This window comes from Microcebus murinus, chromosome 30 (genome assembly GCF_040939455.1).
Source record: "Microcebus murinus isolate Inina chromosome 30, M.murinus_Inina_mat1.0, whole genome shotgun sequence".
NCBI lineage: Eukaryota > Metazoa > Chordata > Mammalia > Primates > Cheirogaleidae > Microcebus > Microcebus murinus.
In genome coordinates, this window is record NC_134133.1 from 228,661 (window position 1) to 792,500 (window position 563,840).

Consider the following 563,840-nt stretch of genomic DNA (forward strand, 5'->3'; position numbering starts at 1 on the left):
TGACCAGAATCTTTGCCATTGGCTGTGCAGAATCTGTGCGACTGGCTCCTGCACGCCCCATACTCCGTTTTGTGGCTACGGGGGCCCTCCCCTGCTCCTCCAACGCATCAGTCCTCTCCCACACAGAACACACAATGTTCTGCATGGAGTCTTACCATATCCGTTATTCCTTGCCTCCTTACTTGGAGCTAAGCTTCCTCAGAGCCTCAGGCTATGTTGCTTCCTTCCTCAGGGAAGCCTCTGTGACCCTCAGGTCTAGGTCACTTTCTGTTGTTTCATGTTCTCATAGGTGGTGTATGGTCCTTTGCTCAGTATAGTTATTTCAGTTCCTCGGGGCTGTCATGTATGAAGGCCCCGAGCACAGGGACTGGTCTGTTTCTGGTCAGTCCTACATGCTCAGCCCCCAGTAGAGGAGCATTCCTCTACTGGCATGTGGAAGATTCTACTTCGGGTGGCCAGCCTCACTGGTTGAATAGTAAAGGGCATGTAGTTAAAGGAAGGGCTTTCAAGTCAGAGCAATCAGAATGGGTGCAGAGGTTAGGAAGGGATGGCTTTGAGAGGGATAGTAAGAGAAAGTGTGAAACTCCACATGGGCAAGGAGCCCTAGTCAGGAAGGCATTTGCTGCTAAGAAAACTAGATTTTGTCCTGAGGCCTAGAGTACTCTCTTTAAGATTCAGATCTGGCTGGGTGCAGTGGCTCACGCCTGTAATCCCAGCACTCTGGGAGGCCCAGGAGGGCTGATCGCTCAAGTCAGGAGTTTGAAACCAGCCTGAGCAAGAGTGAGACCCCGTCTCTACTATAAATAGAAAGAAATTAATTGGCCAACTAAAAATATATAGAAAAAATTAGCCGGGCATGGTGGCGCATGCCTGTAGTCCTACCTACCCGGGAGACTGAAGCAGGAGGATGGCTTGAGCGCAGGAGTGTGAGGTTGCTGTGAGCGAGGCTGACGCCCTGGCACTCTAGCCCAGACAACAGAGTGAGATTCTGTCTAAAAAAAAAGAATCAGATCTCATCACTCTCGTCTTTTTTTTTTTTGAGACAGAGTCTCACTTTGTTGCCCAGGCTAGAGTGAGTGCCGTGGCGCCAGCCTCGCTCACAGCAACCTCCAACTCCTGGGCTCAAGCAATCCTTCTGCCTCAGCCTCCCAAGTAGCTGAGACTACAGGCACGCGCCACCATGCCTTGCTAATTTTTTCTATATATTTTTAGTTGGCCAATTAATTTCTTTCTATTTTTAGTAGAGATAGAGTCTCACTCACTCTTGCTCAAGCTGGTTTCCAACTCTTGACCTTGAGCCATCTTCTGGTCTTGGCCTCCCAGAGTACTAGAATTACAGGCATGAGCCACTGCGTCCAGTCTTAAAGGCTATTTCTAATTCAAATCCCTGATATAGGCCAGCATGGTGGCTCAGGTTTGTAATCCTAGCACTCTTAGCACTCTGGGAGGCCAAGGTGGGAGGATCACTTGAGCTCAGCAGTTTGAGACCAGCCTGAGCAACAGTGAGACGCCATCTCTACTAAAAATAGAAAAATTCTGCATCTGTAGTCTCAGCTACTCCAGAGGCTGAGGCAGAAGGATAGCTTGATCTCAGGAGTTTGGGGGTTGCTGTGCGCTATTATTCTACTGCACTCTACCTAGGTGTTTTCCCCCTTCTTTGGAGTGTGTGGTGGGGTAGGGAAACAAGTAATAACTTGGGCTATTTCCTTCCTTCTTTGCAGGTATCCTAATAACAGAATCTTGTTGACTCTCCTACACTTACATGCAGAGTTGAGCTCATTTCCCCACACCCAGGATTCTCCATAGCACCTCTGGGGGCTCTTGTTTGTGGGCTGACGCCAGTTAAATTTATTGCCACCTTTAGCTCTCATGGACTGGGGAACTGTCTCCTCCTCTTCAGCCCTGTTACTCCTAGATCTTCTCATTAACTCTGGCAGCACATACTGCTTTCTCTTCTAGGACTCCAAGATCTCCTCACCACCCTCTACCAAGATCTGCTGTAAAAGGAGAAAGAATGAACCTATTTACCTGCTTTAATACTAGGTTTGCACTACATCCCATTTTCACTCAGGCAGCAAGTAAAACCTTGTTTTACATTTATATCCCTCCTACTTTGAGACTCCAGCCCCAGCTCTTTTTTGCTAGGAGGAGATAATACAGTTGATATTTTTTAACCAGTTTTCCCGTCACATCTCCTGCATGTGATACACCTGGATCAGAAGTGGCAACTGGCTCAAGACTGTTTTGGTCAGATTTTTAAAATATTTTATTTTTTTAATGTCTGAAAATATCAACTTCCAGCCTACCTTTCCTATCTGGAAAAAGAAAGTTGTCTCATTTCTCTATTTTTATCTTCCCCTTTTGACTTCCTACTCCCAAGGATCCTAGGAAGAACCAGAATTCAACCTGCCTTTCTTGTGTAGAATTGTACTGTTCAATATGATTTGATATGGCTACTTAAAATTAACTAAAATTAAATACAACTAAGAATTCAGTTCCTGAGTTGCACTAGCCACATTTCAAGAGCTCAATAGCCATGTAGGTAGGGGTACGTGCTGTACTGGATAGTACACATATAGAGAACACTTCATTTTTGTATAGCATTCTATTAGATTGAATACCGTGGCCTGTTTACAGGATGGAGGATGAACACCGAACACAAAACGAAAACGCAGACACACATACAGACAGTTGACGTGAGTAATAATACACCAGGTCAGTTTTATTTTTGTACTCTAAAAAATTAAAGTTAGTTCCTTATACGTAACCACGCAGGAATTGCAGCAATGGCCATAAATTCCGGAACATGTAGCCTTAGGGACACAGATATCCCCTGACTCAAACTTTCCAGGTGGTTTGCTCTAGGTGCCAGGCATAGATCACGGACCGAGATTAGCAAGGATGGGCAAGGCAGCCACAGGGGACATTTCTCATCCCCAGTATCTCTTAGGCTGAACCCCAGCGGCTGTGCATAGCTTAGGTCGCCCCTCCCTTGAGGGGTCTTACCCGTCATTGACTAACCAGCCATCTTATGGGAATTAAGCAGCAATCACAGGAACAATGTGTTTATCGTGTGGCCTCCAGACCCCCACTGCTGTGGGGCTGGGCAGCTCTTGCTTACTTGCAGTTCAGGTCCTTTGTTATGCCTCTAGGCAATAGCCTTGTTTATCACAGGGATCCTGTCCAGAACACATTACTTTTAAGCGCTCTGGGCAGAGCACGTACATTACTCACTAAATTTAATTCTTAAACTAGGAAAGTATAATGTCAGTCCCCTACATTTAACATACAGAGCTTGTGTCTCTATGTCTCCCCTTTTTGTAACCCCATTTTACCAGCCAATAAATATTTGTATTCGCTGTTATAGGATAACATTTCTGGAGGGTCCCCCTCACCCCCCGCCCTGTCAGGGGTAGAGGGTGGAAAACAGCATAGAATCTATAGGTCCTATAGAGGTTTCAGGAAGCACAGCATAAAGGCCAAGGGTTGATGCTCAATAGCAGAAGCCTTAGGTTTTAAGAAATTCCTTTAGGGACTGATGATGTATGTATCAGTCAAGGGCCACCCCTGGAGGGTCTTGTATATTAGTTCTGAACAATTACTAAATAAAACATGACTTCTCTATGGCCCTGCTGAAACTGAGGAGTAGCTCAAGTGATTGTATTTTATTACTCACTATTTCTAGATCTTGATTTTGTATAGTGCTTTATCTGTCATGGTCCCTGTTGTCCCAAAAGGAACTGATATAGGCAATTCTAATGTTTAAAAAAGGTTTGTTGACCCTACCATATCCACTGCAAGAGTTTGGAGAAGTGGGTATCATATCCATTAATCCACTAATGCTCAGGCTACTTTTAGAGGTTTCAGCTAGATGAGCCTATTCTTCCACTGAACACTTTCATTATTGACCACTCAGGAAAAGTGGTCATATCCCCATTACCAGCCTCACTTAGGGAGTAAACATTGCAAGCATTGGCTACAGGGCCTAGGTGGGGCTGGCAATGTGGGTATGATCACTTTCCCCGAGTCTAGACCAGGGACTCAACTAGGGATGCTTTTGCAGTGTCCCCTCATGGGACATTTGGCAATGTCTAGGCATTTCTAATTGTCACAAGCAGTGGAAGGGTGCTACTTGTATTGGTGGGTAGAGTCCAGGGATGCTGCTAAGCATCCTACAATGCATAGAACAGCCCCCATGACAAAGAATTATCTCACTTAAAATGTCAGTAGTTCTGAGGCTGAGAAATCCTGGTCCAGCTCACAACATGGGGTCCGGTCTTCATGTCAAGACTAATCCGGCGGTCCAGGCTCATAGGATAATAAGGCTAGCAAGGTCTGGTAAGTTGGGAAGGAAAAAAATGCAGAGTCACTGGAACAGTGGGCTTCCTAAAGCCGAGGGCAAGTATAATAGCAGTGTGGTTAAGTGTACTAGAAGGCTAAGAGGGAAGGTCATAGTGCAACTGCAGTTGAGGACTTCACATGTGTAGCAAATTTGTGTAAAGATGAGGTCCCAGACACGGCCATAGGAGTAGAGGAACAAGTTTAAACAGTTTGACTTGCGATATAGCAGTCAACAGCCGAACCTAGTAGGGAAGACATTCAATGAACAAATGAGCATCTGGTGCACATGGATATACCAGTTTTTCTCAACATTTCTGTAACCCACACCCCTACTTTTCATATGCCTAAAACTCCCACATTTTCCCCCCTTCAGTGTTATCTTAAATTTCAGAATTAACTATCATGACTGAAATTAATCAAAGCAATGGTAATTTTAGAAGGAAAAAATTTATTCAGATGATGATAACCATGTCACTGTTAAGCCTAAACTTTTCTTTCCTGGGTGGTATAGAAGATGCAAAAAAACACAGGCTGCTTTCAACAACACTCTTTACTCTTGCACTGTTTTCTCCCCACAGCTAGATATAACCAAAAAGAAAAAAAGCTTTTTAAGATATAAGGAGAAAATGGAATAATGAGTGGAATAAAGGCTTCCAATCTGTTTAGACGTTTTACACCTGTTTCTCTAGTGTATTTAGCTGGAAGATTCTAGTCAAAACAATCAGACTTTGAGTTTCACAAACTCCTCTTGAATCTCCTTCAGTGAGGACGGAACATTGGTGTGGAATACATTCTTCCCATAAGCTACCACAGGTAAGTTTTAGGAACAAGGTCAGGAACATATCTGAAATAATTCTGAATATTTCACTTTTTTCCTTGAAATAACATTCATGAATCTGGTCCTTGAAAGACTGGCCAAGAAAATTAGATATTTTTAGCACGACTTTGCTTATATATACATTACATATGCTTTATTTTTACGTTCATATTTTTGGTAAGTTTTGAAGTATTTCATAATGTGTTTTAAGCTTCAATGTGTTAAAACTCTGCTGAAATTTTTAATTTTTTTGCAATTGTAAAGTATAGATTCTCTTTCATTGTTCCAACATTGGGGTTGTTCTGTCCATAAATTCAGCTGAACACAGTTCTCTTTGACAAGAAACTTTTAGTATGTACCAGAAACACTGAATGGTATTCAGATCTTCAAAAAGCAAGACAACTGGGACGGAAGGTGCTGTTTCTCATGATGGTCTATGCTGAGAGCAAGGCTGAAGATTTCCAGTAGATTAAGGGGAATCAGTGGAAATTGGTGCTTGGTGGTGACTCTTTCAGTACATCTTGAATGCAAATTATCTTCAATTTTTGCCCAGAAAACGGATCTAAAACACAGAATTGCTGTAGCGCCATCAACATATACTCCTTTAAAATTTTCTCCAACTCAGTTTATCTGATACAGCTTCAAAAGTAGTCTTTACTGGTCAAGTACTAGGCTCATGAAAGGCGCACATCCAGTTTTGTTTTTTTTTTTTTTTTTTTTTGAGACAGAGTCTCGCTTTGTTGCCCAGGCTAGAGTGAGTGCCGTGGCGTCAGCCTAGCTCACAGCAACCTCAAACTCCTGGGCTCGAGCGATCCTTCTGCCTCAGCCTCCCGAGTAGCTGGGACTACAGGAATGCGCCACCATGCCCGGCTAATTTTTATATATATATATATATCAGTTGGCCAATTAATTTCTTTCTATTTATAGTAGAGACGGGGTCTCGCTCTTGCTCAGGCTGGTTTTGAACTCCTGACCTTGAGCAATCCGCCCGCCTCGGCCTCCCAGAGAGCTAGGATTACAGGCGTGAGCCACCGCGCCCGGCGCACATCCAGTTTTGAAAGTCCTCTTTTGAACATAAGCAAAGCAGTTTTTTTTCATCAGGAGATTGATCTCAACTAGTACCAATGAAGGGTGAGCTGATGTTTCTTAAAAGCTGAAGTTTGATATACTCAGTCATTAATTCAGAGTTAAGACTGCAGAAGCAGATGAAGAAATTATGGAATTCCTTAATTTCCTCTCAAAGTTGTGGCAGCACTTAGAATACAAGGTTTCACAAGTTTCTCCATTTTTTTCTCCTTTGTAATGAAAAGGGCTATTTAATATTAAGCTTTCATGGCCTCTGAAGATTTCTGTTAATATTCCAATACTGTCCAATCTTAAAACTGCAGAGAATTGTGCTTTGAAGAACACTCCACTGTTTTTAGTGGCACAAATTTTACAGTGTTTGGCATAGTGTCACCACCCAACATTTTCAGATAACACAACTGAAGAAGTCAACCCTATCTTTTGCATCATAACATAAATATATATTTGATAAAAGCCTCAAAACAATTTGTGGCTGCTATTTTTAGCTACCTCAAAAGAGAAAACAGAAAAACAAGGAGTACTGATGATGGTCCCTCTTGCAGAGTGATGAATGATTTTATTGTCGGCAGTGGGTGGCAGGGCAATCCAGGCGTCCAGTTATGCCTGAGCCCCAGTAAGTGAAATCTTTGTTCATTTTCTTCTTACATACCCGTCTGCCACCTAAAACCTGACATCATTTGGTGGTGCCCTAAATAGTAGTTATTAAATCTAAATGATCTTTTATAATCCTCTGATTCTAGCTTGCAGAGTCAAGTCAAACTCTAACTCATGGGATGGACAAAATGGAAGACATAAATAAACTTTCAGGGCTAAAAAGCCTCTTCCTACACAAAATCAAATTCTAAAAGAACATTGACCTCAAAACAATGTAATTGTCCTGGATATGTGATACAGAAATAGTTGTATAAATGGAACCATATCCACAATGACCATGTCCTGTGGCTACCCAACCTTTCATACACCTCATTGATTATAGGTCTTTGCTCTGAATGCTTTCTTGCTCTATCTTCTTTGTATTCCCACCAGTCAAGGAGTTCTTTCCAACTTTATTTCCTATATTATGAAAAATTAAGTATTTTTTTTTCTTTTCAACATTACAGTACTAAGTATGATTTTATAAACTATATTCTCCCACACACTGTAATGCCAATATGATTTACTGGGGGAAGAGGAATGTCTTTCTCTTCTCTTCCTGAACATCATTGACCTATTCCTTAAATCTGTTGGTTACAACCTCCTGACTCAATGCTCCTAAAACTAAAAAGCTTGATTACCTCCACAATAGATCAAAATTGTGTGCAGAGTTAGTCACTAGCAAGAGAGAATTCACTGCAGCCAGAATCATGTGATGAATAATGTATACTAAAAGATATTAAATATATCATTATACAAAAATAGTTCCTTGTAATGTTAACTATTATTATGAGTTTTGTTTAGTGAAATTCTAAATCATGCCATTATTATTTGCATGTTTACCAATGAAAGGAAGTGGCAAACTATGAAACCACATAAAGAATAAGAGAATTTTAGTCGGGCATGGTGGTACATGCCTGTAGTCCCAGCTACTTGGGAGGCTGAGGCAGGAGGATCACTTGGGCCCAGGAGTTTGAGGTTGCAGTGAGCTAGGCTGACACCACAGCACTCTAGCCTGGGCAACATGGTAAGACTCTGTCTCAAAAAAATAAAAATAAAAAATAAGAATAAGAGAATTTGTCAATTACTATTAGCTTACACCTAACTTACATAAAATACAAATTATTACCTCTTCAGTATAATTCCCATATTTGGCAACACTATGACCTAAGTTCTAGTATATGTTTGAAAATAAAAGTATACTTTTAAATATTATATGTTTCAGAAAGGCATTATTCCAATTTATTTGACTTGGTTTTGCTGTTTGTTTATACTTATTGATTGCTTTATAAGTAACTTCTAAGGTTTCAATGAATGTTATCTGGCCTCCCCAGTTGAAGAGACCATCTCTTTTCTGTCTAAATTGTCTTTCATTTAAACTTTCAGTTTCAGAATCCTTTCCAGAAAATTCTAGCAGAGGAATGGAAGTTTATCTCTTTTCCTCAGCTTCAGTGTACTGAAGTACAGAAGGATAGGACATAGTTTTTTCTGTGAGCAAATTAGCTATTACCCTGGGTAAAAACATGGTGCTAGGGTTAGTCTTTAAGGTCAGATTCGTATGAGAGAGGCCACAGGGATTTATAGTTAGATTTGTGTCTCAACTGTGCATTTACCAATGTTTACATAAAATGGGGGGTGATATAATATCCAATATATGATGCCTGCAGGACAGTGTTCTGTGTTTGTGTTTTAACTCAACCCAGAGTATGCAATATATATTTTTTTCCTTTTTTCACCCTTCGCAGCAATATATTTTACTTTGAGACTAACTATGCACATGTGTATAAGTTTCATAAAACAATATTCACCCTTACTATGCTCCATTTGCTCTGATATGTTCTCTTATTTCATTTTAAAATAATGCTGACATGACCCATTTATTTTAAGACTCACTAATTGGTCAGAAACCATAGCTTGAAAAACCACTGCTATAGGAGAACATGAGGAGATACATTTTATAAACTGTAAAGCACTACTGAGATATGACCAGCTGCTATTGAATATCCAGGTTAAGACTTTTATGGGCCACATGGGACTTTTATGGAAGGACCTCTCCTTCCTTGGGCACTGCAAGGGGTCAAAATCCACCTAGACTTTTGGTAAGGAAGTCTGTATTCATGCTCACTGTCATTGAGAGAGTTCTCTAATGGTTATAAGATCAGATCTAGAAAGGAAGGCATTAACCTTAGTTTAGTGCTTCATGGTTTATAAAATATGTGATCTTTAACATACATGACCTCTTTTAATTCTAACAATCCTGGGAAAAAGTGAAGCTCAAAGAGGTTGAGACCTGCCCCAAATTACACCGCAAGTGGCAGAGCCAGGTCATCTGATCCTAAATTCCTCACTTCTCCCACTGTGGTAAAATACCAGGAAAGGAAAATGATGAGGACGTGAGATTCAATCTGATCGATCAAAAATGTTTGTGTCCTCTGCATTTCCCTAGAAGGAAAATGGACGCTACTGAAGGTGGAGAAGCAACCTCAGACTTTGGGAGGTGGGCGTGACCAGTTGCTACCATTAGTTTGGGTCACACCTGGCATTTCTGTCTGCCAATACCAGTCATCTGTTTGAAACTGCTTGTGCTCTGAGATTCCCAAACGTCTCTTATCTACAAGTACTGCGGCTTTCCATTCTGGTCTATAACTGTCCCACAGACTTGGTCAAGGACTAGGACCCACATTAGAGGGAAATTAAGTACTAGGTATCTGTTACCTATCCCCCGGCACTTAGACAGACTGACAGCATTAACAATAGCGGTCTGCTTCCAGTGACCCTCATATGTTTGTTTAGCTTCCTCTGGGGAAGCCAATTTGCCCTCTCTCTCTCTCCACCGGGCTCTCTTCCCCACCCTCCCCCTTGCAAATTAAAGTTCAACTAGCAAGCACCTGAGCGGTGGGAAAGGGATTCCTCCCACATTCTCCCAAAGTCCCTCCTTGTTCCTCTCACCTTGTACTCCTGCACCACCTCCTCCAGCGGCACCACGCTGTGCTGTCTGTGGCTCCCGGATTCCCGGCACACCACGCAGATGGCCTCTTCGTCCACCTCGCAGAAGAGTTTCAGGGCTTCCTGGTGTTCGGGACAGACGCCCTGCTCGTTCGCCCGGCTCCCTCGGTAAAGAGTGGGGCGCATCTGCCGGATCACCTGGACCATGTTGGCCAGCTGGAGGTTGGGGCGGAAGCTGCGACGTGTAAAGCTCTTTCGGCACTGTGGGCAGGTGAACTGCCGCGGCGGGGGCGGAGGTGGGCGGGTGTCAGGATACACCTCCTCCCCCTCCCCCTCACTGTAAGCTTCCAGTGCCGCCTCCCCTTCTGGGTAAACATCAATCCTCAGGTCACCTCTCAAGCCTCCTAGGTAATAGTCCCGATCTTCCTCCTCCTCCTCTTCTTCCTCCTGGTCCCACCCATCATCCACGTCGCCCCAATTTCTCGCACCACTGTAACCGACCCAGAATTCGTCATCCTCCTGGTCGCGGAACGGCTCCTCGTCAGCATTCCCCCGATACAACACCTCCCGAATGGAGCTGTCCCATCCACCGGTGGCCCCCACGGCTTCCCCACCCTCCTCTTCCTCCTCCGATTCATCCTCTTCCTCGGCCTGGTCTTCCTCATCCTTACCCCACAGCCGGGTCGCACACCCGCGGCAGAAGTTGTGCCCGCAGCTGATGGACACAGGATCCTCGAAGTAATCCAGGCAGATGGCGCACACCGCCTCCTGCTGCAGCGTCTGCATGGGGTTGGGAGTGGCGGCGTAGCCAGCCATCTTAACGCGCCGCTGGCCGGTGTAGACGCGTCAGCTCGGAACTGACGGCCTGCCTCCCAGCCGCGCTGGTGACCTAAGCCGTCCTCAACCCTGCTCTTCCTACTCGGGCCCGCAAAGACGCCTTGATGCCCTCTCTCAGGACGCCATCGCCCCCAACCTGGACTCGCAGCCACCCTCTGAGGTCGGCAGGGACAGATCCAGGCTGCACCCCGAGCTCCCCTCGAGGCTCAGGGTGCAATCCCCATCCTGTCACCTTCCTCGCCAGCCTCAGAGTTTGCCCTGCTCGGCGGCGTCCTCCTCAGGTGCCGCGGCTCCTCACCTAGCCGGAGGCGACAGAAAATGACGTAGGCGCTCTAGCCCACACTCGGTGGCCGACTGGGCTGTCGGAGGACCACGTCTCTATGGTGTTCCAGGAGACGCTCCAGGCCGCCCACCCAGCCGCACCTCATAGGCCAGACTGACTCGTAGCAGAGGGCGGAGACAGTGACAATCAACTCAAGCCACTGAGCGGCGTAAACGCTGCTCTAGCCAGCCAGACACGGAGGGCCAGCGGCCGCTCGCGAGAGCCGGTACCCGGGAGCTGACCCAAAGGGTGGCGAGTGCGGCGGCAAAGCTCAGATGCTCTCGTGCACTTCCGGCCCTTCTAGCCGCAGGGCTTTGTGGTGGGGAGGACTCCGACGCGCCGGCGGCGCGCCTCGGGGGCGTGGCCTGCAGGAAAGAGGCTGGGCCTGAGGCGGGGCGCGCGGTGGTGACGTCAAAGGGTCTCGAGTGGGACCTTACGTGCTTCCAACTTTCCTCCTCAAGTCAGTTCACCCCTTTTCTTGTCGCCTGCGGAGCCTCAGCCTCCTCACCCTGACCTCTCCCGCGACCGTAACTTCTATGTCCATCTCCGCTGTCCTGAGACCTTCTCAGACACCCCAAATTCAGCACGCCTTACACCTGCTTCTGCAGATCTTTCTGCTTCCCTCCGTCCATAATCCTTCCATTTACCTTCCAGCCATCTATCCATCCATCCCTCATCCCCTACTCACCTAAGCTTCCCTCCTTCCGCCTTCTCTCTCCCTCTCCCTCTCTCTCCAGGGTCTTGCTATGGCTCCAGGGATCCTTCTGCCTCAGTGTCCCCAGTAGTCGGCACCACAGGCCCCCTGCCACCGCGCCTGGCTAACCCATTCATTTTTTATTCATCCACCACGTGCATGCATAACCCATCCATTCATCCGTCCACTTCCACTTGTCCGCGTGTGTGGACACAACAGTAAGACATGATTAGCCCGTCAGAGAATACAGAGTTACAGGCATGTGCTGATCCTTCATATAGAGTTTTACAAGGTTTTGTTTTATTTTTCCCTCTATTTATTTGTCCCTCAGTAAGAAGCATATTGCACAGACTTGCACATATATAACAGAGACAAAATTTCTGTAAACTGTTCTTTCCCTTAAGACACCCTGGTGTTTTTTATTTCAGTAAATGCTGTTTAACACCCATTGGATCAAACGTCTTATGTATAATGAAAAAGAGAAGGACCCACTGGAGTGATTACACCCCTCACTAACTGGTCACTGGTTTGGGGAACATCACCCGCCCCAGTGGAAACTTCAGCACCGCCTGGAGCCCTTCCTTTCCCTCTCTGGACCTGAGCCAAACTGTGAAGTTTCACAGCACAGGGGTGGTAACACACTCTGCTCAACACTGCACACACACAGTTCCTTTATCACAGTGCTGAGCACATGGTGAACACTTCCTGCATATCTGCTGAATAAATAAGTGAATGAACAAATCCAGCCCCTCCTCTCCATCCTTATCCCTGCCATTCTAGATCTGACCTCATAAGCTTCAGACCGGACAAAAGGAAAAAAGTTTCCACGCCTTCTCATTTCAGTCCATCCTGGCAGCTGGCAGATTCATCCACCTGAAATGAAAGTCCGACCCCTTCACAGCCTTTAACAAAATTCCTTCAGTGGCTCTGAATTAATTCCCCAGCCTTACCTGGAAGAACCCTGGAGTCTGTAGGCATAGGGAGTTGAATTCCGGGTCTTCCACCCTGTTCAATAAGAACAGACCTATCTTCATCTGCTTTGTAAAGATGGGCTTCTTTGTTAGATTTTGTTTAATCAAAAGGACTCACAGTTTCAGAAACATTTGGAAACCATAGGTCTGTCGTCCCCTTCTTGTGATAGGCATTGCCGTCTGTGTCAGTTAAGTTCTCTAGGAATTCGATGCTGAGGTGGCATTAGGAATGCAAGTGGAATACTGGGGGGTGGTTATGTGTATGAAAGCACAGGGGGGAGGAAGCAGGATTGGGCAAGGGGGCCTCAAGCCATGATGAGGGTTTGTCTCAGCCAACCCACTACACAACTCTGGAGCCAGGAATGGTTGTTGAGGCGAAACCACCCTTTACAAGTTAATAGAGGTGCAAGGCGAGAACTGTGGTAGGGGCCTAAAACTCTGCAAAGGCACAGGCATAGCTAACAAGTAATGGTACTAACCAGCCACTGTCCCCTTGTTACCTTTCCCATAATTGTTACTCAGGAGCCACATTGCTGATGAGGATAAAGGTTCTTAACTTTCCACATAGACAACATCACCCTTGTGAAACCTAAGGCTGATTTTTGAGATATCTTCCAGGCCCTGTATTCCAGATGGAGCAGATGCCCCACCCAGACCAGTGCACTGTACTGAGAAACTGAATCAACTAGTCTTGCGACCCCCACCCAAGAACTGACTCAGCAAAGAAGACCATTTCTAAGGGACCTGAACCCAGCCAATTAGCAGACCCAACTGCCTAGACTTTTGCCCACCAAACTGTGGTTAAATACCCTTTCTCCCAAATTTTTGGGGAGATGGAGTTGAGAAACTTGTATATGGAAACTCATCTCAGCGTTTAGATGCTGCAGAAGCCCACCCAAGAGTTCACCTGCAGATGATGTGATTCCAGTCTATGACGAGGCAAGCCCTTGCCACACAGACCCTGGGGGCCATTTGCCAGAGGTGCCGGAGAGGTGGTCTCGCATGGGCCACGTCACACGGGGCTTGGTAGACTTCAGCCAAGGGCCAAATCTGGCCCTCAGCTTCTATCTTAAAGGCCCAAGAGCTAAGAACGGTTTTTAAATTCTAAAAGTGTTATTAAAAATGAAAAAGGAATTATTAAAAACTACATGTATTTTGAAAATGTACACACAATAGTCCAGATAATGTATATATCCATCATTCCCAAAAGTTTCTTCTTGACCTCTTGTAACTCTTGCCTGCCCCTCCATACTGTCCTGCACTCCCTCCCAAACCACCAGTGATCTGTCACTATCAACTAACTTGCAATTCCTAGAATTTTTACATAAATGAAATCATATAGTAGGTACTCTTTTTGCGGGAGTTTCTCTTTTGTTTTATTTATTTATTTATTTTTTTAATCATCACAGCTCACTGCAACCTCAAACTCCTGGGCTCAAGCAATCCTCCTGCCTCAGCCTCCCTAGTAGCTGGGACTACAGGCATGCGCCACCATGTCCAGCTAATTTTTTTCTCTATATATATATTTAGTTGGCCAATTAATTTCTTTCTATTTATAGTAGAGATGGGGTCTCACTCTTGCTCAGGCTGGTTTCAAACTCTTGACCTTGAGCGATCCTCCCATCTTGCCTCCCAGAGTGTTAAGATTACAGGCGTGAGCCACTGCCTGGCCTGGCCTAGTTTCATAATTAATACAACTTCAAGAAAAATAATTCTGAGAACAAAATTATGAAATGTGTAGAAAAGGTGGGAGGCTATTAGGTATAGTTCAGAAATGACTAGAAGAACAAAGAGAAAAGAGAACAGATTTTCTTTCTCTTTTTTAATGAAATCCATGCACAAAGTTTGACAATAGGTCAAGAAGAGGTAAATTCCAGACACTGAGAGGTAGTTTGCAGTTTGTTTTTCTTTTATTTGGTACTTTGCTCTAAAAATGCATCTGTTCTTAAGATCAATTCTTTTTTTCTTAGAAAATATTAGCTGTAATAAATATACTAGCAGCTTATACAGTTGTTTTTCTGAGAAATCTAGCACCTCTGCACCCAGATTTTTCTCATGTTTACATGTCACATATAGTATATATTGCTGTGTAAACAGAGGGAAAAAAACCCATCTTTTATCTTACAAATGACCAATATCAATGCCTGCAATTGTGAATTGTCTCAGGATATTTAAAAGTGACTGACAACTATAAAAGTTTCCCCCTTATTTATTACATAGTCATGGTTTATCCTTAAAATTTAATATCTGATAAGGACTAAATTAAAATAAGATTTTCTTATTTTCATTATATCAACCTCAAGTATCTATCCTCTGACAAGCTTTGGTTTAAGGCTTTTACACATGCAAATCTGTTTTCAAGGAGTCCTCTTCAATATGAATTTTATAGTGATTAGTAAGAGATGACCTCTGGCTAAAGAGTTTCCCACATGCATTACATTCATAGGGTTTCTCTCCAGTATGAATTCTTTGATGTGCAATAAGTGATGAGCTTTGTCTAAAAGTTTTCCCACATGTGTTACATTTAAAAGGTTTTTCTCCTGTATGAATCCTCTGATGCTGTATAAGAGCCGCACTTTGGCCGAAAGATATTCCACATTCCAGACATCGATATGGTTTCTCTCCAGTGTGAATTCTTTGATGATTACTAAGGGAGGAGTTACACCTGAATGTTTTCCCGCAGTCATTACACTTATAGGGTCTTTCTCCAGTATGCATTCTCTGGTGTTGAATGAGAGCTGAACTCTGTCTGAAGGCTTTCCCACACACTTTGCACTTACATGGTTTCTCTCCAGTATGAATTCTCTCATGAATAATAAGTGTTGAGTGGGAACTTAAGGCTTTACCACATTCATTACAATTATACAATTTCTCTCCAGTATGGATTATTCGGTGTCTATTAAGACGTGAAATAGAAGTGAAGCCTTTTCCACACTGATTACATCTGTAGGGCTTTTCTCCAGTGTGAATTCTTTCATGTTGAATAAGAGACGCACTCTGACTGAAGGCTCTCCCACATTCACTACATTTAAAAGGTTTCTCTCCAGTGTGAATTCGCTGATGATAACGAAGGGATGAGCTAGATTTAAAGGCATTGCCACATTCGTTACACAAGTAGGACTTCTTTCTGGAATGAATTCTTTGGCATCCAGAAAGGGAAGTACTACAACTGGAAGGTTTCCTACCTGGATTATATTTATGGGGATTGTCTCGAGCATGGATTTTCTGATGTATAAACAGGCCAGATCTTTTGCTGAAGGATTTACCACATTCTTTACATCTATAGGATTTTTCCACAGTATGGGTCCTTAGGTGCTTACAAAGGGATGCACTATGGCTGAAAGCTTTCCCACATTCTTTACATATATAGGGTTTCTCTCCAGTATGAGTTCTTTGATGTTGAATAAGAGCAGAACTTTGGCTGAAGGCTTTTAAACATTCTTTACATTTAAATAATTTCTCTCCAGTGTGGTTTTTCTGATGTTTACGAAGAGATGAATTGTGAATGAAGGCTTTTTCACATATATTACATTTATAATGTTTCTCTGCCGTCTTGATCTTTGGTTGGTTATGTAAATTTGAATTCTGCTTGAAGTTATTTCTTTGTATTTCATATGTTGATGATGTTTTCTCTATAGCAAACCTCTGTTGCTTAATGAAGACTGATTTCAGGTTGAAGTTTTGGCTAAATTCATTGTTTTTATGGCTTCCACCTACGGTGAGGATTTTTGTATGGGTGATTGAAATTATTTGTAAACTTTTGGTTTTGTCCTGTTTCTTTAACCTGTCTTCATTTATGCAGGGCTTTGCTAATATGAAGTCCCAAGGTTCATCCCTTTTTAGTGTTTTCCTTATCAACTCCTGAAATGAGTCTTGAGTTTGAGTTGATTTTGTTGTTTTAGGACTGCTCTTAAATCCTGGGGGAAGGGGGAAAACAAAAAGCAATTGTTAATGATTAATGTGATTAGCTGAGACTAAATGTGTAAAAGGAATAAAGATTAATGATATCTTGATAAAGGTTGCTATATGGCTAAAACATACTAACAAGAGTAAAAAATAAAACATTGTATAAACTAATAATGGATTACAGCTGAACTAGCATGAACAAAAGAATAAAGCAATTTCATTTAAGGAGGTTGAGAGCATAAGTGTGATCAGGAGAGAAGGAATTAGGGAAGGAGAGACAGAGTATGGATTAGGAAATGTAGTCTGGTATCTAAAGCTTATGATGGACTCATAAATTACCTCATTTCTATAATAATTTCTAAACTTGAATGTCGCCATTTCCTACATGCAAAACTCCTTTGTAGCCTTCAGATTCAGTTCAAATGTTAACTCCTCTGTGCACCATTTCTTAATTTTGTGCTCCAACAACCCACTTTCCTTGGTATAACCACTTATCACAGTATATTATAATGTATATATGTAAGGGAATAATACATATCTGGAGACACAGAGAGAACTTTCAACAACTTCTGCACCGCTGATAATAAAATCACTCAAAAAAACAGAAATTGAGGGATACTTCTTCAACTTGATAAAATACATATACCTTGGTCCTAAAGTTAGTACTATCTTATTTAATGAAGAAGGATTAGAGGTATTTCCACTATGATCAAGACTAAGGCAAGAATACCCATTATTTTCCCTACTATTCAACACTATACTATACATATTAACCAGTGCAATCACACAAGAGAAATCAGTTAGAGACATAAGAATGAGTAAAAAGAAAGTAAAACCTCTATTTGCTGACAACATAATATATGAAAAAAAATCCCAGGGAATCAATGATAAAACTCATTCAGGGAAGTAGCAAGATATGAAACTGACACACTATAATCAATAGCTTTCAGTTACACTAACAGAAAATTACAGGAATAACTCTTAAACAAATAGGAAAAGCATATATGAGGAAAACTTAATAACAAGTCTTGAATGACATTAAAGTACACCTCAACAAATAATGACAGAACAACTCAATGTTATGAAAATGGGAGTGCATTTATTTTCCTCACTACTTCCTGAGGACCGAGAGAACCCTGAAGGGAGTTTCCCATTAAACTCCAGGCTGCAGCTCCTCTTACCAACCAGACTGTTGCCGAAGCGATTTCCGGGCACCTCAGGCCCACCCACTCACCGGGAGAGGGTCTGCCAGGACTCTCTCTCTCTACCTTCCAGGGATCTTCTCCTTGCTGCAGCAGTGAGATCACTCTTGGTTTGGTAAATGGGAGTCCTGCTCATAGACAAAAAACAAAATAACAACAACAAAAAAAAACAACCCCAAATCAGAAAAGAATCCCAGAAAAACCCAACTTGGTTTTGTTTTGACACAAAGAGGTACCCCAGATTAAACAGGATGGTACAAAGAGCTTCTTGGAGCGCTCAAATCATGCTCTCATGCTGGGAGGGGATGTCTTAAGGAAAAGGCAAGTGACTGGTAGGACTTGACTTGGGTATAATTAATTATACGCTAGGGAGGTACAATGAACATGCAGCCTTGGTAATTAGCAGAGTACTACTAGTTTTCTACAGAACAGGGAATGTTACATATATAGACTAATTAAAAATTGTAAGCAGGCAACTATGGAAAGGATTATGTACCAAGCAGGTGGTTTAAAATGAGAAAATACTCCCTTTTAAGGGCGGGCAGTGGTTAGCAAACTACAGGTTGCGGGCCACATCCAGACCGCCACCTGTTTATGCATGGACTTGTGCAAAGAATGGTGGGGGGAAAAAGAAAAATATGTTACAAAGACTGTTATATGGCCCATAAAGCCTATAATCCTTACTACCTGGCTCTTTATAGAAAAGATTTGTTGACCCCTGGAAAAGATAAGTAGGAAAGGCAAGTGGTAGGTCCAGAGGTTGATCAAAGCCCAATTTACAGATGAGCAAACAAACCACAGAACAATCATTGTGGGGAAATGATGCCCTAATCACGAAGAAACTTCTTTTTTTTTTTTTTTTTATACAGAGTCTCACTTTGTTGCCCAGGTTAGAATGCTGTGGCGTCAGCCTTGCTCACAGCAACCTCAGACTCCTGGGCTCAAGCAAACCTCCTGCCTCAGCCTCCCAAGTAGCTGGGACTACAGGCATGCGCCACCGTGCCTGGCTAATTTTTTATATATATATGTTAGTTGACCAATTAATTTCTTTCTATTTATAGTAGAGACGGGGTATCATTTTTGCTCAGGCTGGTTTCGAACTCCTGACCTCGAGCAATCCGCCCGCCTCGGCCTCCCAGAGTGTTAGGATTACAGGCGTGAGCCACCGCGCCCAGCCATGAAGAAACTTCTAAAGTGCAATTGTACAGAGGGAAGGGGACGATTATCAACACCCGCTTCTCCATTCCCATATGTGGGACAATTCCGTGCCTGTAAGGGGGAAATAGGTTTTTCATGTTTATTTATAGAGATCTGATTTGTATAATCCTCAAACTCAGCTAAAGTTTTTTGATGACCTGCAGCTTATATTCAGCGAAGGGGGCACTGAGACAGGACAATGTCTAAATTCTGTGTCTGCAGAGGAAGTGTCCTTACCCAGGGAGAGCAGGTTGCTGTAGTTCTCCAGCATCACATCCCGGTACAGTTTTCTCTGAGAAGGGTCCAGCTTTCTCCACTCATCCCGACTGAAGAGCACGGCCACATCCTCGAACACCAGAGACACCTGAAGGACAAGCCATTCCAGCTCACCCAGGTCAGCCCCCACAGAGCGGGGAGGGCAGCAGTCGGGGAGGCCGACAGGGTACCCACGAAATGCTTCTGATGCTATTCAAGGTCCTGAAAATCCCAGGCCGTTTGTTTAATGAATAATCAACCGGTAACAGATATATATCGAGCAGCATGAAGCATGAACCAGGCCTTGTGTGAGCCACTATAAGGGATGTGTACAGGCACTGAGGCCATTAGTGGGAGTGTTAATTGGAATACTCTTGCTGATGGTGATTCAAAAATACATATTAAAGGCTTATAAATGTGTATATTCTTTAACTCCCCAATTACTATATTTGCACTGTAATGAAAAGTGCAGACAAGTGCAACTATAAAGATATCATAGTGTTTGTAATAGGAAAAAAAAATGGAAACAACCGAAATACGCACTGATGGAGACTAGGTAAAATAATTACAGCACTATCTTTCTGCTTACTCAGAATAGTTCTCTTTTATTGAATGTTTTACATAGACCAGATACTGGTTTTAGTGCTTCATATTAATCCTTAGTATATACTTTATTTAATCTGCTCATATGAAGAAAGGACTTTTATTGTTCCCATTTACACAAGAGAAAACAAAGTCACAGAGAGGATAAGAAATTTGTCTAAAGTCACTATTCAGTGGTAGAGCTGGGATCCAGTCCAGTGGATGTCCTAGGCTCCATTCTTCTTCTTCTTCTTTTTTTTTTTGAGACAGAATTTCACTTTGTTGCCCAGGCTAGAGTGAGTGCCGTGGCATCAGCCTAGCTCACAGCAACCTCAGACTCCTGGGCTCAAGCGATCCTCCTGCCTCAGCCTCCCGGGTAGCTGGGACTACAGGCAAGCGCCACCATGCCCAGCTAATTTTTTTCTATATATATTAGTTGGCCAATTAATTTCTTTCTATTTATAGTAGAGACGGGGTCTTGCTCTTGCTCAGGCTGGTTTCAAACTCCTGACCTTGAGCAATCCGCCCGCCTCGGCCTCCCAGAGTGCTAGGATTACAGGTGTGAGCCACCACGCCCGGCCAACATTCTTAACCACTCTATAAAACTGCCTCTCAGAACCAACTACATAGAATAGATAAGATAATCCACACAAGGCACTTAAAACCATGTCAAGCTCATATTAAAGTTTCAACTACTAGCTATCATCACATCAATGTAAATAAATACTATGCAATCATTAAAGCTGGTGGTGTAAGTTAATACTTGTTGACATAAAAAAGACATATGTGTTAAGTACAAAAAGGAGGCTATGTATCACTATGTTTAGTTTTTTTCCTTTTTTTTGAGACAGTGTTTAGCTCTGTTGCCCCAGGTATAGTACAGTAGCGTCATCATAGCTCACTGCAACCTCAAACTCCTAGGCTCAAGCAATCCTTGGCTCTGTTGCAATTGAATGGGAAACCCTTAAAGGAAAAAGAGCAGCCCAAATACACAATGGCAGGTCCTGGCCGTAGCCTCAGAAGATCAGACCCTACCGCATTCATGGAACCAAAAGATAATGCCACATTTTGGAAGAGCTCTGGTAACATGCGGTTGGATTTGCCTGTGCTCTGAAAGACATACCAAAGGAATAAATGGATAGTCTAAGCATGAACTAAACGCCAGACAAACTTGGATTGAATCCAGGTTACTTGACTTTTCTGAACCTCAGTTTCCTCCTATATAAAATGGATATGACAATTGTGCTATTGTGATTGTGAGAAATAACAAACGCAAAGCCCTCAGCACATTCCCCAGCATTCTGGACACTTGATAAACATTAAATATTATTGTAAGATGAAGAATAAATAAAGGACCAGTATTGCCTGGGTCACCGAAATATTGTATAGCAGTTCCTGTCTATGAATATCATCATTAGTATAATACCACTTGGCCACCGCAGTAGCCACATATGGAGCAGGTACCATGTACCCAGCCCTGATATAAACTTTCCATACACTAATTCGCTCCCCTACTCTCCCCTACCCTAGGAAACAAGCATGGTTGCTATTTCCATCTCATAGGTGGGGAAACTGAGGCACAGAGAGGTGGAGTTATTTGTCGAAGGCTCACAAACAGCAACAGAGAAGGGTCAAGACCTGGCTGTCCGGCTTGAGAGTGTAACTTCCTAGCCACTGTGTGCACTGCCTCTCCAACACCAATATTCCATAAAAACCCTCCCTCCGGCTTCCTGAGGGATCGTCTCTCTGCCCTCACAGTCAAGAGACCTCTGCAGCTGTGGCCCCTGCCAACATGGCTCTCCTTTGTTCATACATCATTTCACCTGGTTGGGGCACCTCCCTCTCTCCTCCCAAATGGAAACAAAAATAGCAGGTCTAGATCAGTTTTCAGGAGATTGGTACAAACAAGGCATATATGATCCGTAAAGTTAAGAGGTATTAAAAAACTAAGAACCATGAGCTGGAGACGACTAGAGACGGTATCATGAGAATTCTCAGGGGAGGAAAGAAAAAGAAAAAGCATTCTCACCAGGGGCAGGAAGGGAGACACGGATGAGGAAAAAAGGCAGGGCCAGAAACGACTTTTCCCAGGTGTGCATGTCTGCTCCGTCCCTAGTGACATAAGAACACGGGGCATCTTACCTATCCAGTCAGTAACCACACAGTGGACTGAGATTAGTGAGCAAAAGCGTGTCTTGTTGGGAAAAGAAAAGAACGCCAGACACAGCAGACTGGGAGGGCAGGGAAGCATTCCCTAAGCATCCACCGTCCCATGGCCAAAGGACTTCTGCTCTGAAACCTGGCGATGACTGCACTGGGTAGAGAACTTCAGTTAGAAGGTTAACAACAACAACGGCAACAACGAAATCCATCCGCTAAGAACAGGGACGGCAAGGAGCTCACCTGAGGCGTTGCTTTCCTCTGCGCAGCAGCCATGCCCCCCTCTGGGCTCCTCCCCGGGGGATGGGTGCTGTCTCCAGGAGGCGGCAGAGACCTGCGGGAAGACAAGGGGAGCCAGGGGGAAGCCCCTTCTGTTTTCCACCACTGGGAGTCAGCAGCTCTGACATCCTCGAGCCACCCGAGGGTGACCCCGAGTGCCCTCGGAGAGGGGAGACAGAAGGACCCAGGCGTGCAGAGGACCAGAGGGAACCACGCCGGCCCGGGCCCCGGCTCTCGCTGGCCCAGACTCTATGCTGGGCAGCGACACCCCCTAAACCCCCTGCCTGGCATTGCTGGCGCCCCTATATTCTTGCAGATGGGGAAACTGAGGGCAGAGTGGGGGCCGCCCGCCCCGGTTCACACCCGCAGCGAGCGAGGGCGGCACCGCGGGCCGGACCCCTGGGCATCCGTTCTCGTCTCACCGCGTGCCTTGTTGTCACCTTTCCTCCTCTCCCTCCTGCCTAGGAACCAAATCCCAGACTTTTACAGCCAAATCACCTGGAGAGGGGAAAATGCTGGAGCGAGGAACCGGCACAGAAACCCCGGAACCGCCCCCGCCGGGCAGCAGCCTCGCGTCCGGTCGCCCTCTGATGACGACAACGACTGCGAGACTTCAGTCCCCGCGGCCGCTCACCCGGCGGCGCACGCGCCGCGGCGCGCTCAGGTCCCGGGGGGCGGGCCGCGCGTGCCTCTGGGAAATGTAGTCCAGCGGTCGGGGAACCCAGGCATTCTGGGAAGTGTAGTTCTCCTGCTGTAGTCTCCTTATAAGGGCCGGGCGTGGACTGAGCTGTCAGGTGCTCACACCCCGCCAGGTGAGGGCCCTGCTGCGCTGTAGGGCCGTGGGTTCCGGTTATTTGGGAAGGGACTAGGGCAGAGTCTTGCACTGTAGCTTTGTGTCTGTGTGAATGATGGGAGGGCACGAGATAGTGGCCAAGGACCGTCCCATTTCCCAGAAGGGTACTTAGCTGGTGTGTGCCAAGCACTATTGGAAGCGGTTTGAACTACGTCGCTGCACGAAACAATGAAGAATGCTTTTGCGGGGTAGGGAGCAGAGAATAAGCTATGAATGTAATTATATAGCTTTTGAGAAGCTGTGTAATGGGAACAAGCAAAATAAAATCAGGTAAAAAAAAAAAAAAACCCAAAACAACCAAAAAAGCAGGTCAATATCCCTTCTCAAAGTAGATGCAAAAATCTTGAACAGAATACTAGCAAAGTGAATTCAGGGGGATTTATTCCAGAAGGCCACAGTGGTTCAACATACAAAAATCAAGCAATGTAATATGCCACTTTAATAGAAAGAAGGGGGTAAAACCCACATAATAGTCTCTTTTTTTTCTTTCTTTCTTCTTCTTCTTTTTTTTTTTTTTTTGGAGACAGCATCTCACTTTGTTGCCCTGGCTGGAGTGAGTGCCGTGGCGTCAGCCTAGCTCACAGCAACCTCAAACTCCTGGGCTCAAGCGATCCTCCTGCCTCAGCCTCCCGAGTAGCTGGGACTACAGGCATGCGCCACCACGCCCGGCTAATTTTTTGTATATACATATTTTAGTTGGTCAATTAATTTCTTTCCATTTTTAGTAGAGACGGGGTCTCGCTCAGGCTGGTTTCCAACTCCGGACCTCGAGCAATCCACCTGCCTCGGCCTCCCAGAGTGCTGGGATTACAGGTGTGAGCCCCCACGCCCAGCCAGAGTCTCAACTAATGTAGTAAAAGCATTTGACAAAATCCAACACCTTTCCATGACAAAAACACTTAATGAACTAGGAATAGAAGGGAACATTCTCAACATGTTAAATAGCATATATGAAAAATCCACAACTGACATCATACTCAATGGTAAAAGACCGAATGCTTTTCCTCTAAGATCAGGGATAAGACAAGGATGCCTACTTTTGCTTCCTTTTTATTTTGTGTTTTGAGACGGAGTCTTCCTCTGTCACCTGGGCTAGAGTGCCGTGGCATCAGCCTCACTCACAGCAACCTCAAGCTCCTGGGCTCAAGCGATCCTACTGCCTCAGCCTCCCCAGTAGCTGGGACTACAGGCATGCGCCACCATGCCCGGCTAATTTTTTTTTTGTATATATATTTTTAGTTGGTCAATTAATTTCTTTCTATATTTTGGTAGAGACGGGGTCTCGCTCTTGCTCAGGCTGGTTTTGAACTCCTGACCTCGAGCAATCCGCCCGCCTCGGCCTCCCAGAGTGCTAGGATTACAGGCGTGAGCCACCGCGCCCGGCCTCAGGCCGTTAATTTTAAAGTGACATTAAGGAGTTAATATATATGGTAGAATCCCATTTTTATTTTTAAAAAGAAAAAAGAAAACATTTGTGTGTATATATTTGTATTTTTTTCTGTGAGCATTAATAAGTTGTGGACAGAAGCACACAAAGTTGTTTGTCTCCTAATGGTGGCATTGGGTAAGGATTAGTGGGTGAGAGCATTAACTTAGATATTTATTATAAAATATTTCAGACATTCAAAAAAGTCTTAGGACTAATGAATACAATAAACACAAAGTTACCCCAGATGGGACTGAGTAGCCTGCGTGTGTCTCCTGGGTCACTCTGTGTCTTCCTTTCTGAAGCTGGTGGTTGTCATTTGTGTGCATGTCTTCATGTTTTATACTCCTTCTCTGTGTACTCTAACATATACTATGCAACAGTAAACATATAATCCTTTAAAAAAATTTTAAATCTATTTTATTTTGTATGTTTAAAACTTAACAGAAAGGATATGATATATTAAAGTTATTTTCTGAAAAAAAATTTTAACATAAAGTTTTTATAATTAATCCAGGCATGTGTGTGTGTGTGTATGTATATAGTCTTTTTCTTTTGAGTTGACTCATTACAAAGAGCATATATGACTACTGTAATTTATAAAATGCACATTACAATTTATTATTCTTTTTTAAATAACTTTACTGAAGGACATTGGAGAAATCTGGAAGAAATGACAAGTTATACCTTGTGTTTGGATAAGAAAATTGAATATTTTAAAGGTATCAATAATCCTTAAATTTTCAAGCATTAAAACACTGTGGTATTGGTACCAGAATAGAGAAGTTAATTGATGGAAAAGAATTAGGAATCCACAGCTGTCCCGTGAATATATGAGAATTTAGTATACAAAAATATATGATTTTACAAATCAGTAGGGCAAAGTTAGACTATTAAATACATGATATTGGAGCAACTAGGTCTCTGATTAAGGGTCATGAAATTACATGGACTATTTTACCGCACATAGAGAATGATTCACTACATTCGAGATGATTCAAGACATAACATTTTGATCCAAATAATGAAAAAAGCGCAAGGAGAAGCCAGTAAAAGCAAAGACAAATTTCTCTCCTGGGATCCCTCATCTGAAGCACAGACCACAGAAAATGAACTGAGTGACTAATTTCTAAATTCTACCAGTTGTATGCAACTGGTATCACTGTAGATGTCTAAGACAGAAGTTAATTCACTATGTACAGAAGGGAATTCAGGTTTAATTCTCTCAGGAAATTCTTGTTGAGAAAAGCTAAAAAAACAAATAACAAACTGTGAAAAATAGTCGCGACATATACAAACCTATATTCATATCCCTAATACACAAGGCTCTCAATCACTAATAAATGGTGACTATTTCAGTATAAAAATACACAAATAACTCAGAAGCAATGCAGTAAAGGAAAAATGAAAATTGCCCATAAGCACGAAACTAATTCAACTCTCACTGATTAATGAAAATTTTAAAATAAACAATGTCTGGGCACAGTGGCTCATGCCTATAATCCCAGCACTTTGGGAGGCAGAGGTGGGAGAATTGCTTGAAGCTAGGAGTTTGAGACTAGGCTGGGCAACAATGTAAGACCCCATTTTAAAAAATTTTTTTGTTTAAATTAGCTAGGTGTGGTGGTGTGCACATGTAAGTTCCGGCTGCTTGGGAGGCTGAGGCAGGAAGATCTCTTGAGCTCAGGAGTTCAAGGTTACAGGGAGCTATGATTGTGCCACTGCACTCCAGCCTGGGCAACAGAGCAAGACCCTGTCTCTAAAAAAATAAAATTGAAATAAGCAACAGGGAGAGATCACTCTCGGTTAACAAATTGTCAAAAATGGTAAAGGTCAGGAAGGGCGTGCTAAAACCAACACTCAGGTACCTTTGGTGGAATGCAAGCTAGTATGATCTTTCTAGAAGGCAGTCTGGCCCAAGGAGAGAATTAGATAGGTGTGAAAATGTGTAACACAGAAGTTTAACTTGAGGTTTTTAAAATAATATATATAAAAACTACTTGGCTCACGTCTGTAATCCTAGTACTCTGGGAGGCCGAGGCGGGAGGATCGCTCGAGGTCAGGAGTTCGAAATCAGCCTGAGCAAGAGCGAGACCCCCGTCTCTACTATAAATATAGAAAGAAATTAACTAAAAATATATAGAAAAAATTAGTCGGGCATGGTGGCGCATGCCTGTAGTGCCAGCTACTTGGGAGGCTGAGGGCAGAGGATCACCTGGACCCAGGAGTTTGAGGTTGCTGTGAGTGAGGCTGACGCCACAGCACTCTAGCCCGGGCAATAGAGTGAGACTCTGTTTTGAAAAAAAAAAAAGAAAAATATATATATATATACACACACACATATATATATATATATATATAAACTACAAACAACGTGAGTGTCCATCTCTAAGGCTGGTTTACTAAGGATTCCTCTGTGGACTTCCCAATACGGGAGGTAGGCCTACATATAAATAAGTGAATTATGAATAAAATAAGTACGTTATAGGCAACATGGAACAACAATGGTATCACCAGCTAGTCTACATCGTGTTACTTTTGGAAAGATTCAAACCAAGGAATGTCCCATGAAAGGGAAGTCCTTTTCTGGAAATGACCTTTTATGAGCCTCAGGTTGGTTTTTTGGTCTTGGAAAAGTTTGCCCTGCATTGCGTGGTTTCTCCTCTATCAGAGACCACATCTATTAAAACATGCTCCTGACTTAAGTTAGTTGGAAGGCAGATAGATGGCGGAGACTCCCACAGGCCAAGCTGATCGGATCTTGTTTATGTCTTTTTTTTTTTTTTTTTTTTTTGAGACAGAGTCTCGCTTTGTTGCCCAGGCTACAGTGAGTGCCGTGGCATCAGCCTAGCTCACAGCAACCTCAAACTCCTGGGCTCAAGCGATCCTCCTGCCTCAGCCTCACGAGTAGCTGGGACTACAGGCATGCGCCACCATGCCCGGCTAATTTTTTCTATTATATATTAGTTGGCCAATTAATTTTTCTATTTATAGTAGAGACGGGGTCTCGCTCTTGCTCAGGTTGGTTTCGAACTCCTGAACTCAAACGATCCTCCCGCCTCGGCCTCCCAGAGAGCTAGGATTACAGGCGTGAGCCACCGCGCCCGGCCTATGTCTTTTTTTTTTATAAGACATTGGAGAGCCATTTCTTGAGGTTCAGATTTGCAGAGGTCTCTTGGAAGCAGGGAAGACGAGAGCTAGTGGAATTGATGAGGGCGGTAAGTCAGAGTGTGTGGGCCCAGAGAAAGCAAATGTTCGCTGGGGTGGACAGGAGAGGAGCAAGCTGAGAGAGGTTGCTAGGACAGAAGGAACAAGGGTTTAGGGACTCGATTGGGGTGTGGGCGACAGGCGGGCGAGGTACAGGGTAGGCTGCCAATCAAAAGCCTAGTGAAGTCAGCTAGACAGAGCCGGCGTGGAGTTCTTCAGTCCTCATCTCTGTGAATGAAGCCCCTCGAGTCCCAGGCCCTGGGATCTGCCCTGCGTCCACGCGGGTCTCCCCAGTCCGCCTCCACGGAGGCGTTTTTACCTGTGTCTTCTAGGTAGTTCGTCACCTTAAATTCTCTCCATTAATCACCTCAGTGAGAATTTATCTTCCTTTTTTTTTTTTAAGACAGAGTCTCACTCTGTTGCCCCAGGCTAGAGTGAGTGCCGTGGCGTCAGCCTCGCTTGCAGCAACCTCCATCCTGGGCTCAAGCGATCCTCCTGCCTCAGCCTCCCGAGTAGCTGGGACTACAGGCACGTGACACCACACCTGGCTAATTTTTTTTTCTGTTTGTAGTTGCCCAGATAATTTTTTTCTAATTTTAGTAGAGACGGGGTCTCCCTCTTGCTCAGGCTGGTTTCAAACTCCTGAGCTCAACTGATCCTCACGCCTCGGCCTCCCAGAGTGCCGGGATCACAGGTGTGAGCCACCTCGCCCGGCCTATCTTCTGTTTTTTTTTTTTTTTAATTGCCAGTTACTGAGCTGGCCTGCACTGTATTTCTGCTGCAGCCTTAGAAGGAAGGGAAGCCCCCCAGGAACTTAGTGTTTCACGAGGGCCACCTTAGGGCCACGGATCACCTTATCAGCACTCGTCTGATCTTAGTTCCAGGACTTTGGTGGCTCAAGGCTGAGGGGAAGCATGGGTGGGGGTGGGGGACAGGGCAAGTGACCAGCGGGGGTGGGGTGCAGGGTGGCGTACCAGTCCTCAGGCTGGTGTGGAAGAACAAAAGAGCCACCTGGGGGCGGCTGGGAGGGAAGGGCGTGGTTGTAGGGGTGAGGGAGGTAGGGCACTGGTGGAGGAGGCGTTGTGTAGGAGTAGGGGCAGGCAGGGGACTCGGGTAAGAAACCAGAGAAGGCGGCAGGAGCCAGATGGGCCAGTGGCTGGAGCAAAGACCGCTCGTGCTTCCTCTGCTTGGCTCTGCGGTTCTGGAACCAGACCTGGGGAAGGGGGAGAAGAGCCGCGTCAGACCCAGGTCTCAAAGAGGCCGCGGCAGCACCCCTCTCCTCCAAGGACAGGAGGTACAGGTGCAGGGGCGAGCCTCTCCCAGAGTGCCTCGGGCTCGGCTGAGCCCCATCTTCCCGCAAAGTGACACCCACACCCTCACTCCCAACCCACCACTACGTTTGTCCGGTTTCTGCAACACTGAGTAAGTAAGAAAAGGTCAACTTGCGGCCGGGCGCGGTGGCTCACGCCTGTAATCCTAGCTCTCTGGGAGGCCGAGGTGGGAGGATCGCTCGAGATCAGGAGTTTGAGACCAGCCTGAGCAAGAGCGAGACCCCCGTCTCTACTACAAATAGAAAGAAATTAATTGGCCAACTAATATATATATATATATATATATAGAAAAAATTAGCCGGGCGTGGTGGCGCATGCCTGTAGTCCCAGCTACTCGGGAGGCTGAGGCAGGAGGATCGCTTGAGCCCAGGAATTTGAGGTTGCTGTGAGGCTGATGCCACGGCACTCACTCTAGCCTAGGCAACAAAAGCGAGACTCTGTCTCAAAAAAAAAAAGTCAACTTGCAAAAAGAAAGAGATAAATAATGATAAATGATGACATTTTTCCCCCTCCCCAGAGAATGGGAAATTTCCCCGTAGCGTTAGGTTTAGAAATTAAGACTTCGGATACATTTAACTATTGTAGAGAAGCTTGGATTTTTAGAGTAGGGTTTTATTTTACTCAAGGCTGTTTTAACTCTGTGGCTAGGACCAGGGGCAGCAGGCTGGTTGAGTTTCAAGGCTATGGTTAGGGACAAGGTTAGGTATGTCTGTGAACAGTTAGCACTGAATTTCTGCTGGAATGCATGTCACTATTTCTTTTTTTTTTGAGATGGAGTCTCACTCTGTTGCCCGGGCTAGAGTGAGTGCCGTGGCGTCAGCCTCGCTCACAGCAACCTCCAACTCCTGGGCTCAAGTCATCCTCCTGCCTCAGCCTCCCGAGTAGCTGGGACTCCAGGCATGTGCCACCATGCCCGGCTTAGTTTTTTTCTATATATATTTAGTTGGCCAATTAATTTCTTTCTATTTTTAGTAGACATCGGGTTTCGCTCTTGCTCAGGCTGGTCTCAAACTCCCGACCTCGAGCGATCCTCCCGCCTCGGCCTCCCAGAGTGCTGGGAGTACAGGCGTGAGCCACCGCGCCCGGCCTAAATGCACATCGCTACTAAAAGCTTGGGGTCGGCGCTGAAATCCAAGTTAGAGCTTGGGTTGAACTCAGATGATATCCGTGATGCAGAGGAGGTTATGTGGAGCTTAGATGAGGCTTGTATCCTGGCAAGGATTCAGGTCAGGGTCTAACGTCTGACGCTACATGACAGTGCACCCGCAGCCAGTCAGGCCCCCCTGGCACCAAAGAAGCCTGCGTTGCTTTCCAAGGGAAGGAGGGACGCCGGGGCATCACCTGGATTCTGGCCTCGCTGAGGCCGGTGTCCTGGGCGAGCCCCTCCCGTGCCCAGATGTCGGGGTACTGGTTCCTCCCGAAGGCGGACTCCAGCTGCTCCAGCTGCCCGGGGCTGAAGTTGGTGCGGTGGCGGCGGGAGGGCTGCCGGCCCCTCTGGGCTCCCTGCGGGCAGAGCCTCGGCCTCCTGCAGGGCTGAGCAGCAGTGGCTGGGGAGGGAGGAAGGGAGAAGTGGAAGGAGTCGCTTCCAGGGCTCACCAGGAACCCCCGCCAGGCACCCCCAGCACTCGCAACCCTTGTTTCTGCACCTTGCTCAGCCGCCCCCTGCACCCCTGTGTCCCCTCTGAGCCCCCAACACCAGGCTGTGCTGCCACAAGCACAGACAGCCTCAGACTCCTTCCCGTCCCGGGCACTCATCACGCCCACCTGGCAACCCCACCGAGTGCCCGCTGTCTGCTGCATGCACCTGCAGACACCTGCCCCTCCGGGTGCCCTCCACCTCTCAGCTCGCCCTGGGCTCCGGGGTCTGCACCCACCCACCCCGGCAACCAGGGAAGAGCCCCGTTTCCCGTGCCCTCTGTTAGGGTGTGCGTTCGCCTTGCGCCTCCCATCCTCCTGCACCCTCACCTGGGAAGACGGAGCATTCCTCCTCTTCTGCCCTGACACACCCTCCCCTCGCTTGCTCTCCATTCTCTCCCCTAACCCTGCCTGGCCCTGGCCGCCGGGCTGCTGCGGGAACCTGAGCTCGTGGGAAAGGCTGGTCTTTCCCTCCCCGCAGGCTCAGTAAGCCCCCCGCACTAATTAGTCTGAGAGCCCGCGGAGGGAGAGGACAGGGAGGGCAGAGGAGACACCTGGAAGGCTCAGCACACTGAGAAAGGAGATGTCTGGGGCTGAGGCAGCATCCCCATGGGGACCGGAGGGCGTGGCGCCCAGCGGGGCTCACCGTGCACTGTGGGGGCGCCTCCACGGAGCCCCAAAGCCCTGGCCCCCTGCTCCCTCCGCCGAGAAGGCAGTGCCCTGGGCTGAGGAGCTTGGGGGGGTCAGGAGTGAGGGGACAGACACCAGCTGTGACCCTGGCCCTCCCGTGGTGACAATGGGTCCTACCGCCCCGCCCTTGGTGAGGTTCCCACCGTTCTAGCATGCTAGGATTTAACGTCTAACCTTCCTCAAGGCACAGCATTGCCCCGGAGCCTAGGCACTGAGCCGCACTCCCCTCCCCTCGGGCTGCCTGCCCGAGGCCCGACTGCAGCCCAGGGACACACTCACCCAGCCCAGGGACACACTCACCCGCCATCGTCCTGGAGGGCAGAGTCCCGGCCGCCAGGCAGGTCTCGGGCGAGAGGCTGGTGCAAACTGGCCCCTTTTCTGGCTTTCCCTGCTGACTCCTCCCTTCCGCTTCCATGGCTAGCGACAGGCACCAAAGACGTCCGGGGTGCCCTGTCCCTGACTCTGATGCCAGGTCGGTCTCTCTACTTCTGCCGTCTCACCTCTGTCTGTGCACCAGCCTGGCTCCGATGTGTGTGTAGACACAGGCAGGTGTCCCCTGTCTTCCCACCGCCTCTCCTTGTTTTCCGCCTGTCTCCTAACCGCCCATTCCTTAGCGTGAGCGCCGTCCCATCCTCTGTCTGGGCCTCACCTGTGTCTCTGTTTCTGTCTCTACTCTTCTCCGCCCCTTCTCTCCACCCGTCTTTCCCCCCGAGTCTTGGAGGAGCGGCCTCCTCCTCCTCGCCCCCGTGGGCCCCTCCAATCATTCCCCGGTCCCCGGAGCCCCCTTGCTCAGGGGAGGATCACAAGCCGGATGAGGGAAGGTGTTCTGTCAGAGGGTCCGGGGACCAGGGCCAAGAGCTCGTGTTCCCAGAGGACCAGGCTCTTTTGTCCTGTTAAATCCCTTCCCAGGAGCGGGCAGGGGAAGGAAGAAAAAGTGCATTCCTTCCAAGACCCCCTCCTTAGAACCCCACGGTGCGGAGGGAGGGGGTGGCCAGGAGCAGGACCTGCCCAGCATCTCAGCATGGGATGACGCCCAAGGACCTGTTTCCAGAAAACCAAAACCCAAAAAGTCACAAGTGCATGTTGTTCCTTCCCAGACATCCTGATATATCGGACTATACCAGCCACCCTGCAGGACAACCTAAACCCAACTGTAGAATGATTCTCCAGTACCCTCTGGTTTCCTCCCTCACAAACATCACCTCTTCCTTCACCCGGAAACCCCCGAACAGCATGATCTTCCGAGGTCACTCGGACCTTCAGAAAACCGTGCCCAGCAAGAGCGTCTGAATCCCAGGGGCATCCTGACTCCCCACCTACCCCGGGCTTCAGGACTCAGAATGAGACTGTGATTTGCATGATGTCCCAACATGCTAATTCTTCAAGGACAACCTGACCCCACAGTACTCTGCCTCTCGAGGTTCCTTAGACCCGGGAAGTACATTCTGACACGCCCAGCACACCCTGACCCTTTAAGGACACCCCCGACAGCTCAGGACCTTAGGGCCTTCCAGGGCACCCTGAAACCTAGGGATACTCCTGCACCCAGAACACTTCAAGCTCTCAGGACATGCTCACCTGATGGGGACATGCTAACCCTCTTGGAACACACTGTGCCCATAGGACAGTCTGATCCCCAAGGTCACGCCAACCCCGCCACACACATCCTTTGCTTTTCCTTTGTTCCTTTCCTCTTCTTTTCTTTTCTTTCTTTTTTAGGCAGAGTCTCACTTTGTTGCCCAGGCTAGAGTGAGTGCCGTGGCGTCAGCCTCACTCACAGCAACCTCAATCTCCTGGGCTCAAGGGATCCTCCTGCCTCAGCCTCCCGAGTAGCTGGGATTACAGGCACGCACCACCATGCCTGGCTAATTTTTATATATATATTTTTTAGTTGGTCAATTAATTTCTTTCTATTTTTAGTAGAGACGGGGTCTCACTCTTGCTCAGGGTGGTCTCGAACTCCTGACCTCGAGCAATCCGCCCGCCTCGGCCTCCCAGAGTGCTAGGATTACAGGCGTGAGCCACCGCGCCCGGCCTCTTTTCTTTTTTAACATGGGATCTCACTCTCTTGCCCAGGCTGGAGTGTGGTGGCATGATCATGACTCAGCAACCTCCAACTCTTGGGCTCAAGCGATCCTCCTGCCTCAGCCTCCCCAGTAGCTGGGACTACAGGCATGTGCCACCACCCCCAACACCATACACATCCTTTAAAAATACTCAGACAATTCAAGCAGGAAAAATCATAATCTTTTATGGTCTTTTTTTTTTTTTAGACAGTCTCACTCTGTTGCCCAGGTGAGAGTGCCGTGGCGTCAGCCTAGCTCACAGCAACCTCAAACTCCTGGGTTCAAGCGATCCTCCTGCCTCAGCCTCCCTAGTAGCTGGGACTACAGGTGAACACCATGCCTGGCTAATTTTTCCTGTATATTTTTAATTGTCCAGCTAATTTCTTTCTATTTTGAGTAGAGAAGGGATCTCGCTCTTGCTCACGCTGATCTTGAACTGAACTCAAATGATCCTCCCTCCTCAACCTCCCAGAGTGCTAGGATTACAGGTGTGAGCCACCGTGCCCGGCCTTCCTTTATGGTCTTGATGCTTACAATGTGGTTCACGGATCAGCGGCCGTGGCACCTGGCAGCTTGTTAGAAATGCAGAATCCTGGGCCCCACCTTCATCCTCCTGAATTGGAATCTGCATTATAGCAAGCTCCCCAGGAGAACTGAGTGCATGTTTATCTTGGGCAGCCTAGGCTGCTATAACAAAGTACTGTACTCTGGGTGGCTTAAACAATAGACATTTATTTCTCATGGTTCTGGAGGCTGGGAAGTCCAAGATCACAGGGATGGCCTGTTTGCCTCCCTGGGGAGGGCTCTCTTCCTGGCTTGCAGATGGGCACCTCCTCGTTGTGTCTTCACCTGGCAGAAAAAGAACCAGCTCTGGACTCTCTGCCTCTTCTTATAAGGACACTAATCCCATCCTGGGGCCTCATGCTTATAACCTCATCTAAACCTAATTACCTCTCAAAGGCCCCACCTCCAAATGCCATCACACTGGGGGTTAGGGCTTCAACATATGCATTTTTTTTTTTTTTTAGACAGAGTCTCACTCTTTTCCCGGGTGAGAGTGCCATGACCAGCCTGAGCAAGAGTGAGACCCCATCTCTACTATAAATAGAAAGAAATTAATTGGCCAACTAATATATATATAGAAAAAATTAGCCGGGCATGGTGGTGCATGCCTGTAGTCCCAGCAGCTCGGGAGGCTGAGGCAGGAGGATGGCTTGAGCCCAGGAGTTGGAGGTTGCTGTAAGAGAGGCTGATGCCACGGCACTCTAGCCCAGGCAACGGAGTGAGACTCTGTCTCAAAAAAACAAATAATACTTTTAATTCTCTTTATTTGAAACAGTCCTGCTCTGTCACCCAGGCTGGATTGTAGTGGTGCCATCATAGCTCACCGCAGCCTCAAACTTCTGGGCTCTAGTGATCCTCCAGAATTCTGGGAGGATACAAACATTCATTCCATAACCACAGTAAAGGTGAGAAATACTGCTTCAAGACAACAATCCTTGCTCTTCTACCTCAGGATATCCTGTGACCTCCTAGAGGTCTCTGGACCCAATGGCAGCCCTAAGCTAGCAGGACCCAGTAGCATCCATTCAGTTGGGATCCATAGGGGAGCTGCCTCAGATGCCCTGGCTCTGCAAGAGAACTCTGTCCATCCCTCCAGGGAAGTGAGATTGTTCTAGGACGCTCTGACATTGCAAAGAAACTAGCCCGGGCTGGGCGCGGTGGCTCACGCCTGTAATCCCAGCACTCTGGGAGGCCGAGGCGGGCGGATTGCTCAAGGTCAGGAGTTCGAAACCAGCCTGAGCAAGAGCGAGACTCCGTCTCTACTAAAAATAGGAATTAATTGGCCAACTAAAAACATAGAAAAAATTAGCCGGGCATGGTGGCGCATGCCTGTAGTCCCAGCTACTCGGGAGGCTGAGGCAGGAGGATAGCTTGAGCCCAGGAGTTGGAGGTTGCTGTGAGCGAGGCTGATGCCACGGCACTCTAGCCCGGGCAACAGAGTGAGACTCTGGCCCAAATAAAAATAATACTGTTAATTCTCTTTATTTGAAGCAGTCTTGCTCTGTCACCCGGGCTGGATTGTAGTGGTGCCATCATAGTTCACTGCAGCCTCAAACTTCTGGGCTCAAGTGATCCTCCTGCTTCAGCCTCCCAAGTCATTGAGAGTATAAGTGTGAGCCGTTGAGCCCAGCCACACAAGGTGATCATTCTAACCCTCCAGAAATCGGCCTCAGAAGGGAACCATTCCTTACAAGACCTCCTATGTAAAATACATAATATCCCCTGGACTGTCAAATATCTTGACTTCTTTGAGACTCTCACCCCACCTACCGTACTCCACCCCTCCATAACCCTCTGATTCCTGAAAGTACTCTGATTGTACAAGGATATATTGACACTGTACTCCATGACGGGTCCGTTCAAATCTATCCAAACTCTCAAGGACTACCTGATCTCTGGAAAACTTTGCTCTCCTTAGCACATACGATTTTCATGCATTCAGATAACGAAGGGATGTGCTGACCTCCTTGAACATATTGATAGCTCTGCACTTCCACAACATCCAGGGGTCTCTGAATCATCCAGCAAGAGCAACCTCCAAAGCACCCCAACTCTGTGAAAACAATTTGATTTTCCAGGATGCTCTTACCTTGGAGTTACTGATGTTGGACACTTTGAAAGTGTTGTGACATGTTAAAAACACCTGTAGACCCAGAACGCCTGCCTCCGGTGACACTGTGTCTCTGCAATATCCCCGCCTTCCCAAGATGCTCCAAGTCTCCCAGCCTCTCCGACTTTCACCTTTCAGGCTCATCTGATCCTGTATGGTCCTTTTGGATCCTCTAAACACCCAGTTCCCCCAGGGCACTCTGACCATTTTTTTTTTTTTTTTGAGACAGAGTCTGGCTTTGTTGCCTAGGCTTTGTTGCCGTGGCATCAGCCTAGCTCACAGCAACCTCCAACTCCTGGGCTCAAGCAATCCTTCTACCTCAGCCTCCCAAGTAGCTGGGATTACAGGCATGCGCCACCATGCCCGGCTAATTTTTTCTATATATATTAGTTGGCCAATTAATTTCTTTCTATTTATAGTAGAGACGGGGTCTCACTCTTGCTCAGGCTGGTTTTGAACTCCTGACCTCGAGCGATCCGCCCGCCTCGGCCTCCCAGAGAGCTAGGATGACAGGCGTGAGCCACCGCGCCCGGCCCACTCTGACCATTTTAAACATCCTAATCCTACAAGACACTTGGAACCTACATGGGCATGCTTATCATCCCGAGGCAAAGTGAACCCACAGGGTACCAATCTGACCACATGAGGACCCCCTGAAACCCCAGTGAATCGGGTCTCTGTAAAGACACGTTGATTCCCCTGGACAACATCAAACCTTGTTTACTCTGAGCATATGAACATCCTGCCTTCTAGGTTACTTGACCCTAGAGGGTAATCTTAATGTCCCAAGGTACTCTGGCTCACAGGGCGGGCTAGCCTCCCAAAGACACTTAGACCTTCTAGTATTTCTGACACTTTTTAAAGTCCGCCCAGTGTTCTACCAGACGGAAACACCACCATTTACTTACTACTCTCCTATCAGCAGCCATATAAATTGCTGACATAATTTCGCTATTAAAACAATGCTAATTTTGCTAAAACAATGCTCTTGTATTATTCCTGGATAGAGCTGCAGCCCATTCTACTATGGGAAGTATCCCAAGAATGGAAAAAAATAAGCACCACATGGACTCACCAGAAAATTGGTTTCACTGATCAACACCTAAGTGCACATACAGGAATAGCATTTATCAGGTGTCGGGCAGGTGAGGGGGGAGGAGGGGACGGGTGTATACGCACATAATGAGTGAGATGTGCACCGTCTGGGGGATGGACACGCTTGAAGCTCTGATTTCGAGGGGGGTGGGGTGGGGCAAGGGCAATATATGTAACCTAAACATTTGTATCCCCATAATATGCTGAAATAAAAAGAATCATATTTCTGTTATGATTTTTAATGGTGAAAATTTGGTACTGAGAGAGGCATCCCCTATACCTTTTAGCACCACTGCAAAGGCCAAGAAGCATGATTGAGAATAGTCAGGCTGTGGGTGAAATGACCAGGAATGGAGAATGAAGTATGTAAATCTCAGCTTCATAGGAACCTTTTAAATACTGCTTTTCTGACTAAAATTGATGTTTACCTGGTCTTTGAATGTTAATGCCTGATTCACTATGTCATTGCCCAAGTCAGTTTTCCCCTTACCCCATCAACAGTATGTTTTCTTGCATATACTGGTGTGCTACCATATAAAGGAAAAATATTGGAGATATTCTATATTTTAGATATAGGTTTATGTATTGTTGGAGGTGTTTTTATTGTGCTGTTTTGGACAAAATAAATAATTCTCTGTTGAGGCTACATTCTTAACCCAAGTAAGATTGTTTACAAAATTCCATATGACAGCGATACATTGTACTTGTTCCAAAATATTTTTTAGACATTGTTAAGTTTATTAAAAGCAGTTACTATAGTTTTTACACAATGTAAGCAATAATGTCAAAGATGAGAAGAAGCTATAAAGTGATCACCTTACAACTCATAAATCTGTTTTGGGAAAATTGCTGAAACTATTGAAAAACTAAAAACCTTAAATTAATGAATATCACCTTTTCTGCTGCTAAAAATATGAAACTTTTTGATTTATAACTTCAGACTTGGGTATACTTTTTATATAGTGCCATTAAAACATCTCTGATCTTGATCTTAAAAAAAAAATCATAAAAAATGAAATATAAATATGTTGAAACCCTAAACTAAAAAAAAAAAAATGAAATATAAGAAAATGTGTGCAAAGTATGCTGAAAGCTACAAAATATTTTTGAAAAAAAGAGAAAGAAGTCCTAAATCAATGGAAAGATGTATAATGTTTATGGATTGCAAGAATTAATATTGGTAAGAAGTCGACTGCTTGGTAAGCAGTTATCAATTAATATTGGTAAGAAGTCAAAATGATGAGTAGACTTATCACAAGTTAAATCAAAACACTTGAAGAGGCTGGGCGCAGTGGCTACAGCCGCTTCTGGAGGCTAGAAGTGCAAGGTCAAGGTTCTGGCCCATTCTGTTTCTGGCAAGGGCTGTCCCCCTTTGGCTTGGGGTTGGCTGCCGAAATTTCCGCTGTGTCCTCAGGTGGCCTTTCCTTGTGCCTGCCCCAACAGAGAGAAGAGAGTGAGCTCTGGCGTCTCTTCTTATAAGGACACTAATTCTGCTGGGTCAGGTCCACACCCTCATGGCCTCATTTAACCTTAATTATAAAGAGCTCCAGCTCCAGATACAGCCGCCCCGGGAGTCAGGGCTTCAACATACGAATTGTAGGGGATACAAACATTCAGTCCACGGGACCCAGCGGTCAAACTCCTAGGCATCTAACCAAGCAAAATAAAAAGTTATGTTTACAAAACCCTGTATGCAAATGGTCGTAGCAATTTTATTCATAATCCATCAACCTGGGAACAGCTCAAATCTCCTTGAACAAGCGGATGGATGGATGAACAAATGGTGGTTCAACAAAACAACTAAATACTACTGGGCGATAAAAATGAGCAGAGCACACTGGTGACACCCACGCTAGTGACCAGTGATTGCTAGAGGCTGGGGTTTGGATAGGGGCTAACTACAAAGGGTTAACTACAAAGGGGCCCCAGGGAAATTTTTTTGGGGGGTGATTGAGCTGTTTGATATATATATGTATTTTTTTACTTTTAAAAAAATGGTTCTATTTTAGGTGCAACTAATGGACAGATGTTCTACCCATAAACTCTACTTTGAAAAAACAATTAGGAGCTTTTATACAGAAAATTCACACCAAAAAAAAATTTTAAAAGGCACTCTGGGATTCCTCTGCTTTTAGATCACTGCTGAGCTAGAAAAACAAAGCTTGTTGTCCCAGGAATCATAAGTTGGGACTGAGTATTCTCCAAGGTGGAAATTATACAGTGCCGTTTCAGGCAAAGATTATTCAGCTTTCATCCTCAACATCCATAGTTAAACCAGGCCAAAACAGTTCAGTGTGCTTAGGGTTCACAAGATGAGGCCAGTATGCTCTTCTTGTAAGGCGCTAATAACTCAAAACAGGCAATACTGATCCAAATAAAAGATAGCATTTGAAGCTGATAGCCGCAAATTGTTAGTTCCTTGTTGTTACTCCCCTTCCATAACATTAATAAAGACCATTTTACTGCGAAGAAAATTTTATTTTACTTATCGCTAGCCAGAATTTTTTTTTTTTTTTTTTTTTTTTTTTTGAGACAGAGTCTCACTTTATTGCCCAGGCTAGAGTGAGTGCCGTGGAGTCAGCCTAGCTCACAGCAACCTCAAACTCCTGGCTCAAGCAATCCTGCTGCCTCAGCCTCCCAAGTAGCTGGGACTACAGGCATTCACCACCATGCCCGGCTAATTTTTTGTATATATATATATTAGTTGGCCAATTAATTTCTTTCTATTTATAGTAGAGACGGGGTCTCGCTCCTGCTCAGGCTGGTTTCGAACTTCTGACCTCGAGCAATCCGCCCGCCTCGGCCTCCCAGAGAGCTAGGATTACAGGCGTGAGCCACCGCGCCCGGCCAAGCCAGAATTTTTGTCCCAAGTTATATATGAATGCCGTCTAGTGCCATTATCCAAATCGCATCACCGTTCTGTCCACAATTCACTTCTGTATTTACAAACGGAATTTCCACAATTTCCATAAGCAGATCTGTCAGTGAGGGCTTAACACTGAGATGCAATCTAACATCCATACCCCCTGATGTTTTGCAGACAGCAAAACATGTAGGAAATACATTTTTAATCACCTTTCATTTGAGTGACGTTGTGTGAAAACTAAACCAATAACTTAGAAGTTCTAGTCTCCAATGGACACTTTCGAATGTACATATAGAAATGGTTACGGTGAGATTTTCAAGAAGCATCTTCCGTGTCCCCATCCCGTTGTAATTGCTGTGCCATCTTCTCTTCCAGCTGCTTGCCTTTACCTGCCAGGGGTGCTCGGATTAGATGGATGTCTTGTTGGACCTCTCTGATGTCCTGAACTTTCTGTAGCTCTTTATTTTTCTTCAAATCCGTCCAGTATAAACGTGGCTTGGCGTTTCTGTTTGATCTCTTCAACTCTCTTCATTGCATCGATAGTTTCATTGCATGGCTCTCTCTGGTATTTGACAGGTTCATTTCTACGTTTTTCAAATTCCAAATGAATTGTCCGCTGTAAGCTCTTTACCGGTTGCTTTCCGGAAGGCTTTTTAGTCCACCTGACCTTACGAGGATTGCACTTCTTTTCGAAGTTTTTGTGACGTTTGTATTTACAAAATCTGAACACCTTGCAATCGTTGCAGACACACATTATACCGTGGCCAGGGTAGATTGGCCCCGACAGAAACAACACTTCTCCACACGCCTGGTCCCCACCGGCCAAACGCCAAGCTTGAGAGAAGTGGCATCGTTTGATATCTTGACTGATGGACTTCACAATACTGGGCGTGTGCGTCAAAGCTCATAGAAGGGCCGGGCGCGGTGGCTCACGCCTGTCATCCCAGCACTCTGGGAGGCCGAGGCGGGAGGATTGCTCGAGGTCAGGAGTTCGAAACCAGCCTGAGCGAGACCCCGTCTCTACCATAAAAAAAATAGAAAGAAATTAATTGGCCAACTAATATATATAATATAAAAATCAGCCGGGCATGGTGGCTCGTGCCTGTAGTCCCAGCTACTCGGGAGGCTGAGGCAGGAGGATCGCTTGAGCCCAGGAGTCTGAGGTTGCTGTGAGCGAGGCTGACGCCACGGCACTCACTCTAGCCTAGGCGACAAAGCAAGACTCTGTCTCAAAAAAAAAAAAAAGAGCTCATAGAAAAATGCCAGCCAAAACGCACGGGCTTCACTGCACACAAAGTCTACTTCAAGTTTTAAAGATCTAACAAAAACTATGTTTTTTTTTTTTTTATATTATCATTGTTGGGTTCTAATTTTATAATTTTATGACCAGAGAATGTGATCTATAAAGTCTATATTTCAGGGAATTTTTAAGGGTTTTATTACAATCAATAAGATTAGATTTATTACAATCAATAAGATTACAATCAACAAGATTAGATTAATACAATCAATATTGATTATTACAATCAATAATATTCCTGGAGTTTAAGAGATGTACGTTTATATTGTGTCATAAGTAAGACACAGTGATGTGTATATGTGTGTTATTATATATGTGCCTATTTGTTTATTTGCTTGAAAGTCTTAGATCATACTTTTTTTTTTTTTTTTGAGACAGAGTCTCTCTTTGTTGCCCAGGCTAGAGTGAGTGCCGTGGCGTCAGCCTCGCTCACAGCAACCTCAAACTCCTGGGCTCGAGCGATCCTCCTGCCTCAGCCTCCCGAGTAGCTGGGACTACAGGCATGCACCACCATGCCCGGCTAATTTTTTATATATATATCAGTTGGCCAATTAATTTCTTTCTATTTATAGTAGAGACGGGGTCTCGCTCTTGCTCAGGCTGGTTTCGAACTCCTGACCTTGAGCAATCCGCCCGCCTCGGCCTCCCAAGAGCTAGGATTACAGGCGTGAGCCACCGCGCCCGGCCTTAGATCATACTTTTTGTTTCATGGTTCAAACCCCTCATCGTCACCATTGATTATGGACTACTAAGATGATTAAGCTGGAGAAATGGGTAACAAAGCATTCCAGTAAAAGCATAGATTTAGTAAAATTCTGCGTGTATTTCTAAGAGTTTTCACATTTCTGTTTAGGGATTCTTACATTTTCCATACAGTTTCTCAACTGCTAGAATGTTTTTGTCTGTGATACATCTCATCGTCATGAGGTATACCCCCTGCTCTATTCCTCTGTCGTTTTCCTAGACAGTGAAGAGGCTAAGAAAATGGAACTTGAGGCCGGGCGCGGCGGCTCACGCCTGCCATCCCAGCACTCTGGGAGGCCGAGGCGGGAGGATCGCTCGAGGTCAGGAGTTCGAAACCAGCCTGAGCAAGAGCGAGACCCCCCGTCTCTACTATAAATAGAAAGAAATTAATTGACCAATATATATAGAAAAAAAAATTAGCCGGGCATGGTGGCGCATGCCTGTAGTCCCAGCTACTCGGGAGGCTGAGGCAGGAGGATCGCTTGAGCCCAGGAGTCTGAGGTTGCTGTGAGCGAGGCTGACGCCACGGCACTCACTCTAGCCTGGGCAACAAGGTGAGACTGAGTCTCAGAAAGAAAGAAAGAAAGAAAGAAAGAAAGAAAGAAAGAAAGAAAGAAAGAAAGAAAGAAAGAAAGAAAGAAAGAAAGAAAGAAAGAAAGAAAGAAAGAAAGAAAGAAAATGGAACTTGAACGTCCAAGATTGTGCAGCAAGTATTTGCACAAGAGCTGAGTTTTTCCTACTCCAATTTTCTGTGCCCGGACAGAATGCAAACAACAAACACTTAGTATGTGTGTCTCTAATGAGGCCTTCTGAGGAATCAACCCTAGAGGCACCCAAACTTGGCAACTATTTCCGCCCTGATCCCCATGGAAATCCCAATGTCCAGGGATGGACGAACCTATTAATTTCCTCCCAATCATCCAAGCCTGGCCCCGGGGGAGCCACAGGGTCTCAGGCTGTCTGTCCTCCAGTGAGAACAGGTGCCTCAATCCCCAGCCCCAGCTGTGAAACTCCCACCGTCCAGGGTCCGGGGCCCGGTCTACAGAGATGGGGAGTCTGTGACAACATCAGACAGCCGCGGACTGCAGCCGGGTAAGCAGGGCTGGGGAAGCCGGTGGGGCACGGCCACCCCCGCCACAGAGAGACCCGCGTGGGCACGCGCTGTCGTGGCCCGATTACAGGACGGGGGTGACACAGAACACAAAATAACGACACAGACGCACACGGACATGACAATGACTCGAGTGACCAATGCACCGGTCGCTTTATTTTTATACTCCCCAAGACCCAAGGTTAGTTCCTTGTACATGAGCATCTGAGCATATCAGCCAATTCCAGAGTCGTATCAAAAGGGAAATAATTTCCCATGGCCTCAGACCTCAAAACGGCTACTAAAGTCAAGGTGCCGGACAGGGCTCAAAAGCGAAGGCCGAGATGAGATAGGCAACATAAAACAATGCAGCCGTTTGAAGTGCTTCCTGGTCTCAATCCCAGGCGGCGGCTCCTCCCTGGCCCCCACGGCTGTGCCTGTCTTAGGTCGCCCCCCACATGGGGAGTCTTACCCGTCATTGACTACCCACCATCAATCGGGGGCCGGTTCTTTGGGAGAGTTCTTCTCGTTCTTGTTCTCATGGCCTCCAGACTCGCACCCCGGGGGCCCTCCGTGTGGGAGTCGGGAGCATTTTGCTCACGTGCAACAACTCAGACCTCTTATCAAGTCATAGGGCAGCAACCACGTCTGAAGAAATAACGCCAGAATCAGCCCCCAACACCGCACGCATAGACCGACATTTGGGAAAAGAGACCCACTAAATCCCTTTGCGTTTAACCGCAATCGGAGTGGGCGGCGTCTCTTGGTCTGCCGTGTGCAGCCTTCTCCCCATCAGGACGTGCAACTCTGCAGGACGGGCCGGCAGGCGGCATGGTGGGGACAGGAGGGGGGCAGTGGGAAGGGAAGGAGGCAACGGGGCTCGTGGAGCAAGCATCAGTGACTGCAGACTCCTAAAAGCCTGGCCGGAAGCTCAGAGCCCAGAGCCACTCTTCCGCCACCCAGAGAGAGTCTCTCGGTCCCCCACCACCCTCTGCTCCCCCTCATCTCCACCTTTTCTCTTTTTCTTTCTTTTTTTTTTTTTGAGACAGAGTCTCCCTTTGTTGTCCAGGCTAGAGTGAGTGCCGTGGCATCAGCCTAGCTCCTGGGCTCGAGCGATCCTTCTGCCTCAGCCTCCCGAGTAGCTGGGACTACAGGCATGCGCCACCATGCCCGGCTAATTTTTTATATACATATCAGTTGGCCAATTAATTTCTTTCTATTTATAGTAGAGACGGGGTCTCGCTCTTGCTCAGGCTGGTTTCGAACTCCTGACCTTGAACAATCCGCCCGCCTTGGCCTCCCAGAGTGCTGGGATTACAGGCGTGAGCCACCACGCCCGGCCCATCTCCACCTTTTATACCACACGCTTCTCTGTGTCTGGCCACCTTGGCTGTGGCCACGCAAGGAAGGAGCCCCAAGGTAGGCTACTTGGGTGCCCCGCAGAGCCGTGCGGAAGGGGGCTGGCTGGGGCCGGGTCCATGGCCTGAGGAGCCTTGGTTTTAAGGTCCAGGAACACTCAATGGCGTAGATATGTCAGCTGTCTCTGCCACCGTCACTCGGGTCAGACTCACAAGCAGGACAGCAGACTTCAACATGGCTAAGTTACAGACACCAAGGCCGGGCGCGGCAGCTCATGCCTGCAATCCTAGCACTCTGGGAGGCCGAGGGCGGGCGGATCGCTCGAGGTCGGGAGTTCGAGACCAGCCTGGACAACAGTGAGACCCCGTCTCTACTAAAAATAGAAAGAAATTAATTGGGCAACTAAAAATATATAGAAAAAATTAGCCGGGCATGGTGGCGCATGCCTGTAGTCCCAGCTACTCGGGAGGAGGCTGAGGCAGGAGGATCGCTGGAGCCCAGGAGTTGGAGGCTGCTGTGAGCGAGGCTGACGCCACGGCACTCTACCCAGGTGACAGAGTGAGGTTCTGTCTCAAAAAAAAAAAAAAAAATTTACAGAAACTGAAAGTTCTTGCCAAGAGGGCTGGCAGGAGCGACCCCTCCCTCTAAGGAGGCCGGGCCTCTAAGGAGGCCCAGTGGCGAGTGTCCACTCAGAGTAAGAGGCATTTACAGTGTGACCCACGCACCGGGAACCTCAGTGTGTTGGGGACATAACAAACCAGGACATAACAGCGTTTGTTTTCTAGCGACTAATCTTCTCCTGGCAGCTTTCACTAAAAAAAAAAAAAAAAAAAAAAGTTCTGGCCAGATTCCAGCATTTTCAGCCTGAGACATTACAAACACCCCTCTCAGCCAGAGACACCCGAAAGCCGCAGGCTCTCCTGCCCCTGCATCCCGCCGTGCTTCTCGGCCGGAGGATGGGTGGTGAGGACGGGGGTTGAGGCTGGGGCACCTCTCTCCTTTCCTCTTTTTTTTTTTTATTTCGGCATATTATGGGGGTACAGATTTCAAGGTTTCAATAAATGCCCTTCCCCCCTCCCCCCACAAGTCTGAGTCTCCAGCATGACCATCCCCCAGATGGTGCACATCTCACTCATTATGTATGTCTATACCCGCCCCCCTCCCCCCTGCCCAATACCCTATTACTGTAGTACCTGTGTGTCCACTTAGGTGCTGCTCAGTTAATACCAGTTTGCTGGTGAGTCCATGTGGTGCTTGTTTTTCCATTCTTGGGATACTTCACTTAGTAGTATGGGTTCCAGCTCTAACCAGGAAAATATAAGATGTGCTAGATCACCGTTGTTTCTTAGAGCTGAATAGTACTCCATGGTGTACGTATACCACATTTTATTAATCCATTCTTGGATTGATGGGCACTTGGGCTGTTTCCACAGCCTTGCAATTATGAATTGTGCTGCTATAAACATTCGAGTGCGGGTGTCTTTTTTGTAGAGTGTCATTGGATCTTTTGGGTAGATGCCCAGCAATGGGATTGCTGGATCCAATGGTAGATTCACTTGTATCGCTTTGAGGTATCTCCATATTGCTTTCCACGGAGGTTGAACTAGTTTGCAGTCCCACCAGCAGTGTAGGAGTGTTCCTCTCACTCCGCAACCACGCCAGCATCTATTGTTTGGAGATTTTTTGATAAAGGCCATTCTCACTGGGGTTAAGTGATAGCTCATTGTGGTTTTGATTTGCATTCCCCTGATGATTCGATCCTTTCCTCCTCCTCTCCTGAGCTGCAAGGAGAAGGAGGGGGGTCCGGGAGGCGCCTGCTGCCCTTGCTGCCCGGCTTGTCTGGCTGTCCCCGGCTGCCGGGGCAGGAACACAGACGGGCTCGTGTCCGAGGACTCCCGGGAGGGCTGTCGCTGGCCCCCGCCCGGGAGAGCCCCTCGCGCATGGAGAGTGAGCTGCAGGGGGCAGCGCCTCACTGCGGCTTCCCTGTCCTCACAGGTGTCACTCCTGCCAGGTGCATTGCCCGGGGACAGCCAGCTCACGCCCTTGTCGCGCCCTGGCACGCACACAGGGGCCCCTCTGTCACCCCACCCTCAGCTCCCTCTGCTTTGCTCAGGGAAAACCAGGTTTGGCCAAGAAGCCCATTAGCAGCCCGGGCGCGGCGGCTCACGCCTGTCATCCCAGCACTCTGGGAGGCCGAGGCGGGAGGATCGCTCCAGGTCAGGAGTTAGAGACCAGCCTGAGCAAGAGCGAGACCCCGTCTCTACTATAAATACAAAGAAATTAATTGGCCAACTAATGTATGTAGAAAAAATGAGCCGGGCGTGGTGGCGCATGCCTGTAGTCCCAGCTACTCGGGAGGCCGAGGCAGGAGGATCGCTTGAGCCCAGGAGTTGGAGGTTGCTGTGAGCGAGGCTGACGCCACGGCACTCACTCTAGCCTGGGCGACAAAGCGAGACTCTGTCTCAAAAAAAAGTCCATTAGCTCAAGGGACATCTTTCAAGGCAGAGAACCAAATGACGGTCTCCCCATCCTGCAAGCATCCCCGGTCTCTGCAGAGCCGGGGGGTGGCGGGGGCAGGAAGCCTCTCTCCTCTCCCCGCGGGGTATGACAGGAGGCCCGGCCTCTCCTCACGACCGACAGCTGCTCTCTCGTGTCTCCGTCCCCTCCACAGACTCACCTGAGGACGGGAGACGGCGTGGTGTCGCCCCAGTGGTCGGGGCATCCAGCAGACGCTGACAGCAAGGGGGTGACATCCACGCCAGCAGCTCGCGAGTTGTGGAGTTTGGGTACTGACAGCCAATTTTCCGCAGTTTATGCACCGCAGGAAGAGCCTATTGCATCTCGCTGGATGCTCCACCCCCGCCTTCTACTCCATCTCCAAGGCGGGGAGTTGAGGCCGGGCCGTGCACACCTGCTCCTCAGGGCGCAGGGACGGCGCTGCACGGACGCCGCCGTGTGTTGCCCTTGATGCCGAGCCCGACCCCAGATTCCACCTCCAACGCCAGTCAGCCTCTCCCGGGGACACCTTCCTTCCGTCACTCTGGACACAGCCTGGCCTGGTCTTGCCACCTGCAGCCTGTGCTATAAATTGTGGCAAGATGACTTCAGACCTTAGCAATTTGGCATGGGTTTTGCCGGTTAACTCTCGAGATGCTAGGACTCTCCCGCTGTCTCCACATGATCTACATCCTGCCACCTGTCTCTTAAAAGGACTGTTGATGCCGGGCGCGGTGGCTCACGCCTGTAATCCTAGCTCTCTGGGAGGCCGAGGCGGGCGGATTGCTCAAGGTCAGGAGTTCAAAACCAGCCTGAGCGAGACCCCGTCTCTACTATAAATAGAAAGAAATTAATTGGCCAACTAATATATATATAAAAATCAGCCGGGCATGGTGGCTCGTGCCTGTAGTCCCAGCTACTGGGGAGGCTGAGGCAGGAGGATCGCTTGAGCCCAGGAGTTGGAGGTTGCTGTGAGCGAGCCTGACGCCACGGCACTCACTCTAGCCTGGGCAACAGAGTGAGACTCTGTCTCAAAAAAAAAAAAAAAAAAAAAAAGTACTGTTGATACCACCTTCCGTCCGAGCAAGTGCAGAGGCCTGGGCATTTGCCCTCTCCAAAAATGCTGTCTCCTCTCTTGTCTGTATTCAAACGCTGTGAATTCTTTTTTTTTTTTTTTCCCTCCCCTAACCAACACTCCTTTAAACACTGTGACTTCTTTAAGGATTATTGCAATCACGATGTTTTGCAATAGTATTGATTTCTAAATGCTGGGATTTTCGTTTAGATATACCCCATGATTTTGTTCTCTGTAAATCTCTTCTTTCCCTCCTAAAAATAATACTGAGTCCTAACCCTAACCGATTTCCTTATTTTGGCTAGCGTAAGGGGAAAGAAGTCTCTTAGCAGACTCCTGAACCTAGAAACCTCATGAGCAAGCTGAGCTCAACAAGCCAACAAGGGGTGCTGAGGACAAACCGTCGGGGAGACCCTTCAAAGCCTACAAGTGGTAAAATCCTGGGGAAATGTAGGAGACCTAGATTGAATTTGAGGGAGTTGTATAAAATAGCACTTCATCAAGGTAAAAGAATTTATGACCTTGAACAAATTTCTAAATGTCTTTGCTTTTACCTTTTCCTTCTGCTAAAGGAAGCTCTTTATATCTACCTGGCAGATTTTTATTATGGATAAAATGATAAAATGCACCATCAAGCAAGAGCACAGTGCCTAGCACTAGGTTAATCAACAAATGGAGGCCGGGCGCGGTGGCTCACGCCTGTCATCCCAGCACTCTGGGAGGCCGAGGCGGGCGGATTGCTCATGGTCAGGAGTTCAAAACCAGCTTGAGCGAGACCCTGTCTCTACCAGAAAAACAGAAAGAAATTAATTGGCCAACTAATATATATAATATAAAAATCAGCCGGGCATGGTGGCGCATGCCTGTAGTCCCAGCTACTCGGGAGGCTGAGGCAGGAGGATCGCTTGAGCCCAGGAGTTGGAGGTTGCTGTGAGCGAGGCTGACGCCACAGCACTCACTCTAGCCTGGGCAAGAAAGCGAGACTCTGTCTCAAAAAAAAAACAAAAAAACAAAAAAAAAAAAACAAATGGTAGCTAATCAAAATCCCGGAAGTGAAACCAGGGAGGAATTTAAAGAAAGAGTTTTTTTTTTTTCTCTTTTAGGATTGCTAAATGTTAGGGATCATGTCGGTTGGGGAACATCACCTAATCTCTCTGAGTCTCTGATTCTTGTTCATCATTCATAGGGTCAAAAGAAAGAATGTATGTGAGGGTACTTTGTACATACTAGCTGTTTAGTCAATGTTAGCAAAGTATAAATTAAGCTGTATGCAATCAAACATAATCAAACATTATGAAAATGAACCAGCTACTGATGTCAGTAAAACCAAATCCATAGAATTATCTAATGTGAGTTAATCCTCAAACAAGACAAAAGCCATCCCATTAAATTTTGCTCAAATGATGACATATCATCACCGGTCTCGTGTACTTTTTTTTTTAATTTTTTTTTTTTTTGAGACAGCATCTCACTCTGTCGCCCAGGCTAGAGTGAGTGCCGTGGCGTCAGCCTCGCTCACAGCAACCTCAAACTCCTGGGCTCAAGCGATCCTCCTGCCTCAGCCTCCCGAGTAGCTGGGACTACAGGCATGCGCCACCATGCCCGGCTCATTTTTTCTATATACATTAGTTGGCCAGTTAATTTTTTTGTATTTATAGTAGAGACGGGGGTCTCGCTCTTGCTCAGGCTGGTTTTGAACTCCTGACCTGGAGCGATCCTCCCGCCTCGGCCTCCCAGAGTGCTGGGATGACAGGCGTGAGCCACCGCGCCCGGCCTCGTGTACTTTTATATTTGAAATGATATTGATAAATCTAAAATCTGGTGTCATTAAAAATTGCCATCTCTAAACAGTAGAGGGAGCCCAGTAAAATTAAATCTTCCTTCTAACCACATTTTTCTTCCCCCGGCCCCCAGACATGGACAGAAACAACCGGACTGGGGCCACAGGGTTCCTTCTCCTGGGACTCTCTGGGCAGCCAGAGCAGGAGGAGGTCCTCTTCGGTCTGTTCTTCTGGATGTATCTGGTCATCCTCTCGGGGAACACGCTCATCGTGCTGGCCATCAGCTGTGACCGTCGTCTCCACACGCCCATGTACTTCTTCTTGGCCAACCTCTCCTGTGTTGACATCTTCTTCGCGACAGTCACCATCCCCAAGATGCTGGCGAACCGCATGTCGGGAAGCAAGTCCATCTCTTACGTGGGGTGCATGACCCAGGTCTACTTCTTCGTCGCCTTCGGCAACATGGACGGCTTCCTCCTGAGCGTGATGGCCTACGACCGCTACGTGGCCGTGTGCCGCCCCCTCCACTACGCCATGCGCATGAGGCCCAGCCTCTGTGTCCTGCTGGTGGCCGTGTCCTGGGCCATCACCCACCTGCACGCTCTTCTGCACACTCTCCTCATAGCTCGCCTCGCCTTCTGCTCCAACAATGCCGTGCACCACTTCTTCTGCGACCCCGAGGCCCTCCTGAAGCTGGCCTGCTCTGACACCTCCCTCAACGACCTGGTGGCTTTCACCGTGAGCGGGCTGGTGTTTATGGCGCCGTTCTCGTGCATCGTGGTCTCCTACGCTTGCATCTTCTCCACCGTGCTGAGGTCGCCGTCCGTCCGCGGGATTAGGAAGGCCCTGTCCACGTGCGGCTCCCACCTCACCGTGGTGGCCCTGTTCTACGGGGCTGTCCTGGGCGTCTACATGCGCCCCTCATCCTCCTACTCGGTTCAGGACACGGTGGCCACCGTGGTCTTGACGGTGCTGACGCCGCTGGTCAATCCCTTCATCTACAGCCTCCGGAATCAAGACGTGAAGGGAGCCATAAGGAGGCTAAGTTTCAGGGGACTTGTTCCGTCAAGATTCTAGAACCGAGCCGGGCGCGATGGCTCTCGCCTGTCATCCTAGCACTCTGGGAGGCCGAGGTGGGCGGATTGCTCGAGGTCAGGAGTTCGAAACCAGCCTGAGCAAGAGCAAGACTCTGTCTCTACTATAAATAGAAAGAAATTAATTGGCCAACTAATATATATATAAAAAAATTAGCCGGGCATGGTGGCACGTGCCTGTAGTCCCAGTTACTGGGGAGGCTGAGACAGGAGGATACTTGAGCCCAGGAGTCTGAGGTTGCTGTGAGCGAGGCTGACGCCACGGCACTCACTCTAGCCTGGGCAACAGAGAGAGACTCTGTCTCAAAAAAAAAAAAAAAAAAAAAAAAAAAGATTCTAGAACCGGAAATATTTTAGCATCGAGAGAAATAAGAACAGAGAGACTGGGGCCCGACAGGTGCAAAACTCACCCACGACTGTACCTCTGATTAGTGATGTGTGATCAGGACCGTGTTGGTGCACATGAGGCTGATGAGTGCTCGCAAGTCGTGAAAGCATTCATCCCTTACCTGTATAATGCCTAATCTCAGGACCCTCAGACACAGACAAAACTAGACTGAGGCCCAGGTGAATTAGGTGACTGATACAAAGTGACACCTCATTGCATTTTTTTTTTTTTTTTTGAAACAGAGTATGGCTCTGTTGCCCGGGCTAGAGTGCCATGGTGTCAGCCTCGCTCACAGCAACCTCCAACTCCTGGGCTCAAGTGATCCTCTTGCCTCAGCCTCCCGAGTAGCTGGGACTACAGGCATGCACCACCATGCCCGGCTAATTTTTTCTATATATTTTTAGTTGTCCAGCTAATTTCTTTTTATTTTTAGTAGAGATGGGGGGGGGTCTCACTCTTGTTCAGGCTGGTCTTGAACTCCTGACTTTGAGCGATCCTCCCACGTGGGCCTCCCCGAGTGCTAGGATTACAGGCGTGAGCCACCGCGCCCGGCCACCTCATTGCATTTTTAAGGGTGGATCTAGCAATGTTATAAGATACCAGTCACCAAAATGGTTTGGAAATTGCATATGCCAACTGCGATTTTACCAATATCACACCCCAATTATCTTATTGTGCATAATATTAAGTAAAATAACAGCTGACACTTACTGAATACTGTTCCTATATTAAGGACTATTTCTGTATTATCTTACTTAATTCTCACACAACCTCATGACGTGAGACCAAAAACATTCCCATCTTATAGGAGGAGGAAATTGAATCACCAGAGAGATTAATTTGTCCAATCCCATACAATTACTTATTAGGGCTAGGATGGTCTTGACCACTTGCTCAAAGAGATCCAGTGATTTTCTTTTCATTGTTGTTGCTATTTTTGTTTTTTAGTAATATGCATATGGTAAAGTTGATCTTAAGGGGGTTGTACAGTTCTGAGTTTTAAGACCTATATAGAATCATGAAATCGCCATTATTGTCAGGATACAGAGCGGTTCTGTCTCCTCAAAATGTTGCCGCATGCCACTGCCTTGTAGTGAAACTGTTCCTCCACTCCTAACCCTGGCAGTCTTTGATAAGTTCTCTGCTCCTGGAGTTTTGCCTCTTCCCTGCTGTCTTATAGCAGGAACCATAACGCGTATAGTCTCTTCACTCTTTCTTCCTTCAGTCAACATAATGCCTTGGAGTATTAACCCATATTGCTGCAGGTGCCAGTAATTTGTTCCTTCTTTCTTTCTCTGATCCTTCCACTGATGAAAGAATCCCTTCATTTAAAAAAAAAAAAATCGAGTAATTTTGCATTTCCTTCTATACGTTTTCTAATCACGTGCAACTGATGTGCATGAGGCCGTCGGCATTGTGCTCCTCAAGTTGGGGGGGACTCAGGTCTCCCAGGAATGCATTCTAACGCCGATGGGAACTCGAAGTAACCCGATTAACTTGACGTACTTTTTTGGACCGTTAGGTTCATTTAAGAGGCGGTCTGAAATACAATAGGCTGTATGTTGCCGTCTAAATTTAAATGACTCATTTGGCATAATATTCTCCCTTGCACTGCACACATTTTCACATACATTTCTTCCTCGTTGTTCCATCGTGGGTTCATTTTGAACAAGCGCCACAGTTTACACTTTGTGTCCTGCCTACGACGTTCAGTTCAGTTTTTGTTACTCCTCAATAAACAAGAGTTAAAGAGTCAATGATGGTGTGGTAAGCCAAGCTGAATGGGAACTCCAGAAGTGAACATTCCTGGATATCAAAAATCATAGCGATGCAACTGGAAATTGGGGGAACTGAGGTCCGGACTAGGTTACTGCAGGCTTTGAGAGGATTTCACAGTAGGACCTCACTGGGGTCTAGGGAGGCAGCAGGGCTGAATGGGAGGAGTTACGATTCAGAATACAGAATTCACTGGTCAGGGCCGGGCGGGGTGGCTCACGCCTGTGATCCTAGCACTCTGGGAGGCCGAGGCGGGAGGATCGCTTTGAGCTCAGGAGTTCGAGACCAGCCTGAGCAAGAGCGAGACCCCCGTCTCTACAAAAAGTAGAAATATTAGCCGGGCGTGGTGGCGCATGCCTGTAGTCCCAGCTACCCGGGAGGCTGAGGCAGGAGGATCGCTTGAGCCCAGGAGTCTGAGGTTGCTGTGAGCGAGGCTGACGCCACGGCACTGTAGCCGGAGCAGTTCAACTCCGTTGACTCTGGGGAAAGTGCATTTGCTTTCCAACTCAGGAAAGATCTGAAAGTGGGAGAAGTTCCATCCAGAAACTTCACAGCCGCCCCATGTGGCTGGGGCAGGCACATCCCACGGAAGGGAAGTCTGCAGCTGGGCGTGGTGGCTCAGGCCTGTCATCCTAGGGACTTCGGAGGCAGAGGAGGCAGGAGTTCGAGACCAGCCTGGTCAACGTAGCAAGACTGCCATTTCTAAAACACGATTTTGAAAAAGAAGGGCAGCTCTGACGCCGTTCACTGGGTGTGGTCCTGGCTCCGTCTGCACAGTTCTGCAGCCCCAGAGCAGGGACTGCCAGCTCGCTCTGGGCTGATCTCCATGACACCGTGTCTCGAGTCGATGCGGAAGAGGACTCATCAAAGACCATAGTTGGCAACGGACTCCGGATTAGTGCCGAGCAAAGGCAAGTCTCATGTCTTAGATGTGTCGGTTTTTATTTTCTCCACATGGAGTGGGGGCAAAGTGCTGCGGCGGGCACTTGGCCAGGAAAATCAAACTGATTTAGGTCTGATCTAGCCAGCTGCAGAGCAGGTAGGGTCTGGGCTCTTTCATTTGCTGATGTAGCCCCATGCCGATGGTTAAATGACAGCGACAATCATTTCATTAACGGAGAATTTAAAAAAAAAATCTCGGCCGGGCGCGGTGGCTCACGCCTGTCATCCCAGCACTCTGGGAGGCCGAGGCGGGAGGATCGCTCGAGGTCAGGAGTTCGAAGCCATCCTGAGCAAGAGCGAGACCCCGTCTCTACTATAAATATAGAAAGAAATTAATTGGCCAACTAATACATATAGAAATAATTAGCCGGGCATGGTGGCGCACGCCTGTAGTCCCAGCTACTCGGGAGGCTGAGGCAGGAGGATCGCTTGAGCCCAGGAGTGTGAGGTTGCTGTGAGCTAGGCTGACGCCACAGCACTCTAGCCCTGGCAATAGAGTGAGACTCTGTCTCAAAAAAAAAAAAAATCTGGAAAAAAAATATCTGGAATTGGAATTTCTTTAGCATGATAGGGAAACGTCTCGTTCAGCTGTTCTGATAGCTTGGAATTTTATTTATGCTACATTAAATAGTCAAACAAGGCCGGGCGCTGTGGCTCACGCCTGTAATCCTAGCTCTTGGGAGGCCGAGGCGGGCGGATTGCTCAAAGTCAGGAGTTCAAAACCAGCCTGAGCAAGAGCGAGACCCCGTCTCTACTATAAATAGAAAGAAATTAATTGGCCAACTGATATATATATAAAAAAATTAGCCGGGCATGGTGGCGCATGCCTGTAGTCCCAGCTACCCGGGAGGCTGAGGCAGAAGGATCACTTGAGCCCAGGAGTTTGAGGTTGCTGTGAGCTAGGCTGACGCCACGGCACTCACTCTAGCCTGGGCAACAAAGCGAGACTCTGTCTCAAAAAAAAAAAAAAAATAAATAAATAGTCAAACAAAACTCTAATCTGGATTCCACATTTCTTTCACATGAATTTGAAGAACAGAGGAATTTGGATCCCTCTGAATTACATTTTTTTTTAACAAGAAATGAGTCCAAGGCTGCATTTTGAGAACTTACCAGCAGAGGGCAGTGTCGGACAGAGTTTTGATATTTTTTTTCCTTCCCTTCCCCCATCTTGCCAAAAGTCGTTTTCAAAAGCTATAGCAAATTCATGCAAAAAATACAGGCAATGCTCACTTCCTACAAGCACGCATTGCAACTGAGGCCAATTGTTTCAATATTTTGGAAAAGATAAAATAAAACGATTATTCTGAACTGTTTTCCTAAATATCCCAAATAACGGGTTCAATTTATTTTAATAAATCAATATCCTAAGTATGCATTAATTTATGATAATATAAATAAATTTACACCAGTGGGAATCATTTTTCAAGAAATACTGATTTAATGGGGGAGGAGTGTTTCATCATTTATTTTTTGCCTCATGAGTTTCCAGTATCATTAGACTTTGCTATTATTTCAATTCAGTTAACTATTAATGTGTGCTAGGCACTAAATTACAATCTATCTGCCGACATCTCCTTTTCCTGTTAGAACCAAGTATTAATAAACACAAAACAAAACTCAAGGCCGGGCGCGGTGGCTCACGCCTGCAATCCTAGCACTCTGGGAGGCCGAGGTGGGCGGATTGCTCGAGGTCAGGAGTTCGAAACCAGCCTGAGCAAGAGCAAGACCCCGTCTCTACTATAAATGGAAAGAAATTAATTGACCAACTAAAAATATATATATACAAAAAATGAGCCGGGCATGGTGGCGCATGCCTGTAGTCCCAGCTACTCGGGAGGCTGAGGCAGGAGGATCGCTTGAGCCCAGGAGTTGGAGGTTGCTGTGAGCGAGGCTGACGCCACGGCACTCACTCTAGCCTGGGCAACAGAGTGAGACTCTGTCTCAAAAAAAAAAAAAAAAAAAAACCACCACAACAAAAAAAACTCAAGTGGTTAAGAGGAAGGAATTTAGAGTGTGTCAGTTCTGACTAGTACCCCAGTTTTACTTATCCTGAATATCAAACTATTATTAACTTTTTGTATACTACCCTCTATATGTCTGTCTGTTTTAAACTGTATCTCAAGAATTGTGCATATATAATATGCATAAATATATATATATAAAATGTATACTATATAAAAATGTGTATACATACATATACATACATACACATGCGTGTATTGCAAAGTGACATCATTTAATTCGGCAAATACGCCAGGTCCTGTGTGAAGAATTGAGGATCCAGTGGCAAAGAGCTAGACAAAAATCCTTGCCTCTAGAAAGCTCTAGAAAGCTGGCAAGGAAAAGCAAACAATAAACACACGTGCCCATAAGAAATGAGTTTCAGCCGGGCGCGGTGACTCACGCCTGTAATCCTAGCACTCTGGGAGGCCAAGGCGAGTGGATTGCTCAAGGTCAGGAGTTCAAAACCAGCCTGAGCAAGACCCCATCTCTACCAAAAATAGAAATAAATTAATTGACCAACTAAAATATATATATATGTACAAAAAATGAGCCGGGCACGGTGGCGCATGCCTGTAGTCCCAGCTACTCGGGAGGCTGAGGCAGCAGGATCGCTTGAGCCCAGGAGTTTGAGGTTGCTGTGAGCGAGGCTGACGCCACGGCACTCACTCTAGCCCGGGCAACAGAGTGAGACTCTGTCTCAAAAAAAAAAAAAAAAAAAAAAAAAAAGGAATTCAGGACTCATTAAGGAATCCAGTTCTGCCTGGATTTTAGCCCAGGCCAGGTTGTTAAGGCCAGGCCTCAGCCGGTGAGCGTGTTTCCCAAGCGGGGCCGGCGAACCCTAATAGTTTTATGGGAATGTTGGAAAAGAATCTTTTCCTTTCCTCTGGATTTGGAACTGTGGCCGCCATCTCATTATCCCACACAGGCTAAAAAGGGAAGCAACACGGAGATGAGAGTTAGGCCGGGCTGAGAGACAGAAAGGAATTAGGCAGGGCCATCTCGTCCAAGCCCCAAACAAGCCATGCCTGAAGGGAGACCAACCTTGACGTTTTGAGTTGCATGATCTAATAACTTCCTATTTGGCTTAAAGCAATGAGGTTGAGTTTTCCTCGATTCAAAATAAAATGTATTCTCACTGCTAGAGAACACCATCGAATTGAAAAGAAAAAAAAAGAAAATGCTTATCCACTCCTTTCATGTAGCCAAACCATTTTTCAATTGCTGACTAGTAGAATCACAATATAACACTTTGACATCAACATGGTATTGTCACACACAAAGCTGGAAGATCTATAGGAAGAATGGCTCACGACAACAAAAACACAATAAAAGGACATCTGCCCAGATCACAAGCCCAATTTTGCCTTTATCTTGTTGCTGCTTTGAGATACGGCTTTAATATCTCCCGTGGACGGAATATTTTTCTTACCGTGTGGCTAATCCTTTTCAACTTCACGAGGTCAATACAATTACAATTTGCCCCTTGCAATAGATTTTCTTTTTCTTTCTTTCTTTTTTTTTTTTTTGAGACAGAGTCTCCCTCTGTCACCCGGGCTAGAGTGAGTGCCGTGGCGTCAGCCTCGCTCACAGCAACCTCCAACTCCTGGGCTCAAGCGATCCTCCTGCCTCAGCCTCCCGAGTAGCTGGGACTATAGTCACGTAGCACCATGCTTGGCTAATTTCTTCTATGTATTTTCAGTTGTCCGGCTAATTTCTTTCTATTTTTAGTAGAAACAGGGTCTCACTCTTGCTGAGGCTGATCTCGAACTCCTGAGCTCAAACGGTCCTCCCACCTCGGCCTCCCAGAGCGCTAGCATGACAGGCGTGAGCCACCTGCCTGGCCAGGAACTAGTCCTGTGCAGGTAAAAATTCCTGCCCAAGAGCACACGGCTGGGAGGTGGGGAGCTAGAGTTTTAATCCCCGTCTGCTCGATCTTTCCTCGTGCAGCCTGGCAGACAGGAAGACTGCTATAGGGTTTTAACAGAAAATGGAACTCAAAAGACAAGGCGTTCTGTTATTCCGATGGATTGTTTGTTATCTTTTCCGCTGCTTGTTTACATACCTGTCCCTGAGATGGCTCCCCAGTCGCTGCGCAGATAAACACAGCTGGCTCAATTGAGAGCATTCTGGAAATAGCTTATTGTGTTTGTTCAGTAGTTTGCACTGGGTTTCTGCAAGATTACTGGGAAGGTGAGGTTACACACACCAGGGAGCAACCCTGACTTTGGAGGTGGAGCCTTCATCCCGAAAGGTGTCACCATCACAGCCGGGGAAGCCAGTATTCCCTTTCCAACATAGTTGGGCTGGCCCAGTCAGATAGCACCTGTCAAACGTGGGTGGCTACCTTTTCCTTTGCCAGACCAATGAGTGAGGATCCAAAATATTAATCACAGCATAGAAACCGCCCGCCGCAGGCTGCCCAAGGGGCGTGAAGACTACCGCGGGCGTCCCCTCTGTTTGTCACGTGCAGCCGTGAGACACGTCAAAACAGAAGAATAAAAGCCGTCTGAGAGCCCAAAAGAGCTCATTTTAACCCGTCCAGCCACATGTCTGCTGCAGAGCAGAAGGGCTCTCGTTTCGGGCGAGGAAACATAAATCGTATTCTCATTAGAGAAAGCGGCGAAGGATAATTTGTCCCTGTAAAGCGTCATTGAATGTGTGCATACAATTTCCGTCAGGGCCTGTGCCAAAACCATGCAGAGCCTTGGAACAGAAAGCTATTGGGGGTGTTTACAATGTCGCTTTGGGTTAGGACAACTCCATGATGTTAATTCCACTGGGCCAGCTTCATCGATTGGTGGTGACACCTACAAGATGCTCTTGAAAACTTACCTAAGGCCAGGCTTGTCCCTTTTATAAAAAATAAAAAATAAGCAAGCAGGCCGGGCGCGATGGCTCACGCCTGTAATCCTGGCACTCTGGGAGGCCGAGGCGGGCGGATTGCTCGAGGTCAGGAGTTCTAGACCAGCCTGAGCAAGAGCAAGACCCCGTCTCTACTATAAATAGAAAGAAATTAATTGGCCAACTAATATATATATATAAAATTAGCCGGGCATGGTGGCGCATGCCTGTACTCCCAGCTACTCGGGGGGCTGAGGCAGAAGGATTGCTTGAGCCCAGGAGTTGGAGGTTGCTGTGAGCGAGGCTGATGCCACGGCACTCACTCTAGCCTGGGCAACAAAGCGAGACTCTGTCTCAAAAAAAAAAAAAAAAAAAAAAAAAATAAGCAAGCAAACAAACAAACAAAAAAAACAACCCCAGAAAGGTTTAGGCTTTTTGTGCTTAGACTATACGGTACCAGGGGACATGGAGCAAATTTTATGAATTTTGGTTTCCCCCGGATCTGGTATAACACAAGACTAAGAGAGACTTCTAATAAACGTTTACTGAACAAATGAGTGGCACAATGGTGGCTGTTTAGTTTGGGTTTGCAAAGTTATTTCAGTAGGTGCTCCTTCTTCCTGCTTTATTAAACTCTCTTTGCTGTACCTCCCTCTAGGTGACTCATAAAATATTTACCCCTCTTTCCAGTGATGTTTCTTTTTTTTTTTTTTTGGAGACAGAGTCTCACTCTGTTGCCCAGGCTAGAGTGAGTGCCGTGGCGTCAGCCTCGCTCACAGCAACCTCAATCTCCTGGGCTCAAGCGATCCTCCTGCCTCAGCCTCCCAAGTAGCTGGGACTACAGGCATGCGCCACCATGCCCGGCTAATTTTTTGTATATATATTTTTAGTTGGTCAATTAATTTCTTTCTATTTATAGTAGAGACAGGGGTCTCGCTCTTGCTCAGGCTGGTTTCGAACTCCTGACCTCGAGCAATCCGCCCACCCCGGCCTCCCAGAGTGCTGGGATGACAGGCGTGAGCCACCGCGCCCGGCCCCAGTGATGTTTCTTATGTGCATTTAACAGATATCTGCATTTTTAGTTAGATCCTGGAGGCAAAAGCAAGTGGAGCTGAGGCTGGAGCACGTGTCTAATCAACACACGTTTCCCTCTGGCCTCGAGATCTTTCACAGCCTGGCAATCCTGGCGCCTGCTGCCGATTGGCTGAATATGGCCCAAAGCCGAACCTGTTTATTGATCCTCCCTAAGCTGGGATTCCTTTTTGGGATAAATAAATTAGAGACTTATAATAAAATCAATTGGTAAATGAACATTTCCCACACAAACTATAATCCTACTTGTGGTACAGTTCTATCACAAAGATAGATCTTTTTTCAGTGTTGCTATTTCTTCTGCACGAACATCGTAAGGTCAGAAGGGTTCTTTGCTATGTCCGATCTCTCTGACTGCAGTTTGCTTCCAAGTGCACTTAGCTCTCAGCTCCTTGTGAGTGGGGCATTTCATGTCGTATAATAAATAAAATAGGCCGGGCGCGGTGGCTCACGCCTGTAACCCTAGCACTCTGGGAGGCCGAGGCGGGCGGATTGCTCGAGGTCAGGAGTTCGAAACCAGCCTGAGCAAGACCCCGTCTCTACTAAAAATAGAAAGAAATTAATTGACCAACTAAAAAATATATATACAAAAAATTAGCCGGGCATGGTGGCACATGCCTGTAGTCCCAGCTACTCGGGAGGCTGAGGCAGGAAGATCACTTGAGCCAGGAGACTGAGGTTGCTGTGAGCTAGGCTGACGCCACGGCACTCACTCTAGCCTGGGCAACAGAGTGAGACTCTGTCTCAAAAATAAATAAATAAATAAATAAAATATACTGTAATGATTCAGATCTTCCTATTTCCAGATGTAAAGTCTACTACCAATAAACCAAAAGATAATGAATAATATGAGAATAGCTGGGTGTGGTGGCTTATGCCTGTAATTCCGGTGACTCAGGAGGATTGTTTGAGCCCTGGAGTTTGAGACTAGACTGGGCAATATAGTGAGACCCTATCTCTAAAAAAATTGAAAAAAAAAAAAATTAGCTGGGTGTGGTAGCACACAACTGTAGTCCCAGCTACTCAGGAGGCTGAGGCGGAAGGATCGCTTGAGCCCAGGAGTTTGAGACTACACCGAGCTATGATCATACCACCACTGCACTCTAGCTTGGATGGCAGAATGAGACCCTGTCTCTAAAAAAACAAACAAAAAAAGCCAACCAAATAATACAACAATACTTTTTTTAGAGCTGGAATTGGCCTTAGGGATGGCCTAGTTTCACAGCCGTCTAAACTCCTGGCTTCAGGACTCCTTTATAAGCATCAACACACGACCTATGGCAGGTCAAGAAGAGCCTCCAAGGAATCTTGTGAACAAATCTATTGGGAAAGATGCCCGGTTTTCCCCCACTACGGCAAATTGAGAGGACCATGAAGTCCTCAAGTTGCTCAAAGGCAAAACTCTCTTGGCTCAGAGAAAATATCATCTGCAGAATGGATCCAACATACAGGCAAACACCAAAACCATGTGCTGTAGGGAGATAAACCATCAGAAACCTCACCGGAACCCCTGGATGCAGCCACGCCACAACTCAGACATGCTAAGCAGCCTTACCTCGTTGACTTCTCAGTTAAGGAAGCCCATAGATTCATTTTGGCCTGAACTAGTTAGTTTGTGTGAGGATTCTGTCTCTTGCAATTAAGCATTTTTTTTTTTTTTGATTTACACCAATTACCCACATTTTAGGGTTATTTTGGGGATTTTGCCAACATTCATGCAAATTTATGTAATTTATGCAAACTGCCTAGCACAGAATGAGAGGTTCCATGGTTATCGTTTGTAGCTCTGGTTGATTGCAAAAAAATCACCTAGATTCATCACCCCACCCCTACATTCATGGCCTGCTATGTGACTTTGCAGTGCTCAATTCTGCCACTCTGACTCGGGTCTCTACTGTGTGGTCTGTGGTGGTGATGGGATTCTAGCAGGCACGATGCAAACAAAAGCTCGAAACGGTCCTGGGCTACTGGGTTTGCTCTTACTCAGCCACAGGAAGGCAAGGGGTAGTCTAAAAGACGAGGTTCAATGTGGAATCTTATCAATGAACTGTGTCCTGTCTCATTAAAATTCATTGGTCTAACTTGTACTTTGAACGGACATTTTAGCCACGTTTGATTTTGTAACAGCATGGATTGATCATTTGGAAAATATCAGTTCACTGAGTTATGCAGATCTTCCAAAAATTATACATTTCATTGGAATGGAGAAAGAAAAACAAACCTCATGTGAACATGATCACCAATCTTTTTAATTTGAGCCAGTCTAGTGGTTGTGGATTTTCCTTTTTAAAGCAAGAATATTTCATGGGTGGTGCTGTATTTTCCATAGGCACAACATCTTGGCATTTAATGTCTGTCTGTTCCATTCTTAATAGGCTAAGAGTGATCAGTAGGCTCAGGTGGCAAAAGCCTGCTCCATCCCAATTTTCATCTAATTGGTGCATATGCTGATGGTCTTTAACTGGCTGCATTGTTTCATTATGATGTGTACAAAATGGTAATGTAAGTGGTTATTTTAAAATTGTTATTCTTTCCACCTTTTTAGCTAGAACTCTTTCATAAGCAATTTTCACATATTGATCAAGGCTATTTGGTTATCCTGAAATAAGCGTTTCAAACAGAAACAGGATAAATCCTTAATTCTTCCCCTTAAATCGCCAATCTGCGGAACAAAATTGGCCCAAACAAAAGTTATAATAAGTCTGCTAACCCAGTGAATGGATGGATGACTAAATTCATTCTTTTTAGGTTGTCCAAGTTAGCAGTTGTTTGTCTATAGTGGATATTGTGAAGCAGGTTAGGAGCCACAGACAAGGAGAAAATAGAGTTCACGGTGGGCCGGCTCTAGAGCCTCTCGTCTAGCACATTTCTTTCTTCTTTCACGAAGAAGTGAAATAGAACGTGCTAGACTATGAATAAAACTGCTGTCAAGAAGAAAATGTTAGAGGTTACCGCCATAACAATCCTAAAATAAACCTGAAAGGAAAAATGCAGCAGGTGTAATGCCTCACACTCCTCTTTAAACCCTAAATGACAATATTTAGAGACATCACATCCACTCTGATCTCTCTGTCGTTTTCATAACTCACGCCGATACTCGAGGACTTGCGGCAGGTCAAAATAATGCTGTTTACGGACCTGTGCCTTGTAAGGGTTCAAATCTTTGCACCCACACGAACGCTAATTTACAGGAAAACAACTCAGCTAGGAATTTTTAGGTGAGAGCAACAGTGACTGGAGAATACAGCCTCCTTTTTTTTTTTTTTTTTTTTTTTTTTGAGACAGAGTCTCACTTTGTTGCCCAGGCTAGAGTGAGTGCCGTGGCGTCAGCCTCGCTCACAGCAACCTCAAACTCCTGGGCTCAAGCAATCCTCCTGCCTCGGCCTCCTGAGTAGCTGGGACTACAGGCATGCGCCACCATGCCTTGCTAATTTTTTCTATATATATTAGTTGGCCAATTAGTTTCTTTCTATTTATAGTAAAGACGGGGTCTCGCTCTTGCTCAGGCTGGTTTCGAACTCCTGACCTCGAGCAATCCGCCCGCCTCGGCCTCCCAGAGAGCTAGGATTACAGGCTTGAGCCGCCGCGCCCGGCCTAGCCTCCTTTGATTTAGGCGCCCAGGCCTTCCCTGGAGCCAGAGCTGGAGGTTTATGGAAGTCGAGCTCTAGCATGATCATCTTCGGCACTTGTCTGTCGGAATCTCAGCCTGGCATGCAGACCCATCTGAACACACACTTTCCCCCCTTCCGACAGGCTATTTGTTCTTCTTTAGCGCGGGTTTCAGCTATGTTTACAGCCATTCTCTCTGGGCGTTTTTGCACCACTGGACTACGGCATGCATAAAATGGTGCTTATTGGGGTCGACAGCCCGTGGGAGGCTTTCGTGTGGTTTGACCGAGTCAGGTGTCTGCCCACGACTGTCACCCCTCACGGGGACGTGGTCAGAGAGGTTTCACGCTGTTTGCCTGTGAGGTGATCCCGAAATGAGGACCATGAAAATAGTTCTCAGATTGAGAAAGGTGTCCGTATTTCTGCGTTGCTATTATACGCCAGACTCTTCCTATACTATTATAGCCCTTTGCGTGTTCTATCTTGGCATCTGTCTCCCTTCTAGCGCCGAGAGCATCCAGCTTTCCCTTTGGGGGAATAAGCACTTCATCTGTGTGGTCATGAGGTTTGGGTGGGATTGACTTCACACTCAGTTCTGGGCACTGGGGCTTCAGAGAAGCATATTTCTTTCCTTTGCCTGCAGTGATCGATGAGGGAATGAACATGCCATTAAACACATGGACCCAGATTCTGGGAAAAGAGGCTGCTTCTCACTTCCATGGAAGCTAAAAAAAATAAATAAATAAATAATTTCCCTTTGGCTGGAGGGTATGCTACGAGGAATGGTGGCTTGGGAATTCTGCAGATGCGTGTTGCGTGATGAAGGAAGTCATTCTGGGGCAAAGCCAACATTCAGAAGAAGCTGAGACACAGACCTGGATCCTTCACAACTCCACAAATTCTGGATCAAACAGTAGCTCCGCTAGACTCTGTCTCAAAAAAAAAAAAAAAAAAAAAGAGTCTCACTCTGCTACCCAGGCTACAGGGCTGTGGCGTCAGCCTCGCTCACAGCAACCTCCAACTCCTGGGCTCACATGATCCTCCTGCCTCAGCCTCCCGAGTAGCTGGGACTACAGGCATGCGCCACCATGCCCGGCTCATTTTTCCTATATACTTTTAGTTGGCCAATTAATTTCTTTCTATTTTTAGTAGAGACGGGGGGGGGGGGGGGGGGAGTCTCGTTCTTGCTCAGGCTGGTTTCGAACTCCTGACCTTGAGCGATCCTCCCATCTCCGCCTCCCAGAGTGCTAGGATGACAGGCGTGAGCCACAGCGCCCGGCCTCTGCTAGACTTTTTAAGAAAAGTGAGCTACTAAAATGTACCCTTTTTCTTCAGCTAATTTGGGCTGGGCTTCCTGTTGTTCGCAATCCAAAGATTCATAGCTGATGTACTTGTCTATAATTTACCATGTATTTCCTTCCCTACAAACTAGCGAGGTATTACTGTGCCCAATTAACAGCTGAAAATACCAACTTTCAGAAAAAGAATGCCAGTAATGGTGCATTGATCAACCTCTATGATCAACCTCTATGATCAACCTCTATGCCTCTATTTCTCAAAGTGTCATACAGGAACCCCTGAAGGGGTCCCCAAGACTCTAGGAATTTGAAAAGTCAAACCATTTTCACTATAACACCAAGACTTTATTTGCCTCTTCTCCTCTCATTCTCTTACGTAACGCAGTGAAGTTTTCCCGGGGCTTCATGAATTGTGGTGATGTCATTTCTCTGATGGCATATCTAGAATTTTCTAAGGCAAGCTCTTTGGAGTTCTTCATATTAGAGTGTAAAGGGGTCCTGAGACCAAGAGGTTTGAGAACTGCTGTTCTAAGCTCTATTGTATGATTGAAAACACTCATAGAACTAGCAGTGAAATTTCTTATCTAGCACAAATAGCTATTACACATATTCTACACAAATCATATATCACCTTATTACGATCTCCGGAAAAGTGGAAAAAGTGCTGTGTTAGGTTTTAGTGAGAATTTATAATTTTCCTTTACATTTGATTACATATTTTTTTACTGTAGATTTCCAGGATTTATGAATTTTAGATAATTAGAGGGTCCCTTTTGAACTTCCCCTTGGGCTTAAATTTTTAACCTCCTCTCGTGGGTGGCATAAAAATTCCCCAAGATCAGTGCTTCGGAACCGAGGTGTATCAAAGAAGGTATTTTAAGCCTGAATATAGGCAATCAAGAGTGTATATTCTGGCCGGGCGCGGTGGCTCACGCCTGTCATCCTAGCACTCTGGGAGGCCGAGGCGGGTGGATTGCTCAAGGTCAGGAGTTCGAAACCAGCCTGAGCAAGAGCGACACCCCGTCTCTACTAAAAATAGAAAGAAATTAATTGGCCAACTAAAAATATATATACAAAAAATCAGCCGGGCATGGTGGCGCATGCCTGTAGTCCCAGTTACTCGGAGGAGGCTGAGGCAGGAGGATCGCTTAAGCCCAGGAGATTGAGGTTGCTGTGAGCGAGGGTGATGCCACGGCACTCACTCTAGCCTGGGCAACAAAGTGAGACTCTGTCTCAAAAAAAAAAAAAAAGAGTGTATATTCTGTAGAGAATTTTAAAACAATAATAAAATCAGCCAAAAATATGTTTTTTTTTTTTTTGTTTTTTTTTTATGACCATGCCCTGACAATTCCAAACAATGTCCCTGATCAAATACTTCTCCAGCCACTGCTTTGAAATACAAAGCACTTGGACCTGAATTGATAACCCTGGAGTTTGGGGATTGCCACCGGGACTCCTGATTCCATCCCAGCACGATCCTCCTGGCTTTGGCATGAGACATGATACGCACAACGAGTTGCATTTGTAGGGTGTCCCCACCTCAACAGTGACCTCGAGAAGCTCCTCTGGTCTTTCCAGGGGCCCACGCCTATAACCGGCCTCAGGACACTTCCGGCCTGCCGACTCACTGGAGCCAAACTGCAGTGGGAGCCCCAGGCCACAAGATGCTCAGGGTCGAAATCAACGCCGAGTTTTCAGATGCAAACCTCGGAAGGTGCTTTGGCATACTGCCTTTGTCCCTTCTCCGATTTCATTGCACATCCTCTTCTCCCTCCCGCCCCACACATTTCCTCAGTTTCCCTGTGTGCTGTGCTCTTTCGCATCAGGCCTCTCTCTGCCCCTGCCTTCCCTTTGGCCTCGATTCTCTGCCCCTAAAATCTTCCCCTAACCTTCCTGGCATCTTTTTATCCTGCAGTTTCCCACTGAAATATCTACTTCCTCAGAGGCTCTCCCTGAACGACCCACCTGAACTGTAACTCCTGTCACTCTCTGTCTTTTTTTTTTTTTTTTTTTAGACAGAGTCTGGCTTTGTTGCCCAAGCTAGAGTGCCATGGCGTCAGCCTAGCTCACAGCAACCTCAGACTCCTGGGCTCAAGCGATCCTCCTGCCTCAGCCTCCCGAGTAGCTGGGACTACAGGCATGCGCCACCATGCCCGGCTAATTTTTTCTATATATATATATTAGTTGGCCAATTAATTTCTTTCCGAGATCAGACGAGACGAGATCGGGCACGTTCAGGGTGGTATGGCCGTAGACCAATTAATTTCTTTCTATTTATAGTAGAGATGGGGTCTCGCTCTTACTCAGGCTGGTCTCGAACTCCTGACCTCGAGCGATCCGCCCGCCTCGGCCTCCCAGAGTGCTGGGATTCCAGGCGTGAGCCACCCGCCCGGCCCTGTCACTCTCTTTTATCCTCTGCTTTGCTTTGGCCTCAGGGGGCCGGCTGCTGCGTGTGCGTTTACTCGGTTTCCACCTGTCTCCCCCGTTGGGCTGATGAGTCCCTGGGACCACTCGCTTCTCCAACCTCCGGCACCTTCCCGCAGCGCCTGGCAGGTGCCTAGGGCCTATTTTGTGAACGAATAAACAAATGAACAAGCAAATGTTCCTTTCTCCAGAGAGTACAGAATCCCACCCAAAACCCTATTACATTTTCAAAAATAAGACTAATATTAGAATTCTTAAAAAAAAAAAATCAGAGAAATGAGCAATGTAGCCCAATTCAGTCAAGGAACAATGGAGTGAGAATAAATCAGCTTCATGTCTGGCTCCTATGGCAACGTAGACGTAATGAGAGTTCGTGCTGTGGATTCCGTTTATAAAAGGGGTTTGGGAATAGGTAAGACTAATACTTAGTGAAAGTGATTAAAGCATTAGTTACATCTTGGGAAGAAGCATTAGAGAGCCTTCCGGGTGGTGGGAAATGCCTATATCTTGATCTGGATACTGATTATATGGGCATAGACTTATGTAGATATTCACTAAGCTATGCACTTAGAATTTGTGCATATTGCTGTACAAATTTTTAAAAACCGTTTTTTTTTTTTTTTCCTTTTTGGCTGAGTTGACAAAAGATTTGACTCCAAAAACTGACCAGACGCAATTGATACTGTAGCTTCCAATAGTACCAAGCAAATTGCTCTATAAAACTAAAAACCAGGTCAACTATAAAACAATAAAACTAAAAACCGTGTCAACAGTTACACCCTTGGCATCACCTAATTTAGACATACGCACTTTGGGGAAAATGTATGTATACCTTTTCAGGAACATTATAGAGCCAAACCAACATATAGTGGCCAAGAAGAACTCTGCTTTGAAAGAGATCATTTAGCATTCATTCTTTTCTTTTCTTTTTTTTTTTTTTTGAGACAGAGTCTCGCTTTGTTGCCCAGGCTAGAGTGAGTGCCGTGGCGTCAGCCTCGCTCACAGCAACCTCCAACTCCTGGGCTCAAGCAATCCTCCTGCCTCAGCCTCCCAAGTAGCTGGGACTACAGACATGCGCCACCATGCCCAGCTAATTTTTTCTATATATATTAGTTGGCCAATTAATTTCTTTCTATTTATAGTAGAGACGGGGGTCTCGCTCTTGCTCAGGCTGGTCTCGAACTCCTGACCTTGAGCGATCCTCCTGCCTCGGCCTCCCAGAGTGCTAGGATGACAGGCGAGAGCCACCGCGCCCGGCCCTGGCATTCATTCTTGAAACCGTTCGCTCTTCTTTGTCACAGAGCAGAAGTGGAGGCGATCGTCTCAAAGTTTTAGATTTGAAGCGAGAGACATGAGACTCTTTCCCTTGAACACTTACAGGCCACTGTAGGGTTATTAATTGGCCTCATCTCAATACCGTTGTGTGTGAGGCAATAGAGAGGCCCAAAGAGAAGGAGGGACACAGGGCAAGGACTGGTGGGTGGAAGAGTCAGAAGACACAAAACATTTATTAAGTTCACTGTCTCATATGGGTAAAGTCTGAGGTGCCCGAAACAATTAAAATCGCATCAGCAAAGACCAGCGCTCATGGATGGCCATACTGATAGAATAATAATAATGAAAAAATTTAGGCTGGGTGCGGTGGCTCACGCCTGTAATCCCAGCTCTCTGGGAGGCCGAGGCGGGCGGATTGCTCGAGATCAGGAGTTCGAAACCAGCCTGAGCAAGAGCGAGACCCCGTCTCTACTATAAATAGAAAGAAATTAATTGGCCAACTAATATATATATATAAAATTAGCCGGGCGTGGTGGCGCATGCCTATAGTCCCAGCTACTCGGGAGGCTGAGGCAGGAGGATCGCTCGAGCCCAGGAGTCTGAGGTTGCTGTGAGCGAGGCTGACGTCACGGCACTCACTCTAGGCTGGACAACAAAGCGAGACTCTGTCTCAAAGAAAAAAAAAAATTTAAAATATTGTGAGAATTACCAAAGAGTGACACAGAGACATAAAGTGAATGGGCACATGGTACTGGAAAAATGGCAGGGATAGACACCCCATACAGGATTTCCACAAACCTTCAATTTGTTAAAAAACACAATACCTGCCGGGCGCGGTGGCTCACGCCTGTCATCCTAGCACTCTGGGAGGCCGAGGCGGGAGGATTGCTCGAGATCAGGAGTTCGAAACCAGCCTGAGCAAGAGCCAGACCCCGTCTCTACTATAAATAGAAAGAAATTAATTGGCCAAATAATATATATATAAAAAATTAGCCGGGCACGGTGGCGCATGCCTGTAGTCCCAGCTACCCGGGAGGCTGAGGCAGGAGGATCGCTTGAGCTCAGGAGTTGGAGGTTGCTGTGAGCGAGGCTGACGCCACGGCACTCACTCTAGCCTGGGCAACAAGCGAGACTCTGTCTCAAAAAAAAAAAACCAAAAACCAAAACCTAAAAAACAAAAAAAACAAAAACAATACCTGCAAAGTGCAATAAAATAAGGTGTGCCTGTGTTTAAATGACATTGCACTAAAAATAATGCAAGTCAACTCTGGGTGTCTGGGAGAGGACTATCTTTAAGCAAAGTCTAAGTTTCGAGAAACATAGGTTATGACATCAATTTATCACCATAAGCCCCTGTTTCCCGGTAGGGTATTTAGCCTCAGTTATGTTCCCCACAAAAGTGCTATAAATTTTTCAAAGGTATGGACAATGACATTTGTATTTCTTTGTGTATCTGCCTCCAAATATCTAGTAGCATCTCAAAACTATATTTTATTTTATTTTTTATTTATTTTTTTGAGACAGAGTCTCACTCTGTTGCCCGGGCTAGAGTGCTGTGGCATCAGCCTCGCTCACAGCAACCTCGAACTCCTGGGCTCAAGGGATCCTCCTGCCTCAGCCTCCCGAGTAGCTGGGACTACAGGCACGAGCCGCCATGCCCGGCTAATTTTTTCTATGTATTTTTAATTGTCCAGCTAATTTCTTTCTTTTAGTAGAGACGGGGTCTCGCCCTTGCTCAGGCTGGTTTCGAACTCCTGACGTTGAGCGATCCACCTGCCTCGGCCTCCCAGAGTGATGCATATTATTTATATGGCAGTGAATCTTTAGCCTGAACTGATTCTATTTTGATATGCCCCAATTTAATTTCAGCTCTTGTGATATTGATTATAGAGCCCCTCAACATTCTCTGAATGCCATTGCCTCTCCCCATCTCTTCCCAAGCAGAATCTGTCAAGCACCGTCTGTGCTTCCATTCACTGTGTGTGCGTGTGTGCACACACGTGTGCATGTGTGTGCATGCATGTGCGTGTTTGCACGTGCGCGTGTGCATGTGCATGTGCACGTGTGTGCATGTGCGCGCGTGTGTGCATGCATGTGTGTGCATGTGCGTATGCACAAGCATGTTTGCATGTGTGTGCATGTGCGCGTGTGCGTGCATGTTTGTATGTGTGTGCATGTGCGTGTTTGTGCACATGTGCATGTGTGCATGTGAGTGTGTGCATGTGCACGTGTGTGCATGTGCACGTTTGTGCATGCGCACGCGCGTGCATGCATGTGTGTGCATGTGCGTATGCACAAGCATGTTTGCATGTGTGTGCATGTACGCGTGTGCATGTGCGCATGTGCATGCATGTTTGCATGTGTGTGCATGTGAGTGCGTGCATGTGAGTGTGTGCATGTGAGTGTGTGCATGTGAGTGTGTGCATGCATGTGCGAGTGTGTGCATGCATGTGTGCGTGTGAGTGTGCATGTGTGCGTGTTTGTGCATGTGTGTGTGCGCGTGTGTGCGTGTGTGCATGTGCGTGTGTAAGTGGTGTATGTGGGAAGTCCTCCTACAGAGCCAGACACAGCAGGTGAGAGAGACGTGGTAAACCTGAGGACCGGGGCGCCAAGCCACCAGTCCTGCCTGGCGACTGTGACCATCACAGCCCCCCTCCCCCGGGGGCACCGTGGAAGGACCTCACAAAGTGCTTTTCAAAACCCGGCCCCCATCACTCACTGGGCACCATTCACTTTGGGGCTGCTCCTTGGAGGCCCTGGGGCAAGGCTGTCTGGTGGGGCGCAGATGTTAATTATCTGAGCTCACCCTTAATGAGTCTCGTGAGTTATTCGTTCTGGAACCGAGACAGAAACGCCCAGCAGCCGGTCTGGTCCCCGGAGACAGCCGGGAGGGCTTTCCAAGAGCTTGGTTTGAGACCCCTCCCCCATGCCTCTCTTCCTTCTCGAACCAAAACATTTCAGTTTAGCAAAGCTCACAGAGGCCGCCCCCCATGGGGACTTTTAAAATTAAATGCTTAGGATGTGCATGATTTTCAAGAGCCTCATGCACGTCCAAGCTGAACGCTTCCCGGCCGCTGTCTGGCCGGCGAGATTCAGCGGGAAATCTCCTCTCCCCCGCCGGCCCCGCGGGCTCTGGCTGGAGCCGACCGTTCATTTTCCTTCGACCTGTGGTTTTCCTTGCGCCTGTGACTCGCACGTTTCCCTGCGCGGTGTATTGAGCACGCTGGCCACCTTCAGGACTGTCTAAATAATGAAAGCTTTATTGAGGAGAGCACCGTACCGAGATCAGTGCATTAAATACAGACCTGCTCGTTCATTGCAGTCTCCTGCACACCCGACCCTGGGACGTGGGAGTCCCCAGTTCACGTTAAATCCCCGTCCCGCCTGTCATTCTCTTGTTGACAAATGTGGTTGCATGAACGGTCATTTTCAAGGAATTTGCTAGAAGACATTGCTGGTCCATTCATCTGGGAACCCCAATATTTTTTTCTTTTGTTTTTAAACAGAATAATTGGTATCAAAAAAAAAAAAAAAAAGGCTGACCAGCTCCAAGCAGGAATAAATGAAGCACTTCAGCTAATAAAATATACGCAAGAGAAAAAACCCGACTTTCCCTAGAGCTATACCAGAATGAGAAATAGACTAGTGCTCATTTTCAAGAACTTCGGATCCAGCAATCTTTTTATGAGCGCTTAGCCAGCGAGGAAAAGGAGAATGAAATACATCGTAATCGCCGTTTGAACTCTGCTTTACAAAATAACCTGGATTGTTAAAAAAAGAATGAGGTAATTGTATATATATACTGCTCTGGAAAGATATTCGCAATAAGATACAAGAACAAGTAAAAAAAAAAAAAAAGAAGAAGAAGAAGAGCAGCAGGCATACTATAATTCCATTTGTTTTTTTTTTTTTGAGACAGAGTCTCACTCTGTCGCCCAGGCTAGAGTGAGTGCCGTGGCGTCAGCCTCGCTCACACCAACCTCCAACTCCTGGGCTCAAGCGATCCTCCTGCCTCAGCCTCCCAAGTAGCTGGGACTACAGGCATGCGCCACCATGCCCGGCTAATTTTTTCCCTATATATTAGTTGGCCAATGAATTTCTTTCCATTTATAGTAGAGACGGGGTCTCGCTCTTGCTCAGGCTGGTTTTGAACTCCTGACCTCCAGCGATCTGCCCGCCTCGGCCTCCCAGAGTGCTAGGATTACAGGCGTGAGCCACCGCGCCCGGCCTATAATTCCATTTGAATAAAACAAAATTATTAAAAACCTTATACAGAGTATACATGGGTAGGGAAGAAGAGGCTTTTGTTATATTACGCCAGATTTAAAACATGAATTAAAAGAATAATTTCTTTTTTTTTTGAGACAGCGTCTCACTCTGTTGCCCAGGCTAGAGTGAGTGCCGTGGCGTCAGCCTCGCTCACAGCAACCTCAGACTCCTGGGCTCAAGCGATCCTCCTGCCTCAGCCTCCCGAGTAGCTGGGACTATAGACATGCGCCACCATGCCCGGCTAGTTTTTTCTATATATTTTTAGTTGGCCAATTAATTTCTTTCTATTTTTTAGTAGAGACGGGGTCTCGCTCTTGGCTCAGGCTGGTCTCCAACCCCTGAGCTCAAACAATCCTCCCACCTTGGCCTCCCAGAGAGCTAGGATTACAGGCGTGAGCCACCGTGCCCGGCCAAGGATTGTTATAATTAAACACAAACTCACACTGTACGGTTAAGTTGGTGCAGATTTCAGGCCTCAGTTTCCTTTGGCTTCTGTTTCACTCTCTCTTTTTTTTGAGACAGAGTCTCACTCTGTTGCCCAGTCTACAGTGCTGTGGCGTCTGCCTAGCTCACAGCAACCTCAAACTCCTGGGCTCAGGCAATCCTCCCGCCTCAGCCTCCCAAGTAGCTGGGGCTACAGGCATGCGCCACCATGCCCGGCTGATTTTTTCTATATATATTAGTTGGCCAATTAATTTCTTTCTACTTTTAGTAGAGATGGGGGTCTCGCTCTTGCTCAGGCTGGTCTCAAACTCCTGAGTTCAAACGATCCTCTCTCCTCGGCCTCCCAGAGAGCTAGGATCACAGGCGTGAGCTACCGCACCCGGCTGTTTCGCTTTTTCTTAAAAGGATGCAGGTGCCTGCAGTTCCAAGCTCTGCTCTTTCTTGCTCACCCACCAGACCCTCTCTTCCTTACCCACCTTTTCTAGCCCTTGAGGTTCAAGGACCTTTTTTCTCTTTGAGTATCAGTTAGCAACAAGACTCCAGAAAAAAAAAAAAAAATAAGGGCCAGGTCTTTAGCTCTAACTCCACAACTCATCCCGAATCCGCCTATTTCTCTCCATCTTCCCTGCCACCTGCAAACCACCATCGCGTGTCAGTGGGCCAGCTGCCGGCGTCCCTCGTTGGTAAATGAATTAAACAAAGCCTTTAACAACTGTGTATTTTATATCTGTACAAGAGTCATGATTTCACCCTTTTTTGGAAAATTACCTTTTAATACTGCATTGGCGCCGCTTGGTAGAATCCGTGCCCACGGCGGCCAAGCGGTCGTTATCTACTGGGCAAAGTAGAGTGTGCCCCTCCCGGCCCGGCCCAGGGTTTCCCGTTGTCCTTAAAAAAAAAAAATCGAGCCAGGCACGGTGGCTCACGCCTGTAATCCTAGCTCTTGGGAGGCCGAGGCGGGCGGATTGCTCGAGGTCAGGAGTTCAAAACCAGCCTGAGCAAGAGCGAGACCCCGTCTCTACTATAAATACAAAGAAACTAATTGGCCAACTGATATATATATAAAAAATTAGCCGGGCATGGTGGCGCATGCCTGGAGTCCCAGCTACTCGGGAGGCGGAGGCAGGAGGATCGCTTGAGCCCAGGAGTCTGAGGTTGCTGTGAGCGAGGCTGACGCCACGGCACTCACTCTAGCCTGGGCAACAAGTGAGACTCTGTCTCAGAAAAAAAAAAAAAAAAAAAAAAATCGAAAGTCCTTACCCTGGTCCCGATCCCATGCAGGATCTGGGTTCCGACTAGTTCTATGTAATCTATTATTATATTCCTCAATCAGACTGTAGGGAAAATTTTGTGCTTCAGTAGAAAATGATACAGTTATCTAGACTGTAGCAGCAGTTTCCAACGTTTTTGGCACCTGTAAATAACCAAAACCCTAACCCTTAACCCCAACCCTTAACCCCAACCCCTAACCCCAACCCTTAACCCCAACCCCTAACCCCAACCCCAACCCCTAACCCCAACCCTTAACCCCAACCCCTAACCCCAACCCCAACCCCTAACCCCAACCCTTAACCCCAACCCCTAACCCCAACCCTTAACTCCAACCCCTAACCCCAACCCCAACCCCTAACCCCAACCCTTAACCCCAACCCCTAACCCCAACCCTAACCCCTAACCCCAACCCCAACCCCTAACCCCAACCCTTAACCCCAACCCCTAACCCCAACCCCAACCCCAACCCCTAACCCCAACCCTAGGCTGTAAATACAGATGAAGTTTCACTCGCTTGCCCACTGCTCATCTCCTGCAGTGTGGACCAGTTAGTTCCTTACAGACTACTACGGCCTGGGGGATGGAGTTGGGGACCACAGCTCTAGAGAAACTCCTTCCAGGCTATCTGATTCTTATTCTATGAAAGCTATTTTACAGCTCTGTAACTTGGCAATGCAAAATAATTTTTGGCTGTAGAAATCCAAATTCATCCTGCTCTTCAGAAGTCTAATGGGCTTCCCTCCCCATCCGTGGAAGAAGCCAGTTTTGCCGCTGTTTAGACATTGACTTCGATATTCCTTTACTCTGCATAAATTTGTGCTGCTGTGACTTCTTCGGAACCATTTATAACATCTGCTGCGATCTCTTATGGATTGTTAAATCAAATAAAATCCTTAACGAGCGCTTGTGCTATATATCAACATGAGAGTCGTGATTTTAGCCCTTTTTGAAACTTTTATTTTGGCACTACATTCCAGCCTACATTTTCTACATTCTCAAAAAAAAAAAAAAAGAAAGAAATAATAAATAAATATGCTGTAAAAAGCCATCTTGTGCTCCCTGGCTAGCATATTGAAGAAGAACGGTTGTATTCCTAGAAAGGGAAGCATATGGTCACGTTCCCACTCAGAAAAACCTGCCGGCCAAGATAAATGCACGTGGTGTCTACAAGTAACATATGGGGTTGCTGTTCTGTATTCTTCTTCCACACGCACGATTCTCAAACAGAATGTAAATGCTGCAAGTCCGCATTTCTGCTCGCAAGTGCTCCAGCCCAGGTGAACTTTTCCTCTTTTCTTTTCCTCGAGACAGAGTCTCACTCTGTTGCTCAGGCTAGAGTGAGTGCCGTGGCGTCAGCCTCGCTCACAGCAACCTCCAACTCCTGGGCTCAAGCGATCCTCCTGCCTCAGCCTCCTAAAGTGCTAGGATTACAGGCATGAGCCACTGCGCCCAGCCTTCTTTGTATATTTAGTAGAGACGGGGTCTCGCTCTTGCTCAGGCTGGTTTTGAACTCCTGACCTCGAGTGATCCTCCCATCTCGGCCTCCCTGAGTGCTGGGATTACAGGCGTGAGCCACCGCGCCCGGCCTGAAATTTTTCTCTTATCTGAGTCTTTATTTCTCACTCATGCTCTTCTCTGTCTGAAGATTCTTTGCAGGAAAGATCATAAAATGCATGTCTGAGTTTTGTTCACTGGTAACATATGACCAAGCCCATGAGCTGTGTTTAATGAGGGTGTGTCCGTTCCCATAAATAAGTGGGCTGAATAAAGTAATATATGTGCCCGCATGTTTCATTTTCACCCTTTTGTATATAGAATATAATTTTTTTTTTTTTTGGACAGAGTCTCGCTTAATTGCCCAGGCTAGAGTGAGTGTCCTGGCCTCAGCCTCGCTCACAGCAACCTCAAACTCCTGGGCTCAAGCGATCCTCCTGCCTCAGCCTCCCGACGTCAAACCCCAACAGCTAAGTTGCCCCTACCTGTGTGGCATTAGGCACACTCTCTGAATAGCTTTTCCTTAACACAAAATGAGGGTAACAACCCAGCTTACGGGGCCAAGGTAGAAATTAAACAAGGTGTCAAATGGGAGGTACCCAGCTTAGTAACTATGGCACTCGGTGAATGTTAACTGTCATCGTTGTTATAGTTATCAAGCCACATGATTATTATTTATGTCAAAGCAGGTTCACCCTAAATCTTAAAAATCTACCACTACACTGCTTCAAATAATCACTTTTTTTTTTTTTGAGACAGAGTCTCGCTTTGTTGCCCAGGCTAGAGTGAGTGCCATGGCATCAGCCTCGCTCACAGCAATCTCCAACTCCTGGGCTCAAGCGATCCTCCTGCCTCAGCCTCCCGAGTAGCTGGGACTACAGGCACGCGCCACCGTGCCCGGCTAATTTTTTCTATATATATTAGTTGGCCAATTAATTTCTTTCTATTTATAGTAGAGATGGAGGTCTCGCTCTTGCTCAGGCTGGGTGGATTGCTCAAGGTCAGGAGTTCGAGACCAGCCTGAGCAAGAGCAAGACCCCATCTCTACTATAAATAGAAAGAAATTAATTGGCCAACTAATATATATATATGGAAAAAAAATTAGCCGGGCACGGTGGCGCATGCCTGTAGTCCCAGCTACTCGGGAGGCTGAGGCAGGAGGATCGCTTGAGCCCAGGAGTTGGAGGTTGCTGTGAGTGAGGCTGACACCACGGCACTCACTCTAGCCCGGGCAACAAAGTGAGACTCTGTCTCAAAAAAAAAAAAAAAAAGTGGATTCAGGATTAAGCAAGATGGCGGATGAGAAACACTGCCAGACAGAAGAGACAGATTCTAGGAGAAATTAGAAGAAAGAAGGAAGCAGACGGGCATACAGCGGATGAGGGTTAGAAGAAGGGGTACCTGAGACCACAGGGGACTCCACGGGGGACTCCACGGGAGGAGGTTGCGGAGGAGAATGGGAAGCTGAGACCACCGGGGCAGCCCAGAGACCAGCGGCAAGGGTAGGTTGATAGGCCAAGTTTCCCCTCCCCTGCATCTGGGACTGCTGGTGGGCTCCCCAGCGGGTGGAGAGACCTGCGGACACCAGCCCAGAGACGGCCACCGCCAGCTAGCGGTGAGCCTGTAGCGGACACGGCACCAGGCTCCCAACTTCCTCCGGGCACCTCCGTGTGCACAGACCCGAGCCGCGCGGCAGGCGCCATATTGCCTCTTCCTCCCCTCCGCCGACCCTACCCTTGGCTGCCCAGAGAGACAATACAGCCACCAGCCGGAGGCACCTCCAGGGAACGGGACCTTCCCTTTTGGGACCCTACAGCTGACTCAGGGGAACTCAGACTGTGAGCTCCCTACCCGCCCGCCCTCCCAGGTGCTGCTGGCACAGTGATCCCAGGAGAACAGGGCAGACCCTGAGGCTGAGGGACATCGACCCAGCTTGGGCTCCCTGTGGGTGAATTGGGACTGGCACTCCTCTCCCTGGTGGGGTCAGGGATTGAACTCTGGGGCCCAGAGGTCAGACCTGCAGACCAGATCCCATGCACCGAGGTCTAGCATTGCCCGGGGCACAGAAGGGATATACGGGAACAGCCTACTGAGGTGTGTGTGCCTTCAGGGGCAGATCAGCATCCTAGAGGGCAACCCTCCCCCCAAAGGGAGGCTGTGCACCCAGCCCAGGTGGCATTCCTGTGCAGGAACCTCCCCGCCGGCATCACAGTTAGGGAAGGCCTGGTGGCGTGAGGTCTGGCCTGCTGGCAGAGGCCCAGGAGTAGCTGCAGAGTTGGGGAGGGTGGAAAGAAGCCAGGCCTGCTCCAGACTATGGGTCTCAGACAGCCCCACCCCACACGCAGACTCTCTGACTGAGCGGGACCATTCCAGGCCCTTCCTGACAGCTTTTCCTGGAAGCAGAGAACAGAACTTTGACCCCTGCTAACGGCATTGGTGGTGCCTGAGGGCAGGCTTACCAAACCCAGCTCCGCCCAGAATCTCTCCTAGACCAGCCCTCACTGAGGGGGAGAAAAGGACACACCTGTAAGTCCCAGGGCCCCACCCACCACCTGAGGCACTAGAGTTCTCTCTACAGGAACAAGAGCTGGTCACAGGTCACAAAAACAACAGCGTAGCCTGTTCCTCCAAGCAAGCATCACCTACTGACAGGGAGGACACCCTGTACACCCTTTTCACGGCACCTACTGACTCATCATACAGGGTGTGGTTGAATCTCACCCACAGACACCACCTACCGGCTCAGAGACTAAACAGGGTGTGTGAATACACAAACAAAAACCTAAAGGCAAGAAGCAACAACTGATTCAGATGGGAAGAAATCAGCAAAAGAACTCTGGAAATATGAAGAACCAAATGGAAATCACACCCCTAAAGAGGAGCACCAGCCCCTTAGAAATGGACACGAACCAAAAGCATACCACTAAAATGACAGAAGAGGAATTTTGAACATGGATCATGAGAAAATTCAATGACTTGCAAGAACAACTCAATAACCAACACAAAGAAAACACAAAAAGCTTCCAAGACCTGGAACAAAAATTCACTAAAGAAATTGAAACAAAGAAGACAAGTCTAACTGAACTCCTGGAAATGAAGAATCAATTCAGGGAACAACAAAACACAGTGGAAAGCCTCAAGAACAGGGTAGATCAAACAGAAGAAAGAATCTCAGAGATTGAAGATAACACCTTCCTATTAAATAAATCAGTCACAGAGATAGAGCAGAGAAACAAGAGAAAAGAGCAAAGCCTACAAGAGATGTGGCATTATGTGAAGAAACCTAATGTGAGGGTTATAGGGTTACCAGAAGGGGAAGAAGACAACACTCAAGGGTTGGACAAGCTATTTGAAGATATAATAGAGGAAAATTTCCCAGGCCTTGCTCAAAATCTCCAGATACAGGTTCAAGAAGCACAAAGGACCCCTGGGAGATTCAATGCAAAGAAGAAGACGTCACGACATGCAGTCATCAGACTGACCAAAATACCAACTAAAGAGGCCCTTCTAAGAGCTGTAAGACGAAAGAAGCAAGCAACGTACAAAGGAAAGCCAATCCGAATAACGCCAGACTTCTCTACTGAGACTTTACAAGCAAGGAGAGACTGGGGCCCCATCCTCACTCTTCTGAAACAGAATAATGCCCAGCCTAGAATTTTATTCCCTATAAAGCTAAGTTTTGTATACGAAGGAGAAATCAAGACATTCTCAGATAAACAAAGACTGAGGGAATTCACCAAGACAAGACCAGCCCTTCAAGAAGTACTCAAAACAGTGTCACCCATGGATCAGCACAATAAACACTCAGGAATGTAAATCTCCTCAAAGCTAAAGATCAAAGCCCAGATACCATAATGGCTAAAGAGAGAAAACAAAAGCGACAAAGTTCAACCCAACATAATGAACAGAAATCTGCCCCACCTATCAGTTATCTCAGTAAATGTGAATGGCTTGAACTCCCCACTCAAGAGACACAGGCTGGCCGAATGGATAAAAAAACACACAAGCCGAGTATCTGCTGCCTTCAGGAAACACATCTAACCTGCAAGGATGCAGTTAGACTAAAGGTAGAGGGGTGGAGAACAATATTTCAAGCAAACGGAAGCCAAGAGAAAGCTGGTGGATTACAGATAACTTAGATTTTAAATCAACAAAAGTAATAAAAGACAAAGAAGGTCACTACATAATGGTGAAGGGTACAGTTCGACAAGAAGACATAACAATCCTAAATACATATGCACCCAACCTCTTCTTATCTACTGGTGTCTTTGCTCCTTGGAGTCTCATGTCTTCCCAGCGATGCAGCTGTTGACAGACTGGAATGCCCCGACAAACGATACTCCTAGAGTGTTTCCTTTTTCTCCCTGGTCAAGTTCTTGAATGTTTCCTTTCCCTCCCCAGATTGGCACACAGACCACTTCTTTTTCAAGCACTTAATCTACCAAGTACCAAAAGTCAAAATAAAGATACTTGCAAGGGAAGAATTCAAGATGGAAAGAGCTTTATATAGACCCGTCGGCTCAGTGTAAACCCGTAAAAGGTCAAGGGGGTGAAAGAAAGGGCCTCACATAATCACTAATCAAAACTCTGAACCCTGAAGCAAAATTGATAGGGCCCCCGCAGCGTAGCTCAAAACTGCAGGCTGGGAGAGACCGAATATTTGAAGGCTTAGCAGCATATGAATTTCAGAAACGGAGACTCGAAGGAAATACGCATTAAATTAAAAGGATTTTCAGGTGAAATATAACATAGCTATTGGAAGAAAAAAAAGGGAAAATTGCTTTCAATTCACTGAAAATAGCTGAGAAAGTTGGTCTGCTAGAGATGTCTAGAAAAAAGGAATAAAGTAGTAAATTAAAGTGGACTAATACATCACTTTTTTTTTTTTTTTGAGACAGAGTCTTGCTTTGTTGCCCAGGCTAGAGTGAGTGCCGTGGCGTCAGCCTCGCTCACAGCAACCTCAAACTCCTGGGCTCAAGCGATCTTCCTGCCTCAGCCTCCCGAGTAGCTGGGACTACAGGCATGCGCCACCATGCCCGGCTAATTTTTTTTTTCTACATATTTTTAGTTGGCCAATTAATTTCTTTCTATTTTTTAGTAGAGACGGGGTCTCACTCTTGCTCAGGCTGGTCTCGAACTCCTAACCTTGAGCCATCCTCCCGCCTCGGCCTCCCAGAGTGCTAGGATTACAGGCCTGAGCCACCGCACCAGGCCTAATAGCTTATTTAGATGTCTGGTTTTTTTTTTTCCAACCAGACTGAAGATTCAAAGCGGCAGGACTGTACTTTACCACTGAGTTCATTAACTGTCACACTGCTCTTAGTAAGGGCTTGCAATAATGATTATTATTAAACAAATAATGAATTTTTACCACCATTGGTAAGGGGATCACTATTCATATTCCCTACAGAGAATGTAAGCTTTGAGTCAGATGGCTTGAGTTTGAATCCTGGCTCTGTCGCTTACAGTACGTGACCTTAGACTGGCTACTATGTATGGGCTTTTGTTTCCTCGTCTGTAAAATGGGAATAATTACAGCGCCTGGCACCGTGGAGTTGCTGGGAAGATTAAATAAGCTAATACTTACAGAGTTTTATGTCGAGATGTGTTTAGCTCCAGTGCGTGAAACAAGTAAGACACTCATCTCAGTGGTGCCTCCTGCAGAACGTTTCCTCTGAGCTGATTAGGTGTCCCGCCCGTGGCAGGCTCCACTCTTGGCTCCAGCACTATGTTGCAATGGTCTGTTTGCTGCACACACAGTCAACCCCGGCTCTTAGCACATGGTGGAAATTCAGTAAGTGTTTGTTGAGTGAATGACTGATTGCATGAAGGTTTCAGATTCCATGAGCTGCGTGCATTGCTACACTTGGAGACTATGAAGCAGGAGAAGGAGCAGATGCCCTCAGATCCCTACTGCCACCAGCATCTAGTTGTTCTGCCGTTAAGTCCTTCCAAGCAGGACCTTCTTCGGAGGACGAAGACTGCCTTCGGGAAAGCCAGCCCCTTCTCTGCGTAGAAAGCCAGAGTGCCTGCAAGCTTCCTCCTCTTAAGCGGGGAGCCAATGACTGGCTAGTGTGGAAGTGTAACAACCCAGCTGCTTTGCGGTCGGTGGGGTAAACTCCGGAGCTCCCCTGCAGGGTCAGGCTGCGGCTAGGGCTAGACCCGAGATCCCATCCTTCCTTCCCTAGCCGTTCCTGTCCTACCGACCTCAGCGGCTTTTCCTGGGCAGACCCAGTTCTTGGCTCAAGGTTTGCTTGTAGGAGAATCCAGTCGAAGAAAATTTGGCTGGTGAGCATTTTACTAAGCACCTCCTCCCATAGACAGAACATTTGTTTTGGGCGACACTGCAAAGTGGGCTGACTTGTGCTTCATTCTTTTTGGCCTATGCCTTGGGGGACAGCACAGATGTAAGAATGCTGCTAAAATATCCTCGATGGTACCATCTGAGACACCATTTACTTACTTTGACATTGCAGAATATAAACTTACCCCAATAGGCCGGGCGCGGTGGCTCAACGCCTGTCATCCTAGCACTCTGGGAGGCCGAGGTGGGAGGATCGCTCGAGGTCAGGAGTTCGAAACCAGCCTGAGCAAGAGCAAGACCTCCGCCTCTACGATAAATAGAAAGAAATTAGTTGGCCAACTAATATATACAGAAAAAATTAGCTAGGCGTGGTGGCGCATGCCTGTAGTCCCAGCTACTCGGGAGGCTGAGGCAGGAGGATCGCTTGAGCCCAGGAGTTGGAGGTTGCTGTGAGCGAGGCTGACGCCACTGCATTATACCCAGGGCTACAGAGCAAGACTCTGTCTAAAAAAAAAAAAGTAAAGGACTACAGAAAATCAATAGCCTTTTCTCTAAAGTCCCAGAAAAGGCGACCGCCCCCCCAGATTTCCCCGGAAGACTCTGCGGGGGAACTTTCACTCGCTAGAATTACGCGTCTTCCCGGGTACCAAAATAGAGAAGTTACTTTGAAAGGTCGATAATGGAGTCTTGATGCTGGGAGGCTTAATTGAGGAAATCATTGATTTTCCCATTAATATTTTAACCTGCTTGAAAGATAATAGAGTAAAGGCTCATTTTGTTTTTAAAACACTCCACCAAGAACCGCGTGTCAGGCACATTTGGGCTGGATTCTATTAATGCTAGTGATAAAAGTCATAGATCCGGGGTTCTCAGCCATGGCATTTTTGACGTTTTGGGCTGGATACTTTTTTTGTTGTGGGGTCTGCTCTATGCGTTATAGGATGTCAAACAGCATCTCTGGTCTCCACCCACTAAATGTGCAATAGGACACCCATCACCCAGCCAGCCGAAACAACCAAGGATATCTCCAGCCACTTTCGAAAGTCTCATGGGAACAAGATTATTCCTAAGTAAGAACCATGACTAGACACGGGCTATCGCAGATGTCTTAGTCCGTGTCTGTGTTGCTATAAAAGAATGCCTGAGTCTAGGTAATTTATAAAGAAAAGAGGTTTACTTGGCTCACGGTTCTGTAGGCTGTACAAGAAGCATGGTGCTTGGCCGGGCGCGGTGGCTCACGCCTGTCATCCCAGCACTCTGGGAGGCCGAGGCAGGAGGATCGTTTGAGCTCAGGAGTTCGAGACCATCCTGAAAAAAGAGCGAGACCCCCGTCTCTACCAAAAATAGAAAGAAATTACCTGGACAAATAAATATATAAAACTATATAGCAAACATTAGCCGGGCATGGTGGCGCATGCCTGTAGTCCCAGCTACTCGGGAGGCTGAGGCAGGAGGATCGCTTGAGCCCAGGAGTCTGAGGTTGCTGTGAGCGAGGCTGACGCCACGGCACTCACTCTAGCCTGGGCAACAAGCGAGACTCTGTCTCAAAGAAAAAAAAAATCCAATTCTAAACACGTATCACAATGTCTTGGTGAGGTGTGTGTCCGAGCAAAGCACACTGGCTGCAGACCGGTCTGAGCTGCTTCAGGCTGCCCGAAACCTAGATAGAGTCTGCTCGGTAAAAGTGTCAAATCCAAAAACGAATGCTCGGATATCCTGAATTCTTATTAAAAATGTTAGGAAACAATCTGAAGGACACGTGAACTTTTCTTACTTTATTTTGAGCCGTTTAATGCTGTAACGAATGAACAAGGTAATCCTCTCTGTTAATTTTTTATTTCAGAATATCACGGGGGTGCAGACGTCTTTGGTTGCACGAACTGCTTTTGTGCGGTTTGCGTTAGAGTTGTAAGCGTGCCCATCGCCCAGACTGCATGCCTGGCACCCGGTCATCCTCCTGAGACCCCTCAAAAGTGAGTTCAAGAGGAAGAGGCTTGTGTCCTTCATGCCGAGTATGGAAGAGTATTCTCTAACAGGCTTTCTTTTGCTCACTACATAATCTTTTCTTCTTCCTCGGTGAATGTGAACATTTGTTCTCCTTCTATTTTTTTTTTTTTTTTTTTTTGAGATAGAGTCTCGCTTTGCTGCCCAGGCTAGAGTGAGTGCCGTGGTGTCAGCCTCACTCACAGCAACCTCAGACTCCTGGGCTCAAGCGATCCTCCTGCCTCAGCCTCCTGAGTAGCTGGGACGACAGGCACGCGCCACCATGCCCAGCTAATTTTTTCTATATATATTAGTTGGCCAATTAATTTGTTTCTATTTATAGTAGAGATGGGGTCTCGCTCTTGCTCAGGTTGGTTTCAAACTCCTGACCTCGAGCAATCCGCCCGTCTCGGCCTCCCAGAGTGCTGGGATGACAGGGGTGAGCCACCGCACCCGGTCTACTTTAAATATTTTAAAATAAACTCATGCAAACATTGGAAATGCTCTAGTAGTCATCTATTGGAACGAACAAACAAAAGGTAGACTGCCAGGAAGTGGTTAAAAGGAATGAACCAGGTCCGTATCCATCAGCTTGGATACAACTTTTGAAAGCTGTTATTAAATGGAACACACAGGGTATGGTAACCTACATATGGTGTATTATGTACATGGATTTAAAAACACAGATAACATACTACTATGCAATATTTGTGGATATGCATGTATAACTATATGGTCGTTTGGAGGGTTCATACAAACATCATGATAGTGGTTGCTTCTCAGGAAGTGGAAATAAGAATAAGGTTGGGAACAGGAGACCAAGGGAATTTTAACTTTTCTGTGAAATTTTATTTTGTCCGGCTAAAAGCAAAAGACAATGGGTGACCCTGAGTGGTAGGTATAGGATGTTTGTCATAGTGTGTTCCGAATTCTTCTATATTTTTTAAAATTTTCTGAAAAAGGAAAAAAAAAAAACAAAACCAGTCTCAGATATATAATGGAGGTTTTCAGCAACTGAAACTCTTGGAAAAATTATATCTATTCCTTCTCCAAAGTGTACTGGGTCCCTTACAGGATTACTGTGTATTTTGTTTGCTTTGGCAAAACAAGCAAACTGTCCTGGAACGCTTTGTATGCATGGCTTAGTTTTTACAGTCCCCGATTCACAAGTGTATTTTTCTTTTTCTGCCCACTAGTCCTTATTCACGGTAGAGAAATCAACATGGTTCCTCTTAAATATTTTACTTTTTCTATAAACTTGGCCAGATTTAGTAACCAGTGGAAGGGAGAGAAAGCGTAGGGAAGCAAAGGATGAAGAAAGTATTCTTTTTTTTTTTTTTGAGACAGAGTCTCACTTTGTTGCCCAGGCTAGAGTGAGTGCCGTGGCGTCAGCCTCGCTCACAGCAACCTCAGACTCCTGGGCTCAAGCAATCCTCCTGCCTCAGCCTCCCGAGTAGCTGGGACTACAGGCATGCGCCACCATGCCCGGCTAATTTTTTCTATATATATTAGTTGGCCAATTAGTTTCTTTCTATTTATAGTAGAGACGGGATCTCGCTCTTGCCCAGGCTGGTTTCGAACTCCTGACCTTGAGCAATCCGCCCGCCTCAGCCTCCCAGAGTGCTAGGATGAAGAAAGTATTCTTGGTACATGAACGACACTGGCCTTAGAAATAGAACCAACTTAACATTTTGTGATCCTACGACAGAAAAGCCATTTATTGTAAATTACGTGCTCCAAAGCCAATGAATATTGTCATTTTTGAAACAAGTGTTCAACATCTGAAATCATGTAATTAGGAACATCATTTAAATCTTAGCAAGAAAATGAAAGCAGTTGTTTGTGTTGGAAAAGGTCTAGGCTGGAAGCCAAGCAGCCAAAGTTCCACTTCCTGAACTCTGATTTTATACTCTCAGGCAAATCCCCTTTACTCTCTGGCCTCGGTTTCCCCATCTGAAAAATGAAGAGGTTGGAATGGATCAGCGGTCACAGACTAAGTAAGGGCCCTGGAGTCCCACCAGGCCTGCCGCTATTCTTTCTTTTGGCTAGGTATTTAAGAACAGCTTCCATTAATCAGTTGACAACATTTAATAAAAACATTCCACATTGAGTCTGCATCTAGTTTTCTCCCCCCAAATATATACCACTTTTTAGATGCCTGACCTTGTGCCCTGCATCTCACCTGCATTGCTCCAGTTTGCCCTACACCCTCTGTATAGTTCTCTAGTGACTCTGATATATGCACCTGTTTTCCTTCCAAAGAAAGGGTGTGCATTTGTGAGGGCTAGGCAGGCCATTACTCTCTGCTCTCTGCCGGACCTGGGGTTCTTATGCTGTTGTCAATCTTGAATAGATAGTACTGTGCAACAGTTAAAGAGTCACGAAACCTGATTTTATTTTATTTATTTATTTAGAGATAGAGTCTCACTCTGTTGCCCAGGCTAGAGTGAGTGCCGTGGCGTCAGCCTCGCTCACAGCAACCTCAGACTCCTGGGCTCAAGCGATCCTCCTGCCTCAGCCTCCCGAGTGGTAGCTGGGAACTACAGGCATGCGCCACCATGCCCGGCTAAATTTTTTCTTTTTAATTTTTTAATTTTTTTATTTATTTTGGCATATTATGGGGGTACAGATTTTAAGGTTTCAATAAATGCCCATTTCCCCCCCGCGGCTAAATTTTTGTATATATTTTTAGTTGGCCAATGAATTTCTTTCTATTTTTGGTAGAGACGGGGTCTCGCTCTTGCTCAGGCTGGTCTCAAGCTCCTGAGCTCAAAGGATCCTCCCTCCTCCTCCTCAGCCTCCCAGAGTGCTGGCATGACAGGTGCGAGCCTACCGCCCGGGGTGGAAACCTGATTTTAAAGATTAGGGACTAGCACTTACAACTCTTGTGCTCTTGGGCGGGTCAATTAACCTCTCTGAGCCTTGGGTCCCTCTTCAGTAAAATCAGGATCCGTTAACTCAACTGACTTTGGGTAGCCGTTGCCATGTGCTGAACAAGGCAAACACAGTCGCTGGCCTCAGGGGACTTCTGTTCCCTCAAGAGAGCTAAATGAGCTGATGGCAAGTGCAATGCTTACTTAGCTCAGGTCTGGGGGGGGGGGGTCCATGCAATCACCACTTGATAAATGTGAGCGATTCCTTTCGATATATTCTATTTAATTAAAAGCAAACAGCCCATTCCACTCCAGAAGATAATTTAATTAAACCTCACACCGCGCACAAGTATAAATATTCCACATCTTGTCACCTCTAGCCTTTACCACCTCAGATCTTGCTTTCCACTTGCAAGTGGCAGTCACATCAGGGCCTGGGGCTCCAGTGGCCTCGCCTCCCATGCTTTTAGGAGGCTGGTAACCTGTCCAAAAAAAAAAAAAAAAGAGGCAGAGAAAGGAGGAGGAAGAGAAAAGGAAGAGGAGGAGGAGGAAGGACAAACACCAGGGGCACAGAAACTGTGTGCTCTGAAATACTGGCATTGGATAAATCGATTCAACTTTCAACAAAATACAAAGCTATATATGATTGTGCAGCCAGGATAATCATTATTTTTAAAAAAATGGATTTGCTTTTTAAAAATGGATTGACTCATAGCGTGCAGGGCAGTGGGGTCTGGTCACCGGACCCGCATCTAAAGCTACCTGGGAAATACTTTCTCTGGGCCCTGCCGCCAGGTGCAGCGCTGTCCCGCAGAGAGATCCAGTGACACTCTACAAAAAAGACACCTGCACTCGGATGTTTATAGCAGCACAATCCATAATCGCAAGGCTGTGGAAGCAGCCCAAGTGCCCATCAATACATGAACGGATTAATAAAATGTGGTATATGTACACCATGGAGTACTATTCAGCTCTAAGAAACAACGGTGATATAGCACATCTTGTATTTTCCTGGTTAGAGCTGGAACCCATACTACTAAGTGAAGTTTCCCAAGAATGGAAAAACAAGCACCACATGGACTCACCAGCAAACTGGTATTAACTGAGCAGCACCTAAGTGGACACACAGGTACTACAGTAATAAGGTATTGGGCAGGTGGGAGGGGGGAGGGGGCGGGTATATACACACATAATGAGTGAGATGCGCACCATCTGGGGGATGGTCATGCTGGAGACTCAGACTTGTGGGGGGAGGGGGGAAAGGGCATTTATTGAAACTTTAAAATCTGTACCCCCCTAATATGCCGAACTAAAAAAATAAAAAAATTTAAAAAAAAATTAGAAAACAAAAACCTCAGTAGGAGAGCCTCACTTCCACGCCTTCTGCCCCCGCTGCTGCAGGTCGCACACCCAGCGTCCGCCGAGTTGCGTCTGCTGGGTCCCCGCGAGCTATTTGGGCTAACCAACCCCTCTGGGCTTCCCAAGTTTCCTCCTCTGCGAAGAAAGCGCTCCGGGCTGCAGATGCCCCACATGGGATAGGCTGCCTTCCTTCTTCTTCTTCTTTTTTTTCTTTCAAGAGCAGAGGTACCAGATTTGTGGAAATCTCCAAACGGGTCAGCTCACCCACCCGTACCGGGGTCCCCTGGGCAGGTCTCGCGCCCCCTGCGCCCCGGAGACGCGCGGGTCCGGGGTGCCCTGGGCAGGTCTCGCGCCCCCTGCGCCCCGGAGACGCGCGGGTCCGGGGTGCCCTGGGCAGGTCTCGCGCCCCCTGCGCCCCGGAGACGCGCGGGTCCGGGGTCCCCTGGGCATGTCTCGCGCCCCCTGCGCCCCGGAGACGCGCGGGTCCGGGGTGCCCTGGGCAGGTCTCGCGCCCCCTGCGCCCCGGAGACGCGCGGGTCCGGGGTGCCCTGGGCAGGTCTCGCGCCCCCTGCGCCCCGAGACGCGCGGGTCCGGGGTCCCCTGGGCAGGTCTCGCGCCCCCTGCGCCCGGGAGACGCGCGGGTCTCGGGTCCCCTGGGCAGGTCTCGCGCCCCGTGCGCCCCGGAGACGCGCGGATCCGGGGTGCCCTGGGCAGGTCTCGCATCCCCTGAGCCCCGGAGACGCGCGGGTCCGGGGTCCCCTGGGCAGGTCTCGCGCCCCCTGCGTCCCGGAGACGCGCGGGTCCGGGGGCGCCTGGAACCGGCCTCCCCGCGCGTTCCGGAGTCTGGGGGCGGGACGGGGGCGCGGGCTCCCTTTTTCACTCCGCGCCCGCCGGCCCCAGTGTCCCGTCTCCGCCGGGGGAGGGGGGCGAGCGAGTCCACAGCCCGCAGCCGCCCGCCCAGGGGCGCCCCTCCCTTCCTCCCGCCCCGCCCCCGCCCCTGTCCCTGCCCCTGCCCCTGCCCCTGCCCCCTCCACCTCCTTCCCCTCCCCTCCTCTCCCCTGCCTCCCCTCCCCTCCCTGTCCTTCCCCTCCCCTCCCCTCCCCTGCCCCCTCCGCCTCCTTCCTCTCCCCTTCCCGGCCCCTCCCCCTCCTTCCCCTGTCCCCTCCCCTCCCCTGTCCCCTCCCCTCCCCTCCCCCGCCTTCCCCTCCCCTCCCCCGCCTTCCCCTCCCCTCCCCCGCCTTCCCCTCCCCTCCCCCGCCTTCCCCTCCCCTCCCCTGTCCCCTCCCCCGCCTTCCCCTCCCCTCCCCTCCCGGCGCAATGGCTGGGCCGGAGCGCGCCGCAGCCGAGTCTCATTGGCAGCGGCCGCCCCAGCCCCGGGAGAGGCGGCGGGCGCGGGCGCGGGCGCAGCTGGGCCGGGCAGACCGCGCGCGCGGAGGCAGGCGGGACTGGAGGCCGGACGGGAGGCCGCGGGGAAGGCGGCCCGGCGCGGCTGTAGGAGCGGATCCCGGGCGGGGACGCGCGGCGAGCGGCGGCGGGGGCGACCTGCAGCCCCGGGCCGGGGGATGCGGCGCACGCGGGCGGCCCAGGGCGCCGGGGACGCGGGCTGCGCGGCTGGCGAGCTGAGCAGGAGCGCGGGCCGGGAGCAGCCGGAGGAGGAGGAGGAGGAAGGCAGCTGCCGCGGGAGGCGCAGGCCGGGCGCAGAGCCGGGTGCCCGGGCCCCGCGCGGCGCTCAGCGGAGACAATAAAGTAGCGGTCGGCAGCCCGGGCGCGCCGGAGGAGGCGGCGGCGGCGGAGCAGGTAGGTGGGGGACTGTCCCCGGCCCCTGGGGCGCAGCAGCCAGACGCGGCCCCGACTCGCCCTGTGCGCGCCGGGTGCCCGGCGGAGACCCGAGTCCCGCGCGCTCGGGCGGGCAGGAGTCCCGCGGGCACCCGGCGCGGCGCCTTGGTGGCTCCGGCGCGGTGGGGACGGGAAGTTTGGCGGTTTCGACGAGGCGTTGGCGCCGGCTGGGTTTGCAAACGCGCCGCCGCCGGGACCACGTGCGAGGCCGGGAGGAGGAGAGCCGGGGGGGTCCCCAGACCCGCGGCCGGAGACACCTTCCAGAGGCGGCGCGAGGAGGAGCGGGGTCCCCGGCGTTGGCAGAGGCTTGCGGCGGTTCCGAGTGGCCGCCCTCCTGGAACAGGTGTTTGCAAACCTGCCGGCCGGGGGCCGGGGGCCGCGCGCGCGCAGCGGCGGAGCGCGCTCCGTTCCCCGTCGCTCTCACCCGGGAGGGAAGAATAAAGGTGGCTGTGTCAGCTCCTTCTTGGAGAGGTGCCCTTCCGTGTGGACTTAGAGGACAGACTCTGTCCTTGCGCCCGATGTCCTGCGCTCCGAGAGGGGCCACCGAGCGGTGCCAGCTCTCTCGCTCACAAAAGGGACGAGGAGCGCGCGCGGGGACATCTGCCCCGGCGCGGGAGGAGGCCCTCTCTCTCCTCCGCTCTTTGTGTGGCCGCTTCCTTCCAGATGTGGGAGGCTGGGCGCTGCGCCCCGGGGTGGGGCCGTGACGATCCCCGAGCGCCCTGCGCTCCGCCCGGGCTCGCGAACGTGCCAGAGCCGACTCCCCTGCACTGGGCGAGCTGACTCGGGTCTGTTTGCAGGTGCCCCAGCGCGGCGTCTGGGAGGTGGGGGGCCCCTTGCGCGGGAAGACCCCGGGTTGCTGGTCGAGGGTTCAGGGCTAGCTGGTGTCTGCCCAGAAACTTCCTTGCCAATGCGGAGGGTGTGTGTGCAGCGTGATGGCGCGGCCCCCCGACGCGTTGTCCCTGCCCCAAAGGGGACAGGTGCGTGGCGGGGAGACCAGATCGGGGGTCTGCCTGGCACAGCGGCAGAGCCTACCTGTTCGGGCACCTGCGAGGTGCCCTTTGGGCATCCTGAATAGTCCCTGTTCCGGAGTGAGCGGCACACCTAGGCACACTCTCTCTCTGTTTATCTCTAAATTAAATATCCTAAAATAGGTGGTGATTTGTTTTTTTGTTTGTTTGTGTTTTGAGACAGAGTCTCACTTTGTTGCCCAGGCTAGAGTGAGTGCCGTGGCATCAAACTAGCTCACAGCAACCTCCAACTCCTGGGCTCAAGCGATCCTCCTGCCTCAGCCTCCCGAGTAGCTGGGACTACAGGCATGCGCCACCATGCCTGGCTCATTTTTTCTATATATTTTTAGTTGGGCAATTAATTTCTTTTTATTTATAGTAGAGACGGGCTCTTGCTCTTGCTCAGGCTGGTCTCGAACTCCTGACCTCGAGCCATCCTCCCGCCTCGGCCTCCCAGAGTGCCGGGATGACAGGCGTGAGCCACAGCGCCCGGCCTTGCACCTGCCTTTTGAACAGTGCTTTACGTTTTCTAAAAGAGGGCTGGAAGAATTGAGGCGATTCTGAGAACTTCTGGAACAGAAGAGGTCTATCAGCAATTGGCAACATCTGCAAGTAATTATGGTCGTCGAGCATTTTATTGGCTTAAATTGAGTAACAGGTGGAATGTATCTTAACAGTCTGGTGATGGGAACGTGAAGAAATCTACCTAAAAGACCATTATTAGGAGGTTCGATTTTCCTTGTCACCGGGAAAATTTCTTCGAAGACCTTTCTCCTGCAGGTGCTTGCTTTAACCTCACTTTATTTTGGAATTAACGCGTTCCCGTGTTAGGGGCGGAAAAGTGAACGCCACTTCTCAAACAGGCAGGCGGTTGTGCCCGAGCCTCACCATCTAGAAGGGAGTGGGGGAGTGAGTGTGACACTCCACAGTGCCACTGTGTCTGAAGTTTCCTCGGTGAGGTTTTCCGTCACTGGCCACTCTTTCTAGCAAGCCTGAGAGTCCTAGTTCTCCATTCGGTTTCACAGGTTTAGTCCAGATTCTGTAGTGCTTTGAGCAGACAAAAAAGAAAGTTTTGGCTGACTGACAGCACAAATAGGGTGCATGGAAAACAGTTAAAAATACCCTGACTGTAATTGTCTAGCACTGCAGGAAATCTCTATAGTTATTTTACACTCGTAAGTGAAAGCTTGGGGCTTGTACTACAAGTGATCTCCCTTCCTCCTCCCCCTCCCCTCCCCGCCTCCCTCCCTCTGTAAATCTGCCCCAGATGGGATGCCAAGGCAGGCGGATCCTTTGAGCTCAGGAGTTCGAGACTAGCCTGAGGAAGAGGAGACCCCGTCTCTACTAAAAATAGAAATAAATTAATTGGCCAACATATATATATATATATATATATATATATATATATATATATATTAATTACCTGGGCATGGTGGCACATGCTTGTAGTCCCAGCTACTTGGGAGGCTGAGGCAGGAGGATCGCTTGAGCCCAGGAGTTGGAGGCTGCTGTGAGCGAGGCTGATGCCACGGCACTCTAGCCCGGGCAACACGGTGAGACTGTGTCTCTAAATAAATCTGCCCCAGAGATCTGATCTTATCATGAATGCACTATTTTTACAGGCTCAGGGACTGCTGAGGTTCGCCGAAATGACTATCTTAAGCCTACAGATAAATAAATGATGTACCAGCTCATCAGCAGGATTTGGTGTGTTTTCCCTTACTTATGTAGCTTTCTCTTTTTAGACATGGTCTTTATTTTGTTTAAGAAGAGATATATTATTATTTTTTTTTTTTTGGTAATTCATGTATTTCTAAGTCATTAAAATTTTTTTCCCCCATCTCTTCTGTTAAACGAACGTGGGCCCTGGGCAGTCAGAGAGAAGTGGCAAGATAGCAATTTTCTGTTGATAAGCCGTCCAGGCAATTTAGGGGCCAAACCTCCTGTTTTCCTCAATAACCTGATTATACTGGAATTATCTTGTCATTTCTTATCTCATTCTCCCTAGTGAAATCAATTTTTTTTTTTTTTTTTTGAGACAGAGTCTCGCTTTGTTGCCCAGGCTAGAGTGAGTGCCGTGGTGTCAGCCTCGCTCACAGCAACCTCAAACTCCCGGGCTCAAGCGATCCTTCTGCCTCAGCCTCCCGAGTAGCTGGGACTACAGGCACGTGCCACCATGCCCGGCTAATTTTTTGTATATATATATATTAGTTGGCCACTTAATTTCTTTCTATTTATAGTAGAGACGGGGTCTCGCTCTTGCTCAGGCTGGTTTCGAACTCCTGACCTCGAGCGATCCTCCCGCCTCGGCCTCCCAGAGTGCTGGGATGACAGGCGTGAGCCACTGCGCCCGGCCACCGAAATCAATTTTTAAACTAATCTAATAAAGCCGTGTTTTCCAAAATGAAGGTCATAAAACCCATTTAGTGGGTCACAACCAGTATTAAAAAGAAAAGTATAATAAGACAGGAAATGTCAGCAGCGTCCTATGTGACTTAAGGAGTCTTTAGTTTCGTTAAACTTCAAGTTGGTTCTAAAGGTGGGGTTGTGTGTATATTCTGGGTTGCAATATAAAGTGTCTTTTTTTTTCTTAATTTCAGGGTATTATGAGGGTACAGACATTTTGGTTCCATTTTATATCATTGCTTCTCCCTAGCAAGGGTCGGAGGCATGCCCCTCCGCTCCACCATGCTCACCGTGGCCTTCAGCTGTGAGTTGACTCCCCATTCCCGCATCCCTGAAGAATACTACTGCCATGCGAGCACCATAGTGTTGATCAGTCTGTACCAATTTGGTGGCGAGGACACGTGGAGGCCATTCTTCCGATCTTGCGTCACCTCACTTTGGATAATGGCCTCAAGCTCAATCCAGGAAAATAGAAGAGGTGCTAGATCACTGTCGTTTCTTATAATTGAGTAATATTCCAATAAAATGTAATGTCGCGTTGACACCGCGCCCCACAATGTAACTCTTACTGGGAGTCAGATAGTTTGTGGACTAACCCGTTAGTACTATTTCGATAAGTGACAAACACCCAATTTTTTTCTTTCTTCCTTTTTTTTTATTTTTTTATTTTTTGAGACAGAGTTTCTCTCTGTCGCTGGGCTAGAGTGCAATGAATGGTATCTTCATAGCTCACTGCAACCTCCAACTCCTGGGCTCGAGCGATCCTCCTGCCTCAGCCTCCCGAGTAGCTGGGGCTACAGGCACGCGCCACCATGCCCGGCTCGTTTCAGTATTTTTCGTAGAGATGGGTCTTGCTCTTGCTCGGGCTGGTCTTGAACTCCTGACCTCCACTGATCCTCCAGCCTCAGCCTCCCAGAGTGCTAAAAACCCAATTTTAGATGGAATTCGGACACATGAACAAAATTTATGCCGTGTATATATTTACATGTGGGTTCAAGTTACTACAAGGTGCGTGGACAGGACTGGATGCCTCACGAGCATCTTGCTTAGGGGCTGTGCAACGGCTTCAGGGTGTCATTTCTTTCTTTTCATCCTTCAGCTCCCCCTTTCCCTTCTTTCCTCGGTGTGTTGGGTTCCTTCTTCAGTGGCAAGGCGCCCCCCTGGCAGTGGTCGCTGGTTTATACAATTCCAGGTTCAAGCCTCACGAAAAAGAATGAACTCCCCTCTCCCAGGTGTTGGACCCGAGTCTCAAAATCAGTTCTCCTTTGCCTGGTTGGCTCGGGCGGCAGAAAGCCCCGCGATGACTGGCGTCTGATGAGGCTGAGGGCTCTGCCACCCGCCCCGTGCGGACGGACTGGCGGGTGGGTACAGCCGCCGGGAAGGAGGGAAGCAGGTGCCGAGGAAATCGGGAATAAACCCGCGTGCAGTGCACAGGCCCCCAGTGCCCATAGGCCGGTCCCCCTTCTCTTCGTCGCCCCAGGACGGTGAAAGAGCAGCTGAGCCGCATCCAGGCAATCCGGCCATCAGTAGGGTTTTTCACGCATGCAAAGAAATCCTCAGCTGTCATGTCATGTTTTTTTTTTTTTTTTTTTGAGACAGAGTCTCGCTTTGTTGCCCAGGCTAGAGTGAGTGCCGTGGCGTCAGCCTCGCTCACAGCAACCTCAAACTCCTGGGCTCAAGGGATCCTTCTGTCTCAGCCTCCCAGGTAGCTGAGACTACAGGCATGCGCCACCATGCCCGGCTCATTTTTTCTATATATAGTAGTTGACCAATTAGTTTCTTTCTATTTATAGTAGAGACGGGGTCTCGCTCTTGCTCAGGCTGGTTTCGAACTCCCGACCTCAAGCAATCCACCCGCCTCGGCCTCCTAGAGAGCTAGGATTACAGGCATGAGCCACCGCGCCCGGCCCATGTCATGTTTTTAACATGGTCAGTATCAGGACTTTACGAGATCAAAATGCAGAACAAATCCAACTGATAGTAGTTTTTACTCAGCTTTACAAGGACTCCAAGGAGGGATGGCAGGCGGGGCGGGGGTAGGGGGCAAGGCAGATATATTGATTAAAAACCCACAACAGACCCCAAAACCTCTTACAAGCAAGGGGTGATTGTGATCCCTTTTTCATTTATGTGCAGATCTTAGAGGGCACTGATTGGATTCAGTTTTCTGTGCCAAGGTGATGAAAGCAGTTATTTCGGTAGTGTCTTAGAGCAAATGATTTGAAAAATACGCCTCGTCAAAAGTCCGAGGTGGGCCGGGCGCGGTGGCTCGCGCCTGTCATCCCAGCACTCTGGGAGGCCGAGGCGGGAGGATCGCTCGAGGCCAGGAGTTCAAAACCAGCCTGAGCAAGAGCGAGACCCCCGTCTCTACTATAAATAGAAAGAAATTAATTGGCCAACTAATATATATATATATATATATAGAGAGAGAGAAAAAATTAGCCGGGCATGGTGGCGCATGCCTGTAGTCTCAGCTACTCGGGAGGCTGAGGCAGGAGGATCACCTGAGCCCAGGAGTCTGAGGATGCTGTGAGCGAGGCTGACGCCACGGCACTCACTCTAGCCTGGACAACAAAGCGAGACTCTTTGTCTCAAAAATCTCAAAAAGAAAAAAAAAGTCCAAGCCGAGTGAGTGCCCTGTTGAGCCACTCTCCAGCCCTGCGGTATTTATGTGGGTCTGTGTCACTTTGCCTTCGGGGCCATGCTGTTTTAGCTGCCCTCTGTCGCTTCATGGTAATTTTGTGGTGGAAAGGGGGCTCCAGCTGTGGGTGGCTGTGAGGGGGGGTGTCCACGCACAGCTAGAAGCAGGGTGATCGCGCTGGCTCGCCTAGGTCAGCCCTGGGTCATGTCTCTGCCTGCAGTTTGGGCGACAAATTATGTGGTCAACTCCACCTATAAAGGCTATTTTAGGGGGCCGACTTGGGAACAGGCCAGCGTAGTGCGGCGGTTCTCAACCCCGGGCGGGGGGGATTTGGCCCCTGGGGGACATTTGTTGGGATCTAGAGAAATTGTCGGCTGTTTCCTTTTGGGGGAGGATGGTCCCGGCGTCTGGTGGGTAGAGGCCAGGGCTGCTACCGAACAACACAGCCCCAGAGCAAAGACTGACGCCGCCCAAAACGTATATGGTGCCGAGGTTAAGAAACCCTGAGATACTGGTGACTTTTTTTTGTTTGTTTGTTTGTTTTTTGAGACAGGGTCTTGCTCTGTTGCCCAGGCTGGATCGCAGTGGTACGATCATGGTTCACTGCAACCTCCACCTCCTGAGTTCAAGCGATCCTCCTGCCTCAGCCTCCCGAGTGGCTGGGACTACAGGCACGCGCCACCACGCCCGGCTAATTTTTTCTATATGTTTTTAGTTATCCAGCTAATTTCTTTCTATTTTTAGTGGAGACAGGGGTCTTGTTATTGCTCTGGCTGGTCTTGAACTCCTGACCTCAAATGATCCTCCTGCCTCGGCCTCCCAGAGTGCTGGGATGACCGGTGTGAGCCACCGCGCCCGGCCTTAACTTTTCTGTTTGTAATCCCTGATACCTGCATTTTAAAAAGGGGCTTTTTCAATGGCATAGCGCCACAGTGGAAAAGCTTCGGTATAATTATTTGCTTGTGCAGTAAAAATGGCAGCTGGTGCAACTTGTCACATCAAATAACCTTTTAGACAAACCTCAAAGCGTTAAGAGAGTGTGGCTTCTTCGATAAACCAGAAAAGACGAGGGTGTTTGAGACCATCACAAATGGACTCGTTGCATCAGTTTAAATATGCAGACTGAAATGCAGGATCCTGGTAAATGAATGAAGAGCATGTGCCCTAAGAGTGGGAACACAGAAGACTTAAACCGAGGACATGGCATGGTGATTCTCGCTCCAGCTGTGTTAAATTAATTCAATTTGTATTTTGAAGAGGAAAAAAAAAAAAAAAGGGGTGTGCTGTTTTATATGCCTTCATGTTCCTAATCTAGCTGCACTTTGGCTACCTACAAGAATGGGGGTTTTATCCAGTTCACTAGAGGTCAGAAGTTTGCTTCAGCCCAATTAAGAGTAAGAGGTTGTTTTTGCAATGATTCATCTGCTTCAAACGGTTCAGAGACCATGAGTGGTTCTCATTGTCCTGTCTAGCACTGAGCTTAATCACACTTGGGAGGGCAGGCTGGAAAACTATCATTAGTGCTTTCCAGATCTCAGAGAAGAACTGTGATGATAAAGGGTCTTTAAAAATTGATGCTTTGTCAGCAAGCGTTCATGCTGCTTGATAGTTGCTTCCGCCGTGTAACAAGAGAGGGAATGTAAGTTTGTCTCCTCCAGGGCGCACGGTGCAAATGTTTTTCTCCGCCCCATGTACGGTCTCATCATTCATACAGCATCGTCAAGGAATAAGTAACCTGTTTCACTTAAGTGATTTTTTTTTTTTTTTTTTTGAGACAGAGTCTTGCTCTGTTGCCCAGGCTAGAGTGAGTGCCGTGGCGTCAGCCTCGCTCACAGCAACCTCAGACTCCTGGGCTCAAGCAATCCTGCTACCTCAGCCTCCCGAGTAGCTGGGACTACAGGCACGAGCCACTATGCCCGGCTAGTTTTTTCTATATATATTAGTTGGCCAATTAATTTCTTTGTATTTATAGTAGAGACGGGGTCTCGCTCTTGCTCAGGCTGGTCTCAAACTCCTGACCTCGAGCGATCCTCCCGCCTCGGCCTCCCAGAGTGCTGGGATGACAGGCGTGAGCCACCGCGCCCGGCCCACTTACGTGATTTTTTTTTCCAGGTGATTAAAGGCTTCTCTCGTCCCACCTGCATTATTTTTTGCCTAAACCATCTTTGATGAAAACACGGCACACGCTTCTTTACTTCTTTACCTGGAATATGTAAGTGTGGCCGTGTCTTTCCTTGGCTTGGCTCACTTTTCGTTTCTCACCGTGACCCTGTTGTTCTTTGGCAGCTGACTTGTGTGGGACCAAGAGCCTCTGTAGAAATAATCACGGATTTTTCTTCTTCCGTGGTGATCATTATTCCTAATAATTAGAGCTCCTCCGGGCAGTTAGCAAATCCCAGGGAGGATGCTAAGAACTTCGTGGGCGTTCTGTCGAGACTGAGCTGCCCAGCTCCCCAAGAAGTGAGCAGCATTATCCCTCCCGTTGTACAGGTGAGAAATTGAGGTTTAAGAGATGAGCGGTAAGTGGCGGAGCTGGGATTTGAACCCACGCTTCCCTGACTGTAAAATGCCCGCCGCCGCCACCTGTTAGAGAAGCTGCCTCTTCTTTCTCTGTTTCTCCTCTCTGCCCCTCCTCAGGCGTTTCTCTCTGTCCTTTTCTTCTAAAAACCTTTGCCCATGCGAGGGGCCCAAGATGAGGCCCGTGCCTCTTTAACGGGATATTCTTTGCATCTTTCTCAAGTGGAGTTCTGATGGTGTCTGTGCTGAGTCCTGGGTCCCCAGATCTCTTCTGCACAGTTGCAGCTTCTGGAAGTCTAACCTGCGAATCCGTCGTCGCTGAGTATTGCCAAGGCTTTGGGGGGGATTATAGGATTTTCAGCATTATGATCTTAAGCACCGCCATCGGGAAGCCTGCAGGCGACGCGGTAGTGCAGGCCTCGGCAGACCGACCCTTCCCGGGAAGGGCCAGATGCTAAGAGTCTGTCCGTTTCGAGCTGCTATAAAGGAAAACCAGCGCTGCTTGCGGGGACTAACAGAGCTGGGAACTCTAAAAGGCGTTGACGTATTCGTGAGGGATCCAACCCCGAGACACAAACATCTCCCGCGAGGTCCCACCTCCAACCCTGGGGGTCAGATTTCAGCCTGAGATTTGCTGGGGACAGACAGGGCACATCCAAACCATGGCACTACGGGCCCGTGGTGTGCATTGCAAGTACAGGGCAAGAGCGGCTGCAGACAGTGCGTGGAATACGGTGTGGCTGTGTTCTGCTGGACCTTTATTTTTTTTTAAAATTTTTATTTATTTATTTTTGAGACAGAGTCTCACTGTGTTGCCCGGGCTAGAGTGAGTGCCGTGGCGTCAGCCTCGCTCACAGCAACCTCAACCTCCTGGGCTCAAGCGATCCTCCTGCCTCAGCCTCCTCCCGAGTAGCTGGGACTTACAGGCATGCGCCACCACGCCCGGCTCATTTTTTCTATATATATTAGTTGGCCAATTAATTTCTTTCTATTTATAGTAGAGACGGGTCTTGCTCTTGCTCAGGCTGGTTTCGAACTCCTGACCTCGAGCGATCCGGCCCGCCTCGGCCTCCCAGAGTGCCTGGACCACAGGCGTGTGTTGTCCATCTTTAAGACTGGGAAAATAACAACCCTCACCTCACAGGGCTGCTGTGGGAATGGAAAGAGTTCCCTGTAAAAAGTACTCGGAAGTGAGCCCAGGACAAGATGAAAGTCTATGTGACTTTTTACGAAATGAAGAATAGTTGCGAATGCGACTTTTAGCGGGACAGGGTATTTGATGCTTGGATGGGAGGAGGGAAGCCCTCCCGTGCTGTGGGTGCAGTGGGGACCGGTGCCCTGGGCAGTCACGGCCCTCCAGGACGTTGGTTTCCTCACCTATGAAATAAGGGAGTTAAGCTAGACTCACAGATGCCAAGCTGGTGGCTCTTTGGCTGCATCCTGCCTTACACACACGCTCGATCAGACTGCTGCAAAAATATCTGAGTGGCGGTGGCTCACGCCTGTCATCCCAGCACTCTGGGAGGCCGAGGTGGGAGGATCGTTCGAGGTCAGGAGTTCGAAACCAGCCTGAGCAAGAGCGAGACCCCGTCTCTACTAAAAATAGAAAGAAATTAGCCAAACAACTAAAAATGGAAAAAATTATACGGGCACAGTGGCGCATGCCTGTAGTCCCAGCTACTCGGGAGGCTGAGGCAGGAGGATCACTTGAGCCCAGGAGTTGGAGGTTGCTGTGAGCGAGGCTGACGCCACGGCACTCACTCTAGCCTGGGCAACAGAGGGAGACTCTGTCTCAAAAAAAAAGGTTAAAAAAAAAAACAAAACAGGGAGAGCAATGGACTGAATGGGCTGTGGGTTTGTAGAATAGGAGCATGTTTCCTTATGGGAGTAAAGAAGAGGCTGAAAGATTTTATGCAAATACATTTTTTCACTTATTGAAATCTTGCCTTTGTAGACAATTCCTAGATTATCATCGGCAACTTGCTTTAAGCTGCCTGGGGAGATTTGTATTTTAAAAGAGAAGATTTGGGGATCAAATTCGTTTTCTAATAGCATGACCGCTGTCTTGGTTTGCCCAGGGTTAAGAAATTCCTCGGACAAGGGACCTCAGTGCTAAAACCGGGACAAGGCAGACGGCCGACTCTAGGTGCGGGTCACACCTGGGACCTTTCAAACCCGGAGAGATTTGGCTCCCTGGACGTGAAACTATTTCAAAATAACACTTCATTTTTAAAATTAAATGCTGGGGAAAAAAAAAAAAAACTTCTTTCTGGATTTCTAATTACAAAAATCTGACCAAAAAAAAAAAATCTTTTTTTGTAATCTAATTACAAAAAAAAAAAGTTTAAGAGAGCCTGACTTTGGTTTCCTTCTGTGTCTGCCTGTCCGCTTTGCTGAGGGACATGGGGTGACACATGTCATTCCTTGAGGCAAGGAATTTGGAAATGCCGGGTCCCTCTTCCCTCCTACAGCCCCTCCCCACTCACCAGGAAGCAGCAGGTGCTTGGCAGGTTCGAGCCCCCCCCGCGTGTCCAAGGATAAAACATCCACCTGTGCGTGTGCCCTGCCCCGGGCCACCCGCCGTGCTGCTTCTCCTGTGTGTGCGTCTGTCAGCGGTGCTGTGCTTTACCCAGAGATGAGCCTGCGAAAGTCTTTGCCCCCAAATTAGAAGTGTGTGTGTCACAGGCAAAGGAGGGAGGGAGAGCACCCCAGCACCGAGGGTGCAAACAGCAAAAGGCGTGAACGGCACCGGAATGTGGGGGGGGCTCTGAGACTCGGAAACCAGATGTGCTGTTTGCAGAACTCAGCACAAAGGGAACACCCACGAATGTGAAGCTTAAAAATGATTTTAAATCAGTCGGGCGAGCGAGGCTGGGAAGCAGATAGGGGAGGCTCAGTGGGGAAGTTATAAGTATTAATATAGACTTGGAACCAGAAGGATGTTTGTGTTCGAATCCAGGATCAATTGCTTAGCCACCTTCATGACCTTGTGCAGGTCGGAAAAGGCTTCCTAAGGAGCCTCAGTTTCCTCATCTGTGAAATGGAGACAGGAAGGCCGTAGGGGAGGCTGAGTTCTGGCCAGTGGAATGTGAGTGGAAGTGTTGTATGTTTTTTTTTTTTTTTATGCCTGTCCCATAAAAACTGCCTTTACCACTTTCTCACCTTTCTCTACCCTCTTCTGCCTTCTGGGAGGGGAAGACCCAGAGCCCGACCCCAAGGGCCTGGGGCTTAGCAGATGCACTAGCAGGAAGGAGCCTGGGACCCCAAACGACATCCCGAAGCAGAGTTCCTGTCCTCCCCACAGCAGCCCCAAGTTGCATCGTGACACCTTTAATGTGCCAGGCCACCGAGATTTGGGAGCTGGGTTTTTTTTGTTTTTTTTTTTGTTTTTGTTTTTTTTTTTTTTTTGAGACAGAGTCTCGCTTTCTTGCCTAGGCTAGAGTGAGTGCCGTGGCGTCAGCCCAGCTCACAGCAACCTCACACTCCTGGGCTCAAGCGATCCTCCTGCCTCAGCCTCCCGAGTAGCTGGGACTACAGGCACGCGCCACCATGCCCGGCTAATTTTATATATATATATTAGTTGGCCAATTAATTTCTTTCTATTTTTTTATAGTAGAGATGGGGTCTCGCTCAGGCTGGTTTTGAACTCCTGACCTTGAGCGATCCGCCCGCCTTGGCCTCCCAGAGTGCTAGGATGACAGGCGTGAGCCACCGCGCCCGGCCTGGGAGCTGGTTTTTATGGATGCGTGCGTGGCTTACTGACGAGTGTAGGCATCTACAGTGGCAGCCTCTGACCCCAAGACCTCGTCGTATCCAGAGGATCTAAGTCGGAACGTGGCTTAGAATACTAAGCGAAGCCATGAAAGCACCCGCCAACACCTGCAGCCTTCGCAAGTCGCTAGAGGGTTCGTTCGTTGATTTATTCATGCAGGAGACATTTATGGAGTGTCTACTGTCACGGGAATCGTGGGGGAGGCCACAGTGCCCGTAAAATAGGTGAACGAGAGAGTGAGAGAGTGTCACTTGCAGAGGGCATGCTATTTTGGATCAGCCATTAAGCGAAGTCTTGGGAGTGGCATTTCAGCTGAGCCAGAAGGCTGAGAAGGAAGCGCCGTGTGGATGGATTATCTGGGGGTTGAGCATTCCCAGGCAGAGGGCTTGGCTAGCGCAGAGGCCCGGAGGTAGGAACGTGCATGGCAGGGTTTTTTTTTTTTTTTTTTTGAGACAGGGTCTCACTCTGTTGCCTGGGCTAGAGTGCCGTGGCGTCAGCCTCGCTCACAGCAACCTCCAACTCCTGGGCTCAAGTGATCCTCCTGCCTCAGCCTCCCGAGTAGCTGGGACTACAGGCATGCGCCACCATGCCAGGCTAATTTTTTCTATATATATTAGTTGGCCAATTAATTTCTTTCTATTTATAGTAGAGACGGGGTCTCGCTCTTGCTCAGGCTGTTCTTGAACTCCTGACCTCGAGCGATCCTCCCGCCTCGGCCTCCCGGAGTGCTGGGATTACTGGCATGAGCCTCCGTGCCTGGCCAGTGAATGGCTTTTGCACAAAGAACTGAGTATTCTTATCACCTTTTTGCTTGTGGCTAGAGAGGTCGGTGGAGGAGGAGTCTCCAGGTCTGGAGGTGAGAGCACAGTGGCCATCCTTACTTGCTGTCACCCAAGGAATCCTCTGCGGGCTCTGGAGAGATTCGAGGCAGGCAGCTGTAAATGAGGCTGCTCTCTCATTTGGTGTTGGCTGGTTGCTGCAGAGACCCGGCTATTTGTAAACATGATCCAGGATTCACACCGACTGAGGCTTAAGCTCAGTGTTTACTCACCAGCTGCCTTCTCTGCGGGACCCTTTCATATAATAAAGAAAAAGTGTGAATACATTTTACCCCGGAGGCCGCCCCCACCGGGAGTTTAACAGCTATGTTGGATTAAAACCCACAGCATGCGTGCAGAAAAGAGATTGTCACTTACCCTGAAATTATTCCTAAGGAAGGGAAAAGTCAGTTTATCTGAAACATATTTTAAATCAACAAGATGATAAGCCTAATGAAACTTAGCTTCCTGTGTGCTGCGGGAAACTTCGGGTCGACGTTCCACTGACTTAAGAAGTGATTTTAGGCCGGGGCGCGGTGGCTCACGCCTGTCATCCCAGCACTCTGGGAGGCCGAGGCAGGAGGATCGCTCGAGGTCAGGAGTTGGAGACCAGCCTGAGCAAGAGCGAGACCCCTGTCTCTACTATAAATAGAAAGAAATTAATTGGCCAACTAATATACATAGAAAAAAGAGCCGGGCATGGTGGCGCATGCCTGTAGTCCCAGCTACTCGGGAGGAGGCTGAGGCAGGAGGATCACTTGAGCCCGGGAGTTGAAGGTTGCTGTGAGCGAGGCTGACGCCACGGCAACAGAGTGAGGCTCTGTCTCAAAAAAAAAAAAAAAAATAATAACAACTCTTATTTTGGGGTACTAAGTTATATACCGTCATGTGCCACATATGCTGCTTGCTGCATGCCAGTTGTCGTTCCAAGCCCTCTGCAGATACTTATTTAATTCTCCCAGCAAACCTACGGAGACACTGAAGTAGAGAATCCGTGCTCTTACTATGTGTGCTGTACTATGCGTGACATATAGCACGACATGTGTACTATATATGATGAATACTACATACAATATGTACGAATACCATATACAATGTGTGCTATATACATATATAATGTATATCATATACATTGTGTACTATATATACTATAGCATACATCCCCTATAGTATACAATGTATACGATTATAGTACACAATGCGTGCGATTATAGTACACAATGTACACAACTATATACATTGTATACCATATACATACAGTATACATTGTATGCCATATACAGTGAATAGATAAATGCACTAATTTGGGGTACAATTATAGTACACAATGTGTGCGATTATAGTACACAATGTACACAACTATATACATTGTATACCATATACATATAGTATACATTGTATGCCATATACAATGAATAGATAAATGCACTAATTTGGGGTATGATTATAGTACACCATGTGTGCGATCATAGTACACAATGTTCACAACTATATACATTGTATACCATATACATATAGTATACATTGTATGCCATATACAATGAATAAATAAATACACTAATTTGGGGTATGATTATAGTATACCATGTGTGCGATCATAGTACACAATGTACACAACTATATACATTGTATACCATATACATACAGTATACATTGTATGCCATATACAATGAATAAATAAATGCACTAATTTGGGGTACGATTATAGTACACCATGTGTGCGATCATAGTACACAATGTTCACAACTATATACATTGTATACCATATACATATAGTATACATTGTATGCCATATACAATGAATAGATAAATGCACTAATTTGGGGTATGATTATAGTACACAATGCACACAACTATATACATCGTATACCATATACATATAGTATACATTGTATGCCATATACAATGAATAGATAAATGCACTAATTTGGGGTATGATTATAGTACACCATGTGTGCGATTATAGTACACAATGTTCACAACTATATACATCGTATACCATATACATATAGTATACATTGTATGCCATATACAATGAATAAATAAATACACTAATTTGGGGTATGATTATAGTACACCATGTGTGCGATCATAGTACACAATGTACACAACTATATACATTGTATACCGTATACATATAGTATACATTGTATGCCATATACAATGAATAAATAAATGCACTAGTTTGGGGTTGTCATATATCCATGTGTGTGTCTATACAGTTTTTTTTTTTTTTCACTAAGGGCAGCTTGCTCCTGTTGCTAGCCTTCGGGTGGCCCCATTCCTCGTTAGTCCCCTTAGCGGGGCCCACACCCCTGCCAGTGGTTTCCCCACTGATTCTCTGCATTGGGATGGTCAGAGGTGAATCTGGTTTCCTGCCAGGATCCTGACCGACTGGAACTCTCCATGCCCAAACAAGAGACTTTGGCACGGTTTCGAGGACTGAGGATGACTCGGTCCGTGTTAAAGGGTTCAGATTTCCGTGCTCGGTGAGAATACACCCCAGGGACCCTCCGCGCATCTTCAACCCCCGCATTGGCCCGCCAGGCTCGGCTAAAGCTACAGAATCCGGGTCCGTGAGTCCCGAGGTGAGTTCTGCCGAGAACACAGGATTACCGCGGACCACGTGCCTGACCTCGGTCTCTCGTCCGAAGCCAACAACGGAGCAGCCTGGGGACAGTGCGCCCACCCTGCTCTCCCTCTGTCCAAGCCGTGGTGGCGTCCCGGCGTCCCCACAGCCCCGAGGCCTGGGGCGTGGCTGACCCCGTAGACGCCTAGGGGGCCCAAGGGGCCAGGCCGCCATCCTCTGGCCTCTGGGGACCGTCAGACGTCCTTGACCTCCTTCTGCAAGCCCGGTCTGTCGCCGCATGCTGCTGCCAGGGCACAGACACAGCGTCGTCTTGGCCAAGTCACGAAGCCGGACCCGGGAAGCGGGCTGCGGACGGAGGGCAGCAGTGGGCGGCAGCAAGGCCAGCCAGGCCCACGTCTTCCGGCTCTCTGTCTCCTTTAAGCCTGAGGGCGGCGTGCCCAGGCTGACGCTGCGACCAGCAAGGCCGGTGACCGTCACGAACCCACGCCTTTTCACAGTGTAGCCCAGAAGGTCGGCTCCCGTCCAAAGGATGTCCCCAGTTGGCCTGCTTCTCTGTGTCTCTGCTCCTGCAGCCGTGGCCCACACCCCAGCCTTTCTCCTCATGGCAGCCTCAAACTCCTGGGCTCAAGCGATCTTCCTGCCTCGGCCTCCTGAGTAGCTGGGACTACAGGCATGCACCACCATGCCTGGCTAATATATATGTATGTGTGTGTATATATATTTTAGTTGTCCAGCTAATTTCTTTCTATTTTTAGTGGAGACGGGGGTCTCACTCTTGCTCAGGCTGGTCTCGAACTCTTGACCTCGAGCGATCCTCCTGCCTCGGCCTCCTGAGTAGCTGGCTTTTCTCTTACGTTCTGTGTCCCTACCTTGAGCATCCCGCATGCAGGAACTAGGACCACGTCTACTCAGACTGTGAGTCTTTTCCTGCTTAAAACCCGCCGCTGGCTCTCCTCCTGCTGCACGTAGAATAAGATCCAGATTCTTCTCTGTGGCCCGAAAGAGCCTCGAATCTCTTGGCTCCCATTATATAACCTTTTCTCTTGGGTTCAGGCCAGTCCAACAAGGCCAGCTTTCGTTCTGCTTGTGTAAAATCTGCCGAGGACCTTTGCCCTTCCCCCGCCTGGAAGGCCCCCCGCCCCATTCCTTCCCACCAGGCCTGTCTCGGCTCAGATGCCTTCCCTGTGCAAAGGGCTTCCGTGACCAAGCACCCTTCCTGATGTGCCACTATCACCTTCTATCCCATTGTCCTACTTTTTTATTTTATTTTTTGAGACAGAGTCTCACACTGTTGCCCAGGCTAGAGTGAGTGCCATGGCATCAGCCTCGCTCACAGCAACCTCAGACTCCTGGGCTCAAGCAATCCTCCTGCCTCAGCCTCCTGAGTAGCTGGGACTACAGGCATGTGCCACCATGCCTGGCTTATATATATATTTTTTTTTTCTTTTTTTTTTTTAGTTGTCCAGCTAATTTCTTTCTATTTTTAGTGGAGACGGGGTCTCACTCTTGCTCAGGCTGGTCTCGAACTCTTGACCTTGAGCGATCCTCCTGCCTCAGCCTCCTCCCGAGTAGCTGGGACTACAGGCATGTGCCACCATGCCTGGCTAATATGTATATACATATATGTGTGTGTGTGTGTGTGTGTGTGTGTGTGTGTGTGTGTGTGTATATATATATATTTTTTAGTTGTCCAGCTAATTTCTTTCTATTTTTAGTAGAGACGGGGGTCTCGCTCTTGCTCAGGCTGGTCTCGAACTCCTGACCTTGAGCGATCCTCCCGCCTCGGCCTCCCAGAGTGCTAGGATTATAGCCAGGAGCCACCACGCCCGGCCAGGATTTCATTCTTGATGTCACGTCCCTCTTTTCCTCTCCTCTGGCTGTCCACCAAGTTTAGCTGAGCTCGTCTCCCGAAGGTTTCTCAACTCAGTCCACTCCTGTGGTCCCTGTCACCTCCTGGTCTCAGCCACCAACGTTGCTTGCTGGGACCTCCACAGTTGCCTTCTAGCTTGTTCTCTCTATTCATTGTCAACCTTCTTACGAGCACTGAAGCCAGAGTAATTCTCTCGAAACCCAAATTTGACCCTGTGCTATCCCTGGCACCCCAAATTTTATATCTCTATGTTAAATAATCTCATGAGTCCTGTAGTTTTCCTCAGTCATCCTCACTGTAATTCCGTGTTTATTTGCAGGATGATCTAATCATCTCAGTTCCTCCTTACACTGTGAGGTCCGTGAGAGACACGGACAGTGTCTGATTTCACTCACTGTTATGTCCCAGCTTGCCTGGGCCACCGTGTGTATTAACAGGTGCTCGTTAAATAGTTACTAAATCAATGAGTCTCAAGATCTGCAGTGCCTAGCATCGTAATGCCTGAACAAAGAGAGATGAATTCTCGATTGAAAAGAGGAAGACTGGAACTATTAATATGAACAAGTCCCAGAAAAATATTTCCAAGCTCAATGCCTGCTTTTGCCCAACTATTCTCATATTCTGGTCCTTTCTGCGTCTCTCTCTGTCTCTCTCTCTCTCTCTCACACACACATGCACCAAAGCCTTCAATCCATGCAAATCGTTCAAAAGGTTTACTTGTCATTATTCAGAGATATTTATCCTAATAAATCTTTGCCATAAAAATCCCCTTGCCACCTTTTTAAGATTATAAAGTGGCCGGGCGCGGTGGCTCACGCCTGTCATCCCAGCACTCTGGGAGGCCGAGGCGGGAGGATCGCTCGAGGTCAGGAGTTCGAGACCAGCCTGAGCAAGAGCGAGACCCCGTCTCTACTATAAATAGAAAGAAATTAATTGGCCAACTAATATATATAGAAAAAATTAGCCAGGCATAGTGGCGCATGCCTGTAGTCCCAGCTACTCGGGAGGCTGAGGCAGGAGGATCGCTCAAGGTCAAGAGTTCGAGACCAGCCTGAGCAAGAGTGAGACCCCGTCTCCACTAAAAGTAGAAAGAAATTAGCTGGACAACTAAAAAAAAAAAAGAAAAGAAAAAAGAAAAAAAAATATATATATATATATAAGCCAGGCATGGTGGTGCACGCCTGTAGTCCCAGCTACTCGGGAGGCTGAGGCAGGAGGATCGCTTGAGCCCAGGAGTTGGAGGTTGCTGTGAGCGAGGCTGATGCCACGGCACTCACTCTAGCCTGGGCAACAGAGCAAGACTCTGTCTCAAAAAAAAAAAAAAAAAAAAAAGATCATCAAGTGATAAGTTCAATCAATGAACCTTTGCCCTTTTGCAAAACAAATTTTCCGGTTGCAACTTGCAGATGAAGAAGAATGTCCAGCACCCACCCCCCGTTGTGTTATCTTTCTCAGTTCTGACGTGAGGCCCGGCTCTGGAGAGAGATGGTTCTCTCTCCGTTGAGCTTCAGAACGCAAAGGAGTTCAGAGCATAAATGAGTGGCAGTCGCACTTCTTGCTGTAGTCCCTCGACTTCCAGCCAACTTTCTCCCCGCCTGCTGTTCCCCGAATGGTGTAGATGTCACTTTGAAAGTCACATCTTGGGAGCCGCCCCAGAATGCCATCTGGTAGGGTGCGGTGCTCGATATTAGTTAGGCTTCTCTTGGACCCAGCCACATGAGGGAGGTTGTTCCTGGAACCATCAAAAAGAGGTCAGCCCGGCGCGGTGGCACGTACCCGTAGTCCCAGCTACTTGGGAAGTTGAGGCAGGAGGATCGCTGGAGCCCCGGGGGGATTCAAGGCTTTAGTGTGCTATGATTGTGCCTGTGAATAACCATTGCCCTCCAGCCTGGGCAACCCAGCCAGACCCTATCACTAAATAAAAATAATAATAATGAGGCCGGGCGCGGTGGCTCACGCCTGTCATCCTGGCAGCCTCTGAGAGGCTGAGGCGGGAGGATCGCTCGAGGTCAGGAGTTCGAGGCCAGCCTGAGCAAGAGCGAGACCCCGTCTCTACTATAAATAGAAATTAATTGACCAACTAAAAATATATATATACAAAAAATTAGCCGGGCATGGTGGCGCATGCCTGTAGTCCCAGCTACTCGGGAGGCTGAGGCAGGAGGATCGCTTGAGTCCAGGAGTTGGAGGTTGCTGTGAGCGAGGCTGACGCCACGGCACTCACCCTAGCCTGGGCAACAAAGTGAGACTCTGTCTCTCAAAAAGAAAAAAAAAAAAAAAAATGAAAGGATTCCTAGTAACTTGCATAAATAGACAGATTTGAGAGTCTGGCATTTTTACAATATTGACTGCAGGCACCATCTGTAACAATTTTTCTACTCCTATTTTACAAATTGAACTTGTCTTCATTTTAAACAATGGCTCATAAGATGGTGTAGAAGATCAAATTAACATTTACTGACTAAACCGGAGGAAATACTATAAATAAAACAAATTTTGATTTGAAACACAACCTAACCTACTTAGTCGGTCAGATCCCCAAAATTTTCCATCAAGAATGCAAAATAAGTACTTATAGTCCACTCCCATGCTGTAAAATTACCGCATATTGATTTGGGTGTTTTTAATTAGAGAAATCTGTGCTGTGGATTACGGGTAAATTTTAAGCAAAACAATGGCCCTTAGTTGAAATATGTATTTCAAGTTAGGCAGACAGCAATAAAATATATATGTCCGTTTCATAGGTTAGATAATCAAAGTCCCTTTCGCATGTCTGTCTTCTTGTATTTACTGAAAGTAAAACACTAGCTGCTGTAACAAACAGACCCCAGATTTCGCTAGCTGAACACAATAGAGGTTTGTTTTCATTCAGGTAGCTCTTCAGGGTGGGTTTTGTAGGTTGACGGGCAACCCCTCCCTCCATGCTGTGATTCCAGCACCTTCCATCTCTTACCCTCATGGGTCTCCGTTTGCTACGACAGGGTTTCTCAACCTCAGCATGGTGGGGGCTGTCCTTGCATCATAGGGTGTTATTAATAGCATACGATCCTGGCAGGGCCCCTGGCCTCTACTTAATAGATACTAGTAGCTCTTCAACCCACGCGAGGACAACTGAAAATGTACTCAGACTTTGCCAAATGCCCTCTGGTTGAGAACCGCTCATCTAATACCAAGTCTGGCTTTAATTTGGTTAAGATTGCCAGGTGATGGCCGGGCGCGGTGGCTCACGCCTGTCATCCTAGCACTCTGGGAGACCGAGGCGGAAGGATCGCTTGACCTCAGGAGTTCCAGACCAGCCTGAGCAAGAGTGAGACCCCGTCTCTACTAAAAATACAAAGAAATTATCTGGACAACTAAATATATGTATATAAAAAAAATTAGCTGGCCATGGTGGCGCACGTCTGTGGTCCCAGCTACTCGGGAGGCTGAGGCAGGAGGATCGCTTGAGCCCAGGAGTTGGAGGTTGCTGTGAGCGAGGCTGACGCCACGGCACTCTAGCCCGGGGAATGGAGTGAGACTCTGTCTCAAAAAAAAAAAAAAAAAAAAAAAAAAGAGGCCGGGCATGGTGCCTCAGGCCTGTAATCCTAGCACTCTGGGAGGCCAAGTAGGGAGGATCGCTCAAGGCTAGGAGTTCAAAACCAGCCTGAGCAAGAGTGAGACCCCGTCTCTACTGAAAAATAGAAAGAAATTAATTGGCCAACTAATTGGTCAATTAGTCAAATTAATTAATCTCACTCTGTTGCCCAGGCTAGAGTGAGTGCCGTGGCGTCAGCCTCGCTCACAGCAACCTCCAACTCCTGGGCTCAAGCGATCCTCCTGCCTCAGCCTCCCGAGTAGCTGGGACTACAGGCATGCGCCACCACGCCCGGCTAATTTCTCTATATATATTTTTATTTTTATTTATTTATTTTTTTGAGACAGAATCTTGCTTTGTTGCCCGGGCTAGAGTGAGTGCCATGGCGTCAGCCTAGCTCACAGCAACCTCCATCTCCTGGGCTCAAGTGATCCTCCTGCCTCAGCCTCCCGAGTAGCTGGGACTACAGGCATGCACCACCATGGCTGGCTAATTTTTTCTATATATATTAGTTGGCCAATTAATTTCTTTCTATTTTTTTATAGTAGAGACAGGGTCTCGCTCAGGCTGGTTTTGAACTCCTGACCTTGAGCAATCCGCCCGCCTCGGCCTCCCAGAGTGCTAGGATTACAGGCGTGAGCCACTGCGCCCGGCCTCTCTCTATATTTTTAGATGGCCCATTAATTGTGTTCTATTTTTAGTGGAGACGGGGGTCTCGCTCTTGCTCAGGCTGGTTTCGAACTCCTGACCTCGAGCGATCCTCCCGTCTCGGCCTCCCGGAGTGCTGGGATGACAGGCGTGAGCCGCCGCGCCCAGCCCATTTCTTAGTGCCTGTTCTCTGCTGTGGTTTTTCACCACCAGCCCCCTCATTACTCATGTGAACTCAGCCTCCGGGTCCTATGGCTTTAGTTCCGCTACCAGCTGCTGGCTGGAAGCAGACCGTGCACCTTCATCTGAGCACGCCGGCCCTTCCTACATTCCTGGTCATTAGCCAGCATCAGGAGTCCCTGATGCCAACAACGTCCTGCCGTGTTTCAGTGTCCATGAAACTTGCTATCCTCTGTCTTGCTGAGCTCCTTGCAGCGCTGGGTCTCGTGCCCAATCTCCCGCCCGGCCTGGTGACCGCGTCTATTTCTAGACCCCAGCCCCACCCACCTCAGTGTGGTTAACCATCTGTTGGGGACCCACCATCGTTACCAGCAGCTTCCTTCAAAAACTACTTAACCGTGTCACTGCCGTTCTACAAAGCGCTGTAGGTGCCAAGATGAATAAGAAAGACAGTTTGCAGGGTGACAACACACAGCATGCTCCTTGCTTCATCCACTCAGCAGTTTTTTTTGTTGTTGTTTTGAGACAGAGTCTCGCTTTGTTGCCCGGGCTAGAGTGAGTGCCGTGGCGTCAGCCTCGCTCACAGCAACCTCAACCTCCTGGGCTCAAGTGATCCTCCTGCCCCAGCCTCCTCCCGAGTAGCTGGGACTACAGGCATGCGCCACCATGCCCGGCTCATTTTTCTTTTTCTGTATCTATTAGTTGGCCAATTAATTTCTTTCTATTTATAGTAGAGACGGGGTCTTGCTCTTGCTCAGGGTAGTTTGGAACTCCTGACCTCGATCGATCCTCCCACCTCGGCCTCCCAGAGAGCTAGGACTACAGGCGTGAGCCACCGTGCCCGGCTACACTCAGCAGTTTTTATGAGAACAGTCACATGCCTGGCCCTGGCTGGGGCTGGCGATTATAACCCTGAGCGAGACAAACACACCCTGCTTTCCGGAAGCTTATAGCATGGGGGGAGAGGGAGGGAAGGAGGGAGAGAGACAAGAGAGAAAGATTATAAACAAGCAAACAAATAATCAGGGAAGCTAATTACAGACCCTGTAAGTGCTAGGAAGCAGAAGAAGGGAGTGTTGGCATAAAGAATCAAAGATCTACTCGGATATAGTGGTCAAACTTCTGGGACCTTAAAATATTTCCCTTCCATCTAGTAACTAGGAATTTCCAAATGACAGCCAACCCTGGCCTACTAAATACAGCTCTCACTGGGTTCTGTTTGGCCAGCAAAATATTAAAAAAAAAAAATGAAGGTGGGGCATGGTTCTGCAGTCTGCCCACCCTCCCGCCTCTGCTTGGCCTTGATTATGAACTTATGTTATCTGCCCTGTGGGCTCTCGCCTGCATTTTAAGTCTGTGACTCTTGACTCAGCCTTTCAGATACTTGAGGCAGCAAGATCCAGTCTCCCTCCACTCCACCCTCGCCCTCGTCATCTGACACATTGACGAGTTTATCTGGCCCACAGTTGTCTGTTTTCTGGACATTGAACCCGAAATGAAGCTCGAAAACCGTGTGTGCGTGAGAGAGTGAGTCTTTTTGCTCTTGGGTGTGTACAGAGGAATGCACGTTGCCGGCCATTTGCAAGGATGGAATTTAAGTTTGCCAACTTTCCAAGGAGCGGCCCTCACCTCTATCATGACTTTAGCCGGTTACTTAATGCTAAAGGAGCACCCAAGAAGGCAGAGACAGGGGTGGTTGCTGAGAAATACTCCTCATCTTTGAAACACCCATGCACAAAACAGAGAACTTATGTCACGTTTACAAGAGCAACACGGCTCCAATGTAACTGGGGACATTTGCCGGCCACCAAGTGGGAACGGCGGCGTGTTTGGAAAGCTTGCAAGTAACCGGTCAGATCTTCGAGGCATCCCAGACCAGCTGCAGGATTAGGTTGCCGAGCATCAGGGTTTGTCAAAAATCCTGACTGCATGGCCGGGCGCGGTGGCTCACGCCTGTCATCCTAGCTCTCTGGGAGGCCGAGGCGGGCGGATTACTCGAGGTCAGGAGTTCAAAACCAGCCTGAGCAAGAGGGAGACCCCGTCTCTACTATAAATAGAATGAAACTAATTGGCCAACTAATATATATAGAAAAAATTAGCCGGGCATGGTGGCGCATGCCTGTAGTCCCAGCTACTTGGGAGGCTGAGACAGGAGGATCGCTTGAGCCCAGGAGTCTGAGGTTGCTGTGAGCGAGGCTGACGCCACGGCACTCACTCTAGCCTGGGCAACAAAGCGAGACTCTGTCTCAAAAAAAAAAAAAAAAAAAAAAATCCTGACTGCCTAAGGAAGCACTCAGAGTAATTACAGTGGAGTCCTCACTTTAGGAAAGCCTGAAATTACAAATCGGGTAAATCAGGGACGGGTGGCTCCCTGAGAGGTGGGTCACAGAGGGGCAGACCATGTCTCCATTCCCAGAGCGAGGTTCCTTCAAGCGCCTCATTCCGGAAGGGTTTGCAAGCAGCCCGGAATGCTCCATAAAATGCAATCGGAAGAGGTACAATAAAGTACCGAGACCTGCTCGGGTGCAGATGCCAGTCTTTTACTTAGCCAACAGCCGAGCCGGCTAAGGGGAAGTGACAATCACCGAGCAGCTGCCGAGGGCCAGGAGTTGCCAGGGGCTGGCAGCCCTTTCAAGGGGGCTGCTGGCTCCGGGTCGCCAGTGGACAGCCGGCCCTCAGCGGGCAGGTGGGGCGGCCGGGCTCGCACGGGAGAAGTGCAAGAGCAAGGACCCACACCCAGGCCTCGCCAACTCCCGCTTCTGCGTGGGGCCATGCCACATGCTCTGCCGCCTCCCTGGTCACGCAAGACGTGGAAAACGGAGATGGGAGGGAGTCTTTTTTTTTTTTTTTTTAATTTCGGCATATTATGGGGGTACAGATTTTAAGGTTTCAATAAATGCCCTTTCCTCTCCTCCCTCCCCCCACAAGTCTGAGTCTCCAGCATGACCATCCCCCAGATGGTGCACATCTCACTCATTATGTATGTCTAGACCCGCCCCCCTCCCCTCCCCCCTGCCCAATACCCTATTACTGTAGTACCTGTGTGTCCACTTAGGTGCTGCTCAGTTAGTACCAGTTTGCTGGTGAGTCCATGTGGCGCTTGTTTTTCCATTCTTGGGATACTTCACTTAGTAGAATGGGTTCCAGCTCTAACCAGGAAAATATAAGATGTGCTATATCACCGTTGTTTCTTAGAGCTGAATAGTACTCCATGGTATACATATACCACATTTTATTAATCCATTCTTGGATTGATGGGCACTTGGGCTGTTTCCACAGCCTTGCGGTTATGAATTGTGTTGCTATAAACATTCGAGTGCAGGTGTCTTTTTTGTAGAGTGTCATTGGATCTTTTGGGTAGATGCCCAGCAATGGGATTGCTGGATCAAATGGTAGATCCACTTGTATCGCTTTGAGGTATCTCCATATTGCTTTCCACAGAGGCTGAACTAGTTTGCAGTCCCACCAGCAGTGTAGGAGTGTTCCCCTTTCTCTCCGCATCCACGCCAGCATCTATTGCTTGGAGACTTTTTGATAAAGGCCATTCTCACTGGAGTTAAGTGATAGCTCATTGTGGTTTTGATTTGCATTTCGGGAGGGAGTCTTGATTGCCAGGTTCAGCTCCCCGCCGCCGGGGCAGGGTGTAATTGCTGGGCTGAGGAGCTGATGCTAAGCTGGTTCTTGGCAGAACCTTGGGGACATGTGGGGGCAGGGTGGGGGAGGGGGGAAGTGGGGACTTAGGTGCAAGGATCCTTCTGTAATCCCTGATCTCCTTTGTTTGGGCACAAGAACGTTTCCTGGGTGATGGCCCTAAATATTTAGGGGTCTTTAGGGACAGATACTGGGCTTTGCATGCTCGTGCCTGCAGGGTGTGGGCTCAGTCTTCATCCCTTCTGGGACCCGGCTGGAGGCCTGCGTGTTGGGGGTTACTTGGATGCTGGTGTCTGTCACGGCATAACAGGTAAACCTCGAAGGCCTTTGGACATTTTCCTAATTGACTGTGCTATTCAACTTAGCACAGGTTTTGTGCTTGGGCAAAAAAAGGGATGGAGTGTCATTTGGAAAAAGGCTTTGTATTCATCCCTTTAGCTCTGTTTTTTTTCTTTTTTCCCTTTTCTTTCTTTTTTGCAGGAGAGAAGTTTAGGAGATGGAATAAGACGTGTGCTTTTATATAAAAAAGTTTCTTTAATTCCAGATAGGTGTCATTTTTTTTTCTTTTGATTCTCTCTTTAGCTCTTTTATCCAGAAGCATATTAGGTGAGGAAATGGTCTTGCTTTTCTTTTTCTTTTCTTATTTTTGAGACAGAGTCTCGCTTTGTTGCCCGGGCTAGAGTGAGTGCCGTGGCGTCAGCCTCGCTCACAGCAGCCTCCAACTCCTGGGCTCAAGCGATCCTCCGGCCTCAGCCTCCCCCGAGTAGCTGGGACTACAGGCATGCGCCACCATGCCCGGCTAATTTTTTCTATATATTTTTAGTTGTCCAGCTAATTTCTTTCTATTTATAGTAGAGACGGGGTCTCGATCTTGCTCAGGCTGGTTTCGAACTCCTGACCTCAAGCCATCCTCCCGCTTCGGCCTCCGAGAGTGCTGGGATGACAGGTGTGGGCCACCGCGTCGGCCTGCTTTTCTTATTTTTTTAAAAAATTTCCTCTCCCTCCCTCCCTGCTCAAAAAGGCAGCTGTAAATTTGAGCATAAACTCCGCAATGAAACTCTGCTTCACTCTCTTCTTTGTCCCCCAGCCGTCCTGGTTAGTAGTTGTTAGTCCGGGTATCTCAGACCCCTATTGTTTCCGTGTTGGGCTCCCAGGGGACAGGCTCTGCTTTGCTTTGCCTTTCGTTAGAAGTGAGAGCCAGCCTTTGTCTTTCTTCTCTCCCTCTGTTCTCATCGATCTTGCTGGAGACTCCGGGTTTCCTGAAAGCAATTTTCAGGGGGGGGCGTGGGCACTGCACTTCCAAGGGAAGAGGGGTGTTTTCCTGAAATCGGTCACCGTGGGAGAGGTGGTCAGCATCCAAAACTGTGAAGGACATTCCTGCCACTCCTCACGGTGGGGGGCAGGGGAGGGAAGGTCCGATTTGGGGAAGGGAAAGGGCTTCATTTTTTTTTTTTTTAGCTGATTCTAGAGCAGAAGCCGGAGGCAGTCCCACCTGGAGCTTCGTGCCACCTGAAAGGCAGTTGGCCAGCCACTCTTGCCCGGCAGGCCTGGAGTGACGGGGACAGAGCCGTCATCCTCAGGGTGCGTGTGCTCTGGTGAGGAAGACAGGCAGGCCTTGAGCCAGCACACGCAGATGCGCGTGGGGTGCGGGAGTGTGCCGTGACCCAGATGCTATGAGTGACAGCTGGTCCCTCCAGCTGCTGGGGCCATGCGAGTCCGGGTCCTCTCTCTCTCTCTTTTTTTTTTTCTTCTCAATAGATTTTTTTTTTTAATTCCGGCATATTATGGGGGCACAGATATTAAGGTTTCAATAAATGCCCATTTCCCCCCTCCCCCCACAAGTCTGAGTCTCCAGCATGACCGTCCCCCAGATGGTGCACATCTCACTCATTATGTATGTCTATACCCGCCACCCTCCCCCCTGCCCAATACCCTATTACTGTAGTACCTGTGTGTCCACTTAGGTGCTGCTCAGTTAGTACCAGTTTGCTGGTGAGTCCATGTGGTGCTTGTTTTTCCATTCTTGGGAAACTTCACTTAGTAGTATGGGCTCCAGCTCTAACCAGGAAAATATAAGATGTGTTATATCACCGTTGTTTCTTAGAGCTGAATAGTACTCCATGATGTACATAGACCACATTTTATTGATCCATTCTTGGATTGATGGGCACTTGGGCTGTTTCCACAGCCTTGCGATTACGAATTGTGCTGCTATAAACATTCGAGCGCAGGTGTCTTTTTTGCAGACTTTCCCTTCTATCATGGATTCCAAAATATCTTCCTAGACTAGAGATTTTAAGAGGCTAAACCATCTGGGATTCTAAATCACTGTGATTGTTGTTGTCACCGAGGTGAGCACTTTGTAAGGGGAAATGCAGGACTGGACAGGAAGAAGGCGACTCTCGCGGCTTATTTTAAGATGGGTGAAGCTCTGGCGGAGACCTCGGCTGCGCAGGGGACAGTCGCCCACCCCGAAGGCCTGAGGGCTGCTCTCACACCCACGCTGTGGGCGCACGCGGCCTCCCTTTGAGCCCCGGCCTGCAGTCGTGCGAGTTAGCGCATCCCGTGCCAGTTAGCGCGTCCCGTGCCAGCGCTGCCGATGCTTTCCTTTCCATTTCCCGTCTTTTCTAGGAGTATTTTTATTTTATTTTTAAAAATTATATTATTATTTCTTACTTTTCCTTCTTCATTTTCTTCTCTCATGACTTTTCTTTTCTTTTTTTTTTTTTTCTGTTTTTGAGACAGAGTCTCCCTCTGTCGCCCAGGCTAGAGTGAGTGCCGTGGCGTCAGCCTTGCTCACAGCAACCTCCAACTCCTGGGCTCAGGCGATCCTCCTGCCTCAGCCTCCTCCCAAGTAGCTGGGACTACAGGCATGCGCCACCATGCCCGGCTAAATTTTTATATATATATATTTATAATATAAATATGTATATTTATTTATAAATTTATATATATTTATATATATATTTTTATTTTAGTTGTCCAGTTTAATTTCTTTCTATTTTTAGTAGAGACGGGGGTCTCGCTCTTGCTCAGGCCGGTCTCGAACTCCTGACCTCGAGCAACCCGCCCGCCTCGGCCTCCCAGAGTGCTAGGATGACGGGTGTGAGCCACCGCGCCCGGCCGGTTTCCTCATATTTGAAATGGGGATAATGTAGCGCCCCACTCACAGGCTTGTTTTGGTGATTAAACGAGGGAAAGAGCTGAGAGCAATGCCTGGCACAAAGAAAATACTTTGCAAATGTCATTCCTTATTAGCGTGAGGCTGGCAAGATGACACTATGTCCTTCTCTTCCGAGAGTCCGTGGTTCTGTCGCTGAGAAGGCAGCCGTGTTGGTAGTGTGCGGTGCCGGCACGACTCTGGTGTCAAAGTCTGGATGCACAGCCTGTCTCTGTTCCTTTTTGGGTGATCTCTCTAAGCCTTCGTCTTTTCAGTTATAAAATGGGCATAGCAATAGTATCAATCGCATTGGTTTTCTTGGGGGGGGGGGAGTTAAATAATGTAACTAATATTAAGCACTTGTAATTGGTATGTAGTAAGTGCTCAATACATGTAAGCATTAGTATTGTCGACGGAAAAAAGCCAAACTCTGTAAAATAATTTTAAAGAGATTTATTCTGAGCAAAATTTGAGGACCATGACCCGGACCCACTGCCAAGAGGCCTTGGGCAGGTGGGCTGGCTGCGGCTGGGTCACAGTTCGGTTTTATACATTGTCAGAGAGACAGGGGCTACAGGCAAAGTCACAAATCAATACATGAGAGGCATACACATTGGTTTGGCCCCAAAAGGTGGGACATCTCGAAGGTGGGGGGGGCTTACAGGTTACAGGTGGGTTTAAAGATTCTTTGGCTGGCAGTTGGTTGAGAGAGTTAGACTTCATCTAGAAGACCAGAAAGGATATGCTTACTTTAAGATAAGGGTGTGAGCACTCTGGGAGGCCCAGACAGGAGGACGTTTTAAATTTACAATAGGCGCCTGCTAGGATGCTTTAAGATGCTTAAATTTAAGAATAGGCACCTGCTAGGATGCTTGAGTTAAGATGTTTTAAATTTATGGTAGGCATCTGCTAGGATGCTTGAGTTAAGACAGGGGCTTCCTATCTTTTAGGTGATGTTAAAGCCACACCGGAATCAGGTTGGGAAGTAAACCACCGCTTTATTTGGTTAACAAAAGCCGCTTAGTGGGAATTTACCGTTTGTCAGCCTGACCCAGCTGGGCTCCTTAGGAAAGAGGTTATAGCAAAAGAGAAAGATCAGAGTTCAGTCCTCAGTATTGACTTAGAACCCATACTCATCATACACAAGGGGTTCATGGTTTGACAAAGACTGTCAAAGGCCAAGTACCCAACCCTTTCCAGTGGATTTTGCTATGCAATAAAATCTTTGTTTTCTGTCGCTTTACCGATCAGAAAGCTTTAGAAACAACCATTCCCTAACATACCCACATCATGAACAGACACGGCAAGGACATCAGCAACATAAGTTTCAAGGCTTTCAAGTAAGGATAAAGACATCCAAGCCAGAGAGCTGAAGGACCCTGGCCAAAGTCCTGGAGCCATTTCATTCTGGAGGTGAAACTTGAACCCCATTCTCTCTCTGGCTTTTTTTTTTTGTTGTTTGTCTGTTTTTTGGAGACTGAGTCTCACTCTGTCACCCTGGCTAGAGTGCAGTGGCGGCGTCATTGTAACTCACAGCAGCCTCAAACTCTTGAGCTCAAGCCGTCCTCCTGCTCCAGCCTCCCAAGTAGCTGGGACTCCAAGTGCATGCCGCCGTGCCATGCCCAGCTAATTTTCCTTTTTTTTTTTTTTGGTAGAGAAGGGGTCTCGCTCTTGCTCAGGCTGGTTTCTAACTCCTGGCCTCAAGCGATCCTCCCACCTTGGCCTCCCAGAGTGCTGGGATTACAGGCGTGAGCCACCGAGCCCAGCCAAACTCAGTTCTCTTGATGCTCAACCTCAGGGGGTTCCTGAGTAGGGCAGTGTGAAAGCCACGAAGCTTACACTCACGCCAATTTCCCTCTAACTTAAGGATCAAATCTTTCGCCAGCATTTCCTAAACCCTATCAGAGAGGGGGCAGAAGATATAGCAGCCTTGGGGCAGGGAATGCCCCAGTGGGGAGGGGGGGGTGAGGCCACCACCGGAGATGACCTCGGGGACCCCCAGAGGGGACCCTAAATAATACTGCATATCCAGGATCAAAATTTACTCTTTTTGGGTTCTCTTTTAATCCCCCCTGAAGAGTCCCTCGGAGAGTCTCTGCTGGGGCTATTATATGTTTAGAATCTGTCTGAGGCCAGCTGCACCCCTGTCGTACAGAGAGAAAGCAGAGCCTCGGGCAGGCAAGAGGACGGACAGGATCGAATCACAGTGTGATTTCGAGCATCGACTATCTCAATCACGTTCCATTTTAGGCTAGGGATATTGGTCTTCCTTTGATAGCAGGTGTGTAAAGTTGCCTTTTAAGATATTTCCAGGCCGGGCGCGGTGGCTCACGCCTGTCATCCCAGCACTCTGGGAGGCCGAAGCGGAAGGATCATTTGAGCTCAGGAGTTGGAGACTAGCCTGAGCAAGAGCGAGGAGACCCCCGTCTCTACTAAAAATAGAAAGAAATTAGCTAGACAACTAAAAAAAAAAAGGCAAGGCACCGAGGCTCACGCCTGTCATCCCAGCACTCTGGGAGGCCGAGGCGGGCGGATCACTCAAGGTCAGGAGTTCGAAACCAGCCTGAGCAAGAGTGAGACCGTCCCCCGTCTCTACTATAAATAGAAAGAAATTAATTGACCAAGTAAAAATATGTAGAAAAAATTATCTGGGTGTGGTGGTGCATGCCTTGAGGTCTCAGCTACTCGAGAGGCCGAGGCAGGAGGATCGCTTGAGCCCAGGAGTTGGAGGTTGCTGTGAGCGAGGCTGACGCCACGGCACTGTAGCCTGGGCAACAGAGTGAGACTCTGTCTCAAAAAAAAAAAAAAAGAATGGACATTTAGCCACCGGTTAGATAGAAGACTGCAACTTGCTTCACCACCGTCAAGCCCAAGACGCCGGCAGGGAGATTGTGCATGCTTATTGTGAGTAGACAGTCCAGGAAGAGAGAAGGCAAAAGAAAGCAGAGGCCGTATTTTCGTAATTGGTCTCCTCCCGTGCTTATCAGATAAATTACTCGTGGAGAGAACAGCTAAAGGTTTCCCTCCAACCCTCATGCCTTTTAGGGGGGGTGCCTTCTCGTTTATTTAGAATCACGAGGAGGTTTAGCGAGCATCATCCCCCAGTATGGAATTTAGACCCTAAATTCTTTTTTTATTTTGAGACAGAGCCTTGCTCTGTCGCCCAGGCTAGAGTGAGTGCCGTGGCGTCAGCCTCGCTCACAGCAACCTCCAACTCCTGGGCTCAAGCGATCCTCCTGCCTCAGCCTCCCAAGAAGCTGGGACTACAGGCATGCGCCACCACCATGCCCGGCTATTTTTTTGTATATATATTAGTTGGCCAATTAATTTCTTTCTATTTATAGTAGAGACGGGGTCTCGCTCTTGCTCAGGCTGGTTTCGAACTCCTGACCTCGAGCGATCCGCCCGCCTCGGCCTCCCAGAGAGCTGGGATGACAGGCGTGAGCCACCGCGCCCGGCCTAGACCCTAAATTCTTGTATCTTCAGAATAACACATGTGCAGGGTGTTAGCTAAAAATACAGTTCTCCAACGAAAAGGAAGACTCACTCAAGGGCTTGAGCATGCTAATTTGCATGCAACTTCCAGTCCTTTGGCACTGTCTACCCCCAATGTGCTCTGTCACATTGTCAGCGCCGTGGCCATGGGACCCGTGGCAAGTCCCTACGAGCTGCCCCTTAAACTGGACGGGTCCTTCACAGGAGAACTTGCAGAAAGGCATCTTCCTCTATAAGCCATTTCCCAAGACACACACCAAATGTTTCGGTGGCATCTCCTTGCGAGCTCATCACGAGCACGCTCCGTGGAGAAATTACGCATCTTGGCAAAACAAAAGCTTTTGCCGTTAATGGGAACACGATTTTCATAACGGACCGCAGGGCAGGTGCCTTCCCCGTGTGATCGCGAGAACCCTCCTCGGCTGCACCGAGGAAAAATCTTACTTATCGCCGTCAATAACGAACTCACTCTCTGCAGAAGTAATCTCCTTGGAGGGCAGCGATCAGAAGTATTCCCATCATATTCGAGACTCTAAGTGTGTTTTGCGGCCGGGTGTCTCGGGATGTGTTTCGAGAAACCTGGGAACTAGATTTTCTGATCCCGTTCCGCAGAGAGCCAAGGTGCTGCTGTTCATCTGAAGCATTCCCCCCAGCATGGCAATTCGGCGAAACGTTAGAATTGCAGACATTGCACTTGACCCTGGAGGGGCCGCGGAGGGAGGGATTTGCTCTGGTGGCTTCTCGTGCGTCCTTTAAAAACCTGCTGCTGCTAGGCGGGGCGCTGTGGCTCACGCCTGTAATCCTAGCTCTTGGGAGGCCGAGGCGGGCGGATTGCTCAAGGTCAGGAGTTCAAAACCAGCCTGAGCAAGAGCGAGACCCCGTCTCTACTATAAATAGAAACAAATTAATTGGCCAACTGATATATATATATATATAAAAAAATCAGCCGGGCATGGTGGCGCATGCCTGTGGTCCCAGCTACTCGGGAGGCTGAGGCAGAAGGATTGCTCGAGCCCAGGAGTTGGAGGTTGCTGTGAGCGAGGCTGATGCCACGGCACTCACTCTAGCCTGGACAACAAAGCGAGACTCTGTCTCAAAAAACAAACAAACAAACAAAAAAAAACCTGCTGCTGCTAAGTCCAAAGTCTCGCTTTTATCTTAACCGTAGAAACTTCTTTACCGACGGCTGAGCCAGCCAGCCGGGCTGCAGAGTGCTGTCACTGTCCTCTATTCCCCCGTCTTTATTTTTCCCATAAATTGGATGACTCTGATTAATAATCACCTTGGCAGATAGGAGCTTGCTGCGGGCCTCGGGTGAGCGTTGGGCGGAGTGTAACTAAACCACAGCCGTGCCGCTTAACTGAAGAAAAGACGTCGGAGGTGAAGGGGAATGGGTGAGGCTCGGTTATTTCGCGTCCACAGCGTAATAAACTGGGCTGATAAGGTGTTGCTGAAATTGTTGAGATCCCTCTGGGATGTGCCTAAAAAGAAAAAAAGATGAAAGGGAAAGGGACGTGTCATTTTTACCTCTGTCTAGGTAAGTTCTGCTAAGTCCCTCGGGGAATGCCCGAGAACATTCCTTTTAACTCCTGTTTACATTCTGAAGGTATTTTAATTAAAAACAGTCAGTCGAGGCCGGGCGCGGTGCCTCACGCCTGTAATCCTAGCTCTCTGGGAGGCCGAGGCGGGCGGATTGCTCGAGGTCAGGAGTTCGAAACCAGCCTGAGCAAGAGCGAGACCCCGTCTCTACTATAAATAGAAATAAATTAATTGGCCAACTAATATATATATATATAAAAAAAAAACAGTCAGTCGAGCCAAATCAAATCAACCCTCCCTGCCGCTGCTTTAGCTGAGACCGCTGTGTCCCCATATTTATTTCCCCCTTTTACTTGGTGAAGTAGAGATCTGGCATGTGGCCCCCCCAGAATGGTGACCACGTTTTTCCCAGCCTGCGTTGCAGTTGGTTGTTGCCTTATCACTAAGGGGGGTGTGTGTGCGGTTCATTTCTGGGTTTCGGTCTTAGGTGGAATTGGGTATCTGCGTGTGTGTGTGTTGTTTTTCCCGGTGGCCAGGGTGTGTTTGGTGCAGGTAGCAGCCGGGCAGCTGGCCGGGATGAGGAGCAGGGAGCTGGCCGCTAAAGAGGGTGGGGGGAACTTGCCCTGAGGATCACAGGGCTGCCTCCCCCTGCCCGTGAGAAAGAAGTCAACTTCTCTCTGGTTTAAGCCCCTGTCTCTTAGGGCATCTCTATTCCAACCTCCTAATCCGGCTCCTCGCTCAGCATTTGAAACCCAGACTGTGCAGGTTCTAGGTCTGGGGCGACCGCAGAGTTGGAAGTTTCTGGCAGGGAGTGACGCAGCCCCGGACTCAAAAGCAGGTGTTTTTGCCTCTCGGGGTAGAGAGTCCGGAGGCAGAGCAGGGCCTCCAGGTGGCTGAACTCAGGGACTCATCGATGTCATCAAGGACTCAGTTTCCTTCCTCCTGTCTTCTGCCCACCCCCCCTGGCGTCAGTTTCTTCTCCAGGCTGGGAGCAAAGGCGGACAACATTGACAAAACAAAGATCATTTTTTTCCCATGGCCGTTCTCTTAGAAAAGCAAAAAAATTGCCCAGAAGTCGCTCTGTTCCCCAGTCGAGTCACATTCACGTCTCAATGGCCGGATTTGAGCTGCATTCCTGACCCTGTTCGTGACGAGGGTCAGGAATAAAATCATCCCCCAGACCAAGCAGGTCTCTCCCGGGTCTGAAGAAGGCCCATATTCCTGGCTGCGTGGGGAGGGTCCCATCTGGTGGATGGGACCATTTAGGGAAAGGGTGACCAGCGGGCCACCAACCGTGTCTGGGACGCAAGAGAAAACTATCCATAGATCTGAAAAAAACATATGCTGTGGATTTGTTTCAAAATAATATGGAAAGGCCGGGCGCGGTGGCTCACGCCTGTCATCCTAGCTCTCTGGGAGGCCGAGGCGGGAGGATTGCTTGAGGTCAGGGGTTCGAGACCAGCCTGAGCAAGACCCCGTCTCTACCAAAATATAGAAAGAAATTAATTGAACAACTAAAAATATATATACAAAAAAAAAAATGAGCCGGGCATGGTGGCGCATGCCTGTAGTCCCAGCTACTCGGGAGGCTGAGGCAGGAGGATCGCTTGAGCCCAGGAGTTTGAGGTTGCTGTGAGCGAGGCTGACGCCACAGCACTCAGTCTAGCCTGGGCAAGAAAGTGAGACTCTGTCTCAAAAAAAAAAAAAAAAATAATAATAATAATATGGGAAAAGGGAAGTCGGGTATGGCATAGACAGAACAAGACTCTCCGTGAGTTGATAATTGTTAGAATTCACGGGGCTTCGCTTTACACTTTTCTCTCTGCTTTTGCATGTCTTTGAAATTATCTGTAATTTTTTAAAAAGTTTTAAGTAAAAATAGATACCTGACAGGAGCAAAAGGAACAGGAGAAAATTGATCCATTTTCGTGTTAGCAGTGACAGCAGCCAACGTTACCGAGCATTTGTGCTTTGTCAGAAACCTGGTTGATGGGGTCAGGGTGGCTGAGGCCAGCAGAGCAGGCCTCGGGAGCGGGGGAGCAGGTGCGCGGGCGCAGGTGAGCTCGCCTCTTGGTTCTGCTCTTCTCTGCGTTTGTGAGCTCTCTTTGTGCGGTGGCCTTAACAGCTGCTGGCTGACCCCCACTTCCTGGCAGAGAATTGAATTTTGAGAGATTAAATGGTTCAAACAGTAGAAGGCTCACGGCTCAAATAGGATGCATTTCCAAGAATATTAAAACGACTGTCCTCGGGCCGGGCTCGGTGGTGGCTCACACCTGGAATCCCAGCACTCTGGGAGGCCGAGGCGGGAGGATCACTCGAGGTCAGGAGTTTGAGACCAGCCTGAGCAAGAGCAAGACCCCGTTTTTATTAAAAAAATAGAAAAATGAGCCGGGCGTGGTGGCGCAGGCCTGGAGTCCCAGCTACTACTCGGGAGGCTGAGGCAGGAGGATCGCTTGAGCCCAGGAGTTTGAGCTGTGATGATGCCACGGCATTCTAGCCGGGGTGACAGTGAGACTTTATCTCAAAAAAAAAAAGAAAAAGACTGTCTAGATGGTGTGTCGGCTGAGAGTGGCCATTTCTCACCGTGAAAATAAGAAAGGCGGAGTCTCGGCTCCTGGTGGAGCAGGAAGGAGCCTTACAGAGCCTCTACTCTGGTGGCTGACAAGCGTCTCTGCTGGTCCGCATCCCCGGAGGAGCTTTTGCAAATACCGGGAGAACTGGGCCGTTTGCGGGAGCCGCAGATGGCCTGGAGCAGGGTCGGCAAAACGCGTGCTGTGGGGAAGCCGGCTGGGCGCGGCCTCACTCACGCTCTGCACGCTCTGCACGCTTTGTACACTTAGCACGCTCTGCATGCTTTGCACACTCTGCACTCTCTGCACGCTTTGCACGCTCTGCACTCTTTGCACACTCTGCACGCTTTGCACTCTGCACGCTTTGCACTCTTTGCACACTCTGCACTCTTTGCAATCTTTGCACACTCTGCACTCTTTGCACACTCTGCACGCTTTGCACTCTGCACGCTTTGCACGCTCTGCACTCTTTGCACGCTCTGCACACTGCACGCTTTGCACTCTTTGCACTCTTTGCACGCTCTGCACGCTTTGCACGCTCTGCACTCTCTGCATGCTCTGCACGCTCTGCACGCTTTGCACTCTTTGCACGCGACAGTCGCTGGCCGAAGCCTTTCTCCGGGCTGCCTGCCTGCGTCCGCCAGGGGGCTGGCCCGTCTTCGCCAGTGCCAGGCTCGTGAATTCAGGCGTGGCTCGGAGCCCTGCCTGGCCAGAAGAGGCGGCAGGGCACGGCCACCTCCTGCCTGAGCCTTGGCCCGGGGACTCTGCCCAGCGTGCCAGCCCGCCTCCCGTGTGGCAGAGCTGCCACCGCCCTGACAGTGGCAGCGGCCAGCACGACTTGAACCGTGAGCCGTGCAGAGCGGCTCCCTACAGCATGCAGGCACCCCCGAGGGCCGCCGCCACGCACCCTCCGCTCTGGGGGACCCACTCGGGCTGGGGGCGAGAGCGGCTGCAGCCCCCACTCGGCCTCTAGGGATGGCCCTGCCCTGCCCGGGTGGCCGGAGCTGCCCTGCACCAGGGGCTGAGCCGGGTCGAGGCCCAGGTGGGTGGCCGCCTGCAGCACGTGGGATGCTCGGGGCCGGGCAGAGAGGGACCAGCCGGCGGGGACAAAGACAACGAAGGTGACAGGGGCCCTGGCTGGGGGCTCCTCAGAGGCAGCGAGCCCTGCCAGAGGCCCAGGCCGCCAGCGCCCAGGGCGGCAGGGAGCCCGCAGGGAAGGGTGTGCGTCCCACGGGGCAGGCAGCCAGGAGGGGACAACGCCCGCTCCCCGGCGCTGCTGGGGAGCAGCCGGCTGCAGGGGGCTCACCTGTTCCCGCAGGTGCCCTCCCCCCAACTCCAAAAGGGAGGTCCTCAGCGTGTGCCCCCAAGACTCCTCTTGGTTCCAGGCTTCCCGTCCACTCTGCAAAGCCGACCTTCGGAATAGGGTGCTGCCTGCGTGTCCCGTCTCTATCTTGTCTCGGGCTGGTGTGACACTGTGTGCATCAGACCTTGTTCTAGAAAGATGTATTATCTCAGAAGGGGAAAAGTAAAATTTGCATTTCTTTTTCCTGGTCAAAAAAAAAAAAAAGAAAGGAAGCCTAAGATGTTTATTATACTCTCTGGCCCTTTATAGAACAAGTTTGCCGCCTACCGGCCTAATGCAATCTGTTTTTTAAAAAGTTTTCCAGGCGGGGCGCGGTGGCTCTCGCCTGTCATCCCAGCACTCTGGGAGGCCGAGGCGGGTGGATCGCTTGAGGTCAGGAGTTCGAGACCAGCCTGAGCAAGAGCGAGACCCCCGTCTCTACTAAAAATAGAAAGAAATTAATTGGCCAACTAAAAATATATAGAAAAAATTAGCCGGGCATGGTGGCGCATGCCTGTAGTCCCAGCTACTCGGGAGGAGGCTGAGGCAGGAGGATCGCTTGAGCCCAGGAGTTAGAGGTTGCTGTGAGCTAGGCTGATGCCACGGCACTCTAGCCAGGAAAACAGAGTGAGACTCTGTCTCAAAAAAAAAGGAGACTTTATTTTTGGGTTTACCATTCCATTTAAATTAGAGGTTCTTTTGTAGTAGTAGGAGAAGTTTTCTTGGGCATGTTTAAAAAAATAAATTTCTAGCTGGGCGCGGTGGCTCACGCCTGTCATCCTAGCACTCTGGGAGGCCAAGGTGGGAGGATCACTCAAGGTCAGGAGTTCGAGACCAGCCTGAGCAAGAGCGAGACCCCGTCTCTACTAAAAATAGAAAGAAATTAATTGGCCAACTAAAAATATATAGAAAAAATTAGCTGGGCGTGGTGGCGCGTGCCTGTAGTCCCAGCTACTCGGGAGGCTGAGGCAGGAGGATCGCTTGAGCCCAGGAGTTGGAGGCTGCTGTGAGCGAGGCTGACGCCACGGCACTCACTCTAGCCTGGGCAACAGAGCGAGACTTTGTCTCGGAAAAAAAAAATTAATAATAATAACGCTTTTTCCAGAAGATTCTGGTGCACAACCAGTTTTGGAAATGACCGATGACAGTTTGTGTCTTCCGTTTGCAAAACTGGGAAGCAGAGAGGCCCAGCGCCAAGGAGGGGACTTGCCCGATGTTGCCAAGCCAAGACCAAGCGGAGCCTGAGGACCATCTCGCTTTCTAACCCTTGCGTTCCCACCGCAATCGCCCCGTCTCTCTGACGATGCCTCCAGCCTCCGTCAAAAATCAGCCTCTTCCCCCTGACCGTTTTGGAGCCCCGCTGACAGCAGGCAGTTCTCCGGCCGGCGACATTCGATGATGAATAACACAGTGAGTCGGCTCGTCATCTGGCGTCGCGGCTGCTGTTCCCCGCCAGGACGTCTTCCCTTTGTTGCGGGCACCATCTGGATACAAAACCACGTGGAAGTTTCCAGCAAATGGCATTGGATGGACGCCTGCGAGTGAAGCCTCTGAAGCCCTTTTGCTGGTGGCGAGCGAGGGAGGTCACGCGTGCCGACAGAGAACCGTTTATTCTTTGGTTCCTTCGTTCAGCAAACGTGTTCCAGAGCATTTTCACTGTGAGCCGAGCACAGTGCTGGCCCCGGGCACGCAGGCTCTGTGTTCCTGCATCCCGCAATCCGCTGAAGGAGGCAAACCATAAGCAAAAAGAAATAATAGATGGCCAATTAGCTAAGTAGCTAGGAGAGGTGCACGCTTGTGGCTGCCAAGAATCAGGCGTAGACAAGGACAACCCGACACTAACGAAAACGGTCGGCAGTTACAAAGTGCCTGTTAATGCCCTGGGCACGCTTTTGCACGTTTTTGTTCACTCATCTGGCTCATCTGCTGACTCTTTTAACATCCCCAACAGTTTTGTGGAGGTAGAGGCTGCCTTCACTCCCATTTTATAGACGGGGAAACTGAGGCACACACTGGTTCCTGGCCGGGCGAGGTGGCTCACGCCTGTCATCCCAGCACTCCGGGAGGCCGAGGCGGGAGGATCGCTCGAGGTCAGGAGTTCGAAACCAGCCTGAGCAAGAGCGAGACCCCCCCCCCCCCGCCATCTCTACTATAAATAGAAAGAAATTAATTGGCCAACTAAAAATATATAGAAAAAAATGAGCCGGGTGTGGTGGCGCATGCCTGTAGTCCCAGCTACTCGGGAGGCTGAGGCGGGAGGATCGCTCGAGCCCAGGAGTTGGAGGCTGCTGTGAGCACTCACAGCACTCATTCTAGCCTGGTCAACAAAGCGAGACTCTGTCTCAAAAAAAAAAAAAGCAAAAAAAGCAAACTGGTTCCTCGGTTCGCCCAAGATCCCACAGCTGAGAAATTGTGAAGCCAAGATTTAAATGTGCATGCAGCCTGGCTCAAGAGTCCTTCACCACTGTGTTTTATGTCCCCAATAAAAGGACGCCTTACTTGTCACAGCACCGTTGGAACTGTTCAAAGACATTGGCACTGTCTTTCCCAAATGCCTGGCCCGTATGGGCGTTTTATAATTACGGAGTGAATGTGAGAGAGAGTTGATTAATTTAGGCGTGCATGCATCTATACGCGTATATCTGGCACAAAACGAACTGCTGTGAGTCCTGCAATACCCACCCTCATCGTTTTTTTTCTGAGTGTTTGAGCCATCACCAGCTATTTTAGCACTACTACTACACTCCGCTATGAAAGGTGAAATGCAAAAATTTAGACAGCACTCATTAAATCAGTTAAATGATTCCGAAGTAGGAACCAGGGAACCATAATTTATTAAAATGTTTGAAGTATCGGGATGCAGTGAGAATAATAAAAATGTGAAATAAAACTCTTAGGAGATTGCTGCAAGAAAAAAAGGCAATATAGTCACAAACACGGGCACGCCAAAGGTGTATTTATTGCATTTTTTTTTTTTTTAGCACAGGAAGCACTGTGTGTTTAGGAAGAAGTTAAGCCGATTCGAAGTCTCCGGAGGCATGTTGCCCCGGAGGTGTGCAAGCCTCAGTTTCTCCTGAGAGCACTTCAAGGGGGGGGGGGCGGATCTAGCAGGCTGGGGTTCTCCAAACCGACTTTAAGTGGCATCTGAAGCTGTAGGTGTTTGGGACGAGCTAGACTGCTTCTTGCCACCTCATGGAAGAGCCACCCTCTGCCTAGTTAGCAGGAGTGGAAGCCACCAAGCACGCTGCCTCTGCTTACAAGGACGTGACCCAGGCCATGTTGACATCGTAACGGCCAGCTTTGGTCCTCTCGGTCATTGCTACCCTGAAGACTCCGTGCTTGCAGGCAGCCGTGAGCCTGTCTGCAAGAGCACAAGTGAGGCCTTCCCGGGCCCACTCCGCTCAAGCCCGCCTCCTCCTCCAGCTCACCTGGCTGCCTGGTCTCCAACAAACTTCCGGAATGGTGCTGCCCAGTGTGGGGGCCATTTGTCACCTGCAGCTACCGAGATCTGGACTATGGCTGGGCCAAACTGAGACGCAGTGTGAGTACAAAGTATGCTCTGGATTCTGAAGATTTGGTGCAAAAAAAAAAAACAAATGCCAAATATCACATGGATAGACTTACGTTGGTTATATGTAAAATAATAATATTTGGGCTGTATTGGGTTACATGTTAATATATTGACAAATAATTTATATTCTTCTTCTTTTTTTTTTTTTCTTTTTTTGAGACAGAGTCTCACTCTGTTGTTGCCCAGGCTAGAGTGAGTGCCGTGGCGTCAGCCTCGCTCACAGCAACCTCCAACTCCAGGGCTCAAGCGATCCTCCTGCCTCAGCCTCCCGAGCAGCTGGGACTACAGGCATGCGCCACTACGCCCGGCTAATTTTTTCTATATATATTAGTTGGCCAATTAATTTCTTTCTATTTGTAGTACAGACAGGGTCTCGCTCTTGCTCAGGCTGGTTTCGAACTCCTGACTTCAAAAGCAATCCACCCACCTCGGCCTCCCAGAGCGTTAGGATTACAGGCGTGAGCCACCGCGCCTGGCCTCTATTTATTTTTCGAGACAGAGTCTCACTCTGTTGCTTGGGCTAGAGTGGTGTGACATCAGCCTCGCTCACAGCAACCTCCAACTCCTGGGCTCAAGCGATCCTCCTGCCTCAGCCTCCCGAGTAGCTGGGACTACAGGCATGCGCCATCACGCCCGGCTAATTTTTTCTATATATATTTTTAGCTGGCCAATTTCTATTTTTAGTAGAGATGGGGTCTCGCTCTTGCTCAGGCTGGTCTCGAACTCCTGACCTCGAGCGATCCTCCCGCCTCGGCCTCCCAGAGTGGTAGGATGACAGGCGTGAGCCACCGCGCCCGGCCTCTTTTTTTAAAGAGTAAAACCGTGTGCGCGTAGATGACTGTGTGGAAGGATCTCATCGTGACGGCCACCGCGCCCTGAGTGTTCGCGGTGTTGGAGCACCGTGCGGAAAACGCTCTGCGAATGTCACCCCGAGTTGTCCTTGCAGTCTTGGAAGGGTATCGGGCTCCTTCTCTTTGTTTTGCTGAAGAGGGAACGGAAGGGGAGGGAGGCCAGAGCCTCCTGTGGTCACAAGCTCATCCAGCATAAGGACCAGGCTAGGAAGCCACACGGGTGACCCGAGAGGCGTCCCCTCCTCGCCTCTACGCCGTCCTGCCCACTGAGGCTGAGGGCGATTGTCTCTGAGATAATCTGTCCCCGTGTGAGTGTACGTCGAGTGTTGGGATGAACACAATTTAAAACGACTCAACAATTCTACATTCACAAAAAATTGATTTCACAATTTCTTTTCTTTATGCTTTTCTGAGTTTTTCCGAAATTTCTGCATCGGATCCCTGTATCGATTGAAAACAGGGGGGGGACAGGGAAATGTCTTAGGAGGCAAGAAAGCAAGTCTAAGCTGCAGAGTTGGAGAGAGAAGACCTGGACTTAACACCTCGTCACTGGGTGTCTCACCCCCCCCCCGGGCCTGGTCATTTCACTTGTCTGCACTTTGGTTTCCTTGTCTATAAAATGTGATCGCTGGACCGGATGATCTGTAACTGGGGTCCCCAAGCCCCGGTCCGTGGCATGTCGGGAACCGGGGTGCACGGCGGCAGGTGCACAGCGAGTGAAGCTTGGTCTGCATTTGTAGCTGCTCCCGGTCGCCCGCCTCCCTGCCTGAGCTGCCCCTCTCCTGAGATCAGGGGCGGCATTAGATTCTGTGTCATCAGCCGGGCACGGTGGCTCACGCCTGTCACCCTAGCACTCTGGGAGGCCGAGGCAGGAGGATCGCTCGGGCTCAGGAGTTCGAGACCAGCCTCAGCAAGAGCGAGACCCCCATCTCTACTGAAACTAGAAATAAATTAGCCAAACAACTTAAAAATAAACAACTAAAAAATGAGCCGGGCATGGTGGCGCATGCCTGTAGTCCCAGCTACATGGGAGGCTGAGGCAGGAGGATCGCTTGAGCCCAGGAGTTGGAGGCTGCTGTGAGCGAGGCTGACGCCACGGCACTCTGGCCCAGGGAAGAAAGTGAGACTCTGTTTCAAAAAAAAAAAAAAAAAAGAGAGAGATTCTGCATCATGGTGAGTTGTATGATTATTTCATTATACATTACAATGTAATAATAATAATAGGAAAAATGCACAAGCAATGTAATGTGCTTGAATCATCTCAAAATCATTGCTGCCCCATTTCCTTGGACCCTGGGAATATTGAAACTGGTCCCTGGTGCCAAAGAGGCTGGGGACCACCCATCTATAAGACTCCTTCTAGCTTGGAGATCAATTTTTTTTTTTTTTTTTTTTTTTTTTTTGAGACAGAGTCTTGCTTTGTTGTCCAGGCTAGAGTGAGTGCCGTGGCGTCAGCCTCGCTCACAGCAACCTCAGACTCCTGGGCTCAAGCGATCCTCCTGCCTCAGCCTCCCGAGTAGCTGGGACTACAGGCATGCGCCACCATGCCCGGCTAATTTTTTTTTTATATATATATCAGTTGGCCAATTAATTTGTTTCTATTTTAAAGTAGAGAGGGGTCTCGCTCTTGCTCAGGCTGGTTTCAAACTCCTGACCTCGAGCAATCCGCCCGTCTCAGCCTCCCAGAGAGCTAGGATTACAGGCGTGAGCCACCGCGCCCGGCTTGGAGATCAGTTTTGTGTGAGTGAGGGCCAGAGGGCAGAATCTACATGCATTCATGAGTTTTTTGCCTCCTGGGAAGTCATGATCATTTAAGAGCCAGAAACTCTTGGGTCACTTGGTCTAAAAAAACGTGTAGTGGTTCTCATGTAAGTTCTCTGGAAGCAAAACAAGCCGCTTATGATGAGAGCCATGAGTCTCTCGAAACAAAAAGTGTCAGAACACACAATCTTGGTTGTTTTCACGAGAGACTTCACGCAGAGCTCAGCCTGTTGCTAACGTGCGGTCCGTTGCTGTCGTCCAAGTCCGTCTGGTTGTTGAGTCTCAATTTGGTGATTTCTGTGGTGTGAAGGTTGTGGAGGCAATAATGTCAGAGTTAAAGCACATGGTGTCTTATTAAGTTGGTTGCATTTATAGACCTTAAGAGGCCTTGGGGTGAGAAAAATCTGAGTTATGCATTGCATTAAGCAGAGTTATATAAAGCCTGCTGAATATTAATTTTGTAATGATTCACCTTGCGGTTTTACGAGGCTAGATATAAAAAGATGCGGTGAATAATCGAGCCCCTGGTCTATGAAATGAGGTCTAGGGAAGAGGGAGTGATTGGAAGTGAAGAAAGAAAACCCTTTTCCTTCTTTGGGGAGATCAAGCTAATTCAGTGCTAGCCCCTTTCCTGCACATTCAGCCCCTCAAATTCCTTAGAGCATTACATGAATGTGTACTAAAGAATAAAAAAAAATGTAGCACAATCATAGCATTGTGAAAAAAGAAACAGAAAGAAAAAAATTAAGAAAATTTTATAATTAAAAAAAAAAAAGAATAAAAAAAAGGGCCAGGCGCGGTGGCTCACAACCGTCATCCTAGCACTCTGGGAGGCCGAGGCAGGCGGATCGCTCAAGGTCAGGAGTTCGAGACCAGCCTGAGCAAGAGCGAGACCCCGTCTCTACTATGAATAGAAAGAAATTAATTGGCCAGCTAATACATATAGAAAAAACTAGCCGGGCATGGTGGCGCGTGCCTGTCGTCCCAGCTACTCGGGAGGCTGAGGCAGGAGGATCGCTTGAGCCCAGGAGTTGGAGGCTGCTGTGAGCGAGGCTGACGCCACGGCAGTCACTCTAGCCTGGGCAACAAAGCAAGACTCTGTCTCAAAAAAAAAGAAAAAAAAAAGGTGATGAATAGGAAAAAACGATTTATAAGTTATGATTTCATGCAGAACTTTGGCTGTCACTACCACTCTGCAGTTCACTGCTCCAATTAGATGAAAATACCTTGATTTGAGACCCATTTAAAACTTCAGTTGATCCTCTTATTTGGGTCCCAGGTGAGCAACCTGCACACGACACTCCTGGCTACAGCATCGAGTATCGCAGCAAATTTCCTCAGCACGTTAACACTACCCACCTGTGCCTGTGACATCCCATCAACCCACTCCCAGCAGTGACAGCCTACACATCGTTCCTCCCAGTCAAGGGACTCTGTGGAATTCGTTTCAGCTTGTCAGCGAGGTTTAAATTCCGTTTGACTGGTATCTCTCCAAAGGACCTTATGTTTTCACAGAGATGAGCTCCATGTCGAAGACTCTGACCTGCTTGTGGGGGGCAGTGAGGAATGCACAGAGAGAGAAATGATCTCTTCTGCAAACTAGCAACTTGTTTTCCAGGCAAGAATCGAGTTCTGGCCGGGCGCCAGGTGGCTCACGCCTGTCATCCCAGCACTCTGGGAGGCCGAGGCGGGAGGATCGCTCGAGGTCAGGAGTCCGAAACCAGCCTGAGCAAGAGCGAGACCCCGTCTCTACTATAAATAGAAAGAAATTAATTGGCCAACTAATATATATAGAAAAAATTCTAGCACTCTGGGAGGCCGAGGCGGGAGGATCGCTCGAGGTCAGGAGTTCAAAACCAGCCTGAGCAAGAGCAAGACCCCGTCTCTACTATAAATAGAAAGAAATTAATTGCACAACTAATATATATATAGCGAGAGAGAGAGAGAAAAATTAGCCGGGCATGGTGGCTCGTGCCTATAGTCCCAGCTACTCAGGAGGCTGAGGCAGGAGGATCGCTTGAGCCCAGGAGATTGAGGTTGCTGTGAGCCAGGCTGACGTCTCAGCACTCACTCTAGCCTGGACAACAAAGCGAAACTCTGCCTCAAAAAAAAAAAAAAAAAAAAGAAAGAAAGAAAACAAACAAACAAACAAAAAGAAATCGAGTTTTTTTTTTTTTTTTTGAGACAGAGTCTCACTCTGTTGCCCAGGCTAGAGTGAGTGCTGAGACGTCAGCCTCGCTCACAGCAACCTCAATCTCCGGGGCTCAGCGATCCTCCTGCCTCAGCCTCCCGAGTAGCTGAGACTACAGGCATGCGCCACCACGCCCGGCTAATTTTTTGTATATATATATTTTTAGTTGGTCAATTAATTTATTTCTATTTTTGGTAGAGACGGGGTCTCGCTCAGGCTGGTTTCGAACTCCTGACCTTGAGCAATCTGCCCGCCTTGGCCTCCCAGAGTGCTGGGATGACAGGCGTGAGCCACTGCGCCCGGCAGAAATCGAGTTTTAACTGTGAATGGAGGGGGGACATCGAAAAGCTGGGTTCTGAAACCCCACGTGCGTTCATGTCACACGGAGTCCCCAAGTATCGGCCGTGTGTTCTGTCCCAGGCTGTGGGGTTCATCAGGGGAGGGGACGAGCAGTATCTGCCCCTCGTGGAGCTGGCACTCCTGCAGGGAAGGGAAACCGCCGGCAGGCGAGCAGCAGGACGTGGGGGCCGTGCAGAAATCAACACGGGCGGCGAGCAACGCACAGGGCTCACTCGAGTTGAGTCGAGTGAGGACACGCATCCACCCGCGTGAATTCAGATCTGGAGAAATAGGGACCCCAGCCGTGGAGGCAGCAGGTGCAAAGGCCCTGCGGTGACAGCGGGCTTGGCGGAGCTAGGTGGGAACAGGAGGCCAGTGTGCGGTGTGTTGGGAGAGCAGGGAAGACTGGCGTGGGACGAGGCTCGAGAGAGAGATAGCAACCACACAGGGAATGGAGTTTAAGTTTTAATCTATATAAAATCATAAGACACTGACTTTTGTTTGTTTGTTTGTTTGTTTGTTTGTTTGTTTGTTTTTTGAGACAGAGTCTCGCTTTGTTGCCCAGGCTAGAGTGAGTGCCATGGCGTCAGCCTGGCTCACAGCAACCTCAGACTCCTGGGCTCCAGCAATCCTCCTGCCTCAGCCTCCCTCCCGAGTAGCTGGGACTACAGGCACGCGCCACCACGCCCGGCTAATTTTTTCTATTTATTTTTACTTGGCCAATTAATTTCTTTTTCTATTTTTATTAGAGACTTGGGGTCTCGTTCTTGCTCAGGCTGGTCTTGAACTCCTGAGCTCAAGTGATCCTCCCCTCTCGGCCTCCCACAATGCTACAATGACAGGCGTGAGCCACCGTGCGCCCCAGGGGTAAAAGTGATCTGATAAATCCACACAGCTGTGGTGGGGAGAAGGGATCTAGTAAGGAAGTTGTCAAAGCAGTCTCAGGGCGAGATGGTAGTAGCTGGTATGGACGGAAAAAAATCCATCCAAGCCCTGAAATATCTGAAAGAAGTTTATTCTGAGCCAAATTTGAGGACCATGACCCGGAGCCACTGCCAAGAGGCCTTGGGCAAGTGGGCTGGCTGTGGCTGGGTCACAGTTCGGTTTTATACATTTTCAGAGAGACAGGGGCTACAGGCAAAGTCACAAATCAATACATGAGAGGCATACACATTGGTTTGGCCCCAAAAGGTGGGACATCTCAAAGGGGGGGGGGCTTACAGGTTACAGGTAGGTTTAAAGATTCTTTGGCTGGCAATTGGCTGAGAGAGTTAGACTTTATCTAGAAGACCAGAAAGGATATGCTTACTTTAAGATAAGGGTTGGGAGGTCCAGACAGGAGGACGTTTTAAATTTACAATAGGCGCCTGCTAGGATGCTTGAGTTAAGATATTTTAAATTTAAGGTAGGCGTCTGCTAGGATGCTTGAGTTCAGACAGGGGCTTCTTATCTTTTAGGTGATGTTAAAGCCACACCAGAATCAGGTTGAGAAGTAAACCACCGCTTCATTTGGTTAACAAAAGCCACTTACTGGGAATTTACCCTTTGTGAGCCTGACCCAGCTGGCCTCCTTAGGAAGGAGTTTTTAGCGAAAGGAAAAGATGGGGCCTGGTGCAGTGTGCTCACGCCTGTCATCCTAGCACTCTGGGAGGCTGAGGCGGGAGGATTGCTCGAGGTCAGGAGTTTAAAACCAGCCTGAGCAAGAGCGAGACCCTGTCTCTACTAAAAATAGAAAGACATTAATTGGACAACTAAAAATATATATACAAAAAATTAGCAGGGCATGGTGGCGCATGCCTGTAGTCCCAGCTACTCGGGAGGCTGAGGCAGGAGGATCGCTTGAGCCCAGGAGTTTGAGGTTGTTGTGAGCGAGGCTAATATCCATGGCCCTCTAGCCCGGGCAACAGAGTGAGACTCTGTCTCAAAAAAATAAAAAATTAAAAATAATAAAATCACAGAGTGTTATTAAGTATTTAAGAATCGTTTACTTTCTCCACGTGGTCCGAGATTCCGGCTGAAATAGGATCCTTGGGCTGTTTCCTGTCTTGTTTAGCGTCACAGGGCCAGTTTTGCCCGTTAAAACGACATTTAAAATCGTTTAAAAGGATCTGTCGGATAAACACGTATGGAGGTCTTGCTGTGTAGGTTCCTGAATATTGGAGCAGTGAATTTAGCACCAGAACAGAAGCAATCTCAGCTTGTGAAAATACTGTTTGCACCATGATGCGAAATGTTATCTTTCAAAACATTTTGGTTATTTTCTTTCTTTCTTTCTTTCTTCTTTCTTTCTTTCTTTCTTCTTTCTTTCTTTCTTTCTTTCCTTCCTTCCTTCCTTCCTTCCTTCCTTCCTTCCTTCCTTCCTTCCTTCCTTCCTTCCTTCCTTCCTTCCTTCCTTCCTTCCTTCCTTCCTTCCTTCCTTCCTTCCTTTTCTCTCTCTCTTTCTTTCTCTTTCTTTCTCTTTCTTTCTCTCTCTCTCTCTCTCTCTCTCTCTTTCTTTCTTTCTTTCTTTCTTTCTTTCTTTCTTTCTTTCTTTCTTTCTCTCTTTCTTTCTTTCTTTCTTTCTCTCTTTCTTTCTTTCTTTCTTTTTTTGAGACAGAGTGAGACTCAAAAAATATATATATGTTACAAAGGCTATGGACGAGCAGCCCAATGAAGGGCACAGGGCCGGGTGCAGATGGGGCCAGAGAGCAGGAGCTCCTGTTCGGGTGCAGTTTGGGGGGTGCTGTCCCCCCAGCAGGTGGGTGCGTTCCCTGACCCAGGAGAGCCCAAGGCCCCGTCCGTGAGGGTCTCTGTGGAGCTTCCATGAGGTCGGCCTGATGGAGTAGGGGGCTGGCCACTCGGGATTGAACTTGTCAACGGGAAAAAGCCCAGACTCTGTAAAATAAAATAATTTTAAAGAGGTTTATTCTGAGCCAAATTTGAGGACCATGACCCGGAGCCACTGCCAAGAGGCCTTGGGCAGGTGGGCTGGCGGTGGCTGGGTCACAGTTTGGTTTCATACATTTCAGGGAGGCAGGGGTTACAGGCAAAGTCATAAATCTATGCGTGGGAGGCACACACTGGTTTGGCCCTAAAAGGTGGGCCATCTCAAAGCAGGCGGGGGGGCTTACAGGTTATAGGTGGGTTTAAAGATTCCTTGGCTTGTAATTGTTAAAGACCTGAAGCTTTGTCTAAAGGCTGGGAGTGTTTTAACACAAGGAGCTGTCATCAGAGATAAGCCATGGGACACAGATCTGTTGTGTAAACTGAGGACCTGCAGGTGTGTCTTGCATACCCTTAGGCCTGTCAATGGGTTACAGAGGAAGTCCCCAAGAAGGGAGGGGGGCATGACAAGGCCTGTCTGACCTCCCTCCTCCTGGCAGGCTGCTTAGTTTGGGGATATTCCTTTGGCCACGAGGGGGTCCATTGAGTCAGCCGGTGTGTGTGTGTGGGGGGAGGGGCAGGGTGCGGGTGAGCCTTAAAATTTTATTTCAGTTGACAAACTCAGTGTCTGGTCCCTCCCCTCCCTGGAAAGTTCCAACTTTCTAATCACACGGTTGGTTCTCTGGCAATGAGCCCCTGTCCGGAAGCTATCTGGGGACTTCCAGCCACCAGACGGCTCGTTAACGGAGACTCAGGGGGTTGAAGGGGGCTTGTTCCGAGTAAGGATGGGGGGTTGAAGGGGGCTTGTTCCAGAGGATGCCCCTCTCAGCCCCGGCACTCAAGGAGTTAACGGAGTTTTAGAAGCTCACGGGCAGCAGGTGGGGAGGAAGAACTCAGGCAGGTTTCTTGCACTATCATGTCAGGGGCTCCCGATCTTTCATTTTGCACATGGGGAAACTGAGGCCCAGAACCACACAGATTCTAGAACCCGGGTTTCCTCACTGCCGATTGTTTTGTTTGTTTGTTTGTTTGCGATGGGGTCTCGCAGTGTTGCCCGGGCCGGACGACCTCGCCTTGCTGCCCGTTTTGAGCTGCGTTCCTGATTGTTTGTGTGGCTCCGTTAGCGTGTCAGGTTCTCAGGGCCTTGGGAGAGGTTCTTCTAGAGACAAGGGGATGGGAGACGGCAGTCACTGCGCGCACCTGTGGCCCCACCTGCCGGCGGGTGTTCAGCAGGTTTCGTGGTCTTAAATAAGGACGGTGTCAAATCACCTTGACCCAAGTGTATGCTTCTCAAACAGTGGGTTTGGGGCCACCTGAGTCAGGATGACCCAGGGTGCTTGTTGCACGGAGGCCCCAGCCCGGGCCTGTGGGGGCAGGGACTCTAGAGGGGGGGCTGAGGCACTGCCTTCTTGGCAAACTCAGATCCATTAAAAAAATAAGTTTTTCAATAAGAATAAAACTTCTTTTATTGAATCACTCAAATTGTCTAGTCTACGACAGATTAGGATAGGTAGATGGACGGATAGATAGAGACATAGAGAGATAGATGGAATAGGTAGATCGATAGAGATTTGTAAATAAATAAAAAAGTTTCTGGCTCCATGCAAAGAAAATGTTGATAGCTATCTCTTAGGGATAGAAATGGGGTGAATGGCCTGGGCGAGGTGGCTCATGTTTGTAATCCTAGCACTCTGGGAGGCCGAGGCAGGAGGATCGTTTGAGCTCAGGAGTTGGAGACCAGCCTGAGCAAGAGCAAGACCCCCGTCTCTACTAAAAATAGAAAGAAATTACCTGGACAGCTAAAAATATATAGAAAAAAATTAGCCGGGCATGGTGGCGCATGCCTGTAGTCCCAGCTACTCGGGAGGCTGAGGCAGGAGGATCGCTTGAGCCCAGGAGTTGGAGGCTGCTGTGAGCGAGGCTGACGCCACGGCACTCACTCTAGCCTGGGCAACAGAGTGAGACTCTGTCTCAAAAAAATGAAAGAAAAAGAAAACCAGTGTGGCTGAAGCTTAACGACTAACCGAAGATACCAGATAAACTCCAAGAGAAAAGTAGGAAGCGACACCCTGCACTCCCGCTACAGTTGGAGTTTGAATTTCATCCCGAGCATAACGAAGGCCTTGGAGAGCTGCCTTCAGGGAGGGATGAGTAGATACCTTCAGATTTCAGTTTTTTAAAAAAATCACTCCAGCGCTCAAAACTATGCAGAAATGTAAGAGCCAGTTTTAAGAAGATAATGCACCTGCTTCAGAAAAAGGTTACTGAAAGCCATTAAAAAAAAAGAGCTAAAGAAATGAGCATATACAGGGAAGGGGAAGATCCCTATTACGAAATGTTGAGCATTTATACGTATTTGTAAATTCATGGCAGTTCTAAGCAAAATCCCAACAGCATTCTGAAACCTGGATGGAAATGGAAATATTCAAGAATTTGACAAGGGAGTTTTGCGAAAGAAGGAAGAATGAGAATTTCCTGTAACTATCCTTTATTTTTTTATTTTTTTGAGACAGAGTCTCGCTTTGTCGCCCAGGCTAGAGTGAGTGCCGTGGCGTCAGCCTCGCTCACAGCAACCTCAGACTCCTGGGCTCAAGCGATCCTCCTGCCTCAGCCTCCCGAGTAGCTGGGACTACAGGCATGCGCCACCATGCCCGGCTAATTTTTTCTATATATATATATTAGTTGGCCAATTAATTTCTTTCTATTTATAGTAGAGACGGGGTCTCGCTCTTGCTCAGGCTGGTTTCGAACTCCTGACCTTGAGCAATCCGCCCGCCTTGGCCTCCCAGAGTGCTAGGATTACAGGCGTGAGCCACCACGCCCGGCCAAACTATCCTTTATTATAAAGCCATGGCAATTAAGAGAGTGTTATTGGGAATTCAAAAACAGATCAGGGGGACAGAAGAGAGAGCCCAGTGATGGACTGAACAGCTATGGTCCTTTCTGTGTGACACATTGGGAGTCAGGGTGGAAAATATAGAATATTATTAACAGAAGCAAATGGTGCTGTAAGAACTGATTTCCTATAAGAAAAAAAAAATCAGATTCTTCATTTGCACTTTGTACAAGAATAAATTGTGAGATGGATTAAAAACCCTAAACGTGGCCGGGCGCGGTGGCTCACGCCTGTAATCCTAGCACTTTGGGAGGCCGAGGCGGGCGGATCGCTCAAGGTCAGGAGTTCGAAACCAGCCTGAGCGAGACCCCGTCTCTACCAAAAATAGAAAGAAATTAATTGACCAACTAAAAATATATATATACAAAAAATTAGCCAGGCATGGTGGCGCATGCCTGTAGTCCCAGCTACTCGGGAGGCTGAGGCAGTAGGATCACTGAGCCCAGGAGTTGGAGGTTGCTGTGAGCGAGGCTGACGCCATGGCACTCACTCCAGCCTGGGCAACAAAGTGAGACTCTGTCTCAAAAAAAAACAAACAAAAAAAAACCCTAAACGTGAGAAATGAAAGTTAGAGACCTTTAGATGGGGAAAAAAAAGAGGATATCTTTACGATTTTAGACTAGAGCAGATTTTACAAAGCAGAGACACAAAAATCACACTCGAGATTGGATGGATTCAGCTACATCAAAATGCACAACTTCTGCACAACGTAGCATGCCGTGAAGTTCAAAGGCAAGCAACAGACTGGTAGAAGACATTTACAACCTCAAATAACTAACCAAAGCAAAGTTTTCGGACTATCTAGTGAGATCCTATGAACCAAAAAGGGAAATTTTAACTACCCAGTAGAAAAAACCGACACCTAATGAACAGGCCACCTCCCCAGGGAGAAGACGTGAGTGAGCAATAAAAATACGAACAGGTTTTGCACGTCGCTAATAAAAGCAGGAAATGCACACTTAGAATCACAATGAGGTTGCGTTTTTTTATGCCCATAAATGTAGCAGAAATTCAGACAGCCGGCAGGGAGACTTGGCAGGGAATCGAGGTAAGCAGGCATTCTGTCGACTGTGGCAGGTGGCATTTTGGAGAGCAAGTGGTCCCCCCCCAATGAGACTTGTAAACAGATACTCTACGACACAAAGCTCCTAGCGCGAGACAGAAATGAGAGGCAGCGTTTCTTAAAGGAGGGATTCTTGAGCTTTTTGTGTGGAACAGTCTCTTTTCTCCCGGATTCTTCATGCACAGTGGAAAATGCAGCATCCTGCCCCAAGACTCACCAGCTTCTCCCAGGTTTCCAAACATCCGGGAGAGCTGGGCCAGCCCAGGGGAGGGCTGCCAGGAGAGATTCCTGCACGGACACACTCAGGGCTGCGACAGGTCCCTGTGTGTGCGGCCTGTCCCCCAAATGGCCTGTGTTAGTTCAGAAACGGAGAAGGACACCACAATATGGTGGTAAAATAGAGCATTCTCCCCGACAGTTAGCGACCTAGATCTCAACAGTCATGAAAATGCTTCGTTGACAACGTGACGTACAGCACGATCCACTTTGTCAAAGAAGTTCAGGAGCTACAGAACCGTGGGCTGTATCGTTTGGGACCACACGCATGCGAAGTAGATGTCCACCAAAGTCAGAGTAGTGGTTGCGAAGCCACCATTTATAAGATTAATAAAGGCCCGTGAGGCGGGAAGTCTGGTGGGGAAGTATGCCCAGCTCACAGCAACCTCCAACTCCTGGGCTCAAGCGATCCTCCTGCCTCAGCCTCCCTCCCGAGTAGCTGGGACTACAGGCATGCGCCACCACGCCCGGCTAACTTTTTCTCTCTATATATATTAGTTGGCCAATTAATTTCTTTCTATTTATAGTAGAGACGGAGTCTCGCTCTTGCTCAGGCTGGTCTCGAACTCCTGACCTCGAGCGATCCTCCCGCCTCGGCCTCCCAGAGTGCTGGGATGACAGGCGTGAGCCACCGCGCCCAGCCTGGTGGGGAAGTGTGGATATGGATGTGTAGCCAGCCGTTGTGCCCAAGCTTGCTTTCCTATGATTGCTTACCCCTCAGGAGTGGGACAGCTGATGGTCATCAAGATTCTCGGCTTTCTCCATTGCTCCCTTAGAGAGCATCACTCTTATGAAAGCTAAGGTTTAGTTTTGTTTATTTTTTTTTTCAGTGTATTATGGGGGTACAAATGTTTAGGGTTATGTATGTTGCCTTTTCCCCCCTGCCCAGAGTCAAAGCTTCAAGCGTGTCCACCCCCCAGACGGTGCACATCTCACTCATTATGTGTGTATACACCCGTCCCCTCCTCCCCACCTGCCCGACACCCGTTAAATGTTACTCCTGTATGTGCACTTAGGTGCTGCTCAGTTAATACCAGTTTGCTGGTGAGTCCACGTGGTGTGCTTGTTTTTTCCATTCTTGGGACACTTCACTTAGTAGGATGGGCTCCAGCTCTAACCAGGAAAACACAAGAGGTGCCAGATCACCGTTGTTTCTTAGAGCTGAATAGTGCTCCATGGTGTACATAGACCACATTTTATTGATCCACTCATGGATTGATGGGCACTTGGGTTTGTTCCCACATCTTTGCAATTGTGAAGTGCGCTGCTATAAACATTCGAGTGCAGGTGTCTTTTTTGTAGAGTGTCATTGGATCTTTTGGGTAGATGCCCAGTAGTGCGATTGCTGGATCAAATGGTAGGTCCACTTGTATCGCTTTGAGGTATCTCCATGTTGCTTTCCACAGAGGTTGACCTAGTTCGCAGTCCCACCAGCAGTGTAGGAGCGCTCCTATTTTACGGAATCTTCCGGGCCTTGCAAGCCGGTGGAACAGCCAGCCCACCCAGACCAGTGGTCCCTACCCAGGAACTGACTCAACTGGTTTTGTGCCCACACCCGAGAACTCATGCGGCCACGAAGACAGTTTGCACATCGCCGTGGTTCTGTCCTGCACCGGGCCAGCGCGCAGACCCTGTTGCCCACCCCGTTGCCAGGCATGCTCTCTTTCAAAACCCTTTCTCCCACGCTCTCGTGGACATGAACGTGAGAACTTCCTCCTGTCTCCTCGAGTGACACTTGCGGTATGACTCTGTCCCCGCTTGTCACCCCGGCTTTTCTCGGCACACTGGCTTCCTCTTGAACCTGGTGAGGCTGCAACGGTGGCAGGGAAGGGAGGCATTAGACTCGAGGAGGTAACACGGGGGCTTCCAGCTCCGTGTGGGTCCATGACTTAAAACAGTAAAGGCAGGACGTGGGACAAATATGAAAGACAACCTCCGGTCCTCTGGAGTGACAGGCACGTGGATAGGCGTCCAGTGCATTTTCTTCTGCGTGTTTCCGTGTTTCTACCCGCACTTTGGCTGCCGAGTGCACGGTGAAGGGGGTGAGCAGAATGGGGGTGCTGGAGGGGGGAGCCAGGCTGACCCCCCGGCCTCCCGGCCTCAACCTTGAGTTCCAAGAGCATGCCGCCACTTCTCCGCTCCATTTCTCTACAGCCCAAAAGGTTCTTTCTCAAAGTGCATTTCCCTGCGTAGGGTCCTCTGTCTTCCAAGTTCTCAAATCCGTCACCTAAGCAAGCCGGGAATTTCCCAGCTGCTAGATTTTGTAGCAGGATGACACATTCACGTGATGTCGAAGTCATTTAAGTCCTCCCATCACTGCAGTTTTGCTTCTGTGCTTTTTTTTTTTTTCCTTTTTTCTTTTCATTTTTTGGAGACACAGTCTCTCACTCTATTGCCCGGGCTAGAGTGAGTGCCGTGGCGTCAGCCTCGCTCACAGCAACCTCCAACTCCTGGGCTCAAGCGATCCTCCTGCCTCAGCCTCCCGAGTAGCTGGGACGACAGGCATGCGCCACCATGCCCGGCTAATTTTTTTCTGTATATATATATTTTTTGAGTCGTCCAGCTAATTTCCTTCTATTTTTAGTAGAAATGGGGTCTTGCTCTTGCTCAGGCTGGTCTCGAACTCCTGACCTCGAGTGATCCTCCCGCCTCGGCCTCCCAGAGTGCTAGGATTACAGGCATGAGCTACCGTGCCTGGCTATACTTGTTTTTTCTGAGCATTTTTTTATTGTGGTGAAATATATATATATATATATATTTATGATATATATAAATATATATCTGAAATATATATATAAATATATATTTTGAGATATATAAAAATATATATGAGATATATAAATATATATATTTATCAGATATATAAATATATATTTATCAGATATATAAATATATATTTATGATATATATAAAAATATATGTATTTATGAGATACATATATTTATGATATATAAATATATATATTTATGAGATATATAAATATATATATTTATGAGATATATAAACTATATATGAGATATATAAATATATATATTTATCAGATATATAAATATATATATTTATGAGATATATAAATATATATTTATGATATATAAATATATGTATTTATGATATATATTTATGATATATAAATATATGTATTTATGAGATATGTATAAATATATATATTTATGAGATATATAAAATATATATGAGATATAAATATGTATATTTATGAGATATATAAATATATATTTATGATATATAAATATATGTATTTATGATATATGTTTATGATATATATAAATATATATCATAAAACTTACCATTTTAACCATTTCAGAATGTGCAATTCGGTGGCACTAAGTGCATTCACTGTGTTGCATGGCCACCACCACTGTCCATCTCCTGAACTTTCTCATCATTCCAAGCTGAAACTCTCTACACCTCAAACCTGTGACCCCAGCCCCGCTCCACCGACGGGCTCTGGTCCGAGACCTGTTGGGGACTGGGCTGCAGAGCCCTGCCCGGCTCCCCAACCTGCCCCCGTGGAAAGACTGTCTTCCACGGAGCCGGTCCCAGCTGCCAAAAACGTTGAGGACCGCCGGACTTTACGCCGAGCGGGCTGCTGTATTTTGTCTCGGCAGCCCTGGCAAACTAGCGCAGCGGGGCCATCGACATTCGTCCCCCGACTCACTGGGATCTTGAACTCCTTTGCTCATCCTTAGACACCTTAATAGCGCGAGTATCTTTCACAGAATTTGACGGGTGCAAATATGTGGCCCAGTGCTATTTGCACGGTTGGTGGGTTCAAAGATCTCAACGCATAGTAAGAGTTACTGTAGAAGGGACGATCCCGATGCTCATAGCTCCTTTTTCCTTTCCTTCTCTCTCTCTTTAGTTTCCTTCCAGACGCTGTCCACTTGGTCGCTACTCCCGGGCTCTGGGGTTTTCAAACAGATGCGTGTTTCTTTGCTTTGTAACCCGGCTTGTTGCAGAGAGAAAGCCGGTGTGCGTGGACGGGGCCGGGGAACCTGAGATGTTGCTAGCAGTGTGCGACCCCAGACAAGGTATCTTAGTCCTCTGACTCAGTTTCCCCATCTGTGTGGGATAACAGCACCCATATCATTTTCAGAGTTCCCGGCGGCAAAACTAACGTCGTGCGCGGCACGCGGCGTGGCTGGGTGGTGGCCGCCCGGCGCGTAGCAGCGGCTGTGGGCGGCCACGGGAGCCTCTTCGTTTTCCCTCCTTCCTCCCTTGCGGTCTGTGTTGACGCGGGCTGCGCGGTCCTTGTCAGCGCCTGCTGCAGCCGTGAGGGCTCCAACTAGCCCCTTACACGGGCACCGGCACCGTGCTTTCGACGTAGACACGTGGAGGATGTGCAGAGAAGAGTGTGACAGAGCAGAGACTATTCTCAGTCACCCCGGTGCCACTTCTGCCCCGTGTGACATTTACAAGTTGCTTTCTCCTTCTCTGGGCCTCAGTTATCCTATCTGCGACATGGGGCGAGGCTACAGCATGCCTCAGGTAGATTCTTTCTGCACCCTGAGAGGGAGAGTTCTTTTCATTTATTCTTTTTTTTTTTGAGACAGAGTCTCCCTCTGTTGCCCAGGCTAGAGTGAGTGCCGGGGCGTCAGCCTCGCTCACAGCAACCTCAAACTCCTGGGCTCAAGCGATCCTCCTGCCTCAGCCTCCTCCCGAGTAGCTGGGACTACAGGCATGCGCCACCAGGCCCGGCTCATTTTTTCTATATATATTAGTTGGCCAATTCATTTCTTTCTATTTATAGTAGAGACGGGGTCTTGCTCTTGCTCAGGCTGGTCTCGAACTCCTGACCTCGAGCGATCCTCCCGCCTCGGCCTCCCAGAGTGCTGGGATGACAGGCGTGAGCCACCGCGCCCGGCCTATTTATTCTTTTTAAAATTTTTTTAGGCCAGGCGCGGTGGCTCACGCCTGTCATCCTAGCACTCTGGGAGGCCGAGGCGGGCGGATTGCTCGAGGTCAGGATTTCAAAACCAGCCTGAGCAAGAGCGAGACCCCGTCTCTACTATAAATAAAAAGAAATTAATTGGCCAACTAATATATATATGAAAAATTATCCGGGCATGGTGGTGCATGCCTGTAGTCCCAGCTACTCGGGAGGCTGAGGCAGGAGGATCGCTTGAGCCCAGGAATTGGAGGTTGCTGTGAGCGAGGCTGACGCCACGGCACTCACTCTAGCATGGGCGACAAAGTGAGACCCTGTCTCAAAAAAAAAAAAAAAAACAAAACTTAACTGTTAAGTAGCTTTGAGAGTTCATAGGTAAATGAACTGTCTGGTTGTCTGAAACAGCCTGTCTATTCCTCCTTAAAAGGAGACTGAGGCCGGCGCGGTGGCTCACGCCTGTCATCCTAGCACTCTGGGAGGCCGAGGCGGGCAGATTGCTCGAGGTCAGGATTTCAAAACCAGCCTGAGCAAGAGCGAGACCCCGTCTCTACTATAAATAGAAAGAAATTAATTGGCCAACTAATATATATAGAAAAAAATGAGCCGGGCGTGGTGGCGAGTACCTGTAGTCCCAGCTACTCGGGAGGAGGCTGAGGCAGGAGGATCGCTTGAGGCCAGGAGTTGGAGGTTGCTGTGAGCGAGGCTGACGCCACGGCACTCTAGTTTGTGGCAATGGAGTGAGACTCTGTCTCAAAAAAGAAAAAGGGAGGCTGGGAAGTGATTGCTTACGAGAAACTCCCAAGCTGCTGTCCCGTGGTGGTCTCTTGTGTTCTCCTTGTCTGCCGAGTCCCTGCCGGAAACGATGGCTTTGCCCGGCGGGTCGGGAAGGGAGGGGACAGGAGCCCGTGGAGAATCCTCCTTCCTGCCCCCTGCGCCAGCCCCAAGTCACCTGCTTCCTGCCTGGGGGGGAGGGGAGACGTGCGGGGGCCGGTGCTTCCGGAGAGTTCCGTGAGCCACGTGGCACGACGAGGGCCACGCCTGCCACCTCCCCGCCACGCGCCTGGTGCACCTGGCCCGCGCCAGTGCGTGTGGCTCGGCGTGGCCGCACGGTTGGCGGGGGCGGCATTGCTTATCCGCTGACGCCGAGCTGCTGGGGGGAGCTGTTTCTTTCCTTTGGTGGGAGGGTGACAGGTGCATACAGACGGCGAAGGTGTCCTAGGGCCGGCCGGGCGCAGCGGCTCACGCCTGTCAGCCCAGCGCTCTGGGAGGCCGAGGCGGGCGGATTGCTCGAGGTCAGGAGTTCGAGACCAGCCTGAGCAAGAGCGAGACCCCGTCTCTACTAAAAAAAAAAAAAGAAATAAAGAAAGAAATGAGGCCGGGCGCGGTGGCTCACGCCTGTAATCCTAGCTCTCTGGGAGGCCGAGGCGGGCGGATTGCTCGAGGTCGGGAGTTCAAAACCAGCCTGAGCGAGACCCCCGTCTCTACTATAAATAGAAAGAAACTAATTGGCCAACTAATATATATAGAAAAAATTAGCCGGGCATGGTGGCGCATGCCTGTAGTCCCAGCTACTTGGGAGGCTGAGACAGAAGGATTGCTTGAGCCCAGGAGTCTGAGGTTGCTGTGAGCTAGGCTGACGCCACGGCACTCACTCTAGCCTAGGCAACAAAGTGAGACTCTGTCTCAAAAAAAAAAAAAAAAGAAAGAAATGAGCCAGACAACTGAAAATATATAGAAATAAAAATTAGCTGGGCATGGTGGCGCGTGCCTATCATCCCAGCACTCTGGGAGGCTGAGGTGGGAGGATTGCTCGAGGTCAGGAGTTTTAAACCAGCCTGAGCAAGAGCGAGAGGCCCATCTCTACTAAAAAAAAAATATATATATATATATATATATATATATAAGGAAATGAGCTAGACAACTTAAAATATATAGAAATAAAAAATAGCCGGGCATGGTGGCCGTGCCTGTCGTCCCAGCTACTCGGGAGGAGGCTGAGGCAGGAGGATCGCTGGAGTCCAGGAGTTGGAGGTTGCAGTGAGCGAGGCTGACGCCACGGCACTCACTCTAGCCTGGGTGACAGAGCGAGACTCTTGTCCCAAAAAAAAAAAAAAAAGAATAGGGAGGGCAGCCTCGATTCTGCGTGTGTCTCAGGAGAAGTCTGTCTCAGAGCTCATGTAACTGGGCGAGGCTCTGAAGGTGTGATTAAGCCGCGGGCAGCCAGGGGAGACCAGGATGCGGCAGAAATGTCGGTGACTCGGAGACTCGCGGTTCCTCCCCGGGCGCCCGCGGAGCTAAGCCGCTTCTCGCGTCTGCGTTGCAGGCTGAGAGGAGCGACGCAGAGGGCAGGGCGTGCGGAAGGGGGGATGACGCCCGTGTTCAGTCAACGCCTGAAGGTTGCCAGAGCGAAAACGAAAGGGAGGCAAGAGAACACCCAGTAGCCAAAGGTAAGCGGGCGATTCTGTGAACGCCGAGCTCTTTGATGTGTCAGAGCAGGAGAGCGGGCCTGTGCGTGTTTGCGTGCGACAACCCAGGGGCCTCTGCGGTGGCGCTGGGCCCGGGACATGATACGTGACATGCCATCAGAACACGTGTGTAGGCCGGGCGCAGGCGGCTCACGCCTGTCATCCCAGCACTCTGGGAGGCCGAGGAGGGAGGACCGCTCGAGGTCAGGAGTTCGAGACCAGCCTCAGCAAGAGCAAGACTCTGTGTCTACTAAAAAAAAAAAAAGAAGAAAGAAATTAGCTGGACGACTAAAAATATATAGAAAAAATGAGCCTGGCGTGGTGGTGGCGCATGCCTGTAGTCCCAGCTACTGGGGAGGCTGAGGCAGGAGGATCGCTTGAGCCCAGGAGTGTGAGGTTGCTGTGAGCGAGGCTGACGCCACGGCACTCACTCCAGCCCGGGTGACAGAGCGAGACTCTGTCTCAAAAAAAAAAAAAAAAAAAACAAACAAAAAAACAAAGGGTGCACAGAGATGCAGTGAGGGCAGAAGTGGATCATTCATTCCCTCGTCTTCAGAGCCTTGCCTGTCTCCCCCGAGGCAGCGTGCGTTCCTACTGGGGGTTGTTTTTTTGTCTCTCCCGTTTCTTGTCACCTGCCCTCCCTGCGGGTGCGTGAGGCCCCGGGTGGCAGCATTTGCCCTGTCTGCAGTAATGCTCATTGGTTCTAGTCTAGCACCTGCCGCGCACAAGCTGCTCGATCGACGTTTTGGTCGTGGAAGAATGAACGAGAAAGACAAGGTCTCGAAACTGGGACAGACAAAGGACATACGCCTGAGGCTCAGAAACGGAGGGGGGCGTGGGGGGCCGGGGGACCGATGAGTCTCCCCGAAAGTTACACCCAGGTGGGCGGGGGCAACGTTGCAGCTGCTCAGAGGAGTCACACAGGCAAGGGTGGCCCGAGCAGGCAGTGGCCACAGCGCTGGGAGTCGGAGCCCCTTTTGGTAGCGGGTTGACCCTTAAGTTGCTGGATTGTGGGGAGACAGGCGGGATTCACGAGCAGGGCTGGGGGCACCGGGCAGCCGCCGGCCACTGTGGGGGACCGTCAGTATTTTAATGTCAAGCACACCCGACAGCGGTCCCCGTTAGGGCCCAAGCGGAAGCCCTCCTGGTGCAGCTCGGGCTGGCACCCTGCGTGGCAAAGAAGAGCCGTGCGGGCAGGTTTGGGGAGGACTTCGACGCCTTCAGCCTTCGCCCCAACGAGGGCACCCTTCTGCCCCCGGTGAACACCTGCAAGTCCTCGTCACACCTGCGGCGTCCAGTGTGTGTTTTTGTGGGCCCATATGTCATCGCAGCCCGCATTTTGGGAGGACCTGTGATATTTTGATGCATGCATGCAATGTGTAATGATCAAATCGGGGCAGCTGGGACACCCGGCACCTCTTCATGTTGGGAGGCGTGTTTCAAATGACCGGGTTTACCGCCTGTGAGACTAGCAAGGACAAAACATGTTTTAAATGCTCTTCATCGGAAGGACATGGACAAAAAGGCTCTGGTGGTCACTGTTGATGAGAACGCCAGCAGGGGCAATACTTTTAGAAGCTAACTGAACGCCATCAAAGTTCTGGCAGGGCGCGGCAGCTCACGCCTGTCATCCCAGCACTCTGGGAGGACAAGGCGGGAGGATCGCTCAAGGTCAGGAGTTCAAAACCAGCCTGAGCAAGGGCGAGACCCCCGTCTCTACTATAAATAGAAAAATTAGCTGGACAACTAAAAATATATAGAAAAAATTAGCCGGTCACGGTGGCGCATGCCTGTCGTCCCAGCTACTCGGGAGGAGGCTGAGGCAGGAGGATCGCTTGAGCCCAGGAGTTGGAGGTTGCTGTGAGCGAGGCTGACGCCACGGCACTCTAACCCGGGCAACAGAGTGAGACTCTGTCTCAAAACAAAAAAAATGGTTAAAATGATACATTATATGCATATCACCATGATTTTAAGATATTGCTAAGAAGAGGAAAACTTACTTTTTCCTAATAAAAATGTTAACAGTTCAAAATATCGCCCTAAAAACATCGCAGTGGTAGTTGGCTGTGGTCTTTGAATGGTCTCGGGGCCTGAAACAAAAATGCAATCTTTGTAAAAGAAAAAGAAAACACTTCTATTATTTGCCGTCTACGTGATGCCTCCTACTCCTCACTTGAGTAGCACAGACATAAGAAGCGAGAAATTGCTTCGCCACCCGCCAGGCACCTTGTTAGACCCTTTACCTGTGTTAACTCAGTCTTCAGCAGAACTAGGAGGACATTGAGAACAGAGAGGCTATGTGACATGCCCCAGGCCACACAGCCGGTGATAAGCAGAGCTGGTTGGAGACCCCCTGAGCCACTGTGTTTTGCCACCGCCGGACTCTGAAGATTTTAGTGTCGGAAGAGCCGTCTGTAAACCGTGTGGGCATTTCCGACATGATTCCTCCCACAGTTACGACTGAGAAACTTGAATGCATTGTGAGCGGTTCGCTTTTTTCTTTCTTTCTTTCTTTCTTTCTTTCTTTCTTTCTTTCTTTCTTTCTTTCTTTCTTTCTTTCTTTTCTTTCCTTCCTTCCTTCCTTCCTTCCTTCCTTCCTTCCTTCCTTCCTTCCTTCCTTCCTTCCTTCCTTCCTTCCTTCCTTCCTTCCTTCCTTCCTTCCTTCCTTCCTTCCTTTCTTTCTTCCTTTCCTTTCCCTTCCCTCCCCTCCCCTCCCCTCCCCTCCCCTCCCTTCCCCTCCCCTCCCCTCCCCTCCCCTCCCCTCCCCTTCCCTTCCCTTCTTCCTTTCCTTTCCTTTCTTTTCTTTTTTTTGCAGTAGAAGCTTGTGACCCAAAGCATGTAAATGATTTGTCTCGAACTGGGAAATTATTCCTGAACATTTACCCAGCTATTTTACTGAACACAGTCATGAAGGAGAACAAGGGAATGCTACGTGTTATAAAAAAGCAAGTTTTCGCCTGTCATCCCAGCACTCTGGGAGGCCGAGGCGGGAGGATCGCTCGAGGTCAGGAGTTTGAAACCAGCCTGAGCAAGAGCAAGACCCCGTGTCTACTATAAATAGAAAGAAATTAATTGGCCAACTAATATATATATAAAATTAGCCGGGCGTGGTGGCGCATGCCTGTAGTCCCAGCTACTCGGGAGGAGGCTGAGGCAGGAGGATCGCTTGAGCCCAGGAGTTGGAGGTTGCTGTGAGTGAGGCTGACGCCACGGCACTCACTCTAGCCTGGGCAACAAGCGAGACTCTGTCTCATAAAAGAAAAAAAAAAAAAAAAGCAAGTTTTCTAGGGTTTTAGCAGGGAAGAGCTCTGGAAAGGAAAAATCCGTATTGAGATGGGGAAAATGTGATCCATTTCCTTCCCACCGAGATTCATGTCTCTCAAAATGCTAGGTTAATTTTTTTTTTTTTTTTAATTTCATGTTTACGTTCAAACCAATTTGGGAAACGCTGACTCGAAAGGCATTAAACGGTTTCTTTTCTGCAAGAACCCCGGAAACTCAAGCACCACGAACTGCCGAGCAGGGGACGGGGTCTGTGTTATATACGATGCGATTGCTGCCTGGAGCTGTTTCGCCACAGGGCGCTTCTCCCAGGGGAACCTTGAGGGGTGACTTAGTGTTTCCCGGGTCACTTTTTTGGGAATCTTTGTACTAGGGAATTTTCCAGATGTACCACCAGAGGGCAGTTCGCCCTTCCTTTTGCATTCTGGGTCCACGGCAACAACAAAAAAACAATGTTGTTTTCCATCCGCACACCTGAGACAGGCTGACATTTTCAGTAGACTTTGCTGGAAACTTTAGGGGATGAGTGATCGAAATAAGGGAAACAGGAAGCCCTATAAATAGCCATGTTTCTAAAATCGGTGAGGCCGAGCCAAAGAAATCGCAAGTGTCGGGAGGGCTCTCCCACCGGCTCGGGGTGTGGTGTTGCTGCTGCTCTCCCTCCTCTGCCTCAGCCACCGATTTCTCACATTTCAGACGCTTCTCTGACTTAAATTGCCCAGGTATGCCCTGTGACTTTTTTTTTTTTTTAAGACAGAGTCTAGCCCAGGCTAGAGTGAGTGCCGTGGCGTCAGCCTCGCTCACAGCAACCTCAACCTCCTGGGCTCAAGCGATCCTCCTGCCTCAGCCTCCTCCCGAGTAGCTGGGACTACAGGCATGCGCCACCATGCCCGGCTAATTTTTTCTCTATATATATTTTTAGTTGTCCAGCTAATTTCTTTCTAATTTTTTTAGTAGAGACGGGGTCTCTTGCTCTTGCTCAGGCTGGTCTCAAACTCCTGGGCTCAAGCGATCCTCCTGCCTCAGCCTCCCGAGTAGCTGGGACTACAGGCATGCGCCACCACGCCCGGCTAATTTTTATATTTTTATATATTTTTATATTTTTAGTTGTTTGGCTAATTTCTTTTCTATTTTTAGCAGAGACGGGAGGTCTCGCTCTGGCTCAGGCTGGTCTCGAACTCCTGACCTCGAGCGATCCTCCCGCCTCGGCCTCCCAGAGTGCTGGGATCACAGGCGTGAGCCACCGCGCCCGGCCAGTGATGCGTCTTACCCTGAGATATGTATAGGCACCCCCCTCATCAGTGTTTTGAGAGGTGTTCCCAAAAGATTATGGGAAACCAAAGTAAACATGGCGTATCTTCCAGGAGCAGCAGTTTTACTTATGTTTTTAGGAAGAAAAATCAAAGCTATATGATGAAAAAGAATATAAAATCCACAGGAATCCTTAAGAAGAAATAAATAGGTAAATTCAGTTTTTGGTTGCTAACATTGCTTTGGGACACCGCCCCCTGATAGTGTGTATTCCCTCCTCTCTGCCGTGCAGCGTGCTTGGAAGGAACAGTGGAAGTGGCCTCGTCTCCGTATATTTTCATTGCTGTAGAAGGGAATTAAATTAATCTGGATGCTCTACTCTCCACCCAACCATACTTCAATGATTATAGTCTTTTAAAAATTCTCCTCCAGGCCCGGCGCGGTGGCTCACGCCTGTAATCCTAGCACTCTGGGAGGCCGAGGCGGGCGGATTGCTCGAGGTCAGGAGTTCGAAACCAGCCTGAGCAAGAGTGAGACCCCGTCTCTACCAAAAATAGAAATAAATTAATTGACCAACTAAAAATATATATACAAAAAATTAGCCGGGCGTGGTGGCGCATGCCTGTAGTCCCAGCTACTCGGGAGGCTGAGGCAGGAGGATCGCTGAGCCCCGGAGATTGAGGTTGCTGTGAGCGAGGCTGACGCCATGGCACTCACTGTAGCCTGGGCAACAGAGTGAGACTCTGTCTCAAAAAAAAAAAAAAATTCTCCTCCAGCCTAAACATAATGCGCTGTGTATGTGGTTGGGCTTTATTATGTAAACATAATATTTGCATCTTAAATATTCCCATGCTGCAGAGCTTAAATTATTTATTTTGATTATTTAGCCTGTCTAGAAACCTTGCACAGTAGCGCCCATGGAAAATGGCACACAAAAGGAAAGTGAAGATGCCGGTCACCGTCGGCATTCTCTGCACCCCTGTAGCTAATCAGTTAATCGACTTAAGCGCCCTCTTTTAGAAATAGAAACAGAGAACACATCCGCAAGGCAGGTAAGTCTGTGTCGTCTTATCCTGCCGCCAGCACGACTTGCACAGAAGCGGAGCTGGCTTCCACGCGGCCCAAAGCGCTCTTTAGAGCACTAAGCCCCTTGCGAGGAACAAACATGTCTCGGATAATCCTCGCTGCTGCCGTGAAGACCTATTTGAACCAGGTCAAATTAAGATTAAGATGGTTCAGGCCGGGCGCGGTGGCCCACGCCTGTCGTCCCAGCACTCTGGGAGGCCGAGGCGGGAGGATCGCTCAAGGTCAGGAGTTCAAAAGCAGCCTGAGCAAGAGGGAGACCCCGTCTCTACTAGAAACAGAAAGGAGGCGGGGCGCAGTGGCTCACGCCTGTAATCCTAGCACTCTGGGAGGCCGAGGGGGGCGGATTGCTCGAGGTCAGGAGTTCAAAACCAGCCTGAGCAAGAGCGAGACCCCCGTCTCTACTAAAAATAGAAAGAAATTAATTGGCCAACTAAAAATACATAGAAAAAATTATCCAGGCATGGTGGCGCATGCCTGTAGTCCCAGCTACTCGGGAGGCTGAGGCAGGAGGATCGCTTGAGCCCAGGAGTTTGAGGTTGCTGTGAGTGAGGCTGACGCCACGGCACTCACTCTAGCCCGGGCAGCACCTTCATCCTGGACTTGTGAGACATAAACTTCTGTTGTTTAAGCCGCCGGGTCTATGGTACTTTTAGTTACAAATGTTAGTATGAGGGCAAAGCCAATTATAACTTATAAATATAAAACAAATGCGTTCTTTCCCAATTAAAGTAGAAGGACTGAGACATTAGCAGCTAAGCCATTTTAAAATGCTGTTATAAATGCTTTTCTCACTGATGTTGGCCAAGTCACCCAGCTTCTCTGCACCTCAGTTTCTTTTTCTTTTGTTCATTTTTGTTTTTGTGCTTTGAGGCAGAGTCTCATTCTCTTGCCCGGGGTAGAGTGCCGTGGCGTCAGCCTCGCTCACAGCAACCTCCAACTCCTGGGCTCAAACGATCCTCCTGCCTCAGCCTCCCGAGTAGCTGGGACTACAGGCATGCGCCACCACGCCTGCCTAATTTTTTCTATATATATGTTTTTAGTTGTCCAGATAATTTCTTTCTATTTTTAGCAGAGACGGGGTCTCGCTCTTGCTCAGGCTGGTTTCCAACTCCTGACCTCAAGTGACCCTCCTGTCTCAGCCTCCCAGAGTGCTAGGATGACAGGCGTGAGCCACCGTGCCTGGCCGGTCCTTCTCTTTTAAGTCCCACGAATGTGGGACCCTTCTTGCCGCAGGGCCTGGTCCCCACAGCTCCCTGGGCCTCAGGCTGCTGTAGTGCACCTGTCACCCGGCTCTCCCCGGCCCAGCCTTGGGGACTCGGCGGAAACGGCAGGTCCTCGGGGAGGCGCCCCTGTCCCCTGTCCTACCTCAGCTGTCTCTGCCATCTTCCCCTGTTGTTCACATGTCTGACCTCCCTGTGCCCCTTGGAGACCCGCTTCGAGATGGTCTTGGTTATGTCACTGCCGTCTAAAGTGCAAACTCAATGCACGATTTTTTTCTTTATTTGTATTCTTTTATTTTTATTTTTTTTATTTCAGCATATTATGGGGGTACAAATGTTTAGGTTACGTGTGTTTGCCTTCAAGCGTGTCCGTCCCCCAGACGGGGCACATCGCACTCATAACGTGTGTATGCACCCGTCCCCTGCCCCCACCCGCCCGACGCCCCATAGATGTTGTCCCTCTGTGGAGTCCTCTTAGGTGCTGCTCGGTTTAGTGCCAGGGAAACGCAAGTGGCGCTCGGTCACCCTCGTGTCTCAGGGCTGAGTAGTGTGCTCCATCGGGGCGCGGTGGGCGTGGGTGCCGGCCACGGCTGAGCTGCTCTCTGTATTCGCCGCTGGGACAGACAGGCACTGACCGGGCAGTCCAGTGCGTGCTACCCACGGCCCGCCAAGCGCCGGCCGCCGGGGGAAGGGACACGCATGGGACCTTTCCCGACGCCCACGGCTGCTTTCTGGGTGCGGGCGGCGGCCCCCGGTCAGCGTGGCGGTCAGCGACGTGTGCAAAGGCGTTTCCCGTCCTTGCTGGCGTTCGGTGGGGACAGCTCCGGGGTCACGCAAGCCCTTGCAGCGCCAGGGGTGCTCCTGCTCGGGGAAGGCTCTTCCCGTCAGCCTGGTCTCCGGGCCACACTGCAGGGGGTCCCCGCAGAGCTCGCCGCTCAACGGAGACAGGTGCACTGCGCGAGCCCACGTCCCCGCCTGTGCAGGGAGAGAGTCTCTTGGCAGTGCTCGGCCCCGGGGACACCAACAGTCCACTTTGGGGTCATCGTGGGAAAAATGTGTTCATTTATTTATTTATTTTTGAGACAGAGTCTCGCTCTGTCGCCCAGGCTAGAGTGAGTGCCGTGGCGTCAGCCTCGCTCACAGCAACCTCCAACTCCTGGGCTCAAGCGATCCTCCTGCCTCAGCCTCCTCCCGAGTAGCTGGGACTACAGGCATGCACCACCATGCCCGGGTGATTTTTTTTTTTTCCATATGTTTTTAGTTGGCCAATTAATTTCTTTCTATTTATAGTAGAGACGGGGTCTCGCTCTTGCTCAGGCTGGTCTCGAACTCCTGACCTTGAGTGATCCTCCCACCTCAGCCTCCCAGAGTTTATATATAGATATATATATATTTAGTTGTCCAGCTAAATTGTTTCTATTTTTTTAGTAGAGACGGGGTCTCGCTCTTGCTCAAGCTGGTCTCCAACTCCTGACCTGGAATGATCCTCCTTCCTCGGCCTCCCAGAGTGCTAGGATTATAGGCGTGAGCCACTGTGCCTGGCCTTTATTTATTTTTCATGACAGAGTCTCACTCTGTTGCCTGGGCTAGAGTGCTGTGACGTCAGCCTCCAACCCCAGCCAGTCCCCGGGGGATGCCAATGCTGCTGGTCTGGAGACCACACTGTGAGAGCCGCTGTGGTGACAGTGGCGTGCTGTCTCCTTGCACATCTCAGTGGGAGCGGTGGCTTTGGAAAGCCTAGTGATGCTGATGCAGGTGGCACAGCCCTGACGTCAGAACCCTGCACAGGTGGCCCGCAGCCACGCCTGTCCCAGAGGAGGGAGGCATGAGACCCAGGTGATCCGCCTGTCGTTGGGTTTTATTCTGGTATTCCCGTGGCTGCCTGACATTTCCGGGAACACAGCGGAACTACACTGCTAAAAACTAATAGTAATCAATGTGCCTCCACCGTCTGCTTGTTATTGATAGGCCATTTTTTTTTTTGAGACAGAGTCTCGCTTTGTTGCCCAGGCTAGAGTGAGTGCCGTGGCATCAGCCTCACTCACAGCAACCTCCAACTCCTGGGCTCAAGCGATCCTCCTGCCTCGGCCTCCCGAGTAGCTGGGACTACAGGCATGCGCCACCATGCCCGGCTCATTTTATATATATATATTAGCTGTCCAATTAATTTCTTTCTCTTTATAGTAGAGACGGGGTCTCGCTCTTGCTCAGGCTGGTTTCGAACTCCTGACCTCGAGCGATCCGCCCGCCTCGGCCTCCCAGAGTGCTGGGATGACAGGCGTGAGCCACCGCGCCCGGCGATAGGCCATTTTTGAAGGTCAGTAGTTTTCCATCAATTTCTTTTGTTTTTGTTTTTGTTTTGAGACAGAGTCTCACTCTGTCGCCCAGGCTAGAGTGAGTGCCGTGGCGTCAGCCTCGCTCGCAGCAACCTCAATCTCTTGGGCTCAAGCGATCCTCCTACCTCAGCCTCCTCCCGAGTAGCTGGGACTACAGGCATGTGCCACCACGCCTAGCTAATTTTTTTCTACATAGTTTTAGATGCCCAGCTAATTTCTTTGTAATTTTAGTTGTTTGGCTAATTTCGATTTCTATTTTTTTGGTAGCAACGGGGTCTCGCTCTTGCTCAGGATGGTCTCGAACCTCTGAACTCAAGCGATCCTCCCCCCTCGGCCTCCCAGAGTGCTAGGATGGCAGGTGTGAGCCATCGTGCCCCACATATTTCATTTTGCTTCAGTAAAATTTATTATGTTCAGATACATTATAAACACTGCGACCATTATCTTGGAAAATACTGTCAGGGTACTGACACATAATGAGTATATAAAGTGGATTTGCTGTGAAGAAAGGTTTGCTCATCTTGGATCAGGTCTTGTGTCCTATTAACTAATCCAACCAAAACTCTCAGTCAATTTTATTACTTATAAAAGAAATGTCGTTCAAAAGTTTTGTGATAACATTCACTTTGAAAACAACAGGCACTTTGAGGATGGATTTGGTGTTCTTTGTCTTTTGGCTGATTGAGTTTCACCTGAGCTAAGATTCTGAAGGCCCACATTTGAAACCTGAAATCAAGCCTGTCCAGAATCTGTTCTGGAGCCTCCTGAGCCGGTTCAGAAGAAAGGCTTTGGTGCCTCACCCTTCTGCCACTTAATAACAGACATGACAACCCAGGTGTGAAAGTGCCAATAAAATACCCACAGTTGTCCTACGGCTAGCTAGGGTCAGGACAAAAACTCTGTCCTGGAATTTGCCGCAGTGCTTTGACTATAAGGACTGTTATTTTATGTGGGACTGAATTTTTATGTGTTCTAATAAAAAATAATAATAAATAAAAAATTAAAAAAAGAGAGAGAGAGACTGGTGGTAAAGGAGATTTTCCATGCTCCCTTTAGCAAATGCCTTCGAGAATATCAATTCCTGAGAGACAACTTAAAAAAAAAAAGAAGAAGAGGCCGGGTGCGGTGGCCCACGCCTGTAATCCCAGCACTCTGGGAAGCCGAGGCAGGTGGATCACTGGAGGTCAGGAGTTCAAGACCAGCCTGAGCAAGAGCAAGACCCAGACTCTACTAAAAATAGAAAGAAATGAATTGGCCAACTAAAAATATATAGGAAAAAAATAGCCGGGCATGGTGGCGCATGCCTGTAGTCCCAGCTACTCGGGAGGCTGAGGCAGGAGGATCACTTGAGCCCAGGAGTCTGAGGTTGCTGTGAGCGAGGCTGACACCACGTCACTCACTCTAGCCTGGGCAACAGAGTGAGACTCTGTCTCAAAAGAAAAAAAAAATAAAAAAGGTTGATTATCTGGTGGCCACTTGAGGGCTGGAGCAGCTTCCTTCAGTCCTGAGTGGAGAGTAAAGGACCCACACAGGCCTGTGTTGGCAGCTGAGGCCAGACAGGTTCAGAGGCCGAATTTTCCAGAACCAAAGCGCAGGTTCTCTTATGGGCCTCTGTTTCCTAGCAAACGGGGACTGCAAGCTATTTGCCAGGGATGGGAACCTGGGCGACTGGCTGCTGCCTTGCAGAGGGCAGCGCTTGGTGTCAGATGGGCCCCGTCCCCAAACCCAGCGGGGTGTCCTTTTGTCAGTCCCCTCCGGTTGGGAGCAAAGGCGGGTCCTGGAGCTGCCTGCACCGTGTCCCTCTGAGACTGGCGCCTCCGTGTCGTGGCTCCTCCGGCTTCAGAACCAAGGAAACACGCCGGGCTGTCCCCCGGGAGCGAGGTCCCAAGGGACGTCTTGGAGGGTTTTCTCTGCGTCCGTTTGGCGCGTGCGGCTTTCCAGAGGTATCGTGGGCCTGGCAGAGCTGGGGCGAGGTGGAGACCCTGCAGTGGGGACAAGGGCGCGCCCTCCTCCTGCAAAGAGCTGCCCGGCATCCCTCCCCGGGCAGGGCGGTCGGGGGTCCCCGCGCCCCAGGGCTCCTGGCGGTGAGGGCTCCGGGCAGTCCGGGTGGTCCCCGAGCCCCAGGGCTCTGGGCAGGGCGGGACAGGTCCCTGTGCCCCAGGACTCCCGGTGGTCCAGGCGGTCCCCGCTCCCCAGGGCTCTGGGTGGGGCGGGTCAGTCCCCGCGCCCCAGGGCTCCGGGTGGGCGGTGGTGGGGATCCCCATGCCCCAGGGCTCAGGGCGGGCAGTCCAGGCGGTCCCCGCGCCCCCAGGGCTCCGGGTGGTCCAGGCGGTCCCTGTGCCGAGTCCCCGTGCCCCAGGGCTCCGGGTGGGCGGTGGGGGGGGGTCCCCGTGCCCCAGGGCTCCGGGTGGGCGGTGGGGGGGGGTCCCCGTGCCCCAGGGCTCAGGGCGGGCAGTCCAGGCGGTCCCCGCTCCCCAGGGCTCCGGGTGGTCCAGGCGGTTCCCGCTCCCCAGGGCTCTGGGCGGGGCGGGACGGGTCCCTGTGCCCCAGGGCTCGGGGTGGGCGTCGGGGAGTCCCGGCTCCCCAGGGCTCAGGGCGGGCAGTCCAGGCGGTCCCTGTGCCCCAGGGCTCCGAGCGGTGCGGGGGCGGGTCCGTGCGCCCCAGGGCTCCGGGCAGGCAGTGCCTGTCAGTCCCTGTGCCCCAGGGCTCCGGGTGGTCTTGGGGGTCCCCGCGCCCCAGGGCTCCGGGCAGGGCGGTCCATGCGCCCCAGGGCTCCAGGCGGGCGGGGCGGTCCGGGTTGTCCCTGCGCCCCAGGGCTCCGGGCGGGGCGGGGATGTCCGGGCGGCCCCAGGGCTCGGGGCGGGCGGTCCGGGCGGGGCGGTCCCCTCGCCACCGGGCGCAGCGGTTGGCTGGCGCGCGCCCAACCCCGGGCATGCTGCGCGGGGCGGCGGGACGCGGTGACAGCCCAGTCTGGGGCGGGCCGGAGCCGGGCCGCGGGCGGGGCGGGGGCGTCTGCGCGCGGGGTCCCCGCGGAGGGCGGCATGGCGTCGGGGTGCACGTGCGGCGTGGAGGACCTGCTGTTCGGCGGCGGCCGCCTCGCGTGGGGCCTGGCGGCGGCGGCGCTGCGGCGCTGGTCGGGCGAGCGGCTGCGGGCGTGCGGGCAGGCGCTGCGCGCGTGGTGCGGGCTGCGCGCCGTGTACCAGGTGAGCGCCGGGCCGCCTCCCGCACCTGCGGGCTGCTCCCTCCCCGCCTGCCCCAAACTCCAGCGGCTGTCGCCCCCGGGCCGGTGCGCCTCGGCTCGAGGTCGCGCGGCCTGGCAGGGCTGGCGCCTCTCCAGCCCGGCGGGGCGCACGGAGGGGAGGGCGCGGGAGGGGTCCCTGCGCGCCCGGGCTCGCCGGGCTGCAGCCCCGCAGCACAGGGTGTGCAGAAAGCCACTGGGACTTTCAGGTGACCCCTCCTTTTCCGTGCCTGCCTTGGCGTGGGGCTCTGGTGGCTTCGCTGTCCTCCCTTTCGGTTTTCCGCCAGGCACCCCAACCTGCAAAGGCGGGTTGCCCGGTTTACAGGCACCCCCAAACTGCAAAGGCGGGTTGCCCGGTTTGCAGGAACCCCCAAACTGCAAAGGCGGGTTGCCCGGTTTGCAGGCACCCCCAAGCTGCAAAGGCGGGCTACCCGGTTTGCAGGCACCCCCAACCTGCAAAGGCGGGCTGCCCGGTTTGCAGGCACCCCCAAACTGCAAAGGCGGGTTGCCCGGTTTGCAGTCACCCCCAACCTGCAAAGGCAGAGCCAGGAGAAGCTGCTTCCGTGTCTGCTGGCTTTTGGAAGGGAGGACAGCCGATTTGCAAGCACTTTGCAGCGAGATGACAAGCCAGGGAGGGGAGGGGGGGCGGCCTGGCCGAGCCCCGGAGCGCTCACGTGTGGGTTAGCTCCCTGACACACGCGACAGCCCTGTATTTCTTTGCTGGGTCCCATCCTGCAGGCCAAAAAAGAAAAAAAAGCATGCAGCAACTTTGTTCCGCTAGGAGTCTGTTCTTGCTCTCTCTGGGACTGCCGCTTGCCTGGATTTCTTTAAAGCAGTGATTTATGGACTTCACAGTCCCGTGCTTTGGTTGTTGATTGTCTGTGAGGTTTTAAAAAGTATATCTACATTTTAAGATGATGCATTTTAAGATGATGTTCACTATGGTCACATAATGTCGCCTTTTCTTTCCTGTGCTGTTGCAATTCTGGGGACCCCCGCCCCCCTTCCCAATGTGGCTGGAATTTGTGTCTGGTTATCACAGTATGTCCCGGAAGAGATCGGGGCCTGGTTTTAACAAGCCGTAGTTTGGCATCCATGGGGCAAAATGAAAAGGCCGGTACTTAAGGTTAGACTGTGGAAGTCCAAAGAGTCCCCTTTGTCATCCCTGTTAAAAAGTGAGGAGCTGGCCGGGCGCGGCGGCTCACGCCTGTCATCCCTGCACTCTGGGAGGCTGAGGCTGGTGGATCGTTTGAGGTCAGGAGTTCGAGACCAGCCTGAGCAAGAGTGAGAGCCCTGCCTCTACCAAAAATAGAAAGAAATTACTTGGGCAGCTAAAAATACATAGAAAAAAATGAGCCGGGCATGGTGGCGCACGCCTGTAGTCCCAGCTACTCGGGAGGCTGAGGCAGGAGGATCGCTTGAGCCCAGGAGTTGGAGGTTGCTGTGAGCGAGGCTGACGCCACGGCACTCTAGCCCGGGCAACAAGAGAGAGACTCTGTCTCAAAAAAAACCAAAAAACAGTTTTCAACCAGCAATTGGTATTAACGGATCAACACTTAAGTGGACATATAGGAATAGCATTTATTGGGTGTCGGGCAGGTGGGAGTGGGGACATTGGGCAATATACGTAACCTTAACGTTTGTACCCCCATAATATGCTGAAACAAACAAACAAAAAAAGTGAGGAGCATTTGAACATGTGTTTTCAACGGCTTGTGTTTTGCATAGCGTCTCTCTGACATCTTGCGTTTTGCAATGGGATCCGAAAGCCAGGCTGGGAGCCAGGGCGGCGTGGGCGCTTGTGGGCATTAGCAGCTGCGCCCATCTGGCCATCCCCGGGCTGGGGGGAGCCAGAGGCGTGAGTGTCCCAAGCCCCTTTCTCTGCAGGGAAAGCCCTGTTCGGTTTGGTCTGTAGGATAAGCGCCCCTTGTACAGTTCCGTCTTTTTTTTCTTTTTAATGTTTGAGAAACTTTCAAAAGGAGAATGCAAATATTGCAGCCAACCAACAGGCACTGTGCCTTGCTTCCCAGGGGTTCGGGGGATTACAGCTTATCGCTAATACTTTTACTGACCCATTCGAAAATGGAACATTCCAGAAACCCGAAACCCTGTGGGTTCTCTTTATAAGGTTGATCGAGAATTATTTTCATTTTTAATTTTTTTAAATTTTTTTAAGATAGTGAGGTGTATGGATCGATAATTATTTTTAAGCACCATAGCAATTTGAGAGACTAAGCTACTAAAAAAAATATATATATATATTTTTTCTTTTCTGTAAAATGAATGGTGACTGAGCCAACACCCTCTCATAATCTCATGATGATAAGAACATGTAACGTAATGATAGTAGCCAGGTGTGGTAGTGCACACCTGTGGTTCTAGCTAACTCCGGGGGCTCAGGCAGGAGGATTGCTTAAGGCCAGGAGTTCGAGGCCAGCCTAGGCAACATAGTGACACCATCTCTGGAAAAAACCAAACTGCTGCTGCTTCTTAACATTAATCATTTGTACATTTCAGAATAGCTAGAAGAGAATAATTTGAATATTCCTAGCAGGAAGAAAAGGTAAATATTTAAGGTGATGGATATCTCAATTACCCTGATTTGATTATATCAATGTATCAGATCATCACATGCCCCCTTGAAAAATTGTATATTTAATATATATATAAATGAAATTAATTAATTAATGATGACCTTTATTGAATCATAAATATTGAATCATAAGTAGAAGAAAATAACCTCTAAGTTTAAAGGTTTTCCTATGTCCTTGGGGAAATAAGATTTTCAAAAATATTTCCAGCATTTGAAGAACCATAGTATTCTTAATTGTGCAACATAATTAATTGTTTGCAGAAAAAGGTAATTTTCTTTAATGCTTTTTAAATATTAAGTAAAAAGTAGTGACTTAAATTATATAGAACTGAAAGGCAATAAAATAAAGTGATTAATACCTTAGGCTCCAAGTTAAATTAGACCAGGGAGTGAATCCACCTTCTGCCCATGTGTAACCATGGGTAAGTTAGTCTTCCTATGTTTCAGCATTTATAAAATGGGAAATGCAATAGTACTAATCACAGAAATGGATAAGAGAATTGATTGATATGTAAGATATTTAACATACTGCCTGGAGCTAGCATTCAATAAATGTTATATTCTGTCAGTTAGGATTTTTTTTTTTTATTATAATAGGAAAGTCAACTCAAACTAAACTATAGAGTAAAACAAAATGATTTTTTTTTTTTTTTTTGAGACAGAGTCTCACTTTGTTGCCCAGGCTAGAGTGAGTGCCGTGGTGTCAGCCTCGCTCACAGCAACCTCAATCTCTTGGACTCAAGCGATCCTCCTGCCTCAGCCTCCCGAGTAGCTGGGACAACAGGCATGTGCCACCATGCTCGGCTAATTTTTTTTTTTATATATATATGTTAATTTTTTTTTCTATATATATGTTAGTTGGCCAATTAATTTCTTTCTATTTATAGTAGAGACGGGGGTCTCGCTCTTGCTCAGGCTGGTCTCGAACTCCTGACCTCGAGTAATCCTCCTGCCTCGGCCTCCCAGAGTGCCGGGATGACAGGCGTGAGCCACCGCGCCCGGCCAACAAAATGATTTTTGACACAACAGGAAAGTCTGGCAGTAGAATGGCCTTCAGGTATGGTTTGCTCAGGGTACTGTGCCTATTCCTCACAATCCTTTCAGCTTCAGTTTTGTTCATTGGTTGGCTTTATAACCCAGCTCCTTTCTTCCCGCATGACGGCAGATCTTGACGGCAGTCCCAGGCCTTATAGCCACACATCCAGAGAGAAAGAGAATTTCTCATTATCAACCAACTATCAAAGAAAGCCGGGGTTCCCATGCTGGTCAGTGCCCGCTCTGAAGCCACGCACTGAGTGGCACAGGGGACGGGATTCCCATGCACCGGTCCTCAGTGAGCGCGTAGGGTCCGAAAAGGGCAAAAGTTGTTTTGGGGGAGGTTGCAAAAAAAAAAAAAAAACTCCTTTTATGTATAAAGCACAGATTTACAAACAATGCATATATATATATATAGAATATCTGTGTCATTAAAATTGAAGAGGGATGACTGGTGGCCGCAAAAATAGCTAAAAAGCCTCTTTAAGGGAGTAACAAGGCTGGATTACGTTGATTCGCTTAAGCCAGTGGGAGACAGGCCCCGTCTCTGCCCTGCCCGGAGCGCACGGCCGGCCAGCGAGGAGGAAGGCCGACAGGCCAGCCCAGCATTGTTAGAATCTCAGATCGAGCTCTCTTTTAAATAAAAACGGGTATTTCTCAAGGCAAGCACAAAGATGAGTGTGCAAATACCTTCGCAGGCATTTTGCAGCCATTTGAGTTAAGGCTGTGGGGGTCTCGTCGTTGGGACACTCGTGTTGCTGTCCCCACAGCTGACATGTTCTGAACCAGAGGCGGCTCTGCGCGGCTGGCAGATTTCGGGCGTGTGCGCTGGTAACACGCAACCCGAGAGCTACGTATTTCACTGAGCCCGATTGTTTTGCCTTCTGGTGGGTAAAAAAGGTGTCATTTTTCTTGCTTCTGGTTTGCATAGTCTTGTTTGTGAGGAAACCAGAGAGCTGGATCCCTCTGCAGGGAGTTAAGGGCGGGGCGCCCGGCAGGTGGCCCCCTGAGAAATACCCGGGGCGTTCTGTTTATTCCTGTACCTACTCCAAGTGAACCCCGACCTCTCACCTATTCATAAATTTGGCAACCCCGTTATTGCCTGGCTAGCAAAACTGAGGAGTAGGCATGACTTCTTTGCAATTGAACACTTCCTCCACTTAACGGATATTGGAGAGGAAGGTGACTTAATTTGCCAGCAAGCCATGAATAATTAAGACACTGGCTGTAAGGCATCTCTGTAGTGATGCAGCTTAAATAGAAAGCAGGCCGAGGCTGCTTTGCACAAAGCCTGGCTTTGTGAGCACAGCCTTGAATTTGGCTGACGTAGCAGGCATGAGCATTCACCTTCAATTTAAGCTCAATTCCAAAAAGTTGATTCTTCGGCCACCTGTAACTGCCCTGCTTATTATGCATTGCCAGTGTGGGTTGTGTTACAGCAATCAATTAGGGATGACACACAGGTCAGGTGGAGAGTGATGGGAGAATGTGACCGAGAGAAAAGATCGACACTCTTTGCTTTTGATTAGGTGCGACATGTTCCAACAAAGCCCTCGGTTTATTACTTGGGATCAGGTTTTCCTTTTTCTTCCCCGATGTCCCAAAGGTAGGATGTCTTGCAAACCCCAAATGAAGTCATTGCCTCCAACAGGGGCAACTTGAACAGAATCTGGGATATTCAAGTGACCAGCAAGAGGCCGGGTCAGCTCCTCCGGGACAGAGTCTGTAGGCCGCACTTGGGCACGGTTGACCTGGAGCACATTGCTTGGCCTCTCTGAGCCGTGTTCATTCCTGGGCAGGAAGGGACACAGCAGTAGCTGCATTATGGGGTGGCTGAGAACTGTATAAGGCAACAGTTTTGTACGTGCAACAGTTCTCTGCGAACTAAATTTCAGCCTTTACGTGTGAGAATGCTCACTGAGAGAGACTGAATTCCCCACAGCGGCAAGTGTCTCGTGGGGCTTGGGTACCTGGCTGCTGTTCCACACGACACAGCTGCAGCTGCTTTTATTTTTTTATTTATTTTTTTATTTTTTGAGACAGAGTCTCACTTTGTTGCCCAGCTAGAGTGGCATCACCTTAGCTCACAGCAACCTCAAACTCCTGCGAGGCTCAAGCGATCCTCCTGCCTCAGCCTCCCGAGCAGCTGGGACTACAGGCATGCGCCACCATGCCCGGCTGATTTTTTTCCTATATATATATATATGTATATATTTTTTTTTTTAGTTGGCCAATTAATTTCTTTCTATTTTTAGTAGAGATGGGGGTCTCGCTCTTGCTTAGGCTGGTTTCGAACTCCTGACCTTGAGTGATCCTCCCTCCTTGGCCTCCCAGAGTGCTGGGATTATAGGCGTGAGCCACCGGGGCCGGCCTTTAATTAAGCCCATACATAAAACGGAGGAGGGCACAGGCATGTCACACTCGGGGCTGTGAGGACGTAATCTCTACATCTAAGGCTCTGATGGTCCGTAAACTGGCACCGCCTGGACTTTGAATCTGACCACCTTGGTTGGCAATGACCGATTCTCCATGGAGCATCCCCCCTGTGTGTATTTCAAGCGTGTACTTCTTGCCTGTCCCTACCCTCCACTCTCCATAGTCCCCTGAACCCCACAGACTAGAAGGGAGGCCAGAAAATGATGGCCCACAAGTGAAGTCTGGCCCGTCTCTTGTCTTTGTTAATAAAGTTTTATTAGCACACACCCACGTTTCTTCGTTCACCTGTTGTCTGCAGCTGCTTTCTCACTACAATAGTAGAAGTAGTCGATACAAAGACCATATTGCCCTGGCCTGGCACGGTGGCTCACGCCTGTCATCCTAGCACTCTGGGAGGCCGAGGCGGGAGGATCGCTCAAGGTCAGGAGTTCGAAACCAGCCTGAGCAAGAGCGAGACCCGTCTCTACTAAAAATAGAAAGAAAATGAGCCAGACAACTAAAAGTATATATAGAAAAAAATGAAGCGGGCGTGGTGGCGCACGCCTGTCGTCCCAGCTACTCGGGAGGCCGAGGCAGGAGGATCGCTTGAGCCCAGGAGTTGGAGGCTGCAGTGAGCGAGGCTGACGCCACGGCACTCCAGCCCGGGCAACCGAAGACTCGCTCTGAAGAAGGACCAAGCGGAGGGAGAAGCTGAGCCGCCACCAAGCTCAGCGAGGAGCAGAGCCGCTGCCCTCAGGGGACAGCACTGAAGCTGCGATTGTCCCCAGTTGGGACCAGAGGGCTGGGCCTTCCGCCCAGCCTCATTGCAGAGGGGCTGCCCTTGCACGGGGGTGGCAGGGCCCGTGGAGGTGGCAGCTCTCTTTCGGGGAGGACAGTCCCAGAGGGGCTGACAGCCGTCTGGACTGCGCCTAGCGGGCAGGTGCTCGGACCACAGCGGGAACTGCAGCGCGGCCTGCAGGAGCGGAAAGTGAGATCGCAGAGACTCGAGGACACAGAATGTGGCCTTAAAACGTGGCCAGGCGTGAGCGGGGTCCCCGGCTCGGACCCGCGCCCTGCCGAGGGCTCAGGCAGCCGGGAGTCAGCTAGCCACTCTGGCAACGCGCTCAGGAAGGAGAGAAAACGCAGGCGACAGATAAAACGAGCCCACGTGTCACTGAGAACACTCGCCTTCCAGCACCTTCTGATAACCAGCGACAGAGATGATCACGGCGTGGAACTAAGATAGGCTGCGTGGGGCCCAGAAGCTGAGATGGAAAGCCACCGTCACTTCCCACGGATGCGTTTCTAGAAGAACCGAGCTCCGGATCTTTGGAAGAAGCACGGGCCTTTGTCGCGTTGCTTGAGAAACATCAAACGCAGAAGGGGCCCTCCTGCCTTTGTCAAGCGGATGTTTATTGGTGTTGTTTTGTTTTTTGAGACAGAGTCTCGCTCTGTCGCCCGGGCTAGAGCGAGTGCCGTGGCGTCAGCCTCCCTCACTGCAGCCTCCGACTCCTGGGCTCAAGCGATCCTCCTGCCTCAGCCTCCCGAGTAGCTGGGAATACAGGCATGTGCCACCATGCCCGGCTCATTTTTTCTCTATATATTTTTAGTTGGTCAATTAGTTTCTTTCTGTTTTTACTAGAGGCGGGGTCTGGCTCAGGCTGGTCTCGAACTCCTGACCTCGAGCGATCCTCCCGCCTCGGCCTCCCAGAGTGCCAGGATGACAGGCGTGAGCCGCGCGCGCCCGGCCCAAGTGGATGTTTGTCTTTCTCATTCCGTCTTTTCTTGGTGGAGCTGCAGCTTGAAATAACCTCCGGGTCCGTCCCCTGTTTCTGTTTATTCTGAACGCGGTATTTTGGATGCCCCAGTTGGTCGTTGCGGAAGAGTCTGAATGACTCAAATGAGGAATCAGATCTGTGGGTCTAAATTTTATAAACAAGGCCATATGACTTACAGCATGGGGAGGAGGCAGAAATGAAGCTCTCATAAAAAAAATGAAGCTTAGCATGCATGCGTGATTGTATACATAGTGTGTGTAAATGTACATACGTGACAGATACACATCCTGGCATCCTTGAAACAGACTCTAGCTATAAAAGGGGCTAGCAAACATGGCAGATTATCACGCCTGTAATCCTAGCACTTTGGGAGGCCGAGGCGGGCGGATTGCTCAAGGTCAGGAGTTCAAAACCAGCCTGAGCGAGACCCCGTCTCTACCAAAAATAGAAAGAAATTAATTGACCAACTAAAAATATATATACAAAAAATTAGCCGGGCGTGGTGGCGCATGCCTGTAGTCCCAGCTACTCGGGAGGCTGAGGCAGTAGGATCGCTGAGCCCTGGGGATTGAGGTTGCTGTGAGCGAGGCTGACGCCACGGCACTCACTCTAGCCTGGGCAACAAAGTGAGACTCTGTCTCAAAAAAAAAAAAAAAAAAAAAAAAAAAAAAAAACATGGCAGATTAAATAGTTCCATTTTCCCCTAGTGTTCCTTTGAGTCATTTTTAGTCACTTTAATTTTACATTTGTGTTTGTGTAAAGCTTTTTGCTTAAATAGCTGTTTTCCCTTTAACTGGTGCTTTTGCATGACTTCGCTGGCTCAACGTGACCAGTAGCTAGTGATTATTAAGCAGCTGCCATGTATGCTAGGCCTTATGCTTGGTACTTTGCATGTATTATCTTTAAGGAAAAAAAACAAAAACTTTTAGGGCTTATTTCAACATATAGAAATATAAGGCCGGGCGCGGTGGCTCACGCCTGTCATCCTGGCACTCTGGGAGGCCGAGGCGGGAGGATCGTTTGAGCTCAGGAGTTCGAGACCAGCCTGAGCAAGAGCGAGACCCCATCTCTACAAAGTGTAGAAGGAAATTAATTGGCCAACTAAAATTATATAGAAGAAATCAGCCGGGCATGGTGGTGCATGCCTGTAGTCCCAGCTACTCGGGAGGCTGAGGCAGGAGGATCGCTTGAGCCCAGGAGTTGGAGGTTGCTGTGAGCGAGGCTGACGCCACGGCACTCTAGCCCGGGCGACAGAGTGAGACTCTGTCTCCAAAAAAAAATTTTTTTTAGAAAAGAAAGAACCCCCCAATGACTTCCCGGCTCTGAGAAGCCGTCCCTGCAGGCCCCGCGCCTGGGTGATTGGGGCCCGAGCCAGCAAGCACACGCAAGCCTGGCCTTAACTCCCGCACTGTCCCCTGTCTGAGTCCTCCCCAGTGACACCGCCCGCCCGCGGCCCTGCCCTGCAGATAGATCCCAGCCTCACAGCCAGGCCCCTCTGCCTGCAAGGTGGCCACCCGGGGAAGCGCACCGTGTGGCACTCCCCGGCTCGCCTCCTTGCAGGTTGTCTTCACCCGTCACCCCAACCCTGCTCCTAACCGGGTTTGTGTGTCGCCGTGACCCTTGTCTCCTCCTGACCTGAGCACGTGTCTGTGTACCTGCTGAACCCCGGGCCGGGCTGCCGGCTGGAGGCTGAGGCGGCCTCGGTGCCTGGAACAGCTCCTGGAACCCGCCGCCGTGCGCTTCAGAGCAAGGGCAGGTGACCGCGCTCGTGCGTCGAGCCGCGGTGGCCTGGAAGGGGTGGGCGCCCTCCTAGAGGCGGGGGACCTGGGAAGGCTGGTGGCAGCGCCAGTGGGTGAAGGCACTGAGCATGTGCAGGAGGAGGAGGAAGAGGAGGGAGCCTTGGTGGGGCTCCATGCAGGGGGGTGTTTGCATTCTGCAACGTTGTAGAGACTGCTTCGCAGGGGAAGAAGCCGTGCGTGTTGGCACGAGTCAGTCTGGGAGTGTCTGTTTTTTTGCCTCTTTGTTTTTTTTTTTTGAGACAGAGTCTCACTGTGTTGCCCAGGCTAGAGTGAGTGCCGTGGCGTCAGCCTCGCTCACAGCAACCTCCAACTCCTGGGCTCAAGCAATCCTCCTACCTCAGCCTCCCCAGTAGCTGGGACTACAGGCATGCGCCACCATGCCCGGCTAATTTTTTCTATATATTTTTAGTTGTCCAGTTAATTTCTTTCTATTTACAGTAGAGACTGGGTCTCGCTCTTGCTCAGGCTGGTCTCGAACTCCTGACCTCAAGCGATCCTCCCGCCTCGGCCTCCCAGAGTGCTGGGATGACAGGCGTGAGCCACCGCGCCCGGCCTTTTTCTTTTATTTTTTTTGAGACAGCGTCTCACTTTGTCACCTGAGCTAGAGTGCCGTGGCGTCAGCCTAGCTCACAGCAACCTCCAACTCCTGGGCTCAAGCGATCCTCCTGCCTCAGCCTCCCCAGTAGCTGGGACTACAGGCATGCGCCACCACGCCCGGCTCATTTTTTTCTATGCATTTTTAGTTGTCCTGTATAATTTCTTTCTATTTATAGTAGAGAAAGGGTCTCGCTCTTGCTCAGGCTGGTTTCGAACTCCTGACCTGGAGCAATCCTCCCGCCTCGGCCTCCCAGAGTGCCAGCCCAGCCAGGACCCCGGCTTCTGTGCACCCAGCCGTGCCCAGCCAGGGCGGGAACCCGGCCGTTCCTGCAGCTCTCCTCCTGGGCCCAGGGTGTCAGGGGATCGCTATTTCCTGCGCCCAGCCCTGTGGCTCAGCTCTGGAAGGTGGCCTGTGTTTCCTGGCCCGCCCCGGCAGGCGGACGCTGCAGGCCACTGGCTTTCTTTTTTTGGCATTCCTGGGGGCGCCGTTTGTCACCCTGACCCTGGCTCAAGTCATTCCCACCCGCTGGCGTGAAGCCACCGAAGAACCCTTCTGACTTGATCCGCCTGGATTCTTAGGAGCAGAAAACTGGAGCAAAAAATGAACAAACAAAAAAAAAATTTTTTTTTTCTGGTTTTTATTAGTGTTCCATTAAAAGATTGCTTTCCCTAGTTCTTTGACTAAGCGTCAAGCTTTTTTAAAATCCTGTAAGCACACTGATACTATGAAGGGAATTTGACTCCGAGTTGCAAACGCTGGTTATTGTGTCTAATTGTCAACCTCAGAGAGTGACAGTTTCGGTCACTCATTATCAAAATCTGTACGGAAGAAAGTCAGTACTAGGTTTTCCCCAAATAGTTCCTTAAGAGAAAGCACATTTTCTTTTAATAAGTAGGCTAACGCCAATTCTGAAATGGATTCAGTGTTTAAGTTTGAAATGAGTTGGTCAGGATATAAAGAATCTTAACTGTCAACTCATACTTACATTTATGGGGCTCTTGAATTTTTGTATTTTGTACCGGCTAGGTATTCATGCCAGATATTAGTTCCAGCTGAGCTGGTAAGGTTTTGCTCTCAGATTCTTTTTGGAAATGAGATTTTTTTTTTTTAGTGAATCCTTTTTTCCTTTAATAAACTTCAGAAACCCACTCTTAGTTTCAAAAAGCACTTTTCTTTGAGGTGTTACTGCCAGACTCTGAACAGCAACCTTTATTCTCTACCCAGTTGCATCAGTTTAATTTTCTTTTTTTTTCTTCAGGCTCCTATCCTTCATTAGGTTGCAAAAATAGCAAACATTTGCCATACTTTCATCTCTGTATTGTGGTTTTTAAGTAAATCAAATTTAATTATGTTCTTTCTGTCTTTTCTCTTTTCTTCTGGCTTGTGTGTGTGTCCCTCTGAGCTAAATAGGTCATGCTTAAATGTATAAATAAATAAATTATATGTGCGCGAATAATGTGCTAGATATGAAAAATAGATAAATATATGTATATATAGGACTGTGTATCTGAAGATTTTCCAGAAAGTGAAACAATGAGTCCACATATTCATTAAACATAGCGTTTGCATTTTACTCTCAATCTTCTACATCACTTCTAAAGTTACATAGCAAGACTCTGAAATGATCAGTACCAATAATGTTGCCAGAATCCATAATAAGTGCATTTTTAAGACATTGCTATTAATTTGGATGAAGTTTAGCAAGTGAAAATTTGGTGCCCAACTTCACCTGTTTCCCTTCGTTGAAAGGAAGATAGAGGCCGGGCGTGGTGGCTCACGCCTGTCATCCTGGCACTCTGGGAGGCCGAGGCGGGAGGATTGCTCAAGGTCAGGAGTACAAGACCAGACTAAGCAAGAGCAAGACCCTGTCTCTACTAAAAATAGAAAGAAATTAATTGGCCAACTAATATATATATAGAAAAAATTAGCCGGGCATGGTGGCGCATGCCTGTAGTCCCAGCTACTCGGGAGGCTGAGGCAGGAGGATCGCTTGAGCCCAGGAGTCTGAGGTTGCTGTGAGCGAGGCTGACGCCACGGCACTCACTCTAGCCTGGGCAGCAGAGTGAGACTCTGTCTCAATAAGAAAGAAAGAAAGAAAGAAAGAAAGAAAGAAAGAAAGAAAGAAAGAAAGAAGGAAAGAAAGAAGGAAAGAAAGAAGGAAAGAAAGAAGGAAAGAAAGAAGGAAAGAAAGAAGGAAAGAAAGAAGGAAAGAAAGAAGGAAAGAAAGAAGGAAAGAAAGAAGGAAAGAAAGAAGGAAAGAAAGAAGGAAAGAAAGAAGGAAAGAAAGAAGGAAAGAAAGAAGGAAAGAAAGAAGGAAAGAAAGAAGGAAAGAAAGAAAGAAAGAAGGAAGGAAGGAGAAAGAAAAGAAAGAAAGAGAAAGGAAAGAAGAAAGGAAAGAAAGAAAGAGAAAAGAAAGAAAGAAAGAACAGAAAAGAAAAGGGAGAAAAGAAAGAAAGAGAAAGGAAAGAGGAAAGAAAGAAAGAGGATAGAAAGAAGAAAGAAAGAAAAGAAAGAAAGAAAAAGAAAGAAAGAAAGAGGAAAGAAAGAAGAAAGAAAGGAAAGAAAGAAAGAAAAAGAAAGAAAGAGGAAAGAAAGAAGAAAGGAAGGAAGGACCGGCTGCCATCTCGGGCGAGACGGGACTCCTTGCGTGGTGAGACAGGTCTCTGTGGGGCATCGCTGGCTCAAACCAACGTGGGGGCAGGCAGAGGCTCACGCAGCCTCTCTGTTAGGCACCAAAATCTTAAGCTTTGGAAATAGCTGAGAATTCCAGGGTCCACCTTTTTTTTTCCTTTTTTTTTTTTTTCTTTTTTTAAATAAACCAGCCTTACTTTCAAAAAAAAAGGAAGAAATAGCTGGGCATAGTTACTGCTTCTTACCGTGATCATGTTGTCTGGTTTCCTACTGTGATTTCCCCAATTACTAGTTAGTGAATTTCAGCAACTCTGTGTTTTGTTTGTTTGTTTGTTTGTTTGTTTGTTTTTGAGACAGAGTCTCGCTCTGTTGCCCAGGCTAGAGTGAGTGCCGTGGCGTCAGCCTCGCTCACAGCAACCTCCAACTCCTGGGCTCAAGCGATCCTCCTGCCTCAGCCTCCTCCCGAGTAGCTGGGACGACAGGCATGCGCCACCATGCCCGGCTAATTTTTTTTTTCTATATATTTTTAGTTGGCCAATTAATTTCTTTCTATTTCTAGTAGAGACGGGGTCTCGCTCTTGCTCAGGCTGGTTTCGAACTCTTGACCTCGAGCGATCCTCCCGCCTCGGCCTCCCAGAGTGCCGGGATGACAGGCGTGAGCCGCTGCGCCCGGCCAGGGCAATATGGTCTTTGTATCGACTACTTCTATCATTGTAGCGAGAAAGCAGCTGTAGACAACAGGTGAATGAAGAAACATGGCTGTGTGCTAATAAAACTTTATTGACAAAGACAAGAGGTGGGCCAGACTTCGATTGTGGCCTTAGTGTTCATTTTTCTAGGCCTGCTTCCAACAGCCAGGCTTCCTTCTTCTATCCTAGGAGGCCGACTTTGGTTTCAGGGATCAATGTCCTCCCGTCTCATGTGCCACCTGGGGAGACGCTGCGTGGTCTCCACACCAGAGCGCCCGGCTTGCTTTCACGTCACAGAAAACACAGACAGTGATGATGTTTGTGCAGCAGTCGGGGTGGGTGGGTGAGGCTGCCCAGGGCCAGAGGTGACTGTTGCACGTCACCTTTTGCTAAAAAAGACCAAAAGCTCAGGGTACCTCTTGCTCCCCAGCACAGCGGCTGGTGCCTGTCATCTCAGCGCTTGGGGAGGCTCATGTTGGAGGTTTGCTTGAGGCAGGAGTCTGAGACCAGACTGGGCAACATAGCGAGACTCCCAACGCTACAAAAAATTTAAGAATTAGCCAAAGCGTGGTGGCATGCACCTGCAGTTTTAGCTTCTCTGGAGACTGAGCCCCGGGGAGTCGGAGGCTGCAGTGAGACTCTGTCTCAAGAAAAAAAAAAAAAAAAAAAAAAACTATTTAAAATTAATTAATTAAAGGCTTGGATCTGCTTCAAAATAAATACCTACAGGAGAAGAGACTGGGTGAGAATATCCGTGAGACGAGATTAGCTATGTGTTGATAACTGTTAAAACCGGGTGGAGACATGGGGTTTCATTATACTGGTCTGTCACTTTCTGTGCGTGCTTGAAATTTTCCATCATGAAAACTTTTGTTTTTTCAAGCGATGCAAAGGGAGAGGGAACGGTGAAAACAAAACAAAACTGCCAGATTCTGCAAAAAAAAGACAGGAAGGAAATCCAGCGGAATGCCTGCGTGTCGGCCCCTGGCTGCATTCGCACTGTGGCAACGCACACGTGGGAGGGCCACACGTTTAAGGACACAGGCCCTGGGTTCGAATCCTGCTCTTCTTCCCCTGGAGCGCGGAGGTGTCTGCTACCAGGCCTCTCCGAGCCTCAGTTTCTCCCTTGCGGAATGGACTTCCAGAATGAGCTTCGAAGGCCTTTTTCTCTTCCCTTTTTCCAGGCACAGGGACGAGATTAGGTCTCACAAAGGGATGTCCACCGCCTAAAAAAAACCGCGCACGCCTTACGGTGAGGCCAAACCGAAGCGCCCGGCCCTCTGCCCGTGGAGCAGGCAGAAGGGAACCCCACCCACCGCGCCCGCTTTCCTCCCCACCCCCTTCCACCTCTGTTCCCCCGGTTAGGGTTAGGACAGCAAGAAAATCCGCCTAGCACACGCAAACCCACTTCCCCCTTTTTTCTGCCCGGAGGGAAGCACGAGTAATGAAGTTTTCCGTCGGGGTTGTGTTTTTTTTGTTGTTTTTTTTTTGGACGTGGTGCATGCACCCCGCCCGCCCAGCGGCTCACGCATGCCATCCTGCAGGAGGCCGTGCATGGACTTCACGTGTTCCTCATCAGACAGTCCCAGTTCCCACTAAGTCACGAATTCATTTTCTGCCAGCTCTTCCTTTTTATTTTATTTTATTTTATTTATTTATTTATTTATTTATTTCGTTAGAAAGAGTCTCACTCTGTTGCCCAGGCTAGAGTGAGTGCCGTGGCGTCAGCTTCGCTCACAGCAACCTCAGACTCCTGGGCTCAAGCGATCCTCCTGCCTCAGCCTCCCGAGTAGCTGGGACTACAGGCATGCGCCACCATGCCCGGCTAGTTTTTTCTATATATATTTTATTTATTTGTTTGTTTATTGATTGATTGGTTGATTGGTTGATAGATTGATTGAGACAGACTCTCACTTTTGTTGCCCAGGCTAGAGTGAGTGCCGTGGCGTCAGCCTCGCTCACAGCAACCTCCAACTCCTGGGCTCAAGCGATCCTGCTGCCTCAGCCTCCTCCCGAGTAGCTGGGACTGCAGGCATGCGCCACCGTGCCCGGCTCATTTTTTCTATACACTTTTAGTTGGCCAATGAACTTCTTTCTATTTTTAGTACAGACAGGGTCTCGCTCCTGCTCAGGCTGGTTTCGAACTCCTGACCTCGAGTGATCCTCCCGCCTCGGCCTCCCAGAGAGCTGGGATGACAGGCGCATGTTGACTTTCTTTGCAAGTGAAAAAAAAAAAGGCTGTTGACACAGCAAATGGCTGTGAGTTGCAAAGTGGAGTTAAATGTCGGTTTAATTTATATTCCCTAAATCCGTGGCCTCGTCCGGAATGCACGCTGAACCCAGAGCCGGGAGTGAGGTGTAGACAGGCACATGACCCACCCCAGAGCATAATGCATTATCGATGAGGTTTGGAAAACAGGAAACAACTTTTTTTTTTTTTTTTCTTGAGACAGAGTCTCGCTTTGTTGCCCAGGCTAGAGTGAGTGCCGTGGCGTCAGCCTCGCTCACAGCAACCTCCAACTCCTGGGCTCAAGTGATCCTCCTGCCTCAGCCTCCTCCCGAGTAGCTGGGATTACAGGCATGCGCCACCACGCCCGGCTAATTTTTTCTATATACATTAGTTGGCCAATTAATTTCTTTCTATTTATAGTAGAGACGGGGACTTGCTCTTGCTCAGGCTGGTTTCGAACTCCTGACCTCGAGCGATCCTCCTGCCTCGGCCTCCCAGAGTGCCGGGATGACAGGCGTGAGCCACCTCGCCCGGCCGTGGAAACAACTTTTCATCGCGTTTTCAATGTGTAATGAAATTTCTTTTGGGTGGCCAAAAGAAATAGCAGACGTTTTTTTAGTTGTTGAGTGTGTGTGTGTGTGTTTTTATTTTCCTTCCTCCTCGTTGCTCCCCTGACTCATGGGGAAAGGCTTTTGTCTCTAATCAGAGCAACAGGGGCACGGTCATTTCCTTGAGATTATGCAGCGGCGGAAAGCGTCAGGGGCTTTTAGGTTCCCACTTCCACCAGCTTGTCGTTGGAGAAAACGAACACACACACGCACGCACAGTCTCCACTCGTGCCTGGTACCCGTGTCCTTTGTCTCCAGTCCCGTTGCATGAGCCGGGGTCATGGTTTGGAGGTAAGGATCCTTTCTCTTACAGTTTTCCCCCTGCAGACAGCCTCACGGTGCTTTTGCTGGTGTTTCCTAGCAAGATCTTGGGCGCATTTTATTTTATTTTATTTTTATTTATTTTATTTTTATTTTTTGAGTAGACCATGCAAAGGTAACGGGCGCGTTGTAAGATGGCTCTGGCGGGGCGCAGTCTCCTCCGTGCTCCTAGTCCAGAACCCGACTTCTCAGCAAAGGGAGTCCCAAGAAGTGTCCACTGTGGCTCTTTCCAAAGACCCGCCCTTTCCAAAGCGGAGTTGGAAATGCCCGTGGTCCCTTCCCGCTGCTCCCCCGCGGGGTCCCCCTGTGGCGCTTTAAACGCTGTGCTCGATCCCCGGAATCTTCCAGAAAGGCTGGTTTCTTGTCTTGCTTCTCCACTTCGGTGATTCTTATCGAAGTGTGCGATCCCACTCATCATCTCCCACCGGTCACCCCCCACCCACCAGCCCGCCCTCTTTCTTTTTTACTTTAAATTGTAAATTTAAATAACAATTTAAATTTACAATTTAAATTTCTTTAAATTGTAGAGACTGGAGCTCCTTTGCAGACACAGAAAAAGGACAGGGAGGGGGCAGGACCTGTGCTTTGAGATCTGTGACGGTCGGTCGTTTCACTGGCGAGAAGTGGCCGGCCCCTCTCTGTGCCCCCGGGCGCCTGGCAACAAAGACCAGCGGTGGCCCTGCGCTCATTAGTGGCCTCTCTGAAAGGGCCCTTTGATGTGCGTCCCTGTTTTGCCTTCAGGAAAAAGAGCAGGGGACACTGGATTCTGTGTCCCCCGGTCTAGTTGATGGGGCGAGGACTCTGGGATGAGAGTTGAGCAGCTCGGGGTAGAGTCCCCAGAAACGCCACTTGGGGCTGGCTGTCCATTTATTAATAAAAACTTTGTGACTATTATTATTATTATTATTTTTTTGGAGACAGAGTCTCGCTTTGTCGCCCAGGCTAGAGTGAGTGCCGTGGCGTCAGCCTCGCTCACAGCAACCTCACACTCCTGGGCTCAAGCGATCCTCCTGCCTCAGCCTCCCCCCGAGTAGCTGGGACTACAGGCATGCGCCACCACCATGCCCGGCTAATTTTTTTCTATATATATTAGCTGGCCAATTAATTTCTTTCCAATTATAGTAGAGACAGGGGGTCTCGCTCTTGCTCAGGCTGGTCTCGAACTCCTGAGCTCAAACGATCCTCCTGCCTTGGCCTCCCAGAGAGCTGGGATGACAGGCGTGAGCCACCGCGCCCGGCCTAAAACTTCGTGATTTGTCAGAGGCAGTGCGACCTCCTTATAGACGGGCGACTGTTTTCCTCTCTCTCCTCCCCTGCAGCGTGGGTCTGGTGAACCCAGTAAGTCCAGCTCCGTGCGGCCGTCCTGCCCCAAGGGTGGGAGGAGGGGAGGAGAACCAGCTGGAAAACAAAGGGAAATGATCTCATCCGGTAGGCGGAAAAATCCCGGGGGGCAGAAGGAAGTCTGCAGAGGAAGCGGGTCGGTCTGGGTGCAGGAGAGAAAGGTCAGGTGAATGGGTCTGTCGCCACGGGGACCGGGCCGAGCCTCCTGGCCGTGGCAGCCCGCACCTGTGCGGCCGCAGAAGTTAATCTGCTGTCTCTGAACCCGTCCTGTCCAAAGATGTCTAATGTCACAGGGAAGGAGGGGGGTCTCGTCCAGAGTGCAGCCCTGCCCCCCAGATCCTCAGAGACTGGCATTATGGTCACTACGGCCTCACATTGAAGGATCTTGTTCTTCTTTTTTGGTTTTTTTTTTTTTTTTGGTTTTTTTTTTTTTGAGACAGAGTGTCACTCTGTTGCCCAGGCTAGAGTGAGTGCCGTGGCGTCAGCCTCGCTCACAGCAACCTCCAACTCCCGGGCTCAAGCGATCCTCCTGCCTCAGCCTCCTCCCGAGTAGCTGGGACTACAGGCATGCGCCACCATGCCCGGCTGATTTTTTCTATATATATTAGTTGGCCAATGAATCTTTTTCTATTTATAGTAGAGACGGGGTCTCGCTCTTGCTCAGGCTGGTCTCAAACTCCTGACCTCGAGCGATCCTCCCGCCTCGGCCTCCCAGTGTGCTGGGATGACAGGCGTGAGCCACCGCGCCCAGCTGATTTGAAGGATCCTGTTCTTAAGATTCAAACCCTAGAACCACCTTAGGAGCAGGATCACCTTGGTTTGTAGCCTTTCGAGAATCAGAAACGGCGGCAGGTTTTAGCACAGGGTTGCAAATATTCCGGGAGTGCCAGACGCCACTCCTGAGGATGCCCTTGTGTGTGTGGCAGTGCGCTGTGTGTTCCGTCCTCCGTTTGGAGCGAATGGGGGAGTCGTTGCTGCTAGAATGGAGGTTCATGCCCACAGGTACGAGGTCCCTCCCCTGGAGGGGATGCTCAGGAACTATCCAAATGTAGGAGGCTGGGCGGGGCGCGGCGGCTCACGCCTGCCATCGTGGCACTCTGGGAGGCCGAGGCGGGAGGACCGCTCAAGGTCAGGAGTTCGAGACCAGCCTGAGCAAGAGCGAGACCCCGTCTCTACTATCAATAGAAAGAAATAGGTCCTTTCGTTCGTAGACATGAAGGATGTTATTATCAAGTCAGATGCACCCAACACCCTATGATTGGAGAAGCATGCAGATTATATTGCGTCCTATGGCTCAAAGAAAGATGATTATGAATACTGCATGTCTGAGTATTTGAGAATGAGTGGCATCTATTGGGGTCTGACAGTAATGGACCTCATGGGACAACTTCATCGCATGAATAGAGAAGAAATTTTGATATTTATTAAGTCATGCAAACATGAGTTTGGTGGAATAAGTGCTAGTATTGGACATGATCCTCATCTTTTATACACTCTCAGTGCTGTCCAGATTCTTACTCTGTATGATAGTATTAATGTTATTGACGTAAACAAAGTTGTGGAATATGTACAAAGTCTGCAGAAAGAAGATGGTTCTTTTGCTGGAGACATTTGGGGAGAAATCGATACAAGATTCTCTTTCTGTGCAGTGGCAACTTTGGCTCTATCGGGGAAGCTTGATGCCATTAATGTGGAAAAGGCAGTTGAATTTGTTTTATCCTGTATGAACTTTGTTTGTTTTTTGTTTTTTTTTTTTTTTTTGAGACAGAGTCTCGCTTTGTTGCCCAGGCTAGAGTGAGTGCCGTGGCATCAGCCTCGATCACAGCAACCTCCAACTCCTGGGCTCGAGCGATCCTCCTGCCTCAGCCTCCCCAGTAGCTGGGACTACAGGCATGCGCCACCACGCCCGGCTAATTTTTTTTTATATACATATCAGTTGGCCAATTAATTTCTTTCTATTTATAGTAGAGACGGGGTCTCGCTCTTGCTCAGGCTGGTTTTGAACTGTATGAACTTTGATGGCGGATTTGGTTGCAGACCAGGTTCTGAATCTCATGCTGGGCAGGATTCCTGGCTATTACCAGTCAGTTGCATCAAGTAAATTGTGACCAACTTGGTTGGTGGCTCTGTGAACGACAGTTACCCTCAGGTGGACTCAATGGAAGGCCAGAGAAGTTACCAGATGTATGTTGTTCATGGTGGGTATTGGCTTCCCTAAGGATAATTGGAAGGCTTCATTGGATTGACAGAGAGAAATTGCGTAGTTTCATCTTAGCATGTCAAGATGAAGAAACGGGTGGATTTGCGGGCAGGCCAGGAGATATGGTGGATCCTTTTCATACATTATTTGGAATTGCTGGATTGTCACTTTGGGGAGAAGAACAGATTAAACCTGTTAGTCCTGTTTTTTGCATGCCTGAGGAAGTGCTTTCGGAGGATGAATGTTCAGCCTGAGCTAGTGAGCTAGATTCATTGAATTTGAGCCAGATTCAAAAGTTGAATAGTGTAGTTTTGCCATCTCAACATTTCTCTGTTTGACGTGCTTATCAAACTTAAAAACTGCTGTTAATACTTTGTATATTGTGTTAAATTAATTTCAGTAAATCATGTAATTATAAAAAAAAAAGAAAGAAAGAAATTAATTGGCCGACTAAAAACATATAGAAAAAATGAGCCGGGCGTGGTGGTGGCGCATGCCTGTCGTCCCAGCTACTCTGGGGGAGGCTGAGGCAGGAGGATCGCCTGAGGCCAGGAGTTGGAGGTTGCTGTGAGCGAGGCTGACGCCACGGCACTCACTCTAGCCTGGGCAGCAGAGCGAGACCCTGTCCCCCAAAATAACAAGAGCTGTAGTCCTAAGTGAACGGGGTGTGTCTTTCAGAGAAACGGTGAGAAACTCCGGGGCTGCTGGGCGGGGTGCTTGTCCGTGTCCATCCTGTGCTGCCGCCCCCACAGAATAACTGAGACTGGGCCATTGAAAAAGGGCAGAAAAATGTACATGTCACACCCTGGAGGCCGGTCGATCCGAGGTCAGGGGCCGGCATCTGGGGAGGCCCCTCCTGCTGCGTTCTCAAGAGGCTCGAGCTGCCCAAATGCCGTGTGGGCCCTTTTTTTTATTAGGGCCTCAACCCCATGTACAAGGGAGCAGCAGCTCCCCTGGCCTCTTAAAGGCCCTGCTGCTTAATTCTGTCGTGTTGGCATGAGCTGGGTTTTGGAGGGGGTGCACGCGGGCTGCAGCAACGCACGGGAAGCGAGTTTTTCCGTGGGGTGTCCGTCCCAGAAAGCCACGGACTCTCTGGAAGGTGTTTAGGGTCTGGAGCGTGCCCTGGCTGCTCCCCTTCTGCAGCCCTTTATTCTGTTCCTCCGGGAGCAGGGACCTTTAGCCGCGGCCAGGCGTGGAGGAGGCACGTGTGCCCTCTCGGCATTTGGCCCGTGTCAGGTTGAGAGTGAGGCCACTCTGGCGGGGACCTGAAAGCAACTGCCATGTGGCTTTAGGGGGTTCATCTGCCAGCCCACAGGGACTTCACGGCAGCCAGGGCCTTTGAGTGGGAGCCACGGGACGTTGCTGGTGGTGACTGTGCACACCCCCCAAGTGCCCGCCTCAAGGAGCAAGCTCCTCTTCATTAGAATAAGGAGTGAGAAACAGCGAGGCACACGCCTGTCGTCCCAGCACCCTGGGAGGCCGAGGCAGGAGGATCGCTTGAGCTCAGGAGTTCGAGACCAGCCTGAGCAAGAGTGAGACCACTTCTGTATTAAAAATATATAGAGAGAGAAAAATTAGCCGGGCGTGGTGGCGCATGCCTGTAGTCCCAGCTACTCGGGAGGCTGAGGCAGGAGGATCGCTTGAGCCCAGGAGTTGGAGGTTGCCGTGAGCGAGGCTGACGCCACCGCACTTTAGCCTGGGCAATAGAGTGAGACTCTGTCTCGAAAAAAAAAACGGGGGGGCCTCAGTGCTTGGGGGTGAGGAGCTCTACGCTGAGGACTACGGGCCATATCTTCCTCCCTTTTTACAAATGAGGCGACTTGGGCTTAAAAAGCTAAAACCAAATGCCCCAGGCCACGTAGCCAGCGATCGCGGAGAGTGTCTTCCTTGTTCTTCCTCTGGAACCTTTCCCGGAGGCTGAGGCACCTGATTCTGGCTCTGTTCCCTTCAGCCTTGTTAGCCATACATCCAACAGCCAACGTTTTCCAGAACATTCCTGCCATCACAGAGAGATGTACCGGACACAGCTGCGAAAAACGGGCCCTTTTCAGCCTTCGCCTCTTCTGTCTCGGGGAAGTTGCTTTGAGTGACACATCTCGTGGTCTGTATAAACAAGAAAAGAGGCCGGGCGCGGTGGCTCACGCCTGTAATCCTGGCACTTTGGGAGGCCGAGGCGGGCGGATTGCTCAAGGTCAGGAGTTCGAAACCAGCCTGAGCGAGACCCCGTCTCTACCAAAAATAGAAATAAATTAATTGACCGACTAAAAATATATATACAAAAAATTAGCCGGGCATGGTGGCGCATGCCTGTCGTCCCAGCTACTCGGGAGGCTGAGGCAGGAGGATCACTGAGCCCAGGAGTCTGAGGTTGCTGTGAGCGAGGCTGACGCCACGGCACTCACTCTAGCCTGGGCAACAAAGTGAGACTCTGTCTCAAAAAAAAACAACAAAAAAAAAACAAATAAACAAGAAAAGAGAATTTCTGGCCACTTCAGCTATGGCGCGAGACACCCGCGTCCCCAAGGACATGCACGGCGATCATTTTACGTCCAGGAGCCCGGCACGGAGCAGGTGCCCAGAAAAACAAACAGACGAGGCGGTGGGGGGAAAGCGGACAAAGTGAGCAAAGTGGACAGCAGCCCCAGTTTGGTGGAAATTGGGTATTTTGTAATCGGGAGGAAGAAATGATAGAATAGAGGGATACCCGATTTGCACGGGGGTAAAAATGCACAGTTTGCCCCTGTGCGTTCGGGCTGAGAATGTTCTCGAGCGTTTGCAGAGGACGAGACGTGCCCGAGCGTGTGAGCAGCAAAGCGGAGCTCACGGGGCCGCCGCAGGGTAAAAGACGACATAGAGAAGCAAAACCGAAAGCTCTGCGGACACGTCTGCTTCTCACCCAAGAAGACGCATGGAAATCTGGGGCGAGCGGGCTCGTCGGACCCTCCGGGTTTATTTCTCTCCCCCCCCAGCCTTCAGGGCCCGTCTGCGCCCCGCCATCCGTCTCGCTTGTCTACGCGAATCCCTTCTCTCTGACATTAACAAAACTCTTCCCTGCTCTCTGGCGCACGAAATGCTCCAGGACTCTAAAGAAAAAGGTGACGACGGGCCGGGCGCGGCGGCTCACGCCTGTCATCCCAGCACTCTGGGAGGCCGAGGCGGGAGGATCGGTCGAGGTCAGGAGTTCGAGACCAGCCTGAGCAAGAGCGAGATTCCCCGTCTCTACTGTAAATAGAAAGAAATTAATCGGCCAGCTAATATATATAGAAAAAATTAGCCGGGCATGGTGGCGCATGCCTGTAGTCCCAGCTACTCGGGAGGGAGGCTGAGGCAGGAGGATCGCTTGAGGCCAGGAGTTCGAGGCCAGCCTGAGCAAGAGCGAGACCCCCGTCTCTCCTAAAAATAGAAAGAAATCAATTGGCCAACTAAAAATATATAGAAAAAATTAGCCGGGCGTGGTGGCGCATGCCTGTAGTCCCAGCTACTCGGGAGGGAGGCTGAGGCAAGAGGCTCAGTGGAGGCCAGGAGTTGGAGGCTGCTGTGAGCGAGGCTGACGCCACGGCACTCACTCTAGCCTGGACAACAAGGCAAGACTCTGTCTCAAAAAAAAAAAAAAAAAGGTGACAACGGTTAGAACGACAGTTCCCAAGCCAGGACAGCGAGGGCTTCAAATCCGGAGCAACTGCTCAGAGAGGGTGCATGGCTCGCCTGAAGTCACCAGCCACGGAGGGGCAGGACCGAGGTCTGAGCCCAGAGGTGCCCAGAGGGGCTGCTTGCCGCCCCTGCCTGCTGTGCACTGGGCGGGAGGGGGGGTTAAGAGCCGACCCCCCCAGTATCACACCCCTGCCTCGCTTCTGAATCCCAGAACGGCACGGCTCCCGGTGCGCATGCACGCGGCGCCTGCAGGCGTGCCCACCCCGAGCGCCAGCTGTTTGCAGAGCGGAACCGAGAGCAGAGCAGGGCAGGGGCGGAAGTGGGGAGAAACTTGCCGACGGGGCCCAACGCCAGGTGCTCCTCTTCGCTTGTGAATGGAAACGCTAGAAGCATCTTCGACGGGCGCTTTAAGGTCTCCGAGGCCTCCCTTAGCAGGGGGAAGGTTCCAGAAGGAGTGCAGCAGCAGCACAGCCGGAAGGGATCTGGCAATTCAGGGGCAAAGGAATAAAAAAAAAACACAGTGTAGTACACGCCTGGAACATGTACAGTGATTTTTTTAAAAAAATAAAGAAGAAGGCCGGGCACGGTGGCTCTCGCCTGTCATCCCAGCGCTCTGGGAGGCCGAGGCCGGAGGATCGCTCAAGGTCAGGAGTTCGAGACCAGCCTGAGCAAGAGGGAGACCCCCGTCTCTACCAAAAAATAGAAAGAAATTAATTGGCCAACTAAAGATATTTATAGAAAAAATTAGCCGGGCGTGGTGGCGCATGCCTGTAGTCCCAGCTACTCGGGAGGCCAAGGCAGGAGGATCGCTTGAGCCCAGGAGTTTGAGGTTGCTGTGAGCGAGGCTGACGCCACGGCACTCGCTCTATCCCAGGCAACAGAATGAGACTTTGTCTCAAAAAAAAAAAAAAAAACTGTCTGTTTGTATTAATTATGAACTCTCTAAAGAGGAGCTATTTCAGCCTTTATTTACGCAGGGACCACCAAGCACAAAGAGACTTTGGAAAGCATAGATCAGAAACACTCTAACAAGGTTGATGAAAAATCGAAACGTGAGAACCCTGACCATAAGCATGCCCTCCAAAATTAGAGTTGATTCAGCCTTCCTAATTAATGTTTGTTAATTTGTAGGATTTGTCTGCTCTGTAGGTGGCTCATATTAAGCCCAGGATTCCCACATGTTCCACCCGGTGACCAAACAGAACCTAGAGGATCTTTAAATCACTCGTAGTCCAGTTTGCTTTTGAAATCCCTTCGCCCAAGCTGCTCTTCTTGTCTTTTAAAGTTTTCGAAAGAAGCCGTACTCTTGCTCCCTCCTCCAGGGCGTTTTTCACGGGAAGAGAGAAAACTGACAGTTGGCAAAGCGGAAAGTTTGCAAACCACAGGAAGTCTGCCACTTGCATAATCACCAAAGCCAAAAATTCCCATTTTTGTACGCGGCAACCGGAGAACTAACTCCTCGTTTCTGGTTAACCTGAACTGCAGATGAGAACGAAAATCCCGCCCGTCCCCCAAGCCCAGGGGCTGTGCTTTCCAATGTCCTTGGGTATAGTCTGTGGCTTTTCCTGTTTACAGTGTCTGCGCCCTCCTATATATATATTTTTTTTTTTTTTTGACTCATCGATACTGTACCATGAACCTCTAAAAATACATGCTAACGACCGGTTTTAAGTACAGAGGATGTTTCTCTCTGCAGAGGAGCAGCAGAAATATCCCGCACGGTTTTCTGAAAATAAACACCTGACAGTCTCTTCTCTGTGCCTGCTGTGGGCTTCTCGTTGGAAAAGTGCAAAGAGAAGCCCACGGTTTCTCTGCGGTTTCTCTTCCATGCCCCCGAGTTTTCCTTCTGCCGTGACTCATGAGCCTCTTGTTGAACTTGGCTGTGGGCGAGTTATTGGGGACCTCTTGGAATCTCACCTTCCTCCCTGGGGGATGGAGGGTGGGGCTTTTGACTGCACAGGGCGGAGGCGAGAATGCAAGGGACAAATGCATGTGAAAAAGGGACAAATGCATGTGAAAAAGGGAAAAATGCATGTAAAAGGGAGAGATGCATGTACAAGCGCCTGCCCTAGGCAAGCCATGAGCAAATAGGAATTTGCATTTCATGTTGGTGACAACAAACGTGGGTTGGCCCACGCCGTGATCTGGTCACCATAATCGGACAAGATGTGAGTGGACGCCGTTGTCACTTCCCCAGCTTTGGGCATGCGGGCAGCTGAAAACGGGTGGTCTTAAGTCAGGGAAATCAGAATGTCCCCGGGGAAATCAGAATGAAACCGACCCCTCCAGTGAGTGACTCGCTGGCTCTTGCCAGGGTTTAACTGGCGGGTTGATTTTTTCGATTTAAATATGACAACTCGGTGGTTTAGGAACCCGGGAGAACTTTTTTCTTGGGAAAAACAACCATTTGGCCAACTTCCAATAACTGCTTGTTGTTATATAGCAGAATAGGACTCCACACCTCTCAAATCATTTCCACTAAGGGCAGCTCCCCCGGGCCAGGGGCAAGGTACGGCCGGGGGTGCGTGCCGGCTGCCCAGCGCAGACCCCAGCCCGCAACCGCCGCTTGGCAGAGTGTGTGTTGCTGGTGACAGGGTTGCCCCTCTGTGACCCGGAAGGAGAGTTTGGGTTCAGCATGCTTTAATACAAGAGACGAAGCTAAACGCTACTGATTTTCTTTTTTTTTTTTTTGAGACAGAGTCTCACTTTGTTGCCCAGGCTAGAGTGAGTGCCGTGGCGTCAGCCTCGCTCACAGCAACCTCAGACTCCTGGGCTCAAGTGATCCTCCTGCCTCAGCCTCCTCCCGAGTAGCTGGGACTACAGGCATGCGCCACCATGCCCGGCTCATTTTTTCTCTATATATATTAGTTGGCCAATTAATTTCTTTCCATTTATAGTAGAGACGGGGTCTCGCTCTTGCTCAGGCTGGTTTCGAACTCCTGACCTGGAGCGATCCTCCCGCCTCGGCCTCCCAGAGAGCTAGGATGACAGGCGTGAGCCACCGCGCCCGGCTGATTTTTTTTTTTTTTATCGTCCCCGTTTCTCGGGGCCAGAAAGTGAGATTGAGAGAGATGTCTCGACGTTCGGGCCACGCTCAGGGACAATGGCAGGGCCGGGACACAAATCCAAGCGTCCTGGCTCTGAACCCTGAGTGCGTCCCATTGACACCCGGGCTGGCGCCTCTTGCTGCCTCCCAGCTCCAGACTTAATAAGCTTCCTCCTTCCTTCCTTCCTTCCTTTCAAACCTGGCTATTCCTTTTCGCCAGGCCTCTGACACCAGGCTGCCACCTGACAAGGGCTTGTCTTTTGTGAGGACGCCCTCCCCGGGGAGTGGCCGCCCAGAGCTGGGGCTGCGGCGCCGACCGTCCACTTGCCGGCCGGCCTTGCTTGTTTGTCCCCCAACCTCTGCCAGGCAGACAGGAGCTAAATAAATGTCCAGAAAACGGGGACATCCCTTCCATCTCTGCTTGGGAGCCCCTTGTCAAGAGCAGAGCACTCCAATCTCAGTTCTTTCCACCAATTTCCTCATTTCTTGTGCTTCCTGGGTAAAAAGAAGGGAGTTTTTTGGTTTTTTTAATGTCAGCATATTATGGGGGTACAATTCCCTTGCACCCCCTCTCCCCCTAAGAAGTGAGTTTTGAAGTAAGTTTTGCACATGCTCAGACCTCAAATCTATTGCTGCTTTATCTATTTCAAAGTCCTTATTGTTATCTGAAAATATCTTCTTTGTTTCATTGTTAATAGTTTCTTTTCTTCTCCTTGCCTGTAGACCAGTTGTTCTCAAAAGGCATGAGTTTGTGCCCCACGGGACATTCGGTAACGTTTAATGACGTATTTAGGACTGGCGCGGTGGCTCGCGCCTGTCGTCCTGGCAGTCTGGGAGGCCGAGGCCGGAGGATCGCTCAAGGCCAGGAGTTCGAAACCAGCCTGAGCAAGAGCGAGACCCTCCCGTCTCCACTAAAAATAAAAAGAAAGTAGCTGGCCAACTAAAAATATATATAGAGAAAAAAATGAGCCGGGCACGGTGGCGGGCGCATGCCTGTCGTCCCAGCTGCTCGGGAGGAGGCTGAGGCAGGAGGATCGCTGGAGCCCAGGAGTCGGAGGCTGCCGTGAGCGAGGCTGACGCCCCGGCACTCACTCTAGCCCGGGCGACAGAGTGAGACTCTGTCTCAAAAAAAAAAAAAAAAAAAAAATCTAAACAAACAGGGACACGTCCTACCTGGCAGGGTTGGTAACAGCTTGAAAAAGGGACTGCGGACATGAAACCCTCTGCACCCGTGTGACATGCAGCAAGCGCTTAACAGGAGCTGGTGGAGCTGTCACAGGGAGACTTGGGGAGCAGTCCCCAGCGATGGGGCGCTGGGGGGACAGGCACGGTCGGGGAAGGACTGGGGGGCGGGCGGTGGCCGCAGCTGGCTCCGCGGGGAGACGTCCGTGCCAGCCTAGGCCACTCCGAGCGGGAGGGTCAACAGCCCGTGTTCGCTGGACACCCCGAGGCGACACAAAGGGCCTGTTGAGCCGGCTGGCGTCATCTGGGTGAAACAGAAACCCTCCGGCCTCTCAGCAGAGCCCAACGCCAGAATGTCCCCGATCCCCCCTCCTCCCGCTCTGCGACTCCCTCCGGACGATCTCATCTGACGGGGAGCCGAACAGCACACCTTGTTCTCGGGGCGGAAAGCTGAGGGTTTTTTTTTGTTTTTTTTTTTTGAGACAGAGTCTCGCTTTGTTGCCCGGGCTAGAGTGAGTGCCGTGGCGTCAGCCTCGCTCACAGCAACCTCAAACTCCTGGGCTCAAGCGATCCTCCTGCCTCAGCCTCCCGAGTAGATAGGACTACAGGCATGCGCCACCATGCCCGGCTCATATTTTTTTTTTTTTTTGTATATATTTAGTTGGCCAATTAATTTCTTTCTATTTATAGTAGAGACGGGGTCTCACTCTTGCTCAGGCTGGTCTCGAACTCCTGAGCTCAAACGATCCTCCCGCCTCGGCCTCCCACAGTGCTAGGATGACAGGCGTGAGCCACCGAGCCCGGCTGCTGAGGTTTTTCTATACATCAGCTTTTCTGGGCCAGGGCCAGGGAGTTGACGGCGACGTCCCTGCTTTGAGTTGTTCTCTGTCGATCTGAATCATGCGTGAGTGGGTTTCGGCGTTAACTGTGTCCGGATTCTGAGCAGTTGAGGCGTTCCTTTATTCAGCAGATATTTATATATCATAATCTTTTTTTTTTCTCTTTTTTGAGACAGAGTCTTGCCCTGTTGCCGGGGCTAGAGTGAGTGCCGTGGCGTCAGCCTAGCTCACAGCAACCTCCAACTCCTGGCCTCAAGCGATCCTCCTGCCTCAGCCTCCTCCCGAGGAGCTGGGATTACAGGCATGCGCCACCACGCCCGGCTCATTTTTCCTATATATATATTTTTAGTTGGCCAACTAATTTCTTTCTATTTTTAGTAGAGACACGGGTGTGTCTGTGGGGGGGTCTCGCTCTTGCTCAGGCTGGTCTCGAACTCCTGACCTCGAGCGATCCTCCCACCTCGGCCTCCCAGAGAGCTAGGATGGCAGGCATGAGCCACCGCGCCCGGCCTATATAGACCATTTTCTTAAAATGTGCCAGGTGCTGTTCTAGGCCCCCTGGGGGGACAAAGCAGTCAAGATGTTGGGGACAGTTTCCAACAGAGAGGGAGAAGGGATCGGCTCTGTGTGTTGAGGTCATCTCTCCGGGGGCCAGGTGGAGGGTGGACCGCCATCGGGCCAGGTCGGAGGTGTGGCACCCGGCTGGGTGGCTGGCTCTTCACTTGCAGACGGCAGGCTGCACCCCGCCTGGGCGGCAAACCCTGCAGGGCCCTCTCGTGCTGAGCTTTCAGAAAAGGGTCAAAAGGGAACCGGGTCGGGGTGGGGAGGAAGCCGCTGCTTCCTTACCAAGCTTTCACATTTCTGTGTTCAAAAGAACAACCAAAGCGAAACCAAAGCAGGCTGCAGTCTCAGTCTTTTTTCTTTTTTTTTTGTAGTTGAAGTTTCCTGTTTCTTTCCAAGCTGCCCCCAGTTGTGACGACGGGTCCTGCATGGCCCTGTCTGGAATGGCCTTTTGGTCTCTTTTTTTTGAGACAGGGTCTCACTTTGTCGCCCAGGCTAGAGTGAGTGCTATGGCCTCAGCCTCGCTCACAGCAACCTCAAACTCCTGGGCTCAAGCGATCCTCCTGCCTCAGCCTCCCTCCTGGGTAGCTGGGACGACAGGCATGCACCACCATGCCCGGCTAATTTTTTCTATATATGTATTAGTTGGCCAATTAATTTCTTTCTATTTTTAGTAGAGACGGGGTCTCACTCTTGCTCAGGCTGGTCTCGAACTCCTGACCTCGAGCGATCCTCCCGCCTCGGCCTCCCAGAGTGCTGGGATGACAGGCGTGGGCCCCTTTTGGTTTCTTACCTGCACACTCTCCTCTCTCACCTCCTGAGTCAGGGAGTGGAGAGGGGCGGGCAGGTGGTGCGAGTCTCTTAGGGACTTGAAGCCACCGTGGGCTGCCGTGCCAGGAGCCCCACGAAACCAGAGATGTGGCCGGGGTCGATTCTCACTTCCCTCCCGCTCTTCCTCATTGACCGCTGACCAGCTGGACAGAGTCTTTCCGCTGCAGCCCGCACCTGCGCTCGGGACTGACTCTGACCCGATGGGCTGCAAAGGCGGCCAGCCTCGGACCGAGGTGGGAGCCCTGATCCGGCATGCACTATCTGAACCCCCAAATGCAAGGGGCGCCACGGCGGGGCAGGTGGAGGGAAGGGCATCGAGTCTGGGCGGATGTTAAGATAGGCTTTCCTGGGCCGGGCACGGTGGCTCGCCTGTCATCCTAGCACGATGGGAGGCCGAGGCAGGAGGATCGCTTGAGCCCAGGAGTCTGAGGTTGCTGTGAGCGAGGCTGACGCCATGGCACTCTAGCCTGGGCAACACAGCGAGACTCTGTCTCAAAACAAAAGAAATTAGCTGGACAACTAAAAATATATAGAAAAAATTAGCCGGGCATGGTGGCGCATGCCTGTAGTCCCAGCTACTCGGGAGGCTGAGGCAGGAGGATGGCTTGAGCCCAGGAGTGTGAGGTTGCTGTGAGCGAGGCTGACACCACCGCACTCTAGCCCGGGCGACAGAGTGAGATTCTGTCTCAGAAAAAAAGGAGGTTTTCCAAAGGGATCATTTTTTTAAGTATATGCTTTTTCACTTGCTGTGAGCCATTGCTGCTGCTATTAGCTGCCACCAGGTAGGGGTTGGTTCTGCGATGATTCTGACGGTCTCTGTGGGGTTAAAAATGACCCAGTATGTATAATCATTATGTTCCATGTACAGCTCCTTCTAAATATGACTCTTGCTTTGCCGTTAGAAAAGAAAGCACGTGTGAGGGTTGTGCTTTAAAACAAACAATTATGTGCTTAGTTTTTTTTTGTTTTTTTCCCGTCCCCTTTGGTTGTTATAAGTATTTTTAAGAGTAAAACAAAATGGACCTGTTGGGAAAAGGTTTATTTGAATAAGATGGTATTTATTACCCGAGTCACCTCTCGTGCGTGTCTCTTGCACTCTGGCCTGGGAGTCAGAGTCCTGAGTTGTTCCCCCAGCTCTGTCATTAACTGCCTGTGTGGGTTTGGGTGACTCCACTCCTTAGCGTCCCTGTATCCGAAATGAGGGGGGGTTTAATCGATGCCTTCCGGGAAGAGTCTCTCCGTGTACAAATTCCACAGCTGTAACTCTTTCCGAGTGGAACGGTTTCTCTTTGGAAGTGAGTTTTTATGCCCACCCCATGCTGCTTTGGTTTTGCTTCTCTGTCCACTCATCTGATCCGTCATCGAGAGTGGGCTGTGGTCACTTTGTCATGTGTGCCGCGCCTGCCGTGTATGTCGATGTGGGGTTGCGTCTAGTTCTGCTGTTTATATTTATGAATGTTGTTGTTTGCAATCTCTCTAAGCTCAGCTCCCCCTGTGATACTGGAGCGCTGAGAGTACCTACCGCTTGTGAGCATCGGGGGAGGGAACATGTAAGTGCCCAGGTGCAATGCCTGCAATGCGGAAAGTACCTAGGGGTGGCGGCATAGTCTAATTACAGCGCCTGGCTGGGTACCAGGCACACAGAATCCCGTGCTTCGTTCTTTCTTTTTTTCTTTCTTTCTTTATTGAGACATAGAGTCTCGCTCTGTTGCCCCGGCTAGAGTGCCCTGGCATCAGCCTCGCTCACAGCAACCTCAAACCCCTGGGCTCAAGTGATCCTCCTGCCTCAGCCTCCTCCCGAGTAGCTGGGACTACAGGCATGCACCACCGTGCCCGGCTAATTTTTTCTATATATATTTTATTTTATTTTATTTTTTCATGGGGAAGAGATTTGCTAGACCTATATATATTTTTAGTCGTCCAGATAATGTCTTTCTATTTTTAGTACAGACTGGTCTCCTCTTGCACAGGCTGGTCTCGAACTCCTGATCTTGAGCAATCCTCCCGCCTCGGCCTCCCAGAGTGCTAGGATTGCAGGCGTGAGCCACCGGGCCTGGCCACTTCTCTTTCTTTATTTCCTCTGTATCAGCTTTGGAGAATTTTCTTGCCGAGTGCTTGTTAGCTGACTCGTTACCTTTACGTGTCATTTATATTCTTTAAAATGGGCCAGGCGCGGTGGCTCACGCCTGTCATCCTAGCACTCTGGGAGGCCGAGGCGGGAGGATCGCTCAGGGTCAGGAGTTCGAAACCAGCCTGAGCAAGGGCGAGACCCCGTCTCTACTATAAATAGAAAGAAATTAATTGGCCAACTAATACATGTATAGAAAAAATTAGCCAGGCATGGTGGCGCATGCCTGTAGTCCCAGCTACTCGGGAGGCTGAGGCAGGAGGATCGCTGGAGCCCAGGAGTCTGAGGTTGCTGTGAGCGAGGCTGACGCCACGGCACTCACTCTAGCCTGGGCGACAAAGCGAGACCCTGTCTCAAAAAAAATAAAAATAAAAACGAGAGAGAGAAAGTGATTTGTTGAAGGAATGCAGGGTGTTTCCTGCAGCTCAAAGGCAGGTGGAAGGGACTAGAAGTGACAGGAAGGGCAGGAGGCGCCCCCACAGCAACTCTACGCCTTTTCTCTCCGGCCCACGTGCTTCCTCCCGCCCCCATTGTCGCGTCCCTTGTCCCCTTCCCTCTCTCTGCAGGTGGCTTCTCCCTTCCCGCCACGTGGCCACCCATGCTCTCAGGTGCAGTTCCGGTTTCCTTGGGCTGAGGCTCTGATTGGCCCGGCCTAGGTCACGTGTCCGGCCCTGGCCCAATCAACTGAGGCCAAGCGGGGGTAGGGGGCGGACCAAAGTCCTGCAAACATGGCGGCCGCCGCCCAGGTTTGTGCGGAGACGCGGTGGGGACACCCCAACCGGAAGCCGGAAGCCAGAAGCCGTGTCCTGTCTGGAATAAAATCGCGTGTTGACGGAAGAAATATACAGACCGGCCCGGAGGGAGCCCCAGAGCACAGTGGAAAGGCAAAAAAGGAAACAAACAAACAAAAATAATGCTTTATTTAAAAAAAAAAAAAAAAATCAGAAAATAAATGTATTTTTATTATAGAACGGTAGGGTGGCTTGAACATATTTCATGAGCTATGATGACACATTCCTTCCCGGATTCATATTGTGGGGTCTTTTTGTTTTGTTTTTGTTTTGTTTTTTTTTTTTCTTTTTTATGAGTCAACGTTAGTGAGAATTTTTTTTTGTTTGTTTTTGAGCATCATTTTATCGTCTTTTCTGCACTTGGGGGCTGCTGGCTTTGCTGCATTTTTTCAGCAAAGAAGCAAAATGATGTGAACTGACACATTTAATTTCCCTCTTACTTATTTCCTCCTACAGAATATAAGAGTAGGAGGAGGGGGATGACCTTTTTATTTTTTTCTTTTCCAGTTAGTACTTTAATTCAGATTTTTGACTTGGCTTTTTTTTTGTTTGTTTGTTTTTAATTTTTCGCCCAGGTAACTGAATGAATTAACCATAAAGCCTGTACCTTGATTTGCTCATCTGTAAAATGGAGGTGTTGCCCTGTCGTAGGTTTTTTTTTTTTTTTTTTAAATTTTTTTTTTAGAGGCAGAGTCTTGCTTTGTTGCCCAGGCTAGAGTGAGTGCCGTGGCGTCAGCCTCGCTCACAGCAACCTCAAACTCCTGGGCTCAAGCCATCCCCCTGCCTCAGCCTCCCGAGTAGCTGGGACTACAGGCATGCGCCACCACGCCCGGCTAATTTTTTCTCTATATATATTAGTTGACCAATTAATTTCTTTGTATTTATAGTAAAGACGGAGTCTCACTCTTGCTCAGGCTGGTTTTGAACTCCTGACCTTGAGCGATCCACCTGCCCCGGCCTCCCAGAGAGCTGGGATGACAGGCGTGAGCCACCGCGCCCGGCCCTGTCTGTAGGTTTTGTAGCACTTTTAAGGAGGCAACGTCCATAAAGTGCATAGAACCAGCAAAGGTTTGTTCCGTTTCTCCTTGCCGCCCAAGGTGTGCATTTGACCTTGGTTTTGCAGAGGTAAGAAAGGAATCCGTGGCCATGAGACAAAGTAAAGTTTGCTTTGCTCTATTTGACTTCATAGCTCCACTTGAGTGGTTCCTGTGGGCCGAATCTCCTAATGCCATGATCCAACCAGCTGAGCTAGTTTTCAGACCCTTAGAACAATGAGTAAGTGTAATAATGAGTATTTCTCCCATTGAAAACAGGTTACGTTTATCCTACTCTGAGCCTCAGTTTCCTCATCTGTTAAAATGAGAATAACAACACCAATCCCAGAAGGTACCTGTGCAGCTCAGAAATTATAGGAAACACCCAGTGCGATGCTGAGTACACAGTTGGTGCTCACTAATAGAGGCTATTTTCTTTTAAAAGGTGGGTTTCTGGCCGGGCACGACGGCTCACGCCTGTAATCCTAACACTCTAGGAGGCCGAGGCGGGTGGATTTAGCTCAGGAGTTTGAGACTTGAGCCTGAGCAAGAGCGAGACCCCGTCTCTACTAAAAATAGGAAGAAATTAATTGGCCAACTAATATATGTAGAAAAAATGAGCCGGGCATGGTGGCGCGTGCCTGTCGTCCCAGCTACTCGGGAGGCTGAGGCAGGAGGATCGCTTGAGCCCAGGAGTGTGAGGTTGCTGTGAGCGAGGCTGACGCCACGGCACTCTAGCTTGGGGCAATGGAGTGAGACTCTGTCTCAGAAAAAAAAAAAGAGAAAGAATATATATATATATGCACACAGACACACACACACACAGATGCTCTTGTGTATCACTTTTGTATATATTCAGTTTCTGGAAAGTTACACACAAAACATATTAAGAGTACTTCATGTGTAGAATGTTCAATGTAATATGTATTAAAAGTGAAATATGTAATATGAAAATATTTTTCATATGTACACAAGTGTTTGAAGATACACATAAAAGCAGTCTGGGAGGCTTCCTCTCAAACCGACAAGATGGTGATTTATGCAGATAAAAATGGGTTGAAGAATGAGTTAATTAAGGGAGATTCTGGCATTCTGAGCACTGTTTAAACATTTTACAAAGAGTGTTTCCCAGCATTGCAATTTTAAGTGATAAAATATTAAATATAGTTGGAAATTTGTACATTGAAGAGTTCTCAGTCGTGCATCTTCACTGTGTTAGCTATGGTTGTGATTTATACTGAGGAGCAAGGGAAAAGGGCAACAGTTTCCAAAATGGAGACTCTTTCTTTCTTTCCTTCCTTTCTTTCTTTCTTTCTTTCTTTCTTTCTTTCTTTCTTTTCTTTCTTTCTTTCTTTCTTTCTTTCTTTCTTTCTTTCTTTCTTCCTTTCTTTCTTCCTTTCTTTCTTTCTTTCTTCTTTCTTTCTTTCTTTCTTTCTTTCTTTCTTTCTTTCTTTCTTTCTTTCTTTCTTTCTTTCTTTCTTTCTTCCTTTCTTTCCTTTCTTTCCTTTCTTTCCTTTCTTTCCTTTCTTTCCTTTCTTTCCTTCCTTTCCTTCCTTTCCTTCCTTTCCTTCCTTTCCTTCCCTTTCCTTTCTTTCTTTCTTTCCTTTCTTTCCTTTCTTTCCTTTCCTTCCTTTCCTTCCTTCCTTCCTTCCTTCCTTCCTTCCTTCCTTCCTTCCTTCCTTCCTTCCTTCCTTCCTTTTCTTTCTTTCTTTCTTTCTTTCTTTCTTTCTTTCTTTCTTTCTTTCTTTCTTTCTTTCTTTCTTTCTTCCTTCCTTCCTTCCTTCCTTCCTTCCTTCCTTCCTTCCTTCCTTCTTTCTTTCTTCTTTCTTTCTTTCTTTCTTTCTTTCTTTCTTTCTTCTTTCTTTCTTTCTTTCTTTCTTCCTTTCTTTCTTCCTTTCTTTCTTCCTTTCTTTCCTTTCTTTCCTTCCTTTCTTTCTTTCTTTCTTTCTTTCTTTCTTTCTTTCTTTCTTTCTTTCTTTCTTTCCTTTCTTCCTTTCTTCCTTTCTTCTTTCTTTCCTTTCTTTCCTTTCTTTCCTTTCTTTCCTTTTCTTTCCTTTCTTTCCTTTCTTTCCTTTCTTTCCTTTCTTTCCTTCCTTTCCTTCCTTTCCTTCCTTTCCTTCCTTTCCTTCCTTTCCTTCCTTTCCTTCCTTTCCTTCCTTTCCTTCCTTTCTTCCTTTCCTTCCTTTCCTTTCCTTTCCTTCCTTTCCTTCCTTTCCTTCCTTTCCTTTCCTTCCTTTCCTTCCTTCCTTCCTTCCTTCCTTCCTTCCTTCCTTCCTTCCTTCCTTCCTTCCTTCCTTTTCTTTCTTTCTTTCTTTCTTTCTTTCTTTCTTTCTTTCTTTTCTTTCTTTCTTTCTTTCTTTCTTCCTTCCTTCCTTCCTTCCTTCCTTCCTTCCTTCCTTCCTTCCTTCCTTCCTTCCTTCCTTCTTCTTTCTTTCTTTCTTTCTTTCTTTCTTTCTTTCTTTCTTCTTTCTTTCTTTCTTTCTTTCTTTCTTTCTTTCTCTCTCTCTCTCTCTCTCTCTCTCTCTCTCTCTCTCTCTCTCTCTTTCTCTCCTTCTCTCCTCTCTCCTTCCCTCCCTCCCCCTCCCTCCCTCCTTCCTCCTTCCTTCCTTCCTTTCTTCCTTCCTTCCTTCTTCTTCCCTTTCTTTCATCTTGCTATGTTGCCCAGGCTGGGGTACGGTGGCTGTTCACAGCTGCGACCATAGCGCACTGCGGCCTCGAACTCCTGGGCTCAAGAGAAAGTAGCTGGCCAACTAAAAATATGTAGAGAAAAAAATTAGGCCGGGTGCGGTGGCTCACGCCTGTAATCCTAGCACTCTGGGAGGCCGAGGCGGGAGGATCGCTCCAGGTCAGGAGTTTGGAAACCAGCCTGAGCAAGAGCGAGACCCCGTCTCTACTATAAATACAAAGAAATTAATTGGCCAGCTAAAAATATATAGAAAAATTTAGCAGGGCGTGGTGGCGCATGCCTGTAGTCCCAGCTACTCGGGAGGCTGAGGCAGGAGGATTGCTGGAGCCCAGGAGTTGGAGGTTGCTGTGAGCTAGGCTGACGCCACGGCACTCACTCTAGCCCGGGCAACAGAGTGAGACTCTGTCTCAAGAAAAATAAGTAAATAAAAATAAATGCAAGTTCATGCTGTATAATAAATCTGTGTCTAGCCACGCTGTGGATTAACTCAGCTGAAGCCATTTTTTAGGCTGAACATATCCCGTGTAAAATAAGCGACACAGCGAGTCTAGGGTTGCTTGCCAGCCCTGTCCCTGACCCGGCTCTTGCTGTCTTGTCCCCACAGATGACAGAAGGCAGGCACTGCCAGGTGCACCTCCTGGACGACAGGAGACTGGAGCTGCTGGTTCAGGTGGGTGTTGCTCAGGGGAGGGGGTATTATCCAGGTGGTTGTTTCCCAGGTAGCTTTTGCTCAGGTGGGTGTTGCACAGGTGGGTGTTGCACAGGTAGGTGTTGCACAGTGGGTGTTGCTCAGGTGGGTGTTGCACAGGTGGGTGTTGCTCAGGTGGGTGTTGACAGGTGGGTGTTGCTCAGGTGGGTGTTGCACAGGTGGGTGTTGCTCAGGTGGGTGTTGACAGGTGGGTGTTGCTCAGGTGGGTGTTGACAGGTGGGTGTTGCTCAGGTGGGTGTTGCACAGGTGGGTGTTGCTCAGGTGGGTGTTGCACAGGTGGGTGTTGCTCAGGTGGGTGTTGCTCAGGTGGGTGTTGACAGGTGGGTGTTGCCCAGGTGGGTGTTGCTCAGGTAGGTTTGCACAGGTGGGTGTTGCTCGGGTGGGTGTTATCCAGGTAGTTGTTTCCCTGAGTAGGTGTTTCCCAGGTGGGTGTTTCCCAGGTGGGTGTTTCCCAGGTGGGTGTTTCCCAGGTGGGTGTTCCTCAGGTGGGTGTTGCCCAGGTGGGTGTTGCTCAGGTGGGTGTTGCACAGGTGGGTGTTGCCCAGGTGGGTGTTGCTCAGGTGGGTGTTGCCCAGGTGGGTGTTGCCCAGGTGGGTGTTGCTCAGGTGGGTGTTGCTCAGGTGGGTGTTGCCCAGGTGGGTGTTGCCCAGGTGGGTGTTGCTCAGGTGGGTGTTGCCCAGGTGGGTGTTGCCCAGGTGGGTGTTGCTCAGGTGGGTGTTATCCAGGTAGTTGTTTCCCTGAGTAGGTGTTGCATAGGTGGGTGTTGCCCAGGTGGGTGTTGCCCAGGTGGGTGTTTCCCAGGTGGGTGTTGCCCAGGTGGGTGTTGCTCAGGAGGGTGTTTCCCAGGTGGGTGTTGCTCAGGTGGGTGTTGCCCAGGTGGGTGTTGCTCAGGTGGGTGTTATCCAGGTAGTTGTTTCCCCCCTAGTAGGTGTTGACAGGTGGGTGCTGCTCAAGCAGGTCTGCCCAGGGGGGAATCGCATACTCGGGGATCCCCATCCTGGTTCCCTCTCTGGGCCCCGGGTCTGTGTTCAGGCCGTTCCCTATCTGCGCCTCCAAGCCAGCGACTCCCATTGATTGAGGAGGGAAAGAAGGCAGCTTCAAGTCAAAACACTCGGTCCGTGCATGAGTTCCTGGTTTCAGCCCCGTGACGTGGTCTCAGAGACACTCGGTAGCCGTGTGACCCTGGGCAAATGGCTTTACTTCTCCGACCCCTTTAGGATAAAATTGGGAGCCACAGTACTTCCCCGGGAGAGTTTCTGTGCGGTGAGACCCTGCCTTCTGCCGCTCTAGCTGCATGGCGCCGTGCACGCTAAAAACCGGGAACTAGACGACCTAGCCTTCGTCACAGAGTCGGGGGTAAAATCAGGCGAGGCTGCATATGTGAGCGAGACGTCTTCGTCGCGTGTATGGTGCTGTATGAATGATCGCATTTTAGCTGTCGATGCTTCTTTTTGCAACCAACATTCTGCACCAGGAGTCCTGAGAAATTGCAGAAGTCTCTGCAGACAGACCACACCCACGCTCGAATTCCCTCTTTTGCCCGGAACTAAATTATTTTCCCTTCCAAGGCTTGTCCTAGCCCACTATTGCCTAGGCATCAATTTGAGTGAAAATAGCACAGTCAACAGTAGTTTCACCAAAGTAGACTTTTTAGTCTGGATTTCTGCCTGATTTTTTTCTTTCTTTTTTCTTTAAGTCATGTGCCTATTTTTTTTTTTTTCTTTCTTCCCTGAGAGCCAACATCCGGCCTTCAAACCATCAAGTCATTATTTCTATTAATACAATTTTTTTTTTTATTTTAGAGACAGGGTCTTGCTATGTTGCCCAGGCTGGTCTTGAACTCCTGGCCTCAAGAGATCCTCCCACCTCAGCCTCCCAAAATGCTGGGATTGCAGGCATGACCTACAATCTTATAGTAGTGCCGCATATAACCAGGCAGTGAGATGTTTAATATTCTCTGTCTTAGACACTAGCGTCATGCTACACATAAAAGAGTATTTTTTTTTTCCAAAACACCAACGTATCAGTGAGCACACTGTTACCTTAGAGGAAGAAAGTGAGGCACTCAAATGAGTTGCAAATACATGAAAATGATGGTCTCGTTGATACTCCTGTTTCCATCTTCCCTCTTTCCCACAACTCTTAGAGAATGGTCTATAGCAAATCAACCTCATGAACAAATGGGTGCAGGTATTTCAAAACAAACAAACAGGCCGGGCGCGGTGGCTCACGCCTGTCATCCTAGCTCTCTGGGAGGCCGAGGCGGGCGGATCGCTCGAGGTCAGGAGTTCAAAACCAGCCTGAACAAGAGCGAGACCCCCATCTCTAACATAAATAGAAAGAAATTAATTGGCCAACTAAAAATGTATAGAAAAAACTAGCCAGGCACGGTGGCGCATGCCTGTAGTCCCAGCTACCCGGGAGGCTGAGGCAGGAGGATCGCTTGAGCCCAGGAGTCTGAGGTTGCTGTGAGCGAGGCTGACGCCACGGCACTCACTCTAGCCTGGGCAACAAAGTGAGACTCTGTCTCAAAAAAAAACAAACAAAACAAAACAAACAAACAAAAAGATTCTTTAAACTATTTAGCAATGGAGAGAGAGGTGCAATCAAACTGCTTCTAACCAGATTTTTATTTTGACAGCCCAAACTTTTATCGAGAGAGTTGCTGGACCTGGTGGCTTCACATTTCAACCTGAAAGAAAAGGAGTACTTTGGAATAACGTTTACAGATGACTCGTAAGTGTTTTGACTGTTTCCATTTCTTCATCGTTTGCCTGGACTACCTACCTGCTGTCATCCGTGAAAAAAATACTTCTTAGGAAAAAACAAAAACAAAAACATACTTCTTGGGAAATACTTACCCAAGAACTTTCCCCTGCTTGGGGAAAAAAATACTCCAAGAATTAGAATATTGTCTTGCTTATTTAAAGGTTTTTTTTTTTTAATATAGGATTTTTTCCCCTAAGACTATTTCAAAGGAAGAAGAAAAGAAATATTGACCTTTTTAGGAACTCAAAATATTGTTTTAGGAGATTTTATAGTTTGTTATTATTATTATTATTTTTTTTTGAGACAGAGTCTCGCTCTGTTGCCCAGGCTAGAGTGAGTGCCGTGGCGTCAGCCTCGCTCACAGCAACCTCAGACTCCTGGGCTCAAGCGATCCTCCTGCCTCAGCCTCCTGAGTAGCTGGGACTACAGGCATGCGCCACCATGCCCGGCTAATTTTTCCTATATATATATTAGTTGGCCAATTCATTTCTTTCTATTTTTAGTAGAGATGGGGGTCTCACTCTTGCTCAGGCTGGTCTCGAACTCCTGACCTCGAGCAATCTGCCCGCCTCGGCCTCCCAGAGTGCCGGGATGACAGGCGTGAGCCACCGCGCCGGGCCAGTTTGTCATTCTTGATTGTAGTTCGTCTTCACACGTCTTTGACTGAGTTGTGCTTGCTAATTGAGCTGGTGTGTCCACGATGGCAATACCAGGCTGTTACTCACATCCTGGAACTGAATCCGCGTTTTGGTGTTGGCAGGAAGAACGCTGAAAGGCAAATTTGTGACTCGATCCAAAATAGGTGTGTATATATTGGCCGGGCGCGGTGGCTCACGCCTGTCGTCCCGGCACGCTGGGATGCCGAGGCAGGAGGATCCCTTGTGCTCAAGGGTTTGAGACCAGCCTGAGCAAGAGCAAGACCTCGTCTCTACTAAAAATAGAAAAATTAGCCGGGCATGCTGGTGCATGCCTGTAGTCCCAGCTACTCGGGAGGCTGAGGCAGGAGGATCGCTTGAGCCCAGGAGTTGGAGGCTGCTGTGAGCGAGGCTGACACCACGGCACTCACTCTAGCCTGGGCAACAGAGTGAGACTCTGCCTCAAAAAAAAAAAAAAAAAAAGAAGAAGAAGAAATCCTGCTAGGGCTTATGTTATGGGTAGGTCTTATTTGGGGGAAAACAAGGTAAAAATAGAAAGAAATTAATTGGCCAACGAAACATATATAGAAACAATTAGCCGGGCGTGGTGGCACGTGCCTGTCGTCCCAGCTACTCGGGAGGAGGCTGAGGCAGGAGGATCGCTTGAGCCCAGGAGTCTGAGGTTGCTGAGAGCGAGGCTGACACCACGGCACTCACTCTAGCCCGGGCGACAGAGTCAACTGTTAACAGAGTCAGAGTTAACTGGCCTAACCTTAGGCCAGTTACTTAATATCTCTGACACTCAAGTTTTCTCATCTATACACTGGACATTATAGTAGCACCTGTGTAGTAAGTACTGCGTGTAAGGCCCCTGTACGGGGTGCTAGGGTCACCTGGCTGACCAGGTAAGATGCAGAGCACATGGCACAGGCCCACGATGAAAGGGAGGGTCACACTGTTGTTCTTAGCCGTGGCAGTAGAGACTGCTCAGAAGTAGCTGAAGGAGGACAAGAGTGGGCTTCACACAATTTCAGATAACTGAAATGGGACCTGGCGGGGCAGGTGGACTTTAGATACAGGGGGGCCCAGGCAATGGCACTGCAGGCAAGAGTCATTTTGTGAGGCCGGGCGCGGTGGCTCACCCCTGCCATCCCAGCACTCTGGGAGGCCGAGGCGGGAGGATAGCTCGAGGTCAGGAGTTCGAGACCAGCCTGAGCAGGAGCGAGACCCCCGTCTCTACTAAAAACAGGAAGAAATTAATTGGCCAACTAAAAAAAAAAAAAAAAAATATATATATATATATATATATATATATAGAAACAATTAGCCGGGCATGGTGGCGCGTGCCTGTAGTCCCAGCTACTCTGGAGGAGGCTGAGGCAGGAGGATGGCTTGAGCCCAGGAGTTGGAGGCTGCTGTGAGCGAGGCTGACGCCACGGCACTCACTCTAGCCTGGGTGACAGAGCGAGACTCTGTCTCAAAATAAATAAATGAATGAATGAAAAAGCAGTGATGATGACCCACCAAAGCAAACTCAGGGTGGGGTTAGAGGCAGAGAGGGGTGGAGGCCCCAAGAGGAGGCTGGCTCCTGCCTTATGGAGCTCTGCGTGCAGGGCGGGCCTCTCACCACTAGAGGGCAGTCGCGGACCTTCAGGGCGCCATCACGGTTTCCCATCACCGTTTTTTTCTTCCTTCTCATGTTTTTTTGTTTTTTTTTTTTTTTGAGACAGAGTCTCGCTCTGTTGCCCAGGCTAGAGTGAGCGCCGTGGCGTCAGCCTCGCTCACAGCAACCTCCAACTCCTGGGCTCAAGCGATCCTCCTGCCTCAGCCTCCCAAGTAGCTGGGACTACAGGCATGCGCCACCATGCCCGGCTAATTTTTTGTATATATACTTTTAGTTGGTCAATTAATTTCTTTCTATTTTTAGTAGAGACGGGGTCTCGCTCTTGCTCAGGCTGGTTTCGAACTCCCGACCTCGAGCGATCCGCCCGCCTCGGCCTCCCAGAGTGCTAGGATGACAGGCGTGAGCCACCGCGCCCGGCCTAGAGACCATTTTTGACACGTGCAAAATGTGACATACAGTCTCGGAAACAGAAATGCTGGTTCAGAGGCGGGAGCTCTTGTGGTTTTGCTGGAAATTGCTGGACGGGTCTCGTTGCCAATTGTGGCGGGTTGTGCTTTGACCACCAGCCTGGCCGGCACTGCGTGCAAGTTACTGAGCTTCTCTGACCTCGGGTTCCAGACTTGTCCTCTGCTCTGTTCCCACAGGGGCCAGCAGGACTGGCTGCAGCTGGACCACCGGGTTCTTGACCACGACTTGCCCAGGAAACCAGGCCCGGCCATCCTGCACTTCGCCGTGAGGTATGTCTCTGTAGACGCGTCCCTCTTCATTTATCTCTTTCCGCTTTTTGTGGGTTTTTTTTTTTTTTCGTCTCTTTGAACATTTTTGGTGATCAGAGAGAATAAAAAGAGAAGGGACCTAACAAGACATTATTATGCGGAAGGGATTCTCCACTGGCTTGGTCTGGGGGCCACGTTGCCAGAGATGCTCTGGGGAGTTTTCTTGGAGCATGACGGATAGAAACATCCTTCCTCTATTGCTCAAAGCCTCTTAGATCCATTTAAAGCTGAAAAAACGTGGGTGATGTATTTTAATACCTAAGCCTGCTCCTCACTCAACGTATTTTTAGTGTTTTTATTGTTTGAAAAGATGGCAGACATTTGCTATTGTTTTTATGTAGGAATCATGTTTTCTAGAGACTTGGAAATAATTGAATTTTATGCAGTTTCATGCCTTCATTCAAATAGAAGATAAAATGCAAACAAATGCTCATAGAACGAATTATCTGAACAGTGCGGAGATCTGAGTGTTGGTTTGTTTGTTTGGAGACAGAGTCTCACTTTGTTGCCTGGGCTAGAGTGCCGTGGCGTCAGCCTCGCTCACAGCAACCTCACACTCCTGGGCTCAAGCGATCCTCTTGCCTCAGCCTCCCGAGCAGCTGGGACTACAGGCATGCGCCACCATGCCCGGCTAATTTTTTCTATATATATTTTTAGTTGGCCAATTAATTTCTTTCTATTTATAGTAGAGACGGGGGTCTCGCTCTTGCTCAGGCTGGTCTCGAACTCCTGACCTCGAGCGATCCTCCCGCCTCGGCCTCCCGGAGTGCTGGGATTGCAGGCGTGAGCCACCGCGCCCAGCCGAGATCTGAGTTTTGTTTGCGTGCAGAGGGACTGCTGAAAATAATGCACGGAGTCCCTGACTGGTTCTCTGAGCTGAAATGGAAGCATTCAGCTCAGTCGGTGATTGCCCACAGCCGGCCCATGATAGAGCTAAGTTTTTGAGCATTCATTATTCACAATCTAAGATAAATAAAATAGGAAGTCACACCCATGTTCCTCTACCTAGCTTAAGCTATAAAGTATTCCCAATTGAGCTGAAATCCTTTCATTCTGTGCCAGCCCTCTCCCCCTATTATCCTAAATTTGATGGATAATGTCATGATAAACTTTTGTTTGCTTGCTCTGAAGCCAAATATGATAAAACGAGCTAAGGTGGTAGGTTTCTTGTAAATCTAGTTTATTTTCATAAAGCTAGAGCAACCTGAAGGATGGTCCTATATTCCCAGATCATGTTAATGTATGGATGATGAAAATGTACTTTGTTTTATGCCCTGAAGGTGGAAGTTTCATGCTTTTTTTTTTTTTGAGGGGGGTGGAGCTTTTTTTTAATACTATGATGACATGACAAAATTATGTCAAATTTTACAAATGCCCTTTTTTCTTTAATTGAGTCTGCTCCATGAAATCTAAAAATTGGGGAAATTCATATAAACTTATCTTACACAGGAGCCTAAAGAAAAAAAAAAAGAAAGAAAGAAAAAGAAATTTTGAAATAAATTTTAAAAAATTGTGGGACTAAGATGTCCTACCTTTTTTTTTTTAAAAAGGATATTTTTTTGTGTGAATCAATGCTACTTGTGGACAGTTGTTGGTCTTTTCTCAGCAGATAAAGTATTGACAACCCCGAATTTATTTTTGCTTTTTTTTTTCCCCCAAAACCTGGGTTTGTGTCTATGGAAATGGAGAGAAAGAAAAACACAACTACCAAGCCAAAGGATAAATCGTATGTTAGTGATTAAGCAGGCGTCAGAGAATAGCAAAGCTTCGATCTCGTGTTATTGTAGGGAAAATGGTGCAACATAAATAAAATACACCTTTTCCCGGAGAATTGATTACCAGTGCAAACATTTCAAACTATATGAACATGTACATTGAAGAGTAAAGATCACTGTCCACCTCCTTCAGCCTTCACTTCTACTCCCATTTTGTTCCCCTTCTGCGAGAAAAATAGGCTTAAGGTGTCTGGTCACTTAGAAGTTCTAAAAAAACCTTTTTTTTTTTTTTTTTTTTTTTTTTTTTTAGGGCCGGGCGCGGTGGCTCACGCCTGTAATCCTAGCTTCTTGGGAGGCCGAGGCGGGAGGATTGCTCAAGGTCAGGAGTTCAAAACCAGCCTGAGCAAGAGTGAGACCCCGTCTCTACTATAAATAGAAAGAAATTAATTGGCCAACTAATATATATAGAAAAAATTAGCCGGGCGTGGTGGCGCATGCCTGTAGTCCCAGCTACTTGGGAGGCTGAGGCAGGAGGATTGCTTGAGCCCAGGAGTCTGAGGTTGCTGTGAGCGAGGCTGACGCCACAGCACTCACTCTAGCCTGGGCAACAAAGCGAGACTCTGTCTCAAAAAAAAAAAAATAATAATAATAATAATAATAAAAAAACAAAAAACTTTTTTTGTTTGTTTTTTGACTTGGAGATCTTTCCTTGGATTATATAAACAATGCATTTCTTTGTGCTTCCATAATTCAGCTGCCCAGTGTCCAATTAAAGCACTTTGGCTGTTTCCAGTTATTTATATTAAAATTTTAAGCTGCAGATAGCAAACAGCCTTATGCACGAGGTGTAGACTTTTCCGTGTAGCAGCTCCTCAGCACGATGCCTTCCGAGCGTCTAACCAGCGCCATTTATTTGGTGACCAGACTTGTGTGCTCGTTCTTCGACAGCTCGTATCTGGTCTATTTTGGGTCTCAAAACCCCGGAGGAGAAAGCCCTGGCGTCCCTTGCATCCAGTCATGCCCGGGGCCCCTCTGTCTCTTTCCCAGCGGCGTCCTGGGGTGCCAGGGTCAGCCTGGTGCCTGTGGGCGAGTCTCAGCACGCACTCAGACCTGTCACCCCCACAGCCCCGTAGTCGCTGGGCGTGACTGTCCCTCAACTACTGGCACCTTTGGAAACCCCTTATCCAGTTTTTTTTTTTGTTTTTTTTTTGTTTGTTTGTTTTTTGAGACAGAGTCTCGCTCTGTTGCCCGGGCTAGAGTGAGTGCCGTGGCGTCAGCCTCGCTCACAGCAACCTCAGACTCCTGGGCTCAAGTGATCCTCCTGCCTCAGCCTCCCGAGTAGCTGGGACTACAGGCATGCACCACCATGCCCGGCTAATTATTTATATATATATTAGTTGGCCAATTAATTTCTTTCTATTTATAGTAGAGACGGGGTCTCGCTCAGGCTGGTTTTGAACTCCTGACCTTGAGCAATCCTCCCGCCTCGGCCTCCCAGAGTGCTAGGGTTACAAGCGTGAGCCACCGCGCCCGGCCCCCCTATCCAGTTTTTAATCATTCGCTTTAATTCCTGCCCCCAGCAGCCCAGTGAGGCCACAGCGGTCTCTGCTGCTGTTCCAAGTTGTCGCCAAGAGCCAGGCACGGTCCTCAGCCCGAGGAACGGGCCGCCCCCACGGGGAGGGTCCCTGGTCTCCCATGCCTGGAAATGGCTCACCCGTGGGCAACACACTCAGCCCCACGGGCACCGAGCCGCCGGCACTTTTGACCTGGTGGCCTCGGTTGCCTCCGGCATCTTGAGACCAAGAACAGACCAGATATGAGCTGTCACAGAACGGGCACACAAGTCTGGCCACTAAATAAATGGCACTGGGCCGGGCGCCGTGGCTCACGCCTGTCATCCTAAGCTCTCTGGGAGGCCGAGGCGGGCGGATCGCTCGAGGTCAGGAGTTCGAGACCAGCCTGAGCAAGAGCGAGACCCCGGCTCTACCAAAAATAGAAAGAAATTAATCGACCAACTAAAAATATATATATACAGAAAAAAATTAGCTGGGCATGGTGGCGCGTGCCTGTAGTCCCAGCTACTGGGGAGGCTGAGGCAGGAGGATCGCTTGAGCCCAGGAGTTGGAGGTTGCTGTGAGCGAGGCTGACGCCACGGCACTCACTCTAGCCCGGGTGACAAAGCGAGACTCTGTCTCAAAAAAAAAAAGGGGGAAGTGAAGCGCAGTCATTCAGCGGCTCTCCAAGACTGTGCCCGTGGTGTGGGCGCTGGGCCCCGGCGACAGCGCTGAGGCCGCCCCGGACTCTCTTGCAGGTTCTACATCGAGAGCGTGGCGTTCCTGAGGGACAGGAGCACGGTGGAGCTGTTCTTCCTGAACGCCAGGTGCTGCGTGCACAAGGTAAGCCGCCCGGCTCGCCAGGTGACGCCCGGGAGTGACGGCCTGCAGGGGAGGCTGGCGCGGCGCGCCACAGCGGGGTCCCCGGGACACACCGAGCGCGCGGACGGCGGGGAGTCCAAGTCCGTCCGCCCGCGGGCCCAGGGGCCTCGCCCCGCATCGCGACCCGCGTCCCCGGTCGCTGCCGCTTTCTTAAGTCGGGGTGCCAGGCCGGGACGCTGAGGCCAGCCTCCTCCCGGGAGTGGCCTTGCTCTGCTCCCACACGCGCATCGAGAACCGGCCGGTCTGTCCCGAGAATGTTTCCCGCCACTGCCCACTCCACATCGCACACGCGCGCACACACGTGCACGCACACACGCACACACGCGTGCACGCACACACACATGCAAACACATACGCTCAGGCACACGCACGCACATGCACACGCGCGCACACACATGCACGCCCACACGTGCACGCACACATGAGCACACGCATGCACGCACACATGCGCACAAGCACACACGGGCGTGTGCACACGCACATGCAAACACATACGCTCAGGCACATGCACGCACATGCACACGCGCGCACACACATGCACGCACACATGCCCACACGCGTGCACGCACACATGTGCACAAGCACACACGGGCGTGCGCACACGCACATGCAAACACATACGCTCAGGCACGCGCGTGCACGCGCACACACATGCACACGCACGCACACACGCACACACATACTCGTGCACGCACACATGCACACAAGCACACACGCATGCAGACACATACGTTCAGGCACACGCACGCACACACACATGCACACACGCGCACACACATGCAGAAACACATGCGCAAGTGCAGACACGCATGCACACATATACATGCAGACACGCATGCACACGCATGCGCACATGCGTGCACACACACGCATACGCACGCACGCACACATATACACACGCACACACATGCACACACAGAGACATACACACGCACACACATATATACGCACACACACACAAACACGTACGCGTGCAGAGTCTGGCTCAGGACCACAAGACACTTTCACACCAAAAAGAGCGTCAGAACTGATCAGGAATTTGCTCTCTTGCAAACTCAGCGCATGCGTCGGCGTGTCAGGGCTGGGAGAGGTCTTGCAACACGCAGCCCTGTTTGATTTTCGTTTAACCTCCTGTTTCCCAAACTCATCTGTATATCGAATGCTTTTAAGCAGTGCTTACTCATGGTCCACTGAGCACACTTTTGAAGATGCCGTTCTAGACGCACACCACGCTGCTAAATAGTGAGGCCAAGGAGACAGCCGTGAGCCTCCTGGGCGTCGCCGCCTGTTAGATCCGGCCTCAGGGCAAAGCCAAGGTGTATTTTGGTTCTTTAAGTGACACATCTTTGGAGTCACCTGGGCACCCAACCAGGGCAGGCCCCTCTGCTGCAAGTGTAGCAGGAGTAGATGGATAGAGACCCAAGACATATAGAGACCCAAGACATATAGAGACCCAAGACATATAGAGACCCAAGATATATAGAGACCCAAGATAGATAGAGACCCAAGACATATAGAGACCCAAGACATATAGAGACCCAAGACATATAGAGACCCAAGACATATAGAGACCCAAGATATATAGAGACCCAAGACATACAGAGACCCAAGACATACAGAGACCCAAGACATATATAGACCCAAGACATATAGAGACCCAAGATATATAGAGACCCAAGACATACAGAGACCCAAGACATACAGAGACCCAAGACATATATAGACCCAAGACATATAGAGACCCAAGATATATAGAGACCCAAGACATACAGAGACCCAAGACATACAGAGACCCAAGACATATATAGACCCAAGACATATATAGACCCAAGACATATAGAGACCCAAGATATATATAGACCCAAGATATATAGAGACCCAAGATATATAGAGACCCAAGACATATAAAGACCCAAGACATATAGAGACCCGAGACATATAGAGACCCGAGATATATAGAGACCCAAGACATATAGAGACCCAAGACAGATAGAGACCCAAGACGGGGGAGAAAATGGCTCGCTGTGGCCCTAACCGATTTCACCGTGCTCACTCTGCTCTCGTCGTGAGTACTCCCCTCTCTGTGCTTTGAACAAACGTGGAAAGGCAAGTGAGCCGAACATTCATAATCCCATTAAAAGCAGTTGTTGCAGGGCGATGCAATCATGCTTGTTTTTAGCCTCCCTCTTACCCCAGGTCTTGACCGAGACCTCGTTAGGCGTGCCCTTTCATTAGCGGACTCGGTGAGAGTCCCCGCCTGTCACCCCCAAAACGTGCTATTTCCACACTCGGGGTGATGGGGCACATTGCACAGTGTCCCTGGAATCCCGACGCCGTTTGCATTCGGGCGTGGGACTCTGCAGGCATCAAAGCCCATGTCGGCCGGGCGCGATGGCTCACGCCTGTAATCCTAGCTCTCTGGGAGGCCGAGGAGGGAGGATCGCTCGAGGTCAGGAGTTTGAGACCAACCAGGCTGAGCAAGAGCGAGACCCCGTCTCTACTAAAAATAGAAAGAAATTAGCTGGACAACTAAAAATACATAGAAAAAATTAGCCGGGCATGGTGGTGGCGCATGCCTGTAGTCCCAGCTACCAGGGAGGAGGCTGAGGCAGGAGGATCGCTTGAGCCCAGGAGTCTGAGGTTGCTGTGAGCGAGGCTGACGCCACGGGACTCACTCTAGCCTGGGCAATGAAGTGAGACTCTGTCTCCAAAAAAAAAAAAAAAGAATGGGAAGAAGGAAGAGCCAGTCCCGAAGATATGTTTTGCAGCGTTTTCTGGTAGAGCGTTATCATCAAAAGGTTTAGTTTTTCAAAAAGAAAGTATAGATTAATCCATTTAAAAGTATTTATTGTCTCCTATGTACTAAGCACTATGCAGGTGCTGGGTGTGCAGTGGTGAGTTGAACATATCTCAGCCCACGTGGAGTTTAGGGTTTTTTGAGATTGATACCATAGTTCATCAAATAAAAGAAAAAAAAATACCATAGTTCACTAATTGTGTGTGTCTCATGTACGGTCGTTAGTCACATTGCTCTGGTGTCTACTGTTCTTTTTTTTTTTTTTTTCAGACAGAGTCTCGCTCTGTTGCCCAGGCTAGAGTGAGTGCCGTGGCGTCAGCCTCGCTCACAGCAACCTCCAACTCCTGGGCTCAAGCGATCCTCCTGCCTCAGCCTCCCGAGTAGCTGGGACTACAGGCATGCGCCACCACACCCAGCCAATTTTTTCTATATATATATTAGTTGGCCAATTAATTTCTTTCTATTTTTAGTTGAGATGAGGGCTTGCTCTTGCTCAGGCTGGTTTCGAACTCCTAAGCTCGAGCGATCCTCCGGCCTCGGCCTCCCAGAGTGCTGGGACGACAGGCGTGAGCCACGGCGCCCGGCCTGCGTGTCTTCTTTGAGGTAAAGCGGTTTCTGCCAGACTTCTCTATTGCGAAGTCACCTTTTCCCTCTGTAATTAATGAGTTGTCTGGAGGTGGCAGTTTGAGGCTCTCTGACCAACCCCGTTTTTTGACCCGATCATCTTGGCCTCCGGCTGTGATCTTGCCTGAGTCAGTGAGTACCGTGGTAATAACTGTAAAAGGTGATTTTGTGATTCAGTGAGCTTCAACATTTCTTAGCATTCATCTGTAAAGGGTAATTTTCCAGCCGGGCGCGGTGGCTCACACTTGTAATCCCAGCACTCTGGGAGGCCGAGGCGGGAGGATCGTTCAAGGTCAGGAGTTCAAGACCAGCCTGAGCAAGAGCAAGAGCCCATCTCTACCAAAAAAAATAGAAAGAAATTAACTGGACAGCTAAAAAGATAGATAGATAGATAGATAGATAGATAGATAGATAGATAGATAGATAGATAGATAGATAGATATATGTTTAAAAAAAAATAGCTGGGCATGGTGGCGCATGCCTGTAGTCCCAGCTACTCGGGAGGCTGAGGCAGGAGGATCGCTTGAGCCCAGGAGTCTGAGGCTGCTGTGAGCGAGGCTGACGCCACGGCACTCACTCTAGCCTGGGCAACAGAGTGAGACTCTGTCTCAAAAAAAATAAAAAGAAGAAGAATTTTCCATCCTCACCCTCTAAAAATATTTTTCAGTACTAGCACGGACTTAAGAACTGCTTTCTATTCCCTACAGTATAGTTTATACTCCAGTGAATATAATTTATACTCCAGTGAGTATAATTTAGACTCCAGTGAGTATAATTGATACTCCAGTGAGTATAATTGATACTCCAGTGAGTATAATTGATACTCCAGTGAGTATAATTGATACTCCAGTGAGTATAATTTATACTCCAGTGAATATAATTTATACTCCAGTGAGTATAAATTATACTCCAGTGAGTATAATTTATACTCCAGTGAGTATAATTTATACTCCAGTGAGTATAATTTAGACTCCAGTGAGTATAATTTAGACTCCAGTGAGTATAATTTATACTCCAGTGAATATAATTTATACTCCAGTGAGTATAATTTATACTCCAGTGAGTATAATTTATACTCCAGTGAATATAATTTATACTCCAGTGAATATAATTTATACTCCAGTAAGTATAATTTATACTCCAGTGAATATAACTTATACTCCAGTGAGTATGATTTATACTCCAGTGAGTATGATTTATACTCCAGTATAATTTATACTAGAGTATAATTCATTCCTGTCATTCGTCTCGATGCCCAAATGGCTCCTACTTTAGCCCGTGGAATCCCCTTCGTAAGTCACACCCTGTGTCCTTTGGCCTCGTCCCCATCGCTCCTGGGCACGTCTGTGTCTCGTGGCACAGCAAGGCGGCCCAGCCTGTCCTCGTGCCGCTGCCGCCATAGCCTTGGAGCTGGTCGACATTCTCCCTGTGGGTGGAGAAAGGCGTCAAGAAACCAAGACCAGGCCGGGCGCGGTGGCTCACGCCTGTAATCCTAGCTCTTGGGAGGCCGAGGCGGGCGGATTGCTCAAGGTCAGGAGTTCGAAACCAGCCTGAGCAAGAGCGAGACCCCGTCTCTACTATAAATAGAAAGAAATTAATTGGCCAACTGATATATATATATAAAATTAGCCGGGCATGGTGGCGCATGCCTGTAGTCCCAGCTACCCGGGAGGCTGAGGCAGAAGGATCACTTGAGCCCAGGAGTTTGAGGTTGCTGTGAGCGAGGCTGACGCCACGGCACTCACTCTAGCCTGGGCAACAAAGCGAGACTCTGTCTCAAAAAAAAAAAAAAAAAAAAAAAGAAACCAAGACCTGACCTGTTTTTAAACTAGCTGGAACTTCATCCCAGGAGAAAAGCGCGTGCCACCGCCCACCCTACAAGCCCAAGTGCACCGCACAGACCATGCCCGGGCCGAACCTGGGGAAAGTATGATCTGATTCCTTTTTTGTTGTTGTTGTTGTTGTTAGACAGAGTCTCACTCTTGCTGCCCGGGCTTAGAGTGCCGTGGCGTCAGCCTCGCTCACAGCAGCCTCCAACTCCTGGGCTCAAGCGATCCTCCTGCCTCGGCCTCCCCAGTAGCTGGGACGACAGGCATGCGCCACCACGCCCGGCTCATTTTTTTTTTCCTATATATTTTCAGTTGGCCCATTAATTTCTTTCTGTTTTTAGTAGAGAGACGGGGTCTCGCTCTTGCTCAGGCTGGTCTCAAACTCCTGAGCTCAAGCGATCCTCCCACCTCGGCCTCCCAGAGTGCCGGGATTACAGGCGTGGGCCACCGCGCCCGGCCTTATCTGGCTCCTTTCATCTCCTTTCTCATTTCCCTATCCATAGCTCCTTTTGTCTTATCTTCCCACAGCCAAGCCCTGATTCCCATGCTACAAATATTCTCTCTCTCTCTGCTCCTAATCTTCGCTGCGATCAGGTTTCTGAGAAGCGGTCTGCCCAGATGCCTGGGTCGTAATGCTTGTGTCTCCGAGACCGTGATACACACCCATGAAAACACCTGTACTGGTTGGGTTTTTTTTTTGTTGTTCTTGTTGTAGTGCTTTTTACTTTTTCAAAGCGTTTTTATGTCGTGGTTTTATGTTTGTCCTCAAAGCTCCATGAAGTATGTGGCATGGATATTATTATTTTCTTTTCATATATGTAGACGGTCAAATGAGATGAGCGAGTGAGTTTTTGGCGTGCAGCACCCTCTCTGTGTGTGCTGCTGTGAGTCTGCACGTCTCGACACACGGTCTTGTGCCGCACTCCGCAGTTCTCATGGGTGGCGAGGCCCGGGCTATGCCCCGCGGTGCGGGGAGCTGGGATTCCTTCCTTCCTCTGAGTCAAAAAGAAAGTCAAGTCAACTGTGCAGTGAGTCCAGAAACAAGCCGCATTCCCTTTTTAAAAAGAAAGATACAGGCCGGGCGCGGTGGCTCTCGCCCGTAATCCCAGCGCTCTGGGAGGCCGAGGCGGGAGGATCGCTTGAGCTCAGGAGTTCGAGACCAGCCTGAGCAAGAGCGAGACCCCGTCTCCACTAAAAAATACAGAAAGAAATTAGCCAAACAACTACAAATAGACAAAAAAAAATGAGCCGGGCATGGTGGCGCATGCCTGTAGTCCCAGCTACTCGGGAGGAGGCTGAGGCAGGAGGATCGCTTGAGCCCAGGAGTCTGAGGTTGCTGTGAGCGAGGCTGACGCCACGGCACTCACTCTAGCCCAGGGCAACAGAGCGAGACTCTGTCTCTAAAAGAAAAAGAAAGTTAATTAGTGCACAGCAGAGTGGAAAGAGCACTGGACAGGGAGTCCAGAGGCTCCATGTGCTAAGGGGTCAGACATCACCCATCACACTTCATGTCCCCGATCTTCATTGTCCTCTGTGAAAACAACAGGAGTCCCGGTTTCGGAGTCCCGGTTTCCCTACGTTCTTTCTCGAGTCCTGCGCTTGCCCTTTTGCTCTGTCCTCCTCTGCTTGGGACTGGAACCCTAGAGCCCGCCTCACTGGCGCGGGCGGCTGAGACGACAGCGAGGTGCCCAGCGGGAAGCCTGAGCCCCGTGGCCTAGCTACCGCATCCATAATTCAGCTAAACCAGCCAGGAGGGGTGGCGCTAGAGCTTGACCCTGTTTCCCGTTGCCTGTGTGAGGGGCTCGCTCCAGGGTGTCGGCTTGCCTGGGGCCGCCAAGGTCGCCTCTGCTGCCACGGTTGGAAGTCAAAGAAACGCCCCGCCCCGGGGCAGACCGCAAGTCCAAAAGAACGCGCCCAGTTTAGGCATGAAATTCTGGAGCTCTTTGTGAGTCTTGATTAAATGTCACCAAATGACATTGCAGAGGACCGAGCTTCTTTTTTTTTCGTTTGTTTGTTTGTTTTTTGTTTTGCTTTTGAGACAGAGTCTCACTCTGTTGCCCTGGGCTAGAGTGAGTGCCGTGGCGTCAGCCTCGCCCACAGCAGCCTCCAACTCCTGGGCTCAAGCGATCCTCCTGCCTCAGCCTCCTCCCGAGTAGCTGGGACTACAGGCATGCGCCACCACCATGCCCGGCTAATTTTTTCTATATTTTTTTAGTCGTCTGGCTAATTTCTTTCTATTTTTAGTAGAGGCCGGGGGAGGGGGGGGTCTTGCTCTTGCTCAGGCTGGTCTCAAACTCCTGACCTGGAGCGATCCTCCCGCCTCGGCCTCCCTGAGTGCTGGGATGACAGGCGTGAGCCTGCCTCCGTGTCTGGCCAGATGGTGTCTCTCTTGACTGATGCATTGTTTGGGGAACTCCATGAACAAGTCAAGTCACATTGGGGCCATCGGTTAATAGAACTCAAATTTCATTGCCTGAAATTTCCAGAACAGTGGCTGTTTAACTGGCAGGGGCTGAGTGAGGGTTAGAAAAGAATGTGAGTTTTTTTTGCCAAACCACACCGGTTGCTAGACCCCTGCTCGCCCTCGCCCCCACCCCTCCCAGGGGCCAGGCTCCCTGGGGCAGGTGAGCCAGTCAGTTTGCAGGTGAGCTGGGCATCCTCTCGCCACCCCTCCGGAGCCGTCGGAGCCTGGTACCCTCCCCCGCTGCAGCTCCTCATTTCAGCATTTTTAATCTTTAATGACCCTTCTAGGGTGGAGAATCATTTGGCAGCTTCCTTAGTCCATTTGCTAAATGAAACTCGGTTTCTGGACTGTTCTCAGGTGACTCATTTAAAAGTCCGGTGAGGCAGGAGTGGGGGCTGGGGTGTCAGGCAAGTTGGCAGTGGCTTTGCATTTACTTTATTCATCGTTGGTGTTTGTAAGGTCCTTAAATAATCTACTTTTTTTCTCTCCTCTTAAGATTTTAAGGCAAATCTGAGTTGACCAAACTTTTGAGTTCTGGCCTGATTTCAAACTCAGACTTTGCTTCTGAGTCCCTCCTGCCTCCCTCTCCCTGGCTTCTTTTTTTTTTTTTTTCCTTTGAACTCAAGGAATTCAGCCTGCCTAAAATTTAATCTCGATCCACGCCCACCTCGCCCCTTGGATTAACCACTTCATCATCTCTGGCCAGATCAGAGAAGCCACCGTCTCTCTCTCTCTCTCTCGCCTAAAAGACGGGAGGGCAGTGGATTCCCGCCGGCAGCCTGGCTTCCCTTTGATTTCATAATCTCTCTCGGGCTGATTACGGGCAAGCTTTGAATTCCAAGGCTCTGGGCCTGTCAGCTTCTCAAGCAAAAAAAAAACTTAGAAGCAGATAGATGCTCCACCTCAGGCCTCAGAAGGGAGGCCTGCATGCTGGAGGCTGAAATTTAAGGTCAACGTGAATAATTACCACTGCAAGCATTGCAGCTTCTTGGGGTTTATTGTTTAGTTTATTTTTTTATGGCTTTTAAAAGAATTGTGATTAGTTTGGGGAGGGGGAGGTTGCTCTTTGTTTTTTTTTTTTCCTTTAGTTTTTGGTTTTTTTTAGTTTTTTTTTCCCTTTAGTTTATTTTTTATGGCTTTTAAAAGAATTGTGATTAGTTTGGAGGGGGAGGTTGCTCTTTGTTTTTTTTTTTTCTTTAGTTTTTGTTTTTTTTTTTTTTCCTTTAGTTTATTTTTTTATGGCTTTTAAAAGAATTGTGATTAGTTTGGAGGGGGAGGTTGCTCTTTGTTTTTTTTTTTCCTTTAGTTTTTGGTTTTTTTTTTTTTTTCCTTTAGTTTATTTTTTTATGGCTTTTAAAAGAATTGTGATTAGTTTGGGGGGGGAGGTTGCTCTTTGGGTTTTTTTTTTCCTTTAATTTTTTTTTTTTTTTTTGAGAACTGTAATCTTGGAAACCCAAAAGAAAAAGGCATAATCCTTTCAGAAATCCTCTCTGAGCCTAGCTTTTTCGGTAAACCTGTTGACTGCACATTTACGTTGAAACCACCTGACGTTCCCCATCGACGCACCTGGTACACTAGCAGACACTGGAGCTCCCGTGCAAGAGGTAGAAGGAGGCAGAAAGAGCTGAGGGAAGTTTCTAGGCCCGTGAGTTCCATGTTCTTAAACCCGATGCCCCTTCAGGTAGTAATTATCCAGGACTTAGGCCAGGAGGGCCTTGCACGTGGAATTGTTTTTGCATGTGTTAATACTTAAAAAAAAAGCTAACATGCCACCAAAAAAAATTTTTTTGAGTGTGTGTGGGGGAGACAGAGTCTCACTCTGTTCCCCGGAATAGAGTGCCGTGGCATCAGCCTCGCTCACAGCAACCTCATTCTCCTGGGCTCAAGCGATCCTCCTGCCTCAGCCTCCCGAGTAGCTGGGACTACAGGAAAGAGCCACCATGCCTGGCTGATTTTTTTTTTTTTGTCTATATATTTTTAGTTGTCCGGCTAATTTCTTTCTATTTTTTTTTTTGGTAGAGACGGGGGTCTCGCTCTTGCTCAGGCTGGTCTCAAACTCCTGACCTCGAGTGATCCTCCCACCTCGGCCTCCCAGAGTGCTAGGATGACAGGCGTGAGCCACCGGGCCCAGCTGGAAAATTTTTTTTAAATAAAGATCCCTCTATACCACTCATTGTTGTGACATTACGTGACGCAGTGATGGTATTTAGGTATATTGTCACACTAAAGAAATAGGTAAAGGTGCATGTGTGTGTTATTGATAGAGACAATACCCTTTCCACACATACTTACATGTTTCTACCAGGCTATTGAAAAAGCCTTCTTGTTAACTAAGGCCCAGAAGTGCAGTTTGTTTGTTTTTTTAAAGGCTGGTGAAGTGACACAAGTCCAGTTTTCCTTTGGGATTTTTAAGGATGAAAGAAAAAAAAAATGATGGAAAAATGATAAATTACAGTTCATCAAACTTCAGTATAAAACAACAGAATGGCCGGGCACGGTGGCTCAGGCCTGTCATCCTAGCACTCTGGGAGGCCGAGGCAGGAGGATCGCTTGAGGTCAGGAGTTCGAAACCAGCCTGAGCAAGAGCGAGACCCCGTCTCTACTATAAATAGAAAGAAATTAATTGGCCAACTAATATATATAGAAAAGACTAGCCGGGCGTGGTGGCGCATGCCTGTAGTCCCAGCTACTCGGGAGGCTGAGGCAGGAGGATCGCTTGAGCCCAGGAGTTGGAGGTTGCTGTGAGCGAGGCTGACGCCACGGCACTCACTCCAGCCTGGGCAACAAAGCGAGACTCTGACTCAAAAAAAAAAAATAAAAAAATAAAATAAAACAACAGAATGTTAAGTCTTCAAAGCATTTGCAGTAACTGCCTTTTAAGGCCTCACATTTTTGTCTCTGACAGCACAACTGTTAACTCCATAGTGTGTCGTGGACCCGGAAGTGAATTTATATCTTTAATAATATTTGCACTGTGAGTCTGCTGAAATAGCCCTGCAATGACACAGAGGAAAGAAATTATCTCAGGGAAACACTCAGCAGATGAGGATGAATGTAGGGGGAGTCTGCCCGGCCTAAAAAAAATGAACTTGTAGAGATAAGATAAAAAAAAAAAAAAAAAAAACGTTGTCTGAATTCTCAGCCTCGGAGTCATCCTTGTTTCTTCCCGAACTCTGCTCTTTAAACGGAAGCCCCCACAGCTAATTAAAACATGCACACGCGCACACACACACACACATGCACGCACACACCATGTGGTTTCTCAACGCGTCTCTGCACACACACCCCCCTTTCCCTGCAATGGTATGATCTGCATTTGATCGCAAACTGGAGGTGCCAAGCTGTGACAGGTTTGGAAACTCCCCAGCCATTTGCTGCACCCCGAGCTCAGCCAGGCCTGTCTTCCCCCCGACAGGGGCAGATCGAAGCCGACAGCCAGACGGTCTTCAGGTTGGCGGCGCTGATCTTACAGGTGAGCACCCCCACCCGCCTCCCCCGCCTCCCTTTTGTTCCCTGCTGTCTGTTCCCCGCCTGCAACTCGGAAACTTTTCCCCGGGCCAGTGTGTGTGTGTCTGTCTGCTGGAATTTTTTTTTATTTTATTTTTTATTTTTTTTTTAGCTAGTTGGTTGTTTGCCAGTGGAAAAGCGTGAGCCGCTACGTTCTGTTTTAAAAATAGTTTGCATGAGCTGCAGCACGGTATGGCATGTCCCAAGGCAAAATGAACTTTAGACAGCGGCTGGGGACAAGAGTCCGCAAGCCCCGTTGCAGCAAAAGAGCTCTCTGGGCTGCTTAAATCTGGGAGGCGGCAGTTGTCACAGCAAGCCCCAGTTTTCATTGAGGTCTAGTGACTTTGGTGTACAGTTTTCTTGAGGTTGCGTGCAGGAGCCCCTTTTTAATTTTTAAAGGCATCAGCAGCTGAAAAAAACTGAAGTCTGTTTGCAACGCTGGCTGAAAAAGTAAAGAGAAAACAAAACAGCACGCGTCGATCTGCCTGTTCCCTGGTTTAAATCAGGGTCTTCGTGGTCCAGGGTAGAAAGCGCGCCAGTCCAACAGGAAAGCAAAAAGCGATTATTATTTATGATTCTTAGAAACATAAAGGAAGGAATAATTTATCTGTGCTTTTCCACATATATATACACACACACACACACATATATATATATATATAATTTTTTTTCTCTTGTGTTAAGAATAAGAAATATCCCTAGCAGTGAGAATGGAATGGAAAAAAAAAAAAAAGAATAAGAAATATCCCTAACAGGATACTAGTGTTTTCTTTTTTTTTTCTTTTCTTTTCTTTTTTTTTTTTTTTACTAGTGTTTTCTTATCAATGCCAAATTCTTCTCCGGGGCCACCAGGCAGAGTGCTGCTGATCCTATACACACTGCAGAGCCGAGCTCGGGGACTTAAACTGGGGGGACACGATCAAGATAAAATTCACTTAGCTTAACATAAATCCATACTGATCATCTGTCTAATTTTTTTTTTTTTTTTTTTTTAGGAAGCCAAGGGAGATTATACCAGGTAATAACTCCTTTTCTGATATTTACCCTGCTAAAACAGCCCCTCCCGGGAATCCCTTGCTGTGCTGTTAATTTAAATAACAACGGACGGGAACTCAAAGGGAAGCGGGTCTCTAGGCAGGGGGGAGGCGGGGAGGCCTGGGATCTCCTTCCCTCTGCAAAATAGAGCCCTGTTCTTCTTGGGCTTGCAAGTTTTCCAAGCCAGAAGGACAGGGAATCGCGAATGCTTCTGTCCCCTCACCTGTGGATTATTAGCAAGGTGCAGAAACCTATAAAGAGCTGTGGCCATTTGTGCTGAGTTTTTTTTAAAAAAAAAAATAATACAAACTTATAATAATCCTGTGTTTGAAGAGTTATAATGTATGCGTGGAAGGATTCCACTGGCAGCTGCTGAGTTAAGGGATTAACAGGCGCTTTCTCTGGCAGCTGCCCCCAGGGCCTCGCCCTCCGCACACTTGACCCGACAGTTGTGTTGTCGCCCTGCTCCTTTCTAGCTGCCCCTGCGGCCGCCTCCTGGGGGGGGGGGTTGTGTTTGCACCCGGCCTCTACCTGCCCGGCCTCTACCTGCCCGCCCCGAGCCTTCAGCCTACGAAGGGGGTGGCTGCAGCTGGGGTGGAGGCCGGTAAACTCTGAAAGCCTCAACTCTGCACCGGGTTAATGTTCCACCGGGGGACACTCAGTTCTCACGGGGACAGTTTGCAGGCCGCCCGCCCGGGTCTCTGGACAGACACCGAGCTCCCCCACGGGCTGGTGGCAAGACAGTGCCTCGCACGCCCGGAAACTTCCAGTCTCGGAGCCGGGCTCCCTTCCCACGACACGCCCGGCACCCCCCCACCTGCCACGCAGGGGTGAAGGGTCGGGGGGGGGGCCGGACACCCCAGCCTCACCCCTCCCCAGCCTCGTCCCGCCCACTCCCCATCCCGGCTCTCAGAGCCCTGCTCGGGGGCATCGCAGGTTTCCCCTCCCTTCTTCTGCCGTCCATGCTCCTTAACATCCGCCCTCTCTGCCTTCTTTGCCCGCTTACTGCCTGGCGTTTCGCTTCACTCACACTCTCCTTCCTACAACGCCTTCAAACATCAGCTGTCCTGGCCGGGCGCGGTGGCTCTCGCCTGTCATCCTGGCACTCTGGGAGGCCGAGGCGGGAGGATCGCTCGAGGTCAGGAGTTCGAAACCAGCCTGAGCAAGAGCGAGACCCCGTCTCTACTATAAATAGAAAGAAATTAATTGGCCAACTAATATATAGAGAAAAAAATGAGCCGGGCATGGTGGCGCGTGCCTGTAGTCCCAGCTACTCGGGAGGCTGAGGCAGGAGGATCGCTGGAGCCCAGGAGTTTGAGGTTGCTGTGAGCGAGGCTGACGCCACGGCACTCACTCTAGCCTGGGCGACAGAGAGAGACTCTGTCTCAGAAAAAACAACAACAGTCCTCCCCTTTTTATTTTGTTTCCTGCCATGCTTCTTTCGGCGCGTTCTGATTTAGCGCCATCACGGCGGCAGGAAGCCCTGCCTGTTGAAAGGTCGCTAGAACCGTGCGGCGGGGACTCCGTCTCCCCTGAATAGCTGGCCGGCTGCACTTCCAGGCCAGCCCTCCCACGACAGCAAAGACAGCAAGCTGCTCGGGCAACGCAGCACCGACAGACGGGGAACTCTCTGCCCTGTCCCGTCTGGGCTGTGGGTCTCTCTGCCCTGTCCCGTCTGGGCCGTGGGTCTCTCTGTCCTGTCCCGTCTGGGCTGTGGGTCTCTCTGTCCTGTCCCGTCTGGGCTGTGGGTCTCTCTGCCCTGTCCCGTCTGGGCTGTGGGTCTCTCTGTCCTGTCCCGTCTGGGCTGTGGGTCTGTCTGCCCTGTCCCGTCTGGGCTGTGGGTCTCTCTGCCCTGTCCCGTCTGGGCCGTGGGTCTCTCTGCCCTGTCCCGTCTGGGCCGTGGGTCTCTCTGTCCTGTCCCGTCTGGGCTGTGGGTCTCTCTGCCCTGTCCCGTCTGGGCTGTGGGTCTCTCTGTCCCGTCCTGTCTGGGCTGTGGGTCTCTCTTCCCTGTCCCGTCTGGGCTGTGGGTCTCTCTGCCCTGTCCTGTCTGGGCTGTGGGTCTCTCTGCCCTGTCCCGTCTGGGCTGTCAGTCTGCCTGCCGCAGCCGGCCAGGCGAGAACAAGCCCACAGCTCCGCGTTGCCAAAATGAAACTCGGCCCAGTGGCAGTGGCCTTTCCGGGTGCCGGCTGCCTGGGACTTGGTCCGTACGTGCGGCATCCAGCACGCCGTGACCCCCGCCGCTCCTCCAAGTGCCCGTCATGCGGGGACTGCAGTGTGGACGGGGGATCCCGCGCCCCGTCGCTGACAACGTCGCAGTGTTTTCCGGCTCGGTTCTGGAAACACTGAGCGATGACACAGCACAAGGACAGGACAGCCTTGTCACCTGTGCCCAGATGGCCGACGCGGCCGGTCCCTTGTCCGTGTGTGGCCAGGAGGGACACACTGAGCCCCGCGCAGGAAGCGGGGACGATAAAGCTCAGGGCTCAGGGCGACCATCCATGATAATGTTCGCTTGTCTAACAGGAAGCTTCCCGGGAGAGAAACCGAGTTATGGGACACTCCACCCTTTTGCAGGAAAATACTGCCTGTGTTCTTTGCTTTTTGTTTTTTGTTTGTTTGTTTGTTTGGTTCCCCCCGTGCCTTTTGTCTAACTCTAGACTTGTAGGAGATGTAAATTTTTTTTTCTTTTTTTTTTTTTTTTTTTTTTGGGGGAGACCAAGAATCAGGAAGCATTTTTTTTCTTTTTTTAACGATGATAAAATATGCATAGCGTGAAGGTCGCCATCGCACCCATTTCCGACCGCACAGTTAGGTGGCGTTAGGTAGCTGTGGCATCGTTCCATAGCCAGGCTCCAGAACTTTCTCATCTTCCAAAATTTTAACTCTGGACAACTCCACATCCCCCACCCCCATCCCTGGTCCTCCGCCGTTCTGTTTTCCGTCTCTATGAATTTGATGAGAGGTGAAATTATATTTATTTTTTTTATTTATTTATTTATTTATTTTTGTTTTTTTTTTTATTTTTTTTTTGAGACAGAGTCTCACTTTGTTGCCCAGGCTAGAGTGAGTGCCGTGGCGTCAGCCTCGCTCACAGCAACCTCAAACTCCTGGGCTCCAGCGATCCTCCTGTCTCAGCCTCCCGCGTAGCTGGGACTACAGGCATGCGCCACCATGCCCGGCTAATTTTTTCTACATATATTAGTTGGCCAATTGATTTCTTTCTATTTATAGTAGAGACGGGGTCTCGCTCTTGCTCAGGCTGGTTTCGAACTCCCGACCTCGAGCCATCCGCCCGCCTCGGCCTCCCAGAGTGCTAGGATGACAGGCGTGAGCCACTGCGCCCGGCCTATTTTTATTTTTTTTTTAATTTTTCTTTTTAAATAGCAGCCTTTATTTCTTCGAGAGAACATCTGCACTTCTTTTTTTTTTAATTTTTGTTTCTATTTCTTTATTTTTTTTTTCTTTTCTATTTTTCAGTTGACCAATTAACTTTTTTTTATTATTATTATTTTTAGTAGAGACGGGGTCTCGCTCTTGCTCAGGCTGGTCTCGAACTCCTGACCTCGAGCAATCCTCCCGCCTCGGCCTCCCAGAGAGCTGGGATGACAGGCGTGAGCCACCGCGCCCGGCCTGTTTGTATTTTAAATATTCACGGATTTTCCACGTTGACCTGCTTCCCGACCTAAGTTGTTCTTACAGATCGTGTTTCTTCCACCAGGTATTGAAAGAGTCGAGGGTTCGAAACAGATATGATCAGAGCCCTCCAAGAGCTGGCTAACGTTTGGAAAAAATCTCTCGTCATGTTTTCATTCTCATTAAACATTCTGTAGACTTAAAAAAAAATAACAATAATAATTTGGCAGTCGGTCACATCCAGACAGGCGGGCTCATTTGTCCTGTTCCCAGGTTTGGCCACAGACAAAAATGCAAGGACGAAAGGATTCTAGCAGAGAGGACACGGTGCTTCCCGAACGCAAGCTACCTGGGGCGACAGGCACGCGCCACCACGCCCGGCTAATTTTTTCTATATGTTTTTAGTTGTCCAGCTAATTTCTATTTTTTTAGTAGAGACCTCCAACTCCTGGGCTCAAGCGATCCTCCTGCCTCAGCCTCCCGAGTAGCTGGGACTACGGTGCACCCAGCTAATTTTTTTCTGTTTTCAGTAAGAGACTGGGGTCTCGCTCTTGCTCAGGCTGGTCTTGAACTCCTGAGCTCAAAACATCCACCAGCCTCGGCCTCCCAGAGTGCTGGGATGACAGGCATGGGCCACCGCGCCCGGCCCCAAGTTTGCCGTTTGAAGAGCTTAGTTTATTTCTTTGCGAAGCGTCTACAGACAGTTCCCCCTGGTCATTATGCTTAGCGTGCGCCTTTTTACCCACCTTTGCTTGGGGTTTCGGGTAAGGAAGAGCTTTGGCACTGAGAAGGAGAGTGAAGTTTGGGGCTTGGGCTTTTTGTTTCTGGTTTTTTTTTTTTTTTTTTTTTTTTAACCTAGAAACCTAGGGATGCCCCCACAGCAAACAGACAACAAGGGACTCCATTGTCCCTAGGATGTGCCTGCCAGCAATCTGCTAGCTGCCTGCACCCCACCCCACGCCAGCCTGCCGTGGCAGGTGGCGGATTTTTGCAGTGAGCTCCCAGTTTGCCACGAGCAGGTGCACACAGTTGCTGGGGGTGGCTTCTTCCACACGCGTGCTGTGGCATGCACATACGGTGGCCTTGGTTTTGCCAGCCACGTGGCTTTCTCAAAACTGAATGGGGCCGGCACATTCCAACACGGCTTTTTTTTTTTTTTTTTTTAGACAGAGTCTCGCTTTCTTGCCCAGGCTAGAGTGAGTGCCCTGGCGTCAGCCTCGCTCACAGCAACCTCAAACTCCTGGGCTCAAGCGATCCTCCTGCCTCAGCCTCCCGAGTAGCTGGGACTACAGGCATGCGCCACCATGCCCAGCTAATTTTTTTCTGTGTATTTTTAGTTGTCCAGCTAATTTCTTTGTATTTATAGTAGAGACGGGGGTCTCGCTCTTGCTCAGGCTGGTCTCCAACTCCTGACCTCGAGCGATCCTCCCGCCTCGGCCTCCCAGAGTGCCTGGATGACAGGCGTGAGCCACCGCGCCCGGCCCTGCCTCTGATTTTTATGAAAAGAGGAATTGGCTACAGTTGTGATCTCCATCACACAAACCTGTACCCTAATGATACTTCAAGTAGGTGATGTCCCTTTCTGCATGGTGCACACCGTCCCCCCGCCATGTCCCCGCGTCCGATCAGAGCTGGACTCGCCAGCTTTTAACTCGCTTCGCCAGCTGGTTTGCTAGTGCCCGTCCCGCTTGGCTCCCGTTAGACACCTGCGTCGGAGATCTCTAATGTTTGTATTATGAGTGACAGGGCAGAAAAATCCCTCAGTCTAAAAGACACACTAAAAACTGTTAGGGTATGGCCGGGCGCGGCGGCTCACCTGTCATCCCGGCACTCTGGGAGGCCGAGGCGGGAGGATCGCTTGAGGTCAGGAGTTTGAGACCAGCCTGAGCAAGAGCCAGACCCCCGTCTCTGCTATAAATAGAAAGAAATTAATTGGCCAACTAAAAAAAAATATAGAGAGAGAGAAAAAATTAGCCAGGCATGGTGGCGCATGCCTGTAGGCCCAGCTACTCGGGAGGCTGAGGCAGGAGGATCGCTTGAGCCCAGGAGTTGAAGGTTGCTGTGAGCGAGGCTGACGCCACGGCACTCTAGCCCGGGCAATAGAGTGAGGCTCTGTCTCAAAATAAATAAATAGAAAAGGGAAAAAATAAAAAAATAAATAGAATAAATAGAAAATAATAATAATAATAATATCATAATAATTATAATAATATAACAATAATAATATAATATATATTATAATTATATTATATTATATAATAATATAATATAATAATATAATAATAATAAAAATAAATAGAAAAGGAAAAAAAGAAAAAGCAAAGTGCTATGAAGGACAGAGCACAAGAGACTATTACGAAAAATATGGCCGGGCGCGGTGGCTCACGCCTGTAATCCTAGCTCTCTGGGAGGCCGAGGCGGGCGGATCGCTCGAGGTCGGGAGTTCGAAACCAGCCTGAGCAAGAGTGAGACCCCGTCTCTACTATAAATAGAAAGAAACTAATTGGCCAACTAATATACATAGAAAAAATTAGCCGGGCATGGTGGCGCATGCCTGTAGTCCCAGCTACTCGGGAGGCTGAGGCAGGAGGATCGCTTGAGCCCAGGAGTGTGAGGTTGCTGTGAGCGAGGCTGACGCCACGGCACTCACTCTGGCCTGGGCAACAAAGCAAGACTCTGTCTCAAAAAAAAAAAAAAAAAAGAGACTATTACGAAAAATAAATATTAACACCGGGAGTTGACAGTTGACCTTTAACATCAATAAATCGGATTGTGGTGTATTTTGATGTTCAGGAAGCCCAAACCGGTTTCCCAGGGTTGTCGGTGTGGGCAGGCCCCGCCGCTCAGACTGCACATGAGCAGAGAGATCCACTCCCTTCTGCAAGAGTAGGAGCCAAGTGACTTTTTATTTCCTGTAGCGATTGAGAAAACGAGATCTTTCACCTGTAGGGAAGGGCCACAGCCCTGGTCTCGAAACGCAGTGTTGACAGGCGCAAACCGCAGGGTGTCCGAGCGCGGCGACACTCGCTGTCATCGTCTGTCCTTCCTTTCTTTTCTTTCTTTTTTTGTTGAGACAGAGTCTCACTCTGTTGCTCGCTCACAGCAGCCTCCAACTCCTGGGCTCAAGCGATCCTCCTGCCTCAGCCTCCCGAGTAGCTGGGACTACAGGCACGCGCCACCACGCCCGGCTCACTTTTTCTATATATATATTAGTTGGCTAATTAATTTCTTTCTACTCATAGTAGAGACAGGGGTCTCGCTCTTGCTCAGGCTGGTCTCGAACCCCTGACCTCGAGCGATCCTCCCGCCTCGGCCTCCCAGAGTGCTGGGATCACAGGCGTGAGCCACCGCGCCCGGCCCATGTGGATTTTTTTATTTCAGTGATTCTGTCGTGAACACTTGGTGACAGGGGAATGGCTTCGTGACGACCGGGGTTGGTTCCGACTCGGTGATTGTCACGGGGCCACTACGGGCAGCCAGGAGGGCGCGGTAGCAATGTGGAGACAGTAGATAATGGGAAGAATGTTGCATAAAAATGCAATATGAAGGCCGGGCGCGGTGGCTCACGCCTGTAATCCTAGCACTCTGGGAGGCCGAGGCGGGAGGATTGCTCAAGGTCAGGAGTTTGAAACCAGCCTGAGCAAGAGTGAGACCCCGTCTCTACCAAAAATAGAAATAAATTAATTGACCAACTAAAAATATATATACAAAAAATTAGCCGGGCGTGGTGGCGCATGCCTGGAGTCCCAGCTACTCGGGAGGCCGAGGCGGGAGGATCGCTGAGCCCCGGAGATTGAGGTTGCTGTGAGCGAGGCTGACGCCACGGCACTCACTCTAGCCTGGGCAACAAAGTGAGACTCTGTCTCAAAAAAAAAAAAAAATGTAATATGAAAATGCCCAATTGCTGTCACCATTGTGAACTAAAATAGATGCAGAAAAATCCTGCAAGCCTCAAAATGCTGCCGCAGGACTTGGGCGTCCCGCCGGGGCTGTTTGCAGTTAGCCCGGTGACAGCGCGTGCGTGGACCGCGACGTTTCCACAGAGCGCAGCTGGCCGTGAATTGTCACTTTGCGGGTCTCACCCATTCGCCAACCAGCTGGGATAACTTTGTGAGTGACAGTGCCTGACGTTCCCTTACTATGTTTCTTTGCAGTGATGAAAATGCCAGGAAACACTTAAAGACCCTGCCAGCCTTTCCGACCAAAACCCTGCAGGAGCACCCCTCCCTGGCATTCTGGTAAGTCGAGTCAGGAGAGCAGACGGGCCCGCTGTCCGAGCCTCCACCTGCGAGCTGCACGCTTTTCAGGAAATTCAAAGAAATATCAGGGCCGGGCTCGGTGGCTCACGCCTGCAATCCTAGCAATTTGGGAGGCCGAGGCGGGAGGATTGATTGCTCAAGGTCAGGAGTTGGAGACCAGCCCCGAGCAAGACCGAGACCCCCGTCTCTACCATAAATAGAAAGAAATTAGCTGGACAACTAAAAATATAGAGAGAAAAAATGAGCCGGGCATGGTGGTGGCTCATGCCTGTAGTCCCAGCTACTCGGGAGGCTGAGGCAGGAGGATCGCTTGAGCCCAGGAGTTGGAGGTTGCTGTGAGCGAGGCTGACGCCACGGGACTCACTCTAGCCCGGGCGACAGAGTGAGACTCTGTCTCCAAAAAAAAAAAAAAAAAAAAAGAAATATAAGTGAGAACGATATCAAATTATCCATAAAATGTATCAAAGTAACCGCAGGTGGACCTCGAATTGTTCAGCGAGTGGAAGGATCTGGTCGCAGCTTGGCCGGGGATCATTGTCCCAAGACAGGTGTTGCTGTCATTTGCAAAGAGAGGCCGGGAGCTGTTTCTTTTAAGTGCACAGAATATCTGTGGTGTGTGCTTTTAGGTGAACATTGGTATGCTTTTAGGTGGATTCGGCATGCGTGCAGTCACTGTACAGTGTGGCCTCGATCTAGCAGAATGCAACATGCGTGTTATAAAACACAGATTTCTTTGGTCAGAGGTTTCCCGAGCAGCCCGAGATTCCCGCTACGGCCAGACATATTGTGTATTTCGAGTTGGCTTCGTTGCTTGTATTTTAACAAGTCCATGGCATCCGTTTTCCACCCCGTCTTGTTTTCTAGATAATTACTTTTTTTTTCCCCCTGAAACTACTTGTGTTCTCATTCAACATATCATTCTCCTTGGTTTCAGTCTCTTAATCATGAAGACAGTTTTGTTTTGTTTTTTTTTTCCCCAGTAAACAACTACAAAATAAAGATTACAGAATAAATACTCAACATGGATAACTTTTTTTTTTGTTGTTTAACCCCCTTCAAAGAAGAATCGACATTGCTAGTTTTAATACGTATGAAAGTTGGAATATATTTCCCAAATATAGAGTGAATACTAAGGCTCCATTATATCCTGGTTCTGGAAACTTCTGGACAATTCATAGGCAAGTGATAGTTCCTTAAAAAAACAAAAAACAAAAAAAAGGCCGATTACCAAGGATGATTGTTATACAGAGATAAAAATATTGACTCTTCTGGGTTGTAGTTGAGATGTGATTTAGAAGAACTAGTCTGTCCAAAAGTAGGGTAAGACAGTCGAATGGGGTCATAGGTTGCCTGACCTCGGCCGAGTTCTCTTCTTTCTAGCCAGTAAGGTTTTTTTTTGGTGTTTTTTTTTTTTTTTTTTTGAGACAGAGTCTCGCTTTGTTGCCCAGGCTAGAGTGAGTGCCGTGGCGTCAGCCTCGCTCACAGCAACCTCCAACTCCTGGGCTCAAGCTATCCTCCTGCCTCAGCCTCCCGAGTAGCTGGGACTACAGGCATGCACCACCACGCCCGGCTAATTTTTTCTATATATATCAGTTGGCCAATTAATTTCTTTCTATTTATAGTAGAGATGGGGTCTCGCTGTTGCTCAGGCTGGTCTCGAACTCCTGACCTCAAGCGATCCTCCCGCCTCGGCCTCCCAGAGAGCTAGGATGACAGGCGTGAGCCACCGCGCCCGGCCTTAGCCAGTAAGTTTTATTACCCTGGGGCAGTAATGAAGGGTTTTCTCCTAAGGCGGCGTGCATACAAGTGGCGACAGAGTGTTTCAGGGGGCATGCAGGCTCAGAAGCAGTTTTAAATCTTTCTGAATAATTCAAGGGGGAAAAATCTTCCATGCCTCCCAGTTGCTGATCTCCCAGCTTGTAATCAAAGAAAAGGTAGGCCCTGTCTCCAAATGTCCTCAACAGCGTTTCGCAACTAAAACGTAATGTCCTCTTCTTGCATCTATCCTATTCCATCTAATTATGGCAAAAGATGATTTTGCATCGGAGAAGCTGACAATCACTTCTTTTTCTAGCAAATCGTGTGTTTAAAATATTAGCACACTCTATAAACAGATGGAATATAAATTAAAGATCATAATGGGCCGGGCGCGGTGGCTCACGCCTGCAATCCTAGCTCTCTGGGAGGCCGAGGCGGGAGGATCGCTCGAGGTCAGGAGTTCGAGACCAGCCTGAGCAAGAGCGAGACCCCGTCTCTGCTATAAATAGAAAGAAATTAATTGGCCAACTAATATATATAGAAAAAATTAGCCGGGCATGGTGGTGGCGCATGCCTGTAGTCCCAGCTACTTGGGAGGCTGAGGCAGGAGGATCGCTCGAGCCCAGGAGTCTGAGGTTGCTGTGAGCGAGGCTGACGCCACAGCACTCACTCTAGCCTGGGCGACAAAGCGAGACTCTGTCTCAAAAAAAAAAAAATCATACTGGAGGCGGTCAGATGTCCAAAGGGGGTTGCAGACACAGAAGTGAGGCGGGCCCTTCTCTTCCCACCGAGCTGCAGACGCTGAGTCCAGCAGCCGCCTGACAATCTGGGCCGGAAGCTGCGCCTCCGACAACCGTGCACGGCCCTGTTTTTCATCTCCTTGTCTTGCAGTGAGGACAGGGTGATCGAGCACTATCTGAAAATCAGAGGTCTGACTCGGGGCCAAGCCGTGGTTCAGTGAGTATCTTGCTTTCCTCTTGCGTGGACAGGTCTCTAAAGTCATTTCAAACGGTTTCTGTCGTGTGGTTTTCGCGTGCACACTCCTTACCTGGCGAGGGACGTCTCACCGCGGGTCAGAAAACGTCTGGGGCCATCCCATGCCTCGGGGCCAGCGGCTCAGCTGCATGTCAGGGTCAGGCGGGCAACAGAAAAATGAGAACTGCAGGCCAGGTGTGGGGCAATAGGGCAGGGTGGGGACTGCGGTGAAGCGAAGGGCTTTTCGTTCTGGGTAGAGGTGGGGCACTCAGCTTCAGAGTGCGGGCCATGATGATATTGCTAGATCCTCTATTTTCCAAGAGAAGCCGGGAATTCAGACTTTTTTTTTTTTTTTTTTAAATCCTGGTTTTTAGATATCGGAAAGTTAATTTTTAAGAGAATGTTAATGCAGCGTGAGCCAGATAAAGCCTATCTGGACGCCAGGCTTGGTGGCCTCGTTTGTGCGTCTGCTCTGGGCAGGGCACAGGGCGTCTGGGGTTAAATTATCTGTGTCGTCATGCCACCGAGAACAAACCTGGGTGACGTAGTTGTGCATTTTTTTTTTTTTTTTTGAGATAGAGTCTCACTCTGTTGCCCAGGCTAGAGTGAGTGCCGTGGCGTCAGCCTCGCTCACAGCAACCTCCAACTCCTGGGCTCAAGCGATCCTCCTGCCTCAGCCTCCCGAGTAGCTGGGACTACAGGCATGCGCCACCACGCCCGGCTGATTTTTATATTATATATATTAGTTGGCCAATTAATTTCTTTCTATTTTTTATGGTAGAGACGGGGTCTCGCTCAGGCTGGTTTCGAACTCCTGACCTCGAGCGATCCGCCCGCCTCGGCCTCCCAGAGTGCTGGGATGACAGGCGTGGGCCGCCGCGCCCGGCTACTTGTGCATTTTTATGACTTAGACTAGACTAAGTCTAAAGTAAGACTTAGACTTACCATTTTACTTGCAGCGTTCAACTTCTAAAATTATAAAAAAAAAAACCCAGTTAGTTCTAAGCGTGTTACTGCTGCAGTAGCTGCAGAATGACTTTTATGGCCATAGAAGTTCTGGAAAGCCCTGCCGAGTGCAGCACAGAGCATCTGAGAACTAAAACGAGGACTTGGAGATGGCTAAACTCAAGTGTGTGTGGCTTCCTTGCACTCCTACTTCTTTGCTCTAATCTCGTTTTTCCTGACACGCCTCCTGTGGTCTTCAAGGCAGAAATCAGAAGTTAGCCGTGCTAAGGTCGAATCCTTGACGTTTTTAACGAACTGTGCCTGTGATCCAAGGCAGAGGCAGAAGGATCACTTGAGGCCGGGAGTTCAAGACCAGCCTGGGCAACATAGCAAGACCCTCTCCCTACAGCAAAAAATTTTTTTAAAAAATTAGCCAGGTGTGGTGGTGCGTTGCCTGTAGTCCCAGCTGCTCAGAAGGCTGAGCTGGGAGAATTGTTTGAGCCCAGGAGTTTGAGGTCACAGGGAGCCATGATTAGGCCACTGCACTCTAGCCTGGTTGACAGAGAGACCCTGTCCCTAAGAAAAAAGAAAGGCCAGGTCGGCCGGGCGCAGTGGTTCACACCTATAATCCTAGCTTTCTGGAAGGCCGAGGCGGGCGGATTGCTCGAGGTCAGGAGTTCAAAACCAGCCTGAGTGAGACCCTGTCTCTACTATAAATAGAAAGAAATTAATTGGCCAACTAACATATATATACATATAAAAAATTAGCCGGGCATGGTGGCGCATGCCTGTAGTCCCAGCTACTCGGGAGGCTGAGGCAGGAGGATCGCTTGAGCCCAGGAGTGTGAGGTTGCTGTGAGCGAGGCTGACGCCACGGCACTCACTCTAGCCTGGGCAACAAAGCGAGACTCTGTCTCAAAAAAGAAAAGAAAAAAAAAAAAAAAAGAAAGGCCAGGTGCTGTGGCTCATGCCTGCCATCCTAGCACTCTGGGAGGCCGAGGCAGGAGGGTCGCTTGAGTTCAGACCAGCCTGAGCAAGAGCGAGACCCCGTCTCTACTATAAATAGAAAGAAATTAATTGGCCAACTAAAAATATATAGAAAAAATTAGCCGGGCATGGTGGTGCATGCCTGTAGTCCAAGCTACTGGGGAGGCTGAGGCAGGAGGATCGCTGGAGCCCAGGAGTTGGAGGTTGCTGTGAGCGAGGCTGACGCCACGGCACTCACTCTAGCCTCAGCAACAGAGTGACTCAAAAAAAAAAGAAAGAAAAACAGAAAGAAAGACAGAAAGACAGAAAGACAGAAAGAAAGAAAGAAAAGAAAAGAAAAGAAAAGAAAAGAAAAGAAAAGAAAAGAAAAGAAAAGAAAAGAAAAGAAAAGAGCAAATGGTGGCATCATTGCTTTAATTTTTATTTTAGGGGTGACATTTTTGAAGTCAGGTTTACATACCATAAAATTCATCCCTTTGAAATACCTTTTTCTAAGAGTTTTTGACAGATGTTTACAGTTTTGTTACCTGTCCCACAAGCACTATTTGGAACAGTTTTTTAATATACTTTATTATGGGCAATGACCCAAAAGTTGGTTCTTATTGCTTGCAGCGTGAGGTGCTTACTATAAAAACTATTTGCAATTTGAGCCTATAATATAATCCATTTTGAAGCCATTAAAGTCTTCACGTGCAGAAAATAACATTTCCTATAGCATTTTGAAATTGAGGTTCTATTAGCAACCTCCTAACATTCGGATAAAGGTAAAATATATTAATTCCTCAGAATGGTTTGTTCTATTTCTACTTGAGTCAAAGATATCAGTCATAGCTATAATGGGGAAAAGTAGAAACAAATTGAGTTTTTTAAATCGCTTTGCCCAAAAGGGTTCTATTTTAATGAGATTATGATATATATCCATCTCCCATAGGTATATGAAAATAGTAGAAGCTCTGCCGACGTATGGAGTCCACTATTTTGCAGTGAAGGTAAATACTTTTACATGAATAAGTTTTCGTCATGCCCATATATTCCACAAGAGTTACCCCATGACACCAACTTCCCCAAGTCACATAAATCGATACCCATATATGTAAAATGGTCTCTAGAAATTGCAGAATAGGATTGCAGAATCCTATTTAGAATAGGATTGATTTTTTTTAATACATAAAAGCCCAATTATATCTCGTCATTCTTAGCAAATTATGAAGCACGTTATTTTTGCAAAATACTTGTCAACACTCCAGTGTTTTCCCAAGACCTCTCATAATCCTAAAATATTCAGATCATTCTCTCTTTTTTTTTTTTAATTTTTCTTTTGTTTGTTTTTTACCTGAAACAATCATTCTCTTTTCATACACCTCCTTTTGCTGATTTTTCTCTTTTTTCCAGTCAAACTTTCTGCCACTTCCAGGCTATTGTCTGGCCGGGCGTCTGTAGGAGACACATACAGTCCCCGGTGTTATTTTATGACAGCTTCGTAAAATGCTGAGATCTTTGCAGGGTTTGCAACCCCACTTTTCAGTCGGTGTGTTTTCCTGTTTACGTAGTATTTTCAGCAATTTATAAGCAGGGGGGAGTTTGACAAAGAAATATCTTGAGATGATGGGAGGGGATGAAAGCATAGTGTTAGGAAGGGGGTCGTGTTTGCAAGAGGAATGATTTTATAATTGACCTGTTGTTCTCCAGCGACTTTTCACGTTAAAACAGTGCTTAAGTTACATCTCTGTGCAGCTCGAAACGGTGGAGAGTCAGACAACAAACACTTGCGTGTTGGCAATGCCCCGCAGTGACACGCTGTGTACCAATCTAACTTTAATTTCTGCCTGCCTATGGTTTGCCTGATTCTGGTTTGCCTATGCATGTGTGCAAACCGTCCTTGGCTTTGGCAAGACCTAAAAGATAAATTTATGCAAACACTCTATTGCTCCCCTCCCCATGTCTGCCTCCAAACACCCTGTCACCGAATTGCACGGTTTCTCCAAAAGGGCTTTTTGATATTCCTGCGTTGCATCGTTAATTGTTTTAGACACATTAGGGTTTGGAGCTACTTTTCTCATCTCTGTAATTCTTTGGAAACTTCCCCAGCCTTTTATAGCTGGTTTACTAATTGAGAGAACAAAGAGCCTTTTTTTTTTTTTTTTTTTTTTTTTTTAACTAATGGATAACTGGCTTTTACTGGATTAATTCTGAGTTGAATTACTTACACCTTATTTCTTCTCTCCAACTGTTCAATCACAACAGTAATGCTCCGTTCTCTTTGATGGCATTAACAGTATTTTTGTGTTTCGACTTCTAGATCTTACTTGAAGAAACCCTAAGGAGGCATTTTAATAACAAACTGGATTCTTTTTTTTTTTTCTTTTTTAAGGTAGATGCTATCATTTTTTTTTTTTTTTTTTTACAGTTTTGTTTTGTTTTTTTATTTCGGCATATTATGGGGGTACAGATTTTAAGGTTTCAATAAATGCCCTTAGGCCGGGCGCGGTGGCTCACGCCTGTCATCCCAGCACTCTGGGAGGCCGAGCCGGGCGGATTGCTCAAGATCAGGAGTTCGAAACCAGCCCGGGCAAGAGCGAGACCCCCGTCTCTACTATAAATAAAAAAGAAATTAATTGGCCAACTAATATACATAGAAAAAATTAGCCGGGCATGGTGGCGCATGCCTGTAGTCCCAGCTACTCGGGAGGAGGCTGAGGCAGGAGGATCGCTTGAGCCCAGGAGTTGGAGGTTGCTGTGAGCGAGGCTGACGCCACGGCACTCACTCCAGCCTGGGCGACAGAGTGAGACTCTGTCTCAAAAAAAAAGCAAATAAATAAATAAATAAATGCCCTTAACAAGCTGGATTATTATATGATATATATTAATATATATTATATTATTACATATTATATTATATAAATTATTACATATTATATTATTTATATAATATAATGTGTTCTATATATTATATATATAGAACATATTATATTATATTCTTTATTATAGTGTTTTATTTACCGTGACAGCTTTATTTGACTCGTTGGTACTTGTTAAGCGACGAAATGGGTGGGCGTCAGTTCACGTCTAGAAGGCTTTTAACACTTGGCTCTCGTTTCTGGGGCTGTTCCACCCTCCAGGACAAGCAGGGGCTTCCTTGGTGGCTCGGGATCAGCTACAAAGGCATCGGCCAGTATGATTTGCAGGACAAGGTGAAGCCGCGCAAAGTAAGTGCCAGTCATTTCCGACTCTTGGGAGCCCCCTGCGCTGCTGTGGGGTCGGCCGCGCCCCGTGGGGACGCTGAGCAGCCCTGGGCAAGGGCCTTGGTCGGGAGGGCCTGGGTTCAAGGGGGACCCTGGGTAAATGTAAAATGTTTCTTTGTGGCTCATTTATGCATCATTTGCACAATTCCACGGCTAGCCCTCTCTCCTACGGTGGCAGCCAAAGTTATGCGCTAAGCTTAACGGTAAGGATGTTGATCGCATCAAGCACATGCCGTTAGTTTGTATTTTAAGTTAGTATGGACAGGATGATGCCATTTGTTGTACGCATTTTATTTTATTTTATTTTATTTTATTTTATTTTATTTTATTTTATTTATTTTTTTGGAGAGACAGAGTCTCACTCTGTTGCCCAGGCTAGAGTGAGTGCCGTGGCGTCAGCCTCGCTCACAGCAACCTCAAACTCCTGGGCTCAAGCGATCCTCCTGCCTCAGCCTCCTCCCGAGTAGCTGGGACTACAGGCATGCGCCACCACGCCCGGCTAATTTTTTTTTTTTGTATATATATGTTAGTTGGCCAATTAATTTCTTTCTATTTATAGGAGAGACGGGGGTCTCGCTCTTGCTCAGGCTGGTTTCGAACTCCTGAACTCAAATGATCCGCCCGCCTCGGCCTCCCAGAGTGCTGGGATTACAGGCATGAGCCACCGCGCCCGGCCTGTTGTACGCATTTTATATATGCATGTGTACCGATATGCATTTGAATTGGCTAGATATACATGTAGGTGAATTATGAGCATATAAGTCAAAATTGTTGGCGCTAGTTACCTCAGTGGTACAGTTATGAGTAATCTTTCTTTCTACTACTGCTGCTATTTCCTTTTTCATAATTTTATTTATTTTTTTAAGACAGAGCCTTGCCCTGTTGCCCAGGTAGAGTGCGGTGGTATCATAGCTCACTGCAGCCTCCAACTCCTGGGCTCGAGCGATCCTCCTGCCTCGGCCTCCCGAGTAGCTGGGACTACAGGCATGCACCACCATGCCCGGCTAGTCCTTTTATGTATACATATATTTTTTAGTTGTCCAGCTAATTTCTTACTATTTTCTTAGTAGAGATGGGGTCTTTCCCGAGTGGTAGCTGGGACTACAGGCGTGCGCCACCACGCCCAGCTAATTTTTTCTCTATATATTTTTAGTTGTTTGGCTCATTTCCTTCTATTTTTTTTAGTAGAGACGGGGTCTTGCTCTTGCTCAGGCTGGCCTCGAACTCCTGAGCTCAAACGATCCATCCTCCCTCCTCGGCCTCCCAGAGTGCTGGGATTTCAGGCGTGAGCCACCGCGTCTGGTCCATTTTGTCACCTGTTAAATGCAAATAATCCTGTCTGCTCTGTCTACACGACAGACAGATCGTTGTGAGGACCCAGTGAATCAGTGAGTTCTTTCACTGGGTAGGTGTATTCCTCTCTGCGTCATGCTCTGATGTTCAGAAGACGCGCTGGGTGGCACGGTACTTCTCTTCCTCTCCCGTGGTTAGTCCCGGTGACAATTTGAAGCAGGTCTTCTAAGGCAGGGAACGTCCAGAAAAGTGGTTGCGTGTTGGCGCAGAAAGTGGAAAGAGGGTCCAAGGCGAAACCATTCATGAAGTTACACGGAGTCAGATTGCAATTGAGGCTGGACACTGTCGTCTCTGGGTGGACAGCCACGGGCAGAGCCGGGACTCAGGGTGCTTGTACCAAAAGGAAGCAGGAAAAATAGATCGGGAGGGAGATAAGTAGTTTCTGTCCCACCGTGTTTCTTTCCTTTGAAATCTTTTACAGGGAGGTTGATGAGAGACAAGCAAAGCCAAGAAACAAAGACAATGACACATCTCGCATTGTCTTGTGGGAACAAATAACGGGAAAGGGGGAGGGGGCATCTGGTGTGATCGGGGAACGGTGACATTTGAGCTGAGACCTGAAGTGGGAAAAGCTCATAAGGAACAGGGTGGGCCGGGCGCGGTGGCTCACGCCTGTCATCCTAACACTCTGGGAGGCCGAGGCGGGAGGATCGCTCGAGGTCAGGAGTTCGAGACCAGCCTGAGCAAGAGCAAGATCCTGTCCCTACTATAAATAGAAATTAGCTGAACAACTAAAAATATATGGAAATGTTAGCCGGGCGTGGTGGCACATGCCTGTAGTCCCAGCTACTCGGGAGGCTGAGGCAGGAGGATCGCTTGAGCCCAGGAGTCGGAGGTTGCTGTGAGCTAGGCTGACGCCACGGCACTCACTCTAGCCTGGGCAACAGAGTGAGACTCTGTCTCCTAAAAATAAACAAACCAACAACAAAAAAAAAGACAACAAATGCCCGGATCACACCCTTCCCGGGGGAGATGGGCAGCGTGGGGTGCTGCAGTAAAAGGAGGGGCTTTGGGGTCTGGCCGCACCCCTGCAGGGAGTCCCAGAGCTGTCCCAGTTTAGATGTTGTGACCTTGGTCAGTTGGCTTAGAGCTTTCTGAGCCTCAGTTGTCTCTTTTGCCCAAGGAGGCTAAAGGTGGCACCGTCCCATCCGGTGTTGGGGAGGTTGCAGGCAGCATCTCAGTGCGGCAGCTGTTGGTGTTAGCTGTGCACACCTGTCCTATGACTGTCCCCTCTACCACGCTGTACCGTCCCTGAGAGCAGGGACTTGGTCTCTCAGTCCCATGAACGTTTGATGATCGGAAAGATGGCTGGCTGGAAAAAAGGTAGATCAGTTGGGCTTTATAAAATCCCATGATCCGGCCGGGCGTGGTGGCTCACGCCTGTAATCCCGGCACTCTGGGAGGCCGAGGCGGGCGGATTGCTGGAGGTCAGGAGTTCGAAACCAGCCTGAGCAAGAGCGAGACCCCATCTCTACTATAAATAGAAAGAAATTAATTGGCCAACTGATATATATAGAAAAAATTAGCCGGGCATGGTGGCACATGCCTGTAGTCCCAGCTACTCGGGAGGCTGAGGCAGGAGGATTGCTTGAGCCCAGGAGTCTGAGGTTGCTGTGAGCGAGGCTGACCCCACGGCACTCACTCTAGCCTGGGCAACAGAGCGAGACTCTGTCTCAAAAAAAAATCCCATGATCCTGCAAAATCCTATGTTTGTGCTACTCCAGAAGGTACTACCAGTATAATTCATTAAGTGTAACCTTTTAAAAATGAAAAAAGAGGCCGGGCGCGGTGGCTCACGCCTGCAAATCCTAGCACTCTGGGAGACCGAGGCAGGTGGATCGTTTGAGCTCAGGAGTTCGAGACCAGCCTGAGCAAGAGCGAGATCCTGTCCCTACTATAAATAGAAATTAGCTGAACAACTAAAAATATATGGAAATGTTAGCCGGGCATATGGTGGCACATACCCGTAGTCCCAGCTTCTCGGGAGGCTGAGGCAGGAGGATCGCTTGAGCCCAGGAGTTGGAGGTTGCTGTGAGCGAGGCTGACGCCACGGCACTCACTCTAGCCTGGGCAACAGAGTGAGACTCTGTCTCAAGGAAAAAAAAAAAATAGACTAAAAAAATAGAAAGAAATTAGCGGGACAACTAAATATACATAGAAAAAATGAGCCGGGCGTGGTGGCGCATGCCTGTAGTCCCAGCTACTCGGGAGGCTGAGGCAGGAGGATGGCTTAAGCCCAGGAGTTTGAGGCTGCTGTGAGCGAGGCTGACGTCCCAGGACTCTATCCGGGGTGACACAGCGAGACTCTGTCTCAAAATAACAGAACAGGAGTACGTCAGCAACACAGTAATGTCTGCTTTGCTCCAGGTGGTGGCAGGGGCAGCCCCGGGTGAGTGAGTCACTGCCGTGTGACCTCACGCTGGGCTGTGACTCTCCCCAGGGTAGTCACTTCCAGGGGAGTTTGCCGCTGAATGATTAACCCAGACTGCGAGCGCGGTGGAGAAGCCGGGCGTGTGCAGGTGCCGTCCAGGTGTGGCGCCGCACCTGTAGGGGGGCCTCCTTTCAGTTCAGGGAGGCGGAAAAGGCCAGTTGGGTTCTTTCCTGGCCTCCCCCCGCCACCGTGCCTCGCCCCGGCCTGTCCCCGGCCCTCGCTGCCCCTGCGCCACCCAGGGCCTGGCAGCAGACCTGCCACCTGCACCTGCGCCCCCCAGGGCCCCCCAGCACACCTGCCACCTGCACCTGCGCCACCCAGGGCCCCCCAGCAGACCTGCCACCTGCCCCTGCGCCCCCCAGAGCCCCCCAGCAGACCTGCCACCTGCACCTGCGCCACCCAGGGTCCCCCAGCAGACCTGCCACCTGCCCCTGCGCCACCCAGGGCCCCCCAGCAGACCTGCCACCTGCACCTGCACCACTCAGGGCCCCCCAGCAGACCTGCCACCTGCACCTGCACCACCCAGGACCCCCCAGCAGACCTGTCACCTGCCCCTGCACCACCCAGGACCCCCCAGCAGACCTGCCACCTGTACCTGCACCATCCAGGGCCCCCCAGCAGACCTGCCACCTGCACCTGCACCACCCAGGACCCCCCAGCAGACCTGCCACCTGTACCTGCACCACTCAGGACCCCCCAGCAGACCTGCCACCTGCCCCTGCACCACCCAGGACCCCCCAGCAGACCCGCCACCTGCACCTGCACCACCCAGGACCCCCCAGCAGACCTGCCACCTGCACCTGCACCACCCAGGACCCCCCAGCAGACCTGCCACCTGCACCTGCACCACCCAGGGCCCCCAACAGACCCACCACCTGCACCTGCACCACCCAGGACCCCCCAGCAGACCTGCCACCTGCACCTGCACCACCCAGGGCCCCCAACAGACCCACCACCTGCACCTGCACCACCCAGGGCCCCTCAGCACACCTGCCACCCTGGGGCGGCTCAGGAGCCCCAGTGACACCCAGCAGACACAGCGGCAGGTTTCACAGGCCCCAAACTCACAGCCGCAAGCCCGAGCGACACAGGCGCGTCAGCGGGGCGACGGGCTGTTCCTCTCCGCCCGCGGGGACGCGGAGCTGGTGGCCGGCAGTGTCGGGACGAGGAGCTGGTGGCCGGCAGCGTCTGCTCCGTTCGTTCCCGCTGCCGGGCGGCCGCCTCTCCCGCCCCACGGGGTGCCAGAGGTTTGGCTCCCAGTCCTCCCCGGCGAGTCCAGCCGGCTTCGTGCGACAAACCGGGCGTTTAGTCCTGAGCCAGGCGCTGGGCCGGCGTCCCTGAACCCTTCCGACGACGTTCCGAGGCAGGCATCGTGTTGGGCCCATTTTACAGGTTGGGGAAACTGAGGCTTAGGTGTAAGCTAAGCAACTTACCGAACGTGCCGGGGTGCAAGCCGCGGCTTTCCGACTGGGGTCAGTGGGTGCATGTCGCCCCCACAAGGGAGAGGACTTGTCCCTTATTTTAAGACCGACTAGAACAGGACCTGGAGCATAGAAGGTGCTCGAGAAATACCTGCCGATCGAGAGGGAGTGAATAAGCAGTCAGCCCTGTCTCCTAGAATCCCTCTGCTCTTCCGTGCAGTCTTCCCTGGCTGAGCTTCGACTGCAGCCTCAGATGTTTGGGGACCGTCGTAATAATGGGGTGCAGACGAGGAAGAGGTGCGGCCTCCTAGTTCTCTCAGTCCATAAAAACGGGTGCAGTCTAACCAAATACTGACCGCAGATCTCGACAGGAGGGCTTGGGTGTCCAACACGTTCGCTAAAGAGTAACCATGTGTGTGGCCAATCGTTCTAGAACTTCCTTTCCATCTGAAGGTGAAGGGAATTTCTTCTGATTACGGTAGTTTATACAAGTTCGCTCTCAAATTAAAATTTAATTCCCCTGGTGGTTTTCTGGATCAGTTTTAAAATTTTTGAGACTTTGTTTTTCAAGACAGGGTGGTTTGTGACCTTAAGATATTATTTTCTTTCTATTGTAATTTTGTAATTATCTTCTTTGGTAATGCTGTGGGTGTTGCTCGTCTTTTTATTTTTATTTTTATTTATTTATTTTTTTTAAGACTGAGTCTCACTCTGTTGCCCAGGCTAGAGTGAGTGCCGTGGCGTCAGCCTCGCTCACAGCGACCTCAGACTCCTGGGTTCAAACGATCCTCCTGCCTTGGCCTCCCGAGTGGTAGCTGGGACTACAGGCATGCGCCACCACGCCCGGCTAATTTTTTCTACTTTTAGTTGTTTGGCTAATTTCTTTCTATTTTTTTAGTAGAGACGGGGTCTCGCTCTTGCTCAGGCTGGTCTCAAACTCCTGAGCTCGAACGATCCTCCCACCTCGGCCTCCCAGAGTGCCGGGATGACAGGCGTGAGTGCCCCGCCCATCTTTTTATTTTTTTATTTTTTTTATCCATCTATTTACTTTTGCAGTCTCACAGTAATCCCGGGTATTATTCATCTGTCACTATTCACTTCCTCCTTCTGATGACAAAGGGCACAACTGATCAACTACGGAATGGAGAGTAGAAAGAAAACCCGGATGACCTGATTTATGGTTTTGTTTTCGCCTTTCCACTATTTCCCTTTCATCCTAGCTAGGATGAAAGAAAAATAGTGGTCATTAGCAAATAGTGGTCAGAGGGAAATAGGATCATTAGCATATCCCTACGACAGCACGGTTTCAAGCTCATAGCTTCTACTCAGTACCATAATAAACAATAAATACTAATTAATGACTATTATTATTATACTCGTATAGTGATCACCTTAGAAAATATTCCAGTTCTATACTCTTAACTCTTGTGCTGCAAGGCAAATAAAGCTCTTCTTTTTCTTTCTTTCCTTTTTTTTTTTTTTTTTTTTTTTTTTTGAGACAGAGTCTCGCTTTGTTGCCCAGGCTAGAGTGAGTGCCATGGCGTCAGCCTCGCTCACAGCAACCTCAAACTCCTGGGCTCGAGTGATCCTTCTGCCTCAGCCTCCCGGGTAGCTGGGACTACAGGCATGCGCCACCATGCCCGGCTAATTTTTTTAATATATATATCAGTTGGCCAATTAATTTCTTTCTATTTATAGTAGAGACGGGGTCTCGCTCTTGCTCAGGCTGGTTTTGAACTCCTGACCTTGAGCAATCCGCCCGCCTCGGCCTCCCAAGAGCTAGGATTACAGGCGTGAGCCACAGCGCCCGGCCCTTTCTTTCCTTTTTTGTTTTTTTTTTTTCCATTAGTCTCCAAGAGTGGGAATTTTGGCTTGGGCAAAATACTTTTGCCTGGTTTTCTGTCTTAATGTGGAAATGACAAGTGTGCACGCATACACATGCGTGTGCAACGTGTATAATAGTTCTCTGCTGTAAGACACCGTTCCCTGTGGTGGTCCCAGCCCTACGTGGGCACCAGTATTCCCCAAGTAATGCAAATTCGACTCACACTTTGCTTCCTTCTTCTGCCTTCCTTTGAAGCTTGGTCTCTTTCCTCAAATGCAGAATGTTTTTTTTTTTTGCAGCCCCGCACCTTCCGGGTGATTTAGGGCGTTCCTTATTCTGTGGGCAACAGGCTGTTTCTTCAGTGCAGGGGCCCCAGCGAGGTTGGCCTAGGGGATATTCCTTCAATCCGTTTGCCCTTCTCTTTCCACTGGTCCGAAATCCCCGTGTGATTTTTTTGGCAAGGAGGGGCCTCTTATCCTTTAAGGAAAACACTGGCAAAAGGGAAGAGAAGTAACATTGGTCGGTGGCCCTGCACGGAGCTTCCTGGTGGCCCTCTGAGACCAACAACACAAAAATAAAAAGCTCCATTAGAAGAAACGGCGTCAGAGATCGCAAAAGAAAAACTGGCTCCTATCCACCTAGATCAGGCGCCTCTAGAAATCAGCAGTGTTTTTTTCCTGGCGACATCAAGCTTGATGGGAATGAGAAGTGACGATATTAATACCGTGAAGTGTCTAAGATAAGGATCTCCCAAGCGGTCAGAAAGGGGGAAAATCCCAGTGTTGTATGAGATGGGCCAGCTTGCATTCATGTTACATGAACTTTCATTCTGAGGGCTGCAGAAGAGCACTGGGACTACGACAACAGTTTGCAAAGCCACTTGAACTGATGCCAGTAATATTTTGGCATATTTACTTCATCTTATTATTAAGAGGAAACGCCACCAGGGATGTGGAAGTTTCCGCACCGCTTCACCCCTACCCCCTGCCGGCCCCAACAGCCCCGCTGGGAATGGGTCTGGGGCCTTCCAGTATGTTCCAGTCCGTTCCAGTCCGTTCCGGTCCGCTTTGACCCTGTGGCAGGTGCCTGGGTGGAATCAACATTTTGCACAAACTTTTAAGATTTCAGGCGGGCAGATGGTGCTGCTTTTGCAGACTTAGAACCCTCGCCTTCTTTTGCAGACCTCAGCTCCCCTCTGATTGTGTCCAGTTCCCCGAGCTGAATCCCTTCCCCTCCTGAGCCGGGGCTGGGCGGAGCGTGTTTGCTCCCAGCCAGGGATGGAATCCGGAGCGCCGCCGGGGCTTTGCATTTGTCGGTGATAAGACGGGGGAGGTGGCTGCGGCTTTCAGAGATCCCATGGCAAGTCCGGCCCGGGTTTTTATGTGTGTGGGAATGGGCGCAAAGGAAAACAGGGCTGAGCCACACCGCGGGGCCCTTCCTGCAAAACCTGTTCCCGGCCGGCCTGGCAGAAATGTCTCCCTAAAACAGCCTGGGGTGCAATTCCTGCTGCCGGGCTTCAAAGCAACTGAGCTTGGCTTTGGCCGGTCTGTTGGCCACATGCAACCCCCACCCCCTGGTGCTCGGGAAGGTGTCCCTTCTGGGAAAACCTCCCCGGGACTTTGCCCTCCTCTCCCCAGGGGGGGCAGGAGTGCAGCTGGGGGGTGTCTCTCGGCCAGCCGGGTGCTGATGTCAGTGGCGTGTCAGCGTGGGAGGCTCGGTTTGTGAAACTGAGTCACGCCCAAGTGTCTTAGGAAACCGGGCCCAGCACACACCGCCGAGCTGAGCTGCCGTCCGGGACTGGGGAGGGAGGAAGAACCCCGAGGTGTCCCCAAGACCCTCCACCCCCCAGGTCTCTGTCCCATGTTTGGATCCTCTGGATTTAAAGAAATGAAAGCCTCGAGTTTCTGGACGTTTTAAGAGATCGGTACGTAGCTCTTCCTCCTCTTACTAGCTCCTCTTTGCACCCGGGCGCGCACGCGGCTGCAGTCACAGCCGCCTGCGAGTGTAGACCACGAGTGTAGACCGCGAGCGCCGTGTTCTTAAGCGGTGTGCTCGGCTTTGCTGGGCTCTGGTGGGGCCCGGGGACCCAGTCTGAACACGCCTTGTCCCACGCACGGCTCCTTTCGTCCCTTTCCGGGTTTGCGGCAAGTCCCGGGTCCTGCACTCCAGGAAATGCTTTTGCCGGTAGGTAGGGCCTTGCAGAGAAGCGCTGGGTGTTTAGACCATTTAAAAAAAAAAAATGCTCTTTTTTTTTTAAGAGCATTTCTGTGGAACTAGCTTAAAAATCCAGCCAGGGTCTGAGAATGGGACGAAGTCGCCGCCTGTTGTTTCCCTAATGGAGGTGAGGGGCAGAGAAGGGGAATTAGACCGTGAAGTCGGGGTTGGTGGCAAGGCACCCTCAGGGCTGCGGATGAGCTGCTTTTTTTTAATCAGATTATTTCGAGGCTGAGCCCGGCACCTGGGCCTTAGTGGCGAGTGTCTAGACGTCGCGATCCCTGAGCCAGACCCGGGGTTCCAGCTCAGAACCCAACAGGAAGCCCCGGCAGCCCCCTCCACCCCGCCCGGCCCCCCACTCCTGGTGCCGGGTTCCTTGTGGCATTTAGGGGACCCGTCTCGCAGGCAGGAAACTGCTCACCCCGCCCCCCCGGGGTCCCCTTTTCACTTTCGCCTTGCCTTCTTTTGGGACTCGGTCTCTGGTCTTGGGGACAAGTCCCTTTGAGTGTCTTCCCGCTTAAATCTGAAAACGCGTCTTGGAGCGGGGGGCCGTGCCCGAGCCTACCGGCGTCTACGCGGGTCTCCTTGCGGGGCAGTTGGGTCAGAGGAAAACCAGCTTATCCGTCGCGTTTTCCTGTTCCAGGAAGACTTGTCGACAAGGTGTGCAGGGTGACAGGGAAAGGTCGCCGGCAGAGGAAGGCATTCAGTGGTTTCGGGTCGCAGTCGGTTTGTGACAAGACCGAGTCACATATTCATGCCTCGTGTCCTCAGTGTACCTACCTTCTTGGGGACTTACAGTCGTTGGATTATTATTATTTTTTTTTTTTTTTTTGAGACAGAGTCTCGCTCTGTTGCCCAGGCTAGAGTGAGTGCCGTGGCGTCAGCCTCGCTCACAGCAACCTCAGACTCCTGGGCTCAAGCGATCCTCCTGCCTCAGCCTCCCGAGTAGCTGGGACGACAGGCACGCGCCACCACGCCCGGCTCATTTTATATATACATATATTAGTTGGCCAATTAATTTCTCTCTATTTATAGTAGAGACAGGGTCTCGCTCCTGCTCAGGCTGGTCTCGAACTCCTGACCTCGAGCAATCCTCCCGCCTCGGCCCCCCAGAGTGCTGGGGTGACAGGCATGAGCCCCCGCGCCCGGCCCCCGGTCGTTTGATTATTAAGCCGCCTTGTAGACTCAGCGAAAATAAAACAGTAACCAACGCTGCGTGCTTTTTTTTTTTTCTGTCTTCTTCATCTTTTAGTTATTCCAGTGGAAACAGCTGGAGAACTTGTATTTCCGAGAGAAGAAATTTGCCGTCGAAGTCCATGATCCGCAAAGGTGAGGGCCCCGGACTTTTCTGTCTGTCTGCTCCGGGTCGCCACACACATGACGCTGCCACACACCTTTGTGCACACGCTTCTGTGTGCACGTTTATGTTTGCACTGCGCTTGGGTGTGTGTTATATACACACACACGTAGGAGCAGAACTGCTGGGTCAAGCGGAGTACATCTGTCTTTAACCCTTGGAGGATCTGTCAGGCTGTTCCCCAAAGTGGGGCACCGTTGCACGTCCGTCCAACGAGTCTTGGGTTCCAATTTCTCCGGACCCTGGCTCGTGCTTGCTGTTTTTAGTTGTGTGTGCACCGTGCAGACGACACCCGGGTGGGTGTGAATCGGTGTCTTTTTGTGGCTCTGATTTGCATTTCCTTTGTGACCGACGACACAGAGCATGTTTTTCACGGTCTTATGGGCCATTTGTATATCTTCGTTTGAGAGATGTCTATGCAGATCCAAATTTTGTCATTTTGGTGTTCCCGGTTATTTAAAAAAAAAAAAAAGAAAGAAAGAAAAACAAGAATACCTTGTCAGGTTATCAACAGGAATTGAAGTCAGGATATAGGTTCTCTCTAAGCTTTTAAGAGAAATTCCTGGCCGGGCGCGGTGGCTCACGCCTGTCATCCCGGCACTCTGGGAGGCCAAGACGGGAGGATCGCTAGAGGTCAGGAGTTCGAGACCAGCCTGAGCAAGAGCGAGACCTGCCGCTACTATAAATAGAAAGAAATTAATTGGCCAACTATTATATATATAGAAAAAATTAGCCGGGCATGGTAGTGGCGCATGCCTGTCATCCCAGCTACTTAGGAGGCTGAGGCAGGAGGATCGCTTGAGGCCAGGAGTTGGAGGTTGCTGTGAGCGAGGCTGACGTCACAGCACTCACTCTAGCCTGGGCAACAGAGTGAGACTCTGTCTCAAAAAAGAAAAAAAGGCCGGGCGTGGTGGCTCACGCCTGTAATCCTAGCACTTTGGGAGGCCAAGGCGGGCGGATTGCTCAAGGTCAGGAGTTCGAAACCAGCCTGAGCGAGACCCCGCCTCTACCAAAAATAGAAATAAATTAATTGACCAACTAAAAATATATATACAAAAAATTAGCCGGGCATGGTGGCGCATGCCTGTAGTCCCAGCTACTCGGGAGGCTGAGGCAGGAGGATTGCTAAGCCCCGGAGATTGAGGTTGCTGTGAGCCAGGCTGACGGCACTCACTCTAGCCTGGGCAACAAAGTGAGACTCTGTTTCAAAAAAATAAATAAATAAATAAATAAATAAAAAATAAAATAAAAATAAAAATAAAAGAAAAAAGAAAAAAAAAGAGAGAGAGAGAGAAATTCTTCATCTGTCCTTAGTGGGTGCTCTTCAGTCCCAAGATTAACGTTTAGACGTGTTTGGGGGTCAGAGGTCAGGGGGACGGGAGGAAATAGCTGTGACAAAAAGATGACCCAAACGATAAGCCAAATTCCTGCAAAGAACGTCAGTCATCACACACACAGCCTCCCTCGCGGTCTCTTTGCGTCCCACACCCCTTGCTCTCTCATCTGGGGTCCAAACAGCGCCCTGACCGGGTCCCGAACTTGCATGCTTCAGCCACTGTTATCATGTGCATCTTCAGATAGTGCCACAGCTGTGTAGACTCTAGACGTTCTGTCCACCTTGAGGTGGGTGTTGATCCCACAGGTCTTGGTTGCTATGTCTTTAAAATAGAATCACATTTATTCCTTACCACTCCTGGTGGTCACACACCCTCATAGTTTCTCCCTAAATGTTTTCGTGCAGCCTCTAGTTTGACGGATTCCTTATCAGCTTTTTTTTTTTTTTCTCTTTTTTTTTTGAGACAGAGTCTCACTGTGTCGCCCAGGCTAGAGTGAGTGCCGTGGCCTCAGCCTCGCTCACAGCAACCTCAAAACTCCTGGGCTCGGCCGGGCGCTGTGGCTCACGCCTGTAATCCTAGCTCTTGGGAGGCCGAGGCGGGCGGATTGCTCAAGGTCAGGAGTTCAAAACCAGCCTGAGCAAGAGCGAGACCCCGTCTCTACTATAAATAGAAAGAAATTAATTGGCCAACTGATATATATATAAAAAAAATTAGCCGGGCCTGGTGGCGCATGCCTGTAGTCCCAGCTACCCGGGAGGCTGAGGCAGAAGGATCGCTGGAGCCCAGGAGTTTGAGGTTGCTGTGAGCTAGGCTGACGCCACGGCACTCACTCTAGCCTGGACAACAAAGTGAGACTCTGTCTCAAAAAAAAAAAAAATAAAAAAAAAAATAAAAAAAAAAAAAACTCCTGGGCTCAAGCGATCCTCCTGCCTCAGCCTCCTCCAGAGTAGCTGGGGTGCTACAGGCACGCGCCACCACGCCCGGCTCATTTTTTTCTGTATGTTTTTAGGTGGCCAGTTAATTTTCTTTCTCTTTTTTAGTAGAGGCGGGGGGTCCTCGCTCTTGCTCAGGCTGGTCTCGAACTCGTGACCTTGAGCAATCCTCCCGCCTCGGCCTCCCAAAGTGCTTATGAGCTTTTGAGAGTGTGCTCACGTGTATTTAAATGTGCTAGCTCACACAGAAGGGGGTGGCTTGGGTCTGATGGGTTTTGTTGTAAAAGGAGGACATCAGGGACTTGGCCCGCACTGGCACGAGAGTTTGTGCAGCAGAGAGACATGCAAGAGGAGGGTACTTTGTCACAACGCTTGGTGCAGTTTTGCAGTTTTGCCTCGTGCTTGGCCGGGGGGGGGGGATCATCCGAGTTTTTTCCTTAACCTTTCAGGATTTCGGTGTCGAGAAGAACCTTTGGGCAAAGTGGCCTCTTCGTGCAAACGTGGTATGCAAACTCCTCCCTCATCAAGTCCATCTGGGTCATGGCGATTAGCCAGCATCAGTTCTACTTGGACCGGAAGCAGAGCAAGGTGAGCACCGGCAGCATTTCCGTAGGGGCAGAGCCTCGACCGCGTCCCGCTTTCTGCTCAGAAGAGAAGCTTTCTCAGAAAAGATGCATTCTCTGAGGCTTTTTTTTTTTTTTTTTGAGACAGAGTCTCGCTTTGTTGCCCAGGCTAGAGTGAGTGCCGTGGCGTCAGCCTCGCTCACAGCAACCTCAACCTCCTGGGCTCAAGCGATCCTCCTGCCTCAGCCTCCTCCCGAGTAGCTGGGACTACAGGCATGCGCCACCACCATGCCCGGCTAATTTTTTCTATATATATTAGTTAGCCAATTAATTTATTTCTGTTTATAGTAGAGACGGGGTCTCGCTCTTGCTCAGGCTGGTCTCCAACTCCTGACCTCGAGCGATCCTCCCGCCTCGGCCTCCCAGAGTGCCGGGATGACAGGCGTGAGCCACCGCGCCCGGCCTTGTGTCACCTTTATATGTAAAAATTCTGAAAGGAAAAGAAAAAGGAGGCAATGAAAATTCTTAAATTTGCCCTCTGGTGACATTTTTACCGTATGGGGATTTGTTTCATTAATTTGAAACGTGCTTAGCTGAGTTGTTTCTGTCTCGATGTTGTGTGTCTCTTAGGCAAAGATTCCTTCAGCCCGGAGTTTAGACGACATTGCAATGGACTTGACGGAGACAGGGACACAGAGGGTCTCCAAACTCGTGGCACTAGAGGCAAAAAGTCAGTTCATCATGGCAAGCAATGGCAGTTTAAACTCCTCAGGTAACGTGTGGGGCCCAGAGAAGGTGCCGGCCACCTTTATGTTGTTCATTGTTTGGGGGGGGGGTGTCATAAGTCAATTTTTTTTTTTTTTGAGACAGAGTCTCACTTCTGTTGCCCGGGCTAGAGTGAGTGCTGTGGCGTCAGCCTCACTCACAGCAACCTCCAACTCCTGGGCTCAAGCGATCCTCCTGCCTCAGCCTCCCGAGTAGCTGGGACTACAGGCATGCGCCACCATGCCCGGCTAATTTTTTCCATATACTTTTTAGTTGGCCAATTAATTTCTTTCTATTTTTTTTTTTTTTTTAGTAGAGATGGGGCTCTCGCTCTTGCTCAGGCTGGTCTCAAACTCATGACTTTTGAACGGTCCTCCCTCCTGGGCCTCCCAGAGTGCTGGGATTACAGGCGTGAGCCACCGCGCCCGGCCCATAAGTCACTTTTTTTTTTTTTTTTTTTTTGAGACAGAGTCTCGCTTTGTCGCCCAGGCTACAGTGAGTGCCGTGGCGTCAGCCTCGCTCACAGCAACCTCAAACTCCTGGGCTCAAGCGATCCTCCTGCCTCAGCCTCCCGAGTAGCTGGGACTACAGGCATGCGCCACCATGCCCGGCTAATTTTTTGTATATATATCAGTTGGCCAATTAATTTCTTTCTATTTATAGTAGAGACGGGGTCTCGCTCTTGCTCAGGCTGGTTTCGAACTCCTGACCTCGAGCGATCCTCCCGCCTCGGCCTCCCAGAGAGCTAGGATTACAGGCGTGAGCCACCGTGCCCGGCCTCAATTATTCATTTTTTTGGATGCAGATCATTTTCTAATTCTTCATGCAATAGGAAGCACTGTGCAGACTTGATTGCAAAATGAAGTTGTCCCTTGCGTGAGTCTGGGGCATGAAGCGTTTTATCATCAGCCCCAAAATGACGCACAGGGCAGAATGCACGGGGCACGTTTTGCTGCCCGGGCTGTTGGGTGCCCGGACGGGGACAGCGCCGTGCTCAGCGACAGGAGGTGAGGGCGAGCTGCCGCGCAGAAAGCAGGCTGGGCCTCCGAGCCCTTTGTCCCTGGAGAGGAAGGGAGCGTGGCTGGTGCAAACCGCGCCTGCCCTCCGCCACCGCAGGTTCCCAGGACTCGGAGGTCAGCGAGGAGCAGAAGAGGGAGAAGGTCCTGGAGCTGAAGGAGAGGGAGAGGCTGCTGCAGGAGAAGCTCCTGGGGAAGTTCGAGGAGCTCAGGAGGGTCTGCCTGCGCGAGGCCGTGAGTTCGGGGCCCGGGGGGCGGTGACAGCGGCGGCGGGGGCCACCGCGCTGAGCCGGCCGCGTCTTGCAGGAGCTGACGGGCCAGGTGCCGCGGGAGTACCCGCTGCGCGCGGGCGAGAGGCCGCCTCAAGCCAGGAGGCGCGTGGGCGCCGCGTTCCGGCTCGACCACAGCCTGCTGCCCGGCGACCAGGTAGGAGCCCGCGCCGGCCACGCGCGTCGGTCCCCTGGGGTTCGGGTCACCGATGACATGCATTTATGTCGCCCGTTGAATGATGCACACGGATCTGAATTCTTTCCTTCGTGTCCACTGCGATCAAAACTGAGTTACTGTGGCTCACGCCTGTCATCCCGGCACTCTGGGAGGCCGAGGCGGGAGGATCGCTCGAGGTCGGGAGTTCGAGACCAGCCTGAGCGAGAGCGAGACCCCGTCTCTACTATAAATACAAAGAAATTAATTGGCCAACTAAAAGTATATATAGAAAAAATTAGCCGGGCGTGGTGGCGCATGCCTGTCATCCCAGCACTCTGGGAGGCCGAGGCGGGAGGATCGCTCGAGGTCGGGAGTTCGAAACCAGCCTGAGCAAGAGCGAGACCCTGTCTCTACTATAAATAGAAAGAAATTAATTGGCCAACTAATATATATAGAAAAAACTAGCCGGGCATGGTGGCGCATGCCTGTAGTCCCAGCTACTCGGGAGGCTGAGGCAGGAGGATCGCTTGAGCCCAGGAGTCGGAGGTTGCTGTGAGCGAGGCTGGCGCCACGGCACTCACTCTAGCCTGGGCAACACAGTGAGACTCTGTCTCAAAAAAAAAAAAAACTTTAGCCATAGGCTCTTTCACTTAAAACTAAATAGCCTTCCCCAACAACACGTTAACCGCCCTGAAGTCTCCTTTCTCAGGCCTCAGTTTCCTCATCTGTAAAATGGGGGTAATGACTGAACTTCCCTCCAAGGCATGCAATGAGTTTTTTTTTTTTTTTCTTTTTTTTTTTTGGAGACAGAGTCTCGCTTTGTGTTGCCCAGGCTAGAGAGTGAGTGCCGTGGCGTCAGCCTCGCTCACAGCAACCTCAGACTCCTGGGCTCAAGCGATCCTCCTGCCTCAGCCTCCTCCCGAGTAGCTGGGACTACAGGCATGCACCACCATGCCCGGCTGATTTTTTCTATATATATTAGTTAGCCAATTAATTTCTTTCTATTTATAGTAGAGACGGGGTCTCGCTCTTGCTCAGGCTGGTCTCGAACTCCTGACCTCGAGCGATCCGCCCGCCTCGGCCTCCCAGAGTGCCGGGATGACAGGCGTGAGCCACCGCGCCCTGCCCATGCAATGAGTATTAAATGAGATAATACATGTACAGCATTCAGCTAGAGTCAAATTAAAAGATTCGTTAGCCAACACAGAGAGTATATTTTTTCATTTGCATGTCATCAGCCAGTGTGACCATATCCGTGTCTCCTGTAGAAATGTAACCGCCTTGGCTTTAGAAAACAATAGCTAATTTCCACCTTTGGAAAGCTGTGTTATTCATTAAGCGCTCACTGTATACCCAGCTCTGAGCTAAGCAATGCAAACGCAGTATCTCATGTAATCGTCAGCATATTTTTACAAAGTAAGTATTATCTTCATTTTACAAATAATAAAAAAAAAAACAACACCACCAAAACATTAAAAAAAAATTCGAGCTGTAGATCCAGGGTCATGCAACAAAGATCCACCAGAAAAAGGAATCAAACCCCAGTCGCTCTGTCTCCAAAGCTAAGCATACGACTGTAGCGTTCTGTATTACTCGAGTCTTGGCTGAAGAACCTCTTCTTGCAAACTGGAGTCTTTCCCCAACCAGCTAAGTCCATGGAAGGCCATTCCCTTTCTTGAAAAGGGAAGAGGTTTGGGCTAATGAGATGTTCAGGTTAAGATGGGCCGGGGGGGGGGGCGGTGGGGAAGTCTCCGCAGTAACCCTTGGGGAGATTCTGTTCTCAAAGAGCATCTGATTCAAGAATGCACGAGAAGGCCGGGCGCGGTGGCTCACGCCTGTAATCCTAGCACTCTGGGAGGCCGAGGCGGGCGGATCGCTCGAGGTCAGGAGTTCGAGACCAGCCTGAGCAAGAGCGAGACCCTGTCTCTACTAAAAATAGAAAGAAATTAATTGACCAACTAAAAGTATATATACAAAAAAAAAAATTAGCCGGGCATAGTGGTGCATGCCTGTAGTCCCAGCTACTTGGGAGGCTGAGGCAGGAGGATCGCTTGAGCCCAGGAGTTGGAGGTTGCTGTGAGCGAGGCTGACGCCACGGCACTCACTCTAGCCTGGGCAACAGAGCGAGACTCTGTCTCAAAAAAAGAAAAAAAAAAAAAGAATGCACGAGAACTGTCACCACCCCAGAGCCTGTGCGCGTCATTCTGCGTGTCCCTGAACGCGAACCGGTCTCTCTGTGCGACGCAGGACCCTGCTTTGCAAGGACTGGAGAGTAGTTTTCTGATACAGCAAAAGCTGGTCGAGGCTGCGAAGAAGCTCGCCAGCGAGCCAGACCTTTGTAAGACCGTGAAGAAGAAAAGGAAGCAAGATTACACAGATGCGGTGAGAAAGCTGCAGGAGATCGAAAATTCCATAAACGAATACCGGATTAGAGGTGGGAAGAAACCCAGCCAGAAGGCAACGGTTATTTTACCAGGTTAGTAATCAGTAAGGTTTGTTTTTTGTGTGTGTGTGTGTGTGGTTTTTTTTTTTTTTTGAGTCCCATAGTCAATATTCTTGATGGCAGGCAGCATTTCCAAACCAGTTAATTTGATGAGAGAGATAAAAAAAGAGCAGGATCAGAAGTAAGCTGCTCAGGATAAAAACTGTTCAGAATTGGAGGCTCACACGAGCGTGTGAACTCGATTTCCAGAGACGTTCCACCGTTGCAGTGTTGTACTTGCTGCCTCCTTTTCATTTTCAGGATGAAAGGTCTTTCAAAGCGATATTGGTTCATTATTTTTTTTTTATTTATTATTTTTTTTTTGAGACAGAGCCTCGCTCTGTTGCCCGGGCTAGAGTGAGTGCCGTGGCGTCAGCCTCACTCACAGCAACCTCAGACTCCTGGGCTCAAGCGAACCTCCTGCCTCGGCCTCCTCCCGAGTAGCTGGGACTACAGGCATGTGCCACCATGCCCGGCTAAGTTTTTTTTATATGTATATTAGTTGGCCAATTAATTTCTTTCTATTTATAGTAGAGACGGGGGTCTCGCTCTTGCTCAGGCTGGTCTCGAACTCCCGACCTCGAGCGATCCTCCCGCCTCGGCCTCCCAGAGTGCTGGGATGACATGCGTGAGCCACCGCGCCCGGCCTTGGTTCATTATTAAGACAGGTGCACCTTGAACTGGGCTGATGTCATTATAGGAAATGCTTTTGACAGCACAGGGTATTAAGAGGGCTGGCCCTAAACCCAACAGTTCTGAGAGGTTTTCAATGCAGCAAACCACGCATTTTCTTAAGGACCTCCCCATACCTACATGCATGGATAAGAACTCTTCTGACCCTGTTATTTATGGAGGCTGTTTAAAGATATGGGCAAATGGTTATGAAACCACAGAAAGGCAGGATATAAAATTGTAAACCGCAGCGTGATTCCAACTGTGTATAAATACGCACACACACACAGTCCAGCTGAGAAAAATTTCAAAATACTAATAGTTGTGAAATGTCACGTGATTTAATTTTCTTCTTAATGCTCATCTGTATTTTCCAACTTCTCAACATGAGGTATCCGTGACTTTCGTATTCAGGAAAAAAGTAAACCAAGAAATCTCAGGTAGATTTCAAGTCCAATGGGCCTTACGTATTTATTAGCACCATTTTCAGCCTTGATCGTTGATTGAAATAGGGTTGTATTTCTTTGATTCCCAGACTTTTTGTCTTCATATTTTTTTTTTGAGACAGAGTCTCACTTTGTTGCCCAGGCTAGAGTGAGTGCCCTGTGGCGTCAGCCTCGCTCACAGCAACCTCAGACTCCTGGGCTCTTGCGATCCTCCTGCCTCAGCCTCCCGAGTAGCTGGGACTACAGGCATGCGCCACCATGCCCGCCTAATTTTTTCTATATATTTTTAGTTGGCCAATGAATTTCTTTCTATTTTTAGTAGAGATGACGGGGGGGGGTGTCTCACTCTTGCTCAGGCTGGTCTCGAACTCGTGACCTTGAGCCATCCTCCCGCCTCGGCCTCCCAGAGTGTTGGGTTGACAGGCGTGAGCCACCGTGCCCGGCCTGTTACCCACCTTTAGAGTTGAGCTAAATGATGCTTCTAACAGGGGTTGGGTGATTGGCCCCACATTTCACAGCCCCAAATGGCAAAACCAAGGTTTAAACCCAGGTCTGTCTAATTCAGTGGTTCCCAACCGGGGCCAGTTTTGTCTCCCTGGAAAAGCCTTTGGCGGCGTCTGAGGACATTTCTGGTTGTCCACACTGAAGGGTCGGCGTGCTGCTGGCATGCAGCAGCTGTAGGCTGGGAGTCACGTTAAGGCACAGGACCACCCCCAGGACAAAGAGTTTCCCCAGCCCCAAATGTCACTAGCGCTACTTTTTGGGAACCCTGGCCCGGTTGGAAAGCTCGTGTGCAGCAAGTGTCCAGGCTCTTGGGCTCTGTTAGGAAAAGGCCCTTTTCTTCGGGGAGGGGTCAAAAAAACAAAAAATAGGCCGGGCGCGGTGGCTCACGCCTGTCATCCTAGCACTTTGGGAGGCCGAGGCGGGCGGATGGCTCGAGGTCAGGAATTCGAAACCAGCCTGAGCGAGACCCCGTCTCTACCAAAAATAGAAATAAATTAATTGACCAACTAAAAATATATTTACAAAAAATTAGCCGGGCGTGGTGGCGCGTGCCTGTAGTCCCAGCTACTCGGGAGGCTGAGGCAGGAGGATCGCTTGAGCCCCGGAGATTGAGGTTGCTGTGAGCGAGGCTGACGCCACGGCACTCACTCTAGCCTGGGCAACAAAGCGAGACTCTGTCTCAAAAAAAAAATAAAATAAAATAAGTCGTACCGACAGTGGGTTCTCGAGCGAGGGTTCACAAACGAGGTGGATTCACATGACCTTTAGCACTTGTGATAAGAAATCTTACACTTTTTCCAGTTTGTCGCTTGTGAGCACTGACTCGTATAGGGCGAAGTCGGAGAACTAGTTTAAAACCAGAACTGCCTTGAAGTCTGTTCGGTTTTAAGAAATAATCCTACAAAATATCTGTGTCATGCGTAAGATGTTCTGATATGTCCAGTGGTGAATGAGCCAATTCTTATGATGGTTAAGTATTCCTAATGCGCTGTGATTAGTTACATTTTTTTTTTATCTAAATGAGAATAAAATGCACCTTATTGAAAATTGCTCCCCTAAACTCGCTCTAATGGTGGGAACGCACGATTATATGAATGCTAAAGGCAGCTTTTTCTATTCGCAGAAGACATCATCCCATCAGAAAGCAGCTCTTTGTCTGACACGAGCACCTATGACGATCGTAAGTGGCCCTTCCCTTTTTTTGGTTTAAAAATGTGAGATATTAGCCGGGCGTGGTGGCTCGCGCCTGTCATCCTAGCGGGAGGCCGAGGCGGGAGGATCGCTCGAGGTCAGGAGTTCGAAACCAGCCTGAGCAAGAGCGAGACCCCCGTCTCTACTATAAATAGAAAGAAATTAATTGGCCAACTGATATATATAGAAAAAATTAGCCGGGCGTGGTGGCGCATGCCTGTAGTCCCAGCTACTTGGGAGGCTGAGGCAGGAGGATCGCTTGAGCCCAGGAGTCTGAGGTTGCTGTGAGCTAGGCTGACGCCACGGCACTCACTCTAGCCTGGGCAACAGAGTGAGACTCTGTCTCAAAAAAAATAAAAAATTAAAAAAAAAATGTGAGATATTCTGAAATATTAATTTCTTTAGTTAAATAAAGCCTGCTTGTTTTTCTTTGGGGATGAATACAATAACTTATATCTGTGTAAAATGGCTGGGAAAACAGGTATATATAATTAACATCTACTCGGGTTAATTCAGCATTAAAAACAGGACCATACAAATCACATGACCTCAGGGAATCGGAATACCTGAATGTGAATAAGTCTCTCAGTAAGTATTTTAAGGCTCTCTAAAAAAAAAAATATTTTTTTTTGAGACAGAATCTCACTCTGTTGCCCAGACTAGAGTGCCCTGGCGTCAGCCTCACTCACAGCAACCTCAACCTCTGGAGCTCAAGCGATCCTCCTGCCTCGGCCTCCCGAGTAGCTGGGACTACAGGCATGTGCCACTGTGCCCGGCTAATTTTTTCTCTATATATATTTTTTCAGTTTTTCAGCCAGTTTCTTTCTAATTTTAGTAGAGACGGGGGGGTCTCACTCTTGCTCAGGCTGGTCTCGAACTCCTGACCTCAAACGATCCGCCCACCCGCCTCGGCCTCCCAGAGTGCTGGGATTACAGGCGTGAGCCACCGCGCCCGGCCTCTAAATTTTTTCTTTACCTTTGGACTCTTAAGTAATTTTAGACTCACGGATAGTCACATAAATAATACAAAGGCCCTTCCCCAAGCTATTCCCACTGCTGATACCTTATATATCCGGAGGCTAACATCAAAGCCAGGAAGCTATAGTGTATACTTACATCATCACTGTATCATGGACAAGTGGAAGTTTCTATTTTGCTTTGGAAGAAAGACAGGTTTTAGGCATTGGGTTACGTGTCATTTTGTCATTTTATGGACTTGGGCTGTATCAGTCGCACGGATGTGTGCGAGTTCAGCATATATCCTGCCGGACCGGGCTTCCTACCAGCCGTAGAGAATTTCCTTGCGATCCTTTGTACTTAACCAGATGAGTCAGCCGTCACACGATGTGATTTGCGATGTCAAGAATTCCAGGAAGCCAGCCCCTCCCCGCTGCTTCATGTCCCCCAAGCTTTATGGGGCATGAAATTCTCCCATGTCAGAACCTTATCCTTTTTTTTTTTTTTTTTTTTTTTTTGAGACAGAGTCTCACTCTGTTGCCCAGGCTAGAGTGAGTGCCGTGGCGTCAGCCTCGCTCACAGCAACCTCAATCTCTTGGGCTCAAGCAATCCTCCTGCCTCAGCCTCCCGAGTAGCTGGGACTACAGGCACGCGCCACCATGCCCGGCTAATTTTTTCTATATATATATTAGTCGGCCAATTAATTTCTTTCTATTTTTAGTAGAGACGGGGTCTCGCTCTTGCTCAGGCTGGTTTCGAACTCCTGACCTCGAGCAATCCGCCCGCCTCGGCCTCCCAGAGTGCTGGGATTACAGGCGTGAGCCACCGCGCCCGGCCAGAACCTTATCCTTTGAGCTGAGGTTTGGTCATGCTTGCCGTTCCTTTTTGAAAATGCAGGTGGCAGTGGGGGGCATGGCAGGTGGCAGTGGGGGACATGGCAGGTGGCAGTGGGGGGCATGGCAGGTGGCAGTGGGGGGCATGGCAGGTGGCAGTGGGGGGCATGGCAGGTGGCAGTGGGGGGCATGGCAGGTGGCAGTGGGGGACATGGCAGGTGGCAGTGGGGGGCATGGCAGGTGGCAGTGGGGGACATGGCAGGTGGCAGTGGGGGGCATGGCAGGTGGCAGTGGGGGGCATGGCAGGTGGCAGTGGGGGACATGGCAGGTGGCAGTGGGGGGCATGGCAGGTGGCAGTGGGGGGCATGGCAGGTGGCAGTGGGGGACATGGCAGGTGGCAGTGGGGGACATGGCAGGTGGCAGTGGGGGGCATGGCAGGTGGCAGTGGGGGGCATGGCAGGTGGCAGTGGGGGACATGGCAGGTGGCAGTGGGGGACATGGCAGGTGGCAGTGGGGGGCATGACAAGCCTCTGATGATGCAGCAGAAATAGGTGTCCTGGCCTCTAAGGACAGGATGAGCCTTTGGCCAAAGAGGCGTCCAAGAGCTTTAAAACTAAACGTGCACAAAAATGATCCAGGCCAACTTCCTCTTGTCCTTGGAGTTTTTCTTTAATACAACTTTTTTTTTTTTTTTTTTGTGAGACAGTCTCACTCTGTCGCCCGGGCTAGAGTGCCGTGGCGTCAGCCTCCCTCACAGCAACCTCACACTCCTGGGCTCAAGCGATCCTCCTGCCTCAGCCTCCCGAGTAGCTGGGACTACAGGCACGCGCCACCACCACGCCCGGCTCATTTTTTCTCTATATATTTTTAGTTGTCCAGCTAATTTCTTTCTATTTATGGTAGAGACGGGGTCTCGCTCTTGCTCGGGGCTGGTCTCGAACTCCTGACCTTGAGCGATCCTCCCACTTTAGCCTCCCAGAGTGCTAGGATTGCAGGCGTGGGCCACCGCGCCCGGCCTAATACAACTTTTTAAAGCTGTAGCTGTCACCCATTCTACACGAGTGATTTCCTTCTGCGGTCCCCAAGCCCTGGGGCATGGACAATACTGGCCCTTGGCCTGTTAGAAACCTCGTATCCCCTGAGCCCCTCCTGCCCCCGCCCCCCACCCCGGTCCCTGGAAAAGTTGTCTTGCACGCAACTGGCCCCTGGTGCAAAAAAAGGTTGGGGACCACTGATTCGCTTGCTCAGAGCAGCACCTGTTGACTTGTCAGAGAATTGTCAGGGTCCCCAGAAGAGTGTTCAGGAATTCCTTTTATTCCCAGTGTATAAAATATACATATTAATTTCTTGAAAGGCCTGTCCTTCTAAAAAAAAAAAAATCATCCTTGGAAAAAACGTTTTGTGCACCAACCATGTCTTCCAATGTCTTTCTTGAGGTGTCGGCGAGGTGTTTATTTGCTCACTTATTTACCCACTTATTTTTCCATTTGTTCGTTTGTTACAGCTAGCGACACCTTCGCGCTTGCTGGGCAGCGGTCAAGTTCGGTGCCTCATTCTCCGAGGATCCTTCCCCCCAGGTCCCTGGGCATTGAGCGGGTCCCCTTCAGAAAGTCGCCCGACAGTGAGCAGTTTGTGGACGCCAGGCAGCCCGGGTGAGAGGTCGTATTTGTGATCGGCGAGGTTCGATGCCTCAGAGCCGAGAAAACCTTCCTTCTAAAGTGACTGACTCATTTTGGCACGGTCCTATTTATCCTTTCCGAAGCTGTTATCTTGTGCAAGTGAGGCATGGAAAGTCACCCAAATAGTCGTCGTTGGTGGCGACTAAAAAAATGTTTTCCAGGGGTCTTTTAAAATGCATTGGCTTGCAATCGCTTTGGCAGCACGCATGCTAAAATCAGAACGGTGCAGAGAACAGTGGCAAGGCCCCTGAGCAAGGGCGACATGCAAATTGTTGTGTTTTTTTTTTTTAATCTTCGTTATTACATGCAAATTCTTGAAGCGTTCCGTATTTGAAAAAAAAAAAAAAAAGGCCGGGCGCGGTGGCTCACGCCTGTGATCCTAGCTCTCTGGGAGGCCGAGGCAGGAGGATCGCTCGAGGTCGGGAGTTTGAAACCAGCCTGAGCAAGAGCAAGACCTCCGTCTCTACTATAAATAGAAAGAAACTAATTGGCCAACTAATATATATAGAAAAAATTAGCCGGGCATGGTGGCACATGCCTGTAGTCCTAGCTACTTGGGAGGCTGAGGCAGGAGGATTGCTTGAGCCCAGGAGTTTGAGGTTGCTGTGAGCGAGGCTGATGCCATGGCACTCACTCTAGCCTGGGCAACAAAGCAAGACTGTGTCTCAAAAAAATAAAAAATAAAAAAAAATAAAAAAAAATGCATTGGCTTGCAATCGCTTTGGCAGCACGCATGCTAAAATCAGAACGGTGCAGAGAACAGTGGCAAGGCCCCTGAGCAAGGGCGACATGCAAATTGTTGTGTTTTTTTTTTTTTTATCTTCGTTATTACATGCAAATTCTTGAAGCGTTCCGTATTTGAAAAAAAAAAAAAAAACATAACAAAAACACACATTTGGCTATTTCCTTGATTGCAAAAGTCTGTTTGATTTATGTTAAGTTGTAGGGACAGAGATTAACTGGATTCGGGTGTAGCGTCTGACGTTCAGTTTCATGCTCATGGTCTAAAGAAAGTCATTAGGTGCCACTGCGTCAAACCACGTGACAGCACTGACTTGCGACCCTGCAAATAGTAGTGGGGCTTAAACTCATTCTGCAATCTGTAAAATAGATGATCCAGTTCTTTCTCAGAGTCTCAGGCAGATATTATCAGGGCATGAGATCAGGTTTTAGGAAGATGGCAGACCGGGCCGGGCGCGGTGGCTCACGCCTATGATAATCCCGGCACTCTGGGAGGCCCAGGCCGGAGGATCGCTCGAGGTCAGGAGTTCGAGACCAGCCCGAGCAAGAGCGAGACCCCACCCCCACCCCCCGTCTCTACTAAAAGTAGAAAACGTTACCGGGGCTAGATGGCTCATGCCCCGTAGTCTCAGCTACTGGGGAGGCTGAGGCAGGAGGCCTCAGAGTGGTTTGAGGCCAGGAGTTGGAGGTTGCTGTGAGCTACAATGACACCACTGCACTCTAGCTGGGGTGACAGAAAGAGACCCTGTGTCAAAAAAAAAAGAAAAGAAAAGATGACAGACCAGTGGTTCCCAGAATTTGGCTGCATGGATCAATACTATTTAAAAAAAAAAAAAATTAGGACCCAGGAGGGGATTACCAACTATTCGCTTTGCCTGATAAGAATGTTCAAACAAAAAGCGAAGTTTAAAAGAGAATATAGGTAAGATCTCATTTTTTGTCAAAAAGCGTACGTACTTGTAAGTATATATGATCAGGGAAAAATACGGGGAAACAGACTGGCCATGTTGTGAGCTATCAGGTTGTGGACATTTAAATTTTTCTTTTTATTTGTATTCTTGAACTTGCTCTTATCGTAAGTAAAAATTTAATCAAGTTTTTTTTTTTTTTTTTTTTTTTTGGACACAGAGTCTCACTCTGTTCTCCCGGCTAGAGTGCCATGGCGTCAGCCTCGCTCACAGCAACCTCCAACTCCTGGGCTCAAGTGATCCTCCTGCCTCAGCCTCCCGAGTAGCTGGGACTACAGGCATGCGCCACCACGCCCGGCTAATTTTTTCTATATATATTAGTTGGCCAATTTAATTTGTTTCTATTTATAGTAGAGACGGGGTCTCGCTCTTGCTCAGGCTGGTCTCGAACTCCTGACCTCCAGCGATCCACCCCCCTCGGCCTCCCAGAGTGCCGGGATGACAGGCGTGGGCCGCCGCGCCCGGCCCCTCCCTGTGTCCCTGTCCCTTCCCCGTCCAGTAAGGTCCGTGTGAGCCCGTGACAGGCCTGCCCGAGACATTGGGCGACTCATGGTTCCCCGGACTCTCTCTATCTTTGCAGAGAGATGCCGTCAGCACACAGCAGCCCCTACAGGACTCCGGAGAGGTGGCCGCAGGGAGGGCGGAGCATGCCCGCCACGCCGGTCCTCACCCGCAACGCCTACAGCAGCGGCTACCTGGAGTAAGGCGCCCCGCCGGCCCGTGGGCTTTGCGTCGCTTGTGGTGTCTTTGCATCGGTTCAAGTGGCTTTCTGCACGGGCCCTGTTCCACATTTTCTGTTCACTTAAAATTAGTTAGCGTTTCCTAACTAGTAGGTCAGGCTCTAACTGATGTGGGTTCTACATTTTCTGCTGACTTAAAATTTCAAGATCTGTTGGCAAAGAAAATGTACTTGGTTTGTTCGGGCGTGTGTCATACGTGTTTTCGACCTCAATTTTCCCGAGCACGTATGACCATTCATTCTTCAACGGGGAGGATAGAGCAACATTTTGTTTTTCTTTTTTGAGACCGAGTCTCTCTCTGTTGCCCAGGCTGGAGTGAGTGCCGTGGCGTCAGCCTCGCTCACAGCAACCTCAGACTCCTGGGCTCAAGCGATCCTCCTGCCTCAGCCTCCCGAGTAGCTGGGACTACAGGCATGCACCACCATGCCTGGCCAATTTTTTCTCTATATTTTTAGTTGGCCGATTAATTTCTTTCTATTTTTAGTAGAGACGGGGTCTCGCTCTTGCTCAGGCTGGTCTCCAACTCCTGACCTCGAGCGAACCTCCCGCCTCGGCCTCCCAGAGTGCCGGGATGACAGGCGTGAGCCACGGCCTGAAAGAACCCGGTTTCTTTCTCGGGGTGACCTGGCCGGCGAAGTCACCGTGCCCACCGGTGGCCACCACCGCGTCCCCGTGCGGCTCAGCCTCGCAGGCCTTGCAAAGGTCCTGTGGCCACTTAGCCGGTAGCGGGTGGCCCCCGGCGGGGCGCTCTGCCTCCCTGGCCTCCCCGGGCCTCACCCCTCGCCCTGTCCCCCTCTTCCAGGCCCGAGTGTCCCCGGCCGTGCCGCCAGCGCAGCGGGAGCCTGGAGTCCGGGGCGCGCCTGCTGGTCGAGGCCGACGCGGACGGGAGGCCGTTCCTGGGCCCGGGCGCGGCCCGCTGTGTCCTCGGCGGCAGCTCGGAGGCGCTGGACGACGCGGCCTCGCCCTGCACCAGCCGGTCCAGCTCGGAGCTCGGCCTCCCCGCGCCCGCGCCCCGCCGCGCCTCGCGCACGCTGGGCCGGCGAGGCCCGGGGAGGCCCGGAGCGGAGGCCGGCACCGCGGGCAGCATGCCCGACCTGGCGCGCGGCGGTGGCCTCGCTGGGAGGACGGAGACCCCCGGCCCCGGGTGCTGCGCCCCGGCCTCGCGCGCGCAGTGCCTCGGGGGACACCTGTACGAGAGCGACAAGGAGGGCAGGTACAGCCTCCACCCTCCGCGCCGGGCCTCCGCGCCCCTGCACGGGCTCGGCCTCCACGAGGACCCGGCGGCCCGCGCGCCCCACAACCCCTACGCCACGCTGCGGGCCCCGCGCGCCGCCCCCGCGCCCCAGCGCGCGGCCAGGAGCGCCCACAAGGCCCTGGTGGCCGAGCACCTGCGGGGCTGGTACCAGCGGGCCTCCGGGCACAAGGGCCAGGGCCTCGGCCCGCAGGCCGGCCTCGACTGGGACGACAGAGCAACGCAGAGGGGCCCGCAGGTGCCCCGGCCCCCCGGCGGCCGCGCCTCCTCCTACTCTGCAGGTGAGCACACCTGGATTGCACTTGCAGTGTGCCCCGAGCCGCTGCGGGCGACAGGTAGCCACGGTCGTGGGTCGTGAGAGTGGAACCTCCACAGTCAGAAGTGCCAGCTTAGGCCGGGCGCGGTGGCGCACGCCTGTCATACCGGCACCCTGGGAGGCCGAGGAGGGAGGATCGCTCAAGCTCGGGAGTTTGAGGCCAGCCTGAGCAAGAGTGAGACCTCCGTCTATACAAAAAAAATAGAAAGAAATTAGCTAAATAACTATATGTAAATTGGCTGTAACTAAAAATATATGGAAAAAATTAGCCGGGCATGGTGGCGCATGCCTGTAGTCCCAGCTACTCGGGAGGCCGAGGCAGGAGGATCGCTTGAGCTCAGGAGTTGGAGGCCAGCCTGAGCAAGAGCGAGACCCCGTCTCTACTAAAAAAAAAAAAAAAAAAAAAATAGAAAGAAATTAGCTGGACAACTAAAAACATATACAAAAAATTAGCCGGGCATGGTGGCGCATGCCTGTAGTCCCAGCTACTTGGGAGGCTGAGGCAGGAGGATCGCTTGAGCCCAGGAGTTTGAGGTTGTTGTGAGCGAGGCTGACGCCACGGCACTCACTCTAGCCAGGGCAACAGAGTGAGACTCTGTCTCAAAAAAAGAAAAATGAAATTAAAAAATGAGAAGTTGCTGAGGGCCGGTGTTGGACTGGGTCCCGGCCATGAGGAGCTCAGAGTCCGGCCACCAGCCAGAGGAATGGATGGAATGAAGCAACTTTTTAATTTAATTTAATTTAATTTTTTTGAGACAGAGTCTCGCTTTGTTGCCCAGGCTAGAGTGAGTGCTGTGGCGTCAGCCTCGCTCACAGCAACCTCCAACTCCTGGGCTCAAGCGATCCTCCTGCCTCAGCCTCCTGAGTAGCTGGGACTACAGGCATGCGCCACCACGCCCGGCTAATTTTTTATATATATATTAGTTGGCCAATTGATTTCTTTCTATTTATAGTAGAGATGGGGTCTCGCTCTTGCTCAGGCTGGTTTCGAACTCATGACCTCGAGCAGTCCGCCCGCCTCGGCCTCCCAGAGTGCTGGGATTGCAGGCGTGAGCCCCCGCGCCCGGCCATGAAGCAACTTTAAAACTCTTAAGAAATGAATGAATTCTTGAACTGCCAGCAAACCCGAGGTCGCGAGCCTCCGTTTATGTGACAGCTTAGTGAGCCGCAGCATGAGGATCCCTAGTCATCGTGTGACACTCAGTGAAAACCGCACCGTTAAAGGTTTCACGAGCTTGTTGACACAGGGCGTTTCCATGGAGATTTCTATTTGTGTGCGAGTGCTCTGCTATTTGTGCAGGACTTTGGACTTCCACTGGTTGTCCCGTCTGTGACCACATGTATGTAGCATGTTGAAAAGGCGCCTGGGCCGGGCAGGGTGGCTCACGCCTGTCCTCCCGGCACTCTGGGAGGCCGAGGCTGGAGGATTGCTCAAGCTCAGTTGTTCCAGACCAGCCTGAGCAAGAGCGAGACCCCCGTCTCTACTAAAAAATAGAGGCCGGGCGCGGTGGCTCACACCTGTAATCCCAGCACTCTGGGAGGCCGAGGCGGGTGGATTGCTCAAGGTCAGGAGTTCAAAACCAGCCTGAGCAAGAGCGAGACCCCGTCTCTACCATAAAAATAGAAAGAAATTAATTGGCCAACTAATATATGTAATATAAAAATCAGCCGGGCATGGTGGCGCATGCCTGGAGTCCCAGCTACTCGGGAGGCTGAGGCAGGAGGATCGCTTGAGCCCAGGAGTGTGAGGTTGCTGTGAGCGAGGCTGACGCCACGGCACTCACTCTAGCCTGGGCAACAAAGCGAGACTCTGTCTCAAAAAAAAAAAAAAAAAAAATAGAAACAAATTAATTAGCCAACTAAAAAAAAAATATATATATATATATATAGAAAAAATTAGCCGGGCATGGTGGCACGTGCCTGTAGTCCCAGCTACTCGGGAGGAGGCTGAGGCAGGAGGATCGCTTGAGCCCAGGAGTTGGAGGTTGCTGTGAGCGAGGCTGACGCCACGGCACTCACTCTAGCCCGGGCGACAAAGCGAGACTATGTCTCAAAAAAAAGAAGAAAAAAGGTTCTTGTATTTTTTTTTTTTTTTTTTTTTTTTGTGATTCATGGCCCTGACCTAGAGGAAGGCCTTTCTTCCCGTAAAGTTCAGGTTGTCACCTGAGGAAGTGACAGACCGGGCCTGGGCAGAGCCCTCCCAGGGTGAAAGCAAACGAGGAGGTGGGGTGCAGGGGGACAGCCATGGAGGCCGGGCCGGGCCGGGGGCAGGAGCAGGTGTAGCCCGGGGCGTGGCGGGCAAAGGTTTAGGCTCGAGACCGAGCAGCAGCCCTTTTTTTTTAAGGAACTAGAAGGAATGGATGCGGTGCTCCCAGAATTACCTTCTGGAATTTTCCTCATGCCAGTCGGTACCGTGTAGCTGCAGAAATGTCTCTACCACAGGCACGCGGGACTCCTGGAGAGAGAAATTTCTGATTATTTGCCAAAGTGCACAGGGTTTTCCTAGACCCTTCTGGCCACCCGGGGCTCTCTGGGTGACTCGGTTTCAGTGGTAATGGCGGCCACCCTTCGTTGGCGGTTTCCCGTGTGCCACGCGGCACCTGTCCGTGTCACGTGAGCAGCGGCCCGCCATGGTGACTGCACTGTTGCTTGCCCTGGCTGTCCGCATTTTGCATTCCCAAGCCCCCAGGCGAGCGATTAACTGGTAGCAGGGGGTTTTACCCCGGCTCTGACCTCTTTTTTTTTTTTTGAGACAGAGTCTCACTCTTGCCCAGGCTAGAGTGAGTGCCGTGGCGTCAGCCTCGCTCACGGCAACCTCCAACTCCTGGGCTCAAGCGATCCTCCTGCCTCAGCCTCCCGAGTAGCTGGGACTACAGGCATGCGCCACCACGCCTGGCTCATTTTTCTATATGTTTTTAGTTGTCCAGCTAATTTCTTTCTATTTTTTTTAGTAGAGACGGGGTCTCACTCTTGCTCAGGCTGGTCTCAAACTCCTGGGCTCAAGCGATCCTCCTGCCTCAGCCTCCTCCCGAGTAGCTGGTACTACAGGCATGTGCCACCGTGCCCTGCTAATTTTTTCTATATATTTTTAGATGGCTAATTAATCTCTTTCTATTTATAGTAGAGACGGGGTCTCGCTCTTGCTCAGGCTGGTCTCGAACTCCCGACCTCGAGCGATCCTCCCGCCTCGGCCTCCCAGAGTGCTGGGATGACAGGCGTGAGCCACCGCGCCCGGCCCACATTCACTTTTTTTTGAACAGGTCCGCTGATGGCGTCTCTCTCTCTTTGTTTCTAGTGTCTTCCATAAATGCTTCTGGGAACTGGAGGACCCAGTTAACCATCGGGCTGTCCGAGTACGAGGCCCTGGCCCACTCTTCTTACGCCAGCTGCTACGGAAATGTCTACAGCCTTCTGCCCTCGCCAAGCAGGTGAGGAAAGCAGTGCTCGAAAATTCCAGGGGCCCCGTCCCGTCCGAGAGAATTCAGGGACCCTGCCTTACGGACATTGAATCGCCTGACTCTCAGGGGTCGGTGAAACTGTAGCCAGCTGCCCACCTGCTTTGGCAGATAAAAGATTTTTCTGGCAAACAGCCGGGCCTGTGGACGTGCACGTCGTCTACAGCTGTTTTGCGCTCGAGCCGAGCAGTTGCCCCAGAGACCTTGCAACCCGCAAAGCCAAGAAGCATCTGGAAAAAAAAAAAAAAAAGTTTGCTGACCCCTTAAAACAGCTCACTCCAATTCGGCCCCGTTCTTAGAGTCTGCACATTAGATTCTGAGTCTGCAAGGGGTTTTTTTGGTGGTGGGTGCAATGCTTGAAAAACTGCATTGTTGGTTTGTCTGTTTAAGTCTTTTTTCTGGAAGCTTGCAGGAAAAATGCCTCTACGCCCCAAAAAGGCTGCTGCTGCTCGTAGCGGCAGTCTTCCCAGACGGCCCCGGTGGCCGGATGTCAGACACGCGCTGCCTCTCTGCATCTGCCCCTCTCTGTTCGCCAGGGCCCCGATTTGCAAAAGTCGTGCTTCGAACTCATTACAGGAAATGTGCAAGAACAATTTGTTAAAATGGATTTTTTTCTTTTTTTAATTGCAAACTCTGATTCCGTGTTTTCCTTCAATACTTCTCACACACGTGAGGAGTTAGGTTTGAAGAGGTCATTCCTGTCGGTTCCTCACAAGATAAAATCCACACCCATGGTGCCAAGAAGTAGAATATTTTCTATTTTGGGGGTTTTTTTTTTTAGAAAATTTAGTTTTGACTCCTTTAAGTCAGATTGCTTCCCGCGTAAAAGATTTATGCAGACTCTGGGTTGGAAAGGGCTCTGCCCTGGTGGATTTGAGAAGTTGGCAGTTTCTTTATCAAGGCCTTTGGCGCCGCGAGCCAGTTGGAGGTATCCAACCCCACAAGCCTTATTTTTCTTCTCTCGTTCAGTAAGAGTTTTTCTTGGCTTGAAATATTAAGCCAATTGTCTCAACTCAACAAAGGGTGTGCTCAAAATAGAATTTATTTATTTTTTTTTGAGACAGAGTCTCGTTCTGTCGCCCAGGCTAGAGCGAGTGCCGTGGCGTCAGCCTCGCTCACAGCAACCTCCAACTCCTGGGCTCAAGCGATCCTCCTGCCTCAGCCTCCCGAGTAGCTGGGACTACAGGCATGTGCCACCATGCCCGGCTAATCTCATTTATATATATAATTTTTTAAAAATTTTTTTTAGTTGTCCAGCTAATTTCTTTCTATTTTGTTTAGCAGAGACAGGGTCTCGCTCTTGCTCAGCGTGGTCTCAAACTCCTGAGCTCAAACTATCCTCCCGCCTCGGCCTCCCAGAGTGCTAGGATGACAGGCGTGAGCCACCACGCTCTGCCGAAAGTGATTTTTTTAAGCCAATTTACTCTCTTAGGTGCAGGGATAATGGAAGTGCTTGTTCCCACCCTTTTGTTATTATTTAGGAATTTTTTTTTGTTATGACACAATCTGATCAATTTAACGTAATACAAGGCAAGTATAACAACATTCATTCACAAAGGTTTATAAATTTGTTCCCAAAATTGCACAAATGATTTTTACGGAAACATGATTTTTAAAATCAAGAGAGAAGTTAGGTTTCAACATAAAGATGAAAACTCAATTTTCTCTTAAAGATTTGAAATGCTTAGCCACATATTTGAGTGTGTGTGTGTGTGTGTGTGTTTTTTTAAATGAAGTATATATTTTTTTTTCTTTCTCTTTCTCATTCATCTTGCATAAGTATATATTATTTAAAGATTCTTATTTTTCCAGAGTCTTCGGGTCTTTAATTTTTGTAGCAATTTTTATAGGAAGATACGGATTTTTACCAACATCAATTTTTTCCCCCAATATGATTTGGTAGCATTGTCGTTGGCATAAGCTTTCCAGAGTAGAAATGTCTAAATGCTAGCACACAAAACAGGGTCAAATTCTTGGGTCGCCTGCTGCAAACCGTGTTTTCAAATAACGTTGTTCTTTTACCTCCTGTTTCCCGTCCCCCTGTCCTCTTCCCTGTCTAACTGTACCTGTCCCCAGGCAAAGCCAAGGGCTTCTGTCCCCGGGAATGCTTGTGTCTCCAGAAATGAGATCGGTTCTAAATTCTCTTTTGCTCAGTGTAGACAGCCGTAGTAAGTACAAGTCTACGCGGCCGGAGTTGTGCTTGCTTGTGCCCGACGCGTGGAAGTTGCGGAATCTGATTTTATCTTAATGTTACGTGAAAACACTAAAACCTTTATTTGCAAACCTCTTCTTCTTCCCAGAGACTTTTTTTATTTTTTTTTTTTTAATCACCTTCACTTTTAAAAGACGTTGACGTTTAAAATAAAAAGGAAGCCTACTAACTAACTCTCTAACCTGTTTTAACCTGCTGTGGTGACAGTGTGATTTTTGCTTACTGGAGTGGTTTGCATAGTAGGATGGTTTGCGTAGTAGGATGCTTATCGGAGTGATTTGCATTGTAGGATGCTTTTACTTGGGTATACCATCCAAATATGCTTGGGATTTTTAAGTGCGATGCTATCTCCTGGGTCACTCCCAATTTATACTTGACCCCTAAACCCTACGGGGTGTAAAACATGTCCCAAAGTGGCCCCTGCTGCCTTCTAAGTACATTCCTTTGCCCCTGAGGGAAGCCATTGAGTGCATCCCCCTAATTTGAAGAACACTTAAAATGTGGCTATCAAAAGCCACTTTTTTTAAAAGTTAAGAAAAAAAAATTTTTTTAAGTAAAAGATTAAAAGTGTGACTCTCAAACAAACAGAAAATAGGCATGTGTTAAAGATTTATTTAACTTGGGGGAAGGGGGCAAGGCAACACACGTAACCTAAACATTTGTACCCCCATAACATGCTGAAATTTAAATTTTTTTTTTTTTTTGAGACAGAGTCTCACTCTGTTGCCCAGGCTAGAGTGAGTGCCGGGGCGTCAGCCTCGCTCACAGCAACCTCAGACTCCTGGGCTCAAGCGATCCTCCTGCCTCAGCCTCCCCCCGAGTAGCTGGGACTATAGGCACGCGCCACCACGCCCGGCTAATTTTTTTTTTTCCATATATATCAGTTGGCCAATTAATTTCTTTTCTATTTATAGTAGAGACAGGGTCTCGCTCTTGCTCAGGCTGGTCTCGAACTCCTGACCTGGAGCGATCCTCCCGCCTCGGCCTCCCAGAGAGCTAGGATTACATAAAAATTTTTTAAAAAATATTTATTTAATAAAGGAACTAACAGAATAGTAAAGCTGGTTCAAAGAGGATTCAAGACATTGTAAGAAGGAATGTTAAAAATGAGATGACTATGCCGGGCGCGGTGGCTCACGCCTGTAATCCTAGCTCTCTGGGAGGCCGAGGCGGGTGGATTGCTCAAGGTCAGGAGTTCGAAACCAGCCTGAGCAAGAGCGAGACCCCGTCTCTACTATAAATAGAAAGAAATTAATTGGCCAACTAATACATATAGAAAAAAAAAAGCCGGGCATGGTGGCGCATGCCTGTAGTCCCAGCTACTTGGGAGGCTGAGGCAGGAGGATCGCTTGAGCCCAGGAGTTTGAGGTTGCTGTGAGCGAGGCTGATGCCACGGCACTCACTCTAGCCTGGGCAACAGAGTGAGACTCTGTCTCAAAAAAAAAAAAAAAAAAAAAAATGAGATGACTAAATTAGATACAAAACAAGTTAAGGTCCTACAGAGCAATGAAACTGTAACCATACTCTTTTTCTCCTAGACAGAAGTTATTTGTATTTCTTCCAGACCAAAAAAAAAAAAACAAAACAACCCTACAAGTTAACGTGTAACTTAATACAGTCTGAGTCCTAATCAGTGGTGAATATAAGTTAGAGGTGTATCTCCCTAGAGAAATTAAATGATCCTTTTTTATGGGCCTGTTAGACAATCTCCAGCAAGGCATTGATAAGAACATGCCATCCTCATCTGCCTGTGTCTCTAAGTGTTGGAAAACCTCCCTCAACATTGCTTTCCTGCTAACTTACTTACGGGTAGCAGTCTTTTTTTTTTTGAGACAGAGTCTCGCTTTGTCGCCCAGGCTAGAGTGAGTGCCGTGGCGTCAGCCTCGCTCACAGCAACCTCCAACTCCTGGCCTCAAGCGATCCTCCTGCCTCAGCCTCCTCCCGAGTAGCTGGGACTACAGGCATGCGCCACCAACCGCCCGGCTCATTTTTTTCTATATATATATTAGTTGGCCAATTAATTTTCTTTCTATTTATAGTAGAGAGATGGGGTTCTCGCTCTTGCTCAGGCTGGTCTCGAACCCCTGACCTCGAGCGATCCTCCCGCCTCGGCCTCCCAGAGTGGTAGCATGACAGGCGGGAGCCACCACCGGGCAGCAGTCTTTACACGTGGGGCCGTAGGAACAAAAGTGACCGCGGGCAGTAACGTTCCCGCTTCTCTGCGACAGGCAGTACCCGGACGTCGGTCAGCTGGACGGTGCAGACGGAGACCCGGTGGAGGCCGGCCTGGAGGAGGACAGCGAGCAGAGGCTGTACTGGCACGAAGACTCCAAGCCCGGAACATTAGTCTGAGCTGCAGTCGGACCCTTGACCGAGCACAATGTCCTCACACCCGTGTGCCTTGCAGAGCGTCTTCCAAGAAGGCCGTTGGCCTCAGAAACCTGAAGGCATCCCAGGTGGGAGAGAAAGCTCAGGTTGCCCTGAGTGCGAATCGCGCGCTCAGCCCTGCAGAGAAGTCCCTGGCGGCAGGCTCGCCTTGCAAACCCCAGACGGCCCTGATGGCACAGCCAGGCCACACGTGCAGCCGCTGCCCAGAGGGGACCGTCCGGGAAGCCCCGATCGACGACAGAGCACTGGCTTTTTTTAAGGACAGTGGATGTCGTTTGCGTGCAAACGGCGGCGACAGCAGGTGCAGGGCGTCCCGCGGGCAAGAAGAAAGGGACAAGGACGGGGAGGTTTTTCAGAGCACAATTCGGGACGGCGAGGGAAGGGTCACCGCACCGGAGTTGGGGCTCCAGAGCCGACAGGGTGACAGGTGGCCTCGGTGCGGACCTGGACGGCTGCGATTGACAGTAGCGGGAAATTGCTTGAAGGGAAGTTGCGTTTTTTGGCGAAGTGCTGAGCGGGTGTGCATGGTTTTAGGGTGTCACAGGGAGCCGTGCTTTTCCATGAGCCCCGTAGAGGGGGGTTCGGGAGGGGCTGGCTGCTGTGACATCCGGTGACAGGACTCTATGGCCGCAGCCCAGGCACGTGCAGCAGCCCACCGGGGGGCTCTGCTCGGAGAGTTTGCAAAGGTACCGCAATATCCTTGAGCTCCTTTTTTTCCCTTTCTCTGCTAATTCCACGAGGAGCTGCAGTTTGGGCGGGTGGCCCTCCAACTGTGGCTGTCACTTGACGCGGCAGGCCGGACACGGACGGTTTTTTATGATCCTGAAGTCTGGAAAAGTATCTTAAGGTGTTGCAGGAAGGACCCAAGGCAAGAACAGCAACAAGTAAAAAAAAAAAAAATGCAAAACACAAAGCCACGTCGTTTTAGATGAATCGCGTGCCTTAATATGGTGAACGCTAGAAAATTAAAGATATTTACCACCGTCGGAACCCCACACGTGGGTCTGAGTCACTAAGTGACAAAAAAAAGAAACGAGATTAGCGTTAAAAAAATAATAATAATAATACTCCAAGCTGCAGTAGATTTAATTAATATGAGGCTAAAACTACCTCATACTTTTCTTGGAAGAGCTAATTCGTTATGGTTTATTATAGAGTTTTTGTTTGTTTGTTTTTTAGAACAAATTATTTCCGTATTCCAGATTGGTCTTTTTTTTTTTTTGTCATCTTTATTCTGCTTCAATATTCCATAAAAGGTGCTCCTTTCTCCCTCTTTTATACCGGTTTCTTGTTCATGTTGTGAATAGAGAAGTTTCTGAACAACTTTTTTTTTTGGAACATTTTCTATCTATATCCCAAAGCGTGTAATATATACATAAAAACGATCTGTTTGACTGGTCCTTAGTCATTTGTATCATTAGGAATGAAGTTTGGGGAAGAAAAATTTGGAAAGAGACAAGCAAAAAAAAAAAATAATAATAATAATAATAACATTCCTTTTTGCATATTTGTATAGACTTCTAGAAACGGAAATCCACTTTTGCATATTCTTTTACTGTTCTGACATTTTTGAGACCTATCATTTTTTTACACGTAGGTCAATAAACACAAGGTGAGCTACTGAAAACGTTTATGTGTTCTTCCATCCATGTACAGGGCCTGCAACCGCGTTGAGCAAGTTTTCAGATTTTTGTAGTATTACCGTGTTTTATGGATTCCAAGATGTACATTTTTTTTCATAATTACATCTGAAAGCAGGGTTCATCTTTTGATTTGATGGCATGTCCCTGGTGAACTGGCAGGGTTTTTTTTTTGTTTTTTTTTTTTTTCCTTTCTGTATTGACACATAAAAATAATCCTGTGGCTTATGATAAGGTTATCTTAGAATCGATAAAATACTACGGTAGTGTGCTGCCTCCCTCGGATTAACTGATGAGATTGTTTAGGTTTCCTAATCTTGGGAATGTTGTTTATCTGTACCGAGTAATTTATCCCAGTTTCACAGACCGGCAAACAGGTCTTTTACGTTCAAGGAAATATTTCACCTGACATCTTTTTATCCTGCACCATAGGGAGAGGGAAATAAACTGTAGGGAGACCTTAATATTAATATTTCCATACATGTATCTTACAGAAAAAAATAACCTTTTCCTGTTTAAAAAAATGGTATGCTCAGAATTGCAAGTATGCCTTAAAAGGGCAAATAAAATTTGGTGCCCAAGGCCGGGCGCTGTGGCTCACGCCTGTAATCCTAGCTCTTGGGAGGCCGAGGCGGGCGGATTGCTCAAGGTCAGGAGTTCAAAACCAGCCTGAGCAAGAGCGAGACCCCGTCTCTACTTTAAATAGAAAGAAATTAATTGGCCAACTGATATATATAAAAAAAACTAGCCGGGCATGGTGGCGCATGCCTGTAGTCCCAGCTACTCGGGAGGCTGAGGCAGGAGGATCGCTTGAGCCCAGGAGTCTGAGGTTGCTGTGAGCTAGGCTGACGCCACGGCACTCACTCTAGCCTGGGCAACAAAGCGAGACTCTGTCTCAAAAAAAAAAAAAAAAAAAAAAAAAAATTTGGTGCCCAAATAGGAAAAAAAAAGACAGAAATGGAAGCACACTGAGCCTACTGCCTGATTTCCCCCATCTCTTTTGAAAAAAATCTCTCAGCCACATTGGTTTGTTTCTTAAAAAGCAAACAGTGACAAAGGCAAAGTATTCAACGTGCAAACCTCCTTTCTTACTGAGAAATATCATGCACTTGTGAAAATTTTAAAATGCAAACACAAAGTAAATACATAGCATAAAAACACAATCATGCCCCATCAGCCTAACACTCCCAGATATAACAATGTTAATTTGTTGCATATTAATTTGGATTTTTTTTTTCTATCTATAGTAATTTTTTTTAAAATCCAGCATTATATTGCAAGTACAAACTTACAACTTGGTTTTTCGGTTGTTTTTTTTTGTTTTTTTTTTTTTACCTAACTTATCTTGGGCCTTACTCTGTATTAATACATATTGATCTACCTCATAAAGATGTTACGTTTTACAAGGTGGATTTTAAAAATTGCCTCACCTTCCTTGATGTTTATCATTGTTCTATATTTGAGAAAGTTCTTCAGAATTCTTCCTTGTACTCATAAACGCTTAAATGTCTTAAGCAATAAAGATTCCAGAATTGTTTTAAACCATTTGTCCTGTTCTTAGGAACAAAAGCTCTCGCCCTGAAGAGTTCTGATGTCAGTCTTTAAAGAACTTCCAGAATGAGAATAGTGACTCTCTTCAGGGCAGTAGGCAAGTCTGCGGAATTTTCTAGATGATGCTTTCTCAAACTATCAGCGGTGAAAGGACCAGTTGTGAAAACTCCCAATCTATTGTGCACCTATATGTAGTTTCATAGAGTAAAACAGGCCGGGCGCGGTGGCTCACGCCCGTAATCCCGGCACTCTGGGAGGCCGAGGCGGGAGGATCGCTTGAGGTCAGGAGTTCGAGACCAGCCTGAGCAAGAGCGAGACCCCGTCTCTACTAAAAAAAAAGAGAGGCCGGGCATGGTGGCTCACGCCTGTCATCCTAGCACCCTGGGAGGCCGAGGCGGGGGGATTGCTCCAGGTCAGGAGTTCAAAACCAGCCTGAGCAAGAGCGAGACCCCGTCTCTACTATGAATAGAAAGAAATTAATTGGCCAACTAACATATATAAAAAAAAAATTAGCCGGGCGTGGTGGCTCATGCCTGTAGTCCCAGCTACTCGGGAGGCTGAGGCAGGAGGATCGCTTGAGCCCAGGAGTGTGAGGTTGCTGTGAGTGAGGCTGATGCCATGGCACTCACTCTAGCCTGGGCAACAAAGTGAGACTCTGTCTCAAAAAAAAAAAAAAGTAAAAAAAAAAAAAAAAAAAATAGAAAGAAATTAGCTCAACAACTCAAAATATAGAGAAAAAATTAGCGGGGCACGGTGGCTCACGCCTATAGTCCCAGCTACTCAGGAGGCCGAGGCAGGAGGATCACTCGAGGTCAGGAGTTCGAAACCAGCCTGAGCAAGAGCGAGACCCCGTCTCTACTGAAAATAGAAAGAAATTAATTTGTCAACTAAAAATATATACAGAAAAAATTAGCCGGTCGTGGTGGCGCGTACCTGTCGTCCCAGCTACTCGGGAGGAGGCTGAGGCAGGAGGATCGCTTGAGCCCAGGAGTTGGAGGTTGCTGTGAGCGAGGCTGACGCCACGGCACTCACTCTAGCCCGGGCAACAGAGTGAGACTCTGTCTCAAAAAACAAAAAATTATAAGGAAGGATGATGCCAGGATTGCAGAAACGTCTCTCTAGGTAATAAGAAAGAAATCTGCCACGTTTTGAGTCCCAGCGACAGGCCACGGGGCTGTGACGTGTCACTCACCCGGTCCTCGCGGGGGGGCCGTGCAAGGAGGCTGGCCTCGCCCTCGGGTAAGGAGGTTAGCAGGGAGCCCCCAGGGCCCTCTTGTCGACGCAAACCAAGAGAGAAGGGAAGGAGCAAAGGAAAGAGGGGCGTGGGGAGGAGGCCGGAGGGGAGGCCAGGGCTGAAAACACCCATAAGGAAGAAGGGACAGCCGGGGGCAGCCCGCACTCGGCCGGGGGGCTTCAGGACGTGCCACTCGGACCCTTTTGATCAAGGGGTGGCTTCATCAAGGCCGGCCACGCACTGCAGGCCAACCGGGCCGAGTCACCTGTGCAAACAGGCCGGAGCCGGGCGGCGCTGGCGTTTTGGCATTTGAGGAATGTTCCGGAAAGCCAGACGTGCGGGGTGGCGGGCTAGACCCCCTTTCTCCGCCCCGACGGGCCAGCGTGTGGCCTCAGGGGCAGCCTCTCTGAGCTGCTCGCCTCTCCCCGCCTCCCGGACACCGGGCTCAGGAAGAAGATGGAAGGTTGGGGACCGCAGTGAGAAAGATGCAATGGGGAGACCGAGGCCCGAGTCCCGGAAGGGCGTCCCCGGCACCCTCAGTCACCGGTTGGAAGTCGCCAGAGCTGGGGACAGACTGCCGGGCGCAGAGCCTCCCCTGGCCTCGCCGCTTGCTGGTTGTATGAACCGGGGCGAGTTTCCTGACCTCTCAGGGCCTCAGTTTCCCCTCTAGCACCCATCGCGTGGGCTCTCCAGTGGTGGTTGCAGCTATTTTTCCTTTTTGAGACAGAGTCTCGCTCTGTTGCCCAGGCTAGAGTGAGTGCCGTGGCGTCAGCCTCGCTCACAGCAACCTCAGACTCCTGGGCTCAAGCGATCCTCCTGCCTCAGCCTCCTCCTGAGTAGCTGGGACTACAGGCATGCGCCACCATGCCCGGCTAATTTTTTCTATATATTTTTAGTTGGCCAATTAATTTCTTTCTATTCATAGTAGAGACGAGGTCTCGCTCTTGCTCAGGCTGGTTTCGAACTCCTGACCCTGAGCAATCCTCCTGCCTCGGCCTCCCAGAGTGCTAGAATCACAGGCGTGAGCCACCGCGCCCGGCCTATTTTTCAAATTTAACTGACACGCTGTTATTTCTATTTGTTCCATCTGGTCGCCCTGCTGGCTGGCTTGTTTGCATTCTTGTGCACAGGTGTGGGTCTTTTTTTTTTTTTTTTTTTGAGACAGAGTCTCGCTCTGTTGCCCAGGCTAGAGTGAGTGCCGTGGCGTCAGCCTCGCTCACAGCGACCTCAAACTCCTGGGCTCAAGCGATCCTCCTGCCTCAGCCTCCCGAGTAGCTGGGACTACAGGCATGCGCCACCACGCCTGGCTAATTTTTTCTATTTTTAGTTGTCCACTCATTTCTATTTTTTTTTTTTTTTTTAGCAGAGATGGGGGTCTCACTCTTGCTCAGGCTGGCCTCAAACTCCTGAACTCAAGCGATCCTCCCGCCTCGGCCTCCCAGAGTGCTGGGATGACAGGCGTGAGCCGCCGCGCCCGCCGCTGTCTGGCACAAGAGCATTGCGTGGGCTGCACGAGACGACGCCTGTAACCAGCTCAGCACCACGCCGAGTCCCCAGACGGCGTCTCACAGCGTAAATGATTTCCTGGGTGCAGAAATGCAGCAAGTGATGCCGAATATTGAGCAAGATCTAGGAGGTTGAGGCTCTTAAGATTTCCACTGCCCGGGTCACCGGTAGGATGAAGTCACTCATCCCTGTCTAGGGCTGACTCATGGCCCACCCAGGGCCCTGACAATATTCCGCTGGGAACGTTTTCCTGTTTGATGTTCACAGCAGATTTGCAACTGTTCGCCCCAAACGGAAGCTCTCAGGAAGGTTGAGCAGTTTGCTCGACGCATGTTGGCCAGAAGGGGCCCGGGTCTGGATTCCAGTTCCCAAATGCACGGGACGGAAGCTGGAGGCAGCCTCACTGCATGCTCTGGAGGCCGGTGAGGGAGGCTGCGGCCGGCGAGAGCAGCCCTGGCTGGAGCGGGACGATGACCCCACCGCAAACTGGGCGCCCTGGGCCTTCCCTGCCGCTGGCTCAAACACCCACACCTGGCCGGGCGCGACGGCTCACACCTGTCATCCCAGCACCCTGGGAGGCCGAGGCGGGAGGATCGCTCCAGATCAGGAGTTCGGAGACCCCAGCGTGAGCAACAGCGAGACCCCGTCTCTACTGAAAAAAAAAAAAAAAATAGAAATTGGTGGACAACTAAAAATAGAAAAGTTAGCCGGGCATGGTGGCGCATGCCTGCAGTCCCAGCTACTCGGGAGGCTGAGGCAGGAGGATCGCTTGAGCCCAGGAGTTTGAGGTTGCTGTGAGCGAGGCTGACACCACGGCACTCCAGCCTGGGCAACAGAGCGAGACTCTGCCTCAAAAAACTAAGAAAGAAAGAAGAAAGAAAGAAGGAAGGGAGGGAGGGAGGGAGGGAGGGAAAAAATTAGCTGGGCATGGTGGTGCATGCCTGTAGTCCCAGCTGCTCAGGAGGCTGAGGCAGGAGGATCACTTGAGCCCAGGAGTTTGAGACCAGCCTGAGCAAGAGTGAGACCCCCGTCTCTACTAAAAAAAAAAAAAAAAAAATAGAAATTGGTGGACAACTAAAAATAGAAAAGTTAGCCGGGCGTGGTGGCGCATGCCTGTAGTCCCAGCTACTCGGGAGGCTGAGGCAGGAGGATCGGTTGAGCCCAGGAGTTGGAGGTTGCTATGAGCGAGGCTGACGCCACGGCACTCACTCTAGCCTGGGCAACGGAGCGAGACTCTGTCTCAAAAAAAAAAAAAAAAAGACCCACACCTGTGCACAAGAATGTAAACAAGCCAAGCAGCAGGGTGGCCAGATTGAACAAACAGAAATAACAGCGTGTTAGTTAAATTTGAAAAATAGCTGTCGCCGGGACCACAGGCATGCACCACCATGCCCGGCTAATTTTTCTATATATATTAGTTGGCCAATTAATTTCTTTCTATTTATAGTAGAGACGGGGTCTCGCTCTTGCTCAGGCTGGTTTCGAACTCCTGACCTCGAGCAATCCGCCCGCCTCGGCCTCCCAGAGTGCTGGGATTACAGGCGTGAACCAACTTGCCCGGCCTAGTTTACTTTTTAAAAGCTGACTCCAGGACATTTTAGGCACCTTGCAAAAAAAAAAAAAAAAATCCATACAGGACACCAAACGAAATGGAGAAGGGCAGGATGCCCGGCTCACCCGCTGGCCAGGCCCGCCCGGGGGCAGGTGGAGCAACCTCAGCGGGTCGGGAAGGCCGTGGGGACGGGGGTGGGACCTGCCTGTCCCCGAGCCTGGCTTCAGGCCAGGAACCTCAGGCCCGGGAGCAGGTGGAGCGTGTGCACGCCCTCCTGGCAGGAAGCACGCCTGAGAAAGCCCTCCCCAAACACGGTTTGCTCCAGCCTGGGACTCCAGGGCTTGGTCAACGAGGCCACCCAGAGGCCCTGCTGGGTGACCGCAGGCAGGACCATCCGATGATGGGCCGCCCCGGTCTGGTTTATTAATTTTTTTTTGAGACAGAGTCTCACTCTGTTGCCCAGGCTAGAGTGAGTGCCGTGGCGTCAGCCTCGCTCACAGCAACCTCCAACTCCTGTGCTCAAGCGATCCTCCTGCCTCAGCCTCCCGAGTAGCTGGGACTACAAGGCATGCACCACCATGCCCAGCTAATTTTTTCTACATATTTTTAGTTGGCCAATTAATTTCTCTCTATTTTTATTTTTTTATTTTTTATTTCGGCATATTATGGGGGTACAGATTTTAAGGTTTCAATAAATGCCCATTTCCTCCCCTCCCCCCAAAAGTCTGAGTCTCCAGCATGACCATCCCCCAGCTGGTGCACATCTCACTCATTATGTATGTCTATACCCGCCCCCCTCTTCCCTCCCACCATAATTTCTCTCTATTTTTAGTAGAGACATGGGGGAAAGGGGGTCTCACTCTTGCTCAAGCTGGTCTCGAACTCCTGACCTTGAGTGATCCTCTCGCTTCGGCCTCCCAGAGTGCTGGGATGACAGGCGTGAGCCGCCGCGCCCGGCCAGCCCCATCTGATTATTCCTGTTATTAATACTTACTTAGGGGGAAATGGGCATTTATTGAAACCTTAAAATCTGTACCCCCATAATATGCCGAAATAAAAAAAAATAGTATATATGCTAAAAACAGATATAAAAATATCTCATTCAAAAAAAAAATACTAATGGCTGGGAAGGTGGCTCACACCTATCATTCTAGCACTCTGGGAGGCTGAGGCGGGCAGATTGCTCGAGATCAGGAATTCGAAGCTAGCCTGAGCAAGAGCAAGACCCCGTCTGTACTATAAATAGAAAGAAATTAATTGGCCAACTAATATATATAGAAAAAATTAGCCGGGCATGGTGGCGCATGCCTGTAGTCCCAGCTGCTCAGGAGGCTGAGGCAGGAGGATCGCTTGAGCCCAGGAGTTGGAGGTTGCCGTGAGCGAGGCTGACGCCACAGCACTCACTCTAGCCTGGGCAACAAAGCGAGACTCTGTCTCAAAATAAAAATAAAAATAAATAAAGCTCATGATTTCAAAATATTACGGGTCTTCTGGACTGGCCTGCTGCTTCTGTGCTTCTGTACAGAGCAGGAAGAGTAAATGGCTTTAATAGAGTAGCAAGGGCCAAAAAGATATCGAAAATTGGTTTAGTATCTTTGGCTGAGAGACAAAGGGACAATGTGACCTACTTCTGGCTTGACCAAAGCCCATTTTTGGCCTTTGCCAAGATACTTTAGTGTCAGAAATTTTACATGCTGGAGTTGCAATAATATAAAGAAAATTCTTTAGTGTCCGGTGTTGTCTGTCCTGCAAATGTTATTTGTGATTTTTAAGAGCTCCAGCTCTGGGCAAGACAAATTATTTCATTGGCAGAAGGATATTCTGAACCCCAATGCTTTGAGCAGAGCAATGAAAATGACGGAGAACACGTGACATTTGTTCTTTTAAAAATGCCAGCGATCACGCTGCCTGCTGAAGCATTAGCAAGTTTCAACTCCTTGGAGCTCAGTAAATTTAATGTGTTGTCAGCAATTATTTCTTGTAACAAGGTAGCCGCATGCAGACGGAGAAAGGGGAAATGTTTTCAAGGCTAGCAGGAACCTGAGCTATTATTAGAGAAAACTTGAGGAATGAGTTTTTTAATTATATAAGAGTGAAACGACCAGGCACAGAGGCTCACGACTGTCATCCTGGCACTCTGGGAGGCCGAGGCGGGAGGATCACTCGAGGTCAGGAGTTCGAAACCAGCCTGAGCAAGAGCGAGACCCCGTCTCTACTATAAATAGAAAGAAATTAATTGGCCAAACTAAAAAATATATATGGCAAAAATGAGCCGGGCGTGGTGGCACATGGTGGCCTGTAGTCCCAGCTACTCGGGAGGCTGAGGCAGGAGGATCGCTTGAGCCCAGGAGTTGGAGGTTGCTGTGAGCGAGGCTGACGCCACGGCACTCACTCTAGCCCGAGTGACAGAGCCAGACTCTGTGTCAAAATAAATAAATAAAAGGTTTTATACCTCCTATTAAAAAAAAATAAAAATAAATAAAATAAAATAAAATGTTTTGGTAAGGCAGGAGGGAGCGCGGGGACAGGAATGGCAGGGGCAATGTGTATATATAAAACCCTAACAATATCTGTACCCCCATAATATGAAAAAATTAAAAATTAAGAATAAATACATAAACGCAATGACGATTCCTGGCCCCTCTGGCAAAGCCACAGGGCGGGGCGGGGCGGCCCGGGGTGCGGTGCCTGGGACTGCACCAGCCCTGTGGGAGCCCGGGGCCGGGACGCTGCGGGGTGCGGGGAGGCCGGGCCTCGGGGAGGCCGGCTGACGCCCCACCTGTGCGCAGAGGCGCTGCTGCACCGGCAGCGAGGCGGGTCGGTGGCGGGAGCCCTGGGGTGGGTGCCCAGGCCAGGCCAGCGCAGGGCCCGCCCCGCGAGGTACCTGCCCCGTGGTCGCCCCGCGCACAGGAGAGGAAGGGCCCTTTCCGTGGGGTCCCCGCCCGGGGACAGGGTGGCACGGTGACCCTGCACGCAGGAGCATGAGCAAGTCCTGCGGCGTCCAGAGCGGTGGGGCCGTCCCAGGTAGGGCTGGGGCCGTCCCAGGTGGAGCCAGGGCGGTTCCAGGTAGAGCTGGGCCCTTCCAGGTAGAACTGGGGCAGTTCCAGGTAGAGCCGGGACGATTCCAGGTAGAGCCGGGCAGTTCCAGGTAGAGCCGGGACGATTCCAGGTAGAGCTGGGCCCTTCCAGGTAGGGCTGGGGCGGTTCCAGGTGGAGCTGGGCCCTTCCAGGTAGGGCCGGGGTGGTTCCAGGTGGAGCTGGGCCCTTCCAGGTAGGGCCGGGGTGGTTCCAGGTGGAGCTGGGCCCTTCCAGGTAGGGCCGGGGCGGTTCCAGGTGGAGCCGGGGCCCTTCCAGGTGGAGCCGGGGCGGTTTCAGGTGGAGCCGGGGCGGTTCCAGGTGGGGCCGGGGCGGTTCCAGGTAGAGCCGGGGCCGTTCCAGGTAGAACTGGGGCAGTTCCAGGTAGAGCCGGGCCCTTCCAGGTAGAACTGGGGCAGTTCCAGGTAGAGCCGGGACGATTCCAGGTAGAGCTGGGCCCTTCCAGGTAGGGCCGGGGCGGTTCCAGGTAGGGCCGGGGCGGTTCCAGGTGGAGCCGGGGTGGTTCCAGGTAGAGCCGGGGCGGTTCCAGGTAGAGCCGTGTCACCTGCGCCCCGTGTCCCCCGCAACCTGGGGAGCATGTCGCTGCGCAGGCCGGCTGGGGCCGCCCCAGAACCCGCAGTGCCAGCCAGGGGCCGGGCGGGCTGGCAGGGAGCTGGCTTCTCACCTGTCCCCCAGACCCAGCGCTTTACTTTTACTTATTTTTTATTATTTTTTAGACAAGAGTCTCACTCTGTCGCCCAGGCTAGAGTGAGTGCCGTGGCGTCAGCCTCGCTCACAGCAACCTCAGACTCCTGGGCTCAAGCAATCCTCCTGCCTCAGCCTCCCGAGTAGCTGGGACTATAGGCATGCACCACCATGCCCGGCTCATTTTTTCTATATATTTTTAGCTATCCAATTAATTTCTTTCTATTTTTAGTAGACACGGGGTCTTGCTCTTGCTCGGGCTGGATTTGAACTCCTGACCTCGAGCGATCCCCCCCCACCTCGGCCTCCCAGAGTGCTGGGATGACAGGCGTGAGCCACCGCGCCCGGCCCTGTTGAAGCCTCTTAAATCAGAGGCCAATATTATAAACCCTAAAAGGCTCAGGAGGTAGCGAGTCACCTCACTAGATTGTTCACAGTCGGTTACAGACTGAACTGCGTATTCTGCTGCTGTCCCCGCTTCTCACCGCTGCACTTGGCTAGTGTAAAAAATAATAATAGGCCGGGCGCGGTGGCTCACGCCTGTCATCCCAGCACTACTGGGAGGCCGAGGCGGGAGGATCATTTGAGCTCAGGAGTTGGAGACCAGCCTGAGCAAGAGCAATGAGACCCCCCATCTCTGCTAAAAATAGAAATTAATTGGACAACTAAAATATATATATATATATATATAGATTAGCCAGGCGTGGTGGCGCATGCCTGTAGTCCCAGCGACTCAGGAGGGAGGCTGAGGCAGGAGGATCGCTTGAGGCCAGGAGTTTGAGGCTGCGGTGAGCTATGATGGCACCACTGCATTCCAGCCCAGGCAACAGAGGGAGACTCTTGTCTCAGAAAAAAATCCGGACGGGGGGACCATGACCCGGGTGTGGCCAATGAGAGATGAGGGAGAAAATCCCGAGAGCGCTGACTGTTGCTCTGATGGAGCCAGGCGGAACTTGCCTTTTGCTCGGTGCCCTTCCTCCTCCTTCTCCTCCTCCTCCTCCTCCTCCATCCTGCCTGGAGCGTGACTGTGGCACAGCACGCGGGGGGAGGGGGGGCAGCTAGCAGGTGGCTGCAGTTGTCACTTCTCTTTTCAGCAGGAACCTGTAAGGTGAGTCCCTGTGGTTTGGGCTTTCTGTCGCCCGCATGTGCCGAATATTCTGGTGGCCCCTCTGGGCCCTGCGCTGCCTCGTGCTCCGTCCCAGAAAAAAGTGGCTGCTCTTAGGGGCCACCACGTCCACAGGGGTCTAGGTAACAGGGGACACTCGCAGGAGATGGGCAGGAGCGAGAGGGGCAGGAGAACAGATTTCCCTCCCTCCCTCCCTCCCGGCCACCCACAGGGCGGTGGACCCCTGCCCTGCGCCTCCCCACCAGGTGGCCCTCTGCCTTCCCTGCAGCTCTGTCTCAAAAAAAAAAAAAAAAAAAAAAAGAGTAACATGATTGATTAGTAATGCCATGATTGATTAGTAATGTCATTATTAGTAATGTCATTATTGCCACTGATCAGCTCTAAGGGGAGAAAGTTCTCCATGTGCCCTTTCTCAAGTTTTCTGGAAAGTTCCCCTTAATCCTGACCCCTCACTTCTGCCTCAAGGGTACCACCTGTTTCCCAGGGGGACTTTTTTTTTTTTTCTTGTTTTATTTATATTATATTTTTTTCTTTCCTTTTATTTATTTATTTTTTTTAGACCCTTCAGGAGCTATTTCAAGTTTTGTTGTTGTTTTTGTTTTTGAGACAGAGTATCACTCTGTTGCCCGGGCTAGAGTGAGTGCCGTGGCGTCAGCCTCGCTCACGGCAACCTCCAACTCCTGGGCTCAAGCGATCCTCCTGCCTCAGCCTCCCGAGTAGCTGGGAATACAGGCATGTGCCACCATGCCCGGCTAATTTTTTCTATATATATTAGTTGGCCAATTAATTTCTTTCTATTTATAGTAGTGACGGGGTCTCGCTCTTGCTCAGGCTGGTCTCGAACTCCTGACCTCGAGCAATCCGCCCGCCTCGGCCTCCCAGAGTGCTGGGATGACCGGCGTGAGCCACCGCGCCCGGCCCTGATTTCTTAATAAATGGTTTTAATTGGGTTTTAAATATATGTTTCATCTCAGACACTGACTTGATTGATAGTGGCTGCCTGGTAGGAGGGTTCGTGAAGGGTTCTGAGGTTGCTCCTGGGCTTAAAGAGTAACATGACCGGCCTGGCCTGGCGGCGGCTCACGCCTGTCATCCCAGCACTCTGGGAGGCCGAGGCGGGCGGATCGCTTGAGGTCAGGAGTTCGAAACCAGCCTGAGCAAGAGCGAGACCCCGTCTCTACTATAAATAGAAAGAAATTAATTGGCCAACTAATATATATAGAAAAAATTACCCGGGCATGGTGGCGCATGCCTGTAGTCCCAGCCACTCGGGAGGCTGAGGCAGGAGGATCGCTTGAGCCCAGGAGTCTGAGGTTGCTGTGAGCGAGGCTGACGCCACGGCACTCACTCTAGCCTGGGCTACTCTGTCTCAAAAAAAAAAAAAAGAGTAACATGATTGATTAGTAATGCCATGATTGATTAGTAATGTCATTATTGTGATGTCATTATTAGTAATGGCATTATTAGTAATGGCATTATTGTCACTGATTAGTAATTATCACGATTGATTAGCAATGTGTGCCATGGACATGTCAAAGGAGCGATGATATGATGGCTTCATATTTATCACCCCGGATCTGTAACTCGAGCTTGGGCCAGCAGGCGCGGCTGTGATTTTTTTGCTGGGTCGTGCCCCGGCCTGGCCTTGGCAGGCCACTCAGGTGCCTTAGCACCTGGCAGCGGGACAGTTCTGCTGTTTATCTAACTTGCCTCATGCACAGCAACTCATTTTGCACTGGGTAAGATTCTATTTTCATTTAAATAACTGGTAAACAGAGTGCATGCCCCTGTTTGGCCTCTCGAGAGGAGTTCAGGCCTTTTACCTCTGAATACTCTGGGGCCAGGACCAAGCAGCGTGTATGAGGATAAACGAAGAGACAGATTTGCTTGAAAACATGCTAATAATTATTTTTAGTTTTTTTTTTTCATGAAACTCTGGAATGCCATTCCTCTTTATTCCTGAAACACACGTTTTGAAAAGAGACCATCATGGTAGAGACCATACACGCTATTATATAAATAACCTCGAAAATGATTTCGGTAGAGATGGCAGTAGAATAATTTCCCCTGCCGAATTAGCGTCTGCAGCAACATTCGAATACTGTGTCCCTACAGCTCTCCCTCATTCCCAGAGCCTTTTATTCCCCTAGTTGCTGGGCAGTTGTTAGTATAAAAGCAGCACCTGACCCTCTGTAATCCCCGGATTGCATTTCAGTGGATTGCAATTGGACAGAGACAGATAAATATTTTTTTTTTTTAATTTTAGAAGGCGCCATCATACATACAAGCATTTTATTTAATTTTTTTTTTAAGGGATGCTAGTTTGTGTTACACAGAAACATTTCCTGAGCAAAGTCAGGGAACCTTTGGCAAGCAAAGACTGTAAACTGTGTGGTCAAATCAATAACTTAGTGGGGTTTACTGGGCAGGACTTGGGGGCAGCAGAAATCAAATGGTGTAGAATTTGTTTTCGGTCACTTACCGCATGACACTTTCTTTAGCCTAAAAATAGGACCCAGGAAGAATGTGAAGTACTTAAGGAATGATGTTGGTCACAGGATTAGGGAGACGGTGACTTTAAAATGGTAGTAGCAGGGTGGCCAGGAATAAATCTTCAGTTCTAATTCTCCTACTAGTTTCCTTGTTGATTCTCCTTTCTGGGTGGGCTAAATGTCTGAACTACTTCTGGAAGAAAAAAAAAAAAATGTTTTTAAAATACGAAATCCAGCCGGGCGCGGTGGCTCACGCCTGTCATCCCAGCACTCTGGGAGGCCAAGGCGGGAGGATCGCTCAAGGTCAGGAGTTCGAAACCAGCCTGAGCAAGAGCGAGACCCCCGGCTCTACTAAAAATAGAAAGAAATTAATTGGCCAACTAATATATATATAGAAAAAATTAGCCGGGCATGGTGGCGCATGCCTGTAGTCCCAGCTACTCGGGAGGCTGAGGCAGGAGGATCGCTTGAGCCCAGGAGTCTGAGGTTGCTGTGAGCGAGGCCGACACCACGGCACTCACTCTAGCCTAGGCAAGAAAGCGAGACTGTCTCAACAAAAAAACCCAAAAAATACACATTCCTGTGCTCAAACCTGAGAATTGAGATTCCTTTGCGTCTGGGCGGGAGTTTAGGCAGTCAGTGCACTTAATAACCTCGCCCAGAAATGCGGGTACAAATCCAGGCGACCTGGGACACCCGCCACCCCGCAATCTGGCTCTAACCTTCTATCGATGACCCTGTACCTGAATTCCAGTGCGAGAAGCTGCCACGGGGCAGCAAATAGATCATCGTTAAGAGAAAGCGCAACTAAGTCGTGTGTGTCAAACGAGGCTAATCAGGCCAGCAGCAACCTCGCTGTCAGCCTGTGCATACAGTGCACAGTGCCAGCGGCTGGGAGAGATCTCCTTCCTACACCCACTCAGCAAGGTGCAGGTGGGATGAAGGGGGCCCCTTCTAGAAACCCCCACATCAGCTGGATCATCAAAAGCCTCCGATCACATTAAAACCAGGGGAACGCATCCGAACACAGTTTGAATCTGGAAGCTCATAAGCAAAACATTTGAGATCGTTTTTTCCTTGGGGGAGATTCGCATTTCCGTGCAGATGGTGGATTCTATCTTCCCCATACGCGATTCCGTCTGAAAGTGTCTCAGTTGCTTCCCGTAAAAGCAAGAAGATTTCTTAAAAGCCTTTCTGTGGGCTGGGAGTGCTGGCTCACGCCTTTCATCTCGGCACCTGGCAGAAGCTGAGGAGGGAGGACCTCGGAGGACCAGGAGTTCAAGGCCAGCCTGGGCAACGTTGTGGAACCGCGTCTCTAAAAAATAAATAAGAAAGTAGAAAAATGAGCCGGGCATGGTGGCTTTCACATGGAGTCCCAGCTACTGGGGAGGCTGAGGCAGGAGGATCGCTGGAGCCCAGGAGTTGGAGGCTGCTGTGAGCGAGGATTGTACCACGGTGCTCCAGCCCACAGAAGAACTTGTCTCAAAACAAATAGGAGCTTGTTCTGTTTATTAACATTAACGTATTGGCTTCTATCATGGAAATGGCTTTTGAAATGTACGTTTTAAAAAGGTGCAATAGCCGGGCGCTGTGGCTCACGCCTGTAATCCTAGCTGTCTGGGAGGCCGAGGCGGGCGGATTGCTCAAGGTCAGGAGTTCAAAACCAGCCTGAGCAAGAGCAAGACCCCGTCTCTACTATAAATAGAAAGAAACTAATTGGCCAACTGATATATATATATAAAAAATTAGCCGGGCATGGTGGCGCGTGCCTGTAGTCCCAGCTACTCGGGAGGCTGAGGCAGGAGGATTGCTTGAGCCCAGGAGTTTGAGGTTGCTGTGAGCGAGGCTGACGCCACGGCACTCACACTAGCCTGGGCAACAAAGCAAGACTCTGTCTCAAAAAAAAAAAATAAAAAATAAAAAGGTGCAATGTAGGACGTGTGAATGTGCTGCATTTTGTAATTGCCTGTTTTTCTTTAAATGTGTCTGTAGTTATCCATGAAATATGAGAATATTTAACATTTATTGGGGGTTTACTCTTCCATTCACTATATGTATTATATGTATATATATATATATAGTCTCTCATATATATATATAAAACCTTATTTAATTCTCTCAATAATTGCAGTTAGTAATACTATTATAGGATAAGGGCTAAGATGCCCAACATCCCGTAGTTTCTAAGGAGTAGAGCCGAGACTTAAATCCAGGGAGACTGACTTTATTTTATTTATTTTTTATTTATTTTGGAGACAGAGTCTCACCCTGGCCAGAGTGCCGTGGCGTCAGCCTCGCTCACAGCAACCTCCAACTCCTGGGCTCCAGCGATCCTCCTGCCTCAGCCTCCCGACTAGCTGGGACTACAGGTGTACCCGGGTAGTTTTTCCTATTTTTGGTAGGGGCAGGATCTCGCTGTTGCTCAGGCTGGTCTCGAACTCCTGAGCTCAAGTAATCCTCCTTCCTCGGCCTTCCAGAGTGCTGGGATCACAGGCGTGAACCACCGTGCCCAGCTGAGACTGACTTTAGATTCTCCTCTTTCATATTTAGCCCGATATTTCCCAAAGTATGAAGTTTTGGAAGGTTAATTGGGCAGAATATTAGTAGATGATTTTATTTATTTATTTATTTTTGAGACAGAGTCTCACTCTGTTGCCCAGGCTAGAGTGAGTGCCGAGCGCCTCGCTCACAGCAACCTCCAACTCCTGGACTCAAGCGATCTTCCTGCCTCAGCCTCCCGAGTAGCTGGGACTTCAGGCATGCGCCACCATGCCCGGCTAATTTTTTCTATATATTTTTAGTTGGCCAATTAATTTCTTTCTATTTTTTTAGTAGAGACGGGGGTCTCGCTCTTGCTCAGGCTGGTCTCGAACTCCTGACCTTGAGCGATCCTCCCGCCTCGGCCTCCCAGAGTGCTAGGATTACAGGCATGAGCCACCGCGCCCGGACTTTTTCATATTCTTAGACTCAGCAATTTCACTTCTTAGAACATATTCAATTGCATGTATGTATGTATGCAAATGTATGCAAATATGCAAATATTTATCTGCAGGGATATTTATTGAAGAACTTTTTGCACTTGGGAGAATTGAAAACAATCTAAATGACAATTGAGGATTGGTTACAGAAATTATGGTACATCCATGGAAATAAAGAATCCTATCAGAGAGCAATTAAAAATTATGTTGTAGTAGAATATACGATTACCTAGGGAAAAGATCCTGATTTTGTCAGTCTAAAAAAAACAGACGACAAAAGATGGTATGGCAGGGCGCGGTGGCTCACGCCTGTAATCCTAGCATTCTGGGAGGCCGAGGCAGGCGGATTGCTCGAGGTCAGGAGTTCAAAACCAGCCTGAGCAAGAGCGAGACCCCGTCTCTACTATAAAAAAATAGAAAGAAATTAATTGGGCAACTAATATATATATATATATAAAAAAAAATGAGCCGGGCGTGGTGGCGCGTGCCTGTAGTCCCAGCTACTCAGGAGGCTGAGGCAGGAGGATCGCTTGAGCCCAGGAGTTTGAGGTTGCTGTGAGCGAGGCTGACGCCACGGCACTCACTCTAGCCTGGGCAAGAAAGCGAGACTCTGTCTCAAAAAAAAAAAAAAAAAAAGATGGTAGAGTTCATATGCCTAAAAGAAAAGGATTACAATGATAAACCAAAATGTTAATAGTGGTAGCTCTAAGATGAGATGGGGAAAATTTTTATTTTCTTTGTGCCTCCCCATGTTATCCTACCTTTTATACAATAAATGCATATTTCTTTTTTTTTGAGACACAGTCTCACTCTGTTGCCCTCGCTAGAGTGCCGTGGCATCAGCCTCGCTCACAGCAACCTCAATCTCCTGGGCTCAAGCGATCCTCCTGCCTCAGCCTCCCAAGTAGCTGGGACTACAGGCATGCGCCACCATGCCCAGCTAATTGTTTCTATATATTTTTTTAGTTGTCCAGCTAATTTCTTTCTATTTTTAGTAGAGGCAGGTCTTGCTCTTGCTCAGGCTGGTTTCCAACTCCTGACCTGGAGCGATCCTCCCGCCTCGGCCTCCCAGAGTGCTGGGATTGCAGGCGTGAGCCGCCGCGCCCGGGCTAAATGCATATTTCTGAATAAGTATATTCGCAAAGTTCAAAGTTTGAAAATTGTCTTTTTCTCAGCCCTGTCTCCCAGACAACCTGCTACCCAACTCCAAAAATATCCAAGGTTTTTGCTTCCTTAAGTGTCTTTCCAAGCATGTGTTTTGTCGATAAAATTTGTGTTTTTACATCTATTCTGTTTTCCCCTTTGTCACGTGATAGCACGCAACACACACTGCTTTGTACTCTGCCGTGTTGGATAACCCTGTGCACGTGTCACTCTACCCATTGGGAGCATGTCCGGAGGATGCATTCCTGCAATGGAATTGCTGGGTCCAGGAAAAGCTACATTTGTAATTTGGACACATGTTACCATGTTGTCGTCCCTTGAGGTTGTGAAAAATCTTCTCATGGTTTCTTCTAATATTTTAATGGCATGGCTTTTTTTGTTTTTGTTTTCCATTTCACTCTAGATCCATTTTAATTGATCTTGGCTTACCGGATAGTTAATAAGAAAAACAAATCATTTAAAACATCGGGCCGGGCGCGGTGGCTCACGCCTGTCATCCTAGCACTCTGGGAGGCCGAGGCGGGCGGATCGCTCGAGGTCAGGAGTTCGAGACCAGCCTGAGCAAGAGCGAGAGACCCCGTCTCTGCTATAAATAGAAAGAAATTAATTGGCCAACTAATATATATAGAAAAAAAAATTAGCCGGGCATGGTGGTGCATGCCTATAGTCCCAGCTACTCTGGAGGAGGCTGAGGCGGGAGGATCGCTCGAGGTCAGGAGTTCGAGACCAGCCTGAGCAAGAGCGAGACCCCATCTCTACTATAAATAGAAAGAAATTAATTGGCCAACTAATATATATAGAAAAAAAATGAGCCGGGCATGGTGGCGCATGCCTGTAGTCCCAGCTACTCTGGGGGAGGCTGAGGCAGGAGGATCGCTTGAGCCCAGGAGTTTTGAGGTTGCCGTGAGCGAGGCTGACGCCACGGCACTCACTCTAGCCTGGGTGACAGAGTGAGAATCTGTCTCAAAAAAAAAAAAATCAAACTTTTCACTCGTAGTGGAAACTCGAGTGCAGCTGTCCCCATGTGCTAGATAACAGGATGTAGATGCAAACAGGACGCCTTGCAGAGAAAGGGTCAGCTTACACACCAAGCGCCCGGCTGTGGGCTGCGCTGGCTTCCAGAATCTTCTACACACTTGCAGGTGCACAGGCAGACCCCAAGAGCCCCGTTCCTATTTGACATCTTCCAGCGAATCTTTCCCTCCCAAGGAACTCGGGGTGGTGCTGGTTGCATTTCCCTTCTGGAATAGTGTAAGTGGCTTTAATGCTCAAACAGAAAGCAGCAGAGAGCCCGGGAGCGCTGGGCGGAGGTGCCCGGGCGCGCGAGCCGCCGTGCACAGAACGCGCGCCGCCCCTGCAGGGCTCCTGTCCCCGGCCGGCCACTTGCAGGTCAGCCTGGGCAGCTGCACGGGGCCGGCAGACGGGTTTGCACAGCTGCCCCCAGTTGCCGCCAGCAGCCTGCCCCTCCCCGGCCCGGCCCGCTTAATATAGAGCCGGGACGGCCGAGCGTGACCGTGACCGTGACCGCGACCGCTCCGGCTGGCCAGCAGAAACGCCGCTGAGGTCCTGGGGGAGCAAAAATATCTCCACAGTGTATTGACCTGGAGCACTCGGTAGCCGTGCGACCTTCTCGAGGCTCTTTTATTTCTTCTTCTTTAAAAAAAAAATCATCTTTGGCTATTTCTTCTTTTGCAGTCAGATAGAAACATCTAGAAAAAAAAAAAAAAACAACCCATGATGTCAGAGCACAGCAGGAATCCGGACGGAGAAGAAGCGGTTCCTGGCGAGGAGATTGACGAAGATGAGATCCTGGCCAGCCTGTCCCCCGAGGAGCTGAGGGAGCTGCAGTCGGAAATGGAAGTCATGGCTCCTGACCCCGGCCTTCCCGCGGGAATGGTCCAGAAGGACCAGACGGACAGGCCGCCCACGGGGAGCTTCGACCACAGATCTCTGGTGGACTGTATGTACTGGGAAAAGGCGTCCAGGCGGATGCTGGAGGACGAGCGGGTCCCTGTCACCTTCGTGACGGCCGAGGTAACCAGGGTGAGACAGAGAAAGAAAGGGGCCGCCCGGTGTCCCCGCTGTGACTGTGGTTTCTCAGGACTCCAGGATTTTTTTTTTTTTTTTGAGACAGAGTCTCGCTCTGTTGCCCAGGCTAGAGTGAGTGCCGTGGCATCAGCCTAGCTCACAGCAACCTCCAACTCCTGGCCTCAAGCCATCCTCCTGCCTCAGCCTCCCTCCTGAGTAGCTGGGACTACAGGCATGTGTCACCACGCCCGGCTAATTTTTTTTTTGTATATATATTTTTAGTTGGTCAATTAATTTCTTTCTATTTTTGGTAGAGACGGGGTCTCGCTCTTGCTCAGGCTGGTTTCGAACTCCTGACCTTGAGCGATCCGCCCGCCTCGGCCTCCCAGAGTGCTGGGATGACAGGCGTGGGCCGCGGCGCCCGGCCGGGATTTGTTTCTGTGTTGTTTTTTCTGTCTCTCCTAGATTAAATCGTCATACTCGATCCTCCTCCAGCCTGGAACTTTCTGAGACAATTCTATGCTATAGTTAGGAGGGGGGAACTTTCGTTGGTCATTTCTTGCAAATGCTATTTTCGAAATTGCTGTTGGGTTCTTTTGTGTAGGAGACTCTGTGGTCCTAAAACTGTGATACTTAGTGACTTAACTCACAGCCTTAACTTTTTTTTTTTTCTTTTTGGATCACAGACCCCCCCTTTGAGAAGCTAATGAAAGTCCCCAGCTTAAACCAAGTCGGGCTGCTGAAAATGTCTCGTGTTCCCACTGATCGGTACTGGCTATCGGTGATGGCATTTAGAAATCGACAGCTAGTTAGCTGTTTTAGTATTTTTTTTATTTAATTTTTTTTTTCTATTTTCAGTTGGCCAATTAACTTTTTTTTTATTTTTATTTTTTTTTTTAGTAGAGACGGGGTCTTGCTCTTGCTCAGGCTGGTCTCGAACTCCTGAGCTCAAACGATCCGCCCGCCTCGGCCTCCCAGAGAGCTAGGATGACAGGCGTGAGCCACCGCGCCCGGCCTATTTAGCTGTTTTTTTTTTTTTTTTTTTTTTTTTTTTTTTTTTTTTGAGACAGAGTCTCACTCTGTTACCCAGGCTAGAGTGAGTGCCGTGGCGTCAGCCTCGCTCACAGCAGCCTCAAATTCCTGGGCTCAGGCGATCCTCCTGTCTCAGCCTCCTGAGTAGCTGGGACTACAGGCATGCGCCACCATGCCCGGCTAATTTTTTTGTATATATATTTTTAATTGTCCAATTAATTTCTTTCTATTTTTAGTAGAGACGGGGTCTTGCTCAGGCTGGTTTTGAACTCCTGACCTCGAGTAATCCGCCCGCCTCGGCCTCCCAGAGTGCTAGGATCACAGGCGTGAGCCACCGCGCCCGGCCTATTTAGCTGTTTTAAACATAATTCCTTCTTGCATGTTTTTTTAATCTGAAAACTACAATTGTCTTTGATTCTACAAACTTGTCGAATATCAGCATTTTTTTTTTTTTTTTAATGTTGGACTTGAAAATGACTTAGCAAAAAACAGCACACAGATCCCTTTAGGTAAAGTCTGTTCCAGCTATGCCCACAGCCACGATGGCTGTAATTAAGAAAGGAAAGTTGGGCCTGGAATAGTGGCTCTCGCCTGTCATCCCGGCACTCTGGGAGGCCGAGGTGGAAGGATCGCTCGAGGTCAGGAGTTCGAGACCAGCCTGAGCAAGAGCGAGACCCCCGTCTCTACTATAAATACAAAGAAATTAGCTGGAATACTAAAAATATATAGAAAAAATGAGCCGGGCATGGTGGCGTGTGCCTGTAGTCCCAGCTACTCGGGAGGCTGAGACAGGAGGATCGCTTGAGCCCAGGAGTTGGAGGTTGCTGTGAGCGAGGCTGATGCCACGGCACTCACTCTAGCCTGGGCAACAGAGTGAAGAGAAAGGAAAGAAAGGAAAGAAAGGAAAGAAAGGAAAGAAGGAAGGAAGGAAGGAAGGAAGGAAGGAAGGAAGGAAGGAAGGAAGGAAGGAAGGAAGGAAGGAAGGAAGGGAAAAGGAAAGAGAAAGAAAGAAAGGAAAGAAAGGAAAGAAAGGAAAGAAAGGAAAGAGAGAAAGAAAAGAAAGAAAGAAAGGCAAAGAAAAGAAAGGAAAGAGAGAGAAAGAAAGAAAAGAAAGAGGAAAGGGAGAAAGAGAGAAAGAAAGAAAGAAAAGAGAGGAAGGAAGGAAGGAAGGAAGGAAGGAAGGAAGGAAGGAAGGAAGGAAGGAAGGAAGGAAGGAAGGAAGGAAGGAAGGAAGGAGGGAAGGAAGGAAGTTGTCAGCTGGCCTCATGATCAGGAGAGTTCAAACCAGCATTGAGCTCAAGATAATCAACAGCGGCCTGACGAGTTAGAATTGGGGCGCCTTGCAGACACTCTGTAGCGGGAAGCCCGCGCGTTCAAAGCCAATTCTACACGAATGCTGATTTCAGGGGGGAAACAAATGTGACACCACTCTTAACATTTTTCCCCTTCCTCTGGCATGAACAGCTTAATGGTTGGCTCCCCCTCTGCTGGGGCGGATGAGAAAGGTGGGGTGCGGGCTCCAGGTGCTCAGGGTGACCGCTGTCATTGTCACTTCCAGCTCACAGCATGTCGCGAGCATTAAGTTCTTGTTCGGGTGAACCGTTGCCTCCAGCAGCTAGGCCGGCTCCCCAAGGGGTATCTGTGAGCTCCGTGCACGGATAGAAAAGCAAATTCATCGACGTGCAAGAATGTAGCGGACGTTTATTGATAAAAGACTGCCACTTTCACTCCCAGACTCAGCAATTATTTATTTCCGAGCCTCTGCATAATCCTGTCCTATTTTACAGCCGGCTCAGCCACCCGGGCATCTGGACAACCGCCCCTGTCCTTTGAGTGTCCAGGGCCGTTTTTAAAGAACTGTGCGGATAAAAAAAAATCAAGGTTTTTGAAAAATACATTCCAAAATATCAAACTACTCTTATTTCCCCCCACATTATATTATGTTCTCGGGTAAACTGGATGTGCACGCTATACTCCATCGGCAGGCGTTTTAGGAATGTAGAGTTTAGTTGGGGCAAGAAAGGAAATTATTCTGAACCTCAAAGGCTGTAGAGTCTAAAGATGCCTGTTCAGCACATTGCAAAGACTTCAGTGTATCGACGGACAGCTCTAGAAAGGTTTCAAAATAATTTTTAACTGCTTCTAGAATTGAACACCATTTTAAAGAACAGTATAGGATCTGAGAACAGAATTAACTAGGTTTCACCTTAATGGATGGCGTGAGATAAACAGCTAAAAATGTGTGTCTATAAAAATGTATCTTTATTTTGGTTGCATTTGTTTACACGACTAACATGTGTACTTTGTTATTATAAAAAAAACCCTCAAATACTCTTAGAATTATATAATGTAAAAAAATAAAAGTTCTCTCAAATGCTCTCCTTCCTAAGAGTTTTTTTAGGTGGTTATCTCCCTTCCTCAAAAATACCCATTAATTGGGTAAACATTCTATAAAAATCTTTATATATGTGTGTATATATATACACACACAAACATATATATACACACAAATGAAATAATACATATAGTTTAATGTATGACACATGTATAATATGTATGTATAATACATAATGTATAATATATATGCATAATAATACACATAATTTAATGGCTTGTGTGTTTTTTTGTTTTTTTTTTTGTTTTGTTTTTTTGAGACAAGAGTCTCGCTTTGTTGTCCAGGCTAGAGTGAGTGCCGTGGCGTCAGCCTAGCTCACAGCAACCTCAGACTCCTGGGCTCGAGTGATCCTTCTGCCTCAGCCTCCCAAGTAGCTGGGACTACAGGCATGTGCCACCATGCCCGGCTAATTTTTTATATATATATATCAGTTGGCCAATTAATTTCTTTCTATTTATAGTAGAGACGGGGTCTCGCTCTTGCTCAGGCTGGTTTTGAACTCCTGACCTTGAGCAATCCGCCCGCCTCGGCCTCCCAAGAGCTAGGATTACAGGCGTGAGCCACAGCGCCCGGCCTTTTTTGTTTTTTTTTTTTGAGACAGAGTCTCGCTTTGTTGCCCAGGCTAGAGTGAGTGCCGTGGCGTCAGCCTCACTCACAGCAACCTCAAACTCCTGGGCTCAAGCGATCCTCCTGCCTCAGCCTCCCGAGTAGCTGGGACGACAGGCATGCACCACCACGCCTGGCTAATTTTTTCTATATATATATATTAGTTGGCCAATTAATTTCTATTTATAGTAGAGACGGGGTCTCGCTCTTGCTCAGGCTGGTCTCCAACTCCTGACCTTGAGCGATCCTCCCGCCTCAGCCTCCCAGAGTGCTGGGACCACAGGCCTGAAGCCACCATGCCCGGCCTGTGGCTTGCGTTTTTTTTTACTTAAATACTTTTACCTTGGCCGGGCGTGGTGGCTCACGCCTGTAGTCCCAGCTCTCTGGGAGGCCGAGGCGGGCGGATTGCTCAAGGTCAGGAGTTCGAAACCAGCCTGAGCAAGAGCGAGACCCCGTCTCTACTATAAATGGAAAGAAATTAATTGGCCAACTAAAATATATATATATATATATATAAAATTAGCTGGGCATGGTGGCGCATGCCTGTAGTCCCAGCTACTCGGGAGGCTGAGGCAGGAGGATTGCTTGAGCCCAGGAGTTTGAGGTTGCTGTGAGCGAGGCTGACGCCACGGCACTCACTCTAGCCTGGGCGACAAAGCGAGACTCTGTCGCAAAAATAAATAAATAAATACTTTTACCTCCAGTAAAAGTTTTTAAGTTGCTGTGTTTAAGTATTTGAGCTGTAGGTATCGTAGTTGGGGCTCCGTCCCCTGTTTCCCCGCTGCTCTGTCTTCTAACCCTGGTGGGCCTCTCTGTTTTAGGAGATCGCCCGGGAGCAGCAAGGAGAAACGCACAAGGGCAACAAGAACACGTTTCAGTTTTTGAAACAGAAGCCCAACGATGAGACAGCCGCCAGCAAGAGAGAGTCACGGGGCAGCGACGGCGTCCGGGAAACGGGTGACAACGAGGATGATGATGGTGGTGGTGAGGATGATGATGGTGATGAAGAAGATGACGGTGAGGAAGAAGATGATGAAGGAGGAGAAGATGAGGGTGAGGAAGAAGAAGAAGATGATGAAGGAGAAGACGGTGAGGAGGAAGAAGAAGATGATGGAGGAGGAGAGGATGACAGCGAAGAGGGTGATGGAAAGCAAAGGGCAGAGGAGGGTGAAGCGCAGGAGCAAAGCGGGAACTGCGAGGACAGCCGCCGCGACCCGGGGGCGGCCACCGGGGCGTCCAGGCCGCAGAGAGACGGGCCAGGGGGCCGGGAGGGAAAGGTCTCGAAGCTGGACCCCCAGAGGCTGGCCCTGGACGCGGGCTTCCTGCGGGCGGGCGGGGGGCCCGCGGGCGGCCGCGCGGACCTGGACGGGAGCCTGCGGCGCGTGCGGGCCGACGACCCGGGGCTGCGGGAGCTCAACCTCAACAACATGGAGAACGTGCCCAGGCAGGCGCTGCTGGACCTGGTGGGCGCCCTGCGCAGGAACAGGCACGTGCGGGCGCTGAGCCTGGCCAACGTGGGCGCGGACGACGCGGTGGCCTTCGCCGTGGCCCACATGCTGCGGGAGAACCGCAGCCTGGCCTCGCTCAACCTGGAGTCCAACCGCATCGGCGGCCGCGGGCTGGTGGCCGTCGTGCGCTGCCTGCAGTTCAACGAGACGCTCACCGAGCTGCGCTTCCACAACCAGCGGCACCTGCTGGGCCAGCAGGCCGAGGCGGAGATCGCGCGGCTGCTGCGGGCCAACACCACCCTGCTCAAGCTGGGCTACCACTTCGAGCTGCCCGGGCCGCGCATGGCGGTGGCCGGGCTGCTCACCAGGAACCAGGACCGGCAGCGGCAGCAGCGGCGGCAGCAGCAGCAGCGGCAGCAGCTGCAGGAACAGAGGAAGCTGATCGCCGCGCTGGAGCAGGGGCTGGGGCTGCCCCCCGGGGCGTGGGAGCGGCTGGGGGGGCCGCCCCTGCCGGCCCCCGGGCCCCCCGGCCCCCACGCGGCGGCGCCCCCGGGCCGGAGGGCCGAGCCGGGGAACAAGCAGCAGCAGCAGCAGCCGCGGCAGCCTCCCCGGGCCGAGGCCGGCCCCGACTCCTTCCGGGTGGTGAAGCTCAAGAGGACCCAGCGCAAGGCCAGGGCGCCCCAGGCCGGGGCCGGCCCCGAGAAGACCGACCTCAAGGACGTGATCAGGACCCTGAAGCCGGTGCCCAGGAACAGGCCGCCCCCGCTGGTGGAGATGACGCCCCGGGACCAGCTCCTGAACGACATTCGCCGCAGCAGCGTGGCCTACCTTAAACCGGTAAGCCGAGGCAGGAGGGAGGGACCACGGACGAGCACGATACACGCGCCCCAGTCTATTCCCGTCGGATTTGGGAAAGCCAGTGGGCATTGCCAATGGCTAGTGACTAAGGCTGCACACCTGTGGCGCACACGCATGCGCCTACGGGGAGGCACACCTGCGTGTCTTCCACAATGCCATTAGCGGCTCCCATTTTTATTGAGCACTTACTCTAGGCCGGAGTCTGTGCATTAACTACTCATAGCATCATCTTAAAACTGGCCGGGCGCGGTGGCTCCTGCCTGTCCGGGCGCGGTGGCTCCCGCCTGTCATCCCAGCACTCTGGGAGGCTGAGGCGGGAGGATCGCTCAAGGTCAGGAGTTCGAGACCAGCCTGAGCAGGAGCGAAACCCTGTCTCTACTAAAAATAGAAAGACATTAATTGGCCAACTAAAAATATATATAGAAAAAAATTATCCAGGCATGGTGGCACATGCCTGTAGTCCCAGCTACTCGGGAGGCTGAGGCAGGAGGATCGCTTGAGCCCAGGAGTTTGAGGTTGCTGTGAGCGAGGCTGACGCCACGGCACTCACTATAGCCTGGGCAACAAGCGAGACTCTGTCTCAAAAAAAAAAAAAAACAAAAAAAAACTTAACCCTACAAGGTAGGTGCTGTTATTCTCCCGGTTTTATAAAAACGAGACTGAAGGCCGGGCGCGGTGGCTCTCGCCTGTCATCCCGGCACTCTGGGAGGCCGAGGCGGGAGGATCGTTGGAGCTCAGGAGTTGGAGACCAGCCTGAGCAAGAGCGAGACCCCCGTGGTCTCTACTAGAAACAGAAAGAAACGAATTGGCCAACTGAAAATATATAGAAAAACGTATTAGCCGGGCATTGGCTAATGCGCATGCATGCCTGTAGTCCCGGCTAGACTGGGGAGGCTGAGGCAGGAGGATCGCTTGAGCCCAGGAGTTTGAGGTTGCTGCTGTGAGCGAGGCTGACGCCACCGCACTTCTAGCCGGGGTGACGGTGTGAGACTGTGTCTCAAAAAAAAAAAAAGGAGACCGAAGCTAAGAAGTTAATAACATGTCTAGGAGAGACAGCTAAGAAGCAGAAGAGGTGACATGAAACCCAGTTCTGAGTCCAAGGTCGGGCCTTTCTTCACCCCATGATCAAGCGCGTATTCAAAATAACACCATTCCAGCCGCACAGAGCTGGCACTGAGACCCCCTGACGTCTGCTGTAAGGAAGAAATAAGAACAAGGCCCGATTAGGCCAGTCATTTATAGATAAGTGAACGCCTTACAAAATGCTTAAAAATAGTTGGTTGTCTTTCAGTGGATGGAGAGAGACCACCTGCAAATTGCATTTACACTGCTCACGTTTTACGCGGGGCTGACAAGTGGTAAACCTCGGGCTAGGTGACCGCGGATTAATGGAGCTTTAAAATATTTCGCTGTTGTTTGCTTTAATGTTTACTGTGATTCACTGTCACTTAGTGCAAAAGTTCTATTCCCTGCAGCGTGAGTTGCAGAAACGAAGAACGTGGGGTCATTTCTATGACGGCATTTAGGGAGGCTGGGGAGAGGTGTGTTCGCGGCCACCGGTGATTGGTAATTTACTGTATTATTTTAAAATCTTGTCTGTTAAGTTAGCCAGGATACTACATTGACAGAATAGTAGATATGTTATTATATTTCATACAGATCGACAATCCCCGAAAGACATGTTAAGCAAAATCCCATGCAAGCTTGTTCTTCTGGTTTTTTTTTTTTTTGAGACAGAGTCTCTGTTGTCCAGGCTAGAGTGAGTGCCATGGCGTTAGCCTAGCTCACAGCAACCTCAAACACCTGGGCTTAAGGGATCCTCCTGCCTCAGCCTCCCGAGTAGCTGGGACTACAGGCATGCACCACCATGCCCGGCTAATTTTTTCTCTATACATATATCAGTTGGCCAATTAATTTCTTTCTATTTATAGTAGAGATGGGGTCTTGCTCTTGCTCAGGCTGGTTTTGAACTCCTGACCTCGAGCAATCCGCCCGCCTCGGCCTCCCAGAGAGCTAGGATTACAGGCGTGAGCCACAGCGCCCGGCCAGTTCTTCTGTTTTAAAAAGCTTTATATTCTTCTTTATATATATATATATTTATATATATTTTAGTTGTCCAGCTAAACATTCTTAGTCCTTCCTTCCTTCCTCCCTCCCTCCCTCCTTTCCCCCTTCCTTCCTTCCCCTCTCTCTTTCTTTACTTTTTTTTTTTTTTGAGACCGAGTCTCACTCTGTTGCCCCGGCTAGAGTGAGTGCCGTGGCGCCAGCCTCGCTCACAGCAACCTCAGACTCCTGGGCTCAAGCGATCCTCCTGCCTCAGCCTCCTCCTGAGTACCTAGGACTACAGGCATGCGCCACCGTGCCTGGCTGATTTTTTCTATATACTTTTAGTTGGCCAATTAATTTCTTTCTATTTATAGTAGAGACGGGGTCTGGCTCTTGCTCAGGCTGGTTTCCAACTCCTGACCTTGAGCGATCCTCCCGCCTCGGCCTCCCAGAGTGCTGGGATGACAGGCGCGAGCCACCGCGCCCGGCCTCTGGCCAGAATCTCTAATCCATTCTGCATCCTTTAGGGCATGTGAACGTAGTGATTTTTGCTGCAAAGCTCTTGATTTTCCAGGATTAACTTTATTCCTTTTCTCCGAATGCTTCAATCACAGGTACAACTGCCGAAAGAACTGGAATAAGGGCAACTGAATCGCCTAGAAGAACGAGAAATTAGAATAATGACTGTTGGGTCACGGCGTGAAGACTTTCAGTGGCAACACTTCTAGGTACAGGTGGCAGAGCTGGGGACAACGCTAACATCTGATGGGGCATTTCTTAGAGGCGGAATGCTTGGGCTATGATGAAATGGGGCTGGAGAGAAGAGGGAAGGAGATAAAACATGCACATTTTAGAACAGAAAGGGTACCTAGGTGGGACAAAAACAAAAAAAAAAAAAAGAAAAAAAACATGCACACTCAGAGGCAGCATATTCTACTTCCAATCAATTCGAGTGACTTGGGTGACATTTAGAGTCGTGTCCAGAAGCAGAAGTTAAAAAAATTTGGGGGTAAACTTTCACTTTACTATTGTTTTCTTCTTGCAACAATAAATACAAAGTGTTAACAGAAGTGTTAACTATTACTGGTTTTTTTTCTTAATTTTTTTTGAGACAGAGTCTCGCTCTGTTGCCCAGGCTGGAGTGAGTGCCGTGGCGTCAGCCTCGCTCACAGCAACCCCAGACTCCTGGGCTCAAGCGATCCTCCTGCCTCAGCCTCCTCCAGAGTAGCTGGGACTACAGGCATGCGCCACCAGGCCCAGCTATTTATAAATATATATATTTAGTTGTCTGGCTAATTTCTTTCTAGTTTTAGTAGAGACGGGGGGTCTCGTTCTTGCTCAGGCTGGTCTCGAACTCCTGCGATCCTCCCGCCTCGGCCTCCCAGAGAGCTAGGATGACAGGCGTGAGCCACCACCCTTGGCCCTGCAAAAAGTCTTGAAGGATTTTAATCCTAGATGTAAAAAAAAAAACAAAAAAAAAACAATGACTGAATTTCACAGTTTGCTGCGTTAAAATACAGGCTTTGTCAGGAGAAGTGAAGCAGCTCACCCTGGGCCCTCTCTGTTCCGCATCCCCACCCTGAATCTCAGTGGAAGACTTTAACTTGTTTCTAAAATGTCATAATGATTTACAACATTGATATGTTTTCCCGTTATTATCCTTCCAGAATTGACTACTGGCCATTAGTGATTACAATGAGTAAGTATCTTTTTTTATTCAAGTCTGTACTTTCTCTGAATTTATCGCATTCAGTCAGGATTCACCTCTCAGAAAATGGAAGGGCCCAGCCGGGCGCGGTGGCTCACGCCTGCAATCCCAGCACTCTGGGAGGCTGATGCGGGCGGATCGTTTGAGCTCAGGAGTTCGAGACCAGCCTGAGCAAGAATGAGACCCCGTCTCTACTAAAAAAACAGAAAGAAATTAGCTGGACAACAAAATATATATAGGAAAAGTTAGCCAGGCATGGTGGCGCATGCCTGTAGTCCCAGCTACTCGGGAGGCTGAGGCAGGAGGATCGCTTGAGCCCAGGAGTCTGAGGTTGCTGTGAGCGAGGCTGACGCCACGGCACTCACTCTAGCCTGGGCAACAAAGTGAGACTCAAAGAAGGAAGGAGGAAGGAGGGAGGGAGGGAGGGAGAGAGAGGGAGAGAGAAGGAAAGGAAGGAAGGAAGGAAGAAAGGAAGGAAGAAAGGGAAGGAAGGAAGGAAGGAAGGAAGGAAGGAAGGAAGGAAGGAAGGAAGGAAGGAAGGAAGGAAGGAAGGAAAGGAATTAGGGGAGGAAGGAAGGGAAGGAAGGGAGGGAGGGAAGGAAGGAAGGAAGGAAGGAAGGAAGGAAGGAAGGAAGGAAGGAAGGAAGGAAGGAAGGAAGGAAGGAAGGAAGGAAGGAAGGAAGGAAGGAAAGGAATTAGGGAAGGAAGGAAGGGAAGGAAGGAAGGAAAGGGAAAGGAAGGGAAGGGAAGGAAGGAAGGGAAGGTAGGAAGGGAGGGAAGGAAGGGAGGGAAGGAAGGGAAAAGGAAAGAAGGAAGGAAGGAAGGAAGGAAGGAAGGAAGGAAGGAAGGAAGGAAGGAAGGAAGGAAGGAAGGAAGGAAGGAAAGAAAGAAAGAAGAAAGAAAGAAAGAAAGAAAGAAAGAAAGAAAGAAAGAAAGAAAGAAAGAAAGAAAGAAAGAAAGAAAGAAAGAAAGAAAGAAAGAAAGAAAGAAAAGAAAGAAAGAAAGAAAACGGAAGGGCCTAATCAGTATACGACATCCATGTCAGGTTTTTAAAAAAAGGGTTCCACTGGAAATTTTATCCTGGCAGCAAATGCCGCAGGCACTGGCGCTGTGCCGAGCGGTGTTGGAGCACGCACGCAGGCTTGCCCGCTGCGCAGCCAGTGCCCGCTCACGGAGTTTCCCAGGCACTTCACCCAGACGTGCGTTAAATAAAGTCTCGCGGAGAAACCTTTGATGCGTTTTATTCTCCATGTTTGGGTCAGGGCACAGATTCTAGACCGCTGTCTGTGAAGTCACGGGGCTATCGCCGTGCTAAAAATGAAGGCTGAGAAATTAGGCAAGAAAAATCAGAACGAGCATGAGCTTTTGCTCCTTGTCCTAGGACACGCAGAGTCCCTCAGCGGGCACACTGCCACCGCCCTCACGAGTCAATGCCGGGGACCCTCAATGCGTTTCTGCTTCACCTGTGACGTCACGCGGTTGGCAGGCAAAAGGTTTCTGCAACCTAAATCCTAAAAACACGAGAAACAGAGGCACGAAAGTAACGACACACAGATTCATGCCATCTTAATTCTAACGTCTATGAAAGCATGTGGCTGTAGCAACCGCCACCCAACACTTTTATGAGCTGCGAAGGCCAGTGGTCACCCCCAAGTTCATTGCCCCCTTTAAAGGCCTTTTGGCTTGCACATCTAAAGACGCTTTGCAAGATTTCAAAAGTTCGGCTATTGTCGTCCTTTTTTTTTTTTGCCCCAAAGGAAAATAAAATGCACATCCATTTCCTTCTTTCTCAATGTTCCAGTTAAAAATTAAACACTAAAAAAAAAAAAAAAAAATGGGAAACATTATCTTGGACACTGTTTTTCATTGTAATAACAAAAAAAAAATGTGCAATATAAATAGAACTCACGAGTTTTGTTTTATTTCTCTGTCTGGTTGTGTTTTTAACAAAGTCTGTCAAGAATAACATGGGTCACACGCAGCTGTAACCTTCTTAAGGGAAAATGACATTAAGTTTGCAACAAATACCTGCTGGTGAGGAACACACTGCCAGCATTTCAAAACCTTACAAAAATTTAACGAGATATTCTAAACAGCTATCTTTTCACGTGTAAACAAAGTATGAACAACGGCTCGCCCGGGTTTCCACCGCACAGCAAGACAGGCGGCCAAGTGAGACAGATCGTCGTCTTCGACTTTAAAAGAGTGATGATAAAAACTAGACTAGCTTACGCCCCACGCATCACAGCCCTAAGGGACACTTTCGGAGGAGGACGCAGGAGGGGACTGCAAACAGGCTGACCCGCGACGTCACCTACTTTAACAACCTGTTTCGTTTACCCACGTTTCTTTTCCCCTGCGGGACCACAGCACTGTTGCAATAAAACTCATAATTCGGCCGGGCGCGGTGGCTCACGCCTGTAATCCTAGCTCTCTGGGAGGCTGAGGCGGGCGGATTGCTCGAGGTCAGGAGTTCGAAACCAGCCTGAGCAAGAGCGAGACCCTGTCTCTACTATAAATAGAAAGAAACTAATTGGCCAACTAATATATATAGAAAAAATTAGCCGGGCATGGTGGCGCATGCCTATAGTCCCAGCTACTTGGGAGGCTGAGACAGAAGGATCGCTTGAGCCCAGGAGTTTGAGGTTGCTGTGAGCTAGGCTGACGCCACGGCACTCACTCTAGCCTGGGCAACAAAATGAGACTCTGTCTCAAAAAAAAAAAAAAAAAAAAAAAAAAAAAAACTCATAATTCTTTAATTTCCTTTTACTCCCCTAAAGAAACAGGCGTGATCCACATTTCCCACCAGATTTCACAGACACAACGGGAGGGCGCTTTCCGTTCAGTTTCCGAGGCCTTCCCTCCGTGACATTCGAGCCGTCGGCGCTCTGGCCTGCACATACGTGTGCCACGGACGGGGGGCGGGCGGGGGGGGGGGGGGGGCTGGGCCGTGCACCTGCTATTTAGAACGCACGAGCAGAAGGTGGGCCTGGACAGAGCAGACGGCAGCTCGGTTCCCGCCGCTGCGGCCCGTCCCCGGGCGAGCTGGCTTCATTCCTTGGCCTTGCTGATGTAGTCGGCCACCACGCCCAAGCTGTCTCCCTGCTGCTCCAGCGCACTCAGGACGATGCCCATGGGCGTCCGCTTCACCCCCAGCCCCTCCATTTTGTTCTCCAGCTTGTTCTTGAGGTTCCGGAGCCTCAGCGAGGCGTGGATGAACATCACTGCAGAGAACGGACACAGGTCAGCGCCAGGAACCCCCTCCTGCCACGTGCCACGCTGGCCCCCTTTCCTCTCAGTGCACTGCCTGCCTCAGCCAGCCGCGGCCCACCCGGCTTCTCTAATTGATCCACGCCTTGGAATGGATCCCTGGAGCTTTACATAAAGCTCTTTGTCAAGTCATAGTTTTTTTTTTTGTTTTTTTTGGAGACAGAGTCTCACTCTGTTCCCTGGGCTAGAGTGCCGTGTGGCGTCAGCCTCGCTCACAGCAACCTCCAACTCCAGGGCTCAAGCGATCCTTCTGCCTCAGCCTCCCGAGTAGCTGGGACTACAGGCATGTGCCACCATGCCCGGCTAATTTTTTTCTATATTTGTTTAGTTGGCCAATTAATTTCGTTCTATTTACAGTAGAAACGGGGTCTCGCTCTTGCTCAGGCTCGTTTTGAACTCCGGACCTTGAGCGATCCTCCTGCCTCAGCCTCCCAGAGTGCTAGGATTACAGGTGTGAGCCACCACACCTGGCCTACTAGCAGGATCTCTAAGCATGTGCACAATAGAAGCCCTATCCCGAAAATAAGCCCTAGTGCTGGGCGTGGCTATGAAAATAAGCCCTAGTGGTGGGCGTGGCTATGAAAATAAGCCCTAGTGCTGGGCGTGGCTATGAAAATAAGCCCTAGTGCTGGGCGTGGCTATGAAAATAAGCCCTAGTGATGGGCGTGGCTACGCAGCCCATCTGCACAACCCATGCGTGTCGTCGAGGAGCAGGAAAGAACATGAGCAGCCCTTCTCATCTGCCCCGTGAGAGCTCTATGGCTCCACAGGAGAGATCAGGGCCAGTGGTTCTAAAGGAAACAGAGTCGCAAGACATTCAGGATGGAATTTGGGGTTTGGAGAGTGATGATGATGTTCCAGAAGAAGAGGACCTCACTCTATTTGGATCAATGGAGATGGTTGTACCATGTTTAAAAAAATAACATCCCCTGAAAATAAGCCCTAGGGTGTCTTCTTGAGGAAAAATAAATATAAGAAAGACCCTGTCTTATTTTTGGGGAAACACGGTAGTAGAGATGGGGTCTCGCTCTTGCTCAGGCTGGTCTCAAACTCCTGAGCTCAAAGGTTCCGCCCGCCTCGGCTTCCCAGAGTGCTAGGATGACAGGCGTGAGCCGCCACGTTTGACCCACACACAGTTTTTTTCATGTGTGAGGGAATTACCTAAGGTATTTCAGAAGGAACTCTTGCTCAATTCAGAGATTATCAGTATTTTGTTCCCTCCAGAGAACAAATACATACATGGGAGGCATGTGGGTGATATCCACTTTTAAAGCACCTCCTAGAGTAACCCCGTGTGACCTACACCCTTGGTCTTCCAACTTCTGCGCAAATCCGCTGGAAAACCTGTTGAGTAGGCAAATTCCTAGGCCGGGCGCGGTGGCTCACGCCTGTCATTCTAGCACTCTGGGAGGCCGAGGCGGGAGGACTGTTTGGAGCTCAGGAGTTCCAGACCAGCGTGAGCAAGAGCAAGAGCCTTGTCTCTACTATAAATAGAAAGAAATTAGTTTGATTAAAATATATATATATATAATTAATAATATAAATAACAAAAGCCGGGCGTGGTGGCGCATGCCTGTAGTCCCAGCTACTCAGGAGGCTGAGGCAGGAAGCTCGCTCGAGGCCAGGAGTTGGAGGTTGCTGTGAGCTAGGCTGACGCCACGGCACTCACTCTAGCCCGGGCAACAGAGTGAGACTCTGTCTCAAAACAAAAAAAGAGAGAAGAAATCCTGCTAGGGCTAATTTTATGGGTAGGTCTTACTTTGGGGGAAACACAGTAAATAGAAAGAAATTAATTGGCCAACTAAAAATATGTAGAAAAGGCCGGGCGCTGTGGCTCACGCCTGTAATCCTAGCTCTTGGGAGGCCGAGGCGGGCGGATTGCTCGAGGTCAGGAGTTCGAAACCAGCCTGAGCAAGAGCAAGACCCTGTCTCTACTATAAATAGAAAGAAATTAATTGGCCAACTGATATATATATAAAAAATTAGCCGGGCATGGTGGCGCATGCCTGTAGTCCCAGCTACCCGGGAGGCTGAGGCAGAAGGATCACTCGAGCCCAGGAGTTTGAGGTTGCTGTGAGCTAGGCTGACGCCACGGCACTCACTCTAGCCTGGACAACAAAGCGAGACTCTGTCTCAAAAAAAAAAAAAAAAAAAAAAAAAAATATGTAGAAAATATCAGCCGGGCATGGTGGCGCGTGCCTGTAGTCCCAGCTACTCGGGAGGGAGGCTGAGGCAGGAGGATTGCTTGAACCCAGGATTTGGAGGTTGCTGTGAGCGAGGCTGACGCCACGGCACTCACTCTAGCCCGGGCAACACAGCGAGACTCTGTCTCAAAATAGAAACAGGCAAATTCTTGGCCTCCACCGCCCACAGTTGCGACTGTGTGAAGACCAGTCCCCACTGGACAATGGCTGCCACGTGCTTCACGGGGCGAGGACCGGAGGCCGCGGGCTCACTCACGCAGCAAGGGGAAGGTGATGCCAAACACGAAGACCATGACGCCGCCGAACATGGAGATGAGGAAGTAGCTGGCCAGCATGACCACGAGGACGAAGGCCGTGGGGTAGCGCTTCTTCATCTGGCGGAGGGCGTCCTTGTTGTGGGCCGCCCACACGAACCCCGTGAACACCAGCACCACCACGACCCCTCCCAGGATCATGTTGAAGGGGCTCAGGAACCTAAAGCGGAGGAAGAAAGGGAGACCAGCTCAGCAACAGGAACAGCACGAGGAGGAAGAATCCCAGCACTCTGGGAGGCCGAGGCGGGAGGATCGCTCGAGGTCAGGAGTTGGAAACCAGTCTGAGCCAGAGCGAGACCCATCTCTACTATAAATAGAAAGAAATTAATCGGCTAACTAAAAATATATAGAAAAAATGAGCCAGGCATGGTGGTGCATGCCTGTAGTCCCAGCTACTCGGGAGGCTGAGGAAGGAGGATCACTTGAGCCCAGGAGTTTGAGGTTGCTGTGAGCGAGGCTGATGCCACGGCACTCACTGTAGCCTGGGCAACAAATCGAGACTCTGTCTCAATCAACCAATCAATCAACCAACCAATCAATTAATCAATAAACAAACAAACAAATAAATTAAATTAAATATATATAGAAAAAATGAGCCGGGCATGGTGGCGCATGCCTGTAGTCCCAGCTACTCGGGAGGCTGAGGCAGGAGGATCGCTTGAGCCCCGGAGATTGAGGTTGCTGTGAGCAAGGCTGACACCACGGCACTCACTCTAGCCTGGGCAACAGAGTGAGAGTCTGTCTCAAAAAAAAAAGAAAAAAAAAAAAAGGAAATCTGACAGTGTTAGGGCCACTTTCCCAGCTGTCTACACTGCTGCAGCGGCTTCTCTCCCACGCAGAACGAATGCTCTCCGTTGGCCCCAGTCCCCACCACTCACGGCTCCATCCCTGACACGCAGGCCCAGAGTGGGCTGCTAGCCATCGCTGCCTTTCTGACAGCTGACCCGGACTGCTCTCCTGCACAATCCACTGCCTCATGGAGGCCTCTGAGTTCATGGCTCCTGGCACAGAGAGCCCATTAAAAATCTTTTAGAAGGCCCAAAGCATCACGAGACGGGTTATCAACTGGGATTTGCAAGCGCACGGCTCCAGGTTCATTCTTATGCGAGCCAAAGGCCGTTGTTATGTGAAGGCAATCACACGACTACTGCTAACGGGAGAAACACATTACGCAGAAGAAATTTAGGCTAAGTATTTCACAAATGAGAATGACGGGGGCCCCCCGCCCCAACCCACCTTGCACGGAAACCTCGTAACGAGACATCTGTGGCGGGTGAGTACAAAGGATGATTAGCTTTCACCCTAGAGCCTAATGAGGATTTTACTTGGGAAGGACAAAGGGGCCCGTGTGTTTTCATCACGCTCTGAACGTTGCAGAGCCGGACCCCAAAGCCCGGGAGGGGGAGCCCAGGCCGAGGGCCTGCCCTCTCTGCAACGGAACAGATGAGGGACTGGCACTGACATTCAAATGCATATTCAGGGCCAGACGTGGTGGCTGTCATCCTAGCACTCTGGGAGGCCGAGGTGGGAGGATTGCTGGAGGTCAGGAGTTCCAAACCAGCCTGAGCAAGAGCGAGACCCCGTCTCTACCATAAATAGAAAGAAATTAATTGGCCAACTAATATATATATAGAAAAAATGAGCCGGGCATGGTGGCGCATGCCTGTAGTCCCAGCCACTTGGGAGGCTGAGGCAGGAGGATCGCTTGAGCCCAGGAGTTGGAGGTTGCTGTGAGCGAGGCTGATGCCACGGCACTCACTCTAGCCTGGGCAACAAAGCGAGACTCAATCAGTCAATCAATCAATCAATCAATAAATGCATATTCAGGATAACTGTGACCCTTCTTCAAAAATCCCTTTAAATTTTAGGTCCGATTCTGCCTCCTGAAACACAAAAGCTATTTTGAACACTTTTGAAAGTTTTTTTTTTTTTTTGCATCTTACTGGGTGAAATCAAGGAATATAATCAACCTCAAACTGCTTTGAAAAAAGTTAAAAATTTCTATTAGATTGAGGCCAGGACAACGAACAATGAAAAAAAAAATCCAGGCCGGACTCAGGCGATTCCAAATCTGCTTTTCACCTGTTCCTGCTGCTCAAGTTCAAGGGAGAAGAACAGAGGACGGAGGCCTGTGGAAGCGGTTTTAGCTCACAGCCAGCCCAGCCCCAATCTATAATTAGAAAGCAACCGAGTTTCCACGCTGGGAAAAAAAACTAACAAAGTTACTTGGAGCAGAAATTACTTTCTTGGAGCAAAGTGACACACACACACACACACACACACACACACACACACACACGACAGTCATTTCATTTTTCAGTGAGTGCAGGGATTGGAGAGCCAGTTCTCGTCTGAGACGCCTCGTCTCAACAGTCACGCCCAAACCCAGGAACCTTTAGGGCAGAACTTTCTATAAATATTCCGCCCGCGTTTCATGTGGGCAATGGCCTGCCACTGGGCTCTGCTGGGTGGGGTTTCACTTACTCATCACCCTTGAATAACAAAGAGGGAGGAGGAGGGGGAGGAAGGGGGAAGGAAACAGAGAAACAGGACATGCGATTTTCTGTCACATGAATAGACGTAGATATAGGATCCAGTTTTTTTTTTCTTTCTTTCAGTTTCTGAATGTTTAATTCACTTGAGTACTTTTTTTTTTTTTATTTATTTTTATTTTTTTTTGAGACAGAGTCTCACTCTGTTGCCCAGGCTAGAGTGAGTGCCGTGGCTTCAGCCTCGCTCACAGCGACCTCCAACTCCTGGGCTCAAGCGGTCCTCCTGCCTCAGCCTCCCGAGTAGCTGGGACTACAGGCATGCGCCACCATGCCCGGCTAATTTTTTTTCTATATATATTAGTTGGCCAATTAATTTTATTTCTATTTATAGTAGAGACGGGGTCTCGCTCTTGCTCAGGCTGGTTTCGAACTCCTGAACTTGAGCAATCCGCCCGCCTCGGCCTCCCAGAGTGCTAGCATTACAGGCGTGAGCCACCGCGCCCGGCCTACTTGAGTACTTTTTATCCTCCTGTTAAGACGTGGTTTTTTTTTTTTTTTGAGACAGAGTCTCACTCTGTCGCCCAGGCTAGAGTGAGTGCCGTGGCGTCAGCCTCGCTCACAGCAACCTCCAACTCCTGGGCTCAAGCGATCCTCCTGCCTCAGCCTCCCGAGTAGCTGGGACTACAGGCATGCGCCACCATGCCCGGCTAATTTTTTATATATATATCAGTTGGCCAATTAGTTTCTTTCTATTTATAGTAGAGACGGGGTCTCGCTCTTGCTCAGGCTGGTTTTGAACTCCTGACCTTGAGCAATCCGCCCGCCTCGGCCTCCCAAGAGCTAGGATTACAGGCGTGAGCCACCGCGCCCGGCCTTAAGACGTGGTTTTGTACAGCCAATTACAGAGCTACATGTAGAAATCACTAGTTCGCTGAATTACTTTGTTGGCGGCTCCTGTCACATTGAGGTGATGTGGCCGCTGTCCTTGAATGAAATGTCAGGTGGCTTTGGCGCGTAAACCTTTGAGATCGGGCGCTCATGCTGCTCTCTGAAAGCCTTTGAGAGCTGCTGATATTTCTGTTTGCAAATGTATATACTATCTGGTGAAGGCTTTGTGGTTCCTACTGATAGTTAAACTGCAAGTTCTTTGGTGCTTATGATTAACAGAAATGGCTGCTTTTCTGTTTGTTAGCACTGACCACCTGGCCATTCCTTCAAAAGTATGGAACGCTTCACGAATTTGCGCGTCATTCTTGCACAGGGGCCGTGCTAATCTTCTCTGTATCGTTCCAATTTTAGTATATGTGCTGCCGAAGCGAGCGACAGGATCCAGTTTTGTACCTCAAAAAATATTAAATTTATTTTGCCGGGCGCGGTGGCTCACGCCTGTGATCCTAGCACTCTGGGAGGCCGAGGCGGGAGGACTGCTCGAGGTCAGGAGTTCGAAACCAGCCTGAGCAAGAGCGAGACCCCGTCTCTACTAAAAATAGAAAGAAATTAATTGGCCATCTGATATATATAGAAAAAAATTAGCCGGGCGTGGTGACGCATGTCTGTAGTCCCAGCTACTGGGGAGGCTGAGGCAGGAGGATCGCTTGAGCCCAGGAGTTGGAGGTTGCTGTGAGCTAGGCTGACGCCACGGCACTCACTCTAGCCTGGGCAACAAGTGAGACTCTGCCTCAAAAAAATAAATAAATAAAAACCACAAATCGAAAGCAACAGTATCAGAGAACATTAAAAAAAAAAAAAGTGGGCACAGGGAGGAGTCAAGAACAACGAGATTACATAAACAGTGTCAGAGGCTATTTAATGAAAGACAATTCTTATTAGAGGAAGAATCTTCAGGTTAAAGTTGTACTGTGTGTTGACAGATCTCTTACAGTTCTGCACTCAGAAGAAACACACAACCCGTCAGAGGAAGACAGATGCCAGTCTGCCAGTGCAGACAAAGCGGATGGGGGAGAAGGAAGAGGCTAATTCTGGAAGGATTTGGGAAGGCTGGGTGGAGCTGTACTCCCGACTGTACCCTCGGGGCTGGGCAGGATCTGACACGTGGCAGGTGCTCAATAAGTTAGAAGGCGTCTGAGCTGCGAGTGACGATGCGTACAATTTAATAGCCCTTTCTCCTACCCACATAATGTCTCCCCTATTGCCAACACCCGAGAGTTTTGGAATTTGAAATCATGATGTACAGAGTAGACCGGGTATGTCAAGTGGAGAAGGATGTGTTTATGCAGGTATGCATTTCTGCAGGCTTACTATATTTGTAAAAACAAATTATGTGTTCAGTGTACATCTTGCTGCCCTTCTACAATATAAATTTTTTTTTTTTGTTTTTGAGACAGAGTCTCACTCTGTTGCCCCGGCTAGAGTGAGTGCCGTGGCGTCAGCCTAGCTCAACCTCAACCTCCTGGGCTCAAGCAATCCCTCTGCCTCAGCCTCCCGAGTAGCTGGGACTACAGGTATGTGCTGCTATGCCTGGCTAATTTTTTTCTATATATTTTTAGGTGGCCAATTAATTTCTTTTCTATTTTCAGTAGAGATGGGGTCTCGCTCTTTCGCTCTGGCTCAGGCTGGTTTCGAACTCCTGACCTTGAGGGGTCTGCCTGCCTCGGCCTCCCAGAGTGCTATGATTACAGGCGTGAGCCACCGCACTGGGCCCAAAATAAATCTGATGAAAGCAGGAATCATAGCTGCTACCTTATTCTCCACTGTATCTGCTAGCACAGTGTCTGAGAGGTTGGTAAGTGCTTCACACTCTTCGTTGAGCGGATGAATGCAGCAACACAAACAACTGTAATATTGTAGAATATTATGTTGAAGCTGACTAATCCCAAAAACATTTCCACTAAGCTTTAGCATGAACAGACTGCAGTTCGTTCCACCTGCGACTGTTTTAATGCATTCCCACCCAGAGCCTCCTGGGGCTTTGTGTCCTTTTTTCTCTCCACCAACTGGAAACTTGGTCCTTCATCCTGGCAGCAGTTAAAGGTGTAAACAATAAAAACATTTCGCGGTAACGGATGCTGGTAGCCACAGGCCTGGGACATATTAGGGAGCTACAGTCATTTTGAAAAGATGACAATACTGTTCTTTTCAAAATCAGAATTACCAGCCTTCTAAAAATGCATTACCATCTCTAAGCTTTTAACTCAAAGCATAAAGTGGTAGCTATAGATTCCACCCTCCTGAAACCCCTACAGGCCAAATTCTTAGGCTGCATCGCGGAAGAGTTACTTTAGCCAAGAAAACAGGGGTCCGTTCATTCAGCAGCTACACTGCTCTGTCTAAAAGGAGAGGCGTAAATATGTACACACGAGCATAAATCACACCTCTGGCCGGAGAAGCAGATGAGGCATTGATATGTTTGTAAATTCTGTATGTGGCCGGCGATTCTGAGGCCATATAATGGCATGAAAGAATTTTTGAGAATAATTCAGGCACAATGGTCCAAATGTTGTAAGAGTCAGGTATTCGGTTGAATTTGGTTAAAAAAGAGCTTTAAGGCCGGGCGCGGTGGCTCACGCCTGTAATCCTAGCTCTCTGGGAGGCTTAGGCGGGCGGATTGCTCGAGGTCAGGAGTTCCAAACCAGCCTGAACAAGAGCGAGACCCCGTCTCTACTATAAATAGAAAGAAATTTATTGGCCAACTAATATATATAGAAAAAATTAGCCGGGCATGGTGGCGCATGCCTGTAGTCCCAGCTACTCGGGAGGAGGCTGAGGCAGGAGGATCGCTTGAGCCCAGGAGTTGGAGGTTGCTGTGAGCTATGATGACACCACGGCACTCACTCTAGCCTGGGCAACAAAGCGAGACTCTGTCTCAAAAAAAAAAAAAAAGGAACTTTAAAAAATTTGCAACACAGTTTAATGGAAAAAAATTATTTCACTTCCTATTAATAGATCAAGCTACTACTAGCAGCTCTGGTTCTCATTAGCCACATGGCCTCAAGTCTTTTTATTTCTGAAAGTTAGGGAGTTCAATAGGATCAATGGTTCAACTTCAACCTGAGGGTATGTATCACAATCACTTGGGGAGTGAGAGAAAAAAAAACAATCCGTATCTGGGCCCAGCCAACAGCTATGCATTTAGAATTTCTGAAGGTCACACCTGGGCACATAGATATATTTATTTAAATTTTGCCAGTGGCCCTTTTGAGCCAGACGGGCCCAGCACCTCTCAGATTTTAATGAGCCTGTGAAACATCTGAGATGCTTATTAAAATGTAGATTCTAACCCTGTAGGTCTGAAACTGCCTGAGGTTTTTCATTTCTGACGAGCTCCCAGGTGGAAGATGTTGCTGTCTGGGGCCCACACCGGTAACAGATTTCTCCAGCTCCGATCTTTCGGCATTCTATTACGTGCACAGAAATCCTCACCTACAGAATCTAGAATGTACCACATGCTTGGTACTGAAACTGCAAGTGCAATCGGGTGCTGCCCTTGCTTTTCACTTTGAACACCAAGGCGTGGGCTGCTACTGCCGCGTGTGACGGGGAGAGCACCTTGATGCCCAGATGTCGCACGTGAAGAACGGAAAAGCAGTGGCTGCTTCAGTCCTAGACCATTTTTCCTTCTTGATTTAAATCTTAAAGGACCCAAAGCCATTTCCAGCAAAACACACATTCCCTAGTTCACACCGTTCCTTTTAAGTCATCCAAGCTCTTCCGAAGTCAAACCTGAATCTCAAAAAGAAACTCAAGCCTTCAGCAGAGTGAAGTTCTGTAAGAAATGCCAGTTGCAATCGTGATACCACCACTAAGGTGTGTCCGTCGTCTAATACTTCTAAGGCAATATACAAGTTGTAAGGACTTTATGCCTGTTACCTAGGATTTAATGTAATGATAACAGCAGCTAATGTTCGAGTGTTATCATTTGCTAGGCCTTCATGCACTTCCTGTCAGTCAAGCTGCTTAGTTCCTATTTTATAGCAGCCGAACTCCAGGGCAAGTGAACTTCTGAGCAGAAAGCAACTAAATGCAAATGCTAGAATTCTATCAGAAACTAAAAAAGACTTGAGTCTGTGGAACCAGTAGAGTCTTCTAGGCAGAAGAATGAAAGGATGATAGCATAACAAATTTAATAAGTTGAGGACAGTGATCAAAGCTGTGTGTAGTTTCAATTCCACTCCATTCTAAGTTGGAATGGTCAGGAGAAAAGAGCTAAGGTCAACTTGCTTTGCTGTATAATTGTCAAGAACTCTTGTCTTTTTTTTTTTTGAGACAGCGTCTCGCTTTATTGCCCAGGCTAGAATGAGTGCCGTGGTGTCGGCCTAGCTCACAGCAACCTCAGACTCCTGAGCTCAAGCGATCCTCCTGCCTCAGCCTCCCGAGTAGCTGGGACTACAGGCATGTGCCACCATGCCTGGCTCATTTTTTTCTATATATATTAGTTGGCCAATTAATTTCTTTCTATTTATAGTAGAGATGGGTCTCGATCTTGCTCAGGCTGGTTTCGAACTCCTTACCTCGAGCAATCCGCCTCGACCTCCCAGAGTGCTAGGATTACTAGAAGTCTTGTTTTTGCAATTCGTTATGAAGCAACTTGCATTGAGTGAAAGGTAACATTGAAGAATCATCATGATTTTCTTGGGGGTAGAGCAGTGGTTCTCTACTGCTGCCATGTCTGTAGCCACTGCATGACGCTGATCATGAATCGGGAGAAGTACTACTGGTATCTGGCGGGTAGAAGGTGAGGGTTGTGGCTAATACCCTCACGGCACAGGACTGCCCCCGCTGCAGAGAACTACACAGTCCAGAATGTCAACAGCACCGGGGTTGAAAAACCTCACAGCAGAGTATTTCACCAAGATTTTACAAGGACAACATGAATTTGTGAAGGGTCTGAACTGTAACCTTTTTGAGTTAAGTGTGTACACTGGTATAGTAATCCTAACCAACAGGTAGCATGGTGCCTTCAGCAATGAGCCAGCTAGAATCGTTTTAAAGCATGTGTATTTGTAGCAACATGCTGGCATGCTGCTATAAGCTTCAAAATAATTTGTCCTGTGTGCAGCAGGTTAAAAGCTGCCCTGTGGCTGTGCTGAGACCTGTCACTTAGTGACTCTTTGCACTCACCAGCTAAGTATCCGCTGCACAGCAGGCCTCTGGGATACAAAGAATCAAAAATCACAGTAACAAAAGAAACAAGGAAAAAAAAAATAATCACAAACAAACCCTACAGTCTCTGGCCTCAAGGAGTCTTCAGTCCAGAGTGGAGATAAGTTGATGGTTCAAAAGCCTATGCGTTTTCTCATTCTGTACTTTTTGAAAAAAAAAAATAAAATGAAAAAAAAAAAAAAAGCCCATGGGGCAAGTAACAGGAAAGATCTGGGCAAAGGTGTGGGACCCAGTTAACACAAGGGAGCGAGGGACAAGGGGAGAACGTTTCCTCAAAGAGGTGGTACCAAAGCTGAGTCTTGGTGGAGAATTTGGGGACTGGGATTTGGATGGACAGCATCGCTCGTATAAAGACGGTGCCTGGGTTTCTCTGTAATCTTTTTAATAACTCCAACAATGATTAAAGTAACAAGCAACTCTTAGGAAGCAAAAGCTAGGAGGCTGGCAGTGTCCTAAAAGCCTAGCCTATGTGGATTCAGTTAATTTTCACGGAAGCCCCGTGACCACGACGTAGGTACCATGATGAGTCTCACGTTACGGGAAGAGGAAGCTGAGGCACAGGGTGGTTCAAGTGACTTGTCCAAGGTCACACAGCTGGTGACTGGCAGTTGGCATTCAAACTCATTTAATCTGGCCCTAGTGGCTAGATTCTTAACCAACACCTTATACAACTTGAAGAGCCAGAAGACATGAAAACTATCTTTAAGAAGGGCTATTAAGGCCGGGCGCCGTGGCTCACGCCTGTCATCCCAGCACTCTGGGAGGCCGAGCTGGGCGGATTGCTCGAGGTCAGGAGTTCCTAACCAGCCTGAGCGAGACCCTGTCTCTACCAAAAATAGAAAGAAATTCATTGACCAACTAAAAATATATATACAAAAATTAGCCGGGCAAAGTGGCACATGCCTGTAGTCCCAGCTACTCGGGAGGCTGAGGCAGGAGGATCGTCTGAGCCCAGGAGTTGGAGGTTGCTGTGAGCGAGGCTGACGCCACGGCACTCACTCTAGCTTGGGCAACAGAGCGAGACTCTGTCTCAAAAAAAAAAAAAAAAAAGAAGCAGCAGCAGCAGCCAGGGGAGGATGTAGATAAGCAGCCTCCAGCACTACTTTGAGCTACCCATCTGCTAGCACCACCAAAAGATCATAGTTCTGTTTAGAATGAGAAATGTCCCAGGATCAACTAAGCTCCCTGACCCCGAAGAGATTTGGTTTCTAAGTCACGACTCACAGTACAACCGCACAGTAGTTATGAGCACAAGACCAGGTTTGTGACTTTGACCAAAGTCATTAACCTCTCTGAGCGTCAGGTTTAACGCATTGACTGCCACGCTAGGAAAAAAAAAAAAACACTCAATGAATGCTCATGTTTATTATCATTAAATTATAAAGAAAGGAAAGATAGCTATTTGTAGAGAAAACTACACACTACATTTGCAGGTGCGTCGAACACACGTTATACACCAAGCTTTCGCTGGAGTGTCAAGGAAATTTCACATTTTGTACGCAAGTAATTCTCAAAACAACTCTGACTACTAGCCTGTATCTTGTGTATCAATAAGTTTTTTAAAATAATAATTTTTTTAAAACTTCATGGCTACTTTTTTGCTTTTTCCTTCAAAAATTTCACAATCAACATCTATTTGAAAAGAGAATAAAACTCCCTGAGCTAGTGGCGTAAGATACCATATGGAGGAAACTACATTTAGTCAGGGACTAGTCCTGGACCCTCACAGGGAAAACTCGATGCCATCAAGCCAGCAAGGCTTCCCAAACTTGTGTCTGGTCTGAGCAGTGTGCCTCAACCTCAAACTCCTGGGCTCAAGCCATCCTCCCGCCTCAGCCTCCCGAGTAGCTGGGACTACAGGCATGCACCACCATGCCCGGCTAATTTTTGTATATATATTTTTAGTTGGTCAATGAATTTCTTTCTGTTTTTATTAGAGACGGGGGGGGGGGGGGGGGGGGGTCTTGCTCAGGCTGGTCTTGAACTCCTGACCTCGAGCAATCCGCCCGCCTCGGCCTCCCACAGTGCTAGGATTACAGGCGGGAGCCACCACGCCCGGCCAGCAGTGCGCCTCTTGAAAAAAGAAATAACTTTTTTCCTGTACATTTGATTGGTCTGCGTCAAACCTTGCCCACATCTAAGTTTTTGTAGTTACTTTACATTGAGAAAATACCCACATAACTGGATCATCAGATAAGATGTCCTCCTGCTCCTGCTTCTTTGCAAAGAGAAAAGGAAAAAAAAAAAAAAAAAGCAAAACAATGGATACAAACCTATTAACTATTTATTCTGTGCTAAAGAAACGTTTCAGTATTCCAGGAAAGAAGACTCAAGCCAGAGCTCGGGGCAGGTTCAGAAGTGGCTGCCTCAGGCCTCCACTGGCCCCACCCTGAACAATTGTACACTGGCTGCCACTCCAGCACGGAAACCTCACAGCCGAGCCATTCCCAGAGCCTGCCATTCTTTAAGTGACGCAGAACGAGAGCCCCTGCTACTGACTACAGTGACAGTCCTAAACGTGGGCTTCCACTATCTGCCTGGGGGTGACTGCTGGGAACCACACCCGGGAAGTGAGCTCCTCTTCTCCTCAGTGCTGTGTGTTTGCTCCTTTAGCTTCTGAACAACTGCCACCATGAGCCCCTGGGCCCGAATTCAAGTCTGATTCATCTCGGTGTGTGCCCAGCTTGGCGGGGGGGCCTGGCACAGAGAGGCTGCTGCATGCATAAGCCAACTCACAGCAAGCCGGCTTAGGAAACCACCCTCCCCACCCTTTCCCACACCCTCCAGGTCTGAATTTCTCCTTTTCCTCCCAAGCCAGCCAGGCTCTTTCCCCTCTGTGTTTGTGTTGAAATAGGAACGTCACCCACTTCCTTATTTAGTTTTTATTTTTTGGAGACAGAGTCTCACTCTGTTGTCTGGGCTAGAGTGCCGTGGCATCAGCCTAGCTCATAGCAACCTCCAACTCCCGGGCTCAAGCCATCCTCCTGCCTCAGCCTCCCCAGTAGCTGGGACTACAGGCATGTGCCACCATGCCTGGCTCATTTTTTCTGTATATTTTTAGTTGGCCAATTAATTTCTTTCTAATTTTTTTTTAGTGGAGACCGGGGTCTCGTTCTTGCTCAGGCTGGTTTCAAACTCCTGACCTTGAGTGATCTCCCCTTCTTGGCCTCCCAGAGAGCTAGGATTACAGGCGTCAGCCACCATGCCCGGCCTAGTCACTTCTTTAAAAAAAAGCCAAGGCAGGCCGGGCGTGGTGGCTCACGCCTGTAATCCTAGCTCTCTGGGAGACCGATGCGGGCGGATTGCATGAGGTCAGGAGTTCAAAACCAGCCTGAACAAGTGCGAGACCCTGCCTTTACTAAAACTAGAAATAAATTAATTGGCCAACTAATATATATAGAAAAAAAAATATAGCCGGGCATGGCGGCGCATGCCTGTAGTTCCAGCTACTCAGGAGGAGGCTGAGGCAGGAGGATTGCTTGAGCCCAGGAGATTGAGGTTGCTGTGAGCCAGGTTAACGCCAAAGCACTCACTCCAGCCTGGGCAACAAAGCGAGACTGTCGCAAAAAAAAGAAAAGAGGCCGGGCGTGGTGGCTCATGCCTGTAATCCTAGCTCTCTGGGAGGCCGAGGCAGGCGTATTGCTCGAGGTCAGGAGTTCAAAACCAGCCTGAGCAAGAGCGAGACCCCGTCACTACTATAAATAGAAAGAAATTAATTGGCTAACTAATATATATATATAAAAATTAGCCGGGCGTGGTGGCTCATGCCTGTAATCCTAGCTCTCTGGGAGGCCGAGGCAGGCGTATTGCTCGAGGTCAGGAGTTCAAAACCAGCCTGAGCAAGAGCGAGACCCCGTCACTACTATAAATAGAAAGAAATTAATTGGCTAACTAATATATATATATAAAAATTAGCCGGGCGTGGTGGCGCATGCCTGTAGTCCCAGCTACTCGGGAGGCTGAGGCAGGAGGATCGCTTGAGCCCAGGAGTCTGAGGTTGCTGTGAGTGAGGCTGACGCCACGGCACTCACTCTAGCCTAGGCAACAAAAGCGAGACTCTGTCTCAAAAAAAAAAAAGAAAAGAAAAGAAAAAAAGCCAAGGCAGTCCTTTATAAAGTCTGAGGGTGGGTGGGTGGCAAAGTGAGACTCTGTCTTTAAAAAATAAGCCAAGGCAGTCCTTGGGAGGTAGGGTGGCTTTTCCAGTAAAGTCATGTAGGAGAGACCATCACCAGCCAAGATGGAGAATATCACCACCACCCTGCCAAAGTGACACACCCCTTGTCTGCCAAGGGTGAACCTCCAAAAGGAAAGGCGGTTTCTGGGGGAGCAGGGCTGTGGGTGTGTGCAACCCTAATTAACACAGGACGCTTCCAAGCACCAGGCCCTGCAAAAGCCCCGGTGGGCGAGGGAACCAAGGCAGAGAGAGAAGGCGGCTGGCTGGGCCTGGCACCTCCTGGAGGAAAGAGCCAGACAGAGAAGGGCCCTTGGTAGCAGGAAGGGCGTCTGTCCCCTCGCAATGGCACCTGCGACACCAGCGGACAGCCGCCCTCCTGCTCCCTGCCTCGGTCTCCCCGTGCGGCGTGGCACAGGCACCAGGCAGCGACACCCACAAAAGGCGCCCGGCCCCTCCGACGACGCCCTTTTGCGACCCCCGGCGACGTCCCCACCGCTGCCCCCAAGGACAGACAGGGTCGCACCACGTTCCCCTCTTTTTCTTTTTCCCTGAAAGACGAGGGCTCTGCAAACCTCTCCTCCCTGCAGCGAGAGCGCGCAGGGGTGGGGGAAAAAAAAGTCATTTTCCTGCCCCAAAGCTGGCAAAATCCCCCCCATTCCGTGTCCCCAGGGGCCCCCCGACGTCTCAGCCCCGGCGCAGGAAGAGACGGCCTCGCCCTGCGACAAGTTTTCCCCCAGGCCCGGCCGGCGCCGAGCGTACACGTCATCGGGCCTGCGCCCCCCGAGCCGCCCCCCGCGCGCACGCGCACGCGCGCCCCCGGCCCGGCTGGAGGGTGGGGGGTGGGGGGTTACCTCGTACTCACCCCACGACGGAGACCATCATGGCGGCCACCACCAGGTAGTTGGTCTGGTAGTAGAGCAGGTTGCTCACCACGCGGTTGTTCCACTTGGAGATGTCCCTGAAGTCCGGCCGGGCGAAGCGGTCGGAGCCCGGGAAGAAGTCGTCCCAGGCGCGCAGCGGGGCGAGGTTGACGTCCATGTTGTCCGCGCGCGCTCGCTCGCGACGTCCGTCCTTCGCCTCCCGAGTCCCGCGGCGGCGGCGGCGGCGGCGACGGCAACCGACGCGCTGAGCTGGGCTGACGTCGGCCGCGTCCCCGTCGTCGGCTCTGCGGTTGGCGGGCAGCAGAGCGGTGGGAGTGGAGAGCGGGCGGGCGCGTCTGCTCTTCTTGATTGGCACCACAGGAAAACAGGGGTGGGGCGGGGAGGGGAGGGGAGGGGGCGGGGCGACAGGGCAGAATAGACATGCAAGGAGGACCCAAAGCAACCCCCGGAAATCCCCTGTCTCAAGTGAGCTGGCAGTGCCTTCCTGACAGTGCAAATATAACAAGTTTCCCCCCCACCCCCTTTGAAATGCCTTTTTTTTTTTTTTAGTGTTTCACCCCAGTGTTCTCTCCCTGCTTTAAAGAGAAATGCAAGCAGCTGTGCAGGTGCCAAGCTAAGTGAAATGCAACGGAAGAGAATTCCAGAGTGACTGGAAGAGGAGCTGGTTTTGCAAACTTAGCTGATCTTTGCACATCTGAATGCAATTCTCATGTTTCCTCTGCTTCACCGGGAGTCAGTCTGCGTGAGACCAGATGGGCAAAAAAAAAAATGGCAAAGAAGGCCACTTGCAGAACAGACGGGCTGGGTTTTTTTGTTTGTTTGTTTTCCTTTTTTTTTTTTTCTTTGTTCTCCTTTTCTATGCTCTTGGGGCAAAAGTGTTGATCTGCTGCTGTGCCATTCTGATAAAGCCAGGGTCACTGCAGCCCTGAGCTGGGCATGCTCTTTACCTTTAATTTAATTTAATTTAATTAATTAATTTATTTATTTATTTTTGAGACAGAGTCTCGCTTTCTTGCCTAGGCTAGAGTGAGTGCCGTGGCGTCAGCCTCGCTCACAGCAACCTCAAAAAGCAACCTCAAACTCCTGGGCTCAAGCGATCCTCCTGCCTCAGCCTCCCGAGTAGCTGGGACTACAGGCATGCACCACCATGCCCGGCTGATTTTTATATTATATATATTAGTTGGCCAATTAATTTCTTTCTATTTTTATGGTAGAGACGGGGTCTCGCTCAGGCTGGTTTTGAACTCCTGACCTTGAGCAATCCGCCTGCCTCGGCCTCCCAGAGTGCTAGGATTACAGGCGTGAGCCACCTCACCCGGCCTTCTTTACATTTTAAAGCAAACAGTTGTCTGCAGTGAACTAATTGTTCTGCACCTAGTATTTTTTTTTCTTTTTTGGGGGGGACAGAGTCTCCCTTTGTTGCCCAGGCTAGAGTGAGTGCCGTGGCATCAGCCTCGCTCACAGCAACCTCAGACTCCTGGGCTCCAGCGATCCTCCCGCCTCAGCCTCCTCCCGAGTAGCTGGGACTGCAGGCATGCGCCACCATGCCCGGCTCATTTTTTCTATATATATTAGTTGGCCAATTAATTTCTTTCTATTTATAGTAGAGACGGGGGTCTCGCTCTTGCTCAGGCTGGTTTCGAACTCCTGACCTCGAGCAATCTGCCCGCCTTGGCCTCCCAGAGTGCTAGGATTAACAGGCTTGAGCCATGGCCGTATTTTCTTGATTCTGGGAGAATGGAAGGGTTTAAAGTCAGAGAAAGCAAAATTAGAGTCCCAGCTGCTGTTAATTAGGGACAGGTGCAGGCTGACAGCACTAAACACAGCAACAGAGGAGTGGGGCAGACGTGAAGAGGCCCCTGAGCATTTAGAACCAAACCTGCAACTGGCAGAAACTTGAGGTTAGGGGACTTTTCCCGGCCAGGAGCGTGCACAGAAACCCTGACAGTGACTTCTTTGGAGAGGTTACTTAATCCACGCCAGCCTCGGTTTCTTCATGTGTAAAGTGAGGATAGATAATAGGACCTCTGCCACATAGAGGAAGATGAATCATGGGCAGGAAGTGCCTGCTGCATAATAAATGCTCGGAGTTAGCTATTGCTGTCGAACTCCTGACATCGAGCAATTTGCCCGCCTTGGCCTCCCAGAATGGTAGGATTGCAGGCCTGAGCCACCATGCCCAGCCCAAGCCAAGCCTTTTTTAAGGTTCAGAGGAGAAGAGAACAAAGAGGAGATTAAATATTACAATTTAGTAACAGTAGCTGCATTTACTGACTGCTTTACAGTCACTGAGGCTTTCTAGATTTCGTTTCAGCCGTTCCCCAGCCGGACCTGCAGAGCTGTCAAGCCCCAAAACGTGCATTTTTAAAGTAAATTCCCAAAGGATGCTGATCGGGGACTATATTTTGAGAAGCACCGTGCATTTTATTTAATTCTCAGTCTTACAAAGTGAATATCATTATGTCTACTTTACAAAAGAAGGAACAGAAGTGCCCAAGATCTCATAGCAACCGGGAAGTAAGGGTGTTCTGAAAAGTATAGAGTGAAAACTCTCGTGATGATTCATTTGTCTCAGACAAAAGCTCTGTCATATTGGGGTGGTTCTTTCTGAAGGTTTTCCATAGAATATACCAGCATTTTATGTAATTATATATTAACATATAAATTGTATAAATAATGTATTAAGTCTACATTTTCACACTGTGTATAAACATAATACACGGTACAAGATTCATCTAATTAGGTGTAGCTAATCAAGATTCTAATTACAGGCCTGTGATCCCGGCACTCTGGGAGGCTGAGACGGGAGGATCCTTTGACCTCAGGAGTTGGAGACCAGCCTGAGCAAGAGCGAGACCCCGTCTCTACTAAAAATAGAAAGAAATTAGCTGGACAACTAAAATATATATATGAAAAAATTAGCCAGGCATGGTGGCGCATGCCTGTAGTCCCAGCTCCTTGGGAGGCTGAGGCAGGAGGATCACTTGAGCCCAGGAGTCTGAGGTTGCTGTGAGCGATGCTGATGCCACGGCACTCTAGCCGGGGCAACAGAAGGAGACTCTGTCTCAAAAAAAATAAAATAAAAACAATAAAAAAAAATAAAAACAAAAAAGAATATACCAGCATTTTATGTAATTATTTATTAACATATAAATTGTATAAATACATAATGTATTAAGTCTACATTTTCACGCTGTGTAAAAACATAATACACGGTACAAGATTCATCTAATTAGGTGTAGCTAATCAAGATTCTAATTACAGGCCGGGCGCGGTGGCTCACGCCTGTGATCCTGGCACTCTGGGAGGCCAAGGCAGGAGGATCGTTTGACCTCAGCAGTTCAAAACCAGCCTTAGCAAGAGCGAGACCCGGTCTCCACTAAAAACAGAAAGAAATTAGCTGGACAACTAAAATATATATATGAAAAAATTAGCCGGGCATGGTGGTGCATGCCTGTAGTCCCAGCTACTCGGGGGAGGCTGAGGCAGGAGGATCGCTTGAGCCCAGGATTTTGAGGTTGCCGTGAGCGAGGATGATGCCACGGCACTCTAGCCAGGACAACAGAAGGAGACTGTGTCTCAAAAAAAAAATAAAAACAGTAAAAAAAAAAAAATAAAAACAATAAAAAATATAAAAATAAAAAAATATAAGCAATAAAAATAAAAGCAATAAAAAAGCAATAAAAACAATAAAACAATAAAAAAATAAAAACAAAAAAGAATATACCAGCATTTTATGTAATTATTAACATGTAAATTGTATAAATACATAATGTATTTTTTTTGTTTTTTTGTTTTTATTTCGGCATTTTATGGGAAAAATGTATTGTCTACATTTTCACGCTGCGTAAAAACAATACGCGGTACGAGATTCGTCTAATTAGGTGTAGATAATCAAGATTTTGATCACAGAGGAGAAAGGCTTTAACGCAAGCCCCAAGGAGATGCCACGCAGTAGGCTCCGCCCCCTCTCCTCTGGCCCCGCCCACCCTTCCCCAGGCCCCTCCCCTCCCCGCGCGCTCCGGCCCCGCCCTATACCTAGGCCCTCCCCGGCCCCGCCCTCTCTCAGGCTCCGCCCCCTCTCCGCCTGCCCCGCCCTATCCCCAAGCCCTCTCCTCCTGGCCCCGCCCTCTCCGGCTCCACCCCCTCACCGCCGGCCCCACCCACCCCTTCCCCAGGCCCCTCCCCTCCCCGGCCCGCCGGCTCCGCCCCCTCTCCGCCGACCCCTCCCTATCTCCCCCGTCTCCCCAGCTCCTCCCCGGCCCGCCGGCCCCGCCCTCTCTCCGGCTCCGCCCCCTCGTCGCCGGCCCCGCCCTGTCCCCCCGCCGTCTCCCAAGCCCCTCCCCGGCCCTCCGGCCCCTCCGGCTCCGCCCCCTTCCCGTCAGGCCCCCTCTCCCTCCCCGCCGAGGCCCCGCCCCGCCGCGAGGGAGCCTGGGAAGAGGCGGGGAACAATATGGCGGATGGCGAGGAGCCGTAAGTACCGGGGCCCCGCGGGCGCGCCGCGCCGGGCCGGGCCGGCCGTGAGAGAGCGCGGCGGCGGGCGGTTGTCGCCGCCGCCGCCGCCACCCGGGTCCCCACCCGCCCACCCCCGCCCCGTCCCCTCGCCCCCCACCTCCTCGCGGCGCCCCCAGCGTGTAGCGTGATGCTGACCCTTCTTTTATTCTCTCTTTCCTTTAGGGAGAAGAAAAGAAGGAGAGTAGAGGAGCTGCTGGCTGAGAAGTTAGTGCTGCCGGGAGGCCGGGGCCCTCTCCGGGGACCCCCGCCTCCCGCCCCGGCCCGGGGCACCAGCCGCAGCGGCCCGGGGGGCTGGGAGGGGGGACCCGTCCCCTGACCCCTGACCCCGGTCCCGCGGCCCGGCTGCGTCGCCCCGGCCTCGCGGGGGGCCCCCCGGGGCGCCTGGTGTCCCCCTTTTTCCTCCACCCCAGATTGTCAGGGCGGTGACCTTGTGCAAAAGGTCCTTAATGCACTTAAACTTGACACACGGAACTGGCCCCATGCCTGGCCTTTTTTTTGGGGTGCCCCTTCCGTATGCACCGAGAATCAGTGGTCCTCATTGCAAACTTTTTTTTTTTTTTTTTTTTACCCCTTTCCATCCTAATTTGTCCCAGTAATTGCAAACTTTTAATGAGAGCTCTGTATTACAGTCAGGTGCTGTGTTTATAATAAGCACTTCACTCATTTCTGGAAAAAAAAAAAAAAAGAAAAAAGAGGGTGTTGCCTGCAGACAGCTCCCTTTCCCCATTTTGCTGCACAGCCTGTTTCTTCTTATCAGATGCTTCAGTTTTGTGCGGGCGAGACAGATCGAAACAAGTGTTTGATAACCTGGCCAATGCCAACATTAATTTCCTCTGTCCCCTCCCTTTAATGCGTGGGAGCATAAAAAATAAAAAAAAAAAAATAAAATAAAAAAAATGCTCTTGCAGTGGGCGTGGTGAGTTGGTAATTTTTATGTCCATTCTCAGCAGCCACTGCTTTGGCCTCTTTAGGTTGCCCCCTCAGAAAGCTGAATTTCAGCTGCGAGAGGACTTGGAAAACAAAGTTTAGTTTCACTTTTCCTTCCCGCCTTTTATTTATTGGCCTTCCACTTTGGCATAAAAATGGACAGTTGAAAAGTTCGGTGCTTGCTATATGCCAAGTGCTACCGTAACTGAGTCCTCCGTGTGGATTATCTCTTTACCCCCGTGACCTTAAGAAGTAGCCTGTGAGCAACCTACAGATGAGGTTTATAGCTATTATAATAATAATCTGCTCAGGGTCACCATGCTATTAATCATGGGACCAAACCCAGCTCTGACATGAAAACCCTTGGTGTTTGTTGCTAGATAATACTACTTGGTCCCCTCTGCAAACATTGGACTTTACTAATATATTTGCACCAAGTAGAAAATAACATGCATTTTGTGGAGGAGCCCTGCCCTTACTCAGTTGTATGTTCTAGAAGATTTCTAGAACAGTCATGCCCGCCTGGCATAATTGTAACCTAAAATTTTTTTGTGTGTGTCGTCTAGTGGCAAACAAAACCCACCTCACAGTATCAAGAGAGCCTTTTTTGAAAATTGTGGCCTCTATTTCTTTCTGAGAAAAGTGTGCGAAGGTTCCTCTCACCAAAAATGATCTTTAAATCACACCTTTCAAACTGGAAAGGGCACATAAGTAGCATTCAATTTGAAATAATCGCAATTCCGAGAGTGTGGGCCTTTTTTTTTTTCCTCCCTCCCTGTATCTGTTATTTCCCGATGTAAGTGTGTTGAAGGAACAGGTCGGGGAAGTTTGCAGTCATCTTACACGTAAATACCAGTCGTAGAGAAGTCCATGTCTCACCCCTATACTGGTGTCCCAAGTTTGATCTTGGATTTCTTTAGGAACCCACAAACGTGGTGGACTGATTTATTTCATCAAATGGATGAAATGGAAATTGGAACCTGTTCAGTTCTTAACGTTAATCATATAATAGACAAAAAATTTGAAAGCATAACCACGTTGAATATTTCCTTTTTTTTTTTTCCTTGAGACAGAGTCTCACTCTGTTGCCCGGGCTAGAATGCTGTGGCGTCAGCCTTGCTCACAGCAACCTCAGACTCCTGGGCTCCTCCTGCCTCAGCCTCCTCCCGGGTAGCTGGGACTACAGGCATGCGCCACCATGCCCGCTGGCTGATTTTTTCCATATATTTTTTAGTGGGCCAATGAATTTCTTTCTATTTTTAGTAGAGATGGGGGGTCTGGCTCTTGCTCAGGCTGGTCTCGAACTCCTGACCTCGAGCCATCCTCCCGCCTCGGCCTCCCAGAGTGCCAGGGTGACAGGCGTGAGCCACCACCGCGCCCGGCCAACAGTTCCCTTTTTATTTGAGCAGTTCTGACAATGTGGTTTACCTTATCACTTGGGGGAGACCCGTGATGGTTGGTGGGTGTGGCTTTTTCCTACTGATCTTTGCAGCTGAGTTTACTGTGTTCTGTGCAGAATGGCTGTGGATGGTGGGTGTGGGGACACTGGAGACTGGGAAGGTCGCTGGGACCATGTAAAGAAGTTCCTCGAGCGATCTGGACCCTTCACACACCCCGATTTCGAGCCCAGCACCGAAGTGAGAAATGTTTATTTTTAAATAACTGTGTGTTCGTAGCTGTATGTTTCAGACAATAGAATGCTTCCTTTTTTTTTTCTTTTCAGTTTGCTCTTACAATAATGAAAATACTAATAACATTGCTTTGTGAAGCCAAGACATACCGAAGCGAGTACTCACAGCTGATTTTTTATGCGAATGACGGACGTTCGAGTCGTTTTCGTGTTTCTCTTGAAGTATAAATGGAAAAATTTTCGAGAGAAAAATAAACTTCATTTGAAGATCTAAGTCATACTTAGAAAAATTCCAGCTTCAAATGATTTCTGAGACTCCCTTTTTGTAGCGCTGCTGTGGAAAATTAATTTTGATGGAAATAAGGATGTATGTACCTGTTTGAATTTTGAAATTTAGTTGAGACGAGCATCTCAAGCATTGAATATAATTAATTACATGTTGAAACTTATGCCAGTGCTGTAGAATACAGGCATAGAATTCTGGACTGATAGTGTCTGACTTAAAGGAAATGTTTAATTATATATGATTTATTTTTTGTTACAACGTAGGAGAAAATATTCTTTTTTTTTTTTGAGACAGAGTCTCACTTTGTTGCCCAGGCTAGAGTGAGTGCCGTGGCGTCAGCCCAGCTCACAGCAACCTCAGACTCTTGGGCTGAAGCGATCCTCCTGCCTCAGCCTCCAGAGTAGCTGGGACTACAGACATGCGCCACCATGCCCGGCCAATTTTTTCTATGTATATTAGTTGGCCAATGAATTTCTTTCTATTTATAGTAGAGACGGGGTCTCATTCTCGCTCAGGCTGGTTTCAAACTCCTGACCTCGAGCGATCCTCCCGCCTCGGCCTCCCAGAGTGCTAGGATGACAGGCGTGAGCCACCTCGCCCGGCCAGAAAATATTCTTTATATTAAATCTTTATGTCCTTATGTGTTTATAAAGAGATACTATTTTAAAATACTAATATTGTGCTATTCCTAAAAATTAATGTGCAAACCTCTTGTATTTGGCCCAGGGTCTCATCTGAATAACTTTTCTCCTTCACTGTTAGACAGAATTGATAGTATTAATTTTGCCTTTCTTTGGACAATACTCCGTATTTGCTTGTGCTTCTGAAGGTTTTTTACCTGATAATTTAAGATTGTTACTTCTGTTAAATGATTGTTTCAAGTTGTATTTCTGCTGACATGGTATTTTCTAAGACTTTTATCTACTTTTCTTCCTGCCATCTTGTGTTTTGTAAGTTTTGCTCACTGTATTCAAAAACAGCTGCTTTTTTTTTTTTTAATTTTAGTGTACTATGGGGGTACAAGTGTTAAGGTTACTTATATTGCCCATGCCCCCCTCCCCCCTAAAAGCAGCTGTTTTGTTCTTACCTTATTCTTTTTAGACCTTTAAACACTTTTTGGAGTGCTTGGTCCTCTGTTTTTAAGATTTTAAAATATTCTTTAGGAAGTTCATTAAGTAACTGAATTTGAAGCTTTGTTTTTTTTTTTTAGACAGAGTCTCGCTTTGTTGCCCAGGCTAGAGTGAGTGCCGTGGCGTCAGCCTAGCTCACAGCAACCTCAAACTCCTGGGCTCAAGCGATCCTCCTGCCTCAGCCTCCCGAGGAGCTGGGACTACAGGCACTCGCCACCATGCCCGACTAATTTTTTCAATATATGTTAGTTGGCCAATTAATTTCTTTCTATTTATAGTAGAGACAGGGTCTCGCTCTTGCTCAGGCTGGTTTCGAACTCCTGACCTTGAGCCGTCCGCCTCCCTCCGTCTCCCAGAGTGCTGGGATGACAGGCGTGAGCCACCAAGCCCAGCCCTGGCCTAAATTTGAAGCTCTGTATCCCCTTTCAAAAATTAAAAACAAAACAAAAAACTAGGGAGACTTTTTCTTGTTAAAAATAGTCTTTTAATTTCATACTATAAAAGTCAGTTTAAAAACATTAAAATTGAAACTCTCTGGGTTCATTAGGGTTTCAGAATTTCTGCTTCTAGCTAATTCATAAATTTAAAATAATTGATCAAATACAGTGTCTGTTCTTTTTCCTTAATTGCATTTTTCATGGAAACATCAGAAACTATTTTAAGATTTGTTTCTTTATTGATAGTCTTTATGGTTGTCACCCAGCCTTTAATATGCCTTTTCTGTTCTTTACAGTCTCTCCAGTTCTTGTTAGATACATGTAAAGTTCTAGTCATTGGAGCTGGCGGCTTAGGATGTGAGCTCCTGAAAAATCTGGTAATATATGTATTTATGTATAAAATGTGTATTTTTTTCTTCTTTGTGATAAGTAAACCTTGCTTTTCAGTCATACTGGGCAATTTGTTTACTGGGATTGTTAAGCTTTTAAGTTTTTGTTGGATAAGTATAGCAGATCACATTGCAGACAGTAATTAAAAGGATGCTGTAACTTTGGGAATTTTTAAACTCCAGAGCTCTCAACTGTAAAGTCATTGATAGAATTGCTTACTTCCATTTTCTTCTCTGATTTTTTTACCAAGCAAATCTTGGTGCTTCCTCTTAGAAAGCACTCATTAACTTCAGGGAAGTAAATAACAAAGCTAGCTAGTAATTCATATTTTAACGTGCAGTTTCAAATAATTTATTCTTTTGCTTTCCCAAATAACCCATTAACGTTGTAAGGCATCGTCCCATTGTAGATAGAGGGGAGACTTGGAGGTGTAGGAGCATTGACTGACTTGCTCAAGTTCTGGATTATAGTGATGTCCTTTGACCCCAACCCAGGTCGGCAGTTCTTAATGAAGTGTTCTTTTTCAGTGAGCCATTAACATTAGGTCATTAATTGACCTCATGAGACGGTGATTTTTTTTATGACCATACAATAGTCAACTTTTAGACTTGGGAAAACTAAACCTTTCGTGAAGCTGTTTCCATGTATTATTTGGAAATTCACAATTAAATTAAATTAATTGGTTTCCTTGACTTTTTATAACCAGAGAATAGCTGTTTCTAAGCGTTTACGAGTCCATCTAACAAAAGCGAGTAGGGGAAGAATTGCTTTAGAGCTCTCGTATGCCGGGTCTCTCATTGCTGTGTAGAAAAGTGGAAATACTGGGGTAGACGTCTCACAAAATGAAGCAGGTCGCGGCCTATTTAGGTCCTTTTGTTAGGCTGTTTAGACTATTTGCCGGCCAAAAGGGTCAAACTTTAAATGTGAACATAGGCACATTAATTTTGCTAGGAAACACTAAGGTCACCCAAGTGAAGTTACAAAGACATAAATATGCTTCTCTGTATTTAGTGCTATCTATGCTAGATTCCCTGAGAGCTGTAGATCCCCAGGGTCTCTGTCTTCAGAGAATTTGAAGCTACACTGGGGAGACGAGTCTCACACGAAGTAAATGGCACCCACTCTGGGGTGTGGTGACCCCACTCTGGGGAGGGTGCCAAGGTGGCAGCACCTTGTCAGGCATAAGCACTCCAGCAGTGTGAGAACCAGGGACTTAGAGAAGGGAAGGGTCGATGGAGGCTGGCAGTGGTTTTTGTTAGTTGCTATGTATGTACAAGTTCCCTAAAGCTTAACTTTTTCCATTTTGGAGCCATCATTTGCAAACATAAGGTTCACTAAGTGTAAAGTAATTGACGATTAGATCTGGGGATTTGTCATCAAGCAACTCAAGGAGTGGCCTTGTTAGTTAGTTACTGCATTTTAATGACGCTTTACACAAAAGAAGAAAACTAAGGGTTTTCAATTTTATTACTTACATTACTTATTTCACATATAAGCACATAGGAGAAATACATGTTTTTTTTGGTTTTTTTTTTTGAGACAGAGTCTTACTCTCTTGCCTGGGGTAGAGTGCTGTGGCATCAGCCTAGCTCACAGCAACCTCAAACTCCTGGGCTCAAGCAATCCTCCTGTCTTAGGCTCCCAGGTAGCTGGGACTACAGGCACATACCACCATGCCCGGCTAATTTTTTCCTCTTTTTGGTTGTCTGGCTAATTTCTTTCTATTTATAGTAGAGACAGGGGTCTCGCTCTTGCTCAGGTCTGAAACTCCTGAGCTCAAGCAGTCCTCCTGCCTCGGCCTACATGGCATTTTCTAAAAAATTGATTGTAAGCCCCTCAGTGTTTCATTCTTAAAAAGAGAACGTGACGTTAATATTATTGATGGAGCACATATCTGTTGAGTGTCTGCCCCCATATGTCAAGCACTGTGTTAGTGTTAATGACGTGTTACTGAATAATGCAGATAGTTGTTTGTATTCGTGGAGCTCACTTTATAGTTGAAGGGAAAAGACAAGTAAAATATATAGTATGTCAGATGGTAATAAACACTGAAGAAAGGAAAGATGAAAGATAGGTGGCCTGACGGGCAGGGAAAGAGTTTCCAAAAAGCTGCTGTTTGAGTCTAGAGGAGAGTAAATGCGACATGGAGATACTTGGAGGAAGAAGAGTCTAGTCAGAATTGCAGGTACGAGAGCCGAGGAGCGGGAGCGTGCCTGTCTGTTCAGGGACAACACGGAGGCCATTAGGGCTGAAGCACAAAAGCGGGTGAGGGGGCACTGTTGGAGAGGACATCGGAGAGGTAGTGGGAGGTGGAGGGGCTTGGGGTGAGGATCACAGGAGGCCTTGGAAACCACCGTGAGAACTCCGGTTTTCTCTCTGAGTCCGGACGTCGTTGGAGAGGTCTATGCAGTGAGTGGCTCGGTTGACTTCTTTTAGCCCAGGTCACTGAGGCCAGCACTCTGGCGGTAGACAAAAATAGGAGCAGGGAGAGGAAGCAGAGAGACCAGCTAGAAGACTGCTACAGTCCTCTAGACGGGATGACAGGGACTGTGTGCACTCGCTGGTGGCATTGGAGGTGGTGAGAAGCGGTCAGATGGCAGACACGTTTTGAAGATGAGACCCACAAGGATTGGGTAGTGGATGTGTTTGTTGTGTGCTGTGAGAGGAAGAAAGGGGTCAAAGGTGACGTCACAGGGTTGTGCCCTGAGCGCCCGGAAGGATGGAGGTGCTGACGTGAGGAACGCTGGGAAGAGAGCAGGCTTGGGGCTGGGGGTGATGGTAAGCAGGGACGACCAAGTTTAGTTTTAGAGCTGTCGAGTCTGAGATGCCTTGTTAGATGGTCTGGCTTTAGCTTGCAAGATCGCCTGAGATCAAGGGCACTCTGGGTTCTGGCCAGCAAAGCAGGAGGAAGAGCTGAATGAACTGGAAATCGGTTCGTTAAAAGCTTCCAAATTCTTCTCCTGAGTGTGGTGACCAAGTGAAGAAGGTGTTTTCAGGTAGAGGTGGCGCCCCACCTGCCAGGTACCTCTGAAGTTGGTACGGTCGGGGAGACCGAGGACTCGTGGTCGGCAGCACAGAGGTTATGGGTGGCCTTGACCGGGACAGCTTTGGTGGAGGTGGTGGGAGGCGGGGGCGGGAGCTTGCCTGGAAGAGGCTCGGAGGAATTTGAGAGCACAAGTGACAAGTGTGACAGCTCTTGAGGGTCTCTTGCTATAAAGGGGGGGGGGGTCATAGAAAAACGGGAAAATTGTTATTAAGTGATTTGATTGTTTAAGAGTAAACTGTCCAAGACCAGAAAAGCATAATTAGTTACTGAGACTTAATTTTTTTTCAGTCTTTTGCCTCTACTGGTTCGTTTGAGTGTGGTAATAATATTAGAATGTGTGGCAATGTTATTGAAACCCAGCAGGTTTTGTGTGTGTGTTTTTTTTTTTTTTTTTTTTGCTTTTCCTTTTTTAAATTGCTTGCTCTTGACTCAGTCCTTTTGAGATACTCCTTTTATGTGAGCAGTGTACATATGTTTGTGTTCTTATATGTCTTATAATAATTACCATTTCTGAATTGTGGCATGTTTAACGTTAAGTAAAGCAAGATAAAGCTTGTAGAGATCGCTTTTAACACTATTCTGGAGAAAGAATAGCAAGTATAGTTAACCGGTAAGACTAATAAAATTAAAGTACCTATCAACAGCATCAAAGCAACAAACTTTACAAATGTGTTGATGGAATTATATATATGTGTGTATATATATATAATATATATTATATATAAAAGTTATATAAAATAACTATATATATAAAAGTTATATAAAATAACTTTAATTTGTAGAAATTTTGACTTTTCTTTCCTTTTTTTTTTTTGGTTATGGACTATTTAAAACTCAGTGTTTATGCATTTTGGACCTTTCTAAGAACCCTGAATTTTATATACCTTTTAAGACTCTTTAGCCATTGAATACAGTTACGGAGGATTTATTACTGAGAACTTGTAGACTCAGGACTACATTGAAAACAAATCTTAAGTTTTCAAATGTGAGGAGACTTCTGCTTAATTGGATTGTTTTTATTCTGACAGGCATTGTCTGGTTTTCGACAGATTCATGTTATAGACATGGACACTATAGATGTTTCCAATCTAAATAGGCAGTTTTTATTTAGGTAAGTTTTAATATTTTAGTGTTTTTTTTTTTTTAACTCTGATAATCATTTGAACTTGAATACATTGCAGTTTAATATTTTTTAAAAAACTACTGAGAACTTCTGTGAAGTGGGAAGTGTGTAAAGTAAATTGTAAAGTAATTGTAAAGTAAATTAAAAACAAAAAACTACTGAGAGGATAGCACTAATATTAAAAACAACAACAACAACAACAACACCAAAACTACTACTCCCATTTTAGGTAAAACTTCTGCAAGAAAATTTTGGGCATTCTGGTGATAGTAGTTTTGTGAGCAGATATATACATTTTTGGTTTTTTTTTTTTTTTCCCCAAAGAAACCTGCTTCCAAAAGTTTATGTGATTTTTTAGGAATACCCTCAGAGTAATTGTGCCCAGTAGATAGGAAAGAGCACAGCTCTTTTCCTCCAGTTGGTGTCTGAAGAGAATAGTAGCCGGAGCATGAGGCTGGTGGGGAGGATCGGTGGAGGCTCGTGAGCCGAGGTTTGAATGGTGGCTCCGGAGCAGTGCAATTGTGGAGGAGTTTGAACTTCTTGTACAAGAGAAAGCCTAGGACCCATCCAGATGGAACGAAAGGCACAATTACCGTAGACATCAGCGAAATACAGAAGGACAAACCATCAAGGAGTGCTTTGCTAGAGATGACTTTATTTTATTTTATTTTTTTATTTTATTTTTTTTTTTTTTTGAGACAGAGTCTCGCTTTGTTGTCCAGGCTAGAGTGAGTGCCGTGGCGTCAGCCTAGCTCACAGCAACCTCAAATTCCTGGGCTTGAGCGATCCTTCTGCCTCAGCCTCCCGAGTAGCTGGGACTACAGGCATGCGCCACCATGCCCGGCTAATTTTTTATATATATATCAGTTGGCCAATTAATTTCTTTCTATTTATAGTAGAGACGGGGTCTCGCTCTTGCTCAGGCTGGTTTTGAACTCCTGACCTTGAGCAATCCGCCCGCCTCGGCCTCCCAAGAGCTAGGATTACAGACGTGAGCCACAGCGCCCGGCCTAGAGATGACTTTATAAACCGGAGGTGGACCGTATGTGCAGGCTTGAGGAAAGACTCACTCGTGAATTTAATATATAGCATTTAGGGATTTGAGTGGCTTGGATGGAAGTGTCTATTTGGTAGTTAAAGAATGTAGATATGGAGAGATAATAGACTTTCTCTTCTCTCTCTAGTTACTAGGGCACCGGCAGAAAGTGCTCAGATAGTCCCGGGTGTGCGGGGATAGTTAGCAGATAGTTGAGTTGAGTTAGCAGAAAAGGTAACAATAAAGTCTTGAACAGGCCCCAAACCTCCCTTTTATCTTTTTTTTTTTTTTTTTTTGAGACAGAGTCTCACTTTGTTGCCCAGGCTAGAGTGAGTGCCGTGGCATCAGCCTCGCTCACAGCAACCTCAGACTCCTGGGCTCAAGCGATCCTCCTGCCTCAGCCTCCCGAGTAGCTGGGACTACAGGCATGTGCCACCATGCCTGACTAATTTTGTCTATATATATATATTAGTTGGCCAATTAATTTCTTTCTATTTATAGTAGAGATGGGGTCTCGCTCTTGCTCAGGCTGGTTTCGAACTCCTGATCTCGAGCAATCCTCCCGCCTCGGCCTCCCAGAGTGCTAGGATTACAGGCGTGAGCCACCTCGCCCGGCCTCCATTTTATCTTTGTGTAGGTTTGTAGAAAGACTGAAGTATAGATTCAACTAAGTCAAGTTGATGAAGTATTGTGATTGCAACGTGACCTCGGTATTTAATTTTTTTTTTTTTTTAGCCCTTGACATTTCTCTTCTTTGTAGAAAAATTTGTGGGCCATTTCCAGTCTGACAAATTTTGAGTGTGTGAATGTTCTGAAAAAGACACCACTGAATTGATTGGTTATTGATAACAAGCCACATGCCCTTTAATTTGTGGTTAAATGGTTAAAGATGAGTGTTTATGATGTACTAAGCACTTTCTGAACTATCTGTGTATTGTCTCGTTTAATCTCAGAGCAACCCTCTGGGTAGACCCTTATTTTTAAGATTAAGTAATTTGGACAGGGTGTCCTTCAAGGATGATGTTTGCGAAAGGCCGTTTTATTTAAAGTGCAGTCTCAGGTGGAACAATCTGATCCCCTACCCTGGAGTGGTAGATAGTAGTCTCCACAGAAACCTCCTGGTTCTTTTGTTTGGGATCTACTGTGAAAGTACATGAACTACATAAAAGACCCTTGGAAGTCTACTTTTTTTTTTTTTTTTTTTGAGACAGAGTCTCACTCTGTTGCCCAGGCTAGAGTGAGTGCCGTGGCGTCAGCCTCGCTCACAGCAACCTCCAACTCCTGGGCTCAAGCAATCCTCCTGCCTCAGCCTCCTGAGTAGCTGGGACTACAGGCATGCGCCCCCATGCCCGGCTAATTTGTTTCTATGTGTATTAGTTGGCCAATTAATTTCTTTCTATTTATAGTAGAGACGGGGTCTCGCTGTTGCTCAGGCTGGTTTGGAACTCCTGACCTCGAGCGATCGATCAGTCCTCCCGCCTCGGCCTCCCAGAGTGCCAGGATGACAGGCGTGAGCCACCGCGCCCGGCCTGGAAGTCTACTTTATCCCCTTTCCATACCCGAAGAGATGTCTCTGTGCAGATGTCTGAATGCAGTACTGAAATCAGGTCCTCCAGTTTATAGCAGGGCCTTTTTTTATACAAGTTAGGACAAAGTGAGAATAAAACACTTATTCAAAGTGTTTTTTTGAGAAAAAACAAAAAAACAAAAAACCCGCCTGATTTATTAGAAGAAAAATTGGCTTGTTAAAGTGTTTTTCTTTGAAATTGCAGGTTTTCCCCAATAAGCACATTTGATTTGTTATTTTCGTTTAATTTGAAAACGTTTACTCTGTGCTAGATACAAAGGAAAGCAAAGAGAGTAAGAATATGGTCACTCTCTTCCAGGCGTGAATAGTAGGTGTGAGAGGCATGTGTTTAGCAAAAAATGTGGTACGGAAAAAGTAATCATGGAGCTCTTACTGTGTCCACTTGAAGGAGTGATTCTTGTGAGAGGAGAATATAGAGCTATTAGGAAAGAAAATACCATTCGTACTGAGATTGGAAGAGGGAATTCATGTTCTTTTCTATCTGTATCTCTGGTTATTGCCTAGGAGTGACCTTTTGAGGCTTCTTCATATTTTTAGCTTCTTGAACATTTTGGTAACATTTGCAATTTTAGATAATGCCTTTACAGTTACTCCCTCTTTAAAAACAGGGTTACAACTTCTTAAGGGACACAGCATTTACTGCTTATTCAGCACACACTGAAAGAAGGGCTAAATGATGGTGTGTGTTTCAGTCCAGACCTGCACAGTGACTTACACTTTGAGGTTCTGGGGTTCAGGGTGGATACTTGGGGGGCTTTGAGGCTGGGATAATTTTTTATACTGAGAAATGCCACAGTGGGCAGTGGCTAGGAAACGTGCCATTATTATGCTCCACCTAGGGATAAATTAACACTATTCTGATTTTCACTTAGGAAATACTTAGACTTATCTAAGTATTTGGACCCTCAGAAAGGGTTGACATTTAAAAGCAAAATGACTATTTATGAAAAGTTATTACTGATAGAAAAATACTTAAGTAAAAGTGTTCCTTCTAAATATCCTGTAAATAGACTCACTGTGCATTTGTTTTTACGTTTGAATGTAGTAATAAATTGTGTGGATCATCTAGATTTATGTTATGAATGATAATTTAAATATAATTTTTCCTCTAGGCCTAAAGATGTTGGAAGACCTAAGGCTGAAGTTGCTGCGGAATTTCTAAATGACAGAGTTCCTAATTGCAATGTAGTTCCGTATCCTTTTGATGGAAAGAATTACTTATTTTTTAAAGCTTTTGTTTTTTTTTTCTTTGTTATAAAAAGAGATGTTTTAGCAGAGAATACAGATAAGCAAGAAGGAAAAAAAACAGCAGCAGCGGTAACCTTATTACTGAGATAATTGCTGATAACATTTTGCTTTGTATTCTTCCAATCTTTATGGTTACGTAAATGTGTTTTTTGGCCCTCATTTTAAAATTTAGCTTATGTAGCCTATGTCATCATCTACCTTTATTTTGCATTACTGCCCTTAATTTCCCCATCAATTGCATATCTCCTTTACTAGACTGTAAGTTCCTGGGCTGGATCAGTTAATCATTGTCCCCTTACAGTAGTAGACAGGGTAGGTCAGTAGATTATTAGTGGATCAGTGTATTATTAGCCACATGGAAGGTATGTCAGAATAAATTTATTTTCACAAGAAATATATGTTTTTTTAAAAGAAGTATGTATACTTTTATTTTGGGATTTAGATCTGGAGAAGTTTTGGTATTTTATAGAAAATCAAGAGATGAGATTTCTATGTAGGAAATCCCACAGAACACAAAAGCCAACATACAAAAACCAATTGTGTTTCTGTATACTAACAGTGAACTCGTGGGAACTGAAATTTAAATACACAATGCCATTTACAACCATTCAAAAAAAAGTAGTTAGGTGTGTGAATCTAACAACAACATTTGTGTAAGATATATACTGCAAACTACAAAATGCTGATGGAAGAAATCAAAGATCTAAATAGATGGAGAGATATTTTGTCTTCAAGATTCAATATAGTGGCTCCTCCTTCCTCCTCCCTCCTCTTCTCTCCTCTTCCCATTAAAAAAAAAAAAAAAAAAAAAGATTCAATATAGTGAAGAAGTCACTTCTCCCCAAATTTGTATACTTATTTTTTATTTTTTGTTTGTTTTTTGAGACAAGAGTCTCGCTTTGTTGCCCAGGCTAGAGTGAGTGCCGTGGCGTCAACCTCGCTCACAGCAACCTCCAACTCCTGGGCTCAAGCGATCCTCCTGCCTCAGCCTCCTGAGTAGCTGGGACTACAGGCATGTGCCACCATGCCCGGCTAATTTTTTCTATATATATTAGTTGTCCAATTAATTTCTTTCTATTTATAGTAGAGACGGGGTCTTGCTCTTGCTCAGGCTGGTTTTGAACTCCTGACCTCGAGCAATCCGCCCGCCTCCCAGAGTGCTAGGATTACAGGCGTGAGCCACCGCGCCCGGCCAAATTTGTATACTTGGATACCACAGTTTCTGTCAAAATCCTAGCAACAATTTTTGTTGATATAGACAAGATTATTCTAAAATTTATATAGAAAGGCAAAGGAATACATGAAACAGTTCTGAAAAAGAAGAATGAAATGGGAGGAATGACTGTCCAACTTCTAGACTTATCATGTAGCTACAGTTATGAAGGCTGTTTGGTATTGTCAGAGATCACAGATAGACACAGATCAATACAATAGAATAAGGAAGCCAGAAACCGCCCCTGTGGTATGGCTAATTGATTTTTGACAAAGGTACAAGAAAAGCTCAACAGAAGGATAGACTCTTCAACAAATTGTTCTAGAGCAATTGGATATCCACAGGCAAAAAGAAGAATCCTGACGCAAACTTCACATCTTATAAACAATTTAACTCAAAATCAATTGCGGGTTTAAGTATAAAACTATAAAACTTTGGAAGATAGCACAGAAGATATTTGGGACCTAGGACACGGTAGAAAGTCCTCAGAAGACATCAAAAACATGACCTATAAAAGACTGAGTGTGTGTGGGGGACGGGGACATGGGCAATATGTGTAACCTTAACACTTGTACCCCCATAATACGCTAAAATTTAAAAAAAAAAAGAAAAAGACTGAGTGTGGTGGCGTCTACCTGTAGTCCCGCTACTGGGGAGGCTGAGGTGGGAGGATCGCTCAAGCCCAGGGTTCAAGGCTGCAGTGAGCCGTGCATGTGCCTGTACATAGGCATTGCTCTCCACTGCAGACAACACGGCAAGACCTTGTCTCGGAAAAAAAAAAAAAATTTTTTAAGTAATAAAGCATGGCCCATAGAAGAAAAAAATTGCTAAATCGAACTTCATCAAAATTAAAAACTTGCTCTGTGAAAGATCTGTGAAGGGGATAAAAAGACAAGACTACCAGACTGGAGAAAATACTTGTGAAGCAGCTGACAAAGTCGTATCTAGAATGTATAGTAAAATGAACACTCAAAACTTAACGGTAAAAGTTCAATTGGAAAACGGACAAAAGGCCTATTTTACTAAAGAGGATGGCAGAAAGCCCACAAAAACATGTTCGACATCATTCGTTTATAAAACGGGGAGTTAGGAAAAAAAAGTTAAACAGCCAATTAAGACCACAATGAGACATTATTACTTATTAAACTAAATTAAAAATATAGTGGCAATATCAAATGCTGGCAAAGATGCAGAAAAACTGGATCACTCATACATTCTGATGGAAATGTGAAATGGAATAGTCATCTGGAAAGTTCTTTGGCCATTTCTTAAAAATGTAAGCATATGATTACCCAGGCATTTCACTCCTGGGCATGTGCCCCAGAGAAATGAACACGTATGTCCACGTACAGAAACCCATACACCAGTGTTCACAGCAGTTCTATTTGTAATAGCCAAAAATGCTTTCCTGGGGCTTATGGTTTTATATTAAAAGTAGAAAGTATATCTTCTAACAGAGGCTTAAATATAACGATATGGGGGTTCAGGGATGAGAAAAACTAAGTAGTTGGGAGAGGAGTGGTAGAAAAGTTTTGACAGAAAGTAGAGCAATTGGATATCCATAGGCAAAAAGAAGAATCCTGACGCAAACTTCACATCTTATAAACAATTTAACTGAAAATCAATTGCGGGTTTAAGTATAAAACTATAAAACTTTGGAAGATAGCACAGAAGATATTTGGGACCTAGGACACGGTAGAAAGTCCTCAGAATACATCAAAAACATGACCTTGTGTTCATTTAGTCAGATTGCTTGAGTTCCTGTGCTTTGAGTGTTGATTACTTATTTCTTGTTTTAAACAGACACTTTGAGTTTGTTCCTTACTGCTTTGTTAAATTCATTTTAGAGATTAAAGACTTAGCAGCTTAAGTTCCTTTACTTTGTATTCAGACATTTCAACAAGATTCAGGATTTTAATGACACTTTCTATCGACGTAAGTTATTCACTTGGAATTAAATTCTCACCAAACTCTTACATTAGTTGGTGCTTAGTTGAAGATTGCTAGCTATTTTAAGGGTGTTTCTTTGGTTGCTTTCCTGTTTCACTATTGGCTTTTTTTTTTTTTGGAGACAGAGTCTCGCTTTGTTGCCCTGGCTAGAGTGAGTGCTGTGGCGTCTGCCTCGCTCACAGCGACCTCCAACTCCTGAGCTGAAGCAATCCTGTTGTCTCAGCCTCCCGAGTAGCTGGGACTACAGGCTTGCACCACCATGCCCGGCTCATTTTTTCTGTATATTTTTAGTTGTCCAAGGAATTTCTTTCTATTTATAGTAGAGACAGGATCTCACTCTTGCTCAGGCTGGTTTTGAACTCCTGACCTCGAGCGATCCGCCCGCCTCAGCCTCCCAGAGTGCTCACTATTGGCTTTTCAGTACAATTGTTGACAGACTGAAAAGAGAATTCCACTGTTTTAGTTGATACTGATAGCTGCATTTTTCTATGCTGACTTAGATAAGAATTACTCAAAGATTAGGAGCTCTAAGTGTGTGTGATTATAAGTGCTTTTTTTTTGTTGTTGTTTCTAAGTGAATTTTTTGTGCAGCTTTTTTTTTTATTAGTCTTTTTAGAGTAGTTATAGGTTCACAGTGGAAAAATTGAGTGGAAAAATTTTGAAATGTTGAGTTCTCGTAGAGTTTGCTATTTCCACTGACGCATAACCTTCCTCACTGTCAACATCCCGTATCAGAGTGGTGCATTTGTTGTAATTGGTGAAGCTACATTAAGACATCATTGTGCAACTGCGTCTTTAAAATCTACACTTATTTATTTATTTATTTATTTTTTTGCTTGTAGAGTTTCATATTATTGTATGTGGGCTGGACTCCATCATAGCCCGAAGATGGATAAATGGCATGCTGGTAAAGACTTTAGTGTCGTTGTGTTTCCCTGAAGTTCTTTTGCTGCTGCTGCTCTTGACATTGTCAGAAATTAGGACTGTCATTCGAATTTGATAAATCAGAATTTATTTAAGTTTGTATTGAGTAGATGCACTTCACCATTTGTTGCCAGTCACCGGTTTTCAGGTGAGGCCACAGACTGTGACACTGTCATCCCCTGATTTTGATACATTAGCACCGAGCATCACAGCTGACTCACAGAATTATCAGAAAGCATGCTCCTTTTAAACAGTTCTTAGCCCCTTTGCCTTTTAAACCCTTCAAATTATTTTCCTAGATCTCCCTTCTGAATTATGAAGACGGTGTGTTAGATCCCAGCTCCATTGTTCCTTTGATAGATGGGGGGACAGAAGGTTTTAAAGGAAATGCCCGGGTGATCCTGCCTGGAATGACGGCTTGTGTCGAGTGCACGCTGGAGCTGTACCCGCCACAGGTGACTAAAAAAACACCTGCATTTATTTTATAGTGTCTCGCTTCAGGAAACTAGGGATGGGCGAGTAAGTCTAGTCAATAGTTAGGGTTTTTTAATTAGGAATAACTATATTTTAAAAACTGTGTCAAGAAGAAAGAGAATTGATTTATTACTACGTCCCAGAAGAACTGCTCGCGAAGAAAGATCATTTAAATGAGAAATTTTGCTCTGTACGAGCTGTATGTCATAGTTCCGACACTATTCTGTCTTCTCATACCTCATTTCTATTAACTTTTTATTTGGGGAGTAGGGATCAAGTGTAATTACAAAGCTATATGTTGAGATAAAGCTATAATCTATTTGGCTCTCACCGGTACTTATTTCAGATTATTTGATAACCTGTTTAGCCCTTTTCTTCTCATTGTGTAACAAGCCTTAAATGTATACACCTTAGAACGGGGCAAACCTATCCTTATGGGCAGATCAACCTAAGGGAAGTGACTCAGATGATCCCTATTAGTTTTAGGAGCATTATTAGTGGTACACAGTGTTTTGCTTACGTAAGTGTAGGGCTAAAGCAAATCATAAGAAACTGTTACAAAACTATTTCACTCTAGTAGAGTCAGTTAAAAAAAAAATAAAGTGTCACAAACTAGCTCATAACTAGAAGACACATGTTAAAATAATTCATCATTTAAAATTCACTAAAGAAGGACTAACTTTGTTTTAGGTTAATTTCCCCATGTGCACCATTGCTTCTATGCCCAGGCTCCCTGAGCACTGTATTGAGTACGTGAGGATGCTGCAGTGGCCCAAGGAACAGCCCTTTGGAGGTGATAAACCTAATTTGATACTCCAGAGTCACGTAAAATACATTGTTTTCTATTTTATTCCTTTGGATAATTTCATCACAAACAAAATGCTTTATGATTACATTCTTCTTCTTCTTCGTCTTCGTCGTCGTCGTCTTCGTCTTCTTCTTCTTCTTCGTCGTCTTCTTCTTCTTCTTTTTTTTTTTTTTTTAACAGAAGGGGTTCCGTTAGATGGAGATGACCCCGAACATATTCAGTGGATTTTCCAGAACTCCCTGGAGAGAGCGTCACTGTATAATATCAGGGGTGTCACATACAGACTCACTCAAGGTAAGTCACTGAATTAGTGTCTTGGGATCATCCTTTTAGTTTTATGGCTGGGGATGCTTTGGGGGGAGTAATCAATAAGTGATTTTAGGCAGTACCATCCATTGAGGTTTAGGAAAGGTACCATGGAAGTAGTTACCGGGAGGAAATGGTTCCTCCCAGGGTAGGAGGAACCAAGTTCGGCGGGATCCACACTACTTCCTAGCAAGGGAGGATGTGACACAGTCACTGAGTCTTACTTATGTAGGACTGCAAAAGGCCATAAGCCATCCCAAGTCAAACCCTCCGTTTGTCTTTCTTTGAAGAGGAATTCCTTACCTCTTGGGGACAGTCTTGTTTCACATTTGACAAGACTATTGGACAATTATTATATAAATTGAGCAGAAATCTTCATCTTGAGTTTGGTTGGAGTATTGTCCCAGTAGCATATATAATCTAATTCCCTTTTTTTTTTTTTTTTTTTTTGAGACAGAGTCTCACTCTGTTGCCCAGGCTAGAGTGAGTGCCGTGGCGTCAGCCTGGCTCACAGCGACCTCAGACTCCTGGGCTCCAGCGGTCCTCCTGCCTCGGCCTCCCGAGTAGCTGGGACTCCAGGCATGTGCCACCATGCCCGGCTAATTTTTTCTATGTATTTTTAGTTGGCCAATTAATTTGTTTCTATTTATAGTGGAGACGGGGGTCTCGCTCTTGCTCAGGCTGGTCTCAAACTCCTGACCTCGAGCGATCCTCCTGCCTCGGCCTCCCAGAGTGCTAGGATGACAGGCGTGAGCCACCACGCCAGGCCCCACTGCAGTTTTAGATAATAGACTTCTGATAATTGGTGCAGTCTTAAAGGACGTAGGTTTTTTAGTTTTCTGTTTGTTGTTGACATTGATGTTGTATTTTTGATTCTTTGTCCTCTAAAATCTGGGTGTTTTGTCCACATATGCAATTTCTAAGCCACCTATTATAGATTTGGCAGTTTGCGGGGGGGGGGGGTACTTTTTTTTTTAATCCAAGTATAGGTTCTTAGGAATTTATTCTTAAAATTCAACCTGTTGTTTTCTCTTTATGTATATCCTGCCATCTTACCTGGTCTCCCCAGCTTCCTTTCACCTGCTGTTTTGATAATCATATCCCTTATTCCTTCTCCAAATATATGATCACAATTTTTAACAAGACTGAACTGTCTGAGAACAGGCGTCTAAATCACACCTCTGGTCAGGCCCTTTTAGGGTTATCTCATTCGGTTAATCACACCTTCTTGAGCACTTTATGTTTCTTTGTCGGTTTGCAGGGCTGTGGGGAAAGCCCTGCCCAGATGCTGTAGCCTGGAAATAGTGTCCTCCGCGCCCTCCCAGTTGCCAGGCTAGTCATCAGCCACCAGCTGAGGCTAGTCCAGCACGGCTCACCTCAGCAAGAGTCACGCTCGGTCACAGTGACCAATGCTTCCGATCTATTTATAGCTCATCCTTTCTTGTCCAAGATCATTACCAGGTTCACCAGAAAGAGCTTTGTCATTTTTTTAAAAAACCTGCCATTTCTCTTCTATGATTATTTCGTTATACTTACTTGTGGTCAAGCGTATCATCTGAAAGTTCCATTTATATTCACCACTTCTTGCTCTCTGCACTGCCCCTGTGCCGGCCTGCTTTGTGTTGCTCCAACACACCGAGCTCAGGGGCACCACAGGACTCTAAGTTCCTGTGCCTGGAGTGCTCGGTCCTTGGAACCCCTCAGGGCTGGCTCCTCTCCCTCAGGTGTTTGCTCAACTAAACTCCTAATCATCCAACCTAAAATGACTTCTGAGTCGTCCACTAATTTTACCTTTTTATAATTGCTCAGAGATAATCAATGGTAGCCTCATTTCCTGTGCAAAGAGTATCTCGCACTTGCGCTAGCCTGCGTCCCTGCTCCAGGACCGTTGCCATCGCTGTCCACACCTGTGCTCTTGCCTCAGGTCATTGCACGCCTGGGCCTTTCTCCGGGTTTAGGTTTCAGCTAGAATTTTCACCTCCCCAAAGGAGGCCTTCCTTGACCATTCTGTGTAAGAGACTGACCCCATCATTGTCACCCCAACACGTACCTCATCTTATTTATTTTCTTCATTGCACTCTTCAATATCCGATGTATTTACTTGCATGTTATCGCCCCCATCACAGTGGAAGCTTTGTAAGGGCAGATGCTTTTCACAGCCACTGCTATGTGTAAGAACAATGTCTGGGCCAGGCATGGTGGCTCACACCTGTCATCCCAGCACTCTGGGAGGCCGAGGCGGGAGGATTGCTTTGAGCTCAGGAGTTCAAGACCAGCCTGAGCAAGAGCGAGACCCCATCTCTAATAAAATAGAAAGAAATTAGCTAGACAACTAAAAATATATAGAAAAAATTAGCGGGGCATGGTGGCGCATGCTTTTGTAGTCCCAGCTACTTGGGAGGCTGAGGCAGGAGAATCGCTTGAGCCCAGGAGTTGGAGGTTGCTGTGAGCTAGGCTGATGCCATGGCACTGTAGCCCAGGCAACAGAGTGAGACTCTGTCTCAAAAAAACAAAACGAAACAAAACAATGTCTGGCATATATAGTACACATTTGGTAATTGTTAGAATGAACAAATGAATTCGGTTTGTCCGGATTAGGAACTATAAACTCATTTCAGTATGTAGGTCTCATCCATCCTCCCATACTTGTTACCAGGGCTCTTTGTGTACTTTTCAGTCTGATAAATGAGGATCTCAACGGGGAGTATAGAAGCAAAATTGGAAGTGACGTAGCTTGAGCATATGCATTCTATGATGATTTTTCCTTTCTCTCAGTATAACAGAAAAATGTCCTTTCTGCCCACTTCAACATTTTTGATCAGAGGTTGGAGGAGGAGAGGAGGGGAGTCTTTGTCGTTTTGGCAGTGCTCTTGTTCCACGGTGTCTCTTACACACTGTGACCACCGGACCCTCCTTCAGTACTCCTTGTTCTCCGCGGTTCACCGGAGACCATCCAGTTTAACTGTGAAGAGGTTTAGCTCTTCTCTCTTCTCCCTTCTCTGAAATTGCACAGAATCATACGGCCAGAATCAACTTTTTAAAAAAGTTTTCAAACCTTCTTAACTTTCTTTCATGTCTTCTTAGATATTTGCCTTTTTTTTTCCCTGAAGCTTTTGAAACCTGCTGACGTCTGGAGTCCTGGAGCTCGTTTGGGAGTGCTCCTTCACACTCCCAAGATAATGTGGCTACTTTTTCCTGAAATGAACAACTTAAAGATAGTTATAAAGAGGAATATTTATTTGTACTTAAAAATAGTTTAAGGTGGGGCTTTGTTTATTCTTTTTTTTTTTGGAAACAGGGTCTCGCTTTGTTGCCCAGGCTAGAGTGAGTGCCGTGGCGTCAGCCTCGCTCACAGCAACCTCAATCTCCTGGGCTCAAGCGATCCTCCTGCCTCAGCCTCCCGAGGAGCTGGGACTACAGGCATACACCACCATGCCCGGCTAATTTTTTCTATATATATTAGTTGGCCAATTAATTTCTTTCTATTTATAGTAGAGACGGGTTCTCGCTCTTGCTCAGGCTGGTTTTGAACTCCTGACCGCGAGCAGTCCGCCTGCCTCTGCCTCCCCAAGTGCTAGGATTACAGGCGTGAGCCACAGCACCCGGCCTGTTTATTCTTAATATGTGAATACCGACGTGAAAAACGTGGGATTGAAACAGAGAACTAGGTTTAGTATTTTGTATAGCTGTGGTTGTAAAATAAAAGACAGTAAGGGGTGGTTTTTCTTTTTCCTGTTAATTTTTGTGAATCAAGTGGCTAAAACTGTTACATGAGAAATAATTAGGTAACACTTAATCTTCATGATGTATGCATTAAGAATATGAACTTTGGCCGGGCACAGAGTCTGTAATCCTAGCATTCTGGGAGGCCGAGGCGGGAGGATTGCTTTGAGCTCAGGAGTTCAAGACCAGCCTGAGCAAGAGCGAGACCCCGTCTCTACTAAAAATAGAAGGAAATTAATTGGCCAACTAAAAATATATAGAAAAAATTAGCCAGGCATGGTGGCACATGCCTGTAGTCCCAGCTACTCGGGAGGCTGAGGCAGGAGGATCTCAAGAGCCCAGGAGTTGGAGGTTGCTGTGAGCGAGGCTGACGCCACGGCACTCACTCTAGCCTGGGCAACAAAGCGAGACTCTGTCTCAAAAAAAAAACAAAAAGACTAACATGAGGCTGTTACGAAAATTAAAGTTTCTTATTTATTCTTTACACTATAAAACACTCTAAATTATTAGCTGTTATTATTATGTTCTTGTTTAACCTTTATATAAAGTTTAGTTGAGAGAGTTTACTTTTCTTTGCTACTGTAACTTAATAATCATACTTTCTAATTTTACTGTTTTTAAAAGAAATGACCATGTTTTAATTGATATATTTTTTTTAGGGGTAGTAAAACGAATCATTCCTGCTGTCGCTTCTACAAATGCAGTCATTGCAGGTAAGGAAAAAAGGCCAGCACTTGGTTTCTTTTCATTCCTTTGGTTTTTGGTTCAGTATCTAAATTGACATTTCTGTAGCTACTTGTGTTCTAAGAATTCGTTATCTTCTTAGACGGGTTGTGTAATTAAGCTGTCCAAAAAAACAACAAGCTATTGGTCTTTGCATATTTTTTATCTTACATTATGTCTTAGGTAAAGTTCTCTGCAGTAAAGGGACATTTTAGTCAATAGTCATTTTAGTCAGTTTCCTTTTTAATCAGTATTGGAGGCTATTCATTATTCTGATAAAGAGGAAGAAAAACGTTGTGATGTTGCCAATTTTATTGAATTACACAAAAGAAATATAAAGTTTGTTACTTTCTCAGTTTCTAAAAATAACATATATATTTTAAATCAGTAGCCATTGTAAATTTTTCTATTTTGATTTGTAGCTGACTTTTTAAGTTGTCTGATTTTCATTGAGTTAAAACACCTTTATTTTCCCCCCTATCCAGCTGTGTGTGCCACTGAGGTTTTTAAAATAGCCACAAGGTAATGGGTTTCATTTTTATACGTGATGCAAGTCCGTATTTCGACCTGGCTTGATTATATAAAGACGAACATTTTTTCATTACAGTGCATACATTCCCCTTAACAATTACTTGGTGTTCAACGATGTAGATGGGCTGTACACTTACACGTTTGAAGCAGAGAGAAAGGTTAGTAGTATTAAACTAACGAAACATTTTTCATCATGTATATACTTTGATTTTTAAATATTAATTATTATTTAGAAATTTGGACAAAAATTACCCACATCCTAAGTATTTTTCTACCTTCAGAACCATACTCACTGTGTATCTATGGTTGTACAGCCTGAAATAAATAACTGTATAATATAAAGTCATTTAGAAGAAATGGTCTATTTGTAAAAAGCAGATTTTAAAGCATAAAATTTTTTTTTCGCAGGAAATATGCATGATTATAAAGCTTTATTTTCATTTCATTGTTTATGAAGGGACCAGTGTTGGTGCATGTGCTGCTGTCATTTGTTGTGTTTTGTGTATGTAGGAAAACTGCCCAGCTTGCAGCCAGCTTCCTCAGAATATTCAGTTTTCCCCGTCAGCCAAGCTACAGGAGGTTTTGGATTATCTGACCAACAGTGCTTCTCTGTAAGTGTCCTTGATTCACCCTTACGTTGTTAAAATTTTTTTTAATGATTTTAAAACTTTAAAAACAATAATTTCTTTCTTTTCTTTTTTTTTTTTTTTTTTTGAGATAGAGTCTCACTTTGTTGCCCAGGCTAGAGTGAGTGCCGTGGCGTCAGCCCCGCTCACAGCAACCTCAAACTCCTGGGCTCAAGCGATCCTGGGACTACAGGCATGCGCCACCACGCCCGGCTAATTTTTTTTCTCTATATATTAGTTGGCCAGTGAATTTCTTTCTATTTATAGTAGAGATGGGGTCTCGCTCTTTGCTCAGGCTGGTTTCGAACTCCTGACCTCGAGCAATCCTCCCGCCTCGGCCTCCCAGAGTGCTAGGATTACAGGCGTGAGCCACAGCCCCCGGCCAATAATTTCTTTTTATAAAGATGATGTTTGATGCTTTTTTGTCATGATTATGTTTAGGCAAATGAAATCTCCAGCCATCACAGCCACACTAGAGGGAAGAAATAGGACACTTTACTTACAGGTGATCAATGTTCATCTTTTATCTGTTTTGGAAAATTATATTAGTTTAATTTCACTTTAATATGCCTTACATTAAAATAATTTTGTTTTCTAGTCAGTAACTTCTATTGAAGAACGAACAAGACCAAATCTCTCAAAGACATTGAAAGGTATTTTAAATAAGTATATTTACTAATAGTTTTCTTTTTTGTTTCCATTTTCCTTTTTTTGGTAAAACTAATAAATGCTTGTTATAGATTTCCTTTTAGTGGCTTTATATGTGATCAGATCATAATTGCTTATATCTTTAGAAATGATGATAGAATTAATTGTTCTTTTAGCAAGAATATTAAAAACTCTCTTAAGAAATCAAATATTACCTTGCTCAAAGAGAACTGGATTTTGATCTTTATGTAGACCATTCATACTACTCTATAGTTTGTGTATGTGTGCACTGTTGTCTTTTTTGTTGAGTTTTTTGCTTGGTTTAATTATATCCTTTCTATTTTAGAATTGGGGCTTGTTGACGGACAAGAGCTCGCGGTTGCTGATGTCACCACACCACAGACTGTCCTGTTCAAACTTCATTTTACTTCCTAAGGAAAATAAATCTGCATATAATAGAAAACTTATGGAAAAATATACTTCACAGATGCTAAGAAGTTTAATTGATGTCATTTTTAGCAGTAGTGTTGCTGGAATTTGACCTTTTTTGTATAACAAACCACTCTTTTTTAACTTTATAACTTTCCCTGGAAGACAGGATTTGGGGGTTGGTGCTCATCAGCATTTTCGTTAATAATATGGGAAGCGATGGCCGGAGAGAGAGATTATGAGAAAAGGTACTGCTTCTTTTGGAGGAGGCAGCCGTCCTCTTGTGTGAATTTTGTTATTATGGTCAAAGAGTGCATTCCTCAGCTTTCATTTGAGGCCCCACATATACAAAAGATGTCCCTTTAAAGAAAACAAGGAATTATGTTTTAAATGACATTAAATATTACAGCCTGACATCTGGAGTATATTGAACATAGGCTATATCTTGATTTAATATTCATTTAATTGTGGTTGTCCAAATGAATATTAATTATTGCAAAGTTTATCTTGTCCACAATAACTTGTAAAATGGTGTTATAGCTGAATAGCTGAGCATGGAAATGGGAAATATTTTCATGTGTTTATTTGCAGTGCCATAGAGGCCAGTATGCATAATATTAAAACCAAGACATGGCTGTTTAAAAATTTAATGTTTAAACAGTTATCACTGATGCTTTTGCACTATTTATTAATAAAATCATATATTGTCTACTTTCGTCACTGAAATTTTTAAAAGTATATAAAGGAAACTAAGTAGTTCCTTAGTAATGTAGGAATCATTTTTCAACGTGTAGCAGAATTACATTAACACCAAATTTTTATTGCATATGATTTTTTTTTTTTTTTTGAGACAGAGTCTTGCTTTGTTGCCCAGGATAGAGTGAGTGCCGTGGCGTCAGCCTAACTCACAGCAACCTCAAACACCTGGGCTCAAGCAATCCTGCTGCCTCAGCCTCCCGAGTAGCTGGGACTACAGGCATACACCACCATGCCCGGCTCATTTTTTCTATATATATTAGTTGGCCAATTGATTTGTTTCTATTTTTAGTAGAGACAGGGTCTCGCTTTTGCTCAGACTAGTTTCGAACTCCTGACCTCGAGCAATCTGCCTGCCTCGGCCTCCCAGAGTGCTAGGATTATAGGAGTGAGCCAACACGCCCAGCCTGAATCTGAATTAATACTTTTCTGACAGTGGTTTCCACAGTACAGATCTACTGCTTTTAATTTAAGTTGCTCTAACATAATAATGTAATGAAACGAACATGCCTTTGTTTCTTCTAAATGACTAAGATGTAAAACAAAGCTCAAGAACTAAAAAACTGGGTTCTAGTATTTTAATGTGAGAACCCTATAGTACATGTTTTCATTCTTTGTTTTTGACTTAGATGATAATTTTCCTATTCAGAAGTTCTGTGGTTATCTGTCACTGGCTTAAGTTGCTACTTTATTGGGATAAATACATATGCTTTACCTAAAAAGTTACAGATTCAGCGTTAAAAAAATCCTAAATTTTTAAAAGTGAAGGAACTAACATTTAGCACCTCTTCTGTACAGGAGCTATAATAGTCAAAGTTGTCTTGTGCGAAGGTGACAACATCTCCATCTGAGAGCTGAATAAATAGTTTTAGAAGGTTTAGCACATTTAGCTAAAGCTGTACAGTTGGAAATCTTGGAACCGTAATTGTTCAGCTAATTCCAACCCTAATTTGCCCCAAATCTCCTCCTCAGACTAATTAGCTAAACTGTTTGAAGATACATGAGTTACTTAGTACTACTCTTGTAAATTACTACATTGTAATAGTTTTAATATGCAAATTTTTACTCGTTAGACCAAGTTATTGGAATATGATCATAAGGGTTTCAAACTGACTTTTTAGAAGAAAAATAATTTTTTATGGCATAGTTTCCTGCATTGGGGTGAAATACTAATATGGGGGCAGACATGTAGATAACCATAGCGGGAAGGGTGTAAGAAGATGAGTCTCTGGCAAACTGATGTGAATGAAAATAATTTATCAAAAGGGGTGACTGGCCGGGCATGGTGGGTGATGTGATGCCTGTAACCCCAGCACGTTGGGAGGCCAAGGCAGGAGGATTGCTTGAGGCCAGGAGTTCAAAACCAGACTGGATAACATAGCTAGACCATCTCTACAAAATATTTAAAAATTATCCAGGTGTGGTATGAACCTGTAGTCCTAGCTACTTAGGAAGGCTGAGGCAGGAGAATCTGTTGAGCCCAGGAGTTCAAGTTGCAGTGAGCTATGATCATGCCACTGCACCTCCAGCCTGGGCAACAGAGCGAGACCCTGTATCCCCAAAAAATAAAAAGGGAGGGGGGGCAACCACTCCAGCTGGCTGTTTTCATGTTGGTACTCATATTTCAAAGCAAATGGAAATCTGGATTTTTGTATTATAAATGTTGGTAGGATTTTGTGTTTAATATTATTGGGGCCAATCCAAACATAGCAGTTGATTGGATTGGGAATGCCACCAATTTAAGATTTCTTCCTAAGGCCAAATGTTTGCAGAGTGCACACAGCAAAGGTTATATTTTAAGTGATGTACACAGTACACATAGGGTAATAGTTTTAGTGCTTCCTAGCTGTTTCATAGTTGGCGCCACCTTGCTGTGTGCACATGGTGCAAGGGACAAAGAGGCTCCCTTGCTCCAGTATTACTCAGGAGGGTACCATCATCATCTATTTTTTTTTTTTGAGACAGAGTCTCACTTTGTTGCCTAGGCTAGAGGGAGTGCCGTGGCGTCCGCCTCGCTCACAGCAACCTCAAACTCCTGGGCTCAAGCGATCCTCCCGAGTAGCTGGGACTACAGGCATGCGCCACCATGCCCGGCTCATTTTTTCTATATATATTAGTTGGCCAATTAATTTCTTTCTATTTATAGTAGAGACGGGGTCTCGCTCTTGCTCAGGCTGGTTTCGAACTCCTGACCTTGAGCAATCCGCCCACCTCGGCCTCCCAGAGAGCTAGGATTACAAGCATGAGCCACCGTGCCCGGCCTATTTTTTTTTTAATTTTTAAAAATTATATTCTATACTTTAATCTTTTAAATATTTTATTTTTCCTTTGAATTTCTCCTTGACCTTTCAGCGTATGCCATCATCATCTAATCGCCTCCTAAAGGCCCAACCTCTGCCTGGCACGGTGGCTCACGCCTGTAATCCTAGCACTCTGGGAGGCCGAGGCGGGTGGATCGCTCAGGAGTTTGAAACCACCCTGAGCAAGAGCCAGACCCCCGTCTCTACTATAAATAGAAAGAAATTAATTGGCCAACTAAAAATATATAGAAAAAATGAGCCAGGCATGGTGGCGCATGCCTGTAGTCCCAACTGCCTGGGAGGCTGAGGCAGGAGGAGCGCTTGAGCCCAGGAGTTGGAGGTTGCTGTGAGCTAGGCTGACGCCACAGCACACTGACCAGGGCAACAGAGTGAGACTCTGTCTCAATAAAATAAAGGCCCAACCTCAATACAGTTGGGGATTAGGTTCCAACCTATGGACTTGGGGGGTGGACTCGAACGTTAGTATTAACAGTAGGTTTGTTTTGACCGGAGCAATGTGTGCGCCACCATTCCGAGGAGGAGTTTGTTGGGAGTCGACTACCTCTCACCACCCTACCCAAGAGAGAGACAGAGACACCGAGGATGCAAACACACAAGAGGAGTTTATTTTCTGGCTAGCCAGGGTCCAAGCCTTGAGCACCAACGCAGTGGCCACTCTGGGAGGCAAGGACCCCGACCGGGGTCGCAGCGTGCCTTTTATCCCCATGGTGCACACGCTATGCAGTGGCTGATCACGCGTGGATCATGCACTGACCTTTAACATGATTGGCTGGCTGGTAGCCCCACTATACAGGGGTTCGAACAATGCAAAGTTGGCGCAAAGAAGCAAGCAAGCAACGGTTTCCCGAAGCTTCACTGGGGGTGTGGGCCTTGCAGGTATGCAATGTCTGGACCCCTCACAGAGGTGACGCCTTCTGCACCGTGTGTGTTCAGGGTTTGGGTGCAACGTGCACACGTGAGCCCGTGTCTGAGGCGCGCCCAAGCCAGGCGTTCCCCTTCAGGCCACCAGAGCACTGATTAAACACCCGAGACAAAGCGCTACGAGGAGGGCGAAACCTCCCTCTGCAATTGTTTATCCCGCCGACGACTTTCCTGGAAAGCGCGCGCATAATAAAACTGGCTCATTTCTCCCGAACCGGTTGTTCGGCCTCTGTGAGTCCCGGCTGAAAACTCGAGCCGCCATAGCTGCGAGCCAGGCCCAGGTAAACCCGGTTCCGCGTTCCCCGGTAGCTAAGGGCGACCCGGGGCTTCCGGGTGTGACGTCAAGGCCCCGCGCCCCTGTTCTTCCGGCCGCCGGCGGAACTCGGGGCTCCCGGATCTGCCTGTTGTGCGTACGTGGAGGGAGCCCGCGCATGCGCAGGCAGGGCCGCGCCGGGAGCGCCGCGCGCAGGGTCCCGGGCTCGGGGGAGCCTGCCGGCGCCATGGCCGCCCGCTGACAGGGCCGGCCGGCGGGCGGGGAAGGGGCGCGACGCCGTTCTTCCGCACGTTTCCCCGGGCCCGAGGCCGGCCGCCGCCGCCGGCTGAGGAGCGGCGATGAGCTGGTTCAACGCGGCCCAGCTGTCCAGCTTCGCCAAGCAGGCCCTGTCGCAGGCGCAGAAGTCCATCGACCGCGTCCTGGACATCCAGGAGGACGAGCCGGGCGCCTGGGCCGAGCCCGCCGCGTACGGGGAGCCGGGTAAGGGGGTGGGGAGCCGGGTAGGGGAGCGGGGGGCCGGGTAGGGGAGCGGGGGGCCGGGTAAGGGGGTGGGGAGCCGGGTAAGGGGGCGGGGGGCCGGGTAGGGGAGCGGGGGGCCGGGTAAGGGGGTGGGGAGCCGGGTAGGGGAGCGGGGGGCCGGGTAGGGGAGCGGGGGCCGGGTAGGGGAGCGGGGGGCCGGGTAGGGGAGCGGGGGCCGGGTAGGGGAGCGGGGAGCCGGGTAGGGGAGCGGGGAGCCGGGTAAGGGGGGCGGGGGGCCGGGTAAGGGGGTCGGGGGGCCGGGTAAGGGGGGCGGGGGGCCGGGTAGGGGAGCGGGGAGCCGGGTAAGGGGGGCGGGGGGCCGGGTAAGGGGGGCGGGGGGCCGGGTAAGGGGGTCGGGGGGCCGGGTAAGGGGGTCGGGGGGCCGGGTAAGGGGGTCGGGGGGCCGGGTAAGGGGGCGGGGGGCCGGGTAAGGGGGTCGGGGGGCCGGGTAAGGGGGCGGGGGGCCGGGTAAGGGGGCGGGGGGCCGGGTAAGGGGGGCGGGGGGCCGGGTAAGGGGGCGGGGGGCCGGGTAAGGGGGTCGGGGGGCCGGGTAAGGGGGTCGGGGGGCCGGGTAGGGGAGCGGGGGCCGGGTAAGGGAGCGGGGGGCCGGGTAGGGGAGCGGGGCCCTCGCCTATGAACCCCCTGTCCCGAACCCCTCGCCTTGGACCCCCGGGTCCTGGGTTCCGACCCCTTCGCCTATGACCCCCCGGCCCCGCCGACTGGAGCGACCGACTGGAGCGACCGGGTGGGTCTGTCCCCTCCGCTCACGCCCCCAAACGCCACCTTCCTCTACCGGACTGTGGCCTCGCCCGGGGGCGCGTGGGGATCCAGCCCTGAGGCCTGGGAATTGCCCGGGAGGAAAGGCGCCTTCGCTCACCCTTAACGGGCACTTGCGTGCTCGGAGGCGCGCCCTGTGCTTTTTTATTTTTATTTTTTTGAGACAGAGTCTCACTCTGTTGCCCGGGCTAGAGTGAGTGCCGTGGGGTCAGCCTCGCTCACAGCAACCTCAAACTCCTGGGCTCAAGCGATCCTCCTGCCTCAGCCTCCTCCCGAGTAGCTGGGACTACATATTTTTAGTTGGCCAATTAATTTCTTTCTATTTTTAGTAGAGACGGGGTCTCGCTCTTGCTCAGGCTGGTCTCGAACTTCTGAGCTCAAACAATCCTCCCACCTCGGCCTCCCAGAGTGCCAGGATGATAGGCGTGAGCCAGCGCACCTGGCCTCAGCCACTTTTTAATTTATAAAAGAAAAAATTTTTAAAGAAGTGCCTTAAATACTTTAGCCAACATACCATTTTTAGTTTATCACCGGGTTTTTTAGTAGTAGCCATTTTTATGACTGTTGTGATAATTACCTTTTCCCCCCAAGAAGATAGTTATTTTCTTCATAGTGTTTTTTAAAAACCCTGAATTTTGTATCAAAAAGCAATAGTTCTTTAAAAATGCACATTTCTCAAATTCATAATGATCTTCTAATTGCTGACATAATTTGGAATTTAGGAAGAGAACAAAACTTTCTCTTAGAGTGAGTTTGGAGAGTGGGACTTGGAGAATGGGCTTGTCTGTTAAGAGTATGAGAATGGATCTGTTCTCTAGAACTGACTGTTCTGAGCAGTTCTGTTTGATCTTTGGAAAAGAACGTTTGTCACTGGTGTCTTGGGTTCAGTTTTTGAGCGTTGCCCTGTGTCTAGCTCATAGCTATTAATGCGTTTTACTATTGATATTACAAGAATAAAATTAGTGTGAAACTGATTACATAGATAGACAGAGCCATTTTGCAGTGACTGCCCAGGACTTGCGAGCAGATATCCTGCCTGTTATCGTGAGATGAATCATGTGTCTATCTTGGACTTACCATGTGTTATAAAACATACGCCGTTACTTCCTTAATTTCTTGCGGGAGGGAATAACATGCTTGCTTCTGGTAGTCCAGGCTAGGGCTGGTCTTTCATCTGTGCCCCGAGTTCCTCTTGGGCACATCCACTACTTTTCTTTTTTCTTTTTTTTCTTTTTGAGACAGAGTCTCCCATTGTTGCCCAGGCCAGAGTGAGTGCCGTGGCGTCAGCCTCGCTCACAGCAACCTCCAACTCCTGGGCTCAAGCGATCCTCCTGCCTCAGCCTCCTCCCGAGTAGTAGCTGGGACTGCAGCCATGAGCCACCACGCTTGGCTAATTTTTTCTATATATTTTTAGTTGTCCAACTAACTTCTTTCTAGCTTTAGCAGAGACGGGGCCTCACTCTTGCTCAGGCTGGTTTCCAACTCCTGACCTCGAGCGCTCTGCCCGCCTCGGCCTCCCAGAGTGCTGGGATTGCAGGCGTGAGCCACCGCGCCCGGCCTCCTGTTCTTATTTAAGGCCCAAAGTTAACCTGGGATCTAATGAATGATGCAAGTGGTTTAGCTGGTACAAATTACAGATTGTACTTCATAGGGTTGTTTTTTTTTTTTTTTCTGAATTTATATTTGTATTGATTTATAATGATGACTGAAATATTAATATATGTGTTTTTTTTCTTAATGTGTTTAATATATATATATATATATGTTTTCATCCAAGGAGTAAGCCCTCCTGCCAGCGGAGGATGGGACACTTCGACCTGGGGGCTGGAATCAAGCGCGGAGCCTCGGAGTCCGCCGGCGGCCTCTCCCACGGCGATCACCAAGCCCGTTCGGAGGACGGTGGTGGACGAGTCCGAGAATTTCTTCAGTGCCTTTCTCTCTCCAGCCGACGCGCAGACCGTCCCGAAGAGCCCCGTGGTGTCCAAGCCTCCGGCCAAGTCGCAGCGGCCGGAGGGAGAGGCGCAAGGCCCCGCGCAGGGACCCTCGCCCGCTGGGCAGCCGCGCACGCCGGGGGCGGCCGGGTCCCGAGCAAAGGACTCCCCTGTGCGGGTGCCGGGGGGCTCCCCGGCAGCAGATGCTCCGCCCGGGACTGAGGGCGCACGCGAGGGGCCTGCTGGCCAGGAGTCTGACACGGGGGAGCCAGGTGCACGTCTGGACGCGTCCGAGCGGCCAGCTAGTGCCACGACGGCCACCGAGAGCGCAGCGACCGAGAGCGCGCCCGGTGTGCCCACACGGCCTGCCGCCGCGGAGACAAAGGGCCCGGCCCCCGCCGCCGGGGAGCGGAGACTCGAGGACCGGCAGAGCGACACGCCCTCGCCGCCCGCCAGCTCCTTCTCCTCGGGCACCTCCACCACCAGCGACATCGAGGTCCTGGACCACGAGAGCGTGATGAGCGAGAGCTCGGCCAGCTCGCGGCAGGAGGCGGCGGACTCCAGGCCGGGCCTCCACCTGATGCAGACGTCCTTCCAGCTGCTGTCCGCGTCCGCCTGCCCCGAGGACAGCCGCTCGGACGGCTTCCAGCGGCTGGCCGAGAGCTGCGGCTCGTCCGACGCCTTCGAGAGGATCGACTCGCTCAGCGTGCAGTCGCTGGACAGCCGCAGCGTGAGCGAGCTCAACTCGGACGACGAGCTGCCGGCCCGGGGGCTCGCGGTGGTGCCCGCCGCCGCCGGCCCGGCCTCCCCGAGGGCCGAGGTGGCCGACTCTGCTGGAGGGAGGTCTGCAGAAGCGGAGGATGAAACGTTAACCGTACCCACGGAGGACGCGGACATGGAAGAAAGCGGACGGAGCGCGACCCCCGTCAACTGCGAGCAGCCCGATGACGTCTTGGTTGCTCCCGCCCCGGTGCACGGAGCGCAAGTGCACGGGGCGCAGGTGCACGAGGCGCAGGTGCACGGGGCGCAGGTGCACGGAGCGCAGGTGCACGGGGCGCAGGTGCACGGAGCGCAGGTGCACGGAGCGCAGGCCGTCTCGGAGCCCGGGGCGGCCCGGCCCGGAGAAGCCACCCAGAGTCAGCCGGGAGCGCCTTCTGAGAAGGAGCACGTTCGCAAGGTGACTCTGCACGACGGGAAGGATGTTTTAGATGTGCCTTTCAGAGGAGAGTGAATCATGTGTCTTAAAGATATTTCCGTGGATGCGTAATAATCAGCATTGATTTTAAAAAATAGCATTTCGACATTTCAGTCAGTATAGCATTAAGGACCTTAAAATTGAGCAGTGACTTGATATTATTTGAAATTTCCCCAAGGCAGTCGTGGTAGACTAAATTGCTGTTTCAGTATTGCTAAGCACAAAAGTTCCCGTGTTTCGTCTCTATTGCTGAGTCCGTATCCCCTTAGAATTCTCCTAGGCTGTGCTTCCTCGCAGGTCAGCTCACGAAGGACTGTTTTCTTATGCTAACAGGTGTCTTCAGCTCCTTTGCAGATAGATGTGCTAAAACAAACCTAGGTGTTAGCGTTTTTCTTATACCAGAATTTTTTTTTTTTGCACATTTAAATTATTCATAGCAAATCTTAAATGAGAATTTAGTTTTTATGTTAGACAGTCATGCTTTTGTCATTAAATTTTAATGTTTTTGTTGATATTATAAGGAGTATATGTCTTCGTATTGCTTCAGTTTGTTTCCTCTTTGTGTTATTTTTGATATCTCCTGCAGATAGCTGTATCTCATATGAGTAAGAAAAGGAAATGCCCGAGGAACAAGGGCATTGCTTAGGAATGGCAAATTGCTTCTGCCTAATACATACAAAAGGGAAATGATGTGAATTTTTTTTTTTTTTTTTTTTGAGACAGAGTCTCACTCTGTTGCTCAGGCTAGAGTGCTGTGGCATCAGCCTCGCTCACAGCAACCTCACACTCCTGGGCTCAAGCGATCCTCCTGCCTCAGCCTCCTGAGTATCTGGGACTACAGGCATGCGCCACCATGCCCGGCTAATTTTTTCCATATATTTTTAGTTGGCCAATTAATTTGTTTCTATTTATAGTAGAGACGGGGTCTCGCTCTTGCTCAGGCTGGTTTCAAACTCCTGAGCTTGAGCCATCCGCCCGCCTTGGCCTCCCAGAGTGCTAGGATTACAGGCGTGAGCCACCACAGCTGGCCTGAATTTTTTAACTGACATTAAGTTACAGTTTTGGTTTTCCCTGTGATTTTTAGATATAGAAATTGAGGTGGATCTGGCATCTTTAATAGACTCCTGGGATATAGGATGTTTTGAAGAAATGTCCTGTAAGTGCCATGTACTGAATTATTTAATATAAAAAAAGTGCCAGAGTCTATTACCTAGTTTTAATATTATTCACGAACAAAAGCCATTCAATATTAATTCCAATTAGTAATAGCTATATACTATAAAATATATGATAGCAATTTGAATTCCTAGAAACCAACACTAATTACTATCAATAAGGTATTTTTTAATGTTTTCAATATACTTAAGGTAAGTGATTTCCAAATTAATCTAGACCTAACTTGGGCTAGGCTTTTGTACTTTGAGTCCCAAAGACACCCTTCCCTGTTATATATAAGGTTTTTTTTTGTTTGTTTTGTTTTTTTTTTGAGACAGAGTCTCGCTTTGTTGCCCAGGCTAGAGTGAATGCCGTGGCGTCAGCCTAGCTCACAGCAACCTCCAACTCCTGGGCTCAAGCGATCCTCCTGCCTCAGCCTCCCGAGTAGCTGGGACTACAGGCATGCGCCACCATGCCTGGCTAGTTTTTTCTATATATATTAGTTGGCCAATTAATTTCTTTCTATTTATAGTAGAGATGGGGTCTCGCTCTTGCTCAGGCTGGTTTTGAACTCCTGACCTCGAGGAATCCGCCTGCCTCAGCCTTCCAGAGTGCTGGGATTACAGGTGTGAGCCACCGTGCACGGCCTATCACTACTTCAGCAGGACCTAAGGAATAAGATATTCTATGCATTAATTTTTGTTTAGCTTTATACTGATATATTCTGCAGATTTTAAAATTACATGCCTATAGGTTTTCTAAAATTACAGTTATTTTTGAAATGCAATGTATCATACTAAAAAAAAAATAATTACATGTTTGGGTTAAAGAATAACAAGGAAAACAGACACTTGTATATCCACTACCCAGCTAAGATATAGAATATTACCAGAGGCTTGGAAGCCTCTTTTTGACCTTTTTTTTTTTTTTTTTTTTTTTTTTTTTAATCATTAATGTACTCTGTATGACCTTTTTTTTTATACCATCTATCTCCTCTCCTCTTTTGGTGAATATGCAGACTGTTCCATATTTTTGCTGTTAACAAACAAGCTACTCTGAATGTTGTTGTACGTTTTGCCTAGTACACTCACATGATAGTTTTCCCCTCTAAGGGGCACTCCAAAGTGGAATACTGTACATCAGAGGTGTGCGGATCTCCAACTAGATATTGCCCAATTGTTTTCCAAAGCGGTTTATTAATTTATGTTCCCACCAGCTACACAGTGTACTAATTTATATTCTCCCACCAGCTTTGTAAGAGTTCTCATTGTTCTGTATCCACTGTGTTCCCAATTTTTTAAAATTGTTTTTATGAAATAGTGCTGTTTTATTTATTACAGTGATGGGGTTACCTTTATAGCTCATCACCTGCATGTAAAAGTGGCCTTTTTAAAAGTTGAGTGTTTTGACTTTTATGTATTCTTCTTATCCAGGCAGTTGAATTTCTGAATGAGAAACTGGAGAAAAGGGAGGCTCAGTTATTATCTCTTAGTAAAGAAAAAGCACTTCTAGAAGAAGCTTATGATAACCTGAAAGAGTAAGTATTTTACAAATTTGAATAAATTTACTCATTTTGTCAAGGCCCGTATACTATTTTGTTTTGTTTTGTTTTGTTTTGTTTTTTTGAGACAAGAGTCTTGCTCTGTTGCCCAGGCTAGAGTGCTAAGGTGTCATTCTGGCTCACAGCAACCTCCAACTCCTGGGTTCAAGCCAGCCTCCTGCCTCAGCCTCCCAAGTAGCTAGGACTATAGGCATGCGTCACAAAGCCTGGCTAATTTTTTCTATTTTTAGTTGTCTGGCTAATTTTTTTCTATGTTTAGTAGATATTGGGTTTTGCTCTTGCTGAGGCTGAGGCTAGTCTTGACCCCTGACCTTAAGTGATCCTCTTGCCTTGGCCTCCCAGAATGCTAGAATTACAAGCATGAACCACCACATCTGGCCCCTTCTTTGTTGTTATTTAAGAATATTTTTGAAATTAAAATGTTTAATAATTTACTCTGTTTATTGAAAATTTACTCTGATTATTGAAAATTGAATAGCATTTCGACTATAACCTTACTTAGAGATTACTTTTCTCCTCAGACTATCTTTACCATATTACCTTTGGCATTGAAGAGAGGTGTTTTGCAAAAACTTAAGACAGAATCTTCCCTTTATTATTTTTATTTTATTTTTTTTGAGACAGAGTCTCGCTTTGTTGCCTAGGCTAGAGTGAGTGCCATGGCGTCAGCCTAGCTCACAGCATCCTCAAACTCCTGGGCTCAAGCGATCCTTCTGTCTCAGCCTCCCAAGTAGCTGGGACTACAGGCATGAGCCACCATGCCCGGCTAATTTTTTCTATATATATTAGTTGGCCAATTAGTTTCTTTCTATTTACAGTAGAGACGGGGTCTCGCTCTTGCTCAGGCTGGTTTCGAACTCCCGACCTCGAGCAATCCACCCGCCTCGGCCTCCCAGAGAGCTAGGATTATAGGCGTGAGCCACCGCGCCCGGCCTCTTCCCTTTATTATTAAAGAGTCTTTTGGTATCAGAGATTTAAGTATGCATTTAAACAAAAGTGTGATGTTGTAGTTAAAAAATTACTGAGTATTGGTTTGCTTCACGGAGGTGATTGGGAAAATGTGACAAAAGAAGATTCAGAATCGAAACATTTACTTCTCATTTTTGCACATCAAATGTGGTGACATTTCACTTTCTAATGGGTTTTCTTTGAGCTGTTTTAAAATAAATTTAGCAAGTAATTTTTCTCCTAAAAGTTAACTGACCTAAAACTAAGCTATTTTATTAAGGTATATGTTGGAGAAAATGTTACCTTCCTTTTGAGAACTCAAGTCATCTTGTTACTTTTGGGATCTGTAAACGCTATCTCCATTCTTAAATGTTGTTTTAACTTTAAGTGAAATGTTCAGAGTGAAAGAAGAAAGCAGTAGCATTTCTTCCTTGAAAGATGAGTTTACTCAAAGAATTGCAGAAGCAGAAAAGAAAGTTCAACTAGCCTGCAAAGAGAGAGATGCTGCTAAAAAGGTAATAGAAATTTAAAATAATATTAAACTCTACAGAGACACAAATTTCTAAGCAATACATTTATAATATTTTAATATTGGGAAAAAGATGATGTAAAGGATACCATATAGTACATTAACATTTAAATGGTAGATTTTTCATATAAGTTTATAGATTTTTAACAAATATTTGTATAATTTATATATAAGTCCTTGCAAGGTATATAGCAAGAATCACTAGAATAATTTTTATAAATGATAATTCCATCAAAATAAATAATACTCACATCTAAATAGTACTATATAATAAAATTGTATTACTCTTATAATTTTCCAGCCATTTCAGACTTATCATTCGTATATGCTTCTTCAGGTCAAAGTAATTTTAAAATATAAATTTCTAGTGGTTTAGAGACATAATGTTGACGTATTCTAATGCAGAATTTCTTAACCTTTATGCTGTTGACCTTTTGGGCTGGAGAATTCCGCGTTTTGTGGGACTGCCCTGTGCAGTGGGGGATGTTTGGCAGCATCCCTGGCTTCTGTCCACGGCGTGCCAACGACCCCTCCTTCTTGCCAGCTGGGGCAGTTGGAAATGTTGCCAGACTTTGCCGAATGTCCCCTTGGTAGCATAGCCACTCCCGGTCCAGAACCATTGTTCTAATGCTGCTAATTTGGAACAGGAAACATCTACGGTTAGTAGTTATTGCTTGCATCCCAACTATTACTGTTAATAATAACATTGTCTCAGCATTTGGCCTCTCTCAGTTAGGTTGCCTGACACCTTGACCAGTGTTAGTTGTTAATTTATAATTTTTCTGTGTTGTACTCTTACAGAAAAGAAACAGGTCATACACTTCCATCTGTTTGGTTGCTTTAATTAACTGGCTCGTTTCAGACAGCAACAGTAACCTGAGACTATCTAAGTACCTGACCAACGTACCTCTTCCTGTACCTAACTGTACTGCGTTGTTCCAAATGTAATGCTTAGCCTGTAGAATACATGGGTAGAGACAGTAAAGAAGGGTATTGAAAGTTAAATTATTTTCATTTGTATGTCCATGTTAAAACTTGCTTATATATCTGAATTTAAATTTCATACGTCATACTCGAAGCTCTTTTCTTAGTCTTAGTTAACCAAGGCAATAGGTTAAATAAACAAAACTTACAGACCCTTATCAGGAATGTGATTATGGTGGCTTCTTTGGACGGGGAATAAAAAAACCTTAAACAATATGCCTCTAATGAAAATAATTCTTTATGGTATTCACAGATTTTTTTTTTTATTAGGAAATCAAAAACATAAAAGAAGAACTTGCCACTAGATTAAATAGTAGTGAGACTGCAGACCTTCTGAAAGAGAAAGACGAGCAGATCCAGGGGTTAATGGAGGAAGGTATGTGAAGTGTTCAGTCGACTGTGAGAAACATTGTCAGGACAGGAAAAGCACTTGCCGTGTGACTAGTGGATGTTTCCCAGTTAAAACTATTGAAAGCAAGGGAGGTTTGTACTTAAACCGTAGAAATGGTAGGTGATGGTTTATGGAGGAATGTAATGAGACAGAGATATATGCTTGTAGTTTTTTGCTTCTATGGAGGTTAGAAAACAACAACAAAACAACTCCTTGAAAAATAGGCAGAAATTTGTGCAACCATAAGAAAGCTTTTAACAGCATTAAGAGCCTGTCATTTAAATCAAGATAATTGAAGGTTATAATTCTGGGATACATAAAATGCCTGAATCCCTAGCTTTGGTTCTGTATAGTAGTATTCTGGCATTCAATAGTGAATTCTTTATTGTATTCATTTAAAAAATTTTTAAATTATTAAGTATTTTTGTCCTTGAAAAGATTTATAATTAACAAGGTTATAGAAATTAAAGGTCCATCATGAGATAAATCATTACAAATGGATACGGAATTAATTTCTGTATGTAGTACCTTAGAGGAGGTTTTGAAACGGGTAGTCAAATGAATTTCTCTTTTTCTTTCTCTTCTATTTTTTTTTCTTTTTTGAGACAAGAGTCTTACTCTGTTGTCCAGGCTTAGGTGCCATGGCATCAGCCTCGCTCACAGCATCCTCAAACTCCTGGGCTCAAGCAATCCTACTGCCTCAGCCTCCCAAGTAGCTGGGACTACAGATGTGTGCCAACATGCCTGGTTGGTCTATTCCTATTTTTGATAGAGAGAGGGTCTTGCTTTTGCTCGGGCTGGTCTCCAACTCCTGAGCTCAAGCAGTCCTCCTGCCTTGGCCTCCCAGAATGCTAGGATTACAGGTGTGAGCCACCATACCTGGCCTCTTTCTCTTCTTTTTTTGTTTTTTTTTTTTTTTGGGGACAGAGTCTCACTTTGTTGCCCAGGCTGGAGTAAGTGCCATGGTGTCAGCCTAGCTCACAGCAACCTCCAACTCCTGGGCTCAAGCAATCCTGCTGCCTCAGCCTCCCGAGTAGCTGGGACTACAGGCATGCGCCACCATGCCCGGCTAATTTTTTCTCTATATATATTTGTTGGCCAATTAATTTCTTTCTATTTTTACAGTAGAGACGGGGGCTCGCTCTTGCTCAGGCTGGTTTTGAACTCCTGACCTCGAGCAATCTGCCCGCCTTGGCCTCCCAGAGTGCTAGGATTACAGCCGTGAGCCACCGTGCCCAGCCTTTCTCTTCTTGATTGAAGTTTTTTTAGTTAATAAGAATACTATTTGCTACTTGCAGGAATTTTTGAAATTATAGGAAAGTATATGAAGAAAGAAAAAATAGATTAATCCAATATTATAAGGAACTATTAATTTCTTCTAGTTTCTTTTTTATGCATTTTTCAATGGATTTTTTGGCACAGTTAAGATCATATATTAATTTGCAATCTTCTTTTACATCTCCCTATGCCATTAAATGCTTTATCATTATTAATGGCTATATTTAAGTCCATTATATGGGTGTCCATAATTTGCTTTACTGTTTTCCTAATGTACATTTATGTTTAAAATGTTAATATTACAAATATTGGTGGGATGAACATTTTTTATGCGGAAATCATTAAACTTAAGTGAATTTCCAGAGAAAATGTAGTTTGAGAACAATTAGAAGTAGTCATTTGAGTTAGCTTTTCCCAACTTTTTCCTTTATTCAGCTAATGTTTATTGAATTTATTATGTCAGATACCATGTTTGATAAAATAATAAATATAACATACTCCTTGCCCTTCAGGAGCTTAGTTTAGTGAGAGGGAAATATCGGTGTACAGATAATTATAAAACAGTTCTAAACACTATAGTAGAAGCATGAAGAAAGAATTGATAAAACACATAATTTTTTTTCTTTTTGAGACAGGATCTTGCTCTGTCACTCAGGTTGGCATGCAGTGGCATCATAATAGCTCACTGCAGCCTCCAACACCTGGGCTCAGGCTGAAGCGGTCCTCCTGCCTCAGCCTCACAAGTAGCTGAAACTATAGGTAGGCGCCTCCGTGCCCATCTAATTTTTTTTGTTTTTTGTAGAGACAGGGTCTTGCTATGTTGCTCAGGCTGATCTTGAACTTCTGGCCTCAAGTGATCCTCTCCTGCCTTGGCCTTTCAAAGTGTTGGGATTGTAGACATGAGCCACTGTGCCCGGCCAGATAATTATTACTACCCCAGGATATCTTGAAGTCATTAACTGCCTTGTGTTGTAATATTAGAGACTGAGAGGAAGGCTAAAATGCATGGTTTTGTAATCTTAGAAAATTATTTAAAATATTAATATCAAAATAATTGCAATTTTGGAATTTAGTAATTTAGTCATGGGGTGTGCCGATGTTTTCTTTTGCATGCAGAACCTCCTTATACAGAAAACAGAATGACTTCACAAAGGAATATTTATAGACTGTTTCCATTTCCCCCAAGAGTAATTTTATTTATTTTTTTTTTTTTGAGACAGAGTCTCACCCTGTTTCCCAGGCTAGAGTGCCGTGGCTTCAGCCTAGCTCACAGCAACCTCAAACTCCTAGGCTCAACCCATCCTCCTGCCTCAGCCTCCCGAGTAGCTGGAACTACAGGCATGAGCCACCATGCCTGGCTAATTTTTTCTATATATGTTTTTACTTGGCCAATTAATTTGTTTATATTTTTAGTAGAGATAGGGTCTCGCTCTTGCTCAGGCTGGTTTTTAACTCCTGACCTTGAGCGATCCGCCTGCCTCGGCCTCACAGAGTGCTGGGATTACAGGTGTGAGCCACCGCACCTGACCCCAAGAGTATTTTTAAAACTTATAGCTGAAGAGCTGAAAAACTCAAAGCTAAAAGCATACTGTAGTGAATACCTGATTACTTACTACCTAGATTCATGAAATGTTAACATCTTGCCACACCTCTTCCATATCTTTCTACACACGAACACTCTACCCTTTTGCCAAACCATGTGAAAGTGCGTTACAGAAACCATAACATTTCACTCCTAAATTCTTTAGTCTGCATCTCCCAAGGGCAAATACATGTTCCTTCACAAGCACAACTTCATTATCATGCCCAAGAAAGTCAGCTTTAATTCATAAGCGTGATCCAGCAGATCGTCCGTTATTCATCTCAGCTATCTCAGAAAACGTCCTTTATAGTTAACCGTTCATCCTGCCCCAGGGCCTGGAGTTCGCCCCTTGTGTTCGGCTGTCACGTCCCTCCGGCCTTCCGCCGCTCTGACGTGGTTCTCTCTTCTCTGTGATGATAGAGACTGTGGAGTCGAGGGCAGTTGTCCTGTAGCTCGCCCCCTTTTAGGGATCTGTCACTTTGCTCACGCTTAGGTGGTGCGTGTCTGCATCACTACGTCAGTAGGCACGTGACGTCACACCGCGTGGCGTTGGTGATGCCAGACCGCATGCTTGGTTAAGGTGGCCACTGCCAGATTTTTCACGGTAAACGCACATTTCTCCCTTTCAATTCACAAGTGAAATATGTGGGAGTGATCCTTTAAGACCATGTCAATATCCTATTCCCTAATATCCTGTCACCTTATAATTTTAACATTTATTGATGATTCTTGTCCAAACCATTTGTTACATTAGGGATCACAAAATAGTGATTTTGAAAAAATTTTATTTTGTCACTGGTGGTTAGATAAGACATTCTATTCGGATTTTTAGGGGATTGCTATCATTTGAATTTATACATTTTTACCATCACCAGGGGAAAAACTTTCAAAACAGCAGCTGCATAATTCTAACATCATTAAGAAACTAAGAGCTAAAGACAAAGAAAATGAAAATATTATTACAAAGCTGAACAAAAAAGTTAAAGAGCTAGAAGAGGAGTTGCAACATTTAAAACAGGTGAATAGAAATCATTATTCTTTACATACATATTGTTATTAACTTCCCATATGAACAGTTGGCCATGGTTTATGGAACATTTGAAATGATTTAATGGGACGTATCCTGTGAGAAGCATTCTTTAAATAATTTAACAGATGACTAAGATTTTTCTTATAGATTCCTGCAATATAGTCATTTACCATGGTATTATTTATTGAAAAACACTTTTGTCTGTTTACATGACGTATAGGTCCTTGATGGTAAAGAAGAGGTTGAGAAACAGCACAGAGAAAACATTAAAAAACTGAATTCTGTGGTGGGACGCCAGGAAAAGGATCTTGGCAAACTTCAAGCAGACATGGACGGACTTGAAGAAAAGAACCGAAGTATTCAGGCTGCCCTGGACAGTGCATACAAGTAAGACCGCGAGCGGATACGCCCCCATTTCGAGTGAATTATCAGGGCGGGGTGTTGAGGAAATGCTTTTTCTGTCATCTGATCGTTAGCAGCCTTCATAAACTCAGTCTGCTTCTTTTAAGAGAACTTACCGATCTTCACAAAGCCAATGCTGCGAAGGACAGTGAGGCGCAGGAAGCTGCTCTGAGCCGCGAGATGAAAGCTAGAGAGGAACTATCCGCGGCGCTAGAGAAGGCCCAGGAAGAAGCCCGACAGCAGCAAGAAACACTAGCGATTCAGGTAAGCAGCGGATGATGGACCGGGGTGGTCTTTTAAGTGTTTGTTCATGTGTCTGCAAATTGCACAGTTCATTGGCTGGTTTGGATCAAACCGTCTGTGGTGGTGCATGTGTTAGATTTCAGAGCGTACTGGGTGAGGAGTACTTAGTTGTGTGCGCCTTTTCAGATTGCTGTTAACGTGATACTCACATCATATCAGTATTGCTTAATTTTTTGTGTGTGAGTTTCAGACCTATCTGAGAGTATTATGAAAGGTAGAGGGACCCTCCTATCAGGGAAGTGCATATATGTACATAAATGTTACATATAATTTCAAAAGAATTCATCTAACTCCTGAGTTCATTTGTAACATCTGTGGGAGTCCATAGACCTCAGATTAAGAAGGAAAAAAAAATTGTCAGGCTTTGCCTTAAAAAGTCATTAATTGATGGACACATGGGTTGCTTACACTTTTTTATTATTGTGAATAATGCTGGTATAAATATGTATGAATTGTGTGAACATACATTTTAAATTCTCCTGGACATATATACCCTTGGGTCATATGGTAGCTCTGTATTTAACTTCTTGAGGGACTGTCAAACTTTTCTGTAGCAGCTGCATCATTTTACATTCTCACCAGCAGCAGGTAAGGGTTTCAGGTTCTCCATATTGTTACCAGCATTTGTTACTGTCTATTTTTTTTATTGTAGCCCCTTTGGTGAGTGTGAAGTAGTAGCTGAGTGTGGTGTTAATTTGCATTTTTTAATGATTAATGATGTTGAGCATCTCTTCATGTGCTTATTGGCCAGTTGAAGAAATATATTCAAATATTTCGCCCATTTTTTAATTCGGCTTTTTTAAAATTGTTATTAGAGTTCTTTATGAATACTGCATAGTAGACCCTCATCAGATATAGCATTTGTAAATATTTTCTCTCTTTTTGTCAGTTGTCTTTCACATTCTTGATAGTGTCCTTTGGTACACAAACGTTTTTAATTTTGATGAAGTCTAGCATATCTGTGTTTTCTTGCTTGTGCCTCGGCATCATATTTAAGAAACCATTGTTTACTCCACGGTTATGTGGATTTTTATCAGTTCCCTTCTAAGAGTTTTTTTCGTCTTAGCTCTCACATGTAGGTCTTTTGCATGCGAACATCCAGTTGTCCCATCACTATTTGTTGAAAAAACTATTCTTTTCTCATCGTATCCTATGTACTTTTGATTTAATTTTACATATTAAATATGTTAAATATTTACATGATTCCAAAGTGAGAGCTATTAATATGTAACAAAATAAAAATCAGACACTTGCTTTCAACTTAGCCCCTCCCCATTCTCTCTCTTTGCCTGCAGGTAACCAATTTATCAGTGTTTGGTTTGTCTTTTCAGTGTTTCTATTTGTAAATGCAAGAAAGTATTTATATCTCTACATTTACATATTTTTATATATATATACACATACACATTTACTCACACACTTATTTGTATATCTGTCATCCCTTTTGTATTAAGATAATTCACTATTTATACTGATTTATATCTCACTTGATTTACTTAGTAAAATTTCTTGATGACCACTCCGTAATAGAACATAGAGCTTTTTAAAAAAATCTCTTTTTGTGATTTTATAATACTTTATTACATGAAGTGTATTCAACTATTATTGATATTTGGGTTGTTTCCAATATTTTGCTATTGTCAGTCATGCCATGGTCCATATATCCCTTGTGTTTCTGCCACTGGGTTAGATAAAACCTCAACATTTCAAGTTATAAATACATTGGAACAATAATACAATAAAACTGGGAGGATGGGAGGTAAAGCGTGTATGGGACTACCATCCAGAAAGCCATCACCTTTTACACGTACTGTCTGTGTATTATCTCCTTGTACTTATTTTTTATAATTGATACCATACATACTATTTTCTAGTTTGTCCATTTAAGATTAAGTTATCTTTACATGTTTTATGCATTCATTGTAATTTTTAATGGTTATATTCATGTTTTATCAACATTTACATAAGTATGGATATTTAGAATATTCCTGCTTTGTTTTGTTTTTGCCAGTGTAGCTGATACTGTAGGGAGCATCTCTCGTGTTTACTTCTGTTTCATAGGGTAAATTCACAGGTCTGGGATGACAAGATGAAAGGAAGTGAAAGTTTGATGATTCTTTAAACATGTTACCATGTTTTCCAGAAAGGCAGTGGCGGTTTGTAACGTGTGCAGCACGTAAGAGGGTAGCACCCAGTTTTTGTGGCTCACGTAGCTCTTGTCACATTCTACCTTGCGTGGCAGACGTTCGTGGATGCGTTGCCTCTTCTCCAGTATCGTGTGTTAGTGGCACTTATATGCTCTTCTTTGCCCAACAGTGCTTTTCTAAAGAGACACTAAATATCTATAAGGTTTTGGAATTGTCTGATGAGTAGGACGTGATAATCACATGTGAAAGCTCGTTAGATAGTGTAGAGTATTATATGTGAATTAGCTGATACAAAACAAAATGTGCAGTTGGCAGGGAGCTGCAGTAATGCTTTGCCCTTGTGTGTGGCGTTGTCTTTCTCCTCCGACAGGTGGGGGACCTGAGGCTGGCCCTGCAGCGTGCGGAACAAGCAGCCGCCAGGAAAGAGGACTATTTACGCCATGAAATCAGTGAGCTTCAGCAGGTACTGTCACAGTTTTCCAGAACGCACATTTAAGACGTGTGTGTTTAGAAATAAAAAATTACTAGAAATAATTTTTTAAAAAGTGATTTAATGCGATAATGTTCTTGGGATTGAGAGGATTGCTACCACACTTAGCGTTTGCTGTGTTTTTGTGGCTTATTTAAGTAAAGTCAGAGTGAGCACCTTAAAAACGTATATAGAAAAATCCCTAATTTTGTTTTATAGAAAATAATTTTATCACGGTAGATTTATTGCACGTTCCGTATTGCTGTTTCATTTGTAATAGCTAGTTTATTAATGATTGTCAGTCTTTGATCACTGTGGGGCAGATGATCAGTGCCCGGTTTCAGTGGCGCTACTCGAATTTTCTATCCGTGAGCACGCACAGGGAAAGGGAGGCGCAGTGCACCTTAGGTTGAGTTTTCTGTTTTTATAAATACTTAGGAATATTTTGGATGAGGAGATAACTACTAGAGGTTTCAATGAAGTCTCTTTTTTACCTTCAGGTAATTAAAGACTATCTTAGGCCGGGCGCGGTGGCTCACACCTGTAATCCTAACACTCTGGGAGGCCGAGGCGGGAGGATCGCTTGAGCTCAGGAGTTTCAGACCAGCCTGAGCAAGAGCGAGACCTCGTCTCTACTAAAAATAGAAATTAATTGGGCAACCAAAAATATATAGAAAAAATTAGCCGGGCATGGTGGCGCATGCCTGCAGTCCCAGCTACTCGGGAGGCTGAGGCAGGAGGATCGCTGGAGCCCAGGAGTTTGAGGTTGCTGTGAGCTAGGATGATGCCACTCCATGCTACCTAGGGCAACGAAGCAAGACTCTGTCTCCAAAAAAAAAAAAAAAGACTATCTTAGAAATGCTTTGTAAAGAAGCACTTATTTAACAATGAAAATGTATAAAAAGAGAAAATAGAAATAAAAAGTAATACGAAAAATATTAAAAAATAAAGAAAAAAAGAAGCACTTGTTGAGATACTCTTATGCAACTTAACTCTAACAGAAGGATTAAACAGTTCGAAAAATAGTTTAATAAAAAAGCAAATAACTGTCTTGGAAAAATAATTTTTTCCAGAAATCTTTCATAAAACTTAGGTTTGCTAGTGTTTTTTATTGCTTTCAGTGGTAATGACTTAAGAATTTCATGATTTAGAGACTCCAGGAAGCAGAGAATCGAAATCAGGAACTGAGTCAAAGTGTTTCATCGACAACAAGACCATTGCTTCGACAAATAGAAAATTTGCAAGCAACCCTGGGGTCCCAGACATCGTCATGGGAGAAGTTAGAGAAGAATCTTTCTGACAGGCTTGGTAACGGCTTTAGTTCTTATGCTTGCTGCAGAAGCCCTTCCATGTTGTTCATAGAATTAGGATAATGGAATGAAACTGAAATTCGCTTGATCTGATAGTTACCTTTTGTGTCTAACTTGTACATCTCCCCTCTTCTCCTTTTGCAATACCTTAACTGTGACTCTTTCAAACCATTTTTTCCCTTACTTAGTATGTCAGATACTGGCTGAAATACTTCTGTGTCATTCTTTCATTTTATTCAGACTGCTGCATTGAGGTTTTCCTGGTCCATTGCTTAGTCTGACTCCTGTCTAGTTTGTCTGCAGTCGCGTAAGATGCGGAGCTCAGATAGGATTCCAGTCGCTGGTAGAATTCCAAGAGCAAAGACAGGTCGAAGGAGGGTTACGGTTAAACTCTAGGAAAGAGATCCTATGGAGTCTTAAGATTCCACACCCTGCTTCTTTACAGTCCTGCCTCAGCTTGCCCTTCTGTGCCATTAATAAAAAGAAAATTATTGTTCTAAGATGTTTTTCTTTACACACAGACAGGTAGCGTTTGATACGCTAGGTATCCCAGAAGCTAGCAGAGACATGAAAAATTCACGTGTGCTTCTGCACCTAGCCCTAACTGTAACTTGAGAGACGACAGTGTGGCGACAGGAACAGACCTGAATGGGGGTCAGGAGACAAGGACTCGAGGTGTTGTGTGTCCTTTCGTATCGTCCGACCACACAGCTGGGAACAAGTCACCGACATTGCTCTCGGTCTTTTCTCTGGGCTGCTCCTGTGACTGAGGAGGGGTGGACTAGATCAGTGGCTTCCAGGCGGGACTCTCGGATGCCTGTGGGGCCATTGTCATGGTGAGAGGGAAGCTGGATAAATACGGCTCTGGGCTTCTCAGACCGCTTTCGTGAAGAAAGGGCCTCCTTTCTCTATCATTTTCTATTGGAGTTCTGTGGAAGGTTTTGTCGGGAGAAATATTCATCTGTTTTAGAAAAATTCATTGAACTAGATGAACCTTCATATATTTGTAAATTTATAGGCATAAATTTTAGGTCTACACCTGTCACCCTAGCACTTTGGGAGACCAAGGTGGCCAGATCGGTCGAGGTCAGGAGTTTGAAACCAGCCTGAGCAAGAGCGAGACCCCGTCTCTACTATAAATAGAAAGAAATTAATTGGCTACCTAATATATATAGAAAAAAATAGCTGGGCATGGTGGCGCATGCCTGTAGTCCCAGCCACTCGGGAGGCTGAGGCAGGAGGATGGCTTGAGCCCAGGAGATGGAGGTTGCTGTGAGCTAGGCTGACACCCCGGCACTCACTCTAGCCTGGGCAACAAAGCGAGACTCTGTCTCAAAAAAAAAAATTTTTTTTTAGGTCTATCATTTATGTATGACAACTCGTTTGAGACCAGTGTGATATGTAATATGAGACATCTGAAATCAATAACTTCTGAAATGAATATTTATTTAATAATAAATGAAAGCTAAAAGCTGGTGTTTTGTGGTTTTTAGACTGGAGTCTGTGTACCCTGGGGCATGTGTGGTGTGTGTAAGAATGTAGGCAGAGCCTTAGAACATACCTACCATAGAGTGCTGTTAAGAGGGGCATAGATATGCTATGGAGCAGAATGTACAATGTAAAATAAAGGTATTGTTAGGTCTTTTGGTGGGAAAAAACATGAGAATTCTTGCTTTGGTTAAATCTCAGAATCTTATCCACTCCTTTTTTTTTTAATGCAAGTTTTTAATGGAGATCATTGTAGATTCACAATGCAGTTTTAAGAAATAATATAGAAGGCTTCCTTGCACACTTTGCCCAATTTCTCCAAATGTTAAATTTTTGCAAAATTAATGTATAATATCACAATCAGGATATTGACATTTGTACAGTCTACCAATTTTATTCAATTTTATTTTAATCTACCCAATTAATTTTATTTCTCTAGTTCTATTATTACTCATTTGTGTATTAGTCCTATACAGAACACCACTCATGTAGGTTCATAGATCCATCACCATAATTAAGACACTGAAAAGTTCCAAGACCACAAGAGTGTCTCAAGTTGCCCTTGGATAAACGCACCTACCACCTTCAACCCTCCCAACCCACCCCAAATTCCTTACAACCACGAATCTGTCCTCTATTTCTAAAATTTTGTCATGTCAAAAATGTGAGATAAGTAAAATTATACAATATGTGACATTTTGAGATTGGGTTTTTTTTGCTCAGCATAATTCACTGGAGGTTCATGCAAATTGTTGTTTGTATCAATAGGTTAGTCTTTTTATTGTTGGGTTTCATTTCGTGGTATGGATATTACCAGTTTTTTTTATTCACTTGACAAGGGACGTCTGGGCTGGTTCCGGGTTTTGGCTATTACAGATAAAGCTGCTGTGAATATTCACTTACAGGTTTTAGTGTGAACATAAGTTTCCCTTTCTTTGGATAAATGCACAAGTGTGCAATTGCTGGGTTGTATGGTAGCTACATGTTTAGTTTTGAAGAGAAGGCCAAACCATTTCCAGACTGGCTGTGTGTACAAGAGTGATCTAGTTTCTACACATCCTTGCCTGCATTTTGTGTTGTCCCTTTTATTCTTTTGTTATTTAGACAGATGTGTAGTCGTAACTCATTATGATTTTAATTTGCATTTTTCCTAATAGCTAATAGTATTGAATATCATTTCATGTCCTTACTTTCCATTTATACATCCTCTTTATGTCTTTTGCTCATTTTCTAACTGGATTGTTTATATTTTCAATGTCGAGTTTTGAGGGCTCTTTGTATATTCTGAATATTATACTGGTCCTAGATATTTGGTTTGCATTTATTGTCTCCCAGTCTGTGGTGTGCTTTTTCATCCTCTTCACATAGGGCAAAAGTTTAAAATTTTAAAGGTAATTTTATGCTTTTGGTGTCAAATCTAGGTACTCTTTGCTTAACCACTAGATCCTGAAGATTTTCTCCTATTTTTTTCATAAAATTTTTATAGTTTTATGTTTTACATTTAAGTCTGTGATGCATTTTAGGTTATTTTTGATGTATGATGTCATATGTGATGTGATGTTTAGGTTGAGGTTCTTTTTATTTTTTTGCCTATGGATATCCAATTGGTCCAGGACCACTTGTTATTCCACTACTGTTTTAATATGGCTTCACTCTCAAATTAAAATGCTTTGGGAAAAGAATGATAAAGCAGATACAAGTTAAGATCGGTTCATTGGTCTCAGTAGGCATTCTTGCCTTGGGCAGTAAGTAGTTATCGGTATAAGTGTAGCTACTTGTGTCATTAAAAGTTTAAAGTCAGGATCACTTGGTGTCTTGTTTTGGGGGCATTATGCGTATGCGATTTTTCTTTCTGTTCTGCATCAGGTGAATCCCAGACCTTGTTGGCAGCAGCGGTTGAAAGAGAGCGAGCAGCAACGGAAGAGCTCCTTGCCAACAAAATTCAAATGTCTTCCGTGGAGTCCCAGAACTCTCTGTTAAGACAGGAAAACACTAGATTTCAGGCCCAGCTAGAATCAGAGAGAAACAGGCTAAGAAAGCTGGAGGATGAAAATAATAGGTGAGCATGTCTTTTGAGTGATATTCTTGGTGGTTGGAGACATTGTAAAGCACTTTTGGAGAGTATGTTGTTGGCTTTTAGCTTTGTATCACTGAGAACTAATAGTAAACACCTTGAGTAATGAAAGTCAGGGTCATTAGTAATAAGATACTATGACAAAATAGAACTGGGACTCCTTGGACCTCATATGGGTTCTTGAAATTGTGTGGCATGTTTTGTGTGTGTTGCATTTTTCCAGGGAAAGAATTCTTACGTTTAACTGGATTTTTAAAGGGGCCTATAACACCACAAAATAGTCTGGAGACCACTCATTGGAATTATTTTTATATTACAAGGGTTTTAGAAGCATTCCAGTCTTTCTAAATTAACGTCTGGGTTCTTGGAAACCACAGGCTGTAAAATCCATCTATCTGAGATTATTTTAAGGCCACAATTAGTGTGTTTTCTACCCTGTGAGTTCTTCCTTGGAAATTTTACTTTTTAAAAAAGCAGTCAAGTAAAAATGATTTATAAAGTAAAACATCTGAACTTTTATAAACATTTTTATTTAATATAAACCTCCCTAATAAGCTTTTGCAGAGTCTGAGCATATTATAGAATGGTGATACTCAAAATTATTTTTTGTGAAGCCTTTTTTTTAAAGTGAAATCTGAACCCAAGGCACCAATAAATAAAATGCACAAAAGTGGAGCTTTTTCATGTATAGCTTGGCCTCTTGAGTAGAACCCAAATGATCTGAAAAACATTACTGAAAAATCACTGATGTTGAGCTGGTAATTAAAATGTAACTGGAGTTAAATAAGGTAATGAATTTTTAAAAGTCTGTACTATCATCTTTTTTTGTTTTCATTCCTTCTGGTTTAATAGGTACCAGGTTGAATTAGAAAACTTAAAAGATGAATATGTAAGAACACTGGAAGAGACAAGGAAAGAAAAGGTATTTCTCTTTGTGTTTGCTCACCTGTAGGGCTTACATTAAGAATAGTTGGGCCAGGCGCGGTAGCTCACGCCTGTAATCCTAGCTCTCTGGGAGGCCAAGGAGGGTGGATCACTCAAGGTCAGGAGTTTGAGACCAACCTGAGCAAGAGCAAGACCCCATCTCTACTAAAAATAGAAAGAAATTAATTGGCCAACTAAAACTTTATATAGAAAAAATTAGCCAGGCATGGTGGCGCATGCCTGTAGTCCCAGCTACTCGGGAGGCTGAGGCAGGAGGATTGCTTGAGCCCAGGAGTTGGAGGTTGCTGTGAGCGAGGCTGATGCCACGGCACTCTAGCCCGGGCAACAGAGCGAGACTCTGTCTCAAAAAAAAAAAAGAATAGTTGGGGATGGTGGCAGACTAATGAGATGATGAGATGAAATGAGTGATTTTGGAACTTGATCTTTAGTAGTAAAACAAATAGGAATTTATACTTGATGTTCCTAACTTTGAGACTGACTGATTATGGTGGCGTGAATTAGTATCACAGAAACTGTCTATTCCTTTCCCCATTAGACACTGTTGAATAGTCAGTTAGAAATGGAAAGAATGAAAGTTGAACAAGAAAGGAAGAAAGCCATTTTCACTCAAGAAGCAATAAAAGAAAAGGTATTGAATTTTGTTGATGCTTTTGTTTTTGGTATAACCATTTAGTAGATGTTGTGACTAATCATTGATTGTTTTATGATTTTATCTATGCTTTATAAGTACCCTTTTTTATGCCTAGAATCAATATAGTGATCAACTCCTATAGTATAATCAGTATCCTGCTCAGAATGTACCCAAAGTAATTCAAGTATATCTAAAGAGATCTGTGATTTCTAAGATTTGAATTATAGAACCTTCCGTCCCTGTCCAAATGAATTCTGTGGTCTCTCACTGAAACCAATGTGCCTCATTTGGCCCATAGGCACCTTAGGAGTACAACTGGCTTGTTCACTTTCTTTCTGATTAATGAAGGTAATTTTTCTGAAGTGAGTTTCCTATATTTAAAGAATTGTAGTGTACTTAGACTTAGCACAATACATTAAAGCTACCTATATGTAAATTTAAATTACCTTTTGAGTTTATTTGGAATTAAAAACAAATACACTAAAAATAAAATGGATAAGCCAGAAACTTCATGGTTTGTAAAATTCATCAGTAATTTTATATTAAAGAAGTAGGTTTAATTGGTGGTGTATTATATAATATGAAGCAGTTAGTTTAGTTGATATACTTGTATCAACAAAAACATTCTCACTCTATGAAAAAATAACAAATTATGTTGTTGCAATATAAATGGATCCTGTAATGTTTTGGCCAAGTCTGTCTGTACTTTTAATTACTAAATATTACACCTTTCCTAAGACTTCAAAATCGTATCTATAACATATTATGGGAAAAGGAGAATAAATCTTTGTTCTCATTCATTCTAGAAAATTTTCTTGATGTCTCTCTTTGCTCTTTAATCTGAATAGAGTTTTTTTTTTTTTATCATTCTCTAAGGAACGCAAGCCGTTTTCTGTTTCTAGCACTCCCACCCTCTCACGCTCGAGCTCAATAAGTGGAGTGGACGTGGCAGGACTGCAGACATCTGTGCTGTCTCAGGTGATGTGCTGGTTCTCACGCGTCCTTGGTCCTTGAATCAGCTGATGATGAGGGAACATGCGGGTGGCTGACCGGCCGTCACCGTGCCGTGCTGTGATCCCGCAAGCAGTCCCTCTGAATGTTTGTGGAGACGTGCCCGTTGCAGTGGGGAAGTGGGGATGGTTTTCTGCCTTTGAGAAAGTCAGAGACATTTCAAGGCAGGGATTGACAGAACCATCTTGTTTGAACCTGATAATGGAACTTGGTCTGTGCCAACTGAGTAATCGTGTGCGCTTTTGTAAATGAACACAGGATGAGTCCCACGATCACTCGTTTGGACCGATGTCTGCGTCAGCAAATGGAAGCAATCTTTACGATGCTGTCAGGATGGGAGCGGGGTCAAGCATCATTGAAAACCTGCAGTCTCAGCTAAAGCTGAGGGAAGGAGAAATTACTCATTTACAGGTATTGGAAAACTTAAATGTGCTAGGTCTGTAATCCTAGCACCTCGGCATGTGGAGGCAGGAGGATTGCTTGAGGCCAAGAGTTTGAGACCAGCCTGGGCAACATAGTGAGACCCTATCTCTACAAAAAAATTTAAAACGATGGCTTGGTGTGGTGGTTTTGCTTGTAGTCCTTGTGGCCTGGGAGGCTGAGGCAGGAGGATGGCTTGGGCCCAGGAGGTCGAGGCTGCAATGAGCTATGCTTGTGCCACTGTATTCCAGCCTGGGTGACAGAGTGAGACCCTGTCTCTGGAAAAAAAAAATTAAATGTGCTGTAGAAGTAAATGAAAATTTGGGCCCCAATAAATAGCACCCTTCATTTCTTACCTTAATTCTGAGCAAACTGAGAAATAAAATGAAATAGTGGCATGTGAAGCCCAAAGTGTATCCCACGTGTTAATGACAAAGGCTCATTGGAGAAATCAGCCAAGGGTAAGAGCCAAATGAGCCTGCTCCCTGACTGTCAGAACTAGGCAGACTTCTCTCCTCCGTCTCTGGAAATGCTGGGCTGGGCAGGCCTCCCCACGTGTCTGCCCAGCCCTGCCCAGCTGAGACGTGCAGGCATCCTGGAGCAGGCACCTCTCCTCTAACAGAAAACGGGAAGATGGCTGAGCCGAGCATGCCCGTTTATTCTTACCCGATTTACCACTTAGATGAGTTGCCCCAACTCCCCCAGCAAGGAGGGAATAAACGGGGTGTTAGAACTGTAACACCCTGCATGCACATAAAAGGAAGAAACATGACCTGTCGATGAGGAGTCTCGCCATCTTTTTAGCTTTTTAAAAACTTTATGCAGTAAGAAATGTTAAAACGTTTCATAGGTTGAGCATCCCGAACCTGAAAATCTGAAATGCTGCAAAATCTAAAACTTTGAGCGCCGACATTATATTCAGAGGTTTGGATTTCCAGATTTGGGATGCTCAGCCAGCAAATATATATATATAATGCAGATATTCCAAAATCTGAAAAAACTTGAAACCCAGAGCACTCTGGTCCTGAGCACTTTGGTAAGGGATGCTCAGCCTGTGCCCATCTTCAGTGTTAGACTCGGTGCACTCAGAAGTTAACTAAAACTTCTTCTTCTGTTCCCATTATTGTTTTAGTGTCGTGAAAATATTATTCCATTAAAGAACTTGAATTAGCAAAAAACAGACTAGAATACCCTTAATCCCAGGTATGTTTGTGTAGCCCAGTGTGCTTGCGGGCTCTGGCTAATTTCTGTGGCAGTGAGTGCAGCTTCTGTCAACGCGACCTGCACAGATGGGGCTGCATTAAACATTTAAAGTGAGCGTGCGTTTCTCTTGGATTCTTATAACAAATTAGAATAACTGAAATATTAGAGAAAAATATATAGTTGTATTTTTTCAAACAAATGATGGTTTGAACCAGGAACAATTTTCTGGTTCTTTATCTCTTTGTTCTGTAGTAAACCCTATAAGTGGCATGGCCCTGAGGACAAGTCGGGGCTGTTTTTCTGCCGCTGTTTCTTGGACTTAAGAGAGCTGGCTAAGGGTTGTGTCGTGGCGTGTGTTTCTTCAAAAATAACACATTAAATATTTGTATATTAGTGGGAGCATTAAACAGGATATGTTTTGGTTTAAACTGCTTTCCGATAATGTTTCTCAGCTAGAAATTGGCAATCTAGAAAAAACTCGATCAATAATGGCTGAAGAGCTAGTTAAATTAACAAATCAGAATGATGAACTTGAAGAGAGAGTGAAGGAGATACCCAAACTTCGAACTCAGCTAAGAGTAAGTATTCTTCACTTACGGATGAGTCTAAGGTATTTGAACCCAGTAACATTAAATGTCAAAGTTTTAGTTTATGTAAAATGCATGTATGTATGCTTTAGTGATTTTTTTGTTTTAAATTAAAGAGTATTGGTATTTGAGCATAGAACTTGAAAAATGAATCTTTTATCTTGAGTGTGTCATTACATATCCAAAGTATTTTTCACAAGTGTGATTAGTCCCAGTATAGGAAAAGAATTAGATTTTATTTGGCCGAGTCTCATTTATTCCATTTAACTTTGTGTGAACTTAGTAGTATTTTGTTGATTGATGTTATCCGTATCATCACAATTATCATATTTGGATATTAGGAGACGCCATTAAGCCATAAATGAGAATATATTTTCTTTTGACTTTTCCTGTGGGCCTAACACTTAAATCACAAGGAACCGAAAAGACTGAAATTTCATTTCATGCTTAAATTAATGGGAGAGGAAAGACTAAACCAGACATGGGAAGAATTACAGATTTAGTGGAGCCATTTGATAAGATTGACAGCCATGTAGCTTGCTTTTTGTAAAAAAAAAAATTCACTTTTTTGATATTTATTCCAACATAGGATGTGAGTTTAATTTCCAAAAGACACGAGTATACACTTTAAATTGTAATGTGTTTACTGTTGATTCATGTATGATGATATAAATATATTAGCCACTTGGGTCTGGCACTCACCGGCCAGGAAACCCTGCCCGCAGCCGGCGCGCACAGTCCCCGTGATCGGTCTGCGCTGTGCATTGGCGACTGTCCGGTTTGCTCGTGTGTGATGAGGAAGGCTTTAAAGCACTGAAAGCCTGTTTTACTTTACAGGCAGCTTTACTTGTAATGTCAATCAGAATAGGTAACATATGCATATATGTTTTTATTGCGTTGTTTTTTAAATGTTCACTATTTTATTTTGATAAATGAAAAATTGGAAAAGTCACGTCACGGCCGTCGGCCAAAGTCGACGTGCGCGTCCATCTGTGGCCGTCGGCTATAGACGACACGTGTACCGAAGCGGTTAAGTGTGTTCTGTAGCATTCATTTTAAAAATTGTAAACAAATACATTTTGCAGGATTTGGATCAAAGATACAACACTATTCTGCAGATGTATGGAGAAAAAGCGGAAGAGGCAGAAGAGCTCCGATTGGATCTTGAAGATGTAAAAAACATGTACAAGACTCAGATAGACGAGCTGCTAAGACAGAGGCTCAGCTAGCCTGTGGAAGCCGAGTTCCCATCACACTGAATGTAAACATTCACGATCTAAACGTAGACTTCCAATAAATGCTTTTATAGAATTAGAAAATGGGGGATTTACTATACAGTACAAATTTTTTTAAGGTTGTTTTACAGTATGTAGTAATATTTACAGTTAAATTATTTTGTGCAATATCTGAACTTTATTTTTGAAACTGTTCTTTAAAGATTTATTTTTAAAACATTCCCTTTTTTTTGCCTTGAATAGCAGAAATTTATTACTTTATCCTCATATCAATATGGCTAAGGAAGGAGAGTGGTATTCATATGTGTATTGTAGATATATAACTAGTCGTATCTGTAATTTATAAGTGTTTGTATATACTGAGAACATTTACAGAGTAATACTAACATTGAAACTTGGAAATCTTTCACATTTAAATTTTCAACATGTCTTAATTACTACTCATGAAAATGTACAGTAAGTGTTAAAAAAGTTATTAAACCTGTGATTATTAAATTTTAAACAAATTTTTTTTTTTTTTTTTTTTTTGAGATGAGGTCTTGCCATGTTTCCCAGGCCGGTCTCGAACTCCTGGGTTCAGTCAGTCCTCCTGTCTCAGCCTCCCTGGTAGCTGGGATTACCAGTGTGCACCACCACACCCAGCCTTAAACTAATTTTTTTCCTTTAGAAATAGAAGTCTCACTGACATTGTCTGAAATTTAAAGAGTGAATAATTTAAACTTAAAAAAAACATTTTTTTGGTCTGAAAATTTATTTCATCCAGGTTTCACAATTAAGTCTGTATAAACTTTAGTACCTTTTGGTACCTGTCCAGAGAAAGCTGTACATATTTAAAGTTATCTACGTATGATTGAATAGTGGGAAAAATCTACTTGCAGTGAGTTTGTGATGGCGTCAGTAACATCCAAGTGATTTTACAGAGGTGCTGTTTTACTGCCCTATAAAACGAATCAAAAGTAATAAAAATCTTAACATAATTTACTCCTTAATAATTATTTGTTCACATTTTGTAAACCCGTATTTTTTGGCAGATTAAAAATGAGTGAATTTAGACCTTTGAAATATTTTGACACATTTTGATACCTAAAGTCATTTAACTGTCTATATTTGCAAATAAAAACCCATTTAATTTTTAGTTAGATTTTAAACACTCGAGAGTATAGCGACAAGCGAGCCATCTTGAAGAATTTGGAGAGCTTTTCAGGGCAATTCAAGTGACCTCATTTTTGTTCTTCTTGTATTCCAGACAGTATTTCTGTCCTTGGGTTTCTGATTTGAAGCATTAATAAATATTCTTTCAGTGTGAGCCAGATTCATAAAGTTAATTTTCTACATTTTTGTGGTAAAAAACAGTCTAATCGCTTTTTGTCAGCTTGCTGTATTTCTTTTTTTTTTTTTTTTTTTGAGACAGAGTCTCGCTTTGTTGTCCAGGCTAGAGTGAGTGCCGTGGCGTCAGCCTCGCTCACAGCAACCTCAAACTCCTGGGCTTGAGCGATCCTTCTGCCTCAGCCTCCTGAGTAGCTGGGACTACAGGCATGTGCCACCATGCCCGGCTAATTTTTTTTTTTTATATATCAGTTGGCCAATTAATTTCTTTCTATTTATAGTAGAGACGGGGTGTCGCTCTTGCTCAGGCTGGTTTTGAACTCCTGACCTTGAGCAATCCGCCCGCCTCGGCCTCCCAAGAGCTAGGATTACAGGCGTGAGCCACCGCGCCTGGCTCGCTTGCTGTATTTCTTAAATATTCAGGCGCAGAATGACGAGACTGATAAGCAATAAGAAGTGTACAGAATTAGAAAACACAGTAGTTCCCCCTTATCTGCAGGCCATGTGTTCCAAACCCCCAGTGGATGCCTGGAACCATGGAAAGTTCCAAACCCTGCATATACTATGCTTTTTCATATACGTACATACCTATGGTAAAGTTTGATTTATATATTAGACACAGTAAGAAGTTAACGACAATAGGCCGGGCGCGGTGGCTCACGCCTGTAATCCTAGCTCTCTGGGAGGCCGAGGCGGGCGGATTGCTCGAGGTCAGGAGTTCAAAACCAGCCTGAGCAAGAGCGAGACCCCGTCTCTACTATAAATAGAAATGAATTAATTGGCCAACTAATATATATAGAAAAAGTTAGCCGGGCATGGTGGCGCATGCCTGTAGTCCCAGCTACTTGGGAGGCTGAGGCAGGAGGATTGCTTGAGCCCAGGAGTTTGAGGTTGCTGTGAGCTAGGCCGACGCCACGGCACTCACTCTAGCCTGGGCAACAAAGCGAGACTCTGTCTCAAAAAAAAAAAAAAAAAAAAAAAAGAAGTTAACGACAATAATAATAAAATAGAAGAATTTTAACAGTACTTGTATACTGAAATAAAAATCCTGTGAATGTGATCTCTCTTCTCGAAATATCATGTTGTACTCACCTATATTCGCACTGTGGCTGACCACTGGTAACTGAAACTACAGGAAGCAAAACTGTCCTTAAGGGCCGGGCAGCTACTGTATATGAAACTTAAGTGCAAAGTTCTGTCAAATGTTTGAAAGTAGGAGTTTAGGAATTATGAAATAGTTCTTTTAAAATACCCATTGGTTAGAAAAGAAAAAAAAAAAACTCTTTAGTTGCAGAGAAAAGATTGAAATAAAATTCCTCTACCTTTCAATTTCATAATAGTAAACATTCATTTTTTTCCTTAATCCTTATTAATATTAATAAAATCAATTCACTAAAATTTTAAAGAGTTCTCAGTTTATTTAAAAATGACAAACAGCTATTTAAGTTTCTGGCTGTGTATTTCCATATATTACTCTTTTATCTACAAATTAATAGCTGATATTCACACTGACCTTATTTTGATTACTGTACACTTAATATCTCATAAGTTGAGAAGGCGTACTGAATCAGTTTCTCGAAAACCTCCAGTTAAGTGGCAGAATGCTTATTGAATATTGGTTGCTGTATTTTGCTGTTTGTCATTGAAATTTATCCATATTCCATTATAGTAAAATAATATGTATATTTAAATGGATAAGAAAATAGTTTGCAATTAGATGTTTCCATTCTTGAAAGAAAACAAAGGTACTACAAATAATTTCCAAGGATATAAAAAAAGGGTAAAAGCATGAAAATTGTTTGGTGATTATAAACAACTAAGCACAGACTGTAGCCATGCTTCCAACTGTTGGGAGGCTAAATTGAGACTACCATTTTTTACCTTTCTTTTGCCTCATTTTTGAGAACTTTCAGTTGTACAGTGTATAGCATGTGGAATGTACCAAATATATCTATATTGTGATTTATGATATTCTAAATGTGGATAATTTCTGACCTAGGGGAAACAAGTGTTTGCAGTTGAGTAAGTGAAAAGAATGTTGAGGAAATTTTTTTCTCATGATCCCTCAATTGGCATTTGACTTATTAATTGAAAGTTTTATTTGAATGCCTAGTAAATGCATATAATTTATAGTATTTAGAAAATAGCCACAAAAAGAAAATGAGTGTAGATGCGTTATCTTGTTTTACTACTGTTTAGTGTATGTACATCTATGTTCTAGTGTATCATAATTTTTCATTCCTGTTCTAGGTCAGTTTTAAATTATAAAAACTTTAATCACATATTTTGTAAAGGGCTAAAAGTATGATTTAAAGTACAGATTGATATTCTAATTTAATTATAAATGAAAGATAATAAGCACGGGTCTGATTTAATAAATATTTTAAAATAGTAATAATGTATTTCATTTTTAAAACAATTTAGAGTGGTCTATTGCCATGAATGAAGGTCATATTGTTTTATGAAGATACTGTAACTTATATAACTTTGGCATTCATATTTTAAGAAAAAGGATAAGCCCAAATTTTCTGAGCTATTAAGAATATTATTAATACCAACTGTAGTTTTCCTAACGAGGATAGGTTTTTGGAAAACATTCTAAGAATTTAATGTAACTGGTAATTACTGTAAGGGTAATTTTTGTCAAGTTTTTAATCTTAATATTGAAACATTCTTCTAAAAGTCTTACAGCATTTCTGTATTCAAGTAATAACATAAGTTATCCTCTATTCCTGAATCGCTACTGCTTGTATTACTGAGCTCTGTAACTTTGATCCTTAAAAGCACTTGTAAGCTATTGTCTTCATACTAGTGCGTTTCACCTTTTAGCAAATTAAGGTCTTTTTATGAGATAGAATGGAAATTAAATGTCTGTCTTCCTTAACACTTAAATACTTGTTTTCAAAATGAAACAAGAACAAAAATGCTTCAGTAATCCACACAGGTGATAAAGAGCATCTGCTCTTAGGGCTATCTGGAATTCCGCACACTGCCCCACTCGCAAGTCAACCAAATTTAATATTTAGAATCTCAGATGGTATTAAAAGGAGTGAAGGCAGATTTTCCTGTCCAATATTAAACGTTCTTCTTGCTTTTTACTGGTAGTAATGGGCAAAGCACGGTAGATGTATCTCTTTCATTTTTATACAGCGGCATGCCCGTTCTCTTTCAAAATTACAATCTAATTTTTAAAAATGCATATTCAAAAACCCGTGGTCACGTTGCTAGTAGGAAAGTCTTATTTTGTGGCAAGCACTGTGCAAGGAATTTGCATACATAGTAGCATAATCCCATATCCACTGTCCTGAAATCTAGAAAAGTTTAAAAAAACCAACATTTTTAAAAATAAGTTCGCTGTCAAATCTACTTTGCTGGTAAACCCTAATTTAGGCTGACACTGGGCTATTTATGGCCTTTTTAAATTTTTATTTATTTATTTTTGAGACTCACTGTGTTGACCGGGCTAGAGTGCCGTGGCGTCAGCCTTGCTCACGGCAACCTGAGACTCCTGGGCTCAAGCGATCCTCCTGCCTCAGCCTCCCGAGTAGCTGGGACTATAGGCATGCGCCACCATGCCCGGCTAATTTTTTTTATATATTTTTAGTTGTTCAATTAATTTCTATTTTCAGTAGAGACGGGGTCTCGCTCTTGCACAGGCTGGTCTCGAAATCCTAACCTTGAGCGATCCTCCCGCCTCGGCCTCCTAGAGTGCTAGGATTATAGGTGTGAGCCACCGCGCTTGGCTGGAATCTCATTTTCTTTAGTTAACAGATGTAAGTGTATAAGAGGAAAGAGGGCGAGAGGAAGATCAAGCAAATAAAGGGGGGAAAGTGTACACACACAAAAAAATCCAGATAGAAAAGGATTACCTTTGTGCATTTATTTAAAATTATTTGTAGTAGTAATGAAAGGAAATCTTGAAATTTTAAAATAATTATTGGCCAGGTGAGGTGGCTCACGTCTGTAATCCTAGCACTCTGGGAGCCGAGGTGGGCGGATTGCTAGAGGTCAGGAGTTCGAAACCAGCCTGAGCAAGAGGGAGACCCCATCTCTATAAATAGAAATTAATTGGCCAACTAATATATATATAGAGAGAAAAAATTAGCCAGGCATGGTGGCGCATGCCTGTAGTCCCAGCTACTTGAGAGGCTGAGGCAGGAGGATCGCTTGAGCCCAGGAGTTGGAGGTTGCTGTGAGCTAGGCTGACACCACGGCACTCACTCTAGCCTGGGCAACAGAGCGAGACTCTGTCTCAAAAAAAAAAAAAAGTAATTATTGAGCTGAGCATGGTGGCTCATACCTGTAATTCTAGCACCTTGGGAAACCCAGGCAGGAGGATCACTTGAGGCCAGGAGTTCAAGACCAGCCTGGGCAATATGCCAAGACCCTGTCTCTACAAAAATTTTTTAAAAAATTAGCCAAGTGAAGTGATGCATGCCTGTAATCCCAGCTGCTGAGGAGACTGAGGCAGGAGGATCTCTTGAGCCCGGGAATTTGAGGTTACAGTGAGCTATGACCATGCTACTACACTGTAGCCTGGGTGGCAGAGAGAGAACCCTGTCTCTAAAAATAAAAAAGTAATTGCTGTAAAAATAAGATTTAAAATTGAGTGTCCCAAACAGAAGCCTGGCAACTCCTTTTTAATTCTTTTTAGAAGTTATAGAATATAAAATCTATATAAATAATATATTAAGTATATATAGTAATTTATAATTCTAAATTCCTTTAAAATTTTAGAATCATAAGGAGCAGAATGACTTTTTAAATTCCAATATGTAATGTTACTGAGAAGGAAACAAAAGCCACAGCAAATGTTCTGTCCACAGTCTCATAACCTAGTTAGTGACCGAGCTGGGGCTCTGCAGGTCCCCTGACTTCTGGGCAGTGATTCCTCCACTGCACTCAACAGCAAATCCAGGAAATGCATATTCCGTAAGAAATACCAAGTGCTCAAACAAAACCAGGATGTTACCTAAATGAATTCGTTTGTTGCAGAAGGGCAAAATAAAGTTTCAAAATAAGAAAGAAGAGTAGCCGGGCGCGGTGGCTCACGCCTGTAATCCTAGCGCTCTGGGAGGCCGAGGCGGGCGGATTGCTCAAGGTCAGGAGTTCAAAACCAGCCTGAGCGAGACCCCGTCTCTACCAAAAATAGAAATAAATTAATTGACCAACTAAAAATATATATACAAAAAATTAGCCGGGCATGGTGGCGCATGCCTGTAGTCCCAGCTACTCGGGAGGCTGAGGCAGGAGGATCGCTGAGCCCCGCAGATTGAGGTTGCTGTGAGCCAGGCTGACGCCACGGCACTCACTCTAGCCTGGGCAACAAAGTGAGACTCTGTCTCAAAAAAAAAAAAAAAAAAAAAAAAAAAAAGAAAGAAGAGTAGAAGGTTATAAGGGAAAATGGAAAAAGAGAACAAGGAAAAGTATTCAGAGTGAAAATCACACAGGCCTAGGGAGAATATTAGCAGCGTCTTGGAAGAGACCAAAAGATTCACAGAAGGCCTTTCTTTTCTAAAAATTAGGAAGAGAAACGTCAACCTAAAAGGAAGAAACTGAGGCAGAATTAATATTAAGGGAATTTATTTGGGCCAAGCTTGAAGGTTGCAACCCAAGAGCATAGATTCAAGTTGCCCTGGCTGTACACTCCCTCTAGCCCCTTTCGCTGGAGCAGGTAGGAGAGATCTGTTTCTAAAGATAAAATAATAATTCACATTGAGACCTCCAGTTGAAATGCAGAACTACAATATGTTTAAATAACCCGATGAGCCTTGCATCTAAGACATGTCAAAAATTTCAGGTTCAAAGATATGAATACCATCTTCGTTACTCCTATTTGGTCTATCCCCTAATACCAGCAGTGCCACCAACAATTTGGTTACTGAAAACAGTCTGTGGTTTTTCTCCCAACCATTCGAGTCCTGAGGATACATCGCATTAAGGATGTGCAGATTATGTTCCAAAGTTACTTGGGATAGTTCACCTGTGTGATGGGCCACAAATGCATAACATTCATTTAGTTTCATTTTATTTAAATTTTGAGGGATTGTTTTTTTAAAAATTTAGTTTTGTTTTATAATGTAATATATCTACGTGGTTCCAAAGTTTATAAGGTATATTCTGAGAAGTCATCTTTGTCCCCTCTATAGCCGTACTCCCTCCTTTCAACCTATAGGAAGTGATTTTAAATGTTATTCTGTTTGTAAAACAATAGGTAAATATATGTGTGTGTGTGTGTATGCACTCTTCTTTCTTAGATAGATGATACCAACTCAGTAATATATCCTGCGGTATATATAGATATTTCTCAATTCTTTTTTACACCTGCATAGTTTTACATTGTATGGGTAAACCGTAGTTTAATCAAGTAGTCTTCCCTTGGGTGAGACATTTGAATCAATTGGAAGAAAGTTTAAAAGTAAATGTTAACATTGATACTTTAGGGAGAAATTCTATGATAAGCAGGGCTGTTGCAGTAAGGCAGAACTCAATCTCATGTTCTTAAAATCATGTCTTGTTGGCCGGGCGCGGTGGCTCACGCCTGTAATCCTAGCACTCTGGGAGGCCGAGGCGGGCGGATTGCTCGAGGTCAGGAGTTCGAAACCAGCCTGAGCAAGAGTGAGACCCCCATCTCTACTATAAATAGAAAGAAATTAATTGGCCAACTAATACATACAGAAAAAATTAGCCGGGCGTGGTGGCACATGCCTGTAGTCCCAGCTACTCGGGAGGAGGCTGAGGCAGGAGGATCGCTTGAGCCCAGGAGTTGGAGGTTGCCGTGAGCGAGGCTGACGCCACAGCACTCACTCTAGCCTGGGCAACAGAGTGAGACTCTGTCTCAAAAAAAAATCATGTCTTGTTTCCTACAAGTCTGAATGACCCCTCAGTGTAGAGCCATTCAAAATAGCACCGTGTAGATGCCAGACCTGTTTGGGTGGTTTGTATATCCCAGCAATTAGACTAACCTATATTTAGAAACTTTTCTTGTATTACATTTATTATGTATGTATATATTTATATTTATAGATCATATATTTGTTTTTAATTACACGTCACCTTGGTACAGAATCGGCTTGTTTAAACATTTATTTTAAGTGACTACAATTCACTTTGAATTACCTAACAGGAAAGTGGCGTTTGTTGTACATGTCAAAGGCTGCTTGCATGTAGGCTGAGAAAGCATTATTACTATGATTATATTATTATTCTGTTTTTGTAGCGACAAGGTCTTGCTATTTTGCTCAGGCTGGCCTGGAGCTCCTGCCCTCAGCTGCCTGGGACCTGCCTGGGACCCTCCCGCCTCAGCCTCCCAGAGTGCTGGGATCACAGGTACGAGCCACCGGGCCCGGCCAGAGAAAGCGTTTTGAAAACTTACCGTCCTTACTGGCATGGAGTGAAACAGTAGCGCAGTAGTCCCCTTAAGAGCAAAAAGTCTAATTTACGTACAGAATAAATCAATTAATGCCGTAAAGCGCTTGTTAGTTAGATACCATGTTTTTTGCTGTTATCATTTGAAAAAAAATTTTTTTTTTCAGATAACATTCCAAATTTAGCATGCCAGTTAATGGGACTCGTAACAATTCTCATTAACAGCATCTAAAAAATTATCTGGGCCGGGCGCTGTGGCTCACGCCTGTAATCCTAGCTCTTGGGAGGCCGAGGCGGGCGGATTGCTCAAGGTCAGGAGTTCAAAACCAGCCTGAGCGAGACCCCGTCTCTACTATAAATAGAAAGAAATTAATTGGCCAACTGATATATATATAAAAAAAATTAGCCGGGCATGGTGGCACATGCCTGTAGTCCCAGCTACCCGGGAGGCTGAGGCAGGAGGATCACTCGAGCCCAGGAGTTTGAGGTTGCTGTGAGCGAGGCTGACGCCACGGCACTCACTCTAGCCTGGGCAACAAAGTGAGACTCTGTCTCAAAAAAAAAAAAAAAAATTATCTGAAAAGCATGTAGGCCTTTGGGACAAACTGTCGTCTCCTTAGGGTCCGTGTTGCTTCACTCTGGGGACGTCAGGTGTCCGAGCATGACCCCGTGGATTTCGACGGCGTCACCGTGGCCTAACCGGCTCAGGTGGAGCGGGTGTTTGATGATTCGCACCTGGCTGTCTGTCTGTCTGTCTGTCTGTCTGATAGAGCTGAGCGCGAGAATTGAAGGCAACAGGAGAGAAGAGCTCAGCTCACTGTAAATGACACTATAAATGAGCAATTATAATCCAAATAATTACAAAGTAACAAAACCATAAAGGTCAAGCCCCAGGGGACAGTGTCGGAGCGGTGAGTGTGGAGGGGTCAGGGCGGCCACCCTAAAATGCGCTTTGCTTTCCCAAAGCACCCTCGCCGGGGACAGTGACAGGTGTCCGCTGCGCCCAGTCCCGGAACACTCTGGCAGGCAGGGCCAGCCTCTGCGACACGGGGAGCCGCACAGGCGGGCCTCGCTGCAGAGCAGGCAGGGGACAGGGTCTCGCTTGCACCCCCTGCCCAGTGTCCTCCGGGCGCCTCCTCCCAAGGACAGTTGATGTCGCTTGTCCCTTTAGCCTCTGCTCGGGGAGCTGGGTCGGGATGGCCACCCACCCTGAGCTGCAGAACGTGAAGGAAACCAGGTGGTGTCCTCCCCGCCCGGTCCCGCCTTCCCGGTGTCGCCCCCGGGTCCCCCCTTCCCGCTGTCGCCCGGGTCCCCCCTTCCCGCTGTCGCCCGGGTCCCCCCTTCCCGATGTCGTCCCCGGGTCCCCCCTTCCCGCTGTCGCCCGGGTCCCCCCTTCCCGCTGTCGCCCGGGTCCCCCCTTCCCGGTGTCGCCCCCGGGTCCCCCCTTCCCGGTGTCGCCCGGGTCCCCCCTTCCCGGTGTCGCCCCCGGGTCCCCCCTTCCCGGTGTCGCCCCCGGGTCCCCCCTTCCCGGTGTCGCCCGGGTCCCCCCTTCCCGGTGTCGCCCGGGTCCCGCGCGCGCAGGCGGCCTCGGTCCTGGCTGCTCCCTGGCGCCCCCTGCCCGGCTCCGGCGCCCGCGGTTCCGGTGAGCGGAGGACCCGGTTGTGACGACTCCGTCCTCCCGCTGCCGTCCCCTCCCCCTGCTCCGCCGCCTCCTCCTCCATTCCTCTTCTTCCTGCTCCGCCTCCTCCTCCTCTTCCTCCTCCTCCATTCCTCTTCTTCCTGCTCCTCCTCCCCCTGCTCGGCCTCCTCCTCTTCCTCCTCCTCTCCCTGCTCCTCCTCCTCCTCTTCCTCCCCCTCCTCCCCCCTGCTCCTCTTCCTCCCCCCCGCTCCTCCTCCTCCTCCTCTTCCTCCTCCCCCCTGCTCCTCCTCCTCCTCCTCTTCCTCCTTCCCCCTGCTCCTCCTCCTCCCCCTCCTCCTCCTCTTCCCCTGCTCCTCCTGCTCCCCCTCCTCCTCCTCTTCCCCTGCTCCTCCTGCTCCCCCTCCTCCTCCTCTTCCCCTGCTCCTCCTGCTCCTCCTCCTCCTCTTCTTCCTGCTCCTCCTCCTCCCCTCCTCCTTCTCCCCTGCTCCTCCTGCTCCTCCTCCTCCTCTTCCCCTGCTCCTCCTCCTCCTCCTCTTCTTCCTGCTCCTCCCCCTGCTCCTCCTCCTCTTCCTCTTCTTCCTCCCCCTCCTCCTCCTCTTCCTCCTCCTGCTCCTCCGCGGCGGGCGAGGCGCGGCTCCAGGTGGGGCCCTCCGGCTCCCTCCCCTCCCCGGCGGCGGCGGCGGCTTCCCGCGGAGACCCCCCCCCTGCCCGCCGGGGCCGTAGCCGCCCGGCCCCCGCCCTCCCCGGCGCGGCCCCCCCGCCCGGCCCCCGCCCGCCCCCGCGCGGCCCCCGCCCGCCCCCGCCCGGCCCCCGCCCTCCCCGGCGCGGCCCCCCCGCCCGGCCCCCGCCCGCCCCCGCGCGGCCCCCGCCCGCCCCAGTGCGGCCCCCGCCCTCCCCAGTGCGGCCCCCGCCCTCCCCAGTGCGGCCCCCGCCCTCCCCGGCGCGCCGGGCGCGGAGTCCAGGGCAGCCCGCGACGCCGGCCGCGCTGGTGGACCCGGCTGCTCTGCCGGCCAGAGCCGCCGCCCAGGCCCCTCCCCGTGCGCCTCGGGGTGGGGGGGTGTCCCGGGGCCCTGCGCCCCCCAAGCCTCCCGGGCGGTCCCCAGCGCGGCCTTGTGCGGGCCCGGGCTCAGCGCGCAGCTGGGGACTCCCCTGGACAGCCAGCGCGAACCCCGCTTTGTGCCGCCCGGAGACTGCAGCGCAGACGCGGGGGCGACAGGTCGTTTCGTCTCACTGCGGGTCTCAGATGCGTCCTGGAGCTTTCCTTGTCTCCGCTGTCTCCTCCAGACCTCTCCAGGCCCTGTCGCAGGGCACTGTCCCGCCTCGTGCGGGCCCTGCGTCCCCGGGTTCAAGCTCTCCTGAACTCTTCTCCTCCACGCATCTATTTATTCATTTTGTGCGTGCATTTGCGGGGTGCAGGTGCCACTCTGTGGCACTGGGGGTTTTGCTGCGCAGTGGTGAAGTCAGGCCTTTTAAGCGTGTCTGTCACTGGAGTGATGGACGTCTCGTCGTCTTTCGGAGTTTTCCCTTTTTTTTTTCTACCCCCCCTTTCCCCCTCTCTTTTAGGGCCTGTGGAGGTCTCATCAAAGAAACAGGAGCCCGCAGTGAGCCCTCAGCTCTGGGCCGAAGGCGACAGCAGCGCAGCCACCAGCCTTGCCTGCCCTGAGGACACGCGTGCACCTGGAGGACCCGGGGGCAGGAAGTTTCTGCCAGCAGCCACCTTGTGCAGGGGGGTACCTGCCTGCCCGGGCGGAAGCCAGGTGTCTGGAGTTCCCCATCGCCTCAGCGTTCCTCCTCCAGGCAGAGGTGAGTCCCTGGCTAGAGCTCAGCAAAGGGGACAAGGGACTTGATTGAGTAACTAAAGGTCAGGTCGGGGCTTGGTCATAACGGTGAGTTTTTTAGCGGGAAGGAAAAGTGACAGGGTGGCAAGGCCAGCCTGGGAACCTCAAGGCTGCCCAGCCTGGCACTCTGGCTTCAGGGGCCAGAGCTGCCTCCTTCCTGCCCGCCCGGGCCATCTGGCCTGCCGGGTTGCTGTGCTGGGCAAAGCCATGCATGTGACTTTGCTTTTCACGGTGCGGGGGTCATTTAGCAAAAGAAAGAGCATCATGGGTAAGGCCTGGCGATTAGGGGTTGTCTTGTCATCTTCTCTCTTAAGATTTCCTTTAATAGCCGGGCGAGGTGGCGCAGGCCTGTCATCCTAGCGCTCTGGGAGGCCCAGGCGGGCCGATCCTTTGAGCTCAGGAGTTCCAAACCGGCCTGAGCAAGAGCGAGACCCCGTCTCTACTATAAATAGAAAGAAATTAATTGGCCAACTAATATATATACAGAAAAAATGAGCCGGGCACGGTGGCGCATGCCTGTAGTCCCAGCTGCTCGGGAGGAGGCTGAGGCGGGAGGATCGCTTGAGCCCAGGAGTTGGAGGTTGCTGTGAGTGAGGCTGACGCCACGGCACTCACTCTAGCCTGGGCAGCAGAGTGAGACTCTGTCTCAAAAAAAAAAATAAAAATAAAAAAATAAGACTGCGAGCATTTAAAAATAACGTCATGGAAACATATGTGCCTATGTTGCCTGTTTCCGATTGACATGACAAGCAGAGCTGCCTGTAAAGTCAAACACGCTGTCAGCGCTTCCAGGCTTTGCTCTCCACACAAGGGCAAGAGGGACGTGTGGTCCATGCACAGGACAGACCGTCGTGGGGACTCTGAGTGGCAGCCGTGGGCGGGGGTCGCGGCCGTGAGCGCAGGACCGCGGTGTTAATTAAAGGAGATTTCTTGAGCCGTTCCCAATCTGCTCTCCAGGCCTGGTGGCCGCGATGTTGATGCTGCTTGTCTGGGGAGTGTTGCTGTCTGAAGTCCCGCCGAGTGGCCAGGATGAGACTCCTCCCACGGCCAGAGAGCCTCTGTACGACTATGCCGGCCTCCGCTTACCCGAGGAGCACGTGCCCTTCTTTCTGTACAACAACAGGCACATTGTCGCCATCTGTAAGAAAGACTCAAAGTGCCCTTACAAGGTAGGCATTATTTCTTCCTGTTTATATATGTATTTATTTATTTATTTTTTTGAGACAGAGTCTCTCTCTGTCGCCCAGGCTAGAGTGAGTGCCCGCGGCGGCGTCGGCCTCGCTCACAGCAGCAACCTCCAACTCCTGGGCTCAAGCGATCCTCCTGCCTCAGCCTCCTCCCGAGTAGCTGGAACTAACAGGCACGCGCCACCACGCCCGGCTGATTTTTTTCTGTATATTTTTTTTAGTTGTCTATATAATTGCTTTCTATTTTTTTTTTTTTTTTTTTTTTTTTAGTAGAGATGGGGACTCGCTCTTGCTCAGGCTGGTCTCGAACTCCTGAGCTCAAACGATCGTCCCTCCTCATCCTGCCCCAGAGTGCTAGCAGTGCAGGTGCCAGCCACAAAAGCGCCTGGCCCTTCTTATTCATTTTTAAAAGGATGCAGTTTAGGCTGGCTTACTGGTAGTTCTGCCTCAGAGACCTGAAATTCAAGCTAGAATTCTAACTTCTGGTTGTCCCCGTGAGTCCCTGTTTCGGTTTCAACTAACACTTCCAAATGGCTAAACTTTGCCTAAAATCGTATTCCATTCACAAGAGTGAAATTTTAAGATCCGAATCACTTCTAAAATAAACAGGCAGCCAGTACTGCTTAGGGAGCAAAGGAGATTTTTATGCAGGGAATGACTTCCTGGTTAAAGGTAGCCAAGGAATTTCATGCCTCTTGTTTCTTAAAATTGCACAGAACAGGGTCATTAACACTTAATTTCAGTAATAACACCTCCCTCCCCCTTCCACATAACTAAGGTTGTTACCGGGGCCTTCCTTCTGTCCTGGAGGAATTGCAAAGGCCTCAAATGGGAGCCCATTAAGACGGCCCGCACCCCCCGAGAGATCACAGCTGGGCATTGCCAGGGGCCTCGGTTCCCAGGCTGCCTGCACAGGGGCTTATGGCAACACGGACCTGGGAGCAGCCCAGCCCAGCCCAGCGCCGCCCTGCGCCTCCCGGGCCTGCTCAGCCCCCTGGCCAGCAGCAGCCCGCCCTTCCCACGGTCAGCGTTGTCTCGTCCTGCGTGGTCCTTGCTGATCTTGAGTGACAGGTCAAGTGGCTGATGCGTTCAGTTTAACTCTGAGGCTTTCGGTAACTGGAATTCCAGTTTATGAATCTGTGCCTTTTTAGGGACTGATTTTTAGAATCAGTTTGCTTGCTAAGACAGGAAGTTTCTTTCTTTTCTCTTTCTTTCTTTCTTTCTTTCTTTCTTTCTTTCTTTCTTTCTTTCTTTCTTTCTTTCTTTCTTTCTTTCTTTCTTTCTTTCTTCCTTCCTTCCTTCCTTCCTTCCTTCCTTCCTTCCTTCCTTCCTTCCCTTTTTCTTTCTTTCTTTCTTTCTTTCTTTCTTTCTTTCTTTCTTTCTTTCTTTCCTTCCTTCCTTCCTTCCTTCCTTCCTTCCTTCCTTCCTTCCTTCCTTCCTTCCTTCCTTCCTTCCTTCCTTCCTTTTTTTCTTTTCTTTTCTTTCCTTCTTTCCTTCCTTCCTTCCTTCCTTCCTTCCTTCCTTCCTTCCTTCCTTCCTTCCTTCCTTCCTTCCTTCTCTCTCTCCCTCTTTCTTTCTTTTCTTTTCTTTCCTTCCTTCCTTCCTTCCTTCCTTCCTTCCTTCCTTCCTTCCTTCCTTCCTTCCTTCCTTCCTTCCTTCCTTCCTTCCTTCCTTCCTTCCTTCCTTCCTTCTCTCCCTCCCTCCCTCCCTCCCTCCCTCCCTCCCTCCCTTTCCTGTCTTGCTTTGTTGCCCAGGCTAGAGTGAGTGCTGTGGCGTCAGCCTCATTCCCAGCAACCTCCAACTCCTGGGCTCAAGCGATCCTCCTGCCTCAGCCTCTTCCCGAGTAGCTGGGACTACAGGCATGCGCCACCATGCCCGGCTAACTTTTTCTGTATATGTTAGTTGGCCAATTAATTTCTTTCTATTTATAGTAGAGACGGGGTCTCGCTCTTGCTCAGGCTGGTTTCGAACTCCTGACCTCGAGAAATCCGCCCGCCTTAGCTCCCAGAGTGCTAGGATTACAGGTGTGAGCCACGGCACCCGGGCTCTTTTTTTTTTTTTTTTTTTTTTTTTTTTTTTTGAGACAAGAGTCTCACTGTGTTGCCCAGGCTAGAGTGCTGTGGCGTCAGCCTCGCTCACAGCAACCTCCAACTCCTGGGCTACAGTGATCCTCTTGCCTCAGCCTCCTCCCGAGTAGCTGGGACTACAGACATGTGCCACCATGCCCGGCTAATTGACAGGCAGTTTTTTAAGCTACTTCAAGAAATTCTAATTCAAGTGATCTTCAGTAGTCTAGGTGAAGCCTAGATTTTTGGATAGGAGACAGACACGGTGGGGCGGGGGGAGTGAGTAGGTATAATTGTTAAGAACCTCAAGGCCCTGCTTCTTAGAATTTACTCTAGTTATTTTATTATAATCTCAATAAAATTACATTTTATTACATATGATTAAATGCAAACGTGAAAGTTGCTACAAAACAAATTTTGTTTTCTTTTTTTGTTTTTTGAGACAGAGTCTCACTTTTTGCCCAGCTAGAGTGCCTTGGCATCAGCCTGGCTCACAGCAACCTCAAACTCCTGGGCTCAAGCGATCCTCCTGCCTCAGCCTCCCGAGTAGCTGGGACTACAGGCATGCGCCACCGTGCCCGGCTAATTTTTTCTGTATATTTTTAGTTGGCCAATTAATTTCTTTCTATTTTTGGTAGAGGCGGGATCTTGCTCTTGCTCAGGCTGGTTTCAAACTCTTGACCTTGAGCGATCCTCCCACCTCGGCCTCCCAGAGTGCTAGGGTGACAGGTGTGTGAGCCACTGTGCCCGGCCTAAATTTTGTTTTCTTAATGGAAAAATCTGAGTCTCATCTCAAGGTCAGAGGAAGGAAAGGCGGTCTACATGTGCACATTTTATATTCTAGAAATACTTAGAGAATCTAAAGTCCTGCTGGGGTTATGAGAAATCCTGCCAGCCAGAGTTCAGGTTTGGATACCCGGTTTGCAGCTATGTCGACGTGGGTTGGTAAGTGTCCGTGTGGAATATCCGCTGCTTACGTCCTCTTCCTTCTCTGCGGGGTTTGTTGAAGTCCTAATTCCCCAGCTGGACTCTTTGGGTTTTTTTTTTTTTTTTTTTTTTTGAGACAGAGTCTCGCTTGTTGACCAGGCTAGAGTGAGTGCCGTGGCGTCAGCCTCGCTCACAGCAACCTCAGACTCCTGGGCTCAAGCGATCCTCCTGCCTCAGCCTCCCGAGTAGCTGGGACTACAGGCACGCGCCACCATGCCCGGCTAATTTTCTATATATATTAGTTGGCCAATTAATTTCTTTCTATTTTTTTATAGTAGAGACGGGGTCTCGCTCTTGCTCAGGCTGGTTTCGAACTCCTGACCTCGAGCGATCCTCCCGCCTCGGCCTCCCGGAGTGCTAGGATGACAGGCGTGAGCCACCGCGCCCGGCCTGATGGTTTATTTTTATTATTTACTATTTGGATTGCAACATAAAAACAAGACAGATGGCCTTGTGAAAGGAATCCCTCATTATCATTTATTGGTTTCACTTTTTTTTTTTTTTGAGACAGAGTCTCACTCTGTTGCCCGGGCTAGAGTGAGTGCCGTGGCATCAGCCTCGCTCACAGCAACCTCCAACTCTTGGGCTCAAGCGATCCTCCTGCCTCAGCCTCCCGAGTAGCTGGGACTACAGGCATGCGCCACCATGCCCGGCTAATTTTTTCTGTATATTTTTAGTTGGCCAATTAATTTCTTTCTATTTTTAGTAGAAAATAGAAAGAGTTGCCCGGCCGACTCTTTGGGTTTTTAGATAGTAATTCCTTTAGATACGAATTTGCTTACAGAGTCATGAATTCAGTTTGAGTGTCTCACCTGGGATGGTAATGTCTGTCATTTCCTCTGCCAAGAGGGAGGAAAGAGTCTGGACAATAGAAAATGTGTCCCCCCAGGGCATGCCAAGAAGATAAGCACATGGTTTCCTCTTTCCCCCTGGGGAAAGTACAGTCAGCACTTCCGGGACATGCCTGCAAGGTTAAGGCAGTAAAGAAAAACACAGTAATTAAGGATGCATCATTGTCTGCAGTTGCTGATAATCCTAACTTCATTTCTTGTCGTCTATTTTTTTTTTTTGAGACAGAGTCTCGCTTGTTGCCCAGGCTAGAGTGAGTGCCGTGGCGTCAGCCTCGCTCACAGCAACCTCAAGCTCCTGGGCTCAAGCGATCCTCCTGCCTCAGCCTCCTCCCAAGTAGCCAAGACTACAGGCATGCGCCACTGCGCCCGGCTAATTTTTTGTATATATATTTTTAGTTGGCCAATTAATTTCTTTCTGTTTATAGTAGAGATGGGGTCTCGCTCTTGCTCAGGCTGGTCTCCAACTCCTGACCTCGAGCGATCCTCCCGCCTCGGCCTCCCAGAGTGCTAGAATGACAGGCGTGAGCCACCGCGCCCGGCCTCTTGTCGTCTATTTTTATGCTAAGAAAATAAATTTGTGAATAACTTATTTTGGGAACTTCCCATGCCAGGGATAGTTTTGGGAAAATGATGACAGCATACTTTTCAAAAATTAAAATAGCAACAGGCGTCTAGCAGTTTAGGCTTGGGAAAGAATGTTCAAGGTCCGGAAAAAGCAAACAAACAAACAAACAAATCATAGAATCGTTTTTTTTTTTTTTTTGAAAATAGGACGGACACCCTGGAGTCGGCGGAGGACATATTCTGGAGACAAGCTGACTTCGGCTACGCCCGGGAGCGGCTGGAGGAGATCCGAGTGCTCTGTCAGCCCCGGGAGGCGGTGGGTGTTTCGCTCCCTGTTTACTTTTATTACTTATTGTTGATGGTTTTTTTGTTTTTGTTTTGTTTTTTTTTTTTTTGAGACAGAGTCTCACTCTGTTGCCCAGGGTAGAGTGAGTGCTGGGGTATCAGCCTCGCTCACAGCAACCTCCAACTCCTGGGCTCAAGCGATCCTCCTGCCTCAGCCTCCTCTCAAGTAGCTGGGACTACAGCCATACGCCACCATGCCCGGCTCATTTTTTTTTTCTATATGTATTAGTTGGCCAGTTAATTTCTCTCTATTTATAGTAGAGACGGGGTCTCGCTCTTGCTCAGGCTGGTTTCGAACTCCTGAGCTCAAAGGATCCACCCGCCTCAGCCTCCCAGAGTGCTAGGATGACAGGTGTGAGCCACCGTGCCCGGCCTGATGGTTTATTTTTATTATTTACTATTTGGATTGCAACATAAAAACAAGACAGATGGCCTTGTGAAAGGAATCCCTCATTATCATTTATTGGTTTCACTTTTTTTTTTTTTTTGAGACAGAGTCTCACTCTGTTGCCCGGGCTAGAGTGAGTGCCGTGGCGTCAGCCTCGCTCACAGCAACCTCCAACTCCTGGGCTCAAGCGATCCTCCTGCCTCAGCCTCCCGAGTAGCTGGGACTACAGGCATGCACCACCATGCCCGGCTAATTTTTTCTGTATATTTTTAGTTGGCCAATTAATTTCTTTCTATTTTTAGTAGAGACGGGGTCTCGCTCTTGCTCAGGCTGGTTTCGAACTCCTGATCTTGAGCGATCCTCCCAGAGTGCTAGGATTACAGGCTTGAGCCACCGTGCCCGGCCTGGTTTCACGTTTTATTTAACTTCCTCAAATAGGTGGTTCTGTCTCCTTTGGAAGCCCTGCCCTCTTTATCACACAGATACTTAGATGGGCATCTTTTGCCAGTGATAGTCTCCAAAATGCTGAGCAGGTTGAGATTAAGGACTCGTTCATGTTCATGGAAAGTTTTAGGGAAAATAATAAGATAAAGTAGCATTTAAGTCTATACATAAAATCCGAAGCAGGTAAAAGCTTTTGAAGCTTTCTTGCTTGCAGCCTAAATAAACTAGACTGGTTGAAATAGAGTCACGCTCCTGGTAACTGATGTTTAATTTCTTTTGTTCAGTTATTTAGGAAATATTGCCCTCGTTGTGTTGTTCAGATGGAGGCTCCTACAAGTTTTGCAGTTTGCAGAAATTACCTCTTAATAAAACTGCTAAACTGGCCGGGCGTGGTGGCTCACGCCTGTCATCCCAGCACTCTGGGAGGCCGAGGCGGGAGGATCGCTCGAGATCAGGAGTTCAAAAGCAGCCTGAGCAAGAGCGAGACCCCGTCTCTACTAAAAATAGAAAGAAATTAATTGGCCAACTAATATATATATAGAAAAAATTAGCCGAGCGTGGTGGCGCATGCCTGTAGTCCCAGCTACTCGGGGGGAGGCTGAGGCAGGAGGATAGCTTGAGCCCAGGAGTTGGAGGTTGCTGTGAGCGAGGCTGACGCCACGGCACTCACTCTAGCCTGGGCAACAAAGTGAGACTCTGTCTCAAAAAAAAAAAGGCAAGCTGTGCCCCCTGCCGTTAATGTCTCTCACGTGTGCCTTCCTTCTTGTCTCGCTTCATTCAGCTCCTCTTTGAAACATGCCTTTGCACCCGGCTGTGGCCGTGCGCCTCTGAGCCAGGGCTCTGCTGTGTTTGCCTTAAAGGAGGCTGAACCGCCCCACCCTACATATATATACATGTAGCTCTTGGCTTTAGGGTTGGAGGGGACACAAGCAGGGCGTGGGGGAGCTCTGCACAATTCCCCAAGCGCGTGCAGGCCGGCCAAGGTGTGTTGGCCACGCTCAGCCGGGAAGGACAGAGCAAGCCCTGCAGGGACCCGGAGTTGGGCGGTGTCCTGGCCCCGCGCGCAGTCTGAGCTTGGCAGTGGCGCCCGGCCGCGGGCACGCCAGCGGGGCGGACAGGGTCCTCCAGCGCGCACACTCACAAGGTTGTTTTTTTCCTTTTTCCCTGCCCCTTACTGCAGAGTGACTCCAGCCTGGCGTGCTCCCGCCATCTTCAGCACTGCAGAGCCAGCAACCTCTACCTCGACCTCAGGAACGTCAGGAGGAGTCATGACAGGTGCCTCGTGGTTGACGTCACTCCTGAGACCAACAGGAATTTTAGAAATACTAGATTTCTAAATATTTAGATCTAGATTTAAATCGATATTTTATTCAATATCTATTAATACTAATATTTCTATATTTAATATCTATATTAGATAGTAAATAGAAATATTAATTAATAGAAATTAATATTTTCTATTTCTATTAATTAATAGAAATATTAATATTTCTATTTAATATCTAATATAGATGTTAAATCTATATTCAATATAAGTTAATTAAATATAATTAAATATATAAATACATATTAATAAATATTTATAAATAAATATTTATAAATTTATAAAATCTATAAAAAACTATAAATATTAAATAAATAAATATATTAATAAATATTAATTAAATGTAAATCTATATTAAATCTATATTAGATATTAAATAGAAATATTAATATTTCTATTAATATTAACAGAAATATTAATTAATAGAAATATTAATATTTAAATATAGAAATATGTAATATCTAATAATATTAATATTTAAATATTTCTAATATTTAAATAAAATCTAAGTCAAATCTAATATTTAAATATTTCTAATATTTCTAATTTAGAAATATTTTCAGGCCGGTCGCGGTAGTTCACGCCTGTAATCCTAGCACTCTGGGAGGCCGAGGCGGGAGGATCGCTGGAGGTCAGGAGTTCGAAACCAGCCTGAGCAAGAGCGAGACCCCATCTCTCTACTATAAATAGAAAGAAATTAACTGGACAACTAAAAATATATAGAAAAAATTAGCCGGGCATGGTGGTGGCGCATGCCTGTAGTCTTGGCTACTCGGGAGGAGGCTGAGGCAGGAGGATGGCTTGAGCCCAGGAGTTTGAGGTTGCTGTGAGCGAGGCTGACGCCATGGCACTCACTCTAGCCTGGGCAACAGAGAGAGACTCTGTCTCAAAAAAAAAAAAAAAAAAAAAAGAAGTATTTCAGAGCCATGGCTACGGCTTGGATTTATGTGGTGATAGTATGAGGGAGGGATTGAGGGCGAGGGAGGCTGGATGGCCCAGCGTGGCCACAGCTGCCCCATAGCTCAGTGGCCCCGCTCCTTATATGATCCTGCTACTCTTGTGTGCATTTGAAATTTTCTGTTATCATTACTTTAGTGCCAATAAAAAACTGGTTTTACAGACTGGTCATCCACCTTAATTACAGCCCATGTGCTTGAGTCCGCGAAAATATTTTCTGAACTCAACTCCATCTTTCGTTCTGCGCTAGGTTTAAGGAGGATTTTCTCCAGGCTGGTGAAATTGGAGGGCACTGTGCACTTGACGTTCGTACGCTCATGTCTGAAAGTCAACGCAAAAGCCCTCTGCAGTCGTGGTAAGATTTTTTTTATTTTTAAAAATCTGTTTTCTGAAACGTTTGCCTTTATTTTTGGCACCGGTGGATTTCTGCAGGGTCTCTCAACTGGAAAATGTTACTTCATCTACAGATAATTTGGCACGAGCTTCTGGGAATGACAGCCACAGAGTGAATTCTTGTTTGTGTCTGAATTAAATATGTGTCTATAAGATCTTAGGAAGTATGATATAGTACTTACTGTTTGCAAGTGAAAGAAAAAATTCAAAATTGAGGACAGATGCAGTGGCTCTCAGGCCTGTAATCCCAGCGTGATTTGGGAGGCCGAGGTGGGAGGATCCCCTGAGGCCAGGAGTTTGAGACCAGTCTGGGCAACATATCGAGACCCTGTCCGTACAAAAAATAAAAAAAAAAAAAATTAGCCAGGTGTGTGGTGTTTTTACACGTGTAGCCCCACTATTTGGGAGGCTGAGGCAGGAGGATCGTTTGAGCCCAGGAGTTTGAGGCTGCAGTGAGGTATGATTGTGCTACTGTATTCTAGCTTGGGTGACAGAATGAGACCCTGTCTCTCAAAAATAAAAAAAAAAAAGTGAATTTTTATTAACTCATAATTGCTGCAAGTATTTGGGGGAGCACTTTTTATACATATATTGAAATACATAATAAGCAGAAAAATGTGTTGCTCAGATTATGAAAAAGTGAACCCACCCAGGTAACCCTTACACAGGTCACAAAAAAGAACTATCGTCAATACCCCAGGCCTCATCCCCATCCTCCCTCCAAACGTAAATGCTACCCTGACTTTTAACACCAATGTGGCCAGCTTTTTGAATGTTAAAACTTTTTACTTAAAAAAAAAATTTGTTTTTTGAGACAGAGTCTCACTCTGTCGCCAGGGCTAGAGTGAGTGCCGTGGCGTCAGCCTCGCTCACAGCAACCTCCAACTCCTGGGCTCAAGCGATCCTCCTGCCTCAGCCTCCCGAGTAGCTGGGACTACAGGCATGCGCCACTGTGCCTGGCTAATTTTTTCTTATTTTTAGGTTTTTGGTTAATTTCTTTCTATTTATAGTAGAGACGGGGTCTCGCCTTTGCTCAGGCTGGTCTCGAACTCCTGACCTCGGGCGATCCTCCCGCCTCGGCCTCCCAGAGTGCTAGGATGACAGGCGTGAGCCACTGCGCCCGGCCTAGACTGGATTTTATAATAATGATTTTTGTTCCCAATCTCAACCTTAAAATCGATGTCAAATTATATAAATGTCAGTAAGTTTCAGAAGTTATAGGTCTCCACAGTGGGTATCTCTGCAAACCAGAAATGAAATGTGCTTAATGAGCAGGTATCTTAAGTTACAACGTTGCCATGGGAGGCTTGGGGGAATGACTTTGAAATAATGTCCCGGGCCATCATTCCAGGTTTGCAGAGCTGCAGGCCTACACTGAGCTCGACTTCAGACCCATAGAAGATGCTAAATGTGACGTCGTCATTGAAAAACCAACGTATTTCATGAAATTAGATGCAGGTGAGAAGTTAATTCGTCTATTATTATTTATATAGCTGTTAGTGAGGCTTTACTCTTTTTTTTTTTTGCATGTTATGTGTGTAGTAATTTTGTATGAAGTTTTCTTTTGGAAGCAGTAGGACAAGCAGTGGGTTCGCTTTTTTGCTTTTCTTTGAAGAAGTAGTTTGAATGAGTTCGAACTTTTCATTCTTTCGTGCCTTTGGTATTTTAGAAGAAAACTTGACATTTATATCAAAGGACTTAATCAAAATCAAAAGGTGAGAGAAGAAGGCATGTGTATACCTTTTGTGACTCAATTTACCCCATCTGGTTTCTCTAATCACTTGATTTAGATTGTGTTTCATTAAATTGCTTTAAAAATTAAAAGCCATGTGTACAGTAGGGGAGGGAAAGAAATGCCCATGACCTCCCCTGGTAAACTTTCTGTTATTGTTTTCATGACTAAAGGGAACTTAAAATTCTTCTGGGAGTTGCCCCTGGAATATGTTCTTGGACAAAAAAATTAAAATTATTTTCCCATTTATGCCTATAGCTTCTGACTTTCAACTTGCAAGCATAGCTTTAGCTTTGTGAGCTAGTGGCCTCAGAGAGGAGAAACACGGATTGCACTGTGTTATCTTTCTCATTTTGGGAGACAGAGATCACCTCACTGTATCCTATCAAAATCCACGAGAGGCTGGGCTCGCAGCGAAATACAGAGAGTCCTCTGTCGCAAAATATTTCAGAATTACTGTAATTTATTGATCGTAGTTTTAATGTGCTCTGCCTTCTGAAGTCGTAATTCTTTATTTTTTATTTTCTTTATTTTTTTGGAGACAGAGTCTCACTTTTTTGCCCAGGCTAGAGTGAGTCCCGTGGCGTCAGCCTCGCTCACAGCAACCTCAGACTCCTGGGCTCAAGCGATCCTCCCGCCCCAGCCTCCTGAGCAGCTAGGACTACAGGCATGCGCCACCACGCCCGGCTCATTTTTTTCTCTATATATTTTTAGTTGGCCAATTAATGTCTTTCTATTTATAGTAGAGACGGGGTCTCGCTCTTGCTCAGGCTGGTTTCGACCTCCTGACCACCTTGAGCGATCCTCCTGCCTCGGCCTCCCAGAGTGCTAGGATGAGAGGTGCGAGCCACCACGCCCGGCCTGTTTCTTTTCTATCGCCATAACTCTACTTTTTTCCCCCCAAACTTCTGCCCTCATCTCCCTCTCCCTTTCATGCTCACTCTTGCCTTGGGAGGACGAGCATGCCCCAGAGCACGGCTCGCCCAGGGCGTGTTTCTTGAGGATGGAGCCTGCGTTGTAATCCTCGTTTATAAACCCTTGTAGCACCAAGCACTGTTTTGCGCCTGCTGCATTCCTCCATAAATCCTCGGAACTGGCTGAACGTCACACCAGAGAGGCCGGGGGAGCCGTACGGCTGGCCTGGGAAAAGTGGATGGGTTTTCAGAGCACTGTATTTTTCTTGCTAATTTGAAAATATGCTCTTTGCCAAGATTTTTCCAGGTGAAAAAAAGTTAGCTCAGTCATCTAAGATGCCAGGCCGAGAAGGACTGGGCACTTTTCTCTTTACTCTCATTTTGTGGCACAAAATGAAGTCGGAATGCTTTATAATTTCTGCGTTGTAGAGTCACTGTTTTTCCTTTACTCAATATCTTCCCTTCTTTAAAAAAATGTGTATGTTTTAGGCCAGGTATGGTGGCTCACGCCTGTAATCCTAGCACTCTGGGAGGCCGAGGAGGGAGGATCGTTTGAGCTCAGGAGTTCAAGACCAGCCTGAGCAAGAGCGAGACCCCCGTCTCTACTGAAAATAGAAAGAAATTAGCAGGGCAACTAAAAAAAAATATATATATATATAAAAAACTAGCCGGGCATGGAGGCTCATGCCTGTAGTCCCAGCTACTCGGGAGGCTGAGGCAGGAGGATCGCTTGAGCCCAGGAGTTGGAGGTTGCTGTGAGCGAGGCTGACGCCACGGCACTCACTCTAGCCTGGGCAACACAGGGAGACTCTGTCTCAAAAAAAATAAAATAAATAGAAAAAAAATTCTTATTTTTTTTCCCCATTTATTTCAACCAAAAGTCCCTTAAACTATATTTAAAAGATGGGGCTAGGTTTCTAAGGTATAGAAGGAACACACAAAAATAATTTGCCTTCCTGTAAGCTATCCATAAGTCATCCAAGGGGGAGGGGGAGCACGGGCAATATACGTAACCTTAACATTTGCACCTCCGTAATAGGCTGAAATAAAAATAATAATAATAATAATAAGTCGAAAAAAAAAAAAAGACGGGGTAGAATAGACGCGGTTGACCCTGCCTCCTTGGGGCTGAGTGACAGGCCTTCTGTCCCCACGCCAGGGGTCAACATGTACCACCACTTCTGCGATTTCCTCAACCTCTACATCACTCAGCACGTGAACAACTCGTTCGGCACAGACATGCACGTCGTGATGTGGGACACGGTGAGTAGGGCGAGCGCTCCGCCCCGGCTGTCCCCGCCTGGCTGTGCCGGCGCGGGGCCTGGGTCTCGTGCAGCAGCGATTCCGGGACACACGCGTGCGGTGGCTGGCGTGGGGCTGCGTGCGCTGGCATGTCCGCGTGCATCTGTGGGCAGACAGATGTGTGTGTGTGTGTTCTTTGAATTACTGTGTTCTTCGCCCTTCGGATTTCGGAGGCCGAGGCAGTGGAAGATTTCTTCCCCTTTTTCCGGGTAGAAGGAGTCGCAGAGACCAAAGGTGCAGCGCGCGACTTTGGCTCAGATGAGGAGCGTCGTTCGCTCTGTGGTCCACACCTGAAGAGCTCGCCTCTCTCCACCGTTCAGCCTCTTTTTTTTTTTTTGAGACAGAGTCTCACTTTGCTGCCCAGGCTAGAGTGAGTGCGGCGGCGTCAGCCTAGCTCACAGCAACCTCCAATTCCTGGGCTCAAGCGATCCTCCTGCCTCAGCCTCCCGAGTAGCTGGGACTACAGGCATGCGCCACCATGCCCGGCTGGTTTTTTGTATATATATATTTTAGTTGGTCAATTAATTTCTTTCTATTTTTGGTGGAGACAGCGTCTCGCTCAGGCTGGTTTCGAACTCCTGACCTCGAGCAATCCGCCCGCCTCGGCCTCCCAGAGTGCTGGGATGACAGGCGTGAGCCACCGCGCCCGGCCTCAGCCTCTTGCATTTATTGCACCTTCCCTGGCACTGCCTGCCTTGCGCCAGACTGCATAGCACCGTGGGCCCAGGCATGCACACAAACACGCGTGTTCAATAACATCTGCTGTTTATCGTTTCTAGTGCAGTCTGTCTTCCTTCTTCTATTTTACTTTATTTTTCTTATTTTTTTTTTTTTTTTGAGACAGAGCCTTGCTTTGTTGCCCAGGCTAGAGTGAGTGCCGTGGCGTCAGCCTCGCTCACAGCAACCTCCATCTCCTGGGTTCCAGCGATCCTCCTGTCTCAGCCTCCCGAGTAGCTGGGACTACAGGCATGCGCCACCATGCCCGGCTAATTTTTTCTATATATATTAGTTGGCCAATTAATTTATTTCTATTTATAGTAGAGACGGGGTCTCGCTCTTGCTCAGGCTGGTCTTGAACTCCTGACCTCGAGCGATCCTCCCGCCTCGGCCTCCCAGAGAGCTAGGATTACAGGCGTGAGCCACCGCGCCCGGCCAAGACATTATATTTTTAATGTTAAAATGTTCAGGCCATTTTCTTGCTCTTTGGAAATTTCTTTTCCAAAGCATATTCCATTTTCCCTGATGCTTTTGGCTCGCTTAACGTATCCGAGCGTGTGCAGCTGCTGGCGCGCACGTGTGTGCGTGCATGTGCGTGCGTGTGCGTGTGTGTGCGTGTGTGTGCGCGCGTGTGCGTGTGTGCGTGTGTGCGTGTGTGTGCGTGTGTGTGTGTGCGTGTGTGCGTGTGCGTGTGTGTGCGTGTGTGTGCGCGTGTGTGCGCGTGCGTGTGTGTGCGTGTGTGTGCGCGTGTGTGCGTGTGCGTGTGTGTGCGTGTGTGTGCGCGTGTGTGCGTGTGCGTGTGTGTGCGCGTGTGCGTGTGTGTGTTGCGTGGACCTGTGGTTTGGCTAGAAAATTCCCTGCATAAACACCCCACAGCACCTGCACTTTCCAAGACGTGAGAATAAAAGGGCCAAAGAGGAAAGACGAGAACACTGCTAACAAAGTAAAAGTGCGAGTGTGTGTGTGATTATCTCTGGTGGGATTTCATCAAATTTAGGCATTTGCAGGCCCAAGAGCAAGACCCCTTTTGCTAATACGGGTTTCGTGAGTTTACTTGGGATCCTAAGTGTTGAACACGAACACGCACGTCCAGTTGTTTTGCTGCATCTTCGAGGGGCCTGGTCGTGCTCCCTTCACTGCCCTAACTCGCTTCGTCTCCACCCGCAGAGCTCGTACGGGTATGGGGACCTGTTCTCCGAGGCGTGGAAGGCGTTCACCGACCACGACGTCATACATCTGAAAACGTACGATTCCCAAAGGGTACTGGAAATTTTACTGAACTGTCCGTAAGCAGCCCTCGTGTGCAGATGATCCGCTCACCGAATAAATGTTTAATACGAGTTTCCACGTGAACTGTCACCCTCTATCTGACCTCTCAGTTTCTTTTATTGCAGCTGAAATTCTCCTCATTAATTATTAATCACGTATCTCTTAAAAAAAAAAAAAGTTTTCTTTGCACAACTTTTGCAAAAATCTGAATTTCAGTCTGTCTGAATGAAACAGTTTGCTGTCCAGACTATTTTTAATGGGAAACGCAGAATGATTAAAATCTGTTTTCCAGGCCGGGCGCGGTGGCTCACGCCTGTCATCCCGGCACTCTGGGAGGCAGAGGCGGGCGGATCGCTCGAGGTCAGGAGTTCGAGACCAGCCTGAGCAAGAGCGAGACCCCGTCTCTACTATAAATAGAAAGAAATTAATTGGCCAACTGATATATATAGAAAAAACTAGCCAGGCATGGTGGCACATGCCTGTAGTCCCAGCTACTCGGGAGGCTGAGGCAGGAGGCTCGCTGGAGCCCAGGAGTTGGAGGTTACTGTGAGCGAGGCTGACGCCACGGCACTCACTCTAGCCTGGGCAACAAAGTGAGACTCTGTCTCAAAAAAAAAAAAAAAAATCTGGTTTCCAAAATTACAGGTGCTATCTTGGTGCAAAGGGTGCAAATGATATTCTTTTTTTTTTTTTTAATCTTTTACTGTTCTCTCCGTTCCCAGGTGTGTTTCAGAGAAGCCGTGTTCTCGCTGCTGCCCCGCATGAGGTACGGGCTGTTCTACAACACGCCCCTGGTGAGTCAGCGCGCGCGCGCTTCAGGGTTGGGGGTGGCGTTTGCAGGGACCTCGAACCCTGTCCATCGCGGCGTGCGCTGGCGTCTTCCCCGCAGATCTCCGGCTGCCAGAACACCGGGCTGTTCCGGGCGTTTTCCCAGCACGTTCTGCACCGGCTCAACGTCACACAGGAGGGACCCAAGGTAAGGGCCACGGCGCGGGCTCCGAGCTGCGTCTGAGTTTTCATCTTTCTAAAAGTCAGCACCGTCTTTTTCCCAGAAAGAAATACTCAGGACACTGTTTTCTGTCTCTTTTTTTCTCATTATAATCACAGGAGATTTAGGTGGCACAACGGATTGTTTTTTTTGTTTTTTTTTTTTGAGACAGAGTCTCGCTCTGTTGCCCAGGCTAGAGTGAGTGTCGTGGCGTCAGCCTCGCTCACAGCAGCCTCAATCTTCTGGGCTCAAGCCATCCTCCTGCCTCAGCCTCCCGAGTAGCTGGGACTACAGGCGTGCGCCACCATGCCCGGCTAATTTTTTTTTTTTATATATCAGTTGGCCAATTAATTTCTTTCTATTTATAGTAGAGACGGGATCTCGCTCTTGCTCAGGCTGGTTTTGAACTCCTGACCTCGAGCAATCCGCCCGCCTCGGCCTCCCAGAGTGCTGGGATGACAGGCGTGAGCCACCGCGCCCGGCCAGATTATTTTTATTATGTGGATGAATTGTATAGTGGGGACGTCAGGGCTTTTTTTTTTCTCTCTTTGAGACAGAGTCTCGCTTTGTTGCCCGGGCTAGAGTGAGTGCCGTGGCGTCAGCCTCGCTCACGGCAACCTCCAACTCCTGGGCTCAAGCGATCCTCCTGCCTCAGCCTCCCGAGTAGCTGGGACTACAGGCATGCGCCACCATGCCCGGCTAATTTTGTCTATATATTTTTAGTTGTCCAATTAATTTCTTTCTATTTATAGTAGAGACAGGGCCTCCCTCTTGCTCAGGCTGGTCTCGAACTCCTGACCTCCTGCTCTATTCTGTTGGGTGGGTGGGTGGATTTTTTTGCCCGGGTCGTGTGGGTTAGCTGGGGGTCTGGAAGAGGGTGGAGAGAGATAGTCGAAGAAGACGGAGAGGAAGAGAAGGAGAAAAGCACATCCTTGCAATATCCCGTCGTTTATATTTTATCTGTGAAAATCACAGTGTAGGCTCAGATGCTCATTCCCCTGTCCCGGCACGTACGGAGTTATTTTGCCTTTTCATTCCGATCACAGGATGGAAAAATCAGAGTCACCATTCTTGCACGGAGTACGGAATACCGGAAAATCCTGAACCAACACGAGGTTAGTTTTTGGTATACATTTTTAATATCTTCATGTTGAATTTACCTTCCCTTTTTTTTTTTTTTTTTTTTTGACACAGAGTCTTGGTTTGTTGCCCGGGCTAGAGTGAGTGCCGTGGCGTCAGCCTAGCTCACAGCAACCTCCAACTCCTGGGCTCAAGCGATCCTCCTGCCTCAGCCTCCCGAGTAGCTGGGACTACAGGCATGCGCCACCATGCCTGGCTAATATTTTCTCTCTATATATATTAGTTGGCCAATTAATTTCTTTCTATTTATAGTAGAGACGGGGTCTCGCTCTTGCTCAGGCTGGTTTCGAACTCGTGACCTCGAGTGATCCTCCCGCCTCGGCCTCCCAGAGTGCTGGGATGACAGACATGAACCACCTCGCCCGGCCAAATTCACCTTCCCTCTGTGGCTGTCTGTTGCTTTCTATAACGTGACAGTCGAGCGCACTGATTAAACACCTAGGTTTTTGGGGTCAGAAGACCTAGGTTTAATTTTGGCTCTGGATTTGCGAGCTGGGAAGGTCCTGAGAAAGTGATGGAACTTGTCTAAGCCTTTGTCTCCCTTATGCAATGAGAGCAGAATGCTAAACGACTTACTTGCTGGCCGGGCGCGGTGGCTCACGCCTGTCATCCTAGCACTCTGGGAGGCCGAGGCAGGAGGATCGCTCAAGGTCATGAGTTTGAGACCAGCCTGAGCAAGAGCGAGACTCGTCTCTACTATAAATAGAAAGAAATTAATTGGCCAACTAAATATATATAGAAAAAACTAGCCGGGCGTGGTGGCGCATGCCTGTAGTCCCAGCTACTCGGGAGGCTGAGGCAGGAGGATCGCTTGAGCCCAGGAGTTGGAGGTTGCTGTGAGTGAGGCTGACGCCATGGCACTCACTCTAGCCTGGGCGACAAAGCGAGATTCTGTCTCAAAAAAAAAAAAAAAAAAAGACGTACTCGCTGTGACTTTTAGGAGGATTAACTGAAGCGAACCGAAGTCACTTAGAAATGCGAGCACAGTTTACGTGCCCGGTCAGCGATACTCGTGACCGCCGGTGTGGCTGTCAGGGCGTGGTGTTTGCCGCGGGCAACGTGACACGGACACCGAAATTTCTGGTTGGTGCTGCTCCGTGACGCCGCATGGCGAGGAACACAAAGAGCCGTGACCGTGTTCCTGGCAGTGGATAAACCACGCCATCCCATTTTCCGTTGGCTTATAGAATAACTGTTTTTCCAGGTAGAGACATTGAAAATGCTTTCCCGCCAAGACTTTAGTATTCTCAGACGATGGGATCCAAAGTGCCAGTGGGTTTTGTCTGCAGTGAGACGACGGTTGGGAAGCAAACTCTTAACGTAATGTCTGCAACGTGGCAGGTGCCCAAACCGTATGACAGAAGTTGAGGGAACGGCCGGCCAGTGGTGACCGTGACAGTAATCGCAGCGTGTTTCTGGGCCGAGCTCCTTGCCCCCCACGAGTCTTCTCCTTTCAGCCTCGAAACAACCCCGGGCATTGGAATTTTAGGGGAATTGGAATTTTAGGCGGCATTGGAATTTTAGGGGAATTGGAATTTTAGTGGGCATTGGAATTTTAGGGGAATTGGAATTTTAGGGGCATTGGAATTTTAGGGGGCATTGGAATTTTAGGCGGCATTGGAATTTTAGGGGAATTGGAATTTTAGGGGGCATTGGAATTTTAGGGGGCATTGGAATTTTAAGGGGCATTGGAATTTTAGGGGGCATTGGAATTTTAGGGGAATTGGAATTTTAGGGGAATTGGAATTTTAGTGGGCATTGGAATTTTAGGGGCATTGGAATTTTAGGTGGCATTGGAATTTTAGGGGAATTGGAATTTTAGGGGAATTGGAATTTTAGGGGAATTGGAATTTTAGTGGGCATTGGAATTTTAGGGGGCATTGGAATTTTAGGGGAATTGGAATTTTAGGGGAATTGGAATTTTAGGGGGCATTGGAATTTTAGGGGAATTGGAATTTTAGGGGAATTGGAATTTTAGGGGGCATTGGAATTTTAGGCGGCATTGGAATTTTTGGGGGCATTGGAATTTTAGGGGAATTGGAATTTTAGGGGGCATTGGAATTTTAGGGGGCATTGGAATTTTAGGGGGCATTGGAATTTTAGGGGAATTGGAATTTTAGGGGAATTGGAATTTTAGTGGGCATTGGAATTTTAGGGGAATTGGAATTTTAGGTGGCATTGGAATTTTAGGGGAATTGGAATTTTAGGGGGCATTGGAATTTTAGGGGGCATTGGAATTTTAGGGGAATTGGAATTTTAGGCGGCATTGGAATTTTAGGGAGGTGATATATTCGGGGCTGGAGCCTGGATTTGAACTCCGTTACGGTTCAAAACGACCTTAAGGGTATTAAATGGCTGAAAAAATATTTACCTGCAAAAAGGAAGACGTTTTCGGACTCCTGAAGGAAAAGCTAAAACAGAAGGGAGGGAAGGAAAGGAAATTCTAAATGTTTCTCTCTTTTCCCAGCTCGTGAACGCGCTGAAGACAGTGTCTATGTTCGAAGTCCAGGTTGTTGATTACAAGTACAAGTGAGTAACAAGGCTCGGCCGGACGCTGTCGGCTTTTGCTTGGATGAGTGTGCGGGGCACAGAAAGCGTTGTTCACCAGCGGGAGCCGGGGGCACCTGTGGACCCAGGAGGGACAGGCAGAGCCCATCCATGAACGGCATGGCAGGCGTGGCCCGCACAGGGCGAAGTCGCCGTTCAGCTTCTGCAACCCGATGGCGTGACGCCGCCTTGTTCTTGCAGGAGAAGCGTTGAATCCAGACTTTCACGGGAAATTTCTGACCTTTTCAAAATCTGGCAACCTTGGGCAACTAGTTTTGAATCTTAAAAAGTGATGCAGGCCTAGTTTGCCCTGCTGGCTGCCAGGTTTCAACCTCTGACCTAAGATTTTATTTCTCTAGGAATAAATTCGAGGGTCACAGAATAACATGAGATTTTTTTTTTTTAAAGTCTTATCAAATAGTTACGTGTCTTTTAAAGTTCCGATACAGCCAAAAGGCTTAGGAAAACAGAGTGTGTCTGTCGTTCACTCTGTAGCTAATTCTCGTTCCTGGTGCCCCCCCCACATATACACACAGATATACATATACACACACACACACACATATACACACAGACACACACATACACACATATATGCACACACACATATACACACAGATACATATACACACATATACATGTACATATACACATATACACACATATACATGTACACATATACATATACACACATATACATATACAGACACAACACACAGATATACACAGAGACACAACACACAAACAATACACAACACACAAACACACAGACACAAACACATACACACACACATATACACACAAACAAACACAAACATATATACACACACAAACACACACATATATACACATAAACACACACATATACAGAAACACATACACACAGAAACACACAGACACAGACACACACACACACACCAACACGCATACAAACGGAGCTGCTGTCATCCCTGTCCTGGGAGGCTTGCAGGTGGCTGGCAGGAGTGCCCCTCCCTCCTCGGGTCCGGGGCTTCCTGGCTCTGAGGGAGCGGCCGCCCCGGCCCATGCGTGCGCAGCGTGTGCGTGCGCAGCGTGTGCAGCGTGTGCGTGTGCAGCGTGTGAGTGCGCAGCGTGTGCGTGTGCAGCGTGAGTGCGCGTGTGCGCAGCGTGCGCAGTGTGTGCGCAGCGTGCGCGCAGTGTGTGTGCAGCGTGTGCGCAGCGTGCGCAGTGTGTGCGCAGCGTGTGCGCAGTGTGTGTGCAGCGTGTGCAGTGTGTGCAGCGGGTGTGCAGTGTGTGTGCAGTGTGCAGTGTGTGTGCAGTGGGTGTGCAGTGTGTGCAGTGTGTGCAGCATGTGCAGTGTGTGCAGTCGTGTGCAGTGTGTGCAGCGTGTGCAGTGTGTGCAGCGTGTGCAGTGGGTGTGCAGCGTGTGCAGTGTGTGTGCAGTGTGTGCAGTGTGTTTGCAGCGTGTGCAGTGGGTGTGCAGTGTGTGCAGCGTGTGCAGTGGGTGTGCAGTGTGTGCAGCGTGTGCAGTGGGTGTGCAGTGTGTGTGCAGCGTGTGCAGTGGGTGTGCAGTGGGTGTGCAGCGTGTGCAGTGGGTGTGCAGTGTGTGCAGCGTGTGCAGTGTGTGCAGCATGTGCAGTGGGTGTGCAGTGTGTGTGCAGCGTGTGCAGTGGGTGTGCAGTGGGTGTGCAGCGGGTGTGCAGCATGTGTGCAGTGGGTGTGCAGTGGGTGTGCAGCGGGTGTGCAGTGGGTGTGCAGCGGGTGTGCAGCATGTGCAGTGGGTGTGCAGTGGGTGTGCAGCGTGTGCAGTGTGTGTGCAGTGTGTGCAGCGTGTGCAGTGGGTGTGCAGTGGGTGTGCAGCGTGTGCGCAGCGTGTGCGCAGAGTGCGCAGCTTGTGCAGTGTGTGCGCAGCGTGTGCAGTGTGTGTGCAGTGGGTGTGCAGCGTGTGCAGTGGGTGTGCAGTGTGTGTGCAGTGGGTGCGCAGCGTGTGCAGTGTGTGCAGCGTGTGCAGTGTGTGTGCAGCGTGTGCAGTGTGTGTGCAGCGTGTGCAGTGTGTCTGCAGTGTGTGCAGTGTGTGTGCAGCGTGTGCAGCGTGTGTGCAGTGGGTGTGCAGCGTGTGTGCAGCGTGTGCAGTGTGTGTGCAGCGTGTACACAGCTTGCGCCGTGTGTGTGCAGCGTGTGCGCAGAGTGCGCAGTGTGTGCAGTGTGTGTGCAGCGTGTGCAGTATGTGTGCAGTGTGTGTGCAGTGGGTGTACAGCGTGTGCAGTGGGTGTGCAGTGTGTGTGCGGCATGTGCAGTGTGTGTGCAGAGTGCGCAGCGTGTGCAGTGTGTGCAGTTTGTGTGCAGCGTGTGCAGTGTGTGCAGCGTGTGCCCAGCGTGTGCCGTGTGCGCGCAGCGTGTGCAGTGTGTGTGCAGCGTGTGCAGTGTGTGTGCAGTGTGTGCAGCGTGTGTGCAGTGGGTGTGCAGTGTGTGTGCAGTGTGTGTGCCGTGTGTGTGCAGTGTATGCAGTGTGTGTGCAGTGTGTGCAGCATGTGCAGTGGGTGTGCAGTGTGTGTGCAGTGTGTGTGCAGCATGTGCAGTATGTGTGCAGTGTGTGTGCAGTGGGTGTGCAGTGTGTGTGCAGCGTGTGCAGTGGGTGTGCAGTGGGTGTGCAGCATGTGCAGTGGGTGTGCAGTGGGTGTGCAGTGTGTGTGCAGTGTGTGTGCAGCATGTGCAGTGGGTGTGCAGTGTGTGTGTGCAGCGTGTGCAGTGGGTGTGCAGTGGGTGTGCAGCATGTGCAGTGGGTGTGCAGTGGGTTTGCAGTGTGTGCAGTGTGTGTGCAGCATGTGCAGTATGTGTGCAGTGTGTGTGCAGTGGGTGTGCAGTGTGTGCAGTGGGTGTGCAGTGGGTGTGCAGCATGTGCAGTGTGTGTGCAGCATGTGCAGTGGGTGTGCAGTGGGTGTGCAGCATGTGCAGTGTGTGTGCAGCATGTGCAGTGGGTGTGCAGTGGGTGTGCAGCATGTGCAGTGTGTGTGCAGCGTGTGCAGTGGGTGTGCAGTGTGTGCAGTGGGTGTGCAGTGTGTGCAGCGTGTGCGCAACGTGTGCGCAGAGTGCGCAGCTTGTGCAGTGTGTGTGCAGTGTGTGCAGTGTGTGTGCAGTGGGTGTGCAGCGTGTGCAGTGGGTGTGCAGTGTGTGCGCAGTGGGTGTGCAGCGTGTGCAGTGGGTGTGCAGTGTGTGCAGCGTGTGCAGTGTGTGTGCAGCGTGTGCAGTGTGTCTTCAGTGTGTGCAGTGTGTGTGCAGCGTGTGTAGCGTGTGTGCAGCGTGTGTGCAGCGTGTGCAGTGTGTGTGCAGCGTGTACACAGCTTGCGCCGTGTGTGTGCAGCGTGTGCGCAGAGTGCGCAGTGTGTGCAGTGTGTGTGCAGCGTGTGCAGTATGTGTGCAGTGTGTGTGCAGTGGGTGTACAGCGTGTGCAGTGGGTGTGCAGTGTGTGTGCGGCATGTGCAGTGTGTGTGCAGAGTGCGCAGCGTGTGCAGTGTGTGCAGTTTGTGTGCAGCGTGTGCAGTTTGTGTGCAGCGTGTGCAGTTTGTGTGCAGCGTGTGCCCAGCGTGTGCCGTGTGCGCGCAGCGTGTGCAGTGTGTGTGCAGCGTGTGCAGTGTGTGTGCAGCGTGTGCAGTGTGTGTGCAGTGTGTGCAGCGTGTGCAGTGGGTGTGCAGTGTGTGGTGGGTGTGCAGTGTGTGTGCAGTGTGTGTGCAGCATGTGCAGTATGTGTGCAGTGTGTGCAGTGTGTGCAGTGTGTGTGCAGCGTGTGCAGTGGGTGTGCAGTGGGTGTGCAGCATGTGCAGTGTGTGTGCAGTGTGTGTGCAGTGTGTGTGCAGTGTGTGTGCAGCATGTGCAGTGGGTGTGCAGTGGGTGTGCAGCGTGTGCAGTGGGTGTGCAGTGTGTGTGTGCAGCGTGTGCAGTGGGTGTGCAGCATGTGCAGTGTGTGTGCAGTGGGTGTGCAGTGTGTGTGCAGTGGGTGTGCAGCGTGTGCAGTGTGTGTGCAGTGTGTGCAGTGGGTGTGCAGCATGTGCAGTGTGTGTGCAGCGTGTGCAGTGGGTGTGCAGTGTGTGCAGCGTGTGCAGTGGGTGTGCAGTGGGTGTGCAGTGTGTGTGCAGTGGGTGTGCAGTGTGTGTGCAGCGTGTGCAGTGTGTGTGCAGCGTGTGCAGTGGGTGTGCAGTGTGTGTGCAGTGTGTGTACAGCGTGTGCAGTGGGTGTGCAGTGGGTGTGCAGCATGTGCAGTGGGTGTGCAGCATGTGCAGTGGGTGTGCAGTGGGTGTGCAGTGGGTGTGCAGCATGTGCAGTGGGTGTGCAGTGGGTGTGCAGCATGTGCAGTGTGTGTGCAGCGTGTGCAGTGGGTGTGCAGTGGGTGTGCAGTGTGTGCAGCGTGTGCAGTGGGTGTGCAGTGGGTGTGCAGTGGGTGTGCAGTGGGTGTGCAGTGTGTGTGCAGCATGTGCAGTGGGTGTTCAGTGTGTGTGCAGCGTGTGCAGTGGGTGTGCAGTGTGTGTGCAGTGTGTGTGCAGTGGGTGTGCAGTGTGTGTGCAGCGTGTGCAGTGTGTGTGCAGCGTGTACACAGCGTGCACCGTGTGTGTGCAGCGTGTGCGCAGAGTGCGCAGCGTGTGCAGTGTGTGCAGTGTGTGTGCAGCGTGTGCACAGCGTGCGCCGTGTGTGTGCAGCGTGTGCACAGCGTGCGCCGTGTGTGTGCAGCGTGTGCGCAGAGTGCGCAGCGTGTGCAGTGTGTGCAGTGTGTGTGCAGCGTGTGCACAGCGTGCGCCGTGTGTGTGCAGCCTGTGCAGTGTGTCTGCAGTGTGTGCAGTGTGTGTGCAGCATGTGCAGTGTGTGCAGTGTGTGTGCAGCGTGTACACAGCGTGCGCTGTGTGTGTGCAGCGTGTGCGCAGCGTGTGCAGTATGTGTGCAGTGTGTGTGCAACGTGTGTGCAGCGTGTACACAGCGTGCGCTGTGTGTGTGCAGTGTGTGTGCAGTGTGTGCAGTGTGTGTGCAGTGGGTGTACAGCGTGTGCAGTGTGTGCAGTGTGTGTGCAGCGTGTACACAGCGTGCGCTGTGTGTGTGCAGCGTGTGCGCAGAGTGCGCAGTGTGTGCAGTGTGTGCGCAGCGTGTGCAGTGTGTGTGCAGCGTGTGTGCAGTGTGTGCAGTGTGTGTGCAGTGTGTGTGCAGTGGGTGTACAGCGTGTGCAGTGTGTGCAGTGTGTGTGCAGCGTGTACACAGCGTGCACCGTGTGTGTGCAGCGTGTGCGCAGAGTGCGCAGCGTGTGCAGTGTGTGCAGTGTGTGTGCAGCGTGTGCAGTGTGTGTGCAGTGTGTGTGCAGCGTGTGCGCAGCGCCGCCCTCGTGCGCGCGTCCCCCCAGCCACACCGCGGACGGCTGCTCGGGCCACGCCGCCCCGCGGCCTCGGGCCACTGTGGGCGTGCGCAGCAAGCACCCAATAACTGAAATCACACGGCAGACATTTATTTTCTTTCTCAAAAAAAAAAAAATTCCTCTTGTCGCGCCCAGGGAGTGGGTTTCGGTGCGGGCTTGCCGCGCCGGGGCCTGTCGCACCGGCTGGCTACTGTCTCCGTGAAGGAGGAGCCGGGCCGAGCGGCCCGTGCTGCTGCAGGGTCCAGCCGGCCGGAGTGCGCTGTCGTGTTTGGTCACTTCCATCTTTGCGGTTCCGCTGGTGCCGTGCGCTGCCAGTTTCACACTTGAGACGGCTGCTAGAGTCCCTTGAAAAATAAACGCACAGCCAGTGAGCTGTGCACCGTCTGGGGCTGGGCACGCTTGAAGCTCTGAGTCGAGGTCGGGGGTGCAAGGGCAATATGTACGCAGCCTTAACACCTGTACCCCCATATTCGCTAAAATAAAAAAGTTTCCAACTCTCTGCAGACATTTGAAAAAAATGTGTGCGGTCTGTGTCAGAGAAGTGGCTGGGCAAGTGTGGGCTCCGTCTTCGTTCTTTGCTCGCAGAGAGACAGAGCGGGAAGAGTGGGAGGAGAGAGGGAGGCAGGGAGAGTAAGGTCATTGAGGAAGCCCCAGTCTCGGAGTCCGACAGACCTGGGTTCAGTTTTTTTTTTTTTTGAGACAGAGTCTCGCTTTGTTGCCCAGGCTAGAGTGAGTGCCGTGGCGTCAGCCTCGCTCACAGCGACCTCAAACTCCTGGGCTCCAGCAATCCTCCTGCCTCAGCCTCCCGAGTAGCTGGGACTACAGGCATGCGCCACCACGCCCGGCTAATTTTGTTTTCTATATATTAGTTGGCCAATTAATTTTCTTTCTATTTATAGTAGAGATGGGGTCTCGCTCTTGCTGAGGCTGGTTTTGAACTCCTGACCTCGAGCAATCCGCCTGCCTCGGCCTCCCAGAGTGCTAGGATGACAGGCGTGAGCCACCACGCCCGGCCCTGGGTTCAGTTTTTATGTCCTTTGCCAACCGGAGGCATCCCCTACCCCAGGCCGTTCCCATGCGTGTGAGGACAAGGTATTGTGGGGTAACGTCAAGTTCACAGCAAGTAGACCCTGCTGAGCAAAGTCAGCCCCCTTCGTTCCTCGATCCTATTCTGTATTTAAAAAGCTAACGGCCGGGTGCGGTGGCCCACGCCTGTCACCCCAGCACCCTGGGAGGCCGAGGCGGGAGGATCGCTCAAGGTCAGGAGTTCGAGACCAGCCTGAGCAAGAGCGAGAGACCCCCGTCTCCGCTTCAGCCTAGAAGGGTTAGGGGAGCCACTTAGAACGACATGTCACGCCATTGAGGAAGTGAGTGAGCAGGCACCGCGGCGTGCCTGGGGTCGGCCCGGGCACAGAGCGGGACCGCGACTGCAAACAGGAAGCACGCTCGTGTAGACACTGTCGCCTTGAATCACGCTCGAGCCAACTCGCCCTAACACTGTCTCTCCTCCCCGCCCCTCCCGTACTGCTCCGTGTGCGCAGAGAACTCAGCTTTCTGGAGCAGCTAAGGGTCACGCACAACACGGACGTGTTCATCGGAATGCACGGGGCCGGCCTCACCCATCTGCTCTTCCTGCCAGACTGGGCTGCTGTGTTCGAACTGTGAGTTTTGGGGGGCAGTTCTGCACGGAGGCAGCTGATGATCTTTCTGTGCGTGCCGAGGCTTCCGCTGTGAGCAGCAAAAGGCTGAATATTCTGACCGTTAGAGAGGAGTCACATCACATAGGCATTTAGAAAGCTAAAAGTGTAAAATGCCTGCAGCCACCTTTGCACCTGGCGAGCAAACTACCTCTTCCTCTGACCAGCCCCGGCCTGGTGCGGAAGATGCGGGTCTTTGCTGCCCCTACTCTGAGCTCCTTCTCCAACCGTGAGCATCTCCCTGCAGTCAGTATGATCGTTGTGTTAAAAGGGAACCGGGGCGCGGCGGCTCCCGCCTGTCATCCCAGCACTCTGGGAGGCCGAGGCGGGAGGATCGCTCGAGGTCAGGAGTTCGAGACCAGCCTGAGCAAGAGCGAGAGACCCCCTAACCCCCTATCTCTACTAAAAATAGAAAGAAATTAATTGGCCAACTAAAAATATATAGAAAAAATTGTCCGGGCATGGTGGTGCACGCCTGTAGTCCCAGCTACTCGGGAGGAGGCTGAGGCAGGAGGATCGCTTGAGCCTAGGAGTTTGAGGTTGCTGTGAGCGAGGCTGACTCCACGGCACTCTAGCCTGGGCGACAGAGTGAGTGAGACTCTGTCTGAAAAAAAAGAAAAGCTAAGGTCATTTAGTTCAGAGAATATCTTTAAATTCTCTTTCTCAGTCTTGTTTACTGTGTATACAGCCTTTTGTTGGTTGGGAGGGGCCTTTTCCCCCCAGAGAATAATTATTTTTGAGACAGAGTCTCACTTTGTCACCCAGGCTAGAGCGAGTGCCGTGGCGTCAGCCTCACTCATAGCAACCTCCATCTCCTGGGCTCAAGCGATCCTCCTGCCTCAGCCTCCCGAGTAGCTGGGACTACAGGCATGGGCCACCACGCCCGGCTCATTTTTTTCTATATATTTTTTTAGTTGTCCAGCCAATTTCTTTCTATTTTTTTTTTTCAGTAGAGACGGGGGGTCTCATCGCTCTTGCTCAGGCTGGCCTCGATCCCCTGAGCTCCAACGATCCTCCCGCCTCGGCCTCCGCTAGAGTGCTGGGGTGACAGGCACGGGCCACCGCGCCCGGCCCCAGGGAACGGTGGCCTGGGGTGGAAAGCCCAGCCGAAGGCTCAGGCCACGCGTGCACTCCCGTCCGCAGGTACAACTGCGAGGACGAGCGCTGCTACCTGGACCTGGCCAGGCTGCGGGGCGTCCACTACGTCACGTGGCGAAGGCGGAGCAAGGTCTTCCCGCAGGACGAGGTAGGTCCCGGCCACGGGGCTCGCCTTGCTCCACTGGCCGTTCGTTCGACGTCTCTGCGTGTTAACATGGAGAGCCGGCATCGAACCTCCGAGACGAGCGTTCTTCCCCGGAATAGCGAGTTGCCGTCTACACTCGCAAACCGGAGAAAAAGGGAAATTAGGCACACCGTACCTTTTTTTTTTTTTTTCTTTTTTTATTTCGGCATATTATGGGGGTACAGATTTTAAGGTTTCAATAAATGCCCTTTCCCCCCTCCCCCCACAAGTCTGAGTCTCCAGCATGACCATCCCCCAGATGGTGCACATCTCACTCATTGTGTATGTCTATACCCGCCCCCCTCCCCCCTCCCACCTGCCCAATACCCTATTACTGTAGTACCTGTGTGACCACTTAGGTGCTGCTCAGTTAATACCAGTTTGCTGGTGAGTCCATGTGGTGCTTGTTTTTCCATTCTTGGGATACTCCACTTAGTAGTATGGGTTCCAGCTCTAGCCAGGAAAATATAAGATGTGCTAGATCACCGTTGTTTCTTAGAGCTGAATAGTGCTCCATGGTCACACTGTATCTTTAATGTTTGTTAAGACACCTTGGTGAGATTGGGGGCCTAGAAAGATCTATTTGGGGATGGGGAGCAGGGATCCACAGACTGTGGCCCGGTGGGGCCAGTGTGGCCCACCGCCCGTTTCCTGAACAAAGGAGAGGTCCTGTTTGTGGGTTTGGGCGTTGCCGGCAGCTGCTTGTGCACGTCAGCGACAGGGTTGAATGACCGTGACCGAGACATTAGAGTCAGCAGAGTTGAAAATGCTTATTATTTCGGCCGGGCGAGGCGGCTCACGCCTGTCATCCTAGCACTCTGGGAGGCCGAAGCGGGAGGATCGCTCGAGGTCAGGAGTTCGAAACCAGCCTGAGCACGAGTGAGCAAGACCCTGTCTCTACTAAAAGTAGAAAGAAATTAATTGGTGAGCCAAAAATATATAGAAAAAACGAGCCGGGCATGGTGGCGCATGCCTGCAGTCCCAGCTACTGGGGAGGCTGAGGCAGGAGGATCGCTTGAGCCCAGGAGTCTGAGGTTGCTGTGAGCGAGGCTGACGCCACGGCACTCACTCTAGCCCGGGCGACAGAGTGAGACTCTGTCTCAAAAAAAAAAAATGTATTATTTCACCCTTTCCAGAAAAAGTTTTCTGGCCTCCTATGCAGAGCATAAATTAGGGGCCTTAGCCGGAGGCAGGCGACTCTCTGGCTGCAGAGAAAGCCATGCCCTGGTGGGGTGCGGACCTGCCCTTGCTTTGCTCGTGCAGGGCCACCACCCGACGCTGGGGCCTCACCCGAAGTTCACCAACTACTCTTTCGACGTGGAGGAGTTCATGCACCTCGTCCTGAGGGCCGCGGACCGTGTCCTGCAGCACCCAAAGTGGCCCTTTAAGAAGAAGCGCGACGAGCTGTGAACGCGTTGAGTCGCTGCTTGCAGAGAGAGAGAGAGTTGCGACACCCCACACCCAGACTCAGGACTCCGCCAGCAGATTTCCTCGTCCAGAATTACCTTGTCTACACCAAAACACACCTTCAGGGTATTGTTGTGTGTTTTATAGTATTTAAGTGTTAAGTGATTTTGTGCGTGTGCATGCGCGTGATATTGCTGTTTATTGATCAATAGCAATCATGAATTTGCACTGAGAGCTTTTACTGTTTGTAGTTTCGGAATGTCGGGCGTGGGCTCACTGGGGTGGCCCGGCTTTCTTCTTAGGGCTACCAAAGTTTTCAACTTTCTCAGCTTTAGAATTTGTTAAGTGTTTCTGCAAAACACCACGTGACTGTCATTCCAGAGCGTTCCAACTTGCTCGTGATACATATTTGGCTAAGTTTGCGCTGATCTTTCATTTGCTATCGCCTGTGTATAACACGCCTTCTGCACGGCGGGGAAGGCAGACAACGTGGGTGACACACGCGGGCTGCGGTTTGGGGCCGACTCCAGGCCGGGCCCAGAGCGGAGAGTCGGCCCCAGGCGACATCATCCAGCCCCAAGCAAGCCGTGCCCCCGTGTTCCTTTATGTTCATATATTCCACAGTCAAATCCTGTCTCCCCCAAAATGCAACAGCCACATACGATGGAAACAAATGAGGGAATTCCGTTGTGCATTGGTCTAGCCGCTCTGCACCGGCTCCTGCTTAGCCACGCAGGGCGTTCGTGCTGGATTCGGCTTCCTTCGCGCGGTTACTTGCAACCGGGCATGCCTGTGGGTGCACGCCCGTGGGGGCACGCCCGTGGGTGCATGCCTGGCCCTGCGAGCCCGGGAACGTTCCAGGTCCCCATTGCACAAACTTCACACGGGCCTCGCGAAGAGAATTTTTCCCTGTAAAACAGTGACGCAAAAATAAATCAAAGACGCGAATTACCCGATCAAAAGGTTCAAAAGCCACGGGAATGTGCCATGGATTAAAAAGAATATCGGGCACGGAGTCCCTCGCCCTGAATGGGGTCATTTCTCACCGTGTGTGAACTGTCAATCGAGCAGTCAGAAACCCCGGGTTTGTATTACTGCAAAACGTGAAGTTTACATTTTATTAACACTTGAGTAGTCTAATTAAGAGCCTAGTTACTTCTATTTTTTTTTTTTTTTAAATAAGGGGTTATCAAATTGCAGCAGAGCTAAAGAAATTTTTTTTCCCTTTTGCATTTTAGAGCTGTAAAAAAAACCCAAAAAAGAACATACAATGGAGAAGTGATGTGTAAAAACAAAATGTTTATATCTGGACTTTTTTTACAGGGAAAGTTTTCGGACCTCTGCTTTAAAGGATTATGAGGAGTCTTCTAGAATTTAGGAATGTTTATTCAAATATCTGTAAAGAAAAAGGTGAATCACTGTGGCAATGGCTTTGATTTGGATCTTAAAAGTTGTAGAAAAAGAATGACATTATGAATTTCTTAAATGACAGGTATTATTACTGTTCTCTTTTGCAAAATGCTGAGTAACCACTGGGAAAATGTTTCACATGAAAGGAAGTTTCAACATTTATCTTCTTACCTCATTTTAACAAGTGTGTGATTCCACAGACGAGTGAGAATTTCAGAAAATTGAGAACCGTTCATAATAAAACTATTATATTTGAATATTTTGCATTTAAAGAGAGAATACATTTTATATAAATAAAGTACTTTTGACATTTCAATTATGGAATTAGCTTTTATCAGAGACTTTTTGTGTGAATAAAAGAAGGTCTTCAAGTTGTTACAGAGTTTAAAATGTAAAGACTGCTCTGTGTATTAAGTCTTTAAAAGGGATGCGTTTCATTGCACATTTTGGTTATGGCTTTGGAATAAATCTTTTTATATTTTATTTGAATATAGAACCATTTTAAAGGTTTTCCATGTCTGAATGTTATATACCTGCTTTTTTTTGGGCCACCTGGTAGGTCTTAGATGACAAAAACTAAGTAGCTCCTTGATGAAGAATTCAGTTTAAGGCCGGGCGCGGTGGCTCACGCCTGTCATCCCAGCACTCTGGGAGGCCGAGGCGGGAGGATCACTCGAGGTCAGGAGTTCGAGACCAGCCTGAGCAAGAGCAGAGACCCCGTCTCTACTGTAAATAGAAAGAAATTAATTGGCCAACTGATATATATAGAAAAAATGAGCCGGGCATGGTGGCGCATGCCTGTAGTCCCAGCTACTCGGGAGGCTGAGGCAGGAGGATCGCTTGAGCCCAGGAGTTGGAGGTTGCTGTGAGCGAGGCTGACGCCCCGGCACTCACTCTAGCCTGGGCGACAAAGCGAGACTCTGTCTCAAAAAAAAAAAAAAAAGAATTCAGTTTAAGCAGAAAGTATACCTTTTACATTTGGTTAGCGGCTCATTCTGCGATACTTTCGCAAATACTACATTGTATAGCCCTGACCCAAATGACATGAGAATTATGGTTCCTGTTTTTCATGTGACTCAGATGCTGTTTAAGGGACTTCCCTAAAAAGCACAGGCCTTCTGAGTCCACGTCCGTGTTTTCCCATTCATTCACGTCCCCATTCAGTAAATACTGCCCCGCGACTGTGCTCCAGCTACCGTTCCAAGTTCCCAGGAAGCAGCGACAAAGAGAACAAAGTCCACGCCTTCCTGGGCCTGCGCGGAGGGGAAGGAGGCGGACACCGACTATCATAAATAAGTGGAGTATTCAGCGTGCCAGTTGCATGCATGCCATGGAGAAAACTAAAGTAGGAAAAAGGGGTGTCGAGTCTGGGACGAGGCGGGGTGCTGCACACTTAAGGGGGTGGGGGCCAGGGAAGTTCTCACTGAGTCCAGACTGGGAGGGAGGCCGGGCGCGGTGGCTCACGCCTGTCATCCCAGCACTCCGGGAGGCCGAGGCGGGAGGATCGCTCGAGGTCAGGAGTTCGAGACCAGCCTGAGCAAGAGCGAGACCCCGTCTCTACTGTAAATAGAAAGATATTAATTGGCCAACTAATATATATAGAAAAAATGAGCCGGGCATGGTGGTGGCGCATGCCTGTAGTCCCAGCTACTCGGGAGGCTGAGGCAGGAGGATCGCTTGAGCCCAGGAGTCTGAGGTTGCTGTGAGCGAGGCTGACGCCACGGCACTCACTCTAGCCTGGGCAACAGAGTGAGACTCTTGTTCCAAAAAAAAAAAAGAAAAAAACAAAAAAGACTGGAAGGGGGCGAGGGAGGAAGCTATGGAGACAACCGGGCAAAGAGCAGCTCGGGAAACCAGAACAGCCCGTGCAAAGGCCCTGGGGCAGGAGCGTGCCGCTGGGTGTGAGGAACGGCAGGAAACCAGCGCCTGCTGGTGCGATCATCGAGGGCCAGAGTTGTAGGGAGCCGGGTCACAGAGATGCCAGGACAGGGGCGCAGGTGGCAAGGCCCTTGGATAGGAGCCATTGAAGGAATCGGAAGGAAGGAACAGAGCCCTGACTTGCGTTTGGCCGGGTGACTCCAGTTGCTATTCCGGGAGTCGCCTGCAGAGGGCTGTCTCGGGTCGGATCCGCTGGGAAACAAGAGTCTGGGGGGGAGAATTGCAAGGAGGTGGGTTTGGGGCCAGGTTCTCCTGCTCGGGGCCGGTGAGGGGCCGGGCGTGGGCGGTGGGGGTGCCGAGGGAACGCAGGGGCCGGCGAGGCCTGCGCGGGGCGCCGAGGAGCAGCTGGTCCTCCAGGGAGGCCCCAGTGCAGGAGAGAGGCTCCTGTTAATTAATGCCAAGTCCTCGGATCTGAGCCGTCAACGTAAGGGCTGAACTCTGATCTTTTCCTTTTGCTAAAAACTCTTTCCTAAGGAGGCCGGCTGGGTCCGGCTGACGAACGGTAAATTCCCACCAAGCGCCTTTTGTTAACCAAATGGAGCGGTGGTTTACTTCCCAACCGGATTCCGGTGTGGCATTAACATCACCTAGAAGATAGGAAGCCCCTGTCTTAACTCAAGCATCCTAGCAGGTGCCTATTCTTAAATTTAAAATATCTTAACTCAAGCATCCTAGCAGGTGCCTATCATTAATTTAAAATATCTTAACTCAAGCATCCTAGCAGGTGCCTATTCTTAAATTTAAAATATCTTAACTCAAGCATCCTAGCAGGTGCCTATTCTTAAATTTAAAATATCTTAACTCAAGCATCCTAGCAGGTGCCTATCATTAATTTAAAATATCTTAACTCAAGCATCCTAGCAGGTGCCTATTCTTAAATTTAAAATATCTTAACTCAAGCATCCTAGCAGGTGCCTATTCTTAAATTTAAAATATCTTAACTCAAGCATCCTAGCAGGTGCTATCATTAATTTAAAATATCTGGCCGGGCGCGGTGGCTCACGCCTGTAATCCTAGCACTTTGGGAGGCCGAGGCGGGCGGATCGCTCAAGGTCAGGAGTTCGAAACCAGCCTGAGCGAGACCCCGTCTCTACCAAAAATAGAAAGAAATTAATTGACCAACTAAAAATATATATACAAAAAATTAGCCGGGCATGGTGGCGCATGCCTGTAGTCCCAGCTACTCAGGAGGCTGAGGCAGGAGGATCGCTTGAGCCCAGGAGTTTGAGGTTGCTGTGAGCGAGGCTGACGCCACGGCACTCACTCTAGCCTGGGCAACAAAGTGAGACTCTGTCTCAAAAAAAAAAAAAATCTTAACTCAAGCTTCCTAGCAGATGCCTATCGTTTATTTAAAATATCTTAACTCAAGCATCCCAGGAGATGCCTATTCTTAAATTTAAAGCATCTTAAAGCATCCTAGCAGGCGCCTATTGTAAATTTAAAACGTCCTCCTGTCTGGACCTCCAAGAGTGCCCACACCCTTATCTTAAAGTAAGCATATCCTTTCTGGTCTTCTAGATGAAGTCTAACTCTCTCAGCCAACTGCCAGCCACAGAATCTCTAAACCCACCTGTAACCTGTAAGCCCCCGCTTCGAGATGTCCCACCTTTTTGGGCCAAACCAGTGTGTGCCTCTCATGTATTGATTTGTGACTTTGCCTGTAACCCCTGTCTCTCTGAAAATGTATAAAACTGAACTGTGACCCAGCCACAGCCAGCCCACTTGCTCAAGGCTTCTTGGCAGTGGCTCCGGGTCATGGTCCTCAAATTTGGCTCAGAATAAATCTCTTTAAAATTATTTTACAGAGTTTGGCTTTTTTCAGTCGACAAAAGAGAGGGTGCAGCCCAGTGCCCTGCAGTGGAGGCCGGGCTGGAGCCCAACAGCTCAGCAAGACACCCGAGTGCCCCCGCCCCCCGCTGCTTCCTGGCAACCAAAAGTCAGAGCTAAACTCTCCTTTAGGTTCAGATTTAATTTTCTGAATAAACAAGAATACTGGCCGGGCGCGGTGTGGCTCACGCCTGTCATCCCAGCACTCTGGGAGGCCGAGGCGGGAGGATCGCTCGAGGTCAGGAGTTGGAGACCAGCCTGAGCAAGAGCGAGACACCTCCCCCCGCCCCGCCCCGTATTAGTATTTCTACTAAAAATAGAAAGAAATTAGCTGGACGACTAAAAATATATTGTCAGCGGGAAAACATTTTAAAGAGATTTATTCTGAGCCAAATTTGAGGACCATGACCCGGAGCCACTGCCAAGAGGCCTTGGGCAGGTGGGCTCGCTATGGCCGGGTCACAGTTTGGTTTTTATACATTTTAGAGACAAGGGTTCCGGGTAAAGCCATCCATCAATGTGTGGGAGGCATACACATTAGTTTGGCCCAAAAAGGAGGGCCATCTCGAAGGGGGGGGGCTTCCAGGTTACAGGTGGGTTTAAAGATTCTTTAGATTGTAATTGGCTAAAGACAGGAAGCTTTGTCTAAAGACCTGGAATGTTTTCACATAAACTGTTTACCAGAGATAAGCCACCATTTGTTGCATAAATTAAGGGCCTGCAGGTGTGTCTTGCACACTCTTAGGCCTGTCAATGGGTTACAAATGAAGTCCCCAAGAAGAGAGGGGGGCATGATGAGGCCTGTCTGACCTCCCTCCTCCTGGCAGGCAACTTTGCCCTAGAATATTCCTTTGACCACAAGGGGGTCCATTGAGTCAGCCGGTGGGGTGGGGAGGTTGAGCATTTTAGTTCACAACATATATATAGAAAAAATCAGCCGGGCGTGGTGGCGCGTGCCTGTAGTCCCAGCTACTCGGGAGGCTGAGGCAGGAGGATCGCTTGAGCCCAGGAGTTAGAGGTTGCTGTGAGCGAGGCTGACCCCACAGCACTCACTCCAGCCTGGGCAACAGAGTGAGACTCCGTCTCGAAAAAAAACCAAGAATTCTTACAGGTGAGACTGAGCTTCCCATGGCAGTGGGGGAGGGGAGGGGCCGGCACTCTCTGCAAAGGGCCAGAGACCGAATATTTGGGGCTCCGTGCGCCGTCCTCAGTCTCTGCCGCGTGTTATCTTTTTGTTGTTGCCCCTCCCAGGTCTTTTGAAAGTATAAAAGCTGTTCCAGATGTTTGACACGGAGAGCAGAGAGGTCAAGGGACTTGCTCAAAGTCACACAGCCGGTAAGTAGCAGGTGGATTGGACAAAGCGGCTTTGCTTGTTAAGGGACTTAAACAGGGAGTTTTGTAGGTAACGAAGGAAGGAAGAAAGAAAGGATGGAAGGAAGGAAGAAAAGAAAGAAGGGAGGGAGGGAGGGAGTACAAGGACTGGAGAATACAGGCGTGGAGTTAGGGTTTGCAGTTATAAACAAACTACTTTTCTTTGAGACCTAGTCCATCGAGAATTTGGAAAAACACTTGCTTTCTCTGAACGAGGAGCACATGAGCAGATCAGCTCAGGTCTGATTTCCCAGGAGAAACCAATTGTTCAAAACAACCTACACCCGGCCGGGCGCGGCGGCTCACGCCTGTGATCCCAGCACTCTGGGAGGCCGAGGCGGGAGGATTGCTCGAGGTCAGGAGTTGGAAACCAGCCTGAGCAAGAGCGAGATTCCTCCCCCCCCATCTCTACTATAAATAGAAAGAAATTAATTGGCCAACTAATATATATAGAAAAAATTAGCCGGGCATGGTGGCGCATGCCTGTGGTCCCAGCTACTCGGGAGGGAGGCTGAGGCAGGAGGATCGCTTGAGCCCAGGAGTCTGAGGTTCGCTGTGAGCGAGGCTGATGCCACGGCACTCACTCTAGCCCGGGCAACAGAGTGAGACTCTGTCTCAAAAAAAAAAGAAAAAAATAATAATAACCTACACCCAACCTAGGGCTACTCACAGAACACTGTAACTAACGCCTGCCTTCCCTTTTCGCTCATCTCGGGGTCTGTGTCAAAAGATGGGACCGTTCTTGCCAAAAAAAGAAGTGGGCTACAGCCGTTTTGCCCTGTCTGTCGCAGGAGCCCTGGCTGTGGCCAGGGGCGCACCTGTGACCGCCAGGTGGCAGGCAAGCCCTTCCTAACGGCCTGCTGGGGCCGGAGCAGGTGTGGGGGGAACCTCCCTGCAGAGCGCCAGGAGGAGGGCCTGGCCTCTGCTCCGATGGGGTCTTTCATTGCTGATTTGACGGGGCGTGGAAAAAATGACCTCGGGCGGGTTTCAGTTTTAAATGTGGGATGTCCCGGCTGCAGGCAAGAGCTGGGTGCCCTGACCCAGTATAATCCCCCGGCCACTTTGCAGGGAGGGTACACCCGGGGAGATGATTCCTCCAGGCGGGAGCTGCTTAGAGGAATGCGTTCTCGTGCACCTGCCGGGGCGAGCTCGGGATTCCAGCTCTGTTTAGGGTCCGCAGCTGGCTCGTTAACCCCTGGATGCCTCTCAGGAGCTAATTTCCTTCTTGTGCTGCGCTTATAGGTTGTCACGCACATAATTTGCATTGCTGTTGTCGTTCGGTTTGCGTAGAAGCTAATGATATAGGCAGAGGAGTTTATTGAAGGCTAGAAGCCCAAGGATTGCAAATCATTAAAGAAGTGCTGTTCAGGCCCGGCGCGGTGGCCCACGCCTGTCATCCCGGCACTCTGGGAGGCCGAGGCGGGAGGATCACTTGAGCTCAGGAGTTTGAGACCAGCAAGAGCAAGAGCGAGGCCCTGTCTCTACTATAAATAGAAAGAAAGTAGCTGGACAACTAAAAATATATAGAAAAAATTAGCCGGGCTTGGTGGCGCGTGCCTGTAGTCCCAGCTACTCGGGAGGCTGAGGCAGGAGGATCGCTCAAGGTCAGGAGTTCAAAACCAGCCTGAGCAAGAGCGAGACCCCGTCTCTACTAAAAATAGAAAGAAAGTAGCTGGACAACTAAAAATATATAGAAAAAATGAGCCGGGCGTGGTGGCACATGCCTGTCATCCCAGCTACTGGGGAGGCTGAGGCAGGAGGATGGCTTGAGCCCAGGAGTTGGAGGTTGCTGTGAGCGAGGCTGACGCCGTGGCTCTGTCTCAAAAAAAAAAAAAAAAAAAAAGAATTGACATTGCAAGACTGTGTCTCCGGCAGGCTGCGGGGGGTGAGCGTTGGCCGAGGCCCTGGCCCCCTTCCAGGGCCAGCAGGGCCTGCACGGCGATGCCGGTGTGGCCAGTGGCATCTGGCTGTCCTTGAGTTGACTCACCTGTGCTGAACCTGCTCACACTTATTGGACCAGGGATTAATCGCCGAGTCAAAGTCTACCGGGTCAGGAGGCTGCAAGATAAAAGGCAAATAAACGACCCATGACCCGTCCGGGTCCCTTCTGCGGGGGCCTTTGCATGCAAGTTGCAGAGAGCGCGTCGTCGAGTTCCTGGCACAGGGCACCAGAGCTGAGACCCTGGGCTGTCCCTGGCAACGTTCAGTGATCCCCGAGGCCCCTCGTGCATTCGGGTTGTGCACGGGGCCATTTCTGGTGAATTGCGCGGGTGGCAATAGGCAGCTCTCGAGGTGCAAGTCAGCATTTGCCAAAGTGTCGTCTTCTACTGGGTGTCGCTACGAAGTCACATAAAAAATGGGTGGCTGGGCCGGGCGTGGTGGCTCACGCCTGTCATCCTAGCACTTTGGGAAGCCGAGGCGGGCGGATTGCTCAAGGTCAGGAGTTCGAAACCAGCCTGAGCGAGACCCCGTCTCTACTATAAATAGAAATAAATTAATTGACCGACTAAAAATATATATACAAAAAATGAGCCGGGCGTGGTGGCGCATGCCTGTAGTCCCAGCTACTCGGGAGGCTGAGGCAGGAGGATCGCTGAGCCCCGGAGTTTGAGGTTGCTGTGAGCTAGGCTGACGCCACGGCACTCACTCTAGCCCGGGCGACAGAGTGAGACTCTGTCTCCCCTTCTCCCCCTCCTCCCCCTCCTCCCCCTCCTCCCCCTCCCCCTCCTCCCCCTCCCCCCTCCTCCTCCTCTCCCTCCCCCCCTCCCCCTCCCCCTCCCCCTCCCCCTCCCCCTCCCTCTCCTCCTCCCCCTCCTCCCCCTCCCCCTCCTCCTCCTCCCCCTCCCCCTCCCTCTCCTCCTCCTCCTCCTCCCCCTCCCCATCCCTCCCCCTCCCCCTCCCCCTCCTCCTCCCCCTCCCCCTCCCCTCCTCCCCCTCCTCCTCCCCCTCCTCCTCCCCTTCCTCATCCCTCCCCCTCCCCCTCCCCTCCCCCTCCCCTCCTCCCCCTCCTCCTCCCCCTCCTCATCCCTCCCCCTCCTCCTCCCCCTCCCTCCCCCTCCTCCTCCCCCTCCCCCTCCTCCTCCCCCTCCCCCTCCCCTCCTCCCCCTCCTCCTCCCCCTCCTCATCCCTCCCCCTCCTCCTCCCCCTCCCTCCCCCTCCTCCTCCCCCTCCCCCTCCCCTCCTCCCCCTCCTCCTCCCCCTCCCTCCCCCTCCTCCTCCCCCTCCCCCTCCTCCTCCCCCTCCCCCTCCCCTCCTCCCCCTCCTCCTCCCCCTCCTCATCCCTCCCCCTCCTCCTCCCCCTCCCTCCCCCTCCTCCTCCCCCTCCCCCTCCCCCTCCTCCCCCTCCTCCCCCTCCTCCCCCCTCCCCCTCCTCCTCCCCCTCCTCCTCCCCCTCCTCCTCCTCCTTAGAACTATGAGAAGTAGCATTAAAAAGAACATTCCTCAGGGGAACCATTGAGGTGCACCTGCCTGTCATTAAAATTCACGGAAGTACGAGAAAAACAGTTCCCTGGCTTTTATGCGACTCTGGGGCATGGAAAGCAGTTTGTCCCTATGGCCACCTGTGGAGTCTCCACCCTCACCCTCCCTGAGGACGCTGGCGAAAGCCGAGGTGGCCGGTCCCCCGCGGCGTCGCCCTGCACCCTGCTGAGCGGCGCGGCCCCGGCTGGTCAGGGCGCGGCTCACTCCGGGCGGTCTCGGACCGGACTTCGAGTTTGGTGGTAGGATCGGCTCTTCCCGGTGGGTCTCCACATGCAAGTGACGTCCCCAGGCCACAGGTCCGGCTTTTCTTGCTCCCTCCCTCCCCTGTGGCTACTTAATTCCATGCGTTCTCACATCCGGCCTCTTCGAAGAGCTGCGCCCGTGCATCCCTTCTCCCCTGAGTGTTTTTTTTTTTTTTTGAGACAGAGTCCCACTTTTGTCGCCCAGGCTAGAGTGAGTGCCGTGGCGTCAGCCTCGCTCACAGCAACCTCAGACTCCTGGGCTCAAGCGATCCTCCTGCCTCAGCCTCCCGAGTAGCTGGGACTACAGGCATGCGCCACCATGCCCGGCTAATTTTTTCTATATATATTAGTTGGCCAATTAATTTCTTTCTATTTATAGTAGAGACGGGGTCTCGCTCTTGCTCAGGCTGGTCTCGAACTCCTGACCTCGAGCAATCCGCCCGCCTCGGCCTCCCAGAGTGCCGGGATGGCAGGCGTGAGCCGCCCACCCGGCTCCCCTGAGTGTTTCGAGGGGAGGGTGGGAAATTGCACCGATCTGCTGGCTTTGTGGGGCGCATCTGGCACATTCCGGGGTGACTTGTGAACGGGGCGGGAAGCACGCTTAGGTTGCATTCAGCTGGCCGGGTCGCTGCCATCCCAAATTGTCGGCTTCGTTTCTAGGAACAGCAGCTGCGGCATCTTTATTATTATTATTATTTTTTTCCTGAATAGCTCGATGTAAACGGTTATTTTCATTCTTGCTAAGTAATGCCTCCTCGACACAGCGGTGGCCATTTAAAAAGACATCACAGGCCGGGCGCGGTGGCTCATGCCTGTAATCCTAGCTCTCTGGGAGGCCGAGGCGGGAGGATCGCTCGAGGTCAGGAGTTCAAAACCAGCCTGAGCAAGAGCAAGACCCCGTCTCTACTATAAATAGAAAGAAATTAATTGGCCAACTAATATATATAGAAAATTAGCCGGGCATGGTGGCGCATGCCTGTAGTCCCAGCTACTCGGGAGGCTGAGGCAGGAGGATCGCTTGAGGCCAGGAGTTGGAGGTTGCTGTGAGCGAGGCTGACGCCACGGCACTCACTCTAGCCTGGGCAAGAAAGCGAGACTCTGTCTCAAAAAAAAAAAAAAAAAAAAAAAAAAAGACATCACAAACCAACAGCCACGCCAGTTTGCTCTCAGGATCGGGTCTTCATCGTCCGCCCGTTGTTTGGAAATACAGAACTGCCTCATTAAATGCAGAATATTAAGCATCTCATTAAACTATTGCCCAGAAAGGGGAGCCGCTGCAGGTCTCCTTCGCGGGAGCAATGCCATGTCGTCTGCGTTTGTAACTCTCAACCTGCAGAAAAACCTGGGCCTCGGCGACCTGTTAATTTGTGCTTCAAAGAAAACATTTCTCAGTGTTATGCAATGAATCCGTCGTTGCTTGCTTCATAATCTTTTTTTTTTTTTTTTTATCTGAGTTTGGTCTTGAGTTTCATAATCTCGATGCGTGTCTTTGAAGCCAGCAATCCCCAGGAGGGGCTGGGACCTTAAAAAAATTGACAGCTCTCTGGTCATTTGATGTGAGCCGTGTTTGACTGATCAGCTGTGCAACCGTATTTGGTATTAGCCGCGTGTGAAGGCATGAGGTCATGGAGAACAGTGGAAAGTGAAGGATGGACGTAGATTATACACACGCACGCGCACACACATTCACATGTAGTTTCTACAGCACATAGGAAATGAGTTTTTAGTACATTAGTGTTTGAAATTTGTCAGATAATGCTAACCCTCCTTTCGGTCCAAATTTTCTTTGTACATGTGCACACTAACATACTAGATAGATAGATAGATAGACAGATAGACAGACAGACAGACAGATAGACAGATAGACAGACAGACAGATAGATAGATAGATAGATAGAGAAAATGGTTTGCATGATCTTGAAATGATAGAATTTGTGACTATACTTTCTATGATTCTATAGACATATTATTATTATTTTTTTTGGCATATTATAGGGGTACAAATTTTAAGGTTTCAAAAAGTGCCCTTCCCCCGACATGTTATTAAAGAGGCAAATTTATCTAAGTTTCTTTCTTCCTTTCTTCCTTTTTCTTTCTTTCTTTCTTTCTTTCTTTCTTTCTTTCTTTCTTTCTTTCTTTCTTTCTTTCTGTCTTTCTGTCTTTCTTTCTGTCTTTCTTTCTTTTTTCCTTTTTCTTTCTTTCTTTCTTCCTTTCTTCCTTTTTCTTTCTTTCTTTCTTTCTTTCTTTCTTTCTTTCTTTCTTCCTTTCTTCCTTTCTTCCTTTCTTCCTTTCTTCCTTTTTCTTTCTTTCCTTCTTTCTTTCTTTCTTTTCTTTCTTTCTTCCTTTCTTCCTTTTTCTTTCTTTCCTTCCTTCTCCTCTTCTCTTTCTCTTTCTCTTTCTCTTTCTCTTTCTCTTTCTCTTTCTCTTTCTCTTTCTCTTTCTCTTTCTCTTTCTCTTTCTCTTTCTCTTTCTCTTTCTTTCTCTTTTGTCTCACTCTCTTGCCTGGGCTAAAGTGCCGTGGCATCAGCCTCGCTCACAGCAACCTCCAACTCCTGGGGCTCAAGCGATCCTCCTGCCTCAGTCTCCCGAGTAGCTGGGACTACAGGCACGCGCCACCATGCCCGGCTAATTTTTTCTCTATATATTTTTAGTTGGTCAATTAATTTCTTTCTATTTATAGTAGAGATGGGGTCTCGCTCTTGCTCAGACTGGTCTCAAACTCCTGACCTTGAGCAATCCGCCCGCCTCAGCCTCCCAGAGTGCTGGGATTACAGGCGTGAGCCACCGCGCCCGGCCTATCCAAGTTCTTTCAATCATTGTTCGACTATTTGTCTTGATTTCTTTTATTATGTGAAGAATTTTTCAATTTAGATATTTTTCACCTGAGGAACCATATCCTAGCTGCTTATTATTAACGCCCTGTTTATTATAGGGAAACAGGAAGCCCTGGGTTTTATTTTATTCTGTGGATGAGCGTCAGATACCATACGGCAGCTCCACTGCTGCTATAATGACTAACTACTGAATCAGAGGTTTCCTGACTTGAAGTGTATTTACAAAAAGCAACAAAATGCAATTAATCTGACAGTAATAGGAATGGAAGCTCATATTGGCCTGGAGCTAAATTGCTCATTGTAAACATCCAGCCTGAATAATTTGCAATCACAAAGCCTCACTTCTGGCTCCCAAAAAAGTCCTCCCGGTTGCTGCCTACACAATTCAGCTTGACCCCATTCTTCAGAGAATTCTACCCAGACACGACCCAAGTCTTGTCTTTTTTTTTTTCTTTTTGAGACAGAGTCTCACACTCTGTTGCCCGGGATAGAGTGCAGTGGTGTCAGCCTCGCTCACAGCAACCTCCAAGTCCTGAGATCCTCCTGCCTCAGCCTCCTGAGTAACTGGGACTACAGGCATGCGCCACCGTGCACAGCCAATTTTTTCTCTATATATATTTTTAGTGGGCCAATTAATTGCTTTCTATTTTTAGTAGAGACGGGGTCTCGCTCTTGCTCAGGCTGGTCTCGAACTCCTGACCTCGAGCGATCCTCCCGCCTCGGCCTCCCAGAGTGCCAAGATGACAGGCGTGAGCCACCGCACCCGGCCCCAGGTCTTGCCTTGGTCACCGTGACCGTGAGCTTTCCTGGGTCCCTCTTATCTTTGTAAAGGAGACGCCCTGGATCTCAGTAGCGAAGTGCATTTCAGCGCACAGGTTGGCTGCTCTGTGATCTTGCACGATTTAGGAATACTTACCTTGCAGGGTTACCGTAAGGATCAGCAAATGATACCTGGCACATTGCAGGAACGCCCCAAATCTCCAGCACTTAAAAAAAGAAAACCACAGAGATAAATGTGCCACAGTGTTTCATGCGTTTGGGAGGCCACACCTCACTCATAAGTCCCAGCGTCAAATAGGGATATTATGGCCAGTTGCACGGTGACTCTTTGCTCTTGTGTCTACCTCTCTCCCCATTATCTTTTCCATCATTTCTACTCAATAATTAATACAGAAAGGCTCTTCTTTATTGGAGCAATGCTCCCAAAAGGTTTTTTTTTTTTACATCTTCTCTGGTTACTTCACTTTCCTTTTATATCTGAACACTAGAAACACATTCAGACAGGCAAGGTTTTATCTGTTATTATTGTTCCTTTTATTTATTTATTTATTTTGTGTGTGTGTGTGTGTGTGTGTGTGTGTGCTTTTTTGTTTGTTTTTTAAACGAGTCTTACTGTGTTGCCCAGGCTAGAGTGAGTGCCGTGGCGTCAGCCTTGCTCACAGCAACCTCCAACTCCTGGGCTCAAGCGATCCTCCTGCCTCAGCCTCCCGAGTAGCTGTGACTACAGGCATGTGCCACCATGCCCGGCTAATTTTATATATATATATATATATATTGTTTTTTTTAGTTGGTCAACTAACTTGTTTTCTGTTTTTAGTGGAGACGGGGTCTTGCTCTCACTCAGGCTGGTTTCGAACTCCTGACCTCGGGCAATCCACCCGCCTCGGCCTCCCAGAGTGCTAGGATGACAGGCGTGAGCCACCGCGCCCGGCCTACACCAACATTTTAAATTTCTACAGATATTTCATTGAGTCAATCTCTTGTTGTTAGACAGTTGGATTCATTGTAACTACCGAATATTATTATTATTATTTTTGAGACAGAGTCCCACTCTGTTGCCTGGGCTAGAGTGAGTGCCGTGGCGTCAGCCTCGCTCACAGCAACCTCAGACTCCTGGGCTCAAGCCATCCTCCTGCCTCAGCCTCCTGAGCAGTTGGGACTGCAGGCATGCGCCACCATGCCCGGCTTTTTTTTTCTGTTATTAGTCGTTTGGCTAATTTATTTCTATTTATCGTAGAGTTGGGGTCTCGCTCTTGCTCAGGCTGGTCTCGAACTCCTGACCTCGAGCGATCCTCCCGCCTCGGCCTCCCAGAGTGCTGGGATCACAGGCGTGAGCCACCGCGCCCGGCCTTTTCTGTCTCTTTGCAATTTCCCCCACTCTGTTTTGAGAACTGAAACCTGCATCCCTGCCTCAAGCCAGTGGTTGCCTTTGCTCTTATCCCAGGCAGCACCGGGGACACCACCTCCCCAAGTGGGTGCCTGGAAAGGTCCCCACGTTTAGTCTTTGGCAAAGGTGGGAAGATTAAAATAACCACAGTCACCAAGACTGAGGGGCCCTCCCTTTCAAAGCTCTGTCTTTCTGGCTATGTGCAAGAAATTTGGATTGTGAGGCCAGACGGTCTGCCGTTTTCCCTCCTCTGCCCGCAAAGTGGTGAAAATTCTCTTTCCTCCTCCCCAGACCGTCTGTCCCCGTTCTTCCGATTCAGCCTCGTGGGCCGGTGCTGAGTTTTCGGTGATGAGTAGACGTGTGAGCATGCAACTACCCCCCTGTCCCCCATGTCCACAGTGCTGGGTATTCTAAGTTGATGGAAAGGTTTTAAAGCAGAGTTGCAGAATGGATTTTGCAGGGAAACACGAGCAAGGGACGTAGCAGATCGCTCTGTGTTTTGTATATTAAAACAATCCTAAGCACTCCGGTTAGCAAGGCGAGTTGCAACCCTGATGTTCACGGCAAGGATGGGGGCTGAGCAGCAAGCATGACTGCCCTGCAGAGCTGGGAACACACACCAGGAACTATTGTTTTGATTGGATAGATCCAATGGAAGAGCAGCAGCATGCATTATTTAGACAGCCCAGTGGCTGTCACTTCTCAAACTAGGTTAAGTAAAAAAAAGGCCACACGGGTTAATTAAAAGATAACACAATGCAGGTGGACACAGCAGCGCCCGGGGAATTGTTTCTCCGAGGAAGATAAGCATGCAATGCATATCGCAGAAGTCTAGAAAAAAAAAATAAACTCGAGTGACAGAAAACGAGACTTTTGTGTTTAAAGCTGGACTGCACTCCCCATATCAGGTACTTTTTAAACCTGGACGCATATGGAAACTTTTCGAAAATATCTTACTAACATTTAATGGCAACACCGATCAGTAAATGTGGATTGTTTGAAATTGTATAAAAAAGATGACAGTTAAAAAAAAAACGTTTAAGGCCGGGCGCGGTGGCTCACGCCTGTCATCCTAGCACTCTGGGAGGCCGAGGTGGGCGGATTGCTCGAGGTCAGGAGTTTGAGACCAGCCTGAGCAAGAGCCAGACCCCGTCTCTACAAAAAATAGAAATGACCCAGACAACTAAAGATATATATATATAGAAAAAGTGAGCCAGGCATGGTGGCGCATGCCTGTAGTCCCAGCTACTGGGGAGGCTGAGGCAGGAGGATCGCTTGAGCCCAGGAGTCTGAGGTTGCTGTGAGCGAGGCTGACGCCACGGCACTCACTCTAGCCTGGGCAACAAAGCGAGACTCTGTCTCAAAAAAAAAAAAACAAACAAAAAAACAAGACTTCAGTGACCGAGCTGGAGAGAATGGGCCATGCAGATATTTTATTGGCAATGCCAGAGAGAGAAGTGTGTGGGGCAGGAGGGCGTTTGGTGTCTTTAAATCAAATCACACAAGGACAAAATTTATAAATCACGTTAAGGGATTTAGATTTTGTCCTCAGCGGTGTGACTTCCACCTAAGATGGGAAGTGACATAATCATATTTGGATTTTAGAAGGTCACTGTGTATAGCAGGGGAAATAGCAAGAAGAGCCTAGAAGTCTGTGAAGTAGGACAGCAGAAAAGGGTGGGTGACTACCGTGTTTCCCCGGAAATAAGACCGGGTCTTGTATTTATTCTTCCTCAAGAAGACACCCTGGGGCTCATTTTCAGGGGATGTGTTACTTTTTTTTTAAGTACGGTACAACCATCTACATTGATTCAAATAGAGTGAAGTCGTCTTCTTCTGGAACATCATCCTCACTCTCCAAACCCCCAATTCCATCCTGAGTGTCTTGCGACTCTATTTCCTTTAGACCCATCGGCCCCGATCTCTCATGTGGAGCACTAGAGCTGTCACGGGGCAGATGAGAAGGGCTGCTCGTGTTCTTTCCCGCTCCGCGACGACATGCATGGGTTGTGCAGATGCGCTGCACAGCCACGCCCACCACTAGGGCTTATTTTCATAGCCACGCCCACCACTAGGGCTTATTTTCATAGCCACGCCCACCACTAGGGCTTATTTTCATAGCCACGCCCATCACTAGGGCGTATTTCCATAGCCACGCCCATCACCAGGGCTTATTTTCACAGCCACGCCCACCACTAGGGCTTATTTTCATAGCCACGCCCATCACTAGGGCGTATTTCCATAGCCACGCCAATCACCAGTGCTTATTTTCATAGCCACGCCCACCACCAGGGCTTATTTTCACAGCCACGCCTATCACTAGGGTTAATTTTCATAGCCACGCCCATTCCCAGGGGCTTATTTTCATAACCCTGCCCACCACGAGGGCTTTTTCCATAGCCACACCCATCACTAGGACTTATTTTCATAGCCACGCCCACCAATAGGGCTTATTTACATAGCCACGCCCATCACTAGGGCTTATTTTCATAGCCCCGCCCATCACTAGGGTGTATTTCCATAGCCACGCCCACCACTAGGGCTTATTTTCATAGCCACGCCCCTCACTAGGGCTTATTTTCATAGCCACGCCCCTCACTAGGGCTTATTTTCATAGCCATGCCCCTCACTAGGGCTTATTTTCACAGCCACGCCCACCACTAGGGCTTATTTTCATAGCCACGCCCAGCACTAGGGCTTATTTTCATAACCACGCCCAGCACTAGGGCTTATTTTCATAACCACGCCCAGCACTAGGGCTTATTTTCATAGCCACGCCCAGCACTAGGGCTTATTTTCATAGCCACGCCCACCACTGGGGCTTATTTTCATAGCCACGCCCACCACTAGGGCTTATTTTCATAGCCACGCCCATCACTGGGGCTTATTTTCATAGCCACGCCCACCACTAGGGCTTATTTTCATAGCCACGCCCACCACTGGGGCTTATTTTCATAGCCACGCCCAGCACTAGGGCTTATTTTCATAGACACGCCCCTCACTAGGGCTTATTTTCATAGCCACGCCCATCACTAGGGCTTATTTTCATAGCCACACCCATCACTAGGACTTATTTTCATAGCCACGCCCAACACTAGGACTTATTTTCATAACCACGCCCAGCACTAGGGCTTATTTTCATAGCCACGCCCATCACTAGGGCTTATTTTCATAGCCACGCCCACCACTAGGGCTTATTTTCATAGCCACGCCCACCACTGGGGCTTATTTTCATAGCCACACCCATCACTAGGACTTATTTTCATAGCCACGCCCAACACTAGGACTTATTTTCATAACCACGCCCATCACTAGGGCTTATTTTCATAGCCACGCCCATCACTAGGGCTTATTTTCATAGCCACGCCCACCGCTAGGGCTGATTTTCATAGCCACGCCCATCACTAGGGCTTATTTTCATAGCCACGCCATTCACTAGGGCTTATTTTCATAGCCACGCCCATCACTAGGGCTTATTTTCATAGCCACGCCCAGCACTAGGGCTTATTTTCATAGCCACGCCCAGCACTAGGGCTTATTTTCATAGCCACGCCCAGCACTAGGGCTTATTTTCATAGCCACGCCCACCACTAGGGCTTATTTTCGGGGTAGGGCTTCTATTGCGCACATGCTTGGACATCCTGCCGGGGTGATTTTCGGGGAAACGGGGTATCAGCAGGGAGACCCCCGGCCGTGCTGGGCGACCGGCTGCAGGGAGGTGAGGGAGGAGGTGGGAGATGATGTCCAGACGCAGAGTGGCAGGAGGGTGGTGTCTCCTTGCCCGCTGGGACAGCAGGGCGGGGTGGGCTCCATTCGGGTGCATGGAGCCACAGGTGCCCACGGGGACACCCCTGGGGACGCCTGGTCTGGAGCTGGGCCAAGGCCGCTGGCAGGGAAATGGTAGCTGAAGACACAAGGGTCAGAGGCAGCCGTGAGTCCACAGAGGACGCGGGGCGACCTGGGGTTGCTGGGCGCCGTCTACACTGGCCCTCTCTGGTGTGCGGTGTCTGCTGGCAGGACCGTGTCTCTGGGGAGGGTCGCGCCTGGGGGCGGGCAGGGCGGCCTCGGCGGCTCGGTCAGCGCTCAGACTGCAGGGCAGCCTCAGAACGCGGCAGACTGAAGAGGCCCGTGAGTAGTAATGATAATTCTTCTCCTTCTCCTTCTCCCTCTCCCTCTTCCTCTTCTTCCTCTTCTTCTTCTTCCTCTTCCTCTTCTTCCTCCTCTTCCTCTTCTTCTTCCTCCTCTTCCTCTTCCTCTTCTTCTTCTTCCTCTTCTTCTTCTTCTTCCTCGTCCTCCTCCTCCTCCTTCTTCCTCCTTCTTCTTCCTCCTCTTCCTCCTTCTTCTTCCTCCTCCTCCTCTTCCTTCTTCTTCCTCCTTTCTCCTTCTTCCTCCTCCTCTTCCTCCTCCTCCTCCTTCTTCTTCTTCCTTCTTCCTCCTTCTTCCTCTTCCTCCTCCTTCTTCTTCCTTCTTCCTTCTTCTGACAGAGTCTCACTGTGTTGCCCAGGCTAGAGTGAGTGCCCTGGCCGTCAGCCTCGCTCACAGCAACCTCAACCTCCTGGGCTCAAGCGATCCTCCTGCCTCAGCCTCCCGGGTAGCTGGGACCACAGGCATGGACCACCACGCCCGGCTAACTTTTTTCATATATATGTGGGTTTTTTTTCGGTTTCCCAGCTAATTTCTTTCTATTTTCTTAGTAGAGACGGGGTCTCGCTCTTGCTCAGGCTGGTTTTGAACTCCTGACCTCGAGCGATCCTCCCTCCTCGGCCTCCCAGAGTGCTGGGATGACAGGCGTGAGCCGCCGCGCCCGGCCTTGCCCGTGAATTCTTTGACGTTCCGTCCACCTAGAGGTGGGGTGTGTTTCTCCTCTCCCACCTCTTCAGTCTTTTGGGCTCAGAGACGCTGTGACCTGTCTGCTCTTTGGAGTCACCGGCGTTGGAGAACTGAACTGGCTGTTCGTACCCGTTCCCTCCTAATCCAATTTTGTAAAACTCCTGTGCCTCTGAGCCTTGTTAAACCGAGAGGACCTAGACGGAGGATTAAAACCTGTGTCTTCATCCGTGTAAATCAAGAATTGTAATACCTGCCACCCCCTTTTTCTCAGAATTATTTAGGGCTCCAGTGAGATCACGTATGTGAAAGCACTTCATAAATTACAAAGCGCGCCACAAATATAGGTGAATTTAAATAGCGTTGCAGAGCGCTCTACAAATACGGTTTAAATGGAATTTTGTTGTAAAGTGAAGGCTGACATAAAATTTTAAAACACTGTTAAATATCCAACGTTAATTAGCGCTCTTATAACTTCCAGTTCCGTTTTAGGCTGAATCAGGATGATTTTGATTTTCCCTAAGTGGGTCTGGAGTCTTTCTTATCAGTTATTCCTGCTTATATTTAGTGTTTTGGTTCTTTGCAAAAGGATAGAAGTTCCTTTTCACCTTTTCTTCCACCTTGTGCTGATGGAAAGGGCCTTATTTGCTTAAGGAAATTGGGCGGGTTTATTCCGGTGGCGAACAAGTGGATTTGTATCCGGATTGGTGCAGAGCAGCACGGCTTCCTGGGGTGGCTTGGTTCTCGCCACACCTGACCAGCATGTACACGTTTGCCACAGTCCCTTGCTAGCAAGTTGCATGACAAAATTAGTCCCAGTGGCTCAGCAATCCGGTGACCTGGTACCAGTTTTCTTCGGGGTAATCAAACTAACCTGTGTCATTTTTTATTTTTTTAATTTTTTTTTTTTTTTTTTTTTTTTTGAGACAGAGTCTCGCTTTGTTGTCCAGGCTAGAGTGAGTGCCGTGGCGTCAGCCTAGCTCACAGCAGCCTCAGACTCCTGGGCTCAAGCGATCCTCCTGCCTCAGCCTCCCGAGTAGCTGGGACTACAGGCATGTGCCACCATGCCCGGCTAATTTTTTATATATATATCAGTTGGCCAATTAATTTCTTTCTATTTATAGTAGAGACGGGGTCTCGCTCTTGCTCAGGCTGGTTTTGAACTCCTGACCTTGAGCAATCCGCCCGCCTCGGCCTCCCAAGAGCTAGGATTACAGGCGTGAGCCACAGCGCCCGGCCAAACCTGTGTCATTTAAAGGGATGCCCATCTTGCAATTTTCCCACCGAGGTGCCTTTGAAAAAGTGGGTGGTTGGAGAGTGTCAAATTGAGTCTCGAGCCCTAATGGGAACCTCAGGGGGGTGCTCTCTCTGGTGTCTGTTTTTAGTTTGTTCAACATGTGCCTGTAACAGCCAATTCAAAGTAAAAGCAAAGTGCATTGGGAAGCCGGCGTGTCTATAGGGTTTCTCTACTTTGGCTCCGTTGCCCGTTTGGGGGCAGGTCATTCTCTCTCTCTCTTTTTTTTTTTTTTTGAGACAGAGTCTCACTCTGTCGCCCAGGCTAGAGTGAGTGCCGTGGCGTCAGCCTCGCTCACAGCAACCTCCAACTCCTGGGCTCAAGCGATCCTCCTGCCTCAGCCTCCCAAGTAGCTGGGACTACCGGCATGCGCCACCATGCCCGGCTATTTTTTTCTCTCTATATATTTTTAGTTGGTCAATTAATTTCTTTCTATTTTCTTAGTAGAGACGGGGATCTCGCTCTTGCTCAGGCTGGTCTCAGACTCCTGACCTGGAGCGATCCTCCTGCCTCAGCCTCCCCAGTAGCTGGGACTACAGGCATGCGCCACCATGCCCGGCTGTTTTTTTCTCTATATATATTTTTAGTTGGCCAATTAATTTCTTTCTATTTTTTTTTTTAGTAGAGACAGGGTCTCTCGCTCTTGCTCAGGCTGGTCTCAAACTCCTGAGCTCAAGCGATCCTCCTGCCTCAGCCTCCCGAGGAGCTGGGACTACAGGCATGCGCCACCACGCCCAGCTGTTTTTTTCTCCATATATATTTTTAGTTGGCCAATTAATTTCTTTCTATTTTTTTTTTAGTAGAGACGGGGTCTCTCGCTCTTGCTCAGGCTGGTCTCAAACTCCTGAGCTCAAGCGATCCTCCCGCCTCGGCCTCCCAGAGTGCTGGGATGACAGGCGCGAGCCACCGCGCCCGGCCTAGGTCATCGTCTCTTATGGCGGGCTGTGCTGCATAGGGTGTCCCGATGGCATCTCTGATCTTTACCCACTAGATGCCAATAGCAGCCCCGCCCCTGACTCACCCTGTCATGACAGCCGCAAACACCTGCAGACAGTTGCCAACAGTCCCCAAATCGGGGCCCCAATTGTCCTCTGTTTGGAACCATTGTGACAGACAGTAAGTAGGGCGTGTTTCTCCTTCTGAGAAGCAAACAGATTTTGCACCCAACTGCTCATCACTCCCCACCCCTACCTCCCTGACCCGCAGCCTTGCACGCTGTGTACAGTTCTGTTCCATCAGCCCTCGGCCCGTGCCACCTTCCAGGCAGCGACCTCCTGTCCGGCCCTGGCTCTGTCACAACGAGCCGCTCTGGCCCAGTCCCGCCCGGAAGCCGACAAGCACAGCCGAAGGTGAGGTTTCAAAGACTCGTCCTGCAAAAGGCCATAAAACACTCGGCATTAGGCTCTCGGTGTGCGATGAATATTTCAATAGTTAAAAAATGTAGCCGGGCAGCAGAAAGGAAAGTGATTTAATGCTGTCAATAAATCCCCTTGTGGGATTTAATGTGCAAGAATGGACAGCGATGAGGCCGGGGGCGGTGGCTCACGCCTGCCATCCCAGCACTCTGGGAGGCCGAGGCGGGAGGATCGCTCGAGGTCAGGGGTTCGAGACCAGCCTGAGCAAGAGCGAGACCCCCGTCTCTACTATAAATAGAAAGAAAACTAATTGGCCAACTAATATGTATAGAAAAAATGAGCCGGGCATGGTGGCGCATGCCTGTAGTCCCAGCTACTCAAGAGGAGGCTGAGGCAGGAGGATCGCTTGAGCCCAGGAGTTGGAGGTTGCTGTGAGCGAGGCTGACGCCACGGCACTCACTCTAGCCTGGGCCACAAAGTGAGACGCTGTCCCAAAACAAAAAAACAAAAACAAAAAACCCAAAAGGCATTAAAAGGGAAAAAGTATGGAAACTAGATACCAAAAAGAAAAAGAAAAAAAAAGAAGGGTGAGAATAGTTAATTATAGCACCTGTCTGAGGCCGGGTAACCCAGACTTAGTCTCTAGTAATCACTTCTGATTCTTTAGATTTCTTCAATCCCAGATCAAGGTGTCCCCCTGTGGGAAGCTTACATTCATTCCCCCTAATTTGTGTTCTGCATCCCTTTGAAAGTATACCTGATATTTATCCCTATAAATAGTTAGTGCCAGAAAGCTAATCTTGCTCTGCAGGTTTCTTCATGATGTCACTCTGGATTTGCAATTCAATACAGGCAAGAAAATCTTGAGGTGGGGGAGTGGGGATGTACTTATTGTTTATCTCACTCTTGAACTTCTGGGGACAGCGAAACTGTAAAGATAAGAAGCGTGGCTTTAAAATAAAAGGGCTCTCGTCGCAATCGTTCATCATGCCTCCGATACAGATTTCCCGTCTTAGATATAAATATTTCAGGATCAAGACTCTTTCATCTTTCTCTGGCTTGCAAGAAGGGAGTAGCTTTAATCATTGTTTCCAAATCAACTGAACTGGGTAAGGGGAAAAAAATAAAAAATAAAAAGAAGAAGATGTAAGCATCCCATAATCCCTGGTTTAGCGGCAACGAAATTGTCCAGGCTGAGAAGGGAACATATGGATTTTGATGAATTTCTACTAAGACCACTCAGTATCAACCTCGATCTTCTTTATAAACTTGTCAGGGTAAACGTTATATAGTCATAAGCGAATGAAGATGAAAAGATATAAAATACACATGCATTTATAACTGGGCGATGAGTGGTTAAGGGCCATAGACTTAAACACATGACGCTTAGCAACCTGTCACAAATGCAGATTCATTGAATCAGGGCAATATTTTGAGAGCTCCTTTCAGATTTATGCCTCCCTTCTTTTTTCTTTCTTTTTTTTTTTGAGACAGAGTCTCACTCTGTCGCCCAGGCTAGAGTGAGTGCCGTGGCGTCAGCCTCGCTCACAGCAACCTCAAACACCTGAGCTCAAGCGATCCTCCTGCCTCAGCCTCCTCCCGAGTAGCTGGGACCACAGGCACACGCCACTGTGCCTGGCTAATTTTTTCTATTTTTTTTAGTTGTTTGGCTAATTTATTTCTATTTATAGTAGAGACAGGGTCTTGCTCTTGCTCAGGCTGGTTTCGAACTCCTGACCTCAGGCAATCCTTCTGCCTCAGCCCCCCAGAGTGCTAGCATTATAGGTGTGAGCCACCGTGCCCTGCCAATATGTATGCCTTTTAAAAAAGGTTCTTGGGCCGGGCGCGGTGGCTCACGCCTGTGATCCCAGCACTCTGGGAGGCCGAGGCGGGAGGATCGCTCGAGGTCAGGAGTTCAAAACCAACCTGAGCAAGAGCGAGACCCGTCTCTACTATAAATAGAAAGAAATTAATTGGCCAACTAATATATATATAGAAAAAATTAGCTGGGCATGGTGGCGCATGCCTGTAGTCCCAGCTACTCGGGAGGCTGAGGCAGGAGGATCGCTTGAGCCCAGGAGTTGGAGGTTGCTGTGAGCGAGGCTGATGCCACGGCACTTACTCTAGCCTGGGCGACAAAGCGAGACTCTGTCTCAAAAAAAAAAAAAAAAAAAAAAAAAAAAAAAAAAATATATATATATATATATATATATATATATATATTAACAGAGTTGTGCAGCCTTAATCACTACTTAATTTTGGATCATTTTCTTCACCCTCAAAAGAAACACCATACCCATTCAGCTAAAACTCTCCATTTCTCCTTCCCCTAATCTCAGAATTTTAGTCTTTTTTTTTTTTTCCCTCCCTCTATAGATTTGCCTATTCTAGACATTTTCTCTCTGTGGAACCGTGGAGTATATGGTCTTTTGTGGTTGGCTTATTTCATGTAGCAAGATGTTTTCAAGCTTCACCCCTGTCATCGCGGGTCCAAGTTCTTTATTCCTTTTTCTTGTTGTTCCACCTGCTTTTCCCTGTGTGTTCTTCACATTCTTCCAGAGCTCCGGAACAATGCAGGTGTCCAGATGTCCCCCTGTTATTTGATACTGGCCTTCTTTGTCCAAGCAGGGGGCGTCTCATGTTTCCCCTTGCTCAGGACTGGAAGGATAGGGTAACAACCTTCTTGGATTTGCCAGACTCTAGAAACTTCCTTTATTTCTGGTTATGTGGTGAATACGCAACACAGTTGCACGTCTATTAGAGAAAAAGTCTACTCGAAGGTAACAGCGTTTCGCGTGGAAAAAGACACACAAATGCAGAATAGTTCCAAAGACTAGATAGGCAATTAGGAAAAGAAAAAGAAAATTCCTAGAAGAGTCTGTTGAATACGTCTTTTTTATTTTTTTATTTTTTTTGAGACAGAGTCTAGCTCACAGCAACCTCCAACTCCTGGGCTCAAGCGATCCTCCTGCCTCGGCCTCCCGAGTAGCTGGGACTACAGGCATGCGCCACCACGCCCGGCTAATTTTTTCTATGTGTTTTTAGTTGTCCAGCTAATTTCTTTCTGTGTTTAGTAGACACAGGGGTCTCGCTCTTGCTCAGGCCGGTCTTGAACCCCTGACCTCGGGCGATCCTCCCGCCTCGGCCTCCCAGAGTGCTGGGATTATAGTAAAACTTCATTTTTTGAATAATACAGACCTGCAAAAGAATTTTAATTAACTGGAGGAAGCACTGACGACCACCAGGTATCTAGGATGTAGAAAAGTTATACGTTGTTTTAAATTTTGCTCGTTTTCTAGGTATCATTAGAACGGAGAGGAATTGGTGTAATGTTTATCTGGAGCTTGAAAGTCTAACCTCAAATAAGTGAATGCCAGTTACCTCCACATATGCAGCCAGGAAGATCACTTATTAATAATGGGCAGCAAAATGCATCGCTGGGATGTTAGGATCGTTCTTTGCCATGAGTTCTGTCTCTTAAGTGCAATTGGGTTGTTTTTCTAACTATATTTCAGAGGTCTAGGATGTTTCTGTATCTAATCAACTCATCCCCTTTTCTTCTGCACGTTATTAAGACATTCATTAGCCTTCAAAGCACTACAGAAGTTGGCTTTGCTTTAAATTGCGCCCGTGGTAGAAGGAATATTTCTGCAAACCATTTAAAACATTACGAAGCCATACTCTTCCCTCTCCTCCCCAGAATTTATTTAACCTCATTAAGCCTAAAAAAAAAAATGTCTAAGCAATGAGTAGCATTTTCTTTCTTTCTTTTTTTTTTTTTTTTTTGTGAATCAAAACATGGAAAAGAATACAAGCATTAAGAGGTAATGAACATCGGATGCACTCTCTATTCTAAGCGTCCAGACTTAAAGCAATATAAAAAACGTAGACGTCATTAGCTAAAATACTTATGACGGGGTTGTTTTTCCTTGATAAGGAATTAACTGGTGATAAATCTGTGTTAGAGGGAAGCTGGAAGTAAAAACAGACTGTGCCAACTTAATTTGGCTTCAGGGATAAGAAAGAAACAGATGTTGGAATTAGCACTGTAGATATTGACCCTCCACATCCGCATTCGGGGACAAGATTGGTTGTGGAATTGTGCGTGAGAAGCAGTAGATTTGCCCGTGCCAGGTTTGTAGCTTTGATTACATTTTGGGATCCCGGGAGTTTATACAAAGTTGTACTTAGAAATAGGCTCTGGCCGGGCGAGGTGGCTCACGCCCGTCATCCTAGCACTCTGGGAGGCTGAGGAGGGAGGATCGCTCGAGGTCAGGAGTTCGAGACCAGCCTGAGCAAGAGCGAGACCCCCGTCTCTACTAAAAATAGAAAGAAATTAATTGGACAACCAAAAAAATATATATAGAAAAAATTAGCCGGGCATGGTGGGACATGTCTGTAATCTCAGCTACTCGGGAGGCTGAGGCAGGAGGATTGCTGGAGCCTGGGAATTTGAGGTTGCTGTGAGCGAGGCTGATGCCACGGCACTCACTCTAGCCCGGGGAACAGAGTGAGACTCTGTCTCAAAAAAAAAAAAAAAAAAAAAGCCCGGGCGCGGTGGCTCACGCCTGTAATCCCAGCACTCTGGGAGGCCGAGGCGGGAGGATCGCTCCAGGTCAGGAGTTCGAAACCAGCCTGAGCAAGAGGGAGACCCTGTCTCTACTATAAATAGAAAGAAATTAATTGGGCAACTAATATATATAGAAAAAATTAGCCGGGCGTGGTGGCGCATGCCTGTAGTCCCAGCTACTCGGGAGGCTGAGGCAGGAGGATCGCTTGAGCCCAGGAGTTGGAGGTTGCTGTGAGCGAGGCTGACGCCACGGCACTCACTCTAGCCTGGGCAACAAAGCGAGATTCTGTCTCAAAAAAAAAAAAAAACAACAAAAAAACAAAAACAAAAAAAAAAAAGAAAGAAAGAAAAAGAAAAAAGGAATTAGGCTCATAACTAAGAATTTTCCTAGCACCCTGCTGCTCACAAATTTGCATGCTGTTTTTGAGCAGGGAGTGTAGTAATCTTGTCTGGATTATTTCGGTTTGGGCAGTGTAGATGCTGCCCAAAGTGAGCACTAATAGTGAACAGCCCAGGACTCCTCTTGCCAAATAACTGTGTTGCTATAGGTAAGCCATCTAGCTTCTGCGAATCCCAGTTTTCTCACCGGTAAGTTGGGGCAACTGGCAGCTGCCCGTGTGCTTGGCAAAGTGGAAAGTAGCCCGGAAAGTTGAAAGCACCAGAGAAATAGAAGGTATGCGTTAAGCCAGAAAACTCTGACTTTTTTTTTTTTTTTTTTGAGACAGAGTCTCACTTTTGTTGCCCAGGCTAGAGTGAGTGCCATGGCGTCAGCCTTGCTCACAGCAACCTCAATCTCCTGGGCTCAAGCGATCCTCCTGCCTCAGCCTCCCTCCCGAGTAGCTGGGACTACAGGCATCCGCCCCCATGCCCGGCTAATTTTTTGTATATATATTTTTAGTTGTTCAATTAATTTCTTTCTATTTTTAGTAGAGACGGGGTCTCGCTCAGGCTGGTTTCGAACTCCTGACCTCGAGCAATCCGCCCGCCTCGGCCTCCCAGAGTGCTGGGATTACAGGTGTGAGCCACCGCGCCCGGCCTCAGAAAACTCTGACTAAGCCATCGAGGTAGTAAATACGATAGATCCAAATCCCAAAAATACCAGCTAGATTTTCCCAGGTCACAACATGTATTAGACATTTTGTTCTGAATAAAATAATCATTGGACAATGTGAAGCTCTTCCCTTGAGTATTACCAATGGCGCTAAAATATTGGGAGTAACCTAAATATCCAACCATGGGGGATTGGCTAATTAGGTTATGTTATGGCTACGTTAGGGAAAACCGTACCTCTGCGACAATTCACGACATGTCGCTAAGCAAAAAATTGCAGATTGTAAAACAGTATTTTAGGCTGGGCGCGGTGGCTCACGCCTGTAATCCTAGCACTTTGGGAGGCCGAGGCGGGCGGATCGCTCAAGGTAAGGAGTTCGAAATCAGCCTGAGCGAGACCCCGTCTCTACCAAAAATAGAAAGAAATTAATTGACCAACTAAAAATATATATACAAAAAATTGGCCGGGCATGGTGGCGCATGCCTGTAGTCCCAGCTACTCGGGAGGCTGAGGCAGGAGGATCGCTTGAGCCCAGGAGTTTGAGGTTGCTGTGAGCGAGGCTGACGCCACGGCACTCACTCTAGCCCGGGCAACAGAGTGAGAGTCTGTCTCAAAAAAATAAATAAATAAAATTTACCCATCTTAACCATTTTTAAGTGTACAGTTCAGTGGCATTAAGCCCGTTCACACTGCTGTGCTACCATCCGCTTCTTCCCGTCTCCTGGGTGGACTCTTCATCTTGCAAATCTGAAACTCTACACGCATTAAACACTAACTTCCCATTCTCCCCTCTTCCTCTGGGCCCTGGAAATCACCACCCTACTTCCCATCTCTATAAATCTGGCCACTCTAGTCCCTCCCAGAATTGGAATCGTGTGACATCTGTCTTGTTGCGACTGGCTGATTTCACTTAAGCATCCATCATGTCTTTGAGATTCATCCGTGTTGCATGTGGCATGTTTCAGAATTTCCCTCCTTTTAAAGGCTAAGTAGTGTTCCGTTGTGTGTGTGTGGACCACATTTTGTTTCTCCACTCATCTGTGCATGGCTACTTAGGCTCACTGCTCACTATTTTGGTCGTGCTGCTGCAGACAAGGGTGTGTTCCAGTATCTCTGTGACGAACAAAATGTTTGCATGAATGAATAAAAGCATCGATGGAAGGATGAGCTCATGAAGGGCAACACCAGTGTTCTGGGAAGTGGAGGGCTACGTGACCACGTTGTTTCTTTGATGATTCTATCCGAGGCCGGCCCTGCTTGCAACCCGGCTGGCATTGCCCTGCCGTGCAGCAGCACTTGTGTGGTCTCTAAAAACGTCCTCCCTCTGTGGTTTCCTAAATCCTCCTTATGCTAATTTGCCCCGAAATGCTGCTGTTTTCCAGGGCGTGTAAATTATTGACAGCCGTCGCTGGTCAGCAAAGGGAAGGAGGGTAAGACCCACCCGAGCCTCCCAAAGCAGAGAGCCAGACACCTTGTCAGGGCCCCAGAAGTGTAAAGCAAGCCTGGCCGAGCCATCCCAGGGAGGGAGTCATGTAGCAGCCCAAACCGCTGCCCGCTGCCCGAGCGGCCTGGGGGAATCCAAGGTCCTTCTCTTCGCTCTTGCAAGTCCCCTGGACGTGCTCCCTCGCTGTCCTGGCCTGCGGGACCTTTTGTTACTCTCGGGGGGTCGAGGGGGACCGTGCCCGAAAGAGATGAGCGAGAGAAAGGAACGAGACCAAGCAAATGGGTGTCAAGGTCTGCTTTACTTGGATTCTTAGTAGGTTTTATAAGCATGCAGAAACAAGGAAGTAGACACAGAAAAATAGAGTGGGGCGACGATGAGGCTTGGGTCTGGGTTAATCAGCTCTAATTAGCGTCTCATTGGTATCCTGTTTTTGACTGGTTACTTATTTTTAACCTGGCAGGTGGTCGGGGACAATTGCGGTCAGCATCCCGTGGTCAGCACGTCATGGGATGCATTCTTTTTGGAGCTATAGCTGGAATTTTTTAGGGCAAAGTCCGTGCATAGGACGAGTCATAGGGGAGTTGAGGGTCTTTGAGGGTCCTTGTCTCTAACACCTCACCGGGGTCGCGGGGAAGAGGGCAGTCTGCGAAGCCCAGCTGAAGGCAGCGTTGGGTGCTCACTCTCGGGCAGTAGGATGCGCCAGTCTCTGTGTCAGGCGGCCCAGGGCTGGCACGCACGGTGGCACGGCATGGGGTCCCGCGAGGGCCGTGGTGTCTAGTCTAAGCAGGCTGAGCTCCCAGAAGCCTGACTCACGTCTCCTTAGAGGATGCTGAAGAGCAGACAGGCCGAAAGCAAAAAGATACACAGCAGGCGTTTCCTTTATCAAAGCCCTCACACTTCCCAGTTTGAAGCAGGAGAAAAAGCAAAGCAGGTATCCGGCTGGAAAAGTGAGCTTGGAACCCAGAGGGCTGGGGTAAATAAAAAAAAAAAAAGTCAGAAAACAGGGCTTTGAAAATTTCAAGGGCAAATGCAAAAGGATAGACGAGTACTTTCTGTTCTCTCTGTTCTTTCTGCTCACCAGCCCTGGCAAAGAGCCCGGCTCAAGGCTTGGGTTGGCTGTTTAATAGCGATTCTGATCACGAGACTATTACTGAACCTCTTTTTTTTTTTAAATTTTTAAATTTTTTTTGAGACAGAGTCTCACTCTGTTGCCTGGGCTAGAGGGCCGTGGCGTCAGCCTCGCTCACAGCAACCTCAAATTCCTGGGCTCAAGCGATCCTCCTTCCTCAGCCTCCCGAGTAGCTGGGACTACAGGCATGCACCACCACGCCCGGCTCATTTTTTCTATATGTTTTTAGTTGTCAGATAATTTCTATTTTTTTTTTTTTTAGTAGAGACGGGCTCCAGTGATCCTCCTGCCTCAGCCTCCCAGAGTGCTAGGATGACAGGAGTTGAGCCACCGTGCACGTCTTTATAATTTTTTAAAATGAGAAATGCAAGGGGGAGGGGGGGGAAATGGGCATTTATTGAAACCTTAAAATCTGTACCCCCATAATATGCCGAAATAAAAAAAAAAAAAGAAGAGAGATAAAAAAAAAAAAAGAGAAATGCATTTAGGCATGGACGTGTGTGTGCCGAGTTTTCTCCTGTCCCATGCAAGCCAACGAGCCGCGAGCCCGGGTTTGGGTTTATTCTGCATGCGCTACGCACGCACAGGCTGGCCGGGAATCCCCGCTGGCCACCTGCTCTGGGTCCTGGGTGTGTGTGTGGGGGGAATGGTTTGCAATTGGGAATCGAACCGGTAGAGTCTTTTGCAGAGCTCCGCGGGGCCCCCAGGTGCCCAAGCGGGGCTCCTTCCCCGGCGGTCGCTGCAGGGCGCCCTGGAGAGGGGCGCGCGGGCGGGGCGCGCTGCGGGGCGGCGCGGGGCGGGGACAGGGCCGCCCACGTGGACCGCGGGGCCGGGTCTCCGCAGGGGCTGCTGGCCGGGGCGGCCAATCGGCGGGTCCCTCCCCGGCCGGCGCCACCGCGGGGCTCGGGCTCCGCGCAGCCCGGACCGAGCGCACCGACGGGGCGCGCGGCTGCCCGGACTCCGGGCGTCCCTCCCGGCGGAGACGCTGCAGCTCGGGGCTCGTCCTTGCAGAGACGCGGGGCTTTCTTTCTTGGGGCGAGGCTGCGGGGGCGACGGGCCGGCACCGGGGCGCCCACCCTGCGCCTCGCCCTGGGCGCGCGCTCTGGCCGTGCCGCCGGTGAGCAGGGCTGGCAGGCGGAGGGCGGGGCGGGAAGACGGGGTTGGGGTGCGTTTGGACCCCGCCGACCCAGGTGGGGACCGCGCCTCCGTCCCGGCGCTCCGGGCTGCGGGGTCACCTCCCCCCTCCCGCCCCCCCCCCCCCGTGCGCCCCGAGAAGTTGGCGGCGGCGTCCCGAAGTCAGGGTGTGCGGCAGCGACCGCTTCCAGTTTCGGGGTTCAGGTCTGCCCTTCGGAGCCCCCCGGGGTGCTCCGGGTGCTTTGGGGGCGGCCACCGGGTGCATCGGGCACGGGGGGGGGGGGGTCGAGAGGGCTCTGGTCTGGGCACGCCGGCCTCCGGGCTTCATTGCCTTGGACCTGAGCCCGGGTCCTTCCGGGAGCCGGCAGGTGGGGGCAGGGGACCCCGCTTCTTAAATCTGTGCGTCGGCCCCCACCCCACCCCCCTTGGTGAAGCGTCCCGTATTGGTGAACTCCTTTCCCTTTTAACTTTTGAATGGCTTTCCCTCTGAGACTGGCGGGGTTGGCGTGGTGTGACAGGCGGTGCGTGTGTGCATGTGTGTGTATGTGCATGTGTGGGCACGTGTGTGCATGCGTGCATGTGTGTGCATGTGCGTGCATGTGTGCATGTGTGCATATGCGTGCATGTGTGCACGTGTGTGCATGTGTGCATATGCGTGCATATCTGTGCATGTGCGTGCATGTGCGTGCATGTATGTGCATGTATGCATATGTGTGCATGTGTGCATGTGTGTATATGCATGCATGTGTATATGTGTGCATGCATGTGCATGCGTGTATGTGTGTGCATGTGTGCATATGTGTGCATGTGTGTGCATGTGTGTGTGTGTGTGTGTGTGTCGGGGGGTTGGTCTGGTTCTTCCTCCCGCAACGCCCGAAGAAGCTGCCAGCCACCTGCACACTCGGCCGTGCAACCTTGCGCACGTTGGCTGGTGGCTTTGCTTTCTGGTCCCTGCGCGTCCCTGCGCTCAGGTCCTCTAGAACACCCGCCCAGGTGGGGTAGTAGGTGGGGGCGATTTGTGCGTCGGAGCCCAGTCCAGGCAGGGCCTGAAGTTTTTTTTTTTTTTTTTTTAAGGCTAACATAATTGAGCAACAGCCGTTTTGCAATCTGATTCGTGTTTCCTCTGAGAGCAGGTGTGTGTGTGGCTTGGAGAATCCTTCAAGGGGTTCGGAGTGAGAAGCGTTGTCTGCTAAGTGTAGGGCCCTAAATCGGTTCGTGAGCGCCCCGCGTCCCTTTGCATTGGAGACAGGGGCTTTGCGAGGCAGCCCGGGAGCAGTTCTCGGAGTCATTGTGGCTAATGACGACTTCCAACTCTTCTCCATTTGAACGGGTGAGTGGGCACGGCTCATCTGTGCCAAGGCTTTCTTCACACGTGTTAAGATTCAGGATTGAGGAGGGGGGGACAAGCCATAGAAAAAGCAAAAATGTCCACAAAGTGATCTTGGCCACATTAGTCACTCTATAATCACCTGTTTTGCAAAGTGTTATTTTAAGGAGCCCGCGTCAGGCCCCTATGGGCAGACCTCACTTAAAGGCTTGAGCTGTTATATTTATACCGAGTTGCACTTCGTAATAGCCCTCTCAGCTTGCAGCCCACCTCTCACAGGGTAAAATTAACCTGGGCTTCCCGTCTATTTGATAACTTATTGCAAAAAATAAATGAAAAAATAAATTCTCGTTTTACAATTGCTATTCCAGTTCAATCTGTTTTTTCCTCCATAAAGTCAGTTAGAAGGGCTCTTTTTTTTTTTTTTTTTTTTTTGTCTTTCAACTTAAACATAATTGCACAGTCTGGTTTAAGGGGAGACTCAAAGGCTTAAGGAATTTTAAATCTGGAAAGGAGCTCAGAGTGCAGCTTTCTAGAGGGTTGGGGGTGGGAGGGGTTGCGGCTTGCATCCACTATGTTATGAAAATAACTGGGATTAGGATCCTGGAGTCCTGACTCCTTGCCTGCCTACTGTCCTTGCCAATGACAAGCTTCTGTGACATGCTGGACCCCTGGCTGTCTCTGCAGAGGAGGGCCGTGCGTTGACCTCTTGCATGGTCAGGGCTTCATATGTGTGGACATCTCTTGATCAGGATTCTGTAGCCGGAAGCCGTGCTTCTTAAGTTTCTCTGCCTCATTGTGCTCCTTGTGTGACTTTGCTGTCTCCCGTGAGTGACATCTCAATTGCCCCTTGACACAGCAAACACGCATCATAAGGCCCGACAGCCGCAGTTAGACTCGGCCGGCTTTCTAACTGCTAAAGATAAGAAAGTTGCCCTTCCCGGGAAAGCAGTGGCCGCCCGGGTGCCTGTTTTGTGAAAATGACTTTATAATTTTATCACTTCTGCCCCGGCACGAAAAGACACCGGACAAAAAATATCTCTGCTTGATTATTGAGTATTTGTCACCGAAGGCAGAGCCTTTTCATATTACTAGTACCGGAGTGTTCTGGGTCGCTCGGATTTCAATATTCGTGTTCTGATCTTTGTAGAGATGTGTATTGTTTGATGACCTAGTTTCATTTAGTTAAAAGAAAAAAAAAAGAAGAGAAAGAAAAAGAAAAAAGTTTCTTTGTGCTTTGTCCCCACATCTCCTTTTCCTAATAGTTGCTTTCATTTGTGCCACTCATTTTGGTTACACTTAATACTCGGTTATGTAAATGGTGTGTTGATGCACATGAAATTAAAACGGCATTCGCCGGGGATTAACCCATGGGTATGACGTCACCACCAGCCAATCCTCTATCTGATTCGAACACGCATGGACAAAAGTCACAGCATCCCACTGAGCAAGGGATTCTATACCGCCCGGGACGGGTGAATGAAGGAGGGGAGTCTTTCTTGCGCTTCCTAACTCCCAATTAGCTGCCCAGTTGGAGAGTTTTGGGCATTTCAATACTAAGAAGCTTAGCTTAATAATAAAATTCTCAGATTGCAGTTCGATAGATCTCTTTAGAATTTGCATAAGTAGATTTTCCCCCCATAAGCTTCCTTCCTCTCTGGGGGTTTTCCACCCTGCCTTCTGGCTCCGCTTATTTCTTTACAAATATGTCGAGGCATCATAATAAATATACTAGCCTTTTGCCTTTTTTTTTTTTTTTGGTCCTAGAGATAGATGGAACCTCTAGGTGAATTTATGTGGGTAGGTGCGTTTGTTTCATCAGGTGTTGGCTATAAGTCAGCCAGGATTAGCAAGGTGACCTCAAGCCCTGCAGCCAATCATACATGATTGGGAGCCCCACACAGTGTTTTTATCCTAATTTGTTAAGATTCAGGATTGAGGATGGGGGACAAGCCATAGAAAAAACAAAAATGTCCACAGAGGGGTTGGTGAAGTGATCTTGGCCACGTTAGTCACTTTATAATCACCTGTTTTGCAAAATGTTATTTTAAGGAGCCCGTGCCAGGCCCCTATGGGCAGACCTCACTTAAAGGCTTGAGCTGTTATATTTATACCGAGTTGCACTTCGTAATCGCCCTCTCAGCTTGCAACCTACCTCTCACAAGGTAAAATTAACCTGGGCTTCCTATCTATTTGATAACTTATTGCAAAAAAAAAAAATAATAATAAATTCTCGTTTTACAATTGCTATTCCAGTTCAATCTGTTTTTTCCTCCATAAAGTCAGTTAAAAGAGCTCTTTTTTTTTTTTTTTAGTCTTTCAACTTAAACATAATTGCACAATCTGGTTTAAGGGGAGACTCAAAGGCTTAAGGAATTTTAAATCTGGAAAGGAGCTCAGAGTGCAGCTTTCTAGAGGGTTGGGGGTGGGAGGGTTTGCGGCTTGCATCCACTATGTTATGAAAAGAACTGGGATTAGAATCCTGGAGTCCTGACTCCTTGCCTGCCTACTGTCCTTGCCAATGACAAGCTTCTGTGACGTGCTGGACCCTTGGCTGTCTCTGCAGAGGAGGGCCGTGCGTTGACCTCTTGCATTGTGGAGGCCCGGTTTGTTAGACCACCACGCTAGATGAACCCGGCTCAAAGATCTGACAGCTGTGTGAGCAGCTAGCTTGGGTTGCTTCCTGGAGGCTGCTGCAGGAACCCAGGTTGCAAAGGAGAGGTTTAAAGAGGAGCTGGGCTTGGGCCCGTTGAGTGGGATGACTTGTCTGAACACATGGAAAGACATGCATGTTACAGTGATGGGTATGCAGTTTTAGGTAACGATTTAAGGCTTGCTTGTAAACTCAAACCCTTAATCTACTGTGCCATGCTCTGTTACGCTGTGTGCCTTTCGGTTGCTGTAAAAAAAAAAAAAAAAAAAAAACTAATAATTTACAACAGAACTGATTTCTGACATGATTGCAAAATGATGATAATGACATTCTGCATTTGTTCAGCTCCAAGGGCAGCCCAGGTAGAGGGTGTGGATGGTAGGGGAATGTTCTTGTTAGTAGACGGCTTTCCCCAAACGAGTGAACTACAGGTTTTCCGAGTCATGAAGCTGAAACAGCGCTGAATCTTTCTTAGTCACTCTTTTTTTTTTTAACTCAAAAGGTGTCAGGATCTTACAGTATCAAGTCATTAACGCAAGCATGAATGATGTTAATCCAGCAGCATGGCAGCGTCAAATATTAGGGAGTTCTTGTTAATAAAATGACAAATAAGAAGACAGCCTAATTAGAAAGGTGATAAAGATGTGGATTTATTTTCCTTTCCTGAGATTGTTAAGACTATTAGTACCAAAGAGTAAAATATTCTTGTTCGAAAAATATGAAGATGTCTTTGTGGTTTCTATGAAAACACTAGGCCTTTTATTTAAAAGTAAAAATAGGGCAGTGTAGGCCGGGCGCGGTGGCTCACGCCTGTAATCCTAGCACTCTGGGAGGCCGAGGCGGGCAGATTACTCGAGCTCAGGAGTTCGAAACCAGCCTGAGCAAGAGCGAGACCCTGCCATCTCTACTATAAATAGAAAGAAATTAATTGGCCAACTAATATATATAGAAAAAATTAGCCGGGTGTGGTGGCGCATGCCTGTAGTCCCAGCTACTTGGGAGGCTGAGGCAGGAGGATCGCTGGAGCCCAGGAGTTTGAGGTTGCTGTGAGCGAGGCTGACGCCACGGCACTCACTCTAGCTTGGGCGACAAAGTGAGACTCTGTCTCAAAAAAAAAAAAAAAAAAATAGGGCAATGTAAACAACTCTCTGTTGGCTTTGTTAGTGCTAAAAGTTCATTTCAAACAAGAAAGCGATTGAACATTTTTGCAGCGTTTCAATTGTCTTGACCAAAGGTAGAACTGTCAAAAGATAGGGTTATTATTATTGGTAGTTTTTTGATGCCCACCGCGTCTGCTTGGATCCTCTTAGTTTCATGTCGATGCGGTATGTTGCACAGTTTTCTCTGAAAATGCATGGTTTCATTCATTTTCATACCCTCCTTTTGTCTAATGAATCGTGCGAATATTGATGAGTCCTTGTTATACCATAGTTGCTTACCTGTGAATCACTGGATCTAGAAACCTCAGACTTGAAATAGAGAATCTAAAAGTAGTCAAAGGTTTCCAGTAAGGAAGAAACTTAAAGATGATCTAATGCAGCGGTTCTCAAATGGGGGTGATTTTGCACCCCGGAGGACTTTTGGCAGTGTCCGGAGACAGTTTTGATTGGCGGTTACAACGTGGGGCGGGCTGGGGCTGGGGGTGGGACAGAGCCTCTGGGAGGTGGAGGCCGGGGGTCTTGCTGAACGTTCTGTGATGCACACACAGGACAGCCCCCTCCAAAGTGTCACAGATGCTGTGGTTGAGAAGCCCTGTGCTCACTAGTGTAGATTTTTAGGTACGGAGTAGTGACTTGACATATTTAATGTGCCCAGATGTTTTTTTTTTTTTTTTTTGAGACAGAGTCTCACTCTGTTGCCCAGGCTAGAGTGAGTGCCGTGGCGTCAGCCTCGCTCACAGCAACCTCAGACTCCTGGGCTCAAGCGATCCTCCTGCCTCAGCCTCCCGAGTAGCTGGGACTACAGGCATGCGCCACCACGCCCGGCTAATTTTATATATATATATATTAGTTGGCCAATTAATTTCTTTCTATTTATAGTAGAGACGGGGTCTCACTCTTGCTCAGGCTGGTTTCGAACTCCTGACCTCGAGCAATCCGCCCGCCTCAGCCTCCCAGAGTGCTAGGATCACAGGCGTGAGCCACCGTGCCCGGCTCAATTCTACCTTTTTAAAAAAAAACATTGTTACAAGCCATGTCTCTTGAGTAAAAAAAAAAAAAAAAAAAAAAAAAAACATTGATATCTAGTTTAGCTCGAAGGCCACAAATACGTCATTACAACGGGCGTTTAATTAAGGCCACCCGGAAAAAGAAATGATCGGGGTGAGTTTTCTGCATGCATCTCTGGGGGCAAGGAACCCCTGGACTAGTGATCTCTGTTACTATTTAAATCGTTTGGCCGGCTCTTGCAGGAGCAGCCAGATTGTAATGCAAACATCTGTTACCTTTTCTCTGCTATCAGAACTGATTATGCAACCCGGCTCCACATCCGAGATGCAGCTCTCTTCCTCTGTATTTCTGGAATTAGTTCCTTCTCGACTCACACACACACACACACACACACACACACACACACACACACACACGTGTGTGCGCACACACACAATTGCATCCACGGACAGAAATCAAAAGAGCCATGAAACCGGTTCCCACGGGCCCAGTCCTGCCAGGGTGAGAAGCTCACCTCCTCTTTGCAACTCTGTCCTGCTCTTTGCAAACATCCGGGTCTGTGCAGGAGCATGGGGTCCCATCAAGCAAGCCGGAGGGTGGTGGGAGTCTGTCCCTTGTGGTGCCAACCTCGTCCCCCTTGTGTGCTCGATCCCGCCCCGCCTGCCCCAGAGGAGAAAGCTTAAGAGCTGGCGTGCAATTGAAGAGATTGAGGAAACTCACTGCTTAGCATTTAATCGCCCCCCAATGCGGCCGGGGAGTTAGGGGCCTGCACACAGGCGCGGGGAGGGAGCAGGGAGGGCGCGCAGGTGTCGCGTGGAGCTGGACCTGGCGCGGCAGGTGTCTCCTGAGGGCGTTCTGCTGGCACGGGCCATTCTGACGTCAGGTCCCGTGTGTGAAATGTTTACGAGGTTTAACGATATTGTCGGGCTTTTAAAAATTACAACAGCGCAGCAATAGCTATCATTTATTAAGGATCTTGGTTGGTATTGTGCTAATAAGCAGTATGGTTTTTTTTTTTTTTTTTTTGCTAAAATACAAATAACCTAAAATTTATCATGTTAACCATTTTTTTATTAATTTCTTTTTCTTTTCCTTCTTTCTTTCTTTCTTTCTTTCTTTCTTTCTTTCTTTCTTTCTTCCTTTCTTCCTTTCTTCCTTTCTTCCTTTCTTCCTTTCTTCCTTTCTTTCTTTTCTTTTCTTCTTTCTTTCCCTCCCTCCCTCCCTCCCTCCCTCCCTCCCTCCCTCCCTCCCTCCCTTCCCTTCCCTCCTTCCCTCCTTCCTTCCCTCTTTCTCTCTTTTCTCTTTCTTTCTTTCGAGACAGAATCTCACTCTGTTGTCCCAGCTAGAGTGCCGTGGCATCAGCCTCGCTCACAGCAACCTCAAACTCCTGGGCTCAAGCGATCCTCCTGCCTCAGCCTCCCGAGTAGCTGGGACTACAGGCATGCGCCACCATGCCCGGCTAATTTTTTCCATATGTTTTTAGTTGTCCAGCTAATTTCTTTCTATTTTTTAGTAGAGACGGGGTCTCGCTCTTGCTCAGGCTGGTCTCGAACTCCTGACCTTGAGCGATCCTCCCCTCCCCCTGCCCCCCCCCATGGCCTCCCAGAGTGCTGGGATGACAGGCGTGAGCCACCTCGCCCGGCCTTAACACTGTCTTAGTACATTTTTCAAGGTGTAAAAATTTTAATGCAAAGATCTTTATAAAAAAATAAGGTTTTGATTGGGTTGAGTTTCTCGTTTTCTAATATGCTGAAAACTTGTCCAAATAGTATGCTTGGGAAGATTGATTTAAATTACTGAACCCAAAGTGCAGATTAGTTGGATCATAGTGTTGCGTATGAGAAACTGATTTTGCTCACGTCTCTAGGCGTGATTTAGAAAATCAGATGTGTTTTCGATAGTTGGAGACTTCTAGAATAAGAGTGGCAGTTTGCACAAATGAATGTTGAGGCGGGTTTTCTGTATGTGGCACATAAGCAGCCCAGCACCCAGTTCTGTCACCTTGCTGATGTCTCTATTGACCAGGAAAAACGTGTGGCTTCTATTTGCATATGCTTCTGGGTCTGATTTAAATTGTAATCCTGCCGGCAGGTGACAGACAGGAATTCCGCTTCTGTCCCTGTCTAGTTAAGACTCAGCAGGTGTTAGAAGCTGATGCGGATTTAAGATTTCATCCGTTCTGGGAATAATTGAAGATTTAGTCAGGGCCAGAAGATGGAGCTGTAGACAGAGTTGTGGGACTTGAGGAGGTACGGAAAGTTTTTTTTGCACAGATGCCTGGCTTTTTGCATTCTCCTGCCACTTGGAGGAATACATTATCTTTTGCGTTTGCTTAAATGAAAAGCTTTCAGTGGATTTTAACTTTATCTTGCACTATTAAAAAAAAAAAAAGTTAGAAGTTTGCAAACCAAAGTCTGTCCTGCATGAGAAAACAAATGTAAAGAGCTTGCCTTTAAAAAAAAAAAAAATTCTTACTTGGCCGGGCGCGGTGGCTCACGCCTGTCATCCCAGCACTCTGGGAGGCCGAGGCGGGAGGATCGCTCGAGGTCAGGAGTTCGAGACCAGCCTGAGCAAGAGCGAGACCCCCGTCTCTACTAAAAATAGAAAGAAATTAATTGGCCAACTAAAAATATATATAGAAAAAATGAGCCGGGCATGGTGGCGCATGCCTGTAGTCCCAGCTACTCGGGAGGAGGCTGAGGAAGCATCCCAGCAACAAAATTGTCCTCCGTTCTTGTTTTCTATCAACAAATATCTACTGAAACTCATCTGGCCTTTGTTTTCCTGCAGAGCAGGCGTCCCCAAACTATGGCCCGCGGGCCACAGGCGGGAGTTTTTTGCACGTTTGCTTCTTTTTTACTTCAAAATAAGATGTGTGCAGTGTGCATAGGAATTTGTTCCTAGTTTTTTTTTTTTTTTTTTTAAACTAGAGTCCGGCCCTCCGACGGTCTGGGGGATTAGTGGACTGGCCCCCCCCTGTTTAAAAATTTGAGGAGCCCTGCCTGCTCTAGGGCACCTGCACGTGGGTGGTGGTTGCTGCTGGCTGGGGACGGCTGGTGGGTGTCATTGCAGCCACTTGGGCTGCATCGTACAGACAGTGACAGCCCTGCCCTGGTACAGGGCCACAGTGACCTTGCAGAACCTCTGCTGGAAAAAAGTAAAAAAAAAATTAGAGACAAGTAGAGATTGCCTTTAACTATTTCTGCAGCCCATTTCTATCTCTTTCCCCCCAGATTCTCTGAAGAGCTTGGCTCACATCCTTCTGTACCTACTTAAAATATTTAATGTAGGCCGGGCGCGGTGGCTCACGCCTGTCACCCTAGCTCTCTGGGAGGCCGAGGCGGGAGGATTGCTCGAGGTCAGGAGTTCAAAACCAGCCTGAGCAAGAGCGAGACCCCGTCTCTACTATAAATAGAAAGAAATTAATTGGCCAACTAAAAATATATGGAAAAAATTAGCCAGGCATGGTGGCGCATGCCTGCAGTCCCAGCTACTACTCGGGAGGAGGCTGAGGCAGGAGGATCGCTTGAGCCCAGGAGTCTGAGGTTGCTGTGAGTGAGGCTGACACCACGGCACTCACTCTAGCCTGGGCAACAAAGCGAGACTCTGTCTCAAAAAAAAAAAAAAATATATATATATTTAATGTATATTGTGGCGCAAAGAAACCCAACCACTTGGGGGAGGTTATGTGCTCTAAGGATGAGCACATAAATTCAGCATATCTTGGTCAATTCAATATTTATCGACTGGGAATAGAAATTTCCCTTATGAATTTTTTTCTTTTCTTCATATATATATATATCTTAAGTGCCTGTTTTGCACAAGGCGGTGGGCTGGGTATGATTGTGAATTCTCATATGGATTTCATATTCTGTGAGTTTCCGGTCTAGAACAGGCTGATGAAGACCTGTTGGATTTTTTGTCATCATTTGCAGCTGATTTGTCAGGGCTAACTAAGCAGAAATAGGAAGCACAGGCCGGGCGCGGAGGCTCACGGCCGTCATCCCAGCACTCTGTTCTTCTTCCCCCTCGTGGTTGGGGGGAAAGAGATAGAAACGGACGTGATGTAGACCACTGGCCTCTCTTCCACATCCTGTGTGGTGTATATATATATATCCGCGCCAGATCGCCGCCCCGCCAACAATTAAATAACTGAAAGAAATGTAGATTCCTCAACACGGTCCCTTTTACCGTCTCAGAGAACCTTCTAGAAGATTTCAACCCCAACACCCCAGAAGGCAACACTCACCACCAATCATTGCAACTTTGATTTCTAGCCCGTCACCTGCTATGCAGAATCAGGACTGTGTCCCTAGTACTAGAGTCGCTGTGTGAGATATATTCGGAAGTGCTGGGGAGAGCCCTTCCTGGACCTTCCTCCTTCCCCGAGTCCTGGAATGTGATGTGATAGTTGGTTCCCCAGCAGCCCTTTTGGGCCATGAGGTGACCTTGAGGATGAAAGGCGGACGGGAAGAAGGCAGGGCAGAAAGATAAAACTTGTGATTTCTGTGGCGCTGAAGCACCTGCCTTGCCTTGCGCTTGATCTTTGTAAAAGAACAAGCTATTTTATGTGGAAGCCTTTACTCGCTAGGGTATTGTATTGTCCCGTGCAGTGTGATGAAGTGACACAGGCAGAATGCAGGGACATAAATGACGTTAGGAAGTTACCCTTAGAGAGGTAATAAGGCGACCATCTGTAAATCCACAACGGGTTTGAGTTATGTGTAGAGGCGACTTTCGTTCTGTAAAATCTGAGTGCTGGGACACTCGGTGTTCTGGGGGCAAGGAGCGAAGAAAACCGCCAAGGCTATTAGAAGCCATCAGAAAATTCCCCAAATTGCCAATATTGACGCAAGTTTACAACGTATTCCCAAATAAATTGAAGTCTTGTCCATTTGATGTGTTTTGACAGGAAATGTGCATACATGATTAACATTAGTCGGAGTCCGTAGGAACCTCACACCTTTTCTTAAACGACATTCCACGAGGAAGAATTTCTCCCAGTTGCAAGCTATTTACCCTATTTCCCAAAGCACACATTCGCCCCAGGTAGGTTTTGAACTTGTCTGTCAAAAAAATAGTTATTGCTTTTGCAAATAGAAGCATAGTCACTCGCGGTCTAAGGATGAGCACATACATTCAGCATATCTTGGTCAATTCAATATTTATCGACTGGGAATAGAAATTTCCCTTATGAATTTTTTTCTTTTCTTCATATATATATATCTTAAGTGCCTGTTTTGCACAAGGCGGTGGGCTGGGTATGATTGTGAATTCTCATATGGATTTCATATTCTGTGAGTTTCCGGTCTAGGAAGGGAGATCTAGCTACCGTGGAGGTAGGAGGAAGGATAGTTTATGTGGAGGACAAAAGCCTATGGAAAGTTCAGAGGTGGAGAATTCCATCTTCCATCACCATTTTGAGAGTTAAACTTTCTATTTTTTAAATTTTTTTATTTTTTGAGACAGAGTCTCACTGTATTGCCCAGGCTAGAGCGAGTGCCGCGGCGTCAGCCTCGCTCACAGCAACCTCAAACTCCTGGGCTCAAGCGATCCTCCTGCCTCAGCCTCCTCCCGAGCAGCTGGGACTACAGGCATGTGCCACCATGCCCGGCTAATTTTTTCTATATATCTTTAGTCGGCCAATTTCTTTCTTTCTATTTTTAATAGAGACGGGGGGGGGGGTCTCGCTCTTGCTCAGGCTGGTTTGAAACTCCTGGCCTTGCACGATCCTCCTGCCTCGGCCTCCCAGAGTGCTGGGATTACTACAGGCGTTGAGCCACCGTGCCTGGCCGAGAGTTTTTAACTTTCCAATCAGCAGCCAATTAGTACCTCCACTATTTTCTATCGGTGCATTTTCCAACAATGGCCCTATACATGTTTCTGCTTTCAAGATGTTGGAAACATAGAACTAGGACTCTATAGTTGGTTGGATTTTTAAGCAAGAGCTAACTTTAGGACATAGTAAAAAAGAATTTCAGGGAAAGAAGGGACAATTTTTCAGTGTGATGCAAGAAACTAACTCATGCAATTTACCTGTGGTAGATTTTAATAGTATTGTCTTCTGTGGCAAGGATCTTGCATAGTGTCCCGGCTGCCATCGGGCCAGAACTTGTCCCGAGAACTCAGCTCAGACACCTGCTACGGGCTGGGTAAAGTCGGAGTTTGGAACCGAGGAGCGGATCACGGTGGCTGCTTGTGAGAACAACATTTCAGCGAGAAAGGACTGGAATGGGGCTGGATGTCTTTATGGGCGTCTTGAGTGGCCATGGTAGAAGGTACCCGCTAGCTCAAGGGCTGGCAAACTTTTCCTGAAATGGCTGTATATTATATTAACCATTTCAGGCTTGTGGGCCTCGGGGCCCGTGCCACCGCTATTCAGCTCTGCCATCCCAGGGGGAGAGCCAGGGGACAGCAGGTGCGTGCCTGCACCTGGCCCTTTTCCGACAGCATGCAAAGACACTGAGATTCGAGTTTTACAACTTGCACGTACCGAGAAGTAGCATTCTTTAGATATTTTTTTCCCCCCTACCATTTGAAAATGTAAAAAACCGATATTCCTAGTTTACAGGTTGCATGAAGTAGGTAGCAGGCTAGGCTTGGTCCAGGGGCAGAGTTTGTTCACGGCGGTCTGGGACAAAGACCTGCTTTTCTCCCCCCTACAGCTCGGCGTGCTTCTCCCCTCGGCCTCAGGAAGCCCAAACCTCACCTGTCTTCGCGCCGCCTCCGCGTCCGCGGCCTTGTTCATGACGCGTTTTTATTGACACAGACTTGCATTTGGTCCCATCTCGCTCAGTGATAAGATGATGGGTTTGAAGATCTGGATCAATTGATGACGTGCCTCACTGTTTAATGCATTAGTGTTTAAGTCACCGTTAGAACTGTCGATGAGCAACATGGAAAAAAATCTTAACTTTGCACCTAAAGTCAAAGGTGCAAAGTATTATACTGACTTGGTACCTTTTCTTAATTTTTTTTTTAAAAAAACTTTGAGGTGTGATTTACAATAAAATGCATTGACCCGAACTTAAGCTCTCTCTCTGTGGATAAAACAGTAACCCCAACTACTTTGTATTCATAGTTTTGGTTTATTCATAATATGATTAATATTATGATTAATACGTATGATTAATATGTATGATTAATAATATGATTAATATGTATGAAAGATGAGCTATCTCTTAAAACATGCTTTATATCCTTATTTATTTTTTTTTTTTTTTTGAGACAGAGTCTCGCTTTGTTGTCCAGGCTAGAGTGAGTGCCGTGGCGTCAGCCTCGCTCACAGCAACCTCAAACTCCTGGGCTCGAGCGATCCTCCTGCCTCAGCCTCCCTAGTAGCTGGGACTACAGGCATGCGCCACCACGCCCGGCTAATTTTTTATATATATCAGTTGGCCAATTAATTTCTTTCTATTTATAGTAGAGACGGGGTCTCGCTCTTGCTCAGGCTGGTTTTGAACTCCTGACCTTGAGCAATCCGCCCGCCTCGGCCTCCCAAGAGCTAGGATTACAGGTGTGAGCCACCGCGCCCGGCCTATATATCCTTATTTTTAAAGTTATAATGGTGAAATTTTCATATTTTAGGTAGCTTTTCAGAATTTTGCCCTATAAAAAGTTGTTCTTCTGGTATAGGTCATTTATTATTAGCACTAAGAAACAAGGCTGGTCACTCATGCAAAAATAAGTGGTACTAGGCCGGGCGCTGTGGCTCACGCCTGTCATCCTGGCACTCTGGGAGGCCGAGGCGGGCGGATGGCTCGAGGTCATGAGTTCGAAACCAGCCTGAGCAAGAGCGAGACCCCGTCTCTACTAAAAATAGAAAGAAATTAATTGGCCAGCTAATATATATAGAAAAAATTAACCGGGCATGGTGGCGCATGCCTGTAGTCCCAGCTACTCGGGAGGAAGCTGAGGCAGGAGGATCGCTGGAGCCCAGGAGTTTGAGGTTGCTGTGAGTGAGGCTGACGCCACGGCACTCACTCTAGCCTGGGCAACACAGTGAGACTCTGTCTCAAAAAAATAAAAAAAATAAGTGGTACTATTGTATTTAACAAAGAAAATCAAATAAATCTTGATTTTATTTTAATTTAAAAAAAATCTGATGCATTAGAACTTAGTGGATTTTGACGTATGTACCATGACTCAGTTGGGGTGCAGAATTTTAGCACCCTTTGTAGGCCCTGCTGGTGATACCCACTTTTACCAGAAGAGCTGGGTTTTCCTCTTCTGCAGCTTCTTATAAATGGAACTATATAGTACGTACGTATTCCTCCCTGAGCGTTTTGCTTGGTACTGTCTGCCGTTGCCTGTAACAGTCGTTCCTTTTCATTGCTGTGTAGTATTCCACCGCACGGACAAGCTACTCTCATCCATTCTAGTGTTGAACTTTTGGGTCTTTTTAAATAGGCTTTGCATTAAGCCTACTCTGCATAAAGCTGCTATGAACACTCCCATGCATGTTTTTGGCAGATGTACACATTCGTTTCTGTTGCATATCCTTGTGGTTTTTTTTCCCTCCCGCCCCCAGACTGACTGAGCTAGGACTCCTTCTTGCCAGAACGGATAAATAATAATAAAAAGAAAACACATAGCTCCCGCTTGTATAGCACTTACCACGTGCCCAGCACTATTGCAAATCTTTTTTTTTTTTTTTTTTTTTTTGAGACAGAGTCTCGCTTTGTTGCCCAGGCTAGAGTGAGTGCCGTGGCGTCAGCCTCGCTCACAGCAACCTCCAACTCCTGGGCTTGAGTGATCCTTCTGCCTCAGCCTCCCGAGTAGCTGGGACTACAGGCATGCGCCACCACGCCCGGCTAATTTTTTATATATATATCAGTTGGCCAATTAATTTCTTTCTATTTATAGTAGAGACGGGGTCTCGCTCTTGCTCAGGCTGGTTTTGAACTCCTGACCTTGAGCAATCCGCCCGCCTCGGCCTCCCAGAGTGCTAGGATTACAGGCGTGAGCCACCGCGCCCGGCCCTATTGCAAATCTTTTAGATGTATTCACACATTGCATGGGGTGGCGTAGAATCATCACCTTCGTTTTATAGCTTGGATTTCTTTCCTTTTCTCTTTCTGTCTCTCCCATCGCCACTGTCTTGCAAACGTTGATCAGAGAGGCGGGGGGTCACTTCTCCGAAGGCTAGCTGCCACTCTGCAGGGCCGCGCTGCAGAGACCGTGCGTGGGCAGGCGGGGGACAAACCGTGCTGGGAATCGAACACCAGCGCTCAGGGTTCGAGCCCGGGCGGCCTGACCTCAAAGTCCTGGTCTCCACCCCTCTGCCGAACAAAACCAGCTCTGCCTCTGCCCGCTTCCCCTGCCCCTTCCAGCGCATCTTCCCCCTTTCTTGGCCGGGGGCTGCCCCCTGTCTGATCCCTGACGGCCAGCTTTATGCCGCAGCTCCGTGCGGCCACCAGGTGTAAAAACGAGGCCAGCCCCGGTGGCCTTTGGAAAACTGGCTCTAGAGTCACTCTCCTGGGTTTCATTCTTAGCCCCCGTCCCAACTATCTGTGCACCCCTGGGCACGTGATGTTAGCTCTTTTTTAAAATTTTTTTTGAGACAGAGTCTCACTCTGTCACCCGGGCTTGAGTGCCGTGGCGTCAGCCTCACTGCTCACAGCAACCTCCAACTCCTGGGCTCAAGCGATCCTCCTGCCTCAGCCTCCTCCCGAGTAGCTGGGACTACAGGCATGCACCACCATGCCTGGCTAATTTTTTTTCTCTCTCTCTATTTTTTTTTTTAGTTGTCCAGCCAATTTCTTTCTATTTTTAGTAGAGATGGGGGTCTCGCTCTTGCTCAGCCTGGCCTCAACCTCCTGAGCTCAAATAAACGATCCTCCCGCCTCGGCCTCCCAGGGTGCTGGGCCTACAGGTGTGAGCCGCCCATCGCGCCCGGCCTGTTAGGTCTTTTAGCATCTTTACCTGCAAAAGGTAGCAAATGTCAGGCAGGAATTCGATGGAAAAATGCATGCGCAGCACACAGCACGGTGAGTTTTCATGAGCTAGATGCAGCCGTCGTATTTATTGTTATTTATGTCGGTGGTTATTTCACATAAGTGGGGTGAGGGCGGTTTAAATGCATGAGCAGCTGAAAGTCTTCCCGTGTTAATTCCTCCAGGGCTGGTGCCATACAGACAGCCCCAAAGAGTTGCTCCCTGGTGGTGGCTCCTGGCTGGGGACTCCTTGGTGCCTTCAGTCCCCGTCTCTCCCAGCAGCCACCCGGCCTCGGGGACCTGGGTGAGCACCTCGGGCCCTAAGACTTGCCAGACCTACTTCTTCCTTGATGTGAACACCCGCCCAGAGGAAAGTATCAAGGAATTCAGGGATTTTCCCCTTCGACTGTGTTCTCTGCAGCGGTGGTCCAAAACCTCCAGAGAGGAGGATGGTTTTAGGGCTTCCCAGTTTTCAGGCTGTCACAGAAGGAAAACTGAGTTTTTTTGTTTTTTTTTTTGAGACAGAGTCTCACTCTGTTGCCCAGGCTAGAGTGAGTGCCGTGGCGTCAGCCTCGCTCACAGCAACCTCAATCTCCGGGGCTCAAGCGATCCTCCTGCCTCAGCCTCCTCCCGAGTAGCTGGGACTACAGGCATGCGCCACCATGCCCGGCTAATTTTTTTTTTTTTTGTATATATATTTTTAGTTGGTCAATTAATTTCTTTCTATTTTTGGTAGTGACGGGGTCTCGCTCAGGCTGGTTTGGAACTCCTGACCTTGAGCAATCCGCCCGCCTCGGCCTCCCAGAGCGCTAGGATTACAGGCGCGAGCCACCGCGCCTGGCCCTGATCTCTTGGGGCTTAGAAGAACAAGCCCCAAGGCCGGGCGCGGTGGCTCACCCCCGCCTGTCACCCTGGCGCTCTGGGAGGCCGAGGCGGGAGGATCGCTCGAGGTCAGGAGTTCGAAACCAGCCTGAGCAAGAGCGAGACCCCTGTCTCTAACTAAAAAAAAAAAAAAAATAGAAAGAAATTAATTGGCCAACTAATATATATACATATAGAAAAAAATGAGCCGGGCATGGGGGCGCATGCCTGTAGTCCCAGCTACTCGGGAGGGAGGCTGAGGCAGGAGGATCGCTTGAGCCCAGGAGTTGGAGGTTGCTGTGAGCGAGGCTGACGCCACGGCACTCACTCTAGCCTGGGCGACAGAGAAAGACTCTGTCTCAAAAAAAAAAAAAAAAAGAAAAAAAAAGAGGAGTAAGCCTCGATTCCCAGAGCACTTTAACGGGAGCCAGCAGCGCCTTGGTCCCCCCGCTGCTCAGCTAAGCCCGTCGTTAGTTCTGCCCGCACGCAGCGGCACACGCCGACAAGCCAGGGCCGATCAGAGGCTGGCTCGCTGGTCCCCGACGTGTCGGAGAACGCAGCAGCACGGCGGGAAGGGGGCACGGGGGTTCCTTTTGCAGAAAGAACTCAAATCCGGACATCGTGCTGCTCATCCCAGGCTTTGCATTCATGCTCCTGTTTTGCATTTGATTAGCGGCCACAAGTTAGCATCGAACACTCCGGCTGTGTCCTTGAGCTGCAAAAGCCTTTTAATCACAGCTGCCCCCCACCCTCCCCTTCTTCTGCGTGCCGTTGGCCAAGCAAATGACAACAACAAAAAAATCCAGATCAGGCCGGGCGCGGTGGCTCACGCCTGTCATGCTAGCACTCTGGGAGGCCGAGGTGGGAGGATCGCTCAAGGTCAGGAGTTCGAGACCAGCCTGAGCAAGAGCGAGACCCCCGTCTCTACTATAAATAGAAAGAAATTAATCGCCCAACTAAAATATATATAGAAAAAAATCAGCCAAGGGCATGGTGGCACATGCCTGTAGTCCCAGCTACTCGGGAGGGAGGCTGAGGCAGGAGGATCGCTTGAGCCCAGGAGTCTGAGGTTGCTGTGAGCGAGGCTGACGCCACGGCACTCACTCTAGCCTGGGCAACAGAGTGAGACTCTGTCTCAAAAAAATAAAAAAAAAAATAAAAAATGCAGGTTGGATGGAGCTGGTGAGAGTGGAAGGGGGATTTTGGTTTTAAATTCTGTCCCCGTGGCTGGGTGGTTGCAGGGCCGGGGCAGGCGTCAGAAAGCACAGTTGTCTCCTGCACCCTTTGGGGCGGCCCCTGTGCTGTGGGGGACGGGCAGACAGCAGGAGGTGACAGTGGGAGGTGACGGGGAGGTGACAGCGGCAGGTGACAATGGCGGGTGACAGCAACCTCCAACTCCTGGGCTCCAGCGATCCTCCTGCCTCAGCCTCCCGAGTAGCTGGGACTACCGGGCCTCCCAGAGTGCTGGGATGACAGGCGTGAGCCGCCGCGCCCGGCCTATTTTGGGCATTTTTTAAAAATTGCTGGGGAGCTTTGATAGCTTGCATCATGGATTTGTGTTATGGAAGTAACAGAACCAACACATGCCGAGTCCCATTAAGCTTGCGTTTATTATGTGCACCATTGCATAGAAATAATTACCATTTCATTTAGAAGCTGTTAGTATATTTTGATTTAACTATTTTTTTTCTTGGATAATGTTATTTAGTGTGATAGCGGTATTTAAATTATATCTTACGTTTCTTTAAGAGTACTTTGCATTCTGTTTATAACTGTGGCTTTTTTAAAAAATTAAAACACGTCACTATTATAATAAAAACATGTAGGTATTATGTATATTGGTTAATATATTAGCACGGTCAAAAGACTTCCTTTTTCTGGCCACAAGAGGGCACCATTGTCAAAGAAAAGGTGATTTTTATTAGGTTGGAAATTTAATGAAGGTTTAGATTAAGCTTTTAAGAATTTATTGCACTAATGGATTAGCATGGCCATTGCTGTCTGTGATGGGCTTTGTCTTGCTGAGTAATCCCTGCCCTGGTTTAATGCACTGTGCATATATATATATATATATACCCATGAGCTGTCAATCAATAGCTGAATCACACTTGTGTTTTTCCTAAAATGCTCTGTGAGTTATCGTTGCATTGGAAAGCACCTTGGGGTCATCTGGTCGAACTGTATTAATTTCCAGATAAGGGATTTGGGAAGCACAGAGGGTAAATGACTACTCATATGGAAGTTTAAACTAGAGACTTGCATTTATTCATTCGTTAACGTATTTAACTGCCATGGTACACAAGGTTTTCTCCTAGAGCTTGGGGTGGAAGAGAAATAAGATATTATCCCTCCTCTCAAGAGCTTTACCTTCTGGTCATAAGTGAGCGGACGAGTATTAGTTCGTTTATTAGCATTAAAAGTATTAGAAGTATTATTAGTATGAGTTTATTAGTATTAAAAAGTATTAGAAGTGCCATTTATTTTTACGAACTTTTTTTTTTATTTCGGCATATTATGGGGGTACAGATTTTAAGGTTTCAATAAATGCTCATTTCCCCCCTCCCCCCAAAAGTCTGAGTCTCCAGCATGACCATCCCCCAGACGGTGCACATCTCACTCATTATGTATGTCTATACCCGCCCCCTCCCCCCTCCCCCCTGCCCAATACCCTATTACTGTAGTACCTATGTGTCCACTTAGGTGCTGCTCAGTTAATACCAGTTTGCTGGTGAGTGCATGTGGTGCTTGTTTTTCCATTCTTGGGACACTTCACTTAGTAGTATGGGTTCCAGCTCTAACCAGGAAAATATAAGATGTGCTATATCACCGTTGTTTCTTAGAGCTGAATAGTACTCCATGGTATACATAGACCACATTTTATTAATCCATTCTTGGATTGATGGGCACTTGGGCTGTTTCCACAGCCTTGCAATTGTGAATTGTGCTGCTATAAACATTCGAGTGCAGGTGTCTTTTTTGTAGAGTGTCACTGGATCATTTGGGTAGATGCCCAGCAATGGGATTGCTGGATCAAATGGTAGATTCACTTGTATCGCTTTGAGGTATCTCCATGTTGCTTTCCACAGAGGTTGAACCAGTTTGCAGCCCCACCAGCAGTGTAGGGGTGTTCCTCTTTACGAACATGTTTAATGCAGAGGTTAGATCCCATCACGTGAAAACTTTCCGAATCAAACAAAGTTCAAGTGCTTGGCGACTCGTGGCCAGCGTCCAAAATATCGTGCTGGCTGTTTGTCACGCTAAGGACAAAATCCTTAGACGCTGGGTTTTGATGACTTGAGAAATGAGAAACGAGAGGAAAATTTCCAATTAAAAAAAAAAACGCTCTAATTAAAAGAAAGAAGCCCTCTGCAGTCGGGATAATTGGGCCTTGAGAGATTTCCGGCGACATTGCTGACTGTCATTACCCCTCGCATCTGCTGGGCGCCAGACCCGGGCAGTTTCTCTTGGACACGAGCTGGGAGCCAGCGCCCAGGGGCTTGCCGGATTTGGTGAGCGCGTTTTATTTTATGTAAAATTTTATGTTTGGTTCATCTTCTCTGTTCTGTGTGCACCAGCTCTTGGTTAACAATGATCATTTAGCAGTGATTGCTTTTGTGCTTTGCATGGTGTCTTTTTGTTTTTTTTTTTTGAGACAGAGTCTCACTCTGTCGCCCAGGCTAGAGTGAATGCCGTGGCGTCAGCCTCGCTCACAGCAACCTCAATCTCCTGGGCTCAAGCGATCCTCCTGCCTCAGCCTCCTCCCGAGTAGCTGGGACTACAGGCATGCGCCACCATGCCCGGCTAACTTTTTCTATATATTTTTAGTTGGCCAATTAATTTCTTTCTATTTATAGTAGAGACGGGGGTCTCGCTCTTGCTCAGGCTGGATTCGAACTCCTGACCTCGAGCGATCCTCCCACCTCGGCCTCCCAGTAGTGCTGGGATTACAGGCGTGAGCCACCGCGCCCGGCCTGCATGGTGTCTTGAAGGCCGGAGTTTGTCTTCATTAACAAGATGTACCGTTGGGCCATATATCCATCAGAAGGGAATGTGTCACTGCTCTTTTTTTTTTTTTTTTTTTTTTGAGACAGAGTCTCACTTTGTTGCCCAGGCTGGAGTGAGTGCCGTGGCGTCAGCCTCGCTCACAGCAACCTCAAACTCCTGGGCTCAGAGATCCTCCTGCCTCAGCCTCCCGAGTAGCTGGGACTACAGGCATGCGCCACCATGCCCGGCTAATTTTTTGTATATATATTTTTAGTTGGTCAATTAATTTCTTTCTATTTTTTTTTGTAGAGACGGGGGTCTCGCTCAGGCTGGTTTCGAACTCCTGACCTTGAGCGATCCGCCCGCCTCGGCCTCCCAAAGTGCTAGGATTACAGGCGTGAGCCACCGCGCCCGGCCAGTCACTGCTCTTAAATAAAGATGCCGTGTGGTTTTAAGGAATTTCTCAGTTCTTACAATGACTGAGTGTGAACCTTATCCAGACACATCATGTCTGCTTAATGGATTTGCCTCACCTCTGGCTAGAAGGTGAGCCGTTTAAAAGGACTGTGCACCACCTCATTTAGAGGAGGTGGCATTGTCAACACTCGAAATTAAAATGCCGTTTATAAAATTCTTTAATAGTTCGATAGACGCTGTTATTGTCTTTAAAGGCTCCGTTTACAACATGAGCTTTAGCACGTTGTAAAATAGTCCAGTAGTCAATTCTTGATTGATGTTTTTAAGCAAGCAATAATAAAAAAAAAAGCAATTTATGACACTTAGGAAATGACACGTGTATGCTTCAACATGTGACGGTGGACCTTCTCTAAATTAGAAAGTGATTGCACATGCCCTGCGATAATTATAAACGACAGCTCGGTGCAGGCATGGGGCCGGGTCCTCGGGGCCTGAGATAGGTTTACAGAAACGCTGGGAAGCTATTAAGTGCGTGTGCTCTAATCAGTTTATTCTTTAATGTGGGAAGCTCATTGATATCTGTCTTGTTTCCGGATAGGCTTGTCCGGAGAGCGGTTGCATTGTGTGTGCTTGGGCGGAGAAAGCTTTTTGCAAAGCTTTGCAAATTTTGCAAATTTCCAAAGGCAAATTTTGCAAATTTCCAAAGGCAAATTTTGCAAAGTTCCAAAGGCAAATTTTGCAAAGTTCCAAAGGCAAATTTTGCAAAGTTCCAAAGACAATTTTGCAAATGTCCAAAGACTATTTTGCAAATTTCCAAAGGCAAATTTTGCAAAGTTCCAAAGGCAAATTTTGCAAATTTCCAAAGACAATTTTGCAAATTTCCAAAGACTATTTTGCAAATTTCCAAAGGCAAATTTTGCAAAGTTCCAAAGGCAAATTTTGCAAATTTCCAAAGACAATTTTGCAAATTTCCAAAGGCTAATTTTGCAAAGTCCCGAAGACAATTTTGCAAATTTCCAAAGACAAATTTCCAAAGGCAAATTTCCATGCGGTTGTGACATTTGAGCAACTGGCAACGGAAACATCCTTCCTGGCTCCTGTCTGGGGGAGCGATGCCTTGTTCCCTGCAGGCAGGATCCGCTTTGAAATTTCCCTGGCTCATCTAGAGCTGAATGAGACATCACTCAGGGGGGCTGTCTTTTCACCCCTGCTTTTAGTCCTGATTTGATCTTGTTGATTTCACTTCTTCTGCTGGGTTTGGGGCTGGTCTGCTCTTCTCTTTCCAGCTCTTTGAGTCGTTTCGTTAGATCGTCTATTTGCGATCTTCTTGACTTTTGGTTATGGGCATTTATGGAGATAAACTTTCCTCTCAGAACTGCTTTAGCTGTGTCCCAGAGGAGTTGATAACTTGCCTCTCCATTGTCGTTTTCTTCATAGAATTTTTTTTATTTCCGTCTTGATTTCTTCATTTACGAAGAAATCATTTAGTAGGAGGTTGTTTAATCTCCACGTTTTTGCGTTAGAAATGTGAGTTTCTGTTAGGGTTGATTTCTACTTTTCTTCCACTGTGATCTGAGAAGGTACATGGTATGATTTCTATTTTTTTTAAATTTCTTGAGATTTTCTTTGTGTCCTAGGATATGGTCAGTCTTAGAGAATGTCCCGTGAGCTGATGAGAAGAACGTGTATTCAGTGGATTTTGGGTAGAATGTTCTGTAGATGTCAGTCAGACCCGATTGTTCTAGAGTTTTGTTTAAGTCCATTATTTCTTTATTAATTTTCTGTTTGGAGGACCTGTCTCGTGCCGTCAGTGGGGTGTTGAAATCTCCGGCGATTATGGAGTTGCTGTTAATCCCCTGCTTTTACTCCTAAAACGCTTGGGTTGTCACGCTGCGAACTCAGGTTGCTAAATGAGGAGAACAAATCCTGCTTCCATCGTCTTCTCTCTGGGGAGGAAATCAGCGTGGAAGGGCGACTTAGCACGATGTCTACACTCTCCAGCGGGCCACCTCCGACATCGCCAGCTGAAGACATTATTCCTGCTCGTGCCCTGCCACCCACGGGCTGCGCGCACAAGTCGCCAGGCGGGACATCCCGGAAGGTCCCAGCCCGGGAGGTGGCAGAGGAACCGACCGCAAGTCTGGAAGTCGCTGAAGTGTCCAGCTGTCCCCAGCCTGGAGCTGACGCAAGAGCCCTGGGAGTGTCCCTGGCGGGCGGTGTGGTCGCTGGGACTGTCTGTTGTTAAGCAGATCCTGCCTGGCTGTGTGTGTCGCTGCAAAATCGCTTCCGAATTGTGCTTCAAAATCGCTTCCAAATTGTGCTTCAAAATCGCTTCCGAATTGCGCTGCAAAATCGCTTCCAAATTGGTGTCCAGAAATATGGCCAGGCGGACATAAAACAGACAAAAATCTATTTTTTTTTTGTTTGTTTGTTTGTTTGTTTTTGGTAGTGAGTGCCTCCATAGAAACCAACAGAAGTAATTCAGTCTTCGTGCGTGAGGTTCTGACTCGGGGTCTGTCTTCGCTGACGCGTTCTGGAAAATTCTCTTCTGATCTGAAATGCGGCTGTTTCCCGCCTATTTGCAAAACGTGGCTGGAAGGCACGGAGGGTCTGCATCCTCCCGGCAGGTGCAGGCTTAATTTGGGGAATGCGTTCAGTTTGCCTTTAGGAAGTCTGTGTCACGCTGCAGCCGGGGACACGGTTCTCAGCGGCTTCTCGGAGACGTGGCAGAGCTGGTTTGGGGATTGACGTGACCCAGGGCCTGCCAACAAATGCAGTCCATACGAATGCAGCCCCAGACGGAATTTCTAACGTGACCAACTTTTATTGACCAATTTTTTACTTGATGACCAACATCTTCAAGTCCTGAAGAAAAGATGCAATTATTTTCAGCCTGTTCACTACATGGCAGAAGGGGACTGACACTTTCTGGAAATCCCTTTACAAGAACCAAAATATAATAGTAGGCACCTCGTTGCCTGAATTGGAATCTCGGGGCCTTGCTCAGGCTAGTCTCGAACTCCTGACCTTGAGCAATCCGCCCGCCTCGGCCTCCCAGAGAGCTAGGATTACAGGCGTGAGCCACCGCGCCCGGCTTGCCTCTTTATTCTTAAATATTTCAGGGTTTTTTTCTTTTTTTAGTAACAAGGACATTTTCTTTCTTTTTTTTTTTTTTTTTTTTTTTTTTTTTGAGACAGAGTCTCGCTTTGTTGTCCAGGCTAGAGTGAGTGCCGTGGCGTCAGCCTCGCTCACAGCAACCTCCAACTCCTGGGCTCAAGCGATCCTCCTGCCTCAGTCTCCCGAGTAGCTGGGACTACAGGCATGCGCCACCATGCCCGGCTAATTTTTTTTATATATATATCAGTTGGCCAATTAATTTCTTTCTATTTATAGTAGAGACGGGGTCTCGCTCTTGCTCAGGCTGGTTTCGAACTCCTGACCTTGAGCAATCCGCCCGCCTCGGCCTCCCAAGAGCTAGGATTACAGGCGTGAGCCACAGCGCCCGGCCGACATTTTCTTTCTTAACCACAGTATGATGATGAGAATCAGGAAATTTAGTGTTGCTACAAGATACTGTTAATTGTCTCAGTGATGTCGGCTGTGGCTATGTGTGTTTGTGTGTGTGTGTGTGTGTGTGCACACGCGAAGTTCATTCTGAGAATAGTTGTGTGTGTGCATTTTTCCTGGTTAAAGAGCCAATGTAGGCAGGCCAAGGCAGGCGGATCGTTCGAGGTCAGGAGTTCGAGACCAGCCTGAGCAAGGAGTTCGAGACCAGTTCGCTAGTGGAGTGAGCTTGGGCAAAGCACTCACCCTGTTAATGCCGCATCGGGATGTAAATAAATTCCATTTTTAAGCGAGTTGATATTTCAAAGGATTAACACGGTGCGTGCTCGGGCCCTAGCGGGCCCAGTGTGAGTGCTCTTAAAAAATGAAAACAGGATCAGTGTCAAGGACTCAATATAAGAAAAAAAAAAAAAAAATGAAAACAGGGGGCAGAAAAAAAAAAAAAGAAAATAATTAAAGGGGCAGAAAAAGAAAATGAAAACAATTGAATCAAGCAGAACAGTCAAAATCATCAGGTGTCTCTTTGTGACTTAGGACTGGTGGCAAATTCTCAATCATTCCAGAAGGTCTCCATCATCCCGGCAGGTGCAGTCTTAATTTGGGGAATTTTGCCCCAGTCAGTTTGCCTTTTAGTAAGTCTAAAGAAAGTATTTTATAAATGGAAGCCTTTCTAGTGCGTAATGTCTTATTCCGATTTGATTTCCAACTTAATGAAAAGTTCAAAGAACGGTGCGAAGAATTTCTGTGTACCCTTTATTCTGATTTGCCTTTATTCTTCTGATTCAGAATAAATTCTGGTGAATTACTCACCAATCATTCATCAGGATTTATTCTGATATTCAGTTCACCAGAACTGAATGTTCTGATTCAGTTACTTACATCTTGCCCATTTGTTTTTGCATGCATGCATTCATTCATTCATTCATTCATTCATTCTCTCTTCCATCTTTCCTGCCCTCTCTTTCTCTGTTTCTTCTTCCCTTCCTATTTTTGTTTTCTCAAAAAAAAAAAAAAAATCATTTGGAGACATTTGCCTCTTTATTCTTTTTTTTTTTTTTTTTTTGAGACAGAGTCTCACTTTGTTGCCCAGGCTAGAGTGAGTGCCGTGGCGTCAGCCTCGCTCACAGCAACCTCCAACTCCTGGGCTCAAGCGATCCTCCTGCCTCAGCCTCCCGAGTAGCTGGGACTACAGGCATGCGCCACCATGCCTGGCTCATTTTTTTTTCTATATATATTAGTTGGCCAATTAATTTCTTTCTACTTATAGTAGAGACGGGGTCTCGCTCAGGCTGGTTTCGAACTCCTGACCTCGAGTGATCCTCCCGCCTCAGCCTCCCAGAGTGCTAGGATTACAGGCGTGAGCCACCGCGCCTGGCTTGCCTCTTTATTCTTAAATATTTCAGGGTGTTTTTTTTTTTTTTTAGTAACAAGGACATTTTCTTTCTTAACCACGGTATGATGATGAGAATCAGGAAATTTAGTGTTGATACAAGATACTGTTAATTGTCTCAGTGATGTCGGCTGTGGCTATGTGTGTTTGTGTGTGCGTGTGTTTGTGTGTGTGTGTGTGCACGCGAAGTTCATTCTGACAATAGTTGTGTGTGTGCATTTTTCCTGGTTAAAGAGCCAATGTAGGCAGGCCGAGGCAGGTGGATCATTCGAAGTCAGGAGTTCGAGACCAGCCTGAGCAAGAGCGAGACCCCGTCTCTACTAAAAAATAAAAACTATCTGGGCAACTAAAAATATATAGAAAAATCAGCCGGGCGTGGTGGCGCATGCCTGTAGTCCCAGCTACTCGGGAGGCTGAGGCAGGAGGATCGCTTGAGCCCAGGAGTTGGAGGTTGCTGTGAGCGAGGCTGACGCCACGGCACTCACTCTAGCCTGGGCAACAGAGTGACACTCTGTCAAAAAAAAAAAAGAGAGAGACAATGGCCAATGTAGGATCACAGATGCACTTAGTACCATGTTTCTCTCCTTTCTTTGGAACAGTTCCTCTGGATTTTTTTTTGTCTTTCATGACCCTAACCCTTCTTAAGAATGCAGAGAAATGACATTGCAGGTTGTTTCTCAAATTGGAATTTGTTTTTCCCTCGTGGTTAATTAGACCCTGTGTCTTCTGATTCTCAGAGGAGTTGGAACTTCGTCGTTGTCGATTTGTAGAATGAGAGCGCGGGGGGCAGGTCCCCCTGCGGATGGTGTGTAGGTGTTTGCCTGCAGCAAGTGAGTGGGGCATCTTCTAAAAGATTAATTCGCCCTGCTAGCAGCGAAGGCAAAGAGGTCAAGAGAGAAGACGGGCACAGCCTCGCTATTTTCCTTGATAAAAAAAAAAAAAAAAATCGAGTGCAGGCAGAATTCTTTCTTGTAGAACGTGGAAATAAATTAAACATCTGAAGCATGGTCTCTGCTGCCCGGGAACCTATTTATGTACCAGGGGACATAGATAGGCGTCCCTGCCCTTGTGCAGTGGGAAGGTGGCTGTCTCCCCATGAATCCAGCACGTTGGCGAGAGATGACAAAATGTGGCCCTGCATCCGGACGCCGAGTCTTTTGAGTTCATTCCGAGAATGACCGCACATGTCCTTAAAAAAAAACCATTTTTTAAAAATCTGGATGTAGCCAGTGCCCTTGAGCATCGAGAACACGGAGGCTCTTTAAAAATAGGTGACTTTTTTTTTTGAGACAGAGTCTCGCTTTGTTGCCCAGGCTAGAGTGAGTGCCGGGGCGTCAGCCTCGCTCACAGCAACCTCCAACTCCTGGGCTCGAGTGATCCTTCTGCCTCAGCCTCCTCCCGAGTGGCTGGGACTACAGGCATGCGCCACCATGCCCGGCTAACATATATGTGTATATATATATATATATATATATATATATATATATATATATATATGTTGGCCAATTAATTTCTTTCTATTTTTTTTCATAGTAGAGATGGGGGTCTCGCTCTTGCTCAGGCTGGTTTTGAACTCCTGACCTTGAGCAATCTGCCCGCCTCGGCCTCCCAGAGTGCTAAGATGACAGGTGTGAGCCACCACGCCGGGCCCCAAACAAGTGACCTTTGAAGCAGACTGATGCAGGGACCCTGCTCCGGTCGGACTGGCAGACAGAGAAGTGACACGACTGCAAGCCGAGGCTTTGGGGCCGTGCACGGAGTTATTGATCACGAAGGCACTGGTGTTTAGAAGCAGCCTGCTGCGGCTCGAATGTCCCCTCCAAAACTCACGTTGACATTTAATTGCCGCTGCGATGGTATTTAAGAGATGGGACCCTCAGAATCTATAGGAGCATGTAAAAAAGAAAAAAGAATAAATAAATAAGTTAAAATATAAAAATTAATTTTGCATCCTACGCATCCGATGATAAGGGGCTGATAACTAGAATGTACTTAGAACTCACGAAAATCAGCAAGAAAAAAAAGCAAATAACCCTATTAAAAAGTGGGCCAAGGACTTGAACAGAAACTTTTCTAAAGAAGACAGAAGAATGGCCAACAAACATATGAAAAAATGCTCAACGTCTCTAATCATCAGGGAAATGCAAATCAAAACCACAATGAGATATCACTTAACCCCAGTGAGAATGGCCTTTATCAAAAAATCTCCAAACAATAAATGCTGGCGTGGATGCGGAGAGAGAGGAACACTCCTACACTGCTGGTGGGACTGCAAACTAGTTCAACCTCTGTGGAAAGCAATATGGAGATACCTCAAAGCGATACAAGTGGATCTACCATTGGATCCAGCAATCCCATTGCTGGGCATCTACCCAAATGATCCAATGACACTCTACAAAAAAGACACCCGCACTCGAATGTTTATAGCAGCACAGTTCATAATTGCAAGGCTGTGGAAACAGCCCAAGTGCCCATCAATCCAAGAATGGATTAATAAAATGTGGTATATGTATACCATGGAGCACTATTCAGCTCTAAGAAACAACGGTGATATAGCACATCTTGTATTTTCCTGGTTAGAGCTGGAACCCATACTACTAAGTGAAGTGTCCCAAGAATGGAAAAACAAGCACCACATGTACTCACCAGCAAACTGGTATTAACTGAGTAGCACCTAAGTGGACACATAGGTACTACAGTAATAGGGTATTGGGCAGGGGGGAGGGGGCGGGGGGCGGGTATAGACATACATAATGAGTGAGATGTGCACCATCTGGGGGATGGGCATGCTGGAGACTCAGACTTGCGGGGGGAGGGGGGAAAGGGCATTTATTGAAACCTTAAAATCTGTACCCCCATAATATGCCGAAATAAAATATATATATATATATATATATAAATTAAAAAGAGAAAAAAAAAGAAAAAAAAAAAAAGAGATGGGACCCTTAAAAGGTGATTAGGCCACAAGCGCTCCACCCTCATAAATGGATTAATGTCATTATCTCAGGGGTGGGTCCGTTATTGCAAAAGCAAGTTTGGCTGTCTCTGGCTACCAGTACCTTCATACTGGCCTCCAGAACTCTGACAAAACCATTTCTTTCTATCCTTTTTTTTTTTTTTTTTTTTTTTTTTGCATAAGATCCCAAATTTCAGGTATTCTGTTACAGCAGCAGAAAATAAATTCAGACAAAAAGTCGGGGCCGGGCGAGGTGGCTCACGCCTGTGATCCCAGCACTCTGGGAGGCCGAGGCGGGAGGATCATTTGAGCTCAGGAGTTCGAGACCAGCCTGAGCAAGAGCGAGACACCCCGTCTCTACTAAAAATCGAAAAAATTAGCGGGGCATGGTGGTGCATGCCTGTAGTCCCAGCTACTTGGGAGGCTGAGGCTCTGGGGGCCGCCGGGGTGGAAGGGGTGTATTTTGGACGTGAGTTTGGCCGAGGTGCAGGGCTTTAATGCAATGGTTTGGGTGTCCCCTGTCAGACTCATGTCGGAATGTGATTGCCGGTTGCGACGATGTTAGGAGGTGAGATTGCTAAGAGGTGATGAGGCCGAGAGGGCTCCACCCTCGCGAATGGCCTGGTGCCATTACTGAGGGAGTGTGTTCCTTATAGCAAACACAGGCTGCTGTAGAAGCGAGTTTGGCCTTGTCTTGCCCTCTCCTCCCCTTCTGCCTTCCGCCTCGGGCTGATGCAGCAAGAAGGTCCTTGCTATTATTTTTTGAGACAGAGTCTCACTCTGTCGCCCAGGCTAGAGTGAGTGCCGTGGCGTCAGCCTCGCTCACAGCAACCTCAGACTCCTGGGCTCAAGCGATCCTCCTGCCTCAGCCTCCTCCCGAGTAGCTGGGACTACAGGCATGCGCCACCATGCCCGGCTGATTTTTTCTATATATTTTTAGTTGTCTGGCTAATTTCTTTCTAATTTTAGTAGAGAGATGGGGTCTCGTTCTTGCTCAGGCTGGTCTCCAACTCCTAAGCTCAAATGATCCTCCCGCCTCAGCCTCCCAGAGTGCTAGGATTACAGGCATGTGCCGACACGCCCGGCTAATTTTTTCTATGTATTTTTAGTTGTCTGGCTAATTTCTTTCTATTTTTAGTAGAGACGGGGGTCTCCCTCTGGCTCAGGCTGGTCTCGAACTCCTGACCTTGAGCGATCCTCCCGCCTCGGCCTCCCAGAGTGCTGGGATGACAGGCGTGAGTAGAAGGTCCTCACTAGATGTGAGCACCTTGCTAGTGCCCCCACGCCCCTGGCCTTCAGATCTTTGAGAAATACATTTCTTTATAAATTACCCCATTTCAGGTGTTCCCTTGTAGCAGCAGAAAACGGTCCAAGACAGGACAGGAAACAGTTAATCCTTTTAATAAGCAAGTGGCGGGGGTTACACTGTGGGAAAATCTGGCCAAGTGAGTATCTGCTCAGCCTGGAATTAAACTCCTGGCTCCTTGTCTTGGAAAATGTACGATTAGATCCCATTTCTTCTCACTGATGGATCTGTTTTGTTTGCAATGAATTGAGAAAAGAATACCCAGTGGTTCCTTTTGTGTGAAGAGAACAAGATAAATATTAGCCGGGAAAGGTCATTTTGGTTTTCAATATGTGGGGAGTTCATTACGATCGGTTCTGATAAATTATTCCGTGCGGCTCTTTCTGGTGGCAGAATGGGTCACATGGAGCCCTTGGGTGGACATGAGGACAAGCAGACTTTAATAAAGCCGGAAGATCTGGGAGGTGAATATTCTCAAGTTGTCTTTTCTGAGCAAGTCACATTTATACAGTTATTTATTTATTTATTTTTTTTGAGACAGAGTCTCGCTTTCTTGCCTAGGCTAGAGTGAGTGCCGTGGCGTCAGCCTAGCTCACAGCAACCTCAAACTCCTGGGCTCAAGTGATCCTCCTGCCTCAGCCTCCCGGGTAGCTGGGACTACAGGCATGTGCCACCATGCCCGGCTGATTTTTATATATATATATATTAGTTGGCCAATTAATTTCTTTCTATTTTTATGGTAGAGACGGGGTCTCGCTCAGGCTGGTTTTGAACTCCTGACCTTGAGCAATCCTCCCGCCTCGGCCTCCCAGAGTGCTAGGTATACAGTTATTAAAAGCCATTTCCCTCTGGTTGAACTGATTGCTCAAGGCTGGCTGTCCCTTCCTTGGGCCCAGAGGTATGGGTCTTCAAGTTGATCACCTAAAGTGTCCTTAAATCGAACTCGTGGATTCCTCAGGCTCTCTTAACGGAAAAAAAAAAGTGTCTCAGTCGTGCTTGTTGGGTGGATTTTGGAATGAGCTCTGCAGGATTCTAAAGTGATTATACTGCACCTCAAAAATCGTTTTTATGTTTGAACCTTTAATATTTGCTGATAACATATCATTATTTTTTTCCCTGGTCTCCACCGTTGGGACAGAGGCATTGAACTAACATGGTGTAGTTTCGTGTTCTGTTTTTTTTTTTTTGTTTGTTTCTTTTTTTCTTAAAATGTCTTTGCTGTAGAATCACGAGCCCTTCTTTTAAAAATGTGTTCAGGGAGTAAAAAGTCTTAGGTCTGTGTGTTAAGATAGGGTCTTTGCTGTGAGCTAGGGTGGTCCCCAAAATGTTCTTTGCATTTGGATACAGTGGATGGCATTGGAGAGACATTCTGTCCCATGAAGACTTTTCAGAAAGCAGCCTTGATGGTTGTGTAGCATTGTCTTCAGGTTTTTAGCACATAAATCTAGGAATTCGGATCTTGACGCTGGCTTTTCCTCCGCTCTGTGAGCCCGGGGGCAAATTGCACATCTTAGGAATGGATTATCTCCAATTTCTGTTTTTTTTCCAATGGTCAATGAAGTAGGGTTAGGGTGCAATTTTTTATGCATCTCGAATGGTTTTGAGCACTCTGTCCAATTCTGAATGCCATCGCTGCTGAGGGAACTTCTTTAAAACTATATTTTGTTAACTAATATGTGGTTGGTTAATGACTGCAGAATTGTATATATCAGAATTGTGCCGATATTAGGACACTTTACGATTATGTGTATTTTTGGCTGTCTACCATTCGCCTGAAACTGCAGGCAACGTGGTAAAAACCCGTTATTTTGTTGTTGGAAACCTGTTCCATTTCAACATTAAAATGCTAATGGATTCCTGTTTTATTTTATTTTATTTTATTTTATTTGCTTTTTAAACACAGGTCCTTCGAACTTAAGACAACTTTCTGGAACTGCAAAAACGGTCGGTTCTAGCTGCACGTGGGAATTTGGAGTCACTCTGAGATACATCCTGGAATAATTGCGTGTGACTGGAACCAAATCTTACGAAGTCTCCAAGGTAGTATCATTTTAGCATTACCGAGAGATGGTATCTTTACAGAGTGTTGAGAATGAGGCGAAACGCAGTGTTCTGGAGTTGGCGATCCTTTCTTTTTTTTTTTTTGAGACAGAGTCTCGCTTTGTTGCCCAGGCTAGAGTGAGTGCCGTGGCGTCAGCCTAGCTCACAGCGACCTCCAACTCCTGGGCTCAAGCGATCCTCCTGCCTCAGCCTCCCGAGTAGCTGGGACTACAGGCATGCGCCACCATGCCCGGCTAATTTTTTATATACATATCAGTTGGCCAATTAATTTCTTTCTATTTATAGTAGAGACGGGGTCTCGCTCTTGCTCAGGCTGGTTTTGAACTCCTGACCTTGAGCAGTCCGCCCGCCTCGGCCTCCCAGAGAGCTAGGATTACAGGCGTGAGCCACCTCGCCCGGCCTGGCGATCCTTTCTAAAAGCTTGCTTCTACGTAGATTTTTTTATTTTTTTTTTTTATTTTGGGGAATTGCTATTCTTTTAAATTTGGGTTGCATCCTTTGAGATGAAATTACGTCGGTTTGCAAAGCAGTGCTTTGCCTTTCGGTAGGGAAAAAGATGAGCAAATAGAGAATTCTCGATGAATAGCTTTCCGGCCGCACTCCCAGCAGTCTGCCCCGGCATTTCTCTGGGGACTGCACTGCAGATGGTGTCAAGCAAACACTTGTTTGAGGGACTCGGGGACCGGCTGCCACTCACCCAGGAACCTGTTGCAGGGGACTGTCCCGTTAAGAAGCAGGTGCATTCAGAATCCCCACGGCCTGGGATTCCGAATGTCTGTTCCTGAGGCTTTTGACTCAAGGGGTCAGCGGGTGCACCGTCTAGGAGGACATAAAGCATTCTGGCGATGTGGAAGAGAGGGGTGGATTTAGGGGACTGGCTGTGCCTACAAAGGGGAGTCAGAGAAGACAACCAGCAGTGGCAGGGGCAGCTCAGAAGTTGCAGCTGCACAAAGCCACTGCCATCCCTGGGCCGTGGGGACAGAGGAAGTAGGATTTGGGAGTGCCCAGGGGAAGGGGCCAAGTGGAGGCCGGAGCTATAGGGGCCTCCTGGCAGGAAGCAGAGCCACGGGGGAGAACCGGCCACTCCGTAGATTGTGTCCGAGACAGGGAAGGCAGGGAGTGGCCTGGCTTTGTCCTTTCTCCTACCCCCCTGGTGCTAGCTGTTGCCTCCTGTCGGCTGAGCCCAGCCGGGAGCCAGCAGGCCTGGGAGCCTCAGAGATGCAGCCCCAGAGCCCCCCCCCCAGCCCTCAGCACAGGGGAGGGGGATGAATGGCTCTAAAGGCAGAAACAGGCCCAGCTTGGAATAGAGTTTATGAATTTTTAAGAAAAATCTGGGCCTCACCTGGTAGCTCATACCTGTAATCCCCAGCACTTTGGGAGGCCCAGGCAGAAGGATTTGGCTTGAGGCCAGGAGGTGAAGATTGGCCTCGGCAGCATAGTGAGACCCTTATTTTCTCTACAGAAAATAAGAAAAATGAGCTGAGCATGGTGGTGCATGCCTGTAGTCCCAGCTACTCGGGAGGCTGAGGCAGGAGGATTGCTTGAGCCCAGGAGTTGGAGGTTGCTGTGAGCGAGGCTGACACCACGGCACTCACTCTAGCCCTGGTGACAGAGTGAGACTCTGTCTCCAAGCAGAAAGCAAGTGCTTGGTGCAGGCAGGAGGCACTTGGCCTCCTGTGGTCTTGCGGGGCAGGGAGTCTGCCCTGGGAGGCTGAGACTGGGCGGGTGGGCCGGCCTCGCTGTCCCTGACTCCCCGTCTCTCCACAGCATGCAGGTCCCCCCCGGGCCCCCGCGCTGGCTGCTGCTGCTGCTGCTGCTGGCCTCCGCGCTGCTGCTGAGCTGGGAGCTGGCCTCCGCCTCGAACCCGCGCCCTCGGGGCCATGCAGGTGAGCAGCCTCCTCCGGGACTGGCGCCTGGAGCCCGCCCCGCCGGCCTGCAGTGTAGACGCCGGCTCCAGTGCAGTGGAATACCTCGGTGGGATGGGCTGGTGCTTAGGGGCGTTACCCGGGACACCTTTTTTTTTTCTGAGACAGAGTCTCACTCTGTTGTCCCGGCTAGAGTGAGTGCCGTGGCGTCAGCCTCGCTCACAGCAACCTCAGACTCCTGGGCTCAAGCGATCCTCCTGCCTCAGCCTCCCGAGTAGCTGGGACTACAGGCATGCGCCACCATGCCCAGCTCATTTTTTCTATATATATTTTATTTGTTTGTTTGTTTGTTGATTGATTGATTGGTTGGTTGGTTGATTGATCGATTGAGACAAAGTCTCACTCTGTTGCCCAGGCTAGAGTGAGTGCCGTGGCGTCAGCCTCGCTCACAGCAACCTCCAACTCCTGGGCTCAAGCGATCCTCCTGCCTCAGCCTCCCGAGTAGCTGGGACTACAGGCATGCGCCACCACGCCCGGCTAATTCTTTCTATATATATATATACTAGTTGCCTAATTAATTTCTTTCTATTTATAGTAGAGACGGGGTCTCGCTCTTGCTCAAGCTGGTCTCGAACTCCTGACCTTGAGCGATCCTCCTGCCTCGGCCTCCCGGAGTGCTGGGATGACAGGCGCGAGCCACCGCGCCCGGCCCTTCTTCTTTATTTATTTCAAGAAAACGTGAGAGTGCAAACATTCTGGTCGCACTTTGTTCCCTAGCAAGGGTTGGAGGCGTGGCCCCCCCTCCACGATGCTCCCCACATGCCTCAGATGTGGGTCTACACCCCAAACCCCCGAATCCCTGGAGAACACCACCACCCTTTGAGCACCGTGGTGTCGATCATTCGGTGTCACTTTGATGGCGAGAGCACAGGGGGAGCCCGTTCTTCCTGATCTGTTGTCAACTCCCTTCGGACAACGGGCTCAAGCTCAGCCCAGGATAATGTGAGCCGTGCCGGCTCGCTGTCCTTTCTTAGAATCGAGTGACATTCCATCGTATGCACGCACCGAATTTTAACAGTCCGCTCATGGATTGGCGGGCACCTGGGTTGTTCCCGCGTCCTTGCAGTAGCGAATCGTGCCGCCATGAACATTCGGGTGCAGGCGTCTTTATTCTAGAATGTCTTTTGCCCATTTGGGTAGAAGCCTGATAGCCTGGACATCTTTGAAAGAAATTGCCCAGGCTTTTGCAAACTTTTCTTTTCCCACGTACACTTCTATTTTATTTTATTTTATTTTATTTTATTTTATTTTATTTTATTTTATTTAATTTTTATTTTATTTTTCATTTTATATTTTATTTTATTTTATATTTTATTTTATTTTATTTTATTTTTTATTTTATTTTATTTTTTATTTTTTTATTTTTTATTTTATTTTTCATTTTATATTTTATTTTATTTTTTATTTTATTTTATTTTATTTTTTATTTTATTTTATTTTATTTTTTATTTTATATTTTATTTTATTTTTCATTTTATATTTTATTTTATTTTATTTTATTTTATTTCATCATATTATGGAGGTACAAATATTGTTAGGGTTACAAATATTGCCCCTGCGGACTTCTATTTTTAAGGTTCTTTTTCTAAAAGAATCCCGGATAACCAGCAGCTCTTTGTGTGTGTGTGTGTGTGTGTGTGTATCTGTCTATTCGCTCTTCTGTAGGAGGTAGAATATCTTTATTAATAGCCTTCTGCTAGGCCGGGCGCGGTGGCTCACGCCTGTCATCCTAGCACTCTGGGAGGCCGAGGCGGGAGGATCGCTCAAGGCCAGGAGTTCAAGACCAGCCTGAGCAAGAGCGAGACCCCGTCTCTAGTAAAATTAGAAAGAAATTAATTGGCCAACTAAAAATATGTAGAAAAAATTAGCCGGGCATGGTGGCGCATGCCTGTGGTCCCAGCTACTTGGGAGGAGGCTGAGGCAGGAGGATCGCTTGAGCCCGGGGGTTGGAGGTTGCTGTGAGCGAGGCTGACGCCACGGCACTCTGGCCCAGGCGACAGAGGGAGACTCTGTCTCAAACAGACAAACAAATCTTCTGCTAACACATGCAGGGCTACAGTTAAGGGAGCTTTCAGATAATTTAAGACTCTTGAGATTCGTGGGGGAAAGATGCTGATGATTTTTTTAAAAAAGCAGAAAGAAAGAAAAGAGAAAAAAAAAGCTGTGGCACCTTTTTCACGGGACCTAAAACGGCAGGTGCCTGACGTTTCAGAGGCAGTCATTCTGGTGATTTCCGGTGAAACTCACGCATATGCGTTGCTGATTTTTACAGGCAAGGTTAAAACCATCCCCCGAGAAGCAGCTTATTTGTGCGTCTGTGTGTGCGTGTTTGCGTTTCTTGCCCTAATTTTCTTTCTTAGGGCTACGTCTGCGGTTAAATAAGTGACTCAGGCTTGGGCGCTCCCTAGCCGATTGTGGTTTCCTGAATAATTCATATTTGGCAGTGGACTCGTCGCAAAATAATCAATTTATCATTATTAACAAATCAATAATCAGCAACAAAATTAATAATCATTAATAATAAAATTAATAAAATTAATACTTATCAACAAATCAATAATTTATTAATAATTTAGTATAATAGTGATAAATTAATAATTTATCAATTAATTAAAAATCTATCAATAACATCAATAATTTATAATAATTAATTAATTTATCTATTATTAAGAATTTATTAAGAATTTAATAATAAAATTAATAATATTAATTTTTATATTAATTTAATATAATAATTTAATTTCATAAAAATTTTATAATAATTAATAATATATAATTTAATATTATATTATAATACTATAATAATTTAATAATATAATAATTTAATATCATAATAATTTCATAATTTTTAAATAATATATAATTTAATATTATATATTATTATATTATAATAATATAATAATTTAATATTATAATAATTTAATATCATAATAATTTCATAATTTTTTAATAATATATAATTTAATATTATATATTATATATTATTATATTATAATAATATAATAATTTAACATTATAATAATTTAATATTATAATGATTTTATAATAATTTAATATTAATTTTTACATTAATACATAATATTAATATCAATACTAATAAAATCAACAACATTAATTTTTATTAATAAATCAATAATTTATTAATAATAAATTATTATTTATCGTAATTTATTTATTGTTGTGCATTATTGTTTATTTATCTGCGTCTCAGCTGTTTCCACGGAGGCACGGGGGTGCTAGAAACAAATGTCCGGGCCCCGTGGGGAAAGGGTGAGTCTCGAACCCGGATTCAGGCAGGTGTCAGACTCACACAGTTCCCTCCAAAACCGATCTGCGGGTTCCTGAGCCGCCGGGGCCGGCTGTGTCGCCTGTCACTCGCTCTACCCGTTTCGCGGCTGCCTGTCCTGAGGCTGTCTGTCCTGCGGCTGTCTGTCCTGCGGCTGTCTGTCCTGCGGCTGTCTGTCCTGAGGCTGTCTGTCCTCAGGCTGTCTGTCCTCAGGCTGCCTGTCCTGAGGCTGTCTGTCCTGCGGCTGTCTGTCCTGCGGCTGTCTGTCCTGCGGCTGTCTGTCCTGAGGCTGCCTGTCCTGAGGCTGTCTGTCCTCAGGCTGTCTGTCCTCAGGCTGTCTGTCCTGCGGCTGTCTGTCCTGCGGCTGTCTGTCCTGAGGCTGCCTGTCCTGAGGCTGTCTGTCCTCAGGCTGTCTGTCCTGCGGCTGTCTGTCCTGAGGCTGTCTGTCCTGCGGCTGTCTGTCCTGAGGCTGTCTGTCCTGAGGCTGCCTGTCCTGAGGCTGTCTGTCCTCAGGCTGTCTGTCCTGAGGCTGTCTGTCCTGCGGCTGTCTGTCCTGAGGCTGTCTGTCCTGCGGCTGTCTGTCCTCAGGCTGTCTGTCCTGAGACTGTCTGTCCTGCGGCTGTCTGTCCTGAGGCTGTCTGTCCTGAGGCTGTCTGTCCTGCGGCTGCCTGTCCTGAGGCTGTCTGTCCTGAGGCTGTCTGTCCTGCGGCTGTCTGTCCTCAGGCTGTCTGTCCTGCGGCTGCCTGTCCTGAGGCTGTCTGTCCTGCGGCTGTCTGTCCTGAGGCTGTCTGTCCTGAGGCTGTCTGTCCTGCGGCTGTCTGTCCTGAGGCTGTCTGTCCTGCGGCTGCCTGTCCTGAGGCTGTCTGTCCTGAGGCTGTCTGTCCTGAGGCTGTCTGTCCTGCGGCTGTCTGTCCTGAGGCTGTCTGTCCTGCGGCTGCCTGTCCTCAGGCTGTCTGTCCTCAGGCTGTCTGTCCTGAGGCTGTCTGTCCTCAGGCTGTCTGTCCTGCGGCTGCCTGTCCTCAGGCTGTCTGTCCTCAGGCTGTCTGTCCTGAGGCTGTCTGTCCTCAGGCTGTCTGTCCTGCGGCTGCCTGTCCTCAGGCTGTCTGTCCTCAGGCTGTCTGTCCTGCGGCTGTCTGTCCTCAGGCTGTCTGTCCTGAGGCTGTCTGTCCTGCGGCTGTCTGTCCTGCGGCTGTCTGTCCTGCGGCTGTCTGTCCTCAGGCTGTCTGTCCTGCGGCTGTCTGTCCTGAGGCTGTCTGTCCTGCGGCTGTCTGTCCTGCGGCTGTCTGTCCTGCGGCTGTCTGTCCTCAGGCTGTCTGTCCTGCGGCTGTCTGTCCTCAGGCTGTCTGTCCTGCGGCTGTCTGTCCTCAGGCTGTCTGTCCTGCGGCTGTCTGTCCTCAGGCTGTCTGTCCTGAGACTGTCTGTCCTGCGGCTGTCTGTCCTGCGGCTGTCTGTCCTGAGGCTGTCTGTCCTGCGGCTGTCTGTCCTGAGGCTGTCTGTCCTGCGGCTGTCTGTCCTGCGGCTGTCTGTCCTGCGGCTGTCTGTCCTGAGGCTGTCTGTCCTGCGGCTGTCTGTCCTCAGGCTGTCTGTCCTCAGGCTGTCTGTCCTGAGGCTGTCTGTCCTGAGGCTGTCTGTCCTGCGGCTGTCTGTCCTGCGGCTGTCTGTCCTCAGGCTGTCTGTCCTCAGGCTGTCTGTCCTGAGGCTGGCTGTCCTGAGGCTGTCTGTCCTGTGGCTGTCTGTCCTGAGGCTGTCTGTCCTGCGGCTGTCTGTCCTCAGGCTGTCTGTCCTCAGGCTGTCTGTCCTGCGGCTGTCTGTCCTCAGGCTGTCTGTCCTCAGGCTGTCTGTCCTGCGGCTGTCTGTCCTGCGGCTGTCTGTCCTGAGGCTGTCTGTCCTGCGGCTGTCTGTCCTGCGGCTGTCGTCTGTCCGCTCAGGCTCAGGCTGATTTTAAAGACCCGCCACAGCTCGGTTCTCCCTCCTCGAGCGACGGTTCTAAGAAGAGGAGAGGCCGGCGACCGAGGTCTCGGCACGGGAGGTCCTGTGCTGGGGACGTCTGGCGGCTTTGCCCACGAGGACGGCGTGGCCCAGGCCATCCCTGTCACCGTGTAGCGCACGCCCCTCTCCTGGCCGGGGTGGAGAGGCAGGCCGGCTTGCAGGCAGGGCGTCTCAGCGCCGCGCGTCGTCCCTCCCACCTCCAGGAGAAGAAGGTGCCTGGCCCTCGCGGTGGCACTGTGGCGTTTCTTCCTCGGTTGGGCGCTGGGCTCCATGGGGGGCTCGACGACCAGAGCCGGGCGGGGACTGGGCACCGAGATGCCCAGGACCTGGGCTCAGATCTGCACCCCCCTCCGTGGGCGGGCCACGGGAGGCCATGCAGGTGCATGTCCCAGAGGTCGCAGAGGGTCAGCCGAGTGGCCGGAAAGGCTCCTGGCACCGTCCCAAAGGCCGATTACATTAACGGCAGCACCAGGAAACCCTCGTTAGAAGTCTGTCGCGTGCTCTTCGTGGCTCACATGAGGAGAGTGGCTTGTCGGGTACAAACAAGGAGGTTGTTGTTATAACCCTCTTTCCACCCACCTGTCTAAGGTAGACACTGAAAATATGCAGACAAAAATGAGCCGGGCATGGTGGAGGCTCACGCCTGTGGTCCCAGCTACTCGGGAGGCCGAGGCGGGAGGATCGCTCGAGGTCAGGACTCCGAGACTAGCCTGAGCAAGAGCGAGACCCCGTCTCTACTATAAAAAAATAGAAATTAATTGGCCAACTAATATATATATTAAAAAAAAAATAGCCGGGCATGGTGGCGAGTGCATGTAGTCCCAGCTACTCGGGAGGAGGCTGAGGCAGGAGGATGGCTTGAGCCCAGGAGTTGGAGGTTGCTGTGAGCGAGGCTGACGCCACGGCACTCACTCTAGCCTGGGCAACAGAGTGAGACTCTGTCTCAAAAAAAAAAAAAGAAAAAAAGAAAAAAAATTTAAATTTTCCCTTTTAACTATAGAATCATAGCTACTTTAAAAAATTAATTATTAACCAGAGACAGGGTCTCTCTCTGTCACCCAGACGGGAGAGCAGTGACACGATCCTAGTTCACAGCAGCCTCGAACTCTTAGATTCAAGCGATCCTCCTGCCTCAGCCTCCCAAGTAGCTGGGACTACTGCCCTGCCACCACACCTGGCTAATATTTAATATTTAAAAAAAAAATTTTTTTTTTGCTGTCGTCGAGATGGGGTCTGACTGTGTTGCCCAGGCTGGTCTGAAACTCCTGGCCTCTCGAGATCCTCCCGCCTCGGCCTCCCAGAGTGCCGGGATCACAGGCGTGAGCCACTCACCGCGCCCGGCCTGTGGCGTTTCAGTTCCACCAAATGCTGAGGTGCCTGGTGACTGTTATTTACTAATCTGTTTGTTTGGGTGTAAGGACCCCGAAAAAACGGGGGCCACACGTGGAAACAAGGCAGCAGAGCAAGTCGAGCGTGGAGAGTGCTGGAGTCCAGCAAGATCCTGGTTCTGCCTCGTCCTGACCGGGTGACCTTACGCATCCTGCCACCTGAGCTCTGAGAACCCGGCCCATCATCTGTGCAAACGGCAGGACGTGTGTGGCCACCTCGCGTGGGGGCCTTGGCATGACTAAATAAGAGAAAGTAGGCGAGGGGCTGGGCACAGAGAAAACGTGCAGCCAATGGCAGCTATTTTTGCATTTGGATGCATGCAGATGGAAGAGTCTAGAAAAGTTCACATTCAAGGAATGGCTGAAGGGCATAGGTGGGTGGATAAGGCCAGCGCCTTCTGGCTTTGTCGTGTGGTGCGTGCAAGAGAAGTGTTTTCATTGTCCTGCAAAGCCGTCTAGAGGGAAGACAGTCCCTCTGTGACAAAGCCGGCCAGCAGGGGAGAAAACCTCCCAACAGTCTGGGGGACAGAGCGACCCGGGGGGGTGCCAAGAGCCTTTCCCCTGCAGGCCTCGAGCTGCATCTGCTGCAAAGAGGAAGCCGGGCAGGTGTCAAGAATTGCAGAGGGCCTAGGACTTCACGCGGCTTGCAAGCACACGGGGTGGCCGGCCGCAGCTCCGGGGATGGCTGCAGGGATCCTGAGATGCTCGGGTCGCAGGGAAAGGATTTTACCACTCAGTGCAATGACCGGCACCTGCAGTTGGGGTTTGCTTCGTACCTGGGTGAGTCATAAAACCTCTTTGGGACTCAGTCCCTTGTCACGTAGAATGCGGGTAAGAGCGGTGGCCCTCGCAGGGCTGTGACGGGGTGAAGGGTTTGCCACTGTCGGGGAAATGCAAAGAACTGCGTTTGCTTAGTAGTTAAGGTGCTCAGCAAGTGCTGGCCATCTTTAGGGAGACCTGCCTTTTCCTCTTGAATGTTTTGCATTTCCTGGAGGTTCGGTGCTGTCTAAATTTGCGGAATTTTAGGTGTGCCGTTTTCTCTGTCATAAATGATCGTGCAGAAGGAGGGTGCGTTTTGATGCCTCGTGCCATTTTCAACTTTGGATAAATTCTTTTTTTTTTTTTTTTTTTTTTTTTTGAGACAGAGTCTCGCTTTCTTGCCTAGGCTAGAATGAGTGCCGTGGCGTCAGCCTAGCTCACAGCAACCTCAAACTCCTGGGCTCAAGCGATCCTCCTGCCTCAGCCTCCCGAGTAGCTGGGACTACAGGCATGCGCCACCATGCCCGGCTGATTTTTTTTTATTATATATATATTAGTTGGCCAATTAATTTCTTTCTATTTTTTTTTTATGGTAGAGACGGGGGTCTCGCTCAGGCTGGTTTCGAACTCCTGACCTCGAGCAATCCGCCCGCCTCGGCCTCCCAGAGTGCTGGGATTACAGGCGTGAGCCACCGCGCCCAGCCTGGATAAATTCTTTTAAGAGTGAGCACCGCATCCGAGTTCGGGCTCAAGTTTCTGCCTGGTGTACACACCTGTGGACACTCTGGAGTGACTATTGTGGCCTTAATTTTCTATCAGAAACCTCTATTTCTTTAAAAAAAAAAAATTAACAATGGAGTGGGCGACATAAATTCTACTGTGGGGTTTTCTTTGTGAGGCTTCAATGTGGCGATGCATTGTGTGTGAAGACGGGAAAGTTTGCGTGCACAAGATGCTGTTTGTGCTCCGTGGGCTGAAATAAACTGTATGGACACAGGTGCTTTTGAGAAACGGTTTGCCTGCGTTGCCCGAGTTCTGACGCTAGGGGCCAGGAGAGGCTTAGAAGAGCTAAACAGAGCCGTGCAATAGTAAGTCCGAATGTTCTAGAGCCACATTGAAAAGGTGAAAAAGGCACAGCTGAAATTAACTTTACTAATTTTTTTTTTTTTTTTGAGTCAGAGTCTCACTTTGTTGCCCAGGCTAGAGTGAGTGCCGTGGCGTCAGCCTCGCTCACAGCAACCTCAGACTCCTGGGCTCAAGCGATCCTCCTGCCTCAGCCTCCCGAGTAGCTGGGACTACAGGCATGCGCCACCATGCCCGGCTAATTTTTTTCTATATATATTAGTTGTCCAGTTAATTTCTTTCTATTTATAGTAGAGACGGGGGTCTCGTTCTTGCTCAGGCTGGTCTCGAACTCCTGACCTCCAGCAATCCGCTCGCCTCGGCCTCCCAGAGTGCTGGGATGACAGGTGTGAGCCAGCACGCCCGGCCATTAAGTCTTAATGTCACCCACCAGAGAGCTGCTTATTTTGACCGATTGTGGCATTTTCCCACTGGAGTGGAACCCCACGGAAATTTCTCCCGTCATTTTCCCTGCCTTCCTTCTGCCCTGTTCCCAACGGCAGCTGCTTCATTCAATGTCTAGGTGTGTTGCCCGTGGGCAGCTCTGTCATGCCGTGCTCTGATTTTATGAACGAGAAAAAGAGAGCATTATGCAATGGCCCGCAGAGCCTGTGGTTTTTGTAGTGATGGCAGGGGACATCCTAGCAGTGGTGTTTACTTAGTCCTCTCTTTTGGGGGGTGGGGGGAGCTTTTATGCTAAAACAAAACAAAACAAAACAAAACACGAGCTGTATTTCACTGGGGTCTCTCGAGCTGGGGCCCAGGCACCTGGGCCGTCTAACACCTGTGCAGGTGACAGTCACACCTGCGGCCAAAGATGAGAGCCACTTCTTCCAATTCCAACAGAATTCCAATTCCAACAAACTCCCAATTCCAACAGAATTCCAATTCCAACAAACTCCCAATTCCAACAGAATTCCAAATCCAACAAACTCCCAATTCCAACAGAATTCCAATTCCAACAAACTCCCAATTCCAACAGAATTCCAATTCCAACAAACTCCCAATTCCAACAGAATTCCAATTCCAACAAACTCCCAATTCCAACAGAATTCCAATTCCAACAAACTCCCAATTCCAACAGAATTGGAAGTTTGACTCTGGCTCTTGCCGGGGTGCGGCTTGCTCCGAGGGGTGCTGCGTGTCCGGCTCAGTCCTGCGGAGCCTCAGCTCGGCCGAGGAGAGGTGTACCCCCCCCCCGCCCGTGAAGGTGACCTCCCTCTCCACCCGTTCAGAAGCGCTGTGAAAATCGCTCCCTCCTTTTGCTCCGGCGTGGCCACTCCTGGATGCAAAAAAGGCCTCTATCTTGCGGGATGCCACTGACCCACCCACTCTGCACCCCACATTATTTTTCTCCTGTGCCATCTTGAGGGGCTCATCGTGATCCCAGCATCTGATAAGAAGGGAGAGGAGCAGATGACATGGGGCATTCGTTTCCTGCTGCCTCTCATATAGTTTAAGTCCCAATGGCACCTGCAAGGTCAGCGTGGCTAGACACATGACGGATGAGTGTGCCTTGCATCCTTTTCTGTGGGGTTGTCTCCCGGGCAGGAGTGAAGAATTTCGGCTCCTTAAATGAGCCTGTGAGCCGTGAGTCTCTGAGGCAGAACAGGCTGCAGTGTTTTTTTTTTTTTTTTTTTTTTGAGACAGAGTCTCACTTTGTTGCCCAGGCTAGAGTGAGTGCCGTGGCGTCAGCCTCGCTCACAGCAACCTCAAACTCCTGGGCTCAAGCGATCCTCCTGCCTCAGCCTCCCGAGTAGCTGGGACTACAGGCATGCGCCACCATGCCCGGCTAATTTTATATATATATATATTAGTTGGCCAATTAATTTCTTTCTATTTATAGTAGAGACGGGGTCTTGCTCTTGCTCAGGCTGGTTTCGAACTCCTGACCTCGAGCAATCCGCCCGCCTCGGCCTCCCAGAGTGCTAGGATTACAGGCTTGAGCCCCCGCGCCCGGCCAAGGCTGCAGTCTTTGAAGAGTTCTCAGGGTGGTCAGGACAAAGATTCTCCTTACCCTTGAGAAGAAACTTCCTTTTTCTTCTTTGGAGCCGCCGGGCACTGGGCTTATCTAAACACAGCTACAGGGCCGGGCGCGGTGGCTCACGCCTGTCATCCTAGCACTTTGGGAGGCTGAGGCGTCGGGCGGATTGCTCAAGGTCAGGAGTTCGAAACCAGCCTGAGCGAGACCCCGTCTCTACCAAAAATAGAAAGAAATTAATTGACCAACTAAAAATATATATACAAAAAATTAGCCGGGCGTGGTGGCGCATGCCTGTAGTCCCAGCTACTCGGGAGGCTGAGGCAGGAGGATCGCTTGAGCCCCGGAGATTGAGGTTGCTGTGAGCGAGGCTGATGCCACGGCACTCACTCTAGCCTGGGCAACAAAGTGAGACTCTGTCTCAAAATAAATAAATAAATTAAAAAAAATAATAATAAAAAATAAAAAAAATAAACAATGCTACAATTTGGGGTGTGAAAAGCCCTAGGTCAATAGCGCATCTGCATGTCAGTGCTGTAGAAGGAAATGGGAATCTTTTGCTCCGTATAAGGAAAATAAAAATCATTTGTGATTTTGAAACAGGAGGGGTATATAGATGGAGCAGGAGGAAAAATGAGGCTTTGTGTTTTGCTAGGTGTTGCTTGGATGCTTTAAATATTTGGGCCCAGATGGTGGTCTCAGAATAGCACGCTGGAAATAATCTTATCGAAGGGACATTTGAAAAATCCATTAAAAAAGGATTAATTTATGGCCAGATGACTATGCTGGCGACAGTTAAAAGCAACTTAACTCTTAATGCCGGTGCCCCCAATGCTTGTGTTTCAGGGAATGTTTGAACTCGGATACAAACTGTAAAGTCCAGCAGGGCCCGAGGGTGGTGGGTTAGTTATCTCACCTGGGCTCTGTTTTCCTCTTTATTACCTGTTCTAGAGAGAGAGTCATGAGATCCCTGAGCCAGAGAGGGAGACAATAGTGAAATTTGTTTCAAGAAAAAAAAATATATATATAATATGGGCCCGGAATGAAATAAATGAACACGCCTGCAGTGTTGTTAGCAGCAGGAGATTTCTCTGAGGTTGCATGGCTACTGGAAATAAATACCGGCGATCCAGGGCTGTGGGAGATTTGGACGTTTTGAGCGAGGTTGAGCATGAAGGATCACAAAGGCAAAGATGTGTGGATCTTCTTCCCCCAAATCAAACACAGTTATAGGCTTTGGGAAGTCTTTGCTTTGGAAAATCTTTTTTTTTTTTTATTTTTATTTTGAGACAGAGTCTCACTCTGTTGCCCGGGCTAGAGTGAGTGCCGTGGCCTCAGCCTCGCTCACAGCAACCTCAGACTCCTGGGCTCAAGCGATCCTCCTGCCTCAGCCTCCCGAGTAGCTTGGACTACAGGCATGCGCCACCACGCCTGGCTAATTTTTTTCTGTATATTTTTAGTTGGCCAATTAATTTCTTTCTATTGTTAGTAGAGACGGGGGGGCGGGGGGGTCTCGCTTTTGGCTCAGGCTGGTCTCGAGCTCCTGACCTTGAGCGATCCTCCCGCCCCAGCCTCCCAGAAAGCTAGGATTACAGGCGTGAGCCACCAATGCCCGGGGGGGCTGGAAAGTCTTATTTGTTATTTGAAGAGCATTGGTAAGAGATGGGAGAGAAATCCTTTTAAGAGGAGCTTTCAAAGCCCGTCTAGCTCCGAGCTAGAGAAGTGAATGTGAGAACATATTGCAATTTCTGTCCTGCCCCCAGGTGTCCTGCAGCTATTTTACAGATTTTCAGGTGGGTGTTGCCCAGTCCTGGACCGTCCTTCCTAACTTGGGGTGTTCTGTGCGTGGGAGCTATTGCCAGCTCAACATACCCCAGAGGGAATAATGGCCATGTTTAAAGGCAGAGACCAGGGTTCCACCTTTATCACTTTTCCAGTTAGTGTGCTTTCCAGGTACCGTCTGCAAACTAGAAGCATGCACGGAATGTCTAGACCAACGTTTTGCCTGCCCAGGCCGTGTGTGTGTCCGAGTCTGTCTTTTCCTGAAAAAAAAAAAAAAACCAAACAGGACACTGCTTGATCTCCTGAGCCTCTCTCTGCTGCTGTGTGTTGTTCTGACCTTGGATTTGTTTTCTAATGAGCCCTGTTCCTGCTTCTTAGACGAGCGACAGGGCAGAACCCGGGTTGTTTTTTCTGTAAGTCACTGAACCCCGAATTTGAACCCTATGCGTGTTAGAATTTGTCATGATCCCGAAAGGATAGGGCTGATATCCACCACCCATGCGCCCTCCATGAAAAAGACAGCCGCTAAGCAAACAGACAGTGTGAGTATATTCACCTGGAAGGTATTTTTAAAAAATCGGCAAGTGCTTTGGGAAGCGTGTGTTTAACGCGAAACCCAAATGCTTGTGCCTTTGCTCTGAGAAGTCCCTGCTCAGGGTAGCTCTGGGCACGGCTGTTTCCTCCCTCTGAGCCTCAGTATCCTTTCCCTTGAAGTGTTTTTTTTTTTTTGAGGTTAAATGAGACAGTTCACATACAGGGCTTGGCGTTATGTTCAGAGCCTAACGCATTATTTATTTATTGTTGATATCAATTATCAATACATAATAGTTGTACGTGTTTTGGGGGTAGACGTGACATTTCGATGCATTCATACACCAAAGGTGTAATGATCAAACCAGGGCAATTGGCAACGTCCATTACTCCAGATATTTATATTTATGTTGGGAACATTTCATTGAAGATTCTTAATTTCTTTAGTTTCCCACCGACAGTTCAGGAGCATGGTGTTTAATTTCCGTGTGTTTGCGCGGCGTCCAGAGTTCCTCTTATTGTTGATTTCTCGTTCATTCCATTGTGGTCAGAAAAGATACTCGATATGTTTCTACTTTTTTGAATTTGTCAAGACTTGTTTTGTGGACTAATGTGTGTTCTGTCCTGCAGAATGTTCCATGAACCGATGAGAATAATGTATATTCTGTAACAGGTGGATGCAATGTTCTGCAAGTGTCAGTGGGTTCCACTGGGTCTAGAGTTTGGTTTAACTCTGATATTTCTCCCTTGATACTCTGTCTGGATGGATGATCTTGTTTGTCACCGAGAGTGGGGTATGAAGTCCCCTACTATTATTGTATTGCTGTCTATCTCTCCTTTTATTTTATTTTATTTTTTATTTTATTTTTTTGAGACACAGTCTTGCTCTGTTGCCCAGGCTAGAGTGAGTGCCGTGGCGTCAGCCTCGCTCACAGCAACCCCCAACTCCTGGGCTCAAGCGATCCTCCTGCCTCAGCCCCCCGAGTAGCTGGGACTACAGGCATGCGCCACCATGCCCAGCTAATTTTTTTTTTCTATATATATTAGTTGGCCAATTAATTTCTTTCTATTTATAGTAGAGACCGGGTCTCGCTCTTGCTCAGGTTGGTTTCGAACTCCTGACCTCGAGCAATCTGCCCACCTCGGCCTCCCAGAGTGCTAGGATTACAGGCGTGAGCCACTGCGCCCGGCCTATCTCTCCTTTTAGATCTGTTAATATTTGCTTTATATATTTGGGTGCTCTGGTGTTGGATGCATCTATATTTCCATATTTACCTTTATAAAGGGGTCAATTGCTGAATTGACCCCTTTATATAGGGAACTTCTTTGTCTCTTTACTGACATAAATATAACTACTCCTGTTTTTTTGTTTCCATTTGCATGGAATTTTTTTTTTTTTCATCCCTTCACTCTCAGTGTATGTGTGTCTTTATAGGTGAAGTGAGTTTCTTATAGGCAGCATAGAGTTGGGTCTTTTTTTTTTTAAATCTATACCTCAGTTCTATATCTTCTAAGTGGAAAATTTAGGCCATTTACATTTAGTATGATTATTGACAGGCAAGGACTTACAACTGCCATTTTGTTACTTGTTTTCTGGTTGTTTTGTAATTCCTCTTTTGCTTTGTTTCTTTCTTACTGTCTTCCTTTCTGGTTAAGTGATTTTTTTTTTTTTTTCTGGTAGTGTGTTTTACTTTGTTGCTTTTTATTTTTAGTGTGTCTGTCTATTATAGGTTTTTGCTTTGTGGTTACCATGAGGCTTGCAGGAAACTTGGGTAACTGCAAGTTACTCTCCTTGGGAGGAGAATGACTGCTTCATATGGTAGGTATGTGTGATTTTTTTTTTTTATTTCGGCGTATTATGGGGGTACAGATTTTGAGGTTTCAATAAATGCCCATTTCCCCTATGTGATTTTTTTTTAAGGAACTGTCAAAGCATTTTCCATAGTGGTTGTACCAACATGCGCCTACCTACAGTGTATGAGAGTTCTAGTTCCTCCACATTCCTGCCATGTGTGGTCTGTGTCTTCAATTTTATCCACTTTGAAAAGCGTGTAGTGATTTCGCATTGCAGATTTAATTGTATCTGCCTAACGTCTAGTAATGTGGTGTATCTTTTCATTTGCTTATTTATTTGCCATCTATGTGTCTTCTTTGGTCGAGCGTCTGTTCAAATTATTTGCTCATTCTTTTTTTTTAAGTCCGGTTATTTGTTCTGTAAATACCGAGTTGTGAGAATTCTTTATATATTCTTGATACAATTGCTTTATCAAATAATCAAATTATAAATATTTCCTCCCAGTTTGTGGCTTATCTTTTCGTTCTCATAATGTCTTTTGAAGAGCAGGGTTTTTTTTTTGTGTTTGTGTTTTGTTTTTTTTGATGAAGTCCAATTTACCAGTCTTTTATGTTTTGTGCTTTTGGTGTTTTAGAAATAGTTGCCCCTTACCCAAGATTACACAGATTGTTGTCTATGTTTTCTTTGAGCCTTTTTTTAGTTTTAGGCTTTACATTTATGTCTGTAATCCATTTTGAGTTGATTTTTGTATATAATACACTTAATGGCATTGTTTTGTAGATTAAAAATTACTCATTATAAATTCTTCTCCTGTTACCTAGGTGAAGTTGCTGAGAATACTTGAAAATAATAAAATAATAGACTTTAAAATTTTAAGGTGCCTTGGACATTTTAATGATTCAGGCTGGTATTCCCACACCAATTCGTCCGAATTAGCGGATTGGAATAAAGGGTGCAATCATTTAAGCTATACAGCTTTTCACGTAAGAATATTTTAAACAGCTAATGTCCGTGAAGCTCTGAACAATGATAAGTATGTCAGCCTGGAAGCTACGAGACTGGCTTTTCTTCAAGACTAGTTGTATGGACTATGCAAAATTGCTAGGACAAATTGCATGCTCTCTCGGCCTCGGTTTCTACAGTTGTAAGATGTAGGAGTTAGATGATTCTTAAGTTCACAGCATGTAGATCTTGGACTACCAGGGGTGGGGCAGATCCCTAAGGGTCCTCATATCCATGTTGGCATGAATAATTGGATAAAATGTCCCTCATCTGCATGCACCTCACTCTTCCAGCATGTGTTGATAGCATTTTGATGGAAAAAAATACAAATTGACTTAAAAGGACTCTTGACTTCCTGCGAGTGGTGTGAAATTTATGCATTTTTGTAAATAAAGAACGTGCAAAAACCAAAAAAAAACCAATGCAATAGCACCTCTTGTATTTTCCTGGATAGAGCTGGAACCCATTCTAGTAAGTGAAGAAGTATCCCAAGAATGGAAACACGCAAGCCGGGTGACAGGCAGCTTGCGTGTTGCGCTGACTCCTAATGCCCCACCCCCACTTTTGGGGCCAGACGTGAGTTAGAGTCTGAAAACCTGCAGAGAGGAGGAATTTTCTCAGGGGCTCAGTTGGCCCAGGGGACGTTGGCTCAGTCCCCTCTCTCTCTGTGCGAGTTTGAGCAGCCTGTCCTCTCTCCCTGTCCTCTGGCTGAGCCGGAACCCTGCCTGCTTTTGCTTTTGTGGCCTTTTCTATGATGTGTGAAAATCATTTGTGTCTGTCCCCCTTCCGGGGCACGAGTTTCTAAAGGGTAGGAGCTTGCTTTTGTGTCGGAAGGAGAGCTTGGCTAAAGAAGGCTAAAAAAAAAAAACTGATTTAACGATGCTGAATCTAATAGGATGTTCTTTTTCTTTCTTCTTTTTCTTTTCTTTCTTTTTTTTTTTTAGACAGAGTCTCACTCTGTTGCCCAGGCTAGAGTGAGTGCCGTGGCATCAGCCTCGCTCACAGCAACCTCCAACTCCTGGGCTCAAGCGATCCTCCTGCCTCAGCCTCCCGAGTAGCTGGGACCACAGGCATGCGCCACCATGCCCGGCTGATTTTTTTCTATATATGTTTTTAGTTGTCCAGCTAATTTCTTTCTATTTTTTTTTTTTTAGTAGAGACGGGGTCTCGCTCTTGCTCAGGCTGGTCTCCAACTCCTGAGCTCAAACGATCCTCCCACCTCGGCCTCCCAGAGTGCTAGGATTAGAGGCCTGAGCCACCGCGCCCGGCCTGAAAGGGTAGAATTTAAAGGCAGATATTTTAGAAAATAATTTCTGTGTAATCCTTTAGTTTTAGGATCACAGCCTAAAATGAGCGTATGTGATGAGCATGTCGGGTCAGGGAACTTGAACTATCTTCTGGAAAATGCTTTCAAACTGTAGGATTCCAGCACCCCATGTGCACGTCAGCCATGAAATTTTAAAATTTCGTAGCATCCTCCTAAGAAAACCTGATGCCAGGGACGTCAGTGGTGGCTCTTTGCTGCTGGCGTTGGAAGCAGCACATTCTCCTTCTGATCGAGTTCCAGGTGTCCCCCAGGTTGGTGACCTCTCCCCGCACCCCCACCCCAAGTCTGATGGCCCCAGTTCCTGGCTCTGCTTCCACGAGGTTGATGCGTGGCCGGGAAGTTCTCGGCCTAAATTATTTCCGTTATTTCCCGAGTCTCAGTCCATTGACCAACTTGGTCAAAGGGCCGGGAAGAGAAATGGCATTCTGGAAATAGTAGTATTAGCATTTCGCTGCGAATGCTTAACTGCTGGTACATTCACAGCCGATTAAGTTCTGCTCCCTCCGTTTTATTATGGATTATGGCAGGGATTTTGAGACTGAGTTCTCTGTTAAATAATAAATAGAACCAGCAAGGTCATTTTCCACCTGACCAAAGGAAAACTTTGCAGCAAGGAGACATGAATGAAGAAACCGGTTAAGCGTCTGCAGGTGGGGGGAGGTTCGAGTTTTTCTGAGATTCGCAAGCAGAGATTTGCAATGAAATATGAGCATTGCCCATTATTTATTGCCAGGGATGCGTTTTTCTCCACCGAAAGTTTGTTTAAGGTCTGGTTTGAAGCAGAAGTCTCAAAGTGGTGGTGGCCCACAGGTACAGTCGAGGACCACAGACATGTTTAGGAGCCGTGTTTGGAATTGGCTGCGTTGTTTGAAAATCACTGGAGCTCACATAAAAATCAGGATTTAGGGAGATACTGGTTTTTTTTGTTGTGGTTTTTCTGTTTTTTTTTTTTGAGACAGTCTCACTCTGTTGCCCAGGCTAGAGTGAGAGCCGTGGCCTCAGCCTCGCTCACAGCAACCTCAATCTCCTGGGCTCAAGCGATCCTCCTGCCTCAGCCTCCCGAGTAGCTGGGACTACAGGCATGCGCCAACATGCCCGGCTAATTTTTCCTATATATATATTAGTTGGCCGATTAATTTCTTTCTATTTATAGTAGAGATGGGGGCTCGCTCTTGCTCAGGCTGGTTTCGAACTCCTGACCTTGAGCAATCTGCCCGCCTCGGCCTCCCAGAGTGCTGGGATGACAGGCGTGAGCCACCGCGCCCGGCCAAGTCCCACTTTCTTGTATTGAAAACACAACTGACTCATATCTATTAACAGTTGAAGATTTATTTTTAGAATGCTAGCAGAGGGAAAAACGTTTTTTTTTTCCTCCCTTAACTGTATAGTAGATAATAATAATTAATAATAATAATTAAGACGAATAGAGACCTTAAACATTGTGACACGCCAACTTTACATGTGTTTGATAATCACACCTTAAAGTATAATTTGCTTATCCAGAAATCACATTGCTTCATACTTGATTAACCATGTTCTTGCAAAATAGTCAGGTGAGTCACCATGGCACCTTTGCATTTCTTGTTTAAGAACTCTCAGTTTGCCCGAGAAGGGAGAAGAGTTTATTAAGGAGGAATTATTCCAGATCCAAAAGGATTAACTAATCTGATCTTGGATATTAGGTGAGGTAGATATTTTTTTTTTTTTCTTTTTTCCCCAGTACTCACGAGAACCCCGGGGCCTCAGTCTCCCCGGTTTGCTTTCTTTTTTTTTAGTAGGTGACAGTGCTAAGGTAAAGGTGACATAATAATGTTTGGGAACTTTGTGGGTGAATTTCAGGGACTGAGCTTGTAGGGCCAGTGAGTCTGAAAAGAAGGTGATTGTAGGGACGTACTCAACTTTCATGCCGAAACTGAAGCTTGGACGGTTCAATTCGAAACCAGCCTGAGCAAGAGCGAGACCCTGTCCGTCTCTACTATAAATAGAAAGAAATTAGCCAAACAACTAAAAATATATAGAAAAAATCAGCCGGGCATGGTGGCGCATGCCTGTAGTCCCAGCTACTTGGGAAGCTGAGGCAGGAGGATCGCTTGAGGTCAGGAGTTCAAAACCAGCCTGAGCAAGAGCCAGATCCCCGTCTCTACTAAAAATAGAAAGAAATTAATTGGCCAACTAAAAATATGTAGAAAAAATCAGCCGGGCATGGTGGCACGTGCCTGTAGTCCCAGCTACTCGGGAGGAGGCTGAGGCAGGAGGATCGCTGGAGCCCAGGAGTTGGAGGTTGCTGTGAGCGAGGCTGACGCCACGGCACTCACTCTAGCCCAGGTGACAGAGCGAGACTCTGTCTCAAAAAAATAAAAACAACAACAACAAAAAAAGCTTTTAGTTGGGCTGTAGGGAAGCCTAGGTAAGTATACCCCCAGCCCGGGTCCCCACTGTCTGATCTGGTTGGGGGAGTCTTGCAGGTGGAGGTGAGCTCGTCTCACCTCTGTAGCAACGGGCTGGGGGATGTTCCTGTAGAGTCGGAGTCTTGTGCTGTGAGCCCAGGAATGTGCCGTTTGCAGAAGTCCCCAGGTCACCCGAGCCATGCCGCCGCTTGCTCACCCGCTTGCTCACCCGCTGGCTCACCCCGCTTGCTCCCCCCGCTTGCTCACCCCGCTGGCTCACCCCGCTTGCTCACCCGCTTGCTCACCCGCTGGCTCACCCCGCTTGCTCACCCCGCTTGCTCACCCCGCTGGCTCACCCCGCTTGCTCACCCCGCTTGCTCACCCCGCTTGCTCCCCGTTTGTTCACCCCGCTTGCTCACCCTGCTTGCTCCCCGTTTGCTCACCCCGCTTGCTCACCCCGCTTGCTCACCCTGCTTGCTCCCCGCTTGCTCACCCCGCTTGCTCACCCCGCTGGCTCACCCCGCTTGCTCACCCCGCTTGCTCACCCTGCTTGCTCCCCGTTTGTTCACCCCGCTTGCTCACCCTGCTTGCTCCCCGTTTGCTCACCCCGCTTGCTCACCCCGCTTGCTCACCCTGCTTGCTCCCCGCTTGCTCACCCCGCTTGCTCACCCCGCTTGCTCACCCCGCTTGCTCACCCCGCTTGCTCACCCCACTTGCTCACCCCGTTTGCTCACCCCGCTTGCTCACCCCGCTTGCTCACCCCGCTTGCCCACCCTGCTTGCTCACCCATGGCGCTCTTGCATGATGAGTAAACACGCTGCGATATGCACGGATGCTGACCCAGAGTCGAAGGGCAATTTCCCAGGTGTGTTTAAGGCATCCTGGGATAGTTGCAAGGAGGGCTACGTGAGGGTGACAGGGAGAACGGCAGAGCCCTGAGATGGAGTGTCCTGAGCAGGGACGGCGTGCAAGGACCGAGTCTGGCCGTGATGCTTTGGAAGCACGAGGGAAACCGCAGCTGCCGCAGCTGCAAAAGGACTAATTCGCGAAGTCGTATAGATTTTGTGTTTTTTTTTTTTTTTTTTTTTTATCATTTCGAAGCATTCTTGCCCCCCAGCGACCTAATTATGTCACCTGCAAGCGGCAGGACTTTCTAGCTATGCAGGACTGCCACACGGCACCTGGGCTTTGCAGAGAAATCGCGTGCACGGATTTCTCTCCGCTAACCTGACTGGTTTGCCCCTGGCTGGAGAAATCGTGACTTTGCAGTTTGGAGGTTTACTGAGCCCGTGGCGTTTGTCGTGCCTTTTGGAAGCCAGTTGGCGAGGAGGAAATGCATTTTTGCTGTTCCGGGCCTCTGCCTCATTCATTCGTCCGGCAGGTGTTTGCACGCCGACTTGAGTCTCCGGGACTCGCCGTTCGGCCCGTTCTGGGGGAGCCGTCTTTGCCCCCAAGGAGCTCGTGGGTGGAGGCCGTGAGCAAACGGAAAAAAGTAAATGTCGGGTGGCGATGAGTGTAATGAGAAAAATAACAAGAGTTCAAGGAATTGGAGGAGCAGGTGGGAGTGGGGAAGGTAGCTATTCAGAAAGGGTCGTCAGGGAAGGCCTTACTGAGCAGGTGCTCTTTGGATGAAGACTGAGTATAACGGGGACCAGGTGAGCCAGGTGTGCCAGGTGAGCTGGGTGTGCCAGGTGTGCCAGTTGAGTTGGGTGAGTTGGGTGAGCCAGGTGCACCAGGTGTGCCGGGTGTGCCAGGTGGGCCAGGTGAGCCAGGTGTGCCAGGTGTGCCGGGTAAGCCAGGTGGGCCGGGTGAGCCAGGTGTGCCAGGTGAGCTGGGTATGTCAGGTGAGCCAGGTGTGCTGAGTGGGCCAGGTGTGGCAGGTGAGCCAGATGAGCCGGATGTGCCGGGTGTGGCAGGTGAGCCAGGTGAGCCAGGTGTGGCGGGTGGGCCAGGTGTGCTGGGTGAGCCAGGTGTGGCAGGTGGGCCAGGTGTGCTGGGTGAGCCAGGTGTGGCAGGTGGAGGCACAGCAGGTGCACAGGCCATGAGGGAGGAGGGGCAGGAGTAGATGGGTCAGGCCAGAGTGTTAAGTGAATGCTGAACTTCCCACCCCCAGCAGTGGAGGCCGCCGTGAAGGCTGGGGCCTCTACCCCGAGCGAGGTGCCACACATTGGAGGTTTCCGCCATGGAGACACTACCTGCCCCGAGTTTTGAGAGCGTCTCCTTGCTCCTGTGGCGACGCAGGAGGGCTGGGGCAGGGCCACTCAGGAGGCCTTGGGAATCACCTGGGAGGAACGAGGGTGCGCGGTCGAGGCCGGTTGAGCCCTGCGGTGGGAACCGAGTGGCCGCGACAACCCCGTGGACAGGCGGAGCGTGGGTCGGAAGAGGAAGGGGGACCGAGGAGGAGGATGCCAGTGTTTTTGGCTGAAGCGACCAGAAAGGAGGGGTGTTCTCTCCGAGACGAGAGGCGTGTGGGAAGAACAGGTGTGGGGGGCGGGGTGGGGATCAGGAGCGTGTTGGGGGACACCACGTCGAGACGGCAGTTGTCCGCCGGGAGACGTTGGGAAGGGGGTCAGGTGCTGCAGGTCAGGCAGAAGGCGTGGAAGATGGTGATGGTGAGGATGGCAGTAATGACAGTGTCGTGCTATCGTTGAGCCAGGTGAGCCAGGTGTGCCAGGGGAGCCAGGTGTGCCAGGTGAGCCAGGTGTGCCAGGTGAGCCAGGTGTGCCAGGTGAGCCAGGTGTACCGGGTGAGCCGGGTGTGCCAGGTGAGTTGGGTGTGCCGGGTGTGCCAGGTGTGCCAGGTGAGCCGGGTGTGCCGGGTGGGCCAGGTGAGCCAGGTGAGCCAGGTGAGGCTAAACCTATTGTTTAGGTCGCATGGACGCAATAAATGGTATTATTTTCTATATCTAAATTTAGAACCAAATGATACATTAACACAAATCATACAGATAGAGATTTAAATTTTTTTAAATTTTTTTTTTTTTGAGACAGAGTCTCACTCTGTTGCCCAGGCTAGAGTGAGTGCCGTGGCGTCAGCCTCGCTCACAGCAACCTCCGACTCCTGGGCTCAAGCGATCCTCCTGCCTCAGCCTCCCGAGTAGCTGGGACTACAGGCATGCGCCACCACGCCTGGCTCATTTTTTGCATATATATCAGTTTGCCAATTAATTTCTTTCTATTTATAGTAGAGACGGGGTCTTGCTCTTACTCAGGCTGGTTTTGAACTCCTGATCTTGAGCAATCCTCCCGCCTCAGCCTCCCATGCTTGCAAATCTTGCTGCTCGGTGGAAGGATTCTCATTTCTCTATACATGTCAGACAGTTTTGTCTGCACCCGTGTGGCTCAGCACTGTCGTGTGTTGGCCGCTCTTCAATGCATAGTACTTCTAGAACTTGCATATTTATTTTAACTTCAGGCCATCTGCTTCCCGACTACTATCAGAGAGAGACTGAAGAACAACTCACAACTTCAACAAAGCCATGCTCATCTGGACAACTAAAAATATATGCAATATATATATATATATATATATATATATATATATATACAAAAAGTTAGCCGGGCATGGTGGCACATGCCTGTAGTCCCAAAGCACTTCTCAAAGTATTTATCTTCCAATGCACTAAATTTCTCAAAGTATTTATCTTCTCAAAGCACTTCTCAAAGTATTTATCTTCTGATGCACTAAATTTCTCAAAGTATTTATCTTCTCAAAGCACTTCTCAAAGTATTTATCTTCCGATGCACTAAATTTCTCAAAGTATTTATCTTCTCAAAGTATTTATCTTCCAATGCACTAAATTTTGTTGTTCTAAACACAAACAAAATTATTACTTGGTATTTTTTTATTTTTATTTTTTTTATTTTTAAGAATTGTCCTTCCCACCAGCAGAAAAAAAAACACACACACACAAAAATCAACATGCCGCCTTTTATTTTGGGGCCGGTGTTCAGGGCTCCAAACATGACATAGATTCGTTTTGAGCTTCCGATCTGGCTTGCACGTTAGGACGCTCGAAGCAGAATGTTCTGTATTTTCTTCCAGAGCCTGTGTGATGCCAACAGATTGGTAGGAACCAAAACGGAACACTCAGAAGCAGATACCGTGTATAAAATGCCAATTAGAGAAGGAACAACCACATATAAAAGTTACCAAACCGGCGATATCAATTAGAGTGGTTTTCTCTGTCGCTTGGTACCACCATTATCTTTTCATAACAGAGTAAAAATATAATGCAATCTCTGTTCTGTTAGTCTGAAAAAGCTGGTGAACTTTGGTGTATATCCATATTCCTTAACTGCATTTACCTGCAAAAAACCCACAAAAACCCCCCAAAAAACCCCCACAACACCCTGAAGATGCTAGTGGCTGACTTGTGTCTTATGCCATGTTATAGATTTCTGGACTTGAAAAAAAGTACATGAAGTTTTGTATAAAGGATTTGAATGATTAGGGGGACACATTTATTTTTATTTTTTTTTTTTGAGACATAGTCTCGCTTTGTTGCCCAGGCTAGAGTGCCGTGGCGTCAGCCTCGCTCACAGCGACCTCCAACTCCTGGGCTCAAGCGATCCTCCTGCCTCAGCCTCCCAAGTGGCTGGGACTACAGGCATGCGCCACCATGCCCGGCTGATTTTTTCTATATATATTAGTTGGCCAATTAATTTCCTTCTATTTATAGTAGAGACGGGGTCCCGCTCTTGCTCAGGCTGGTTTCGAACTCCTGACCTTGAGCAATCCGCCCGCCTCGGCCTCCCAGAGAGCTAGGATTACAGGCGTGAGCCACCACGCCCGGCCAGGGGGACACATTTAAAATTCAGCATATGGCTTTTTCCTCCTACCTAAGTATAGACTTTCTTTTTTTTTTTTTGAGACAAGAGTCTCACTTTTTTTGCCCAGCTAGAGTGCCGTGGCGTCAGCCTCGCTCACAGCAACCTCAAACTCCTGGGCTCGAGCGATCCTCCTGCCTCAGCCTCCTCCCGAGTAGCTGGGACTATACAGGCATGCGCCACCATGCCCGGCTCATTTTTTCTGTATATTTTTTAATTGTCTAGCTAATTTTCTTTCTATTTTTAGCAGATACGGGGGCTCGCTCTTGCCCAGGCTGGTCTCAGAATTCCTGAGCTCAAGCGATCCTCCCGCCTCGGCCTCCCAGAGTGCTGGGATGACAGGCGTGAGCCACCGCGCCCGGCCAGCAAAACAACATTTATCCAACCTCCTATCTCTATAAAAATAAAACTACTGGCCCGTGGCATGGTGAGTCAACTTTCTGGGGACTCCAATCCCGAAGGAGTCTGTCCGGGAAGCTCTGGGGTCTCGAGGGAGTGGTCGTGTGGGCGAATGGTGGGCTCTTTCGTGCCGGGACACCTGGAAGCCCAGTTAGCTTTGCAGGGGCTGAAGGATGGCGTCCACTCCCGTCCCCTTGGAGTCCCGCCTGTGGCCGCTGGCTTGGGTGACAAAGCTCATGTCCCATCATGTCGATCTCATGGCTTTGCCTTTCCCGGAGCCTCATTCCCTGTCCTGCCTCTTGTGAAGGACGATGCCAACCCATTTCTCACCCGCTGTGGCGTGCGTGAAGTCTGCAGAGCTTGACTTTTCAAACTTCTGAGTGTCGCCAAGCTCCCAAACACGCCTCAGTCGGATTCTTCAAGAGCGGCCTTGGCCTCCCGGGTCCGGTGCCAGTCCCCAGGGAGCTCGGGGAGCAGGGGTCAGGGAGGTGACCCTGGGCATCAAAGAGACGACTCGCACTCTGAGGTGGGGCGGTGGCCTCACCATGCTGAGGCTCACTCTGCCCCATCAGCAAAACGAGGGGCAAGGTCACTCCAGCGTTTTTGAAAAGTCTCCTTCTCTAAGTGATCAGGATAGAATGCCTGGAAGAAAATTTTTCTCTTTTTTTTTTTTTTTTTCTTTGAGACAGGGTCTCGCTTTGTCAGCAAAGCTGGAGCTCAGTGGCAGAGATTGTGGCTCACTGCAACCTCGAACTCCTGGACTCACTCCATCCTCCTGCCCCAGCCTCCCCAAGTAGCTAGGACTACGGGCGTGTCCTGCCACACCCCGCCAAGTTTTTTAATTTTTTTTTTTTTTTTTTGTAGAAGACAGGAGTCTCGCTGTGTTGCCCAGGGTGGTGTCTTGAACTCCTGGCCTCAAGTGATCCTCCCAGCTCGGCCTCCCAAAGCATTGGGATTGTAGGTGTGAGCCACCGCGCCCAGCTGAAAATTTATGCTTGTACTCAGTGTTCCTCTGTATTCATTTTCTGCTGCTGTAACAAATGACCACACACTGAGTGGCTTAAAACAACGCAGATCTGTCCTCCTGCAGTTCTGGAGGGGAGAAGCTCTAAGGTCAAGGCAGTGGCTGGGCTGGCTGGATGCTCGGGAACCATCTGTTTGCCTTTCCAGCTTCTACGGACTGTCCTCATGGCTTAGCATGTGGCCCTCTGCCTCTTTGCCTTTTTTTTTGAGACAGGGTCTCACTTTGTTGCCCAGGCTAGAGTGAGTGCCGTGGCATCAGCCTCGCTCACAGCAACCTCCAACTCCTGGGCTCAAGCGATCCTCCTGCCTCAGCCTCCCGAGTAGCTGGGACTACAGGCATGTGCCACTATGCCCGGCTAACTTTTTTCTATATATATATATTAGTTGGCCAATTAATTTCTTTCTATTTATAGTAGAGACGGGGTCTCGCTCTTGCTCAGGCTGGTCTCGAACTCCTGACCTCGAGCAATCCGCCCACCTCGGCCTCCCATAGAGCTAGGATGACAGGCGTGAGCCACCGCGCCCGGCCTGCCTCTTTGCCTTTTTCCTCCTGCTGCCCTTGTCACCTGGCCTTCTCTGTCACTCTGACCCTCCTGCCTCCTCCTATAAGGACCCACGTGATTATATTGGGACCACCCGGGTAATCCGAGGAAAGTCTCCCCATTTCAGGGTCCTTGATTCAACCACACCCGCAAAGCCCCTTCTACCAGGCGCTCTGGTCTGAATGTTTGTGTCCCCTCAAAATTCAAATCGATATCCAGGTGATGCCACTAAGAAGTGGGGCTTTTGGGAGGCGATTAGATCATGAGGACAGAGCGGGGTCATAATCCTTATAAAAAAAGATGTAGAGGCCGGGCACGGTGGCTCACGCCCGTCATCCTAGCACTCTGGGAGGCCGAGGCGGGAGGATCGCTGGAGGCCAGGAGTTCAAAACCAGCCTGAGCAAGAGCGAGACACCACCCCCCCACCCCGTCTCTACTAAAAATAGAAAGAAATTAGCTGGACAACTACATATATATAGAAAAAATTAGCCGGGCGTGGTGGCGCATGCCTGCAGTCCCAGCTACTACTCGGGAGGCTGAGGCAGGAGGATCGCTTGAGCCCAAGAGATTGAGGTTGCTGTGAGCCAGGCTGATGCCATGGTCAGCGGACACCTTGATCTTGGACTTTCCGGCTTCCAGAACTGTGAGGAATAAATGTGGCGTAGAAGCCACCCAGTCTGTGGTGTTTTGTGGCAGCGGCCTGAATGCACTCAGATGCCACATAAGGTCACATGTTGACAGGCCGTGGGGATGAGGACGTGGACATCCCGCAGGGATGGGTGTCGTTCTGCCACACACGCGTGCTTCTAACTCTTCTCTGCTCAGAAACTCTTCGATGGTTCCCTGTTGCCTAGGAAGGAAGATATTTTTCAACCATACGTGTATTTTTTTAAAATAGAACGAGTGGAGACGACAGTAAAACAGATTGCCGTTTCCTTTTCACCCCGTTCCCAGAGAACTCGGGGACGTATTCTAACTTAATTGCAACGACTGTGCTGAAATTTGAGTTTGCATGTTTTATTCTGTTCCTCGCTCCTTTCAAATCTTGTCCTTTAAATTCCGTTAGGACTTCATTTTCCTAGTTTCGCCTCTCTGGAACAATTTTTTTGATTTTTGTTTTATTCACGTGGTATTCTTCTAGTGCAAAGCAGTTTTGTACGTTTTTAACAAGAATTCAAACATAGCACGGCTCTGTGAATATGCCATAAGCTGATGATTTTGTACACTTTTTAATTGGATGGCATATAAATGAAATCTCTAGCTGTCACTCACACATACGTATGAGTCCAAACATAGGAAACAATTTTATATTTCTGTACTCTCGAAGGTATATGTGCCCTAAGTGAGCAGCTTTTCTTGAAGGCATCTAAATGTTCAACGGCTGCCATGCGTGGAGCTGGAACATAACCATCTTGTAGCTGCTAATTCTGAATTCCAAATCTCTCCCTAATAGGATCCACTTATTACTTGTGATTATTTTAATTCTTGTTTGCACTTGCATTGCCAAAACACCCGCACTTTTGAAAGATTTGATGGCTCATAATTTCGTTGAAGAGAAGAAGCAATCTTCTTTGCTCTGTAATTACGAAACGTTTTCATTTTTTAGATTGATAAACACCAATTAGCATGCTGAGCCGTGCGAATCACTTTCATTTTTGGCAGTATCTGTCTCCCTCTGCTCAGCTTTGTAGGCAGACCTGCCTTCAGCGTGTCTCCACCTACCAATGGCATCAGGTGAATTTTAGCACACAGCCATTGCAAAAGATGAAAGGATGTTGTCATCACTTTTTAACAAAACAGAGGGTGGCCTACGTTGTTCTTGCAAAATATTACGGGATAAAATCCTTGCTGCCGAATGATTTAACCTGATGAAAGTACCATAAATATTTCCTTTCTGTGTTAAGAAACATGTTCACTCATCTATTCTTTTTTTTTTTTTTTGAGACAGAGTCTTGCTTTGTTGCCCAGGCTAGAGTGAGTGCCATGGTGTCAGCCTCGCTCACAGCAACCTCAGACTCCTGGGCTCAAGCGATCCTCCTGCCTCAGCCTCCCTCCCGAGTAGCTGGGACTACAGGCATGCGCCACCACGCCCGGCTAATATTTTCTATATATATTAGTTGGCCAATTAATGTCTTTCTATTTATAGTAGAGACGGGGTCTCGCTCTTGCTCAGGCTGGTTTCGAACTCCTGACCTTGAGCAATCCGCCCGCCTCGGCCTCCCAGAGTGCCGGGATGACAGGCGTGAGCCACCGCACCCGGCCCACTCATCAATTCTTCTACTTTTCATTAAACATATTTCCTAACGGCAGTGAAATGCATGTAAAACTCACCGTCGTGGCCATTCCTAAGAGTACGTATATTCACCTTGCCATGCCACCGTTGCCACTATCCTTCCAGGGAGCTCTTTTCTTCTTCCAAAGCCGAAGCCCTGCAGCCATCTCAAAGTAACCCCCATGCCCCTCTCCCCCGGATTCTGGAAGCCACCGTTCTGCTTTGCGGCTTTAGGAATCTGGCTTCTGAGTTATCTCCTATAAGTGGGCTCACGCTGCATGTTTCTTTTTGGTGACTGGTTTGTTTCCCTTAGGCAATGTCCTCACGGTTCATCCACGCTGTATGCAGCATGTGTCAGAATTTCCTTCTTCTCTAAGCCTGAGCAACATCCCATGACATGCATGGGCCCATCCACCCGTCCACGGGCACTTGGGCTGCTTGCATCTTCTGGCCCGTGGAATAATGCTGCTATGAATGTGGGTGCACAGTGATTTGCTCGAGTCCCTGCCTTCAGTTCTTTTGGGTATCTATTCAGAAGTGGAATTTCTAGATCATATGGTCATTCTATCTTTAATTTTTTGAGGAGACGCCGTGTTTGGTTTCCAGACCAGCTGCACCAGTTCACATCCCCACCAACTGTGCACCAGGGTTCTGTTTCTCCACATCCTTGGCGGCACTTGCTATTTTCTGTTTTTTTTTTTTATTTTTTATTTTTTGAGAGTAGCCATCATAAAGAATATGAGCTGGAGTTTCACTGTCGTGTTGACGGACATTTCCTTTGTGATGAGTGCGGCCAAGCATCTTTTAATGTGCTTATTGGACATTTGTATAGATTTGGAGAAAGATCTATTTGAGTCCTTTGCCCATTTTTAAATTGGGTTGGTTTTTTAAAAAAATTGTTATGTCACAGGAGCTCTTTTTTTTTTTTTTGAGACAGAGTCTCACTTTGTCGCCCAGGCTAGAGTGAGTGCCGTGGCGTCAGCCTCGCTCACAGCAACCTCAGACTCCTGGGCTCAAGCGATCCTCCTGCCTCAGCCTCCTCCCGAGTAGCTGGGACTACAGGCATGCGCCACCATGCCCGGCTAATTTTTTTTTTGTATATATATTTTTAGTTGATCAATTAATTTCTTTCTATATTTTGGTAGAGACGGGGTCTTGCTCAGGCTGGTTTTTTTTTTTTTTTTTTTTTTTGAGACAGAGTCTCGCTTTGTTGTCCAGGCTAGAGTTGAGTGCCGTGGCGTCAGCCTCGCTCACAGCAACCTCAAACTCCTGGGCTTGAGCGATCCTTCTGCCTCAGCCTCCCGAGTAGCTGGGACTACAGGCATGAGCCATCATGCCCGGCTAATTTTTTATATATATATCAGTTGGCCAATTAATTTCTTTCTATTTATAGTAGAGACAGGGTCTCGCTCTTGCTCAGGCTGGTTTTGAACTCCTGACCTTGAGCAAGAGCGAGACCCCGCCCGCCTCGGCCTCCCAAGAGCTAGGATTACAGGCATGAGCCACCGCGCCCGGCCTCAGGCTGGTTTTGAACTCCTGACCTCGAGCAATCCGCCCGCCTCGGCCTCCCAGAGTGCTAGGATGACAGGCGTGAGCCACCACGCCCGGCCAGGAGTTCTTTATATATTCTGGATATTCACCTTCTATTGGAGGCATGATTGGCAAATATTTTCTCTCCTTCTGTGACCTGCCTTTTCCATCTGTCTATTGTGCCTTTTGATGCATGGAAGTTTTGAATTTTGACATAGTTCAATTTTTTTTTCTTTTCTTTTTTTTTTAAACCCGTGCTTTTTTGATTTCATATCCAAGAAATCACTGCTAAATCCAATATCATAAAACTTTTCCCTATTTTTTTTTTATAAAGAGTTTTACAGTTTTAGGTCTTATATTTAGGTTTTTAAATCCGTTTTTGAGTTGCACATATAGGTTTTGAAAATATTGAGTAGCAATCCTGCTGGGTTCTTTTTGGAACAGATCATTCCAATGTAGCTGTAGTGTGTTTTGGAATTGCATGCACTGCAGTCATACATAATGTCTTTAAATCTGAACCCTATAATTGGGCATTTGTTCCTATACAGTTGGCTGCCAATTTTCCCATTTTCAGCTTCATCTCTTTATCACAGGCATATATACCCTAACACAACAGCATGCGGTTTATTTGGGGCCTCCAGAACTTACCCTGGGTTTTTTTTTTTACACATTTGTTCATGCAGCTCTTTATTTTACTTAGATCTCCTTCTAACTGGCAGAAACTCATCTAATTTGTTTGAAGCAAAAGGATAATATGAGGCTGCTTACGAAGGCAGAGCTGGCTCTGCTTACAGAGCGAGCTTCCAACAGTAGCTCTGGGATGCATTTTTCTCTCCATCTATCTTTTGCCTCTACTTTCCTCCGGTTGTTACTTTTATTTTTAGGTTCCTTCTGAATTTCAGTTTGGTGGGACAGAGCAGTGAACTCCAGTTGGGGGCGAGACCACGAGTCCAGAATAATCGGGCTGTTTGGCTGAACCCAGTTGGGAACTGGGCAGCTGCCAAGGCTCTGGCTGTCTTGTGTCCGTGTCGTGGGTAATTAATTACAGCCGGGATGGGGAGGCGGGTCCCACTGGGACTTCCAGATTGAGAATGGGGGAAGAGCCTTTTTTTTTTGAGACAGAGTCTCACTCTGTTGCCCGGGCTAGAGTGAGTGCCGTGGTGTCAGCCTCGCTCACAGCAACCTCAAACTCCTGGGCTCAAGCGATCCTCCTGCCTCAGCCTCCCGAGTAGTAGCTGGGACTGTAGGGATGCACCACCATGCCCGGTTAAGTTTTTCTATATATTTTTAGTTGGCCAACTAATTTCTTTCTATTTTTGGTAGAGATGGGTCTCGCTGGCGGGTCCCACTGGGACTTCCAGATTGAGAAATGGGGAAAGAGCCTTTTTTTTTTTTTTTTTGAGACAGAGTCTCGCTTTGTTGCCCGGGCTAGAGTGCCGGGGTGTCAGCCTCGCTCACAGCAACCTCCAACTCCTGGGCTCAAGCGATCCACCTGCCTCAGCCTCCTCCCGAGTAGCTGGGACTGCAGGCATGCACCACCATGCTTGGCTAATTTTTCTTATATATTTTTAGTTGGCCAATTAATTTCTTTCTATTTTTGGTAGAGACGGGGTCTCGCTCTTGCTCAGGCTGCTTTCAAACTCCTGAGCTTGAGCGATCCTCCTGCCTCGGCCTCTCAGAGTGCTAGGATGACAGGCATGAGCCACTGCACCAGGCCTCTATTTTTTTAGTAGAGATGGGGTCTCGCTCTTGCTCAGCTGGTCTCGAACTCCTGACCTCAAGCGATCCTCCCGCCTCGGCCTCCCAGAGTGCTGGGATGACGGGCGTGAGCCACCGCGCCTGGCCAAGGGAAGAGCCTTTTACTGGGGGGAAATTGGGGGCTGTTACTGCATGGAGGGTAATGGACACCAGGTGGCCCCAAACCTAGTAATTGTCAGAGTTGTCTTTGTCTAGAATGTATTCCGCCCTCTTTGTTGTTAGCATCGGAGTCTGTTCTTTATTATTTATTTTATTTATTTTTTTTTATATGACAATCTTTTTTTATTTTATTTTATTTTTTTATTTTTTGAGACAGAGTCTCACTCTGTTGCCCAGGCTAGAGTGAGTGCCGTGGCATCAGCCTCGCTCACAGCAACCTCAGACTCCTGGGCTCAAGAGATCCTCCTGCCTCAGCCTCCTCCTGAGTAGCTGGGACTACAGACATGCGCCACCACGCCCGGCTAATATTTTTTCTCTATATATTAGTTGGCCAATTAATTTCTTTCTATTTATAGTAGAGACGGGGTCTCGCTCTTGCTCAGGCTGCTTTCGAACTCCTGACCTCCAGCGATCCTCCCGCCTCGGCCTCCCAGAGTGCTAGGATTACAGGCGTGAGCCACCGCGCCCGGCCCAGCGTCTGTTCTTTAATATCTAGCTAAAATCTTTACCTCTTTGAGTCTTTCCTGCTGGGCTGCCAGCATGAAATAATCTCTAATTTATCTTAATAACTATGGAATCTGTCCATTATTTTAGCAAACATCTGGAGCGGTATTTCTGTCCTAGATGCCATGTGCCGAGCACAAGAAGACACGGTGCACGTGTGTGCATGGGCGTGTGTGTGTGTGTTTGTGCATCGAGGCACAAATGCAATTGGAAAGCAAAGGCTTAGTTTAGGCTTCATAACTCTTGGCGAAGAACGTTTTCTCATCTGTATCTACACTTGGTTCTATAACTGCTTTTTTTTTTTTTTTCCCTCTTTGTCTTTCTTTTTATTTTTTATTTTTATTTCTGCATATTATGGGGGTACAGATTTTAAGGTTTCAATAAATGCCCATTTCCCCCCCTCCCCCCAAAAGTCTGAGTCTGCAGCGTGACCATCCCCCAGATGGTGCACATCTCACTCACTATGTGTGTCTATACCCGCCCCCCTCTTTGTCTTTCCGATGGGGCCGGTTCCAACGACATACCCCTCTGCATTTGAGGCGTGAATTGGATGGTCATTAAAAATAAAGAGGAACAGAATTGTTGGGTCACGTGGGACAGTGGGATTCCGTCCTGCTGGCTGGGGTGTATATGTGTCACTCCCACCCCAAGTCATCGATGTTGTCTTGGCCGCTGTGTTTGCAGGCAGAGAAGCGAGTGCAGGGACCTGTAGGTGGCCCGAGCCGTGTACTGGTGAGACGTTTACTGGTGAGACGTTTACTGGTGACACCAGGGCGTAGTGTGCAATTTTGGAAGAAACATGCCGAGAAGAGTGGAGCCAGAAAGAGCAGAGGCGACAAGGACAAGCTGAGGGGCGGGAGAGCAGAGCAGCCGGGAGCAGGGGGGTTCGGGAGGGAGAGACAGGCCTCAAAAAGCTAGAGCGGTCCCTGTTGTTTTTATTTCTTTGCCGATCAGCAACTTTAAAGCCAGGTGTGAGATGACTTTGCAATAAGGCAGGAGCATGTTATTTAACAACGAGTGAGATGCAGTGATCTTTATATGCCCTGTGGCTTTTAAAATTATGAGGGGATAAAGAAAAACAGCCAGGGCCGGGCGCGGTGGCTCACGCCTGTCATCCCAGCACTCTGGGAGGCCGAGGTGGGAGGATCGCTCGAGGTCAGGAGTTGGAGACCAGCCTGAGCAAGAGCGAGACCTCCCGTCTCTACTATAAATAGAAAAGAAATTAATTGGCCAAGTAATAAAATATATAGAAAAAATGAGCCGGGCGTGGTGGCGCATGCTTGTAGTCCCAGCTACTCGGGAGGAGGCTGAGGCAGGAGGATCACTGGAGCCCAGGAGTTGGAGGTTGCTGTGAGCGAGGCTGACGCCACGGCACTCACTCTAGCCTGGGCAACAAAGCGAGACTCTGTCTCAAAAAAAAAGAAAAGAAAAGAAAAGAAAAACAGCCAGAGTAGAAAACAAACCGTCCCATGTGAATGAGCAGTTCTCCAGGAAGGGTAAATAGAGGGGAAAAAAAAATGACACGAGTTAATGGACGTCGTCTTTCCTTGGCTTGTGTTCACGGACAGGGACGCTCTCGTGCATGCATTCCGTGCTGTCATCGACGGCGAGACGAATCCTCACGTACCTGCCAAAGCCTGGCCAAAAAAGATACCTGAATTTTCAAGAGCACCTTTGAATCTAAAGAGAGGAATTTGAAAAAAGTTAAGGGGTTGCACAGGCCAGGATCCCCAGGGCTCCTCGGGGAATGGGAGGGGTTGATGTCCCGTTGATTCTGACAACCTGCCCACTTTTGAATGGGTCACCTGGGACAGGACATGAAGCGGAGCCGCTGTGCAATCCCAGCGTCTTGACACGTTTTTTTGATTATGCCATTAAACACGGCAAGGCTCCGGCTCGAGTTACTGTGTGGACCGGCATTTTCCGGGTTTCACTTACCTGATTTGGAATCCTTCTTTCTGCCCGCACATTTGATTCGTTGTCGGAGGGTGAATTAAACTTGCATGCACGATGCAAGTGAATTAAAATTGCATGCGGTTTTTGAAATCTGTAACGCAAGCACAGCCATAAAAAAACGGCAGCTCCTCTTTTTCAAACGGCCGGCTCAAAAATCTCACTCGTTCCTTTCCCGAAAGATCGGAATTGTTACTCTCCGTGAAGTTCAGCAGACTGTTACAGGCACGAACACTGGTTCATACTAAATGATTTTAATGTTCTCTTGCTCAAATGCAAGCTCAAAGTTAATATGCCATTTTTGCTGCTTAGCTTTATGACTAATTATTGCATAAGTGGCAATCGGGTTTCCAAATTGGCCCGTGTAGCTGTGAACCACCAAATAGGGTTGCTTATCTGAGACATTTTGCTGCAAAACCAAACCCTGAAACGAATTACAAGCAAGCAATTAAAACGGAGGGTGTTTGCAATAGTGCAATGGCCATCTGAGTGCGGTTATTATTGGCCATATATCCTCTTAAGTATGCAGTCTGCTTGGTGGAATTTAAAAACAGTATTCTGTTCTCCTTAACTGCTTAGTAAAATGTTGGGGTCGTGCCAGTGGATCACCTTCTTATTTTTCTGAGTGGGATCAGACAGCCTCACTCAAAGATCTGTCTCCCAGGGTGGATTTGGAGATGCCAGTTTCTCTGTCCCAGAGAGCAAATCGTTTCCCGTATTTGCCTGCCAACGTTGAAGTGCTTTGTGAGGTCAAGAATAATAAAAGCAGAAATGTAGGAGAAATGTAATCCCACCATGAAGAGACGATATCACTGCTTGATCTCATGGAAGCTGTAGCACAGCTGTACAAGGGCAATGAAGAGAATGAGGAGGCTTTTTACCTTTGTGTAGACGGCCATCAATTTAACAGAGATATGAAAGTATCAAACTCATTTCGTTTCGGTGCTTGAGAGTCTGCTTGAATTTAAGATGAAAGGCCTGAGTTTCATTAGAAATGGAACCAAGGTGGTTTCTGTCTCCGGAACGTGTTTTCATAATAAGTGGCATTCTTTTAATCTAGTTAATTGGAAAACATCTTAGATGAAAATTATTGCAGCATGAAGAGCAATAATTACAAAATGACGTGGGCAACTTCAGAACGATTTTGGAGCCCAAAAGATTTTTATCAACCCAAATCAGGGCAAGAGACGGACGGCATAAACCAATCTGCTCTGAAACTTTGAATGCCTTGCAGGGGGGATTTTCTTTGGAGTATGAGTGCACCCTATTTTGAATCTGAAATAGAGAAAGAATGTTATCCTGGTGTTAGAAAAATGTTTTTTATTGTGCACTGTAGAGGTTTCCAAACTGTGCTGTATGCTAAGATTCTGGGGATGGTTTGAAAAATCCTGATGCTTAGGCCACATGCCAGACCATGGTATTATGATATACATATACTGCCAAGTTTGAGATTTCCACTCTGTTTCTTCCAAAAAACTTTCCTTGACTTATTCTCAGGGAAAATGATTGTCGGCCAGGTGCGTTGGCTCATGCCTGTAACCCTAGCACTCTGGGAGGCTGAGGCAGGAGGACTGTTTGAGCTCAGGAGTTCGAGACCAGCCTGAGCAAGAGCAAGACCCCATCTCTACTAAAAAAAAAGAGAAAGAAATTAATTGGCCAACTAAAAATATATAGAAAAAATGAGCAGGGCATGGTGGCGCAGGCCTGTAGTCCCAGCTACTGGGGAGGCTGAGGCAGGAGGATCGCTTGAGCCCAGGAGTCGGAGGTTGCTGTGAGCGAGGCTGACGCCACGGCACTCACTCTAGCCCGGGCGACAGAGTGAGACTCTGTCTCAAAAAAAAAGAAAAAGAAAACAGAAAATGATTGTCAATAGGTGAGTCCCTATGTGTAACCGTGGCTAATGTCCTTAACCCAAAAATAGAAATAAGACTAATCATGGATCATTTCTCTCTACTAATGAAGGGGTTTTCGACCCACTCACCTCTTTTCCTTGCTTGATTAGTATTATTTTATAACGAGGTGCCAGGCTAGCGTTTCCTTTTGTGAATGCATGACAGGAGCTTGCAAGGATGGATGTTGGTGGCACATTTCTGAGAACGGAGAAAAATCTGGAAAACCGGTGACATCCGCTGGTAGGCCATTAGACATTGAAACTCCTGTAACTTTTCTGACAGTCTCAGGGCGGTGTTAGCATCTGGGTCTCTGCCTTGGGTTGCAGGAGTGTTCTGGCCAGCCACGGTTATAAGCTGGGGGCCTGAGGGTCGTCTTTGGCCCCGTGTGTTGTTGTTTTAGGGTCTGCAAGTCCCGTGTCAAGGCCCCGGTGGCTGGTTCCTACCAAGTTTGGCAAATATCTGGAGCTGAGAAGCTGGTGCTCTTCTGAGACGGGGCTCCGGCTGCTTCTTTGTCCCACGAGGTCCCTTGGCTGCTGTCCCCATTTTCCTTGTGGTCTTTGTTTTTTTTTTTTTTTTTTTTTTTTTTTGAGACAGAGTCTCGCTTTGTTGCCCAGGCTAGAGTGAGTGCCGTGGCGTCAGCCTAGCTCACAGCAACCTCAAACTTCTGGGCTCGAGCAATCCTCCTGCCTCAGCCTCCCAAGTAGCTGGGACTACAGGCATGCGCCACCATGCCCGGCTAATTTTTTTTATATATATATCAGTTGGCCAATTAATTTGTTTCTATTTATAGTAGAGACGGGGTCTCGCTCTTGCTCAGGCTGGTTTTGAACTCCCGACCTCGAGCAATCCTCCCGCCTCGGCCTCCCAAGAGCTAGGATTACAGGCGTGAGCCACCGCGCCCGGCCTTCCTTGTGGTCTTTGAAACATGAGGTCCCTGGTTCATGATGAGAGAATGAGGCACAGCGTGACTTATTTTCTTGGTCTTCCTAATGGAAGCAAAGCCAGTCATTTTTTTAAAAGAATTCTTTTCCTTTAAATGCTACCATGTTCCCAAGAGAAATAATATTGTCCTTTGCTCTATCAGTTATTAAGCTTGCTGCAACAAAGCATTGCAAACTGCTTGAGACAACACATTTATTCTCTCATGGTTCTTCAGGCTGGAAGTCTTTTTTTCTTTTTGATACAGAGTCTGGCTCTGTCACCCGGGCAAAAGTGCAGTGGCGTCAGCCTCGCTCACAGCAACCTCCAACTCCTGGGCTCAAGCGATCCTCCTGCCTCAGCCTCCCGAGTAGCTGGGACTACAGACATGCACCACCATGCCCAGCTAATTTTTTCTATATATATTAGTTGGCCAATTAATTTCTTTCTATTTATAGTAGAGACGGGGGTCTCGCTCTTGCTCAGGCTGGTTTTGAACTCCTGACCGCGAGCAATCCGCCCGCCTCGGCCTCCCAGAGTGCTAGGATTACAGGTGTGAGCCACCGCGCCTGGCCAAAACTTGCATTTTTTTTTTTTTTTTTTTGAGACAGAGTCTCACTCTGTTGCCCAGGCTAGAGTGAGTGCCGTGGCGTCAGCCTCGCTCACAGCAGCCTCAGACTCCTGGGCTCAAACGATCCTCCTGCCTCAGCCTCCCAAGTAGCTGGGACTACAGGCGTGCACCACCATGCCCGGCTAAATTTTTCTATATATGTATTTTAGTTGGCCAATTAATTTCTTTCTATTTTCAGTAGAGACGTACTCTCGCTCTTGCTCAGGCTGGTCTAGAACTCCTGACCTTGAGCGACCCTCCCTCCTCGGCCTCCCAGAGTGCTGGGATGACAGGCGTGAGCCACCGCGCCCGGCCGAGGCTGGAAGTCTTAAGATCAAGGTGACAGCGAGGCCAGCCTCCCTCTGAGGCTAGAAAGGGGAGGATGCCTCCTTGCCTATCCCAGCTTCTGGATGGGCATCCTTGGTTTGCAGCTGCAGCATTTCGATCTTTGCCTTCATTGTGGCGGTGTTAGTGCCTGTGGCATTTTCCTGGCATGTTCCTCTTCTTATAGGGACACCCGTTATGGTAGATTAGACCTCATTTGACCTTGCTTGTGTCTGGAAAGACCTTATTTTCAAACAAGGTCACCACAGCCGTGGGGTTAGGGCTCAGATGCATCCCTCGGTGCACTGCAATTCCACCCACGACACTTGCCCTGGGCAGAGAGCATGGGCAGTGTGACCGGTCCCTCAGGGCCATGTGTGGTTGGGTGGGTAGGGAGGTAGGGGAGTGACCTTTCTTGGGGCAGGGGGCCATGCGATCGATCCCTAGAAGGGAGATGATTCTAGCTACAGTGGCCTTGGTTTAGTTCTTCCCATGTCCCTCTTCCTGTTTGGTCACATGTCTCTGCAAGAGTCTAACATCTATGCCTGTCTGCCTCAACCTTCCACTAAGCTGCTGCATATGTTGGGGTTGCCGTGACGCTTCGGAAGGAAATCAGGGGCCGGGCGCGGGGTGGCTCGCGCCTGTCATTGGATCCAGCAATCCCACTGCTGGGCATCTACCCAAAAGAACAAAAGACACTCTATAAAAAAGACACCTGAGGCCGGGTGCTGTGGCTCACGCCTGTAATCCTAGCTCTTGGGAGGCCGAGGCGGGCGGATTGCTCAAGGTCAGGAGTTCAAAACCAGCCTGAGCAAGAGTGAGACCCCGTCTCTACTATAAATAGAAAGAAATTAATTGGCCAACTGATATATATATAAAAAATTAGCCGGGCATGGTGGCGCATGCCTGTAGTCCCAGCTACTCGGGAGGCTGAGGCAGGAGGATCGCTTGAGCCCAGGAGTCTGAGGTTGCTGTGAGCTAGGCTGACGCCACGGCACTCACTCTAGCCTGGACAACAAAGCGAGACTCTGTCTCAACAAAAAAAAAAAAAAAAAAAAAAAGACACCTGTACTCGAATGTTTATAGCAGCACAATTCACAATTGCAAAGATGTGGAAACAACCCAAGTGCCCATCGATACATGAGTGGATTAATAAAATGCTGTATATGTACACCATGGAGCACTACTCAGCTATAAGAAACAACGGTGACCCAGCACCTCTTGTGTTTTCCTGGATGGAGCTGGAGCCCATTCTACTAAGTGAAGTTTCCCAGGAATGGAAAAACAAGCACCGCATGGACTCACCAGCAAACTGGTATTGACGGATCAGCACCTAAGTGGACACGTAGGAGTAACATTTATCAGGTGTCGGGCAGGTGGGAGGAGCGGAGGGGGCGGGTGTAGACACACATAATGAGTGAGACGTGCACCAACTGGGGGAATGGACACGCTTGGAGCTCTGACTCCAAGGGGAAGGGGGACAAGGGCAATATACATAACCTTAACATTTGTACCCCCATAGTATGCTGGAAAAAAAAAAAAAAAAGATGAGTTCTCCGAGGAAAGAACATTGGTGTGAAGACCTGAACGAGAGGAGGAAGCCAGCCCGTATGATGTCCGGGGGAAAGAAAGTTCCAGATGAGGGCACAGTAGGTGCAGATGTTGGGAGGCCGAGGAGAGGGGTGCCTTGGGGGGCGAGGTGATTGAGAATTGCTGCCAGGTGGGGGGGCGTGGAGATAGCGCCACGGAAGAGGTGAGAGGGAGCAGCCACCACGGGAGCCCTTTATGCTGGGCAAGCTGGGCCTGATTTTACAGTTTGACTCTTCTGGGGTTGCAGTGGGTCGACAAACTCAGACACCCGGAAGGGACCGAGTCGTCCCGTCTCCTGCAGAAACACGCAAACATGGGCCTCGCGTCGCAGCCTTCCAGTTTCGCCAGACAGGCCGCAGAGAGAGCTCGTTGCGTTCCATCTCTTGATTTTTTAAAATGTCGACAGTTAGGCAGCTACGAATTTTTAGGGCCCCGTGAGCCAAATGAAACAGCTGCGGGTGTGGGATGCGGTCTACAGGCCGCCAGCGTCCCAGCGCTGGTCCAGAGGCTTTGCCACACGGCCGGAGCCTCTGTCCCTCCCTCTCTCCTAAGGGAGACTGTAGTGGTTTGTGCCTGCATCGCTTTAGACCTGAGTTGTGGTCTTTGCGCCGCCTTTGGTGTGGTTAGGTGTGGTGTGATTTGGTGTGGTTAGGTGTGGTGTGGTTTGGTGTGGTTAGGTGTGGTGTGGTGTGGTTTGGTGTGATTTGGTTTGGTGTGGTTGGGTTTGGTGTGGGTTGGTTTGGTGTGGTTTGGTGTGGATTGGTTTGGTGTGGTTTGGTTTGGTATGGTTTGGTGTAGTTTGGTGTGGTTTGGTTTGGTTTGGTGTGGTGTGGTTTGGTGTAGTTTGGTGTGGTTGGGTTTGGTGTGGTTTGGTGTGGATTGGTGTGGTGTGGTTTGGTTTGGTTTGGTGTGGTTTGGTTTGGTTTGGTTTGGTGTGGTTTGGTGTAGTTTGGTGTGGTTTGGTGTGGTTTGGCGTGGTGTGGTTTGGTGTGGTGTGGTTTGGTGTAGTTTGGTTTGGTTTGGTGTGATTTGGTGTAGTTTGGTTTGGTTTGGTTTGGTGTGGTTTGGTTTGGTGTGGTTTGGTGTAGTTTGGTGTGGTTTGGTTTGGTTTGGTGTGGTTTGGTTTGGTGTGGTTTGGTGTGGTTGGGTTTGGTTTGGTGCGGTTGGGTTTGGTGTGGTTTGGTGTGGATTGGTGTGGTGTGGTTTGGTTTGGTTTGGTGTGGTTTGGTGTAGTTTGGTGTGGTTTGGTTTGGTTTGGTGTGGTGTGGTTTGGTGTAGTTTGGTGTGGTGTGGTTTGGTGTGGTGTGGTGTGGTTTGGTGTGGTTTGGTGTAGTTTGGTTTGGTTTGGTGTGGTTTGGTTTGGTGTGGTTTGGTGTGGTGTGGTTTGGTGTAGTTTGGTGTGGTGTGGTTTGGTGTGGTGTGGTGTGGTTTGGTGTAGTTTGGTGTGGTGTGGTTTGGTGTGGTGTGGTTGGGTTTGGTTTGGTGTGGTTTGGTGTGGTTTGGTGTGGTTTGGTGTGGTTTGGTGTAGTTTGGTTTGGTTTGGTGTGGTATGGTTTGGTGTGGTGTGGTGTGGTTGGGTTTGGTGTGGTTGGGTTTGGTGTGGTGTGGTGTGGTTTGGTGTGGTTGGGTTTGGTGTGGTTTGGTGTGGTGTGGTGTGGTTGGGTTTGGTGTGGTTTGGTGTGGCCAGGGAGCGTGGACGGCCGGGTGGGAGTGTTTCATTTGCAAGTGCTCTTGCCTGTCGTGTAGACGAGATGGGGCCTGCTGAGGCGGGTCAGGGCACGCTGGCTTGTGAGTGGCGCAGGGACAAGTCCCGTGACACCCACGGACATCACCCTCCTCTCTCTTTCCCTCTTCACCTGGTCGGCTTTGCACGCCCATCTGACTTGGTTGCCTGGAAGGTTCATTGCACTCAGCACAGCCTTCTCCCCAGCCGGGGGCCGTAACTATGATTGTTATCTTCTCCTGGTCTCCCCTCTCCCTCTTTTATGAGACGGAAACCTCTGGTATGATAGGTGGCACGCGCCTTTTTCTTCTCCTCCACCTAATGGATGAACAGCTGGGAGTTAATGAGCTTTTAATAGTGCGTGTAGGGGGTTCGTTTGTTGCAATTCCAGCCTCCCTTGAATACTCTGAGGTCTCGTTGTTTTCCTGTTTCCCCTTCACATTTGCTTTATTGATACCTGCAAACACCTGCTTAAAACCCACTCAGCAAGGAGGGGACACATTCCTCTTTGGATCACCTTGGCCTCAATCGACTGTTCTTTAATGCTGAGGCTTCTGCAGAACTTCACGTGAGATTTTTTTATATCTTCATTTTTTAAGGGCCTCAAGAATGTTATATAGGACTCAAGTTTTATTTAGCACAGAAATAACCTTTTGCACGAAGCTTCTGTATGTTTTCCTTGGCGCTTTTCATTTTTTTTTTTTTCTTCTTAACAAGACGAACATTTTCTTCCACTGATACACTCTGTAGCAAAAAATGTTCTTACCCTTATTTCTCATTTATCTATTCCCCTAAATTAAAATTCACTTAGACCTATTCATTGTAAATCCTAAGTCATAAAAATGGTTTCCTGTAGCTAAAAAAAAAAAAAAAAATCATGATTAGCAATAATACCTAACTTCCATGCAGTTTATGGCTCCCCACATAACGCTTGCAAATCACTTTCATGGGTCTGTGTTTTCCTGTTTGGTATTCACAATTACCTTCTGAGACGAGCCGGACAATTATTATTACCATATTACAAAGCAGAAAGCCAAGAATACATTATTAATCAAAGTCAAGTGGTTATAAAAGCTAATACCTGTCCGTGATAAGATTTGAAACAGTGTAAGGTGCACACAAAAGTTTCCCCTACCTAAAGGTGACCGGTTAACTGCTTGCTTTTCTCCCCTCTCCGTTCTTCCCTCTTCTTTTGTTTTCTCTCTTTCTGAAGAGATGAGGTCTCACGAGTTGCCCAGGCTGGAGTGCAGTGGCTCTTCACAGGTGCGACCGTAGCTCACTGCAGCTTCAAGCCACTGGCCTCAAGCGATCCTCCTGCCTCAGCCTCCCGAGCAGCTGGAGGCCACCCCAGGCACGCCCCCAACCTCATAGCTAGTTTCTTGTGTTTCTTCCCGCACTTTCCTATGCACAGTCTAACTTACCCCTCCACTTTTTCTTTTTAAAACGGAAAGAATAGAATGCCGTCCATACCATTTTGTAACTTTATTTAATCGTGTAGGGTAGAGATTAAACATATGTCAATCGGGCCACGCACATGTACCTCCTGCCTTGTGGGGACTTATCATAGTTTGTTTAACCGGCTCCTCAGTGATGGACAGTGAGCTTGTTTCCATTTTTTTTTGGCATTTTGGCATTTGGAAAAAAGTATTGCTCTGATCTTTGTGTATTTATTGCAAATGTGCCCATAGAGCAAATTCCTAGAAGTAGAGTCACTGAGTTAAAGGGTGTGTACATTTAATATGTTGACGCATATTTCCGAAACTGTCACAGTAATTATAATATTTATACAGCGTAGCAATTTACATGAATGATTGTGCCTTCGCCTTTCAACTGCTCTTAATGTCTCGAATCATAAAGCTTTTGTTATTGCCAAAAAAAAGAATGTATCCTTAGTTCCTGGGACAGAATTTTAAAAACCCTTAGAATTTGCTGAGTGGCACTAAGAGGTGTCTTTGTCATGCTACTGAGGGATGTCACAGCGGGCCCTTATGTAGCTTGAGGTGGGAGCAAGTAGGCCACCAGAAAGACTCAGCCTGGGGTGAAAGGGTTGGGTGTCCAGGGAGAGGAAGGGAGGCAGAGTTTTTCTTTTTTTGAGACAGAGTCTCGCTCTGTTGCCCAGGCTAGAGTGAGTGCCGTGGCGTCAGCTTAGCTCACAGCAACTAAAAAAAAAAAAATTAAAGCTGGGTGAAGTGGCTCACGCCTGCAATCCTAGCACTCTGGGAGGCCGAGGCGGGAGGATCGCTCGAGGTCAGGAGTTCGAGACCAGCCTGAGCAAGAGCGAGACCCCCGTCTCTACTAAAAATAAAAAGAAATTAGCTGGACAACTGAAAAATATATAGAAAAAAATTAGCTGGGCACGGTAGGTGGCGCATGCCTGTAGTCCCAGCTACTCGGAGGAGGCTGAGGCAGGAGGATCGCTTGAGCCCAGGAGTTGGAGGTTGCTGTGAGTGAGGCTGACGCCAAGACCAGCCTGAGCAAGAGCGAGACCCCCCATCTCTACTAAAAAAAATAGAAAAAAATTAGCTGGACGACTTAAAAATATACAGAAAAAATGAGCCAGGCGTGGTGGAGCGTGTCTGTAGTCCCAGCTACCTGGGAGGAGGCTGAGGCAGGAGGATCGCTTGAGCCCAGGAGTTGGAGGTTGCTGTGAGCGAGGCTGACGCCACAGAACTCTAGCTCGGGCAACACAGCGAGACTCTGTCTCAAAAAAAAAAAAAAAAGTATATTTACTAGAAAGATATGTACTAATGCTGTTTACTCTTCAGATAAAGCGAATCCGTCCTCTGCAGCAATCCGGAAGCAATCCGTTTCTGTTGCAGGGATCATCGCTGACAGCCTTTAACGGTGTCTACACTGGCTATTCCAGGGAGCCAGGAAGAACGGGCATCTCACTAACTTTCACAGCCCTGCCGCTATTTTAGGTCTTCTCTTTGCAAAGGAAAATCTGCAAACCCAACCGCGGTTCGGGAAGCGTGCAAAGGAAATCGAGCAGCAGTTTCGAGTTTCCCCACTTCAAAAAATGTGTCCCAGAGAGCACGGGGAACACAGTCGGCACACGGCGTGCCCGTGTCTGAGAGCCGGTGACATAAATAGAAGTGGGCACCCCCCCCCCCCTGGCTCCCCACCCATCTGCCCGCCCAGCCACCGGCAAGCGTTGCTTTTCCCCTTTGGCTGGATTCTGGAAGACTCTGTCTTGCCTGCCCCAGTTCACACTTGGAACCTTCGCGTAAACTCCATATGAGAACTTTCATCCCCAGCCTCTCCCTCTCCGCCTGGGCCTCGTGTTACGTTCTCAATATTTAGCTTCGGTTGTCGAGGCGGGAGCCCCCCCCCCCACACTCTGTCTCGCCGCCCTGCCGGGAGGGAGGGGACCTCATCCTCGGTTCGGGTGGATCCGCTCGAGGTGGCCACTCTCTGGAGCCAGGCTGGTCGGATAAGACGGTTTTTCTTCTGCACCTTCGTAGAGAATTTGGGTCATCGCGGAAGCCACTCACTCGTCTGTTTTAGCTTTCATTTCGTCCCCCCAGCCTGCAATACTACTATATGTCATATGTAGTCACATGTTTATGATGGTTACTTTTTTTTTTTTTTTTTTTTTTTGCGACAGAGTCTCACTCCGTTGCCCAGGCTAGAGTGAGTGCCGTGGCGTGTCAGCCTCGCTCACAGCAACCTCCAACTCCTGGGCTCAAGCGATCCTCCTGCCTCGGCCTCCCGAGTATAGCTGGGACTACAGGCATGCGCCACCATGCCCGGCTCATTTTTTCTATATATATTTTTAGTTGGCCAATTAGTTTCTTTCTATTTATAGTAGAGACGGGGGTCTCGCTCTTGCTCAGGCTGGTCTCGAACTCCTGACCTTGAGCGATCTGCCCGCCTCGGCCTCCCAGAGCGCTAGGATTGCAGGCGTGAGCCACCGCTCCCCGCCCGTGATGGTTAATTTTATGTGTCCATTTGACTGGGCCGTGGGATGGGCAGATACTTGGTCAGATGTTACTCTCGCTGTGTCTGGGAGGATGTTTTAGGATGAGAATAACACTCGAATCAGGAGACTGAATAAACAGATGGCCCTTTTTATTTTTTATTTTTTGGGGATGGGGATCTCATTCTTGCTCAGGCTGGTCTTTTTTTTTTTTTTTTTTTTTTTTTGAGACAGAGTCTCGCTTTGTCGCCCAGGCTAGAGTGAGTGCCGTGGCGTCAGCCTCGCTCACAGCAACCTCAAACTCCTGGGCTCGAGTGATCCTTCTGCCTCAGCCTCCCGAGTAGCTGGGACTACAGGCATGCACCACCATGCCCGGCTAATTTTTTATATATATATATATATCAGTTGGCCAATTAATTTCTTTCTATTTATAGTAGAGACGGGGTCTCGCTCTTGCTCAGGCTGGTTTTGAACTCCTGACCTTGAGCAATCCGCCCGCCTCGGCCTCCCAAGAGCTAGGATTACAGGCGTGAGCCACCGCGCCCGGCCTCAGGCTGGTCTTGAATGCCTGAGCTTAAGTGATCCTCCTACCTCGGCCTCCCGGAGTGCCAGGATTGCAGGCGTGAGCCACCGCGCCCGGCCTCTCCCAAGCCTTTAGCTTGTTGACTGCAGATTTGGGGACCTGCACCCACCCCCCCCATCATTGCATGAGCCAATTGCTTATAATCCACATCTTTCTATGCCTAGCCTGCTGGCCCTGTTTCTCTGGGGAACCTCGACTCATACAATCTTGCAACGGTGACCTAAGCCAGGCCAGCCGGGTGCTGCCCGCTTCTCGGGGCCGACGCTTGAGCAGAATGGCAGAGACGGAGTAGAAGGAATGCTCCAGGCCGCGCCGAGCGCGTGGTTCTCCCTGTGGCTGAGCTGTGCCCTCTCTTGGTTCTGCAAGTCCTGACAATTTGCCCATAGATTCCCTTCGCATTAGGTTGGCGCAGGTCGATTTCTGTTGTTTGCAACAAAACACTCCTAACCGATCGAGTGGACTCCAGCGTGCACTGCACTCTGGTGCAGTCCAGGTACAGTGGGACAATCCAGATAATCACATGACCACTCTCTGTTCATCCCGGGACGACGGGAGTCGGGTTCCTCACAGTTGGCCGTGGGAGATGCGAGTAAAGACCTGTGGAGAACGCAGCAGGAACCCGTGGCCTCAGACTGAACTCGGAGGCGTCAGGGCGGTGCTGGGACATGCCGCAGTGCATGCACACATGTCCCCAGCCTGCGTGCTCAGGGGCTCCTGACCCGCCGCTCCCAGGCAGCCGAGAGGGAACGCACACACGGAGACTGCGGCTTCCAAATCTCATGAGCCGCTCAGAGTAATCACGGCTCCTCGGAGAAGGGCCGGGGGACAGGGACGGCGCCGTGCAAGCTGGAGCATCTGCAGCGTCAGAAGAGCAGTGAGTTCCCAAAGAACGACGGGGACATGGCCAGATGACACAGCCGTCTGACCTCCTGCCCGGGTCGGGGCCGGTTTCCACATTGATGGAGAGTCTCGGTCTCCCAGCTGCCGTGTTGATAATGGATTCAGGGGGAACCATCAGGGGGCACTGAAACTAGTAGATAAAAGTGGGATGAGAATGGGAGATATATGTCTATAAAAATATATATAAATATATATACTAAATATAAATATATATAATATAAATATATAAATATAAATATATAAATATTTACATATGTTATATAATATAATATATAAATATAAAAAATAAATATATAAAAATATAAATATATTTATATATAAATATAAATATATATACTAAATATAAATATATATAATATATATTTATATATAAATATAAATAATATATATTTATATATAAATATAAATATATAATATAAACATATAAATATTTATATATTATATAATATAATATATAAATATCAAAAATAAATATATAAATATAAATATATATTTATATATTATATTTAATATATAAATATAAATATATATACTAAATATAAATATATAATATATATTTATATATAAATATATAAATATAAATATATAAATATTTACATATGTTATATAATATAATATATAAATATCAAAAATAAATATATAAATATAAAAAATAAATATATAAAAATATAAAAATATAAATATATAAATATAAATATATATAATATAAATATATAAATATTTATATATATTATATAATATAATATATAAATATCAAAAATAAATATATAAATATAAATATATATTTATATATTATATTTAATATATAACTATAAATATATATACTAAATATAAATATAAATATATATTTATAATAAATATATATAATATAAATATATAAATATAAATATATTTATATTTACATATGTTATATAATATAATATATAAATATAAAAAATAAATATATAAATATAAAAAATAAATATATAAAAATATAAAAATGTAAATATATTTATATATAAATATAAATATATATACTAAATATAAATATATATTATATATTATATGTTTATATTTATTATAAATATTTATATTTATATAAATATATAATATATATTTATATTTATATTATATATATATATATCTTAGTCTTAATCCATCTCCCCTCAACATGCTCACCATACCGAGAAGCACAGTGTCCTTACAGGGGAGCAGCTGGTGGATTTCATCTTAACCGTGTGATTAAAGGCGATTGCACCGAGAATGGGACAGAAGGACGTCATCTGTTTCCTGATACGATACCCTACGAATGTAGAATCACTTCTCGGGGACTTTGCAAAAGATGCATTGCTCGAACCTAATCGAGAGGAAGAATGCCACGAAGCCAAAGGGAGGGACATTCTGCAAAATATCTGGCCGTGTACTCTTCTTCGGAAATGTCAAGGTTAAGGAAGACGAAGGCCGAGGACCAGTTTTCTAATTAAAGGAGGCTCAGGTGACAACGTGACAGCTCAGGCTGGGGGTTGGAAAGGCAGCGACCAAGGCCGTTACTGGGACATTGGCAGAATTCGAATATAGTTCGCGCATTGCATAACGGCATTCCGTCATCAAATCTTTCCGGTTTTAATCGTGCAACCTAATGCCTTTGTTTTTAGGACAGACACGCACTGAAGTGTTTAGGGGTAAGTGGGCACCGTGTCAGCCCCAGCGGGCTTTCCGACGGGTCAGAAGGGCGTAGGAAAGAGAGTGAGGGGTCAAGCGGGCGGGGCCGGGAACCGGGTGAAGAGCCTCGTATTGGTTTGCTGTTGCTGCTGTGACGTGCACCACGGTTGGGCAGCTTGTTTCTGTAGGTGGGAGGCTGGCACAGGAGGCTGGATTCTCTGCTCGGGGGTCTCGCCGCCGGGCTACAATCCGGATAATCAGCAGGATTTGTTCCTTTATGGAGGCTCTGGAGAAGGGTCAGCTTCCCGGCTCCCAGGCTGTTGGTGGCCTCCAGTTCCTTGCTGTCGTAGGACCGAGGTCTCTGTCTCCTTGACCCGTGGCCTCCTCGACCTCCATCTTCAAGCCAGCAGTGGCACCGAGAGCCCTCCTCGAGCCAAGCTTTGACTGCCTCGGGGCTTGTGTGATCCCACCGGGCCCCACTTGGAGAATCCAGGTTATGTTCCCTCTATTAAATCAACCAGTCAGGCCGGGCGCGGTGGCTCACGCCTCTCATCCCAGCACTCTGGGAGGCCGAGGTGGGAGGATCGCTCAAGGTCAGGAGTTCGAGAAACCAGCCTGAGCAAGAGCGAGACCCCCGTCTCTACCAAAAATAGAAAGAAATTAATTGGCCAACTAAAAATATATATAGAGAAAAAATGAGCCGGGCATGGTGGCGCATGCCTGTAGTCCCAGCTACTCGGGAGGCTGAGGCAGGAGGATCGCTTGAGCCCAGGAGTTGGAGGTTGCTGTGAGCGAGGCTGACGCCACGGCACTCACTCTAGCCTGGGTGACAGAGTGAGACTGTCTCCAAAAAATAAATAAATAAATAAAATCAACCGATTAATCTCAATTACACCTGCAAGATTTCTTTTACCACGTAGTTAAGGTCACGTAGCCCTGGCTGTGACTCCCAGGGGTTGGGGCTCGAGTTGACCACGGGTCACGGGAGTGTCCCGCGCTGCACTTTCTCGCCACCTTTCACGGAGATCTGAAATCCAGCACCCAAATAAAAAGCCTCGACGGCTCTCGTGTGTGCGTGCGCTCATTCGTGCAGGCGCCGGGGGGCTGCGGTCCCAGCGCAGCCGTGTTGGCGCGTGTGGCCGTTCCGTTTCCTCCTAACGGCCCCGCGTCTGTTTCTCTCCCCCGTCACCCCCCAGGCCACCGCCAGGTCCAGCAGGGCAGGTGCGAGGTGGTCGCCGTGCACAGGTGCTGCAACAGGAACCGCATCGAGGAGCGGTCGCAGACGGTCAAGTGCTCCTGCTTCCCGGGACAGGTGGCCGGCACGACGCGGGCCCAGCCTTCCTGCGTGGAAGGTAAGGCCTGGGGTCAGCGACTCCAGTGTGCGCGGGGGCCCGGGGCGGCCGAGGCCCTCCCTGCTGCGCTGCTTTTGCAACCTCGGTGCCCGGGTTGCTTCTCGAGATCTGTGCGGTTCCGGAAGGGAACGTAAACACAACTTCCGAAATTTTCTTTATGAGCGAGTCTTTAATGATGTCCAGGGGTGCCAGTGGGGGGTGGCACCATAGGACAGTTGGGAATCCATTTTTTTCTTTTTTTTGAGACAGAGTCTCACTGTGTCGCCTGAGCTACAGTGAGTGCCGTGGTGTCAGCTTTGCTTACAGCAACCTCAGACTCCTGGGCTCAAGCGATCCTCCTGCCTCAGCCTCCTCCTGAGTAGCTGGGACTACAGGCATGCGCCACTGTGCCCGGCTGATGTTTTCTATATATTTTCAGTTGTCCAGCCAATTTCTTTCTATTTTTTAATAGAGAACGGGGGTCTCACTCTTGCTCAGTCTGGTCTCCAACTCCCGAGCTCAAATGATCCTCCCGCCTCGGCCTCCCAGAGGCGCCAGGATGACAGGCGTGAGCCACCGAGCCTGGCTGCTTTTAATTTTATATATGAGCAAAATCCCTTTTTTTTTTTTTTTTTTTTTGGCCCCTGCCCTGGTAGTAGTAACTGTGAATTCCTCTTTTTGGTTGCTATATGTTTCTGTATGCGTATATATATATTTGGAGATGGGTCTGGAGAAAACACTGGCAAATTTTAACATGCACCCACACATGCTTAACTCTAGATCTTATTGTACAGTCAACGGTGGCAGCTGCAAAGCAAACACACACAGCCAGACACAGATGTGGGCTGAGTGGCCACACTGGCCTCTATCGGCACCGTCTCAGCCACCTCGAAAGCAGGAAATGTCTAAGCAGGAAAATCTCCCATCTACGCTTCCTGGTCAGAAACCCCGGGGCGAAACGGGTTGCTGGATTCAGATTTTACGTGGGCAGTGCACAGGCACCTGCCGAGCAAGCCTAACCTGTTCGCCACTCGGACCCGTCATCGTAGAGGCTGATATTTCTGCAGCGAGGTGTGCAAATATTCGTGCAGAACGGGATGGGGCAACACAGAGCATCTCAGGTTAATTCGTGTCGGGCTTTGCTGTCATCTTACAGAAAAACCTTTCCGTTTTCTGAGCTTTTTGGGTTTGGGGAATTTTTTTTTTTTTGGGACTTGGGGATTATGGATGAATGATGATGAAGATGATGAAGATCTTTAACATTAAAAAATAGTGGCATTTGAAAGAAAGGCGCCAAGGGCCAATACCCCCAGTATGTAGCATATTCATCTGTTGCATTAACGGAATCCCAATCGTACCTATCCCGTCATTTTCCCCCGTTCCCAGCGCCACCTCCGCGGCAGGGGAGCCAACACGACGTCTTGCCGAGCTTGCTGCCTCTAGCCTTCCATTTCCACCCTCTAGCCAGAATGATCCTTCTGCAGGAAAACCGGACTAACCGATCGGGCCACTCTTGTACTGTAAACCACAGTTTAGTGACTTCCCACCGTCATTAAGATTTATTCCAAGGCCGGGCGCGGTGGCTCACGCCTGTAATCCTAGCTCTCTGGGAGGCCGAGGCGGGCGGATTGCTCAAGGTCAGGAGTTCGAAACCAGCCTGAGCAAGAGCGAGACCCCGTCTCTACTATAAATAGAAAGAAATTAATTGGCCAACTAATATATATACAAAAAATGAGCCGGGCGTGGTGGTGCATGCCTGTAGTCCCAGCTACTCGGGAGGCTGAGGCAGGAGGATTGCTTGAGCCAGGAGTTGGAGGTTGCTGTGAGCTAGGCTGACGCCACGGCACTCACTGTAGCCTGGGCAACAAAGCGAGACTCTGTCTAAAAAAAAAAAAAAAAAAAAAAAAAGATTTATTCCAATTTTTTTTTTTTTTTTTTTTTTTTTACCATGTCTTAGAAAGACCTGTAGGACCTGTTCTTCTCTTTCAACTGCTCTAGCCCGGGCGGATGTGAGTTCTTTCGATGGCCTCTCATCTCTGCATCCTTTGCCTGCCTCATTGCCCCACCCCCACCCCCACCCACCACACACACTTGGTCCACTACATTCCCACTCTCCCTTCAACTCTCCCCTGGGGTCTCGTGTCACCCTGGACTTCCAGTTTGTGACATTCATCCCATTTTGTTGTAACACCTCATTTCTCGGCCGGGCGTGGGCGTGGGCCGCTCACCGCTGAAATCCCAGCGCTTTGGGAGGCCGAGGCAGGAGGCTCGCCTGAGGCCAAAGAGTTGGAGACCAGCCTGGGCAACATAGCGAAACCCTGCGTCTACAGAAATTTTAAAAATGAGCCGGGCGTGGTGGCGCGTGCCTGTAGTCCCAGCTACTCGGGAGGCTGAGGCAGGAGGATCGCTTGAGCCCGGGAGTTTGAGGTTGCTGTGAGTGAGGCTGACGCCACTGCACTCCAGCCTGGGGGACAGAGCAAGACCTTGGCTCAAAACAAAACAACAAAACAAAACGACCCAGATGTCAACAACAGCAGCAACCTCTTCCTGTTAGTATAGAAACAGCTTGAGGGTAAGGACTGGGCCTCTAATTTTCGCCTCCCACCCCCACCCCCCATTGGCCGGCCCATGAACGAGTCTTAGCACAGAGGGGCGGTGACTCATCTTTGCTAATCACAGCTTGCTCTCTGAAGATAACAACTGTGGCTGCTCCATGCTTAGGCTTTAAGGAACTTGTGATTCATAACACAGCTATTTTAATACTCTTGCCTAGACTCTTTGCATATAAAAAGCCTTAAATATAAATAACGTTTTACAATATTCAAAGCCCTTTTATCAGTACCCGAAAAGCACTGATCGGGTAGTGACGACCATTAGCATCTTCATCTTAGTAAAGAAACTATAAGCTCTCTGGGAGGCTGAGGCGGGCGGATCCTTTGAGCTCAGGAGTTCGAAACCAGCCTGAGCAAGAGCGAGACCCCGTCTCTACTATAAATAGAAAGAAATTAATTGGTCAACTAATATATATATAGAAAAAATTAGCCGGGCGTGGTGGTGCATGCCTGTAGTCCCAGCTACTCGGGAGGCTGAGGCAGGAGGATTGCTTGAGCCCAGGAGATTGAGGTTGCTGTGAGCGAGGCTGACACCATGGCACTCACTCTAGCCTGGGCAACAGAGTGAGACTCTGTCTCAAAAAAAAAACAAAACCAAAAAAACAAACTATGAATACCTTATTCTAAACTAGCTTGCTTTTAATTTAATTTAATTTACTTTTATTTAATTTTATTTTTTTGAGACAGAGTCTCGCTTTGTTGCCCAGGCTAGAGTGAGTGCCGTGGCATCAGCCTCGCTCACAGCAACCTCAGACTCCTGGGCTCAAGTGATCCTCCTGCCTCAGCCTCCCCAGTAGCTGGGACTACAGGCATGCGCCACCATGCCCGGCTAATTTTTTTTTCTATATATATTAGTTGGCTAATTAATTTCTTTCTATTTATAGTAGAGACGCGGTCTCGCTCTTGCTCAGGCTGGTCTTGAACTCCTGACCTTGAGCGATCCTCCCGCCTCGGCCTCCCAGAGTGCTAGGATGACAGGCGTGAGCCACGGCGCCCGGGCGCTTTAAATTTTATATACGAGCAAAATCCCTTTTTTTTGGCCACTGCCCTGGTAGTAGTAACCGAATTCCTCTTTTTTGGTTGATCTATGTTTCTGTATGCGTATATATTTGGAGATAGGTCTGGAGCAAACACTGGCAAGTTTTAACATGCATGCATGTGTGTGTGTTTTACATAAACGGTGTCACACTGGCTATTTCTTAACTTGCTTTATTCTCATCAGTGTCAGGGTGGAGGGGTTTTTCGTGTGCCGGGCCGTGCCGATCTAATCTGGCTTTTGCAGCTGCTCGGTAGCATTCCCTCGTGGGTCTAGGTCGTGATTTATTTAGCCATTCCTCTGGCGATGGCACTTTTTGTGCGTGTGTCTATGGCAAAGCAAAAACATTCACGGGCCGGATGGTTTTCCCGAGCGTCGTAAGATCCGCAAGTGACAGATGTCAGTCATTTAGCATCTGAGCAGGGCCCACGCAGCACTGTCTACTGGAACCTTCTGTGGTGATGCAAATGCTGTCTCCCTGTACATGTTTGTCTGTATGCGACAATGCGTGTGTTTAGTATGCTCAGCAGCCACTAGCCGTGTGGGGCTGGTGGCTGGTGCGGATTTAGTGGGCACATGTGGCTTGAAGCTTCATGCGGGACATTGCAGAATTAACTTTCCATAAACATGAAGCTTGAGGGTGACATCCTGGCCAGGGCATAGCGACACCCTGGAAGGTGGAACCGAGGTTGTGTCTTACTACCTGTGTCTTCCGTCCCCAGCACTGTCTGGCGTCCAATAAATATTTATCGGATCAAAGTCACTGAGAAGCGTAGGAAGTTGAGGCTTTAGTTACGATCTGTGTCTGTTTTCGTGTCCCCCCATCTTCCATGCTTTATCTGAATATCTTTTCCATTAGTGCTTTTTAGCTCTACCTGCTTAATCTTTATTCCGTAATAATTATGCAGCATCATGCCGTTAATTGGCACGAGGGAAGACCTAGCCTCTGCTGATAAGTTCCTCTTATCTTACTTGTCAATAAGAACAGAGACGTTCTAAAATATAAAATTCACCCGAATTTACATTTAAATTAAAACAAAGGCAAGAGGATGCCGGAGCAGGGCACTGATTAATGTTGACATAGAAACCGGAATATCCTTTTTGCATTTTCCGCTAATCCACGCTGCTGCAGATGCTTACCTAGCTTTTCCATTGCTTTTCCACAAAAGCCACAGCTCCCAGTAGTTAAACCAGGGAGCACGATTAGCTGTTTCCTCCCACCAGACTTTTTTTGTTATGATTAACTTATAAAAAACCCCCTGAATCACATTGAAATGTGTCTTTGATACAAGTTGGGGATTTGGGAGGAAAGACAAGGGGATTATTTGACTGAGGCTTTGGTTCCTGGGGCCACTAAAAGCAGGTAACCGTTCAGCAGTGGGTGAGTAGCCTTCAGCTGGCTCAGACAAGACGGTTTGGTGGCCGAAACTGGATTCTACACGCATTTGTCACAAGGCAGCTCTGTCGAGATCGTGCTGAATGGTTTTATGATAAAATAAGTGCATATTATAAGGGAGCTTAATTTACTTTGTCAAAATGAATGCTCTCTAAACCTTGGATTTAAAAGAGATTAATACGACAAAAGCTTAGGAATGGAAGGCAGCTACTTTTCAAAGCTTTTTTTTTTTTTTTTTTTGATGATGCCCCAATTTCTCCCAGTTTTATGAGATGTCAGAATTCATTCCGTTGAGGAGGAGGAGAGTTACTGTCTGGACTGTGGACAGCGTTCATGGCTTTGTGGACTACGAGACGAGACACAGGGTGTTCCTTTATGATGTGTTTTCATGGGGTGATTTTATGGGGTGTGTTCTCTTTGCTACTTAAAAGATTTTTTTTTTTTGTCTTTCATTGTGGTCAGGTGAATGACAGGAGTTTACAGAAACCCTCTGGGAGTTGGAGGGGTGTGCACGTTATGTCGGTCGGTGCATTCATGAGGTTTTTTTTTTTGTTTTGTTTTTTTTTGAGACAGAGTCTCACTCTGTTGCCCAGGCTAGAGTGAGTGCCGTGGCATCAGCCTCGCCCACAGCAACCTCCAACTCCTGGGCTTAAGCGATCCTCCTGCCTCAGCCTCCCGAGTAGCTGGGACTACAGGCACGTGCCACCATGCCCGGCTAATTTTTTCTATATATATATATTAGTTGGCCAATTAATTTCTTTGTATTTTTTATAGTAGAGACAGGGTCTCGCTCAGGCTGGTTTTGAACTCCTGACCTCGAGCAATCCGCCCGCCTCGGCCTCCCAGAGTGCTAGGATGACAAGCGTGAGCCACCGCGCCCGGCCCATTCATGAGGTTTTAGTTCAGCACCTTTGTTCTCTGTTCCTCGCTGCTCACGGATAGGATGATAAGGAGACTCACTCAGGTCCTGCTTGCGAGGAGCCTGTGTTTGACTAGGAGAGAGAAAAATGCTCACAAATGAGGGACTCCATGGGAGAGCAGAGAGGGGACAGGGGTCAGGGGTCAGGGTTGGTGACCCACGAGAAGCGATTACAGTAGGTAGGGGCTGTGAGGGTGGAAGGAATTGGGGGAACCGGCAGCACACGACATAGGACAGTGGCAGCCGCAGGTGGCTTGGGAATGATGGGAGACAGGACTGGGAGGTAAACCAGAGCTCTTGATGCTAGAGGTCTTGGAATGAATGGAGTTTTAGGATTTAACTTTTGCCTCCTGGGAATATTTGCATTCCAGCAGAGTGTGCGGGGTATAAGCAAGGGTGTCAAGAGCTGTGGACAAAGCTTACATAAAGCATCCTGGGATTTCTGAGAAGGAAAGATGTGATCCCTGAGTGACAGGTCATCTTGTCAGCGTGTGTGTTTCGTGATTAGCCAGGATTCCTGCATGAGAGAGAGAGAGAGAGAGAGAGAGAGAGAGAGAGGGCACAAGTGAGTGTGCACGAGCTGTAGACTGGTGCCATGAGAGGGCAGGAAGGGAGATAGGAAACAGGTGGCATGGTGTTGACAACAGATTGGCGTGCTTTTGGTAAAGCAAAACTGTGAGCGGGTCTGCACAGCCTCTCGTCTTGAGCAGAGTGTGTCTATAGAGTGTATATCAATGTTTCTCAGCCAGGGAGGGTTTTGTGCCTTGGGGCCATTTGTCATGGTCTGGAGACATGTGGGGGAGGGCGCTACTGGCCAGAAATGCCACTAAACATTTTACAATGAGCAGGATTCTCCCTCCAAATAAAGACTCAATTGGCCAATAGATGCTGGCGTGGATGCGGAGAGAGAGGAGCACTCCTACACTGCTGGTGGGACTGCAAACTGGTTCAACCTCTGTGGAAAGCAACATGGAGATACCTCACAGCGATACAAGTGGATCTACCATTGGATCCAGCAATCCCATTGCTGGGCATCTACCCAAATGATCCAATGACACTCTACAAAAAAGACACCTGCACTCGAATGTTTATAGCAGCACAATTCGTAATCGCAAGGCTGTGGAAACAGCCCAAGTGCCCATCAATCCAAGAATGGACTAATAAAATGTGGTGTATGCATACCATGGAGTACTATTCAGCTCTAAGAAACAATGGTGATATAGCACATCTTATATTTTCCTGGTTAGAGCTGGAACCCATACTACTAAGTGAAGTTTCCCAAGAATGGAAAAACAAGCACCAGATATATTCTCCAGCAAACTGGTCTTAACTGAGCAGCACCTAAGTGGACACATAGGTGCTACAGTAATAGGGTATTGGGCAGGTGGGAGGGGGGAGGGGGCGGGTATAGACATACATAGTGAGTGAGATGTGCACCATCTGGGGGATGGTCATGCTGGAGACTCAGACTTTTGGGGGAAGGGGGGGAAAGGGCATTTATTGAAACCTTAAAATCTGTACCCCCATAATATGCCAAAATAAAAAAAAAAAAGAAAATAACAAATGGGGGGCAAAAAAAAAGAATCAATTGGCCCCAAATGTAAATAGTGCTGAGGTTGAGAAATCCTGACTTTTAAAGGTCCCAAATATCCGTGTGAGTCTGCACGTAGCAGAGGGGACAAAGCTAGATCACACACATGCTGGCTCACTCGGCGTGCTTTGGGGAATAACAGTATTGTGATTATTTGAAGACTATGTGAAAATAAGTGCGAGTCCTTGGAAAAAAAAAATCGTTAGTGCTCTAACTACTGCTCTTAAGTGAATTAGCTGGGTCATGTAGGTGTAGATTCTTTTCTGGAACTAATATAGAAATATGAAAATTAATACATGGCTAAATTTTTAAGGAACACAGTGTCTTAAAATAATAGCGGTAAGAGCAAAAACAACTGAAGCGTTATAGGACATTAAAATCTTGAAGCATATTCTAGAAGATTCATATTCTGATAAGATATTTTCTTAATCTTTCTCTCCAGAGTGGCAGTGTTAAAATTCACTTGTCTTTAGAAAAACCTGAATTCTGTGTAAATACAACTGAAAACTAAGTCACCAAATGAGAGACCCACTCTTGAAAATTGAGCCTGTTCTGTCAGTCTCATTTGAAGGTGGGCTTATCTATATATCTGTAACACACATGTATTCTATAAATGCACAATCGTGTGTATTATTTAACCAAGTGATACTTATTTGGGACGAGAGACATGAAGCTCATTTTATATAACAGAGAGTAAGGAAAATTCGCCAGAAGCAAAACAGCTAACGATCACCTTAAATCTTCACCTAGAAGACGACACTCTAGAACGTACTAGCCAGTACGACAAAACCACAAAGGGTTTCCCCGTCCTTTTATTTATTTATTTTTTCTTCCTTTCTTTCTGCATAAAACTGGAAATCCATTGCAGGGTGCAGATAGGGATCTTAATGTGTTTTCGTAAGTCGGGAAGGCACGGGGGCTTTCTAAAAGGAAATTTTACTTTAAAAATAGGAGTGACAAGATTACTTTTTTCATTTCAAGTATAACTATGACCTTTTGTAACAGGAAAAAAAAATATATACGCCTCCTACAGACTCATTCCCCTGGGCAGACAAGGCAGGGGAGTGGGCAGATGTTCTCGGCGGTTATTTCAACAGAATAATCCTCCTTTGGGGACTTTGGTCTCAGCTCCTACCTGGGCTCAGGATGCTTGAGCTGCAAGGTTCAAGTTCTGGGCTGTTTAGTCACTTTTTTTTTTTTTTTTTTTTTTTTTTTGAGACAGAGTCTCACTCTGTTGCCCAGGCTAGAGTGAGTGCCGTGGCGTCAGCCTCGCTCACAGCAACCTCCAACTCCTGGGCTCAGGCGATCCTCCTGCCTCAGCCTCCTCCCAGGTAGCTGGGACTGTCAGGTCACAGCTTTGCTGGTGAGGTCCCTCGTTTGCTCTGAGCCCCTTAGTCAATCCTTAACTCTGTAAAGCCATTCGAAACTTGCATTTTGCTCATCAGGGTGGCTCCTTTGATGTCTCCTTCTCAAAGACCATTTGCCGGTTAAAGTCTTTCCCAAAGAAACCTCGGCATGAGGGTATGGACTGATAGGGGCCCCTCTCTCTCCATGGATTCTTCCAGAAGGCGAGAAAATACTTATTAACTATTTTTTTCGCAAATAGAACTATTGTAAATTTCAGGGCAGCTTGCCGTGTTGAAAATTGGGACCAAATCTGTCTTTAGAGGAAGGCATCACTTCCTATTTTCCAGTTTAATGAAGAAAAACCAGTAAATAAGCTCATGAGAGCTTGGGCTGGATCTCCCAGGCTTCCCTTTTTTTTTTTTTTTTTTTTAATTTTGGTTTTATTTTAAATTCTTAAAATATTAGGCGGGCACTTCTTTTCTCCTGTCGTCACTAAGAAGTGGTGGTGTGTATTTCCCCGATGTACGCCTAGACGCCTTTTGTTGTCTCTTTATCTAGGTTTGGGTGTCAGAGTAACCCTGTCCTCCTGGGCTCGGCCAGCGCGGGCTGCCGCGTGCCTCAGTCGCTCTGCTCCTTTGGGGTCCCCTCTGCGCCCCATTCCTTCCTCACTGCCCGCCAGGCGACTCTCCCCTGCCGGGCACCGTGTCCTGTGTGGTCACACAGCCTCGCTCAGACCATCAGACACCCTCCGTGGCTCCCTGGGGCTCAGGAACCCAGAGAACCTCCGGCATCCTCTAACCTCCATCCTCTAACCTCCACCCTCTAATCTCCACCCTCTAATCTCCACCCTCTAATCTCCACCCTCTAATCTCCATCCTCTAATCTCCATCCTCTAATCTCCATCCTCTAACCTCCATCCTCTAATCTCCATCCTCTAATCTCCATCCTCTGATCTCCATCCTCTAACCTCCATCCTCTAACCTCCACCCTCTAATCTCCATCCTCTAATCTCCACCCTCTAATCTCCATCCTCTAATCTCCATCCTCTAACCTCCACCCTCTAACCTCCACCCTCTAACCTCCACCCTCTAATCTCCATCCTCTAATCTCCACCCTCTAATCTCCATCCTCTAATCTCCACCCTCTAATCTCCACCCTCTAATCTCCATCCTCTAATCTCCATCCTCTAATCTCCATCCTCTAACCTCCATCCTCTAATCTCCATCCTCTAATCTCCATCCTCTAATCTCCACCCTCTAATCTCCATCCTCTAATCTCCATCCTCTGATCTCCATCCTCTAACCTCCATCCTCTAATCTCCATCCTCTAATCTCCATCCTCTAATCTCCATCCTCTAACCTCCATCCTCTAATCTCCATCCTCTGATCTCCATCCTCTAATCTCCATCCTCTAATCTCCATCCTCTAACCTCCATCCTCTAATCTCCATCCTCTGATCTCCATCCTCTAACCTCCATCCTCTAACCTCCACCCTCTAATCTCCATCCTCTAATCTCCACCCTCTAATCTCCATCCTCTAATCTCCATCCTCTAACCTCCACCCTCTAACCTCCACCCTCTAACCTCCACCCTCTAATCTCCATCCTGTAATCTCCATCCTCTAATCTCCATCCTCTAACCTCCACCCTCTAATCTCCATCCTCTAATCTCCACCCTCTAATCTCCATCCTCTAATCTCCATCCTCTAACCTCCACCCTCTAATCTCCATCCTCTAATCTCCATCCTCTGATCTCCATCCTCTAATCTCCATCCTCTAACCTCCACCCTCTAATCTCCATCCTCTAACCTCCACCCTCTAATCTCCATCCTCTAATCTCCATGCTCTGATCTCCACCCTCTAATCTCCACCCTCTAATCTCCATCCTCTAATCTCCATCCTCTAATCTCCACCCTCTAACCTCCATCCTCTAATCTCCATCCTCTAACCTCCACCCTCTAATCTCCATCCTCTAATCTCCACCCTCTAACCTCCATCCTCTAATCTCCATCCTCTAACCTCCACCCTCTAATCTCCATCCTCTAATCTCCACCCTCTAACCTCCATCCTCTAATCTCCATCCTCTAACCTCCACCCTCTAATCTCCATCCTCTAATCTCCACCCTCTAATCTCCACCCTCTAATCTCCATCCTCTAATCTCCACCCTCTAACCTCCACCCTCTAATCTCCATCCTCTAATCTCCACCCTCTAATCTCCATCCTCTAATCTCCACCCTCTAATCTCCATCCTCTAATCTCCATCCTCTAACCTCCACCCTCTAATCTCCATCCTCTAACCTCCACCCTCTAATCTCCACCCTCTAATCTCCATCCTCTAATCTCCATCCTCTGATCTCCATCCTCTAATCTCCATCCTCTAATCTCCACCCTCTAATCTCCATCCTCTGATCTCCACCCTCTAATCTCCACCCTCTAATCTCCACCCTCTAATCTCCACCCTCTAACCTCCACCCTCTAATCTCCATCCTCTAATCTCCATCCTCTAATCTCCATCCTCTAATCTCCATCCTCTAATCTCCACCCTCTAATCTCCACCCTCTAATCTCCATCCTCTAACCTCCATCCTCTAATCTCCATCCTCTAATCTCCATCCTCTAACCTCAACCCTCTAATCTCCATCCTCTAATCTCCACCCTCTAACCTCCACCCTCTAATCTCCACCCTCTAATCTCCATCCTCTAACCTCCATCCTCTAATCTCCATCCTCTAATCTCCACCCTCTAATCTCCATCCTCTAACCTCCACCCTCTAATCTCCATCCTCTAATCTCCACCCTCTAATCTCCATCCTCTAACCTCCATCCTCTAACCTCCATCCTCTAACCTCCATCCTCTAATCTCCATCCTCTAATCTCCACCCTCTAACCTCCATCCTCTAACCTCCACCCTCTAACCTCCATCCTCTAACCTCCACCCTCTAACCTCCATCCTCTAATCTCCACCCTCTAACCTCCATCCTCTAACCTCCACCCTCTAACCTCCATCCTCTAATCTCCATCCTCTAATCTCCATCCTCTAACCTCCACCCTCTAATCTCCATCCTCTAATCTCCACCCTCTAATCTCCACCCTCTAATCTCCATCCTCTAATCTCCATCCTCTAATCTCCATCCTCTAACCTCCACCCTCTAACCTCCACCCTCTAATCTCCATCCTCTAATCTCCATCCTCTAACCTCCACCCTCTAATCTCCACCCTCTGATCTCCACCCTCTGATCTCCATCCTCTAATCTCCATCCTCTAACCTCCACCCTCTAATCTCCATCCTCTAATCTCCATCCTCTAATCTCCATCCTCTAACCTCCACCCTCTAACCTCCATCCTCTAATCTCCATCCTCTAATCTCCACCCTCTAATCTCCACCCTCTGATCTCCACCCTCTGATCTCCACCCTCTAACCTCCATCCTCTAATCTCCACCCTCTAATCTCCACCCTCTAATCTCCACCTCTGATCTCCACCCTCTAACCTCCATCCTCTAACCTCCACCCTCTAATCTCCACCCTCTAATCTCCATCCTCTAATCTCCATCCTCTAATCTCCATCCTCTAATCTCCATCCTCTAATCTCCACCCTCTAACCTCCACCCTCTAACCTCCATCCTCTAATCTCCATCCTCTAATCTCCATCCTCTAATCTCCATCCTCTAATCTCCACCCTCTAATCTCCACCCTCTAATCTCCACCCTCTAATCTCCACCCTCTAACCTCCATCCTCTAACCTCCATCCTCTAATCTCCATCCTCTGATCTCCATCCTCTGATCTCCATCCTCTGATCTCCACCCTCTAACCTCCACCCTCTAACCTCCATCCTCTAATCTCCATCCTCTAATCTCCATCCTCTAATCTCCATCCTCTAATCTCCACCCTCTAATCTCCACCCTCTAATCTCCACCCTCTAATCTCCACCCTCTAACCTCCATCCTCTAACCTCCATCCTCTAATCTCCATCCTCTGATCTCCATCCTCTGATCTCCATCCTCTGATCTCCACCCTCTGATCTCCACCCTCTGATCTCCATCCTCTGACCTCCATCCTCTAATCTCCATCCTCTAATCTCCACCCTCTAATCTCCATCCTCTAATCTCCATCCTCTAATCTCCATCCTCTAATCTCCATCCTCTAATCTCCATCCTCTAATCTCCATCCTCTGATCTCCACCCTCTGATCTCCATCCTCTAATCTCCATCCTCTAACCTCCATCCTCTAATCTCCATCCTCTAATCTCCACCCTCTAATCTCCACCCTCTAATCTCCACCCTCTAATCTCCACCCTCTAACCTCCATCCTCTAACCTCCATCCTCTAATCTCCATCCTCTGATCTCCATCCTCTGATCTCCATCCTCTGATCTCCACCCTCTGATCTCCACCCTCTGATCTCCATCCTCTGACCTCCATCCTCTAATCTCCATCCTCTAATCTCCACCCTCTAATCTCCATCCTCTAATCTCCATCCTCTAATCTCCATCCTCTAATCTCCATCCTCTAATCTCCATCCTCTAATCTCCATCCTCTAATCTCCATCCTCTGATCTCCACCCTCTGATCTCCATCCTCTAATCTCCATCCTCTAACCTCCATCCTCTAATCTCCACCCTCTAATCTCCATCCTCTAATCTCCACCCTCTAACCTCCATCCTCTAATCTCCATCCTCTAATCTCCATCCTCTAATCTCCATCCTCTAATCTCCACCCTCTAATCTCCACCCTCTAATCTCCACCCTCTAATCTCCAACCTCTAACCTCCACCCTCTAATCTCCACCCTCTAATCTCCACCTTCTAATCTCCACCCTCTAACCTCCATCCTCTAATCTCCATCCTCTAACCTCCATCCTCTAATCTCCACCCTCTAACCTCCATCCTCTAATCTCCACCCTCTAACCTCCATCCTCTAATCTCCATCCTCTAATCTCCATCCTCTAATCTCCATCCTCTAACCTCATCCTCTAATCTCCATCCTCTAATCTCACATCCTCTAACCTCCATCCTCTAATCTCCATCCTCTAATCTCCATCCTCTAATCTCCATCCTCTAATCTCCACCCTCTAATCTCCATCCTCTAATCTCCATCCTCTAATCTCCACCCTCTAATCTCCACCCTCTAATCTCCATCCTCTAACCTCCATCCTCTAACCTCCATCCTCTAATCTCCATCCTCTGACCTCCATCCTCTGATCTCCATCCTCTGATCTCCACCCTCTGATCTCCATCCTCTGATCTCCACCCTCTAATCTCCATCTTCTAATCTCCATCCTCTAATCTCACATCCTGGGGTGGTTGAGTGAAATCTATCCGGCAGTTGGTAGGGTTTTCTCTATACAAGATCGTGTTCTTGGCTGGGCACGGTGGCTCGCCCCTGTAATCCTCGCACTCTGGGATGCCAAGGTGGATGGACTGCTCGAAGTCAGGAGTTTGAAACCAGCCTGAGCAAGAGTGAGACCCCATCTCTACTAAAAATAGAAAGAAATTAATTGGCCAACTAAAAATATATAGAAAAAATTAGCAGGGCATATTGTCGCATGCCTGTAATCCCAGCTACTCGGGAGGCTGAGGCAGGAGGATCACTTGAGCGCAGGAGTTGGAGGTTGCCGTGAGCGAGGCTGACACCACAGCACTCTAGCCTGGGCAACAGAGTGAGACTCTGTCTCAAAAAAAAATCATGTTCTCTGCAAATAGATAATTTAACTTCTTCCTTTCCAATTCTGATGCTTTTTACTTGTTTTACTTGCCTGCTTGGGCTAGCTAGGGCTTTTGGTAGCAGGTTGGAAAGTGGTGGTGAGAGTGAGCATCCTTATCTTGTTCTTGATCTTATGGGAAAAACTTTCAGCTTTTCACTGTTCAATAGGTTAGATGTGGGCTTGTCATTTTACTTTACTATGTGAAGGTTACATTCCTTCTACACCTACTTAGCTGAGAGTTATTATCATGAGAAGATGTTGAATTTTGCCAAATGCTTTGAGATGATCATATGATTTTTATCCTTCATTCTGTTGATATGGTGTATCATTGGATTGTGATTGTGATTGCAAAGAGTGAGAATTTTATCTCTTCTGCCCCCATTTGGACACCCTTAATCTTGTCTTATTGCTGTAGCAAGCATTGCTATTGCTGTTGCTATAGCAACATTCCAGCACTATGTTGAATAGAAGTGGAGAGAGTGGGCAGCCTTGCCCCAGTTCTAAGTGGAAAGGGTATTAGTTGGTGTATGCTGAGACATTCTTAGATCCCAAGGAGAAATCTCACTTGATTGTGATGGATGATTTGTAAAAATGTACTATTCAGTTTGCTTTGCTGTTGTTTAGATGAGGATGTTTACATCTATGTTCGTCAAAATTATTGGCCTATAATTTTCTTTTCTTGTAGTGTCTTTACTGGCTTTGGTATAAAGGTAATGCTAGCTTTGTAAAATGAGTCTATAAGTGTTCTCCCCACCTCTTCAATTTTCTGCAAGAATTTGAGAAGGGTGAGCAGTAATTCCTCTTTAAACGTTTGGTACTAATAAATTCAGTAAAGATGCAGGCTGCAAAATCAACACCTAAAATCAGTTGCATTTCCATAACAACAAAGTATCCATGAAAGAAGACACAAATCAACGGAAAAATATCCGGTGTTCTTGGACGAGCAGAACTATATTGTTAAAAATGTCATTACTACCCAAAGTAATCTATAGATAGAATCCCTGTCAAAATTCCCAGTGACCCTTTTTCACAGAAATAAGTAGAAAAATAGTACTAAAATTTGTATGGAACCACCAAAGACTCCAAATAGCCAAAGCAATTTTGAGAAAAAAAAAAAAAAAAGAATAAAGCCAGAGGCATCACACCCTGATTCAAATTATATTATGAATTATATGTTCTATAACCGAAGCTACAGTAATCAAAACATTATCGTACTGGCATAAACATGGACACATGATGGAACAGAATAGAGAACCAAGAAACAAACTTGATATCGGCTGTTAACAAAGAGCACCACACGTAAGAACACAGACGTGTAAACATCCACCATAGTACAATGGTCATAGTAGCAGCCAACGTTTTCCGAGAACATCGCGACTGGCCTCAAAGTCAGAAAAGACGACTTTCCTACAGACTAGCTTTATCCTCTTGACATCTTGGGGAGAGGATCTATTTTTTTTTTTTTTAATCTCTGTTTTCCAGATCAAGAAACTGAGGCTATGAGAGGGTAAGTCCCAGGTCATTCAAAAGTCTAGAAAGTAGCACAGCTCCATTCAAACCCAGACAGACCCTCTGCAAAACCCGAGCTCGCTCTCTTAGCTGCATGACGCTCAGACAGCCAACTGCAGAGAAGTATTAAATACTTTATGATGTAGAGGAGACGGCTGATTGGACTCCTTAAATTTACTTATGGCAAAATCGTTCTTTTATTAGCAGTCTTTGCAGTCGACGTGCTGCTCTGTCTTGAGCTTTTATTTATTTATTTATTTTTGCATATTTGGAGGAAGAAACAGTGTCACAAGTATGATTTGTTTTCCAGCTTCCATAGTGATTCAGAAGTGGTGGTGCCACATGAACCCTTGTTTGGAAGGAGAGGATTGCAAAGTGTTGCCGGATTACTCAGGCTGGGCCTGCAGCAGTGGCAATAAAGTCAAAACTACGAAGGCAAGTACAGACCAAACACGACTGTAGTTTACAACTTGTTAACTACGGGGTCCCCCCTGCCCTGGATTTTATGTTGCCATCGACAGAACATTATCATGTTTCCCTGAAAATAAGACAGCAGTAAGACATTGATTCAAATAGAGTGAAAT

General features: G+C 48.2%; 11 protein-coding genes, 2 long non-coding RNA genes, 2 other non-coding genes and 2 pseudogenes across 22 annotated transcripts in view; 10 read left to right on the top strand and 7 right to left on the bottom strand.

Moving 5' to 3' along the window:
• Positions 1 to 2,686: 2,686 nt before the first annotated feature.
• TRIM52 (tripartite motif containing 52) lies at positions 2,687 to 11,251 on the bottom strand. Its single transcript, XM_012738554.3, has 2 exons — positions 9,827 to 11,251; positions 2,687 to 5,720 (listed from the first exon to the last, which is right to left on the bottom strand). Exons 1-2 carry the CDS (start codon positions 10,637 to 10,639, stop codon positions 5,697 to 5,699), a joined length of 837 nt encoding a protein of 278 aa, XP_012594008.2. The 5' UTR covers positions 10,640 to 11,251; the 3' UTR covers positions 2,687 to 5,696.
• A 3,284-nt stretch (positions 11,252 to 14,535) lies between these two features.
• Positions 14,536 to 22,814, bottom strand: LOC105856696 (uncharacterized). Of its 3 annotated transcripts, XM_020284586.2 has the most exons (6): positions 22,727 to 22,814; positions 22,193 to 22,283; positions 21,819 to 21,901; positions 19,190 to 19,316; positions 17,788 to 17,883; positions 14,536 to 16,564 (listed from the first exon to the last, which is right to left on the bottom strand). In XM_020284586.2, exons 4-6 carry the CDS (start codon positions 19,221 to 19,223, stop codon positions 14,985 to 14,987), a joined length of 1,710 nt encoding a protein of 569 aa, XP_020140175.2. In that variant the 5' UTR covers positions 19,224 to 19,316; positions 21,819 to 21,901; positions 22,193 to 22,283; positions 22,727 to 22,814; the 3' UTR covers positions 14,536 to 14,984. The 3 variants fall into 3 exon arrangements, with proteins under 3 accessions (XP_020140175.2, XP_012594010.2, XP_012594009.2); XM_012738556.2 differs by lacking the exon at positions 21,819 to 21,901; XM_012738555.2 differs by lacking the exon at positions 22,727 to 22,814 and having other exon boundaries at positions 21,819 to 22,280.
• A 5,774-nt stretch (positions 22,815 to 28,588) lies between these two features.
• On the bottom strand, positions 28,589 to 31,785 carry PROP1 (PROP paired-like homeobox 1). The gene is made up of 4 exons (XM_075998788.1): positions 31,667 to 31,785; positions 31,588 to 31,596; positions 30,387 to 30,570; positions 28,589 to 28,927 (listed from the first exon to the last, which is right to left on the bottom strand). The coding sequence occupies exons 1-4, from the start codon at positions 31,783 to 31,785 to the stop codon at positions 28,589 to 28,591; spliced, it is 651 nt and encodes a 216-aa protein (XP_075854903.1).
• Positions 31,786 to 40,187: 8,402 nt separating this feature from the next.
• LOC142865597 (putative ribosome biogenesis protein RLP24 pseudogene) lies at positions 40,188 to 43,684 on the bottom strand (annotated as a pseudogene).
• A 6,367-nt stretch (positions 43,685 to 50,051) lies between these two features.
• LOC105868190 (olfactory receptor 1f45-like) lies at positions 50,052 to 50,993 on the top strand. The gene has a single exon (XM_075998786.1). It carries the CDS (start codon positions 50,052 to 50,054, stop codon positions 50,991 to 50,993), a length of 942 nt encoding a protein of 313 aa, XP_075854901.1.
• Positions 50,994 to 100,033: 49,040 nt separating this feature from the next.
• On the bottom strand, positions 100,034 to 411,590 carry LOC142865607 (uncharacterized). Its single transcript, XR_012915807.1, has 2 exons — positions 411,443 to 411,590; positions 100,034 to 100,080 (listed from the first exon to the last, which is right to left on the bottom strand). It is a non-coding gene; the product is annotated as an uncharacterized LOC142865607 (long non-coding RNA).
• Positions 163,659 to 276,155, top strand: FRMD4B (FERM domain containing 4B). Of its 2 annotated transcripts, none has more exons than XM_075998830.1 (23): positions 163,659 to 163,835; positions 201,462 to 201,527; positions 204,208 to 204,302; positions 207,239 to 207,331; positions 211,397 to 211,481; positions 222,650 to 222,706; positions 223,737 to 223,759; positions 231,564 to 231,647; positions 234,318 to 234,383; positions 237,265 to 237,322; positions 239,453 to 239,539; positions 250,072 to 250,148; positions 252,895 to 253,033; positions 253,639 to 253,780; positions 254,890 to 255,023; positions 255,096 to 255,215; positions 257,463 to 257,691; positions 260,443 to 260,499; positions 263,805 to 263,952; positions 266,269 to 266,388; positions 267,231 to 267,961; positions 271,292 to 271,424; positions 275,892 to 276,155. In XM_075998830.1, exons 1-23 carry the CDS (start codon positions 163,674 to 163,676, stop codon positions 276,013 to 276,015), a joined length of 3,030 nt encoding a protein of 1,009 aa, XP_075854945.1. In that variant the 5' UTR covers positions 163,659 to 163,673; the 3' UTR covers positions 276,016 to 276,155. The 2 variants fall into 2 exon arrangements, with proteins under 2 accessions (XP_075854945.1, XP_075854946.1); XM_075998831.1 differs by lacking the exon at positions 163,659 to 163,835 and adding an exon at positions 180,311 to 180,537.
• On the top strand, positions 169,951 to 172,613 carry LOC142865602 (uncharacterized). Its single transcript, XR_012915802.1, has 2 exons — positions 169,951 to 170,286; positions 171,641 to 172,613. It is a non-coding gene; the product is annotated as an uncharacterized LOC142865602 (long non-coding RNA).
• LOC105863718 (geranylgeranyl transferase type-2 subunit beta-like) lies at positions 183,173 to 184,543 on the top strand (annotated as a pseudogene).
• On the top strand, positions 264,696 to 264,798 carry LOC142865612 (U6 spliceosomal RNA). The gene has a single exon (XR_012915812.1). It is a non-coding gene; the product is annotated as a U6 spliceosomal RNA (small nuclear RNA).
• Positions 296,595 to 306,713, top strand: LMOD3 (leiomodin 3). Its single transcript, XM_075998827.1, has 4 exons — positions 296,595 to 296,687; positions 296,770 to 297,108; positions 301,957 to 303,420; positions 306,102 to 306,713. Exons 2-4 carry the CDS (start codon positions 296,809 to 296,811, stop codon positions 306,126 to 306,128), a joined length of 1,791 nt encoding a protein of 596 aa, XP_075854942.1. The 5' UTR covers positions 296,595 to 296,687; positions 296,770 to 296,808; the 3' UTR covers positions 306,129 to 306,713.
• On the bottom strand, positions 308,421 to 326,935 carry ARL6IP5 (ARF like GTPase 6 interacting protein 5). Of its 2 annotated transcripts, XR_012915805.1 has the most exons (4): positions 326,632 to 326,935; positions 312,926 to 313,143; positions 310,152 to 310,419; positions 308,421 to 308,706 (listed from the first exon to the last, which is right to left on the bottom strand). XR_012915805.1 is itself a non-coding variant. In XM_075998828.1 (3 exons), exons 1-3 carry the CDS (start codon positions 326,805 to 326,807, stop codon positions 310,247 to 310,249), a joined length of 567 nt encoding a protein of 188 aa, XP_075854943.1. In that variant the 5' UTR covers positions 326,808 to 326,935; the 3' UTR covers positions 308,421 to 310,246. The 2 variants fall into 2 exon arrangements, 1 of the variants encoding a protein (XP_075854943.1); XM_075998828.1 differs by having other exon boundaries at positions 308,421 to 310,419.
• Positions 316,692 to 316,796, bottom strand: LOC142865611 (U6 spliceosomal RNA). The gene has a single exon (XR_012915811.1). It is a non-coding gene; the product is annotated as a U6 spliceosomal RNA (small nuclear RNA).
• Positions 331,059 to 357,061, top strand: UBA3 (ubiquitin like modifier activating enzyme 3). Of its 3 annotated transcripts, none has more exons than XM_075998835.1 (18): positions 331,059 to 331,123; positions 331,328 to 331,369; positions 333,609 to 333,729; positions 335,872 to 335,952; positions 340,040 to 340,122; positions 343,871 to 343,951; positions 347,111 to 347,154; positions 348,012 to 348,076; positions 348,393 to 348,548; positions 349,258 to 349,360; positions 349,556 to 349,669; positions 354,064 to 354,117; positions 354,613 to 354,649; positions 354,735 to 354,816; positions 355,169 to 355,269; positions 355,726 to 355,789; positions 355,883 to 355,937; positions 356,279 to 357,061. In XM_075998835.1, the coding sequence occupies exons 1-18, from the start codon at positions 331,104 to 331,106 to the stop codon at positions 356,365 to 356,367; spliced, it is 1,392 nt and encodes a 463-aa protein (XP_075854950.1). In that variant the 5' UTR covers positions 331,059 to 331,103; the 3' UTR covers positions 356,368 to 357,061. The 3 variants fall into 3 exon arrangements, with proteins under 3 accessions (XP_075854950.1, XP_075854951.1, XP_075854953.1); XM_075998836.1 differs by having other exon boundaries at positions 340,061 to 340,122; XM_075998838.1 differs by lacking the exon at positions 331,328 to 331,369 and having other exon boundaries at positions 331,082 to 331,123.
• TMF1 (TATA element modulatory factor 1) lies at positions 360,758 to 391,049 on the top strand. The gene is made up of 17 exons (XM_075998814.1): positions 360,758 to 361,113; positions 363,707 to 365,037; positions 367,644 to 367,747; positions 369,108 to 369,234; positions 370,503 to 370,608; positions 374,359 to 374,501; positions 374,734 to 374,900; positions 375,023 to 375,179; positions 377,736 to 377,828; positions 378,986 to 379,142; positions 382,499 to 382,691; positions 383,559 to 383,628; positions 384,187 to 384,279; positions 385,159 to 385,260; positions 385,552 to 385,704; positions 387,369 to 387,494; positions 388,589 to 391,049. The coding sequence occupies exons 1-17, from the start codon at positions 360,972 to 360,974 to the stop codon at positions 388,730 to 388,732; spliced, it is 3,408 nt and encodes a 1,135-aa protein (XP_075854929.1). The 5' UTR covers positions 360,758 to 360,971; the 3' UTR covers positions 388,733 to 391,049.
• On the top strand, positions 399,563 to 432,680 carry EOGT (EGF domain specific O-linked N-acetylglucosamine transferase). Of its 2 annotated transcripts, XM_075998840.1 has the most exons (17): positions 399,564 to 399,711; positions 400,635 to 400,874; positions 401,867 to 402,078; positions 405,007 to 405,107; positions 406,772 to 406,880; positions 408,922 to 409,016; positions 410,273 to 410,377; positions 411,767 to 411,873; positions 414,221 to 414,324; positions 416,248 to 416,340; positions 417,072 to 417,143; positions 417,239 to 417,325; positions 418,384 to 418,452; positions 420,945 to 421,006; positions 427,937 to 428,056; positions 429,236 to 429,338; positions 430,638 to 432,680. In XM_075998840.1, exons 3-17 carry the CDS (start codon positions 401,881 to 401,883, stop codon positions 430,782 to 430,784), a joined length of 1,572 nt encoding a protein of 523 aa, XP_075854955.1. In that variant the 5' UTR covers positions 399,564 to 399,711; positions 400,635 to 400,874; positions 401,867 to 401,880; the 3' UTR covers positions 430,785 to 432,680. The 2 variants fall into 2 exon arrangements, with proteins under 2 accessions (XP_075854956.1, XP_075854955.1); XM_075998841.1 differs by lacking the exon at positions 410,273 to 410,377 and having other exon boundaries at positions 399,563 to 399,711.
• A 62,643-nt stretch (positions 432,681 to 495,323) lies between these two features.
• The window catches only part of TAFA4 (TAFA chemokine like family member 4), a 76,563-nt gene continuing 8,046 nt past the window's right edge, over positions 495,324 to 563,840 (top strand). Inside the window, exons 1-4 of the mRNA XM_075998802.1 lie at positions 495,324 to 495,455; positions 497,244 to 497,362; positions 547,016 to 547,171; positions 563,567 to 563,691. Of these exons, the coding sequence (XP_075854917.1) occupies positions 497,245 to 497,362; positions 547,016 to 547,171; positions 563,567 to 563,691 (399 nt within the window). The 5' untranslated portion in view covers positions 495,324 to 495,455; position 497,244. The remainder of the gene's footprint in view (positions 495,456 to 497,243; positions 497,363 to 547,015; positions 547,172 to 563,566; positions 563,692 to 563,840) is intronic.

Coding starts and splice junctions, on each gene's coding strand:
- TMF1 (XM_075998814.1), top strand. CDS start 360,972: ATGAGCTGGTTCAACGCGGCCCAGCTGTCCAGCTTCGCCAAGCAGGCC. Junction 382,692..383,558: donor CTGGAGGATGAAAATAATAG/GTGAGCATGTCT, acceptor CTGGTTTAATAG/GTACCAGGTTGAATTAGAAA. Junction 387,495..388,588: donor AACTTCGAACTCAGCTAAGA/GTAAGTATTCTT, acceptor TACATTTTGCAG/GATTTGGATCAAAGATACAA.
- UBA3 (XM_075998835.1), top strand. CDS start 331,104: ATGGCGGATGGCGAGGAGCC. Junction 333,730..335,871: donor ATTTCGAGCCCAGCACCGAA/GTGAGAAATGTT, acceptor TGTTCTTTACAG/TCTCTCCAGTTCTTGTTAGA. Junction 354,650..354,734: donor GTTTTTAAAATAGCCACAAG/GTAATGGGTTTC, acceptor TTTTCATTACAG/TGCATACATTCCCCTTAACA.
- ARL6IP5 (XM_075998828.1), bottom strand. CDS start 326,807: ATGGACGTCAACCTCGCCCCGCTGCGCGCCTGGGACGACTTCTTCCCG. Junction 313,144..326,631: donor ATGATGGTCTCCGTCGTGGG/GTGAGTACGAGG, acceptor CCTCCGCTTTAG/GTTCCTGAGCCCCTTCAACA. Junction 310,420..312,925: donor CATCACCTTCCCCTTGCTGC/GTGAGTGAGCCC, acceptor CGTTCTCTGCAG/TGATGTTCATCCACGCCTCG.
- EOGT (XM_075998840.1), top strand. CDS start 401,881: ATGTTGATGCTGCTTGTCTGGGGAGTGTTGCTGTCTGAAGTCCCGCCG. Junction 414,325..416,247: donor ACGTCGTGATGTGGGACACG/GTGAGTAGGGCG, acceptor CTCCACCCGCAG/AGCTCGTACGGGTATGGGGA. Junction 417,144..417,238: donor TGTTCTACAACACGCCCCTG/GTGAGTCAGCGC, acceptor TCTTCCCCGCAG/ATCTCCGGCTGCCAGAACAC.
- LMOD3 (XM_075998827.1), top strand. CDS start 296,809: ATGATGTCAGAGCACAGCAGGAATCCGGACGGAGAAGAAGCGGTTCCT. Junction 297,109..301,956: donor TCACCTTCGTGACGGCCGAG/GTAACCAGGGTG, acceptor TCTCTGTTTTAG/GAGATCGCCCGGGAGCAGCA. Junction 303,421..306,101: donor GCGTGGCCTACCTTAAACCG/GTAAGCCGAGGC, acceptor CTTCAATCACAG/GTACAACTGCCGAAAGAACT.
- LOC105868190 (XM_075998786.1), top strand. CDS start 50,052: ATGGACAGAAACAACCGGACTGGGGCCACAGGGTTCCTTCTCCTGGGA.
- TRIM52 (XM_012738554.3), bottom strand. CDS start 10,639: ATGGCTGGCTACGCCGCCACTCCCAACCCCATGCAGACGCTGCAGCAG. Junction 5,721..9,826: donor AGGTGGTGCAGGAGTACAAG/GTGAGAGGAACA, acceptor TCTGTGTTTTAG/ATCCGTTTTCTGGGCAAAAA.
- LOC105856696 (XM_012738555.2), bottom strand. CDS start 22,040: ATGCTTCCCTGCCCTCCCAGTCTGCTGTGTCTGGCGTTCTTTTCTTTT. Junction 19,317..21,818: donor TGTCTCCCTTCCTGCCCCTG/GTGAGAATGCTT, acceptor CTTGTCCTTCAG/GTGTCTCTGGTGTTCGAGGA. Junction 17,884..19,189: donor CAGCAACCTGCTCTCCCTGG/GTAAGGACACTT, acceptor GTCTATGAGCAG/GACTCCCATTTACCAAACCA.
- FRMD4B (XM_075998830.1), top strand. CDS start 163,674: ATGGCGTCGGGGTGCACGTGCGGCGTGGAGGACCTGCTGTTCGGCGGC. Junction 239,540..250,071: donor ACAAGGTGAAGCCGCGCAAA/GTAAGTGCCAGT, acceptor TTCATCTTTTAG/TTATTCCAGTGGAAACAGCT. Junction 257,692..260,442: donor GGCAACGGTTATTTTACCAG/GTTAGTAATCAG, acceptor TTCTATTCGCAG/AAGACATCATCCCATCAGAA.
- PROP1 (XM_075998788.1), bottom strand. CDS start 31,785: ATGGAAGCGGAAGGGAGGAGTCAGCAGGGAAAGCCAGAAAAGGGGCCA. Junction 28,928..30,386: donor TCAGCGAGGCCAGAATCCAG/GTGATGCCCCGG, acceptor CCCCTTCCCCAG/GTCTGGTTCCAGAACCGCAG.